Source organism: Rhinolophus ferrumequinum, chromosome 11 (assembly GCF_004115265.2).
Source record: "Rhinolophus ferrumequinum isolate MPI-CBG mRhiFer1 chromosome 11, mRhiFer1_v1.p, whole genome shotgun sequence".
In the NCBI taxonomy this organism is placed as follows: Eukaryota; Metazoa; Chordata; class Mammalia; order Chiroptera; family Rhinolophidae; genus Rhinolophus; species Rhinolophus ferrumequinum.
The window spans coordinates 5,827,547-6,372,576 of record NC_046294.1 but is presented as its reverse complement, the minus strand read 5'-3'; the positions used below and the strand labels follow the sequence as shown (position 1 = coordinate 6,372,576).

General features: G+C 52.9%; 36 protein-coding genes, 1 long non-coding RNA gene and 1 pseudogene across 89 annotated transcripts in view; 24 read left to right on the top strand and 14 right to left on the bottom strand.

Moving 5' to 3' along the window:
- Positions 1-14,734, top strand: part of POLA2 (DNA polymerase alpha 2, accessory subunit) — a 30,498-nt gene extending 15,764 nt beyond the window's left edge. For both annotated transcript variants that reach the window (XM_033121463.1, XM_033121464.1), the window contains 11 exons: positions 1,311-1,466; positions 1,983-2,045; positions 2,760-2,802; positions 7,394-7,518; positions 8,097-8,135; positions 8,782-8,855; positions 11,815-11,923; positions 12,209-12,315; positions 13,011-13,070; positions 13,335-13,461; positions 14,218-14,734. In XM_033121463.1, the coding sequence (XP_032977354.1) occupies positions 1,311-1,466; positions 1,983-2,045; positions 2,760-2,802; positions 7,394-7,518; positions 8,097-8,135; positions 8,782-8,855; positions 11,815-11,923; positions 12,209-12,315; positions 13,011-13,070; positions 13,335-13,461; positions 14,218-14,370 (1,056 nt within the window). In that variant the 3' untranslated portion in view covers positions 14,371-14,734. The remainder of the gene's footprint in view (positions 1-1,310; positions 1,467-1,982; positions 2,046-2,759; positions 2,803-7,393; positions 7,519-8,096; positions 8,136-8,781; positions 8,856-11,814; positions 11,924-12,208; positions 12,316-13,010; positions 13,071-13,334; positions 13,462-14,217) is intronic.
- Positions 14,735-27,933: 13,199 nt separating this feature from the next.
- Positions 27,934-35,037, top strand: CDC42EP2 (CDC42 effector protein 2). The gene is made up of 2 exons (XM_033121217.1): positions 27,934-28,140; positions 31,836-35,037. Exon 2 carries the CDS (start codon positions 32,185-32,187, stop codon positions 32,803-32,805), a length of 621 nt encoding a protein of 206 aa, XP_032977108.1. The 5' UTR covers positions 27,934-28,140; positions 31,836-32,184; the 3' UTR covers positions 32,806-35,037.
- Positions 35,038-40,450: 5,413 nt separating this feature from the next.
- On the top strand, positions 40,451-55,730 carry DPF2 (double PHD fingers 2). Of its 2 annotated transcripts, XM_033120603.1 has the most exons (12): positions 40,451-40,599; positions 44,886-45,046; positions 45,447-45,554; positions 45,832-45,995; positions 46,789-46,881; positions 46,984-47,062; positions 47,570-47,611; positions 48,615-48,752; positions 48,873-49,001; positions 49,162-49,274; positions 50,153-50,234; positions 54,371-55,730. In XM_033120603.1, exons 1-12 carry the CDS (start codon positions 40,568-40,570, stop codon positions 54,445-54,447), a joined length of 1,218 nt encoding a protein of 405 aa, XP_032976494.1. In that variant the 5' UTR covers positions 40,451-40,567; the 3' UTR covers positions 54,448-55,730. The 2 variants fall into 2 exon arrangements, with proteins under 2 accessions (XP_032976494.1, XP_032976495.1); XM_033120604.1 differs by lacking the exon at positions 47,570-47,611 and having other exon boundaries at positions 54,371-55,596.
- Positions 55,731-57,481: 1,751 nt separating this feature from the next.
- On the top strand, positions 57,482-60,290 carry TIGD3 (tigger transposable element derived 3). The gene is made up of 2 exons (XM_033120775.1): positions 57,482-57,685; positions 58,573-60,290. The coding sequence occupies exon 2, from the start codon at positions 58,581-58,583 to the stop codon at positions 59,994-59,996; it is 1,416 nt and encodes a 471-aa protein (XP_032976666.1). The 5' UTR covers positions 57,482-57,685; positions 58,573-58,580; the 3' UTR covers positions 59,997-60,290.
- Positions 60,291-68,839: 8,549 nt separating this feature from the next.
- Positions 68,840-84,109, bottom strand: SLC25A45 (solute carrier family 25 member 45). Of its 8 annotated transcripts, none has more exons than XM_033119960.1 (8): positions 83,780-84,109; positions 78,460-78,583; positions 74,634-74,688; positions 73,490-73,533; positions 73,223-73,294; positions 72,737-72,922; positions 70,133-70,391; positions 68,840-69,987 (listed from the first exon to the last, which is right to left on the bottom strand). In XM_033119960.1, the coding sequence occupies exons 3-8, from the start codon at positions 74,668-74,670 to the stop codon at positions 69,719-69,721; spliced, it is 867 nt and encodes a 288-aa protein (XP_032975851.1). In that variant the 5' UTR covers positions 74,671-74,688; positions 78,460-78,583; positions 83,780-84,109; the 3' UTR covers positions 68,840-69,718. The 8 variants fall into 8 exon arrangements, with proteins under 8 accessions (XP_032975851.1, XP_032975849.1, XP_032975848.1 ...); XM_033119958.1 differs by lacking the exon at positions 83,780-84,109 and adding an exon at positions 78,955-80,014; XM_033119957.1 differs by lacking the exon at positions 83,780-84,109 and adding an exon at positions 79,768-80,014.
- Positions 80,151-97,906, top strand: FRMD8 (FERM domain containing 8). The gene is made up of 11 exons (XM_033119954.1): positions 80,151-80,310; positions 80,615-80,693; positions 82,111-82,278; positions 85,857-85,958; positions 86,295-86,353; positions 86,476-86,642; positions 87,864-88,088; positions 90,243-90,366; positions 91,151-91,294; positions 94,014-94,218; positions 96,234-97,906. Exons 2-11 carry the CDS (start codon positions 80,615-80,617, stop codon positions 96,350-96,352), a joined length of 1,392 nt encoding a protein of 463 aa, XP_032975845.1. The 5' UTR covers positions 80,151-80,310; the 3' UTR covers positions 96,353-97,906.
- A 12,209-nt stretch (positions 97,907-110,115) lies between these two features.
- LOC117031116 (uncharacterized) lies at positions 110,116-112,246 on the top strand. 2 transcript variants are annotated; one of them, XR_004424473.1, is made up of 2 exons: positions 110,116-110,134; positions 110,834-112,246. It is a non-coding gene; the product is annotated as an uncharacterized LOC117031116 (long non-coding RNA). The 2 variants fall into 2 exon arrangements; XR_004424472.1 differs by lacking the exon at positions 110,116-110,134 and adding an exon at positions 110,165-110,255.
- Positions 112,247-192,065: 79,819 nt separating this feature from the next.
- SCYL1 (SCY1 like pseudokinase 1) lies at positions 192,066-203,589 on the top strand. 2 transcript variants are annotated; one of them, XM_033119927.1, is made up of 18 exons: positions 192,066-192,246; positions 192,599-192,739; positions 192,907-193,029; positions 193,110-193,336; positions 193,756-193,846; positions 193,923-194,078; positions 196,386-196,544; positions 197,397-197,504; positions 198,275-198,388; positions 200,074-200,229; positions 200,786-200,974; positions 201,094-201,169; positions 201,451-201,615; positions 201,837-201,979; positions 202,674-202,742; positions 202,835-203,047; positions 203,143-203,197; positions 203,325-203,589. In XM_033119927.1, exons 1-18 carry the CDS (start codon positions 192,136-192,138, stop codon positions 203,447-203,449), a joined length of 2,421 nt encoding a protein of 806 aa, XP_032975818.1. In that variant the 5' UTR covers positions 192,066-192,135; the 3' UTR covers positions 203,450-203,589. The 2 variants fall into 2 exon arrangements, with proteins under 2 accessions (XP_032975818.1, XP_032975817.1); XM_033119926.1 differs by having other exon boundaries at positions 202,671-202,742.
- LTBP3 (latent transforming growth factor beta binding protein 3) lies at positions 203,441-221,006 on the bottom strand. Of its 3 annotated transcripts, none has more exons than XM_033119923.1 (28): positions 220,383-221,006; positions 217,072-217,401; positions 216,726-216,928; positions 216,438-216,543; positions 216,150-216,242; positions 215,851-215,973; positions 215,192-215,350; positions 214,918-215,103; positions 214,335-214,351; positions 214,186-214,258; positions 213,909-213,995; positions 211,995-212,120; positions 211,779-211,910; positions 211,529-211,657; positions 211,168-211,290; positions 210,782-210,904; positions 207,903-208,025; positions 207,542-207,661; positions 206,496-206,624; positions 206,021-206,188; positions 205,754-205,837; positions 205,376-205,504; positions 205,146-205,283; positions 204,912-205,052; positions 204,604-204,765; positions 204,430-204,510; positions 204,215-204,346; positions 203,441-204,104 (listed from the first exon to the last, which is right to left on the bottom strand). In XM_033119923.1, exons 1-28 carry the CDS (start codon positions 220,705-220,707, stop codon positions 203,953-203,955), a joined length of 3,894 nt encoding a protein of 1,297 aa, XP_032975814.1. In that variant the 5' UTR covers positions 220,708-221,006; the 3' UTR covers positions 203,441-203,952. The 3 variants fall into 3 exon arrangements, with proteins under 3 accessions (XP_032975814.1, XP_032975816.1, XP_032975815.1); XM_033119924.1 differs by having other exon boundaries at positions 203,736-204,104; positions 204,215-204,343; positions 220,383-220,733; XM_033119925.1 differs by lacking the exon at positions 214,335-214,351 and having other exon boundaries at positions 203,703-204,104; positions 214,186-214,259; positions 214,917-215,103; positions 220,383-220,733.
- Positions 221,007-230,809: 9,803 nt separating this feature from the next.
- ZNRD2 (zinc ribbon domain containing 2) lies at positions 230,810-232,784 on the top strand. 2 transcript variants are annotated; one of them, XM_033119275.1, is made up of 4 exons: positions 230,822-231,550; positions 231,647-231,798; positions 231,932-232,016; positions 232,405-232,784. In XM_033119275.1, exons 1-4 carry the CDS (start codon positions 231,532-231,534, stop codon positions 232,746-232,748), a joined length of 600 nt encoding a protein of 199 aa, XP_032975166.1. In that variant the 5' UTR covers positions 230,822-231,531; the 3' UTR covers positions 232,749-232,784. The 2 variants fall into 2 exon arrangements, with proteins under 2 accessions (XP_032975165.1, XP_032975166.1); XM_033119274.1 differs by having other exon boundaries at positions 230,810-231,798.
- An 8-nt stretch (positions 232,785-232,792) lies between these two features.
- Positions 232,793-235,176, top strand: FAM89B (family with sequence similarity 89 member B). Its single transcript, XM_033119273.1, has 2 exons — positions 232,793-233,935; positions 234,348-235,176. Exons 1-2 carry the CDS (start codon positions 233,408-233,410, stop codon positions 234,624-234,626), a joined length of 807 nt encoding a protein of 268 aa, XP_032975164.1. The 5' UTR covers positions 232,793-233,407; the 3' UTR covers positions 234,627-235,176.
- A 1,915-nt stretch (positions 235,177-237,091) lies between these two features.
- Positions 237,092-252,419, top strand: EHBP1L1 (EH domain binding protein 1 like 1). 13 transcript variants are annotated; one of them, XM_033119262.1, is made up of 20 exons: positions 237,092-237,485; positions 240,139-240,196; positions 240,405-240,500; positions 240,858-240,911; positions 241,002-241,180; positions 241,258-241,400; positions 241,997-242,065; positions 242,153-242,315; positions 242,482-243,529; positions 244,358-244,534; positions 244,985-245,142; positions 245,232-245,280; positions 245,706-246,341; positions 250,008-250,077; positions 250,201-250,256; positions 250,342-250,465; positions 250,741-250,840; positions 251,523-251,596; positions 251,698-251,812; positions 251,921-252,419. In XM_033119262.1, the coding sequence occupies exons 1-20, from the start codon at positions 237,382-237,384 to the stop codon at positions 252,018-252,020; spliced, it is 3,573 nt and encodes a 1,190-aa protein (XP_032975153.1). In that variant the 5' UTR covers positions 237,092-237,381; the 3' UTR covers positions 252,021-252,419. The 13 variants fall into 13 exon arrangements, with proteins under 13 accessions (XP_032975153.1, XP_032975152.1, XP_032975151.1 ...); XM_033119261.1 differs by having other exon boundaries at positions 244,352-244,534; XM_033119260.1 differs by having other exon boundaries at positions 244,238-244,534.
- Positions 252,420-252,655: 236 nt separating this feature from the next.
- KCNK7 (potassium two pore domain channel subfamily K member 7) lies at positions 252,656-256,537 on the bottom strand. The gene is made up of 3 exons (XM_033119258.1): positions 254,956-256,537; positions 253,263-253,661; positions 252,656-252,985 (listed from the first exon to the last, which is right to left on the bottom strand). The coding sequence occupies exons 1-3, from the start codon at positions 255,272-255,274 to the stop codon at positions 252,780-252,782; spliced, it is 924 nt and encodes a 307-aa protein (XP_032975149.1). The 5' UTR covers positions 255,275-256,537; the 3' UTR covers positions 252,656-252,779.
- Positions 256,538-256,670: 133 nt separating this feature from the next.
- Positions 256,671-271,474, bottom strand: MAP3K11 (mitogen-activated protein kinase kinase kinase 11). 2 transcript variants are annotated; one of them, XM_033119257.1, is made up of 10 exons: positions 270,263-271,474; positions 265,725-265,905; positions 265,388-265,536; positions 265,107-265,282; positions 264,724-264,967; positions 264,136-264,249; positions 263,360-263,495; positions 263,175-263,266; positions 258,143-258,550; positions 256,671-257,510 (listed from the first exon to the last, which is right to left on the bottom strand). In XM_033119257.1, the coding sequence occupies exons 1-10, from the start codon at positions 270,996-270,998 to the stop codon at positions 257,197-257,199; spliced, it is 2,550 nt and encodes an 849-aa protein (XP_032975148.1). In that variant the 5' UTR covers positions 270,999-271,474; the 3' UTR covers positions 256,671-257,196. The 2 variants fall into 2 exon arrangements, with proteins under 2 accessions (XP_032975148.1, XP_032975147.1); XM_033119256.1 differs by having other exon boundaries at positions 256,672-257,534; positions 270,263-271,473.
- Positions 271,475-272,695: 1,221 nt separating this feature from the next.
- Positions 272,696-293,659, top strand: PCNX3 (pecanex 3). 4 transcript variants are annotated; one of them, XM_033119252.1, is made up of 35 exons: positions 272,696-273,357; positions 273,729-273,916; positions 274,153-274,252; positions 274,375-274,414; positions 274,514-274,609; positions 274,839-275,966; positions 276,468-276,591; positions 276,679-276,854; positions 277,332-277,422; positions 277,798-277,933; positions 279,131-279,291; positions 280,002-280,155; positions 280,416-280,448; positions 280,719-280,890; positions 280,994-281,104; positions 281,434-281,525; positions 281,682-281,791; positions 281,949-282,054; positions 282,163-282,255; positions 282,401-282,551; positions 283,308-283,452; positions 283,796-283,973; positions 285,000-285,108; positions 285,264-285,393; positions 285,801-285,859; positions 285,959-286,174; positions 286,817-287,070; positions 290,462-290,692; positions 290,845-290,948; positions 291,237-291,384; positions 291,484-291,714; positions 291,792-292,066; positions 292,435-292,568; positions 292,652-292,950; positions 293,026-293,659. In XM_033119252.1, the coding sequence occupies exons 1-35, from the start codon at positions 273,205-273,207 to the stop codon at positions 293,218-293,220; spliced, it is 6,123 nt and encodes a 2,040-aa protein (XP_032975143.1). In that variant the 5' UTR covers positions 272,696-273,204; the 3' UTR covers positions 293,221-293,659. The 4 variants fall into 4 exon arrangements, with proteins under 4 accessions (XP_032975143.1, XP_032975145.1, XP_032975144.1 ...); XM_033119254.1 differs by having other exon boundaries at positions 276,676-276,854; positions 279,170-279,291; XM_033119253.1 differs by having other exon boundaries at positions 276,676-276,854; positions 279,149-279,291.
- A 693-nt stretch (positions 293,660-294,352) lies between these two features.
- SIPA1 (signal-induced proliferation-associated 1) lies at positions 294,353-304,726 on the top strand. Of its 2 annotated transcripts, none has more exons than XM_033121108.1 (16): positions 294,353-294,441; positions 296,766-297,532; positions 298,171-298,298; positions 298,384-298,560; positions 299,496-299,670; positions 300,401-300,504; positions 300,789-300,946; positions 301,035-301,644; positions 301,985-302,259; positions 302,972-303,190; positions 303,303-303,414; positions 303,508-303,616; positions 303,706-303,807; positions 303,897-303,951; positions 304,169-304,247; positions 304,344-304,711. In XM_033121108.1, the coding sequence occupies exons 2-16, from the start codon at positions 296,860-296,862 to the stop codon at positions 304,488-304,490; spliced, it is 3,123 nt and encodes a 1,040-aa protein (XP_032976999.1). In that variant the 5' UTR covers positions 294,353-294,441; positions 296,766-296,859; the 3' UTR covers positions 304,491-304,711. The 2 variants fall into 2 exon arrangements, with proteins under 2 accessions (XP_032976999.1, XP_032977000.1); XM_033121109.1 differs by having other exon boundaries at positions 294,389-294,520; positions 304,344-304,726.
- Positions 304,727-307,585: 2,859 nt separating this feature from the next.
- RELA (RELA proto-oncogene, NF-kB subunit) lies at positions 307,586-316,077 on the bottom strand. 2 transcript variants are annotated; one of them, XM_033120962.1, is made up of 11 exons: positions 315,916-316,077; positions 315,384-315,410; positions 315,123-315,274; positions 314,839-314,987; positions 313,929-314,020; positions 313,464-313,595; positions 312,550-312,654; positions 312,132-312,344; positions 309,932-310,012; positions 309,766-309,840; positions 307,586-309,013 (listed from the first exon to the last, which is right to left on the bottom strand). In XM_033120962.1, the coding sequence occupies exons 1-11, from the start codon at positions 315,920-315,922 to the stop codon at positions 308,397-308,399; spliced, it is 1,650 nt and encodes a 549-aa protein (XP_032976853.1). In that variant the 5' UTR covers positions 315,923-316,077; the 3' UTR covers positions 307,586-308,396. The 2 variants fall into 2 exon arrangements, with proteins under 2 accessions (XP_032976853.1, XP_032976854.1); XM_033120963.1 differs by lacking the exon at positions 315,384-315,410.
- A 4,688-nt stretch (positions 316,078-320,765) lies between these two features.
- Positions 320,766-327,514, top strand: KAT5 (lysine acetyltransferase 5). 5 transcript variants are annotated; one of them, XM_033119120.1, is made up of 14 exons: positions 320,766-320,914; positions 321,014-321,080; positions 321,402-321,470; positions 321,562-321,698; positions 321,965-322,147; positions 322,237-322,311; positions 322,409-322,483; positions 322,799-323,047; positions 323,123-323,212; positions 324,500-324,640; positions 324,718-324,811; positions 326,516-326,675; positions 326,786-326,867; positions 326,955-327,474. In XM_033119120.1, exons 1-14 carry the CDS (start codon positions 320,903-320,905, stop codon positions 327,087-327,089), a joined length of 1,569 nt encoding a protein of 522 aa, XP_032975011.1. In that variant the 5' UTR covers positions 320,766-320,902; the 3' UTR covers positions 327,090-327,474. The 5 variants fall into 5 exon arrangements, with proteins under 5 accessions (XP_032975011.1, XP_032975012.1, XP_032975015.1 ...); XM_033119121.1 differs by having other exon boundaries at positions 320,767-320,914; positions 321,992-322,147; positions 326,955-327,514; XM_033119124.1 differs by lacking the exon at positions 321,965-322,147 and having other exon boundaries at positions 320,768-320,914; positions 326,955-327,514.
- Positions 327,515-327,588: 74 nt separating this feature from the next.
- LOC117029860 (AP-5 complex subunit beta-1) lies at positions 327,589-350,736 on the bottom strand. Of its 5 annotated transcripts, XM_033119118.1 has the most exons (5): positions 342,475-342,642; positions 328,613-328,841; positions 328,232-328,422; positions 328,033-328,152; positions 327,589-327,723 (listed from the first exon to the last, which is right to left on the bottom strand). In XM_033119118.1, exons 1-5 carry the CDS (start codon positions 342,622-342,624, stop codon positions 327,697-327,699), a joined length of 717 nt encoding a protein of 238 aa, XP_032975009.1. In that variant the 5' UTR covers positions 342,625-342,642; the 3' UTR covers positions 327,589-327,696. The 5 variants fall into 5 exon arrangements, with proteins under 5 accessions (XP_032975009.1, XP_032975005.1, XP_032975007.1 ...); XM_033119114.1 differs by lacking the exons at positions 327,589-327,723; positions 328,033-328,152; positions 328,232-328,422; positions 328,613-328,841 and adding exons at positions 337,387-342,371; positions 350,439-350,736; XM_033119116.1 differs by lacking the exons at positions 327,589-327,723; positions 328,033-328,152; positions 328,232-328,422; positions 328,613-328,841 and adding exons at positions 337,387-342,371; positions 350,435-350,562.
- On the top strand, positions 350,344-361,858 carry OVOL1 (ovo like transcriptional repressor 1). 2 transcript variants are annotated; one of them, XM_033119125.1, is made up of 4 exons: positions 350,344-350,792; positions 357,494-357,711; positions 359,415-359,604; positions 359,843-361,858. In XM_033119125.1, exons 1-4 carry the CDS (start codon positions 350,693-350,695, stop codon positions 360,136-360,138), a joined length of 804 nt encoding a protein of 267 aa, XP_032975016.1. In that variant the 5' UTR covers positions 350,344-350,692; the 3' UTR covers positions 360,139-361,858. The 2 variants fall into 2 exon arrangements, with proteins under 2 accessions (XP_032975016.1, XP_032975017.1); XM_033119126.1 differs by lacking the exon at positions 350,344-350,792 and adding an exon at positions 352,348-352,600.
- Positions 361,206-389,100, bottom strand: LOC117029865 (uncharacterized). Its single transcript, XM_033119127.1, is given in 4 exon segments — positions 361,206-361,274; positions 380,912-381,204; positions 387,078-389,028; positions 389,030-389,100. Coding segments are annotated over 2 exon segments (1,053 nt in total). The 3' UTR covers positions 361,206-361,274; positions 380,912-381,204; positions 387,078-388,046.
- A 279-nt stretch (positions 389,101-389,379) lies between these two features.
- SNX32 (sorting nexin 32) lies at positions 389,380-398,690 on the top strand. Its single transcript, XM_033121120.1, is given in 14 exon segments — positions 389,380-389,488; positions 389,491-389,533; positions 389,681-389,723; positions 393,222-393,330; positions 393,683-393,714; positions 393,716-393,788; positions 393,930-394,054; positions 394,202-394,286; positions 394,289-394,323; positions 394,449-394,545; positions 394,579-394,586; positions 394,725-395,110; positions 395,826-395,838; positions 396,441-398,690. Coding segments are annotated over 14 exon segments (1,464 nt in total). The 5' UTR covers positions 389,380-389,451; the 3' UTR covers positions 396,819-398,690.
- CFL1 (cofilin 1) lies at positions 398,421-402,197 on the bottom strand. Its single transcript, XM_033119566.1, is given in 5 exon segments — positions 398,421-399,083; positions 399,313-399,389; positions 399,671-399,978; positions 401,887-402,092; positions 402,095-402,197. Coding segments are annotated over 5 exon segments (807 nt in total). The 3' UTR covers positions 398,421-398,970.
- Positions 402,198-403,769: 1,572 nt separating this feature from the next.
- On the top strand, positions 403,770-410,482 carry MUS81 (MUS81 structure-specific endonuclease subunit). 4 transcript variants are annotated; one of them, XM_033119559.1, is made up of 16 exons: positions 403,770-404,550; positions 404,644-404,773; positions 405,015-405,097; positions 405,641-405,739; positions 405,854-405,922; positions 406,085-406,170; positions 406,735-406,875; positions 407,074-407,169; positions 407,256-407,377; positions 407,475-407,572; positions 408,122-408,238; positions 408,337-408,432; positions 408,620-408,748; positions 408,831-408,928; positions 409,437-409,520; positions 409,610-410,482. In XM_033119559.1, the coding sequence occupies exons 1-16, from the start codon at positions 404,416-404,418 to the stop codon at positions 409,674-409,676; spliced, it is 1,650 nt and encodes a 549-aa protein (XP_032975450.1). In that variant the 5' UTR covers positions 403,770-404,415; the 3' UTR covers positions 409,677-410,482. The 4 variants fall into 4 exon arrangements, with proteins under 4 accessions (XP_032975450.1, XP_032975452.1, XP_032975451.1 ...); XM_033119558.1 differs by having other exon boundaries at positions 403,772-404,550; positions 408,825-408,928; XM_033119561.1 differs by lacking the exon at positions 408,620-408,748 and having other exon boundaries at positions 408,825-408,928.
- EFEMP2 (EGF containing fibulin extracellular matrix protein 2) lies at positions 410,462-417,413 on the bottom strand. 3 transcript variants are annotated; one of them, XM_033119562.1, is made up of 12 exons: positions 417,348-417,413; positions 416,889-416,948; positions 416,464-416,581; positions 416,188-416,236; positions 415,363-415,569; positions 414,641-414,763; positions 414,238-414,354; positions 413,965-414,084; positions 412,249-412,368; positions 412,044-412,170; positions 411,608-411,803; positions 410,462-410,760 (listed from the first exon to the last, which is right to left on the bottom strand). In XM_033119562.1, coding segments are annotated over exons 1-12 (1,401 nt in total). In that variant the 5' UTR covers positions 417,350-417,413; the 3' UTR covers positions 410,462-410,598. The 3 variants fall into 3 exon arrangements, with proteins under 3 accessions (XP_032975453.1, XP_032975456.1, XP_032975455.1); XM_033119565.1 differs by lacking the exons at positions 416,889-416,948; positions 417,348-417,413 and adding an exon at positions 416,689-416,707; XM_033119564.1 differs by lacking the exons at positions 416,188-416,236; positions 416,464-416,581; positions 417,348-417,413 and adding an exon at positions 417,175-417,247.
- LOC117030015 (60S ribosomal protein L36a-like) lies at positions 412,725-413,307 on the top strand (annotated as a pseudogene).
- A 1,581-nt stretch (positions 417,414-418,994) lies between the features above and the next one.
- Positions 418,995-424,551, top strand: CTSW (cathepsin W). Its single transcript, XM_033121750.1, has 10 exons — positions 418,995-421,321; positions 421,577-421,661; positions 422,478-422,591; positions 422,958-423,112; positions 423,218-423,314; positions 423,415-423,495; positions 423,577-423,702; positions 423,888-423,952; positions 424,033-424,242; positions 424,324-424,551. The coding sequence occupies exons 1-10, from the start codon at positions 421,235-421,237 to the stop codon at positions 424,438-424,440; spliced, it is 1,137 nt and encodes a 378-aa protein (XP_032977641.1). The 5' UTR covers positions 418,995-421,234; the 3' UTR covers positions 424,441-424,551.
- Positions 424,552-424,740: 189 nt separating this feature from the next.
- Positions 424,741-428,843, bottom strand: FIBP (FGF1 intracellular binding protein). Of its 2 annotated transcripts, none has more exons than XM_033121751.1 (10): positions 428,605-428,843; positions 428,209-428,407; positions 427,915-428,041; positions 426,968-427,068; positions 426,316-426,470; positions 425,887-425,995; positions 425,746-425,809; positions 425,380-425,466; positions 425,209-425,306; positions 424,741-424,864 (listed from the first exon to the last, which is right to left on the bottom strand). In XM_033121751.1, the coding sequence occupies exons 1-10, from the start codon at positions 428,687-428,689 to the stop codon at positions 424,795-424,797; spliced, it is 1,095 nt and encodes a 364-aa protein (XP_032977642.1). In that variant the 5' UTR covers positions 428,690-428,843; the 3' UTR covers positions 424,741-424,794. The 2 variants fall into 2 exon arrangements, with proteins under 2 accessions (XP_032977642.1, XP_032977643.1); XM_033121752.1 differs by having other exon boundaries at positions 426,337-426,470; positions 428,605-428,841.
- A 1,899-nt stretch (positions 428,844-430,742) lies between these two features.
- On the top strand, positions 430,743-431,938 carry CCDC85B (coiled-coil domain containing 85B). The gene has a single exon (XM_033119681.1). The coding sequence runs from the start codon at positions 431,089-431,091 to the stop codon at positions 431,695-431,697; it is 609 nt and encodes a 202-aa protein (XP_032975572.1). The 5' UTR covers positions 430,743-431,088; the 3' UTR covers positions 431,698-431,938.
- A 144-nt stretch (positions 431,939-432,082) lies between these two features.
- Positions 432,083-438,919, bottom strand: FOSL1 (FOS like 1, AP-1 transcription factor subunit). Of its 2 annotated transcripts, none has more exons than XM_033119678.1 (4): positions 438,105-438,187; positions 435,871-436,068; positions 434,037-434,144; positions 432,083-433,643 (listed from the first exon to the last, which is right to left on the bottom strand). In XM_033119678.1, the coding sequence occupies exons 2-4, from the start codon at positions 436,009-436,011 to the stop codon at positions 433,233-433,235; spliced, it is 660 nt and encodes a 219-aa protein (XP_032975569.1). In that variant the 5' UTR covers positions 436,012-436,068; positions 438,105-438,187; the 3' UTR covers positions 432,083-433,232. The 2 variants fall into 2 exon arrangements, with proteins under 2 accessions (XP_032975569.1, XP_032975568.1); XM_033119677.1 differs by having other exon boundaries at positions 432,565-433,643; positions 438,058-438,919.
- Positions 438,920-449,877: 10,958 nt separating this feature from the next.
- On the bottom strand, positions 449,878-452,090 carry C11H11orf68 (chromosome 11 C11orf68 homolog). Of its 2 annotated transcripts, none has more exons than XM_033119675.1 (2): positions 451,946-452,090; positions 449,878-451,260 (listed from the first exon to the last, which is right to left on the bottom strand). In XM_033119675.1, exons 1-2 carry the CDS (start codon positions 452,056-452,058, stop codon positions 450,501-450,503), a joined length of 873 nt encoding a protein of 290 aa, XP_032975566.1. In that variant the 5' UTR covers positions 452,059-452,090; the 3' UTR covers positions 449,878-450,500. The 2 variants fall into 2 exon arrangements, with proteins under 2 accessions (XP_032975566.1, XP_032975567.1); XM_033119676.1 differs by having other exon boundaries at positions 449,878-451,257; positions 451,946-452,086.
- A 198-nt stretch (positions 452,091-452,288) lies between these two features.
- On the top strand, positions 452,289-454,580 carry DRAP1 (DR1 associated protein 1). The gene is made up of 7 exons (XM_033119680.1): positions 452,289-452,560; positions 452,799-452,871; positions 452,982-453,075; positions 453,373-453,492; positions 453,612-453,705; positions 453,919-454,007; positions 454,362-454,580. Exons 1-7 carry the CDS (start codon positions 452,519-452,521, stop codon positions 454,465-454,467), a joined length of 618 nt encoding a protein of 205 aa, XP_032975571.1. The 5' UTR covers positions 452,289-452,518; the 3' UTR covers positions 454,468-454,580.
- A 20,319-nt stretch (positions 454,581-474,899) lies between these two features.
- Positions 474,900-483,237, top strand: TSGA10IP (testis specific 10 interacting protein). Its single transcript, XM_033121608.1, is given in 9 exon segments — positions 474,900-475,028; positions 475,751-475,884; positions 475,986-476,680; positions 476,858-477,005; positions 478,802-478,972; positions 481,940-482,039; positions 482,255-482,379; positions 483,110-483,206; positions 483,208-483,237. Coding segments are annotated over 9 exon segments (1,629 nt in total).
- Positions 483,238-492,317: 9,080 nt separating this feature from the next.
- Positions 492,318-506,108, top strand: SART1 (spliceosome associated factor 1, recruiter of U4/U6.U5 tri-snRNP). Its single transcript, XM_033120022.1, has 20 exons — positions 492,318-492,711; positions 494,570-494,627; positions 495,011-495,066; positions 495,546-495,672; positions 495,796-495,901; positions 496,157-496,234; positions 496,365-496,464; positions 496,552-496,694; positions 496,789-496,995; positions 497,606-497,730; positions 497,809-497,942; positions 498,045-498,187; positions 502,417-502,590; positions 502,695-502,805; positions 503,091-503,178; positions 503,731-503,821; positions 503,927-504,062; positions 504,686-504,775; positions 504,866-504,987; positions 505,085-506,108. Exons 1-20 carry the CDS (start codon positions 492,399-492,401, stop codon positions 505,101-505,103), a joined length of 2,421 nt encoding a protein of 806 aa, XP_032975913.1. The 5' UTR covers positions 492,318-492,398; the 3' UTR covers positions 505,104-506,108.
- An 11,320-nt stretch (positions 506,109-517,428) lies between these two features.
- On the bottom strand, positions 517,429-523,733 carry EIF1AD (eukaryotic translation initiation factor 1A domain containing). Of its 4 annotated transcripts, none has more exons than XM_033120892.1 (7): positions 523,592-523,733; positions 523,333-523,457; positions 521,080-521,282; positions 520,827-520,935; positions 520,620-520,728; positions 520,404-520,448; positions 517,429-519,643 (listed from the first exon to the last, which is right to left on the bottom strand). In XM_033120892.1, the coding sequence occupies exons 3-7, from the start codon at positions 521,164-521,166 to the stop codon at positions 519,496-519,498; spliced, it is 498 nt and encodes a 165-aa protein (XP_032976783.1). In that variant the 5' UTR covers positions 521,167-521,282; positions 523,333-523,457; positions 523,592-523,733; the 3' UTR covers positions 517,429-519,495. The 4 variants fall into 4 exon arrangements, with proteins under 4 accessions (XP_032976783.1, XP_032976784.1, XP_032976782.1 ...); XM_033120893.1 differs by having other exon boundaries at positions 521,080-521,279; XM_033120891.1 differs by having other exon boundaries at positions 521,080-521,253.
- Positions 523,734-524,116: 383 nt separating this feature from the next.
- Positions 524,117-525,649, top strand: BANF1 (BAF nuclear assembly factor 1). The gene is made up of 3 exons (XM_033120896.1): positions 524,117-524,252; positions 524,949-525,087; positions 525,331-525,649. The coding sequence occupies exons 2-3, from the start codon at positions 524,965-524,967 to the stop codon at positions 525,475-525,477; spliced, it is 270 nt and encodes an 89-aa protein (XP_032976787.1). The 5' UTR covers positions 524,117-524,252; positions 524,949-524,964; the 3' UTR covers positions 525,478-525,649.
- A 6,396-nt stretch (positions 525,650-532,045) lies between these two features.
- On the top strand, positions 532,046-533,589 carry CST6 (cystatin E/M). The gene is made up of 3 exons (XM_033120687.1): positions 532,046-532,403; positions 532,932-533,057; positions 533,400-533,589. The coding sequence occupies exons 1-3, from the start codon at positions 532,164-532,166 to the stop codon at positions 533,484-533,486; spliced, it is 453 nt and encodes a 150-aa protein (XP_032976578.1). The 5' UTR covers positions 532,046-532,163; the 3' UTR covers positions 533,487-533,589.
- A 2,652-nt stretch (positions 533,590-536,241) lies between these two features.
- Positions 536,242-544,784, bottom strand: CATSPER1 (cation channel sperm associated 1). Its single transcript, XM_033121114.1, has 12 exons — positions 543,683-544,784; positions 542,455-542,667; positions 541,648-541,761; positions 541,314-541,473; positions 540,940-541,031; positions 540,677-540,820; positions 540,448-540,511; positions 540,199-540,271; positions 540,020-540,080; positions 538,708-538,783; positions 536,427-536,541; positions 536,242-536,271 (listed from the first exon to the last, which is right to left on the bottom strand). The coding sequence occupies exons 1-12, from the start codon at positions 544,782-544,784 to the stop codon at positions 536,242-536,244; spliced, it is 2,244 nt and encodes a 747-aa protein (XP_032977005.1).
- Positions 544,785-545,030: the final 246 nt, after the last annotated feature.

The following is a 545,030-nucleotide window of genomic DNA, read 5'->3' as shown; positions in this document are numbered from 1 at the left end:
CCTCCTCTCTGGCAACCATCAGTTTGTTCTCTGTATCTATGAGTCTGTTTCTGTTTTGTTTTTTCATTTATTTTGTTGTTTAGATTCCACATATAAGTGAGATCATATGATATTTGTCTTTCTCAGCGTTGCTTATTTCACTTAGCATAATACCCTCTAGATCCAATCATGCTGTCGCAAATGGTTAAGATTTCATTCTTTTTGATGACCAAGGACAGTTGTTTTCTGTGTCCTTGGGTTTGAGTCTTGCACATAAGCAAAAATTGAAGGCCTTAAGCGTTCGAGTTTCGGGATGTGAGGACAACGGCAAGGATAGAGTTCCAGAAACGGAGACTCACAATCCCCCTGCTGAGCCTGTTATAGACCAGCTGCTGTCAATAGCATCTTCCACTGTGGTTTAAGCCGGCGTGTGTACCATTGCTTTCTCTCTAGGACATTTTTTTAATCTAAGGGGAGATACGTTCTAGAACACCCTTTAAGGTACCTCGGTCCTATATTTGCATTCAGAGAAGAATGACCAGTTGGGAAAGATATGCAAAACCATGTCATATAAGGAAGTTGGGGAAGAACTGGGAGGAAGGAGTGGGGGGGACAGGGAAATATAATCTTGTGGGAAAAGACTCGACTTCCTTAGTATGCCTCCAGTAATGGGAATAGGACAGAGGAAGCCACAGGAAGAGAAATTTCAGCTCGGTTTAACGAAGCACTCCCTGTTAAGAGGCAGTATGATGTGTGGTTAAGGATATGGCTCTAGAGCCAAACTTCTGGGCTTCAGACCCAGGCTTCACCCACTGTTTGACCTTGACTAAATATCTAATGTCTCTGGTACTCATTTTTCTCATCTGTAAAATGGGTACAGCAGTAGTATCCGCCTCAGTTGTGAGCATTAAATGAGTTAATACATGTAAGCCTTTAGAACAGTGTATTTATTAGGTTGGTGCCAAAGTAATTGCGGTTTAAAAGGTTAAAAATAATCGCAAAAACCGCAATTAATAGTAAGCTCAATAAATGTGAGATATGATTAACAGTTATAGCCATTCAGAGATGCAGTGGGCTGCTTGGGGGGGATGCAAATTCCCCATCGCTAGAAATGCTCAAGCTTAAGGCAGCCACTTAGAGGGGCTCAGGCATTGAGTGGGCAGAGTAGACGCCCTTTAAGAGTCCTAACACCCCCGAGAGTCAGTGATGGTGCTTGTGCCTCGGGGTCAAAATGATGCCCCACCAAAATAGTGTTCACCCCATTGACTTCAGATTTTGAGCCTCCGTCCCAAAGATCGTATCGTTCTTTTGTTGCCACCTTCCTTCGGTAGGAGTCCGTCACCCTGCTGGGCCAGATTGGCTGTGATAGCAACGGGAAGCTGAACAGCAAGTCAGTCATTCTGGAGGGAGACCGGGAACATTCGTCTGGCGCTCAAGTTCCGGTGGATCTATCGGAGCTCAAAGAATATTCTCTGTTTCCTGGACAGGTGAGATGGGGTGGGGCCATGCTCCTTACTCTGTAGTGTGTGGTGGGCTGGGTGGCTCTAGGAATAAGCATTTCATCACTGGCCAGCTGCTCCTTGCTTTCGACCTCTAATGCCACGAGATGTGGCTGGAGCACAGGCCCAAGAGCAGACATCAGTGCGGGGATTCCCATTTTTCCCTTGTATGCTTTGACCTTGGCTCTGGAATCTGACTGCCCAGGTTTGAATCCCAGCTCTAACCTCATGAGGTGTGTGATTACTTAACCTCTAAGCTGGAGTGTCCTAACCTGTAAAATGGGAATAATAATTTTTGCCTCAGAGGATTGGTGTAAAAGTGAGGTCATCCCTGTAAAGCATAATTACTATTACTAATAAAACGCCCTCACTTTGTTTTCTAAAAAAATACCCACAAGTTCGCAATTATAAAATGAGAGTAGCTGGGCAGGACTTTTAACTATATCAGAATAATTCATTCCTGACCTCTCGCGTATCTGCCCTGTTTTGCTTCTTGTCTTTCAGGTGGTAGTCATGGAAGGAATCAACACCACTGGTAGAAAACTTGTTGCCACTAAACTCTATGAGGTACCCAGCAGTCCCCCGCCCTCCCTCCTGGTTTGCTGCAGGCACGGGATGTGCAGTCCATCTGTCCCTTTTAAGAGCCTGTTTATTTGCTTCTCAATTCTCAGCTCTAGACTGGGAACCTACCTCTGGGCCAGAGGTCGGCAAACTGTTCCTTAAAGGGCCAGACAGTAAATATTTATGCTTTGCGGGCCATATGGTCTCTCACAATGTCAGCTTTGCCAGCGTAGCCATAGACAACCTGTAAGCCAGGGTGTCTACGTGCCAGCAAAACTTGATTTACAAAAAGAAGTGGTAACCCCCTCCCAGAAAAAGAAAGGAAAAAATATATAACAAACAAAAACTAGGTGGTAGCCAGATATGGCCCACAGGCCATGGTTTACCTGTCGCTGCTCTAGGCAATAACCTTCCACAGATTTTCACAGAATGCAAGGAAAACTGGCAGGAACCCTGCTCGCCCCTCCTTGCCTAGGATACTAACACTTGGTTCTCACTATTTGCTGAGTGTTTTATGAGTTTTACTGTGATCTTCCGTTTTCTGGATTTCTTTGCCACTCTGAGCAATATAGAAAGATGGCAGGTACCACCAGCTGTGTGAGCTTTTAGCTCCGAGGAGCAGGACACCTGTAAACATGCCCCTGTTCGGGGCCCACCCCTTTCCTTACCAACAGCGGTGCCTGGGACAAGACCTCAGTTTAGCTTTTCTCCTGTTTTTAGGGTGTGCCACTTCCATTTTATCAGCCCACCGAAGAGGATGGAGGTAAGTTCTGGTTCAAACATTGTTTTGCCAGTGAGAGTGGTGGGGAGGGGTCCAGGAGTGCAGTTCCTCGGGCCCCGAGAAAGCCAGAAGCTGTGAGAGCACCGTGATGGCGTGGAGGGCCGCAGCGAGGGGGGTGGGTTCGCAGGCCCCCTGTGTAAGGCCAGGGTCTGGGCCTACTGAGCTTTGTCAATATTACCACCTGGGTCTGAGAACACGAGGCATGTTGTTCAAATCTAATGTTTAACAGGTATTTGAAGGTCGGTTTGAAAAAGGAAAACTAGCAGGCATTTAAAAAAGCATTTCTTTAAATGCGGTGTGGTATCTTGGATTGGATCATGGATGAAAAAAGGGACATTAGTGGAAAAACTAGTGACATCCAAATAATGTCTGTAATAGTTAACAGTCATATGTCAAGTTCCTTCGTTTTGACAACTGTGCCGTAATCAGGAGAGATGTCGACATTCGGGGACACTTTGCAACTTCTCTGCACTTCTACAGTTGTTCCAAAAGAAAAAGTTTGTTAAAAAATTAGATGAATTTCTAAGAAAGTCTAGGGTTATTTGGCAACTCATCTAGATGGGAAAAAACAAAGACGTTTTAACACCCTTGGCTTCAAAATATTTTGAAGCAGTTTTGTAAGGAAAGCAGAAGTGAGATGCCCAACCCAAGTGTGCTGACAGCACCCTATGCACAGTAACAGTGTATGAGGTCATTCTTGGAGATGACCTAGAATCCGGAATGAAATTTAGGAATTTATGATTGTGGGGACAGAGCCCCAAAAAGCAGTTTCCAGGCTCTCAGCCTCACATAGAAAGGTGCTGGCTCAGGTAGTAAATGGCCATCGACTGTGATCAAATGGCCATCAGCTGTGGCTAGTTGGCCATCAGCTGTAACCAGTGAGCCATTGGCCATGAATATAACTGCCGTGGCTACGCTAGCAGAAAAAATGGGGGCTAGCAAGAAGATGGTGGCTGAGCCTGCAAGCGGTGCAGTGAGGGTTGCCAACAGTGTGGCTCCTGCTTCCTGTTTCTCCAACCCAGCTGCCAGCAAGAGTATAGTGGTATGACTCCCCTACCTATGGCTCCCTGGGTGTTCCTTTTTGGCCTCACCATGTCCTGCATTCTTATGTGGGGAGCTGAGACCCCGCAGGCCGCCCTGCACGACAAATGGCGCAGCAAGCAGGGTACGGTGTCGGCCAAAGCTCCCCGAAGGGCGGTGGAGCAGTTTGTGTCTATGAACACTCAGTTGCAGGAAGACCACGAGGAGCAGCTGCCTGAGAGCTGGATCCCCGTGGAGGGGTGGGAAGACGTGGACGGTTCCCCAACCAGCAGAGGCTGGAGAAAGCAAAGGTTGTTGCGGCCCTGTGAGCTGGGAAGTGCTTGTTGAGGCAGCCCGGATGCAGGACTTGTAGTCCCAGGAGGAAACGCTTGCTGAGTCCTCCGTGGGAGCTGAGAGTGAGGTCAAGGTCATCCCTCACCCCCAGGACAGTCCTGGCAAATGACTAAGGACTATGGGGAATTGCCTTCCATCCCTAATTTAATGGACCGCTTGACTGTTTGGGAACATACCACCATGTAGTGGAACTGGCAGATGTTTGCTTTTGTGTCTTGACCGGCCTTCATTGAGAATATGTAAGCACCTTGACTGTGAGTCGCTGTTGTTCCAGCACGGTATCCTGAGAGGCCCAGAGAGAGTGGCAGTGCCCTGAGAGCCCTGGCTGAGTCCAGGAGGTCTGGCTGTGCCCAGAGAGAGTGGCAGTGCCCTGAGAGCCCTGGCTGAGTCCAGGAGGTCTGGCTGTGCCCAGAGAGGGTGGCAGTGCCTTGAGAGCCTTGGCTGAGTCCAGGAAGTCTGGCTGTGTCCAGAGAGAGTGCCCTGAGAGGCACTCGCTGTGCCCGGGGAGACTAGTGGTACCCTAAGAAGCCCAGGAAGTCTGGCTGTGCCCAGAAGTACTGGTGGACCCTGGCTGTGACCAGAGAGCTTGGCTGTGTCCAGGAAATAGCATTCACCTCCAGGCTCCTCGCACAAGGCCCCTCACGGAAGACGCTTGTCGCGTAGATTGTGAGGCGAGACCCTGTAGGGGTGGAATGTGGGGACAGAGCCCCAAAAAGCAGTTTCCAGGCTCTCAGCCTCACATAGAAAGGTGCTGGCTCAGGTAGTAAATGGCCATCGACTGTGATCAAATGGCCATCAGCTGTGGCTAGTTGGCCATCAGCTGTAACCAGTGAGCCATTGGCCACTAATATAACTGCCGTGGCTAGGCTAGCAGAAAAAATGGGGGCTAGCAAGGAGATGGTGGCTGAGCCTGCAAGTGGTGCAGTGAGGGTTGCGAACAGTGTGGCTCCTGCTTCCTGTGTCTCCAACCCAGCTGCCAGCGAGAGTATAGTGGTATGACTCCCCTACCTATGGCTCCCTGGCTGTTCCTTTCTGGCCTCACCATGTCCTGCATTCTTATGTGGGGAGCTGAGACCCCGCAGGCCGCCCCACACAACAATGATACTGTGCGTTCTATCAGAAAATATGTGCTCGTGGCAGCAAGAGCAGCGCGGTGGTATTACAGCCACTGCGAAGAATGCGAAGGAATTGATGGGGCTGAGATGCCCGGAGCCTGCGCCGCGTGCCAGGGGAGCCTCCGCGAGCGTTTGAATGTGCTGTGAATGGATATTTTTCGAGCAGCGTATTAAGCGAGACCCTCATGGAGGCAGAATAAGACATGGGCCCTGTCCTGGCACTTGCTAGTTATTCCGGTTGCATCTCTTACAGGTTCCTGATTGGGAACCTAATTTAATTTTGTCCCCGGCCCTGCGTGAAATGTACTCTTCCCCGTGGAGTCTATCACCACTCTGGTGGATGAATAATGACCCCCCATCCTTAATCCCTGGAACCCGTGAATATGTTACTTTATATGACAAAAGGGACTTTGCAGGTGTGATTAAATCAAGAGTGTTGAGATGGGGGATTATCCTGGATTATGGGGGGCAGTGTGATCACAAGGTCCTTATAAGAGGGAGGGCAGGAGGATCAATTTCAGGGAGATTAGAAGTGTTAGGCTGCTGGCTTTGAAGTTGGAGGCAGGGCCGTGAACCAAGGAATGCAGGCGGCCCCTGGAAGCGAGAAAAGACCAGGAAACTGAGTCTTCCCTCAGACCCCCAGAAGAAACATAGCCCTGCCAACGCCTTGATTTTAGGACTTCTAACCTCTACAACAGTAAAATAGTAAATGTGCATTGATTTAAGCCACTAAGTTTGTGGTGATTTGTTACAGCTGCCACAGGAAACAAATACAATTACATGTTAAGAAGTCAGGGATCTTTGTATTTGGCTGTTGTAAGCTACAGAAACTGGTTCAGACTTTAAGAAAAAGATTTGTTCGGGGAAATCCAGGTAACTCACAGACTGGACAGGTGGCTAGAAATCCAGGCTTAGCACCAGGATAAGGACCTAGCAACTCCAGATGTCCAGGTAGGAATTCCCCAGCTGTCTCACCTGGTCACCTCTGCTGGAATAGGTCAGCTCCAATCTTTTTTCTATGTTTGAACAGTACACATCAAGATTCCAGAACCCGGGAGGAGAGTGTGAATGGCTGAAACGGGGTCACATGCCTGCCTCTTGGCTAGTGGAGGACACCTAATTTACAGCCCCCCGAGACTGTTTTACAGAGGAGAGGGCTGGTTCTCCAAAAAGAAAGCAGATGCTGTGAGGAAAAGAACAGTGCATGACAGGCGGCCAACACAAAAAGGCCCTGCACCCCATCTCAGTAGCGTCCTGTTGCAGTCCCTGCACCCCAACCCAGTAGGGTCCCGTTCCAGGCCCTGCACCCCATCACAGTAGGGTCCCATTCTAGGCCCTGCACCCCATCGCAGTAGGGTCCCATTCCAGGCTCTGCACCCCAGCCTGTATTCTGGACTCCCCTGTATACCACATTGTTCAGCCACACTGGACCACCAGATATACCCTCACACCAAGCGCACTGAAATCACAGTGTGCTCTAGGACCCTGTTTGCCCTTTTTCAGGGAAAGTCTACTTAGAGGAAGCAAAGTGAAATAAGCCAGCCACAGAAAGAGAATTACTGTACGGGTCCACTCACAGAGACAGACAGTAGAATGGTGGGGGGTGCGGTCGGGGAGGGGGACTGGGGAGTTAGTGTTTATTGGGGACAGTTTCAGTTTTACAAGATGAAGAGTTCCGGAGGTAGATGGTGATTGCACAACAATATGAATTTATTGAATACCACTGAAATGTTAATATAGTTAAGACTAAATTCTATGTTATGTATTTTGCCACAATAGAAAAATTGGGGGGACAACACCGTAGGCCGATGGCGTCACTTTGACCCATTCTCTCCTGACTGCCGCTTTCGTCCCTGCTAGTAACATGCCTATCGCCTGTCCCAGTAATTGGCACACCTGTCTGTCTGCTCTGGCTGATGGACGATTTTTTGAGGTTGGGCATGAGGTCTTAACTCATCTTGGATTCCTGGAGTTGCACGCATGAGGAGACTCATTTACTCGAACCCTGTGGCATTTTCACCTAATTGTCTTCTCCCACCATCCCAGTATCTTCTAATCAACACCTTACAATCCTTTCGTCTTAGATTTTGAACAAAACATGGTCCTGGTGGCCTGTGGGCCGTACACCACATCTGACAGCATCACGTATGAGCCTCTGCTCGACCTGATCTCCATCATCAACCGCGACCAGCCGGACGTCTGCATCCTGGTAGGACACACACACACACACACACACACACACACACCTTGGGACAGCTTCGCGTGGGCAGTCAGCCTCAGGAAAGGGACAAGTGTGGTTCTGAATTCGTAGGAAGCATGTCAGGCTCTCCTTTTTAAAAATCTTTTTTAGTTCTTAGTCCCACCTCTGGCGAGGTGTTCACATAACTGCATGCCTTCAGCTAATCCAAAAGCCCACCACTTTCTGCCACCCTTCATTGTCTGGACAGTATTCTCACCTCCTTCTGAACTAGTCTCTTTTTAAAAGCTCGTGGTACTGCTGCTAGCATGGTGGGCGATTTCACTGGCTAGGCTTGGAAAGTCAGGAAAAAGCCCCGTGTTGTAGGAGGCGGCACAAGTGGTTATGGGGCCCTGGAGACCTTCTGCTGCCGACCCTGGCTGAGTGCCCCTGCCCCATGTGTTAACTGTCCCAGACCCTGCAGGCAGCCTTGGCGGGGCAGATGGACCCAAAGAACTGCCCGGAGAGGTTAGGTGAAGGTGCTCACGGACACGTGTGATTCTGATTTGTTCTTTTGGTACCTTTGTTTCTCCCCTCGGGCTTATTTGCAGTTTGGCCCTTTCCTGGACTCTAAGCATGAACAGGTTGAGGTGAGTGTCGGCTTGGGATGGGGAGGGCGGCGTAGTGGATATTTGCATCCAATTGAGCCGTTGTTCTTTTCATCTCTTGGAGTTTACCCTGCATCTAATCCCTGTGGGTAATCAGAAGGACATTGTAGCTGGGCAACTTCTATAAAGATAATGAATTTGAGGGCTTCATTTCACCAGAATACAAGGCCATTTGGAAGCTGCGGGAGGGAAATACAAATATATGAGTCATGGTGTTCCTTTGTGACGCCTGACGCTAAGGCACAGAGGCAGGTGTCCAGGAGTCACGGAGCTGCACTGTGGAAGTACCTGCTTCCCTCAGCTCGATGACCCATGTCCTTTGATGCATTAACACAAATGGCCCTTTTGCAGCCATCTCCTACCCTTGTTGGTGTCAGGATATTTTACCTTCCACAGAAAAGATTTCAAAACGCTCGTCCTTTTGGTGTTTCAGCTTCTATTCAAGAGGATTCATTCTTCCCCTGTCTCTTTTCCTCTCCCCAACTAGACTCAGCTCCTTGAGGACAGAGAGCTGTCCCCCTGTGCATCTCCTTTAGCTCAACACCTGGTACCTAGGGTCATCTAACAAACGTTAAACAAGTGACTAAGCGCCAAATGTCTACCCTCTAAATCTTCTTTCTCCTTGCAGAACTGTCTATTGACGAGTCCATTTGAAGATGTTTTCAAGCAATGTCTACGAACGATTATTGAAGGGACACGAAGGTCAGAATTCAAAATGCTGGACAGAACCTTAAGCTGCCTAGGTTTCTGCAGGGCTTCCCGTTAAAAAAAACTGAAATGTTCAAAAGTAGTGGTAGTTCCTATCCTTTAATCCTTTTGAACTAGAGATCAGATGGAACTCTTGAACTTCAAGTGCACAGACGCCGAGTTAAGAGGCATCTTTTTAAAACACAAAGATAAACATACTTGAAAGGAAAAGGCTGCATCGACTTGTGCTCTTCCCTTGCTCTGTTTACTTTCTTCCCTTTCTCGCTCCTTCCGTATAGACTCATATTCCACAGGAATCTTCCCAGGATGGTTCTGAGAAGTGTTTGATGACTTACACAACAAAATCCCAAGAGGCCCTAGACATCTCGTTGTGTGAGTGATCGTTTTGGGGCGAGCCCAAGGCCTTCCCCTGAGTCACTGCTTCCCCACAGCCAGAGCAAGCTGCTGTAGAAACTCAGTGCGGGTGGGGCTCTTGGATCCCCGCCACAGACCAACGGGAAGGAACTGTGAAAAATCATAGCGGTGATGACAGAGACGCGTAGTTGTAATTTGAGAGAAAAAGCGCTCTTCCGGGAAGAGTCTAAAACTACGGGTAGAGGGTTATCTGGGAAGCTGACATCCTCATTTCCTGTCCCTTTTCCTCCAATGCCAGGGTTTAAAAGAAATTGGTATAGGTGATGGATCTCTGGGGATTTGTTTGCCTGTAACTCAGCTCATAAAAAAACAAACATTCCTGAGGCTAAGATTTTCAAAACAAGTCTGTAACAAAGGTAGTTTTTAAAACAAGATGTATAATCTTCCACCCCTTGGCCATGAGAACTGATCCCAGAGTCGATTAGTCGGAATACTACCTTGTTGTACCTGCTGCGCGGCCTGTATGGTGGGCCTCTTTGCCTGGGGAGAAACAGCCCCTACCTTACCCTAGAGTCAGGGGACTTGAATTGTGCCAGTGACAGCCTGCAGCTGGATCTGCCCCTTTCTCTCGCTCTCGAATGACAAGGACACAAGTGCCTTCCCTCTCGCCTCCCAGGTTTGTTGGGACCCTGAACCAAGTTAGTGAGACCTGGAGATAAACCCCTGAAAAACAGGAGCAGGGCTGCCGTCCTGGTGTTGTCAGCCCTCTGGTGTCCTTGGGGCCAGTCAGGGGCTCTAGCAGCGCCCCAGTACTGGCTGGATGATTTCAGTGTGAGATTGGGTTCTGTTTTGGTTCCTCGCCCTGTGTGGTATTGACAGCAGTGGGACAAACAAAGAAGAAACCAGGCTTTGTTACCCTGGCTGCAGCAGCCAGCACCACCAGGCACTTTCATCTGCAGCCTGGGGGGGTGGGGGGAGGCTGCCCCACCCTTCCCGAAACAGTATATAAACAGTCCTCGTTTGGAGGATTTCTCTTTATTCCTGAGAGGTCAGAAAAGAAGAACATAAAGCTGACTTATCAGTGACAACCAGAATCAGGGCGGAAGCCCAGCAGAGCCCCGAGTTCTCGTGCTGTCTGAGGACCCTCCCACTGTGATGTATGAAGTTGTGCAATACTCAGCATAGTTGGAATTTTCTCTCGGATCCCTTCCCCCACAGCCAGCCTATAACCATGAGCAGGAAGGCTGTTTCTTCCTTAACTGTTGCTCTTCCAGCGCCTACACTGAAACCGACCGATTCCACCTCTTAAGAGCAGCTGGCTGTCCGTCCACCTTTGTGTCCATTTCAGACCGAGCCCTTGAGATCTACAGCGTACACTGTCCTGTTCAGGTCACCCCCGGCCTGGGTGCCGGATTCCAGCACCCAAATTGATAGACGTGGATAATTATAGTGAACTTTTGAACGTCAAGGGGACTATAACTAATAGGCAGAGTTCCTTTGGTCCCATTTTCTGATTTTCTGTTACAGAAGTCTTAGTTCATACTTTTAGCAGACATGACAAACAGGTGACAAGTGACAACAATCACCAGCAGAGGCAGCCAGGAACCTGTAGCTACATTTGGGAAGGCCTCATATTTTAAGCAAGAGAGGGAGCTGGCAGAATTATTGGTGGGTTTTAAACAAGCCTCCAGTGTCGTACTTTACGCCTATTTGGTTTATAATAGGCCCCTCTGCCAAGCACAGCTGAGGAAATGGGACTTTTTTCCCTTTTTCTGTTTGTGTGGCTGGGGAGGATAAACTGTTGGCCCCCAGAGTTAAAGGTTTTTACTTACACGTTGTAACCCTAGAGATTCACCTGTCTCCATCAAAGGAGACATCTGTCAGCTATGCTTTTACTGTTGCTCTTAAATATTTCTTCCATTTTTGCAAGACAGCCTGCTCAGAAATAAGCACAGAGGGCATCGCTTCCCAGTGCCAGAGGGGAGGGACCAGTGCTGGGAGAAGCCAACCGTGTTTTTCCCCATCGCTCTGAAAATGTCTCTGTCCTTGCTGTTGAAATTGTGACCCAGTGTTTGGTTAGTCAGAGATTGCAGTTTGATCTTCTAAATCTGAAGGCAGTCTCCAGATCTGATTAGCCTGCTGGGTCTCTCCGTAGGCGAGAGCCCTGGTCTGAGAGACTAACGCTTTTAAGCCACATCTGTTCGCATAGTGTCAAGAGTCAGAACTTCGGTTGCAGCTCTGGCTCTGAGGTCTGATTCTTTGGTCAAGACCTGTCTTTCTGGATTTCCTAGACCCCAATTTCTCCTCCCCTTTTTCTACCAAACTGTAGGCCCGTCATTCCCCAGGGGAATATCACACAGAGCCAGCGGAAAGTGTGTCCTGGGCGACCTCGTCATGGTAGATGTGTGTGAGAACCAAATTGTCACTCATGGTGTCCCATGGGACATGGCCCCTCTCTTCGTAGGAGAGTGCAGTTCTGAAATCCTTCCCGGAAGTAGGGCCATATACAAGCTGTGACATTTTAAATCTGTTGTCCAGCTGTTCTAGTGCAACGGCACTCACTTCTCTCCCTCTTCTGCTGATGTTTTTGACTAAGTAGCTCCGGCTCTCACCTCGTCTTTGTGCCATCGTGGAGAGACGTGCACCATGAGCCTGTGTACCCACAGCCGCCTTTCAGTTACTCCGATCTGCCTCCTGAGGACAGAAAGGTACCAGTGTCCCCTCCCCAACCAGCAGGCAGCCAGAATCCAATGTGCCACAGGTGACCCAGTTCTGTCCCCAAGTGGAAGGTGAATGTGCCTTTTCAGGGCATGCGTAGGGCCTAAATGTTAAAGTGCTATTTTTAACAGGCACATGTGCTTGTAATTTACTGTACGTTGGTTTGGTCCGCCCTTTCAGTGGCCTCCCCAGCCCTGGGAGACCCCCCCCTTTCATGGGGAAGAAGTTTGTAGCTCTGGTGTGCAAATGTATGGCTCAACGCCTTCTCATTTTAGCGAGTGCTCTTCGTGTCAGATCCCTGCAGCCTCTCCATAAATGGCGTGGTCTTTGGCTTGACGTCCACGGATCTGCTTTTCCACATTGGGGCTGAGGAGATCAGCAGGTGAGGCGCATGTTCCAGCCCAGCAGGCAGGGCGGGCGGCTTTCCGCCAAACCCTTTGGCCGTGTGAGGGGGGCCTTTGTTTCTATTACCACTTATCTCCAGTGTTTGAGACCCCAAAGAACCACGTCGGTCTGCCTGCACTTAATTTGTAGTCATAGATGGTCATCTACTTTCCTTCCCCTCCAATGTCTGTGACCTAAAAAAAGTGGGTGTCCCTGTGGGTGGCCGGTGATCTGTGAACATACTCTGAAGGCGGTTCTGCAGAGCAGTGAGGAGCTCTGCAGAGAACCAGGCGCAGCCAGCTCTGTGGAGTGTAGGTTCGGCAGTCGCGTGAAGATGGGTGTGTGCTTGTTGGTGGAGGTTTGAGGTGCAAGGTCACCCCCGCTTCACGCCCACCTCACTCCAGTGCAGGTCTGCGTGCTCTTGCACAGCCCGGTGCTGGCTGTCTTGGTCTTGATCACAGGGATTCCTGCACTTTCACTTCTCAACTCAGCATCCCACTCCCCTCCTCCTGTGGGAACAGACCCAGCTATTTGTGGGTGGGTCCTTACGCTTCCCCAGAGGGACCCTCTCGTCACTGTGTCTTGGCCCAGTAGCCTCTCTCTAGTTTATCAAATCCTCGAGTCCGCCCCGAAGACAAACGGAAACTGAGAAATGAGACTGCATTCCGTTTCTTGCCTTTCTGCCTTCTCCAGTTCTTCCCGAACTTCAGACAGATTCAGCCGAATACTCACGCACATCCTGACCCAGAGGAGGTGAGCTGGCTCGCTGGAGTAACAGACCCCGCAGGGAGTGCGCTGGGGTCACAGAGCCCTGACGGACTTGACTGGAGAGAGCCTCCCCCAGGCCACGGCCAGGGAACTCCACCCTGATGATAAGCCTGTGTTCTGTTCCCCAACACAGGGGAAAGGGACAGTCGGTCTGGGACAGCACGGGAGTCCGTGACAGAGGGGATCCCTCTGGGAAGGGAGGTCCCCACTCAGCTGCTGCTGATCCATCATTTCTCTTCGTCTCCGTAGCTACTACCCACTCTACCCTCCCCAGGAAGACATGGCCATTGACTATGAGAATTTCTATTCCTACGCACAGCTGCCCGTCACTCCAGATGTGTTCATAATCCCGTCAGAGCTGAGGTACTTCGTAAAGGTGGGTTTCAGCTCTGCTGTTTTCCCCGACACGCCAGAACCAGTCTGACTTTCCCTTCTAGGCCACCGGCACCCACCTCACGGGTCTGCTGAGGTCGGGATGGTGGCCTCGTTTCTTGAGGCAGGCGGTAGGGCTAAAGAACAAATCTGTTAGTAAAATGCTTAAGTAAATGGTGTCCCCTTGCTCCCCTCTCACCCCAGAGCTTGGTGCTCAGTCAGCCCGGCCTGGGAGCCCCCAGAGCCCTCAAACAATGATTCTCAGGCGGGGCCCTGCAGGGTGACCTGGGGAATGCTTCACACATGTACTTGCCTGCCCCTCCCCTGAATTCTGATCTGACCTCCAAGGGCCTCAGCCCTGAAACTTAGAGGACACGCTCAGGTCATCTCTGCCACCGAGGCCCCGCCCACCTGGGGATTGGGTCCCTCAGAGGGACTCCACCCAGCCCACCCCCCTCTCGCCAAAACAGCCAGCTCTAGCTCAAGAGGTAAACGTTTTTTCACATTGAAAAACAACCAGGTCAGGTGTATCTCCAAGTTTGGGAGCTGATTGTTACGCTGCCAAGATACCCTCTTTATCCTGTTTCAGCAACTCCAAAGGAACTCAGAGTTTTCCAATAATAAGTTAACATATTTGATTTAAGATGTGTTTTGTTGCCTTCATTTCCATTTTACAAAACCTCCTTTGTTAGATGATTCCAGCTTCGTCACATTAGTCCTGCAGTTTTGGCCTTTCCAAAGCCCGCCTTCTCTTTCCCAGGATGTCCTCGGCTGTGTCTGTGTGAATCCCGGACGCCTCACTAAAGGGCAGGTGGGGGGCACCTATGGCCGACTCTACCTCAGGAGGCAGACCACAGAGGGCAGGGAGGAGAGGCGGAGTCCCTGTGTTGCCGTCCAGGTGGTCAGGATCTGAGGCGTCAGCTGCTTTATCGTCTTCCCCCGTTCGGGTCCTCACAGCGGCTAAGAGCCCAGGAGCAGCCCTCGAACAAGATCCCGACTGTTGGAAAATAAAGGAGAGGAGGCGGCCAGCTGGGGAGGAGAGGCTGCGGGGAGTGGGCCCCCCAGGGGAGGCTTTGGGCAGCTGGCCCCCGACTCTGAGTGAGCGTCTCTGGAAGAACGCTTTAGTTTCTGACCTGCGGAGTCCAGAGTGAACAGGCTGTAGATGCAGCCTGCTCAGAAAGACCGACGGCTTTGTGGCGTTCCACAGGAATCAGACACAAACAACTTTTGGAGAAATAAAAGTAAATGCTGAGTGTAACTTCTGAGCCTAATCTTTCTTCCGCCCTTTCTTTTTCCTGGTAGCAAACAAAGAATGTCGCCTCCTTGACCTATGTCCAGAGAAGGCAGAGCGTCTGTCACCCTGGGTCTCTGGCCAGCCCCAGCCCCGGTCCTCCTAAGGCTGCTCCCATGGCCTCCATGCTGAGGTGTGCTGGGCCCCAGGCCACGGAGCTGGGCTGCGGAGCGAGCAGCTGGCTTACGTGCATGGCTCTCCCGGCGCAGCCCCCACATGCGTGCTGTGGGCCCAGCCTGACTTCCCTCTGGAGGGGGTGGCCTCAAGGAGCTGTGCCAGAGCGGGGTTCCCCGCCTGTCGCCCAGAACACTTGGACAAGGACGAGCCTTCTGGGGACCCCAACACGTGCCTGTGCCCATGTGTCCTGGCATCTGGGAAAGGCAGCTGGCTAAATGTGGAGTGGGTTTCTGCCCTGAGCCGGCAGGCTGTCCTGCCTCATGCCAAAGCCAAGACAGGAAACCCCAGATGCTGGGCCGAGGGGAGTGTGCCTTGAGTCAGAGATAAATAGGTAACCTAACAGTGGCCAGCCTTTGCCTCCTGCCTCTGACGGGGAATGGAATCAATGATGGATCTGCCCGGGCTTGGGTAAAACTGGTCTCCCTTTGAAAACAAGCAGCTGCTGTTGTGTTTTTTTCGTGTTATCAGTGCCTCTGAAAAGAACTGGGGACAAGCCCCAGCTTGGGCTGATTTTCCCTCCCCAGGATCCCTCACACATGAAGCACCCAGCCGAGATTTAAAGGGCCAGTGACTTATCAGCCTTCAGATGTGGTCTTTATGGAGCCCAGCTTCTTTCCAGACCCTGATACAGTTGCCCCCGTTCAAGAATGTCATTTGTGTTTCCACCAAGACCGATGTCAGCTCAAAACCAGCCCCTCCCCTCCTTGGGAAACCCTCGCCTGGGAACATTAACCAACAGGCCCTCAGCCACAATAAATAAGGCTCCAAGCCTATCGCATGAGCCCATGTGTGGCTCTTGGCAATTGTTTTCATGTTGCTTCTGAAGAAGCCTCGTGGGGAATGGTAAGGTCTTGCTTACCACTTGGCAAGGTCCGGAGAGCCCCCTGGCCACTCAATAGACTCAGGAAAGCCCAGCTGCATCCTGGGGGGAGGTGTGTGCAGGTCTGGCCGCCAGTGATGCTCAGCCTCCCAGAGCAGAAAGCTGGAGCTCGGCTTGAATGGAAGTGAGGGCCGTTGCCTGGATACAAAGCGAGTGAGTGACTTAGAAGTGACCTGGGAGGTCCAGAGCAGGCGTTCAAATCTCAGAAAGGAAAGCCGGGTGTGAAGCCCAGAGAGCAGATAGGTCTGGCAGAGGCACCTCTCGGCCACCAGACGGTTCCCTTTCGCTCGTTAGTAAGTCGGTGCCCAGTGGCTGCCTGCTGACTTCCTAGGGCCCGCTTTAGCTAAGTCACCAGTTTCCTGACCTGTCATCCCTGTTGCTCATGGGGGCTCTTGCTCACGCCTGTGCTGGGGCAAGTGACTTCTGGCTGAAGTTGGGAGGGGACATGGGGGATGGAGGGTGGAGGAAGCGAGGAACCTGGGCTGAGCCTGGACTCCTGGACACCCCGTGCTTCAGAAACCCCTTCCATAGAATCTCCCTGGTCCTGGTTGTGCCCCATACCCTTGAGACAAGAGCCCAAGGACAAAGCTCTCACCAAGGCTGGCCTTCCCCACCTCCAGGCTCCAGCCCTGCCCCAGCCCTGCTTTTTGCCTCTTCCTCAAGCTGGTGGAGAAGCCTGTGGCTCCCTCCCTTAACCCCTGCATGGTTGCCTTTTAAGATTCAGGCTCTGTCTCTAGAAAGGTCAGGGGAGAGCTGCTCAAGGAAACAAAAGCCCCTCATAGCTCCTGTGCGTGGGAACCCAAGTGGATGCCAAGAACAGAGCTGGGAAATTGGGGTGGTCGGGGGCACAGGGGGGTTGGATGGGGGGTGAGGGCTGGAGCAGGGCCATGACTGCTCTCTGCTCCTCGGCCCTTTATCCTGCTCTGCCTGCTCTGCCGTCTGCAGCTTCTTCAAGCTTGGTGTTTCCTTTCCGTGACCTTGGGTCACCCAGCCCGGCTCAGCCCGGCCCTGTCATTTCCTCTGGTGCTGAGAGTAGCCATTTGGGCTGATTTTTCACTTCTCTATTTGGCACGCATTTCCATTCCCTCGACCTTGGGGTTCCTGGCTGAGCCACTTGTAAGCCAGTCCTGGGTGGACACAGGTGGTCTTTCCAGACTGTGAGCCCTCTAACCAGACGTGGAAGGCCTTGACTGACTAGGGTGGTTAGATTTTTTCCTTTTTTTAGCATTTTAAAAATTGTTGTTAAGATATAAAAATAACATAAACTTCACCATTTTAATTTGTACCGTTCAGAGGTTTTTGGTATATTCAAAATATTGTGCAAATATCACCACTAGCTAATTCCAGAATATTTTCATCACCCCAAAAAGAAACCCCATACCCATTTGCAGTCACTCACCATCTCCTCTCCAACTCCCACGGCCTGGAAACCAGGGATCTACTTTCTGTCTGCATTTGCTTATTCTGGTCATATCATATACATGGAATCATACAATATGTAGTCTCATGTCTGGCTTCTTTCACTCCATTATCATGTTTCCAAGGTTCATCCATGTTGTAGCATGTGTCAGCACTTCATTTCTTTTTATGTTATTTTATTTTATTGGGGAATATTGGGGAACAGTGTGTTTCTCCAGGGCCCATCAGCTCCAAGTCGTTGTCCTTCAATCTAGTTGTGGAGGACTGAGCCATCCGGCCGCCCCTCCGGAAGCTCAGCGGCAGCTCATTGTCTTCAATCTAGTTGCGGAGGGCGCAGCTCACTGGCCCATGTACGAATCGAACTGGCAAACCCGTTGTTCAGAGCTCGCTCTCTAACCAACTGAGCCATCTGGCTGCCCCAGTACTTCATTTCTTTTTATGGAGTAATATTCCATTGTACACATAGATATACCATATCTTATTTATCCATTCATTAGTGGATGGACAATGGGGTTATTTTCACTATTGTCAATAACGCTGCTATAAAAACTTATGTACAAGTTTTTGTGTGAGCATGTTTTCACTTCTCGGGTGTATACCTAGGAGTAGTGAGGGGAGGGGCTTTAGATTTATAAAGGAAGGAAATGCAAGGGACAGGAGGGAAGAGGAGAAGGAGAAGAGACAGAAGGAGAGAAGGACAGAGGGAGAGGGGAAGGAAAGAATGAGGACCTGAAATGGTGTTTTGGAGCCAGATTGAGGAGTCTAGAGTCTCGCACAGGAGTTTGGACTTCATCTGTACACTCCAGCAAATCTCTTAAGATTTCTGAGTAGCAGAGGGACAATATCCAACCAGCATCTTAGGAAAGGACTGGCGGTGCGACAAAGGGCAAAATGAAGCCGGGAGAGGCAGGAGACCAGAGAAGACACTTTAGGAGCCATGAGGGGACAGAGACTCCCAGCACCCACGCTCCGTTCCTATGAAAACAGTACCCCAGGAACCACCCCTCTTCTACACTCCTCCCTTGCCTAAACCCAACAGCACACTGCATCTCCCTGTCCTCAGTGACTAACCAGGAATAGGCATGACCTAGCAAAATCCAAGCACAATGACTACAAGGCTTGTGCTTGAGTGGTCAAAAAGACACAGCTGTAAGGGTGGAGCAGCCATCTTGCCACCGTGAGGGAAAAACCATCCTGAGTGTGGACTAAACCAGAAAACCCAGAGCCAAGAGATGGAAAGAGAGAAGTCAGCACCAGGCCATGTTGTCTGGACTCTGGTGAAGCTGGCCCCCACCCACAAACCTAAACCACAAATACCATCTCCACTTTTTTTTTTTCCTTAAACTAGTTTGAGTTGAATTCTCTGTCACTTACAACCAAAATGATGAGGCCCTGAACAAGGGCAGCAAGACTGGTATGACTGCCAGGGGACAGACAGAGAAAACACAGCTAGGTAGGAAGAAAAGGGAATTAGCATTTCGGAAAGACCTACTATGTGCACTTTCATGTAGAGATCACAATTCACCCTCCCAACAAATCCTGCTGGCAGGCTCCAAGAGGTTCAAGGTTACTGGCCTAAGTAAATGATGGGGCTGGGATTTAAACTCCAAAGCTCTTGTCTGTCCAACCTGCCATGCTGACCAACTTGGCCACCCACCAAGGACAGACTATAAGAGGAGTCTCAGGGCAGCCCAGGTGTCTGGGAGCATGAGGGAGGTGGGATGGTTTGAGAAGAGGTGCTCCAGGAGGTGTCTGAGTCTGTTGGGACCGGTTGGGATTAAGGGTGGCACCCAAGGGGGTACAGCCTCCTGTGGGCTGTTGGGATGACAGGCACAGCACTCTGGTGAGGTGGGGGAATGGAGAGGTTGATCTGGGAGTCGCCTGCATAAAGCTCATTACGTTAAAAGCTACAGAACTGGGAAGCACTGGGGGGGCCAGCTGAAGAGAGGGGAGACCAGAGGTGAAGCTGACATTCCTGGCCTTGCAGTCTGGAGTCACATAGGTGGCCATCACTGAGGGGCTCAATCATCTGTGCTCAGGCATTTGGGCCCCTCTGTCACCTTGGCCTCTGTCATTTTGGGTTTTCTTTCTCTGAGCTTATCTCTGCTCCTTCTGGGGCTGTCCTGGAAATGCCAGGGCCCCAGAGGCCTAGGGGCTGGCGTGACCTTGTATCCATCTGGGCCCACGGCCAGCTTCAGCTTCCCCCACCCAGACCCACCCTCCTTCTCAGGCTCCAGGCTTCCGCCTGGCCAGAGCCCGCCTGACAGCTGAGAGCCCTGCAGCTGCCCTGGTCCAGGGGCCTCTCAGAGGTCTCAGGGACAGCTGCTGCTCCGTGACCCCACTGACCCCTGATCCTTGCACACGGCTTCCTGAGAGCCCAGGCGTTTGCCCAGCAGCCTGCGCGGCCCAGGGCCCAGCCGACCAGTCTCCTCTGCCTGCTCCCAACACTCCCAGACCCCCCAGGGCCCAGTCAGCAGGCCCCACACCCGAGGAGTGGGAAAGAGGAGAAGCCTGGTGGCCAAGGGGGACTCCAGGTCCTGCAGCCCCGCAGAAGCAATGGCGGTCCCTGGTCCCTGCACGAAGCAGGCAGCAGTGGGAGGAGCACTGAGGCAGAGGTTAGAAGGTATGGCCATTCTTGATCCCAACAGACTCCCCCCAAGGCCCACTTTCCCCAAGATGACCTAAGTACCCTTCCAGGGTTCTGCCCCTTGGAATATTTTTGGTAACAGTGATTTACCTCTGGGGATCATTGTCAAAAGGCTAGAAATCAGGAGCTGGAGGAGCTGGAGTTGCCATGTCCGCTCTCATAACCTCTTTGAAATATTGCTACGAGCATAGATTACCTTTTTATTTTAACAACTTTTTTTTTTTTACTTTTATTTATTTAAGTGTGTTTTTCCAGAACCCATCAGCTCCAAGTCAAGTCAATTAGTTGTTTCAATCTAGTTGTGGAGGGCGCAGCTCACAGTGGCCCATGTGAGGATCAAACCAGCAACCTTGTTTTTAAGAGCACCGCGCTCTAACCAACTGAATTAACCGACCGCCCCTGGATTACTTTCTTTTTTATATAAATTGTATTGGGGAATATTGGGGAACAGTGTGTTTCTCCAGGGCTCACCAATTCCAAGTCATTGTCCTTCAATCTAGTTGTGGAGGGCGCAGCTCAGCTCCAAGTCCAGTCGCCGTTTTCCATCTTTAGTTGCAGGGGGCACAGCCCACCATCCCATGTGGGAATTGAACCGGCAACCTTGTTGTTGAGAGCTCGCACTTTAACCAGCTGAGCCATCCAGCCGCCCCTCGGGAAGTACAGGGGCAGCTTGTTGTCCTTCAATCTAGTTGTGGAGGGCGCAGCTCACCGGCCCATGTGGGAATCAAACCAGCAACCCTGTTGTTCAGAGCTCACGCTCTAACCAACTGAGCCATCCGGCCGCTCTGGATTACTCTTAAAGAAAGAAAAAAGTATATACACAACTTCTGCACTCCTATGCACCTCAGCTCTCCATGTCCTATCTTGTTAGTAATGCCTTTCTTGAAAGCTGGTCTCATAAGAGCTGCGCTTTGTGCCTCAGAGAAGTTGCTGAGTCCAGGCTCTTCTACTTCCGGAACGCTTGTCTCCCATAACCCCTTTCTGGCTATCCCCAGCATCCCGCCACTCATTCATTCATTCATTGGTATGCACTCTGGGGAGACAATGGTTGTTATGGTCCACTGTGGGGCGGACATGAATCAAATGACTATGGCACAGAGAGGACAGAGTCCAGAGTTTCTCCAAGGGTATGACAAGGGAACTTGACATCAACTGGGGATCTCGGAGGCTTCCCTGAGCAGAAGACACCACAACTGAGAGCTGCAAGATGCACAGAGCGAATGCAAGGGGCCTGCCCCTGGGGTCTGGGCGTGGCTGTTGGGCTGACAGTCCAGTGTCTGGAACAGAGGGAATGAAGAGGTGGCTTGAGGCTGGAGAGACCAGCAGGGGCCCTGCCCAGGCTTTGTGGCACTGAAGCGTGTAAGCTGGGGCATGTGGCCATCAGGTGGTGTTTTGCATCAGTCATGATGTGAGGGGGAGAAGGGGCAGGTGGCACATCATCTTCACCCCCAGAATCTTCCATCTTCCTTGGTGGCCCTACCAATCTCCCCTTCCTCCCCTGCCCCCCGACTGCCCAAGTCATCAGCCTGGACTGGGCCTGAACCCCCCTTCTCCTCCCTCCGTGGCCCTTGTCTGTCACCAAATTCCAATCTTTTGACCTCATTATCTCAACTCCGGCTTTTACACCACAGCTCAGAGTCAAGTTCTGTCTCTCTCCTGAACCAACTGTCCCCAGAGTGTCCTCTACCCCAAGTCAGGCCTCCCTCCAGGTTGCCCTCCCCAAAGCAGACTTCCTAAGTGCAATTCTGCTGCCGATTCATGGAAAAGGAAATTTGAGTGTCCCCAAAGCCTCTGAAAAGACAGTCAAACTCACGTAATCATGAGAGAAACACAAACTGAAACTACACCAAGGTTCCCTTGGCTTTGTTTAGTGTTTACCTGTCAGCCTGACAAACAACAAAAAGGTGGAGAACGAGGTGCTTCCTGGTGAAGCTGAGGAGAAATGGGCTCCATGGTTCGTGCAGGAGGCCTGGTACCTGGCACATCTCCTGAGAAGGACAAGCAGACAGAGCTGACCAAATGACAACTACACATGCCATTTGACCCCCCCCCCCCAGTCCCTAGGAATTTATTCCGTGAGCTATGCTCACGTGTGTGTGAAACAGCATTTCCAAGATGACTCACTGCGGTACAGCTTGTCATAGGAAAGGGTGAGGAACAACCGAAATCCATCAGCTGTGATTTACTTATGTAAATTATGGCACAACCGTTAAAAAGCGAAACCCAGGACACATTCTGTGTAGTGATATGGAGTGGTCAGAAATATAACGTTAACTGAAAAAACACAATGTTAACTGAAGAAAGCAAGGTGCAATACAGTGTGACTGCAGAGGCTCAATAAAATGTGGTTTCCTGTGGCCCCTCAGCGTCACCCCTCTTGCCTGCAACAATGGGGCCTGCCCTCCCTCCATCCCTACCAGGGCCTGCAGTACTTTGGGGCTCTATCTGTCTAAACATTGCCATTTGTGTGAAAAAGATGGGAAGGGCTTTGCTTGCACATGCAAAGACTATTACTAGAAGTGTTTATAAGAAACCGATAACACAGGTTGTCTATGGGAAGGAGAACTGGTGCCTGGGGAGCAGGGGTAAGAGAAAGACTTTTGGCCTCTTATGACTTCTGGATTTTGAACCACGTGAAAACAATCACCATGTCGATAAAGTAACTTAAATGAAAAAAATGCAATTCTGATCATGACACACCTCTACACCAATCCTTGACTCCCTTTCTATGACATTCAGCAGCAGTCACGAGCTACTGCTTGCCTTGAATTATTCTTTAATGGGAAAGAGTCTCAGTGGCAAGTGACAGAAACCCGATTCCAACTGGATTAGACAAAAATTGTAATTTGTTGGTCCAGATAATGGAGGTCTGCTTCAGGTGTGGCTGGATCCAGGAACACAAGCAATGTCATTGAGATTAATTCTCTTTGCTCTGCTTTTCTCTGTGCTGGCTTTATTCTCAGACATGATCTTTCCTCGGGGTGGGAGAGTTGGTCACCAGCAGCCCTGGGTTCACATCTTGGCATTTGTAACCCTAAGAGTCCCAGCAAGTCCCCAAGCTGAATTTCATTAGTGTCATATGCCCACCCCTGAACCATCCCTATGACTCAGATTGGCTAGGTCTGGGTCTCAGATCTATTTTTAGAGACCTTCCTCCAGGTCTCAATCACAGGGCTCACTCACACCAGAGACTCTGGAATATTGAGGGCGGTCACCAAATAAGAGGGCTGGATGCTGGGAAAGGAAAACAGTGCTTTCCCCCTCTCCCACGCCATGATCCACTGGACATCTGTTTTCTGATCACACCATGCATCTTCTTGTACTCCTCCTGACCTTTGCCTCTGCCTCTGCCTGCTCCCCCTAGAATATCCTTCCCTTTCTCTACCTGGCAAACTCCTACTCATCCATTACTACTCTGCTCAGATATCACCTCTTCCTTGAAGCCTTCCAAACTCTCCCATCTGCTTCCTCAGCTCTAGTAGAACAAATCCTCACTGCTGTTCTTTTTGGTCTTCATTAAATCCCCAGTCACTGACCAAGCCTCATCCACGCCGGTCTGGGATAAATAGAGGTGAATCAGAGCCAGCCTCTGCCCTCAAGGACCTCCACTGTGGACAGAATATGCTGTTTTAGAACTGGTTATTTGTTTCACTTAGGGCTATCTGTTCCCTAAGAGCTGGGGCCCCAGCCTTGGCCATCTGTGTCTTCTCTAGTCCAGGACAGCCCCAGGCACAAGGTAAACGTGAATATGAGTTTTCAAAATGAATAATAAGGTGCCTTGAAGGGGGAGGAGAGAAGTGTTGAAAACGGCCTTTGCTGACTCTGTTCCCCAGGCCAAAGGACAGCAGTGCGGCTTGGGCACTCCCAGAGGCCCCAGGGAGGAAGTGCGGGGGCTGGTCCCTGCTAGCACAGGGCTGTCACCACTCTGGAAGCCCCCATGGCTCTGGCCTGGAGCCAAAATCCAGACCCAGAGGAAAGACCCCCAGCAAGGCCCTGTCACCCAACTCCCAAGGAGGGGTCCAAGGCAGAGGCTGAGGATGGTTCTGAAGGGGCACCCATCTCAAAAATCCCAGCCTCTGACGGATCAGAGTTCTCTGAAGGGGGGTGAAGAGTGAGGAGGGCAGGGCTGGAGTTGGCAGCAGCCCAGGGAAGGAAGGAAACAAGAAACAATCAAGGAAAAAATCCTGGGGTTGGCTCAGGCCACAGAGCCCTGCAGGCTGAGCTCAGGCTGGAATGGAAAAGGCTTCCTGGGGCTGGTGGCGGGGGGGTGGAGCTGAGGCACCTCCAGAGAGCTTATCTCTTCTCATTGCCCTCCTAAATCCCCCCAAGATTACCATCATCCTTCCCTTGTGACTCCCTGCTCCCAGACTTACCCCAGATTCCTGGTTCCCATCATTCCTCCTGCCTCCCAGGGCCCTAGGTTCCTGGTTAAGTCTGGCCATGGAGAGCTGGTTCCAGCCCAAGGGCCTTTCCCTGCTGGTCCCTCCATCCTCCCCAGCTAACCTTGGAAGAGGGGGCTTCTGACTCTCTCCCCTGGGCCCATGAGGGCTGGGCCTGCTGACGTGATGATTTCCAGGAAGAAGGGGCTGGGAAGGGAAGGAAGGGCTGAGTCAGTCCTTGTGTGGTGCTTACAGGGCCCTGTGTTGGGGGAGCAAACGTGGGTTTGAGGACAGATTGGGCCCATTCCAGGGTGGGGAGAGGATCCAGGCTGAGGAGAAGGAAGTTGAATACTTCATTCAGGCTGTTTCTCCATTGCAACCTTCCTTTCCTCTAACCCCTCCCAAATGTCCTTCAGGATCCTGCCCCCTCAGCCACCAGAGTGTCCAGGAACGCTTCCAGCAAGAACAGCCCAGGTCCTGGCTGAGACATCAGACCCTGGACATGGAATGCAGGCTGGGGTGATGGTGGGGGCAGTGGGCGGGGCGATTGGCCTGAGTGTCCATTGGGTCAGAAATGCAGGACACCCCAGCTGTCCCCTGGCTCAGAAACCCAACCTCCCCGCCCAAACTCAGGCCCTTACACAAAACCTGAGAAGTTGCATAAAAATGCCAATTTTAGTAAATGAAATCCTATTTTCTAAATGCTCATTAATTGCAGGGCTCCCGTGGTAACTGGGTGTGTACACGAAGGTCCAATCCATTCAGCAGATCCAGGAGGAGTTGGCAGCAGGCTCCCCAGGGCTTCCTCAGGCCCCAGCCAAGTGACATAACCTCATCTGGGAACGGGGAGAATGAACCATCTAACTGAGTGCTTGCGAAGCTCAGAACCCACCCCCAGGCACAAATCACACCTTGGATGTGGGCTTTCTGGGGACCCCTTGCTTTGGCTGAGGGCAGGAGCATACCAAGCAGCATGGGGTGGAAACCTGTCACATCCAAGTGGGCTTAAAACAGTCCCCAGAGCACAGATGGAGATTCCTCTGGCTTTGGGCCCTGGTTGGGAGCCCTGGCCTGGCAGCCAGACTGGACAGGTCATTAGTGATTGAGCGAGGGGAGCAGGGGCTTGGGAAAGGCTGGTGGGGCCATATCAGCCGCTCTCTATCCATCACTCAGTGTTCCCCAATTGTGCTCCCAGAGCCTCTCCAAAGAGCTCTGGAGTTGGTTCCCCGCTTTCTGTAGCTCTGGGTGAGTGCCTTTGCTGCTCCAAGCTTCCATTCCTGCAAATTTCTGTTTTTGTCACCAGCTGTGAGTGGAGCTCCTGAGCCTTCCCATGCCCTTTCCCCCAGTGGAGGACTGTCAGTAAATGGGCCGAGTGTAGGGGGCTGCACCTCCTCCACATTCCTGAAGGCTCAGGGGGTTTCATCATTAGAGTCATTCCAGGTCAGGTAGCAAGGCCAGCCTGCCCTCCCGCAAAGCTCCTGCTAAATTGTGTCCACGACACTGCCGCCTGTCATGGCTGTGTGTTCCCATCAACAAAACACACGCAAGTCCCTCATCTTATTTGGGATTCCCTTAACTTCCATTTTACAGGCAGGGAGGTTCAGAAAGGGACCGTCTTTTGCCTGTGGCCACAGAACAAGTCAGCAGCAAACCAGCTCAGCACCGGGGCTCAAGGCTCAGAGGCAGTGCTCAGGGCTGGGCAGAGCTGTCCTCCCTCTCCTAGGGCTGTGTTGTGGAGGTAAGGGAAAGCAGGGGTGACAGCGGCTGGGGGTGAGCATCCTGAGGGGGTGAGCATCCAGAGCCTGCATGTCTTGACATTTTCAGGCCGCGTGGATCACTGTTAGTGCCCCAAGCTTCGGTTTCCAACTCTGTGAAGGGGGATCGTGATGTGATGCTGGCTTTGCCCACCTCACTGGGCTTTCGGGGACAAGCAGCACTTGAGAAGAGCCATAGGCAGGCCTGGGTGGGTGGGCGCCTGGCAGAGCCCGGGTGGCAAGAGGCGGGAGATGTACAACTCTTACCCACCCACATCACGGCTTGGCCTATGGCCACCATGTCCCCTCCATCAACTATCCAGGCCAGTTTTCCTCTGGGCCACCAGGCCAGTCCTGGCGGAATCCGCCTGATTGATGCTTCCTGGAGAGTTGAGGGAGGGGCCAGGAAAGCTAAAGGTTAAAACCTGAAACTTCCCTGTATTCGTTTTCTATTGCTGCTGTAACAAACTAACACACACTTGGAGGCTTAAAACAACACAGATTTATTAAGGTGCAGTTCTCTATGTTACAAGTCAATTACGGGTCCCACTGAGCTAAGATCAATGTGTCAGCAGAGCCATGGTCCTCTGGAAGCCCCAAGGGAGAATGTCTCCTTGTCTTTTCCAGCTTCTAGACGCTGCCTACATTCCTTTGTTTGTGGCCCCTTCCTCCACCTTCCAAGGCACCAACATAGTGTTTCTCTGGCCCATCTTCCACCATCACAGCTCTGCTCTGCCACTCCTCTTCTGTCTCCTTCATCCCCCTTTAAGGACCCGTGATATTACATGGAGCCCACTTACATCATTCAGGATAATCTCCCTATTTTATTCTAAAGTCAGTTGATTAGCAACAGTAATTTCATCGGCAACCTTAATTATTCTTTGCCACGTAACAAAACATATTCATGGGTCCTGGAGACCAGGCTGTGGACATCTTTCAGGGAGCCATTATTCTGCCTACCCGCTTCCCTTCTCCCCATCCTTCCCTGCCTCCTGACGTGGCTGACCCCACCCCGACCCCAGCACCCTTCTCTCCTTCAGGACACCTTCCAGATCTTTCCTCCCTAGGAGTCCCTTTCATATTTACAGCATAGACGCTTTACCATCCTGGTCACACTGTATTGTCACAACTGTCACCCCCCAGAAAGCAACGTCCTCTCACCGCATTACCCTCCAACTTCCTTTGCCCCGCTCTTCCCAGCACTGCCCACCCGGAAGGGTATCACAGTGTACTTGAGGACTTGTGTTTCCTTCATCTCCCTTCATTGGACTGGAGGTTCTGATCCAGAGGGGGCTGAATCCCCAGCGACAAGAACAGCACCTGGCACCTAGTAAGCTCAACAAGTATCTGTCGAATAGCTAAACGCAGCAAGGGCACCGTTTCTTTCAGTTTATCTACAGTACCCTATGTAGGGCCTGCCCTTCAAATAAGGTTTCTAGTACTGTATACATGAATGAATGAACGAAGGAACCAATGTCGGAATGAGTCGTAGTATGGGTCCCACCCCTGCCCGGAAGCCACCTAGACTGACCGCAGATATCAGCGTGCTCAGGGCACTCCCACACACTCAATGCCCTCTCTACTAGCGGGCAGTAAACTCGTAAAATCTCTCACAAGTTGTAATATTTTAACGCAGGCGCCTTCAAGACCTCATTCATTCCCTCAGTAATCAGTGAACACACTGCTGCAGGCACCTCCCCGACCCAGCCCTCCAAGGAAGGAACGCCTTAGGACGCTCTGAGAATTCTGAAGAATTCCCTCTTCCGGTTGCCATCCTCTCGGCCCTTCTAGAACAGAGTTTGGATTCCGACGGGCACAGCTGGAATCCGCGGAGTCCAGCCTAGGCACCTGATGCCGTCTGGCCCGCAGCCTCCCGCGCTTGGGCTGGACACCCGCTGGGCTCCAGGACACCCGCGCGGAGCTGCAGAAGGGGGAGCGTAGGCGGGGGCGGGAGTGGGACGGGCTGTGGGCGGGGCCTCGCTGGGGCGGCTTAGGCATTGGCTCCGTGGGCCGGGGGCGGGGCTTCAGGGGCCAAGGTCTGCACTGTAAGTTCACAGCCGGGTTCGGCTCCCACCGCCGTGCGGTCCAGCTTCGGAGCTTTTGCCGTCCGCTGGTCGGCTGCCTAAGCGCTTCAAGGTGAGTTCGCGCCGGGACTCTGCAGCCTGTCTGCAACTCCAAAGGGGCCCCCGGAGAAGATCATCCCTGTGGCGCCCAGTTCCATCTTGTATCCTGGCCCGCGTCTCATCTCCACGCAGGTTCTTTCCCGGGAGCCTCGGGCTCCAAGGTGTTCCCTGCCCGCGCCTCGGTCCTGGCGGCCACGCCCGCACCCCCTCCGCCTGCGGGGGGCCGTGCATCCAGAGCCCGAATTCCCGGGCCCGCTCTCCACCCTGCGCCGGAGCCCCACCCCACCCCCGAGACCGGGGAGCGCACTCCCAGTGTCCTGCGTCTCGGCCCTGAATGGGGGTCGTATTTTTAGCCTATGGTGAGGTGTCCTCCTATCTTTAGCTACGGCGGTGAGCGTCCTGAAACGGATCCGGGCTGGGCTGGGCTGGGCTGGGCTGCGCTCGGGCAGAGGGCGGGGAGGAATCGGCGCCGGAACCCGAGCTGGGGCTGAGGAGCTTGACCCGCGGGAGCCAGAGGCGGGGGCCAGCACGCCCCAGCGCTGGCCTTGCGCCAGATGGACACTCGGACATCGTCCAGGCCGGGAAGCATAGGGGAGGCTCCTCCCAGAGCGTGGAGACGGGGCAGGGTCCCCAATCGCCCCTTTTTCCCCATGGTTGTCTGGTTGTGATACCAGAATCCCCCAAGAGAAGAAGATCCCGCAGACAATCCGCAGCTGGTAGGCTTACGTGCGGCTCCTTCGGGGCTCCTGCCTGGAACCCGCGGCCCGCTGGAGACTCCGGTGCGCGCCGGGACTCCTCCTGGACGCGGGGCGATAGAACAGGCGAGCGCGCCACCTAGCGGCGACGGATCCGCGCGCTGCTCCGCACCCGGACCCCGCGAGACCCGGCAGCGGTGGGAGGGAGATTCTGCGCAGGCGGGTGGGAGGAGGTGGACACCTGGGGCCAGGAGCTGATGGCTTTTGGTTTTGTTGGGAGCATTGTCCCCAAACCACCAAAATGCTTGAGGAAATCCCTACAGTTATTTGCTGAATGAAAGCCCCGGGCTGACAGTGACATTGGTGTTGTCACTTGCACTACGGCAGTAGGATCTCCAGTAGCCCTCTGGTGATGGCTTTATTATCAGCCTATTTTATGGATGGGGAAGGTGAGGCCAGAGAGGAGCAGTGCCTTTCCCAAGATCAGAGTGAGTCCCAATTGGAGATGGATTCAAGGTCAGCCTCCTGTAAGGTCAGGGGGCTGCTCCCTGAACATCTCTAGTAGGGAGTGGCCTAGCATTCCTTGTGACAGAAGGGGCTCTGCCTCCTGGAAGGCATTTTCTTTGAAGGAGGCCCTGGTCTCCTGGGTACCCGTCCCCACTCTTCCTTGTAACTAGCTGGGTGACCTCAGCAAAGTTACTTAACATCTCTGAGTTTCAGCTTCTCCCTCTGCAAAAGGTGGTAATGACATCCACCATGCTGGGTCTGGGAGCATTAAGATGGAAGCTGTGCAAGAGCAGCTGGAGCTCGGGGTCTTCTGGTTGCCAAATTTGAATTCTTGGGGCTTGATGGTTGCAATTCCCAACTCTCCCCTGGGTGGTTGACACTGGCCCAACCCTTCCCAGCTAGCCTCAGTTCTCCCCACATCTGGAATTGGGCGGTACATCTGGCTCTGAGTGAGACAGCTGTCAGGGACGCCCAATTTGTTGTGGAAACACTCAGGCTGTCTTGGCGCCCCTGTATGATGGGCGGGAGGACCTGGCCCAGGTCCTGAGCACGTCCTACCAGTCAGCCCCATTCTCTCTGAGTGAAAAGGAAGGAAAAACCACCCCAGGACTTCTTGCCTGCCAAGGGGACAGATAGAATGTGTCAGCATGCCCCCCACCCCCAGGCCTGGCATGACATGGGCACAAATGTCTGTTAGATGAATGAGTGATGGGACCCCAAGACTTCAAAACACCCAGTGTCTCACCCTCCCTCCCCCCCAGCTCCTTAAAGCTGAGCTGGAATTCTGCCACTGGAGAGAGTCATTCCTTTGTTTCCTGTTAAACTGCAGGTGCTCTGGGAGGGGCAAGATGTCCGGTCTCTGTGGCTCAGCATGACTGACCCGGGGTGTCCGGTCCTGGGGTGGAGTTTCCTGAGTGAGAGCCTGGGCTGGAGGAATGAAGAGAGTTGGGATTCTGCCACTCCCCCTGCATCCTCCTTCCTCCTTCCTGCTCCCTCCTGGCAGCCGTCACTCTCCCCTCACTCTGCCCAGGATGGGGCAGAGCTGGCAGAGGCAACCTTACTGCTGCTCGGCCCCTCCCTGGCCCATTTCCCACCTGTTCAGCCTCTGACAGCCTGTAGATGGCAGTGGGAGAGTGTGGGCTCCTCTGGGTCCCTGCTGGGTGACCTTGAACACGTTTCTTTCTTTGCCTTTTGTGCTCTGATTCTACATGTGTATCCACGTGTCAGGCCAATCCCCCACCGTGGGAACTGAAAGGAGTGCTTGCAAGGCTTCCTTCTTCTGTTAAACCAGTATGACATCCCTCCAGAGTATGTTTATTATTTCCACATGAAAAATATTATTTTTTTCTGATTTCATAAAAAATATGTGCACATAAATAATACATGCTTATTATTAAGAACTTGAGCTTATAAAAGTATGAATAAGAAAGGCAAAGTCAGCAGAAATTCTACCATCTCGGGAGAACCACCATCAACATTTTGGCGACTATCCTTTCAACTTTACACATCAGTTTACAGTAACGAGAGCAAATGTTACAGATAATTTTTACTGAGGACACCGTTCCTCCCTTTCACTGACCCCATACCCCATCCCTGCCCCCCCCAGTCTAGGTGGCCATACGGGGAAAGGGACGGGAGCTGGTCAATACTTTCAAAAAATAGAATTTTCTATACTACGTACATTTTTGCATTTTGTTTCTCTCCCTCTGCAATGCCTTGTGGGAATTCCTCCAAAGCGTCTTATGGCTCTACTTTTAAAATGGGGATGACAGGAGGGTGGTTGGGATAATTAAATGAAATGTATTTGCAAAGAATTCAGCCAAATTCCAGGCACAGAATAAAGTCCCCTTCCAAAAATCTTTGTGCCCCCACTCCATCTTCCCCTCAGGGGCTGGGGCAGGGAGGGAGACTCAGCCCCTGCCATAAGGAACTCTTAACCAGGAGGAGGAGTGAAGGGAAACTCCGAAAAGGGGAGCTCACATCCAGGTGGGACGTGATTGGGCCAAACAGAAATATCTGTTATGTGGCTATTGGCCTAACACCTGTGTGCATCCAGCCCCGTGCCAGGCCCTGGTGGGTGAGATGGAGATCTCCATCCTTGGTCAAATGGAGAACTGAGACCAATCTGTGAGATCCGCAGGCAATTTGGCCTTGTCATGTCTTGGGTCACCTTTGATGTGCAACAGGGGGGGTAAGCACCCCTGCGATGGTGATGAGCAGAGCTGGGAACCCAGGGCAAGAGACCAGAGCCAGGACTTTGTGTGAGACTTCATGCGAGTCACTCATGTGCCGGGTCCTCAGTTTCCCCACTTGTAAGGGAGGGGCTTGGCGCTGGTGATCCAAGCCCTAAGGTACAGCAAGTCTATGACTGAGCACGTGCTTCTTCCAGGCTCCCTGCAGCAAAGCGGCTCCACTTGGGCTCCCAGGGCTGACAGAGGGGGCCCAGAAGCCAGATGCACGCCTCTGACCTTTGTCCTGTCCCTGACTTGTTCCCTTGGTGTTTCAGCTCTTCAGCCCCGGACCAGGGAGAGACACTCAGAAGGACAAGACCAGAGAGCACTGCTGCCTAGAAGATCACCTTTCTGCTTCCAGTTTTTAGAAGAGTTTTCAACCCTTCTGGAAAAGAGTGATTTTTGTTATCTCAACCCTCCGACTTCATCGATAGTTAATCTTTCTTTTTCTAATTCCTTGGGCCAACTTTGGTCACGCCCGACATCCTATTCTTAGCCCTTTGGCAAGTTTTTGGTGTCTGGAAACCACCTTCTGGATGTTTCTGATTGAGTGGTGAGAGGCCGTGGTCTCGGCCAGTGGACTGTCCCCAGCCTCGGCAGCCGGGCCTGGGTAGTGAGGTCACAATGTCCACCAAGGCGCCTATCTATCTGAAGCGCGGCAGCCGCAAGGGCAAAAAGGAGAAGCTTCGAGACCTGCTGTCCTCAGACATGATCAGCCCACCGCTGGGGGACTTCCGCCATACCATTCATATCGGCAGCGGAGGTGGCAGTGACATGTTTGGTGACATCTCCTTCCTGCAGGGCAAGTTTCACCTCCTGCCAGGGACGGCAGTTGAGGGACCCGAGGAGGACGGCACCTTTGACCTCCCCTTCCAGTTTACCCGCACTGCCACGCTGTGTGGGCGGGAGCACCCAGAAGGGCCATCCCCTCTGCTCAAGAACGCCATCTCCCTCCCGGTCATCGGTGGGCCCCAGGCCCTCACCCTGCCCACAACCCAGGCCCCACCCAAACCCCCTCGCCTGCACCTGGAGACCCCTCAGGCCTCCCCACCAGAGGCAGGAAGTGTGGACATCTGGAGAATTCCAGAGGCTGGCTCGGCCCGCAATGGGCTGACTCCTGAATCAGAAACCGAGGAGCCCTTCCTGTCTCACGGCAGCTCCCTGCTCTCCCTGCACGTGGACCTGGGGCCTTCCATCCTGGACGACGTCCTCCAGATCATGGACCAGGACCAGATGCCCACATAGGCCCCCAGGTGGGCCAGGCTGGGCATCCAGGCTAGTGAATACCAGAGGCAGAGGGTGGACACGATCCTGGCCTAGAAGTCGGGATCCCAAGGGCCCGCCTGTGTGGTCACTGGCCAGCAATTTCTCACTTGGAGCCTTTGTTTTCCTCCCACCTTCTCCCCATGGGCAGAATGTGCCTCATTGCTTTCCCTTAAAACCCACGAGGACACATGCAGCACTCAGCCCACGGGTTCCTGAGCCTCGTGGGCTACCTGGACCCCCACTGCCAACTGCTCCTCCTTCCCTCAGATCCCTCAGACGAAGGCTATGCTGAAATGGACTCCCCTTTCAGCTCCCTTCCGCCTCAGGTCCCTCAGATGCCCTGATCAAGGGGTGGAGGAAGAGGCAGGGCACAGCCAGCCAGATTTTTGGTGTCATGTCCTGGACTGGGAGCGTGGCATCGGTGATCAGTGTCCCTCTACCCCATCCCCTCCCACATGACCAAGGGTTCTGGTTGCAATAAAACTTGCTGCTCATAGTTGTGCTCCCCACACTCTTAGCCCTGAAGACAGGCCAATCTCTGCCACCTGGGCTGACCCTTGGGGAGACCCCAGCCCTTGTCTTTCTGCCGAGCAGGCCCTGCCCTTTGGAAGATTGTACCTGATTCTGAGGGCGGGGGGCTGGGAGGGATCCAACAGTGCTGATCAACAGACTCAGCTCATCAGCGCTGTTTATTGAGCATCTACAGTGCACTTGGCCTGCTCTAGGGGCTGGGGATGCCAGACGGACGCCATCCCGGCTCTCCTGGAGTTTGCATTCTAAGAGGGAAGGATATTAAATTTGTAAGCAAGGAAGATGATTTCCAACGGTGTTGATCTATGAAGAAAACGTGATTGGGAATACCTGGGGCAGGGGTGGGGTGGTGTCAGGGGACATTCAGGGATCAGATGTGATTCTGAGCCAAACGTGGGCTAACAGACATATGCTCAGGCATAAGTAAAGGTACTGAGGCACCAGGGTGAGTGACAGAGAGGAGCCGCTATGTAGTGAAAAGATCTCTAAGTCCTACCTAGCCTGTGTGAGACTCAGTTTCCCCATCTCTACAATGGAGTCAACGATACCTGCCTTGTAGGGTCGTTGAGCAAACCAGGGATAATGTTTGGTTATGGGGTGTCATGTAAAGGAACTGGGGGCTCAGGAAAGGCAGGACTGGGAAGCTGGGAAAGCATTTTGCAGTCAGAACAGGGTGCTTGCTGGCTGCAGCTGAGGCAATGGGAGCTGCTGAAAGATTTTTAAGTTAGAGAGACGTGGTCAGATCCAGGTTTTATTTTTATTTTTTAAACGGCACAGCTCACAATGGCTCATTAAGGGATGGAACCGGCAACCTTGGTGTTACGAGCACCACGCTCTAACCAACTGAGCTAACTGGTCACCCCAGATCCAGGTTTTACAAGGGTCACCACGGAGGCCAAGTGGAAGATGGACCAGAGATCAAAGAGGAGGAAGCCCTTGCAGGCTGAGGAGGACCGGACCAGATGGGAACAGTGGGGACAGAGAGGAGGGGAAAGCGTAAGGTGGGGCTCGGTGCTGGCCTCAGTGGTCCCCTTTCATTCTCAGTTGGTTCTATTCCATCCTTTTGACCCTCTGAGTCCCAGACCCCACCTCACCCCCAACCTTTCCTGCCTCCAGGTAGAAATTTCATACTGGAGGCAGAGACAGAATTAGACCAGGAGACATTTTGCTGGGCCACACAGCTTTTTTTTTTTTTTGCAGGTGATGCATTTTTTTTATTGTGGTAAAATATATATAACATGAAATCAATCATTTTAACCATTTTTATGTGTATGGTTCAGTGGCATTAATTACATTCACTTTATTCAGCAACCATCATCACCATCCATCTCCAGAACGGTTTTCATCTCCCCAAAGTGAAACTCCCTATCTATTCAACAATAACTCCTCATTCTCCCTGCAACTGTCTCTGAATTTGACTTCTCTAGGGACTTAATATGAGTGGAATCAGACAGTACTCGTCTTTTTGTGACTGGCTTATTTCATTTAGCATCATCTCTTCAAGGTTCATCCATGCTGTATCCTGTACTGAAATTTCCTTCTTTTTAAAGGCTGAATAATAGTCCATTGCACATATACATCCCATTTTGTTTATCCATTCATCCATCGATGGACATCTGAGTTTCTTCTACCTTTTTGCTGTTGTGAAGAAGACTGATGTGAACATGGGTGTTCAATATCTGTTTGAGTCTTTGCTTTCAATGCTTGTGGGCTGGATCGTATTGTTCTATGTTTAATTTCTTAAGGAACCACCGTATTGTTTTCTATAGCAGCTGCACCATCTTACATCCCCACCAAACTTTGTTTTTAATCTGAAAATTTTGCCATCATTTAGAGATTAGGGGCTTCCCTATCTGTAGTGGGATTTAAACCCAGGTCTGTGAGACCCCAAAACCTATACTTGATTGCAACCCTCTCCCCCACAGGGCTTCAGCTTCAGACTCTGGTAAAGGGTGAAGACAAAAGGTGAGCAGCTGAAGGGCCAGCGTTTTCTTGCCTGCTACAGGCTCCTCCTCAGCATCTGGGTGGCTTGTCCCCCACATGCCTGGGAGGGGAAGACAAGAAAAAAGGACCCTTTCCTTAGAGCTTCACCTGGCTGGAAGGCAGCACCTGACCCCGGACCTGAGCTGAAGCCAGAGTAGCCACAAAAGGGGGCCATTCTTGCCTTGCGTCCCTTGGAACTGTTCCCCACTCACCCCGCATCAAGCTCCAGTCCAAAGGCCCTGGGAAAGCACTAGTGGCTGCCATGTTGGGTGGAGAAAAGGAACTAACAAGCAAGAGACCTGAAACATCAGATTAACTTCTCAGGATACCTGCTTACACCTGGGGTGGAGAGCAACTTTCCCTCGTCAGCTCGTCCAGTGGTGGTCAGGCACCATGTCCTACAAACACCACCCACAAAAAGGAATGCTCCCAAATAGGAAAAGTTGAATAAAGTGACAAACGTCCCTACAGTCTACTGTTTTACATGCCCAACACTCATGATGTCCTTATTCTGTATTTACTCTTTAAAAATAGTATATATCCTCCCTAGTAGAATGCATCTATTCCTGTCAAAAATACAGTCACTTTTTCCAAAGAGCGACAACTCAAAATCTTGCCAATTACTACATCTACTTCCAAGTCCAAGATTTCTAGATGACGTCCATTCCTCCTGCCATTCCTTTACAAGCCCATCTCAATATTTTGTAAACCATAAACTACGCTGTAAAGTTCATTACCACCAATACACCCTATAGACGAGTGGAGGGAAAGAATAGTGGGAGAATTAAAATACTGTATCAAATATATACTTGATATACGAAGAAAGCTACAGACTTTTTCTCCCACAAAGCTGGAACTGGTAGCAATCAATTCCCTCTTTCACTACCCAGCTTCTGTTCCCTTTGACCTCAGCCTCTATCTTGGCTGTTCAGGGTTTTTTACCGGGTGACATGTTGCAGACCCTCATTTTTAAAGAATCTGACACCTTAGTGAATCTCCCCGTATAGAACTGACTTTTTCCCCAAACTTTTTATTTTGAAAAACTTCAAAACTACAGAAATATTGAAAGACTAGTATAATGTAGATCCATCTACCTTCACCTAGATTTGCCAATTTATTAGCATTTTGCCTCATTTGCTTTATCTCTGCATACAAGTTTTTTCCTAACCTTTTGAAAGTTAAGTTGCTGACATTGTGACACTTCATTCCAAATACTCTAGCGTGTATTTCCATTAAGTCTTTAGCTAGCTTGGGCTTTACTGGACTTCTTAAACCTGTGGCTTCATGTATTTCATTATTTTTGGAAAATTATCATTTGCTCTTTAAATATTGCCTCTGCCCCTTTCTCTCTCCTTACCCTCTGAGACTCCAATTAAATGTACCTTAGAGCTCTCTATATATCCTCTATGCTTCTACGCTAACCCTGTATTTTCTGTTCTTTTGTCTTTCCGTGATGTATTAAGGATAACTTCTTCCTACCTATTCACTGGTTCTCCAGTTCTGTGTAATCTGCTTTTTAACCAACTTGTTGTTTTCTTTGGGTTATTGTATTTTTCAGTTCAAGAAGTTCTACGTGATTCTTTAAAAATTCTGTTGTAGAAATTCTTAATAGGTGCTTGTACCCTGCAGATATTTTTATGCTTGTCTTCACCTTCTTTAAACACAGTAAGCAGTATTATTTTATGGTCATTATCAGATAATTCCAGTATCTTAAATCTTTGTGGATCATTTTGTGTTTTCTGTGGTGTGTATCAGTTCTCGTGCAAGATTTCTTTGTGTGCCTGATTACCTTTGACTGGACTGGATATCATACCTGAAAAAATTGTTTTAGAAATAATTTGAGGCCTTGGATGGCAGTACATTCCTTCAGAAAGAATATTGCTTGGTACCAAATATGCTTGCTTTTGCCAAGTGACAAGGAACATTATAAGGATGGGTCCAAGTTCAACCCAAGTTTAATCCAAGTTCAAGGCTTGAGTTTTCCTGAACCACCCAGATAATATGATTCTGGGATATTAGTCCGTAGAAATAGGAGTCCCATCTTAATGTGCGTGCTTGTGTGTGTGAGTGTGTGTGTGTGTGTGTGTGTTCGTGGTGGTGGGATATCTGACCACCGGCAGGCTCTGGGTTTTGATTTTTGATCCTCCCACCAAAGACAGCTCAGTTTCAGTTATAGCTTCCAGATCAGTAAATGTCTTCAGGACAAAAATTGCTTTGAATTCTGGGCTTACCTCTTTGGATTTCAGCCTCCTAAATGTTGGCCCAGTAATTTTTCATTATATTATTAGCTTTTGAATGGTTTTAAGATTTTTTTTTTCCCTTTCTCTGATATTTAGTTTGTCTTAGTGGGAATTAAATACCTAACCAGGAGCCTGTCTCCCATTAACTACCTGAATGTAACATTAAGAAGATCCCCTAGGTTTCATTTCTAGTTCTCCCTGCCCCCACTGGGGAATAGCAATCCTATTACCCCTTGATAATAAGAATCAATCACCCCAGCCAACAGTGCTACCCGCTTTTCACCTTCTTGCCCAGTGGATGTGGAATACAAAACGACCCACCGGCAGGCTCAGCTCCTAATTTAGAGAAATCCTTATTGTGCCTCTGGAGGAAGCATTTCTCTTCGGTCCTCACGGCTCTAGATCAGCAAAAGCCGAGTCGCAGGAACAGGAAACATTTTGCAAAAGGGTCATTAGTTGAGATGGCAAGCGGCTGCACCCCCACTTCCACTCCTTGGTTCCTGTCTGTAAGAGAAACACTATATACTCGTCACTGGTCACTGCTCAGAACATGTAGGGTATCTACTGTTCAGTGATTTCTTAAAAAAGAATCCTACAAGACCTGAAAGCCATTGGTGCTGGGCTCATAAACTGCCTTTCCGATTGTACAGAACTAGCCTCCTTAGTATTACTAATTTTTTATTTTAAAATTTTTACTGACTATACATACAGAGAAGTGCACAAATCTTGTGTAGTTCAATTCATTTTTACAAAGTGACAAACCTGTGTAACTACTACCCAGGTGAATAAAAAAAATATTACTAGCACCTCGGCAGCCACCTCCTGCCCTCTCCTTGCCACTGTCCTCTAAAGGTAACCGCTCTGCTGACTTCTATCCCCATAGATTAGTGTGTCTGTGTATGTGACTTTATATAAATGGAATCATACAAGATGTCCTCTTTTAAAACTGACTTCTTCAACTCAATATTCAGTTTTTGAGATTCATTCATGTTCTGTAGCAATAGTTTATTCTCTTTATTGTTGTTTAATCCATTCTAACTGTCGTGGGCATTTGGGATGTTTCCAGTTTGGGGCTATTACAATTAATGTAAACATTCTTGTACGTGCTTTTTGGTATATAGATCCACACATGGAAATTCTGGATCAGAGTATGTGAGTGTTCAGCTTTAGAGCTAGCACACTGCTTTTGTTGGCTCAGGCTGCTGTAACAACATACCATAGACTAGGTGGCTTCAACAACAGACATTTATTCCTCCCAGTTCTGGAGGCTCAAGATCAACGTGGCGACAGATTTAGTTCCTGGTGAGAGCCCACTTCCTGCCTTGTAGACATCTGCCTTCTGGCTGTGTCCTCACAAGGCTTTCCTCGTGAAGAGAGATCCATCTTCTTACAAGGACACTAATCCCATCATGAGGGCCCCACCCTCATGACCTCACCTCACCCTAATTACCTCCCAAAGGCCCCACCTTCAAAAACCATCACATTGGGGGTTAGGGCTTCAACGTGAATTTTTTTTTTTTGGCGGGAGGACATTTAGACCATAACACATCTTTCTGACTCTCGCATTGGAGTCACCTCTGACACCTTTTGTCCTCCCAATCATTCAGTTCCCAGGGGTAAAAGAGTGCACCAGTATTATCTCTGGTTTTTCTTCCAGGCTGCTGACACCTATTGTGCAAGTTTGATGGAAGGCAGACAATGACACATACCTCTCAACTGTCATCTGCCAAACACGATTTTAAGGCACAGTGATGGTAAGATGTGCCCTGATTCTGAATTATTAAAATGGGGGGGAGAGAGGACATGGAATATGTGCATCTTGGAAATGATGAAATAAGGTATATGACAGGGACAAAAGACCAAGCCCTGGAGACTCTGACAGTTACAGGTGGAACAGACGTCGGAGAGCCAGAAAAGGCTGAAGGAACTGACAGTGTGACAGGAGGACAGCCAGGTGCATGCCTCAGAAACGTGGTAAGGGAGAGACTGGTGGTCACTTGTGTCATGGGGTTGACAGGCTGTTGGGGACAGAGGAGATCTCTAAGTCTGTTGATTTTTGTTAGGGGCTATTTCAAGTGAACTGGTGGGGGGAAACATCCCCATTAAATTGGGCAGAAAGACTTGGAAATAAGTCAACAGAGATAGGGAATATAAACAGAACACTTGCTATGAAAAGGTAAAAAGAAATAGGGTGATAAATGAAGACATGGACTTAAGGAAGAGCTTCGCTTTCTTTTAAAGAGAATATTAAGCCATGTTTGTACACGAATTTGCATGGCTCAACAGTGAGGGAGAAATTAATTGTACAGATGAGAGAAGAACAGTTGCAGGAAGGAAGTTCTTCAAAACCTAAGTGGAGGGAAGGAGCTTAGATAGGAGTAAGAAGCAAGGGAGAAGAGATGGGTACCAGTGCAGTTGGTGGGTGAGTTTGGTGGCAGGAAGATAACTTTATCAGACCCCAATATTTAGGCCAAAGAACTGCCCAGTTCTAGGCATTAATTTTCCTCTCCCTAAAATGGGAATAGTATGTCTGGCGGCCCAAGTGAACTATGCACCACTCTTACCTTCCGCTACCCACCTGTGACTGAGAGCAAAGAGTTAAGCACGAGATTAAAGATGAGCGAGGTTGCAGGACGCATGCACTCCATCTAGCCCACCTCTGGGCCTGCCAGTTTCACCAACCTCTCGCCTTCTCCTTTCTGGACCAGGGTAAATCCCGCTCCCGCTCCTCCAAATGGAAGACGCAGGGCTCAAGCAGGAGGCTGGGGCGCGCGCCCGTACCCATCGCGCCTGCGCGTCGGGCTCCTCGGCTCTCCGGCCGCGGGAGCGGGCGCCAAGCGGGTTCTCCGCCGCTCGCTCTGGAACGCGCGCGCGCTCGGGCGGCGCCTGCGCAGAGGGACAAGGAAACTAGGTCCCCCCCGTTAGGTCCCGGCGCCTGCGCGCTGCAGGCTCCGGGCCTCCCGGCCTGAGGGAAAGGAGCAGGGAAGATGGCGGCCGTGGTGGAAAATGTAGTGAAGCTGTGAGTGGTCATTTCTTTCTCTCCTAGGCCGGGAGGTCTTGTAAGGGGCCTGGGAGGAGGGGGCTGGGCGGGAATGGACGAGGCGAAGAGAGGGACGTGCCGGGGAAGGCCATGTTGCGACTCCTGCTGTGGAGGGCAACAGGAGACTCCGGAGAAGACGTTGCGCTTCTTTGGAAACTTGTGGAGGCCCTGAGGGGGGCACACGGGAGCTCCTGACGGGCAGCTTCCCTGGGCTGTGTGAGGCTTACGGTTTCCAGATTATGGCTCCCTTGTTGCGTACGAGAGACACAGTTCCGGGGTCCCTTCCGAGACGCCGCAGTCCGGAGGAACCCGGCGGAGGGCGGACCCGGGAACGACCAGTGTCCCCGCGAAGGCCGGCCACCGACCCCTCCCGGTCGACTAAGCGGCCCTGGAGCAACAGGCGCGGCACCTCCACGCGGTTAAGCACCGCGGGGCAGCCCCGCGGCGTGTGTGTGTGTGGGGTGGGGGGTGTCTTAGGTAGCAGGTATTCAAGACCAAAAATATTCTCGGGAAGAATTTGTTGAGCAGATACAGAAGGGAAAGAACTTCAGGGGAGAAGGCCTTTGAGCTGGCCAGTCCCAGACATCAAAACACGGGAGCTGGACGGCAGGATGCCTTTGCAGCTGGAGGCGCATCGAGGGCGGCAATACTCTTGTGCTGGGCAGATTTCGAGCAAAGTTAAAGTTAATGGTTGTTGGGGAAATGGCCTGTTAGCTATGAGTTCGAGATGCTTTGGGAGTTGATTTAATACAGCCTCCTCCCTGACGAAGAATCTGAATGGGTTTTGAAATGGGTTCGTGCCCCGTTGGGCCAATAGAACAAGCTCCTGTTAATTGGGCTTGGTGCAGGGGTAGGTACGTTGAGAGGTGTCTAGTTGTCCAGCCAGGGCTTTCGGATTTTGACTGGATGACAAGGTAAAGGTTTGGGAACTATTCTAAAGCTTCTCATTTGTCTTTGTGGTGGGCTGAGTCCCACTCTTCCCAAGAGCCTTTTATAAGGTACATTGCTTCTCCCCGCCTCCCCTGCCTGGAGCCTTTTCTTTGAGAAAGCTTTCCCACTTCCATTAAGCTAAGTGCCTTCTCCTCTTGTGGTTTTTTTCTTTTTTTTTTTTTTAAATTTGCTTTCAGCTCTATCCTGCTGCCTTTTTTCAGCCATCCCTCCTCCCATCACTGTTATCTTTCTCTGTGATCTGCCCACTCCAGTTTCCTCAGCTCTCTCTTCAGGCTGACATTTCCCTCAATTTAGAAATAATCTACCATTTATATAGTTCTTCTTCCTGACTCAGATGTTCTTTCTTTGTTTCCCTGCCTTTCTCTTTGTTGACTCCCCCCACCCCATTGTAAGGGGAGGTTTTACACAGGTTTCATGCTTCCTGAAAAAGAATCAAAGCTTCTACCTCGCAAATCTTACTACACTGGAAGAATGTCCGACTGGCCTAGGTTTTGAGAGTGTTATGTAATGAGATTTTTTTATGAAGGAAGACTTTCTTCCGGGAAATAGGATCGCCAGCCCTTTTGTGTAGTGTTAGAAGTGGGGAGTTGCCCGATTAAATAGAGCAAGATTTCTTATTTCTCTTTAAAGAGCTATAGAGATTGTGAGGGTCACCAGCCACTGGTTCCTGAGTACCAGTAATGAGAAACCAACTTTCTCCTCAATTGTAGTTGCAGAGGGCTGTGGATCACAATGAATACATTTTCCTACAGAACTTTCCCTTTAAGAAGAGGCTTTCATTCCTGTACCACTCTCACCCTGTGAGATGTTTTTCTGTTGCTCTCTTGATCGTGGTGTGTCTCGTCTTCTGACAGCTGAGGTTGTATTCATCGAGGTCAGGACTACCAGCTCATCTTTTCTGACTTCCATCTGTTTTGGGAGAAGAATTGCCCTATTTGTAAATTCTCTGTCCCTCCCAAATGTGGTATCAGAATTGAAACAGTCTTTAAGGTGTCTTACTAAGGTAAAATAAGAGTACTAAATAGCTGTGGCTGCTGACTAATTTTGATACCTTCTGATTAGATAACAAGATCTAGAGAATAATGTCAGCTTGAATTTTTTGGGATAGGATCCTTCATTTCTTCAAGAGCTCTCTCATTCTCTCTTGCTCTCTCTCCATCAGATCCTCTCTCCCCCCAATTTGTGTTTCAGTCCCAGCTCTCTTACTCATGGGACAGTTTGCCTCACCTTCTGAAATTCCCCTTAACTCACAAGAACTTTACTCTCCATTCCCCCCCAAGCTGTTCCTTGCAGCTCTCAGCCCATCTGGCCCTTCCTTCCATTTGACTTCCAATGTCAGTATCAATTCCCATCAGCAGAAACAAAGTAGCTGCTGCTCTCAACCTTGTTTATCCGATTTTTCTGTGTTAGGAGGACATGGCTGCCTCCTAAAGGCAAGCCAAGGTGAGCCTGTTCTGTGCTCTCCACTCGCCAACACAGGATTCATGCTGCCTCAAATCACAGGGATTACAGCTCATTGAATCAAACCAGGCTATCTTGTGGTGTCACCACCTTGTGTGTGGTGTGTTTTTTCATTTGCTAGGAACTTGCTAAGCTGTACCTAAGTGATCTATTGTGGCTGCTCAATGAAAGCTCCCCTCTGATTCCAGAGAAGAGTTTGTTGGTGTAGCTCAAGTTACGTACATAAGCCACACAGACTTACTCTGTCCAGCTTCTCATGCAAGGGGTCTCCCTCTCATAGAATATGTTAGAACTTATCTAATCCAACCTCCCCAGTCTATACCTGTGCGTGTTTATTTGGTGACTTTCATCCAAGCCAGGTCTTCTTACTCCTAAGTCAAATCAAGATGCCCCAGACACCTTACCTTCATGGGTACTGGGAATACTGTGGGAAAGAAATTGCCTCTGCCCTTTGTTTAAGATTATCAAATATATAAATACGAATTGTTATAGTTTAAGCTCCAGTGCTAAAGTGTTTGTTAAGCCCTGAGAACAAGATTGGTTCTATATACACACTTAGAACCAGATAACTCCTGGCACTGTGCAGTTTTCCAGCTTCTTAGAGCACTTAAAGATTTACCCTTGATTGAGATTTCAAATTGAGTCTTTTGAGTCCAAAATTCTTTCCTATATACAGTGGTACCTCGGTTTTCGAACGTCTCCGTTGATGAACATTTCGGTTTACGAACGCCGTAAATTTTATGGATCTATGGTATCATTAGATAGTAAAGAAAAACTGCTAAATTTTTCTAAATTCATTTTTACTATCATTAGATAAAAAAAACTGCTAAATTTGCAGTTTTAGGGGTTGATTTTAAAGGTCTGCAACGGATTAATCCATTTTGCATTACTTTCTATGGGGAAACCGCACCTCGGTTTTCGAATGTTTCAGAACTTGAACGGTCTTCCGGAACGGATTACGCTCGAAAACCGAGGTACCACTGTAATTTGATGGTGTGAAAAGGAAGAGCCTGGGATGGGCCTTTGAGAAAACACGTTTAGTATTGGTGTAATGGTACTTAGTAAAGAGTAGTCTTCAAGGAATTCCAGGTATTTTCAGATGTTTTCCATTGACTATAAAATTAGTATATAGAATTAATTAATTGGCTAAGTACCTAGTTCAAAATTCAAAAGACATAAAAGCATGTAGGAGAAAGTACCCACGTCACCTGTTTTTTCTCCCTGGAGGCATATAGTTTCTTTTCCACCTCTTTGTTCCATAAATGGTAGTATTCTCAGCACTGTACTGCTTTTTTTTTCCCTAGATATCTTGGATATTGTTTAATATCAGTACATGAAGAGCTTCCTCCTTTTTTTATGGCTAAATAGAATTTCATTGTATGGATATACTGTATTGTATGGATATACAGTTTGCTGACTATTTTAGTAAAGTCCCCCAGACCTTGTTGAATGCTTCTTCTGTTGTAAATAGGAGCTAACCACTGCTTCTCAGAGTCACAAGGGTTAAGCGAAATAGCATCTCGAGTAGCCAGAGTTTGAACTCAGGAGAGACACAGAATGAACATTCGTTTCTTCTTTGTGGGTTAGACTTAACGTCTGATTAGACAAATGATGAAGTCATGCGTTCCTGACGGTAATTTATTTGTAAAGTGTCTTTTCTCATAATGGCTTAGTGAAGGGGCTTGGCGTCCCATGAGGCAGAAATGGAGGCAACTAGAGCCAACGCAGCAGTCTCCCGATCCCTTGAGCCTAGTAGAGAAGCAGATGGCAAAGGAGAGGAATAGTTCAGCGCCCTGTGCCCTGCCCCCAGCCCCAGCACATACACGCACACCTGGTTTTTGTCTTTCCTGCAGCCTTGGGGAGCAGTACTACAAAGATGCCATGGAGCAGTGCCACAATTACAATGCCCGCCTCTGTGCTGAGCGCAGTGTGCGCCTGCCCTTCTTGGACTCACAGACCGGAGTAGCTCAGAGCAACTGTTATATCTGGATGGAAAAGCGACACCGGGGTCCAGGTGAGGGTCCTGACTCAGGAGCGCGAGGAGGAAGAAGCCTCCTCGTATTAGGGGTGAGGCAGCTGAGAGGGTTTTCCCTCCTGCTTTCCACCTGTGGATGGATGTGATCTTCCCATGATTAGAAGCCCAGGGAGGAAGAAGCAGATTCATACCGGCATTTTGGTTTTCTGCAGGGCTGCCCTGCTGAGGCTGTTATTGGGCTTCTGAAAAGCTGTGTATTAGCCAAGGCCCCTGAGTTAATTTTTCTTTTCCATAAACTATCCCACCCACACCCCCGCCCCCAGCATTGCCCATATTCCTTTTTTGCGCTAGAACTCAAGTGGGGCCTACTCATCTAGAAAGTGTTTGATACTATTTTCTAGCTGGGTTATGGCTTAACTTCCCTCTCTTCTTTCCACAGGTTTGGCCTCTGGGCAGCTGTACTCCTACCCTGCCCGGCGCTGGCGGAAAAAGCGGCGAGCTCACCCTCCTGAGGACCCAAGACTTTCTTTCCCGTCTATTAAACCAGGTAAAGCACACGCCTCCCTGAGCAGGTGCATGGCCTGCTGCATGATCAGAGGCCTGCTAATCTTCAGAGCTAGAGCCTGAAGATACTAAAATGAATCAGATGTGATCCTTTCTTCAAAGAACTCAGTCTAATAAAAGAGAGAGGTCAACAGATAAGCTGTGGCGCCAGGTGAACAAGGGCTTCTGGGTTCCTGGGCAGCCAGAGACCAGAAGACGGTGGCTGGCCTAGCACGGTGCAGACCCCTCTGAGCCTCGCCTCACCCTGACCTTGCCTGCAGACACAGACCAGACCCTGAAAAAGGAGGGGCTCATCTCTCAAGACGGCAGTAGTTTAGAGGCTCTGTTGCGCACCGACCCCCTGGAGAAGCGAGGCGCCCCAGATCCCCGAGTTGATGATGACAGCCTGGGCGAGTTTCCTGTGACCAACAGTCGAGCAAGGAAGGTACAAGGTTAACACTCTGGCTAAGGGAGCTTTGATGAAATCCAGCCTCCTCTTCATCAGAGGCCACCCAGTAATCAGAATGGCAGCAGACACTGCGGGCCAGGAGGCTGGCCCCTGGAGTTCTGTTCCTGCCTCATTCCCTCATTAGCGCTGGGTGCTGGCTGGCGTCACTGTTACCATCCAGCCTTTCCCTCTTCTTTCCTCCTAAGTGCAGACTCTCCTTCATTCATCTTTGTCACAAAAGGTGTTTGGTACCTGGGGTTACATAGATGAAGCAGACCTTGTTCCCTGCCAACAGGGACGATAAAACTATACATAAAAATAACAAGCTGAAGATACTCCAGGCGCTGTACTCGCTTTTCCATCATTTTCTCCAGTCTGTACAGCAGGGAGGCTGAAGCAGAGCAATTAACAGAAACTTCCCCCAAGGCCACACAGTTAAGCAGCAAAGCTCCAAATCTAGGAAGTGAGCTGCCGGAAGGGAAGCACCGCTGCGCGTGCCCCTGGGGCAGGAAATCAGAGGCAGGCTCCTTGGGCTGTCCGGGAGTGCTGCCTGGTGACCTGGCATCTGACTCAGCCCTGGGAGGCGGTGGGAAAGGCATTCCGGGCGAGGGGAACCACACGAAGGGCCGTACAGAGGAAGGCGAGCCCAAAACACGGGAGGAGCAGGATTCTAGGCTGTTGAAACACAGCAGTGGGGAATGAGGATGGAGCAGAGGCCCGGTCCCAGAGGAGGCTGTGGGTGGCCTTGCGGGGGAGTCACTTCTGCCCCCTCATCCCCCTGTCCTCTCAGCGGATCCTGGAGCCGGAGGACTTCCTGGATGACCTGGACGATGAGGATTATGAAGAGGACACGCCCAAACGGCGGGGCAAGGGGAAGGCCAAGGTGAGGGCCGCAAGCTGCCCGCGGGACGAACCACCACTCCCAAGAGAACTGCCCTCACGGCCCAGGCACCTTCATGAGCCCCACTTTTGCTCTTCTTGACAGGGTAAAGGTGTGGGCAGTGCCCGTAAGAAGCTGGACGCTTCCATCTTGGAGGACCGGGACAAGCCCTATGCCTGTGACAGTGAGTGCCTCCCGAGTGGGTGGGTAGCCTTGCCTTGGACCCAGCTCCCGCTCAGGCGATGAGAGGAAGGAGGGCTGTGTTCTTGCTCAGAGTGGTAAAACAAGCCTGGACACGTCCTGCCTGCCGACTGCTTCCCTCTGAGACCCCTGGGAGGCCCTGGCCTCTGCTACCTGCCGGGCGGGACCTGCATGCTCTGGGAGAGGCTTCTGCTGTCCCCTGGGGTGGGGGTGCCAGTGAGGGGGCACACAGCAGGCAGTCACCCTCTCGATAGATGGCACCCAGGTCTGCTGGCCCCAATCAAGCCAGGGCCCCAGGAGTCCAACACCGAGTGTTTCAACGTCTGTTCTCTCTCCCCCTCTGCTCTGACTCCCCACTTCTGTCCCTCCACCCTGGGAGCATCATCGCCGCTGGGGTTTCTCTCTCGTTTGCTCTGCTTTCCTGCTGCTGCTGCTCCTGTCTCAAGTGTATCAAGGCCTTCTTCTCATGACTTTTCTTTCTGTCTTTCAGATAGTTTCAAACAAAAGCATACCTCGAAAGCGCCCCAGAGAGGTAGCTCTCTCAACTTTTCAGACTTTTGGTTTTCCTGTCCCTTTTTCCCTCCTCCCGTGTCCCTCCTGCCTCTCTCATCTCCTGTGATGCTCGTTTCAAAGTCTGGAATGGCATGGAGATAGGAGCAGTGGCCCTTCTGCTGTGCTCCACTCCTCACAGTCCTAGAGCTGCCGTTACCACTGCTTGTCTCCCAGGAACTTGCTCCTAGGGCTGCTCGGGCCCACTGCATGGGGTGGCTTCAGAAGCATTATAAGGACCCCGTTCCAAACAGATCCCTCTCCTCCCCCCTTCCCCAAATCAGACACTTGGTGGTCAGCTCCTGTTCCCCACCACCCTCCTCCTTCCCGCTCCCCATCCTCTCCTGCTGGCCCCCTTGCTCTTCTCAGTATCGCTGCTCAGCAGTACAAGATGCCTTGTGGGGATCCTCTGTCCTTGCTGGTTGGTGGGGTTGGGCAGGGCACTGATTGGTTGGGAGTGTCTTTGAATTTCTTTGGGGGCCAGCTACCACGAAGACTCAGTTGATAGGTTATCCCCAAGAGACCCAGCCCGTACTCCCTTATCCACATTGGGCAGAGACGGGCTCTGTGGTACGTATGGAGTAGCATGAACCTCCCACATTTACTGAGACTGAAAAAAAATTGGGGTTCTCTTCCTTACCTTTCCTCGTTCCTGCCATATTGCAAGACTATAAACATTCCCTTTCCTCTGACCTGGAGCTGCCCAGACTATTCTCAGAGCAACTGGGGCCAGGGCTCAGCCTCCCAGCTAGCCAGTGTGGAGAGGTGACCAAGGGCTGGCCTTTAGCAGGGAAAAGCGCCCCGGAAGCTGGAGAGCCTGCTGCTCCCGGCCAAGGGGAGACAGTGCCACCAAAAGCCGGTCCCGGAACAGCTGGTGTGGGCGAGGGTGGTTGCCTCTGCCTCAGGTGGTGCCCCACAGCTTAGAGGGGCAGGGATGTGGCACTCTTGGAGCCTGACACTTTCTCTGCAATCTTCTCTCCAATCAGTTTGTGGGAAACGTTACAAGAACCGGCCAGGCCTCAGTTACCACTACGCACACTCACACTTGGCCGAGGAGGAGGGCGAGGACAAAGAGGATTCGCAGCCGCCCACCCCCGTCTCCCAGAGGTCGGAGGAGCAGAAGTGTAAGCCGGGCTGTCGGAGGGGGCGGCCTGCGAACGCCGGGCTGTGCAGACCCCCTGGGGGACATGGACAGGCCCTAACGCCCCACCGTGGCATCAAAGGCCTTCTCTTTCTCCCTGTAGCCAAGAAGGGTCCCGATGGATTGGCCCTGCCCAACAACTACTGTGACTTCTGCCTGGGGGACTCAAAGATCAACAAGAAGACGGGACAGCCCGAGGAGCTGGTGTCCTGTTCTGACTGTGGCCGCTCAGGTACTTCCAACCCAAGGGGTCAGGGCGACCACAGCCAGCACCCAGCCCCAGTTCCCAAGGGGCTCTTGGCTCACCAGCGTCCCGTGGCTGTCACAGTCAAGCAGGTCACCTCGCTTCGCCCCCAGGGCCAGCTCCTGTTTCACTCGCCCCTCCCCCACAGGGCATCCGTCTTGCCTCCAGTTCACCCCCGTGATGATGGCAGCAGTGAAGACCTACCGCTGGCAGTGCATCGAGTGCAAGTGCTGCAACATCTGTGGCACCTCCGAGAATGACGTGCGTGTCCCCACCCCCTCCCGGCATGCGCCTTCTCAGTGCTAACTGTTTTTCCACAGTTTCCTCTAAAAAGAGCTTTCTTCTAAAAGGGAGCGAGGCCCCTCCTGCCTGCCCTTCCCCAGCAGCCCAGGTGGAACTTTGATTGGCAGGTGTTGATCGAGTATCTCCTTTGTGCCAGACACTGTTCTAGGCACTGAGGACACTAAACAAGGCAAACTAGGTCCCTGCTTTCGTGGAATTGACATTCTGTGGGAATAAGCGGGGAAATGAGTAACATTCTTACCATGTGCCATGAAGAAAAGGAAACCAATCATGTGGCAGAGGGTAACCGAAGAACGGGGTTAGGTAATGAGAGATGGCTTTTCCGAGGAGGTCCAAGACGCTTTGGAGGTAGAGCATTCTCAGGAAAGGAGCGGTGAGTGCAGGGGCCGTAGAGCGGACCAGCCAGGTGTATGAGGCCAGTGCGGCCGGCTGGAGCCTTCCGGCATGGGGAGAGCAGGTAGAAGATGAGCTGGGAAGGCAGGCACCCCCAGGTCTGAGGGTTCAATCAGGAACGGTGTGGCCTATAACATTTTAAAAAGATAACTTTGGCTGCTCTGTGAAGAATAGATTGTAGGGGGACACGGTTGGGGCCAAGAGAGAAGTCGGGCGGCTGGTAGGGTCCAGGGGGGACGGCAGTGACTCGGTCTGGGAGGAGATGGACAGCAGGGGTGTTCTGTGCAGAGATGCCCACATCTGTTCTTACCTGCCCCCTGTCCCACCGCTTCTGGGAGTACTTGCAGGGTCTACAGAAGCCCTCCTTTCTGCCTGCCCCCAGCAGCCTAACCGTGGCCCGTTAGTCACTCACCTCCCCGCTTTTCCTGTCTTGCCTTCTCTAGGACCAGCTGCTCTTCTGTGACGACTGTGATCGCGGCTACCACATGTACTGTCTTACTCCGTCCATGTCCGAGCCTCCTGAAGGTAGGTGGCCTGGATCTCTTAACCCAGAACGATTAGTATTAGAAACTTGGACCGTACAGTAAATGAGTTCTCTCATCAGTGATACATCCTTCCAAGTCATGGAGTGGCATTTGCCTTCACTCAGTTCAGAATGCTTTCCTAGGATTTCAGCTTCAAGGGTTTAATGTTTGTACATTGTCACCAGATGCATTTGCAAACACAGAGTATCAGCCGGAGAGAAAGCAGATACTGAGCAGAGAACAATGACCAGACGGAGTGTTTGGTTTTCCTGCAGCCAGTCCAGGAAACAGTGCATAGGTTGTGTGACGTGAAGCTTTGGCATCAGCTCCTCGAACTTGTCAAAACTGAGTGTCCTTCTACCCGGTCTGGAGGGGTGTTGAACCTGGAGCCTGAGTGGGTCACTCCGCACCTCCAGTAGTTTGCTTAATAACGCTCCAATTTTATGGAAGGTCTGAGGAAACCAGTGGTGGCCTCTCCACAAGTCCCCTTCCAGCCAGTCAGATTTCTGTGCTAAACCCCTTCCTATATAGAAATTCGGGAGCTTACTCAGGAGTTTGCAAATGCCCCAGTACAAAGGATGTGGGCCAGCACCCCAGGCAAGAGAACGTGGCTCCCTGTGTGATGCAAGTTGACTTGTACCGTATTTCCCCGAAAATAAGACCTAACTGGAAAATAAGCCCTAGCATGATTTTTCAGAATGCTCGTAATATAAACCCTACCCCAAAAATAAGCCCAGTTAAGATCGTCAGCCAGATGGATGCATTTAGTACGTCCGTTGCAACACAAAACAGACGAATTATAAAGTAATAATATATAATTAAATATAAAATAATGTTTACATTAATACTTAAAAATAAATGATAATATAAATTACAATTAAGTATTTGTAAATACCCGTGCGGGCACCTTTGGATGAGAGGTAAACACCTATGTAAACAGATGAACTTGAGACTTATTGCCGAATGACCAGTCGGAGTCAAGGCACAACACATGAATAACCAAATAACGTGCGCACTTGAGAATGAATGGACGTGGTTGTGTCTAATATGAATCTTCATAATTCAATACGTTGTGTGTTGTAACGGACGTACTTAATGCACTTGTGTGAAATAAAGAAACGTTTTCTGAATTTTGAAGCCTGCAGTTTTTCATCACGTTTGTGTGGACCATCATTCTTAACTGTCATCATTTTTGTTGCCACTCCTGTCTCGTAAGTCTTCAGTTAACACTTGATTTAATGGTAGATTTAAAGGGCGTAATATTTTGACCCCCAGACAAGATGAGTGCAAAAAGAAAGAGCTATTCCGTCAAGTACAAGAAAGGAATTGTGGAGGATTGCCGGGGCAAGAATCTTACATCTTTCTGCAAAGAGAAGAAGTTGGATCTCCGAATGGTCCGAAAATGGCAAGCAGAGTACGATAACCTCAGTCAGGTGGACGAGGGAAATGCTAAGAGTGTGGATCAGGTCGGCAACTATTATTTCCTGAGCTGGAAGACATCATCTGTGGATGGATTGCTGACAGGAGAGCAAAGGCTTTGGTTGTGTGCAGGGCTGATATTCGAGCGTTTGCCCTTGCAGTGGCACCACAGTTAGAATTATCCCCAGAAGAATTCAAAGCATCACAACACTGGCTGGACAGCTTCCTTCAGCGATATGAACTGTCTCTAAGATCGACAATACTGTTCAAGCTGGCAGATACTGAAGTTATTAAATGTACACTTGCATTCAAGTCTTTTGTTGATGGCATCGACTTTTCTAAATACCAACTCTCCAACATGATTGTTATGGATGAAACTGCAGTGTTTATGGGCCAAGGATCTCAAACGACAGTTGATCAGAGGGGTGCCTCATCAATCTACATTCCCTCCACTGGTTATGAAAGTGCACGTGTTACTTGTATTTTGGCAGTTTGGATAGAAAGAAAGCCCCACCTCTAATCATCATTAAGGGCAAGAAAGATAAGGTTGAACGTGTTTCAGGCATTTATATTCTTGAAACCAAAAAAGCCTGGTGCACACAAGCAGTTTTAAGGAAGTGGGTCAATTTAATGCTGCCACTTGTTTTGCGAGGTGGTCAAAAAGGTCTGCTAGTCTGGGATTCAGCCAGCACTCACCGCGCTAAAGACATGAAGAACTTCCTTGCAGAGAGAAGAATAGATCAAATAATGGAATAGATCAAATAATGATTCCCGCCAATGACTGCCTGTCTCCAGATTCTTGATGCTGCAGTAAACAAGCCATTCAAGGACCATGGAAATCAAAGAGTACATTGAAAATAGAATGGAGAGAAATCAGCGTGGAAACTTTGTGAAGCCTCGCCTGCAAGAGGTCGTGACTTGGGTGAAGAATTCATGGGATAAGATCTCTGACAGCTGTGTTGCCAGTGCACTACGAGCAGGCTACATGGACAAGACGTGCTTATTTAAGGAGAGCTCTATTGCTGGACAGGAGAGATTGGGGCCAATGGTTCTGCAGGAAATGGAGTCGCAAGAAATTCAAGCCAGAATTTGGGGTTTGGAGAGTTATGACAATGTTCCGAAAGAAGATGACATGACTATTTGAATAAATATAAATTTTTGTACATGAATAAATGTAGATTGTTATACATGAAAAAATAAGACATCCCCTGAAAATAAGCCCTAATGCACCTTTTGGAGTAAAAATTAATATAAGACCCAGTCTTATTTTGGGGGAAATACGGTAATACAGGTCAGACTGCTGTCACCCCCCTACCCCCAGAAGGAAGCCGCTAACAAAGGCTGAGAGTCCTTTAGCAGCTATGGGGAGCGCTCAGCTCTTGTCATCTATCATGCCGAGTTTATAAATCTACTTTGGGGAGAAGTAGTGAGTTTTGTGTTGTGTTTTTGTTTAACCATAAAATACCAACTTACAGACAAAGTTCTACGTTAATTATAGAAGCGCTTGCCTCTTGAAGTACTGTCGGACACTGAGGTAGTAGAGAGCTGTGGGCAGCTGAGGAGGGAACCCTAGAAGCCATCAGATGGCGTAGGCTCTAGGTCAGAGGTTGGCAAACTGCGCCCCATGGCCAAACCCAGTCGCACTAGTTTGTCTAGCTCTGAAGCGAAGAATGATGTTCACATCTTTAAAGGGAGTTTAAAGAAATAACCAAGACTACACGTGGCTCACAAAGCCTAAAATATTTAACACTCTGCCTGGCTGTTAACAGAAAAGCTTGTCAACCCTTTCCTATGTCTTAACCTTTTGGTTAGAAAGGACCTTCTTATATTAGATGGGTGCAAAAGTAATTGCGGTTTTTGCAATTATTTTTAACCTTTTAAACCGCAATAACTTTTGCACCAACCTAATATTTTTGAGTCACCTGTCTTTGAAGAGCTGACAAAAGCTGATGATTCTTTTCCCCAGAGTAAGTGGAAGGACACACATACAATTATGCTTATAATTTCAAGGCATTAAGGGCTAATTCTGTTGCTCAAAAAAAGCATAGAAGAATCCAATCATAGTAAATATTAATAAACACGATATAAGCTATTTTTCTTATAGGGGATGTTATTTCCTGTTTATCTGTGAAACTAGACTTGGGTCTTAACCAATTGGGTCTTCCAAGTTCACCCCCTTTTCCTCTGATTGGTCTTCAACCTTTGCTCAAACACCTAGTGATAATGGGGAGCCCATCTCATCTTTCCGTGGTTGTCACAGAAAGCTGTCTTGCGTGGAATCACAATCGGTTTATATGATTTATATAGAGCCGCTATTCATGACCTTTATTCTAACCTTTGGGGCCATGAGAACAAAGTCTGGTCCTTCTGTAATCACGAGTCTATAAAGCTGGGTGCTTTAAAAAATTGTATCTGCCCAGGCCCTCCTCCTAGAGATTCTGATTTGATGGGGCCAAGAGGGCCTGGGAATCTGTGTTCTGAATTGGAGGACCAAGAATTATTGGTCCTCCGATAATTCTTTCTATTGAGAATTACTTTTCATGATATTTGAAAACCTAGTAGGTTCTCCCAGCTCAGAATGACTGTAAAACTTTGCTACTGCAGAAGGTCTCCCATCCTACCTGTAGCTGATCCTATTACTAGAGATGCAGTGTGGGGAGTGGAAGGACAGATTGGGGTTGTGTGGGGCCCATCTGACCCCACTGTGCTTCTCTGCAGGAAGTTGGAGCTGCCACTTGTGTCTGGACCTGCTGAAGGAGAAAGCTTCGATCTACCAGAACCAGAACTCTTCTTGATGTGGTCACCCCCTGCGCCCCCCATACACCTAGGGCTGTTTCTCTCTTGTTTTTCATACACGCCTTTCCCTTCCTCCTCTCTTTCACAAGTCCAGAGAACCTGGGGGTGGTCATGCCCACCTGCCTTTGGCAGCAGCAGGCTGAGGTGGCGGCTCGGTCTGCCTCTGGCCCCAGGCCCTCAGGGAGAATGGACCAGCACACTGCCCCAAGGCGTACCTGTGGGCCCAGCTTCTCACGGCTCTCCATGGACTGCATTCACTCTGCCTGCCTTGGGCCCTGGCCCTGGTGACCACAGGGTTCAAACGGTGTCCTCCAAGAAAGAGTGGGGGTGCATCTCACTTTTCTCTCAGCGTTGCCTCCGCTCTGCTCCCCCAGAGGTGGGCCACACTGAGGCCACTTTACCGGGAGCAGCGGGGAGTGCGACTGAGCAAGCTGAGGTGGCGCTTGCAAGGAGCTTTCCGTGCCCTTCCTGCTGTTTAGCCTCACCGCCTCCTTCCCCGAGTGGCTCCCTGCAGCCCTCTGTTCCTGCCACCCAGGATCCTTTGCCCGAGCCAGGATGCTCTCGGTCACCCTCTGGGCTCTGCCCTGTTCCACCTCAGGGGGAGCAGCAGCTTCACCCTGATTCTTCCTTGTGCTCGCCTGGCTTCACTGTCACATGTGGTCTCTGGGGACCGCAGCATTCCCCACCCTTGAAATTTCCTATCTCTGCCTCCCCTCCTTATTCCCTTTGGTTTTATGGGGAGGGGGGAGCATCAGGGGGCCAGGCCAGCCGCTTGGGGGTCACAGGGAGACGTTGGATAATGTGCCTGTTTTTTAACTCGATGAAAAAGCCTACCTCCGAAATCCCCGTTTTGTTCTTCCTGGACCTGGGCGTTCAGCTCCTGCCCTTAACTGAACTGGGGGCCTCTGCCTCCTGCTCTGCGAATCCTGGCTCCTGGGTCACCAGGGAAGCCACACAGATGTCCCTTTCTTCCCTTACACGCTCGCTAGCAGCTGGTAAGGTCTTCACACCCTAATTCCCTAATTCCTAAGTTTTCTGCCTGGTGACACTGACATTAAGTAGTGGGAGGGACACTCCATGCCAGGACACCATGGAGTGGCCTTCCCCTTGGCCATGGGCAGGCCCTAATTCACTGTCACTTTAGAGCTCTCTCTCTCTCTCTCTCTCTCTCTCTCTCTCTCTCTCTCTCCCTCTCTCCCCCCCCCCCTTTTCTTTCTCTCTGCCCCCATTCCTGTATCTAAACATTAGTACAAATAAACGTTTTTACACAGAGCCCTCTGCTGGATGGTTTATCTCGTGACTCCTTTTCCTGGTTATGAAGGCCACTTCATCCTAAAACTTAGGACAGTGGTTTTAAAGTATTTTGAAATAGAATTTTTCCCCCAAATCAAAACTTGCTGAACCCCAAATCTGTAAAGCAGATATAAAATTAGGTGCTTTGTTAGTTTTAAATTCTCGTGTAAAGTCAAGTTATAACAATTCCTTGTTATAAAAAACAATGAAGTTGTTTGGGTTAAAATCAACTTTAGCATCCTGTTTATTTCTGTATTTGGGTTGATTTGGAGGAAATTTTGCTAGACTCATGCAAGTAGTGACAGGTTTGAAACAGTTGACCTTGCAATTTGAGATCCTTAAAATGGCTTCAGAAGCTTGATTAGTACATAAATATAAAAGGACGACACAGGAAAACTAATGACATCACGATGGGACACATGGTGGTGAGCATGAGGTGCAGAGACTCCGCAACCTAGCTAGCCGGGTGTTCATTGAGCACAGTGTGCGTGCACCCAACCCCTAGTCTGACTCGGTCTGCACTCGGTATGGTTGCTTGCACAAAAAGGAGTTTACTTTCCCAGGAGCCAACACTGTGACAGCTTTCGGAGTGGCTCTTACGTATCTCACTTGAGTGTGTTCTGAATTTTTAAGTTTTTTAAAGGTTCGAATCAGTTAAGAACCCCCTGAAATCTCTTTAGGGTTTTCTGGAACAGTCTGAAAGCCCGTTACCTAATGGAAGGTAGTGGCCTGGGCCATTACCTCCAGTAAGTAAGAGTGCTCTGGGTAGGGAATTGTGTTAGGCACAGAACGCAGCCTCTGTCCTCACGCTTTTACATGGAAGTAGGCCAGGAGTAGAGGGAGTAAAGCAGTGATACTTGGTGGCCAAAAAAATGTAAAAAATGAGAACGCTGCAAGCATAAGCGAGAGGAAACTAGGAAAGAGTTTGCAGGAGGTGGGATTTAGGATAGGACGCCTGAGAATGGAACACAGCTGGGGGCAGGGTTGGGGTGGGGAGGCAAGCGGATGGGAAAAGCAGAGAAATGGGGATGGGGACTCTGGCTCCAGACTTCCAGTCAGAGCTGTGAGGAGATAAGGAAGTGAGGCTGCAAAGCAGGTGAAGTTGGGGGTAAGGAGCCCTGGACCCCAGGTTAAGATTCCTACAATGAATTGCAAAGAAGCACAGGCAGAACTGAAAATTACTAAGAAAGGGAATAATATTACATCTTGGGTTTGCCAACAGATACCAAAACTAATAATTAGTCCTTGCCCTAAATCAGAACCGGCCCCAGGCACGTAGTTTCTCCGTAGCTGGCTGCTACGTGTGGCCAGCGCTGTCCATGGTAACGGCTTTTGTGTAGCGTACTGCTGGCTTCCATTTTCTCAAACCCACGTCTTGAGGGGTATTAGCCCTCTTTGGTAGATGAGGAAGCTGAAGCTGCCTAAGGTCACGGCCAGAAAGGCCTTGGGACACCGAGTCTGCTCTCCGGTCCCCACGCTGCCCCGAGGCTCGTCAGGCCCGGAGGGCAGGCTCCGCTGCAACTGGAGGCGCTTAGGGGGACTCTCACCGGGTCCTGGCTCCGCCTGGTTCCCCTAGCGCGCTGGGAGCCCCGCCCACCGGAGGGTCCGACGAACCGCCACTTTCACGACGTCCAATGAGACTTAGCCGGGGGAGGGACGGGACGCCGCTGAGGGCCAATCTGATTGGGCTGGGGCGGGGCTGCGGTGGGGGTGGCCGGGGGAGCCGAGCGGCCGCTCCGCGGTCTTCCCAGCCCGGAGAGAACCCGGCGCGGGCTGCGTGCACGGGTACCTGCTGTGCGCGCGCCCGCCGCCCGCGCAGCCCTAGGTCCCGCTCCGCCCTCCGGGTCGTGGCGCCCGTCTTTTCCCTGCTCTCCCGTCGCCGCCCGTACCCGGGCTCGGGAATTGGGCCGGGGTAGGGCGGGAGCCGCGGGACTAGCGCCTGAGGTGGGTGCGGAGCGGGAGGCCGGGAGGCGGGGAGGCCGGGCGGACGGACTGGGCGTCGTGGTGGGGAGAGGCGGGCCAGGCTTTGGAGCTTGGGTCCCAGGCGCTCGTGCCCGCGCCGTGATACCCGTCTCAAGCCACCCTCGCCTCCGGGGACATCCCGCCCCTCTCGCTGCCCGTGGCCTCCTCACCCCTCTTGCCCTTTGTCACCTGTGCACCTGCCCTCTCTGCCCTGTGCTCCTATTCGCCCTCCAGACAGGACACCCGCCCAGCCTTACCTCCTCGGGACCCAGCACCAAATTAGACTCGTTCCTTCAGACTCATTCGTCCCTCTTTGTCGTCTGCACACTTGTCATCTCAACTCTTCATCCGCTCCATCACCCCATCCGCTAACATCTTTATTTAAATCCAGCCCAAGTCGTCATCCCCCTCCTCCTCCCAGGGTTTCCTCCCCCTGCCCTGATTATCCCTACAATTGTCCACTCAGCCCTAGGCTTATGTCCTCCCCCATCCCTGCTCTTTTGTTGTCTCTGCAGCTGTCCCCTCGGCTCTATTCATCCTCTCCCCAGTTATGCCAAACCCTAGCCCAGACTTCCCTCTGACCAGTGAGCCACCCTCCCCAGTTCTGTTCTGGCATTCCGCGGGATCAGTGCGCAGCCCGCTGCTCACCCAGCCTGGCCATTTCCTTTTCTCTTTCAGTCCAGCCTTCATTCTCCTACCCAGGGTACTCTCTCCCCCTCTCCCTGTTGATCCAGTGTCCTCTGGTCTCTCCCACACACCAGCTGATTTCCCTGTGCTCATAGATTCTCTTTTCCTTACTGTGCTCCTCTCCCATGCCCCCTGGCCTCAGCCGTCTGCACCCCCTCACTATTTCTCCTTCCCCCCCACAGGAGAAGCCATGGAGCTGAGCAGCAAGAAGAAGCTTCATGCCCTTTCCCTGGCTGAGAAGATCCAGGTGCTGGAACTCCTGGATGAGTCCAAGATGTCCCAGTCGGAGGTGGCCCGGCGCTTCCAGGTCTCCCAGCCTCAGATCTCACGCATCTGCAAGAATAAGGAGAAGCTGCTGGCGGACTGGTGCAGCGGCACGGCCAACCGGGAGCGCAAGCGCAAGCGGGAGTCCAAGTACAGCGGCATCGACGAGGCTCTGCTCTGCTGGTACCACATTGCTCGGACCAAGGCCTGGGACGTGACAGGGCCCATGCTGCTCCACAAAGCCAAGGAGCTGGCCGACATCATGGGCCAGGATTTTGTGCCCAGCATCGGCTGGCTGGTCCGCTGGAAACGCCGAAACAACGTGGGCTTTGGGGCCCGCCATGTACTCTCACCTCCGTTCCCCCCTGAGCCACCTCCCCCAGGCCTCACGTCACAGACCCAGCCACCTCTTTCCCTTAAAGACTTTTCCCCAGAGGACGTTTTTGGCTGTGCTGAAGTGCCCTTGCTGTATCGGGCAGTGCCCGGTAGAGTGGGTGCGTGTGATCAAGTTCAGGTGCTGCTGTGTGCCAACAGCAGGGGCCTAGAGAAGCGGCGGGTGTTGGTCAGTGGACTCCATGCTGCGCCAAGGTGCTTCTTTGGGGTCAGCAGTGAGGCTCTGCCTGCCTCCTACCACCCTGACCTGGGCATCCCATGGTCAGAGTGGCTGGCACAGTTTGACGAGGACATGGGGAGGCAGGGCCGACAGGTAGCTTTGCTGCTGGCTGCCCGAGTGGTGGAGGAGCTGGCAGGACTGCCTGGCCTCTGCCATGTGAGGCTCCTGCCTCTGTCTGCCGCTAGCACCACATCTTCCCTGCCCAGCTCTGTGGTCCGAGCCTTTAAGGCCCATTACCGGCACCGTCTGTTGGGCAAGCTGGCGGCTGTCCAGAGTGAGAGGGCTGGCACATCGCTGGCTGAGGCTGGGGCGGGCATCACAGTGCTGGATGCTCTGCATATGGCGGCGGCGGCCTGGGCCAAGGTGCCTCCGCAGCTCATTGTCAGCAGCTTCATCCAGGAAGGGCTGGCTCCCTGCAAAATGCCCCTGTCCCCGGACAAAGCCTCTGAGATGCCACCAGTCCCCCGTGGGCTGAGCCACGAGGAGTTTTCCCGCTTTGTGGACCTGGAGGGTGAGGAACCCATGTCTGGAGTGTGCAAAGAGGAGATGGGCACCGAAGACGAGCAGGAGGCCAGCAAGGATGGCTTTGAGCCCCTGCCCACCAAAGCTGATGCCCTCCGGGCCCTGGGCACGCTGAGGAGGTGGTTTGAGTGCAATGGCACTTCCCCTGAGCTATTTGGAAAATTCTATGCCTGTGAGGAGGAGGTGGAGCGGCTCTGCTGCCTGTGAAGGGCCCCTGCTGCTCACAGAGCCCCTCCTCTCCTGTTTCCCATGGAAACGCCCTCTGCAGAAGGCAGGTTGGGGGCTGGTCTCTTTCCCATGGAAATGGAGCTTTTGTGAAAGGTGTAGAAGGGAGACAAGTTGGGAGACCAAGTCTAGTCTCTGAGCAAAAGTTCTCCCAGCCCGGAGAAGAAGGGTGCAAAGGGGGCGGTAGGGAGGTGAAGCTAGTCTAGGTAGTTTCTGAACCTCTAGGGAGGCTGGGACTTGGGAAGGTGGAATGGGGGCTTTACAGAAAGGCCGATCCCTGGAACTCTGTTAAAAAATCCTGCTTCTGGAAATAAAGTTTTTAATCAGAAAAGACGCCAGGGTGTTATTTTCAGGGGAGAAGGGTGGAAACTCAACTCAGATTTTTAACTTAATAGCTGAGGGTGGCTGTGCTGCCGCTGTCTGGAGCTGTCTGCAGATGACCAGAGAAAGCCCCTTCCAGAATTCCAGCAGGAAAGACTCTCAGGGTAGGGGCATCCTCATCAGCTACCAGACAGATCCCAAGTATTGCCCCGGACATTCTGCTGCTCTGCTAAATTCACTCTCATTGCGGTGACAGCGGTGGTGGCAGGAAGGAGGGCGATAGGCTAGGGACATTCTAAGGTAACAGCAGCCAGAACTTGGAATAGTCGTTGGTTTTTTTGTTTTGTTTTTTTTTTCATTCATTTGATTATTTCACAACATCTCTCCAGCAAGGCCTCCTATGTGATGAGGTAACAAAGATGTGTCCCTGCTGGGCAGGAGCTTGAAGACAGTGACAGTGGTGTGTGATATGCAAAGTGCTGTGGCCCCGTAGAGCCTGGGAGACTCCTGGAGAGGTGAGTTTTGAGCTGCAGCTTGAAGGACAGACGGACGGATGGGAAGGACAACAGTCCAGGCCAAGGGGCTGCAGGCGTGAGGCCGGTGTGAGTGAAGGAGCAGCAGTGCGGCTGACGGAGGGAGGCAGATGGTCCCACCAGAGCAGGAGGGGCTGGGCCATTAGCCCTCCTAGCTTGGTGGTGGGGCACCCCCAGAGAGTTTCAGTCAGGGCAGGGACAGGTCATTTGTGGGGTTCCAGAAAACTGATATGTGGAGGGTGGGTGGAAGATGTGGGAGTGGAATGGTTTTACCTGGGAAGGACGTAGGCCTTGGACACAGACTCTGGCTGCTGAGGAGTCCGGCTCCAGGCCAAAATCCTACGTGTTCAGGCTGACCACAGGCTGTCACAAGCCAGTGTAGGCAGTTTTGTGGAGGGCGTTGCAGTAAAGGACTCAGGCGGCCCAGGGCAGCCCCTCTCATGCCTGCAGAGGCCCAGGTGCCTCTGCTGAGCCGCTCTCTACACCTTGATGCAGTACCTTTCACTCTAAACTAGCCCTTCTGTCCCTTCCCCCTGTCCACTTCACAGAGGAGCAGGAACCTTTTATTCAGGGGGCTCCTGACAGGGAGACCATTCCTGGTGTGCCTGGCGTGTCATCTGACCCTCACTCTTGTCGTCCCGTTGGGAAAAGTGGAACGCTCGGGAGGTTGTGGCTCTTTACTGCCTCTAGCTTGCACTGTCCCAGTAAGTGAATAAAGGCTGGTTGATACTTTCAGTGTGACTTGTCCTAATTGACCATCACAATACTTGGCAGCTGGACAGTGATGATGAGTCACTTTGAAACTGTTCTGAAGCCACCTGCTGACTTTCCTTTTCTAGCCTAAGATCCCAAATCATTTAGCCTTTCCTCACAGGTTCTATTTTTTCTACCCTGTATTCATTTAAATTGTCCTTCTTCTGAAATCATCCTAGTTCGGGCATACCTTTTGAAATGTTGAAACCGAAATTACACGATGTCATGCAGGGTCTCTAGTCCCTCTCCCCGCACAAGAACGCAGGACATGGTGAGGCCAAAAAGGAACACCCACGGAGCCATAGATAGGGGAGTCATACAATTTTATTCTCGTTGGGTTGGAGACACAGGAAGCAGGAGCCACACGATTCACAATCTGCCATCTGCTTCTCTGCCAACCAACCAACCAACCAACCAACCAACGTACCCACGGCAGTTATACCAGCGGCCAATGGCTAACTGGTAACAACTGATGGCCAACTAGTCACAGCTGATGGCCATCTACTACCCGAGCCAGCACCTTTCCACGTGAGGCTGAGAGCCTGGAAACTGTTCTCTGGGACTCTGTCCCCACACGATCACTAAAGGCTTGACCAAAGAAACAGAGGGGGCAGATTAGCTCTCTGTTCTCAGGTGTCAGATTCCTGTTAGGGCAGAATGAAACAGCCTTTCATTACTGACTTCTTGCCAGAGCTTTTTTTTTTAAAACCACAAGTAATCTCTCCCTTTGTTGCATTGTTATCACATGTCACACTTTGCCTCTTTTTAGGTGACTTCATTGGCTCGTTCAAGCCAGCTGAACACCTTGCTTGTGGGACAGGCCCAAAGCTAGTGCTGAACAAAACAGAGGACCCCTCCTCTCAAAACCCTTACTTTCTAGTAAAGGGAAATAAAGATGGTCAGGCAAACAAATAACTGCAGTGGTTTTTATAGCGATACGTGCCAGGATGAAAAGGAGTCATGTCACAGAGAGTGACTGAGGGTGGTCATGAATGTTAAGAAGGAAACATTCATTCTTCTGAAAAGAGTGTCTTCTGCAAAAGGAACAGTAGGTAACAAATATCTAAAGTTAGGAAAGCTTGACTGGTTTAAGGAACAGAAAGCCGTCCCTGTGGCTGAAAGTGAGAGAGGGCCAAGTAGAGGAGGAGGGTGGAGAGGTAGGCAGGGGCCTTGGAGCCAGCAGCATTTCAATTTCATGCTAAGTGAGACAGGAAGTGTTATTTGGGGGTGGGGAGATTTAGAGAAAGGAAGAACATGTTTTTATGTTTTAAAATTTTTAATTCTAGTTGCTGTGAAAAACATAGGAGGAGGTGGGGAGCAAAAGTGGAAACCAGAAACCCAAGTTAGGAAGCTACTGAGTTGATGGCACTCCCTCGTGGATAGCGTGTAAGGTATGAAGGAGTGAGAAGAATCAAAGACGATGTTGCGATTCCCAACAGATCTCGTTTTTTTTCAAGATCAGGCAGCCCTATCCAATTTTGCAGGTATTGCCACATGCCACGTAAGGGGTGGGGGTGGAGGGCAAAAGAAGTATGTCCATTGTTTCTGTCTGCTTCTCAGCCTATAATGAACACCATCCCAGTTCAGAAGAACGCAAGGCTCCAGGAAAGCAAAGGTGAGTAAGGCATAGTTCCCCTGTTCCTTAGGTGCTCACAAACCAGAGGGAGAAATAGCGAAGTGGCTAACAATACAGGTCGCTCGTGAGGATTACACAAATTGATATTTGCAAAGTGTGTTCTACTTGCCAGGCACTATTTTAAATACTATACATATGTTAGACATCATCAGACTTGGGACGATGACGAACTGGATGCAGAGAGCCTAAAAGCAGAGAGATGAGTTCCCCATCTTATATCTCTGCATTGCACTCTGAGCGATTTCTTCCCTTCCACCTTCCAGTTCTCTTCAGCTAGTTCTTTGGGGGTTTCTTCCAAATATACCAGGGGTGCCAAAAAAAATGTATACAAGTGGATACTTTTGTCAATGTTGCTCATGCAGTAGTTCGCTCTAATCAGAAGTGTCTGGGTGCAGATAGTAACCACTTTGACCACCTGTAACTGCAAAAGTCAAACGTGACTTGTATTCATCTTTTATCATCAATATATATTGAGTATTCCAATTTTAATAGTTTTTTCCTTTCTTAAAATGTGTATACATTATTTTTGGCACCCCCTGTATACAATCCTTTTTATAGTCTCTTTTTTCTTTTAATTCTTTTATGTATTTAAATATTTCATGCATGGTTATTTTATATTCTCTATCTGATAAATCTAATATCTGAAATCCTGGCGGGGGCACATCTGTTGCTTTTGTTTCTACTGATGCTTTAATTCATGGTGGCTTTTTGCTTCGTGGATCTGGTAATTTCTGTTGTGAGAGTTTTTTCAGTGGTTGTACTTAATCTCCAGAAAACTTGAAGATCCTGACTTAGGATGCTTTTTAGAAAAATTTGTAGTTACTCCTACCAGGCACGAGGGGGCGCTGATACCACGATAAATTAATTTCTGGGAGGACAGTGTCCCAGGCCTGAAAGGGTAGCATGGAGAACAAGCAGACGGTTCCTGGTTCACAGGGGAACCGATCTTACTCTTAATTTTTTTCCACCACAGGGAGAGAGGCAGATTTCTTTGTAGGTTTGCTTACTGGTGGGTGGAGGTTTTCTGATCTACGCTTTTACCAGAGGTGGAGCCCCTTCCAGGATCTTGACTTAATTTATAAGCCGGGTTCAGCTTGGACTCAAGATCTATCAAGTCTTCTGCTCCATGTGGTTCTTTAATGGTAATGGTCTTTAAGGTCATGGTGTTAGCGTTTGCTCCAAAGGCAGCTTTAGTTCTGACACCCTGGTTTATACTCACTTCCTTGTTTTGAAGGGGTCCTTGAGAAGTTGCCTTACTGTTTGCAAAGTTAGCAATGTTTCTTAAATTATGTTTGTTAGAATGGATCTGGAATCTAGTTGCTTCACAATAGGAGAGTTCTACATAAAGTCTAGCGCACCCGTCGGACAGAGGAGAAGTTGGGAAGACCAGTTTTCATTCATTCATTCATTCACTCACTTTTTCAAAACGATTTCTTGAGCACCTCTGTGTGCCAAGTGGAGTTTTGATGATGAGCAAAAAGAGCCAAGGTCTCTGCCTCATGGAGCTCACAGTTTAGAGGAGAAAATTATAATCAAAGAGTCACACAAATGAAAATATGTAATTACAGACTAGAAGGGGGAAGCATGAAAGTACAAGTCAGTGGTTCTCAAACTGGCCCGCACCAGCAGCACTTGGGAAGTTACTGAAACACAACTTCTCTGACCCTCCCAAACTTATTGAATCAGAAACTCAGGTGGGACTCAGCAATCCGTACTTTAACAAGCTTTTTTAGGTGAATCACTGGTGTAAGCCAAAGGAACCTGACCTAAACAGAGGGACTGGGGAAGGTTTCACTGAGGAAATGATACTGAAGTGAGAGCTGAAGGATGAGCCAGAGGTACACAGGCAGTGAGAAGAACGTGTGCAAATGTCCTGTGGTGAGAGGGAACCTGGTATGCTTAATGAACCAAGAGAAGGTAAATGTCTGTGGGCCTTGGAGGCTGTGAGAGGCGCTTGCCCTGATTCCTCAGAGTAATGGGAAGCCACTGAAGGGGACAAGAGGAGTAGGGTGACATGATCAGAACTGCAATTGAAAAAGTTGAGTTATTTGTCCAGATTCAGGACAGGACCAGGGCTGTAGTACAGGCATAACTTGCTTTATTGCACTTCACAGATGTTGTTACAAATTGAAGGTAAGACGCTCCACCAGCAAAAAGATTACGATTCGCTGAAGACTCAGATGATGGTTCGCATTTTTTAGCAGTATTTTTAAATTAAGGCATGTACATTGTTTTTTAGACATAATGCTATTGCACACAATGGACTGCAGTATCGTGTAAACATTTTATTTGCACTGGGAAACCAAAAAGTCATGTGACTCTATTGAGATACTCATTTTACTGTGGAGGTCTGGAACCGAACCTGCAATATCTCGAGATACCCAATTTCCAAGAAAATAAGACCTAGCTGGACCATCAGCGCAAAAGAGCATATAAGACCCAGTAATATTATATTATATTATACCCAGTTTTATAGTAAAATAAGCCTGGGTCTTATGTTAATTTTTGCTCCAAAAGACACATTAGAGCTGATTGTGCAGCTAGGTCTTATTTTCGAGGAAACATTATATGCCTGTAGTAGCATTGGAAAAGGAGGCAGTGAGTCCTAGGAAACTAGAAGCTGGGTTAACGGGTTGGGGATTCCTTTGAAGTGGGAGGAGGGACGAGGGAGAGCTTCCTTGAGACTGAGGGCGTATGTGTGCCACAGGGCACTGCAGCAGGAGCAAGTCGGTGACTTTGGGATGCTCTATGACCAGACACAGTTGGCCTTGTGGGCCTGGAGCTCAGGACAGTAGTCAGGCTAGAGACAGACACCAATTAAGAGTGACTTATCTCTGGGCGGCCGGTTAGCTCAGTTGGTCAGAGCAGGGTGCTCTTTACAAGGTTGCCAGTTCGATCCCCACATGGGCCACTGTGAGCTGCGCCCCCCACAACTAGACTGAAACAACCACTTGACTTGGAGCTGATGGGTCCTGGAAAAACACACTTAAAAAAAAAAAAAAGAGTGACTTATCTAAATGAAACTAAACTAAAACTAAACTCACTGTTCCCGTGAGTCTGGCAAAAGTGATTTAAACAAGAATCACCCCCAGATTGTGTCATTTTCCCCTTGACCTGCACATTACTGTCACTATACACATTAGTCGGTCCCGTCATTTCTCCTACTGTGACCACTGCTGTGACAAAATAAGTGCATGTGATGTTTGACAGTGGGAATCCAATGAGAGTAGTTAACACGTTTGCTGTTATAAGCCTTCAGACACCACCCTCGTTTTCACCCTCAAAGTAGTTCACTGACTGCTTCTTAGTTCTTGGGGAGTCCTTCTATCTAAATGAGTCTCAAGAATAATGACGACTTCCAAAATAATAATAATAATAATAATAATAATAATGACCTCTACTATCTGTTCATTCCTTAAGGAATTTAACATGCATATTATGAGACCCTGCTGACGTAAAAACATCTAGCTTTTAAAAATATCTTCCAGCTGCTTCCTGTCTGATCTTTGTTTATCTTTCCACCCTCCTTTCCAGCACTGTAGCGTCCCCTCCCGGGGCCTCTGAAGGACTGAGCTGTGACACAGCTCTGCCCACACCATGCCTAGCCCGACCCTGGCCTCAGCGCTGTTCTGCAGCCCAGGAAGGAGCGCTTGCCTTGGGCTAGTGGAAGGGGCTGCAGAGACCAGGTGTGAGGCCTGCCATTCTCTCTGGTTCTAAAGAGGGGATTGGAGGAAAGGAGCTGCAGCCCCCTCCAGAGATGCCTCTGGAGAGAACCAGAGAGGGAGAACGGAAGCGCGTGCCCAGGTACTGCCAAGGCAGGCGATGGGTGTAATTACTACCCCAAAAAGGATTTTTCTATTTTGTTCCCTTGCTAACTGGTAATGTGGTGAGAGATAGCAAACTACAGAGGACCACCTGACTTGCTGCTCTGTTTATAAAAGCCACTTCCTCTTTCACATGTGTGATCTTGGCTCCCTCCCAGCCACCAACTACGTCACTGACGCATCTGGCCCCAAATCTCTGGCATGTCAACGGTGCTGGACAGCCTTTGGGGCTCACAGGCCTCTGGGGCTCACAGGCCGACCAGTGAAAGGGATCTGAGGAAAGGGAGGTGCAGAAAGGGCAGTGACTGGCTCAAGCAGACCGTTTCTCCATACCAGGAACGTAGGCTTCCTGAACCTGTGTGCGAGTGGGGGCCCTAGAACTAGTTCAAGTCGCTTCTGTTACAGAACTCAAGGGGCTCACTGCTTGGGGCGTTCCAGAACTATGGTTGCAGTTAGGCAGTTTTTTTATTTACTTGCAGCAAGTAAAGGACAGGATTCAATCCAAAACTCTATCTCCCTGTCTGGAGGCTTAGCCATTGCTTATATACACTATTTGGTTAATCATATGTTGATTTCTTCTTTGCAGTTGGCTACACTTACCTGGTTGGGTTCCTCTGGAGCTCATCCTGTTTACAGCTGAGTCTGCAAACTACTGTGCTACGTTGTAACATTCAGCAAGAACAGCAGTTAGTAAGAACTGCCAGACCTGCAGGCCCTTGTCCTAGCTAACACTTCCCCTAGACGCATAACTTCCTTACTTAAAAAAACAGCCCATTTATGCTTGTAGGAGCTGCCAGAACACTGTTTTTTAAACTTGAGGGTGTGTAAAAGTCACAGGAGAGCTTTGTACCACACAGATTCCTGGGCTCCAGCCTCCGAGTGAGCTCCTAGTCAGTCCTGGGTGGGGGCCTGGGATTCTGCATTTCTAAGCAGCTCCGGGAGGTCCTGAGGCCACTGCTCCACGAACCACACTGGGATCACCCTGACCTCAATCAAAACTCAGTCAAAACTCGCAGACCCTCACCTACTGTGTGAGTTAGGGTGAAGGTCACACTTGGAACAGACATCAGAATTTAGCTGCCCAGGGCAGTTAGGTGGGCATTGCTCCCCAAATCGCCCAGGTTCCCAGCCAGTGGGGTACCTCCTGCATCCTCAGTAGTCTTTCCACGGTCACCATTTCAGGCAACACAGTGAGGAATTTCCTTGTAAGCAAACCACGGGCCGTTTGCTCACATCACACACTTCGCTTGCAAGAACACAAGCACAGGATCCCACAAGCTGCAAGGGAGGTTGGGACACATAGCAGGGCTCAGCGGCCACATGCCCTGTGGCCAAGCTATGACAAAGGAGGAACGATTTGGGGTGCCACCCCCATGAGCCAGTGAAGGACAGCTCTGATGAGCACACGCAGGGGCTGATGCCAGGTCTATCCCGGTGAATTTGAACTTAGGTGACTCCTGGGAGACTGTCACAGTCCCCAGGGAAAGCAGGGTAGCAGAGTAACCGGGCTCTGGAGTTGGGGGCTTCGATGCGTCCAGGCAAGTTGTGTGACATACCAGCCATGTGACGTCGGATGAGCTACATACTGTCTGTGGGCCGAGTCCACCTCCTCTGCCAACAGTGGTAAGAACGCTGTGATTGTTTTAGAGGGAACGCCCGGTAAATGGCAGGGATTCCACGGATTCAGGTCACCAGGAGGCGGACCCAGGTTGATCTCAGACTAGATCAGGACATTAGGGGTTACAAACTCTGCTCAGCTTTATTTCCAGTTTTTAATTCCTACTTTGTATTTGAGACCAGTAAAGAAAACAAGTGCCATCATCGATGGGAACAGGCCAGGAAGACACCCGAGGGGCAAGGAAGCAGTGGGGTGGCTGGAGTCGGGGAGGGAGGCCGGAGTGCATGGGCACGTCCCTCCTCAGGCATTGACCGGGCTGCTTCCAGCACCAGGCTCCCAGCTGGGAAGTGATCAGACGTGCGACCACTGACCTCAAGGAGCCCCCACTCTAATAGGGCAGGTGAGAAGTCAAACCACCACCATGACAAAGCACAGGCGAGGGCTATGATCAAGGCAGGTAGGGGATCTGCAGACCCCAAAGTCAGTCCGGGGCAGGGTGGAGGTGAGCAGAGGAAGGAGCCCAGGAGACAGTGCTCAGCCTGGGTCTGGGAGGGGGTCCAGTCACAGGGATGATGGAGTCACTCGTGGCACTGGCTACTGTGGACCAGGAGGGTCTAGGGCCCGAGGGGGAGAGAGGGCACAGCTTGTTCAGGGCTGGGCTGCCCGACCAGCAGGGGGTGGAGTTTGGCCTTTTTCCTGGAGGTGATGGGAAGTAGAGGATTCTGGACTAGCCGGAATGTCACCAGTACCACCGGTTTGGTTCGTTGTTTTACAAAGGAATCAAGGCAAGTGCTGCCGGGAGGCTGAGGCCAGCCTTGGCTTCTGGGCAGAGACCAGGACCAGTGGGGGTGGGGGCCTGCTCCCCAGCCCCATCTGCGTCTGTGAGGCTGGAAGGTGCCTTGACAAGGAAGGGTTGAGCCTCTTGCTTTGAATCTCAACCTGGTGCTTTCAAGTTGGCCTCTAGTCTGGGCAGGGAGGCGGCCGTCTCACTGGGGAGCTGCAGGCAGTGCCTGGTCACCTCATCCCCACGCGTGGAGGAGGTACTCGTAGCTGAGGAAGGTGACAGCATTCACAGGAAAGGCGCGGGCACTGTTGATGGTCAGCCCCCGGAAGAAGACCCCCAGTCCTTCCTGCCGGGCGCTGCTCACCATGCAGTCCAGCATGCCCCGGTACTCCCTCTGCTTCAGCCCGGCCATCTGCATCCTGGACTTGATCACATCCAAGGGGGTGGCTGTTACCCAGGAGGTGATGCCTGCAAATCCCCCTGCCACCAGCACTGTGGCTGAGCCTGGGGTAGAGGGTGCCCAGGGGAGGGTCAGATGGAGGAACAAAGCATCCTTCCCTCATTCTTCTCCTCCCCCATCCTCCGTAAGGGACCAGCTCCCCCACCCCACTCCTCTCTGTGCCCTATCGTCTCCCACCACTTCACTTACTGGGGTTCTGGCCATCCGGCGTGGATTGGCGACAAAGCCATTCATAGGTGACGAAGTAGATTCCCAATGTGGGGGTGTCCCTCAGTGTCAGAGCCCAGGCTCCCCGGAACAGCCCCCGGGGCCCCTCCTCCTGGAAGATGGAGGCTGCACAGTGCACGGGCCCCCGGTACCGGGGTGGGGGGCTCCCTGGCTGCGCCCGCGGCTCTGTCTGGTTTTGCAACCGAACTTTGATGAGGTCGAAAGGAGCCAAGCAGTAGGCCTGTAGGGAAGGACGTGTGAAGACCCTGGACGGGGCTTTGGGTGGGAAGAGTGGGCTTATCTTAATGAGGAAGGCAGTGGGCAGAGAGGGAAGCATCTTCTGTAGGACCCCGCTGCTCCTGCTGCCAGCTCAGCCTCTCATGCTCGAAGCTGGGGATGGGCCAGGGCCACCTCCTTAGCACCAGGCCCCTGATAGCAAGCGACACGGGCCCTCTCTTGGGGCAACAGTGCCCAACTTGCCTGGTACGCGCATGGAGCTCAGGGACAAGCCTGGGTTATTTTTCCAGGAGTGGGGGTAGGTTTCTAGTCTCTTCCAATCCAGGAATGAACACGTGTCTGCAGGGACTGGGTCTGAAGAAATGGTTCAGTCTGTGCCCATGAAACAGCAAAGGACTGACCCCTCACCAGGGTTAAGTCACCTCATTAGTGTTGGGGACTCAGCTTCATAGACTCTCCCTTCTCACCTCGTGTAGGACACCTCTTGCAGACTCCTGAGGGGTGACGGGCACGGGACCAGCCCTTCCTGCCTCTCACAAACCCCCAACTATTAGCTTCCCAACAGAAGGTGGGTGACGGGGGGGTCTGCGGGTCCTAGAACTCTTATCACCTGGCAAAGGCAAACAGGACACAGATTTGGGACAGTATTGGGACCCAGGGTGGGTGCTGGGAGGACATGGGGGGAGGTTGGGAGGAGGAGCTAATGTATGGGTCCGAGATCAACAAGGTCAAGATCAGCTGTTGAGGTGAGAAGTGAGGTCATAGCTGAGGTTAGCATAGCATCTGGGGGCTTGTGTATTAAGTGTGTGTGTTTGTTTTGTGGAAGATTCACTTGCTCAGTCCCTCAGACCTGGGAATGGCTGATGGCAAAAGAGGCTGGCGGTTGGTTCTGGCTGTGATCTTCAGAGGGTGGCAGGCCAAGTGGACTGGGGACCCTCCCTGTGAAATGGGACCTTGATGTCACCCTCTGGAGCCTACTGGCAGTGGCGAGCTGAGGGCTTCTCCAGGGAGTGTGTTCCTGAGTCCCAGGCGGGAGCCTGGGAGCTGAGGACATGGCTGGGCCTAAGGTAGGGTGGCAGACGGGCTGCTTAGGGCCCCTGCCCTCCCCATCCTGTGCCCACGGGGCAGCGGGGACATCAGGCACGTCCACCTTAACCAGCCAAAAGCGACTTCTGTGCACAGCACACAGTCCCTGCCCTGTTCTAACTGGGGTCACTGCCCACCTCTTCCTACCTCTACACTAAAACATATTTTCTACCCCAAGAACCGGTTAAACTGAAGTCCTGGGCTTGACAGCAAACCAGTCCCATCGGTCCCTGGACCCAGTCGCCACCGAGACCCAACAGGCCCCACTTCTGTTATCTGTTCTCTCCAAAGAGCTGGAGGGGAGGCTGACTTAGGAGCTGGGCCCGGCTGGGCCTAAGCCAGGGCGCTTGGCGTGGGGCCTCAGTTCCCTTCTTTGCTTCTGCCAGGTTTCTGGGCTTCAGAAACAGGCAGGCATGCACCCAGCACAAGAAACGGCAGAAGAAAAGCCAGGGCCTTTGGGGTCCATGAATCATTAATTCACTTGGGTGAGCCCGCTGACTGTCCTTGGTCCTTGCTCTCTGCCCCGTGAAGTCTGTCAGGAGCTTCAGGGCAGGCGTGACCTAAGGAGCCTCGCTGGGGAGTGGGGTGGAGCTAGGCACACAGTCCTCAGTCTCTATGCTCAGGCCCCCCGGTGCCTGGAGGCCCCTCTTCCCTCCACCCCACCCCTCAAAAGCCCAGGTACTTCAGTGCTGAGAACAAACATCACACCAATGATGGAGCTACTTAATGATTAATACCCTGGGGCTCTCCCAGCAAGCTCTGTGGACTCAGGCTCTGATGGGGCTCAGACTGCGGCCACCCAGGTGCTACAGGCAAAGGGCCTGAGCAAGACAGGGGCTGGGGGAGCGCCAGGACCGTGTCCTTCACCACTGGGTCCAGAGCTCTGTGGGGGCTGTCAGTTCTCCAGGGTGAAAGGTCACCTTGGAGACAGGTCTCCCCACAGCCCTGAGGCTAGCAGTCTCCTCCTGAAGTGGGCAAGCCTCAGAGGGGGGCCCTCTCAGCACCATGTCCTGCACCCCCCGACCCCGAGCGCTCTCTGCCTTGTGCCCCTCCGATCCCCATGACCCTCCCCTTCAGGCCTGCCATCTGGAAGGCCACAGCTAAGCCAGGCAGGTCAGTGGGAGCCGCAGGAGCTGCCCATTTCCCCACCGTTCCCCCACATTCCCTGGTCTGCAGCTGGCAGTCACCAGACAGGGCTAGGAGGGGAAGGAACGAACTGACGGTCACTGAGTGCGTGTGTGCGCGCCCCCACGATGCCCTGACCTGCAGGAACCCCCCGATGCAGCCGGCTATGAAGACATGCGTGTAGCTGGGTGGCTGCGCCCGCCGCTCCTGGTGGGAGGTGGCCGTGAGCACCAGCAGGGAGTTGCTATAGACCCCGAACAGGACGGAGTTGACCACGGCTATGCTCGCGATGGGGAAGCTCATCCCCTTGAAGAAGCCCAGGAGCTGCAGGGAAATGGTGCTAGAGTGGGTGGGGGGGTGGGGGGGTCTCCCCTTTGCCCTTTCCAGCCCCGGGCAGGCCTCCTCTGGCTGGAAAACCACTCTGAGTCTGGTGCAGGGAGGTGGCCAAGGCTGGGACGGCCTCAGCACCACCCTTGGGCCACTAAGCTACCACCCAGCCCCCAGTGGCCCCCGACTGGGGTCGTCTCTCTTCCCAAGACAGAGCCCGGCCTGGAGAGAAGGAAGCTCGTGCTCACTGCCGGATGCTTCCTGCCCCAAAGCTCCACAAAGAAGCAGGCCACCCACCGACTCATGGCGGTAAGTCTTGACCATACAATCCACGATGCCCCGGTACGTGTTCTGGGTCTGTAGCCGCACCTGCATGGGGAGGACAGAGCAGGCAGGCCAGCTGGGCATGGCTCCAGGCCAGCTCATCCCGCTGCCCCTCGAGCAGGACGCCAGCAGGGCGGGAAAGGCAGGAAAAAGCCTGTCAGCCAGGCCCTGATCTCAGGGCATCCTAATGTTTGGTTCAGGTGACATCTTTCATTCCTTGGGTGCCTCCTCTAGACTCACCTTTACAGTGTCAAAGGGGTGTCCCAGGACCAAGCCCAGCGCTCCTGTGGTGACAAGAAGATGCTATGAGTGAGGCCCCTCACGCCAGGCTGAGGAAGCAAGTCTGTGCTGAGAGGAAAGAGGGCTTCAGGCAGGCAGAGAGAGGGCAGGCCTTCCTGACAGACTCCAAAGAAATTCCAGCTGGCCCCTGGGAACCCCTCCACACCCGGCAGTGGGCTAGGAAGGTGTGGGGACAAGGGGACAGCAGCAGAGAGCTCCTGGAGGACACACACACATGCAGAAGGGAGGCACCAACCACGCACATACGGGCCTCGGGAAGCGCACACCGGAGCATCTTGCTGGCTTATCTAACCCTGGGGCTGGATGGAGTCTCCACGGCTCCCCTCCTGCCAGCTTCACTCCTTCCTTCCTTCAACTCACAACCACTGTCCAGTGGGGGGAGCGGGGGCTTGATCCAGACCAGGCCCTGCCCTCCCAGCCCTCTGCCCCCCTCAGTGGCAGTGCAGAGCTGGGGGTCCTAGGGGAGTCTTGCTGGCACCAGGGGAGGAGGGTCCATCCCTGGCCACCTCCCCACTTACTGGTCTGACCCTCTGTAGCAAAGGCTGGTCCTGGAGCTTTGGGAGCGGTTGAAGCCCCAGGAAGCAGGTTCAGAACATCCCTCTCTTTCTCTCTAGAGACATGTCACCCAGAAGCTGGGTTGGATCCGCAGGCCAGAAGGCCTCACGGCCCTGGGCATGCAGCCCATTGCCAGGTAGAGCAGAGGCGCAAAAGGAGAATGCAGGACAGGAGCAGGTGAGTGAGGTTAAAGGGGAACTTCCTTTCTGAGCCCCACAAGACAGGCGTGGAGTGTTGAGTCCAAGCTGTAGGTGCTGCCGGTGTGTCAAGGAGAGCCATTGCCTTGACTCCCCCTCTGCACAGGTGTCAGGCTCTGTGGCCTTGGGACACAGCAGCACCACCCCCATCCCCCACCCCTCTGTGACTTTCCTCTCCCCTCAGGCAACTCCCAGGAGGCTCTGGGACAGCTGGCTCTGGGCTCTCCAGGGGAACCAGGACTTTGGCCTCAGATCTTCCTATGTCACCCACCTTCCCCAGGAAGTGATCCACCATTGGGGGTGATGTGACAGAAGGAAGAAAAATGTCTCACCGGAGATCCAGCCAGCCACAAATTCCTCCACGGGCATTGTCCCTCCGGGTGGGAACTGGTGGCTCCAGAGGAGAAGCTGGTGAAAGTGTAATTCTACCCTCTCCCTCCCCGTACCCAGACCGATAACCTCCCACTAATGTTTAACCCTGGGTGTAGGGTGAGCAGTGGCCTGGTGCCCAGACCTCACCAGGAGAGGGGAGCGAGCCAGATTGGGTGGCCCTGACGCACTGGAGGAGGTTGCGGTGTGAAATGTCCTGGGGCAGAGATGATGGCCCAAGGTGGCCTCCCCCTCTGCTGGCCAACAATGGCCTTGCAGGCTGACCAGGCCTGGCAGCCAGGCCCAGGCCCCTGGTGGGGCCCCCGCAGGCTGCCTCAGTCAGCATGCGTTTAAGGAGCCTGCTGGGGGCAAGGCCCTGTTGCCCAGGCTGGCCCACACTCCCATTTGTCCCCGCGGCACCACACACCAGGCTGCCCACCCATCCCCCACAGGCAGAAAGGCTGGTGAGATGGAGCATGGCCACCAGGGGGCAGACCCAGCCTGCGGTGGGTGCCGGGGCATTGGGGAATCAGGGAGGCCCACAAGGTGGGAAGGACCCCCACCCCAGAGGAGTCAGCAGGGACTGGAGCTGAGCCTTCTCCCACGGTTGTTTAGGATTCCCCCATGTGAGACATAAACAGCCTCCCTTGGTCTCTGTGGGGACAGAACCAGGAGTGCAGTTTCCAGGCTCTCAGCCTCACGTGGAAAGGTGCTGGCTCAGGTAGTAAATAGCCATCAACTGTGATTGGATGGCCATCAGCTGTGGCTAGTTGGCCGTCGGCTGTAACCAGTGAGCTATTGGCTACTAATATAACTGCCGTGGCTACGCTAGGAGAAAATGGGGGCCAGCAAGAAGATGGTGGCTGAGCTAGCAAGAGCGGATTGCAGTTGGCACGGCGGATTGCAGCTAGCAAGTGGGGTTGGTTGGTTGGCAGAAAAGTAGATGGCGGCTTGCTGATCGTGTGGCTCCTGCTTCCTGTGTCTCCAACCCAGCCACCAGTGAGACTACAGTGGTATGACTCCCCTATCTATGGCTCCGTGGGTGTTCCTGTTTGGCCTCACCATGTCCGGCATTCTTATGTGGGGAGCGGGACTAGAGACACCAGAAGAAACCCCGCATGCCACCCCACGTAACAGTCTCCTTTTCTCCAAGCCTCTTTCCCAGGGGAAAGATGGGGATTTTGAGTGTATGAAAGACGTTGTACCTCTCTGCCTGGGGGTGACAAGGCTACGGCTGCCCATTTCCCTTTGGATAGAGACAACCCAAACTGACACGACAGCGAGCGAACTGAATCTCTCTCTCTGGCGGATGAGAAGGAGGGGGGACGAAGAGGAGTGGGCTCTTCTTTTGAGGGCACAGAGACTCAGTGCTTAGGAGCCACTGCCCACAGAAATCTGTGAAGGCCCCAATCGCGGTGCCAACCCTTAGTGTCGTCCCGACCCCTCCCTGTCCCTCACACCGCACCACTATTCCATGAGGAAATTGCATTACTATTACTTTCAAAACATCCGAAGCCATCCCCCCAGACCTCCTCCACTGCTACTGCCCTGGCCCAAAGCCACCATCGTCACCTCCCCCTGGGTTCCTACCTCTGACTGGCCACCCGGCCTCCACCCTTGCCCCCTTCCCATCTGTTCGCCACACAGCGGCCGGAGGGATGCAGTTACCATCTAAGTCAGGCCATTCTCTTCTGCTTCACATCCCACAAAGGCCCCATCCTGCTCAGAGTCTGAGCGAAAGTCCTTCCAGGCCCAAGGAGCCCTCGCAGTGTGGCCCCATACTCCTCTGACCGTCCCCTCGCTCACTCTGCTCCAGCCACCTGGCCTCCTTCTTCGAAGGGGCTCCTGCCTCCAGGCCTCGCACTGGCTGTTCCCTCTTCCTGTTGGCCTCCTCCAGCTTGGGCTCAAAGGTCACCCACCCATGCAGTGAGCCCACCCTGATCGTCTCAATGCATGCTGCCATCTGCCCTACCAGCCCAGCAATCCCGGTGCCCCTGCCTGGCTCTCTACCGTTTTTACCTCCATCGTACTCATCACCTTCTGACGCCTTGTAATTAACTTGTCTGTCTGGGCAGGGATCTCCGGCTGTTTTGTTCACTAATGTTATCTCGAAAGCTTAGAACAGTACGTGGCACAGAGCAGACACTCAATAAATATTCATTGAAAGAACAAACAAGTGGACAAGTTGGGGAGCAGCATCAGTGGACAGCCCTGCAGCCAGCCCTCGGTTTCCAGTTCTGTCTCCCATCTCCATAGGGTCCGAAAGAATGTCAAGTGCCAACAATACCCCCACCCGCCCCTCTAGATCTCACTGGAGCTCTTTTCCATCAGATGCCCAAGGACCAGTCTTGCTCACCCTCCTCCTCCTCTGCCAAAGAGAAACCACACCCCACTACTTTCCAGGAAGTAGGGTTTCAGCTCTTACCTCCATACCTGGAGCTTCCCAGGGACTCTTTGTCCCCAAAACCTTCCCCACACACTGGCACTGGTCTCTCGTGGAGGGCTGGGCTGCAATCCTACTTTTGCTCATTCTCTCCTGAGTAGGGTTTCCAGGCAGGAATTCCTATCCGTTCTCAGGAATTTTTTTCGCTTTCCCAATCCCAAATCCCGATAAAAGTTGGTTGGGAAATCGGGAAAATCGGCTCCTTGAACCTAGTAATACCCACAATGGGAAACAAACGTACTACTCACAATGTATCTCTTAGACATTTTTCCTATTTATTGCTAGGGTTTCCAGCCGGGAATTCCTGCCTGTTTGGGGAGTTTTTTTCACTTTTCCGTTCCTGAATCCCAAGAAAAGTTTGTCGGAAATCAGGAAAATTGGCTCCTTGAAACCAGGTGGTTGGTAGTATCAGCCGTCACTTTGTGGAAACAATTCATCAGGGAGAATAGAAAACAGTCTATATCTCAAGATTCGGGAACAGGAAAGCGAAAAAAATTCCTGAAAACTGGGTGGGAATTCCCACCCGGAAACCCTGTTTCTGAGTGACGATCGGCAGTCCCTCCTGTGGGCCTCAACGTCCTTTATTGCTTGCAAAAGTACGGCCCAGCCCAGCCGATCACTGAGCCTAGGGCCTCTTGGTTCTGTGGGCTGCCTGGTCCCCCTCCCTTCTGACTGGGCCCCACTCTTCTCTAATCCCACCTCACTACCCCAAGTCCGGGGAGACCCAGTATCACTCCCCAGAGCCTTGCAGAAGGACAACTCCACCCCTGGAGAGCTCTTCTCCAGTCCTACAAATTCCACCAAGTTAACCCTCTGCCTGCCAGAGCAGAGCTCTGAGCTCAGTCACTCCCTAGCTCACAACCTCCAAAACAAACATCCTCGGACTGCCGGTGGCTCAGGCGGTTGGAGCTCCGTGCTCCTAACCCCGAAGGCTGCCAGTTCGATTCCCACATGGGCCAGTGCCAGATAGCTCGGTTGGAGCGCCGCCGCCGGCTCTCAACCATAAGGTTGCCGGTTCAACTCCTCCACTCCCGCAAGGGATGGTGGGCTGCGCCCCCTGCAACTAACAACAGCAATTGGACCTGGAGCTGAGCTGCACCCTCCACAACTAAGATTGAAAGGACAATAACTTGACTTGGAAAAAGTCCTGGAAGTACACACAGTTCCCCAATAAAGTCCAATAAAATGTTGAAAGAAAAGAAAAGTCCTCACTGCCTGCCAAACCCACCACACAGAACTCACCCTGAATGTTCACCCCACCTGTGGGGTGCCACCCCACCTTCCCAACTTCCCCTTCTGTGCTCTGATTGCCCAGGGCTTCCCTGGTGTCCTAAATGCTCCGCTACCCAGAAAGCCTTCAGGAATCTCTTCCAGTGCGCCTCCTCCTGGATCTGGGTTTCGGCCTCCGCACCATCATCACACGTACTGCCGACGTCAGCTTTGTTAGTGAACTTTTCTGATCCTGTTTTCCTGTCATGAAATGCAGATAGGATACTCACCTTAGTGTGTTATAGGGATGAAAGCCCTTAGAAAAGGGTCTGGCAGGTTGCACATGCTCCACAAATGGCAACTATTATTCTTATTTCCACTCCCAGGGTCCATGAGGATGACCTGAGAAAAGACGGAGAGGGCCTAGCACACAGTAGGTGCTCAGGAATTGAGGACCCTTCTTGCCTGTGGCGTTTTATCACTCTTAAGGCAATTCTGTCATCTTACGTAGTTTTAAACATGCATTACTCCTGGGCTTGTCTCTCCTCTCTCTTTCCATTCCCTAATTAAACTGTCTCACCCAGGTCTCCATTTCCCGCCCTAGCCCAGGTAAGCACTAAACAACACTGAACTTTGTTCCCACTGTGCTCCAGTGGGTTTAGGGAGCCCACTGAGCCATTGTGTCCTGGTCTGAGGGTCCCAGAGCTGAGAACCAGGAGGGAGATGCCTGCTCCCATTGCACACTTCTGACTCACATCTGAGCTTCCTTGAGTTCTCAGGTCTTGCTGGTAAGGAACACATGTTGTAATGGGCTCAATGCGGGGGCAGTATGGGTCCTGGAGGGCAGGCTAAGCTGTTTCAAATACTGAGGACACTTGGACGGAATCAGGAGCTGGGGCTGCTTTCCAACACTGGGGGTCAGGGCAGGGTGAGCCCACTTCCCTGTTCCTGCTGCTCTCCAAGTTCCTTGTTGTCACTTGGAGCAAACTCTGGTTCCTCTAGTTCAGGAAGGTATCCCATGGACCTGTTTTTCTCCGAGATTCACACCTCAGGCAAACACATGCTGTTGTTGCCAGGATATGTTGGTGACGTGACCCTGGGGATAGGTGGTTTCACACCTGCCTCTTCTCTGCCCCACCCAATGCCTCTTCCCAGCCTGGGAATGACTCAAGGTCTCCAAGGCTGTGTGTCTAAGATACAAGGGCTCATGTGACTGCTCCCTTGAAAAACAAGTGTGTCCAGCCTGGATTTCTGGCATACAGTGACGGTCCTTGGAAGTCATGGAGTCCAATCTCCTAATTTTACAGATAAGGAAACAGGACGGGAGGGAAAGGGGCTTGTCCAGGATGAGTCAGGACAGGGTACCCAGTGTCCTGACCACAAAGAATGGCCCATCACCCCTCATGGCCCCGGGGCGCTGCAGTACAGGCAGGTGACTGCGGCACCTTTACCCAACGCCCCGAGCAGCGAGCAGCGTAGATCCCAGGAAGCGGCTCCATTTTACAGGTGAGGGGACCGGCCCAAAGTCTCATGTGAGTGCCGGAGCTGGCGCCCGGAGGCCTGATTGCCTTGAATCTTCCCCAAATTGTTACAGACCATCGGTGTGGGCTGTAACCCCTCGCCCTTGGTCACTCGGGTTGGTGACGAGGCTGGTTCACAGTGCGGCCATCCCAAAATGTGACCAGACAAGGGAGGAATGTGGCCTGAGTGTCCCGGGCATGCGCGGGTCCGTGGAGGGGGGGCGTGAGCCCACGGACTCGGCAGGGCGCGTGCGCGGCGGCCCGGGGCTCGGATTGGATCCCGCGGGCCGGGGAGGCGGGGCCCTTCGCCCCGCGCTTCCTCCCCCTTTGCTTCCGCGTCGCAGCCTCGGGAGCTAGAGCTGGAGCGGGACCTGGAGTCCCGACCCGCTGCAGAACCCCAGCCGTAACTGGGGGTCGGAATCAGGGCGGCAGCCTGGGCTGAGGCGGTGGCAGCTGCCTCCCTGCCAGGTGAGAGCGCGGCGACTCCGTGCGCGGGCCCCCGCCCGACGGGGTTGTGCGGTGCCCTGCCTGGGCATCCCGGCGAGCTGAGCTTCAAACCCCTCCTGACCCCTCCCACCCGCCCTGACCTCTAGTCGACTGAGGACGCCCCCCCACCATCACCCCGTTGGTCTAAACACCAGTGCCTCCAGCCACCGTTGTTCACTTTCACAGATCAGCCCGGAACCCCTCCCTTCCTCAGTGAGCTCGAGGGGCTCTCCAGCCCTCCATCCCTGTACTCCCCATTAACTGCACTTTCTCTTTCCCCCTGCAGATGGACGGGACGGAAGGTAATGCCGAGCAGCCCGCTGAGCGGTCCCATCGAAGCAGCGTGTCCTCCGTGGGTGCCCGAGGTGGGTCCCTTCCCTCGTCTCCTCCCCACCATCCCCTCCCGGGGCCCCAGCCTCGGGGAAGTGGCCCTGGCTTGTAATCTCCTTTAGTAAAGAAAATCTTACGTGTTAATTAACAAATAAGGTATGGAAAAGTAATGGAAGTCGGAGGACCAGTTCTCTCACTATGCTACTGGCCAAGTTGGATAGTCTGCTTAAGTCTTCCTTTCCTCATGTGTAAAATGAGTATATTACAAGTAGCTGTGAAATTCAAAAGAAATCTCATGAATGAAAAGTGACATACTCACTTTCTTTGTTGGTTTTTTTTCCTCACGAACAGCCTTTTGAAAGCAGGGGTCATTATCTTCGTTTTATGGGGAGAAAATTAGGCCCTGAAGGGGTTAAGTCACAGGATACTGTAGCCTTCAGTGCCTCGATTTTTCCTGCCTGAAAAGGGGGTCTGAATCTCAGTCTCCTTTTGATGATTTTATGATCTCTCAAGAAAGTAGCTGTTGGGGAACAGACTGGGGGATCCAAAAAGCATCTTCCCTTGTATTCCTCATAAACTGCCTTTGCCTTTCACAGGCTTCACCTCATTTAACTCGCAGCCACGCTTTGAGGGAGGGGTATTAGCCCTGTTTTATAGGCGAGGCAGCTGACCCTCACGCTGACTTGCTGAAGTCAGCCAGCTAGCTGGGGGCCAGGCGAGGATTGGAACACGAGTGTACTGGCCTCCAAGCCCAGTGCTCCTTCACGGTACCTGCAGTTCCAGGGATGGACATTTGAATCTGGTTGCTCTTCCAAGGGTATCCCTTTGGTTCTGGCCTTCAAATAGGAATCCCATAGACTGTCACGAGGGAACATTCAACTTGTACTTTTCTTGGCATATTGAAGACTGTCCTGAAAGACCATGGTGTTGAGTCCTTAGGCTTGAAGAGTCCTAAGGAAGTGGAGCCCTGGAACTTGATTTACCCTGGGGTGGCCGTGAACCCTCAGTTCCCATCTTAGCCAGGGCCAGAGAGAGACAGCAACTTGCCTAAAGATAACAGTGGGTCACTACCCCTCCTAACCTGATACACTGATTGTTATAACCTTACGATGGAGTCAGTCTCTGCCTCAGTCCCCATGTGAAATGTTCGTCAGGAAGGAAGCGCAGCAGAGCCCTTGGGGCTGCCAGGAGAGTGTGTGCAGTGGCTATCCCTAATTTGAACCTTTGGGGGTTAGGGTGGGGCTAGGTTGTTCCCTGGGGCAGAGTTGCTGGGTTATTTGAGGGTCTCAAGTCCTAAATGATGGCACTCTTCCCAGTGTCCTTTGGGGATGCTAGGGCTGTGCCTCTGGAATATAGCCTTGGTCATCTCAAGGGGTGCAGTGGAGGGGCTCCAGCCCCAGTAGGGGTGCCTGAGCAGTGGGCCCAGCTGACCCTGCCTGGCTTTCGTTACAGCAGCTGATGTGCTGGTATATCTAGCGGATGACACAGTGGTGCCCCTGGCTGTGGAGAACTTGCCATCCCTGAGTGCCCACGAGCTGCACCGTGCCATCCGGGAGGTCCTGCAGCTCCCGGATAGCGCCCTGGAGGCCTTCGCGCTCTGGCTTGTCTCCCCTCTGCTGGGTAAGGCTTGGTCACAAGAAGCCCAAGTGGGAGGGCTGTGACCAGTGGGGAGGGAGGGGCAGTTCTAGCGCCTGTGGCCACTGTACATCGGGAGGGTGGGACTTGTGTGTGTGTGTCCTGGAACTGAGGACCCAGAGCCCTAAGAGGACGCCTGGCTCCTGTGTCCCCACCTCCTTTCTTTCTGCTGGTGGCAGAGGAGAGGCTGAGCTGCCCATCAACCTTAGCAGTAAGGAGCCTGGGGCATCGGGAGGAGCAGGATTGGGGCAGGGAGGGCGGGCATCTGCATGCAACGAGCCCATGGTCTGTGCCACAACCTGGGCTGGCATTTTGTGACCAGAATTTCTCCTTATGTTCATGGCTTTGTCTTGCAAATGAGGAAGTTGAGGTTTGGAGTGGTGGGACCAGTGAATCGTAGGACTGAGATCAAAATGGAAGCTAGCGTGGCCCCAGCTGGCCTCTGAAATGCATTCTGCTCCTTGAGGGCAGAGAGGAAGATGGCACCCAGCAGCCCACTCCTGAAGATGAGGCTTTTCCTGAGGTTGGAGTGGGGGGGGCAGGACAAGTGGGAACGCAGCTTCTCTGCAAGGGGACCTGCAGCCCTGCCTGGTTTCTGGCCTGTGACCACCCAGGTTCTGTCTTTTCGAGCTGAGGTCCCAAGGCAGAGATGGAGCAGGAGTGGGGCTGGTAGCTCCCCAGCCCCTCAGGCCTGGGGCGGGGAGGGCTGGGAGACTCCTGGGGCCACTGCGTAGGGCCTCCCAGCCTGCTGGCTTGGACAGGAAAAGGGTCAGGGGGAGGATGCCCCAACCAGTGCCAGAGCCAGGCATGTTTTATGAACTTAAACTTTCTCCTTCCTTGTAGAGAAGCAGGGGTAAGAAGGAGATGGCTGGTCCCTGGGGCCCCTAGTGGTTGGGCTTTGTGCCTCTACGGTGGAGGGGGAGGCTACCAGCTGGCTTGGTGGGAGAGGGAGTGCCTGTCCCCCCCAAACCCCGCCCACCCATTGGAGCTTCCTGCGCAGCTGCTGCTCTCGCCCACCCTCTTCCTGCTGACCAGTCTCCTCTGGCTGCTCCCCACCCAGCTCAGTGGCCCCTCCTTCACCCTCCAGGCTGTTGGTCAGGACTGTGAGCCCCTTGGCTTGTGTCTGAAAAACTGGGGGTGGCAGTTCCGTGTGGCCGACGCCTGCCAGGCTGGCTGTCCCCGCAGCTGGAAAGCTTGTTTCCTCCCACCTTCTCCGCCCCCGCTTTCTCCATCCCCACTCCCTCCTCATCACATGCCTGCTCCCCCCTCCAGAACGTGAATGGGCTGCCTGTGTGGCCCTGCCGGCCTGGTTAGCCGGGTGCCCTGCCCCATTCAGGAGGAGGGTGGCCTGAGGCCCCGGCACAAAGTCAATGCCCACTTTGTTCCCCGGGCTGGGCTCAGGAAAGCCGAAAGGCCACTTGACCTTTGACTCGGGCCCCTCAGAGCCCTTCCCCCCCCGAGCCCCCTGAATGGGTGAGGTACTGACCAGATGCCCCAGGGCTGTGAGGCAGAGGGGGTGCCGTCTGCTGGTCCACGCTTAGGGCTGGATGTTGGAAGGGTTTGGCCTTCTCAATGCCATTGTCAGTCTGCATGCAGCAGGGCTCCAGGGACTGTCAGTCACGTGTGGTGCGTCGGCGGGAAGGCCCCATCTGGAATGTGTGGGACCACGGGGTCAGCGTCGGCTGTTCTGTTAACGGGAGTCCTCTGAGCTGCTGGGACTTGAGGCTTAAGGCTGGTTGGGTTGGGCGGAAGGAAGGGCACCCTTGCCCCAGGTCCACCCTTTCCCAGTGTGTCCAGGGGTCCCATCCATCATCAGCTACCTCATTCATGTCACAAAAAAATATGTGGGAGCCCCTGCTCGTGCCGGGCAGGGGGTACAGTTGCTGGGGGTACAGTAGGGAGCAGAATCGAAGGTGTCCTGCCCTCAGGGAACTCGCAGTCTGAAGTGTGGGGCAGGACGCTTGTAGGCGGAGCTCTTCTGGTTTAGCCACTAACTCTGGTGGCCTCGGGCAGGCACTGTCTCTTCGGGCTTCAGTGAATGTCCAGATTGAGAGTGTGCTCGGGTTGAGCCACCAAGGGGGAGGGGGTGATGAGGGAGCCATTCCTGGAGGGGAGAGGCTGCTGCTGCACGTGGCACGTTCCCGTCCTGGGGCGGCGTAGGGCAGCAGTGGTTACGGACAGGTGTGGCCAAGGATCTCGGTTGGAAATGAGGGCCGTGGAGCCACCAGGAAATCTGGCTCAGAGAAGTGATGGGAGAAGAAGGGGGCGTGAAGAAGCTGAGTACAGGGGTTGGGTGGAAGAGGCTGTCGCAGGGAGGGAGGCCAGTTTGGAGGCTGTGGCTGCTGTTCTGGGTGAAGGTCAGGGTCAACGAGGACCGTTGGCATCAGGCTGGCAGGACAAGGCACCTGGCCCTCTGGTGGCAGCAGTGAAGTGGGGGGTAAGGGTCAGCAGGGCATTCAGAAGGCCGGGGTAACACGTTGTGGCGTGTATGTTGCCCTCCCTGCACCCCGACAGCCATCTTGGTTCATCACCAGCTGGCCTTGGAAATGGCCTCAGACTTCTCAGAAGCCATGGGGCTCCGGTGCACGAGGTGAAACTGTTTTGTCATTCCTGGCCCGGGATGTTGAGTCTGGAGTTGAGAGGTCGACCCATGGTGAGGGCACATGGCGGGTCCGGTACAGCAATGAACCGGGCAGAGGCGCTGCTGCCCACGTGGCACTCACCGGTTAGTGGGGGCACAGTGAGGTCATGTCAGATAGCGGTAACCACTGTTACCGGCAACCAAATGGGGTTCAGGTGGGGGATGCATGGCAAGGAGGGCAGCCTTAATGAAGGGTCTAGGGGAGGTGACGCTTGAACTGCACCCCGAACCAACCTGCCGTGTGAGGATCTAGGGGAAGGGTGTCTGAGGCAGGAGGAACGGCAAGTGCAGAGGCCTCAGAGCACCAACAATCTGGGAATGTTCAAATGACTGAAGAAGGGTAGAGTGGCAGGAGCGGAGTGGGCGAGGGCGTGAGGGACGGCAGTGAGGTCGAGGAGCTGGCAGGCATGGTGCACGGTGCCTGTGGGCTGTGGATGCCAGACGCTTGCAGGATGGAAGGTCAGGTGGAGCTCCCAGGGGAGTGGCTGGGGGTGGGGGCTGGCAAGGGGGAGGCCCAGGCTTTGCCAGGGGTGGTGAGGGCAGCCCCTCAGCTACCAGCTTCGGGCTCTGCTTCCTGATGACGTGCTGGCTCCATCTGTACTGCCCTCCCCCCCGCCCCCCCCCCCTGCACCTTCCCTCTGCCGCAGCCTCTCGGCTCCAGCCCACCCTGGGCTCTGTAGGGAACAGTCGGAGGCTGGCTCTGCCTGAGCCTGACCCTGACCCCCCTCGCTTGCTACGTGAGTTTGGACAAACAAGTTCTCTGAGCCCCATTTTCTCTGGCTGAAATGAGGGTGGGGTACAGCAGAGCACACGCGTACCCACTCACTTGGTATTGGCCATGACTGCCGCATGTTGCTGTTGGTGGCAGGTGGCAGTTGCACTGGTACAGGCCTCATGTGCCGCTTCCCCTCTTGTCCTGCAGAGGTGCAGCTGAAGCCCAAGCACCAGCCCTACAAGCTGGGCCGCCAGTGGCCAGAACTGCTGCTGCGCTTCACCGATGCCCCGGACGATGATGTGGCCACAGGTCAGTGTGTGGCTGTGCGTCTGCGTCTCGGCCCATCTGGGCCTGCAGCACTGACTCCCGGCCCAGCCAGGCCTCCGGTGGCAGCTGGAGCTACCCCGGCTGAGTGGCAGGACCACTCAGGAGAGGTTGGGGTCCCTGGGAGGAGGCCAGGAGACAGTGCACTGGGGGGCGGGGGCAGTGAGCATGTCGAGATAAGCCACCCACCCCACTCTCTGGACAGCCCTTGGGTTTTCTCATCATGCTTCATGAGCCTGAGGATTGGGGACTGGGCCAGTCGGGAGAGCTGGGCAGGGCTGAGCAGAGTGGCCAAGCGGTGACCTCCTCCTCTCCCCCCAGATGAGCCTTCCCTGCAGTTCCGAAGGAACGTGTTTTTCCCAAAGCGACGGGAGCTCCAGGTAAGGCAGCAAGCCCCAAGCAGTAGCACCCAGGGCTGGCGCCCTGTGTCCAGCCTCCCTGTCCCTAGACCTCTGAAAGCTGGCACCCTGAGCCAGCTGAGCAGCCCCTCCCTGCCACCCAGATCCACGACGAGGAGGTCCTGCGGCTGCTCTACGAAGAGGCCAAGGGCAACGTGCTGGCTGCACGGTACCCGTGTGACCTGGAGGACTGCGAGGCCCTGGGCGCCCTGGTGTGCCGCGTGCAGCTCGGGCCCTACCAGCCGGGCCAGCCCACTGCCTGCACCCTGAGGTGACGGCCAGCATGACCCAAGGCAGGGGGCGGGTGGGGAGGGTTGCCCCAGGGTCCTACTTACAAGTGCTCTTAGGTCTCGCGAGGTCCTAGAGTCAGGTGGGCTCAGCCCAGGGCTGGCCCTGACACTTGTGACCTTGGGTAAATCACCCCACTCCTCTAAGCTACCTTTTCCTCATCCTCCTTGGAAAGTGGGAGACTTGGGTGAAGTGACATCCACTTGGGCGGAGCCCCAGCCCAAGGAGCCCCCCCATGTGCGTGAGGACGGAATCCAGCCTCCATCTGAGATCAGGAGGGTGTTGGGCTTGTTTAATTGCAGTCATAGTTAGGGATTCTGTGGGGGGACAAATGAAAATGCCCACGGCAGCCCTGAGAAGGGTGGGCAGCCCCCTGGAGACCCCCTCCTCATGCCGCCCTGCAGTTGGGCCTCTTCAGGCCAGCACATGTTCCTTCCTCGCCTCAGCCCTCCTGCTGGACTGGCTGCCCTTCCCCATGGCCTGGGGTGTTTGGTCCTTCAGAAAGAAGCCCCAGCAGGGACAACTGCAGTGACATGTGTTCCGTACTAGTTGCAGGCCAGGCACATGCTAGCGCCTTTCCTTTCCGTATGACTAGGCATCAGTGTCCCTTCTGCGCGGGGAAGACGAGGCTTGGCGAGGGCGCGCATGCTCAAAGACTGAGGCCCCAGCTGTGGCTTATCTGGGACGGCCAGGGCCTACGTAACCCCTGGGCTGCCTAGGATGAGAAGGACAGAGCAGTCACACCAGGTTCTTGCCCGCTCTGCTGTGTGTGATTGAAAATGCCCTTTCTTTCACGAACCTGTGCCGATTGGAGGTTGGTGCTTTATTACACCCCTGTTTGGCAGAACAAAACATTGATAGCTCTGGGACACTGCACCATTTTTTGATGTAAAAGTTCCACTAGTTCAGAAATCCAAACCTCCCTAGCTCGGTGACAATAGACGTTGCTCTGAAATCCTCCAGCCACAGCCTGTTTCTGGGCGGACCGGGTTTTGGCTCTTCTCTCCATCTCCCAACCTTTCCTTCAGGCCTCTCGCCTGAAGGTGCTGCCGGGATGGCCGCAGTAGCATCTGTGGCGGGCTGTGTCCAGGGGTCCCCTGCGCTCCCCCATGAGCGTGTCTGGACCCTGAGGACCTTGGCACCTCTGGTCAGCCCCGAGCCACGGAGCCCCTCATGTCAGGCATCCGTCTTCCTTCCTCCACAGGGAGAAGCTGGACTCCTTCCTCCCTGCCCACCTGTGTAAGCGGGGCCACCGGCTCTTTGCTGCCCTTCGGGGCCGGGCGGCCAAGGCTGGGACGGATGAGCAGGGCCTGCTCAACGCCTACCGCAAGGTGAAGGAAGTGGTCAGCAGTGACAGCGAGTGGGAGGCCTCCCTGCGGACCCACTACCGCGCCTACCTGCTCAAGTGCCACGAGCTGCCCTTTTACGGGTGAGCAGCTCCCTGGCTGCCATCGTCATGGGCAGCCACAGCTCTGGGGTCTCCTCTGTCCCCTTGCCTGACAGCCCAGCCACCTGTCTTGGCCTTTGCTAGTGCGGCCTGCCAGGGAGCCCATCTCTGCTCCACCTGAGCTCCCTCCTCACGTGAGATGTGCCTTGATGCCAGCACGTCAGGCCCCACGGGTCCCAAGCTGGACACCTGTCCTTACCTTCCTCCTGTCACATCCAGGACACCCTGGACAGGTCCTCTCCTTCACCTGCTACAGGCTCTTGGTCCGTGGACCTGCTCACCTTCCCTCAGCCAGTGCTCTCGTTCACGCGATCAACATCTGGCCAGTAGCTCTGTGTACCTGCCGTGTGTCGGCAGTAGGTGCTGGCGACACCTCGGTCAGTAAAGAGACCGTGAGCCCTGCCTGGTGAAGCTGCCTCCTAGTGGAGAGAGACACTGAGCAGTAGAAGTAAGGAACAGACTGCAGGTGGCGAGGGCGCGGCCAGGCGACCAGTGAGGACTGTGTGACAAATCTCTGAAGGGGTGACGTGGGTCGGGCCAGATGGTGGTCATGTAGGAGGTGAGACATGCTCCAATTCCAGAATTGGGGAAGGTGGAGTCGACAGAATCTGCTGGATAAGTGAGCGGTAGAAGAGGTAAAGGAGAGGAGGCAGAGAAGATGCCAGGTTTGTGGCCCAAGCAACTGGAGGCTGGCACTGTTACCGGCTGAGATGGGAGCCTGTAGTGGAGCGGGTTGGGAAGGTTAGGGGCTTGGCTTCGGACATGATGGTTCTGAGATGCTCTGTAGATACCCAGGTGGCAGTTCCGAGTGGGCATTTGGGTTTCTGGGTCTAGAGCTGGGTAGTAACTGGTGAGTCATCGTTGAGGAGATGGTGTTTGAAATCGTGGACCCCGAGACGGCCAAGGAGGTGAGTGGACTCGGCAGGAGGAGGACCCCGGCCAGCACGGCGGGGGTGCTCTGCAAGCCCAGCAGAGGGGGGCGTCGAGGAGGGAGTGACCAAGCATCCACGCTGCTGCTTCAAGGTCAAGTTCCACGTGTCCTGAGTGGCTGACAGTTGACCGTGGCTCCAGCCTTGTGGAAGAAGCAGGAGGTAGAGGAGAGTGAAGCTTGGACTGGAGACAGTGAGTGACTAACTTTCCAGGAGCCGTGCTGTGGAGTGGAGTCGAGGGGGAGCAGCAGCTGTGGGTGCGGTGGGGCCAGGGTTTTCATTTTGACAACGGGCGAAGTGTGTGTGCTAATAGGGATGGTCCAGTAGAGTGAAAACAGATCAGGATGGGCGAGTGGCCCCTCTTTCGGTTGCTTCCGTTTTCTCAGTACAGTAGGAGTCCCAGCCATCAGCTGACCCTGTAGAAGTCTTCCAGGAGTGGGGACAGGCGTGGGACAGGCGTGGGCCTGCTGGGCAGCGATCCAGGCTGCTCACAGGAATGGAAGGAGCTGTGTCCGGCCCTGTGGTGCGGGGTGCAGGCAGGCAGAGCAGGATTAACTAGGACTCTGGCTTAGCCAAGGGCAGGGGACGAGAGTCTGGGGCAGCCATCGAAGGGGGAGAGGAGCTGGCTGGGCAGGAGGGGGGGTGGCAGCTCAGTGGGTTGGTGTCGCAAGGCCACTGCACCCTTTCTCCTCCTCAGTACCAAGCCCTGGAGCCGCTTCCTTGGGCAGCTCCTGCACCCTCGGGGGCCCCAAGCAGGTGCAGCCCTTACCCCCCCACTCTGTTGCTGAAGGGTCTTGGCCTGGCAGGCAGTAGGCAGCGGGGCTGTCTCAGCCTCAGCTCCTGGGTCCTTGGGCTCCTGGCGGTTCCCTGAATGTCACTTGCTGTGTCCACACCGGGGTTCGCGCTCTTCCCTCTGTGGTGCCCGCCTTCTCTGTGCTGCCCAGTCCCTCCTCCTGTCTTGTCAAAGCTTCCTGTTCTACACGACCAGCTCAGATGCTACCACCTCAAAGAAGCCTCCCTCTCGTCCCCCTCGGTTTCTCCCTCCCCTGGGGCGGGTTTTCATTTAATCTTCAGTCACCCAAACAGCTGAGCTTCTCAGGTACCGGGGCAGGGCCTGGCGAGAGCATTCATTGGTGGGTGAATTGAGACCCTGGGCCGTCATTCTTGGTACTGGAAGGGACAGGCTGACACCAGCTCCCCTCCACAGGTGTGCCTTCTTCCACGGTGAGGTTGATAAGCCGACCCAGGGCTTTTTGCACCGGGGTGGTCGAAAGCCAGTGACTGTGGCGATCAATCTGGAGGGCGTGCATGTCATCGACAGCAGGGAGAAGGTACCTCCAGCTCCTGGGTGGGACCTGTGGGCAGTCTCGGAGATGGGGACAGTGGGGTCCTGACCCAGGCCTTCCTGGTTCCCCTGGGACTGGGTGGCCTAGGGGCAGGGTGGGTGGCCTGTCTGAGGGCCCCTCCTTCCCTCGGATGTCCCTGGGGCTCTCACTGTTATCTGGGGCTTTTCTGCCCAGTGTGCTAGGCAGGGGGCTGGCCAGGACAGGGGGCTGCGGCTGGGATTAGCCTAACCTCTGACTGGAGGGACTGGCAGGGCCTGGCTCTTCTGCCTGCCCAGCGGCTAGAGACCCGCTGCTGGCTTTCCTGGAGCCCTCCTGGCTGAGTCCCGCTTCTCCCTGCGTTTGGCACTAGCTGTCTGCTGGCTGCCTGCGTTGAAAGTGGTGTCGGCAGCCGCTCTGCGCAGGAGTCTCTCCCAGCCAGCAGAACAGTTTTGAGGGACTTCTGATTGTGCCCAGAGAGCGATGCCAGGGCATCAGTGTCTCCACATGCCTGGGCCCAGCTGGGCCTGGGAAAGGTCTCCGCTCCCCACCTGACTGCCCCAGCTGTCAGGGCCCTGACCTGCTGGTGACAAGTGCTGTGGGTTGGGGCTCCTTAGCCTCCCTGAACCCCAGCCCTCTTTGAGGGTCTGACAAGAGCAGGGACTCCTCTCCTTAGAGAAGTTCACACATGAATTTAGACTCAGTCCCGTTCCTGGTGGCCCCCGAGCAGGGTGAGGTGTGGGGGTTGGTCTCTGCGCAGGGGAGTTCTAGCTCTGTGTCTCCCGCTGGCCAGCACGTCCTGCTGGGCCTGCGCTTCCAGGAGCTGTCGTGGGACCACACCTCCCCCGAGGAGGAGGAATCTGTCCTGTGGCTGGAGTTCGATGGTCACAATGAGGGCACACCGGTCAACAGGCTTCTTAAGGTCTACTCCAAGCAGGTAGTGGGGTGTCGCCTACACTGGGGGTGGGGGGTAAGATTGGGGGAGGCTGGGCTCAGGGGTCCTAGACAGTTGGAGGCTCTAGGCTTGCTGGCTGAGGGCGTGGGGACCAGGCAGCTGACTTCTGCTGACCTGGAGCCGCCCTGGTAAGTTCTTTGGGCCTGGTCTGGAGAGTCCACGTCGGCCTGCCTGCAGTGGGCGTGGCTTAGTTGAGGGCTCCCTGTCCTCCAGGCCCCCCTGCGAGTTGGCTGCTATCAGAGGAGGAGCAGACATGGAAGGGTTAAGGCCCCTCTGTGCTTTTGCAGCCTGTCTCATTCTTCTGTGGGTGGTGGGTTCAGTCAGCACCAGGTCTGCCTTCCTGCCCTGTCTCCCCCCACCTCATCATGGCAGAGGCTGCCCTCCCCCCACAGGGCCCATTCAGGACTGTGTTCTTCACTTCTCTCCTCTGCATGTGGATATGCTCCAGGGACTCCCATCTCTGAAAGCACACGTCCTCCTGCCACCCCCTTGGGTCTCTAGACCCTCCATTGCCACACTGCTCTCTGCGCCTCACCCCTTCACAGCCAGCCTGCACTACCCCTGCTCCCCGTCCAGCAGCCTCTGCTTTGCCACCCTCGGTGCACAGATGTGTGTCCTCCGTCTCAGTCTGACCAGGCACTCCTGGAAATACCTTTCTTGTCCCCTGCAGTGGCTTCCCTGACCTGGCCTCTCTCCTGTCTTCCTTGCTGGCCTTCCTTTTCTCGGTCTCTTGAGGGACTTCCCTCCTGCCCTAGTGTCCACAAGCTCTTCCCTCTCCCGGCTCTGAATACTCGACTGTCCCCATCTTGATGCGATGACTTCGTAATTTTTACATCATTAGTGTAGACCTCTTTTTAAAATAAATGTTTTATTGAATTATAATACACATACAGAACAGTGCCCAAATCTTAAGTGTGTACCCGCCCGCCCCTCCCCCCAACTTGTATCTGCCCAGAGTCCTTCTGCTGGTTTTCAAACCGTCTGGCAGTGGGATCCCACAGTGTGTTCTTCGCTGTCTGGTTCCTTGTGCTCAGCGCTGAGTCCGTGAGCTCCATTCTTGCTGCACGGAGCAGTGGTTTGATCTTCCACGTTGCGCTCTGCTATTCCAATGTCTAAATTTGCCAGCCTTGACTCTTCCATCCTTTCTGTTGCTGAAGGACACTCGGGTTTCCAGTTAGCAGCTGTTGCAAACGGTGTTACTGTCATCACTTGTGCGTGGCCTTTGTGCAAATATCGGGGTTCACGCCGGGAGGGCAGCGGCTGGCTCACAGGTGGGCACGTCCTCCACTTAGTGGACACTGCCACTTTCCAAAGCAGCTGTCCCAGTTTGCACTTCGCGGTGGGAGGATGAGTGCTTGTCGCCGGCTCCTTTCCAACACCCAGACTGTCAGGCTTTTCCGTTGTAGCCACTGGTGGATGAGTCGTGGTATCTCCCTATGATTTTGTCTCCTTTATTTTTTGGTCAATTTTGTTGAGGTATAACTTACAATAAAGTGTACCCATTTTATGAATGAGTTTTAACAGATTTCCACACCGTTGTAACCATCGCCACCACAGTCAAGCTGTGGAGCAGCTGATTTGCTTTTTATCTATCTTCCTAGAGGTGAAATGTCGGTTCACATCGTTTGCCCTTTTTTTAAAAAAATTTTTTTTCCATTGGGGAAGGGTAACAGGACTTTTTGGCGAACAGTTTATACTCCCAGGACTTTTTCCAAGTCAAGTTGTTGTCCTTTCAGTCTTAGTTGTGGAGGGCGCAGCTCAGCTCGAGGTCCAGTTGCGTTGCTAGTTGCAGGGGGCGCAGCCCACCATCCCTTGCGGGAGTCGAACCGACAACCTTGTGGTTGAGAGGACGCGCTCCAACCAACTGAGCCATCTGGGAGCTCAGCGGCAGTTCAGCTCAAGGTGCCGTGTTCAATCTTAGTTGCAGGGGGCAGAGCCCACCATCCCTTGCGGGAGTCGAGGAGTCGAACCAGCAACTTTGTGGTTGAGAGCCTGTGCTCCAACCAACTGAGCCATCTGGCCACCTGGGAGCTGAGCGGCAGCTCATTGACTTTATTCTAGTTGCGGAGGGCGCAGCTCGCTGGCCCATGTGGGAATCGAACCGGCAGCCCTGTTGCCCAGAGCTTGTGCTCTAACCAACTGAGCCACCCGTCTGCCCCTAAAAAGGCAGCACTTTTGAAGAACGTGCTCAAGCAGCCACCTCCACCCCTAACCCCCACCCCGTGACCTCACTACCGCCTTCCTGTCCTCTGGCCCTGCAGGTTTTTCTCTCAGCCAACATTCATACAATTCCTTTCGCCCAGAAAGCCCTGCCTGGGCCCCAGTCCCCCCTTCCTCCTCCTCTCCATAGCAGCTGAGCTGCTTTCCCCATCCAGCTCCAGCCACTGCCTTCCCAACCTGGGCCTTCTAACTGAAATGCTCTTTCTTTCCCACGCTACCTCCCAGACCCAGCACCCTACTCATCTACCAGGACTGACCTCTCAAGTCTCCCCAGATGGGAGGCCTCCACTGCCCCCTGGCCCACAGAGCACCTGTCCCCCCCTCCTTTCTTGTGTAAATGGTGTTGTTTCCTCATCTGCCTCCTCTACCAGGGAGAGGGCAGGGCATCTGGCCCTCTGCAGGGGGCCGTGTGGAGGGCATGGAAAGGAGGGCCGCGCCGAGGCTCAGCCTCCAGGCCTCACGCTGGCCCCTCTCCTCCCAGGCGGAATTGATGAGCAGCCTCATCGAGTACTGCATCGAGCTGAACCAGGCGGCGGAGCCCGCCGCCCCCCAGGAGAGCCTGACCGGCCCCGCGGGGGGCCCTGGCTCCTCAGCGCCACCCACTCAGCGTCCCCAGCTGCGGAGGCAGAGCAGCGTGGTGTGCAGCCGCATCCAGCACTTGTCCACCATTGACTACGTGGAGGAGGGTGAGCGACCCCTTTGTGGTCCGCACACGTGTGTACACGTGCACACGCACACACGTACACGTTCGCATGCCACGGGAGGGCTGAGGTAGCCTCCAGCCGACAGCTGGCTGAAAGACAGGAGGGCTGGGTGTGAGTGTCACGTCTTCTGAGCGCTGTGATCAGGAACTGGAGGCCGCCGGGGCCCTGGCGGTAAGAGTCCTATCCCTTTTCACTGCTGCGTCCTCAGCTGTGTTCAGGCAGCACTGTCCAGATGTGCAAGACTAGAAACTCCCATTGTCTGTGGGTACAGAGCGATGGAACCACGTCCTGTGGGATCAGTGCAGCTGATAAAAATGCGATGCCCTGAATGAGTTCGTATGATGGATGGGGTCCTGGAGCAGACAGAAGGCATTTGTGGAACCCCTGGTGAAACCCACAAGTCTGAGGTGTAGTCAGTGGTACTCTACCAATGTTCATTTCTTATCTTTGACAAACGCACTACAGCAGTGGGAGATGCTAGCATCTGGAGAAGCTGGACGAGGGTAGTATCATCTTTGTAACTTCTCTGTAAACCTAGACTCGTTTCGAAATAAAACGGATATTTTTGTAATGAAATAACCAAGACCGACATTAAATGGCAAGGTTCACAAAATACTGGGTAGAAAAAAATCAGGTAACGGGGCAGCGACACGCAAGACGTCCTCCGTGTGTGAGGAGAGAAGACCCCACTGCGGTGGTCAACTGCTGTAACTTACTTTTCCCTTTGTACTTCTTCGTAGCATTTAAATTTTTTACAAGCATGTCATTTTTACATTCGGGAAAAGGCAAAGTAATTTTTCTATAACACAGTTGTCAGCACTTGCAGACTCAGTGTGGTTGGCACAGGCAATTTCAGCCGGTCCCCTGCTGGGGGACACTAGTTCATTTCCACTTTCAGCTACAACAAACAACATACCTGGAGCCGAATCCTCACTTGGAATCTGAACTGTTTCCTCAGGATAAGTTCGTAGACATGGGGTTGCTGGGTCTAAGGGTGTGCCCGCTGTACCCCTCCCAGAAGGCAGAGCGGCACCTGCCTTCCACACCCTCCCCCACACATGCGTGTTATTGCCAGAGAGAACTTGTGTGGGTTGGTGTTTGGCCACTAGAGAAGTGAGACCATTTTTATGTGCCTGATCATTTATATTTTCTTCAAAAGTTACTGTTCATTTTGTGTTGCCTATTTCTTTCTTTAATTGAATTTTTAAAATTAACATCTTATGTTAATATGGTGTATTTGTTATAATGAATGAACCAATATTGATACAGTATTAACTAAAGTCCTTAGTTTTAACCTAATGTCCTTTTTCAGTTAGTTCCAGGATCCCATCCAGGACACACACAACACTTAGTAGTTGTCATGTCCCCTTAGGCTCCTCTTGGCTGTGATAGTTTCTCAGACTTGCCTTGTTTTTGATGACCTTGACAGTTGTGAGGAGATATTGTAGGATGCCCCTTTATTGGCATTTGTCTGGTGTTTTTCTCAAGGTTAGACTGGGCTTACGAGTTTTGGGGAGGAAGACCACAGAGGTAGAGTGTCATTTTTATCACATATCAAAGATGCATTATCAACATGATTTATGACTGTTGATGTTGACCTTGATCACCTGGCTTGATCACCTGGCTTATAAATTTTTAACTTACAAGAATTCTTTTTATCTTGTTGAGGCTCACCTTCAGCCAGTCATATGTGTTGTAGGTATTTTGTTGTTTCTTTGGTCTGTTATTGAACAGGTTTTAGCAAAAGCTCAGACCCACACCTGGCCCAGCATCAAATGCAAACCCTGATTTATCTCTGATTTGGGAGGCTGGTGACACGCCCCACCCACCCATCCTGTCGCTAGTGGAAGAGTTGGAGTTGGGACACTGAGGCCAGAAAGTTGGCGGATGTGAAGAGGAGAGCAGCCAGCACCCAGGCTTCCTGGGGCCTGGGCCCTCCTGCCAGGAAACCCTCTCCTCAGTGCGCTCCTTTTATTCCTCCTTTTATTCCTCAACAGGCGAGCAGATCAAGCGGGTGAAACCGAAGCGCACCACGTCCTTCTTTGGCCGGCAGCTCTCCATGGGCCAAGGGAGCTACACCGTGGTGCAGCCCAGCGAAAGCCTGGAGCAGAGCTGAGGGTGGCGGTGCCAGGCAAGAGGAGAGTACAGGGAGGCCCGTGACCTGGCCCAGACTGCCCTCCCTGAGGGGCAGGGTCAAGCTGTGGTCCTGGAGTGGGGAGGAGGGCTGCCTTGGAGCGTGAAGTGACTGCTGTGCCTGGGCTGTGCAGAGCTCGCTGGGGACTCCCACGGGTCCCTCTCGTGGCCGGCCTGCCCTTCTTCTGGACCCTGCTGCCATCTCAGGACCATCTGCTCAGGCCCCATCTGCTCCCTCCCACCAGGGACTCACCATGTTGTCCCTCTCAAGATGGGCAGTGTCCCCTGCTCTGAAGCCCCCAGTGGTGGCTCCCATGGCACGTGGCCAAGGAACAGGACTGAGGACCTGAGGGTCATGTGTACATCTTTGGTCTTTCCCCTGGATTTTGGTGACCGTATGCCCGCATTCGTTCTACCCACATTCTAGCCACACTGCCAGGCTGGGCCATCACTCTAGGCGCTGGAGGGGGCCTCTCTGGGTTGAACCATGGCAAGAACAGAGAAGGCCAGACCCTCATCCATACCCTCTCTGGCTGGAGCTGGAGGGAGCCAGGCAGGACACACTGACTAGAAGGAAAGTGCCTTTTTGCTGTCACTGTGCTGGGAGGTGGCTGTCCTGGGGGACCAACAAGCCCACCAGACACACACACCACACTTGGAGAAGCTCCCGAACCCCCTTGGACTTCAGGTTTTAGTTTTGGTCTTTTCTCATCTTCTTTGCTTCCATGAAGCCTGTGAACTCGGGGGCAACTCGAGAGAAACCCACAACCTCGGAGCTGCTGGCTTTTCCTCAGTGGTAGAGCTGTATTTTGCATCTGGCCTGACCCTGGGGGCAGGCCTATGTGCAGGAGGTCCCACAACACCCCTGTCTGGCTCTTTCTCCAGGACAAGTTACGGAGGGCGGGTGTGGTGCTGGGCATGGCTGGCCCGGGGGAGACCCTGCCCAACCCTTGGTCTCCTCCTTGGCGGGGAGAGGGGCCTCTCACTGAGCTTCCAGGGACTTTCCACAGGAAAGAGGCAGGCCCAGCTCAGCACAGGGCTGGCTTTGTCTCCCCTTCCTGGTGGGGAACTTGTCTCCAGATACCAGAGCTCACACACCTCCTCCCTTTGGTGACGTTTGAACACTCCAGATGTTTTGAGGTGGGCTTGCCTTCTGGCAGCAAGGACTTTGTTATTTGTCATAATAAACAGGTGTCCTCAGCCTTTTGGAATGTCCCAGCCAGAGGACATCTTATCTCCTCTCCTGGAGTCGCCCTCACTGGCTGCCCAGCCAGTCTGGCTCCCTGTCCTCTGGTTCTCTCGTCCCACTCAGTGTTTTGATGTCAGGTGAATTTTTATCTGATGGGCTTGTGGGGTGTGGTGGGTGGGTGTGTGTGTACACAAATGAGTTGTTTATACTCGTTTTTCTCCTGTTTTCTAAGCATCCATTGTGCCTTAACCTTTTCTGCCTGCCCTTTGGGACAAAGAGCATTTTACTAACTGCCCTTTGACTATTCTCATTCTTTTGTACCATGTGACTTAATAATAAAATCCATTTCCGGCAGACTTTGGGGTGGTTTATGATAACGAACTGAGCAGAGTATTAACTACGGCCTGGGAGTTGGTTACAGGCTGCATGTTGGCTTTTTATTACCTATGCCTCAAGGAATGCAGCCCTCTGGGCTCTCAGGCTCAACGCGGAGAACCCAGGGTGACATTTTCCAATCTTGTGGTTTGTCAGGGTTAAGAAAGTCCAGGAGAGGTTTGGGGGTTCACGATGAAAACCAAGGTGGGAACTCTGCAGAGGCAGGGGAACCAGGCGCAGCCAGGTTCCTCCCACACCTGGGGGTGGGGCTCGGCACAGTGCCTCGGGAAGAGGCCAGAGAACTCGGGAGGTTTGGGTGATTCTCATGCCTCCCCTGAGGGCTCCCCATGCCCTAGGCCTGGTGGGGGGCAGTTTGTTTCCCAAAGATCCTGTTGGGAGGGAGGAACAGCATCAGGCCACCCTCCTAAGAGCTGTGGGCCCGCGGGAAGCTGCATAGCAATGACAACTGCTGGCTTTGGCCCTGTGGAGTAAGCTGCATTTGGGGGCGGGGGTTCACACTGAACATTTCAGCAGCTGGAAGGAGCAAGTCACGTGTCCCCACAGCAGCCAGGTCCTGGGACTAGGGCCTCCCCTCAGGCATCTGTGACAGTAAGTGGTGCCGTGTCTTCTGTGGGGTCCTCCACCAGGCGAGGACAACATGATGCTGGAATCGTGGGCACTTACTGAGGCGCTGACCTTGAGCCTCCACTTCTTGACCTTTAAGATGGGAATAATAGTACCTACCTCATAGGGATGTGAGGTGCTTCAGGGTCTGGAGTTGACCAGGCTCTTGATAGGTATTAGCTAGTTTCATCATCATTAACAGTCCTGTGTCAGCTGGGAGGGAGGACGGGATCTAGGTGAGAGGCCAGCGCCTGCTGATGGCACACACCCCCCCACTCTGGAAGGTAAGGCAGGGCCTGCAGCCCTTTCTCTATCCAGGCCCCATCTGCCCTTGCCACCTGTGTTTGTTTCCTGTGGCTGTTGTAACAAATGCCCACACTCTTAGTGGCTTAAAGCAGCAACACTGTTTCACGGTTCTGGGAGTCAGAAGCCTGAAACAGCCCCCCAGGGCTAAGACCTAGGTGTCGGTGCTCTAGGGGAGAATCAGTTTCTGTTTCCAGCTCGACGCCTCCTGCCACCTGCGTTCCTTGCCTCGTGGCCCCTTCCTCCATCTTCAAAGGCAGTGCAGGAAAGGGGGGTCCTCACAGCAACCCCTCTGACATGCCTCACATGTCTTTCTCGGACTCTCCCGTGCCTTCCACTTCCGTTTTTAAGGCCCCTTGTGAGGACACTGGGCCAAGGCGGATAATCCATCTCATCTCCCTATAAAGTCAGCTGATGAGCTGCTTTAATTCCCCTTTGCCACTCAGTGCTCTGGGATTAGGACGCAGGCATCTTGTGGGGCTTATTCTGCCCACCGCACCACCCCTTTCACCCTGGCTCTCCCCTGCTTTGTGCTCCAGGCCAGTGACATTTGCCTTCTGTCTGCTCATCGGGGGAGCAGAACTGGTTGCCCAGTGGAGTGAAGCTCAGGCTGAGTGGGGACCCCCTCCCCACACTCTGGAGGAGCTTCTCTCCAGGAGGGCCCTTTCTGTGGCTCACTCTGCCCTGGCCTCCTCCCCAGGCCACCGCCCAGTCCGCACTGCTACCCAGTTGTTTCATGTGCATAAATTCAGAATGTGTTTCCCCAGCCACATACACGCACACCATTTCAGTCTTCAACACTCTCTCCCCTCTGCACGCTCTCCGCCACCCAGCACCACAGGAGGAGAGGACACTGCCCACCCGCAACACACACGCACTGTCGTCCTCCCCACCGCCCCCATTCTAGGCTCAGTTCAGGCTTCGCTGCTCATCCTGGCAGTGGCCGGGTGCTCCAGGCACAGCTGGGGACAGGAGACCAGGTTACCCCTAGAGAAAAAACCCTTGTGGCCTGTAGAGGGACCTGGCAGATGGAGGGGGGAAGAGGCTGGGTGTTGGGGGAGGCCTAACTTCTCTGCAGGCCTGAAGCCCATCACCCCAATTCCAGGCACCTTGAGATGGCCAAAGGGGGGGGCAGGAAGGGAGCCTAATTGGGAACCAGATCCCTGTGGGGAGCCCAGCCCGGCTCGTCATGTCAGCTTGCTGCTGAAAGGTGCCCTGGAAGCCAGCTTCCTGGTCTGTGAAGCACTCTGCTCCCCTTTCTTCCACATGGGCATGATGCCCACACAGGGGGGGGTGTTTCCCTCCCCCTGAGCACCCTAAGGTCAGAGCCTGTTTTAAAAATCCCCATGAGACAGCACCAGCCCAAATCCAGGCTCCATGCAGGTGGTCAGCAACCGAACTCCAGGACCACCTCCTCGTGTTTCCCCCACTCCCCTGTCCGCAACCCTCTGTACACAGACTCGGGCCTGCCCAGAGGCTGAGTCACCTGGAATGAATGCAGGGCAAACTTCAGGGCCCTCCCCTTTGCAAGAGTCCTTTCCAAGGCCCCGGAAGGGCCTAGCAGTGTGTTCAATGGCTTTATAGAATTTGCAAAAGTAGGATTTAAAAATTATTGTTCTTATAGAGGGCCCCTAAAATTCTTTGTCCTGGATTGGTCCCTGCCCACCGGACTTACTGGCTCCACTGGCTTCTAGAACACACCCTGCAGTCTCCTGCCTCAGGGCCTTTGCTCAGCACTCTCCAATCTCCCTGCCCACCTTGGCTTCCCAACGCAGCCCCAGCCTACCTTCCCTTCACCTGTCAGACAGGAGGGCTGTCCTCTGGGAACAGAACAGTCTCCAGGAGGACCCAGATCCTATTCATTAACTCTCCTCCTCCCTGCGGTGCAGCCTCAGGCAAGTTATATCACCTGTCTGGGCCTCCATTTTCTCATCTGTAAAATGGGGATGTTAATGCAACATGATTGGACCTAAAGGGTATGGTGCTAAGTGAAATAACTCAGACTGAGAAAGACAAATACCACATGATCGCCCTTACGTGATGTGGAATCTAAAGAACAAAATAAATGAAACAAAACAAGCAGCATCATAGATATACAAAACAAACTGATGGTTGCCAGAGGGGAGGGGGGTTGGGGAGTTGGGTGAAAAAGGTGAAGGGATTAAGAAATACAAATAGGTAGTTACAAAATAGTCACAGGGATGTAAAGTACAGCACAGGGAATATAGTCAATGATCTTGTAATAACTACCATTTCCCTGAAAATAAGACCTAGCTGGACAATCAGCTCTACTGCGTCTTTTGGAGCAAAAATTAATATGACCCGGTATTATATTATTATACTGTATTGTATTATATTAATTATATTGTATTGCATTGCATTACATTTGTTAGATTAGATTAGAGACCCGGTCTTACGTTATAGTAAAATAAGACCAGGTCTTAATTTTTGCTCCAAAAAACGCATTAGAGCTGATTGGCTAGGTCTTATTTTCAGGGAAACAGTTTGTATATAGTGCCAGGTGGGTACTAGACTAATGGGGAAATTACTGCATAAATTATGTAAATGTCTAACCAGCATGCTATACAGTTGAAACTAATATAAAATAATACTGAATGTCAACTGTAACTGAAAAAAATAGTTTTGAAAAATAAAATGGGGCTGGTAATGAATCAGGGGAAGCAGGGGCCCAGCTGGGACCCGTGTACTAGGAGCCCTGCAGCTTGAACTCAGAATGCCTCCGGGATGCCTGCCCTCCCCGTGCCCTCTTGGCTCTTTATCTTAGCGGATTACCCTGTAGCTCACAATTAATGCCCGTATGCTTGCTAATTACAAACTATTGCTCAGCATTTTTCCTAGGTTGCTCCCCTCACCGCTGATGCCATCAAGGAGTCACGATGACAAGGGGCATCATGAAGAAGAACAGACCTCCGGCACCATCATGCAGTCTCTGGAGGATACCCAGATTTTCCCTTAAATCCCCTAAGCTGGTCTGAGAATATTAAGGCAGTTTTTGGAGGTGTTAACCCGCTGCCTTGTCAGACCCCGGTGTCCTGATAATAAATACTCATTCTACATAGCCCAATTCCGGTGCTGGAGTATTAGCTGAGCAGTTCAAACTCCAGACTCAGTTGCTGTGGAGACAGAACCAGGAGTGCAGTTTCCAGGCTCTCGGCCTCACGTGGAAAGGTACTGGCTCAGGTAGTAAATGGCCATCAACTGTGATTGGATGGCCATTAGCTGTGGCTAGTTGGCCGTCAGCTGTAACCAGTGAGCCACTGGCCACTAATATAACTGCTGTGGCTACGCTAGCAAAAAAAATGGGGGCCAGCAAGAGGATGGTGGCTGAGCCTGCAAGCGCGGATTGCAGTTAGGACGGCAGGTTGCGGTCAGTGTGGCTCCTGCTTCCTGTGTCTCCAACCCAGCTGCCAGCGAAACTATAGTGGTATGACTCCCCTGTCTATGGCTCTGTGGGTGTTCCTTTTTGGCCTCACCATATCCTGCATTCTTATGTTGGGAGTGGGACCAGAGACCCCCTCATGCCACCCTGCATGACACATGGCATAGCGAGCAGGATCTCCCTCATGACTCCCCACAGGACAAATGGCACAGCGAGCAGGGTACGGTGCCGACCAAAGCTCCCCGAAGGGCGGTGGAGCAGTTTGTGCGTATGAACACTCAGTCTCAGGAAGACCAGGAGGAGCAGCTGCCTGAGAGCTGGACCCCCATGGAGGGGTGGAAAGACATGGATGGTTCCCCAACCAGCATAGGCAGGAGAAAGCGAGGGTCGTTGCGGCCCTGTGAGCTGGGAAGTTCTTGCTGAGGCAGCCCGGATGCAGGACTTGTAGTCCCAGGAGGAAACACTGAGTTCTCTGTGGGAGCTGAGGGTGAGGTCAAGGTCGTCCCTCACCCCCAGGACAGCCCTGGCAAATGACTAAGGACTATGGGGAATTGCCTTCTATCCCTAATTTAATGGACAGCTTGACTATTTGGGAACGTACCACCAAGTAGTGGAACTGGCGGATGTTTGCTTTTGACCGGCCTCCATTGAGAATATGTAAGCACCTTGACTGTGAGTCGCTGTTGTTCCAGCACGGTACCCTGAGAGGCCCAGAGAGAGTGGCAGTGCCGAGAGCCCTGGCTGAGTCCAGGATATTCGGATTGCAGTTAGCATGGCGGATTGCAGTTAGCAAGCGTTGGTTGGTTGGTTGGTTGGGTTGGTTGGTTGGTTGGTTGGCAGAGAAGCGGACGGCGGATTGCGCATCTTGTGGATCCTGCTTTCTGTGTCTCCAACCCGATTGCCAGCGAGACTATGGTAGTATGACTCCCCTACCTATGGCTCTGTGGGTGTTCCTTTTTGGCCTCACCATGTCCTGTGTCCTTATGTGGGGAGTGGGAGCTGGGACCCCGCCTGACACCCTGCCTGACACACCTCCTCCCCAAGGTTCGCAGTGCCGTGCTCCCTGTGAAAGCTGTAGGGGAGTCCTTCCCTGCCTCTTCCGAGCCTCTGGTGTTTTGCTGGCAGTCCGTGGCATTCCTTGGCTTGCAGCTGTATAAACCCAATCTCTACCGTCATCATCACATGGCTTCTCCCTGTGTGTGAGGGCCCACATGAGCGTCTTCTCGTAAGCACCCCAGTCATACTGGGTTAGGAGCCCACTCTACTCCATTTCATCCTAAATAATTACACCTGCAATGACCTATTTCCAGCTTAGGTCACATTCGGAGGCACTGAGGGTTAGGGCCTCAACATATCTTTATTGGGGGGGGCGGACACAATTCAACCCATAGTAACACCCTAAGGTGTTGGTTGTCTTTGAGGCTTTTTTAATGCATCAAAGTTGTTTTAAAATATCAGCTGCCCTTGGGTTGCACGGAGAAGTAGGAGTGCTTGCCCCCACCAGCCTGGCATGCACGGCCTGGCTCAGACAACACTTGGCTCCAGAGGCCCCCAGACCAGAGGAGGCCCTGCTGAGACTGCCCATGGGGGTCAGGGCAGTGGGAGACGCTCTTCACGGCCCCTAAGACACCCCCTAACTCTTCAGGTAGTAGAGGTCACTGAATAATCAAAATAGGCGGTCCCATTATGCTGTCTGAGTCCTTCTCCACCACTTAAGTATCTGGGAGCCCCCTGGCACTTTCTCCCTGTCTAAATCAGCCCCACATTCTAGAGAAGGCATGCAGATTACCCAACGTCACTCAGAACAGATGGTGGGCCTGGGCCTGGGCGAAGACTTCAGTTTTAAGCAGCAAGTTTGGTGCCCCTTGGTTGGCTACTTTTCCTGCCCCACCCGTCTGACAATTGGGGGTGGGGGAGGAGTCGGCCACAGTCAGTGTCCTCAGGTTGCTGTTCCGGCTGCGGCCGAGAGGGGGCAGCCGAGCCCGCCCTTTTCTCCTCCAGTCCAGCAGCAGAAGCCGCGAGCTGGGACCGCCCACCCGGACTACGCAGCCGGAAACCCGAGCAGAATCTGGGGGTGCTAAGGGACTGGGGCTACATGCCCACTCCCTCCCAGAACGGGCACCCTGGCTCCTGACCGCCATCACCTTCCTTCCGTCCATGATGGGGGTGGGGGTGTCCCGGACCTCCAAGAGTACTAGATAAAGGGTTCCCCCTAGGTTCTCCATTTGGTGATGGGACCCACATTTTCCAAAGATCAGGATCTATGTCCTGAAAACATTCTGCTTTGGAAATTTTTTGTTTTCCTGTGATATGACAACGGAGTCAAACTATTTAAAACTAGGGTTATTTGAGGAAACCCAGGAGGTGGGTGGGCACACCGGGCACACTATGGGACTAGTCATCTTCCCCTCCGTTCACCCTGTGCCCACAGTTGCTGATTGTCCCAGGTCCCTCCCCCTTCCCAGCTGTCCTGGCTCCTCTGGCAGCACCTCCCTCCCACACGCATACTGAGCCCTCTGGCTATTTTAAACTACTTGTCATAACTTGCAAGAGGGAGAATAATAATAGTCCCAGCTCTTCCCTAGGACTTGTGTCCCTGCCCATTTGACCTTGGCATTTGGTGGAGGGGAGGTAGTGACCCCTGACACTCTGGGCCAGTGAGAGCACAGGCCTCCCTCATAGCTTCAAGGTCAGGTGCCTCCAGGGGCGGATGGAACCACACAGGATTTTCGCTTTGCCTGCAGGAGCCTTTGCACCACACACACCTCACTGGCGAATGCCACTCAAGTGGGCCAAGGAGGATCAGAGCAGAAAAGTCTCCTCCAGAGGTTCAAGGACAGTCTGAGCCACCAATGCTCCAGTAGGATCACTGGGGGACAACAAGGCTCAGGCCTGAGGACTGACCATGGGCAGGGACCCAGCAGAAGTGGGAGGACGTGGTAGTGGGGGCTGCAGGCAGGCCCTGGAGAAGGCAGAGTGTTTCTTGGGGGCTGTGCAAACCCAGGGGTAGAAGATGGTGGGGGTGTCAGCACTGGCCCAGCTCCCTGCCCAAATGGGCTGTTGCCAGGATTCCTGGTTGGTGGGGCCTGAGGAGAGGCTGACAAGGTGGGCAGAGGCCAAAGGGTGGGGTCTGTGAAAGCTGGGACTTGCTTAGTTGACAACAAGGGTGCCAAGGAGATCTGAGGGCCCCTAGAGGAGCACAGCAGTGGTTGAGGGAGGCAAGGCTTGGGGGACCAGGTCCCTTGTCCCATAGGCCTTCCCTCTGCTGGGGGCTGGGGAGCAAGGACACAGGTGCGCAGCATGGGGAGGCGACAGATGGGTGTGGTGAGCTCTTAGGAGCAGAAGCTTCAGGACACAGGGAGGTGACCATGAGTCAGTGAGGGAGTTGGCAGAAGAAGGATAGGGCAGGCTCCAGGCAGGACAGCTTGGGCAGGGCTGAGGGAAATTGGAGGAGGGCGTTCGGTTGCCCAGGAGTTGGGATGTATGTACATGGCAGGGAGTCCCGGAGATCCGGATGCAGGAGACTGACACCATCAGTTATTTCCTGGAGGCCTGGGCCTAGGAGGGGCGAGGGCCCCAATTGGATCTGCCCTGGCAATGACCAGGAAAGGGCATCAGGGACCCAGAGCCCACAGGCCCTGCGACCCCCAAGGGAGACATGGGTCAAATGTGTGAGAAGTCTTCTTCTCATTCAGGATAGATCCCCTCCTAGCCCTTTTTGGCCCATGTGGGCCAAGAAAATGGGAGCCGGAAATGTAGGTGGGCTGGCCCACCTCCTCCGCTGCTAATAAGCCAGTGTCTGGGGACTGTCCACCCTGATGCCCTCTCCTTCAATACCTTCTGCCAGCTTTGGTACCCTTCACCTCCCCAGACTTTCCATGTGAATTGCTGGGTCACGTCCACAGGGAAGGAGCCCTACCCCTTTCTCCTCGTCTCTTGACCTGGGAGCCCAGGCTGGACAGGCCTCCAGGTCTGGGCCCCTCATGGAGTTTGTGGGGCTGCTGCTGACCTGAGAACTCGTTTCCTTCCTTCAGTCAGCCCATGAATATCACAAATAGTTACTGAGAGCCTCACAGTGGATTGACTGACCTTTACAGACTGGTTAATACGTTTACCAAAGTCCACTTTGTGCCAGGAATGTACCAGGGACTGCTGGGTGCAGAGATTCAGTGGAAGACAAAACAGACGGAAACCCCGCCCTGCAGGAGCCCAAGGCCCAGTGGGGTGGAGGGTTCACTGAGAAGGTGGCCTCTGGCCAGAAGCCTGAAGGAGCTAAGGGAGGGTTGGGCCAGGGGCCACTGGGTGAAGAGACTTCCAGGCAAAACAATACTTGTCAGAATTATGAAGTGGGAACAAGGAAGGAAAGCAGGGCTGGGAGAGGTTAAAGGGGTGACCAGAATCACACTGCTGCGAGGTGGAGGCTGACTGGCTGGAGCCCAGGCTGAGGCCCAGCTTTCTGTCCGGGCAGGAGAGGCCAGTAGGGGCTGAGGGTGGGTCCAGGTTGTGGTTTTTTCAGGGCTGCTGTGAGGCAAGCAGGCAGGAAGGGCTCCCAGCCAGCACACAGTGACTGTGCAGTTTCCTCACCCAGGCCCTCAGACCAGGGGCCTCACACCTCAGAGGAGATGGCCCCAGCCGAGGGTCTCTCGTATGGGAGCCCAAGGTGACCTAGGCCACAGCTCGGGACCTGGACTCAGAAGGGACAGGGGTGAAGCTCTGGCACATTCTCAGCTGGAGGCAGCAATATTATCCTTGTCCTGCCCCTCGTGTACCTTAAGTACCACCCCTTTCCCACCCCGCTTCTGAAGGAGGAGTATGTGTCTGTGAGTCCCCAAATGGTGTAGGGGACTTTGGAGTGAGTGAGTGCTGGGATCGTGTCTCATAGACCAAAGAATGGAAACACAGATCCAGGAGAGGCAAAGAGTTTTAAAAAGAGGATAGTTTATTGAAAGCAAAGAGTCAGAGCTCCCGAGTGGGAGGGGGTCCCAAATGGGGGTGACTGACTGAAGCAAAAGCTCTTACTTTTATACCTTCCCTTGCCTGTTTGGGGAAGGGTTGCTGTTTGAAGACAGGAACTGGCGCCTTCTAAAGAAATTTGTTCCGCCAAAAGGAATTTTATGATTAACCTCAAGGCCTTGTTACATTATGTCCTAGAGCCAAGGAGTGATTTCAAAACCTGGAGTTTCAGGATATGGCTGTCTTTGTTTATTCCACCACGGAGGTCCCTGTCTACCTAGCCACAGGCTAGCTAACCTGTCTTACTTCTCTCCCTTTTCCAGGGGCTCCTGTAGGAAATTGCCTGGGGTCTTTCCTGGGCTGGTGTGTGTTTGGAAACAGAGCTGAGCTGACTTCAGAACAAGATGGGGAAGTAGCCATGTCCTTGAGAAAGACCTTGGAGCCTGAGTCCTGATCCTGAAATCGGATGTTGCCCAAGGGGCTCTTTCCTGTCCTCCTTTCCCCTCCATCCGTGAGCCCCTAAGTGGGCCGCCCAGAAAGGAGCAGGTTTCTGCCCCCAACATGGGTAGGGCGAGCCCATCTCCACCCAGCCCCACCCAGGGCTCCAAGTTCTCTGTTTACTGCTCTTTCCTGGAACAGCTTGTTTTGATCTAGAGAAATCTGCTGACACACTGACAGCTGTGTTCTACTCGCCCTGTTTTCCTCCGCCCATCCTCCACAGTTAGGGAGGAGGGATGTTTAGCTTTATTTGTAGAGAAACAGGCAGAACCCAAGCCCACCCCGCTATACTGTGAGCACTGCCTTGTCCCCCCTCTGTCCCCCCCCATTCTCCTTTCCCCACACCCAGGCAGGACAGAACCATATTCTTGTGTGGTTTTCTATCCTCATCTCTCCTCAAATACATTCCTTTCCCAAAGAAAACTAGATGTGTGGAATTGGGAGGCCAGGAGAGCTTCTAAACAAGGACCCTCTGAAACAGCCATTTTGTCCTTGAAAATGGAGTGGGTGGCCAGGGCAGCTATAGACATTGGGCATAAAAGAAGGCCTTCGTTCCTTTTGAGATGGAGAATCCTAAACTTTGTAGAATCCTGATGCTTTTTGTGTGTTGCTAATTCCACCTACTCCTGCTTTTTTGAAAACATCAGTTTCTGGGATTTGGGAATGATATATATGAATGAAGGAAGATTTTTAGACCAGAGGTGGGGAAAAGCAACCTGAGACATCAAGTTGGGCCCAGGAAGGAGCCAGAGCAGTGACTACCACCTCAGGGACCTTGTAGACAAATAAAGGACTGACCCCACAGCCCTTGCCATGACACAGCAGGAATGTACTTGCTTAGTATTATAGATACCGCTCAGCTTTCCAGAACATTTCTGACAGGCAATTTCCTCCATCCACACTGTTCTTGCGGGCCAAGTCTCCCCAACCCACCCATGGAAATATTGCCAGGACAAGACCTTGGAGAAGGGTGAGCTGTCGGAATCTTTCTCTGGCAGAAAAGCTCAGCTAAGCACTTAGCCGCAGAGAACAAGCCTAGACTTGCCGCATACTCGACCTTCTGTGCTGAGGGTCACATGAGAGTCACCAGTCTTCTGAGAACCGGGTGCAGCAGCTGGGCCAGCCCCTGCCTACAGATGCCATCTTGCAGCCCTGCCTACAGATGCCATCTTGCAGAGGCAGAGGGAAAAAATCTGCCCCAGTTTTTTCCTGGTTGCTAAGGGGTCTGTAGTCACAGGCAGTTTTGTTTGGGGTGTGGGTGGTTACCCTGGGAGGGGATTTCCTGGCAGGGACTTGACCCAGGAAGCCATTCTCATTTCTGGTGACTGACCACTTTCCTTCTTCTATTCTATACTTCAGGGGGCCAGGGCTGAGCCAAGGCCACATGGAGGTCCCTGGCTGTGGTTCATCCTCACTCTGGCCCCAAACTGGCACAGGAGGTGCCAACACTTTTCAAAATCCTCACCAAGAGCTCAGGCCCTGCCTGGCCTCAGGGAAGGGGACAAGGTTCAAGGGTTCATCAAACAGGCCAGAGGTCCATCACAGGCTGCAAATTCCCTTGGACAAATTGGTTTTTCAAAAACAATGTCCTTTTCTCCACCACCCAATCCAGAAGTAAAATCGTCTTGCTGCCACACACACTATTAGTGTTTTCTGTACAAACAAGATGTTGTTTTTCATTACTTTCCAACTGCCTGTTTCCACTTAATACATAATGAACAATCACTATTCTATCCCAAAAGGGTATCTTTTCTTATGAAATACTTCAAACCTCCAGGCCCCTGGTAACAGTAACAAAAGCATGACGCATGCCCTTTAAGTTACCATGGGCAATTCGGGGCTGAACTTTTTAATCAATTTGCTCCCAACCATTTTAAGTAACAAAATCACAGCAGGATATCTTAACCAGTGACACCAGTAAGCACAAACTAAGGGCTACGTGGCGGGCTACGTGGCAGCCAACGTGCAGACCTTCCCCATTTCCCTCGGGAGGATCCCCGCCTCCACCCCTGCCCTGGCCACGCTTGGCTTCGGGCCACCCCGCCCCACCCTGCGCGCCTCGGCGCTGATGTCACCCGCGATCACGCGGTGGAGCCGCCGCCCGAGGAGTCACGCGCCCCCGCCCGGGGAGTGATGCGCCCTCTGCAGAGATCCCTCCGCCGCCGCCTGGAATTTTCCAGACGCTCTGCCGGCCCTTCTTTCTGAGTTCTCCAGGGCGGGGTGACCTGAGGCGACCCGGTAGTCCCCTTCGCCCCCTCGGGAGAGCGGCCCCAGCCCACCTCCCCCACCCACCCCCTCTCTCAGGGAACGGTTTCCCCCTCGCCATCACCACCATCAGAAGAAAAGGGGACTCTCATGGAATCCGCCTCCCAAGGCCGACCTTGAGATCCGTCGTACTCTAGAAGCACTGCTGGCCGCGGGGGGTGGGTAGGGGTGGAGAGGGTGGACGCCCCGGGACACCGAGCCCCGCCCTAGTTCTTTCCTTGGGCAGGGTGGGGGACGGACTTCTTTTCTCCGGTGGCAGTGGAGGAATCGTCCCGCTGAGTAATGCCCTGGGTGATGCGGCAGGGGCTATAAAAGCAAAAGTTCTTGCCTGTCCCGCAGGAGTTAGCGACAAGGAGGGATACGCGCCTGGGCCTAGCTGTGGGGGAGGAAGCGGCCAGTTTAGGGCCTCAGGGGACAGATGAGGGCGATGGCAAAGCTAAAGGGGGTTGGGTATACAAGGAGAAGGAAGGTTAAAGGGGAGACTAAGTCTTGGGGAAACTATTCTGGGGAAAGCTGCTTTGAGAAGGCCAGCAGTCACCGAGGGGGAAGGACAGCGACACTCCAGGCCAGGCTGTTAGCGCTTCCTGGTGGAGAAGGGGCCCTTGACCTCTGCGAGTGTGCCGCTGCTGCGTGGGCTGCGGGAGCCCCTGGTTTGTGTGGAAGGAGGAAGGCGGAGATAGGAGAAGGTGGAGGTGGAGGAGACGGACGGTCTCGCCACCCTGCTGGAGACCAGGTGGCATTGGGCAGTTGATGCCCTGAAAATGATCAGGAAGGCAGGCTTTGGGATGCAGGGCCGCAGGTGGGCAGGGAGTGCAGACCTTGAACTTGTCAATACCAGCAGCCCCCTTTTTTTCCAGACAAAGGGTTGTGAACCCGCCTGGCGATGAGGCCTGGTCTTGTGGAAACAACTTAGCCTCGCGGGGCTGACAGCTCTGGCACAGGGTGGTATGTAATTTTGAGTCGGCCTGGGACAGGGTCCAGGCCAGACCCCTGGTCGGTGGTGAGGGTGGTCTGAGGAGTGAAGTAAGGTGCCATCCTAAGCGATTACTGTTGTGGCGCCTGATGTGTCAGGCGGGGGCTGCTGAAGCAGGATGTTTGTGGACCAAATTGACCCACGGTTTATTTTCCAGGTGGCAGTGCTCCCCTTTGGACTTTTCCTCTAGGTTCGGTGCTAACCTCTCCTGTGAACTCACTCTGCCCCTCCTCCTCCTCCCTTTAACTCTCTCGAGATTATCCATTCACTTAAAACCTTGCTTCTGGTAATCTGGTAAGCCTGGGAAAGTGGCCGAAGTTGCTGTTGGAGTCGGTATTGTTGGTAATCTTGGAGGAAAGGCTCTCCCTGCTGAGACTCTGGGTGGGATGGGTTGGTGTTGCTGGCTGGTGGAGAGGGTGGGGACTGAATGCACCCTTGGGTGGGCCCGCAGCGATCGTACCAGCTGAAAGTTACCAAAGTGCTTCATGGACCGTGGTTTATTGCTGTAGTGCTCATCATGGCGATCAGATGGCACCAGGAGAAATGGAGCCCCTGGCCTGTGTGAGTCGTAGCAGTGCAGGAGGGGAGACCCTGAAGGAGAGCTGCCTAAAGTGATGCCTGCAGATTTAATTTCCAGAGTCTTAGGAGGAGGAAGTTCTCCAATGTCATGGTTCCAGGCCATGTGCTGAAAGCCCTGTATTCAGGAGGCCATCGTTTAAGGTTTTCAGACTGTCCCCTTTGAGGGGACAGTCTTAAAACATCCAAAGCAGATGCATCCGGGGCCACCAAGCAGATGTGTTTATTTGAATGTTGATCCGGGAGCTCCAACCTCCAGGCACATGAATGGCCGCAGGCAACCCTCCTTTTCTGGGTGGCGGTTTTCAGATGCTGCATCTTCTTAATTGAGCCTCCTGTCATACTAGTTCTGTGCTACGAACGTTGCTTCCAGAAGATTAAGCTATAGAACATTTTATCGTTGATGCCGCAACGCAAAGTGATGCCTTGTAGATGGAACTGGCAGAAGGAGCCCCGTGACCCTCACCCACCCACCCACCTGCCGGCCTGCCGACCTGTCTTTGGTTGGAGGAATTCTTAGTGTGATAAAAACTGGGGAAATGTTTGTTTGAAATGCCTTAGGCAAATACTTGGATGAAGTACATGGTGGGAAGGGTCATTGTGTTGGTGCTGCAGTCTGGAGGGTACAAGTTGGTCAGGCCCAAATTTTGTTACAAATGTCAGGTCTCCTTTGGGCATTTTGACTGCATTGCAGATTACTAAAAGAAGAAAATATGTTGGGTACCGATAGTAATCTTTGATTCAGCTTGCTCTGCAGGGTTTTTTTAACTTGAATTTTAGTTGATTTGGTTTCAAGGTAATCTGGGCATTTGAATGGGAGGGAGGACAGGAGGGTTGTGGGGGGGAGGGGGGAAGTGAAGAAAAGGAGGGGATGGTTAGATATATTGCAGAGGGTGGGGGGGGAGTGTGGGTTGAAGGGAATTCTCTGGAGAAAGATCAGTGGGTAGGAGGGAGAGGGAACAGCTTGGTACTGGAAGGGGTGGGTGGGGGTGAAGAAAGGGAGCGGTGTGTGGTTAGGTATATTGCAGAGGGTGGGGGTGGTAGGGAATGTGGTTGAAAGGGGAATTCTCTGGAGAAAAGATCCCTGGGCAGAGCTCTGGGGAATTCAGTAGAGCTCATGGGCAAAGAAAATACTAGTTAATAGTGAATTGTTAATGTTAAATTGTTGCTTGGAAACTTTCTAAAGCACTTGGAAGTCAAAGTGCAGAAAGAAAAGCAGAATTGTTTTGCTTTGCTGCAACTTGCAGGTGGGGAAGAGTGAATACCGGTCACTTGAAAAATTGTGTCAAAAACTTGAATCAGCAGAGGATTAACATCCTTCACTGCTTTGCAAGCCTGGGTGGTTTACCTGAAGGTGTGCAGTGTTCAGGAGCAGGGGTCTTAGAGGTTTTAAATGCTAACCTTTTTTTTAAGTAAGTGGGAGATTTTGGTGTGCACTTAAAATGAGAGTACATGTACTCTTCTGAGTTTGTAACTCATTTTTGCTCATTGAGATAGTTTATTATTGAAAATTCTGAGCGAAGTGAAAAAGCCATGATTTCTAAAGGAATTTTGTATGTCATATTGTGCATTATGTAAACACATCACTTGTCTTTTCTTTGTGGTCGGTATTAATAACAAATTTTTGCTTACTGTTATCTTCATAGTCATTGTAACATGAAGAACCTAATAACCTTGTGGTCACTGTAAAATTGTTGTAATATTTGGTAGGAAACAATCTATGTGCCCTTGCTAAGATTAGAGTTAATAATCCATCTATCTTTACTTTGAACGTGCTTTATGAATGATCCAGTACGAGAGGGGAAACTCAGCCAAAATTACTTTGGGAAATAAACAAAATGGGTGGGGGGATGTTTACTAGCTGTGGTTTGATTGTAAAAATTCAGGGCAAGATCTGAAAACCCTTGGCATCACTTGTTTCTGAGATGCAGCGATTGAATTGGTAAAGTAATACCAGTGGCTTTCTGTTACCGTGTTCCTCTTTCCCTTAAATTTCACTGTAAAAAATTTAAATCCCAAATTCTTCTTTTGCCCTTGGGATTTTTCTGACTTCTGAGGGTTTTTTCGTTTGTTTGTTTTTGTTTAGAAATGTGTTGACCTGATAGTTTGGTTCTTAACCAGTGACTTGGGCAAGACAGCTACTGTCACTGGAATTTAGCCTTAGTCACGCATGTACCGGGAAATGTGTGGGGTGTGCTGTTGGGAAATTGAAACTGTAAAAAAGTGGTTAAAAGTACTTGTATGTTGCTGTGTTTGGTAAGAACTAGTACTGTTGCGTCATGTACGTGATTACTAATCATTTTTCTTCCCCATTACAGCACAAATAAAGGTTGGAGTTCTGAACTCATTAGAATTGTTGTATTACTGTATTTTTCAACCATTTTTATAAATCAACTTGTGGTCATAATTAAGTTGAATGTATCTTCATGTTGTAGATTTAGGCCTAAATTCACTTCAACAGCTGCAAATAATTGAGTCATTTTTCAGTGTGGTGTCCTGATGCGTCTGCAGCCTGGTGGGCAGGAAGCGGGGGCTCTGCTCACGTGGGAGTGTGAATGGAATGGTTTGTAAAAATGTGGTGCTGAACCACTCAGCCAATGAAGGTCACTGGTGAGGTCTGGTGGGGGAGTGGGGTACTTTGTAATATCCGGGAACTTTACATGGTTCGGTTTCCAGGTGGTATTGTCAAAAATGGGACCTCCTTATCTTTACATTTTCTTAGGGGAAACAGCCTAAGAATAGAATGGACATGTAATGTGTTTTCTTCCATATTTGGGTCTTTGGGAGACTGGAATGTATCTGGGACTTGGGTCTATGCACACTTCTTATTTTACGACTTTGGCTGTGGCTTAAATTTTTTCTTTTGGTGAGGGGCAAGTTTGGGCTCAGTTGTGTAAGTGTTGTACTAAGCAGGCCAAGATTATGCAAAGGGCATGAGTAGAAGCACCTGGAATCCAAATTAAGCGTCATAACTGAGTTGATTCTGTGTCCTGCGTGGGGAAATGGCAGCAGCATTTTATCCCGAGAGCTCGTCCCGTGTACTGCTGTTCTGGGTTTCTGGGTTTCTGCTGTTCTGGGTTTCCTCTTGGAGCTGTAAGGCTTCACCTCCCAGGAGACAAACTTTAGAAACCAGTGCCAGCTTCTGTTATGAAGACTTGTTTCCAAGGGAGTGGAAAGGGAAGCTTGTTTTGGAAGGGGAGATGAGACCCAAAATGGGACAGGTCCCACAGCTGTGACCAAAACGAGGGGTGGGGGAGTTCCTCTCCGGATTCAGAACTCGTTTTGCTTCTTGGTTTTTTATACGATGATTGCAAAATGTTTGCTTCCAACCTTCAAGGGTAACTGGTATAAACACCTCTGTAAATGGTACTGTTGCCTAGCATCTGGCGGGCTGACAGTATCTCCGCAGGGGTAAAAACGGCGTCAGAAGTTAGGAAGTGGGGCTTGTTGGTATAGATGGCCGCAGAGAACAGACAGCTGAAGGCTATGCCTCAGGCCTTCCCATCTGCCACCAGTCCAGGTGGTCTTGAACTCGGGAGCCTTCCTTCTACCTGTTTCTACCCTGGGTTCACCTCAGGTCGGTGGGATGGGTCGCAGGTGATGACAGTGTTGGCGGTTATTGCATCCTGATGCATAGATCTGATTTCAGCCTTGCCTCAACTCCCAGAGACGGGGGATGAGGCGGTGAAATTCAGTTGAGTGGGCTTGTGGCAGTTAAGTAAAAATGGTGATCAGATGCAAGTGAAAAGTAATGGGACGTAAGCATAGCAAAAGTTAAAATTGGAAGTTCTTTTAAAAAGGAAAATAGCCTGAGAGTAAGTGTTGGTTGAGGTTCCTCTCTGTGCCTCGGCGGGACACTAAAAACTGCAGGAATGGCATGTTCCAGAAAGGAGCGTGGGCCATTACCTGCCCCCACTCCCGCGGTCGTTGCCTTGGGTTTGTCTGACTGACCAGGGGCTTTGAGGGACTCCGGAGACCGTTTATGCAGGGGCTAACCTCTGTGTGTACTTAAGTCTCTGGAGGAAATCACCTGACCTTGAGCAGTGCTTGTTATTACGTGGTATTGACATAAATGAAAGGCCCAAATGGGCTTAAACAGGTATTTGTGGTATGTTTTAAGTGTTCATATTTAACACAAAAAAAAATACATTGATGCAGCTGGAAATGGCAAGAGGCAGGTAGCAAAATAACCGGAAAATAAGAAAGATGCGAAGATATGTGGCCCTTGACTTCCTCTGGGTGATGGCGCCCCCTCCATCATCCTGTCTGCTGAAGGCCCCACCCGGCAGGCCCCTCAGCTCTGCACCGCCTTCCCTCTCAAATAACTTTTAATTGGCTTTCATGTGTACAAAGGGTTTATTGTACGGTTTACAAATAAGAAAATTGAAAAAATCCTCAGTAATCTTCCATTAACAATTGTTACCGGCATATTTGCTTCTAGAATTTTCCTGTGCATAGGATATATTCATTTTTTATACAAAAATGAAATTATACTGTAAATTCTGTTTTTCAACTCTTTCACTTAATATATAGTGGACATCTTTTCCTGTCATTTGAAGCGCCTCTTGTAGTAGTGACAAACTGTTCCAGTGTGTGGCTTTATCAACTTAAACAATCTTGTTTAGATGACATATGATATTTTCTAGTCATTCTTTTCTCTTGGGAAGTAATGCTGTGATGACCTTCCCTATAGCTCAGACTTTCATCACATCCAGTGATGATGTCTCCCATTCCTTGGGAGACAGGAATACATTTCTGTGTGTGAAATGCTGATGGCAGGCTTTCGGGTTGCTGATGCCGTCCAGGGAGGGATTTTCTAAATTAGTGGTCTCACAAGTGAGAGAAACTTGGCCTCCCCTTTCCTCAGAACAGGTATTAACATACTAAACACCTGCTCCTTGCGTGGGTCCAGGCTACTAGTGTGGTGTGAGTGCTGCTTGCTACCAGTGAGGCGGAACCTCCATGTGTCGTATCGATTGGCCATTTGCAGTTTTGTGTGTTTGCATGTGACTTTCCACTTCACCGCTCCTTGTTTTTATTGGTTGGTTAGTAAAAGCAATTACATGTTAAGGATATTAATAATCCTGTGTTATTGATGCGTATATACATCAGTTTGTAGATTGCCTTTTTGTTTGTATTTCAGACATAAACAAAAATTAGTTTTTCTGAGGTTAATTTGTCACTCTGGTTGCTGCACTTGGTGTTGTGCTTAGGTCTCTCCCACCCCAAACTGTATAAATATGAATCTGTTTTCTTGTGACACTCGTATGGTTTCATTTTTTCTACATTTAAATGTAATCCCAGTGGAGTTAATTGTGCAGTATGTGTCTGGGGGCAGGCCTGACGCCGTCAGAGCCCCCGGAGCTTGCACCCTCCTGGTACCCGCCTCCCTGTGGCCAGATGATGGAGTGGCAAAGCCCTGTCAATCATGAGGGTTGGCACTGGAGACCTTGGGGCAGGTGGGTGTTGGGATCCTGGTGGTTTCCTCTCCGTGACCCCCTGTTCCCCATCCTAATTGGTTTGGACCTGTGGCAGCAGGGGTGGTGTGGGTGCCAAGCAGATGTAGACAGACCTGGTTCTACTCCTAACTTGGCCACTTGGCAGCTTTCCCACTGGGAGCGAGTTTCACCGAGCCTGTCTTCCTCATCTGTGAAATGGGGGTGATGAATGTGTATATTTGGCACAGCTGCTCTTCGCCGAGCACTTACAGTGACTCCTTCCTCTGTTTTACTGCCCGGCCTCAGGGCTAGCCACCAGCTTCTGGTTCCCTCCCCATCCTCTACCGCCTGACCGCCTTGCTCTGGGCCTTTATGTTGGGGTGATCAGTGCATATTCCGGTCTGTTCTGGTTTTACATTGAATTTTATTTCCATTCACATTTGCCTGTAGCAGCCAAGTCCACAAACATTGGAAGTGGCTTTTTCTCAGGTTGTTAATTCTCATACAAGAATTCCATGGATGGGTTTCTAGAGGTCTGCAAATGCTCTGAAACTGTATGTATTTATGTCTCTGTGGAAAGCATAATCCTGCCGAAGGGGTACGTGACCTCAAAAAAGACCATGAGTGGACAATTGCATTATTTTATCCCACTGTGCTTACGCACAGTGTTGTCGTTCTGTTAGGTTGTAAACCGACTGTTTTGACTAGATTGTGGTACTCTGAGCATCCCTGTGAAGTTGGTGTACATACCTATTCCCCCGACTGGCATTGCCTGGTTCACGAACGTGCATGGTTTTATAACTCGGGACATAGACTCTCAGATACTCTGCAGGAAGCTTACACTTCTCTGGTGAGTATATCCATTTCCCTACATAGTTACTAACGTCAGGTTTTTTTCTATTTTATTTTCTGCTAGTTTCTAAAATTGTGGTACAAGATAATAAAATTACCATATCAATCATTTAAAATGTGCATTTCAGTATCATTAAGTAATTCTTATATATATATATATATATATATATATATATATATATATAGTTATATATAACTATAACCAAGGTCCAGAACTTTTTCATCTTGTAAAACTGAAACTCTGTATCCATTAAACTCCCCATTCCTGTTGCACCACCACCCCCCACCTCTGGCACCGCCATTCTACTTTTATGTTTCTGAGCTTGATGACTCCAGGTACCTCATATTAAGTGGAATCATACAGTATTTGTCCTCTGGCTTGTTTTACTTAGCATAATGTCCTCCTAGGTTCATCTGTGTTGTAGCATGTGTCAAAAATTTCTTCCTTTATAAGAGCTGAATCATATTGTATTGTGTGTATAAACCACATTTTGTTCATCCATTCGTCATTGGACACTTGGGTTGCTTCCACGTTTTGGGTATTGTGAATCATGTTGCTATGAACATGGGTGTACAAATACCTTTTTGAGACTGCTTTCGATTCTTTTAGATGTATACCCAGAAGTGGAATTGCGAATCATACGGTATTTTTATTTTTAATTTTTTGAAGAACTATCATTCTGTTTGCCATAGCAGCCGCGCCATTTTATACTCCTAACAGTTTGTAAGGTTTCCAGTTCTCCACATCCTCACCAGTATTAGCTGTTTTCTGTTATTTTTTAAAATAGCGACTGTCCTAATGGGTGTGAGGTGAAATTTCATTGTGGTTTTGATTTGCATTTCTCTAATGATTTGTGATGTTGAGCATCTTTTCATATGCTTGTTAGCCTTGTATATCCTTTTTGGAGAAATGTCTTTTCAAGTCATTTGACCATTTTTAAACTGGGTTATTTGTGTTTTTTGTTGATTTGTAGTGCTTTATATATTCTAGATATTAATCCCTTATCAAATATGATTTACAAATATCTCCCATTCTATAGATTTCCTTTTTACTCTGTTGATTGTGTCCTTTAACACCCAGAAATTTTTAATTTTCGTGTGGTCCAATTTGTTTTTACTTTTGTAACCTGTGCTTTTGGTGTCACATCCAAAGAATCAATGCCAAATCAAATGTTATAAGTATTTGTTGCTACTTTTGAAAGTACTTTAGTAATTATAACTTGTATTTCTGTTATTACTGGCTAGTCTGTTTTACTATTTGATTTACAATCTGCATTTTTCCCCTTTGGCCACTTACCATGTGAAATTTCCATATTGATTTTTATAATCACATATTATTTGTATAGTTGGGAAGGTAAGCATTTGTCAGTGTGATTGTCAAACTTACTCTCATTTTTTCCTTTTGTTGAAGCAAAAACTATTTATTATACAAGGACTTTAAAAATATTAATAAGTCTAATAAGTCTAATGACAATAACTAATAAGTCTGTTGGGTTTTGTCTGATTGCTTTTTCTTTTGTAGCTAAACATGTATGTACTCTCATAATAAATACTCTTCTTCATTTAAGGAGTTAGGAATCCAATCTAGACATAGATCTAAATTAATTATGTACATTGATAAAGTTGAAATACCAAAGTTTTATTGAGTAAATACTGTCTTTGCTCTTTTGCTCCATGTCTGTCAATATTAGCTTCTTATAATTATCTGCCTGAATCTATTTCTGGAATTTTTAGTTTCTAGTTTTTGTTGTTTCTAATTAAATACAATGAATTTTAATGACTCTCACTGTTCATTATGTTTTAAAATCTAATTTTAAGTCGAAGCTATGATACTCCTCTCAAGGCAGGAATAGTCTCTCCTTGTTGCAACTTGAGTACATAGAACTGGGTGAATCTTTGGTTCGTGACATAACATGGCTCTCTTATTTGTTTCCTTGATGTTTGTAATAATGTGATAAACATTTTTGAATCCTCTATTCAATATAAAAACCAGGACCTTAAGCAGAATTCCTCTACCTATGGGGACCTCTTCCTTCATCTCCCTAACTCCCTCTAGGCCAAGGTAATAATCATCCTGAATACTGGATATCTTTTACTTGCTTTCTTTTCATTTACTTAAAAAAAAATTCTCTCCTAAATGTGTTTTGTAAGGTATGTATTTTCATTTTAGTTGGTTTTAACTTTAGAAAAGGTGTTGTATTGTACATACTCTTCTGTACTTTTTCTCATTTAATCTAAGATTCACCTTGCCTGGTATGTGTAGTTCATTTGGTTTGCTTTCTGGATAGAGTCCATCATGTGACTATACTGCACTTGATTCATTGATTTTTTTTTTCCCCCATTGCTTCTCTTATTCTGTTGAGTTCAATTATACAAGTGATAGGTGGATGCTGTTTTGTTATACAGAATTACAACTTGTTTGCTGTGTTTCCTGTGTTTTTATTCATTTATATCCACATCTAAAAGAGAGATTGTGGTGTTTTTCTTGTCTATATAAGTGGGGAAAATACTGTATTGTATACTGTATACCATTATTGACTTGCTTTTTTATTTAACAATAAGGGAGACTCATGATCTGCCCAGTATTTCTTAATATGAATGTACTATGAATTATTTAGCTGTTCTGCTGTGGGACATTTACCCTATTTTCAATCTTTTTGATATTTCAAACAATATTGTGTGGCCATCATCATCCATACCCCCTGTGCACATGCATGAGTGTTTCTCAGGTACCAAGAAGTGGACTTGCTGGGTCATTGGATGTGGGTCAGACATTTTACTATATTCTGTCCTGTTGTCCTCCAGAGCGGGTGTACAAATTTGCATACTTGAGTAAGAGAGTATCTGTCCGTATCCTCTTGACATTCTGTATAGCAGACTTTTCAACTTTCTGCCGTCTGCCTTCAATCTGTCATGTATTCACACTGACCCACTGAGACTTCATAGGTACGATGGGTTTGTGGCGTCTGTGGGTTTCACATCTGTGGGCTTAATGCAGTTAGGAGTCAGCGGGTCCAAGACACGTTGTAATTTTCTTGAAGTGTAATGTTTTAAATTACTCATGTCATGAGGCTGCTGAGGCTACCCATCCAAAACTACGCATCCCTGTGACACTGTGTATAGCTTTGTCACACTGCTTACCTCGGCATTGCAGGGGCTCTTCTGAGGGGATCAACATTTTGCAGATTTAGGTAAGGCCATGGCTAATGTTACTCTATTATGTACTGTTGTATGGATGGGGCTGTGGAGAGTATGTGGCAGAATTTATTTTAATCCCTTTACAAAGTACTGGACTTGTATTTAAAATTCAAACACTACAGAGAGACACAATATAGAAGATAAAAGTCCCTGTATAATTCCTCTCCCAAGAAAACTAATGACAATTTCTTTTCCTTCGGTCATTTTTTCTCCATGGACATAACTAATATTTATCCTATTACTACCTGCCTTAAAAAGGAATCACATACTATGTACTGTTCTGCAACTACTTCATTATTTTCCTGGCTCCGTACTATTTAATCTTGCACATGTGGGTATACAGTACTATACTTCTATTATTATTTTAGAATGGACTCTTCCTACTTATATAAAAAAAAGTTTGCTGTAAAGCAGCGTGCTGCGTTATACCGGCAGCAGCGTCACCTGGTGTTTACTGTCTCTTGATTGCGTCATTTTCTATTGTGTTTGATTCGATCTCCTGTTTTATAAATTTAGCCTAAGTGTACAGTGTTTATAAAGTCTCCAGCAGTTTACAGTAAGGTCCTGGTCTTCACATCCACTGAAGCACCCAGAGCAACCGCCAGTCCTGCAAGCTCCATTCATAGTAAGTGCCCTATACAGATGGTACCGTTTTTCATCTTTTATACCGCATACTGCTGTTAGCGTTTTCTACGTTTCGATACACACATATTTACCATTGTGTTACAGCTGCCTACAGTCCTTAGTACAAGAACGTGCCGTACAGGTTAGTAGCCCAGGAGCAGTAGGCTATCCCGTAAGCCCAGGTGTGTAGCAGGCGGTACCGCCTCGGTTTGTGTAAGTGCGCTCGCTCTGTGATGTTTGCACGATGACAAGACCACCTAACAGTGAATTTCTCAGAACGTACCCCGTCTTTAGGCCACGTGTGGCTGTCATGCCTAGACAGTCACCCCCGCAGCACATCAGCTCTCCCTCCCTTGTGCCGTGGGGTCTGGGGCCCTGGGTCTTGTGAGGGGGCCGCCTCCTAATGTGCCGTGGCGTTCAGTTAAGACCTCAGTTGTCCGTACCAGAATTGGGCATCAGACAGTGTCTGACTTCCATAGCTCAAAACAAGGGGGGACCTAACAAGCCTCAGAGTCTACTTCCTGGTGTTCTTCCCCGAAGCAGGGTCACAAACAAACTGTTCGAGGAAAGCAGTTTTGACATTTACAAAAAAGTAGTATTTCATGATGTCTTGTGTTTGGTCTGTTGAAATCTCACGTGGCATCTGTCTAGGCATTTCTGGTCCTGAGGGAAAGGGAGTGCATTCGGGTGGGGGCACAGCCTGCTCCCTCTCCTGCCCTAATGCTCAGCACAACGTTGGCTGCTTTCTGGTTCAAGTACATGTGTCCCCACCCCCACCTCGTCTCTTATTCATAGGGTCACAGGGAGATTAGTGTCGGGGACTGTGGGCCCAGGATCTCCCCCAGAAGTCTTCTCTCCCCTCTCGGCCTCTGGGTGGCCAGTGCACTGTCCTCACTCTTCTGTCTATGTGACGACTGTATGACCCACCGTCTGTGTGTCCAAACAAGGCCATCTCTGCCCCATGCTGACCCCAAGGGCAAAGGCTCCGCTGATTTTCTTCCAATTTATTTAACTTAAAGATGTGGGAATCGTTCAAAGGAATACCTGCACATGTTACATTCAAACCCTGTGGGGGACAGTGACATCTTTCTCTAACCCTGGCCTGACTTCCCACAGAAGCAACTGTTGTAGCCAGTTGTTGGAGTTTCTTTCTAGAGATTTCTGTGTGCATATTTAGCTATAGTGGTGCTGGTATATCACATCTTGCACAGTTAACAGCGCATCTAGGTGCTCACTGCGTATCTGTATTTATGGTCAACCTTAGTCGTCCATGTTTGAATTACCCATTTCCTCTTTTGGGGAACAATTAGGTTGTTTCCAGCAAATTTTACTGTATATAAGTCTCTACTGAGTGTCTGCGTGTGTTTATGGGCAACTATGTCTACGAGGGGAAGTTTCAGGGGAATTCACAGTCCATGTGCCTTTCTGAATATGCTGGGCGCCTCCTGCGTACATGCACTTTAGGGAAGTTGTTCCAATTGATGTTTCCCTGCACTTTTACCCGATCCGATACTGTGTTCTTGAACTTGGTGATTTGTCAATGTGAGAAGTGAAAATGCTATTTCATCATAGTTTTGCTTTGTATTTCTATTGTGTGGTGTACTTACTGATTTTTAAGAGCCCTTTATATATTAAAGAAATGAACTCTGTCATTTGTAATACTTTCCTGTTTGTCCTTGGTCTTTAAATTTTATGCTAAAACTTTGCTGTTCAGAGTTTTAAATATATAAATACTTATCAATGTTTTCTTTTATGGCTTCTGGATTTTATGATTAGTTCACAAAGGCTAATCCAAGTCAAGATTATTTTTTGTTAAACCCCATGTTTCGTCCTGGTTCTTTGAAGGTTTTATTTTTATTTGAATGTTGGATCTTAATGTTGGTGTAGTGACGTAGGGAGTTAGCCTGTCGTCCCTGCACCATTTACTGGTTAATACTTTTCTTACCAGGAATAGATCGTGCTGGTTCCAATTGTTTTTTTTTTTTCCCCTCCAAGGTTCCAATTTTTAAATGTTGTTGTTCTGTGCTTCACTATATGGTACACATAGTCCGACCTCATTATTTTGCTTTCCCAGAATTATCCTGACTCTTCCTGCATGTTTGCATTGCCTGCCTTATGTTTCCACACTGTTCCCTTCCTGTGCAAGCATAAGGTATGTCTTTGCATTTACTCACGTATGTTTGATTTGGTTTTGTATTTTTATGGAAAGCTGTGGTCAGTGATCTGGTCTTGGCCTGTCTGGGCATCCTAACCCGCCTCCCTGCACTCGCCCTAATGACCGCCCCCGTCACAGAGCACTTTTAGGTTTTTTTTGCTGTGCCTAACAGTTACTTGTTGCTGTTGAGCTGGTAATGTCCAGTTCAGTGGGCTTTGCAGGTGAAATGCTCCTAAACACACTGTCCTGGTAAAAATGCTGACCCGTTCATGCAAACCCAGCTTGGGGAATGAATTGGGCCTATTCTAGGAGGTCACATTCCAGGAGGCGAGTTCGGCTGGGAGGGTTTGCATTCTTTTCCCCCCATTTTATTGAGATGTAATTGATGTACAGTGGGGTTTGGGTCGGAACCTCCTGCCCCTGTGCGGCTGACTCCTGTCACTGGGAAGTTTCGTGTACCCAGATCTCTAAACAGAATCCTGTTCTGGTGCCAGCACCTTACCCTATGCTCACCCCGCGAACCGCCTTTTTCTCCTGTCACAACCTGCCCGGAACTGTTTACAAAATGTATTGCGTGCTTTCCTGCCTTATCGAAGAAATAATATGCACCAAAATTTGCTGTTTCTCCAGTGTCTCAGGGTCACTGTCATGAACATGCACTTTCTAGAACACCGTGGTTTCTTCGGGGGCGGTAGAGGTGGGTCCGTTTGTCCCCCTACTGACTGCCCTTCTGGTTAGGGGGCTGCGTGGCTTCCTCAGGGTCAGCGTACCCCTCCTTTACTGGGCTCATTGTGTGAGCTCATTCAGCATAGAGGCCCATCTGAGGGGCCTGGAAGCAAGACCACCAAGGCTTCAGTTACCTCGGTGTCCCTTCCACACGGAAGGCAGAGGTGGTCTGTCTGCTTCAGAAGTGATGTATGTGGGCCTGATTTTCAATCAAACACTGTTTTCTGATGATGATTTTTGTCTGACTTCCTGTCAAAATAGCTTAGGATGCTTTTCCCTGTTTTCTAAGACATTGTTGTGCACAAACCTGATTATTTCCTTAAGGGAATTTCTTAGCAGTGACATTACTGGTTTAGAGGGTGTGACCAGTGTAAAAAAGGCTTTGGACGCAGGTCGCCAAGCACCCTGCTTGCGGCAGCACAGCCCAACTTTCCCAGCCGACCAACAGCAGCAGTTCCCAGTCTTGCTCCCGCCAGCTTTTGTTTTTATTCTCACTGATCAGAAGGCAAAAACAGTGTCCGTGTTTTAATTTGTGCTTTTTGATTCTGTGAAGCTGAATGTGTACTTTCTGTGTTTGCTAGCTTTTGTGCTTCACTTAAATTCACTTCCTGGGAACTCTTTATGTTGAGGATCTTTACCCTTATAACAAAAAGTTTTTCAAGTTTGTAATTTGCCTTTTTAGATTGACATGTTGGATCTCGCAAATGGTTTTAAGTTTCGTAATCAAATCTATTTTCTTATGGTTTCATACTTTGGTGTTATGCTATATTTTCTTCTGGTTCCCTTGTGGTTTCGTTTTTGACACTTAACTCTTTAATCCATTTAGAAGTTATTTTGGGGTACAGTATGAGGTAAAATTTTAATTTTGTTCTTTCAAAATGGCTAACCAGTTTTCCCAGCACCATTTACTGAATAATTATTCTTTATTGATTCGAAATGCCACTGCTTAATTATGGACTAAATACTTCAATATAATTATTAAGTCTGTTTTTGAACTTTGTGTCTGTTCCACTGATCTATCTTTCCTTGTGCCAACCCATTGTTTAATTATTTTAGCTTTATAATAAAAGTATTTGGATTTTTATTGGAATTGCTTTACATTTATAAATATGTTATGATACTGAAACTTCCCACTTAGGAGTGGGCCTCCCTGTTCATTCAGGACAGGATGATTTTCATCAGGAAATTTAGACTCAGGAATTTTAGACCTCTTATACAAATTACACACATTTGATGTTTATTCCTAGAACTGTTATTCTATATTGTGGTTGGATATGTTTTTCTATTAAAGTTTTAGATGATGGTAGCATATGGTAAAACTTGTTTTATATATATGTGTATATATACTTGATTTTGTAAATAAATATGCTGAACTTCATTATTAGGGCCAATTGGGAGGCAATACAGCATCTTGGCTAAAAGTGCAGGCTTTCAAGTCAGATCACCCTGCTCTCGTGCTGGACCCGTCTCTTATTTACTATGTGACCAGCTTTCTGCCTGAATTTCCCCCATCTGTAAGAAAGGATAATCATAGGTACTAAGAAGTCGGATGAGGGGTAATGTAAGCGTTGTGCTTCGTGCCCTGACATGGAGTGAGCCCTGTTCTCTTGGAGTTTCCAAGTAGGTAACAGACATCTTTCGTGAGTATATTATCCATGTGATTTGTTCCCGTTTTCATGCTTCTCTCATCCTGTCTTCATGATCTTGTTTCCACCTGACCCTCTAGTACAATCCGTCAACAAATGGAGGAAGAGAGTCAGGCTGGGTGCTGGGAGGTGCCCATAAGCCCCCAGCAGCCTGTATCGCGTAGCAGAAGGGGGTGATTGTTCTGCTGGTAGTCTGGGGTGATCTGCTGATAGACATTTTAAATTGTAATGTTTATGTACTTAACATGTATTTGAAAAATGATTGGTTTTCCATTTATGGTAGTAATACAAAGTTTCCTTTTAAAAGTATTTTTCCTTTTTAAATTGAAATATTCACATACCAAAAAGTCATGCTTTTGAAGTTTGCGATTCAGTGGTTTCTAGTATGTTCACTATGTTGTGCATCCACTGCCAATATTCATTTCCAGAACTTTTTCGTCATCCCAAACAGAAGGTCTGTACCCATAAAACAATAACTCCCATTCTTCCCTCCCCCAGTCCCTGGCAACCTTTATTGTATTTTCTGTCTCTGTGCATTTGCCTATTCTAGGGACCTCAGATAAGAGGAATCATATATTTGTCCTTTCGTGTCTGCCTTATTTCACTTAGCATAATGTTTCAAGGTTTATCCATAATATGGCATTTAGCAATACTTCATTTCGTTTTATGACTGAATTATGTTCCGTTGCCTGGATGTACCCATTTTGTTTAGCCGTTCATCAGCTGGACACTTGGGTTCTCACGTCTTTGGCTGTGATGAATAATGCTTCTATGAACATTTGTATGAACATTTGTGTGCAAGTGTTTGTGGGAACATCAGTTTAAAATTCTCTGGTATATACCTAGGAGAGGAATTGCTGGGTCATATAATAGCTCTATGTTTGACTTTTTGCGGACCTGCCCAACTGTTTTCCAGTGTAGCTGCACCATTTTACATTCCCACCTGTAATTTATGAGTGTTCCGATTTTTCCACGTTCTCTCCAACACTTGTTCTTACCTGGCTGTTTTTTTTTTATTATGGCCACCATAATGGGCGTCAAGTGGTATCTCATGTAATTTTGATTTGCATTTCTCTGATGCCTGATAATGTCACGCATCTTTTCGTGTGTTTGTTAGCCGTGTGTGTCTTCTTTGGAGAAGTGCCTACAGTGATCCTTTGCCCACTTTTTAATTGGGTGTTTGTCTTTTCATTATTGAGTTGTAAGAGTTCTTCATATGTTCTGGATACTAGACCTTCGTCAGATACATGATTTGCAGATATTTTCTCCTGTGGTTTGTGATTCTGCTTTCTTGATAGGGTCCTTGGACATAAAATTTATATTTTAAAAATGAATTGATTTAAGAGGGGGAAAATGGGGCTGCTGTACTCAGGTGTGGCAAAAAAATCTCAAGGTGTTGTGTAAATGATTAAGGTTTGGGAGGGTGTCCCCTCTGAGACCACAAGTGTTTGGAAGTAGAAAAAAAGAGTGTGATGCTTAACCGTGAAATGGATGAGAAGCACGCTCTGGTGGGTCCCTTCGTGTGTGATACCAGCTGGCTCAGAAGCGTTTTTGTAATCAGTAGTAGATGTTGGATTTATTTAAATGTCTTTCCTGCATCTTTTGAGATGAACCTCAGGTTTGTCTCTTTTCATCTTCTAATGATTAATTATATTAATGGAATATTAATTTTTCCATTAATATTAATACACCCTATTAATAGAAGGGAATAGTACACCCTTCTATGATTTATGGAACAAACCGTTCCTGGGCCTGGAGCTTTATTTTGTTGATGCAGAAATGAATTGGAAGGTCCACGCTGGCTTCAGGGTGTTGACAGGCAGGTTTTGGTATCAGGAAAGATGCAGTCAGGAGTGGTGGCTAAGAGCACAGCTTTGACAACTCGGTCTCTATTGTCTGCATTCCATTCTTAAAGTCAGTTTCCTCAGTGATAAAATGGGGACAGAAATAGTGTTAGAACCTATCTCGCCGTCTGTGAAGCTAAAATGAGGTCACACAGTGCTGGCGCTGAGGGGACAAACGCCGGAGACAAGTCCCTAGCCTGGCACGAAATGTCCCATAATTACTCCTAGGGCTGCTGCTGCTTCTCTTTGGAGGGTCAGTGTTTCTTTGAAAAAATTTTGAATTTCTTCCTGAGTTACTGGGCTAGTCAATATTTTTATTTCTACATAAGTTAATTTTTAAAATGTTTTCTAAGAAAATTACCTTTTTTTGTATGTATTAGCATAAAATATTCTACATTTTAATATTCTCTTTATGAGTAGTATTCTCACTTTGTTCTTATTCCTAGTTTTTCTTGAATAGACTTTCTCAAGAAATCTATTTTATTGGCATTTTCAAAGAAGCTGCTTTACTCATTTTGTAATTTATTAATTTCTACTTTTATTTCATTAATCCTGTCCTGCTTTCCTTGGATTTTGTTCTGTTACTTTTTCTAGAGTCTTACTTCATTTATGTTCAAATTCGCATGCTTGTAACAGTGGAAAGGGGAGGTGCAGTGCCGCATTGTGATGGGGCCCATGGCCAGGCAGCCCTGCTGCGGCCCACCATGGCATCTCCCCTGTGACCTGGGACAAGGCCCTCAACTGCTGAGGGGTGGAGTCTGTCTAAGGGAGGCTGCTGATGCCACCAAGGAAGATGGACAGGTTCCTGTTGGTGGCCAGGACCTAGCGGGGAGGAGGGCGGGGAGGGCGTTCGGTGAAAGGAAACAGCCAACTGCTGTGGCCTCCTTCCACAGTTTTAATTTCTAACGGTCCCTCCCACAACATCCTCCATGGCCAGACAGGCAAACAAGGTGACTGGCCCTGCCTTCATGGTGCCCCATTCTCACGGGGGACAGGCCTCGGATGGTGACGACACAAATCATGAGTTCGCGCAGTCGTGGTAACAGCCACAAAGGAGAGCTGTGCAGCCGACCGAGAGTGAAGGCAGAAAGCTCTCACTCGGGAGGGGACCTCTGAGCTCTCACTGGAAGGGTAGGAGAATCTGTAAGGAAGAGCATTTTCATGAGAGAAGGACATGGACAAAACCTCTGAGCTGTGAAGGGGACTGGCTGGAGCCAGAACGAGTGCAAGGTGGGGCTGGTGGGGTCCCCATGAGGATTCATTCAGGCTGTGCCCCACGTCACCTGAAGGCTTTCCGTCTGTATGTGGAGAGTTTGTTGTCTTTATTTCCTATATGCTTTGTGGTTTCACTTCGAGGTATAATTTGACTAGTTATTTAAGAGTATGCTTTAAAATTTCTAAGTGTTTGCAAATTTTTATTCTTTTAACTATTGTAATCAATTTCTGATTTAACAAATGGTTGGTTACCTGAGGAAGCCACTTGTACAATATATACTTTTCTCTAATGTATGGTTCCCTATCTTTATTGTTTCGGGTATGATATTTTTATCAACGTCATGAGAGGTGTTCTGTCATGTTCCATACTCTGGGTCAGTCCCTCCCTCTGGGTGTTTTTGGTCCAATCCAAATGCACTGTATCCTGTGTAATAAGAAGTGGGATTACATTCTCACCACCTCTTCGGGTTCTCTCCACTTCCCCCAAGACGGCTTACCAGTTTTGTCCCATGTGTTTTACTGCAGTGTTATTGGAACCTCGAGATTCCCGACAGCACAAACCGTCCTCCCCTGTGGAGTGCTTTCTGCTTGGAGTTCACTTTGTCTGATGTCGCCAGGCCAGACCTGCGCCCCACCCCACTCCCAATCTGGGCAGAGTCCTGTTTGCATTTGATGGAAGTACCTATTGGGGTTATTTTCAACTGTTGATTTTGAAACAATTTTTACATCCCTTTTCTGCTTTCTGCTCACGTACGTGTTTATTTTACAAGGTTGTGATTGGTAGTTATTTTGCCTTTTCCACATCAAGTTACGCTGTGGGCACAGTTCCCCATGAGAAATAACCCTCCCTTTTGGTTGAAGCCCTTTGGGGCATTCCCAGGTGTGAGCCTGTCTGTACCACCTATGAGCCACCTGGGGGCTGGTTCCAGCATTTTGTGATTATAAGTCAAGCTGTCACAAACGTCTTTGGGCACATCCCCCTTTCTACCTCAAGGCTGCTTTTGGTTTGCGTTCCTCACCGACCAAAGGAAAGTGACAGTTGCTTGGTTCTCCCTGCTCACTGCCCTGTGACCTCCAGATGGTTTTAAGAGGCCAATAACGTACACTGTTGTTTTCCCCATGGCCCTGCAAAAACAATTGGTTTTTATTTTTGCTCATTGACTGTGAGTGTGGACTGGTTTTTTGAAGCCATTTTAACTTGCACCCTTTTAGCCAGTGGCATGTTTCCCTGTGTAGATGACTCTCTGGGGTTCCCACAGTACAAACCTTTAGGGTCTGGTCACTAACATGTTACTTTAATTCTTTGCTCATCTTACAGAGTGTTGTTTGACTACCCCCATTTCTGAGGCCTTTTAAGGCCAGAGCTTTGTTGCTTCATCATCAGGTTGGGACTTAGATGGCCGTTCATGGTTCCACTCTCCTGCTGCAATCAGTAAGTGCCTGCTCTTTGTGGTGTGTTTGGGGGTGAAGCTGAAGGGAGGCCGTGAGGGGAGATGGGCCAGGAGGAGGGACAGCGGCGTGAGGGAAATGGAGGCTGGGCCCGCAGGCCTGGCTCTGAGCCCACCTGCTGATCACAAACCTTGGGTTTTGTGTGGGTGTGTGACAGTGTGTGTGTGGCTGAGGTGGGACTGGTTCTGCTCACATTCATTCCCCAGAATGAGTAGAAAGGACCCAGTTCTCAGCTCTGTGTGACCCTGAGCAGGATTCAGCCCTCTCTGAGCTGAGCCTCAGCTTCTGCCCTGGACCTTGCTGGGAAGGGACTTCTGAGCTTCTCAGGGCTGACGCGAGGGGTCCAGAGGCCCTCCCCCATGAGAGGCCAGTCCGGGACTCCTGGACAAGGCTGCAGAGCTGGGGGAGGGTGCTCCACCGGACCCGCCGTGGGCCCAGGGGAGGCAGAGCCTGGGCTGGGAACAGTGGGTGCTATGGGCAGTGGGCTGGGCGGTAGCCTGGAGGCAGGTACTGGCTAAGGGTCTGGGGGGGCTTCATTTCGTGTACCTGGAGCCCTGGTGACTTGGACCCGTCCTCCCTGGAACTCAGACTCCAGGTGAGAGTCTGCTGAGAGGAGAGAAGCCGGTGGGTGCGCTGTGCTCCGACTTCATGGCCAAGGAATGGCAATTCCCAGGAAGGATTCCACAGCTGACGATGGCCGAGGGCTCGAAGGACCACAGACGAGGCAGGTGGGCGTGTCTGTGTGACCCCCTGTGGCCGGGGCACAGCAGACCTGGAGGACCATTGGCGTAGGAGCTAGGCCAGAGGGCTCAAACTTTCCCCTAGTTCTTAGATTTCCTGTTCTGATGAAAAACTTAAGGTTCTGCCTTTAATCATAAAAGTAGTCTGCATAGAATTGAAAATTCAAGCCATGGAAAAGGCAGGAAATGGAAGTAAAATCCCTCTCTCCTCACCCATTCCAGCCTTACCACACAGAGGTAGCCTCTCAAGTTTCTTAGAATCTTCTGGAAATTTTTATACACATACATACTTGTCATGGCTGACACTGTCCTAGGACAGCAGGACCATAACTTGTGGTTCAGTTTGCCCGTCTGACCTCGTGGGCTCCTGCAGTTGGGGTATGCATCCAGCCCAACAGGAAATACGTGGCCATGAAGCCAAGGGGACATGTGTCCCCCTGGCTGCGCCTTTGAAAGGGGTGTCAGGATAGGGAGGAGTGAGCCTGGGAGGGAGGGAGGCGCGGAGCCGCCGCAGGTGTTTCTTTTACTGGATGCGGCTCATGGCCGCGTTCAGGTTTTGCTTTTCACCTTTGAGTCTGTGAACAAAAGAGCAGGAAAAAGCAAAAGGCGCTGGTGGTGGCACACCCAGCACTGCTGGGCCAGGGTTCGAGTCCCTGTGGCGTCCCTGCTTCCTTCCAGCTCCGCACTCCAGGCCATTCCTCCCACTTCATCAGGGACATTGTGGTCCCTGAGGGGAGAGGTCCTGGGGTGGGGTGCCCAGGGCCTCTCTCCCAGGAGCCCTCCTGCTCCACTGTCTCCTCCCTCATCCCCTTCGGGGGACCTGGTGAGTATGGCAGGGACCTGGGGCTGGGCTTTGAAGGCTCTAGCTGCTGCAGCTGATGAAGTAGCCCCATCCTCCTAATCCTGTGGGAAGGGGAGGGGGACAGCTGGGGGGCTCTGAACACCAAGACTTAAGGGCCCACCGGGAGTGGCCACACTCCTCAGGGTGTGCTCCCTACCTTCCTCTTCCATCCAGGGCTCCCAGGATCAACTCTCCACCGCTGAGGACCAAGATGGCTCTTCCAGGGAGGGCTGGGTGGGTCGGGGCAAAGGGGAGGAGGCTGGCTGGAGGCTGGCAGGGCAGGAGGAGAGGGGCCAACCACAGGCCCTGCTGCAGGAAGAGCAAATGACTGAGGGCAAGTGGGGCCAGGGTGGGCACTGAGGGGTCTAAGGCTACACTCCAGGCGCCTGGGACCTGGACGGGGAACCCCAGGAGATCCCCTAGTTCAGGACTGGCAGAAGTGGCATTCTGTGATCTTGAACGAGCTCCCACACAGGCCCGCAGCAGTTTCCTCCTCCCTGTCTTCCTTTAACAACCCACGTCCCATAAGGAACAGCTGGAAGCAGAAGGGAGGTGTGCAAAGTTGGCCTGGGAGGCCGGACCTTCTCCTAGATGGGCTGAAGGCTCCCCCACCTCTCAAAGCCCAGTTACAACACCACGTCCTGGTAGGTCTTCTCAGCCCAAACTCAAGTCACATGGTGGTACAGATCCTCTAGGGAGAGCTGGGCTCCCAAGAGGTGGAGGGGACACCAAACCTGGAGAAGCCTGAGGGCTAGAGGGAGGGAAACCAGAGGACAGAAGGATGGGAAGCCTGTCAGCCTTGGTTGAGAGAACCCCTTGATAAGGAACCTGGCTTGGGCCTCCTGAATGACACTGGTGGCCCCCTCACCATTATCTACAGTCCCTTAGCCCCTTTGCAAGTTTTGGTGACAGAAAATTGCCCGCTGGAGCTGGTGTTTCTGGTTGAGGGTGGTGGAAGGAGGCAGCAAGAGGCTGTGCTCTTGGCGAGTGAACTATCCCCAGCCTCAGCAGCCAGGCCTGAGTGGTGAGGTCACAACGTCCACAAACGTGCCCATCTGTCCGAATCGTGGCAGCCACACAGGCAAGGAGAAGCTGTGGTACCTGCTGTCCTCAAACAGGGTCAGCCCTCTGCTGGGGGCTGACAGGATTATGCGCACACATAAGTAAAGACACAGAGCCCAGGAACAAGTGACAGAGAAGCCAACACTGGCAAAACGAGCACAGACCTCTGAGTCTGACCTAGCCTGTGTGAGACTCAATTTCCCCATCTCTAAAATGAAGTCAATGATACCCACCTAGAAGGGTTGTTAAGAAAACTAGGGATGACATTTAACTTACTCAATTCTCATGACTAGGTTATTTCCATTCTCAGATAAGAAAACTGAGGTACAAAGATTACGTGACTTGCCCAAGTTCATAGATTATAAACCACGGAGCTGGGATTCGAACTCAGTCTGGCTCTGAAGTCTGAACCATTACACCAGGTCAAGATCTAGTTTTCAATATTTAAAAGTATCCTTGGGGTGGCTCGTTGGCTCAGTTGGTTAGAGCGCAGTGCTCATAACACAACATTGCTGGTTGATTCCCACATGGGCCAGTGAGCTGCGCCCTCCACAACTACTGTGTTTCCCTGAAAATAAGACCTAGCCGGACAATCAGCTCTAACGTGTCTTTTGGAGCAAAAATTAATATAACACCCGGTCTTATTTTACTATAATATTATAGTAAAATATTATATAGGATATATCTTATTATAGTAAAATAAGACCGCATCTTATATAATTAATATAATATAATATAATATAAATATAATACCAGGTCTTATATATTAATTTTTGCTCCAAAAGACGCATTAGAGCTGATTGTCTGGCTAGGTCTTACTTTTAGGGAAACACGGTAGATTGTAAACAACGACTTGACTTGGAGCTGATGGGTCCTGGAAAAGCTCACTGGTCCCCAATATTCCCCAATAAAAATTTAAAAATTAAAAAAAAAAAGTCTATCCCTCTGGGACAGGCTTTTCCCAGTTTTGGTTTTATGCAGACACACCCAACACTGTGCTGAGAGTCACAGCCATTTCTTGCAATCTTACAAATTAGTAATCACTTTTACCCAGTCTTACACAAGAGAAGAATTGGGCTCGGAGAGGGTAAATTCTGAGTTGCGATTCACACCTTGATTTTTGTTTCAACAATCTATGACATAACTATCCTGCCTTAAGGATCCTCTTCCAGTTATTTCTCTTTCCAACACAACACCCAGTAGTAGACTAGGCCTCAGGGTTACAGTGGAAAACGGGCTGCAAGGGAGGGTGGGCTAGGGGTCCGAGGCTCTGGCACCCACTAATCCTGGGCAGTCCCCCTGCCTCCTACCTGGGTCTAAGTGAAACAAGGGATCTGAACCGAACGTGTGGCTCCTTGTAGTTGAGACCACCTGGGACCTTCCCCACCTCCCCCTCCAGGCTCGCGACCTCTATATCTTGGCTGCACCTGAAGCTCCCTGCGCCCCTTGCACACACCTTCACCAGCTCTTTTGCTCTGCACCCTAACCCTGTCTGTGCTTAAGCAGAGATGTCCACATCGAAGGAATAAAACCGAAGTTCTAGCCGAGGACTCATTGCTCCGAGGTCCCGACAAACAGCTGGGCTTCCGACCGAGTGCTAGGCTAAGTGGCTGCCATCATCTGCCGCGTCCCACAGTCCCACAGGCAGCACGCTTTCCAGCTCCCTGGGACTGCACAGAGGACGGACTTATCCCTCCCGAGGGTCCCTTCGGAAAGCCTTAAGTGACCAGGCTAGAGCCCTGGCCGGCGCGGATCGCAGCGGGGCGTGGCCTCGGCGGAAGGCACGAGGGGGCGTGGGGCAGGGACGCAATGCGCCCCTCGTGGCAGGTGTGTTCACGCCCTCTGTAGCCTCTGGCTGCCGTTTCCACGGTCACGGAGGCAGGCGCAAGGCAGGGTTCCAGGTAAATCCCGGTAGAGTTGAAACATGAAACCTGAGGGACTGAAGGCTGCAGGGCTGGGGGAACTGGGAAGTGGGGCCTGAACCCGGGCTCCCGGGAGGACTGACCGGCCCCTCGCGTGCCCCTCAGGTCATCTCTGCCCCATGATTCCCCTAGGATGTTGTCCTGTACACAAGCGCTCTTCAACCCCACGAACTGTCCTGGCCTCTTCGCACCCTTCCCCCTCCCGCTCCCAGCTGCTGACCTCGCTCTTTATCCTCCAGTCCCATGCAGCTGTTTGTCCGCCCCGGGAGCTGCACACTCTTGAAGTGACCGGCCTGGAGACAGTTGCCCAGATCAAGGTAAAGATACTAGTGTCTCACTGAGCGTCCCTAACCCATCCGCGCTTTGCCTGTCCTGTGGCTTCCTCACAGAACACTCTTAATTCGCGCTTTCTTCCCTAGGCCCCTGTAGCTTTCCTGGAGAGCCTCAACCCCGAAGATAAGGTCGTGCTTCTGGCACATTCTCCCCTACAGGATGAAGCCACCCTGCGTCAGTGTGGGGTAGAAGCCCTGACGACCCTGGAAGTGGTTGGCCACACATGCTAGGAGGTGAGTGGGGCTTTACAGGGGCCCCAGATTGACGCTGTTCATGACCTTAGACTTACTTTATTGCCTGTCATAGTGCGTAACATTTAAAATTTTAATTTACAATTTCTGAAAGTCCACTGATTTTGTGTTAAAATTCAATGTCTGGCTTTGCTTCAAAAACTGGGGAAATCTGGTGACAACGTGTCTGTGTTCCCACATACCAACAATCTGTCATAGCTCAGTCGTGGCTCCTCTCTTTGGAAGGCACTACAGTTTGCTACAGTCCCCACTATTCTCTGTTGCTCTTCAAAACCAATGTCAGTTATCATTTGTCATCAGGCTTGAGCTGTTTTTATCTTATAGTAAATAAAGATCAACGCTCTTTGTACCTATGTCTTTGTCAAAAGTGGGAAAATGAAAGATGGATCGAACGTGTCTCATGTTTCAAGAAAAGTGGGAGCGAGCATATTTCTTTGTGGAAGTAAATAATAGCCTTGTGTGTTTAATATGTAATCAAACTTTGTCTATGTCAAAAGAATACAACGTAAGAAGCCATTATGAAACAAACCATAGTAAGAATTTTGACTGGTATACAGAAAAGATGCGTGATGAAAAACTTAATGAATTGAAAAAAGGACTAAACTTTCTACAGCATTTATCATCCAAGGCAAATAAAGGAAGTGATGCTGCTGTGAAATGCAGTTATGTAATAAGTGAAAAAATTCCCCGGGCATCAAAACCTTTTACAGATGGTGAGTTTATAAAAGACTGTCTGTTGAGTGCAGCAGAAATTATGTGTCCTGAACAGAAACAGGCATTTGCAAACGTTAAGTCTAATGGGAAACGCTCAGTGAGTAAAAGATATGGCTGAGAACTTACAGGACAAATTACGAGAAAAAGTGAAGTCGTGTGTGACATTTTCTGTTGCAGTTGATGACAGCACATATATAAATAATACAAGCCAGTTAATTATATTTATCCGTGGTGTTAATGAGAATTTTGACATCACTGAAGAACTTTTGGACATGGTACCCATGACAACAGACCCAACTTCTGAAAGTGACTTATTTTTGTATGTTGAGAAAAGTCTCGAAAAGTTTTAACGTCGACCGGTCAAAATTAGTAAGTGTAACCACAGATGATGCTCCTGCGATGGTCTGTGATAACACTGGACTTGTTGCAAAACTTAAATCCAAGATCAAAATGTTTTGTAAGGATACAGAACTTAAATCCATTCACTGCATTATTCACCAGGAATTGTTTTGTACTAAAAAGTTAAAACTAGAATATGTCATGGACGTTGTGATTAATACAGTGAACTGGATACGCTCCTGTGGCTCCAACCACAGACAATTCAGTGCTTTGCTTGAGGAATTGGATGCACAATATGGTAACCTCCTTTACTATACAAAAGTAAGATGGCTTAGTTATGGCATGGTACTAAAGAGATTTTTTGAATTGAGAAAATTGACAAAACTTTAATTAAATTTGTCCATTAAAGTTATGTCAAAGTGTGATGGCTTAGAACAACAAACATTTACTATCTCACTGGTTTCTGTAGGTCAGGAATCTGGGAGTGGCTTTGCTGGGGGTTTCAGCTCAGGATCTCTTTAAGGGTTTGCAATCAAATTGTCAGCTGGGCCTGCAGTCAGCTGAAGGCTTTCCTGGGGTATAGGATCTGTAGCCAAGATGGTGCACTCATTGTTGGCAACAGGCCTCAGTTCCTGGCTATACGGGCCTCTCCATAGGACTTCTCACATGGTAGCTGCCTTTCCCGGAGCAAGTGATGAGAGAGCACACTGCAGACAGACACGGTATCTTTATTCCTGACCTTGCAAGTGGTATACCATCACTTCTGTCATATTCTTTTGGTCACTGTATTTATCATGTCTTTTGTTTTCTGTATTCTGGTGCTTTGACATCTGGGGCCTTGCTGACTTTGAAGGGACTGTCCCCCCCTGCCCCCAGGGTTAGCCAATTCCTAGGTATAGTAAACAACTCCCTGCGGATGTGCTTTTCAAATGCAGACCAACCATTCCAGAGCTCACACTCCCAGCCACCTCCTATACCAGGCTCTCACACTCTAGGCCACTATCCCTCTACCTAACCACCTCAGGGCCGGTAGCAGCCAAGCAGGGACAGCCCATTTGCACAGAGCCCACTGAAATGACTCAGACTAGCCAATCGTAAACCTGGTTCTCTGTCTCACCCATTCATTCCTGCAGAAACCTTAATAGACTCTTGCCCACAGTGCCCCCTCCAACTGAGCCCAGTGCTTCCCTGTGTGCCTACCCCACCCCGTGGCATGGCATGCCCCCTCTTCTTGGGGGCTGTAACAAACTGTCTTTTTTTTTTTTAAAGATGTTTTTATTGGGGAAGGGGAACAGGACTTTATTGGGGAACAGTGTGTACTTCCAGGACTTTTTCCAACTCAGTTGTTGTCCTTTCAGTCTTAGTTGTGGAGGGCGCAGCTCAGCTCCAGGTCCAGTTGCCGTTGCTAGTTGCAGGGGGCACAGCCCACCATCCCTTGTGGGAGTCGAGGAATCGAACCAGCAACCTTGTGGTTGAGAAACCACTGGCCCATGTGGGAATCAAACCGGCAGCCTTTGGTATTAGGAACACGGAGCTCCAACCTCCTGAGCCTCTGTGTCGGCCCCACAAACTGTCTTTTCAATGACAGCCATCTCCCAATATTTTGGCCTTAAGATACCTACAGTTTTCTATTTATACATTATATTTTAGAACAGTTACACAGACCAGCCCTGACACAATATGGAAGGGGACTACACAAGGGAGTGTAGTCCAGGAGGGACTATACCAGGAGGTGGGATCACTGGGGCCAACTTAGAGTTTGCCTACCACACCACGTGTCTCCCATGGAGAATTAAGCAAAACTGGATAAGTATCTATAAAAGCTCTCTTTGTACAGTGATACAAACAGTAGTAGTACAGTCTGATTCCGAAACTCAGATGACTAAGGTATGGTCTCTGATTCCCACAGACTTACAACCAAAAGACAAATTCCTGGGTGTATTTACTAATTTAACAGATATTTCCCAAATGGTTGGGCTCTCCCAGGCATTTGTGTGCCTGACGATTCGTTGGTAAACAAACACATGGTCCTTGCACTCAGATGAAAAACTTTGAGTAGGTCTTGCTTCATAAAATCTCATAGTCTACCTCAATACAACCATCTTATTTTGTTCATGATTTTGTGGGTCAGGAATTTGGGGAGGTCTTGGCTAGGCAGTTCTCTCTTGGAGTCTCACATGTGGTTGCAGTCAGTCGAAGGGCTCGGCTGGGCTGGACGTTCAGGATGGCTCATTCACGGGGCAGCATGGGTCCTGGTTTAAGCTGGCAGCCTCAGTGGGCTATGGGTGACCTCTCCAGCACAGCAGTCTCCAGGTAGTTAATCACCGAATCTGACACAGTTGATGGCTCCCTCCCCTGAAAACATTACCTTTCTCCTCTCACCACCTTGGTGACTCTGTTAGCCTCCTTTATGGTTCTTTTTCACCTCCCAAATTCTAAACATTGAAGCCATTCAGGGATCCGCTCTCCTCCCTTTACACCCCTTCCCTTGGGGCATACCCCTCTGGGTCTCCTGGCTTTAAATTAGTATTAATATGCTTCTAACTCCCCAATTTTTACCTCCAGCCAGACCCCTCTTTCCTAACTCCAAAACAGAGCTGCTGGTCTTTCCTCAAAATCTACTCCTACTGTAGTTGATGGCAACTCTGACATTCTTACTGCTCAAGCGAGAGACCTTGGAACCATCTGTGGTTTCCTTCCTTCCGTAGCCCAGAGCCATTGAAAATCGACCACTGGGTTTAGAGGCTGGAGTGCCTGGCAACCTTGGGTAGAGCCCTTTGGTAGCATGGTTGGGGCAACATCAATCTGACAGTTCTCAAAACCATCAGGCCATTTATTCAGTAGGCACTAACTGCCACAGCCATTAGTGAGATTGTGCTGGGCTTGGGCAGGTAGGCAAGGTACTGCGTAACCAGGAGGGAGCCCGGAAGGCCTCTGAGCAGGTACAGTCATCGGTAAGCAAACACACCATGCACAAGATGCAAGAATATAGCTCTTGGAATCCCACCTCAGAGCTTACTGGTTTCTGTTTTACATGCATCGGTATCAAGTGGGTCTGATTTCCAAGGCCAGAGCCACTAAGGAACAACAAATTACCATTTGTTGGGGTGACAGGACTGCTGCAGATAGGCAGTTGGCTACTTGACCCAAAAGAAGGAGACGGGGAAATTATTTAAAAGCAGAGTTCAAAGGGCACGATTGCAGAGTCTATTTAACATGGGACAGGCAGCCTGGCACATTTCACCAGGTGGCATGAGGTCAAATTCAGGGAAGCCACAATCAGCCTAGGGAAGATCTACCTGGCCTGTTTCCTGACTGTCACAGCCTCACTGTGTGACCTTCAGCAAATAATGCACTTGTCCTCAGTCTTTTAGTTTGTGAATTCAAAATATTAACCTCTGCCCTGCCTATTAATTTTTTTAAATACGGAAAATGGATTGTATAAATAGTTAAAATGCAGCATAAATACAGAGGTTATTATAAGATACTGGACAAGGTATAGTCTGAGAAAATGGAAATGGCCTAATGTTTATTGATCACTTACTATGTGCCAGGTGCTGGATGCTTACTTATGTGCTTTCATCCCCCCAAAAAACCTCAGTATAGTTATCATTAGGTATACTTTTAGTGATAAAAAAGCACAACGTATGGAGAAATTAATTTGCTTCCCAAAGTTACACTGCCAGGAAATGGTAGCCCTAGGTCTTCTCAAAAGACCAGAGATTATATTTTAGAACAGGCATCAGGCCCAGCTGGATCCAGCAACAAATGATAAAATCAATAGGACTTTATTGTTAGTTTGCTAGGGTTGTCATAACAAAATACCACAGACAGAGGGGCTTAAACAACAGAAATGTATTTTCTCACAGCCAGGACAGGTTCTTCTGGGCAGGTAGATCGCTGCCCTCTTGCTGTCTGTCTGCGCGGTCGTCGTTGGCATCGCTTCCTCTTCTTTTAAGGACATTAATCATATTAGAATAGGATCCCACCCTAATGGCCTCATTTTAACTAATTCACCCCTTTACAGACCTTATCTCCAAATACAGTGACATTCTGAGGTACTGAGGGTTGAGACTTCTACATACGAATTTTTTTTGGGGGGGACACAATTCAGCCCATAATAAACCTATGTTTTAAAAGATAAATGCTCCACTAACGGAAAGGCTCCTAAATATTTTATTCCCTTAAATAGTGTGAATCCTTTACAGATTTATAATGCCGCAGTTCTTCTGACTAATACAGTAACTTCCTTTCCTTGCAATTCTATGTCTTATTCTCCTTTCAATTTTATTTCACTTTACTTATTCTCACTCTGTTTTCAAAGTGTGCTTTTGAATAGCCTTTCCAACTGTGTATTATGAGCCTTTGAGGTTTGTATAGTTTTGAATATAAGGGTCTCCCCCTCTCCTCCATGAATGCCCAAATGATTTTTGGAGAGGTGGGGGCGGGATCTTGAGGGCACCCATGTTTAAAAGAAAACCTGTAAAGTTGATGTGTTAAAAAGTCTGAATCATAGCTGGCCCGGTGGCTCAGGTGGTTAGAGCTCCATGCTCCTAACTCCAAAGGCTGCCGGTTCAATTCCCACATGGGCCAGTGGGCTCTCAACCACAAGGTTGCCGGTTCAACTCCTCAAGTCCACAAGGGATGGTGGGCCGTGCCCCCTGCAACTGAGATTGAACACGGCACCTTGAGCTGAGCTGCCGCTGAGCTCCCGGATGGCTCAATTGGTTGGAGCGTGTCCTCTCAACCACAAGGTTGTGGTTCAATTCCTCGACTCCCGCAAGGGATGGTGGGCTGTGCCCCCTGCAACTAGCAGTGGCAACTGGACCTGGAGCTGAGCTGCGCCCTCTACAACTAAGACTGAAAGGACAACTTGAAGCTGAACGGCACCCTCCACAACTAAGATTGAAAGGACAACAACTTGACTTGGAAAACAGGCCTGGAAGTACACACTGTTCCCCAATAAAGTCCTGTTCCCCTTCCCCAATAAAAATCTTTAAAAAAAAAAAATAAAAAAAAAAAATAAAGTCTGAATCATACCAAGTATAGGCGAGGATGTGGAGCAACAAGAACTTTCAGACACTGCAGGTAAGATTGTAAAATGATACAATGGAGAACAGTTTTGCAGTTTCTTACAAAGTTAAACATGTACTTACCATATGACTTAGCAGTTTCACTTCTAGGTATTTACCCAGGAGAAGTGAAAATATACATCCACAGAAAGACTTGTATGAGGATGTTCAGAGCAGTTTTATTCCTATTACCCCAAACTGCACATCCTACATGTCCATCACAGACGGATAGGCATGTAGATCCACCCAGTGGACTACTACTCAGCAATGAAAAGGAAAGAACTACTGACATATGGAACAACATGGATGAATCTTAAAAATATCTTGAGAAAAAGAAGCAAGACACAAAAGATTTGTGTACATTTGTATGAAATTCTGGAAAGCCAGAACAAATCTAACATAACAGAAAGTGGATCTGAGGTTGCCTGGTAATGGATAGATTAACTGTAAAGGGACACAGGGACCCTTATGGGACAATAGAAATGCTCCCTTATCTTGATGATGGGATGATTACATTTGTCAAAATTCATTGAACTATACACTTAAAATGGGCCCATTTTATAATATGTAAATTATATCTCAGTAAAGGTGGTTTAAAAAAAAAACTGAGATGGGATATTTTCCAGCTGCTGTTGCTCATCCCACGCATAGTAAATCTCTGTATACAGATCTTAAGGAAATAAGAAAAGCCATGTCTCAAAGTTTTCAAATCCATGGTCTTCTTACCACAACAATTTGACATAGTCCTCCTAAGAACTGGAGCAATAGACTCTGCGAACAAGGTGAGCCTGGAAAATCTTAGCATGTCAGGAAGGAAGGAAAATTTCAAAGATAAATAGGGTCAAGTTGAAATAACAGAGGCCATACTACGAGGTGCTTCCACTGACCAAAGTGAGAATATTTAAGCATCAAAAGGAGACTATTGACCAAGATCAACTGACATGTAATCTGAAAAGTCAATTCTGAAATACAAAAAGAGAAAATGTTAACATGTTCTGAAAGAAGGTAATTGGAATGGAATGTATTCTTCTTGAATTTTACCATTAAATCATATCGGTATCATTGATTCATTTATTGTATGAAACTATAGATGAAATAAATGTAAATACATCAAATTTCTACTTCCAGCAAAGATGGAGCAACAGGGACAGAATTTACCATGTCACCTCAAACAACTAGAAAATCAGACAAAAATATAAGAAACAGTGATATTTAAGATATTGATCACCAGGCAATGAAGGAATATGAACCCTAAGAGGCAGGAAAAAAAACAAGGTGAGCCCTAGAATTCTCCCAGTTTACTGACTGGAGAAAATTTCCAAGGCACAGCACAGTGAGGGGAAAGCCAGGCAGAGGATGCTGGGAGACCGAGGTGACTAGAGTTCACAGGGCAGAGAATCAGAAAGGAGATAGACCTCCGAAGATCTGCAGAGGGTCCCCCTCAGGTCTTCAGGTGAGTTCTGATCAATACATGAGTGTGTGGAAATTACCTGAATCCAGAGAAAGAGCCACCAGAAGGGATTAGAAGGAAGAATTCCCAGAGATCACATAGGACTGGGATCCCACCAGCCAAAGTGGAAAAGCAGCCAAAGGAAAAAGACATGTTACATAAAATGGAATAAAAAGATACGGACAACAGCATACTTCTCATTGGAAACAATGCAAAACAGAACACAGTGTTCTGGGATGCAATTTTGTAATTTGGAAACAGCGTGTCCCTTTTGGGTCTTGTTTTTGACCTTTCGTAGGTAAGACCAGGGCAACATTTAATCTAGGGCTGATTTTTCCTAACTGCCTGGGCAAAACCCTTCTGAGTATTCTACCTGATCCCCATGGTTTTTTATAGTACTAGCAGAAAATAACAACTGTCAACCTAGTAGTCTATATACAGCAAAAACATTTCAAAACAAAGGCAAAATACTTTTTCAGACATACTCGTACGTACCAGTAAAGTATGTATCACCAGCAGACCCACACTACAATAAATGTTAAAAGCAGCCATTCAATAGAAGGGAAATTATACGGATTAGAAATGTGGATGGACAAAACGGAGTAAAGAATACCAGAAATGGCAAATAATGGATAAATATAAAAGATTTTTTTCTTATTATTTAAATCTCTTTAGAAGATAATTGACTATGTAAGGCAAAACAATGTACAGCAGGTCCTTGAATAACGTCATGTAGTTATAACGTTGATGAGGAAAAAAAAAACTTGGATTCCTGGCCAAGGCCCCTGTCCGCCTATGACCAGGAAGCCGACCCAGGAGAGAAATGCATGCGCCAGGGCCCCACAGGAGGCCGTGAAATATGCAGGGTCCCTCTCATTGAAAACACCCAACGCCTGGCCATTCCTGCCCATGGGTGACTTTGTCTCCCAATAACACAGGGAGCCAGAAAGATCCAGACACACTGGAAAAGCTCAGCAGGAAAATGGAAAAGTACTAGAACCAGAGATAAGGCAAATATGAGGCACAAGAGACAGAGCAAGCTGCAGAAAAGGAGGAGAAGGCCCCTGTCAGCCACACACTGGGTCTGCGCACTGTACGCCCCCAGGTAGAGCCTGGGAAATGAGTCAGGGTCACGCTGTCCTCATCTTTGGGACTGAGCTGGGTAGAGAAGCTGCTTGCCCTTCTCTCTCTGGCTTCAACCCATTTCCTGAACTCTTACTGAACTTCAACACCCAGATTCCTGGGGCCTGTCTCTCTCCGTGTCCTCTGATCCCTTGACTCTCCTATCCCCTTTGCATTTCTTCTGTCCTGGTCTGTTTTGCTTTGTCCTGACACAGGCCTTTCCTTGCCAGTTTCCTGGTGGTCTGATGAATATACTATTTAGATAACTCTGAAATACCTCCCAGGAATCTCTTGTGACACCCTGCTGTCCCTTCCAGTTGTAGCATTCCACAGCATGAGTAAATCACAGTAAACTGTTTTTAATACTTATTAAACCAGTTTAACAAGCATTTCCTGTTTATTATGTACAATGCAAACCAGTTCATCCAAGTCATGTGAGAAGCCTGTCTGAGAAGGAAGCCATACCAGAGGTTAGCAGAGCCTCAAGGTAGAGAACTGTGGAGAACAGGGGGTCAGCTCTGCCAGAGACTGAGACCACCTCTGGGATTTTTAGTTACACGATACAGTAAATACGAGGTGTGATTAAAAACAAATATGGCGAAATGTATAAATAAATAAAAATATTACAATAAAAGACACATTGCCATTAATCCCCCTCAAAATACTCCCCCTCACTTCAAACACACTTATCCCATCATTCTTGCCACTCTCTGAAGCAGTTCTGGAAGTCCTCTTTCGTGAGTGTCTTTAGTTGTGCTGTCGTGGCTGCCTCAATGTCTTGAATCGATTCAAAACATTTTCCTTTCATGGTCATTTTGACTTTGGGGAAGAGCCAGAAGTCGTAATGGTGCCGATCCAGTGAATAAGGTGGATGAGGACACACTGTCATGTTTTTATTTGACAGCTGTTGCCACATACCTGAAGTGATGTGTGACACAAAGCATTGTCATGATGGAGGATAAAGTAAAGACACTCATGAAAGAGGACTTCCAGAACTGCTTCAGAAAGTGGGAAGAACGATGGGATAAGTGTGTTCGAAGCGAGGGGGAGTATTTTGAGGGGGATTAATGGCAGTGTGTCTTTTACTGTAATAATTTTTTTTGTTAAAATTCTCCTTATTTTTCTATCACACCCGGTACTTTTTTCTTAGGTCCTTTTGGGGAGGGGTGGGAATTTCAGGTGAAGCCTGAGGAGATCTTAGACCTTTACCTAGTGCACTCATGCTGCCTTGCCTGTGCTCGCTGGCAACTCATGCAAGTAATAATGGGATTTGTGTAAAAATAAAAAGACCAGCCAAACACCTCACCTGACTTTGAGGGGGAGAAAATCTGAATTCTAGACAGGCTTTTTTTACTTCCTCACCAAAGGATCTTGAGCCAGGCCTGGCGTCTTTGAGCCTCTGTTTCCCCAGCTGTGGAGGGGCGGAGGGGGTGAAGGCAGTGGGGGGGTGGGGAGAGTAGGGCGGAGCAGATGTCTCCCTGCCCACACTGACCAGCTGCACCGCAGGCACCAGCTCCTTTAGGGGGCAGTGTGCGCTCCTCAAAGGGATTCCCTAGGTCAGAACACGGACTTGTGACTCAAGACGAACTCATTTGCCAGTTGATGAGATGGGAGAGAGACTGAGGAGGCCGATCCACCTTCCCGACAGCTCCCACAGATTTCTGGTGGCACCCGCAGAGCTCTGGGGCTCCATCCCTGGGCAGTGACCAGTGTTGCCTGAGGGGTCCCGCTGGCGTACTTCCCATTCCTGCAGCAAGCATGTTTCCAGCTTCGCATTCTGGAAAGACCTTTAAGGGTACAGACTTTCCCTCTTTGCAGTGAAACGCAGGCCCTCCATGGCCCCCACTCTGAAAGCAGGATGTTCACAGCCTGGACCCTTCCTGTTTCTTGAGGCTGGAACTGGAGCCACAGGTCAGGCTACGGCCATCGGCTTCTAGCCTGGCTCTCCATAAGGCTTGAGCCAGGACACCGGCCTTGGGGGCTCTGCCTGGCTCAGCCCCACACCGCCCTCTGTGGGCTCTCCGTCTCACTCTTGTCAGGGTTTCGCCATGTAGAAATCATCATCCCACCTTCAGACCAGGTTCCCTGTAAGGAATGTCCTGCCCAGCTTAACCACCAACGCATCCTTCCGGGCCTACAGCCCCACCCCCTCGCCGAAGCCTCCCCCGTGCTCATGACTGTCTCCATGACGCAGGTTCCCAACGCACCGGCTGCCTCAGCTGCAGCATTTTGCAGGGCCCACACTGCGTTCCAGCTATTTATAGATGTGCTCAACTCCCTGACTCAACCCCAAAAAGCAAGTTCCAGAAATATGCTTAGAAGGGTAGAGAAGAAGCCTGGAAAAGCACAGTGTTGTTCGGCGCGCAGGTACGCACATCCGCGCAGGTGCACACATGTGTGTTTACTCTTCGCTTCATACATTTCATTGTTTATAAAATATCAATATTACAGGTTTAAATATCACAACCTTTTGTTTTAAACATTTGCTATAAAATAGCAAAATCTTTCTATATAGAGTCTCACACATTTCTTAAATTTATTCCTAGGTATTTTATGGTTTGTGTTGCCAGGTTAGCGGTAAAAAAAGAGTAAGGTAGATCTCATGTACCAAAACAGATCTCCAACCCTATTTTTTTTTTAAATTTTTATCGGGGAATGTTGGGGAACAGTGGGTTTTTCCAGGACCCATCAGCTCCAAGTCAAGTCCTTGTTTTCAGTCTAGTTGTGGAGAGCGCAGCTCACTGGCCCCTGTGGGAATCGAACCAGCGATGTTGGTGTTATGAGCACTGTGCTCTAATCAAATGAGCCAACCGGCCACCCCTCCAACCCTATTTTTGAATGAGAAAAAGCAAGTTGCAAAATAGTATGTCTAGTATAATACCTTTTTTGAAATAAAAAATCCACCAACCACTAACATAATACATTTCTATATATGTATATACTATATACACATGTATATCAAATCCGGTGTGTATATACATAGCATATATATGTATATAAACATATACACACAAGCACATTATTTAATATAGTATGTATGTATATATACATATATAAATGAGTATATAGGTTCGCTCAGTTGGTTAGAGCATGGTGCTGATAACACCAAGGTTGCTAATTCGATCCCCGCATGGGCCACTGTGAGAAGAGCCCTCCTTAAAAAAATAAAATAAAAAATAGGGCCGGCCAGGTGACTAAGGTGGTTGGAGCACCATGCTCCTAACACCAAGGTCGCCAGTTCGATTCCCACATAGGCCCGTGAGCTGCGTCCTCTACAGCTAGGATTGTGAACAAGGGCTTTGCCTGGAGCTGGGCTGCCGCAAGCAGCCGGAGGTTTGTGTGAGCTGCGGTGGGCTCCCCCGGCTGCCAAATGCTGCAATGAGTGGCGGTCAGCCAGTGAGGGCTGCGGTGAACTGCTGTGAGTGCCCCACCAATGACTGGCAACTGACCACCTCAGCCGGGGGGAAGCGCAAGGCTCATAATACCAGCATGGGCCAGGGAGCTGTGTCCTACACAACTAGACTGCGAAATAACAGTTTGAACCAGAGTTGCAGGGGGAGGCGGAAGAAGGGGGAAAAATAAAATCAAATTAAATTTTTAAAAATCGTAAATGAGTATATATATTCTGTACACTGCAATATATGTATTGTATAATAATATATCACATACTGTAGAAAAACAGTAGTGAACTTTAAGACGCTAGGATGGGAGGTGATGGTTCAAAGGACACTAACTGTACTGTTAATGTATTTGGGTATTTCTAAATAAATAATAGTAAACAAATCACAGGGTGGAGCCAGGAAGCCCAAGGAAAGAGAAGCAGTGTTTCAGGTGAGCCCATGAGACACACTTCTCCTGCAATCAAGTTTAATTGGCTCCAGCAGCTGAGTCCCACTTGACATTTTGGTGAGACAGTCTACAGAAATGTCACAGAATATCATTTTCAAAGCTAAAAGCATGACTCTCCTCAAGGTAGAGTGTGTCTAAAATTACTTAATGCCTTAAGGAGGGTACTAGTATGGTACAAAAGGTAGTTCAAAGAGAAGTGGAGAGATGGAAGTATTTAACAGCACCAAAAAAGAAAAAATTATGCTGGAATAGATTTCTGAGTTACATGCAAAATGGGCTAATGACCTGCAGGGTAGTAAAACCACCTTTTCTACCTGACAGTTATTTACATTTTACCAGTCTACTTATCAGCAAGTTAGGACTGGCAGTAATCCTTTTGCCTTATTTTCAAATTCTGAATAATTTTTTCTTAGCGGAGGCGTGTTACTTAATCCCTTCTCTGAATCGTCTCTGCCGGTCCCCAGCTTTCCCGGAGTCACTGGTCTGAGCTGGGCAGAGGGTGAACTGAGCACACTTGGTGGCAGCACTCTGAGATCTGAGGACACATTCTGGGCCTGGTGCCGCTGGTGCCCTTGTCTTGAGGCGTGAGCTGGGCCCCAGGGAGCAGAAATGAGTCAGCTCTTTCCCTAAGTCAGGAAGCCCTGCAGCAGCCCCCTTACTGCCATGTCTTCAAAGCTGCAGGGCTGAGCTGATCTCAGGACTATTGACGTAAGAAACATCCAAACCTACAGATAATTCTTGAGTCTATTGAGCCAAACTGGTGCAATATGCCAGGGAGCAAGATCTCAAATGTTCCGGAGAATAACAGTTTTGCTGTTTTTATACATTTGAGATTAAGGAGGGAAAGGAAGGAAGATTACATGAGGGTGGGAGAAAGTGGGGATTGGATTACAGGACAGTTAACAATATGTGCTCTCTTGAGGGTAGTTACAGTTTATTTAAAAGGTATATTTAGGGGCCAGCCCGGTGGCTCAGGCAGTTGGAGCTCCGTGCTCCTAACGCCGAAGGCTTGCCGGCTCGATTCCCACAAGGGCCAGTGAGCTCTCAACCACAAGGTTGCCAGTTCGATTCCTTGCCAGTTCGATTCCTCGAGTCCCGCAAGGGATGGATAAGATTGAACACGGCACCTTGAGCTGAGCTGCAGCTGAGCTCCCAGAAGGCTCAGGAAGTCCTATTCCCCTTCCCCAATTAAAAAAAAAAAAAAATGGTATATTTACCTAGATGCACAGAAACAATGGATAGGGCTGGCTTAAGGCAAAGATAAGCTTTATACCAAAAAGTGATATGCCTGGGGCATAACTACCCACCATGACCTACCCAGTTAGGAATTTATGATTAGACCACTCTGTGAGGTTCCTTTTCCATAGAACCCCTTTTTTCATCCGCAGGACAAACGAGTTCACCAGGATTGGGGGGTGGGGAGCGGGTAGTTAGGTGAGCCAGGAGTGCCAGGAGGAGCTGGAGCAGAAGGGCCTGATGTAACCCGAGAAGCCTGGGTTTATTCAAGAAGGCTGTGGATGGGACAGGACCAGAGATTGGTTTATTGAAAGCTTCCTGAAAGCAGATGATGTGGGACTCGGGAGGAGCTAGGGGGTACAGCAGAGATAAACGGGGAGAGGGTCAGGCCTGTGGAGGCAGGAAGGGGGAAGGAGAGGAGGCAGAATCAGTAGGCGTTGATGTGAGAGAGTGGGGACAATGGGTAGAGCGGAGCATCAGGCAGAAGTGGGGACACTGGCCCTGCCTCACCCCTTTGTCCCTGGGACTTTCCCGGACCCGCCAGATGGAACCCCAGTTATAGGGCCCTTCCCACCACCCTTGCAGCCCTGCTCCCATCCCATTTCCAGGCCTTTGGATCAGGGACCACAATACCTATGCTGGCACAATTAAAGGGCTAACCTGGGCCAAGTCCACAGGGAAAACAGTTCTCAGAGGCCGAGGGCCACACAGACCCTGGAGTTCCCTCCCACAAGGTTTCTCCTTCCCAGCCATCTTGGAGACCACCCTGGCCTTGGTACACTGGTTGCCCCCAAGTGACAGACCAGGGAACCCCCCGAGGTGAGGGGACCACGCTGATGAGAGGCAACATTCCCCCTAGAGCCAGGTCGTGTGCCCCTCCGTGGGGGGGCGGGCAGCGGGTTTTCCCCACATCCAGAGACTCCCCGAAGCCCTTGGGTGGATGTTTACTAGGACAGTCACGTGAGGCACCACCCAGCCTGAGTCACCCGGGAAGGATCTGGCCTGGCCTCGCAGGTTGGGCCGTTCCAATCTGCAGACCATGTCTCCAGCCCCGTGGTGCCAGTGCGAGATGGCGTGGGGGAGGTGCCCAGGGTCTCTGCCCTGGCTTTACAGATTGGGGAATCCAAGGAGTTCCAGGCCGGGGAGGGGCATCTAGGGGCAGAAATGGGCTCTAGAAGGAGCAACCCTGGGGTCATCAGACCACTCCCCTCATAGCTGGGTTACAGGACAGATTTAGGTGTGTGTGTGTCAGGACTGACTGGAGGGAGTGTCTCAGGTTTGAAGAAAAGATGGAGGGAACATCTTGGGAGGAGCCCTGCAGGAAAGACCCAGGATCACGTGCGTGCGAGAGGTGGAGAAGGGGGGATGTGGGTGTTCTTAGAAGTCGTCTCTAAGTACTCTCTGTCCTCCCACCCACTCCAAAACAGCTTTCAAGCCCTTGCTGCACCTCAGCTGGGGCTGGCTTCTCAGGGGCCTCAGGCTCGTGGCCCCTCCCCTCTCCCCCTACACATACAGGGCCAGCTGCCTTCCCTGGCACCCAACTGCATCAGCCGCCTGGCATCAGGCCCTTGCTCTCTGCGGACCCTTCCTTCTCTTCTGCTCTGTGCACATGTCCCTGCCTGTTCCGACTGTGGCGCTTGTCCACACCCCTGTGCCTTTCCACAGGCGGTTCTCTGCAACGAGGCTGTCCTCTCTGAACACTTTCTTCTCTCCCTTGGTGAACTCCGGGGTCCCTGTACCCAGCTCCAGAGCAGTCCCTTCTGGAATGCCTTCTCTGGGAGCATCTACCAGCCCTCTCTCCACCCCACTTCTTTCCAGCCTCCTCAAACCAGGAACCAATGCGTGTGTGAACCCCTCACACTTGCGGTGAAAGGGCTTTGAGGCTGGGGAACCGCACAGGGCTGGGAGCTGAGTGGACAGGTCACTCGTCTTCCACAGGAATCAGTGTCAAGGGACGCTTGGCCGGGTGGGAGGGGGAACAACGTTGGAAGGAAAGAGGGGTGTGGTGCGCGAGGGCTCTGCTGCGCCCCAGGTTGGGTCTGGGGTGTGGTCAGGAACTGCTAACCAGGCCCGCGTCCTTCCTCCTCCCCCAGCCCCAGGGACGCGGGAGGCGGCCGCGGGCTGAGGTCACTCTCGGCGGTGACGCACGGGCTTCAGTCGCGGCACCCGCCGCCCCGCTTCGCCTCCCGGAAGCCAGAGCTGGCCAAGCACGCCCGCAGCTGCGTCAGCTCGGGCCGCCCTCCGGACTCCGGACTCTCCAGCCTGAGCTGCGCACGGGGGAGGCGCCGGGCGAGGCCTGGGCTCCTGTCGGGCATACGCAGCAGCCTCTGGTCCGGAAGTGCGTGGACTAGGCCCACTGCTGCGGAGGCGCAGAGGGGTCTGGGATTCCCAGTGGTTCAGCAGAGTCTCCTGAATGTAGATTGCCGTGTTTGGACCTGATCGCCCCCTCCAAATTATTCCTAGTTGGCCTCACACTGCCCTAGGTTGGAAGGCTCTCCTAGGCCCTCACTCCTACCTAAGACAAGACGCCAGACAAGTGGCCATCCAGGTGCTCCTTGGTTCCTTCCACTAATAGGGAACTCACTACCTATTACTACTAAGAAAGTACTTAAATTAGCACCTCCACAGGCCTGACTTATTTGTTCATTCAACAGATGTTTACTTAGTACCTACTTGTATGTGGCAGAAACTGGTCACTCGTTGAGGATTTTGCTGTGACAAAACCAAGTCCCAAGCATCTGGGTTCATGTTCTAGGATTCTTCTGAGCTTATGGATCACTTCCCCCAGAAGTCTTCCTGGCTCTGCCCTCTGGGTTAAGGCCCTCTTCTGTGCTCTAGTAGCCCCCAGGCTTTCTCCCCATCAGCACCCACCACACCTCTTCCATAAACTGGAGAAGGCAGAGTCCCTTCTGGTTTGGACTTGACTAAGTGTTTGGTGATGACTAATGTACCACCACCTGAATCCTGAAAGCTGAATTCCAAGCCTGAAACCCCCCAGCTCCCAGCTCTGCTCTCTGGAGGCAAGTGGGAATGGAGGTGGCTCTATTCCCTTGCCTCCAGCACAGGGAATGGGGCTGTGCTGGTCCAAGTGAAACCTGGCTCTTGCCCCGTGGCAGGACCTGATGGTCCTAGAACAGTCATCATGGGCAGAGGACACGTGGTGCGGGAAGCCAGGACACCAGGAGCTGCCTGGCTGAGTTTAAACCCAAGGGTCAGAAGGCCTGGGCCCCCAACCACGAAGAAGGTTGTGTTTCAGCACAGGTGGTGGTTGGTATCTGGGGGCAGGAACAACAGCTGCGTGTTCCATACTCATAAGCGAAGGACAGGTGGCCTATTACTGCGAGACTTCTTGCCTGGGTGGAGGGGAAAGTCACCTCCCTCTCCCCACCTGCGGAGCAGCCCACCCCCCAGAGGGTTAGCTCTGTGATCCTGACCTCCTGTGTCCACCCTTGATTTTCCTTCCATCCAGATTCCTCCCATCTCTTCTCAAATCTGGTTCATGCTCATCCTTTGACTCTCTGCTCCAATGTCACCTTCTTTGTCCACCCTCTCTAAATTTGGTCCCCTCCTCTGGTTCTCTTTATCCCACCGCCTTACTTTCTTCAGAACACTTACATGGCTGCTATGCACTGGGATTGTTGCCTGGCTCCTCCACTAGAATGTCAGCTCCAGGAAGGCAGAAACCTTATTTTCACTAGCTGTGCCTTGCATGGAGGGTGTTTGTTGAATGAATGAAATTCTGTTCCAGGATCATATAAAGAATTGAAGCTAGAAGTCAGGAAAACCAGATCTTGCTCTGCTACTAATTTTTTACTTTATTCCTTTATATCCACCTTTTACACAAAGGATTGGAGTTAGCTCTTAAACACAAAGTGAAAGTGAGATAGCTGGCTAGATAGATAAAAATCAGGCAGAGAAAGTTCAGGTAGGCTTAAAAGACCAGGGAAAAGTTCACAGAGTCCTGTGTCACTGCCCATGTTATGCTTCAGTTATGACTGTGAGATTCCTGGGAGCCAAACGAAAAGGGGAAAGAATTTGTTACATGATTCATCTTGTCCATAAAGAAAAGCCTCCCAATTCCTCAAGGAAAGCAGACCTGCTGACAGTTTATAAGCAATTTCTCATACAGGTCTTCATATAGGGATGTGGTGGCTTTTAACAGCAGCTTTTCTAATTAAAGTTCTCTCACTGGAGCATTGTGACATCAGCAGTGAGTAGGATGCCAAACATGACAGTACGTGCAGCTCTGCAGGGTCAAGCAAGGAATGTTCTGAGGCTCTGGCTAGACCCACGGATAAGGCATAGAACCAAAAAATTCCCTTCAGAACAGTGTGGCTCCCAGCTTTTTGGCTTCCATGGCTAATACATAATTGTGTTTTTAAACTGGATGTTGTCAACACCATCTATAAAATATTATTGTAAAAACAAAAAAGAACCCCAGTTGGATCAAGCTTCTAGATCTAATCACCTGTTCACAAGAAATGCGGAGAGGCCAGAAGTATGGTATCCCACACATCATAGGGTTGTGATCAGCGAAATCCATAATGTGCAAAATCCCAAGGGCAAACAACCCAGATTCTTCAGCAAACAAATTACAAGGGGAAAAAAGGTGGGGAGAGGAAATCTATAGAATATAAGAGTCTTAAGAAATATGAAAGGAAATGTGTGGACTCTGTTGAGATCCCAAATGAACAAACCAGCTGCAAAAAAAAAAAAAAAAAAAAAAAAAATTACACAAACTGTATATTTCAAGATTAATATTAAAGAAGTAGCATTAATTTTTTAAGTGTGAAAATGCTAATGTGGTTATGTTAAAACATTTTTGACAGATGAATTTATATGATTTACTTCAGAATAATCCAGGGCACGGAGTCCTGCGAAGTTGGGAAACAAAAGTGGCCAGGGGTGAGTAACAAGGGAATTTCACTAAAGTAGTCCTACTACTTTTTCATATGTTTGAATTTTTCCATAATAAAACATTTTAAATTGTTTATATTGACATAATATTTTTTCCCAATTAAGATTACAATAAAGTAGTTCCATCTACTATCACCAAAAGAAAAAGGACTTTATAACATCACCGATGCAGAAAGGGCTTAATCTCTGAATAAAGGCCATTCTTAAATAGAATGTTTGCTTGCTTTCTGGGAAAACCACAGCAGACACTACCATGGATTGGTATGGTCTGTGGGCCCCAGCTTCAAACAATCCTTCCCAAACCTCCTGTTTCCAATGGTTGAGATCAAAGCTTTAGTGCACAGGCCACGAGGCTGTCTGTACCTGTTTGCTCTGTGACTCGGGAAGGCTGTCATTTGTCTACTCTGGGCCAATATTTCTCAAAGACTTGGAGTGTTTAACCTAGAAAAGCCCTCTGAGAGCTGGCATAACCTCTCTTTTGTACAGATGGAAACCGAGGCCAAGAGACGAAAAGTGACTTAGGCACAGCCTAGGGAAGAACTGAGGGCTTTTGATCGCTAGTCCAGGGTTTGCTCCTCCCTTGGTTTCACCTACTCTGGATCAATGCATGTTGTTTTCGTCTTCGTTTCAGTTGTGCTTGGAAAGATAGCTTCGTGAATTTGATGTCAGACCTCCAGGCTTTTAAATTCTGACCTTACCACTTGCTGGCTGTGTGACCTCAGGCCTGTTTCCACATGTATGAAATGGGTAAGTGCTATAATGATAACCCTTGCCTCTCAGGTTGCTGTGAAGATTGAGTTAATTAATATGTGTGCAGTGCCTGCCACGTAAAAAGTGCTTGGTGGCACTTTCAGGGCAGTTGCCTATATTTTTACCTCCTATGAGCATGAGTCCCACAGACTTATTGTAAAAAGCGGGCAGGCCTTTAACCGAAGATGGAATGTCAGAGCTGGAATGGGCCTCCAGAGATTATCTGCAGAGGAGCCCTTTTATGGAAAGAGAAAATGGGTCCCTGGGGGGCTATGTGAACTGCTGATGGTACCACAAGGCAGTTGGTGGCAGAAGAAGTAGTAGACTCCAAAGGGGCCCCCAGGGTCCTGGGGCTCTGGGTTTTGCTAAACAAGTGGAGGCAGGGACAACTCCACCTCATAGGGGCATTACGCCCTAAGCTAATATCAATTAAAGACACATAGCAAGTGCACTGAGCTTTACAGTTTACAATGAGCATTTGTGGGTTTGGCCTAGTGGGAGCCTTACTCCAGCCTTAGAAGGTAGTGAGTCCTGGAATGAATGTGCCATGTCACAGAAGGAAGCCAAGGCCCTCAGGGGTAGATGGGTAACCAAAGCCGTAAGTAGAGGCTCAGAAATTCCTTGACTACTCTGGAAGATGACATTCCCCTTCAAAAGGTCAGGTTACTGTAAAGTGGCCGACACCCCCTCTGCCTTTGGAAAAGTCCTTCAGTTACAAAGAAGTCAATTACTAACTCCAAGGAGAACAGAAAGGAAAGGAGTTGCTATGACAACATATTTGGCAACCAATTTTCCATCTTCTTCAGGTTCAAAACAACAGCTTCCAGCAGGTTCTCCGTGGGGGTAGGGAAGGTCTGACTCTAGCCCAGCAACTGCACTCAGCCAATCTCCTGCTAGATTTCGGTGGCAAGAGGAAGGTGGCAGCCAATGAAGAGGCCTGGAGCTTGTGTCATGGGCCTCGAGCCAGGTTGGAATAACCAGAAGGCAGGCACACGTGACCGTTTCCATGGTGACCTCTCTTAGCAACCCAGTTGGTCCTATTTATGAGCACTGGAAAATTCCACCAAGCCTCCGGCTGGATTTTGTTACCTTCTCTGCCTCCTTCCTGCTGCAAGTCAGGGAATGAAGTTACTGCCAGTGTTTAACCCCTTCCTGAGACGTGCCTGGCTCCAGTTGGATCCGGGGCATGGGATGAGGGGCCAGGTGCCCTGCACTGTGCTTGGTTTTGGAGGGGGGAGGGAAGGTAGCCCCAGTCGTCGGTAATGCAGCCATCATGTATAGGGCACATCATTTGAGCCAGGACTGTACCAAGCTCCTGACCATCTCAACCCTGAGCAGAGGGTATAACACAGATCATTCCTATGTCACTGAGGAATAAACTTGACCCAGAGAGGTTAAGTAAGCTGCCAATGTCACAGAGTACAGCCCGTAGGTGGAGGAACAAGGCTCAGACCAGTGTGTGGGACTCTCAGGGCCACTCTATCTATGACCCTTCTCTGATGTTTGCAGTGTTGTAGGACCAGATGGGGTAGGGGACAGGGTGCAGAGGAGGGAGAGATCCATAGTTGGGGGGACAGGGAGTGGGGCAGCTAAAAGAAGGCTTCACCACGGAGGGTGACTTAGGCTGAGGGGAAGAACAGGGAGGAAACACCCAAGTCCCTAGGCCGGAGCTGAGGGGTGGTAGGTGAGGCCAGACACATCCCAGGGAAGGTTTCATTCGGTCAGGGCCCAGGACCTCATCCTTATCTTTCAGCCTCTAGAACTGGCCATGCTGGGATTCCGGCTGGGGGCTGGGAGGGAGGTCAGGCCTACAGACATTCCTGTCTGACTCCTGCTGGGGAAGCGCTGTCTTGGGCTGCGGGCAGATCGGAGAACCAGCAGCTGGAACCTGGGGTGAGGTGAGCCTGTCAGAATGCCCAGCACCAGCCCAGGGCCGCACAGGCTCTGCTTCGCGGAGGCCGCATAAGCGCATAAGCCGTGTGCAGAGCTGCTGAGCTGAGGCAGGGCTGTAGGAAGACTACAACTCCGTTTTCAAGGATGTTAAGTGACAATGACCAACAACAACAAAAGTCAGATGTCATAGCTCAAGATCACAACAGACGAATCACCGAGTGAAAGGTGTGAACACGGGAGTACTGGTAGGGTCACTGGCCCACAATGAGCACAGGAATCTGCAGGAAGGACTGACATTCAGCAGCTTCCTGCAGGAGGAAACGGGCTCTGACCTGGCTCCTACAGAGCATGTCCTTGGGGGAGAGATGGCGGGATGTCCTGTGAGCTAGGGATCTGGCGGCAAACAGGGCTAGAAAGAGGAGACACTGAGGGACACACTGGTTGAGGCAGTTGGTGCTAAAGGAGGGACAAGGAGGAAGGTTGACCCTTTGTGACCTTGATGGTCTCTAGCCTCCAGGTGTCTGTCTAGGCCTTGGGCCGTAGCTGAAGTCTTTGCCTATGCAGAGCAGTCATGGAAATTTCCACCCAGCTTCTTTTCCCAGCACTGTTCTCAGCTCCGCCTTCCTCCCAGGCTCTGCTGAGTCCAAAGTTCTTTTGCTGGAGTAGGCTGCAGGCTGAAGGGGCCCGGGGCAGCCTCAGAGACTCCATGACGGCCACAGAAGGCCCGTCTGGTGTGGCCATGTCAGAACTTCAGGCAACTGGGCACTGTGCTGCATGGAACAGCAGAGCTGTCCCCCACGTGACTGACAGGTCCCAGAAGGCCCACAATTCCTGCTCCTGGGAAGGTAAAGAGGAGGAATGACAGCTTCCACCATTTATCAGTGTTCTTGAGCCAGGTCAGCTCCACGTGGCCGCCTCCCTGAGTACAGGGCAGCAGGTCAGGAACAAGCCCAGTGGGCGTGCACACTGCTCCCCACAAGTGATCTGGATGCTCTATTTTCTTGGGGGGAGTATTATATATTTATTTCTAGAAGCTCCCAAGTGGAAGAAGTGACTTCTGTGTGGAGAGTGGAGCTGGGAAGACACCGGAAGCTCTCTCTTCGCTCTCCCTCCCCCCACCTTTCCTTTCCCTGGGCTCCTAGCTCCAGCTCCAGCTCCAGTTAGGTTCTCCCACAACAACAGCTGGGATGCAGGGGCCAGGCGGAGCTCTGGCCTTCGGGCAATAAAGTGGGGTTGCTAACCAGAGCCCAATGACCTCTCTATGGTGCCTGCATCCTTTGTTCACAGCTGGGAGGGGACTCTCCCTCAGAGAGTTTGGCACAGACCTGCCTCTCCCATGTCTGCATCTGTGCATAAGTGAGCCTGAGGTTCCTTTGTCCCCACTTTCAGGCTCCAGCAGTGGCACCCCATCTTCCCACCAAGCAGGCTGCAAACCCTGCAGTCCCCTTGACTTTCAGAGGAGCGAGGGGACATGTTAACAAACACATCATCATCTAGGAAAATATGGGCTGTGCTGTGACAGAGGGTAACTATGGGGTGGTGATCCGGGATGACTTTGGACATACGGGTCACAGGCCCTTTCGGGGGAGTGACGATGTCTAGGCAGGCTGATGAGAATGAGTCTCATCTGAAGAGCTGGGAGGTACATTCCAAGCAGATGTGTCAGCGAGAATAAAGAATAGGAGTCTGGAAAGGGCCAGGGGAGCTGCAGAGGAATGAGGGGCAGTGTGGGGAGCCCAGAGAGACTCAGGCAGATCTTCTATACCCGGTTCTTTCTCTTTTCCCATGACCGCTACCCATCCCAATCCAGGCCTCCATGACCTCTGGCCTGGACTGTGCCAGTGGACTCCAGTGCCCTCCCCTCTATCACCTCTCCCAGCTCAACCATCTTTCAAAGAGCATCCATACAGTACTTCCCAGAGCCAGGGCCTCTCTCAGCTCAGAAGTCATCCTCCTGCCTAAAAAGCAGGGTCCAAACTCCCTCACTGGGTACATCAAGCGCTCCTAGACCTCACTCCAGTCTTCCCTTCCTGCTTCACTGCTTTCTAGTGAGTTCCCATCACCTAATGAGCTTTAAGGTCCACTCCACCTCAATCACTGTTCTACTATTACACGAGCGCGAAGAAGGACCCATCACGCTATGGGCTTCTGTTTTCACCTGGCTTGTGTTGGGAAACACCATTGGCAGAACTCCTGGAACTAGGTGATCTCTGGCCCCTTGTTCCACAAGACTTGTCTCTGTGGGATGTGGGCCACAGTTGTGTTGAGGAAGAATGAACATGCGCGTGTAGAAGGTGTGAAATGTTTCATAAGCTTCATGCTGGGTGTGCAATGCGTATGCGACGCTAACATAAACATCTGCCTGGGATCTCAAGTGGGTGCCTGAACAGATCAGGGTCACAAGAACTGAAATATGACTTCCTGGGAAGCCTCACTGTTCCTTCAGGCTATTTCCCATGCCCAGTCAGCGGGCCCCAGAGGGTGAGTGACCGGAGGCTCCTGCACAGGTGAGGGCTGGACGGAGCGCCTCCGGTGAGTCATACGGTGGCATGACCTGAGCCTTCCGCGCTGGTCTCCACTCTGCAGCTCCAGGGAGAGGTAAGGTGGCCTTTGGCTTTCCTCCCCTGCCCTTGTGGATCACAGTCTGTCTGGAAGCTCTTCAGAGAGGAGAGCCGTTTTCCCCCGTTTCTTACGCAGTACCTACCAGCTCAACGCCATCACCCTCCTGATGGGCAGCTGTGTTTACGTCAAATCTAATGCATTTTGTTCCTGTCCAAGCGCATCAAGTGGTGACTAATCACTTCCTTCTTCTTTTTCCTTTTTTTAAAACATTTTTCATTAGTTTCAGGTGCACAAAACAATGTAATAGTTAAACATTTATCATTTATGTCCCTCACACAGTGATAACCCTCCTCCCCCCATCTGCTACCCCTCTGACATCGTGTACAGCCATTACATTTCCACTGTCTCTAATGCTGCACTCCGCTTCTTGTAACTATATATATACATATATATATATATATATAAATAAAATTGTAGTTGACGTTCATTGTTGCTCAGCTTCAGCTTCAGGTGCACAGTGCAGTGATCAGGCATCTACACCGTCCCTGAGGTGGGCTCCCTAATGAGACAGGTGTCCATTGGATACCCTACAAAATCTTCACAACATTATTGATTACATTCCCCAAATTGACTTTCGTATCCCCGTGGCCATCTTGTGGTTACCGATTGTGCTTTCTGAACTTCCTTCTTTCTTACTAGCAATACTTAGCACAATACTCCCATATTTAAACAGCACCACAAGCTGCTGAGAACCTCACATTACCACTGAGTCTATTGTGACAGGTGTCTCTGTAGGGACATTCTAGGATGAGGAACACAGTGCTGTCCTCTCACAGCCCCTCAAGTCACACTGCACCTACTGAGCATCTACCACGCATGCTCTTTTCCCTGTTTTTCTGGGGTTTTTAATCCAAAGAGAGATACCGTTCCAATGTATTCATTTAGTCAACATAGTAGAGCACGTATGAGCTTCTATTGTGTACCAGGCACTAGTGATACCAAGAGAGATGTTCTAGGCCTCAGTTTCCTCATCCATCTAAGGGGATAAAAGGGTGGTTGTGAGAACTGAAAGGAGACCACGCACAGACCAGCACAGTCTCAATAAATGTTACAGAAAATAAAGCTGGATGCGGGACCTACTGTCCTGCACACACAACTGGGACAATGGAGGGACCAAGGAAAGCACGGTAGACTCTTCTCTGCTGGGGAGCGGAGGTTACTAGAAAATCTTCACAGAAGACTAACTGGGACAAGAGGAGTGGCTGCAGGGAGGGTGGACAGCCTGGGGAAGGAAGATCTAGAAATGCTGGCGTGAAGCCATGGGGGCCTCCCACAGAGCTGTTAGTCTGGGAGTGACGGTGCTGAAGCAGCTCCTCTGGAGAGCCACACTCTGCCCTTTGTTGTCACTCTGTCCTTCCACAGCTCACAGTGCTACAGCTGGGCTTCCATAGCAAGGCCTTCCGGAAAGATCCATAAAACAGGCTGCAGGGCCCAGTGCCAAGGACATGATGTGGCAAATAAACTAAAGAACGGAACTAGCAGCTCCGGGAGCTCTCAGGCTGGGAGTGGGGAACTGCTTTTTCAAGATACCGTCCCCTTTGTCCTTCCCAGAAAGAGGATTCTATCTCACATTGAATCCTTCCTCTGAGTCTTGGGGGAGGGTACATTTAGAAGATGGATGGCTGCTTCCCTAGGGAAGATGAGAGGAGAATGCTTCCCTCACTCTTCTGCTTAGTGATGTTCATTCAGTGCCCGTGAGAGAAAGGCTGGGAGCTGCCTCTTCCTGGCAGCATTTTGGGGAAGGCCAGTGAGGCAGCCATTTCTATTATAGTTTCTGTAACTTTTTTTTTGCTAGAATTGCCCTCAGCTTTCTATATGGTAACAGTGTGTCTGGTGGGTTTCAGTGCTTGGTTTTAGACATTCTCCAGGGTATATTTTCAGCTGTCCAAAAATCCCCTAGAAAACATATAATGGAGTTCTGAGCTGTGTCATCTCTGTGGGTGTTTTCCTGCCAACAGGAGCTGGCTGCTGTGCAAAGATGAGGGAGCAAAATGTTTGTGCAGTTATTGTCCCAGAGATCAGCTCTGGGAAGGTTGGGTGGAAGGAGGGGGCTGGGAACTGCAAATTCCTAGCCTTTAGAAGACAAGAAAGGTGTTTTTTGGGGCACTCCCCTTGTCTTTTGTTAGACCTGCATTTCTAGAACAGTCTCTGGTAATGCAGGATTAGATGAAAATGAAGGAGTAGATGGAAATCAAACAAGAGGCCTGGAGGGGATCCAGGTATAGCAGAAGCCTCATCCAGACTGGCCTCTGGACCCCAGACCCAGATACGGAGGGCCTCAGAAGCTTCTCTCATGACTAAGCCTGACTGGCCTTGCTTAAAAAGGGAAGGAGGTGGAGTGGATTCTGGCATTCTCTGGAGGTTTCTGGCCTGACGTAAGCCTGGAGGATTAGGTAGGGCTGTGCTGACACAAGGCCTAGAAGCCCGATTCTAAATTTTTGCTACTTTAATCCTTTTCAGTGCCCCACCTCCTTGAAGCCACAGCCAGGAGGCTTAAAATCCTCCAGGTTCTCCTCCCAGCTCTTTGTTTATTGCATTTTATAGAACTGGCATCGCCACTTCTTTCATCTAATCTCATTCTACACCTAAGGAAATTGCCACTGAGAAGTTATTTAGGTTCTGTGCCCAAGGTCACATGAGTGTTTGTCAGTGGAGTAACTACCAGAAACCAGAACCAAGGTCTTCCTATTTTTAGCCTCAGCTTGTTTGAGGGTGGGGGTGGGGAGTCTGAGGCAACATTTTTTGCCCTCTCATATTTGCATCCTCAGTCCGAAATGAAGATGAGGTTTCAGGCTGAGGTGGGCACTGAAATACCAGTGGAGAGAGCAGTGGAGATCAATGGGACATTCTGAGGTTAAAAAGGAACATGGCTGCGGGCCAGAGAAAAAGGACTTTGAAAAAAATGTAGTTTTATGCTAAAGGGATTCTTAGCACAGAGTTGAGAGAAGGGCACATAATCCAATGTCTTCTTAGTCTCCTCACCAAAGAACATGGCGGTTTAAGGCCATTTTGTTTAAATATATCTTCCAGAAAAGAAGAGGTTCACTGTATAAAGAATAGCGAGGAATCAGAATATTTTGGAGACAGCCAGACACTTTTTTGTGAAGTAAAAGATAGGAGAGATGAAGGCAGTCAATATTTGGGCCTAAATAGTAAAAACAGGAGTTAGTATCTATAATCTTCTCTATAATATTTTTCATTTATCAACTGGGAAAAAAATTAAATTTTCTCTGTGGCCTTGATAAGCCATCTCTTTTGTCACAAGAGATTCCTGAGTGCTGAGCTGCATTCCAATCCTTTATTTCTTTCCCCAAACCCAGGGAGAATTAACCAAATAATATACAGCCATTTTCAGTGTAAGAAAAATGCCACAATCTATAAAGGGAATGGAAATAACTAGGGACAGTAACAATTATTTGAAGCACTTTAGGGCTCTTAACATTCATTTTGTGGGCTCCAGAGTGGGAGAAAGATCATTGATAACAGAGGGGTCCTAGGTCTACCGCTAGCTCTGAGAAATTTGCAGTTGAGGCTGAAAGAAGTGCTGGGAGAAGGTGGCTTCCGGAGGGGGAGCTTTTGGGGTTAGGAACGGAGGTGCCATAGGTTGAGGTTGAAATTCTGGGATTCAAGAATAAGTTCTAGTACTAATTAGCTGTGTCTGATTTTAGGCAAATCACGAACTCCCCAGGCTCCCAAATCCCCATTTATAAAATGAGGTGACCCAACTCAGTTTTCCTTCTTCCAGCGCTAAAAATGTACTAAAAATTTTCCAGTCCCAGAGCAAACATCAAGACTGTGTCTGAAGGGAAACATCAGCAGCTCAGTAATCTTCCACTGTTATAGGGAAGGAGCGGGGAAGAAGATGGAGAGGAAGAAAGGGAAAGAAACATTGATTAAATAAAAACATGTTTGCCAAGGTCAATTTAGAATAGCTGCTTAAACTGGCCCTTATTGGGGGTGGGGGAGAAGTGGGGGTTAGCATGAGACAGTACCCTCATTTGCTAGAGCCCCGCCAGGTCAGCTCCCCCATCCTTTCACAACCACTGTCATGTACAGGAGACACAAGGGTTTTAAAAATAGCATATTGATTTTGTACGATTCCTGTCATTTAGTTGCCATCATAACCCGTACCATGTCACTAAATTCTGTTTTCCCCTCTTGGAATTTACTGCCTAAAGACATGCCATTTTATAGGTTCTAGAATAAAGACCCTGGAGGTGAGAGAGGGCCCTAAGGGTGGGCGTGACCCCCTCTTCCTGGGCTCCAGGTTTTAAACCACTCTGTCCCCCGAGCTCTCCATTTTATCTCAACAAGATTCTTTTCAAAAAACGAGGCAGTTGCAAGGTCAGTCTCTGAGACCCCTTCCACCCCGAGCTTTCTAGACTAGTAAGACCTGGTGACGTTACAAACACTCAAGGGATGTTACAATAAAGAAATAGAATTTGATAATTACAAGGGGATCATGTGGGAATTTTAAATTAATGGATGACTTGGAAACAACAAGGAGGAAAAGGAGAGAGGGAGGAAAAGCAGAGTTGGGCTGAAAAAGGAACCGGGAGCGTCAGCCCCAGGAAGGGAAGGCTAGCCCACGTGTGGGGAAAGGGCGGAGGGGCGGCCAGAAATCCCCAGGCCCAGAGCCTTGCTCCCCTCCCCCCACGCCCTGCCCTCGGACCTACACAGGCCGGGGCGGGGGCGGGGGACACGCATGCGCAGCGGCGCGCTGCGCCAACCGCCACAGCTCCCGGAAGCGGCCTGGACCGGCTGGAGCCGGTTGGAACCGGTGGCGCCCGCCCGCGAGCCGAAGACTCACAAAGCGAGGCGGCGGCTCACGGCCCGCGTATCCTTGCGCGGGGCGGCCGTGGGTGGGTGCTGGGGCCGTGCCCCTCCCCCAGCCTTTGTCTGCTGCCGGGGCCTCGCTGCGGCCCGGACAGCCTGAGGGTTCCGGAGACAGACCTGGGTTTGGGGGAGCGGAGCCGTGGGGACGCGCCGATCCCGCCCCGGCCTCTTTCCCGGTTCTTCTCCGCGCAGCCGCTTTAGCCGCGTGGAAACCAGTGTCCGGGAAGTCCCCGGCGCCATTGTTTCCAGACCCTCAGGCCTCGCTCGGGAGGCTGGGTGGGCCCTTTGCCGCCCGGGCACCGGTGTTTTTCCTGGAATTCTAGAGACGCGGCCGAAAGTTCTGACATCCCGGTGTTCAACTCAGCTTTTCTTTTGTGGGGAAACTCCAGGAGGTGCTTTTAAGATAAAACCACTCAATGCAGAAAGGAAAAACTTAAGGCTTGGAGAAAGCTTTTCTTCCCTTCCAACTCCAATGTAAAAAGCCTTAAGAAAAGAGCTAAAACCAGAGAACAGAGAATCTGTTCAACAAGGGAACCTAGAAAAGCAGACCCATAAGAAGTGATTCACAAACATCTGAAAACATGTCCCGGGAGTGGTTCCCCAAGGTCGCTGTGTTTTTGGAGGCAAAACCCTTGGCTTTTTTGGATACTGTAAAGAGCACACTTGAACTCGGTTTTGACAGTGGGTTTGGATTTTGATTAACGAGAGAGAAGCCTGGAAACAAACAGTCCACGTTTGGGAAGAACAAAGGGAATCCAGGCTCGATTTGCAATGTTTAAACAGGCAACTCAAAGCGTGCAGGTCTAGCTGGCACTTAGTAACCGCAAAAACAATATTCACTATGTAAAACAACTAACGTGAGCCCTCCCATGTGTCTTAAATAGTAGGAAGCCTCCCAGACAGGTCCGGGCTCTGCTGCCAGAGACAGCCATATATTGTAACTACTTGAGACACTTAGAAGTGGATTCTCATTTAGTAGAATTCTTAAGCAGATAACCCAGGCCACTCGGGTTTGTCAAATAAAAAGGCAATCAAAACGTGTATTAATGATAATCTCAGAACCAACTCGCAGGACATCAGCACTTTGGGGAGAGACCCCAACACTTCCCACTGCTGAAATTTCTGAGGTTATCAGCCAGGCTGAGGCTGTTACGTAATGAAAGTTAAGGCCGTCAGTAAATTCCTTCAAAAAGCGCAAAATAGTACCTGCTGTAGGCCAAGAAAATATGAAAGGTATTTTTGAGAGCTACTAAAAAATTCCCAAATAATGGCTCTGATTTTGTAGAAGCTGTTCGAATGCCTACATAAATGAGACTTTCATTGTTTTTGTTTAGCTAAAATCTATTTGCTAAGAAGTCAAATATTTCTAGGCAATCAAGTTGACTTTTAAATGGTTAGGAAAAATCCAGAAAGGCTTGTTAACCAGTTTCTATTTTTAACCTTTCCGAGGGACTATTTTCGCTTCCCCCTCACAAAGGCATCGGAAGGTTACAGAATGCGGCAACGTGAAGTGTCCTTCCCCTATAAATACGCCTCTCCACGCTGTGCGCCAGGCATTCAGGCAGCGAGCGCAGAGGTGGCTGCTGAGGCGGGAGGCACAGCTTGAAACCGCAGATAAGTCTTTCTCTTAAAAAGATAGGAATTGATAGAAAAAGAGGTAGAAATTAATACAATTCTTTAGGAAATGTAAATAGCGAAAGAGCTTATAGAAACTACTTCTAGAGATCGTTTAGCATTATCTTCATAACTTAAGATCTTATATAAGGGAAAATACGAAGACTTTAAAGAGTAGTTTCAGAAAAAGAAGAAAAATATTTCTAGAGCATGATGGAGGTTAAGAGATTTAAGCTTTATGGAGTAAGAATTTTCAAAGAAGTTGCTGGAAGGACTGCGAAGTCCGAATTCAAAAAGCCTTAAATTTAAATTGAAAGTCAAACTTTTAAAATAGTATTAAGACCTAACATTCCTAGAAAATGAAGTTGTAGATTATTAAAATATCTTAAAGGCCGTCTTTTAAAAAGATCGAATTGAAGGTCACTTAAGAGACCTTCAAATATATGGCGCAGGAAAGATTGCGTCATTTAAAGCTTCATTGATCTTAAAGCTAAAATTTGACGAAAATGTTCATTAGTGCTAGGATAAATTTTTGGAGAAAGAAGATTAGAAATTCGAAGTGGAAAACTTGGAAGACAGAAGTGTACAGGAAGGTTGAAGAAAAGACTTAGAGAAGATAGGAAAATAGAAGATAAAACGCATTTTAGAAGACAGAAAAACCCAAAGGGGTAGGAAGCAGAAGAAAGTATTGAGACAAGCTAGAAAACCAAAGGCGAAGATACAAATTTAGTAGAAAACTAGAAGATAGAAACCCAAAAGGGTAGGAAGCAGAAGAAAATACTAAGACAAGCTAGAAAACCAAAGGCGAAGATACAAATTTAATAGAAAACTAGAAGATAGAAACCCAAAAGGGTAGGAAGCAGAAGAAAATATTAAGACAAGCTAGAAAACCAAAGGTGAAGATACAAATTTAGTAGAAAACTAGAAGATAGAAACCCAAAAGGGTAGGAAGCAGAAGAAAGTATTAAGACAAGCTAGAAAACCAAAGGCGAAGATACAAATTTAGTAGAAAACTAGAAGATAGAAACCCAAAAGGGTAGGAAGCAGAAGAAAATATTAAGACAAGCTAGAAAACCAAAGGCGAAGATACAAATTTAGTAGAAAACTAGAAGATAGAAACAAGGTTGAAAATACTGTCAAGGAGAAGTTTGAGCTAGAAAAGGAGAAAAGCAAGCTAGAACAACTATTGAACACAGCATACAAGATAGACGTCAAAAGCTTAGAAGATAGAAAAGTTTAAAGCCAAAAAATTGGATAAAATACAAGAACCAAAAAAAATACATAAGGAGGAAGTTTTTTATAGTAATAAAATCTTAAGAGCCCATGAATTTAATTTCTGGTGGTGCAGGAAGAAGTTAGAGCTGAAGAGGTGGAGGGTGTTGGTTAAAACTACTGTAGACCAGGAGCAACTTAGAAGAATATCCGGAAGGAAGCTAGAAGGGAAATCGGTTAAAAATCACACCTAAAAGCTTATAAAAGGACTGAAGTAATTAAGACTAGGGTGTTTGTGGAAGAGTTCAAGTTTGAAAAGCCTTAAATACACTAGCTTAGCTTTGTTTGGAATATTGAAAGGACTTTCATAAGGAGTAATTCAAGATCGAGAATAACCACCAACTTAACGTTTTGGCTTTGGACTGTGATGAGACCTCAGATGATTTAAACCCTGAGGAAGGACTAGCAGTAATTGACAGCTGACCCAGGTACACCCCAGAAGTGGATTCAGTGACGCTAGGAAGACAGGAGCAGCAGACAGGATTCCAGGAGCCAGTGTGCGGTGAAGCTAGGACGGAGAAGCCAGCAGCAAGCAGTTCGTGGTGAAGATAGGAAAGAGGAGTCCGGGAGCCAGTGCGGTTGGTGAAGGAAGCTAGGAAGAAGCGAGGAGCCCGTACGATTTGGAGGTGGAGCTAGGCGCAGACTGCAGCGCGGTGTGCTGACGCTAGCGGGCGGCTTGGCGACCACGCGGAGGCGGCGGCGGCGTGGCCGATAGCTAGAGGAGCCTAGAGCAGCGAGCGTCCCAGTGCGAGGCCGCAGGCAGAGCCAGTGGTGTGTAAAAGCCCGCGAGGTTGGCCATGTCCTGATGTTTGGTAACTGCCGTATGGTAACCTTTATTTCATGCTAATGGGGGAGTTGTGTCCTTAAGCGGCGAGGGATTGATGATGGGGTGTAGGCCGATTTCCGGGTGTCGTAGGTTTCTCTTTTTCAGGCGTATTTTCTCATGCATCTTGTCGAAGCTTTTGAGGGCAGTCTTCCAAGGCCCGGAGGAATGGTAGATGGCAAGTTTTTTGGTTTTGTCTTTTAACCAATGTGAGGGCAACCAATGAATTTGAGACAAAAATTCAGGCAAGTTTTGTAAGCAGTTTTTATATTTAGCTCGGGGTAACGAAGCATTTCAGTTTTGTGAATAGATGTGAATGTCAAGTTGGGCGTGTAACTCTGGGGGGAAAGTGTTTTGTGGGTTGGGGGCAAAATATGTTTTGAGTTCTTTTCCCCCTAGGTCTGTCTAGACTCCCAAAGGCAAATGACTCAAGGTAACAGAAAAAAAGAAAATCCAGTATCAGGATAATCAGAACACCACAGGTTTACAGTTTCTAGAAACTAGAACGCGAGCAGTTCTCACTTTGAGGTCTGTGGCGGAGCTGTCCATTGGAGAAATGGCTGGTAGTTATTCTTTTTTCCACCCTTAATCAGATTTTGAAAGTATGTAACCCCTTAACTTGAAGTATTTTGGGGTGGTCCTAACAGGGAAAAGGGTGGGGGAGAATGTTTTTTTTCTAAGATTTTCCACAGATGCTATAGTACTATTGGCAAACGGGGTTAGAGAAGGATTGTACTGCTATGCTGTTGGCACCAACACCTTCAGGGATTGGAGCTGCCTTTTCCTTTGGAAGAGTATTCCCAGTTGAAGCTGAAATGTACAGCACAGTGCAGCTTTGGTTCATTTCAGTCATCTCAGGAGAACTTCAGAGGAGCTTGACTAGGCCAAATGTTGAAGTTAAGTTTTTTCAAATGTGACTTTGGAAATAACCTTTTATTAAAGGGGAGGGGCAAATTTTGGCAATTTGTAGTTGGCAGTGGCCTGTTATGGTTGGGAGTGGGAGGGGGGTTGGGTTTAGGTAATTGTTTAGTTTATGATTTCAGATAACTCATGCCAGAGAACTTATATACTTAGGATGGAAAAACTAAGAAAACTTCAAGTTGGCAAGTAACGCCCAATCGTCTAGATTGTGTTTTTCCCCAATTTTTGCATTGGGCAGCTGGGGAAGGAAAGTGTTGGACTGGGGGTTGGTATAGCCCAATATGCTGATGCAGGTAACATCTTGGGAATTTTGTTAAAACACTAAAGCTGTTTGGATATGGTAGTGTGTGGTTCTCTCTTGGAATTTTTTTCAGGTGATTTAATAAAACTTAATACTGCTCTAGGAGCTTCAGAGCAAAGGAAGTGGCTTAATGATCCTGAAGGGATTTCTTCTGGTGGTAGCTTTTATATTATCAAGTAAGATTCTATTTTCAGTTGTGCATAAGCAAGTATTTTTAGCATAGGAAAAATTTTCCTTTGTACGACTGCAAAACACGATGTTAAGGTATGCTTCAACATTACTGTAAATTGTATATTTTACGTTTGCATCTTAAGTATTTGAATCGTAACCGATAAAAGAGGGTGGGTTTTTGTTGATGAGGGAGGGGAAACCTTTTTTTTCTGTAGACTTTTTTCAGATAACATCTTCTGAGTCATAACCAGCCTGGCAATAATGATGGCCTAGATGGAGAGGGAACAGCTCCTTGGTGAATGATAAGTAAAGGGAGAAAAGATTATATTTCATACCTCTGTTGGGGAGAAGGCATAACCCTGAGATCCTTACTACTGATGAAAACGTTGTCTGCATATGCCAAAAAAAAAAAAAAAAGCAAATGAAAGCTACCAATTTAAAGTTAATGGAATCTACTATTTTAAAGTTATGGCTTATCAAGCTGTACCCACAAAAGTAACGAATTGATGAGGAATAAAATAACGAATTGATGATCAATCCAATGAAGATCAAATGTCCATCTCAAAATCCTGCTTTTATAAAAGCAGACAGAATATAAGTGAAATGAAATGAAAATGATAATGCTACATTAATCGTGGAATAAAAGAAGCTGAAATAATTCAGAGGAGTGGGATCAAGTGGATTCAGAGGAGGCTGTGCTGTTTGCCAATCTTTCGTTTGCCTCAGACAGGTGCCTCTTCACTATCAGAAGAGTTGCTTCATTTCATCTGGGAGCAGAAAACAGCAGGCAGCTGTTAACAGATAAGTTTAATTTGCATCCGCAGTATTGCATGTTAGGGATAAGTGCTTATTCACTGTGAAGAGGTGTGCTGGTCTTAAATATTGAACATGGGCCACTTTCCTGATCCCTTCCATCGGGGTTTCCAGGATTGTGAGGAATTTTCCCATCCAGCCTTTTTAGATTAGACAGGACTTGTGCCTGTGGGCTTCCATGATGGGATAGCACCCTCACTCAGAGGCAAGTTAATTCCTCAAAAGCCTCTTGATAATCAGAACGTAATGTTTATAAAACTAAGAAAATTTGTTTAGCATTGAATCTCTGGAAAAACTAAAGGATAGCATAATGTGCTGTTAACAATCAGATATGTTAAAATCTTGCTAAAATTTAATGTTTTGTAATGTACATTGTGCAGAAAACCATTAAATCGTTTAAAATAAAACTTTTTAAATAGAGAATGTATGTTTTTAGAAAGCAGCTGTCTCCTTATTTAAATAAAATATTGTTTGTTTGTAGTTAGTGTTGGGCAATCTTGGGGGGATTCTTCTCTAATCTTTCAGAAACTTTGTCTGCGAACACTCTTTAATGGACAAGATCAGGAATTGAGCGGAAGAAGGAATTTAACTTTCTTAAGGCAGGAAAGACAAATTTTATTCTTCGTAAAGTGATGAGCATTTAATAATTCCAGGCACATGGCAATAGAGGCCCTGTAAATAAGGAATAAATACCTCTTAGACAGGTGGGAGCTAATGATCAGAATAACAGGTAACTGCACCTACACTCTGTTTCCAGAAAGTAAGGAGTCTAAATTGGCAGTGGTTAAACTTAGTTAATAAAATAACTGCCTACATTTCCAAAGTTTGCATGTTAGCTAAATGCTTATGATCATCTCATCCAGCGTTAGCCGGTGTTTACACTTGGCCTTTTGTATAGCCACTTGGGGACATGTGGGTTTTTAAAGAATTTTCCCTTGCAGAGGCTTCATTTCATCCCTCATGAAGCTGTTCAGGATTTGACTTGCATATAATCGCTTGGCTCTGCCTTCTGTTCTCCTAGTGAGTGTGTGAGACCTTGCAGTGAGTTTTTCAGCATACTCAAGTAACTTATTTTCCCCCTTGATTTTGGAGGGAAGGGAGGAGGGGGTGGGGCTTACTTTTTTAGCTTTTTTTTTACAGACTACACAGAGAATGCAGTTGTCTTGACCTCAGGTCTGTCTGTTCTGTTGGCAAGTAATGCAGTACTGTTCTGCTACGCTGCTATTAGAATGCATTGTGAAACGACTGGAGTATGACTCAAAGGTGTTTGCCCCAATGCTTGGAGTAGTGATTGTTGAATGAAAATCCAGCTGAGTGATAAAGGCTGAGTGTTGAAGTTTCTGCAGCTTTAAGCGTTCGTGTTTGTGATTGAAGCCAAGTACCTTTTGCTGTGCATTAGGTAAAAAAATGCTTTTTTGTTCACTTCTGGTAGGAGGGTGGGGAGGGCACTGAAGCCTTTAGTCTTTTCCAGATGCAACCTTAAAATCTGACAAGAAATAAACCCCAAACAAGCAACAATCTTCAGGAAATTGAACTGGCAAGTGGAAATGTTTGCGATAGTTCAGTGGTCTTAGTACGTTGTCTTTGTGCGGGTTTCTCTCCCCCTCCCTTGGTCTTAATTCTTATACGCAGGAACATTCAAAACAGCAGACGTATGCGAAGGGCCAGAGAAGCCAGACCCAGTAAGGAAAAATAGCTTATTTACTTTAAACAAACATTCCATTTTAAATGTGGGGATTGGGAACCACCACTAGTTCTTTCAGATGGTATTCTTCAGACTATAGAAGGATCTTCCAGTTGAATTCACCAGTGGACAAAATGAGGACAACAGGTGAACAAGCTTTTTCTATGTTTACATACCAGGTCAGATCCGTTCTGAGTAAATGAGCGTTAAATAGATTTTCAGCTTTATGCTGAAGTAAATAGCACGTGAGCAAGTTGTTGGCCTTGGGGGTGGAGGGGTAAGGTGGGCGCTAAGCCTTTTTCTTTAAGATTTTTCAGGTACCCCTCACTAAAGGCACCGAAGGCTTAAAGTAGGACCACCACGGAGCCTTCCTGTGGCAAGAGAAACAACAAAGCGCTATTATACTAAGGTCAACAGTGGTGTCGGCCTCATAACCCCATCTCCTGTCAGAAATGAGGACTTGCCTCAACATCACTTGACAGACATGCATTGAGCCTCTTTTCTGGAGAGAAGCATCTAAAGGAATGCTTAAGTACCTTGTAAACCCCTGGGCTTCTAACATTTAATTCAGCTGTTTTCATAGCAGCTCTTAATAAAGCCCAAACCTCAAGTGATGCTTGAAGGGGAGGGAAAGGGGGAAAGCGGGCAACCACTTTTCCCTAGCTTTTCCAGAAGCCTGTTAAAAAGCAGTCTCCCCACAAGTGACTTCTCTGCCACATCGCCACCCCCTGCCTTTGGCCTAGCGCAGACCCTTCACCCCTCACCTCGATGCTGCCAGTAGCTTGGATCCTTGGGGGCATGATCCATTTCTGTTTCAAGGTAACAGTGGTGCCGAGGTCTTCCGGTGGGTTGCACTACTAGAAAAGGCCATTCATTTGCCTGCAAATGGTTAGTACCTCAACTGAAGGCTCTAAGATGCCTCAAGTATACAGCACTATTCAGTGATGAAAATGAACCAGTAAATGCAGAATAACATTTAAGAACTGTACTGTTGGGTGGGATGCCATAACTTTCAAACTGAAGATAGGCATTTTAGTGGTTGAGGGGGCTGATGGGGTGGGATTGCAAAAATTCTCTGCTAAGACTTTTTCAGGTGAACATAACAGAGTTGGCCAAGCTAGCAGCTTAGCTGAAGCAGATTCTCCAGTGCTCTTCAGTAGGGTTGTAAAGGTTTTTCTTTTCCTGAGAAAACAAAGTCCTTTGTTTTCTCAGGTTTTGCTTTTTGACCTTTTCCTAGCTTTAAAAAAAAGCAAAAGATGCTGGTGGTTGGCACTCCTGGTTTCCAGGACGGGGTTCAAGTCCCTGTGGCGTCTTTGCTTGAAGTCACCTCTTCCTTCTGGACTCTTCCATTTTCCTCTTCTCTTCAGGGACTAGCTAGGCTCTGGAGTTGAGAGTGAAATAGCTTTTGAATTTCAGAAGCCTGAATCAGTTTGTATTTATATTTACATGAGAATGTGATATAACTGCCTTGTCTTTAATTTTCAGGTATTTCCCATACATCTAGTGTTTGGAGAAGCTTCACAATGAAAAACTTAATAAAAATTGAAAACCTCTTCATTGGTGTGCTTCTTTTCGTGAATAAACCAAATTTCTGCCCATGAGTAGATGGGTGTTTTGTGGGGGTTCTCCCTTGTTCCTGTTTAACTTGTCCAATAACAAGTACACATCACTGATAACGCACTCCTCAGGTAGGGGAAGGACTTGGAGAGGATGTGGTGTGGTTGGTGTGACCCAGTAACAACCCCCAGAAACAAGTGGGAACTTGGTTTAAGCAGCCCAGTTGGCTGTGGGGTGGGGTGGAGACAACTGGAGGACAGGTAAAGGGAGAGGGAGGGAGGGTGTCTCGCGGGGCGGCCTGTGGGGTCTCAGCTCCCGATCCACACATACGAACGCAGGACATGGTGAGGCCAAAAAGGAACACCCACGAAGCCATAGTAGGGGAGTCATACCACTGGAGGCTGGATCCACACAACACGTGAGACCTGCTGTCCACTTTCCTGCCAAATGACCAACTTGACCACCAACCAGTGCAGCCACGGCAGTTGTATTAGTGGCCAATTGGCTAACCGTCTACAGCTGACGGCCAACTAGCCACAACTGACCATGGCCATCCACGTGAGGCCGAGAGCCTGGAAACTGCTCTCTGGGGCTCTGTCCCCACAGAGGGTTTCCATTCCTTCTATGAAAGACACTTGTAAATTTAGAGACATTTTACCTAATAAAGAGCTTTCTGATATTCCCTGTTCTAAGTCTTGAGTGACTCATGGTTACATTTTCCTTTTATCAGTTGTCAATGCCCAGACTACAAGCTGGTCACGTCCCGTTATGTGGAATGGCATGAATATCAGGTGACACTTCTCAGTTGCAGATGAAATAGTGAAATAATTAACCCTCATGGTTCTACCCAGTCTCTCAAAATCCATGGTGTCTCTGCTACTCTGCTACTCGGACCCTATTCCTGAGCAGGTGGGAGAGGCTAAATCTAGCCAGGCTTGGGGAGTGGGCAACCCAGCACAGGTCTAGCCAGGGGAACCAGTGAGGAATGGCCACACAGGTTCAGCCCAGTGGAGGGGCCTCAGAAAGCTTTTTCAGTGATGAAAAAGTTATGAAGTGTTAACTCATGTTGCAAACAGAAAAGTAGGCTCTGATGGGTCACTTCGCCAAGGCAACCTAGCTGGGATTCGAACTCCAGTCAATTTCCAACATTACAACTTTTTTTTAAAAAAAACTTATCTAAGTGTTATTCCAGGACCCATCAGCTCCAAGTCAAAGAGTTGTTTCAATCTAGTTGTGGAGGGTGCATCTCACAGCAGCCCATGTGGGGATCGAACAGGCCACCTTGTTAAGAGCGCCACGCTCTAACCATCTGAGCTAACCAGCCGCTCCCAACTCCCTTCGTTTTCTTCAGTGCAGCAACAGTCCAGACAAGTCAGCAGCAGACAAACCACCAGCCGGAGCAGACCCTGGGCAGAGGGGCTTTCTATTCCCTCAAAGTGATTTTAATAGGGGCAGGGGATAGGGAGGAGCTGAACTACACACACCATGGTCCCTTTGATGTCAAGTCTGTCTCAGCATCTTGCTGGAGCCTCTTATGGAGAAAGATGTCCCGCGTTTTTTCCAGAGCTGGAAGGCTTGGAAGTAGGAAGACTTCATTGGGAGCAAAAGAATAAGGGGTGGGGCTAATGGTTCCTGGGATTGAACAGGCTCAAAGTTGGCAGGGATTGGAAATGTAAAGGCCAGACACGGGAAAGGGCAGAAAAGTAGGCCCAAAGCCACTTCCACCCTCTGAGCACAAAAAGAAGGGAGGAGGCCAACATAAAATGACATTGAAGTTAAGTGGCTAGGTCTTGACAACATAAACCCCAGGCATGCCCTGTATATAATCCTCAAGCTGCACAAAGGGCTCTCACACCTGTGTCCCTGGATTTCAGCATCCTGCTAATCCCAGAAGTTGGAGGCTAAAACAAACCTGAATTCAAATGGTAGCCGCACCATTTCCCAGCCTCCCGGAGCATCCTCTCAAGCCCCCCAAGCTCAGGGCTAGTTGGTATGGATGTGGGCAGCAGATTTCTGATTTCAGTAAAGGTGTGAAACTAGGAGAATTTGGGATGAGGGGACACACAGGATGGTGGTGGGGGCGGGAATTGACATGTGGGAGAGTCTACCTGGGTAGTTGACTCGGAAGCCCAGAATATCTAGGAGACATGGGTCAGATCTTGGGTCCTGGCTCTGACAAGTGGGCAAACTTGGAGTGTCACTTGCCCTCTGCAGGCGCCAGTTTTCTCACCCATTGAATGAGAAATAATGACTTGTCATGCCTGCTGTAGTGAGGAAGAGAAATCACAGGTGATGCAGATTGAATGGAAATGAGTGTGCTTTTACCACCATCTAGTGAGCAAATGCAGTATTGCATGCACTGTCGTTGGACTACATAATACACTTGCATAGTCAACAAACAAATTTTATTACTCAGTAGTATTCCATTGTATGGATATTATAATTTGAGTTATTTCCAGTTTTTGTCAATTATGAATAAAGCTGCTATAAACACCTGTGCACAAGTCTGTGTGGACATATGCTTTCGTTTTTCTTCAGATGTTGTATGGTAGGTTTATGCACAGTTTTTTAAAAGTTTCCAAACTATTTTCCAGAGTGGTTGTACCATTTTTCATTCCCACCAACAGTGTATGAAGAGTTCCACATTTCTCCTCATTTTTACCATCATTTGGTATGGTCATATCTTGCCATTTTAGCGCTAATTCTAGTGAATATGTAGTGGTATCTCATTGTGGTTTAAATTGCATTTCTCTAATAACTAGTGCTGTTGGGCATCTTTTCATGTTCTTACTTGCCATTTATAAATCTTTTTTGCTAAAGTGTCAATTCATTTTTTTGGCCAATATTGTTGTTTGGATATTTCTCTTTTCTTGTTGAGTTATACAAGGTAGGACAACTAAGTTCGCAAACTCATCTTAGAAAAAGTGCTATATACCTCATTGCTGAATATTACTTCGGTCACCTTCGGAGTACTCCCCTTGGGAAGCTATGCACCGATGCCAGCGCCTAGTCCACCCTTCAAAGCAGTTTTGGGACTCTTTCTGGAATGAACATTAGAGCTGTGGTCGTATTATCCTTGATGTCCTGAATGTCATCAAAATGTCTTCCTTTATCTTTGGGTAAAGAAAGAGTAATTGGGGGCCAGATTAGGTGAGTAGGGAGGGTGTTCCAATACAGTTATTTGTTTACTGGCTAAAAACTCCCTCGCAGACAGTGCCGTGTGAGCTGGTGCATTGTCGTGATGCAAGAGCCATGAACTGTTGGCGATAAGTTCAGGTCGTCTAACTTTTTCACGCAGCCTTTTCAGCACTTCCAAATAGTAAACTTGGTTAACTGTTCGTCCAGTTGGTACAAATTCATAATGAATAATCCCTCTGATAGCAAAAAAGGTTAGCAACGTTGTTGCAACAAGTTCACCAACTTCATTGTCCGACCTCATAAGAGCTTTTACATATAATAGGTATAAGTCCTTTGTCAGTGTATGCTTTGAACGTATTTACTCCCAGTACTGCCTTTTCACTTTTCATCTTCGAAGTGTAGAAGTTTTAAATCTTGAATATGCACAATAACATGGAGGAATTTCAAAATAATTATGTTGAGAGGGAGAAGCCAGTTTTTAAAAAGTGCATACGGCCTGGTTCCATTTATACAAAATTCTCAAAAATGAAAACTAATCTGAAATAACAGCAGAGTAGGAGTTACAAAGGAGCACAAGGAAAGGGGGTGATGGACGTGTTGGTTTCATGGATATACACTTGTGTCAAAACTCATCAATTATGTACTTCAAATACTAGCAGTTTATTGTACGTCAGTAAAGTTGTGAAAGAAAGGATATGCACGTGCAAGAACAAGCATCTATTGAACATTTACTGTGCGCCAAACACCGAGAAGACGCTGGGATTCACACAGAAACAATGGGCTCTCTTCAGCAACTCTAAGTCTTAAAGTAGCATTTGGGGACAGAGACTCAGAGCAGATTCCAGGCTCTCGGCCTCACGTGGAAAGGTGCTGGCTCGGGTAGTAGATGGCCATCAGCTGTGACTAGCTGGCCATCAGCTGTAACCAGTTAGCCGTTAGCCACTGATATAACTGCCGTGGCTACACTAGCAAGCGCGGATTGCAGTTAGCAAGTGGGGTTGGTGGGTTGGCAGAGAAGCGGACGGCAGATTGCGGATTGTGAGGCTCCTGCTTCCTGTGTCTCCAACCCAGCGAGAAAATAGTGGTATGACTCCCCTACCTATGGCTCCGTGGGTGTTCCTTTTCGGCCTCACCATATCCTGCGTTCTTATGCGGGGAGTGGGACCAGAGACCCTGCATGACATAGCGATTTAAAGAAGCAATGATCGTATGCCTCCAAACGACAATGTGAAACTCAAGCTCCAGTCCCGGCTCTTGCACACACTGGCTGTGTGCACTGGTGCAAGTTACTTAATCCCTTTAGGTCTCGTTTTATTCTTCTGTTAAATGGGCATAATAATACCTTACCCAGGGTGCTGTCACAGGGAACAGGAGAGAGATATATATGGCTAGCACTGAGTACCAGCTTAATCAAAGGCTCTAATAGCATTTCTTGTGACGCACAGTGGACTTGCACAGAGGCAGTGCTCCCTACTTGTAGAATTCAGGGAGGGCTGGAGACAGGCAGGGGCACACGGGCGGAGCCTCAAAAAATGACTAGGGTTTGCTAGAGGGACAATAGAATGGTGGGAGAAAACAGCCTGAACAGCTTGGAGGTGTGAAAGTGGGGGAGGGGAGGGGAAGTGGGGGATGGAAGCTAGGGGAGAGAGAGAGAGAGAGAGAGAGAGAGAGAGAGAAGCTGGGGTGGCTGGTTGGAAGCTGATGGTTAAAAGCCCTGGAATGCCAGAGAAGTTAGGGCTTTGTCCTGGGGAGCAGATGATAAAACAAGTCATTCTGACCACAACATGGGTGAAGAAAGGGAAAGCAAGCAGGTCTGGAGACCGGGGCATGGAAGGGACGAGACCCCCAGGCTGGGACTGATGGAGAGAAGTGTTTTGAGGAAGGCCCTCTGGTTTCTGATTTCAGGGGTATCGGGCAAACCAGAGCAGGGCCTGAAGGAGGGGATTGGGACGTTCACGGACAGATGAAGACAATGGGGTGAGTGTTGGACGTGGAGTTGGAGAAGCCATGGGGTCTGGGTCTGAGAGCAGAGATGTCTGGTATGTAATCGGGATGCACAGGCTGGAGGCCAGGAATGGGTCTTGGTTGGATCTGCCAGCTACCAGGGACCGCCCAGATGGTGACATAAGCGTGGATTAGCTACTTGGAGACCCTGAGCAGGACGGGACCTGGGCAGGCTTTCCTGGCTTCTCTGGGTAGTTCAGTCAGCGTTGGGCTCTGTTTTCTCTTACTCCTGCCTCTCGAATGTAGTTTCATACATTCATTCATTCATTGATTCATTCATTCACTCATTCAACAAATACTAACTGAACATGAGCTAGGCGCAGTCATAGAGCCTGGAGATAGTGAGGTGAACCAACTGTAAGTGTCTGCACCCTCGTGGAACCGACACTTCGAGGGATGAACAGACACAGAGTTACATGGTTGTGAGCCAGGAAGGAAAGGATGCATGTTTGGGATGGAGAGTGGGAGGTGGGCCTCCTCCCAACTCACGCGGTTCCCCAGCTGCTCCATTTCTCCTGGTTGCACCTCCAGCCAGCAAGTCCTGTAGGCCCAACTGCCTCTTCTTTCTCACTCACCTCTCCCTTCAGTCTCCTGCCCCGCTCACTGTGGCCCTGGCACTAGGCCACCCTCCACGTCACCTTCCAGACCCGCTGAGCTTGCTGAGCCCCTCCCCACCACCCACCGTCACTGACGGTCAGGGTTCCCACCAGATTCGGGCTGTGCCCTCCTCACCTGCCTCCACCCAACCTCTGGCACCCACACGCTCATTCAACTCCTTCCCGCTACAGGAACCCTCTCATTCTCCCCACACAGCCCCTCATTCTCTCCTGTTCCTCCTTTCTGGAATATTCTCTACCCCTGCTCATCTCCAGTGAAAATCCCACTTCAAGGTCCAGCTGAGAGGCTCCCTCAGTGATGGAGATTTACCTGACTGCCCTCTACTGGGGCTGCAGCCACTCTGGCCAAGCCCACCCTCCTGAGCCTCCTGGAGGCCTGTGTTCCATGTCCCCTCCACGCCCTGCGTCATCTGACTCTTCCACCTGAAGCCATCCTCTGGTTCACTCAGCTAAAATAGGAGGACCATCCCCTCCCGAGCAGACGTGTGGTGTACACGTGTGCGTGCCTGTGACAGCCCCAGCCACAGACCCCAGGTGTTGCGATACTCTTGTCTCACAGGAAACGCGGCTCTTACAAAGTGACTTTTGGACAGTGACTCTTTTTTCAGATAATTACTCCCCTTCCCCCACCCCCTTTTTTTTATTTTAATAAATTTTGTAATTTTTTAGACTTACAAAAAAGTTTCAAAAATAGTATGAGTTAGATTGACTTTTTTAAACTGAGAAATGCACCAGATAAATTCACTAATACATATGATATTTACGGTTTTAGACAAAGAAACTCAACACAACAGTTTGGAACAACCTAGAGCAAATGGAATCATGGACCACGTTTGGTTGAACCCAAAGTGCTTTTGGTACGAATGGTAGTCCTGCAAAGTGAGAGGGTGGGCAGAGAGGAGGCGGGGAACAGGTGGCACTGGCCTCGCAGGCCAATGTCAGGGGTCCAACTTCACGCTGAGTGAAATGGCGGTGTTGAGGGTCTTAGACAGCAGTCAGGTGACCTGACTTGCATTCTCTAATGATCTCCCTGGTGGCTGTGAGGACAGTAGATTGCAGGGGGCAAAGATGGAAGTGGGGAGACCAGTGAAGTGGCTGCTTCAGGGGCGCAGGCAAGAGAGGCTGGTGGCCTAGCAGGGTAGGGGTGGTGGGTGGAGAGCGGAGTTGGAGGTGCCAAGTGGTTGGAGCCCAAATACCTTCTGGTGGCCTGTGTAAGATGTGAGAAGCATTGGGGTGACCCCGGCTTCAGGCCTGGAAGAGTGGAGTTGCCATTGGCCGCTGAGCAAGGCTCAGTACATTTATGGGGATCAAGAGCTCAGTTTGAGGAGCCCGTTTCTCAGCCCGCAGAACCAGAGGCTGGGCTCAGGCAAGGGCCCCACTGCGATGGGCAATGAAGATAGCATTTAAAGGCCCAGACGTGAGGTGACCTAGGATGCCTTGCCTTGGCCCGACCACCTGGCCAGCCTTAGGCCCCAGCACCAAAGCCCTTCCCTAAAGCCACCCTCCTCCACCCACCTCAGTGCCTGTGCCCAGAGAAGGGAGTCCCCAGAAGAACCTGGTGCGTAGTGTCAGGCCTGCCACGGTGGCACTGCCAATGTTCAGCAATTAGTGTGACCAGGACAGCAGACTGGCAGCCCCTCAGTTCAGACCCGAATGCTCCTGCCCACCCCCTACTCCTCTACCCTCCTCCCTTTGCTCTCTGTTCTTCTCCTCTCCAGACCCCATCCCTTTATTTTCCCATCAGGAAGGGAAGCCCACACCCAGCCCTCTGGCAGGCCAGGGGCCCCCAGAAGGTGGAGTCAAAAGGGAGAGTGGTGAGGTGGTTCTCTCCTAGGCCCAGCTCCTTCCTGTGGCCTGCCTGGGGCCTGGGACAATGGCAGAGGTGTGGGCAGCAAGCCTGGGAAGGAAGATGTGAGGACACAGAGCAAAGGGGGTACAGGGGGATCCCACCCCTAACCTGACCAGGGCCACTTTCACCAGAGAAGTGATTTTGTGATCAGGAGTGAGGTTGGCAGTGGTAGAAGTCAGCCCACCTTGGAGCTGAAATGGGTATCCGAGGACCTGGCATCCCAGGAACCAGGCATACCTGGGTACTGGCAACAGACAGGCAAACAGGGGGCTTGAGCTGGACCCATTTCTGCCCAGGTGGAGCCAGGCCAGGGGGAGTTGACGCTGTCCCTTCATCCCTCCACCTCGCCAGACTGTCCCACCCTACACTCACCTGCTCGTTCACTCACTCATAACAATAATACAACATGCCACTAATAGCAGCTCAGTTAATAGCTGAGGTTTGAACCCAGGCAGCCTGGAACATACCCACGCACCCTCAACACATATTTCCCAGCGAACTGTCTTTGGCCCGAGTGACAGAGCAGAAATGGGTCTTGTACTCAAGGAGAACATAGCTTCAGCTCTGATTTCCACTTATGAATACTGGGTACCCAGGAGTCAGAACAAGGGCCACAGGGGATGAGATGAGGGTAGGCTTCCTGGAGGAGGAGGCATCTGAGCTCACAAGCTGCTTCTGCTTCATCTGAACCCCTTGGGGAGCCTCCAGATGGGGACCCTCCCAAGTATGAGGCTCTTGGTACCCTGTGTTCCCCCAGCTTCTGGGTAGCCAGTCCTCAGAGCTGTCCCCTCAATGTCCCCCACATAACATTCTGCCTCTGTGTCCCACTCGTGCAGCCTTCTTCCTCCTCCACTACTCTGTCCTGCCCGCTTCCCAGCCCTGCTCCCTGCCCCTGGTCCCTTCCTCTTCCTGACCCTCCACCTACACAGCTTCTGCACTGCCCACCACCTCTGCTCTGGCCCAACTATCACGTCCCTCTCTGGACATCCACACCCCCTCCTGAGTGTCCTCCAGATGGCGCTTTTACTCCTTCCAGTCCTATCCCAGGTTGTCCCCTGATGGATGCTTCTAACGTCCAGGTCTGATTGTGTCACCCCCTCGATAACTTCTTTTCTTCCAGATGGTCAACCTCCATAACCTGACCGAGGGGCCTCCCGTGATCCGCCGTGCCCACCTCTTGGTTCCAGCTTCCCCACCTCAAACCAAGGGCTTCTCCCAAGTCTCCCCACAGGAGTCATCTGTTGGGGAAGATTTTTGTCTACAAATACGCATCATCAGATAAGCCAAAAGCAGAGAAACTGGCACGCTGTCGTACACCACAATTTGCAGTGGGTACGTGTGAAACTCCTTCGAACAGTATGTACTTTGTGAAGACAGTTGTACTTTGGCTTTACTCTTTGAATCAGGAGGCATGTTGTTGTTGTTTTAATTATCTCTTGTTTATATACAATAACATTTATATCTTTTAAGTGTACCGGTTGATGAGTTCTGACAAATGTATGTGCCCGTGTAACTTCCACCACAGTCAACATATTACTTAATTCTATTCCGTTTCTCTATATGTTTATCCTTGTGATAAACATATGTCTTGATTACTATTGCTTTGGAGTAAGTTCTGAAATTGGAAAGAGTGAGTCCTCTTTGTTCTTTTTCAAGATTGTTTTTGCTATGCTGAATCCCTTGCAATTCCATGTGAATTTTAAAGTCTGCTAATCAATTTCTATAAAGAATCAAACTAGAATTCTGATAAAGATTGTGTTGATCAATTTAGCATCTTAATAATATTGTTTTAAAAAATAATAATAATATTGTTTTTGATCCATGATTGTGTGATGTTTTCTCATCGACTTAGGTATTCTTTAATGTCTTTCAACAATGTTTTTGTAGTTTTCAGAGTATACATTTTGGACTTTTGTCCAATTTATTTCTAAATATTTTATTCTTTTGATGCCATTGTAAATGGAATTGTTTTCTTAATTTCATTTTCAGATTGTTCATTGCTAGTGTATTTGAAATACAATTGATTTTTTATATTGATTTTGTATTCTGTAAACTTGTTCAACTCCTTTATTAATTCTAATAGCTTTCTCATGAATTCCTTAGGATTTTCTATGGATGACATCATGTCACCTGCAAATATAGATAGTTTTACTTCTTTCTTTCCAATCCAGATGTTTTTTTATTTCTTCTTGATTAATTGCTCTGGTTAGAACTCCAGTACAATGTTGAAGATGGAGGTGGTGAAGTGGATATCTTTGTCTCGTTCCTGACCTGAGGGGAAAAGCATCCAGTCTTTCACCATTGAGTAGGATGTTAGCTATTGATGTTTCATAGATGTCCTTATTAGGTTAAGGAAGTCCCACTCTATCCCTAGTTTTTCGAGTGTTGTTATCATGAAAGTGTGTTGATACTGTCAAATGATTTTTCTGCTTCTACTAAGATGATGATATGTTTTAAATTCTATTAATATGGTATATTACATTAATTAATTATCAGATGCTAAACCAACCTTGTATTAGGGTAAATCCCACTTAATTACAATATATAATTTTTTATATGTTGCTGGATTTGGTTTACTGGGTTGAGGATTTTTGCATCCATATTTATAAGAGATTTTGGTCTGTAGTTTTCTTGTGGTCTTTGTCTGACTTTGGTATGGGGTAATATTGGCCTGATAGAATGAGTTGGGATGTGTTCCCTCCTCTTCTGTTTTTTTTTTTTTTTTTTTTGAAATGTTTGTGAAGAATTGGTATAAATTCTTCTTTAAATGTTTGGTAGAAATCACCAGTGAAATCATCTGAGCCTGGACTTTTCTTTATGTGTAGTTGTTTTTGTTTTTGTTTTTTATTACTAATTCAATCTCTTTACTTGTTACAGATCTATTCAGGTTGTGTATTTCTTCCTGAGTCAGTTTTGGTAGTTTGCATCTCCCTAGAATTTTTTCATTTCATCTAAGTTATCTAGTTTATTGGCATATAATTATTTATAGTATTCCTTTATATTCCTTTTTATTTCCAGTAGATCATTAGTAATGTCCCGTCTTTTACTTCTAAGTCTAGTACTTTGAGCCTTCTTCTTCTTTTCTTGGTCAGCCTAGCTAAAGATTTGTCATGTTTACTAATATTTTCAAATAATCAGCTTTTGGTTTCATTGATTTTTCTCTATTGGTTTTCTATTCTCTATTTCATAAATTTCCACTCTTTATCATTTCCTTCCTTCCACTTGTTTTAGGTTTAGTTTTCTCATCTTTTTCCCGTTTCAGAAGGTAGAACTTTAGGTTATTGATTTGAGATCTTTCTTTCTTTTTAAAGAAAATACAGGTATTTACAGCAAAAAAATTTCCCTCAAAGAATTGCTCTGTCTGTATGCCATATTTTGGTTGTGTCTTCACTTTCATTCATCTCAAAATATTTTCTAATTTCCCTTTTGATTTTTCCCTTGACTTTGAAATTGGTTAGTTAGTAGTGTACTGCTTTTATTTATTTATTTATTTATTTATTTATTTATTTATTTATTTATTTATTTATTATTTAAGATTTTATTGGGGAAGGGGAACAGGACTTTATTGGGGAACAGTGTGTACTTCCAGGACTTTTTTTCCAAGTCAAGTTGTTGTCCTTTCAGTCTTAGTTGTGGAGGGCGCAGCTCAGCTCCAGGTCAGTTGCCGTTGCTAGTTGCAGGGGGCGCAGCCCACCATTCCTTGCGGGACTCGAGGAGTCGAACTGGCAACCTTGTGGTTGAGAGGACACGCTCCAACCAACTGAGCCATCTGTGAGCTCAGCAGCAGCTCAGCTCAAGGTGCTGTGTTCAGTCTTAGTTGCAAGGGCAGAGCTCACCATCCCTTGTGGGACTCGAGGAATTGAACTGGCAACCTTGTGGTTGAGAGCCCACTGGCCCATGTGGGAATCGAACTGGCAGCGAGCTCTAACCGCCTGAGCCATTGGGCCAGCCAGTAGTGTATTGCTTTTAATTTCTACATATTTGTGTTTTCCAAATTTCTTTCTGTGATTGATGTCTAATTGTATTCAACTGTGTTCAGAAAACACACTGTATTATTTCTATTCTTTTAAATTTACTGAAGCTTATTTTTTGGCCTAACACATAGTTTATCCTGAACACTGTTCTATGTGTATTTGAGAATATATATTGTTATGTTGGGTCTCTCACTTTCAAGGACTCTTGTGATTACATTGGGTACACCTGGATAATTTAGGACACTCTACCTTAAGGTCAGCTGACTAATAAATTTGATTCCATCTGCAACCTTAATTCCCCCCTTGTCATGTAACATATTCACAGTTTTTGAGAATTAGGATATGGACATTTGGATGGGGTCATTATTCTGTCTATCACAACAGACCAGAACTATGAGCAGCTTCTTTTATAGGTATCATATTTGCTAACAAAACAAAACAAAACAAAAACAACATTTAAAAAAAAAACAACCTTTTTTAAAAAAAGTAACTTTTTTTTTTTTTTAAATTGGGGAATATTGGGGAATAGTGTGTTTCTCCAGGGCCCATCAGCTCCAAGTCTCCTTCAGTTTAGTTGTGGAGGGCGCAGCTCAGCTCCAAGTCCAGTCACCGTTTTTCAATCTTTAGTTGCAGGGGGCACAGCCCACCATCCCATGTGGGAATTGAACAAGCAACCTTGTTGTTGAGAGCTCGCACTCTAACCAACTGAGCCATCCAGCCGCTCAAAGGCAAAATAAGTTTTACCTTATTGTTATTCTCAGATGTTTTTGTAGATATTGAAATGTGTTCTTCAATTCTGAATATTTAGATTTAGGATGAACGACAATTCAAATACTTTCTAAATTAAATTTGGTCAACTGCCACATGAGATCCACTATTTTTTAATAGCAGCTTTTCTGTTTCATGACTTAAATCTCATAATACAAATACAAAGAATGCAAATGACAGTTTTTTTCCTATGGTAAGTTATCATTAGCAAGTAGCTCTGGAGAACTTGCAGTGGGTTGAATAACAAATATTTTCCCCTGAAGTCTTTGGATACCTGTTAGCTTAAAGTTTCTATTTTATTGGAGGAAAAGATACCACTATAGGCAAAAGACAGTTGGAGGGAGGACATTCCAAAACATACATACGTAATCCATACATTTATTGTGTGTGTATGTATATGTATATACATATGGATATGGATAAGTATATATAGAAATGTACATATATATATAATTTCCTGTTTATAAAAGTAATTCATGCTCGTTGTGAAAACTTCAAACATCACATCACAGAAATAAATATTATTTTGAACTGTATGAAATTGCCAATATTTCACTATTTTTGACCTATAAACAGCAATTTCATACTGTTTGACCTAATGATTAATATAGCAAGGAGAACACCCTGTAATTTCAGTGTCCTGGAGGAAACCACTGGCATTTGGTGTGTATTCCTCCAAATTTGGAGAGTATATCTGTGCGCTTTTTTTTATTACAAGAAGACACCTTAAATAAGGTGATTCATTTTATTCTATTTCTTTCTTTGTGTTTTTGTCACATCATTGCTTTATACTCTTTTTTTTTTTACTTTTGCCTATCAACTTTATTTATTTTAAACATTTTTTTATTAATTTCAGGTGCACAAAACAATGTAATAGTTAGACATTTATCATTTATCTATCCCTCACACAGTGACAATCTATGCACATTTATGGAGAGAGGAGTGATTACCGCAATGACGTAACCGGGATCATTTTGCAGCCTGCTTTCTAAATGCTTTGTAGAGCACAGCAAATCCTAGCACTGATTGTGCAGCTTCCTCTCTCTAGAGCCTCAGTTTCCTCATCTGTAAAAATGGAACTAATGATTCTGTGCCAGTTATTAATCTATTATCTCTCAATTCCAAATTCATCATGTTTGCCTCCTCTGTGAAAAGGGATCTGGGTCCTTGAAATATTTTTCCTTTGCCAGACGGCACAATGTTAAGTTTAGCCAGTAGAGGGCGGTGATGGCCATTTCTTGAGGAAAAGGTTTGTTTGGTGGTGTTGACAAGCTCTTCTCAGCCGGCTTCTGCCGCCCGGGCGGCTTCTCTATTTCAGCTCCTGGGTCGGGGGCAGCTTTGCCAGCACCAGGCTCATGCAGCGCAGGTGGCCAGCAGCTCCCCACCCCGACCCTGGGAGTATTAGAGTGCCTCTTCCCCAGTACCTGAAAGGACAGCTTTCCAGTAAGTTCCATGAGACCTGCTCAGCACTTCAGCAACTTCTCTACTACTATCCAGTGAGCTACAGCCATTTCATCTCCAGCCAGGTGATTATCTCAGACCTGGGGCTGGACAGGAGTTCTTGGTGGGGGACGGGGAGCTCTAGTCCAGCCCTAGGGGTGGGGGCTGCTTCTTATATTCCTATATTCTTTAGAGTTCTCTTTACTTCCCGTTAGCCAATCCCTTGTTACTCCAATCCCCTGGTATAGTTAATAATTCTTTATATTAGACTTTCCCTGTTCATATTTGTGGTTTCTCAGACTGAAACACACCCGCATATTGTTTTGAGGATCAGAGATGATAATGCAGGAGAGCGCTCAGCTCTGTCGTGACATGCGGGGAGGACTCAGAAAACAGCTGTGATATGAGCCATAGAGCAGCCTTCCTTATTAACTGTTGCGGTGGTTCCATAGGACGCAGGGAGCTTTGAATCACTCTGCTCCTGACGGCCATTTGGATTGTTCTACTTTTCCGTTACTACAAACAGTCCTGCGATCCACATAGGAGTAGTCATTCACTGAGCACTCACTATATGCTGTATATACACTGAGGCATTACATTAACTCACACACCCTCACGACATGCCCACTGTTCATTTCCTATGGCTACTGTAACAAATTACCGCAAATTTAGTGGATTAAAACAGCACAATATCTTACAGTTCTGGATAATAGAAGTCTAAAATGAAAGTCTCAGCAGGGCCATGTCCCTTCTGAGGGCTGCAGGGGAGAATCTGTGTTCTTGTCTTTTTCAGCGTCTAGAAGCTGCTTTCATTCCTTGGGTCACAACCCCTTCCTCACTTCGCTCCACCCTCTTGCTCTCATCATCACATCTCCTACTCACCGTGATCCTCCTGTCTCTTATAAGGACCCTTGTGACTATCCGGCCCACCTGGATAATCCAGGTTCATCTCCCCCTCTCAAGACCCTTAATCACAACAGCAAAATCCCTTTTACTGGGGAGGTAACAAATCCACCGTTTCCAGGGGATAAGGGGTGGACATCTTTGAGTGGACATTATTCAGCCCACGATACCTATGGAACAGATACTATTATTCCACCCATTTTACAGGTGAGAAAACTGAGGTACAAAGAAAGCAGATAATGTGGCCAAGGTCGCACAGCTCATAAGCAGCAGAGCTGGGACACTGACAGTCTGGTGACATAATCCAGGCTCTGACAACTACACAACTTTGTATGAGTCTTTGCATACTTGGAGAGTTTGTGTAGGACATGTTTCTAGAAGTGGAATTATTGGGGCAAAGTGGTTCACAGGTACTGCTGACTTGCTGTTCACTACAGCTGGGCCAGCGAATTCCCACCTCAGTGTCTGCAGACCCCAATTCCTCCTCACCCCGACTCTTGATGCTGTTAGAGCAGAATGTTACTTGAATACACAAAACCAAAATATTTTACAACTTTTTATCAATTTAGTAACTGAAAGTGTTTCTCTTTCATGAAAGGAGAGGAACATTACACTCCTAATAATAAATTACAGCTGGAGTGAAGAACGTTCAGTTTCCTGGAGAAAATAAACGTTTGGTCAACATAACGTATTGCAAAACTGAGAAGACTGTCCTAACGCTGACTGTGATTCCAGCTGTATTTTCTCATGCTCCACCTTGCCAGAGGCACCATGGTCGGGGGTTAATTTTCCTGCCTTTGTGGATTGTTTTCATCTCCTGTGTCATCTGAAGACCTCCAGTTAATAAATCACTTCCATCAGTGAGCCTTTCCAATCATTCCCTTTATTTTGCATCCACACCACAAGTCTTGTTTACAACTTCCTTTTCAAGGCCTTCCATTTTCCTTCCTGGTGTGCTGTTTATATGGGGCCAAATACGTCTACTAACCACAATGGTTACTTTTATAGTTTTCATTTACATACAAGGAAAGAGGGCTGAAGTGACTGGCCCAAGATCCCATAGAAATGGGATTCAGACCTACGCATCTACCTCTGGGTTCTGCCTGCTTGACATCCTACTGTATCTCCTCTGGAGTGACTGGCCTCCTAGTGTCCCCAGAGGTCCCATGCCTGCCTGCCCTAGGTTGTCCACAGGTCATGGCAGGGCTTGCAGGGATGCTTGGACGAGTCCTGGCTGGTGAGGGAGGCAACCAGCAGCACAGGGGCTCAGGCCCTGCCACTTCCTACCACATGAGTTTTCAGAGCCTCAGTTTCCTCATCTGTGAGATGGGAACAACACTGGTCCCCCCTCATTGGGCAGTGATGAGGAACTAGTATTGTCCCCATTCTACAGTGGATGAAATGTAGGCTCACAATGTGAAGGCAGGACAGCACAAGATGAGAGCTTGGGAAAGGGGTGCTGTCCCCTTCCGAAGATGGTATCCTGTGCTGGGTTTCTCTGTAGAAGCAGGGTTAGTTAGCAGAGAATCTGTGAAGCAGCTCCCTTTTCTTTTCTTTTCTTTTCTTTTCTTTAAAGATTTTATTGGGGAAGGGGATTTCATTGGGGAACAGTGTGTACTTCCGGGACTTTTCTAAGTCAAGTTGTTGTCCTTTCAATCTTAGTTGTGGAGGGCGCAGCTCAGCTCCAGGTCCAGTTGCCATTGCTAGTTGCAGGGGGCGCAGCCCACCATCCCTTGCGGGAGTCGAGGAGTCAAACTGGTTGAGAGGATGTGCTCCAACTGAGCCATCTGGCACTGGCCCATGTGGGAATCTAACCGGCAGCCCTTTGGTGTTAGAAGCACGGAGCTCCAACAGTCTGAGCCACTGGGCCGGCCCCAGCTCCCTTTTCTGACCCTTCATTTGTAACTGTGTTTTCTGGTGTGCTCTGTGCAGCCTGTCCTAGGCTTGGTGCCTACCTCCCGCTGTTCTTCTGTGCACTGGGGACTCCCAGGTCTCCCTGCAACCCCGTGGTCCTGCCCTTCCTGTACATGTTGCCTCTTTAGGCGAGGCCCCATGCACTGCACAGGCCTAACATTTGGTGGGTGCTAAGAGAATGTGCCACTAAATGCCACCATGTGAACCCTATGTTCTTAGACCCTCCCCTCCATCCATGACCTCCATCCTAAAGCACCACCCCACCCCAGCCTCTCCCTCTCCATCATTCCACATTCGCACACACATGGCTAAGGCTGTGGCTCAACTCTTCAGTAGGACAAAGTTCTAGACTCTATATTCTGGCGTTTAAGACCTCTGCTCTCCAGTGACCCAATGCTCCCCACCCCCAGTATTGCTGACTCTATATTCACAATGTTGTCGCTGTCTTCCTATCAAAGTCACACAAGAAGATCTCTAGTCATCATGTCTGTTCTGCTCCAAGTAGCCAACACTGATCCTCCCTCTGTGTGACCATCCCACACAGGTACTTGGATAAGGAAAGGGAGAGAATGCGTCTGCTGAGTGGTTGTTCTGTGTCAAGTGAGATGCAGGGCACTGTTCACCCCAATTTATAGATGGGAAACCAAAGCTCCCAGAGGGTAAAGTGAGTTCCCACAGCCAGTGAGAGCGGCTGAACCCGGATTCGAACCCAGCTCTGCTGACTTTGGCATCCTTGCTCTTGAATCTGCTCTGAAAGCAACCCAACTAGACGTTTCATAAGCAATTCCAGGATCTCACCCACACTCTATAGGGTGTGGCTGTGGGACTGTCCCCACCTTGATTCCCTGAGACCCTACTTGTAGAGAGGCCATTGCCTGCCCAACCCCTCCTGGACACTGGGATCTGTCCAGCTAGGGGGCTGCGTCCCCAGCAGTGTGACTGGCATTTGAGTTGCTGACACCACTTTGCTGCTGACAGCCTCAATCTGTACAGGCGCTGGGGGTCCTGGAGGAGATGCTGGCCCTGTAGACCAGAGCCCTGTCTGCTGAGCCCAGGAGAGCAGGGGCCCCCATCGGGCCCTCTGTTCTCTTCTGAACTTGCTGGGTTGTTCCTCCTTTACCCTTCTCCTTTTTCCGGGTCAGTGCCTCTTCCCTTCCCAGGTCCCCTCCCCTGCCCCAGGGTTCCTGGACCTCCCCTGGACCTTTGCTTCACTCTCTGGCCCCCACCCACGCTGCGTCTCAGAGGCTCTGTCTCTCTGTGCCTCTTGCCTGGTCACTCCACCGACACTATGGCATCCACTGGCTGGTGAAAGAGTGTCTGGCTTGAGGTCTCGCCCTCCTTGTTTCTACCTCACTTCTCATTGCACCCCTTTTTGTATGTCTGTCGACTTCCTTTTCCATCGGTCTCCCCATCTCTCTTCCTTGCCGCGGTTTCCCCATCTGTCCCTTCTCAAGCTCTCATCCTTAAATAACGCTTGGAGGTGTAGTCTATTACCACCTACATTTTAGATATAAGGACACGGAGGCTTGGAGAGTTCGGGTGACTTGCTAGCGCGGCGAAGCCGGTGGCTGGCAGCGATGGGAGAGCACGCGCTCCGCCCACCTGCCGTGCCCCTCCGCCCCGCCCACTGGCAAGGCCCCGCCCACTGGCACAGGCCCCGCCCAGACTCCGCCCTCGCCCCGCCCCGCCCCGGCTCGGGCGGCCAAGGACCGGGAGCTGAGGGGCCCGAGCCCGCGGCGGCGGCGGCGACGATGTGGTTTTTTGCCCGGGACCCGGTCCGGGACTTCCCGTTCGAGCTCAGCCCGGAACCCGCTGACGGAGGCCCGCCGGGGCCCTGGGCCCTGCACAGCGGCCGCAAGAAGGTGAGCGCTGCCCAGCTCCGCAGGCCGCGGCCGACCTCGGCCTTGCCTAGTTAGCGCCGCCGGCTCCGCCGCGTCGCGCCCCGCCTGACGTGGCTGCGGAGCCTTCGAGTCAACGGGCCGGGGGAGGGGGACGAGCAGTGCCGACGTGGCGGGCGGAAGGACCGAGAGACCGACAGGCGGACGGAACCGGGGTCACGTGGGCCCGTCTCAGTACCTGAGGGCTGACATGGGGAGAGACCCAGCTGGGAGACCTTTCCTTCAAGCACTAAACCGCTCTGGGGGTCATTTCGGAGCTGGAGCAGTCAGCCCGGGGCCCGCCCCACACTCCTGAGGTCCCTCTGCTCTCCCCCAGGCCACAGGCAGCCCGGTGTCCATCTTCGTGTATGACGTGAAGCCCGGCGCGGAAGAGCAGACCCAGGTGGCCAAAGCTGCCTTCAAGCGCCTCAAAACTCTCCGGCACCCCAACATTCTGGCCTACATCGATGGGCTGGAGGTACCTGCTGCCCAGTCTGCCTCATCTCTGCCCCTCACTTTCTCCCAGCTTCCACCCCTTTGTCTCAGCACCCCCAGATTTGTTTCCGCTGACCACCTCTCTCCCCATCATGTCTCACCTCCCCCCTTTCCCCACCCTGCCCTGATATCCCCATGTCCCCTCTTCAGACAGACAAATGCCTCCACGTCGTGACAGAGGCTGTGACTCCGCTGGCAGTGTACCTCAAGGCACGCCAGGAAGCTGGTGGCCTGAAGGAACTGGAGCTCTCCTGGGGGCTGCACCAGATCGTGGTGAGGTGGGGGGCAGTGGTGATGAGACCAGGGCTGGGGGGCTTCAGGTACTGGGGTGTGATGGCTCCTTCTGCCCCCAGAAAGCCCTCAGCTTCCTGGTCAATGACTGCAACCTCATCCACAACAATGTCTGTATGGCCGCTGTGTTTGTGGACCGCGCCGGCGAGTGGAAGCTTGGAGGCCTGGATTACATGTACTCGGCCCAGGGCAATGGTGGCGGACCCCCCAGCAAGGGGATCCCCGAGCTTGAGCACTATGACCCCCCGGAGTTGGCTGATAGCGGTGGCAAAGCGGTCCGAGAGAAGTGGTGGGTGACTGGGGGTGACATGCCCCAACCTGCTCTGTTCTGGAAGCTCTGCAGCCTCAAGACCCCTAGAGGAGCTAGCACTCCCCTGTCCCCTGTTGCCTGGCTGGGGAGGGAATCAGGGTGGGACTCCTCTGCTCCAGGGATCCTCAGGGAGGTGGGGCGGCATCAACAGGCTTTTTGGGTTTGGTGGTTCTGAATTTGCAAGTTGTGTGACTTGGGACAGATGTCCTTACATTGCTGAGCCTGTTTCTTTATGTGTCAAATGGGACTCATGAAACCTGCTTATTGGGCTGATTGGAGGAGCAGCAGAGGGACACAGCCCAGGGTCTGCCATGCAGTATGTGGCTGGTGCCTAAGGCGGGTTCTAGGCCTGGGCCGGTAGGAGGCAGGGCCTTGAGCACCTCTGGTCACTGTCTCAGGTCAGCTGACATGTGGCGCTTGGGTTGCCTCATCTGGGAAGTCTTCAATGGGCCCCTACCTCGGGCCGCCGCCCTGCGCAACCCTGGGAAGGTGAGTGTGTGGCCCACGCCCTGCGCCTCACTGCCAGCCCACCAGGCCTGCCCCGACACTGACCCTTCTCCCACAGATCCCCAAATCGCTGGTGCCCCATTACTGTGAGCTGGTCGGAGCCAACCCCAAGATGCGTCCCAACCCAGCGCGCTTCCTGCAGAACTGCCGAGCACCTGGTGGCTTCATGAACAACCGTTTCGTGGAGACCAACCTCTTCCTGGAAGAGATTCAGGTGAGCCCCCTTCCCCGCCACACCCTGGGCTTTGGGCCTGTGTTCCGCACCCCTGTTCCCTCCCCCTCCCCACAGCTTTGCAGGCTCCCTCATGGTTAGATCTTTGTAAACTGGCATGGACTGTGGGTTCAGCTAGGCTCTCTGGGTTCCAACTCTGGCTCCTGCTCTTACTGCTGTGTGACTTCCCTTGGCTGAAGCTCAGGCCTAATAATAACACCTACCACCAAGGAGCGTGGTGAGGAGTCAGTGAATTGAAAGAGCATAGTGTAGTGTCTGGCATGTAGGTGCTTAGTGACTGCATTTGGCCACCATCAACTCCACACATACTTTCTGGCCTCGTCCCTGATGTGTGCTGGGCCCGGTGCTGGGCTGCACTGAGGGGAGGAAGGAATCAGACCCAGATCCCTGCCCTCAGGGATCTATCAGGGAGTAAACGGACCAGGTCCCCACCTTGGGGACTCTTGTTGGGGGAGAGGGACAGAAAACACAGAAATGAGGAAATGTGGGCTTCCTGGGATGAGGATACATGCCAGGAAGGTACTCAGGGAAGGACACTGTGAAAGGTGACATTTGAGCTGAGACCTGAAGTGCATGAAAGTGGGATGGGGATGGGAACTGGAAAAGGGTGTCCCAGACAAAGGGAACAGTCAATGGGAAGATGGTGAGGAGAGAGACTTTGGCTTAACCTCTTTGAACCTCAGTGTTCATATCTGTCTAATGGGGTTGACAGTAGTATCTGTTAGCCCATAGGGTTGTCATAGGGGATGAAGGAGGGAGGCTGTGCTCTGACCTGGCCACGTGTGGGGCACACAGAGAGATGACTTAGAATCTGGAGCGGGGCGGAGTGACAGGCACTTCCACAGACCGTGATGCTCTTTGGAATCTTGTGTGACTCAGATGGGAGCTGGGAGGGCTTTGGGCAGATGGGAGCCTGAGCTGTGTCTTGAAGAAGTGCTGGAATTCTTATCACATGGCTGGCTCTGCCAGGCTGCCCTTCTTAAAATGTGCCCAGAGAAAATAGGCTGTTTCTGTCAAGTTGCAAGAGAATGCGGGAGGGCAGTGCCCAGGGGCCCCTCTTCCTGTCATTGGATGGAGACAACCCAGCTGTGACTCTCTCGATGTGTGACCTTGGATGTGGTTTGGCTTTTCTCTGGTCCTTGGCTCCCCCTGAGCTCTGCTGTCAGAGCACTGAGCCTGTCTCCCATGTTGGATTGAGCCGCTCAAGAACCAACCAGGTCCCCGTCCTCCCCAGCCAGAGGCCGCCTCTTCTGGGCTAGGCAGCGGCTGTGGAGGCGAGGATACAGCAGAGAGCACAGGAACCTTGGAAGCATACTGGACTGAGTTAGAGTCCCTGCCTGGCCACTCTTGGCAGGTGACCTTGAGCCTCAGCCTCCCTGTCTGTAAATGGAATGACAACACCTCTTCACAGGGTGTAGCAGAGGTGCCAGACCACTGAGTCAAACTCTCCCCTGACCACTTCTTAGCTGTGTGACTTTGGACAAGCTCCTTGCCCTCTCTGTGCCTCAGTGTCCTTGTTGCATTAAATGTGTATTACATCGGTACTTACCTCATAAAGCTGTGAGGAGGATTATTTAATCTGTGTAAAGATTTTACCATGTAACCCTGCCTGGCACGTAGTCCTCAGGATATGTGAGTTGTGGGTATTATGGCCTCTGAGAGGTTAGGAGGACCAAAGGAGACTTTGAGTTGACAATCTGGCTGGTTTGGGCCTAGTGAGTGGTTTGGGCCCTGCTGTCCCACAGCCTGCCGTGAACCCCACCCAGTGTGGGGTTGTAGGTGTGCCTGACCTGGCCAGGGCCAGGAGAAAAGAGCAAGCCCCTTCACCTCTCTGAGCCTCAGTTTCCTCATCTGTGTGATGACGTTACTGGTACTCACATTTTGGGTTGTCTTGAGGAATAGAGGTAATGCTGATAGAGGGCCTGATCCCCCTGGTAGCTGCTTCCCTAGCAACAGGTCAGGTGGCAGTGATGAGAATGACACTCGCCACCTGACTGAGCACCTGTGGTGTGCTGGGCACTGCTGGCAGCTGTCATGTGCATCTTCTGGTCGAATCCTGAGAACAACGCTGGGAAGTAGTATAGTTATCATCCCAATTTACAGATGCAGAAACTTGCCCGAAGTCACAAGGCTGATAGATGGGAGAGTTGGGATTTCAACCCAGGCCATTGGGCTCACAAGCTTAAGTTCTCCTTCAGGCTGGGGTGACCCCTAGTCCTTGCCTGTGGTTGGGTAGGGCCATGACCAGGCTGATTTCCTCTTCCTTGTATCCTGTCCTCGCTCCCCCAGATCAAAGAGCCGGCTGAGAAGCAAAAGTTCTTCCAGGAGCTAAGCAAGAGCCTAGACTCCTTCCCCGAGGATTTCTGCCGGCACAAAGTGCTACCCCAGCTGCTGACTGCCTTCGAGTTTGGCAATGCAGGGGCCGTGGTCCTCACACCCCTCTTCAAGGTGAGCAGGGCCAGGGCCTCAGTGAAGGGAGACGAGCAAGGCTGGGAGCCCCAGGAACTGTGGGAGCCAGCCAGCCCTGTGGAACCATCCTGGAGAGGGGCAGCCTGGTGAGGGCAGACCTGAGCCCCCATGAGAACTTGGCTTTCTGCCGACACCCTGGTGGTTTAGCCAGCCAGGGCCACCTGACCAGCTGTCAGGAGGCTGGGGGGACCTCTTGTCCTTGGAGAAGGGAAACCCCCTACCTCCAAATTTCTTTTTCCAAAGGCCCCTTGTTTCCGATCCCTCAGCCCTTCCTCCATTTCCCCCAGACAGCCCTCCTGGACTGCCCTGTGTTCCCATCCCAGTTCCCAGGAACCAGGGGATCACCTGCTTACCACCTCACTTTCCATCTTGGCACTTGACCACTTGGCCCTCAGCTTTCCTGGCTGCTAGGGGATTCCTCAGACCCCAGTCCACCCTTACCTGGGTATCTGCCATTCCCCTTCTGCCCACCCTGGACTTAGCATGGGGAAGTGGAGAAGACAGCAAGCAAATCCTGTATCACTGGGAACCCCCAGAAAGCGTAGGCAGAATTCTGTGCATGTGTGTGTGTGTGGCAGGTGGCCGCCTGATTATAGAGGGATGCGGCACCTTTGTCAGCCTTCTGAGCGAGGCTTGACCCAAACAGGTTAAGGGCAGGGCTAGCTGAGCTGGAGTATGGCGCAGAGGCTGCTGAGGAAGTGCCTGTGCCCCCACCACCACCCCCTTCCCACCCTGGGAGATCAGCAGGGAGCCTGGGGAGCTTAAATGAGCCCAGTGGCTTCGCTCATCCTGTGGTTGTAGCTGAGCCCCGCTTCCTGCTCCTCCTCTCAGGTGGGCAAGTTCCTCAGCGCCGAGGAGTATCAGCAGAAGATCATCCCCGTTGTGGTCAAGATGTTCTCATCCACCGACCGGGCCATGCGCATCCGCCTCCTACAGCAGGTAGGGGCCCCGGCCAGGCCCTGACCCCTCCACGCCACGCAGCCCCCACTCTGGCTGCTGGAGAGGCCCTTATCCCACCACCAACCCTGGGCAGGTGGCTGGAGCCCCTGCCCTGACACCCAAAGCCCTGCCCAAACATACACACAGGTAGGGACCAGTGAGGACGAGCTCTCAGGAAATGGAGATAATCCCGGGGCTCACTGGCGGCTTTGGGAATGCCCAGCCTGCCCAGGCTACGGCTCAAATACCCCTCAATCTCCTGGCTCAGCTACCCTAGAGTGGGGATGGTGTCTCTTCTGCCAACCCAAGGGCAGCTGGGAGCATCAGACAGGACCGATGGGATCGAGGGTGGGGGCCCCTTGTGAGCCAGGAAGTATCTAGTGGCTCCGAGGTATCATTCCCTCTCCAACTGCCAAATGCACCAGCCCTCCTCACGACACTTGTCTGGGCAGGGGTGATGCCCCCTCTTCCAGAAGAGGCCATGGAGGGTCTGAGAGGGGGCGTGACACAGTCGGCCTGCTGAGCAGGGCCAGAGGCCAAGCCGTCCGTTCCCAGTCCCCGGCTCTTCCCATCACCCTCCTGACCTATTCTAACCCCTCCGTGCGGGCTTGAGGCCAGACAGAGGCCAGATGCATGGTGGGGGCTCAGGAGACTGGCCTGGCCAGCCAGTGCCTGCCTGCCAGGTAGGGAATTAAGCCACAAATGGTCCCACGGTGTGGTGGGGGGTGGAGGGGCTGACTGAGTTTTCACGCCCCACACCTGGGCCACAGATGGAGCAGTTCATCCAATACCTTGATGAGCCAACAGTCAACACCCAGATTTTTCCCCACGTCGTGCATGGCTTCCTGGACACCAACCCTGCCATCCGGGAGCAGACTGTCAAGGTGGGTGTGGCCAGGCCCAGAGTGGCCACCCCTGGTTTTCCAAGGGTTGGAGGGGTCTTACTGTAACCAGGACACACAAGTCTTGGTTGACCTCTGTTGGTGAGCAGGTCATGGGAAGGGCAGGAACCATCCTGCATGTGGGTCCAGGCTGCAAGTGGGTGCAGCTCAGCAGCTGCTGGAGGAGCAGACACTGGCTGAGCCCCTCTCTGGGATGCAGTATGCATAGGCCGACCAAGCTTCCTGCTCTCACAGAGCTTCTTTTGAGGGGACAGGGAGTGGGTTTGGCAGACAATAAACAGAGTTAGAAAATATGTATTGTGTTAGAAAGTGAGAGAGTGTGAAGAGAAGGGTTTCCAGTTTTAGAAACAGTGATGAGGGAAGACCTTGCTGATGAGGTGTCATTTAAGGAACCGAGGTGAGGGATTGAGCTATATGGAGATCTAGAGGAAATGTGCTCCTTGCAGAAAGAACAAACAGCATGTGCAAAGGTCCTGAGACTGGCCTGTGCTCGAAGTGTAGAAGTAGCAGCAAGAGGGTTCGTGTGGTTGAAAGGGCATGGGTGTGGGAGGTGGAGTCTGAGAGGTAATGGTGGGGTTGGGGGCCGAGGCCTCGCAGGCTGTGGCAGGGACCTGACACATTTGCTGGGAGCCACTGGGGAGTGAGCTGAGCACTGACCTGGTCTGACTTGTTTTTAAAGAATTGCTGTGTTGCTGTGTGGAGAATTGGCTCTCAGATCAAGGGTGGAAGCTGGGATACTGTTAGGGGCTGTTGTAGTGGCCCAGGTGAGAGGTGACAGTGGCTCACTTGTGCGTGGTAGCAGCAGGTGGAGAGAAGGAGAAGGGGCCACATTCCGAAGGTGAAGCCAACGGTATTCGCTGCTGGATAGATATGGAATCAAGGGGGTTTCTGAAGCTTCTAGCCTGAGCCACTGGAAGGTTAAGTAGCTGTTTACTGAGAAGACGGAGGAATTCTCAGTGTGCAGGAGGTGTTGGGTCCAGTCTTGGCCATGTCTGTTAGACAGCCAGGTGGAGATGTCGGGTCTGGTTGTGCGTGTGCAGTTTAGGGAAGGAGTCGGGGCTAGAGGTGCATATCTGGGTGTTGTCAGCTACCGGGCATGCCAAGCCATGGAAGGGGTGAGATCACCTAGGGTGAGGTGTGAAAGAGAAGGGGCCTGAAGAGTAACTCGCGGGGTCTGAACAGTAGGAGCTCAGCAAAAGGAGACGGAAAGGGCAGCCGGCGAGGTCAGAGGAGAACCAGGAGATGGTGGTGTCCTGGCAGACGAGGAACTGAAGTTTCAAGGAGGGAGAGCTCGGGAATGTCAGCTGCTGAGGGCTCAAGTTTGGTGAGGATGGAGAATTGGCCATTGGGTTTATCAACGTGGAGGTCACTGCGGACCTCAACCCCAGCCAACTGGTAGAGAGTGTGTGGGGGCTGAAATCTGAGTAGAGTGCAGGCAAGAGAGAGCAGGTGAGAGAGATGGGAGACAGTGCAGACACACTTCGGAGGTTTTGCTGTTAAGGGGATAGAGAAACGGGGGTCCCTTTCCTCAGCATTCTGGGTAGGGACCACGACCGTGTTTGGAGGTAGGAGTGGGAGGGCTTTGGTGGGTGTCCTCGGCACCCTCCCAGGCGGCCACTCCTGCGTGTGGCCCTTGGCCCACAGTTGCCACTGTCCCCGCCCTGCAGTCCATGCTGCTCCTGGCCCCGAAGCTGAACGAGGCCAACCTGAACGTGGAGCTGATGAAGCACTTCGCGCGGCTGCAGGCCAAGGACGAGCAGGGCCCCATCCGCTGCAACACCACCGTCTGCCTGGGCAAAATCGGCTCCTACCTCAGTGCCAGCGTGAGTGCCCCACACAGGTGCTGGCCGTTCTGTCACTGTTACAGAACCACGGCCTCCAGGGCCAGGCCTCCTCGTGTGGGGGCCGTTGTCCTCCCCGAGACCTAGGCTGTGGGCACTCCCAACCCCAGTGTCTGAGGGGTGGATTGAGTGGCACCAGGTGACACAGCCAGTAGCTGGGAACTGAACCCAGGACGGCTTGAGCCCACGGTATGTGTGTCTCCTCTCAGCCAACATTTGTACATCTGACGCCTGCAGTGCCCAGAAAGTAAACAGGAATGAATGAATTGGGTCAGTGGGACAGATGGGAGGGGAGGCACAGGCCCCAGACCCAGGGTAGCTGCTGCTCTGTCCCTGTCACTGTGAGGCAGCGTGAGCCCAGTCATCTGGGACGAAGCCAAGATCCAGAGTTTCCAGTCCATTCTCCCCCTTTGATAGTGATTAACACATTTTTCAGACTTGGGGGGCCCTGGCCTCTGCTCTGGGAAGGGAGGTCTGGCAGTTCTGGGCCCCAGGACTGAGCCTACACTCAGGAGCCCTCTCCCCTGCCCCACCCCAGACCAGACACAGGGTCCTCACCTCTGCCTTCAGCCGGGCCACTAAGGACCCATTTGCACCATCCCGGGTCGCGGGCGTCCTGGGCTTCGCTGCCACCCATAACCTCTATTCAATGAGTGACTGCGCCCACAAGATCCTGCCTGTGCTCTGTGGCCTCACGGTGGATCCTGAGAAATCGGTGCGGGACCAGGTGAGGCACAGCTGGGGCCTGGCCCTGGAGCTGGGCACTAGGGGATGCAGGGCCCACGCTGGCCAGGTGGGCTCCCAGGAACCCTGGAGGCCCCAGCTCTGCCCCTTGCTATCCCACAGGCCTTCAAGGCCATCCGAAGCTTCCTGTCCAAACTGGAGTCTGTGTCAGAGGACCCCACCCAGCTGGCCGAAGTGGGTGAGTGGCCCACATTCATGTTCCCTCTTCCTCCTGCCACATCCTTCCTTGACTGTCACCTGTCGTGAACCCCTTCCACCTCACTGGAGTATCTGAAAGCTGGAAGAACCCCAGAGAGCAGACTTGACACCACCCTTACCCCCCATCTTATAGATGGGAGAACGCAGGCCTGGAGAAGGGGGCTCACTACAGGCTGCTCTGTTTCGGTTCTTGCCGTCCTATCACCTTCCCCATGGATGCCAGGTGTCTTATACCTGTCTCTCTCCCCGGTCACTGCCTAGAAAAGGACGTCCATGCCGCCTCCAGTCCTGGAATGGGAGGAGCCGCAGCCAGCTGGGCAGGCTGGGCTGTGACAGGGGTCTCCTCACTCACCTCCAAGTTGATCCGTGCACACCCCACAGCTACCCCGGCTGAGACCAATGTCCCCCAGAGACCCGTGCCCGAGGGTGAGTGTCCCCGACTGGCTGAATCAGTGACTGAGGATTGGGGGTGCTGGCACCCAAGATCTGTTATGATAAGCCTCTCCCTGGGGTCATGATGGGGACATAAGGGATGGGATAGGGTCTCGTCCCCTCGTGAACTCCGCCCACACCCCACAACCTCTGCCCTGTTCCGAGACTTTCCTGGGAACCAGTGTGTGGGAACTCAGTGAGCCTCTGCTCCTCAGGACTTCCTGCCCCGGCCCCCACCCCTGTCCCTGCCACACCCGCGACCTCAGGCCACTGGGAGACACAAGAGGAGGATAAGGACACAGCAGAGGACAGCAGTACTGCTGACAGATGGGATGACGAAGACTGGGGCAGCTTAGAGGTGAGTGGGCTGAGGGGGCCTCCCCAAGGGACCTCAGCTCAAAGGTCATAGGCTGCCATTCACGGAGCTCGTGTGGGCTTGGCTGGAGTCAGGCTTGCCCTCGTCTGCACAGCATCCCTGCTGAGGAGGCATCATGAGGTGACCATTTATACCAGAGCGGGCAGCTGAGCCCCCACTCAACTCCAGGGGCCCCTGGGAGCAGGTGCTGGTTGGGGCAGCACACTGATCTTCCTCCTCCGCTTCCACTGTATCCCTCTGCCACCTGCTCCAATGCCTAGCCAGCCCCAGTGGTCAGCAAGGAAAGGCCACTCACAGGCCTAGAACCAGACCAGTCCTCCCTGGAGGCTGGGCTCAGGACTGGCTGAGGATGGAATGGGGCTGTCCTGCAGGAAATGGGGGCAAAGCTCTGGGCCCAATTTCCCCATCTGGCCGACAGCAGTCTCTGGCCCCCCGAGGCTGCGCAGAGGGGTGTGGAACTCTAGATGGCATTCCCAGTCTCATGGAGGAGTGACGGTGGGCTAGGTTCAGCGGGTCCACTTTATAGATGGGAAGCAGGGCCTAAGGAGCAAAAGAGATGGAAAGCAAAAGAAGGAAAGGGTGGAGCCCATGGCTGGGAAGGGCCCGGGGCCTTCCTCGCCCTTTTAGGTGGGAGGTAGGGGGGTTTATGGTCATGCTCTCCTTTCCACTGCAGCAGGAGGCTGAGTCTGTATTAGCCCAGCAGGACGACTGGAATCCTGGGAGCCAAGCCAGCCGTGCTGGGCAGGTGAGCTGGGTGGTACAAGAGTGTGTGCATACATGGAAAGTGGGGCCTGGCCCCGCCCTCCCTGTCTGATGCTACCTCCCCCTTTTCTGCAGCCCATGAACCCCAACCAAAAGTCCCCCGAGTCAGACTGGAGCGGCTGGGAGGCTGAGGGCTCATGGGAGCAGGGCTGGCAGGAGCCTAGCCCCCAGGAGCCACCCCCTGAGGGCACACGGCTGGCCAGCGAGTATAACTGGAGTGGACAGGAGCCCAGTGACAAAGGCGACCCCTTTGCTGCCCTGTCAGCACGTCGGGAGACTGGTACCCAGGTACTGGGCCCCAGTCCAGTGGGAGGGTGCAGACCTGGGGTGGGCATCGGCTGGGAGCTGGCTTCCACTCCAGCAGCCCCTGCTTCCCTTTTCAGCCAAGACCCGACTCGTGGGGCGATGACAACTGGGAGGGCCTAGAGACCGAGAGCCGTAAGTGCTTCCCTGGGAGGGCTGATGAGGAGGACACTCCCCATCCCATCCCTCCAGCAGGCATGGCTGGGAAGCTGAGACCAGGTCATCCTGATGCCCTCAGCCTGCCTCCCCTTCCTGTTCCCAGGGCAGGTGAAGGCTGAGCTGGCCCGCAAGAAGCGCGAGGAGCGTCGGAAGGAGATGGAGGCCAAACGCGCTGAGAAGAAGGCAGCTAAGGGACCCATGAAGCTGGGGACTCGGAAATTGGACTGAACCTTTGGTGTGGGTGCTTCCCGGCCACGGAGAGCAGGCCCAGCAGATGTATTTATTGTACAAACCATGCGAGCCCGGCCGGCCCGGCCAGGCACATCTCATGTGTACATAATCAGAGCCACAATAAATTCTATTTCACACCCCCTGTGCTGGGCTCAGTTTAGCCCCTCCGAGAAGGCTGAGGTCTGGAGCTGCCCTGTGGAGTTTGCACCCACTATGGAGGTGAACATCAATTTGCTTTGAAAGCGAAGAGTAAAGAGGCACAATCTGATTTATCAGTTTCTAGGAAACGCCCTCTGGGAGGAAGAACTGCAGCGCCCAGGAGACCCAATATCCGCTTGTAAACCAGGTGTAGCCCGCTGGGCATCTTCGGGACACGGGGCTCTGGAAGGGGCCTACGGGCCAGAAGAGTGCCTGGGTCGGAGCCCCAAGTCCTGGCAGAAGCGAGAGGCTGAGTTCGTCCCAGCGCTGGGTGATCACCAAGGTCCGGGCCCAAGGCGGTGTCAGCGGCGGCGCTGGGGCACGCAGGCCCCGTGCGGGCGGCTGCGCGCGTAGCCGTTTTTGCAGACGCAGCGGAAGGAACCGCTCGTGTTCACACAGCGCTCACTCTTGCACAGCAGCCCGCGCTGGTTCAGCTCTCTGCACTCGTCTATGTCTGGAGGTGGGGGTGGGGGTGGCAGGTGTGGACTTAGCGACGGCGCCAGAGCCGTGCTTCTGCTCCCGCAGGCCCCGTCCCCACCGCGGATCGGTCCCCTTGGTGCTTACCCACGCAGCGTGCGCGGGAGGCGTCAAGTTGGAAACCGCCGGGACACTCGCACACAGCGCCACCTGGCCGCGGAACGCAGCGGCCGCTCACGCAGCGGCACTCGTCCGAATCCTCCTCGGAGCTATCCTCTTCTGAGCCGCCCGGGAGAACACAGACGTCATCACTGCCCCCAGCGATGGCCGCACTACACTCTGTCCCTTCCCACTACACTCACCTCTGGGGGGCTTCCCCAGCAGCAGGGGGCTTGAGTCCCAGAAGGAATTGCTCTCACTCTGCGACGTCGGGCACTGGGACCCTGGGAGGGGCCAGTCAGTGATCAGCGTGGTGGATGCACCGGGCTCCCAACCCCCATACCCTCTCTGAGCCAACCCTTCCCTGGCTGGCTCACCGGCACCGCGCGGCAGGCACGGGCGGCACTGGGCGCCCCAACCGCGGCCCTGGCGACAGCAGCAGTCCTCGAAGGTGAGGGTGGGCCCAGCCAGGGGGCCCGCGCACATGCCGTCCTCTCCGCGCTGGCCCCAGCACACATCCCGCCGCTCCGGGGCACGCTCTGCGGAGGGGGAGCCGGCGTCAGGGAGGAGCCCAAAGCAAGGACTGCCCGTCTGCGCTCCAACCCATCAGCACAGAGGCCGCACCCCCAGAACTCCACATGCAGACAGGGCCCTGGAGTTGGCCCCGGATGACCCTTGCCCTCACCCGCCGGGCTCTCGGGGAGCTGACAGTCACGGCCGGAGGGCCCAGGAACCCAGGGCGGGCGGCACTCGCAGCGGTAGGAGCCCGGGAGGTTCACGCAGCGGCCAGGGCGGCAGGTCGTTGGGTCCTGGCACTCGTCCACGTCTACGGGCAGGAGGATGGGTGGGGGGGTGGTCACAGCTCGGCCTGGGCCCCTGCCCTCCTCTTGTTTCCCCAGCCAGCAGGCCCTGGCCTCACCCATCTCCTCTGGACTCAGACACTGGCGCTGTGCTGGGCTGTACTCCGCCGGGGGCGTGCAGGCGCAGCGGTAGCCGCCGCGCGTGTTCTCACACACTCCGTTTCGGCAGTTGGATTCGTCCAAGCACTCGTCCACGTCTGGAGGAAAAGCGCGATTGGGAGCAACCGGCCGGGAGTTGTGCCTGTCTCCCAGCCGCTTTCCCACGGCCGCCGGGGAAAAGGGCACTCACCCACGCACTCCAGCAGGCTCCCGTCGTAGTAGAAGCCTTGCTTGCAATAGCACTCATAGCCCGGCTGCGTATTTACGCACTTGCCCTCCTTGCAGATTTCCGCCCCGAACAATATGCACTCGTCGATGTCTGCGGAGTGACAAATATTGGGCGCCCAGCGGCCTCTACCTGCAGGGCCACTGAGGTCCGGCAAGCCCAGAACATGTGAGTTGGGGTTTCAGCGGGACCCAAGCAAACTAAGTGGGAGAGGCTTTTCCTGAGGTGACTTGAGTGATGGGGGCGGGGCTCAGTTGAGAGGAGGGGCAGATGATGGATGCGTGGGCAGGGCAGGGTCGGGTTGGTCCAAACCTTGGTGGGCGGAGCCGTGTAGGGACTTACCGCGGTGGGCTGGGATGCCATAGTTGACAATGTTGTTGTCCTGGGTGTAGCCCTTCCCGTCTGGGCAGAGGCTGTGGAATTCAGCTGCGAGGAGAGAGCGGGAAGGGAAGGAGGGAGGATTGAGCGTGTGCGTGCTGGCCGTCGGGCGCTGGTCAGAGGTCTCTGCCTCACTTCCCCACCTACCCAGGGAGGGGCCATTTCCCCCAATCCATTTCCTAATGAAGAAACTGAGGCTCTGGGAAGGAAAAGGGCCTGCCGGCTCCTGACCTGAGCTGTAGACTGGGCAGGGATAGATCTCGCAGTGGTCTCCCCAGCCAGCCCCCAGTGAGCAGCAGCACTCCTGCTGGGTGACATTGGTGGCCAGTACACTGTCGCAGAACACCGTGTCATCAAAGTTAAGGTAGCACTCCTTCTTGTGGTGGGGCTGCTCCACCTCTGAGGAGAGGGGAGGGCAGCTCAGGACCCTGCAGACTGTCTTTGCCTGTCCACGCTGCCCACCAACGGCCTCCCTCTGGTCCCCCACATTGCCTGGCTCCCCAAAGCCACCTGGTGAGAGCCAAACTCCATCCTCAGTGTGGCATTCAGGGCCCTCCTGCCAGGTCTGGCCCCACCGGACTCTCCCAGGCAAAAGAGATTTCTTCCTGTTCCCAACATTCCAGAGAGTGGGACCAGGATACATCTCTGAATCCCAGCTGCAGCTCAGGGGTTGTCTGGTCAGAGGAGGGAGCCCCGAGGCACTCACCCTCACATCCATGCTGGTCCTGGGTGAGCGTGAAACCCTCATCACAGACGCAGACGTAGGAGCCCTGCAGGTTCTCGCAGGCCCCGTGGGGAAGGCACAGGCCTGGGTCCTGGCTGCACTCATCTATGTCTGCGGGGAGTGAGGGGAGCCGGAAGAGCTGCTCAGAGGGAAACAAGCCCCTTTCCTTGGGGGTGAGCCTCAAGGGCCGCACACAAGTTCAGAACCTGAACTTCCACTTTGATTTCAAAGTACATACAATGGGAAGTTCACTCGTGTTTGCCTGCATGTGGGTAGATGTGTGAACATAGGGAGACTATGAGTCCTGGAAGTGAATTTGCAATTATGGTGAGCAGGTCCACACTCCATTAGTCTTCATAAAACCTTTAATGGCTCCCACTGACAACAGAATGAAGTCCTAACTCTCAGCTGTGCATTTGAGAACTTTTCAGTTTGGTCTCTCAATATCTGTAAGTCTCATCACCTTTTACTGTAAACCACGAACAACCTCAACTCTGTTTAGGGCACAGGTCTACTCTCCCCTGAAAACAACCAGCTCCTTCCAGATCCCTGCACTTTGCAAATACTGTTCTTTGGGCCTGGAATACCATCCCACGCTTCTCTCTGCTTAGAGAACCTATTTATGCTTTAGGGAATCTATTTATGCTTCAAGTTCAGATTCAGTGTCACCTCTCCATTGCAATTAATCACTAGTCCAGACCTCTTTTGGCACCCAGCACCCCGAACGGTAAAGATCAGTTTACACTTCAGCCCCCGAGCTGGGAGCCCTGGGTCATTGCTCAATACCCAGTGCACAGTATAGCACCTAGCAAATAGTAGGATCTCAGTAAAGTCTTGTTGGATGAAAGCATGTAAGGGTGAGTTGGCACATAGTAGACACCATGTAATTACTGTCGTTACTGTTACTGTTATTCTAGGTGAAAGAGTAGAAGGATGGCTGAGTGGATGGATAGATGGAAAGACAGACAGATCAACAGTGTGTCTAGGAGATTGCTGCTCCCGGCCATTCCTCCCAGTTCCCCCCATACCTTGGCACTTCCTGCCGCCTACCAGCCGGTGCCCCTGGGGACAGAGACATCGGTAGGAGCCATTGGTGTTGATGCAATCACCCCCAATGCAGGCTGCAGGGAAGTCACACTCATCAATGTCTGTATGGGATCAAAGAGGTGGAGAACCTCAGGGGCCGACGCCCTCACACAGCCTGAGGCTGCCAAGGCTTCCCACAGAGCCTCAGGGGGGGCCTCCACCCCATGCTCCATCTTGGATCTGGATGGGGGCTGGACATGGGAGTGCCCGGCTTGTTTACAGGTAGCTCCTGGACCTGGGGCCTGGGCAGTGGAGGTCCTAGGGTAGGAACAGGTCAGCCCCCCAGCTCTAGGCCCCTCTCACCCTCGCAGCGGCTCCGGTCCCTTGACAGATGATAGCCAGAGAGGCACTGACACTGAAAGGAGCCCGGTGTGTTGGTGCAGATGCCATTGTCACACACGTCCCCAGACTCACACTCATCCACATCTGCAGGACACAGGGGTATCAGAGGGTCAGGATCAGGGTGTGTGTGTGGGGGGGTCTAGAACCTTTGCTACCTTTGTCCCACTCCTGCCCATGCCTGGAACACAAGAACTGAGGCCAGTGGAGCTCAAGAGAAGCATGGGACCCTCACCCCCCTCCTGTGTGTCACACCATGCCCTGGTGACTAGGCTAGGTGCTGCCAGGAACCCTGGCTGTATCTGATTCCAAAGAGCAGGCATCCCCCCCTTCATTGGTCCTCGCCAAACAAGAGGCACCCTCCTGCAGCCCCTCCCCGTGCTGCCCTGGGCTTCCTTGCCCCAGCTTCTCTCACTTTCTGCTCTTACCCCCATCTGCCATGGCTCTCTTTCTTCCCATGTAAATAAGCTCTCCTATGTCTTGGTCCTTCTCACAGAATAATTTCTTCTGCTTGTGCAGTAAAGGAACTTGGCTCCCTCCTGAGAATGCGCTTCTCTGATGTCGTTTCTGGTGGAAGCTGGTCGTTGCCCACACCCCAGGCCCCTTCCAAACCATGTTCTTCCTCGGAAGAACCCTGGGCGCCCCCACCAGCCTTCCCCTTCTCTATTCTATTGCTGTCAGAACCTACCTTCCAGTCCCTCTCCCTCTGTTTTTCTCCCCATTCTAAGAGTTTTCAACATCCATGTGGTCAGCCAGGCCCAACCTCTGACTATACATTCCTTGATCTCTCAGTTTCCATGACCTTCACCTCCATGCCAGCCACTCACTCTTGGGACAAGGGGCTGACATCTTGGGCATGTCTCAGATGCTGCTTCCTTCCCACTGCCTCAGCTGTTCTCAAGCCCCCTACTCCACCTTCTCTTGCAGGGGCCCATGAACACCTCTCTTTCCTCTTCAAGGTCTAGCAAAGTCAGAGCCATGGCCGGCCGCTAGGCCTCTGGAACCTGGGTGCTGGGTCCAGCTGGAGCCAGACACCAAGCTGATCACACTGGGCCATGGCCACTCACTCTGGCCTGCAGCCTGGCCAGATAGAGCCTCAGTGTGGCTAGTGCCACCCTCTCCCCTCCTCTCAAGCCTTTACCTCTGGCCAGTCCCTAAGGCAGTTCCAAACTTTTTCTGTTCTCAAGTCCCTACTCAACTCAGGCCCTTTACTGTTTATTGAGAGAATTATGGTGATCTTCAACCTCCTAAAAATCACTATCTACATCCATTCCCTTCTTGCTCCCCTTAGAGCAAGAGATGTCCCTTCTCCTGTCCAGAGCTCCTCTCCCAGCTGCCCCTGTTGTCTCCTTGCCCACCTTCCTGGCGTCTCCTCAGCCTACAGCCCTAACAGTGTCTCCAGCTCTCTCTTCCTCATGTGCTACTTGCATCTCCTGGCTTCCCATCATGCCGCAGAAGCCACCCTGCCAAGGCCACCAGGGACCTCATTTTACAAGAACCTCTCTATTGCATTGAGCTCATCCAGCTCTGCCCTGGAAGCCTCCCCTCCCCAGCTTCTCAGCTGGTGCTCCTGGGACCCTCCCACCACTACTTCTCCCCCACCTCCCGCTCCTATTCTCCTGTCTGCCACTTATGTGGCACTGTCCCCAAGGCTCTTCCAAGGCTCCCCTCACTGGACTCCCCTCCTTGGCTGAGCAGGTGAACCTCAAAGTTCCACAGCCTCCACAGTCCACAGTTCTGGGCGGGCATGTCTGGCCCAAGGCTTCCAACCTGTATGGCTCACCCTCTCCTGGCATGTCCAGCCAAGAGGCCCACAGGGGCCACCCACTCAACTTGTCCAACATGAAACCTAGTGTCTTCCTTCTCAAACATGCCCCCCTCTTGGGGACCCTATCCCAGCGAGTCACCCAAACCAGAAACCTGGAGGGTCCCTCACTCACCTCTCGCCTCACCTGGACATCCAGTTAACAAGGTAATTTTTCTCTAATATCACATCATCTCATGACCATCCGGAGGCCACTACTCATCGCGTCCACCAGTATCTCTGTTCTGAGTCTCCCCAATAGACCTCCAGCTATTCTCCACACTTGGCCTCAGGGAACTTTCTACAGCAACTGGTGAATCTTGTCCCCCTTCCCTTTAAAATGCTTCAGGTGCCTCATCACACCCTCAGGATGAAGCTCAACCTCCTGGGGGTGTGCTTAGGGAACCCTCCAGGGATGGGGACATGCCCCTCACCAGCTAGCCTCAGCCCCCACCCCCTGCTAGTACCTTACAATTCCCAGCACACTCTGCGCTGTTTTTCACCTGAGTCCACCAGTGCTGAGCCCTCTGCCTGCTGTCCCTCTCACCTTTCTTTGCTTGACTAATTCCTATTGATCTTTTAAGACAATTCAGGCTTCTGCTCCTCCCAGCCCTGCTGGGGTTTCCCAGGAGCACCCAAATTCCATCCAGGCCCACAGCCCTGTGCTCTACAGTCTGTGTCTCATGTTCCCCAGTTTTCGGAATCCCAGCCCCCAGCAGGCCTCTTGGCGCGTAAAACATATTAGTGTAACAGAGACTACTAACCGCCCGTTCTTTTATGTCTTTTTTTTCCTTCAAATTTAAGTAACATGCTTTGCAAACGCAGCTTCAAGCCTTGCCTCCTAAGACTCTTCCTACATTGAAATTCTGGTGGCCCTTTCTGGGTCAGGTTCGCTGAGACAATGAGTGAATGGATCAGTGAAACGAGGGGTGAATTAGCTACCTCCTGCACACCCGTCTGAGAGACTGGGTGACCCGGTCCCCAGCTTCGGCGCATGAGTGGGTGGCGGGTGGCATTGCGGGGGAGGGCGGGAGCTCACCCAGGCAACTGCGGCCGTCTGGTGCTGGCGCGTAGCCCTGGGCACACGTGCAACGGAAGGAGCCTGGGAGGTTCTCGCACCAGCCGGGCGAGCAGGGACTGCCCTCGGCACACTCGTTCACATCTGCGGCGAAGAAGGCTCATCTTGGACTGCGCCCCACTGCACAGGCACTGTGTCAACGTGGGCAGTCCCCTCCTCCCGGGATGGGGGACCTCTATTCCCGGGAGGCCCCGCCCTCGAGACGACTCTCACGGCCAATATCTCTACCCTCGCCCTGTCCCACATAGACTCGGCCCCATATTGGGGGCAACGCCGGGACCGGCCCTTTTTATTGGCCTCCGAAGTCCCGCCCTCTATCCTATTCAGGACCCAGATCCCAGCCTCACCGCGGCAGGCCCCGCCCCCCTGGCTGCGGTAGCCAGGTTGACAGGCAATGCACTTGAAGCTCCCGGGTTTGTTCTCGCATTTGCCATCCGGGCAGGAGCTAGGGTCTCGGCATTCGTCGATGTCTGTTCCGGAGGGAGAAGGAGGACCCGTTTAGGGATAACGTGGCCAGCCAGGCACTCAGGGTCCTCGGCAGGGCCTCCCTCCATCACAGATCAGCAAGGCAAACCGGCCCTTCTGGGCTTCCGGACCCCAACCTCTGAGAGGCCCTGAGCTGGGCAGAGACAGTTCAGGTCCTCCGCCCCCACCCCAGGTCGAGGGACAGCTGAGGACCCCCGTCGGTCTGGATCGTGTCTCCCGCACCTTCGCACACAGGCGGTCGGGAGGCTTTGAGCCGGTAGCCAGGGTAGCAGTTGCACTTGTAGTGACCAGGAAAGTTGATGCAGAAGCCACCGTCGCCGCACAGGTGGGGCTTGGCGCATTCGTTCAGGTCTGAGCGGGAGGAAGGGGGCGCGAACGGAGTGCAAGGGACAGCGGAGGGATTCCGCGGGCGGTCAGGAGGAGAGCCCCCCATCCACTCAGCCCCGGCCGCACCCGCCCTGGCCTCGCTCACCCACGCAGGAGCGCCCCCCGGCGCCCACGTGCAGGCGGTAGCCGCGGTTGCAGTGGCAGTTGTAAGACCCTCCGGTGTTCATGCAGACGCCCCTGCCAGTGCCGCACGGTTCAGCCTCGCACTCGTTCACGTCTGAGAAGGACGCGCCGTCAGGGAGACTTCAGAGCGGTCTCGCGAGCCAGGGCCGCCCCCGGGCCACCCACACGCCCCGCTCACCCACGCAGTAGTGGTGCTGCGGGTGCGACCGGTAGCCCGGGTTGCAATGGCAGGAGTAGCCGGAGGGACCTTGGATGCACTCTCCGTGGCCACAGATGTTCTGGTTCAATCGGCACTCATCTGTCTCTGCGGGCCAGGGGGCGAGAAGGGGGCGGTGGCAGGTCAGGGGGCGAAGCAGGGAGCACTCACGGTCTGCCATGTTCCCAGTGGAACCTCGATACCCACCCCTTTCCTAATGACCTGGATACCTGAGCCTCATCACACGGTGACCCTAGGTCCCTGTACACCCACACTCCATCCTAGGGTTTCCTACACCTCCATCCCAAACAATCCCAAACCATGACCCCAGGTGCCTGACATCCTATCTCCTCAACTCCAGGGCACCTTGATACTCTCTCCCACTCACTATACCATGTCCCCAGGCACCTCAATATTTTAAACCCTGCAGCCTCAGTCACACCAAATTCCTCGAGCCCAGTGATCCCCAACCACCCTTGTCTCGGGGACCTGAGCCCCCCATTCCAGAATGGTTGATTTGCTTCCCCTCCCAAGGCAGGCAGGAACTGGTTTCCAGAGAATTGCGGTTTGCCCCATGGTTGTTCATAGGTGGCCAGATCTAGGAATCCCCCTCACCCTCTTTGTCACCAGACCCAGGACTTCCTGCCTCCCTCCTTTCCCTCTTTCTAGTCCCTCCCCTGCTCCACCCTCCTACCCCATGCAACAGGCCTTGATACTGAACTTTGCCCTACCCCCGAACACACCAGGCCAGTGGGCTTTTGCAGGTTGTTCTCTTTGCTTAGAGTGCTTCTCCCTAGGCATTCTTAACACCGCCCCCTAGAAGCCTCCCCAGGTGCCTCTTCTTCCACATTCCCACAGCCCTCAGGGCTGTCACAGGGTTGCCCTATTCTGTGCAGGCCTCCAGGCCAGCCACCTTCCACCTGATCCTTACCCTAGGAGCAAATCTAGCCTCTGGGTTTCAATCATGCTGGCGGCTCCCATGTGGCTTTGGAGTACACACAGACAGGGGCTTCAATCTGGCTCAGCTGTGTGACCTGAGGCAAGTTACTGAACGTCTCTGAGTCTTAGCTTTCTCATCGGAAAATGAGGCCAACAGTGCCCACTTCACAGAGTATGAGAAGGCTAAATGATATTTAGTATGTAAAACTTTAGTCAGTGCCTGGCAGAGGGCGATTGCTCAGCCATAGCTAGCAATTATTATGATGCCCGAAACGCTACATACACTTCCCATAGCCTTTGGGATCAAACCCAAACCTCTTCACAAGGCTCCATGCACCAGCCCTTCCCTGGTTCAGAAACACTGATCTGTGTGTGGTTTCTCCCTCTTCCACTAGTGTTTCATGTTTCCATGTCTTTGCCCAAACTTAGGAATGTTTTTTTCACCAATCTTCTCTTTAATTTCTAACAATCTTTAAAGCCCTGTCAGAGCCTCCTCTCATTGCCACCCTACAAATGATCACAACCCCCAGACTTCCTTTCTTCTTCTCTGATTTATTTTTTTCATAGCATTTATGAGACAGCCTAGATTTTTACTCATTGATCTGTTGGTTGTCTGCCTACTCGGCAAGAACAGGGAATTTATGTCTGTTTTGCTTACTTCTGTATCCCCAGCACTTAAACAGTGCCTGGCACATAGTAGGTGCTCAATAAATGTTTGTTCAATGAATGAAGGAATAAATGCCTTCGGACTGGATTGACCACCATAATGCCCAGATCGTTTGAGGGCGGAGTAGGGTCTCTGCTGCACACTGAGGCACCCCTGGGGCCTGGCACACAGTAAGCCCTAGATAAGCGTTTTTGCTCCGGAAATGATTGGAGGGAGCGAGTAGGAGAGGAGAAAAACTAAGCTAGGGGGCGTGCCTTGCCCGGGGCGTGGCCTAGGTGGGCGGGTCTTACCTGTGACCTGAGTAGGGGCGATCTCTAACGGGGGCAAGTCCGGCAGGAACCAGCGCACAGTAGACGGCGAGGGCCGGGAGATCAGCTCTGGGAGCAGCAGCGCACACCCGTCAGGAGGTGAGAAGGGTGGGAGCGCCGCCCCTCTCTCGGAAGGCCACTAGCTGGGAACTTCACACCCAACTTCACCGCCCCCGGCCCCCCCACTCCCTGCCTAGGCCACGAACTTCCCCCCGCAGCGACAGCTCTTGAGGACTGGTCCCTACAGTGCCCATCTCACCGGGGTAAGGCCGGGCAGGAGATGTGGTGGCGGTCGGATGGCTTTGCTGTGCTGACTGCTCCTCAATCACTGGCTGCAGGTGACAGCAGCATGAGCCCTCTGTGTCTCCTTTACCTCCCTGTCCCTCCCTCTTGGGTTCTCATACTCACTGAGTCCGTGCTCACCCCTAAAAGGGAAAAAGATGGGGCTATTAAGTGTGGGGCTGGGAGAAGAAAGTCAAGTGTGGGGTCAGCTGTTGAGTATTTGTGGTTAAGGTCTCTAAGAGTTCAACAGTCATGTCTCTGGGCCAAGTGTCACGGGTTAGATCCTGGGGTCAGGGAGTGTTTGCATCACTGGTCAGATATGGGAACAGATATGGGGAGTGATGGTTGTTCAAGGTCTCTGGGTTATAGAACAAGGCTTAGGAGCTAATAGCTGGGGTCCAATCTCTGGGTTAAGGGTCAGATCTAGGGCCAGCATTTGGGCTGAATCGATGCCCTGGTCTGGAAATCAAAGGGCTCTGGGGCCAGAGGAATAGATCTGGAGGGCAATGGATGGTCAGATACTGTCGGTTAGGGGTTAAATCCCGGGATTACAATCTTGGTTAGGGGTGAGAGGATTAGCTCTGGGCATCAATGGTTAGGACAGGTATCAGGAGTTAGAGGTTAGACTCAGGTTATGTCTGATCAGGGATCAAAGGGTCAGATCTAAGGGTTCAGCATCTGTCAGAGAATAGAAAGGGTCAGGTCAGACCTCTCTCTTCCTCTGTGATCTCAGGTGGTGGCGCCCGGCTGGGGATCTCAGGGAGCTGCTGGGGCTTGGGTGGCCCGTCAGGGTGCAGGAAAAGGGAAAAGTCACTTTCGCCCTGAATGGTGAGCGTCTGGTGGGAAGTGAGGATGTGGTACCCCTTTCCAGCGGGGCAGATCTCCTTGAAGGCAGCTGTGGCCAGAGCAAGGGGCAGAGAAGTGAGTGTTTCCCGGATTGGCACAGGGCCAGCCAGCCCCTAGGCCCACACACCCAGGCTCACCAGTGCCATCAGCTGGGCAACGCTGGCACCGCGCACCCCAGGCCTTGCCGACACTGCAGCAGCAGAGCTGGCGGGTGAGGCGCGTGGTCAGCGGGTGCTGGCACTGGTGCTCAGGGCTCACCAGGCGGAAACACAGGCTCTTTTCCTCTGGCTTGTCCGCTGCAGGGACCAGTGATGGGCATGGCATCTGGGCCTGAACACTGCCCACGTCCCTCCTCGCAGTTGCTCCAGACCTTGCCTCTTTGGCCCAAATAACCCTTGATCCTCATGTGGCCCTCGACCCCATATGACCTTGAATTCATGTGACCCCTGAACCTGTGTTATGCTGACCTCATGTGACCCTAGGTACCTCTGTGACCACTGACCCCACTGACCCCTGATTCTAGCGGCTCTAGACTTTTCCGCTCCTACCCATCAAGTCTATGATCTCATATGACCTTGACTCCATATAGTCCCTGAGCCCACGTGACCTCTAACTCCAGATCCCTCTGACTCTTGACCCTGCTGATCCTTGATCCTATCTACTCTAGGCCTTGCTCCTCCTACAGTCAACCCTCAATCCCACTCTGACCTCTGCGACCTCCGATCCTGCTGCTTGTAGCCTTACCCCTCCTGCCCACGCCTTATGACCTCCCAGGGACCCAAGCCCTCAGTCTCACCAATGCACTGCGTGCGTGAGGGACCCAAGCTCTGGCCAGGTGGGCAGACGCAGCGATAGGAGCCAGGGTTGTTGAGGCAGTCACCATGGCGACACATGCCGGGCATTGCGCACTCATTGATGTCTGTGGTTAAGTGGGAGTTTGGTTCCTCTAGTCTGGGGCCATAGGGTGACAGCAAGCTGCTCCAAGAACCTCAGGGCCCTGCTCCACCCCACTTCCTCCCTCACCCACCTGTGGGACCTCCCCCAGGGACAACTGGCCTGCCCCTCCAACCCACAGAATCTCCTCGCTGGCCATACCCTGGCAGTGGGTGCTGTTGAGTCTCTTGTAGCCCTGAGGGCAGTCAGCGCCCACCTCACCACGTACAGGCCCTGGCTTCTGCACCCCTGTGTCTGCAGAGAGATGACAGCATGACAGGGGAGGGCACTGGAGGGCCCTGCAGGGAGGCAAGGGAGGGCACAGGGAGGGGCAGAGTGGGATGTAGAGAGGAATTTGGTGGGCAGTGGGAAGCGCAGGCTGCACTGGGCTGGGAGGGGTGTGAACGGGTCCACCCTGCAGTAGGGGTATCCCTGAACACAGGCACTCACACTGCAGCTGGGGGCACTTGTGGCACTTGCTCTGGCCCCAGGCGGTACCGATGCTCCCGCAACAGTCCTCTTGCTTGGTGAGGCCAGGGAGTGGATTGCTGCCACACTAGGGGAAGGAGCATGGACAGGATCACAGGGCACCCAGCCCCCACCGGACTTCCCTCCTGAGACCCTTTTCCTCCCTCTTCATCCCACGGTCCCTCGGTTTTGAGCAATCCCTGTGAGTTGGGACAAGGCAACCCTGAGAGACCACACCGCCGGTCCAGCCGGGACTATGGATTCACTCACAGGCTGCTTGGGCAGTGTGTCCTGGAAACAGCGGCCCAGAGGCTTCTGGGTGGGTGGTCGGGGGTGCTGGGGCTTGGGGTGCTGTAGCAGGTGCTGGGAGGGGGCTGGACCCTCGGCATTCGGCCCCTCAATGCGGTGTACTTGGACGGAGGCATCAGGTGGATGGTGGACACGCACGTTCACCACGGGGGGCGGGGCCTGCACTGGGGGGCGGGGCACCATGGCCTCAGGACTGCCCCACACCAGGTGGCAGCGTGCAACTCCTGCAGGGCTGGCCTTTGCCCAGGTCCCTCCACCCTAGCACCCGCCCACGCCAGCCTCCCCGGGTCTGCCCGTGGCCCGATACCTTCTGCTGAGATCTGTCCTGGCCCAAGGGGCACCAGGAAAGCTGCATGCTGGGCAGGGGGCCCCTCCCCGGGCCCCGGTGGATCCGCGATCACCTGGACCGCATAGATGGCGTGTTTGCTGGCCACAGACTCACTCTCCGGAGCCAGGGGCGGCAGCGCACCTGTGGACAGGGCCCCGGCCCGGCCCAGCCCAGGACCGGAACTGCCGGTGCCCCCGCCAGCTCCTCCGGCGGGCACCTGGCAGAAGCGACCCGTGAAGTCCGGGGGACACAGGCACTGGTTTCTGGAGGAGCACTGGCCGCCGTTCATGCAGGGCAGAGGGCACACCACTGGGGAGGGGAGGTGGATCAGGGCGTAGGCCAACCCCCACCCCCAGCACCCAGGCCCAATCTTCACCCACATCCTGTGTACCCCCCTCCTTCCTACTTCCTTGCCACCCACTGACTGTTCTCCTTGGGAAGCTGGTTTTTGTAACACATCATACACACACAGAAACTGACCTCTATGTTCCCCAACATCCTACCCATGTTGGCTTCTGGAGCTTCAAGTCTTGCACTTAAATCCTAGCTAGGAGGCATTTGTCAACTGTTGGGCTCTAAGCAACTTCCTTCCTCCCCCTCCCTATGCCTCAGTGTCCTCATCTGTGGGGATATTGTCTATTAAATGAGGTAATACCTGTACAAATGCTCAGCCTCGTGCCTGGTACAGAAAGGGAATTTAATAAGTAGTAGCAAATGATGATGATGGAATAGACTTTTCCTCCTCTGACTTTCTTCGGTCTTTCCTGGGAATGTGATCTCTACCTAGGACTTCCTCCTCTTCTAAATTCTCTCCGATTCAGGCCTCAGCCCTCTGGGCTCTTCCTCTCTCCCTCCTTTTGCCTTGCCATGTCAGGGCCCACACCTCACCACTGCCAACGATGCCCACATCTGTAGCTACAGCTCCCCAGGTCCTCTCTGGGGCACCTCCACCCAGGAGACACTCCGGGATATCAGCATCTTGACTCCCCACCCCCTCTGACCTTCCACCACCAGGGATCCCTGCCTGCCCCGCCCCCTCATTCATAACTGAGCCTCTAGGGTCCATCTCTCCTGCTCCATTCCCTCCCTGCCCCCACTACTTCTGGCCTTTGTACTGTCTCATGCATCCATCTCCCTCATTCCTCTTGCCCTCTGCCCCTCCCCTTCCAGCCTCTCCTGCCTATTCACATCCCAGCACCCCCATCACCCCCCTCCCCTTCACGACCACCTCCCCCTAGAAATCTGCCTCAGGCAAAGCCCTGGCGTAGTCACACTCCTGCTCATGGCTGGCTTCCTTGCAAGGACAGTTAAGGCTCTCCATGGCCCGGAACGAACCTTCTTTCAGCCCATCCCCCTCTGCATTTTCCGTGTGCATTTCCCATTACCCAGGACTCATCTCTCTGCTACAAAGGATCCACATCTTCTGTCTCCAGGGCTTTATTCATGCCATTCCCTCCACTTCAGAGCCCTGTTCCCCATCTCTACATATTCAAATCTTATCCCTCCAGTGTCAGCTTCTCCTCCTCACACCCCACCCACATCTGTCCCCTCTCCTGAGTTATCACCCTTTGCCCCAGCTCTGCTTGAGTTGGTTATATGTCTCCCATACCATACAGGGTGCTTTGAAGGGGAGGGCCAGGTCTCCCTCAGCTCTGGGTTCCAGAGGTGCAGGGGGAATAACTGAGAGGCTGGGACCTCTGTCTTTGTGTCACACACATTCACATCTGACATCCCACTTTGGGGCCCTGAGCTCACACAGCAGACCCAACCCCTCTTCTGCCTGCCCCGTGGCTGCCCTCACTTCCCACGGTGGTAAGATGGGGGTGCTGCTCTCCTGGACACCCTGGCTAACAGCATCCTAGCCCAGCCCATCCTGCCTGGTCTCCTGGGGCCAGGACTTTCAGGGCAGAAGGGGTGTGTCCTGGGCTGGGGGAGGCAGGATCTTCTTCCTGCCTCCCAGTGAGTCACCCATAGCGGTGAGGGTGACCTCTCAGTGACACCCGCCCACTGTGGCCTGGGCGCAGAGCCTGGGGGATGTGGGCAGCATGGATGGAGACAGCAGCCTGGGCAGGATGGCCAGGGGGCCTGGGAGGCCCTGCCTGTATACACTCACATGCACAGTCATCTTGGCGCACATACACACTCACAGACTCATTCTGACACCAACACAGGCTCATATAATCACTCCCACAGTGACTGGAGACACACACCTAAGACAACAGCACAAGAAGTATGTACTTAATCACATTGTGCCACCCCAAAGCCCATGCATACCTTTGTGTGTGCCATGCGCACGCACGCGCGCACACACACACACACACACACACACACACCCCTCATGAGAACTGTGAACCACATCCGTGGGGTTCCTTGGGTCTGTGAGGGTCTGTGAGTATAGGAATGTATAAGAATGCTGGTGCCATCCTGGGCCTGGCCTAATTACCCTGTCCAGGAGGGTAATTACTGCTGGGACACCTCCCTCTGCCTGCCCCAGAGGGCCCTGGGGGAGGAGAGCTGAGCCCCAGGCCTGGCTCTTTGAAGAGAGATGCTGGGAAAGGGGTGGGTTCCCGGTGGAACTGGGGAGTCATAAGGGCTTGTTGGCGGGAGACTCTGAGGCCTCAGGCAGAACCGTTGAGAGCTTAAGTCCCCCATAATGGCATAGATGGGACACCAGGAAAAGGGGGGGCTGAGGACCCACACCAGCCTCTACCTCCAGGCCTGCACCCCACTTGTCGGGCCTCCACACCCCTCCCCTCCCAGACCTTGCCAGTAACTAAGTCCCTCGCCCCCAGTCCTGACCTTAATGCTTCCTCCCAGAGAATGCAGGTGTCTACCCCTGGCGGGCCCAACGTTAGACATTTTTTAAGACTTTTCCTGTTTCTTCCAGTAAGTTTGTTTCTTGGGGGAATGTTTATCCCTTCTCTGAGACCTCTTGCCCCAGTTCACATTCCTCAAAGCCTCTGTGTGCTGACCTTGACTCCCTCTCAGAACCCAGCACCTTCCTAGAGGCCTGTGTCATCCAGGACCCCAGCAGCACCCTCACACCTTAGGCCTCAACCCTAACCCAGAGCTGTACAGTCAGGGCAGCCATGCAGCCCTCCCAACTCTGGTCCCAGGATTCCAGCCTCTCCAGCCCGCTGATGCCCTCCACCCCCGGGTCCCAGGTCCCCAGAGCACTGCTCTCAGTACCCCTGACCCCCAATGTTATATGGCCTACTCTGCCATGTATCCAGCATTTGTCCTGGTGCGGGCCTTCCCGGCTCCCCCAGCCCGTGACCCCTGGCCCTCACCCACGCGGAAGCCGGAGCCCGTGAGCGTGTCCGTGCTGTGGCCGTTCTCGCCGATGAGCGTCATGTTGGAGCCCTGCTGACAACTGTCCCGACACTGGCCCTTGAGGCAGGTCCGCTTGCAGATCACCGGCGCAAAGACCACCTTGAAGCGCTCGCGAGCCAGCGCCCCGCCCCCGCCGGCGCCCCGCTCGCCCGCCGGCCCCCCCTCGGCCCCTCCGCCCGGGCCCAGCAGCAGCAGCAGCAACGCCAGCAGCCCTGCTGCCCCCGCCCCCGCCCCGCGCATCTCAGGGGCCAGGCCGCCAGCAGCCCCTCGGGGCCCGGGCATCCGGGGCCACAGGACCCGGAGGGCGCGCCCGGGCGGGGGCTATGGTCCCGGCGCCCAAGGCAGGCAGCAAGCCAGGAGCCCCAGGAGAGGGTAGAGAGGGTCGCGAAGGCGAGGAACAGAGGAAGTTCGCAGGGAAGGGACAGCAGGCACGGGCGGGGTCCCAGGAGAGCCCAAGAGATGGAGGCTGGACAGCGGGGAGCCCAGAAACTTCCACCGCCCGGGAAAGAGCCCAGCCACGAACCGGGCCCGGGGCCTGCGAAGGCCCCAGACGGAGGCAGGCGCGAGGAGGCCGCAGCAAGTCGAGGCGAAGAGGAGGAGCGAGGGGAGGAAGGCCGGGCGGCCGGCCTGCTCCACGCCTCCCCCGGCCGGGCTGGGCTCCCGGGCGGCGGGGAAGCAGGGAGCGCGGGCAGGACGCAGGGAGAAGTGAGCAGTTGTTTTTCCCTGGCTGCAGCGCGGCAGCGAGGGGGCTGGGACGCTGGCCCCCGGCCAGGGAGACAGTTTTTTTTTTTCTGTTTAAAGCGTCGCCGCTGCCGCCTGGAGGAGCGAGGGGGTGCAGGCGGGTGGAGGCTGGGGGCGGTCCCCACCCCAGATGCCCGCCCCGCCAGAACCCGCCGCCGCGCGGGGCCCTTTCCAGAGGGCCCTCACCTGGGCCGGCCCGCCCGGCCGCCAGATTCTTCTGGGCGGGGCGGGGAGGTCGGCCTGGACATCCGCCTGCCCCATTAAAGCGGGAAACCGAGGCTGAGGGTAGAGCAGCTGCCTTGCCCAGGTCACGAGGAGAAGGGGAGGCCAGGTGGGGCTGGAACCCAGGCGTCAGCCTTTTCCCAGCCTCCCTTGCGCATGTGGGGGTCCTACCACCCTAAAGTCACTTCTCATTGGTACTGCTCCACTCCCCTTCGGCCAGGGGCTCAGTGAGGGGTCCTGAAGAGTAGCTGGAAACCCAGTTTCTCTGCCACCCCCCTCCCGCCCCAATGGCTTCCTGGTGCCCACCCTAGACCCCCCTCCCCCTTCGCCTTGTCTGGCCTGGCTGGCGGGGCTGGCTCTGGGCCTCAGACACTCTGGAATCGCCAAGGTCTGAGCTCAGGGCCTGGCCCCCTTCCCAGGCTAACAGCCGGGAGGAGGGGGGTGCTGCTTGAGGGCCCAGGGGCCTGGGGAGGGGCACAGCAGGGCTCTAGGGTAGGGGTTGGCAGGGGCTGGGGAAGGGCCTTGAGTTTGGTCAAGGCTGAAGCGGAGCCAGGCCTGTCCACTGGTCTGGAAGGGAGGCTCTGGAGGGCCGCAGTGTCCTGGGGCAAGTGGTAAGGTGGGGGGCTGTCCAGGACAGCCCCTGATTCAGTCTCTGACTCACAGAACTCAGCAGGGGGTAGGTGTGACTAGAGTACTCCAGAATAGGACATTGCCAAGTCAGGGTGGCACCAAACCCTCTCCTGTTGGGCACAAGGGGTGGCAGTCTGACTGAGGGTGGGGGCGTTCGGGGACTGGTCTTCAGGCACACCTGTGTAAGGAACTCATTTGAGGGTGGATTTATTTGGGTAGTTTTGGAGAGAGTGAGTGAGACCCTTTAGTGGAGCCCCTGCCTGAATTGCTTAAGCTGGTGTTGCAGGGGTGGAATGGGGCAATCCCTTCTCACTAGAGGATCCCTGCTGCTGGGGATCCAGAAGGGAGTGGGAGGGGCAGTTCCACCCGCCCTCAGGGCTCAGGTCACACATCTGGGCAGGGAATAATACTGCGTGCTGACCACCTGACCACCTGCCCACCTGACCACCTGCTGGGTGTGTGGCTGAGCATTTGATAGCAACTTTTTCCTCACGCTCATCTGAACCTGACCCTCCTCTGCCTAGAGCTGAATGTGGCTCAACTTGGACCCCAGTACCGTCAACAGACCAGGGTTGGAGTCTTAATCTCCCTAAGCCTCAGTTTTCTCATCTGTGAAATGGGGATCTAGTCATTCAATAAGCTGAGAACCTACCACATGCCAAGCTCTTGCTAAGAAATAGAATCAATTCCTGTCCTCCTGAAGCTTCTGTACTGGGGGAAACAGACATGTGATAAATCAGTTCACACATGACGGTGACTACAACAGAGGTCAATGTTGTGACAGAAGCGCAGGAGGTAGGACCAAGAGTGGTAGTGGGACCTGGAGGTCCAGGAAGCCCCTCTGCCAAAGGGACTTCGAAGCACGAATCTGGAGGAGGAGCAGGAGTTAATGGGTGAGCAGCCAGCCAAGCCTGAGGGGAGAGAAAGCCAGAGGAGCAACAGGATGGGGAGGAGGACAGAGCACTGGGAGGTGGAGACCACGTGTGAATCCGGGTTTTCATTGCGATGGGACTGTTTCAGGGCCCAAGGGGATGCTGTTGCTGTCATTTGGGGTCATCCCAGGAGAGCTGATCTGGCTTGGACTTGGACGCAATGGAGATGTATTTGGGAGGTGGAATCCAGAGACTGGGTGAAGTGGAGGGTGCTGGAGAGACAGGTGGCGTGAATGGTTCTGGTGGGGACTCACTGAGATTGAGATCCTTGTGTCATCCAAGTGGAGGCGTCTCAACCAGGGGTCTGGAGCTCAGACGGAATGTGTGGCCTAGAGATGTGGACTCAGGGTCCTCAGCATACAGGGACATTTCCGGCCACGGGAAAGGATGGGCTCAGCTCAGGAGAGAAGAGGGCCAGGGCGAACCAGGGAGGTCACCACTCCCAGGTCACGGAGAGGAGGCAGAGTCAGAAGTGACTCAGAGGAGCAGCTGGAGGGAGCAGAGAGAGGAAAACCAGGAGTGTGATGCAGGAAGAGCCAAGAGGAGTGAATATTTCAGGAGGAGGGTGTGGCCAACAGTGTCTGACGCTGCTGAGAGCAGGATGGGGGTAATGACAGCCCTACTCAGGGGCTGCTCAGGGGACTCAGTGACTGGGAGCAATGAAAGCAAGCCCCCCGCCCAGTACTAGGCACCTAACCAGTGCTCAGTAACTGTTACCTATTGTCACGGCCAAACTCCTTTAAGCTCATTGGACTCAGCAGGAGGAGACAGAGGGCACCCTCAGGTGGGTAGTTGACGGGAACTGAATGGGGAAACTATTTACAAAGTGCTAAGGAGAGCACGCAGGACAGCAGAGGGAAGGAGAGCCCCACTGAAGGAACTAGGGAGGGAGCCATTCCCCCATCAACCTTCCCCTGGAGTGGAGCCACAGGAGCTGGAGCTGTGGTCTTCAGCAGAGACCTGCAACACCTGTCCACCTGCAGCCCGCAGGGAGGGATCTGGGGAAATAAATATTACCCTAGTCTCTCCATCTATCCAGTCGGGCCTCCCAGGGGCTGAACCCAAAAGGAAGCCTGTAGGCAGGGGAGTCTGGGGGATACAACACACGTGAGCCTCGTAGCACGGAGCAGGGAAGGCAAAAGTGCACAGTGGATCTGCAGGGCAGACTGCAACAGTCCACACACGTGGTGTCGTTGGCCTGTCTACCCATTCTATCCTCATCTCCTGTGTCACCCCCATCTTCCTAGAATCTACCGGCACACTTTCATGCCTCCAAGACATAAGTTCTCGTATAAATCCAAAGAGACAATGACCTCTGCAATCATTCCAAATCATTTCTGCCACCTAACAGGTCTCCTCACCAGAATTTCTGCCTGCTCTTGTCCCTCCACCACCTGGTGCCAGAGTCCCTTTTAAAACCTAATTCCAACCATGCTACTGCCCTGCTTTAAAAGCCTCCAGTGGTTTTCTTTTGCTCACCTGGCCCTGCGAGGTCCTCAGCCTCAGAGGTGCTGAGCCCCGTCCTCTGCCTGAGTGATTCCTTGTGTCCAGGGTCCCTGCCTCTGGGAGGCATTACTGCATGTCTTTCTCTAAGACAGCCACCCTGGACCTCTGGGTCCCATCACCTGTCTGTTTCCTGCCAGAACTCGTCCCAGCCTGAAATATTCTTCTTTATGGCTTTGTTTGTTTGTTTGTTTTTGTAAAAGATTTTATTGGGGAAGGGAAACACGACTTTATTGGGGAACAGTGTGTACTTCCAGGATTTTTTCCAAGTCAAGTTGTTGTTCTTTCAATCTTAGTTGTGGAGGGTGCCATTCAGCTCCAGGTCCAGTTGCCATTGCTAGTTGCAGGGGGCACAGCCCACCATCCCTTGCGGGAGTCGAACCAGCAACCTTGTTGAGAGCCCACTGGCCCATGTGGGAATCGAACCGGCAGCCTTCGGCGTTAGGAGCACAGAGTTCCAAGCGCCTGAGCCACCGGCCCGGCCCATGGCTTTGTTTACTTGCTTATTGTCCATCTCACTGCCCTTCCAGAAGGCACAAACTTGTCTCCAAATCTTAGTACAGGGTTGCACAGAAAGGCTGCTGAAGTTTGTTGACTGACTGGAGTGAGACCACAAGAGCACCTGCCATTTACTGTGCACTTTACGCGGTTGGGTTATTTCATCCTCTCAGTGACCTTACAAAGAGGAAACCAAGTCTCTGCAAAACGAAACAATTTGACACAGGTCATCTGGTGATAAGAGGCGGGGACTGAAGTCAGGTCTGCCCAATCCAAAACCTACGCAGTGCTCCTGGGATGGAGGAATGAGAGGGGTCCCACAGATGTCCTCAAGATAGGTCGGTGGGGCCCCAGCGACAATGAGGGGCTTTGCTAGAATGGGACAAAGAGGAGCCAAGGGACCCAAACCCAGGGAATGTTCAGACTGCTTAAAAGTTAGGGAAGGGCCCCTTGTGCAGAGGGGTTCTTGAGGCCCAGAGAAGGCAAGAAACTTGGCTGAAGTTACACAACCAGTCAACTGCAGAGCCAGGACTCAAACCCATGCTCCTGGTGCCTCTTTAGGGGAATTGGCTGGACAGGGTGGCCACAGCCGGCATAAGAGATTAAGTTTCGGGAGGCAGCATATCCCAGCTCTTGTGTTCTGACATGCGTTTTTCCTGGCTGCATCCTGTACCAGCTCTGTGACTTGGGAAAGGTCTTCATCTTCTTGCCTCCATTTCCTCATTTTTAAACAGGGAATCAAATGAGCTGACATTTAGGCAGTCCTTAGTGGATGCTGGGTACATAGTAAGTACTCAGTATACGTTAGGTCTCTTCATTAGTATCTGGGTCTGGGAGCCATGGTAGGCTGGCTGGTGGGAGCTGGGCTGTGTGTGGGGAGGAGAAGAAATACCACGGAAAGAGGACTGACTGTGTGCCAGGCTCTGTGTCGCCTGAGTTTTGAATGTCTTTGAGAAGCTTCTAGGCTCTGGGTGTGTGTGGGGGGGTTGGGGGGCTGCTCATAAATTCTAAAGATGAGGGTTGGCAGATACAGAGACCTGGAGGGGACGATTTGGCCTTGAAACATCTCTCCAATGACACTTCACAGAAAGTGGCTGTCACCGAGCCCCTCTGATGTGCCCCATACTGTGAGGAAGGGCACTGAGAGATGGGCACACTTGATGAATCCGAGAGGATCTTCAGCCCCACTGCTCTTCTCCACCTTCTGAACCAGGAAAAGTCCACTAGTGAGAATTAGGCTCCAGACGTACTCTGCCTGGGTGGTCCCAGTCCTGCCACATACTGGCAGGGTGATCATAGATAAATCTCAACCTGTCCAAGCCTCAGCTTCCTCATCTGCAAACTGGGAATTGATGATAAGACCTAACTCACAGTGTTGTCCTGAGAATGAAATGAGAGAATTCATGTAAAGCTCTCAGCACAGTGCCTGGCCCAAAGAAAACATACACCAAAAGTTGAGTGTTATTATTTTTGTCACTATATCATCTGGCTCTTTCCTGTTTCACAGAAATGTCAAGTCAATTCACATTGCATTGAAAAACAAGAAGGAAAGCCGACCCCTTTTCAAGCCTGTTAGTGTGAAAATACAGTCATGGAAGTTATGATTTTCAGAGCCACAGCTACGTGGCATAGGCCACTCATTACCACATGAACCTAACCTCCAGAAGAGGCAGTCATGGGGGCTTGTAAGTGAGCCGGGTGTGAATATCCCACCAGTGCGTGTGCTATCACTCAGGAATCGGCCTAACTACTGCCATGTCAACAGTACCAGAGCTCGGAACAGGTGTCAGGCTGGCTCACGTGAGGATGTGCTAAATGCTTTGGTGAGGAAGGTTTGGAAGAGCCCGAGCCCACTGCTTTCCAGTCAACTGGTCTGCCTACCACGACTGCTGTAAATTGGCTTTACCACCAGCACTCCTGGGACCCTCCATGTGCCCTCCCCTGTAAAGGACTGGGAAGGACTCAAAAGCATAGAGTTGGTGTGGCGACAGAGTCCCAGAGAGCAGATTCCAGGCTCTCGGCCTCACGTGGAAAGGTGCTGGCTCGGGTAGTAGATGGCCATCAGCTGTGACTAGTTGGCCATCAGCTGTAACCAGTTAGCCATCAGCCACTGATATAACTGCCGTGGCTGAGCTAGCAGGGACGGATTGCAGTTAGCAAGTGGGGTCGGTTGGCAGAGAAGTGGACGGCGGATTGCAGATCATGTGGCTCCAGCTTCCTCTATCTCCAACCCAGCCGCCAGCGAGAATATAGTGTTATGACTCCCCTATCTATGGCTCCGTGGGTGTTCCTTTTTGGCCTCACCATATCTTGTGTTCTTATGCGGGGAGTGGGACCAGAGACCCTGCATGACAGTCGTTTACTTTGTGCCCAGTCTATGATAGTGAACACGTTGCCATGTCTGGTATAATGATGGATCCAGGCAGAAATGGAGACAATCTGGGCAGCGCAGGCTCAGTCAACAGCTTGATTCCTGTCAGTCTCATCAGAGAAAGGGCTCTTAGCATAAGTATCGACATAAGTGATCTAGAATTTCATCAGCGGTGATTTGTTTCCCCACAGTTAGCTGAAAACATTGCCATCCAAAGCCCTCTATTGGGCGGCAGGGATATTACTGACGTTCTCTGTCTCACACATGGGGACTCATTGACTCAGCAACCACAACCATATTGCTTTCCAGGAGCTGCAAGGGTCACACCCGTTGGCTTATGGGGGCTTGAGTTGGTCAGTCTAGGTAGAGGTTTGTCAATTTTTGTTGATCTTTTCAAAGAACTAACTTGTGGGTTAGTTGATTTTCTCTAATCTTTATTATAGCCTTCCTTCTGCTGGCTTTGGTTTTAGTTTGCTCTTCTTTTTTCAGTTTCTTAAGGTGGAAGGTTAGGTTATTGATTTGAGATTTTTTATTTTCATTTATAAGAATTTACAACTATAAGTTTCCCTCTAAGCACTGCTTTGGCTTCATCTCATAAATTTTCATTTTTGTTAATCTCAAAAGTAATTTCTAATTTCCCGTGTGATTTTTTTCCTATGATTCATTAGTTGTTTAGGAGTGTGTTATTTAATTCCACATACTTGCAAATTTCCCTAATTTCCTCGTGGTCTGAGAACTCAGTTTGTATAATTTCAACCCTTTTAAATTTATTGAGAGTTCTTTTATGGCCTAACATATAATCTATCCTGGAGAATGTTCCATGTATCCTTGAGAAGAATATGAATTCTGCTGTTGTCGGGTGCAGTGTTCTAAGATGTTTGTCAGGATTTGGGCTTGACTTGCACAGCTGGGACTTTTCTTTTAAAGGAGACCACCTTGAGAGAGGGTATTTCTGTCCCACTGTCATACTAACATCTCTTGATTTTACTTTGTTTTAATATAAGGGCCGGGAGAGTTGTCTAGGGCTGTGGAACTGATCACAGGAATTTATGTAGATTTCTTTGGGTCATTTTCATCAGCATTGTAAGCCCAAACTAAGACAATAAGAGCTCAAAGAGTAATCATTGCCTCGTCTATGGTTTCCTATGGGAATTCGTCTGTTTCAAGGAACTCTCCCTGAGAGGGACAAAGTTCCCTTATAGCAGCCAGAACCCACTGGGGGGGAAAAAACTGAATCCTTCTACTGTTATCTCGGAATGGATATAAGGTTGGCATGATAGACTGTAGGAAGAGCTGAGCTGTAAGATGGCCCAGCTGTTGTCATTCTTCCTTACCAAGTATCACATGTCCTGTCCCTCATCTCCCAAGTGATCAGCCCAAGTTCTAACGATTCATCTGGTTTTTGTCCATAGTGGTAGTGAATTTCTCTCCATTCAGATTTAGTGTGTGTGTGCGTTGCATCTCTGTAAATGCTGTCTGAAAAGGGATGAAAACTTCTCTACTCCCAGGATGAGTCTTAGTACTGGCTGTCACAATGGGGCAGACCTGAGGCTAACTGCCAGGCTGTGAGGAGCTACCCGTCCACTCCCCAGCCCCACCCAGAGGACAGTTAGCAACAACCAGGGCAATGGCTGGTAGCTGACTTTGAACCTACTTTTCGGTACTTGGCCTGCAACTACCTCCCTCATTCCTCCTTGCGAACAGGATATAAAGTCAAAGTCCCTTTATTGCTTGGTAGATTACACGCTTTGGTTAATGCGTGTGCTGTGGAATCCCTTGACCTTCCATCAAAAGCTATTAATCTGCCCGTGAGGTCCTCATCATTCCTCTTACAGAAAAACCATGTTTCTGTCAGCATCCCATCCTCACTGCCAAAATGGTCAAGAACTGTGAAAGGTCTCTTTCACCTTACTTTCAAACAGGTTAGAGTGACACAATTGCATGGATGCTGGCAGAAGACCTAAGATATCTAGATCAGAGACGGAGGACTTCATTACTCCCGGCACAGCCAGCCTTGCGAATGTGAGCATATTCGTGTCACTTCCCCTTCGCCTCATGTCTCATGAAGACAATGCAGTTGGACTCGCATGGATGCCTATACACAAGCTGAGTTGTGTTCTAGGAGAGGAACTTTGAGCTTAGGGCACCCAAACATTTTCTAATGGGGAGTAAGTTGCCCGTCCTTTGCTCTAGCGGGGGCCACACGCTGTTGTCCAAGGCTGTTCACTATACAAACATCCTGGGAAAGAGAATCCAGAACAAAAGTAGTATCTTTGCTCACTAGACCTGCAGACACTCGAGACTATGTCCTAGTACCTCTCTCCTCATATCTCACAGCAACCCTGCTAAGTCGGTGTGATTGGCCCTGCTTTGCAGAGGAGGTATTGAAGTCCGGACAGGTGAAATAGATTACTCCAGGTGACAAGCCAGTAAGTAGCAGATCCAGAAGCAAACCAGGCCTGCCTGATTCCAGACCTGTGCTTGGTCCAGACTCCTGCAGAACTTGAAGCAGAGAGGGGGCCTGAGTGGAGAAAGGTGATGGGAATCCCCTTGAGTAGTGGGAGAGGAGGAATGCAAGGACCAGATTTGTAGGACTTTGGAGGCCGTAGTAAGGACTTTGGATTTTTGTCTAAATGTGATGGGGCAATACCAGAGGGTATTGAACAAGCGAGTGACATAATCTGATTTATGTTTTAAAAGAATTACCCAGTTTCCTGCTCTGTAAAACGGAGATAACAGCAGTACCTACCCCATAAGATTGTCATGAGAAATAAATGAAAGGGAATAAATGGGAGGATAAGTGTAAGGGTCTTAGTTGGTGCCAGGCAGAATAGACTGTGGAATGGATATTGGCCGTAATGATGACACAGAAGGGTGTACTGAAGAATTCAAGGTGGGGCTGGGAACTGAAGACAGTAAGGACCCGGAGGGTCTGTGCATACAGGTTAGAGTTCAAGAATCCCTCTAGTCAGTTTGGCAGAGCTGACCTAGGGTCAGGTCCTGAGTCAGGTATACCGCTGCTGAAGAGCCCGCTGGTAGATGGAGAGAGTGAAGAGGGGCACAGGGCTCTCCCAGTAAGCAGGTGGCAGCAAGAGTCAGAAAATGGCAGTTCCAGAGAGTCTGTGAAGAAGGAAGATGGGGCCGGGAGGAGGGCACTCAATCTTCAGGTAAGACTGCAGAAGCATGTGCTGGTCTAATCAAAGGAGGAGGTTGCTGATGAGATTATGGAGATCTTAAGTCCTAGCTCCTTCTCCACCGCCCTGTTGTACAGCCTTGAGGCACTGCAGGCTGCACATCTGGGGAACACTGCCTGCCCCATCTGGCTTCTCCAGACCTAATAAGGGAGAGGATGTGTATGGAAAAGAACACAGAAGAGAAAAACATCACCAAGACCAATGTTAGGCAGCACTAGTAATTTTAATAGCCACCCACCCAAGCAAAGCATAAGGGTCACAGGCATATGTAATAAGCCCCTCACCCCCACTCTCCAGCATGCATTTACTCAACTGCGGCTGCTACCGGAATTGTGCATGTCCATAAGGCGCTTTTCGGTCAGCAGGTTTTTTGAGGGCTTAACTTCAAAAGTTAGCGGCTGACTTTGCATCAGCCGCAGGCCTTGGGATAGGGGAGGGCACACTGAGACACCAAACATACAAATAGGCTGAAAGGTATAGGAAGCGAGAACGCTCCTCGCCTGGCCAGCTTTGGGACTGAAGCGAGAAGTACTGAAGCCTGAAAGGGCTCCACGCGCGCGCAAGGGGCCGTTTGTTATTATCAAGGATGTTGTGATGACGCCACTGCCCCGTCTGCCCCTGGTCTGGCCAGTGAAGAAAGGGAAACCCCAAGGAAGGAGGAGGCCAGCGGGGATTTCTCGAGCCAAGTGGTTCCCTCCCTCCGCAGTGGGAAGGAAGGGCGACCCTGAGCAGTCACTTCCAGGTCCTGCGACCCGAGCGGAGTTACCACGGAGACGTCTCTCCTCAAGCGCCGCTAGTCCAAAGTTTTTGTCTACGGGGCAGCCGCTGGGATGCACGAACTGCGCAGAGTCAAGCTTGCGGCAGACACGCCCTACTCTGGGCATTGCGACGTCCGAGGAGCACTCTGTGCGCCATTTCCGCCCTCACTCTCTGCCCGACATGGAAGGGGCGGAGCCGGCGGCAGGCGCTCTGCCTGCGCGTCACTTCCGGTGTGCCTACCGGCGACCACGGCAACATGGCTCTGAACGGCGCTGGTGAGGACTTGAGCTGCGGGGGCCTGCGGCTGCGGGGTACGGGAGGCAGCCTGCTTCGGCAAGACCCCCCGGTGCCTTGTGCCTCTCTTCCCCCAGAAGTAGACGATTTCTCCTGGGAGCCTCCGACCGAAGCGGAAACGAAGGTGCTTCAAGCGCGACGGGAGCGGCAGGATCGCATCTCCCGGCTCATGGGCGACTACTTGCTGCGTGGTTACCGCATGCTGGGCGAGACGTGCGCCGACTGCGGGGTGAGTAGAGACTTGGGACGTGGGGTCGGTGATGGGTCCGCGGACTAGGCCGCACGGCCTTTCCCCAACTCTACTCTCTGGACCCCATTGCCCAGCGTCTCACACCCTACCCTCTGTGTTTTCTGTCCCCTAGACGATCCTCCTCCAAGACAAACAGCGGAAAATCTACTGCGTGGCTTGTCAGGAGCTCGATTCAGACGTGGATAAAGATAATCCGGGTGAGGGGCCAAGTGTGCTTGGTGGAGAAGCGTGGTGACATGCCTGGAAACAGTAGGCCTGGGAGGTGATAGTGGAGTCTGTGGGTGGGGCTTTGCCTTTACAACTGTAGAGAGGAGCATTCATTCAGTAAGAGCATTGAAAAAGTACTTCCTGTGTGCCATACCCTGTGGCGAGTCTGAGCTCAATCAGTCATAGAGCTGATGGGAGAGATGAATCGAGGGCATAAGTAAATCTGATACAAAGAAGATAACGAATGAGTTGTCCTATAGAGTGGCGGGGTAAACATTTCAAGCACAGAAAAAGCAGTACTGTAGAGAGTGATGAGGTGGCTCAAGGCTGAGGTGGGCCAGGCATCCTGACCATTCCACACACTTTCTCCTTTCTTAGCTCTGAATGCCCAGGCTGCCCTCTCCCAAGCTCGGGAGCACCAGCTCGCCTCTGCCTCAGAGCTCCCCTCAGGCTCTCGGCCCACCCCTCAGCCCGCAGTACCCCGCCCAGAGCACTGTGAGGGGGCTGCAGCAGGGCTCAAGGCAGCCCAGGGGCCCCCCCCTCCTGCTGTGACTCCAAATGCAGATGTCCTGGCCTGCACACAGGAGGCCCTCCTGCAGAAGCTGACTTGGTCCTCAGCTGAACTGGGCTCCAGCACCTCCCTGGAGACTAGCATCCAGCTGTGTAGTCTTATCCGGGCTTGTGCTGAGGCCCTACGCAGCCTGCAACAGCTGCAACACTAAGAGACCCCCTCATGAGAAAAACCCTCTAGAAAAACAGCTGTTCCTGTCGTGTGGTTTATTCCTTTCTTGATTCTGAGTGTGCATGCCAGCCCCAGTTCCACTCCTTCTTCCTGCTTTTGGCCTCTCACCCCACCATATCTGCTCTCCTTGATGTCCTGAGAGATGAGTTAGGCTTGTTTCTGCTCAGTTTCCCCACTCAGAGGACGAGGGGAGGGAGAGGACTATGTGATACTTGCCTCCTCAAAGGCAGGAACAAGAGGCATGGGCCTCTGCAGCACCCCTGTCTCCTCTGTCATCCACTGCTCATTCCCCACCCTTGTGTGAGATTGGGGTTCCAGTCCCTTGGGTAGCTGCTGCTTCCCTGAAGCATCCTGATACCATCATCCTTTCCCATCTCGTGCTCAGGTACTCAGACACCGACAGGGCATCAAGTTTCCCATTAGGGACCAAGTATGGATTTACCCCACCCAGTCTCCTGACCCCCACTTCTAGATCCTTTTCTTGGGGAGTTATAATTGGGCAGCATAATTAAAGTGCTGGTGGGGGGAGCATAAAGAACTGTGAAGGAACCTTGCCCGCCGCTTTTGGCCTCTTCCCTGCTCACTTTTTCCATCTCCCTTTTGTCTGTGCCCCATATCCCTTACTCTGCTTTCCGCGACATGGGGCGACCGGGTCCCACAGCCGTTGCCCTTTTAAGAGAGGCTCCGCCCATGCGGAGGGGGTGGGGCAGGGGTGGAGTCGGAGGCGTCCGGGAAGGAACAAAGCGCGGCCTGCGGGCGGCGGCCGGGCTCCGCCGGAGCAGCCGCGGGGTGCGGGCCCCGCGGGTGGCATCCCGGGCGGAGCGTTGGAGGGAAGGAGGCGGCATATTTGTCCGAGCCGGCCCAGCCATGAATGGGCTGCCCTCGGCCGAGGCGCCGAGCGGTGCAGGCTGTACCCTGGCCGGGCTCCCGCCGCTACCGCGCGGCCTCAGCGGTCTCCTTAACGCGAGCGGGGGTTCGTGGCGGGAGCTGGAGCGCGTCTACAGCCAGCGCAGCCGCATCCACGACGAGCTGAGCCGTGCCTCCCGCGTTCCGGACGGGCCCCGCGGCGCCACCGGCGCTGCCAACGCGGGACCCGCCGCCGGTCCCCCCGCCCTGCGTCGCCCTGTCAACCTCGATTCGGCATTAGCGGCGCTGCGCAAGGAGATGGTTAGTAGCCGGGCCCTGGGCCAGGGGTTGGAGGGGAGGGCTGCTGCCGAGCTTGAGGGTCCCCGGGCGGAGCGGAACACAGAGGCGCGAAACCAGGAACATGTGGCCTGGGTCTCAGAGGACATGGAGAAGCCGGGTGGGTGAGGGCATATGGTAACAATAATTATAATTACCGTCTATGGCAATAGCTGCCATATATTTTTAAATGCTTTATGTGTCTTATTTCATTCCATTTTGCTAGATGAATGTTACAGATGAGGATCAGTGACCTGTCTAAATAGTCACAGCTTGCAGGTGGCGTCTACGTCCACAAAAACTTGTGCTTAGAAAGTGTGAAGAGATTGGCTAGGGCTGTGGCTTGGGCTGAGGGTGGCGTGGACCCCAACCCCAGCCCACCCTCAGTCTTTTGCAGGTGGGGTTGCGGCAGCTGGACATGTCCCTGCTGTGCCAGCTGTGGGGCCTGTACGAGTCAATCCAAGACTATAAGCACCTGTGCCAAGACTTGAGCCTGTGCCAGGACCTGTCATCCTCCCTGCACTCAGACAGCTCCTACCCACCTGATGCTGGCCTATCTGATGATGACGAGCCTCCTGATGCCAGCCTGCCCCCAGACCCGCCACCCCTCACCGTGCCCCAGACACACAATGCTCGTGACCAGTGGCTGCAAGATGCTTTCCATATCAGCCTCTGAGGAGTTGGGGGGTGGGGGTTGGCAGGGGGCATGTACCCATGCAAAAGGCTCAGAAACTCACCTCTCTGCAAACACTTAGACTATAGTGCCTGCTTTCCCTCGTACCACCTCACCTCACAGGATGGCAAGGCCTGGGTCCTTTAGAGGCATAACTGCCAATCCCCTCCGGTCTTGGGTTAGCTGGCACGGGGGCAGGCACCTGGGCTACAGCCTCTGCCCATGGCACTGGTCTTCCACTTCTACGTGTGCACCCCAGCTTGGCCAACCTTCAGTCTGGCAGTGGGGCCCGAAGCATCTTGCGCTCTTCCTGGCGTCTCTGGGATTGGGACGAGTGCCTGGCTCCCATCTCCTTTTTACCTATTGCTGCTGTTGGCAGCTGCTGGCTCAGGAGCATCCCACCTCTGGTCCCTGGGTTCCACTGCCCTAGACAAGGGCTTCAGGACCCATTCCTGCACCCACCCACGGCCGGGAGGGCCAAGGCTCCATGCTGGATATTTAAGTTGAGGGGCCATCCTCCTGGGCTCATAGATAAATAAATACTCTGAGCGTTCCTGTGTTCTGATTGCTTGGCTCTGAGGCGGGAAGATAGCGGTGTTTTTGGCAAGTGCGGGCCCCCCTCTCCGCCGGCAGGTGGCGCAGGAGTCTCTGAGTGAGAAAAAGTCTTGGCGGTGGCGGGGTGCGAATCCTTCCTCTCTCCGCGGGGTTGCGGAGCGTTCCAAGCTGGCCCAGCCCGGGCTGCGGTTGTGTGACTGCGGACGAGTCACTTCCCTTCTCTGGTCCGAGGCCTGGGAGCCCAACACCCCTCCCCACTCGCTTTGGGCTTTCCTGGCCCGCCGGGAAGGAAGGAGGAGGAGCCGCCCGTCTTGAGGAGAGAAACTTTCCACCCCGACTGAGGGCGGAGTTGGGGCGGCACAGGAAATGGGTGGGCCCGAACCCGCGGGCCAAGGGGCCCCTTGGCGGGAGAGGGGAATGCGCCTCGGGGAAGAGCCTGGGACCTGCTGAGTGCGCTATGGGTGGGAGGAAAGAGCTGCAGAGGCTGGTGTCCCAGGCCTCCCAGAGGCCAGACAAGCCCTGAAGGAGAGATGAGAGCAGAGCCCCAGGCTTTGGTGCATAAGATGGGCTGAGGGGTGATTAGGGTCCCAGTCACCCCCCATTCAGCCCTTAACCTCATACAGACCGCCTGCTTCTGCCCCACAGCACTTGGGGCCTTGAGAGTTGTAAGTAAAAAGCTTTCTCAGAGGAAACCGAGGGCCACACTGCTGGGACTGGGAACCAAACCCGGGTGTCAGGCCCACCGGAGGAAGCCTACATATTTGGGGACGATGGGTGTGCTCAGACCTCCACCTGCACACACAACAAACAACCCCACAACTTCAGAGACTAAAAAAAAAGGACCTGGAAGTCACACACTTAGGTTTTCAAGCTGCTCGTAGCCATGACCTGCTTTAGTCACTTGCCTTCTGGAGACAACTCGGCTAGCAATCCCACCAGCTCAGACTCCTGTTCAAACCGAATGTTTATCAAGCACCAGGCTACCATCCATTCACAAACCTTGCATAGCGTTGTTTCCTTCAGGGAGGGAACGGGCTGCTCTGCTGCCCCAGGACAGTTCTCTAACTTTGGGCCTGATACCTGCAGGGCGGGTGAATAGGCAACAGGGCTCTAATCTAGGTGTGAACAGGGCAGGGAACGCCCTCGGCAGGCTTCCAGGGAGAGAGAGTAAACACACACACACTTTCCCATCCATGATAACGGGTTCCACTTGAAACCTCACAAAATCAGCCAGGTTCCATACTGAATGCAAGGTTTCCTTGTACAAATACAAATTTCCAAGGTTTCACCCTCTCAATGACTGTGTAAAAGGTGGAACTATTGTTATTCGTATTTAACAGACAAACTGAGGCTCAGAGTGGTAGTGCTTTGCCCAAGGTCACACACTTACTTGTTGGAAGTCAGGATTTGAACCTCCAGCTGCTTGTGACATACTGGGATTATCTTCCTACCTGACAGCTAAGGAATCAGGTTCCAAAACTGGCAAATGGGTGCCCACACGTAGAACCACACAGGTTGGTCCCTGACTCTGGTTAAGATGTGGGTGGTAACAGGAGTCTGCCACCCTAGTGTTGAGCACAGTTAGCTCTGGCCCAGACACGCACTGTGACACTGAGCAAGTCTTGTCCCTTTCCTGGGTCTCTGTTTCCCAACCTGTGAAAGGGGGCCACCAGTACGTATCCCCCAAGGCTGCGGGCCAGGAAGGGAGGCAGCCCTGGCAGCGCTTGCGAGGGCTTCACCAAATTGCTGGTTGCTCTCTCTCAGGCACGCGCATCCACACCGCCTCGGGACGCAACCAACTGGTGCTGTGGTCCTGGAGTGCCCACCACCCTGCAATCGCCGCGCAAGGCCCCGGAAGCCCTGCCGCCCCGCCCCCGCACTCCCGCCCGGCCCCCGCCCTCTCTAGAGCCCCGCCCGCCTTCCGACGGGGGTGCGGCTCCAGGAAACGGCACGGTCGCCACTCAGCGCTCCTGCGACCCGACGCTCCCCAGACGACCCCGCCGACTGAGCCAGACCACCAGGCGTGCCCCAGCGGCGGCGGCGGGGACAGCAACCCCGGGGCCGAGCCTCGGACACCTCCGCCCAGACGGGGCGGACTGTGCGGCTAGGAACCCGGGAGGCCATGGGGACCTGGGCCGGGCCAGCGGTCGCGAGCCATCGGGAGCCTCGGGTCTGAGGAGCGGGCGGCGGGGCGGCGGGGGCCATGACCTCGGTGTGGAAGCGCCTGCAGCGCGTGGGCAAGCGGGCCGCCAAGTTCCAGTTTGTGGCCTGTTACCACGAGCTGGTAGTGGAGTGCACCAAGAAATGGTGAGTGGGATGGGGGCTTGGGGGATACCCCAGACTGGCTGGACTCCCGTCCGGCCTTTAGAGCCTGAGAGAACCCTACTCCCAGCCCAATGACTAAAAGGGCCCCTACCCCAGCTTGGGCCCTGGTTTCCCAGGCACAGAGACTCAGAAGGGCACTTGCAGCTTGTGGGACCCCTAGAGTTGGGGAATGTCAGAGCTTTGGGGGAGTGGAGGTTAGGACTTCCGGGCCGAGAATCTGTCTGTGCCCACACTTCCCTCAGCTGCGCTCAGGGCCGGGGGAAGAGAGGCCTCATGTTTTTGGCCAGAGGGATGGTTCAGGGTAGCACCAGGAAAGGCAACAAGTTTTGAGGTGTGTGGGCCGACGGGCTGGGACAGAAACCCCCATGGACCTCAGTTGAGCGCAGAACAAGGATGTCGCCCCCTCCCCCCGCCCACTTGTTGAGCCAGAGGAACATCCCCCATCCCCCCACCCCCCCCCTGCAGCCAGACTGGGCTCTGGGAGGCTGGATTCATCTCCACAATGTCCTTAAAAGGGGAAACTGAGCACTGGAAGGAATAAGGAGGGAGGTGGCGGGGAGCGGCTTAAAGGGGCCTGAGGGCCTAGGAGGTTGTGGGTCCGGGAGGAGACGGCCTGGCATGGGCAAGGTGGTGGGGTGGGGAGAGATAAGGGGGTACAGGACCCAGCCTGGACTGCTGAAGAGCCCAGGGGCATCTTGTTCACATGTCCCCATTGCAGCTGCCCAGGCCCCTGCGTCACACCCTAAATATACGTGCTCATGGGTGTCAGCTTCCCTTGGCTGGATTAGGGCACAGCTGTGGGGACCTCACCCGCCAGGCAGGGGCTAAATTTAGGCTCCCAAGAGGAAGGGCTGCGGGGGCAGGAAGGGACCATGGGGTCCAGTGGGAGGAGGGTGAAAAGGAGGCTGGGGTCACTTGGGTAGCTGCCATACCTCTGGTCCTAACTGAGCCAGCCAGAGGGCTGTTCACTCCGTTTGGCAAGACCTAGAGAGGTCAGGGTCTGGCTGGGGTAACACGGCACAGGGCTGGTACTTGAACTCTGGCTTCTGGCTTCTGTCTTCCACCCCTGCATCCTGGGTGAGGCCAGGAGGACAGCAGGCATGGTCCTAGAGAGCAGGCAGAGGGTGTGGGCAACGTCAATTCATCTGAGTCACGGGGGACAGGCAGCGCTTCTGGGCTTCTGAGCCTGGAGCCCAGGCTGGGAAGCTGCCTCTGCCCAGGTCCCAGCTCCCCAGGAGGACGTGACCAGCCTGAGTCAGGCTGCCTGGCCAGGCCCCGCCCTCCCTAGTCACCCCTTCTCTACTTCCCCTTTCTGGGAAGGCCCCATAGATACCCTTGTTCAGCCATCCATCGACTGCAATTTGGGGTTGGGGAGGGGAGTTTGGCTCTAGGCCAGAGGGCTCTAGGGTCAGCTCTGTGATCTTGCCTGGCCCCCAACCTCTCTGGTCCTCAGCATCCTCAGGGGTTGACAGGAGAGCCATTTTATCTTGGCTCCGCCTCCAGAACGGCAGTGAACTGGATGAATCCAAGTGTCCTGGCATGGGACTGGGTACAGGCAAGGAGGGCTCTTATGCTGCCCTCGGCCTGATGGTCCCCTCAACCATCCCCCCTTCCTGGGCAGCAGTTGGACCCTCTAACCCAAAGGGGCCCTCTCCCTCCCAGGCCCAGCCATGTGTTCTGTGTTTGGGACTGGGTCCTGTGCAGGCCACTTCTCAGTTTGTCTCTGTCCCCTCACATCTCTGCCTCTCTTCTTAATCTGCCTCGGCAGATGCTGTTCAGCTTAGATATCACCTTCTGGAAGTCTTCCTTGATGCCCCTCAGGGGAGGCAGGGTCCCTGCAAAGCTAGGGTCCAGGGCGCTGGCTTTGAGAGGTGGGGAGCATGGCTGACTCTCGGGGCCCCTAACCCCAGCAAAGGACTGGCCACGTGAGTGCCCTGGGAGGGTCTCTAATAAGCTGTCCCTCTGCCTCTCTGACCACCTCCTACCGTCTATCCCTCACTCTGACTTCAACCTCAGACCTGGCACTTACGGCGCCCTCTGCCTGGAGCCTTCCTGCAAACCCTCGCACAGCCCATCCCTCCCCGACCCATGTCTCTGCTCCCACACCAGACCTCAGGGAGACCCAAGTGGCTCTCTCCCGCTCCCTGAAGTCAGCTTGTTTTTTTCCTTTTTGATTGGCACTCTTCCACCTCTGTTTTCCTCAGCCCCAGAAGGGTCTTGCTTCCCCTTTGCTCTACTCTGCCCCCAAATTGGGCTGGGTTTATGGTATACGCTCCACAAATATTTGTGAGTGAACGGACTTCTTTTACTCGATGCGTGTCTCTCCCTGTGTGTCTCTTTCCGGGTCCTTGTGTGTTTCTCTGTATCTCTCTGTCTACATGTGTGCCTGTCTCTCTGTATGCCTCTGTCTGTGTCTTCCTTTATAACCCTTGCTGACCCACATCAGGCCTTTGCCCTTCTGCCCTGGGCCGCACCCTACCTCAGCAGCCCCACCCTGTTCTCTGTGGCCCCAGATAAAGGGCCGTCAGTGCCTCTCCTGGGGGAGGGGGATGTGGGTAGAAGGAAGACCTGGGAGGAGATAGAGGGGCTGGGTGGCCTGACTGAGTAGCCCCCTTTCCTCTCCCACCCCGCCCAGGCAACCAGATAAGCTGGTGGTGGTGTGGACCCGGCGGAACCGACGCATCTGCTCCAAGGTGGGGGAGGTGTCGACTGGGGGTCCGGGTTGGGAGTGGGGCCAATGAAGGGGTGTGGGTAAAGCAGGTGAGGGCTGATGGGAGCGTGGAGTCAGGTTCAGATCAGAACCCACAGAATGCAGAGAAAGATGGGATCAAGGTTGGAGACAAGGGCAAAGGGTGACGGGGAGAGTTAAGATTGGGAGAGGACTCAGACCGCTCGTTGTAGGCCCACAGCTGGCAGCCAGGCATCCAGAACCCATACCGGGGCACCGTGGTGTGGATGGTACCTGAAAATGTGGACATCTCCGTGACCCTCTACAGGGTGAGTCTAGCCCTCCATGTAAAAGGGACTGGGTGGGCGATTCCAGCCCCAGGCAGCCACAGGGGTCCTCTGGTGGGTTATCTCTCCAAATAGTAAAGAACAGGGGTGAGACCAAGAATTGCAGCAGGAGCCTACTCAGCATGAGTGGCCAGGAGGTCACCTTGGAGGCGGTTGCAGTTACCCACCACATGCAGCAGTAGAGACAGCTGGGATAAGAAGCTGGGGGACATCCCGGGCAAGATGGACCAGCATGTGTGCAGGCCCTAACCCAACACCTCCTAAGCCAGCGCAAGCTCTTCTCCCTGCACTGCTCCTGCCCCAGTAGCCCCTGTACTAATCAGTGTCCCTTTCTCGCAGGACCCCCATGTGGACCAGTATGAGGCCAAAGAGTGGACGTTTATTATTGAGAATGTGAGTGACTAGGGTAGGCTGGGGCCTGGGGTCTCGGGGACTCGGACAGCATTCATGCTTGTTCCCCTGCCCCTCCCCCCCGGCCCACAGGAGTCTAAAGGGCAGCGGAAGGTGCTGGCCTCGGCTGATGTGGACCTGGCCCGCCATGCGGGGCCCGTGCCTGTCCAAGTGCCTCTGCGGCTGCGGCTGAAGGCCAAGTCCGTGAAGGTGGTACATGCAGAGCTGAGCCTCACTCTCTCGGGGGTGCTGCTGCGGGAGGGCCGTGCCACGTGAGTGCCTACCTGCCCTCTTGGCCCCAGTCTGCAACCTGTGACCCCAGCCCTCACTCCTGACCTCTGTCCCCCAGGGACGATGACATGCAGAGTCTTGCGAGCCTTATGAGCGTGAAGCCTAGTGACGTGGGCAACTTGGACGACTTTGCTGAGAGTGACGAGGAGGAAGCTAATGGTCCAGGGGCCCCTGAGGCACGGGCTCATGTCCCCCAGCCAGGTGGGCTCACAGCCTGTGGATTGAGACCACCAAGACCTAGGGAGGGTGGGCGATGACCCAGGCCATAAGCCACTTGCCATGTGGGGGCAGGGCCAGCTTGTGACGGGAGCTCACTATTGCCCAGCCAGCCCCACGCTGCTCTGCAGCCCTGATTATCTACACTTGGCCCCTGGTCCTGTGGTGGCCTGGGTCCTTAGCTAAGTCCTGCGGGATGGGTTCCCAATGCCTCCCTGTACCCCTGGCCCTCTCCTTACCCCTGAGTGGGTACCTACCCAGCTCTGTCCCTGCCCTGTGATAGCTGGGCCAAAAATGCAGAGAGGGGCTGCAGTCCAGTTTCACTATGCTCACCACCCACCCTCATGCTCAGTCCCTAGCTTCTTTATCCCTCCCTTTTGCTTGTTAAGGCTTTTTTTTCTGTCTGTCCTGTTCTCTCTCTTTTTCTCTGCATCCATGGGCCTGTCTCTTCTCGCAGGCCGGGGCGGTGCCCTGAGGCTGGGGCGTCTCCCAGGTAGGCCCAGCAAGCTAGTTGGACGGACGGGGTCAGACCTGCAGGGCCCTGATCTGGGCTGACCCTGTCCCCCAAAACTCTTCCCCAGATCCTTCTCGGGAGCTGAAGACACTTTGTGAGGAGGAAGAGGAGGGCCGAGTACAGCCCCAGCAGGCAGGTGAGGCCCAGGCTGGGGCTGAGTGGGGACTGGACCTCCAGTCACAGGTCCTAGGCCTCAGTGCCCCCTCCCTTCCTTTCTCCCCAGTTGCCAGCCCTTCTAGTGCTGAGGATACCAGCCCAACCCGTGTGAGTGCCCCTGCACCCCCAGCCAGGGCCTCCCGGGGCCAGGGGTCAGAAGCAGCTACTATAGCAGGGGGCCAGGTGGGGCCTGAGGCCCCAAGGTCCCCAGGAACCCCACTGGAGACGAGGTGAGTTTTGGAACCAGCCCCTCCTTCCCCTGCTCACTGTTAGGATGCTGCACTCCCCTTACCGACCTGCCTTTCCAGTGCTCCAGCAATCTGAAGGGTGGGGGTTAGGGCTGAGAGTGGGGGGCCAAATGAATCCCTCCAATGCCCTCTCCTGATCTCTCTTCAGGTCCTCAAGACAGCCAGCCCAGGACATGGCTCCCACCCCGGCCCCTCGGCTCCGGAAAGGCTCTGATGCCCCCTGGCCCTCAGTTCCCCAAGGGAAGAATGAGGCCTCTAAAGCTTCAGGGGCTCTCCCAGCGAGAGTGGGTTCTGCTGGGGAGACCCAGGCCCAGGCAAGCCCTCAGGAAGGGACAGAGGCGCAGGGAGCCAGGTCAGGCCCAGGCACTGAGGACGGAAGCTGCAGAGACTCTTTGGGAGGGCAGAAAGCAAAGGTTGAAGAGGGAGCCATTGGGGACAGGCCAGAGGCCAGTGGGGTGGGTACTGAGCAGGAGTCAGGAGTCAGAGGAGTGAACACTAATAGGTCAGAGGTCAGAGCGGGGGAGGCTGAAGAAAGTTCAGAAGTTAGTCAAGTGGATGCCGAGCAGAGGTCAAAGGTGAGACATGTGGACACTAAGGGACCAGAGGCTAAAGGGGTGATGTGTGAGGAAAGATTCAAGGGGACACCTGAGGCTCCTCCAAGGGGATCTCAGGGGAAGACAGGGGTCAGGACCGGGGATGAGTCTCCTATAATCCAGAGCCCACTCCCAGCAGAGCCTGAAGAGTGCTCTGGGCATCTCAGTGACCTCAAGGAGGTCAGGGCTGCTGCAGGCCAGGAGAGAGAGGGTGCAGAAGTGAGGAGTGGAGCCTCTGGTGTTGGGGGGACACTCCTGGAGCAGGGTCCCTCTGTTGGAGCAGCAAGCACCAGGCCCCAGGTGAGCAGGTACCAGAGGGCCCCCTCAGCAGCTGACCAGGGGGTGATGTCTAAGGATCTGGGGATCTGGGAGGCAGAAACGGGGGATTTGAGGGTTATGGGAACAGAGACGGGGTTGGCAGAGTCAGAGGTTTGGGTGACCCAGGAGACAGAAGCAGGGGGATCAGGGTTCCCAAAGATAGAGACTGGGACAGCAGAAGCTGAGATATTGGGGGCCCAGACAGTGGTAGCGAAATCAGGGGTCCTGGAATCAGAGGCTGCTGGGATGGCAGAACCTGAGGAACTGGAGACCCAGAAAACAGAGGTGAGGGTTTCAGGGACCCTGGGGGCAGAGGCTGGGATGGCAGAACCTGAGGAACTGGGGACCCAGAAAACAGAGGCTGGGGGTTCAGGAGTTCTAGAGATAAAGACTAGGATGTCAGAGACTGAGATATTGGGGACCCAGGAGATATCAGGGAGCTCAGGGGTACTGAAGACAGGAGCTGAGAAAGCAGAATCTGCAATATTGGGGGCCCAGGAAACAGAGGTAGCAGGTTCTGAGGTGCCAGAAATAGAGGCTGGGAAGGCAGAGGCTGAGATATTGGGGACCCAGGATATAGAGGTGAGGGATTCAGAAGTCTCATTGATAAAATCTGAGATATCAGGGACCCAGGAAACAGAGTTAGGGGGTTCCCAGGTTCCAGGGTTTGAGGCTCAGACAGCAGAAGCTGAGGAATTGGGGACCCAGGAGATAGCAGCTGAGGGTTCAAGGATCCCAGAGATGGAGAAAGTGGTGGAGGATTCAGGGGTCTCAGGGCCAGAGATTGGAAGGGCAGAGGCTGAGGGACAGGGGACTCAACAGACAGAAACTACAGTTTTGGAGGCTAAGAAGACTATGATTTCAGGGGACACAGAAGCAGAGAATGGGCTCTGGGGGACCCTCATAGATGAAGCTTTAAAGGCCCCAGTGACTAAGTATGGAGTTTTAGGGTCCCAGGGAACAGAGGCAGAGACTACAGTATTGAGGGTCCAGGAAGCAGAGGCTGGGGTTTGGGGGTTTTCAAAGGCCAAGTCTGGGGTTTGGGGGGCTCAGGAAACAGAGACGGAAGTTTTAGGGCATCCTGAGAACCAGTCTGGTACTTTTGAGGCCCAGGAAGCAGAGGCTGGGGTCTCGGGAACCGAGAAGGAAAAAGAAGCTGAGGGAAGCCTGCCAGAGGCCAGCCTGACTGAGGCACAGGTGGCCAATGGGTCAGGGGCTGGGGTGCCCAGGCCCTCAGGGGCTCCTTCCCCAAAGGAGCCTGAAGAGGACAGGAGGCTGCCGGGCAGCCAGGTAGGGATGGGGGCCGCCGAGGGCCCAGTCTTTTGCTTCCCACTAACTTGAGGCTGAGCTAACGGCGGCTCTGCATGGACCCACCTGGTCGACCGGGGTGGGGTGGGATGGGCTCAGCTTCAAGGAGCCCCCTCACCCCTTCCTCTCTCAGGATGCCCTGGCTCCCCGACCCCTGTCTTCCCTGGGCTGCATGGAGCGGGACATCCCTAAGCTGATTTTTCTGGGCTGACCTGGGGTGTGGCTGCTGGTGACCTCTGATCTTGCCTGGGGGCCACTGACCTTTAGGCGACCTGGGTTGATAACCGCAGAGCTGGAAACCCTTTTGCCTGACCCCAAGGCTCTGGCTAGTAGTCTCTGGTGACCCCTGAAAACCCAGAGCTGGGGCTGTTCGATGCCCAGGGGCAGAGGGTCCCATATTCACATTTCCTAAGCCCATCCCTGTGTTGCCAGGCACCACCTGCCCTGGTCAGCTCCAGCCAGTCCCTACTGGAATGGTGCCAGGAAGTCACTGCTGGCTACCGTGGCGTCCGTGTCACCAACTTCACTACATCCTGGCGCAACGGCTTGGCTTTCTGTGCCATCCTGCACCGATTCTACCCAGACAAGATGTGAGCTGCCAGAGGGGGTGGGAATGAATTGGGGAGCCTGCCAGGAGGGCAGTGGGAATGCCATCTCTTGACCACTGCTCTCTCCACAGCGACTATGCCTCCCTTGACCCACTTAACATCAAACAGAACAACAAGCAGGTGAGAGGGGGACGGAGCAATGCTTGGAGGGAAAGATGGTCTAGAGCCAGGCCTACGTCCAAGATTTGGGATCCGTCTGTCTGTAGAAGAAGAATCTGTGGCCTGGTGGGCCCCAGCTGCGGCTTTTGGAAGTTCTGCCACTTTTTACTCTTTCGGTCTTTTAAATTGTTTGTTTTCCTTAGTTTAGTTTTGTTTTTTTAAAGCATATTTCCACTAGATAGTTTTTCCAAAACCAGCCTTTGGTGTGTGGTTGCTAGGTAACGCGAGGGCGGGCCCTGTTGCTATAGTTCCCCCAATAGGAGGGTGAGGGCGTTACTAAGCAAACCCTAGCTTGCAGGTCGCGGGGACCCTGGGTGGTCAAGGGCAAGGTCTCAGCCTTGCTGGGTAACTCCCGCCACCGCTAACCACAAGCACACCGTTCCTAGGCCTTCGATGGCTTCGCGGCCCTGGGCGTGTCGCGGCTGCTGGAGCCAGCTGACATGGTGCTGCTGTCGGTGCCGGACAAACTCATCGTCATGACGTACCTGTGCCAGATCCGTGCCTTCTGCACCGGGCAGGAGCTGCAGCTGGTGCAGCTGGAGGGTGGCGGCGGCGCCGGCACGTACCGCGTGGCCAGCGCCCAGCCCAACCCGCCCGACGACCTGGACGCTGGCGGCTTGGCGCAGCGGCTACGCGAGCACCGGGCTGAGGCACCCGAGGAGCCCAAGGAGGCCGCGAGCCATGCGGACGGGCCGACCCCGGAGGTTGCCTCCAAGGACCGCGGGACTGAGGCCTCCCAGGAGGTGCGCTCTGCAGAGGCCCCAGCCGAGGGCCCCGGAGCCCGAGCGTTGGTGCCCCCAGCGGAGGGGCTAGTGAATGGGGCCGGAGCGCCGGGTGTGGGGGGCGGCGTGCGGCTGCGGCGGCTGTCAGTGAATGGGGAGGCCGGGCCGGTACCCCCGCCCCGGGCGCATGGTTCCTTCTCCCACGTGCGCGACGCCGACTTGCTAAAGAAGAGGCGCTCGAGGCTACGGAACAGCAACTCCTTCTCGGTGGACGACCCTGACGCTGGAGCCGCGGCTGCGGTGAGCGCTTTCCTCTGGCACGGGGTCGGGGGTCGTAGGGAGAAGGGCTGAGAAGAGCCCCAAGGGCAGAGCTGGCAGAGGGCTGGAAGCTTCAGGGAGGGGGATTCAGCTGGAGCGGGGAGGTGCTTTCTGATGAGCCACCTTTATGAGCCCAGTGACTGGTGCTTGCAGGAGAGTCTTCTAGGGAGGTAGTGAGCTCCCTGTCAGGGGCCACAGAACAACGAGGCCCTCCAGGCCCCCGAGCGGCTGTAGGGGCAGGGTCCTGGCCTTTGCTTCCAGCCTTGGGATATGTGCTCGTGGTTTTTAGGCTTAGCACCCAGTTCGTGAAATCATGGGCTGCAGTAGAAAGTTCCCAGAATATTCCAGGTTATCTGCACTCAGCTCAGCGCTCTTTGGTTGGGGCGTTTCTTTCCTTGCAGGTGGCCCCTGGTCAACCAGCAGCCACGAGCTGCCCTGGAAGTTGGGGCATGGTTTCTATATTCAAGGGGGCTGTCCAGGGCCTCCCAGCCCCAAGATTCTCTGACTTGGGTCTTTAACTCCAGATGCTGAAGACCAATTTCCTCTTTTCTGTAATAATAGGAGATTGGTGATGGGAGACCCTGTTGGGCACCCATGTTCCCCCATTCCCTGCAGGTTTCAGGTCAGAGTCTCCCAGGGTGTCGCATGGTCACTGCACTGAAGGAGAGATGGTCCCAGAGAGGTTAGGGGTTTGCTCGAGGACTCAGAGCCACTGCAGTTCAGGCCTTGGGCTTTCCAGCTGGGGTTCCACCCACTGCACCGCCCTGCCTGTGGCAGCAGGAGCAGCTGTCAGGCCACTCCAAGCCTTCAGCTGCCTGAGGCTGACCCCAGAATTCCGAGAAAAGGGCAGAATAAACTAGCAAAGGTTTTCTGGAAGAAGCAGCCATTTGAGCCAGGTTCCCAGGATGGGCAGGTTTCCCAGGGGAAAAATGGGAGTGGTGGTTTTCAAGTGTAGGGACCCACACAAGAAAAAATGTGGCAATAGGAAAGCTCAAGTCTCATGTAGGGACCTGCCGGGCATCTCCTATGAGGTCTGCAAGCAGCGATGATGCCCTCCTGGGGAGCAGGCATCCTGAGTGCAGGGCCAGAGACGCAGCACTGAGCCTGTGATGACTGACATGGGTGCCCAGAGGCACCCATAGAAGATGTGATAGACAGGAGTCGGAGGAACACAGCCACCCCCGGCCTGTCTGTTGGTCTCTGGACACAGCCTTGTTAATGTGTGTCATTGGCTCTTTAAACCTTAAAGAGGAGGCTCCATCCTACAGTCTTCTGGGCCCAAGTCGCAGCATCTGGTCCTTCTAAGCCAGACCCCCCCCTCCGGCCCTTGTCCCACAGGAGATATTTGACCCGTGGGACTGGAGGGGACTCCCATCCTTCATGCGTTCAGTGGGAGAATGTTGGGCCTGTCCTTGCCCTTGGGAGCTCTCAAAGTCCTGGAGTGGGATGAAGACAGGAAACTTGAATCTGGGGTGGGGCTGAGGCGCTGCTATGAAGAGGGCAGCATGCCTCTGGTGCAGCCCAGCAAGGCTTCCTGGAGGAGGGGCCACAAATAAGGGTGTAGAAAGGGGAATTTGGGTCAGACATGAGGAAGTGTTGGAATTCCCATCAGGGATGGTGTGAGTAAGCTCAGCTGCTGCTGAGGTTGGGGTTTCTGTACTCTCCTGCCTCTGCATGCCCTGGCATTTGAGCTCTTGCTGTGTGCCTGGCCTGCCTCCACAACCTCTCATTGACTCCTCACGATGACCCTTCCAGGGAATGACCATTCCATTTTGTAGGTGGTAACATTGAGGCTCAGGTTGATGAAGAAAGAGGCAAAGGAGTTGATACAGGTTCTGAGCCTGAACTCTTAAATGGCGCCCTCTACTGGCCCCAGCGCTATTGACTGGCTCTGTGACCCTGGTAAAGGCACTTAACCTCTCTGTGCTGTTTTTCCTGAGGATGAGAGATAAATATATGAAAGTTCTTTACAAAGTGGCCTTGAGGCACCACTTAGGGGTGTCCTCTAAAAAGGGAGCTGTGTTTTTCCCCAGATGCCTTTCTGGAGTACCTGCAACCCCAGGTTACCCAGGGCTTGGATTTCTCCCCGTTTTGTGTTCAAGGACCCAAACAGAGGCCCAGCCCAGAGACAAACAGCAAATTGATGGCCAAGCTTGGGAGCAAACCTTTGGACTAGACAGCCCTGGGCTGTAGGCCAGGCCCTTTATAAGCCTCATCTCTAGCTCAGTTTCCTCATCTGTAAAGTGGGGATGGTAGTCGTCCCTGCCTCCCAGGGTAGTTGGGAGAACTAAATGAGCCAATACATGCACGTGCCCACCGCATGAATGCTTAATCGGTGTCAGCCATTATTATTAATCAGTGTACCCTGAATGCATTCTCTGGGCCCTACCCTGTCTGCAGGGGCTACTTCTGGCCCGGGAGACGGGTAACCAACAGTCATGACAGGGTGGGTGGGGGTTGGAGCTGTGATGGGGGAAGCCATGGAGGGAGCATCTGCCCAGCCTGGGGCTCGGGGGGCGCTTCAGGAGGCATGAAGCTCAGGGAGGCAGGCAGAAAGTATCATGGGAGCCTCAAAGGGCCTCTGGAGGAGGTGGAGATGAGCTGGGTCATGAAGGTCAAGTCGGTGTCCGGCAGACTCCAGGCTGAGGAAGTTATTTGGGGAAGTGAAAGTCTATGACTGGCTGGAGGATGGCATCTGGGTGGGGTTCGGGGTAGTGAGAGTTGAGCCTTGGCCTTGGCAATGAGGCTAGGGGCTGAAGGAGGTGTGGAGGTTTTAGGAAGACCCGTCCGTTGTGGCTTTAGGGTAAAGTCAGCAGGCAGGGCATGGGTGGTAGCTGGTGAGGAGGCCACTGACTGACCAGGCCAGAGAGGATGGCATCTGCGCCAGGGGAATCCAGGGCTGCCTCTAAGACAGCTGCAGGGTGGCGTGGACAGTGGAGTGGCTCCGCCTCTTCTCCCTGCCCTGTGACCTAGAAAGGTGGCCAGAGCAGGAGCCATCAAGGGAGCCAGGCTATCAGCTGAGCTGAAAGTTAGGGGCTCCCAGGCCTGACAGTTCCAGCGAGTCTCCAGAGGTGGGGCACATCCGTGGCCAGCCCTGTTCTTCCAAGCTAAAATTGGTAGGTCTGGCCAACCTGCCCTGTTTTGAGTGTTACATGAAGTGGAGAAGTCTCCAAACATGGGAATTGATAAGGTGGGAGGGTGCCCCCTTTTGGCCAGGAGATGGAGGTGCTAGCTCAGGATGACCACATCAGGCCCGCTGGGTGTGTCACTGTGTGGGCCCCTAGCCATGATGGAGATGCCAGCACGAGGCGATGGAAATCCGAGGTAGCCTGAGGGAGCTCCATGGACGCAGGGACAAGAGAGGGATGGAGAGGCCCCAGCTGGGCCCTTCATAGCCTTTCATCCCTAACTCTCACCAAAGCCCTGTGAGACCCCAGGAACGAGGGCGGAGGCTCAGGGAGTGGGAGTGGACTGGCCCAGGGCCACAGGGCCAGGGAGGTGAAGGCCGTGGCCTGCCCTTGAGGAGGCACTTTCCCTAGAGGGGGTGGGTGTGGAGTGCTGTGCATGCAGGACTGGAGAGACAGCTGGGTGGGCCGGGTGTGGAATTGGGGAACCCCTCTAAGCCCTCATGGTCTCCTTCCTCCACAGGAAGGCCTGAGCCCTGATCCCAGCCCTGCTTCCAGCCCACCCACAGCCACAACCCTGCAGCAGCCCTCTGGTGAGTAGTTTTGAAGGGGTGGTGACCCAGCTCAGCTCAGGCTGCTCATAGATCCTGAGCTGGGGACGACTTCCCAGAGGCAGGTGTCAGTTGGGGGTGCCTTAGCCTGGTCTCTGTCTGCAGGTGGGAGTACCCCATTGGAGGAGCCACCCCCAAGCCCAGGGGAGGAGGCTGGACTGGTAAGGTGGGCTGAGGTGGGAGGAGCTGATGGTTGGGCACTTCCTAGGTAGGGCCTGGCCTGAGCTCCCCCCCTTTCCACCCCAGCAACGGTTCCAGGACACAAGTCAGTACGTGTGCGCAGAACTGCAAGCCCTGGAACAGGAGCAGAAGCAGATAGATGGGCGGGCAGCAGAGGTGGAGACTCAGCTGAGGAGCCTCATGGAGTCTGGTAGGACGGGCATCTGCAGCCCTCTTCCCAACACACACCACCAGAGCTGCTCAGCTCTGCAGCCTTCCTGACCGTGGGAGCAGGCAAGGCTGGGGTCATCATCCCCATTCACAGCTCGGCTCGCTGAGGCCCTGAGCCCAGAAGCGGCTTGCTGGAGGCACAGCTACGGCTTCTGGGAAGCCACAAGGGAGCAGGCCTCCTCCCCAAGCCCCAGCTGTGCTGCTCCTGACACCAGGGTCAGTGGCAGGCCTAGTGACTCTCCTGGCCCGTTTCAGGTGCCAACAGGCTGCAGGAGGAGATGCTGATCCAGGAGTGGTTCACACTGGTCAACAAGAAGAACGCTCTCATTCGGAGACAGGACCAGCTGCAGCTGCTGTAAGTGCTGGCTCCTCACCGTCCGGCCCCACCCCTACCCACCCAGAGCCCACAGAGCATGGAACCTCCACTACTTTGGTTAGAGCTATTCACTGCTTTCTTTTTTCTACGAAGATCTTATTGAAAAATTGCTCAGCCATCTTTTTTTCCTCCTAATTTCCTGTATGAATTGCGTATGTTTTAAATTGATACTATTTTTACTACTGGGAGAAAAATGTGGTTACAGGCAGGTTGGGGCTGAGTGCCCCAATTTGACCTGCTCCTCAGGAAAACCCAGGCCCAGAGAGGTCTGAGCTGGTTTCCCAAGTGGGGTTAGCAGCCTCTCTGGCCGTCATCATCTCTGTAGTCCTGAGTGATCGAGGCATTTAGCCTCCCTTTTGCATTTTGAATTTTTCAGAATAATTTTAGTTTAATATTTGCTGTTTATGAGTAATGTTCATGGAAATAATCCCACTGGGTTATTTTTTTAAAAACAAAGGTGGGTGGGAGGAGACATAAACATCCAGCAATTGGGAACAGTTGGGACAAAAGAGATCACTCCAGGGTATAGCTCTGCCCTCAGCCCAGCCCTCTGCAGGAACTGGTGGGGAAGTGGGATGGGGGCCAGGGAGTGGTCGCAGCCCTGGGCCCTCCCTCCTGTTCCCCTTTCCCTGACCTGGCACCCCCCCACCCCGCCCCCCAGCATGGAGGAGCAGGACTTGGAGAGGAGATTTGAGCTGCTGAGCCGGGAGCTACGGTCCATGCTGGCCATTGAAGGTGGGAGATGGGGGCCAGGTGGGAGATGGGGCCTTAGGGGCTGGGGCCCAGGACAGGGCAGGAGCGGGCGCCTCCTGACCCTCTGCCTCCTCCACCCTCAGACTGGCTGAAAACGGCCGCGCAGCAGCACCGAGAGCAGCTCCTGCTGGAGGAGCTGGTGTCGCTGGTGAACCAGCGCGACGAGCTGGTCCGGGACCTGGACCACAAAGAGCGGATGTAAGTGGGACCGCGCTGGGGCCAGGGAGCGTCTTGGGTCGCACTCCCGAGGAGTGCTGGGCCTGGCACGCCGCTAGCTAGGGCTGATTTGCACCGGTTCCCTCCTAGCGCGCTGGAGGAGGACGAACGCCTGGAGCGCGGCCTGGAGCAGCGGCGCCGCAAGTTGAGCCGGCAGCTGAGCCGGCGCGAACGCTGCGTGCTGAGCTGAGGCCGCGCCGCCGTGGGGGAGTCCTCAGCTTTTCTGCTGCCGCCCGGGGTCGTCGCCCCAGCCTGCGCGCGGGACGACCGGGCCCTCGTGCGGCCTGTAGGGGCCGCCGTAGTCCCTTTACTGGGATGGGTAGGGCTGCCCCTCGGCGCCATCCGGCTGTATTTATTTGTCTGTGTGAGTGTCTGTGCCTGTGTGAGTGTCCGTGTGTGTCCGTGTGTGTGTGTGTGTGTGTTCGCGTGTTCACGGGACGGGGGGTTCCCGGAGCGCCGCGCAGACCTCCTCCCCGACTGCAGGGCCCGCGCGCGCCAGCCCCAGGGGAGCATGATGGCTGTGAACTATCGCGCCCCACCCTCCTCCACTTCCTGTTCCTTGTGAGCAATAAATTTGGACAAGTCTACACCAGCGCCCACCCTTTCTCAGGACAGCTGGGTTTTCAATAGGCGGAAGGGGTTGGCGCTTAGGCTGATAAGGTTGTCTGCGATCCTAAATGGGGCTGTGCCGGCTCTGAGGTTCCCAGATGCCCGCGGAGGCGGTACCTCAGCCTGGAAGGATGATGGTGGTTTGGGTTGTTGATCACTATAGGGAAGAACCATTTCGAAAGAAGAGACAAAAGCACAATTGGGGTTGTTGCCCGTTTTATTTTTTATTAACAGATTATTCCCTGAGGTGCTCACTTCCATCCCTCTCCTCCCATCTCTAGAGGCTTCCTCTTCAGGCGTCTCCACCTGAAAGGAGTTCAGCTCCATCACCTGACACTTGTCAGCAAGCTGGGGCTTGTGCTGGGGCTGTGGTTGAGGGGGGCAGGGTGCTCAAAGACAGTTCGTCCTGGCCTAGGATGCCACCTTGGTCCTCGGTGGTCAAAGGACCACTGGACCCGAAGAACTTCACCATGGCATGGACCTGTGGCAGCTCCGAGAATGTCTCCACAGCCAGCAGCATGGCCAGGAGCCCCAGGAGCAAGTAACCTGGGGGGGAGAGGTTGCTAGGGCAGCTCTTGGGGTGCTGATGATGCTCCCTGCCCACCTCCCAGCCTGGTGACTCACCCTGGCACCTGATGCCACTCACAATTCTCTTAACACTGCTGCCTGGGTTATTTCAACTACAAATACCACACCACACGTTGGGCAGGATCCCTCCCTCTGTGAGGCTCAGCCCCCACCCCCGCCCCACTGGTTTATGGGAGTTGTAGTCCAAGCTCCTCTTCCCTCCTCTCCCCCTGATGCTCCTTGGAGCTGGACTCACTGAGAAGTGCGATCTGGCCAAGATGGTAAAGCGCTGGATGCAGGTTACGGCCGCGACCTGGCAGCAGGTCCCCCAGACCAATGGTGCTGAGCGAGCTGAAGCAGAAGTAGATGGCCTCCAGGAGGCTGCAGTTGCCCTGCAGAACCCACAGAACCAGTGCTGGTAGCAGCACGAAGGTACCAGCTACTAGCAGGCCCAGTCCAGCTGCCTGCAGCAGCGCAGCCCTGGCCGGTGCCAGCTGCCAGCGGACAGCTACCCAGGCAAACGGGCAGCTGAGCAGAGGCAGTAGGCAGTGACGCAGTGTGGCCACAAGTGCTAAGGAGGCTGGCAGCCCCAACGCTGCATAGACCACGCAGAAGGCCTTTCCACCTGCAGATAACGGGGCCATGTGGCCATAACCTGGAGAAGGGAGAGACAGTGGACAATGAGCACCGAGAGTGGAATGCCTGCTGGGGTCCCCACTTCCCCCAACATCGCTTCAGCAGAAGGCTGCCCTCTAGTGTCCGAGATGGCCAGAACCGTGCAGGTCCGTGTTCTGTGGCTCTGCTCACTCAGTGGGGGTCTTGGACAAGTCCCTAAACCCCTGTGGGCTATTCTTATTTTCTGGAAAATGAAAGAAAAGAGACAGTCTGCCCTCAGGCCTCTTTCAACTGGGACAATTCTGAGAACTGCTGTCCTGCCCCAGAGGGAGCCTGGCTTTCTGAGATTCCTCAGCTCTGCCCACTTCCCCTGGGCAGAACATCACCTACTCTTTCGTTCCCCACAGGTGCATCTAGTTATCCTGTGTGCTGGGCCTTGCACTGGAACCCGAGTCTGCTCAGTTCCTGCCATTTGGTGGGGGAGAGAGGAAAGTCAGTCAAGACACTTGACATCAAGAGCTGCAGAAGAGGCAGCATGCATTAGAGAGGGCACTCAAGCCAAAAAAGCATGTGCAAAGGCAGGGAGAACAGGATCAGCTAGTCCAGAGGTTGTAAACTCAAATGCCTAGAGGAGCCAGATGTGAGACAAGAGGGAGGGGTGGGGAGTGGGGTGGACTGGAGCGCATGTGCAGGTCCTGTTCCACTCCAGCCAGTATTTGGCCTTGCAGGGATTCGGGCTCAGTGAAAATAGATTTTTAGATTTTTCCAACAGAAGTTGGAAAACACTTTAAAAAAATATTTAGAGACTTTGCCAGAGAAAATCCCCCCAGGGCTGTGGGTCCCATTACTTTATTTCCTTGGGCCTTCCCACAATGCTTCCTCTGCCAGGAATGCTTTCATCCCTCATTTCTGTGTCTTCTTGCCTTAGCTAACATCTCATCAGGACTTCCTCCCCTAGGAGACTTCCCTTACACTTCCTCTTGAGTTGTGGTCCTAATCTGTACTCCCCGGGTTCACTCCATTTCCCTCCATCCAAGAAGCCATTCCACAATTTGTTCCTTGCCTCACCTCAAGCCCATGGGGTCTCGGCACCTCTCCTGGGTATCAAAGGGTGCCTGGGGGTGGGGCTGGGGAGGTCACACCCTTCCTGGCAGCTGAAGTTGAGGTACCAGTTAGGGTGTGTTGGTGTGGAGAGCCCCAGCTGTGATGTCAGGCCTAATAAGGCCTGAGCTCTGTCTGGCACTTTGGGGCTGGGGGAAGAGCTGCACTCTCAGGGATCCCAGGGAGCCATGGCCTCAGGAACCCCCTCCTGCCCGGCCGCCTGGCGGCCTTACCCGTGGTGGTGAGGATGCTGGTAGTGAAGAGCAGGGCCGAGGGCAGATCCCAGGTCCTGGCCTCGGAGCCATTGCCCAGGCTGGAGACCCCATGGGCCTGGGCTATCAGGGCGGTGCCCAGCAGCTCGTCTAGTACCCCGGGTGGCAGGCAGGCTCTGTACTCCGCCTGGAAAGTGACCAACTCTGCCCTGAGTTTGGCCTGGAGCTGAAGTGCTGGTGGCCCCTCCAGGGCCTGGAACACCACAGCTCCAAGCCCCAGGGCCAGCAGGTGAGCCATGACCAGTAGCCCATATCGAGCCCAGGGCCTTAGACCCCACATGGTGTGCCGCCAGGGAGTCTGAGGTGCTCTGGGAGCTGGCTGCTCCACCGCAGGCACCTGGGAGGGGCTGATGGGTGGGGCTGGGAGGAGGTGCTGTCTGTGTAGGTGGCTGAGAGGGGGAGAAGCCTGGGACACAGCTAGGGTGTGTGGATCCAGGAGAGGAGACAGTTTAGGCTTGAAGGGAGCGGGGTCACTCCTCCCAGTTTCTGGGGCTATTATTGGGCCAATTTCCTGAAGCTGGGGTGGTAAGGGCTGGGTGGAGGAAAGTGAGGCCCAGAGAGGTAAGTGACTGGCTCCAAATCACACTGGTAGTTTTTTCAAGGACACACTCAGTCACGTACTCCATTCATCCCCTCAGCAGGGGCTTGAGGACACAGGTCCCTTCCCTCCTGGTGTTCACGCAAGAAACTTGTTAGCAAGGAAACATGACATGTTCACCTTGTCATTTGCTCCCTGAAGGAAACCTTTGGCTAATGGGAGAGTCCTGTCACTGGGAAGTCTTCTCTGGGAGGGACATTTCAGCCGGGGGATGAAAGGCCAGTCGAGGGAAAGAGCTTGGGTGCGAAAGGTACGGGACTGGCTGTGGGGGGAGAGCAAGGGGTTAAGGATGCAGGACCTGGAAGGCAAGTGTGCCCCAGGGGACCTATGGGGGGTGTTACTGTAGGGGTCCTGGATGGAAAGCACAGTGGGAGAGGAATGTGGGATTCGGGATGGGTCTGGTGCAGACGGGTGTGAGGCAGTTGAGGAGGCACAGAGGGCCCTGGACCCTTTGTGCCCTGCCCTCCCGAGTCCCACACTGCTGAACACTGGCTACACAGTAAACCTGGCTGCCCTGGAGCATGCCGGGGAAGGGAGCGGGGGACGAGGAGCCTGGACTAGGATTCCCATAAACCGTAGAATCCCGTGGCAGTAAGGGAGCTGTGAGTGGAGCCAGGTGGCCGGGTGGGTCACTCCTCCTGTGTCCAGCCCAGGGATAGAGACACACCCAACACACACCCCCAAGACGCTGCCCAGAGAGCTGTGGGTTCCTGAGTTCAGCGGGCTGCCCTGGCTGGGAGTCAGAGGAGGAGTCCCAGGGGAGGTAACATCGCAGCTGGCCCTGAGGATAAGCAGGGACCGTCTGGCAGCAGAATGAATCAGGGTGAAGAGTTGCTTGCAATAGTGGGAAAGGCCTGGCAAGGGTGGGGAGGTAGGTAAGGCCAGTGCGTGTGGGTGCAGGGAGGCTGACAAGGGCCTTCTATGCCCGACTGAGGCCGGTGGACTTGACCCCAGGAGAGGGGTGTGGTGCAAAGCCTAAGCCCAGGCCCATTGTGCTGGGGGCATGAGGCGACCAGGGTCATGTGGTAGGTTGGGTCCCTGGTTACCTCTAAGAAAGGTGACAGGATATGCTTGGGGAGACAGCTTGAGGAGTTTATTTGGCTTCATTGGATCCTGAGGCCGAGGCCCCAACCCTGGCCGGGGCAGCAGGAAGGCACCCAGAGAACCCCAGCCCCAGATGACCCCCCGAGCAGGGCGGTCCAGGCACTAAGCCTTGGGGCGGGGGCCACAGTAGCAGGACTTGGTCAAAAGTGCTGGTGACAGCTGAGGCCAGACCCTCTCCCTCGCACCTCCCCTCCTCCCGGCACTACCCCTGGGGGCAATTCCCTGAGACAGGCTATGGTCCTCCCAACCAGCTGGGTACAGTGTCGGGCCCCAGGGGGGCAGGTAAGTCGGGGGACCCACAGGTTGCAGGTGTGTCGGGGGTGTGCAGGCCCCCCATCCAGTGTGAAGGCTTCCTGTGCAGTGTAGTGTTCCTGACCCCCAAACGGGGCAGGGTCCCTGGGGGAAACCAAGGCAGCTACAGAGGCTTGCCCAGCTCCTGTTCCAGTGTATGCTGTGGCCCCTCTAGGGCAGCTGGAGCGTGGGGGAGCAGCCCAGCCCACTCAAGGCCCTGCCTCCGGCATCCATGGGGCCTGGGCACTTGTGTCTTTGGTCTGCGCCCTGCAGTCCTGAGGGCCCCCCCGGAAGGGGTTGGCAGGTGGAGAGTCCCAGAAGGGGTCCGAGTCTGGGAACAAGGTCCAGGGTGCCCGGCGGGGCGCAGGCTGTGGTGAGGGCAGAGGTGAAGGCCGTGGTCCAGCTGAAACGAAGCTCCACGGGTCGATTCGGCTGCGAAGGGGTGAGGGCCGAGGTCGGCTGATGAGGCCCAGGGGTGGTGAGCGTGGGGTGCCCGGGGTGCCAGGAGCGGAGCGGGATATCCCTGGTGGGGGTGAGACAGTGCTTCCTATGAAGGGTGAGGGAGGGGCACAGGGTCAGGCAGCCACTTATTCCTGGGTGTCCCTGGGAGGCACTGCCCTGCTCTGGGCCTCAGTTTCCCCATCTACACAGTGAGCTACTTGACTCCTAACTTCCATGGTCCCTTATGTTCCATGGTGCATCTGTTTACTATGTAGTGGTTAAAAGTGAGGCCTCTGGAGTAGACAGGCCTGGGCTTGGATCCCAGCTCTGCCACTTACTAGTGGGAGACACGAGTCCTGGCTCTGTGTCTTAAATTTCTTTGTCGATAAGTGAGTCTAACAAGAGCAGCTGGTTCACAGAGTTCTTATGATAAATGAGACAATAGTCTAAAGTACCAGGCCCTGGCACAAGTAAGCAACCAGTAGGAGTCTGCTATCTTAATTATCATTACTTCTGTTTTCTCACCACCGGCCTGGCCGGGCCTCAACCCACCCTGACCACTGGGTGGCTGACCTTAGAACTCCGTTCCCTACATGCATGCTCAGCGTCCCCGTTTGGGGTCCAGCAGGCTACTGTGGACCGAGCCTTACTACCATGCATGTCCCCACCAGCCCCTCCACTCCATCACTGACAAGCATGCAGCTGGCCACTCACCACGCCTCTCTTCCTCGCGCCGGGGGCTCTTGGCTGACGGTTGGCCGGTGGGGACACCCAGCTCCAGCAGCAGGGGCGTGGAGGTGGGCGGGCCTGGAGCATCGGGGCTCAACCGGAGGGTGGGGGCGACAGGTGTCTTGAGGGAGAAGCGGATGAGCGGGGCGGGGGGAGGCTCGGCGGGGGATGGAGTGGGCTGCGGTGCCGGGACCACTGGTGAGGGCTCCCCACGCTCGCGGCCGGGACCCCCGGGCGGCTGCAGGTCACGGCCGAGGCCCAGCGAGGCGAGCAGGGCGGTGCCACGCAACAGCGCGCGCTGGATCAGCTTGGGCGTCCCGGAACCGCTACCGCGTTCTGCCACAGCCGGCCGCCGAGGCTCCTCTGGCTCCGGGCTGGGCCGCGGGGGGTTACCTGGTGGCCGGGGCAGGGCATAGGTTAGGCCATCTTAAGGTAGGGTTCCCTCCGTGGCCTCAGAACAAGGACTGAGTTCTCCCCATACCTTCCCTGACCAGGCCCATGATGCCTCCATCACATACACACATTCTGGCCTTTTAGAGCACAGTGCTGGCCAAGGAACCAGTAGCGGCAAAGCCTGGGAGGCAGCCAGGTGCCCTGGAGCCCAGAGATGGGGAGGTAGGGGCAGGAAAGGGGGTCCACCAGGAGGCAAGCTGAGGCCAGATCACAGTGGGCCGCAGTAGCCTCCATGGCCAGCAGGGAGCATCTGCAAGGCTCCAGGGACAGGACTGGAACTGGTGCCCTATGGCCCTCCTTCCTGGCTGGGCAGAACCTGGCCCCCCTGCCTGCCTGCTCCAGTAGTAGCTTCTCTGGGGCACGCAGGTCAACTCCAATGTACACCATAGTCCCAGAGGCACGCATCACTCTCCCCATTACAGAAATGAGGAAACTGAGGCTCGGGTCAGTTATTTGTGCCAGGTCCCAGTTGAATGATTTAGGGGCATTATGTTGTCTGAGCCTCATGCCGCAGGGGTTCTAGGTTCGGAGAGGTTAAGCGCTGGGCAGCCAGTAAGGGGTGGAGCTGGCCTCACTCCAGGCAGGGCCAACAGAGCCTCTGCTCTCTACCACTTCCCAACCAGGCTCTGCTCTGGATTTCGGGACATTTGTGTCCTACCTGTGGGCCTAGGGAGCCCATCATTGAGGAGGTAGGGGGTGTCTATGGTGGCCTCCCACAAACCCCAATTTTGTCAGGTTCTCCTTGGCTCTAGAATTTGCCATTGCTCTCCACTGCCACTAGATGAAAGTCCAAGCTCCTTGGCTGGGCTTTCAAAGCCCTCCCTGGTCTCGCCCCTACTACCTTCCCCTTCTTCTTTGGGCCAGGCATGGAGTGGGCCTGCCTGGAGTGGGCACTGGGCTGTATGTCAAGAGGAAGAAATGCAAGGCTGGGAAAAATGAACTTCTACGATGAACCAGGACTTGGCTGAGGGGGGTCGCATTCTCAGCCACAACCCACAACCCTTACCTCTTGAGACAGGTCTCTGCATAAAAACTCCCCATAATTTCCAGGTCCTTCCTGACTTGGCTCCTGATTGTTTTTCTAGCTTCATTCACTCATTCATGCAACAATCATCCACTGACCAATGTACTGGAGCTGCACTGGGCTTCACAGACCCAGGAGGACAGCCCACTAAGTCCCAGCCAGGCTTCCTCTTCCTCAGGTCTGGAGCCTCCTGCCTGTGCACACTATTCCCAGCACACCTCTCCCACCCAGCAACACACAGCTCAGATGTCACCTCCTCTGTGAAGCTTGATATTGTGATTTATGATGAGAAACATATTTGGTCTTCCTCTCATTCCTGGTACAGAGCTCCTAAAACCCTTGGAATATTCCAAGTGATAGAGTGATAGAAGTGAAAGGGCTGTCTTTTTTTATTCATAACAAGCCCCTTTTAACAGCACCTGACTTCATATTAATGAGGTGACTTTTGGAAAGCCCCTAGGGATGGGGTCTGGTTGCCAAAGGAACCAACCATGTGATTAGCGGGTGGAACTTTCAGCCCCAGCCCCCTCCAGGAAGGGGAGGGGCTAGAGATTGAGTTCAGTCACCAATGGTCAATGAATTCATCAATCAATCACAGTCACCTAATGAAGCCCCCATAAGAACCTTAGCTGAAGGCGTTTGGAGAACTTCCAGGTTAGTGCACACACCTAAGGGCTGGGAAAGTGGTGTGCTCGGAGAGGGCACTGTCGTCCCCACGCCCCTTCCCGAATCCCCTGCCCTACGCATCTCTTCGATCTGGTTATCCTTCATCTGTATTCTTTATAATGAACTGGTAATCTAGTAAGTAAACTGTTTTCCTGAGTTCTGTGATCTATTCTTGCAAATGATCAAACCTGAGCAGGGGCTGGTGGGAACCTCTGATTTATAGCCAGTCGGTCAGAAGCACGGATGACCACCTAGACTTGTGAATGGGAGCAGTCTTGGGGGACTAAGACCTTAACCTGGGGGGGTCCAGGTAACTAACGCCAGATAGTGTTGGAACTGACCTGAATTGTAGGACACCCAGCTGGTGTTGGAGAATTGGTCAGGGTGGGGCACAATCTCACACACTTGGTGTCAGAAGTCAAGTGAGTTGTGTAGAGAAAATCAAGAGTTTTATTCCTCTTTTAGAAGGCTTCCCAGAATGCCCCCGACCTATGCAGTTACTGCTCATGTTACGCCTTATGCAGCCCTCGCCCCCTTCACTGGGTGCTTCTACTGTACTTATTTATGGGTCTGCCTCATCCTCCAGACTAGGCCCTCTCCACGGTCAGGGCAGTGTTGATCTCTAACACTCTGATGCTTGGCTCATAAAATGCATCGATACATATTTGATGGGAGAATCCATTCTTAGAATCCTTGCAACAACCACATAAGGTGATTGTTTTTACCCCATTTTAAAGGGAAAGAAACTGATTATTTATAATGAGTTTAAAGAGAATGGGAAAAACATGTTTCAGATAGGCAAGAAAAATGGGACAAAGCTAAATGAAGATGGAGGTCAGTACATAAAATGAGAGCGGGAAGAAGTTCCTGCAGTCAATGGCCTGAGAGACTGAGGTTCCGAGAGGTAAGTGACTTGCCCAAGGTAACTGAACAAGGGTTTAATTTGCCTCTAAGTTTCCTGGCACTAAGAGTTGGCAACCCAGCTGTTTAGGAGAAAGCAGCACAACCATTCTTGACCCAGGGATGAAGGTAAACTCACTTCCATAGGGCCTCATAGAGAAGACGTGGCCATGTCGTAGTTACCAGCTCCAGGGCAATTTCTGTCAGTGTAACCTGACTACATCCACCAATATGCAACTCACTGCAACCAGTTCCCCAGGGGCCGGGGCATCCAGGTAGGGATGGGGAATGGGAGATGGGGCTCCTCAGTGGCATGGCTTATGCCTGGGACAATCTCACAGGATCTTCTTTGATTCTCAGCCAGGCTTCTGATTCTGGACGGCTGGGAGGTCACGGTCATGCACTCTCATGGGCCCAAGATGGCGGCTGGAGTGTGGGCTTACACGAGGGGAACCCAGCTCTCAGCTAGCAGCTGAGCTGGGGCAGGTGATGTCCTTTTAGGTAAGGTGGCAAGCTTGAGAAGGATGGGATCAGGTCCTTGGGTCCCTGCCCAATTACTCAGGGAAGGCAAGGCCAAAGGGATCTGCAGAACATTATCAGGCTGCTTCCACCTACACACCTGGGTTGGCAGGACCTCAAGTTCTCCATTGACCCTCTGACCTGGTACATTCTAGAGCAGATGAATCCAAGCAGGCCTCTTTGCCTCCCAAGTCTCAGTTCAATCCCTGCAGCACAGCCAGCTTGGGGCAATGCAGCTGCTGGAGTAGAAAATGGTGCAGCAGATGGGGGCTGAAGGCTCTGCCTCTGGAGTCACCTGGTTCAAATCTCTGCTCTACTGTGTGCCCTACATCAAACCACTCAAACCTCTCTGTGCCTCAGTTTCTTCCTCTATAAAATAGAGCTATTAATAATACCCACCTCATGGCATTGCCTGGCACATAGGAGGGACCCAATAAGTGTTAGCTGCTGTGATTACCACCAAATGTAGCTCAGCTAATGGTGGAGGAGATGTGCTGGGTGGAGTGAGAGGAGAGAGTCTAAACCGTTTCCTGAATAGGACTCTAGCCTGACAACACTAAGCCAGATGCTGCGTTCTGGCTGTGAGAAGCAGGTGTAGCTGGGGGCTCTGAAGAGACCCTTGGGCAAGGGAGGCTGCAACTTTCTAGCCTCTGCCAATGCTGGGCAGTGTTGAGCTGAGCCCTTATCCCTCGGGCCTGGGAGCCTTGCTCTCTGCCTGACTTCCTTGCTTCCCAGGCAGTTTGCATGTGAAAAACCCTTTTCCACATGAAAGCTCCTAAAGAAGCTCACCATGAGCACGGGAGCCAGTCTCTCTGGGTTCAAATCTTGAGCATGCGGCTTTAGGTAGGTTACTGCACCTCTTGGAGCCTGTGTCCTCATCTCTAAAATGGGGATAATAACAGCACCTCCCTCACAGGGTTATTGCTTGGATGGAATGCCAGGCACATAGTAAGTCCTGTTATTACCACAGAGAAAAGAAAAGCCCAGAACTACCCCAGATGAAGTGAGAATGGGCCCTGGATTCCCACCTGCTCAGCTTTCTTATCCCCTTCTCCACCTACAAGCTCCTTAGAAGGGATTCTGAGAAGTACAGTGTGGCAGCCACTTGTCTGTCTACACCCCACATCGGCAGTTTCCTTCTCCTCTATAAGCCCAGCTTCCCCTGTGTCCCAAATGGGGGGGAGGGGTGCCATTCCATCTTCCTTCCTTCCCTGGAGCCTGCTGAGGGCACAGTGGCTGCCACGGGGCCAGGAAAGAGCCCTCTTGCAGGCCAGGCCTGATGGAGGGGGACCAGACTCTGGGCTCCCTGAGGCTTGGGCTGTATCCAGCTCAGTCATGGGCCTAAACGTCAGACCTGGAATCTAGGACTGGCGTTGCTGGGCCTGCTGGCTTCTGGTAGCCTTCCCATAGTACCAACAGCAAGGAGTGCAGCTGAGGGGTGACAAGGTCACTCACCATTAAGTGTTGGGGGTGTGGAAGGAGATCCTAAGGGGGATGAATCATCTGAATCCAGGTACCAGGTGGCTTCGTCCATGCGGGACCTTCTCCTGGTTACAGGATGGGAGGGGAGTTGTGCTTTGTGAATCTCAGGACTGTTGGGAGGCAGATGATGCTGGGTTTGGGGGCACTCAGGCACTCACCTCCCATTCTGGGTTTCCCCAGGCTTGGGGGAACTGGGACCCCAGGCCCAGCATGCTCGCCGCTCTCCATTGCTTGAGTCCTCCTGACGTCGGGGGGACTGGCGGCCCCATGCTTGGCCTGGTTCTGCAGGCTCCACTGTGGAGGGAAACCGATGGAATCTGAGCTGAGGTCAAAAGCCCTGATCCTGTCCTCCCCCATGATGACAGTCAGGCTCCAGTGGCAACGTCTTAGAGGATGGGAACAGGCTGGGCCCCAGTCCATTCCCAAGGTGGGCTTTGGGCCACAGAGAACTGAACAGAATTGGGGCAGGGTAGGTGGGTTTGGGTCCTGGGGCTGGCAATAAGGTGGGGCATCTCATCTAGTCCTTCAGCTGGCATTTGCTGCTTACTGCAAACTGCAGCAAACTGCCTGGGTTTAAATTCTTATTAGCTGTGTAACGTTAGGCAAGTTACTTTTTTCACTTTTCTGATTTACTTAGTAATGATAGTTAACTCACCGAGTTATTGTGAAGAATTAAGTTAATATTAGCATAACATTTAGAAAAATGAGTGGTCACACAATTAGAAAATACTAGTGTTATACAATTATTTGACTTTAAAAAATTAGTAAAAGAAATGCTGCTTGGGGAACTCAGAGGTACCAGTTTAGACTGATAAGAGAGGAAGACTGGAGGCTGGCAGGAAGAGGACTTGGTGCGTGGGATTCACCGCCAAGGATAAAGTTTGACAGACGGATAAGGGTTCAGGGAAGGGTATAGGGAGGCGAGGTTTCTTACACTGGATGGCCCGGAACCGGGGAAAGGTGGGTGAGTCCCCAGCTCCGACCTCGAAGACGTTTCTCCTCCGGTCCAGGCCCGGCGAGGCCTGCACAGTGATGCGGTGTTTGAAGTCTGGGTTTGGGAAGGAAGGAAGGTGCAGGTTTGTGGTGGAGAGCAATGATCCCAACCTGCAAGGGCCGTCGGCCGGCTCGTAGGCAGGGTAGGGACCGGGCCTGACACGGTGGCTATGTGACTGGGGCCAGCCTCTCGGTAAGGAAAGCGGACCGCCTGGGCTCCACCGCCAGAGAAGCGCGGCGGAGTCGGGGATTCCCGGGAGCTAGCCTGCCAGAGGTCCCTCGGCCTTCCCAGAACTTCCAGGAGCCCCGCCCCTCCCGGCCGCAGCCACTCCCAGGCCGGCATGCAAATATTTCCGCCAGAACCCTCCCACAGAAAAAATACTCCTAGTCCCACCCCTTCCAACCTTCAGCTCACGGACCCGCCCACCAACACCCTAAACCAATCCCAGTGCGGCCAGCAAGTACGCTTGACCCCACCCCTCCGTCCACGCAGCCAATGGCGGGCGGCGTGCTGGGGCCCGCCCCTTACCGAGTGGCATGCTGATGCGCTCGCCGCCGTCCCGCGCGCGGAGCTTGCTGCGCTTGAAGGTGCCGCGGCGGCGGCGCACGTGCGGCCGCTCGCGGTCTACCTGCTGCAGCAGCAGCGTCAGCTCGCGTTCAAACACCTCCAGCTCCCACTGAGCCAGCAGGTGCTCGCGCCGCCGCAGCTGCTCTGCCTGTGACCGCTGCTCACGCGCGGCACGGGTCAACTCCTCCTCGCGGCTCAGTAGTTCCTGTGCCCCCGACAGTGAAGGCAGTAGGGTCAGTCCAGTACGGACACTGGCGCCCGCCCCCATTCTCTGCCCAATGGAGACCAGGGAGACAGGTCTTCCCGGCATCTCCTTCCAACCCTGGGACTCTGACTCCTCCCACCTTTTCTTTGGCCCGCAGCTCATCGAAGAGGCCTTGGATCTCACGCTTCCATCCTTCCTGCATGGAATGGAAGGAGTCCCGCGGCATTTCCCGCAGGACCTGCGCCTCTAGCGCCTCCAACTGCTGCAGGATGGAGGCGAAGTCGGGCCTGCGATGGGGGTCCTGCGCCCAGCAGTCTGGGGACACAGTGTGGAGGGGGGACAAAATTAGAAGGGGCCTGTGGGTGGCTGTGTCTAAGGCCAAGGAGCTCTGGCCCTCACCCACCCGTGCCATTCCCTTACCGGCCATGAGCTGTGCGAAGGGCTCCGGGCAGGTGGATGGGATGGGCAGTGTAAGCTTGTTAACAGCCACTCCATAGGCCACAGCAAGACAGTCGATGCCACGGTAGGGCACCTCCCCAGTCAGTAGTTCCCACAGCAGCACTCCAAAGCTGTGGGTGAGACAAAGGGTCTGTGTCCCCTCCTCTACTCACTCATTGCCATTTCACCCCAAAGCAACCAAGAACTAAATGGTTTGGGTCCCTCCCGCTAGGCTCCACCTGTCTGCTCAGCACTAGATTTTTGGCAGCCACCTCTGCCTTCTGCAGCCCCACAGCTAGCCTGTCTACCCAGGCCGCACCTCCAGACATCGCTGCCCTTAGAGAAGGTGGAGGCCTTGATAACTTCTGGAGCCATCCAGGCATAGGTGCCAGCAGCACTCATTTGTGTGGTTTTGTGCCACTCGCGGGCCAGGCCGAAGTCAGTGATCTTCAGGGTCTTGTGCTCCATGTCGTCACCCTCAATGGGCTGCAGCAGCAGAACTGGGGAAGAAGAGGGGCAGGATTGTGGGTGCTCTAAGCTCAGGTGGTAAGGACAAGGGAGGAGCTGGCAGCAAACTGTCATCTGACAGATATCCTGGCTGGGGACTGGGGACACTGAGGTGGTCTTGCCCTGAGGAGCTCATAGCTGGCGTTGGAATAGAATCAGACAAAAATAACAATGCTGGGAAATGCTTACGGAGGGACTACTAGAGACCAGGCATTTTTACACTCAGTTCTAGCACTCACACACACAAAAATCTGCGAGGTAGACATTATTACAGATGAAGAAACTGAGCAAGAAAATGAATTGGCCAACGCCATATATAAATAAAGCAGAGATTCCAACCTAGTCTGTGTGAGTCCAAACCCACTCCTATAACTTTCTCCTAATACTGCATTGAATAGAAACCGGCAATATGGCAGCCTCTCAGGCTTTGTGGCTTTAATTTCAAGAGAAACCCGTGTTTTGTCATTTTGTTGAGACAGGATTGTGAATCAGAACCTCTCTCAGGGTGGGGAGCAGGAGAAAACCCTTTGGAAAGGAGACCCAACAGATAACCACAGGCCCCTGCTGCCTGTATTGCATTGTGGCTAGTGCAGCCACTCCAGCGGAGAGGAAGACTCCAAAGGATAACTATTAATGCAGCTGGATGTTAAGAGAAAGGGGGTGTCTAAGAAAGGGATGGTTCTTGGCCAGAAAGGAGTTTGGGATAAATGTAGGAGTGGATGGTCAGACTTGGCAGGGGCTCATGGCTTTGACCCAAATGGGGCCACCATACAGAGAGGAGAAGCAGCGACTTGCAAATCTCTCATCAGGAAAAAACATGGCTCAAATGAGAGAAGTTTCAGAGGAATAGAAAAAGGACAAAGTCATAGAATTATCAAGGATCTGAAAGGGCCTCTCTCCTTTTCTGGTTATGGATGACCGCACTGTAGAGAAGTGACATCCAAGCCAATTACATTGCTGAACACGTGTCATTTCAGGGCACACCTCTCAGCTCTCCTGCCCAGGTGACAGCACTGTAATGGGGGCAGCACAGTGTACTGGGGGTGGAGTACCAGCAGGCCGCTCGGTAAGGGGCGGGCCCTAGCACCTGACACAGCCCGGTGAGTCAGAGAAGACTTCTCAGAAGAGGTGGCAGAAGTAGGGTATTCACTTTTCCATGCCTAAAACCACAACTGATCCTACTGCTGGCCAAGCTCTTTGGGCCTTGTGGGGGCATCTGGCACTGCTGCCCAACACTTCCCTGCTGTCCTTGGCAGCCGGTGCCTTTGGCTGCTTGTGCTGTTTCCTTCAGGGCCTCCCCCACCCTCAGGCCTTTCGATTCTGGTATTCCTCAGAGCTTGCCTCTCCTCCACCTCAGCCCACTGCCCCCAGGCTGTCTTGGCATCTCCCAGGTGCCAGCCACCCATCGGCATCTCTAGGCCACAAGTCAATTCAGCTGACCACCAGCTGCCCTACCTGATGTCCATACACCCTCAACAACCACCATATCATCCCACTGTGCCTGCCATTTCTCCTAACTCAGAAAATGATCCTGCAATCCACTCCTCTGAGCCAAACTGGGGCTCAGTCGTGAACAGCTGAAAAGCTGAAGATGACAACAAAAGTCACCTCAGAGGATTGTCTTGAATATTACATAAAATCACACTTTTTAAAGCCTCAGCACAGGGTCTGACATCTAGCATGAACATGCTAAATGCCAGTTGTCCTAAAGATTCTGCCGCTCACTAACGTCTCTCTGTAGACCGACTCCATCTATTACAACTTCAAGCTTCGTTACAGTCTCTGGCCTGGCTGCTGGAGGCTCAGAACTGGACCATTTAGTAAACCCCACAGAGCTCATTCCCAAAAACAAATGCAACAGGCCAGGGGCAGGTGGCTGGAATGGGACCGGGCAAAGGGGTCTGTGTGCTGGGGCTGAGGAGGGACTCCTACCTCTTCTGGTGCCAGGACCCACCCAACCTCTTGAAGACCAACCCTTGCTGCTCCCTGTCACATACGAGTATGGTACCTCACAAACTAGTGAAGCACTTTCTGCACCAGCATTTCAGGGTGGGAGGCCAGCCTCCTCTTTTTAGTCAAGTAATTTGAGGCCCAGGTAACTCACCCAAAGTCTTGGGACTTCTTTGTACTGGTGGCCTTTCTGCCACCTCCCACTCCCAGCTCGACCTGACACCTGCAAAGCCTCCTCCTGTCCTCTGCACCCCCCGTTTTTCTCTAAATGCCTTGAATTTGTCCCAAGCCAAGTTGCACTTCTGGTGTCTGATGTAGACCTTTGGGATGGGCAGTCAGGGCCACCCGGAAGAGGGGGCTGGAGAGTCCCTCTCAGTGGCCCCTTAGGGGCTCCCTGGCCTCAGAAAAAAACCTGGCCCCCGGCCCCCTCCCGGGCTAGCCTCTGTGGGCCTCGGGAGTGGCCTAGGCAGCTCACACCTCTTCCGCTTCCTTCCCATGGTCCCTACTTCTCCTTTCTGGGGGCCTGGCCCAGGTCTCCAACTGGGGGGGTCCTTTGGGGGAGAATTGGGGGAGGTCAGGCCCAGGCCGGGCTGGCTGGTCAGTCCTGTGACTCGTGGGCCTGGAGAATTCCCCCTCCTCTCCCTGTCAGGCTTCCTCACAAGGCCCCCATTGTCCAGGAAAATCATGCCATTGTTTCCTGCCTGCGCCCCCCCAGTCCAGGGACATCCCCCCCAATGCCGCAGACAGCACCCCAGGCCTAGAACTTGGGCCTACAAGGTGGGAGGCCAGGCTCAGGAAGGCTGAGGGCACCCTCCCTGCCCTTCACCACCACCCAGACTCTGGGAGGGAAGCAGGGGAACTGGAGGAGAGTAGGGGCGCAATCCCTGGCTCCTTCCTCTCCCACAAACACCCCCCACCCCCAGCTCTTTCCTCCCCTGCAGGCAGCTGGGTTGGGGAGGGAGCAGAGGCTGGAGCAGGGGCAGGAAGCCGGCTCAGGGGCAGCAGGAAACGCAGGAAGCGGTGGGGAGGGTGGGGAGCAGGGGCCTGGGCTATTGTTCCATTTTTTCTGGAAAGAAAACTGGAGGAAAAACAGAAGACGGAGTCCCCTCCCCCTGGGGCCTTCGGGGAATCCCCCTCAGGCTGAGGCAGGGAATGGGGGTCCCTAGATGGCTAGAACCCAGAAATGAGGCTGAGAGGTGGAAACTGCCCCCTATGATAGTGGGTGGGGTGGTTGGCAGACATCCCCCGGCCCCTCCAGTCCTGGCAAGGACTTGGACATCACTGGGTTCTGGTGTTCTGCTCCGCCTAGATCCCTTGTCCATGGTCAGCCCAGGCCAGGAGGCTCAAAATATCCATGCTCCCCTTCCAAGAGCTGCCCAGTCCTCTCCAGTAACTCCACTGGCCCCTCCTGGACTTCCTTTTGCTCTATAGACCGCATCCAGGGCCCCAGAAAGCCCGTATCCCCACTACTGTGGTGGGTCCTGCCTCTTGGCCTTTGCTCTTGTCAGGCCCTGCCTGGCTATCCAACTGGGTGCCTCTCTGAACGCTCACTGCTTTTGGCCTGGTGGGAAGCCTGCCTGTTTTTGGAAGGCCTCTGAAACTGTCACTCCTTGTCTTGGGCCCATGCTGAGCACTGTGTGAGGCCTGAAATGGTTAGAGATGGAGTGCCTCCTTGCTTGAGTCTGCCATAGCTCCACCATGCCCACCCCAAATGCTGATTCCAGGTGAGGCCCTTTTGGTGATCTAACCCTCAAATGTCCACACCCACGCTTGAGGACCCACTGTGTGTTACCATCATACACCAGGGCTTGCCTGGTCCATTAAGCCATTCCCACCCCCCTCCCCTGTTACTCTCTTTATACAGAGTCTGAAACCGAGGCTCTGAATTGAAATAACCACCCAGGGGAGAGGTGGGGCCAAAATTCCAGCCCAGGCCCCAGCCTGGACCACCACAACCACCATGGTGGGGGACTTTCCCTTTGGAGAAGTCTGTTCTGGAGGAGCGGCCCATCACAAGTGGAGGGGAGTGCAGAGAATCAACAGCACAAGTGCGAACTTTAAGGGAGGGGAAGATGAGGAGTGCCAGCATCCAGCGCTCTGCTTCCTTAAGGTGGTAGTCATGGTTAGGCAGGGTACTTATGGCCCACCGGAGAGATCCCAATTTTTTAACTTGGCATCTGTGAGCTGGGGCCAAGGACTTCTTCTGGGGCTGGGGCATGAAGGACTCTGTTTGGTGTCTGGGACTTCTGCTTTGGGGACAGTGGGGATCCCAGTCAATTGGGACTCCCCCGGGGCAAGAGCTCCGGCCTCTAGTAGATCCCCAGGTAGGCTCAGCTGAGAGTAGGCAATATGTGTGTGCTTGGGCCATGCCACCCTCCAACCATGCTCCCCTCAACTCACTGTTGTTGGACTTGAGGTCTCTGTGGATGACGGGCACCAGGGCCTCACAGTGCAGGTAATGCATCCCACGGGCAATTTGCACAGCCCAGTTGACCAGCACGTGGGGGGGCACACGCCGCCCAGCCAGGGCACGGCTGAGGGGCCCACCAGCTGCATACTCCATCACGAGGCACAGATTGGGCTCCTCCAGGCACACGGCCTTGAGGGCGATGATGTTGGGGTGTGCCAGCATGGCGAAAAGCCGGGCTTCCTGGCGCACGCTCTCAGCTGTCACGCTGATGTCCTCATCGGGGTCCTGTCGAGCTGCCTTTACGGCCACCAGCTCACCTCGCCAACTTCCTCGGTAGACCTTGCCGAAGCCACCAATGCCTATCACCTCTTCCAGCCGCAGCTCCTGGAAGCTGGCCACCTCGCAGGGGGGCGGGCCGCCCCGAGACACATAGTTGGATGGAAAGATGCCTACCTGGCCGCCCACCTGGCCCGCCCACCAGCCCTCATCGCCTGAGATAGCTGCATCCCGGGACAGCACCTCCACACGGTCGCCCTTCCGCAGGGCCAGCTCGTCTTTCCCATTGGGCTCGTAGTCAAACAAGGCTGTCCACACAGGGTTGGCATAAGCCGCTGCTTTCGGGGACCCCTCTGGCCAGCCTCCGCTGCTGCCCCCGCCGCCCCCACTGCCACCGCTGTTCCATGACCCCAGTGGGCTCTTGAGGAAGAGGTTCTTCAAGGGCTCCATGGCTGGGAGCCGGCGTTGGGGTGTGTGGGGGACCTTCCCTGGGTGCCCCTGGTCCCCACCCCTGCTGGCTGGCGAGCCCTAGTCCCAGAATCTGGGCATCCGGGCCTTGGTCCTCAGCCCCAGACCCACGCCTCTCTGGGGAGCCAGGAGTGTGGCTTCCTGGCCCGCTGCATCTCCAGCTTCTAGAGGAGGGCCACCCAGGGCAGTGTGGTCAGGCTCGGGGGATGGGACCCCGAGGTCTCCGGTGTCTCACCATTGCCAGTTCGGAAGGGCCGGGGTGTGCCTCAGTCCCGGATCAGTCTTGGGAGCCTGGCTCCAGCACCCGCCAAATGTAAGGTGGGGCCAGAGAGGGGCAGCGCCTGGACTTCGGTTGGGTCTTTTTGCGCAGGGCTGGCTGAAGTGTCCTTAGTTGGGTCGAGCCGCCCCTTCCAGGCCCAGCTCCCTTGGCCCGACCGCTCCAACCCCCGTTCCCTTCTTCCTCCTCCCTTTGTACTTTGGCCCCGGGGGCGGGAGGCAGAGGTGGAGGGTGGAGTTTCACTTTTTTCCGCTCTTCTCCCTCCTGCAGGAAACAGCATCAGATGACGCGAGCTGGTAGCACCGCTCCCCTCTCAGAGGCTGCAGGCGGCTGAGCCTCGGGAGTTCCCTGGTAGGCGGGCGAGGAGGGGCAGAATGAGGGGAAGGGTACCCCGGACCCCCCATCACAGCGGGCTTAGGGTCGAGGTTGTTCTTTGCTAAGGACGTGCTACCACCACCCTCTGCATCCGCATCGGCAAAACTGGGTGAAAAACTTGTCTTAGGAGTGGAGCAACCCCGAGTCTGGTCTTGGTTTCGAAGTTGCAGAGCTGTGTGACCCATCCTCTCTGCGCCTCATTCTCTTCATATCTGAAATGGGGACCAGAAGCTCTGCTTTGCAGAGCTAGTGGGATGAGGGTGCGGGAGATTGGAGGAGGATGGAACTCGCTGCACCTCAAACTCTTGCAACGGGTTGTCTAAGGTTCTCCTTTTCCCCTCACCTGGGAAACAGTCCACTTCTTCATGCCCCTTCCCCAGTGGGCGGAAACCTGAGACTGTTGTCCAGTGATTGGATTTCAGAATAGCTAAGTCTCCCTCACAACCGCTGGGTTGACCCCACTTGCTTTGAACCTGTCACTTTAAGAAAAACGACGCTATCCTATTTCGACTATTCCCGCCTGTTCGGGAGGGTCGCTCTCTGCACTCCAAATCTGAGCTCTGACCCGGAAGTAGAGGCCGCTCCGGGTGACAGACGCTCGTGACGTTTGAGGTCCAACACTAAAAGGGGCGCACCCGTAGGGGCGTGCTCCGGTGGCGATGAACTCTCTCTGTGGTCCTGGGGAGTTCACGCCTCCATCCTTTTCCCCACCTTCGTAACTCATTGGGAGAGCTTTCCGCCAATTAACTCCGCTGCATTACCCAATGGCCACTCAACTATCCCTTTGGTTCCGCCCAGTGGTTTTCGCTAAATTGGCAACGCCTAGGTGTGCGCGTGCGCTCAAGCGCTTCCACCGCTTAGATCGTCTCTTCCCTTCGACCTGGACTCTGCGCACGCCCAAAGAGCTCCCCCGCTTCTTTTCGCTCTACCGCCTCCATGCGCTTGCGCATTCATGCCGTCAGGTTTTCCTTTTCCGGGTCCCAACTGAACCCATCGGGCGCATGCGCCACTGCAGGCTGGCGGCTCGCGGCTCCTTCTTCCGGCCTCCCCTTTGGGCCGGCTCCCGCAGAAGCGGGGCGAGCGCGGATCCCGGAGCGAGTGACCTGTGACCCCGGAAGTGGACCTCAGGGTCCTGGGGTTCTCCCCAGGCCGGAGCCGGGAAGCTGTCGCCTACACCTCCGGGCTACCCACCCCACGCCCACCTCTGGATGCCGCCGTCGGGTGCCTGGCCCGTGCCCCGCGCCTGCCTGCCGGCTCGGCCCCTCGGAGCGGTTCTGGGCCAGGGGTGGGGGCCCGGACCCCGCCCCTGATGCGGCTCCGTAGCCGCGCCCAGGCCTCGCCCCGCTGACTGCCCTGGCCGACCCCGCCCCCTGCCCGTACCCTCGCCCCTCGGACCCCTCTCCCCCGCTGGGGGAGGCCATGGCGTGAGCGCTAGGCCGGGCCCCGGGGCCCTCAGGCGCCAGGCGGGGCATGGGCCGGGGGCCGCCCCCATGAGGGTCCCGGGAGGAGGGCGCGCGCAGCAGCAGCGGCGGTGCCATGGGGTCGCAGGTGTTACAGATCCTGCGCCAGGGGGTGTGGGCCTCGCTTACTGGCGGTTGGTTCTTCGACCCACATCAGAGTACCTTCTCCAACTGCTTCCACCTCTACGTTTGGATCTTCCTGCTCACCTTTCCCTTCTTGCTGTACATGGTAAGACGCTGCCACCACCTGTAACTCCCGCCAGTGAAAGGGAGGGCAGATGGCACTAAGAATTGGTGGCCTGGCAGGGATTCGGGACTGTGCCTTGGGCTCTGGGGTGTGGAGAGAGGAACCACCGCAGATTTAGGGTGTGGGGAGAAGCCAAATTCTTCCTTTTCTGGGCTGGATGACCTTGAGTATCTCACGGAATATCTGTCTCCAGTTAGAAGACAGAACTACTGGTCGGGTCACTGTGCTAGTTTCACAGAGGGGCGATGAAGTCTTCTTGTGAATTTGTGAACGCTAGCGCTGACGGATGTGGTAGGTCCACTCCATGGGGGCAGAGCTGTATGAGGAGGAACCTGACTTGCTGCCACTTCCAGGTCCTGCCTCCCAGCTTGATGGTGGCCAGTGTATACTGCCTTGTGGTGGCTGTCATTTTTGCTACCATCAAAACTGTGAACTATCGGCTGCATGCCATGTTCGACGAGGGCGAGATTGTGGAGAAGCGCAACTCTACCTTGGGGGAGCCAGAGGAAGAGCCTGCCCAGGGGGACAACAATGCGCTCAGGTGGGTGGGGTAGGGGCTCTGTTGGGGATTGAGGGCTCTCGTTGCCTGGGCTTGAGCATTGGAGGATGGAGGAGGGGCTTAGGAAGCATTGGCTTCATGAGTGGGTCAGCACTTGTTCTATAATCGGTCCTGAAATTATAAGGGAACTTTTGAGGAGAGAGAAGCGACGGGGATGGCAGAGGTACTAGATAAAGAGGGTAGGTTAGCGCAATGCTGAAGCTCTTCTCCGCTGCCAGGGATCCCGGAGTGGAGATGACAGTGTTTCGGAAAGTGAGTTCCACACCCCCAGTACGTTGTAGCTCCCAGCATTCCGTGTTTGGCTTCAACCAGGTCTCGGTGAGTGGTCCTGGCCCTTAGCCTCTCCCACTCTTCTCCTGAGAGCCCATGCCCACCACGGGTATGTCCTGAGGCTACTTCCTGTCCTGTTTGCTCCTTTACACCTGTCTCTGTCTGCCCAGGAGTTGCTGCCCCGGATGGAAGACTCTGGGCCCCTCCGAGGTAGGTCGCTGCTGCTCAGGGCAGAAAGTAGTGGTGTGGAACGGGATGGCACGCACCTGCCCCGGGGTGCTGCTGCTGACTCTGGGGCCGTGGTTGCAGACATCAAGGAGCTGGTGCGGGAGCAGGGCAGTAACAATGTGATCATGACCTCAGCCGATCGAGAGATGCTCAAGCTAAGCTCTCAGGAGAAACTGAGTGAGTGGGCATGATATGGCGGGGGGTTGGGGGGAAACACTAGCTGTTTTGTCTCTGAGTCACCCAATTGTGCTACCCTGGGGCTCTCTTTGTTCTCCTGGATGGGTCCTCCTCAGGGTCCTACCCCAGCTGGGCTCTCAGAGAAGGCAGAGGCCATAAGACCCCTTAGCTACCAGTTCCTTTCTCAGTGTGCTCTTCACTCACTTTCTGCGTTCCTTTCTTCTGACAGTTGGAGACCTTCCCCAGACGCCCCCGGGGGCTGCCCCGGACCCCTCTCTTCCCAGCACGGACTCTTCGGAACGTTCTCCCCTGGCTGGAGATGGAGCCCCCTGGAGTGGGAGCAGTGTGGCTGACACTCCCATGAGCCCCCTGCTGAAGGGGAGCCTCAGCCAGGAGCTGAGCAAGAGCTTCCTGACCCTGACCCGGCCTGACCGGGCCCTGGTGAGGACCAGCAGTCGGCGGGAACAATGCCGGGGAGTAGGTGGCTACCAGCCCCTGGACCGGCGGGGCTCAGGAGAGCCCACGCCGCAGAAAGCCGGCTCCTCAGATTCCTGCTTCAGTGGCACTGACAGGGAGACGCTGAGCAGCTTTAAGAGTGAGAAGACCAACTCGACCCACCTGGACAGCCCCCCTGGTGGGCAAGCCCCTGAGGGCAGCGACACAGACCCACCCTCGGAGGCTGAGCTGCCCGCCTCACCAGATGCTGGAGTCCCCTCAGATGACACACTGCGTTCCTTTGACACAGTCATAGGAGCAGGGACACCGCCAGGTCCAGCTGAGCCGCTCCTGGTTGTGCGGCCCAAGGACTTGGCCCTGCTCCGGCCTAGCAAACGGCGGCCGCCCGTGCGAAGACACTCCCCACCCGGCCGTGCCCCTCGGCGGCCCCTGCTGGAAGGCGGGGGCTTCTTTGAGGATGAAGACACCAGTGAGGGCAGTGAACTGAGCCCGGCCTCCAGTCTCCGATCTCAGCGCCGCTACAGTACCGACAGCTCCTCTTCTACCTCCTGCTACTCCCCCGAGAGCTCCCGGGGCGCAGCAGGGGGGCCTCGGAAGCGACGGGCCCCCCATGGGGCTGAGGAGGGGACTGCTGTGCCCCCCAAACGGCCCTATGGGACCCAGCGGACGCCTAGTACTGCCAGCGCCAAAACACATGCCCGTGTGCTGAGCATGGACGGAGCGGGGGGTGATGTCCTAAGGGCCCCCCTGGCTGGCTCCAAGGCTGAGCTGGAGGCCCAGGCAGGGGTGGAGCTAGCTGCCGGTGAACCTGCTGTGCTGCCTGCCGAGGCCCGCAGGGGACCTGCTGCCAACCAGCCTGGCTGGCGGGGGGAGCTGCAGGAGGAAGGTGCTGTAGGGGGAGGTAAGTGCCAGCTGCAGGGTTGGGGAGGGAGGTGAGCCAGGTCGGGGCTTAGGTCTGGGCAAAGGGCAGACGCGTGGACCTGGTCGGGGTCAGCCCAGCCTCTGTCTCAGGCAGCAGGTGGATGTGGACTCAGCGATTGAGTGACACAATCTGCCAAACCCCTCAGATAAGCAGGGCTGCAGCAACGGGGAGACAGGCAGAGAGATCTCCGGCACCGTTCTCCAGGTCCTGCCGTTGGTACTGGAAGCCTCTGTCCCCGACGACTCGCAGCATCCACGGACATCATCCTGGGCCATCAGTGGGGCAGGGCAGTCATACTGTCCTTATTTCTAAACGTGGAAACTGAGGCACAAGTGGTTAGGTGACCTGGCTGGGCTCCAGACCCAGGGCATGGTTAGGCTAGGCTTGACTTTATCTCCAGATGGAAGCACCTATCCTACCCCTACCCCTACCTCTGTCCAAGCCACTGTTACTTATGCTCGGAGGTCTCTCTCTGAGCAGCGGCCGAAGAGGCTGGCAAGCGGGACCGCTCGAGCAGTGTGAGGCGGACCCAGGCGATCCGTAGACGCCACAACGCAGGCAGCAACCCCACTCCTCCTGCGTCTGTCATGGGCTCGCCCCCCAGGTGAGCGTCTGCCACCAGTCGGAGGGCCAGGGGCCAGCTGGCTCTAGGTGGTGCTGACCCATGGCTGACCCCCCCCCCCCCCAGCAGCCTGCAGGAAGCTCAGCGAGGCCGGGCTGCCTCCCACTCCCGGGCGCTGACACTGCCCTCTGCCCTGCATTTTGCCTCCTCGCTGCTGCTCACCCGGGCCGGTGCCAACGTGCATGAGGCCTGTACCTTTGACGACACCTCCGAGGGGGCCGTGCACTACTTCTACGACGAGAGCGGTGAGCCCCTCCCCAAGGCCTGTGGCCCAGCCTCTGACCCGGCCAGCCTAACGGGGGCTTCCTCTCTCCCGCTGAGGGTCTTTGTCATCCCAGCAGTAGCGCTCACTGTCGGGCACATACTACCCACTGGCCCTGTGATGAGCGTTTTTTCTGCGCCGCGTGAGGTCAGACGTGCAGCCTCTTTGAGCTGTAGGTAGTCTCATCATCTCCATTCTGCTGATGAGGAAACTGAGGCATGGCCTGGTGTCAGGCTGAGTGGTAGACTGGGATCCATATCCAGGTGGCTGACTGCAGGGCCCGGGCCCGGGCCCCAGACCAGCTGGCCTTCTCCTCTCCAGCTCTTGTCCTCAGGGGCTGGACTGCCAGCCAGGGGGACATGGCACAGGAGTTTTCCTCTCTCAATGGCCCTGTTGCCCACATGGGTTAGGCCCCGTCCTGTCCCTGACGTGTTGCCTCGTGTCCCACACCCCGTCCCAGGCGTGCGGCGTTCCTACACCTTCGGGCTGGCTGGAGGCGGCTACGAGAACCCCGTCGGGCAGCAGGGGGAGCAGGCCGCCAATGGGGCCTGGTGAGTCTCCCAAGTATGAGCTCCTGTTTCTGGGAAGTTTTCTCGCCCTCTTCCCGGGCTGGGGAAGCGGCAGTTTGGAAACCTCTAGGAGGAGAGGAGAGTGAGGAGCAGTGACGGGCAGGCCTACGGGGATCCCTTGGCTCCCTGACTCCATGACACTTCCAAGCAGTAGCCTTCTAGAGCCTTCCAGTAAGCCCAGGGCCTGGAAGGCAGGCACTTCTGCCACCTGCCATCTCTGGACTCCCTCTTCTGTGCTTCCTCTGGGTATCTGAGCAGCCCCCTTGGGTCCTTAGTCATGGCCTGGTATCAGCCTCAACCCTACTCTGTCCCAGGGCTCATCAGCGGCCCTAATCCTCACGCCTGTGATTCCCACAGGGACCGCCACTCACATTCCTCCAGCTTCCACTCGGCTGATGTCCCTGAGGTGGCGGGTGGCCTGAACCTGCTGCAGCCAAGGCCCGTGGTTCTACAGGGCATGCAAGTGCGCCGAGTGCCCCTGGAGATCCCAGAGGTGAGGAGCCCACCCTCGGGGAAGGACCTGCAGGAGGGGGCAGTGAGGGGGGGCAGGTCACCAAGCCCTCACCCAGGTACCAGCAGGCACAGGCCGCTGAGTGAGGGCCCCAGGGGCCCTCCGGGGTTTGTCCTGATGTCTGATGGCCGGCACAGGGTGTGCAGGCTGTGGGTCTGAATGGTTCAAGGAGCCGCTTAGTCAGCAAACGTGTCTGGATTATCTTTATCCTGGAGGGACCCCCAGTCGGTGGAGATGATGAGTGTTAGCAGTGACACCTGCAAAAGGGGCAGTTCAGCTTACCATGGTGACTGGGCACCTCATGCGTGGGATAAATTGGGGATACCGTTTGTGCTCCTCAGCTTAGTAGTTATTAATAGTGCACCTTTTTACTCCTGAAAATGTCCTAATTTGGGCAGTGATTTGCAGGATTGGCCTAGTAGTGGAAATACTGAGAACACGGGAAAATTCAAAGTTTAAAGAATACTTACAAAAGCACCCACGCATCTAATGCCCCGGGCCACAGGCAGACCATGGGTGTCACCCCGATGCCCCATGTGCCCCTACCTGATGTGTATATTCTTCTTAATCTGCACATGGGGGAGCAGTGTTGTCCTCACACAGCGGACGGCCATCTTCAGAGGCGGGGGCTATGCATCTGTGGCTCTCCGTCATGTCCCCAGGGCCCAACACAGGGCCAGGCCCACAGTTGTGCCCTAGAAGTACTTGTTGAATGAAGTCCAAGAAGCCCAAAGAGGTTAAGCAGTTTGTCCAGGGCCTCACAGCACTGGCATTGGCACCAGGCCTTCCTCACGGCCGGTGCCCCATGGGCCAAGGTGGACGGGTCAGAGTGACCCTCATGACCCTGTCCAGGAGGTGGGTAGCATTTACGCTGAGTCCCAAAGGACAAGGTGGATTTCACTGAGCCCAGGAAGAATGCGGAAGACAGATATGGGAGCTAGTAACTCTGGTCCCTGGCAGCCCTAGAAGTCCCTGGTAGCCGTTGAGCTATGGGCTGGGAACCTGGAGCAAGGAGCAGGCTCTTGCAGCGGAAGGTCAGGGCAGGCCCCAGGGCCACTAGAAAGTGGGGACTTGCGGTGTTGGAGGAGATGGTCGACCAGCCAATGCGCTGGGGGGTGGGGGTGGCGATGAACCATGTAGGGGGTGAGGGGCTGATGGCCGCGGCTGTGGGGACTGCAGTTTGACCTGCTGGACCAGGACTCCCTGCACGAATCCCAGGAGCAGACGCTGATGGAGGAGGCGCCGCCCCGTGCCCAGCACAGCTACAAGTGCTGGCTTTTCCCCGGCCGCTGGACCTCTGTGCGCTACGAGCGGCTCGCCTTGCTGGCCCTGCTGGACCGGTGAGTGCCCACCTGCCTCGGCCCCACGTCCTTGGCCCCTGGCCTTCCAGACTTTGTGACATGTGAGGCCATCCTGGCGTCAGAGAACCTGACTGCTGGGGGTCACGGAGGGCTGGAGTCTGCAATGGGATTTCTTTAGGTTCCTTTAGGGTGCAAAGGGGTGGCCAAGTTGTGGTGCTCTAGTCCCCCCGTCTCTCCTGAAGTTCTCAAAACAAACTGTTTCTGTTTTATTTGTTTCTGTGGTATATTTGGTTAAACTGAGTCGTGTACCCTTAAAACCATTTGTCTCAGCCTTCCCATTTCTCAGGGGAAACTGAGGCCCAGAAAGTCAGAGAAGTCAGGTGACTTTTATTGTCTGTGTGGACAGTGTCGGCCTAGAACCCACGTCCTGGCTTCCGGTGCTCTCGGTTTCTCCAGGCACTGTGACTGGGGTGTGTTGGCCACTGCCTGTGTGCATAGTGTGGCGTGCCTGAGCTGGAGATGGGCAGGTCCCTGGAGTGGTGGCACCTGGAGCCCTCGGGGACTCGAGGGGGCAAAGATTGGGGTGCAGGGTAGCCACAGGGTGGCTTTCTAGAGCAGGTGCAATCTGGCCCCTCCCCTGAGAGGTTATAGGGTCAGGTATTCAGAGGTTGTGGGGTGGTGTGCCCCCCACTCCTCGCCTCCCTGGCTGGTGGGGTGGAGGGTGCACCCTGACCCTGCTGTCTCTCCAGGACTCGGGGGCTGTTGGAAAACATCCTGGGCGTTGGCCTGAGCAGCCTGGTCGCCTTCCTGGGCTACTTGTTGCTGCTCAAGGGCTTCTTCACCGACATCTGGGTCTTCCAGTTCTGCCTGGTCATCGCCTCCTGCCAGTATTCCCTGCTGAAGGTCAGGCCTGGCTCCCTGGCTTTCCTTCCCCCGCCTCTTCCTGGACGCCCCTGTTCCCATGACCCATCTTGAGAGGGGCGAGCTAGAAAGCAAATGAGATGCCTACAATTCCCTATAACCTACTCCTCATCTTCCAAATACGAACTGAGGCTTAGGACAGTTCAGGGTCCTGCCCTGGTCCCTCGTAACAGTCCAGGGCTGGAACTCTGACCCCCGCGGGCGCTGGCTCTCGTTGCTGATATAGCTCTCGTCTCTTCCAGAGTGTTCAGCCTGACGCGGCATCCCCCATGCACGTGAGTACCAGAGGAGCAGCTCCTGCGCCCAGGAGGCAGGGCTGAGACCAGGTGGGGCGGGATTGGCTGGGGGAGGGGAGGGCTCCCTCACCACCCACATGGCCCCAGGTCTTCAGTTCTGCTGCTCCCACCCTGCCAGACTTTCTGTCTTGGGTTGAGGGTTAGGCCTGGGGTGTGTGCGTTTGTGTGTGCATGTGCATACGTGAGCGTGCACGTGTGTGCAGGGTGGTCAGTGGGGGAGGCCCGGCTGCTCACGGGCCCACTCCCCAGGGCCACAACTGGGTGATTGCATACAGCCGGCCTGTTTACTTCTGCATCTGCTGTCTGCTCATCTGGCTGCTGGATGCCCTGGGCTCGGCTCAGCCCTTCCCGCCCGTCTCCCTCTACGGCCTCACACTCTTTTCCGCCTCCTTCTTCTTCTGTGCCCGTGACGTGGCCACTGGTGAGACTGGGCAGGGCTACAGTGGCCTGGGAGAACAAGGTCCCAAGGGTGGGCCCAGGGGCAGCCCGCAGGCTGACTGGGCCCTTGCTTTCCCTCCTGCCAGTGTTCACCTTGTGCTTCCCGTTCGTCTTCCTCCTGGGCCTCCTACCCCAGGTCAACACCTGCCTCATGTACCTGCTGGAGCAGATAGATATGCATGGCTTTGGGGGCACAGGTATGATGCCCACAGTTGGCTTGGGGGTTGAGGGGCAGTGTGGGGCCCAGGAGTGCCCACAGATTGGGTGTGTGGCTCTAGTCCTTTGCTGAGCCTTCTACCATGTTGATACTGTAGATTCTAAGAGTCCAGGTCTCTTCCCCTTCCCTCCCAGGCAAGTGGTTTAAACCAGACAGTGCCAGAAGCTTGCCAGAATCTCTGGAGGCCTCTCGGGCTGGGGCTGGGGTCCCAGGGAGGTTAGGCTCTGGGCATGGCGGGGCAGCGGGGCGGGGTGAGGTGGGTGCCATCAGGTAGGTGCAGGGCTTTAGCTGCTGTGTCTCCCCTCACAGCCGCCACCAGCCCCCTCACTGCAGTCTTCAGCCTCTCCCGTAGCCTGCTGGCTGCTGCCCTGCTCTATGGCTTCTGCCTCGGGGCCATCAAGGTAGGGAGGATGTGGGGGCTGGGGGACATGCTGAGACCTAGGGGTTGTTGGGACAGGGCTGTGAACTGGGCTCAGCAAAGGCTTCTGCCATGGGGGACACCCCCGCCCTCCATGCTTCCCATCACCTCCCCTGACCGGCATGGGTTCTCTCCCCAGACTCCTTGGCCGGAGCAGCACGTCCCTGTCCTCTTCTCGGTCTTTTGTGGCCTCCTGGTGGCGCTGTCCTACCACCTGAGCCGGCAGAGCAGTGACCCCACTGTGCTCTGGTGGGTGCCTGCATGTGCCTGTCTGTGCACACGTGTGTTCCTGTGTGTCTTTGCATGGCAAGGGTTGGAGGGCCTGCCTATGCCTGTCACCAACTGACCCGGGGAGGAGGGCAGTTCTCCCCAGCCCCGGGCCCCTGACTCTTCTTACCCGCCCCAGGTCTCTGATCCGGAGCAAGCTCTTCCCTGAGCTAGAGGAGCGGAGCTTGGAGACAGCCCGGGCCGAGCCCCCAGACCCACTGCCAGACAAGATGCGCCAGTCGGTGGTGAGGAGACGCAGTGCGGGGCTCTAGTTCCAAGGTGGGGGGCTGAGAGGGGTTGTGGTCAGCCTCTGGGTGGCTGGCACCCACACTGGTGTTCTCCTGGCCCTGCAGCGCGAGGTCCTGCACTCTGACCTGGTGATGTGTGTGGTGATCGCCGTGCTCACCTTTGCCGTCAGCGCCAGCACCGTCTTCATTGCCCTGAAGGTTCGTGTGGCACAGGCCTTGCAGGAACCTGCTCAACCTGAGGGCCCCGGGCAGCCATCGCCTCATATCCCCTCGGCCCCGGCCTGGCCTGTGCCCAGGCCCCCTGAGGCCCCTGGGCTGAGCCTCCAGCCTCTCTCTCTTGCAGTCGGTGCTGGGCTTCGTGTTGTACGCATTGGCTGGGGCTGTGGGCTTCTTCACACATTACCTGCTGCCTCAGCTCCGTAAACAGCTGCCGTGGTTCTGCCTGTCGCAGCCCGTGCTGAAGCCGCTGGAGTACAGCCAGTATGAAGTGCGCGGTGAGTGCCCCCCCTACCCCTGGGCTGGACCTCCCCACCCAACCCGCCTGCCCTGATTTCCCTGCTGACCACAGCCTGATGGGAGCGTACCAGCAGGGGGCAGCCTGTGCCTATGCTGCCCTGTTGGCTGCGCTGCCCTCTGTGCCCTCTCCTGCCTGCTGGGCCCCAGCTTGTTCCCTTCTCAGCCCTTTTTTGCTCACCTTGTGTTCTCTGAGGAGTTGGAAGAATTCCAGGGGGCTTTAAAGGGCTCTCTTGTCCAGAATGACAAACTGGTTACCAGTGGACTAGATACTTGGGCGGTGCAACAAACACACCCTTGAGCCTGATTTAAACGTGCATTTGCTATACAGAGGTCCATAGGCTGTGTTTGTCTTAAACAATGAAAGATTTTGCCTACAGGGCCAGCATCTCCATGTGACTACAGTTAGCTCGAGCCAAGTAGTAGTGGCCCCTTCAGAAGGACCTTGCAGCTCAGGGTCACTGTGTACTTGGCTTCACCCAGTCTGCCCTGGCTATGGTGGGCATCTGGGACCTCCTGGTCAGCCCTTAGAGCGCCTTCCCTAAGCCCTAACATGCCCTGCCTGGGCCTCATCCCTTTACGTGGAGATCACGTCCCTCACCCAGCATCTCCAGGGACCTAGAACCCCACATCCAGAGGTCGGCCCTCCCTCCAGGTTTCCTACCTGTCCTGGCCCCACAGTGGAAGGGGAGTGTGGAGGGCCATGGGCTAGCCAGCAGTCCGGCCTTCTGCTGCAGGCGCTGCCCAGGTGATGTGGTTCGAGAAGCTGTACGCCGGCCTGCAGTGTGTCGAGAAGTACGTCATCTACCCTGCCGTGGTGCTCAACGCCCTCACAGTGGACGCCCACACTGTCGTCAGCCACCCGGACAAGTTCTGCCTCTAGTGAGGACCGCCCCCATCCCACCATCTACATTCCCGTGTGACACCTGGGGAAACTGAGGCCCAGAGAGGGAGTGAGACCTGCCTCAGTTGCCCAACAAGCTAAAGTAGGACCCCAGCTCCTAACATTCTTTCCGTTGAAGCAGTTGCCTCTTTGAAAGCGGATGTGTCCCCCAAGTGTGTTTAAAAGGGGTGATCCCTTTAGAAGGCAGAGACTAAGAATGACTGGCCCAAGAGAGCTGGGCCAGCCCTGCAGAGCCCACGCTGGGGCTGGCAAGGCATGGGCACCATACCCACTGCCCCCTGAGCCCCCGCCGGGTACCTAACACCTGCCCCTCACCCATAGCTGCCGGGCGCTGCTGATGACTGTGGCTGGGCTGAAGCTGCTGCGCTCGGCCTTCTGCTGTCCACCCCAGCAGTACCTGACCTTGGCCTTCACAGTCCTGCTCTTCCACTTCGACTACCCGCGCCTCTCCCAGGGCTTTCTGCTCGACTACTTCCTCATGTCCCTGCTCTGCAGCAAGGTGAGCTGGTGGCCACGTTGCAGGCTCTGGGCTATGCAGCGGGAGCAGAACTCGTCTGCCTCGGTGGGGGTGGGGCACGACTTCCCCAGGGGCCTGCGCTCCTCGTGGCCACTGCTCCACGTTAACCCCATTGTAGGCCTTTGCAGCAGCTCCTCTAGGGGCAGAGAGGAAGCTGTTCTTCAGAGGTTAAGTGACTTGCCTCGGGTTGCCGGGAGAATTGGTGGCCAGTCAGGATTCGAATTCAGGTCTTTCTGACTTCACAGCTCTTTCTCCGAGTCATGATACTTGACCATCCTCCTCGTAAGCAGTTAAGATAGAACTTGGCCTTGTTCTCGATACCACCTTCTGAGCTCTGCCCTTTTGCCAGCCACGGCCCTGGCGCCTAGTTAAGAGCTGACTTGCAGAAGCTCCTCGGGCCTGTGTGTATGTGGATTGCTCTGCCAGGATGTAGGCTTTTCTAATCGCATTGTGGGGGTCGCGTTGAACAAAGGACTGTTCCCTGGCACTGGACTGGAGGCCTGCAGTGGGACCCCAGCACAGGCCTGAGCCTTTTTCTCACTCACATGGACATTGTAGTCTGGTTTTCTGGTCTGGCCCCGGATGGTGAAGATCTAAACTGTGTCCCCCTCTGATGGCAGTGCCTGTGACTGTCTCTTGACCTTCAGTACCATAGTCAAGGCCCAGCCTCATCACTGACAGAAGCGTGGCCTGAGCAAGTCATTTACCTGTTCTACTTTCTCTGAACCTCGACTTTCCCATTTGTGAAATGGACAGCAGTAGGAAACTCCTCGGGTAGTTGCACAGATGAAATGGCTAATGCCCCCTTAGAGTACTTGCTTTGTCGGGAGGTTGCTAATGGTAACAGGTGCTTTGAGCCAGGTCCAGACAGGGCCGGGCGTGATCTTGAGCTTGACTCCCACATGGGCAGCCAGTGGGGTATCCCCAGGGCTCTGAGTGGCCGTTGGTAGACCCCAGCTCTGTGAATGACCTCGTCTCTCTTCCCTTCTCCCCCTCGGACCCTGCCAGCTGTGGGACCTGCTGTACAAGCTGCGCTTTGTGCTGACCTACATCGCGCCCTGGCAGATCACCTGGGGCTCGGCTTTCCATGCTTTTGCCCAGCCCTTCGCCGTGCCACGTACCCAGCCTACCGCCCGCTGCCTGGGTGGGGGTGTGCAGGGAGGGCCGTGGCCTGGGATGGGGGGCTGCGGGGAGGGTTGATGGGAGTTGTGGGGTGGTGAGGGGGGCCAGGGAGGGTCTAGTGTGCTGGCCACCTCCTTGACTCGTGCCCAGACTCGGCCATGCTGTTCGTTCAGGCCCTGCTCTCAGCGCTCTTCTCCACGCCCCTCAACCCCCTGCTGGGCAGCGCAGTCTTCATCATGTCCTATGCGCGGCCCCTCAAGTTCTGGGAGCGCGACTACAAGTGAGTCTCCTGGCAGTCAGGCGTGTTGCTCAGAGGGACCCCGGCAGGAGGGGGGCTGCTGGATGGGACAGGGAAGGTCGCTGGGTCGGAGTGAGGAGCTGGGAGCCCAGCCCCGATGGGGCACAGAGAGGGGACCGCAGCGGGCTGAGTGTCTGACATGGTGGGCTTTGGTGGCTGATCTGATGGGGGCAAAACCCAGGCCAGGCCAAGGCCTTGGGCTCACACCCTGGGCTTCTTGGCTGTGTGGTCCTGGGCGAGTCCCCTCCTGTCCCTGAGCCTCAGCCTCCTGGGTAATGGGGCCGTCACAGCATCTGCCCTGAGTGCAGGAGTCGGGGTTTGGGGAAGACGTGGTGCTGGCTTGGTGGGAATGTCCCTGAACCAGCTGTGTTGTCGCTCTCTCTGAACAGCACTAAACGTGTGGATCATTCCAACACCCGCCTGGTCACACAACTGGACCGGAACCCCGGTATGTACCCAGCCCCCCAGGGCACTTTGGGGCGGGGCCTCCTGGGGAGGGAGCCTCACTTATTTGTCACTCCGTCCACTTATCCGTCCTGCATTCCAGGCGCTGATGACAACAACCTCAACTCCATTTTCTACGAGCACTTGACACGCTCGCTGCAGCACACGCTATGTGGGGACCTGGTACTGGGCCGCTGGGGCAACTACGGGCCTGGCGACTGCTTCGTCCTGGCTTCCGACTACCTCAACGCCCTGGTGCACCTCATCGAGGTTGGCAATGGCCTCGTCACCTTCCAGCTGCGTGGCCTTGAGTTCCGGGGTGAGCCGCGGGGCCTCTGTGGCCTCATAGCGTGTGAGGGCTGGCTGCTCGTCTCGCTCTGCCCTGGTTTGCTGGGTGACCTTGAGCAAGGCACTCTTCCTGGACTTGGGTTTGCCAGTCTGAGCGGTGAGGTGGCATGGTCAGGGCCACACCCTGTCCCTGCTCTATTTGGTCTTAGTGACTGAACAGGCTGCTCTGGTGAAAGCTTGGGCCCAAAGCTCCCGCTGGCCTGCTCTGTGGCCTTGGGCTTGGTCCAGATGGGGTGCCCTGGTGAGGGAGCGAACTCCTGGCCCTCAGGAAGAGGTGCACACTGGATGTCCACCTCAGACAAGGCCCCTAAGGGTGCAGAGGGGCTCTAAGCACAGCTTATCAGCATCGTGAACCTGAGCAAGTCACTCCTCGTGGAGCTTCAGTCTTTGTCTCTGTAAATGAGGGACCAGAGCCCTGTTCCCCCACTCCCACCCCCCTGTGGCCACTGGGAGTCAGGAGGAGAGAGGCGCTCTTTCGTTACTTTCCTCACACAGCACGCTGGTGGCGAGGGTGAGTGGCACAGGCCTACAGCGCCATGTTTGGGCACCCGCTGGGGAGGAGGCAGGCAGGGATGCCCTAGTGGCCCCCTGACCGGGCGCCCCTGCCCTGCAGGTACCTACTGCCAGCAGCGCGAGGTGGAGGCCATCACAGAGGGCGTGGAGGAGGATGAGGGCTGCTGCTGCTGCGAGCCTGGCCATCTGCCTCGGGTCCTGTCCTTCAATGCCGCCTTTGGGCAGCGCTGGCTAGCCTGGGAGGTGACGGCCAGCAAATATGTGCTGGAGGGCTACAGCATCAGCGACAACAACGCAGCCTCCATGCTGCAGGTCTTCGACCTCCGCAAGATCCTCATCACCTACTATGTGAAGGTACGGCCTTGGGGGCTGAGCAGCAGGGCCCCCCCGGGGAACGCTCACCGACCAGGCGCATTCCGAGTGCCGTCGTCCAGATTGTTGGGAGCCTGTGTGGCTTTAGGAACACAGAGGCCAGGGACTTGAAGCATCCTCAAAATGCCACTCTGGACAGTGGGTCTTGGGGCTCTGTGTGGCTCTGACAGTGGGGTGCCTAGGGCGAGGGGCTCCCGGTCACCCTCTTCCAGAAGGCTCACCTTGGCAGGGAGTATTGGGGGCCGATGGGCAACACACACACAGGTCCCTGAATTGGGCTGCCGGCCCGGGAGGGGCGGTTGCTGAGGCCAGCCTTGTAGCTCTCCAGGCCCCCTGCGCCACCTCCCACCAGTATAGAGAGACAGTAATGCTAGCAGTGGTGGCATTCATGACAGTCATGGAGCAGCTGCCAAGCAGGGGTGCTGGCCGAGGGGCAGGCTCTGCCAGGTGCCTCTCCCGAGCTGAATGAGCCCCCCACACCCGCTAGGACAGGTCCTGCAGTCTCAGGTGTAGAGGTGGGCTTGTGGAGGGAAGTGATTTGCCCAGAGTCAGGAGAAAGCGGCAGGGCCAGGCTTAGACGGTGGGCCTAGGCCTCCCTGTGTCAGCCCAGATGCTCCAAGCCCAGCCTGCGGCTCTCGAGACCAGAAGGAGCTGGGTTCTGGGAAGCCTGGGATGTCACCTCCCTTGCTGTGCCTTGGTTTACCCCCTTAAGAAGTGGGGCTTACGGTAGTTCTGTGAGATGGCAGGAACTGTGAGGCTTTGTGGGCCCTAGCGTAGGGGACCTTACGAGAATGGGGTGGGTTGGTGGCCACAGTCCAGGTCCCCACGTGCCCTCTGTGCATCTGCTCTGGGGCTGCCTTTGTAGGGGCCAGATAGGTGACCTATTGGGGCCCAGGTGAGCCTGCCCACCTGAACTTCTCTCTAGGGCAGTCTTTGCATCCCCCAGCTGTTGTTTGGCCTCCCCCGGACATCCCGTGTCACACAGCAGAGAAGCTGTAATTTCTCCTTTGTTTTTCTGTCCACCCACCCGCTCCTGGGGAAGGGTTTGTGAGCTCCCCCACCCCACCCCCCCCGCCGGCTCACTTTCACCAAGAAGGATGCTAGGGTCCAGATAGGGACATTCCCAGGCCCTGGTTACCCAGGGGTCGGTCCTGGCCACCTTCCCTTCCCATCTCAAGAAAGATGCTTTTGCCAGGTCACCCTGCTGTCTCCCAAGAGCCCAGCTCAAGGCCAGTGCAGCCTTCTCAGGGCTTTGCCCTAGGCACCAGGCCAGGCCCAGGTTGGCAGGCTGAGAGGAGCTCCTTCTGCCAAGGTATCGGCCCATAGGGAAGCCAACCTGCCACGCCTGCGTCAAAGGCTGGGCAGAATCGGAGCAGATACAGATGCCTGGAGGACCTGGGAAAGGGATCCACGAGCTGGAGTATGGGGTGTAGTTTGGAAAGACCAATTGGGGCTGCCAAGGGCAGGGCCTACGGGGCAGCAAGTGTTCAGGGCAGCCCCTCGGGCCTGGGGCAGGTCACAGATGTGTCCCATCCAGCCCTTGGGGTTGGCAGACCGGACAGAGCCCTTCCTGTACTGCATCAGCCCCCCTCAGCACACCTTGCCCTTCGGCAAGAGTCACTGAGTGCAGTTAGGTGACAGACTCAATCCAAACCCTGCAGCCACAAAGACACTGGCCCAACGACTGCCTGCAGCCAAGCCTTGGGGTCCTCTCAACATTTCCATGTCCAGGCATCTTTGTTATCCTGTTTGATTCTTTCAGCAATCCTTGGAAGAAGCCGGGCTGGTGTAATTGGCCTCTTTGATAGCTGAGGAAACTGAGGTTCACAGACCTGTCCCTGCAGTTAGGTGGGGATGAAAGGTGAAAAGGGCCACAGTTGTGAGACCTGTGAGGATTCAGTGAGCTGCCCACGTAGAACACTGAGCAGAGCCTGACGCCCCACAAATGCTCACAGATGGGAGCTGTGACAGCTGAGAAGCACTCTGAGGGCTGGGTTCCAGGATAGCTGAAGTTCCACAGAACTTGTTAGGATGGAGAAATTAACAGGCGGTGGCAAAAATTAACAGAGCACTTACTATGTGCCAGGCCAGCTCCTCCCCACACTCCTGCGGGTTTTCGTTTTTGGTTTAGAGGCTGATGGGGCCCAGACTGGAGATGTCCTCTGGGCAAGAAAGTTACCCAGGAGGTGGTGCGCCTGGAACCCACAGTGACCCCTCAGCCATCCTACCCCTACTCACCCCATTAGGCTCCTGGTCCCCCTTCCTCTTGCTAAGGGGGAAGCCAGCCCTCTCTAAACTGTCCACCCATCTGCCCACCACCAAGGTGACACTGGGGCCAGGTTTCCACCTGCCACGTAAGCCCCCATGTGCTGGGAACTGATGAGGCCCCACCCGTAGCCATGGCCTCCCCGTGTTCTCCAGGGACCTATTGAGGCCCTTCACTTTTCCCAGCTTGTACTGTGGTCATTTCGCCCAGGCTTTTGGCCTCTCCATGCCCAACCATAGCCACCCTGCTGGACACCCCTGCTGCCTGGGTGCCCCGTCTCTTCATGGCCAGCTGCACCACCCTTTCCAGCCCCGGACTTCCCACCCTTTCCCCAGGCTGAGGGCCAACCCTGGTGGCTCCATCCCAGGACGGCACATGGAGTCCCAGTAACCTCACTGGCTGCCAGCTGCCAGCCTCACTGCTCATCCATTCCTGCTTCCTGTGCCAGTGGCCTGCCTCCCAAAAGCCCTTTTCCATTTCACCAACCTCTGCTTAGAAACCAGCAGTGTCTTAAGGAGTCCAGAAACCCCTGACTTTGGGCGTAGGATGCCTTTTTCCTGAGGGGAGGCCCTGTGGCTGTCACACTTCAGCTGCCTCGAGACCTGTGACCCAGGGGCACTTAGGCCCCGCTGGCCTGCAGCCAGCCCCACTACCTCAGCCTGACCTTCCAAGGCCTCTGAGATCTGCCTCCCACGGCATCATGGTAGTGGAGGGCCCACGACTGCAACACCCATCAGTCTGCCCTGGTGGTTAACCTTAGGCAGGTCTGGCATCTGTCTGAGCCTCGGTTTCCTTTACAAATGGCATCTTCTGAGGCACGTACGCAAGCACTGGCCACAGTGCAGGGCTCTCCAGGGGACGCTCTGTAAGGAAGGTGCTAGCTGATGGCTTTCTCGCCTCCCTCCTGGCCTAGGAGAGAGGAGCTGACTCACCTGTGTGGCTCTAGGAAGCTGAGATGGGACACGGGATGAGTGTCCTAGGAAGCGGACGTCAGCTCAGCCTGAGGGAGGAGCCTCTTCACCCTGACGCTGTCCCCTGCAGTGGCCTGGCCAGGGCACTACCCGTCACTGGCCCTGCCCTGATGCCTGCCCTCCGCTCTCTTCTCAGAGCATCATCTATTATGTGAGCCGCTCGCCCAAGCTGGAGGCATGGCTGGGCCACGAGGGCATAGCCGCAGCCCTGCGGCCTGTGCGGGCGCCCGGCTATGCTGACTCGGACCCCACCTTCTCGCTGAGCGTGGATGAGGACTATGACCTTCGCCTCTCTGGCCTCTCGCTGCCCTCCTTCTGCGCGGTGCACCTAGAGTGGATCCAGTACTGCGCCTCGCGGCGCACCCAGGTCCGGCCGTCACAACCCTGGGCTGCTTGCTCTCCTCCCTGGGCGGGTTCCTCTCACCCTCAGCTTCCCTGAGGCTGGGCCCCGACCCCCACCCCAAGTTCCCTGTCCCAAGTCTAAGCTGAACTCTGGGGATGGGGGTCTTTGTGCCACAGCCCGTGGACCAGGATTGGAACTCTCCGCTGGTCACGCTGTGTTTTGGCCTGTGTGTACTGGGCCGCCGGGCCCTGGGGACAGCCTCACATAGCATGTCTGCCAGGTGAGTGCTCACCAGTCCAGCGGGGCCTACCACTCTCCCTTCAACCCCAGTCATGGAGAGTTCCGGGCCAGGGGCCCCCAGGAACCACTTCAGTCCTTCCTTCATTGTGGCTCTTCTCATGGGCAAGGCTGTGACCACCCTGTGAGGGACCTGGGCCAGAGACTGATCTCTTTGTCAAGATGGAGAAACTGAGGCTCGGCTTGAATAATGGCCTCGGCTCAGACCACTGCATGTGGAGCCGGCCGGAGTGCAGGAAACTTGGCACTCACCTCCCTGCCCCCCTTCCAGCCTGGAGCCCTTCCTCTACGGCCTGCACGCCCTGTTCAAGGGAGACTTCCGCATCACCTCCCCACGGGATGAGTGGGTCTTTGCCGACATGGACCTGCTTCACCGTGTGGTGGCGCCTGGGGTTCGCATGGCCCTCAAGCTTCACCAGGTGGGGAGAGGTGTGCCCCTGCAGGGCAGGCAGGTGGGGGGGTGAAGCCCCTCCCCAGGGCAGGGGCCCCTCACCCTGGCCCTCCCGCCCTCCCCGCAGGACCACTTCACATCCCCGGATGAGTATGAGGAGCCGGCCGCCCTGTATGATGCCATCGCAGCCAACGAGGAGCGGCTGGTCATCTCGCATGAGGGCGACCCGGCCTGGCGCAGCGCCATCCTCAGCAACACGCCCTCGCTGCTGGCACTGCGCCATGTCTTGGATGACGCCTCTGATGAGTACAAGATAATCATGCTCAACCGTCGCCACCTCAGCTTCCGTGTCATCAAGGTGGGGATGGCCCACCCACCCAGCTCGGCCCCCTCCCTGGTGCGGGCCCCCTGACCCTTGTGTGTGGCCGCCCACAGGTTAACCGCGAGTGCGTGCGTGGCCTGTGGGCAGGGCAGCAGCAGGAGCTGGTGTTTCTACGCAACCGCAACCCTGAGCGCGGCAGTATCCAGAACGCCAAGCAGGCACTCCGCAACATGATCAACTCATCCTGCGACCAGCCGCTCGGCTACCCCATCTACGTCTCGCCCCTCACCACCTCGCTGGCCGGCAGCCACCCTCAGCTGCGAGCGCTGTGGGGTGGCCCCGTCAGCCTGGGCGCCATCGCCCGCTGGCTTCTGCACAGCTGGGAGCGGTGAGCCCTCACTGTGACCCCAACCCAGGAGGCTGGGTTCATGGCGCAGGAAGCTGAGGCTCAGAGAGATGAAGCCAGTCCCTCCAAGGTCTCAGTGAGGTGTGGGCCAGGATGGAGCCCTGAGAGCTGGCCCCCTCCGAGAGCCGACTCTGCTCCAGGCCGCCCTGCCAGCTGGAGGTGGCCTTTACTCTTAAGATCCGGTGATAATGCCTTCCTGAAAAGACCCTGCAAACGAGATGGCAAAATGACTTAGAAATAGGACCTCGGAGTTCAGGGCTGTTAGCTGACTTGTCCTGGGGCTGGGGACTTCAGCTCGTGAGGTCTCTGGCCCTTCCCTTGCCAACTTCTTCGCCTTCCCCCCGTCCTAGGCTTCACAAGGGCTGTGGTGCTGGCTGCAACAGTGGTGGGAATGTGGATGACTCAGACTGTGGCGGAGGCAGTGGCTTGACTTCCCTCAGCAATAACCCCCCCTTGGCGCACCCCACACCTGAGAACACAGCAGGTGAGCTGGCAAGGCCGGGCTGAACCAGTGGGTGAGGGAGACAGCCTAGCTGAGGTCTCTGCCCTCTTATCTGTCTCCTACAGGTGGTGGTGAACAACCCCTCCCACCAGGCCCTGGCTGGGGCCCGCGGCCCTCGTTGAGCGGTTCTGGTGATGGGCGCCCCCCTCCTCTGCTGCAGTGGCCCCCCCCTCGGCTCCCTGGACTGCCCCCTGCTTCGCCCACCCCCACCGAGGGTCCCCGGCCCTCAAGGCCCCCTGGCCCTGGTCTCCTCTGTTCTGAGGGTCCCAGTGGGAAGTGGAGCCTAGGGGGTCGGAAGGGGCTGGGGGGATCCGACGGGGAGCCAGCCTCAGGGAGCCCCAAAGGAGGCACCCCCAAATCTCAGGTAAGGGTCCTCTGGGAGGGCAGGGTCCTGGGCAGCTCAGGTCTACTCTTGCACCAACCTGTCTCCCCTCCCCAGGCGCCCCTAGACCTCAGCCTCAGCCCTGATATCAGCACCGACGCCTCGCCCCCCAGAGCCGCCCAGGACATTCCTTGCTTGGACAGCAGTGCTCCTGAGAGTGGGACACCCACGGGGGCCCCGGGTGACTGGCCTGCCTCTGCTGAGGAGCGCGAGAGCCCAGCTGCGCAGCCCCTGCTGGACCATCAGTACTGAGTGACCCAGTGCCGTCTGGATCCCAGCCTCTGGCCCTTTCTGCTGGACCACAGAACTGAGTGGCTTTAGCTTCCACATGTGAACCCTGACCTCTGGCTGCCTTAGCCAGAGCGCTAGAACTGAGTGGCCCAGACCTCTGACCTTGACCCCTGATCTCATTCCTAGTCCAGGGCCTGGGCCTGGACTCCCCAAACTAAAGCAGGCAGCCTTCCAGCCAGGCCCTAAGAGCCAAATCCATGGGCTGGTCCCGCTTCAAGCCCGTGGCCAGGACTGACTTGGCCTCTGGGCCTGCACTGCCTGCCAGGGCAGCCCCTCGGCCTGGACCTGGGGCTGAAATGTGGGAAGGGTGGTTTCTTTTTTCTTTTGTTTTTTGTTTTGTTTTGTTTTGTTTTTTTGTGCTTTGGAGACACCAGAATTAATAACACTATTTTTGATTTTGGTTGGCGGTTTCTTCTATCTGGGAACATTTGGGTGGAGGTAGCCAGGTTAGGGTGGATGAGCTTGCAGAGGAGATGAAAGATTTGGGACTGGGTTTTGATAGAGATAAAGATCAGACCAGCATGGGGTTCAAGTAGTCCTGGGTCCCCTGCCTCACAAGCTTGTTCCCTTTTCGAGCCTTGTTCCAAAGTTCATTTCGTTCAATTTCTCACCCCTATAATAATCCAAGACTTCCAGCTCCAGTGGCTGGCTCCTGCAATTATCAGCCTTGACCTTGGCCAAAAGCTTTTCTCTGAACTCACTTTTTCCAGCTCTAAGGATGACACCTGTCTAAGGTGTTCTAAGAATGAATGAGAGCATGTGTAGAGCAGGGCCCAGTGCTTAGCAAGTGCTCAGAAATAGTCACAGTTTCTGAGCACCTGTTGCGTGCCCACAGAAGCTGGACACTAGGTGATCTGCTGTAGCCCTCCCAGTTGGTCTGGAGGGCAGGTACACTTGTCCCCGGTTCTCAGACGAGGGCTGGAGGCCCGACAGCTCGCTGGGCTCGGCCTGGCTCTGGCCCTGTGATCTGACTGATGCCGGCTGACGACCGGCGCGCCTGGCGTCGAGTCCCCGCCCGGGGCGCTTCCCGCCGCCAGCTCCGGGGCCTGCCCCGCCCCCGCCTCTGTGGCCCCGCCCACGGCTATCCCCGCCCCCAGGCGGAGCCCGCTCCGGGAGCGGTAGCGGGAGAGCCGGCAGCGGGACCCCAGCGCAGGAGGCGGCCGCCGGGCGGGAGCCCCAGAGGTACCGGCGGGCGCGGGGGAACGGAGTCACCGCGGTCGGACCGAACAGGGGAGAACGTGGCCTGGCGTGGGCCCGGGCGGTGTGTATGTGGGAAGGGGGGGGTCCTCGCCGCTTTCGCCGTCTGTACCCTCCCAACCTCCCTCGGGTCTAGCTTCAGTCCCGAGTCAGCATGTCCAGTTCCCTGCCTCCGACTAGCGGCCCCCACTCTGTCCTCTGTGTGACGGCCAGACCCGCCGATGTGCGAATGAGTGGATGCGGCGGCGCCCGACTCTTCTCGGTGGCGCTGGCGACTGCTCCTGCTGCCGGCTGCGTGCGGGATTCCCCCTGTTTTGGGGCTCCCCCTCCCCCTGGGCGGCCTCCTCCTCCCCAACCTTTGCACACCGCCCCCAGTCCTGGGCCTGGCCTGGGAGGAAACATCTGTCGCACCCCCTGGCAGCAGAAATGGGGTCATGACCTCCAGATGTGCTGGGAAGAGTCCAGCGCCTCCTCCTGGGGCGGCCAGGCCTTCCGGATCTGTGGGGGCGGGGCCAGTCCCCTTCCCCCCCAGTGACACAGGCCTGGAGGAATGTCCAGCCCTCAATGGACCCTGTGTGAAGCTGCTGGGTGGGGGGCAGAGCCCAAGAACACCCCCAAGGCAGGGCCAGAGCAAGAGCAGCCCATTGGCTGTGCGGAACACATGGAGCTCAGCCCACACGGAGAAGGGGCCTGTACAGACCCCTCATGTCCTCTCTCACCCCCACCACACACCATAGCACAGGCCCAAGAGCTTGGCACATGGAGCCAGGGCCGCATCTTCCACTACACACTTACCACATGGCCAGCTTCACTGACTTCACCCTCCATTCAATCTCCCAGCAGTGTTGAGAGGGAACAGGAATGGTTAACCCCATTTTAGAGATGAGAGAACAGAGGCTCAGGGTCAGTTTCAGAGCTTGTCCTAGGAGAAACAAGGGAGGAGGCACTCTGAGCTCTGGATGCCTAAGCTTGCTTGTTTCTGGCACTTTAGCCAAGAGGTGCACGGAGCCTCTGCCCCCACCCTTTCCTAGCCCCGCATAATGTCACTAGATGATGCACAAAGACCCACCAACATGTGCCTGCACCCCAGTGGAGGGACCCCACATCCCTGCCCCAGTGGCCAACTCCATCCTGGGTTCACCAGGGGTGGCTCCCCTTCACGTTCTCACACCCCCCTTTGCACCTGCCCCTGTCCTCGACACATTTCCGCACTTAGCAGGTCCCTGGGGCCTTGGTGTCTCAGTCTTACAGTCTGTGAGATCTTGAACCTCAGCCCAGCCCCCATCTGCCCCATACCTACACACACAAGGAAGGAGTGGGCAGGTGCAGCACTGTTTGGGCCCTGGAGATTGACAGCTCCAGGTTCAAATCCTGGCTCTGACACGGGATTGCTTCAGGCATCCCCTTATCTGGACCTCAGTTTGACCGTCTGTCACATGGGGTTCAGACCTCCCTGTCAGCATCAGTAAGGCCAGGTAGGCAGAGGTCCCCAAGGGTCCCGGTTCCAGCAAAGGAGCCTAGTCTTTGTGACTCCCTCCCCTGCCCCAGGCATGGCCACAGTAGCCTGCAAGAGGGTGAGCCAGGGCCTGTCCTTCAGGCCAGGGTGACTTGGGTCCCATGACTGAGCTGGTGTGACCCCACCACCTTCCTCAGGATGTGGGGCTGGGCAGGGGACTGAGCCCAGAGTTGAGGCCACTTCCTGTGCGAAAGGAAGTCCTCTTACCATTCCTGTTGCCCTGCCAGTGCCCCCTGGGAGCGCTTGTGTCCTTGAGGTTTTGAGGCCGTGAGGGCCAGGACATTGAGACCAGGCCTCTGGGTGCTCAGCTCTTCAGGGATCCCAGAGGAAGTGGGAGGGGCAGGGAGGAAGGTCTCTGGGGACAGGACGTCCTCCCTTTGTCAAGTGAGCAGGACTCAGACACCAGTGGCCCCAGGGGTTTCCCGTCTCAGCCGAGACAAATCATCTGCTCAGTTGGACCAGGCCTTGGTGGGGACCCTGTCAGGGCCCATGTCAAAGCTAAGGTGTGTGAGTGGGAAGTTGGGGACACTGGCAGCCCCAGGGCTGCCCAGGCTCTAAGATCCTCAGGGCCAAGGCCCCGACAACCCAGCCTCTGGCCCTGCCCAATGCTAAGCTGGAGGAGGGGGCTGGAAACCTTAGCCCGAGGCAGACGAGGAAGTGGCCAGGAAAGCGGAAGCGGCTTTGATGGTCTCGGAGGGGGCCGGAAGCCAACCCGTGTGGTGGAGGACCAGGCTGGGGGCCTGGGTTCCTGTTTTCTCCCCAGGCCCCTCTGAGCAGCCCACTCCTCCCTCAGGGCAGGAACCGTCCAGCCGGCTGGGCACCAAGCACCCAACACCGTGCCCGCCAATGTGGCCGGGCCCCCGGAGAGCCAGGTCTGCTGCACGTCCATGTGGGCCGGTGGCGCTGGGAGCCCTCGGCGGGGCACGGCCCCTGCGCCCACTGATGACCTCTTCGCCCGCAAGCTGCGCCAGCCAGCACGGCCCCCACTGACACCACACACCTTCGAGCCGAGGTCAACCCGGGGCCCACTCCTGCGCAGCGGTAGTGATGCAGGCGAGACCCGGCCCTCCACACCATCCAGCCCTCGCGCTCGTGCCCATAGTCATGAGGAGGCTAGCCGCCCTGCTGCAGTCCCCACTCGACTCTTTACTGACCCACTGGCACTGCTGGGGCTGCCAGCCGAGGAGCCAGAGCCCACCTTCCCACCAGTGCCTGAGCCCCGCTGGTTTGCCCACTATGATGTGCAGAGCCTGTTGTTTGACTGGGCTCCAAGGCCTCGGGGGACAGGGGGCCACGCAGAGGCCTGCTCTGGGACCCTGCCCTTGGCCGAGGACCAGACTGCCAGCTCGGACCTGCTGCTTGAGGCACCTGGCTTTGTGAGTGAGCTTGGGGGTGAGGGTGAGCTGGGTCTAGGTGGACTGGCAGCCCCACCTGTGCCCCCTGCACTGCCCAACGCGGCCGTGTCCATCCTGGAGGAGCCACAGAACCGAACCTCAGCCTATAGCCTGGAGCATGCAGACCTGGGCGCTGGCTACTACCGCAAGTACTTCTACAACAAAGGTGAGGGGAAGGCTACTGGCAAGGGGCAGAGGTCCCTGTCACCTGTAGTGCACACAGTAGGGCTCATGAGCTGTCCAGTCCCTGGCTATATGAAGGGTTAGGCTCTGCCTCTGGGCCAAGGCTGCCCTGCTGGGCCCAGCTTTAACCACCTAAGGGTCAACCCCAGCCTCCACTCACAACCAGGCACGCCCCTCTGCCTCCATCTAATTCATCCTCATACTTCTCTGTGCCGGGGAGAGATTTCCTATCTACGTCGCTGTGAGGTGAAAACTGAGGCCTGAAAACTCCTGCACAGGGAATCTTGGTCTCATCAGTGTCCAGAAGGGAGGGCCCCAGACGTCCTGGAGAATATGGGCCGGGTCGTGGCAAGATCTAGGCGGGGGAGCAGGCAGGCATTGGCCCCCGGGGTCTGAGGCAAGGTGTGATATGGGCGGGGACGCAGAGGGGGCGGGGCATAGGGCCTAGTGGCTAGGAGCAGGCACGTGGCTTGGTAGAATGTGGGCGGGGCTTCGTAGGGGTGGAACTTAATCTAGGGTCTGTGTCAGGTGATGATGGGTCCTAGACTGGACAGTAGTGATAGGCATGGTCCAGTGGGACTGCGGAAGCGGGACCGGTCATCCTCTGCCCGGTTCCCCCAGAACACCAGAACTTCTTCGGACTGGACGAGGTGCTGGGCCCGGTGGCAGTGAGCCTGCGGCGGGAAGAGAAGGAGGGCAGTGGTGGAGGCACTCTGCACAGCTACCGTTTCATCGTGCGAACCACGCAGGTGGGCCGGGGTCATGGGATCAGACCGCGGATTGCCTCCTCAACAACCTGTATGGAACCTGAGTGCCCCTACATCCCCTCCTCAGCTCCGGACCCTCCGTGGCACCATCTCGGAGGATGCACTGCCGCCAGGGCCCCCGCGGGGCCTGTCGCCAAGGAAACTTCTGGAGCATGTGGCGCCGCGGCTGAGCCCAACCTGCCTGCGCCTGGGCTCAGCATCACCGAAGGTGCCACGCACACTGCTCACGCTGGACGAGCAAGTGGTGAGTGGTGGCCGAGGTGCCCCAGCCCTACAGCTAGACTTGGTCTGAACCCAGCCTGCTCAGCTCCCAATACCTAGCCCTGACCCTGATCCTGAACTGGACTGTGACCCCAGGGGAGCTGGCTTTTCAGAGAGAGGGTATCAGAGGTCATCTGGAGCCTTGCCTCTCAAAATGAGGTCTAGACCAGCAGTATATCCACATCATCGGAGAGCTTGTTAGAAATGCAGAATCTTGGGCCCCACCCCAGACCTAAATGAGCCTGCACTTTAAGAAGATCCCAAGGGATTTGGGAAGGAGTTGGGGTTTCGGAGCTGGGGTGGATGTGGGACTGTAGGGGTTAGTGGGGATGAAATTAAAGTGGGGACTGGGTGTAGACAGGCTTAGTATGAAGAAAGGAGGCCAGAGCTGGAGGGGAATAGGGCTGTCTACATGAGATCACAGTACCTGGAGCTCTATACAGTTAACCCCAGATGGAAACAAGCCAGGAGCACACAGTGGAGGTGGTGTGGGGCTCAAGGCCTCCAGGGACTGGGGTGGCTGTGCCTGGGGTGCGAGGGAGGGGAGGACAGGCCAGCCTTGAGATACGATGACAATGTGAACATTAATCGGGATCGAGTGCGTCATATGCAGGGCCCTTTCCGCGAATCACCTCCTCTATGGTCACACAACCAACCCCCTCCCTGTCCCATCCCACTTGTGACCTCCTCTACCCTCCTCAGCACTGGGAGTAGGACAGACCAAACCCACTTGATAGGCGAGGACACAGAGGTCGCTTAGAGGGGGTGGTGCTCAGGGCCAGACCTCAAGGCAGCCCCGCCCCCAGGCCAGTGTCCCATCCATTCCCCAAGGCCTGGTGGGGGTGGGGCTGAAAGGGACTGAGGCCTGTGCCTTCTGCCTGTTCTCCCTCCACCGCTCCGCCCTCCCCTCCCCCCCAGCTGAGCTTCCAGCGCAAGGTGGGCATCCTGTACTGCCGGGCAGGCCAGGGCTCGGAGGAGGAGATGTACAACAACCAGGAGGCAGGACCAGCCTTCATGCAGTTTCTCAGGCTGCTGGGTGACGTGGTGCGGCTCAAAGGCTTTGAGAGCTACCGGGCCCAGCTGGACACCAAAAGTGAGGCCCAGGGAGCTGGGGGTGGGGCTGGGGGAAGACACTTGCTGAGGAACAGGCTGCCCTGGTGAGAACCAACTGCCTTGTCACTTCTCTGTCCCATATTGCCCTGCGGCTTGGGCTAGGAGCCGAGAGTTCTTTGGGTAGACTGAGGACGGGTCAAGCGCTGCAAAGGCTAAGCTGGGAGGAGGGGCTGGGACTCTCCCCAACACCCTGATGCCCTACTGCCTGAGCTGGGACCAAGAAGGTTTGGGGGCACCACTCCCTCCATCAAACACACATATTCTACCAGCTCAGCCTCCTGGGAGTGCCCCTGCCTCCCAGGGCCCCTGGAAAGGGGTTTCCATTGAGCACCTCCAGCCTGCCTTCCATCCTCTCGCTGTTCCACACGTGCTGGTGCCTGGGCCAACATTTGTCCTCTCCTAGGACATCTGCCCACCTCCCTCTTAGCAGGCCATTTCTCATTTCTGTCTTCATTCTATCTCAACACCTACCTCCACCCTGCCCCCCACCCCATCCTGACCCCAGGCTGGAGTCTGGAGCCTGTGGGGGGAGAGGAAGGGGAGCAGCCAAGGCTGAGGACTTTATGGCCTGGACATTGGTTGGTGGCAGGAAGGGGTTGTCCACCTGCTGGTTGGGGGCACAGAGGCTCCAGACTGCCGGCAGGGATGGGAGGTCAGGCCATGCAGATTCCCCTTTCTCTCCCTCTGTGTTCCCATCTCCCTGGCCACAGCGGATTCCACGGGCATGCACTCCCTCTACACCGTGTACCAGGACCACGAGATCATGTTCCACGTGTCCACAATGCTGCCTTATACCCCCAATAACCAGCAGCAGGTGTGAGGGGATTGGGATGGGGTGGGGGATGGCCAGCGGCTTCTGGGGAACCATGGATGGGTGCTGTGGGGACGGCAGTACTTGAGTATTTGAGCCTTGGCCTGACCTCTGTTGACCCACAATAACCCTTCCTGCTGGTGCCCTGCTCCCAAAGACAAACACCCCAGCCCTTCATCAGGGGCAGGTGGTGAAGCCACGGGTGTCCAGGCTCTACGTTGCTTGACTGAGGAGGAACTTGGGGAGCAGACAGGTTCCACTCACATCCTCCACCATCTCACCCCCAGCTCCTGCGGAAACGCCACATCGGCAACAACATTGTGACCATCGTGTTCCAGGAACCAGGCAGCAAGCCATTCTGCCCCACGACCATCCGCTCACACTTCCAGCACGTGTTCCTGGTGGTGCGGGCTCACCTGCCCTGCACTCCACACACCTCCTACAGGTGGGCAACTCATTTGTCCCACTCCGGCCACAGGCATGGCTTCCTGGACCCTCCCTGTTGTCCCTGACGACCGTCTCCCTCGCTGCAGGGTGGCCGTAAGCCGCACCCAGGACACCCCAGCCTTTGGACCCGCTCTGCCCCCCGGTGGAGGCCCTTTCGCGGCCAACGCCGACTTCCGAGCCTTCCTGCTGGCGAAGGCGCTCAATGGCGAGCAGGCGGCAGGCCACGCGCGCCAGTTCCACACCATGGCCACGCGCACGCGCCAGCAGTACCTGCAGGACCTGGCCACCAACGAGGTGACCACCACGTCGCTGGACTCAGCTTCGCGCTTCGGCCTGCCCTCCCTGGGCGGGAGGCGGCGAGCGCCCCCTCGGGGCGCAGGTGCCGAGCTGCAGGCGGCGGGCGCGCTGGTGTGGGGAGTGCGCGCGGCGCCTGGGGCACGGGGCGCGGCCGGAGCCCAGGCGAGCAGCCCAGACAGCGCCGAGGTGCCCTGCCTGCTGGGCATCTCAGCCGAGGCGCTGGTGCTGGTGGCCCCGCGCGACGGCCGCGTAGTCTTTAACTGCTCCTGTCGTGACGTGCTGGCCTGGACCTTCTCCGAGCAGCAGCTCGACCTGTACCACGGCCGCGGGGATGCGATCACCCTGCGGTTCGACGGCCCCCCTGGGCAAGCCGTAGGCGAAGTCGTGGCTCGCCTGCAGGTGAGACCCGGGAGCAAGGGCAGGGTACAAGGGCACTCGCTGCCCACGTCCCTCGACGCGACGGGGGCTGAGCCTGCTTTGGAACCTTTGGCTCCCGCTGCCTCTCCTGCGAAAAGAGAAAGTAGAGGGGAGCCTCCGACCCAGCCTGGGAACTTGGCAAAGCTGGGTCCTTGGGCAGGTGGCTCTGGTCTCAACCTCAGGTCCTTATCTGCCGGGTGGGTTGCTAATGCTGTCTTCAGGGGGTGTGGGAAGGTTTGTATGGCCCGGGATGGGGTCCCCAGGGTAAGATCTGGGACGGCTCCACCCCTGTCAGCCCTGTTCACGCCCCTCCCCACTCCAGCTGGTGAGCCGCGGCTGTGAGACCCGTGAGCTGGCGCTTCCTCGCGACGGCCAAGGCCGCCTGGGCTTCGAAGTGGACGCCGAGGGGTTCGTCACGCACGTGGAGCGCTTCACGTTCGCCGAAACCGCGGGGTTGCGGCCTGGGGCGCGCCTGCTGCGCGTGTGTGGCCAGACGCTGCCCAGCCTTGGTTCCGCGGCCGCGGCTCAGCTGCTGCGCTCGGCGCCCAAGGTCTGCGTCACCGTCCTGCCCCCAGACGAGAGCGGCCGGCCTCGCAGGTCAGGGCCCTGGCGCCGGACCCGGGGAGGTGGGAGGACAGGGCAGCTAATGCCTCCTGTGTCACCATTAGCATTCTCTCAAGAATTCCAGATGAAGGACTTTCCTTCCTGAGCGAATTCCATGTCTCTTAATCTCTCAGAGCCGCACTTTCCTCATGGGTAGAAAAATGATGCCAATTAGTAAAGGAGTGTGTCTGCTTTCTACTAAAACTTTATTTACAGACACTGAATTTTGAATTTTATATGTTTTCACGTGTCATGAAATCGTCTCTTGATTTAACTATTTAAAAATGTAAAAACCATTCTTAGCTTGCATTCGTACAAAAACAGGCACATCTAAAAGAAAAGAAAAAGGCAGAGGCTGGATTTGGTCCCCCAGGCAGTAGTTTTTGGATCTCTATACTACGTGGTTTACCGGTGTTGTTATTTAAATCCTCACAGCAAGATAAGAGGTCAGTAGTGTTATCCCCATTTCATAGATGGAGAAATGGATGCTCAGAGTGATTTGCCCAGGACACGCAGGCGCAGTACTGCAATTTGAACCTAGGTCTGGAAAAATGGCCCATAGCCAGGCAAACATTTTTCATTGTTCGGGAGTTTGGAGAGCTCTCCTCCTGGAAGTGAGCCTCAGACACAACTGTGAGTGGGACTGGTGATGCAGGATGCTGGGCGGGCCGTTCCTACATGAAGCTGTCCCTTCCCCCTCCCCCAGGAGCTTTTCGGAGCTGTACAGGCTGTCTCTGCAGGAGCCCAGCCGGCGGGGGGCCCCAGAGCCAGTGCAAGATGACGCCCCTCCGGTGGCCCTGATGCCCACCACGAAGCAGCTACTGCATGTGTGCCTGAATGATGGCAGTGGTCCTCCAGGGCCCGGGGACCTGGCTGAGGAGAGGACTGAGTTCCTGCACAGCCAGAACTCACCATCATCCTGCAGGTGCACCCTCTCGGCCATCCCTCTCATCCAACCAAGTGTGGCCGGGCAGGCAGGCCTCTGAAAGCAAGGGCCATGGGTGCAGCTAATGCTGAGCTGTCCCTGCTCTCCCCAGCTCCTTGTCAGATGAGGCGCCAGTCCTGCCCAACACTACCCCGGACCTCCTTCTGGCCACGACAACCAAGCCTGCAGCACCTAGTGCTGGCAAGGAGTCACCCCCCACCCAGGTGAGTAGAAACAAGGCTTTGGAGCCCAAAACGCAGAGGCGGCACTGTGGTGATGGTGGGTTCACTGCATTCATATCCATTTCTGTCCCTCAGGATGGGCCAGGCAGCCCCAGTGCTGGGGAGGACAGTGGTGACCCAGCCCCAGAGCTGAGGGCCTCCTTCCTGCCACGAACATTGTCTCTTCGGAACTCCATCAGCAAAAGTGAGTCTGGTGCAAGGTGGAGTATCAGAGGTGGGCAGAAGGGAAGCTGGCTTGGGCTTCCCTGGCTGAGCCCACCTCCTTGTGCCCAGTCATGTCAGAGGCGAGCAGTGAGACTCTGGAAGAAGAGTGGCAGTCCATCTCGGAGATTGCCTCCACTTGCAACACCATCCTGGAGTCGCTGTCCCGGGAGGGTGAGGCCACCCGGGCACTGTGGGGAGGAGCCAGGACAGGGCTCTTATTCCCTTTACCAAACTGCTCAAATGGCCCCTCTGACCCACAGGACAGCCCATCCCAGAGAGTGGAGATGCCAAGGGAACCCCAAAGTCTGATGCTGAGTAAGGCTCCCTGCCCTGATCTGGCCCCTTCACCGTGTCTGTGTGACCACCGTTTGCCCATCCACTGGACTTAAGCATTGTCCTGGGGTTCTGCTTTCACATCCACATAAGTCTGAGAAGACTGGGGTTGGGCCCCTCTCATTCAGATGGGTCTGGGAGCCAACCATGGCGCTGCCTTCCGTCTCAGTTCACTGAGTCCTGACCCCCATGTCCTCAGGCCAGAACCCGGGAGCCTGTCAGAGAAGGTCTCTCATCTGGAGTCCATGCTCAGGAAGCTGCAGGAGGACCTGCAGAAGGTGATGGGGGTGGGCGGAGGATTGGCGGGGACTCACAGGGCTGCCCCAGGAAAGGTGCTGTTCACTCTGACTCCTGCCTCCTCCCTCAATCCCCAGGAGAAGGCAGACAAGGCAGCCCTGGAGGAGGAGCTGCGGAGCCTGCGGCATAACAACCGGCGACTGCAGGCGGAGTCTGAGAGCGCAGCCACCCGCCTGCTTCTGGCCTCCAAGCAGCTAGGTGCCCCCACCACTGACCTGGCCTGAGCCTGGCTATGGACCTGCTTGGAACTGTCCAGGTCCTCAGGGCACCAGGGGCCACACTGGGCCCTGGGCCCTCTCTCCTCAGGAACTCTTCCTGCGCAGAAGCGCATTTTAGCACTGTCCCCACTCCCTGGCCCATTATTTGGTGGCAAATTTGCCCCTACCCCATTCCTGTTTTGTAAATATTCTGTGAAAAAAGGGGATTTCAGGGAGTAAAAAAGCCACTGCTATTTGTGTCTGTGTTTGGTGTTCATGACATGACAGGGGAAGGGGTTTTGCCTCTAGAGGCCCCAACCAGCAAAGCTCCCAGGACCAGTTAGAAGGGCAGGCCTTGGGGACATTGGCTCAGGTTGAGCTGGCACTCACTGAGGGGTTCTCTGAAGCTAGGCCACCCCTTGGCCTCTCTCCCACAAACATTTATTTGGTTTGTTGGGAAGCAGGTGGCCACACCCCACACCTATTTTGCTTGGTTGTTCAAGCTAGGCCCAGCTAGGCCCCTGCCTGCCCTGGAACTAAACCGGAGAGGCTGAAATCAGGGGCAGAGGGTGGACCCTGCAGGGAAGGATGGAGCTTAGGGGTCAAGGAGAGTCTGCCATACTCCCTATGATATGATAGCCTTTTCACCTTGCAAGGCCCTGTCTCCCAGTGCAGGCCCCCCCCTCCTCTCTGTCGTCACTGAGCCCCCAAGCCTGGTACTCCCTCAACCACAGGGCCAGATCTTCCAGGGCCCACTTCTAGAGGTGGTAGTGTCTGTGCCTCAATTGCCTGGGAGGTATTTCCATGTCCCGGAAGAAATCGGCCCTTCACCCACTTCTCTTCTCACCAGCCCATGACCTCTGGTTCCTCACCAGGCTGGGCCCATTCGCATGAGTGCTGTCAGGAGGTCCAAATTTGGATTTTGTGTAAACTAGTTTTCTGGATCTGAGGCCCAGACAGGGGACTGACTTGCCCAGCATCACATGCCGAGTCCAGCCCCTTCCCAGGCTGGTTGAGACTCATCCTGCTGAGACCCTGACACTGGGTCCATCCATTAACTTAGGCTTTGGCAGGATGAATTGGGCTTTGAGAAAAAGCATTCAGGAATCAGGCTTCCTGGAGGAGGTAATGTGAGGGCTGGGTTTTGTAGGTTGAATATAAGTTTACCAGGCACAGAAGTCAAAGGTATTCTGGATAGGACCAATCTGGGGGCTACTGGACTGAAGTCAAGGCACATGCAGGGACCCAGGGTCAAAGAGGCTGGAGCTGAATCAGAAAGGGCTGTGAGGCGTGCACTAAGGATCCTGGACTAGCAGTTCCCAACACTGTCCCAGCTTTTACCTGGTGCAGATTATAGTGACAGCCCTCACCGGGCAGTGTGGAAGGCTCTGGTCGCTCTGGGTGTGTGCCTACAGAAAACTGGAAGGTCGTATCATTGACAGATGTTCAAAGAGAGAGTGATGAGATGAGATTTGGGTGTCAGAGCCCTTTGGCTGCAGGTAAGGCAAGGCCACAAAGGAGGCTGTAGCAGCACCCTACTGGGAGATAGTGGTGACTTAAAACTAGGTGATAGTGGCAGAGATGGGGAGAACTGGGCAGATTTGCCGGGACCTGGTGGGGGAGCAGACTCCAGGAGATGCAGCATCCACAGTGGTGGCCACTGGCTGGAGTTCCTGGATGACGGCAGGGCCATGGCTGAGATGAGGAGGGCAGGCTGGGGGTGTCTCTGGTCATTTGTGACAGGGTCCATTTGAAAGGCCTGAGGGACGTCAGTATGAGATGTCCAGTGGGCTGGCGCGCAGGGGAGGTCTAGGCTGGAGACAAGGATTTGGGACCCGCGAGCCATGAGCAGAATGAGGTCACTCAGGGAGTGTGGGAAGGACCATTAGAGGGCTTCCGGGGGTCACTGCAGGACAGTGGTTAAGCCAAGAAAAGGGAAGCCGGCCTGGGCAGGAGGATCCTTCTTAGGCTGGCCACTTTATAGACACCTCCGCCATTCACTTCCTCGGCTTAGGAGCCTTCTCACCCGGCCATGCCCCTCCTCGCGCTTGCCCTGGCGCTCACAGAGCTGCGGCTCCATCAAGCTCCGCCTCCCCAGGCGCTGCCTGGCAGGTTTGCCCTGGTCCTGACCTGGCCGCCACGATCGGGTTCCGCCCCTCGCGCAGAAGTGCAGCTGGTCCTGGTCCCTGAGTAGCCCACCCTGTCTCAGGCTCCGCCCCATCCCCGCCCTCTGACCAAGAGGCTGGAGCGAGTTCGACGATAAAGACGCTTTCCGGTTCCCCAACATTCCGCCGCCCGCTGACATGTTCCCCTGTAGCCACCTTCCATCGGAATCTGGACGCAGTGCCCACTGTGTTCCCAGGAGACTCGCTAGCTTTTGCAACACTTCTCACTAATAACCCGCTTGCGCCTGCCGTCACCCTTCCGCAACAGTGCGAAGCCCGGAACATAGACGCCATCGGCGTCAGGGCAGGGGTTTTCCCGAAACGCGTTATCTGGTTCCCTGCTCGCGGAATACTGTGCGCATGCGCACTCGAAAAGGCAGGCTTAGATAGCCCATGACTTACGCCGACCCGGCTTTACTGCGCGTGCGTCAGGCCAAGCCGGAAGTACCTCTGCTCTAGCCCTTCGGGCTTTGTTTAGGCTTCCGGGGCTGCCAATTTAAGATTTCTTAGGTTCTAGCAGAACAGGATATCAAACCATACACTTTTACCCGGCACCTCCCCTCCCTCAACAGATGCAGTCTCTCCCTTGACCACCAAAAAGATGAAGCCCAAACCTCTTAGTGCAGCATTCTGGATCTTTTACAGCCTGGTCCAATCGAAACTTTCCAACATCATTTGTCTTACCCTGCTCACAAATGCTGGCTAGACCCTCTGCGAGATGCACCCCCCTCTGTTGATCTAAGACCTGAAGCTCTTACAGCCAATGGGCCCTACTGGGCTTTCACTATGCTGGACTCCCCCTCCCCCCACCTTAGCTTACCATCCTCTAGACGGTAACTGAGGGTTTTCAAAGGTACCCTCAGAGCAAACTCAGAAGACAGTGTAACTACTCATCCAACTCTGTATCACCAATATCCAGCCTGACAAGCCCAGCAAAGACATGAAAGAAGGCAAATCTCTGGCCAGCTTGGCAACAAATTTATTAGTTCAGAATAGAAAGAGCAAGAATCCAACTTTTTTGATTTTTTTAGTAAAAACGGAGCCTCCTGATTGGAGAGGTGCCAGCCTGCCCTCCCCCCACTCTCCAAACAACTCACCCTCCTATTAAGGCACTTGAGGAAAGGGGGAACTGAGAAGTATCAGATTGAAATCTCCCTGGACCCTGGAGAGGACCAAGTACTACCCCACCAGTTCTCAGCCACAGCTGAGTAAGGAAAGAGCTGGCAGAGACAACTGCAGGGCAGGAAGTCCTGCCCTGGGCTGGCCCCTCAAACCCTGGTGTTAGGCACAAGGGCAACGCCAGCACCATAGGACTGGTAACAGGGGCATTATTTTGGCTCAAGTGTAAATGACTCCATGATTTGTGGAAGACACTTGGTAGTAAGGCTTTGAGGCCTGTAAGGCCACAGCTCCAGCCTGTCCCTCTCTCTAGGAGAGTACTAGAAGCTGGAGGGTGGGGATGAAGGCCCCTAGAATACTCTATAGCGAGAAGGGAGCTAAACATCAGGCTAGGGCAAGGAAGAGTTTGAGTCCTCCCAGCTTCCCGCTTTCCAGAGAAGTTAATGCTTCTGCTTAAGCACCTCCAAAAAGAGAGAGATAGATATTGCCAATAAAAGAATAAAATGCAACCCCCTCACCATGGAGACATTACCTAAAGAAGTTGGGGCAGTTGGAGCACACCCCCCCCAGAATCCATAAGTGCTTGCTTTGGGAGGGCCTCAATCCCCGGGAACCCAGTGCTCTGGGCAGGGTAGGTGTTACCACCGCCTTAGGAGCTGATCTGACTCAGAAGGGCTGAGAAGTCCATGTCTGCGATGGAGGAGAAGTCTTCATCTCCTGAGAGGAGGCCGTTGGGGAGCCCAGAGGCCCCAAGGGGAGCAGGAGCTGGGTCAGGGGGCCTCTGGGACCCTGTCACCAAACGTGTTATGGCCTCAGGGTACTCCATCAGCATGGGCTCTGCTGTGTGGGGGGTCATAGATACTCCCTGGTTCAGCATCTGCTGAAACTCAGAGTTGTCGACGGATGCCAGGTCCGTGAACACGGCTGGGTCGGCGTTATTGCCCAGCAGGGCCCCTAGGTCTTCATCGGCATCAAACTGGAGCTGTAGCAGGGCCTCTGTCAGTGTCCCTTCCCCAGCGTGGGAGGGCTTGGGAGCAGGTGGGGCCACAGCCTGAGTCAGGCCGGGGGCTAGGACTGGGACAGGGGTTGGGGCCTGAACCAGAGCTGATGCCATGGCTGAGGCAGTGGCTGGTGCCTGCGCCAGGACTGGGGCAGGCGCCAAGGCCGAGTTCTGGCTTGGGATCTGCCCAGAAGAAAAGACCATGGGGGAAAACTCCTCAAAGTTGATGGTGCTGAGGGATGGCGTAAAGGGATAGGGCTGGGGAGCTGTAGGAGAGAGAGAGACAGGGGTCAGAGAAAGCCTCAGACACCCACCCGTCGTCCGTACCCAGCCCCCGTGAGCAGAGCTCAGGATCAATCCCTCTGTATGGAGTCTAGCCCCCTCCTTTTAACCAACCGGACTAGCCCGTAGGGTCCAGTTCTAGCCTCACCTCCTTGAAGCCCTCCCTGTCTACTCCAGCCCAGAAACCTCTCCCAGGCTCCCAACTGGTAAAACCAAATCTTACCCCTGAAAAATCAAGCCCCAAGAGGACATGGGCCCAAGGAGCACCCAGTAGTGTGGCCTGAAGCAGGGCACTCGGTCACACACCAGCACATATACTTTGCTACTTTAGAAGTGATTTGTTTGTTTGTTTGTTTCCCTAATTCAACTGAGAGCTGAGGGCAGAGACAGCTTTTTAGCTCTGTAGCCCTAGGTATCCGCTGTGGGGTGTAACTGCCATAGTGATTCTCAGACCAGTGTGCATTAGCGTCCCCAGGAAATGCTAGTTCCTGGGCCACACTTCCACACTTTCTGATTCCATAGGTCTGTAATGGGGCCCGGGAATCTGCATCTTTACTGCTCCCCAGATGGCTCTGGCATGGGTAATTGGGCCTCACACCCTGAGAAGTATACTCCAGACTGTAGGCTTCAGACACCCGCTGGTGAGGCTGCCAGCTCGTCTTTCTCTCCCAGGTGTCTAAGCCACAGGCTGAAGATTTGAGCCTATAGTTCCAGGGCGACAACAGGAAATCCTTACCTGGCTTGGGGATGGCAGCTGAGCTGCGGGAAGGCACAGCAATGCGCCGGGGAGGAGGCCGGGCATCGGTGGGTCCTGTGGGCCGAGGCTCAGTCAGTTCTCAGTCCGCAGGCTCTACCCTCCCCTACCCACCGCCTTCTCTAATTCTCCCCATTGCCCATCTCACCATTGAAAGGACTCTTTTTCATGATGCTCTTGAAGGTCTCATATGTCCTTTTACGCTTCTCCTCAATCCGGTGACGATCATCTGGGAAAGCAACAGGGAGAAGTGGGTCTTGCTCTTCTCAGCTGGACCCCCAAGCTCTCAAAGGACCCTCAGGAGGGAGGTGATGGGCCAAGCTTTCCTAAGAGCTTTTCTCCAATCCTTCCCAGCCGATAAGAAGAGCTGTGTGACATTCAACAATTCGGCGAGTCCCACGGCTTTCTGAGAAGGCCTCTGTGGGCTGAACCTGCCCCTCAGAAGGCCACACGAGTGCCTCCAAGTAAAGGGGCCACGCTCAGGGTGACAGGAGCCCTCGTGGGGCCCGTATCCATCTCATTCTCTCACTTGCACTGCTCACGTCCTAACTCATCTGCAGCCTCAATCTAGGCCTTGAAATGACCTCTTTGCCCTCTGGGGCAGTTGAGCCACAACTGGCTTGCTTAAAACCTCCGATGAGGCTCTTATTCTTATCTCTGATGGTCTGATAGTTCCGTCTGGAGCTTTCAGAACCGGTTTTCTAACCACCGCTTGGGTAACTCCGAAGTACCCAACACCATCAGTCCAAACCAAGCCTCATCATCTCGCCTCAGAAACCTCCTGTCTCCCTCCTGTCTGTGTTCCCTCAGAGACCTGTCTGCCTTGTCACCGAAGCTCGAAGCCTTGGGATCAGCAACACTGCCTCTCCCTCTCACCATTCACTAACTCAGCACACATTTACCAAGCACCTGCCGTATGCCAGGCTCCATCCTGATCATGCCCAGATGGCCCTGAGCAAGCAGACAAGGTTCCTGCTCCTAAGAGTTAACTTGACATCCTAGTGACAGAGGGACAGGAACACAACAAGTGACAAAAGCACCGAGGAAGAGACACAGGATGATGTAACAATACTGGACGGGAGTCTAGTTTACAGGTCGCCAGGGAGGTGCTGGTGTCAGCCTGTCACGTGACAATCTGGGGGCCAAGCATTTCAAGCAGAGGCAACAGCTAGAACACAGGTGCTGAGGTGGGACTGAGCGTGATGTCACACAAAGGCTGAAGGGTAACCGGAGGACAGGGGTAGATGAGGTCGTCTGTCTCTGCCATTCCCTCCGTGAGGTTCACGCTACTTCTTCTCTTCCTGGTCTGCTGTGACATCTTCCAGCATGGCCTCTCTCCTCCAGTCTCTCCCTCTCAGATCCTCTACTCACTGCCGCCAGAGTGCGCTTCCCGATCTGCTCATGTCACGTCTCTGCTTAGAAACCTTCAGTGGCTGCCCACTGCCTTCAGGATGAAATCCCGGATGAAGGCCTCGAGCCTAACATTCGAGGCCCTCCTGCCTGGGCCTGCACACGGCCCACCGTCACCTGCCACCACAAAGCTGCCCCCAAACACGCTGTGCACTCCCCAACATCCCTGCCCTTCCAGGAGCTGCTGGTCTACCTGCCTGGGGAACGTGCTTCTCTGGCCTCCAACTTAATGCCACCTGCCCTTTGCGGCCGTCTCTAGCTCCCATGGCAGCTGGCACACACCTCCCTTCGTTTCACATGTTACTCTATGACTTAAGGGTCTGCTGTGTATGTCTGTCTTCCTCATGTGACTGAGCTTCTGAAGGGCAGGGAACAAGTCTTATTCATCTTTGTATTCACAATACCTGGCACAGGCCCTGGCACCAAGTGGGCACTCAATAATTATTTGTGGAATGAATTGGCGGCTATTTTGGGGGTTGCCTACCAGACTCTATTAGACTGCTCCTAGGGTAGGAAACTCTCAGGCTAGATGACGGGCTTTGGCTAGAGGGTTATTCTGGCTGTTCCTACTGCGGTCAGATGGCCAAAAGTCTTGACCGAACCCTGGCTATGTGGTAGTGACAAGAGACACACAGTGTAGCAACAGGAGCCTGGAGCCAGACAGCCTGGTTCAAATGCTGACTCTGCGACTCACTAGCTATGTGACCTCAGGCAAGTTAGATAATATCTCCTACCTCAAAGGTTCAGGAGAGAATAAAAATCAGGAACTAATAGAGACAAGTTGTATAATAAGAGCTCAGTACGTCTTGGGTATTATTATTGAGACAAGAGAGAGAATCTGATTACTGTGTAAATCCCCATCCAGCTCCAGCTTTTGACACTCAACACCCAGCCCTGGCCTCGCTCCTTGGCTAGAGTTACCCTTCCCAGTCACGTACCTGTGTCTGGCAAGTACTGGAATTCCATGGGCTCGCTGAGCTCCCGATCCGAAGGCCTCCGCAGTTGCATTGAGACACGCACAGGGGCCTGCAGGCTGGGGTCCGCATAGGGAGGTGTCCGGAACACAATGGCCACTTGTCGGTGTACATCGGCTTGCGAAAAGGAGCCTCGGGCCTCCCAGCCTGGTCCCGTGAAATACACCTCAATGTCCTCTGCAGGAGATGGGGCAGTGTGGACCAGCTTGCTCAAGTCACCCGCTGAGCAACTCACTCTGGCCCTTCCCCACTGCTGATACTTGTCTCCAGGTACCGCACCCTCCTACCCCCAAAGTGTTGGGGGGAGTGTTTAAAGCCAGTCCCCGGACTCTCGTCATCTCTGCTCAGCCTTGCCCCTCGCCTCCTGCTTCCTGGAATGTACCTTTTTGCACCTTGTCACATAGCAGGAAGATCTCATCTCCGCCGAGGCAGCTCCCAGAATTTCGGTTCACTCGGCAGATCTTTAGCTCTGCTGTGTTGGGGGCGCCTGAGGATATAGGAACAAGGAAGGAAGCCCTGAACCACCAGAGATCTCCAGGACTGGCCTGCAGGAGATGCAACCTCCTGATCCATCCCAGAGTCAAGTTTGTCCGGAGCGTGTGGACCGCACCTCCACGGCCGAGGTTCAACCATTCCCACCGGCTCCTCACCACAACCAATTCATCAGCTATTTACCTACCAGCCTCTACTACGTGCCCAGCACTGTTCTCGGCATGGAGAATACGGCAACCCACAAAACCTAAACATTTCTCCCCTCATGGAGCTTCAAGTCCAGGGGAAACCAATCTGACCACACCTCCTTTCTCCACCTAACCCAAGCAGTCTTCAAGGCCCTGTTTATCATACCTTGGCAATGAACCCTTCCCTCCTGACCTCCGGTCCATTCTGGTTTCCTGTTGTGAGGGCTCTAGAGCCCTTTTATATTCATTCATCCTGTTGGTAACTTAATTAAAGACTGCAGTTAATCAATGTCAGCCCAATTCATCTGTGAGCTTTCATCATTGAATTATTATTCTTCAACATTGTCTTGTTCCTGGGAGTGTATTTCCTGCAGTCATTAGTACAGTTCTGGGCACATCATTTCTCACCACATATTGGAAATGTCTGTCTCCCATGTGACTCCCTGCCAGCCTGGAAGCTACGCCACAAGGGCAGCTCTGGGTCTTCTTTGCCTTGTCCCCCAAGCCAGCAGAGCCGAACACGCAAGATGACTGAACAAAGCCAGAGCACCTCTCGCAGGCCAAGGTCTCCTCACAGGCCCATCCCTCTCCCCTTCTGTACTCCCTGGCCACTCACGGTTGTCAAAGATGGGATGCGAGAGGACAGGTGACAGGCGGAGGGGCCTGCCTGATGGGTCCCGCACTGTCACCTGGAAGCAGAGCCGAACAGCATTCAAATCGTAGTCCCCGCGCTGCTCTTCTATGGGAACTGCCAGAAAAATGACGGTCAGGAGAGCCAGGGCAGGGGGCACTCAGGGGCAAGGAGCTCTGGGCTGGCAGGGCTGTTTGAGGGTGTGTGAAACAGGAGTCCTAGAGGAGGAAGAGAAGGTTCTAGCCCCATCGCTGACCTGTATGACCCTGGATGTCATGTCCCCTCTCTGGGTCTCGGTTTCCCCAATGGTAAATCAGGAATGTGTACTAAATAGGCAGCGAGATTCCATCTGTACTTTGAGGCTCGGCCAATGAGGGAGAGATGCAGGGAAGGAAGGTGGCCTTGGAAGGGTGACAGGGTGGGGTGCTCCTTCGCCCCCTCAGCCCTCACCTTGGAAGGGGTTGTTGTTGGTCTGGATGCGCTGACTGATGGCCTGCTCCAGGTCCCGCTTCTTTACACACTGGATCCCCAGGTTCTGGAAGCTGAGTCCCCCCCAAGCATCAATCACACTGTCTCCAGCAGAGCCTGGGCCCTCCTGCCTTGCCCCTTCCTCCGCCCCGTGACCAGATCATCACTCTGTGCTTAACCCCCTCACTGTGCTGCAATGAAACCCAATCCGGACTCCGAGTGACACGGGCTTCTACCCTGTGACCTGGCACCAGCCAAGTCCCTGTGGCTCCCTACTCTCAGGCACAAGGGCTTCTTTCTGTTCTCCAAACTTTTACTTCAAGGCCTTTACACTTGTTCATTCTGCTTGGAATGTTCTCTCGTGCTTCTCTGTTCTTTCTCACGGTTCAAGTCTTTCCTGACAGAGGCCTTCCCGACCTCCCAGTTCAAATTAATGGGACCAGCTCCCCGGCCTGCCCCAGCCCAGGCCGTTCTACCAATCTATTACTGCTTTATTTTCATCATCAAAATTGTTACACTTGAACAGTATCTTGTTTAATTATTTATATATTTATTTACAGTCTCCTGTCCATAAGCTACAGGAGAAACTGTTGGCTCAGTGATTTTCTTTCTCACTGCATGGAATGTGACACTGAGGGACTCGCCCTTCCAGCCACAGGGGTTAGGGGGCTTAGAAGTAAACAGAGACCCATCCTCATCCCACCAAGTTCATGTCTGCTTGGGAGAGTAGACGCACAGATAATTTCAAGACAAAGGAAATCCGTTTGCCAGTAAACAGTGCGAGTTATGCTCTGTGTCCAGAAAGCAGTAACACTGTAACAGCGACACAACTGCATAGCCTCTTGTCCTCCCACTTCACCCCCCACGTCCTGCCCGCCTGTGGGGTGTTCACCTGTGGATGCAGCGGTCTGGGCAGAGCTCAGCCTCATAGAAGCCATCCCGGCAGTCTTTCCCCACGAGCTCGTGAGGGTGAGGCCGGTGAGGGGGGTCCTTGGTGACCAGTGAGATGCGAACTGTCCCTGGCCCCGTGTAGCCATTGATCTGTCCAAAGTACAGAGAGCACCGTAGAGGCTCAGGAATTCCAGACCCAACTCCCAGACACAGATTGCAGGGGGTAAGCCTGCTGGGGTTTCACGGTCCCACCCGCTGACTCCATGCCAGGCAGCCGGTGCTGACCTTGATGGTGGGGTGGGTCTTGGTGGTATCAGTGCTCCTCTCGCCTGGAATACTGCCTGCTGAGCGACCCTCGCATTTGTAACGGAAGCGCATGCCCCGCTGTTTGGGCTGCTCGATGATCTCCACATAAGGGCCAGAGGCCTGGGCTGGCTCTGCGGGGAGACACCGGGCACATGGGCCAACCCCCATCAGGCAGCTGCTCCCACCACTCCAACCCTGGGGAGCTCCTCCAGAGCCACTGAGGAAAGATGGTCCACTTACCTGAGGGGAAGATGAGCGGGTACAGGTCTGAAAGGGGAGAGACAAGCGTCAGCACAAGCCCACATCCCATCCTCACCAAGGAGAGCCTCCCAGGGAAACTGAGTCAGGGCCTGCTCCCTGGAAGCTGCGGGGGAATCTAAGGGGTGGGAGTAAAGGAGCCAGAAACACCTGTTTCCTGAGAGAACACTGGGGATGGAGTTCTCCCCTTACTGGGGGAAACTGAGTCAGATACATTCTCCCCTAACAAGGAAACTAAGTCAGAACTGTCCCCTTGTGCCCCGAGGAGGAAACTGAATCAAAGCTCCCCCTTTCCCTCCACCCAAGGAAAATACTGAGTCAAGGGCCCCTCCACCCAGAGGGGAAAATGAGTCAGACCCCTCTACGCCTGCCCCGCCCCGCGCCACCATCCGGCCGGCCGCTCCCTGCGCAGCGCCCGTCCGCGCAGGAAGGGGCGGAAGGTAGCGCGGAGGCTCTCGGCGCGGTCCCTCCGGCCCCAGTGCGGCCATCCCCCGGGAACAGAGGACGCCCTCACCCTCCATGGCCGGGGTCCCGGGGGCGGGGCCGGGGTCGCAGCTGGGCCCGGGGCGCGCGTTACAGCAAAGCCATTCGCCAGAGGCGGAAATGCGACGCGCGCGCCCGCCGCCGCGTCACTGCCGGGAAGCAGCCGCGCCTGCGCGCCTCGCCGTCGCCGCCGCCGCCGCCGCCGCTGCCGCTGCCGCCGCCGCCCCCTGTGGGGCCGGGAACCACTGGGCGCTGCGCCAAGGACGGAGAGGCAGCGTGCACGCTGCTGCCGGAGACCGGCAGCAAGTGCGCCTTTCCAGAGACCGAGTCGGTCCGGAGGCCGCTGGCCGGGAGGCTCGGCTTGCTTCTGGGTCTGGGCCCCGCCTGGAGGGCGGACCCGGCGATTACTCACAATGTTTTTAGGGGATTTCGGGGCCCCCTCCCGCCAATCAGAGGAGTTTGGTGATGTCACCCGGGCCGGGTCTGGAGCAAACCTACGACTGCTGGGCTCCTGCCGCCAGCCCTGCTCAGGGAAAGGCCCGTGCCTACTCCGTCTTTGGCCGAGTGACTGAATTTCACAGTTTCCTAATCGCTAAAAGGTGTCTTTTGGTGATTGTCGCCGCAGAAGTACTTTTTAAATTTCCCATCCACACTAATTTAGATGCAGCGGAGGGAAAAGGGAAGGGCCCGGACCTCTTCACATGGCGGTGCTTTGGTCACTGGGCTAAGCGTGTCCTGCTGCACGCAAGGGGCGACAGAAGCTCCGTACTGCGTCCGCTATCGCGGGCGGACCGGGCCGAGAGCTTCTCGCTTCCAACTCAAACACCAGTTTAAGGTGCATCACACTGCCGGCCCTCGGTGGCAATGGGTTAAGCATAAGGCGCCCAGGGGTATATCAACTGGAGCCTCGTCTCTGCCACCTGACGCCTGTTATCTGAGAAGGTCCGGAACCCCCAGGGGCCGCTTAGAACTCGCCGTGTCTCGCCGCCGCACCCCACGCCGCCCGTCGTCTCCCTAGGACCTCCTGCAAGGGACCAGCCGTCGGCTAAACCATTTCCACTGATTAACTGTCATGTGATTCCTCAGGGGGATATTGTCCCCAAGTTCAAGCCCTAGGCGGCGTTCGTGCGGGATGAGGGTGGAGGCTGGGGCTGGAGCACCCTCCACCCCCGACCGGTTCCTCATCCCAGAATGAGGATGCTCCATCGCAGGCGGTGGAGCCTTCTCCAGATGGAAAAAGACTTTATTTTCTCTGAATTCGTTCTAAATTAAGGAATCTTATGGGAATTGGAAAAGATTGGAAATTCTGACTTGCTTTACCAGGCTCTGAAAAAACAGGAAAAGAAAAGTGAAAATAGTTACCACCCCTCCCACTCATTTCAGTTTCTCCTGTGGCTGGCCAGGATTAGGAAAGTCAGTTTACTTTTTTGAGGAGGCTGACTTTTCAAGTCCACAGAATGGGTTACTTATAATCTTTGGTTAATGACACACAATCATCATTGATCCTTGCATGATCCTCTTTTAAAAAATTCATATATATTTGTAACAAATCAATAAATTGAATTGTTGTGCTGACTGTAAAACTCAAGGGGCTGAATAGGACACCACCAGAACTTACATCTATCTCGGTGCTCCACATCTGTCCATCCCCTCATCCCGGTGTCCAGGGCACCACCATCTAGAATTCTCTGTTTGTTATTCCCTTGACGTTTTTTTTTAAAGAAAAAAAATTTACTCATATACATGGCTACACAAATATGTTGCTTGGTTTCGCTTACTTTTGAACTTCTATGAAGAGAGTATCTTGTTTTTTGTTACTTGCTTTTCTCACTCAACATATTACTAAGGTTTATGTTTCATAGTTCATTCACTTTTTACTGCTACATACTATTCTGTTGTGTAAATACACCGCAGGTTATTTATTTATTCATCCTGCGGATGGCCATTTGGACTTCCAGTTTTCACTATTACAAGCAGTGTGGTTAAGAACATTCCTGTGACTGTCTCCTGTTGTACATGTATCCAGGAGTTTTCTTCAGTATATACCTAAAAGTGATTTATTAGGGTATAGAATTTCCCATTATCAATTTTCAAAATAATGCCTTGGTTCTCTAGCATCCTCCAAAATTTAATGCATGCATTTTAAAAAAGTCTTAATGCATGGATTTAAACACTTGATATGCTTTAATCTGTTTTAATTATTCTTATTGAAGTTCAAATTGTTCCATCTTTGGCCACTGGGAACCTTCTGAAGTTGGTTCTTCGGTCCTTTTGACACAATTCCAATAGTGTCCAAGATCTGGAATCAGACAGCTTTCTGAGGAATTCTGATTCCTTTTACTGGGAAATGGTATTTAGAGACCACAGTCTGAGTTCTAGGGATACTTATTGCTAGTGGGTCAATCATTATGGACCTTTTCAGTGAACAGTTAGGCAATATATATGAGTATGTATATTTTTATATGAAATGCACCAGGAATTCATACTCATATCTCCTTTTCAAGTTTAGGACTACAGGGTTTTAACTTAACCTCAATCATCTTACATATTCTCTCATGTCAAAAAAATCTCAATTCTCTTTTTACAGAAATAGAAAAATCCATCCTTAAGTACATATGGAACCTTGAGGGACCCTGAATAACCAAAACAATCTTGAAAAAGAAGAACAAAGTTGGAGGAGTCACACTTCCTGATTTCAAAACTTACTACAAAGCTACAGTAATCAAAACAATGTGGTACTGGCATAAAGATAGACATATAGACCAATGAAACAGAATAGAGAGCCCAAAAATAAACCCTCACATACATGGTTGAATGATTTTTGGCAAGAGTGCCAAGACTGTTCAATGAAGACAGTCTTTTCAACAAATGGTGCTAGGAAACCTGGCTAGCCACAAGCAAAGGAATGAAGTTGGACCCTTACCTAACACCATATACAAAAACTAACTCAAAATGGATTGAAGAGGGGCAGCCAGTTGGCTGAGTTGGTTAGAGCACAGTGCTCATAACACCAACATCGCCGGTTCAATTCCCACATGGACCAGTGAGCTGTGCCCTCCACAACTGGATTGAAAACGACTTAACTTGAAGCTGATGGGTTCTGGAAAAACACAGTGTTCCCCAACATTCCTCTTAAAACATACATACATACGTACATACATACATATATAGATGTAGCCGGCCCGGTGGCTCAGGTGGTTGGAGCTCTGTGCTCCTAACACCGAAGGCTGCCGGTTTGATTCCCACATGGGCCAGTGGGCTCTCAACCATAAGGTTGCTGGTTCGACTCCCGCAAGGGATGGTGGGCTGCGCCCCCTGCAACTAACAACGGCAACTGGACGTGGAGCTGAACTGTGCCCTCCACAACTAAGATTGAAAGGACAACAACTTGACTTGGAAAAAGCCCTGGAAGTACACGCTGTTCCCCAATAAAGTCCTGTTCCCCTTCCCCAATAAAATCTTAAAGAAAAACAAAACAAACAAACAAAGAAAAAAACAATAGCTAACAGGCAACTAGTTATGGCAGCTAAGGTGCATCTAAATAACGAAACACTATGTAGCCATTAAAACTGTGCTGTAGAATATTTAATGACTAGTGTTCAATTTATGTTGCTAAGTGAAAAAGCTGGTCACAAAACAGTATATACAGGAAGAACCTATTTTTGTATTCAAAAGATAGCACAATAGTTTATAGAGCAGGGGGTGGCCAACATTCTCTGTAAAGGGCCAGATAGTATTTTAGGCTTTGTATTTCAGACACAATTATTCAATTTTAGTGTGAAAGCAGTCATAGACAAAAAGTAAATGAATCAAAAGTATGGCTATGCTCCAATACAACTATATGTGGACACTGAACTTTGAATTTCGTAATTTTTATTTGTTGTGAAATATTCTTTTGTTTTCTTAACCATTAAAAAATACAAAACCATTCTTAGCTCACTGGCTGTAGGAAAACTAGCAAAGGATTGGATTTGGCCTGCAGGCCTTAGTTTGCCCACCCCTAGTTTACAGGACATTCTACCAAAATGTTCATGGTGGAAATGTCCCCCATGATGATCTGAGGTTATTTTCTCCCCCTACTGTGGTCTAGTTTTCTGAAACAGTACTCCGCCCCACGTCCCCTGCACCCCCAACTATTTGCAAGGCTCTTCCGTTGTTCCCTCTCTAAATCTTTCCTTAAGTATATACACTTCCATCAGTCCTGCCCTCAGCACCCTATTTAAAATTGCAACCAACCTGCCCATCTCCTTTACCTTGTTCATTCTTTTTGGTTTCTCCAATCACTTTTGAATAAACTAAGTAATTTACTTTTTAATATATTTACTTTTGTTATATAAACCCAACCCCCAACAATGTAAGCTCTATGAGAGCAGGGTTCTATTTTATTCACTGATGTATTCCAAGATCCTAGAACAGTGCCTGGCACACGTTACATTATTAAACATTTGTTCAATGTATGAATGAATAATGTTGTATTACTTTTATAGTGAGAAACCTAATACAGAAAACAATCTAGAAACCTTCCGTGAGTCCCCATCCTTAACGAATGAAATCCACAAACTTGGCCAGGCATTGAACTCCCTTCATAGTCCCGCCCACTTCTCCAGACCCGCCCCCCCCCGCCCCCGCGAGCACTCGCAGTTCACAGCGAGTGACCTCTCCCACCGCCACTTAGAGACGCTGGAATCCCGCCACCCCCAAAGCACAAACACTACGCCCACGTGACCCGCGCTGCGTCCACGTGACCGGCGTCGCACCCGGTGGGCGTCACGTGACAGACTCAGCTTTCCTCCAATCGTTGTGCCCGTTATGGAGATTCCTCCCAGGACCCAACCCGAGACTTAAAACACCCTATTTTCCCGTCCCCCAAACAGGTCGGTTCCCCGCTTCCAGCTGGGCGGCGGTGTATTTCAAGGGTCTCTTCTAAGGCGGTGTCCGGTGGTCCGGGCCTACTGCACACTCAGTCCCGGAAGTGACGTCTCCCAGAGGGGCCGGAAGTGTCAGTGGAGGGAGGGAAGATGGCGGAGGTGGTGAGTCCGGTGCCCGGGGCGGGGCGGAGGGAGCCAGGGGAGGTGGGTAGAGCCCGAGGCCCCCCAGTAGCCGACCCTGGCGCCGCGCTGTCTCCCCAGGGGGAGATAATCGAAGGTTGCCGCCTGCCGGTGCTGCGGCGGAACCAGGACAACGAAGATGAGTGGCGTGAGTGACGTCGGGGGGCGGGGCTAAGAACCTGAGGGCGAGGGGCGGGAGTCAACCGAACCCTTGGGAGGGGGAGGGGCTTCGAGAATTCTGGGGCAGGCGGGGCGCAGATACTCAGGAGGGGCGTGGCTTTTAGCCACTCCGAGATGGACAGGGCGGAGCGTGGAGAGGGGTTGGCACTGGGTGACTAAAGGGGGCTTGGGTGATAGCTTCCAAGTGCTGGGGCTTAGAGATCAGGCCTGGGGGTGGAGTTCAGGTCTTAGGAAGGTGGAGCCTCATGGCCTGGCGGGTCTAACGCCCCTGCCTATGCTGTTCCCACAGCCCTGGCCGAGATCCTGAGCGTGAAGGACATTAGTGGCCGGAAGCTTTTCTACGTACATTACATTGACTGTGAGTGCTGGGCCAGGGTGAGGAGGGGCTGCAGGGTAGGGTTGGGAGGCAGTCTCTGGCATTGCTTCCTGAGACATCCCCACTGCTGCAGTCAACAAACGCCTGGATGAATGGGTGACCCACGAAAGGCTGGACCTGAAGAAGATCCAATTCCCCAAGAAAGAGGCCAAGACCCCCACCAAGAACGGACTTCCTGGGTCCCGCCCCGGCTCTCCAGAGAGAGAGGTGGTGAGTAGGTCCCCTACTTCACCTCTTCTCTTCTGCCTCCTACTTCTCTCATCTTTTGGCCTCAGTGGCTCCTGGATGGGCTGGAGCAGGCCACACCCTCCCACCCTGGCTTCAGCTTGTAAAGAATGGGGGCCAAGTTGCAGATGTAGCTTCTAGAGTCCAGCGGCTATTCCTGTGTCCTTGAGAGGGCAGCGGGTGGGGTTTGATCACTCCATGCTGAGGAGCCCCTATTCCCCTTCCCCATCCTACCACCATCCCCACCCCAGAGGAAGACCCTGGACCTATCTCTACAGCCGGCCTCCACCCAGGCCAGCGGGAAGACCTTGCCAATCCCGGTCCAGATCACACTCCGCTTCAACCTGCCCAAGGAGCGGGAGGCCATTCCCGGTGGCGAGCCCGACCAGCCGCTCTCCTCCAGCTCCTGCCTGCAGCCCAACCACCGCTCAACGGTACCCTCAGCAATTCCAGGGACCTTGCTTTCCTCTCAGGTCCCACCTTCTCTACCTTCTGACCCACCTTTCTTGGTTTCTCTCTGCAGAAACGGAAGGTGGAGGTGGTTTCACCAGCAACTCCAGTGCCCAGCGAGACAGCCCCAGCCTCAGTTTTTCCCCAGGTGAGTCCTCCAAACCATCTCTTTCTTCTACCTCCCGGTAGCCCCTTTCAGACTCACCTCACAGCCACCCTTTCTGTTCCTACCATCTCACCTACAGAATGGATCAGCCCGTAGGGCAGTTGCAGCGCAGCCAGGACGGAAGCGAAAATCAAATTGCTTGGGCACTGATGAGGTAGGTCTGGGGAAGAGGGAAGCTGGATGAAAAGGAGGAGAGGTGGGCGGGGTGGCAAGTTTAGTGGCTAGTTTAAAAATAAGGAGTGTTGGGCAGCCATGGTGTTGCTGGGATTGGGAGCCAGGCAGAGCTGGTTCAGATCGGTCATTGGGTGATCTTTCCCAAGTTTTGAATGAAAACTTTCCATGTCTTGCATTCTTTATCTGGAAAGTGGGAACTATAGTACTTCCCTCGAAGGTTAGGCTTGAACAAGGAAACGTGTGGGGGAGCTGTAGTGTTTCCCGTAACACGGTGTCTTCCACTGGCCCTGAGCAGGACTCCCAGGACAGCTCAGATGGAATTCCATCAGCCCCGCGCATGACTGGGAGCCTGGTGTCCGACCGGAGCCACGACGACATCGTCACCCGGATGAAGAACATTGAGTGCATCGAGCTGGGCCGGCACCGCCTCAAGCCGTGGTACTTCTCCCCGTACCCACAGGAGCTCACCACGTTGCCCGTCCTCTATCTCTGCGAGTTCTGTCTCAAGTATGGCCGTAGCCTCAAGTGTCTGCAGCGCCACTTGGTATGAGGGGTCCCAGGAGGCCACCCTCCTAGCACCCCCACCCTGCCCCACCCCTGACCTTTCTCTCTTCCTCAGACCAAGTGTGACCTGCGACATCCTCCAGGCAATGAGATTTACCGCAAGGGCACCATCTCCTTCTTTGAGATCGATGGACGCAAGAACAAGGTCAGTGGCTGAAGGACAATAGGGAAATCTTGGAGCTGGGGTTCGGGGAAAGTCAAATGAGCACCTTGTTCCTATTCAGGAAAACACTGAACAGTCTGGCCAGCAGATCAGTTCACCCATTTTTATTGAGTTCTTGCTGTAGGGCAGGTGCTGGGAGGTATAGACAACCAGGAATTGGATAAAATCTCTGCTGAGAGCTCACAGTCCATAGGGAAAATAGACGTGCCAACAGTGTGATAAATGTCATGAAACAAAGGGTGGCTTGTTAGGACCCAGAGGAGCTAGTCATCAAAGCTTCACAGAGAAGGTGACTTATGAGCCTTGACATAAAGAATAAGGTGGGCAAGGGAGTCCCAAGCAGTGGGGTCCTGAAGGGCAGGCGTGGATGTACAGGTGGTGTGACAGGCAAAGACCCTTCTGGCTGAAGGGCAGAGAGAAAGAGGCAAGGCTGTTAGAAGGGACAGAGCTCAAGTGGTGGGTGGGAATGGCAGTTGGAGAGGAGCTGGGAACACCATAGGCTTGGCGCTTCAAACCTGCCTTAGTCTATGGCTGTGGAGAGGAAGGAGTAATCTGGAGGGACCCTTAAGAGAGACTTTCCTCATTCCTGGGGTCCAGAGGGTGCTGGGGGAGAGGCAGGCATCTTGACTGGCGGGGGAGAGCTCTGGCTTGGGTGCTGGGGGAGCTTGAGAGGAAGTTGCTGCTTTAACTGCTGGTTCTATATTATAAGTGGGGACTTGGGCGTCCAAGTGACAGTGCCCAGCAGGTGGTTAAGGAGCCATGTCTGGTGCAGGAACAATTGTGTTTAGAGGTAAAGGAGCAAAAAGAATTCTCCTGGGGGAACTCCTAAGGCTGATATTTTGTTAAATTCCAGAATTTTTCACCTCAGTTGTAGACTACTAGGTCAGTTTTCAAGACGTGTGACCGTGTTGTATTTTTTCACAGCCAGAGTCCTAAGATTGTCACCTGGGCAGACTTCTCTCATAAGCCTTCGTCGGTCTTTCTTCTTGGGGACAGCAGTTTTTTGATTGTCGTTAACAATAGCAGAGGGCAGTGGAGGCATGGGGAGCAAGGGTAAAGCGGCCCAGCTCATCGGGGAGCGGGCTGTCCAGTAGAGCTGGTACATGGACTCTTCAGCCCTGAGAAGCAGCCCTGCCATGCAGTGGGTCAGGCCCTAGGGAGGAAGGCTTATCACCTGTCAGCCTGGGGTACAAAGCAGCTCCTGGTTGACCCTGGCCCAGGAGCCATGCTCGAGGGGTCCCCAATTATGACAGGCCTTTTCTTTTGCAGAGTTACTCCCAGAACCTGTGTCTTCTGGCCAAGTGTTTCCTCGACCACAAGACACTATACTACGACACAGACCCCTTTCTCTTCTACGTCATGACGGAGTATGACTGCAAGGGCTTCCACATTGTGGGCTACTTCTCCAAGGTGAGCGCTTACCGGGCCTGCCGCAGCTCCGGCCTGAACCAGGTCCCTTCTCTCACACTCACCTGGCCCTTTTCCAGGAAAAGGAGTCGACAGAGGACTACAACGTGGCCTGCATCTTGACCTTGCCTCCCTACCAGCGCCGTGGCTACGGCAAGCTGCTGATCGAATTCAGTGAGTACCTGTGCTCCCAGGTGGGCTCGGGGTGGGCGCTGGCGGTCCGTCGGTGCCTCACACGCAGACGTGCTGGCTTGCTGGGAGTCTCGGCTCTGGCTGTGCAGCCCCGTCACCAGGGGAGCTGGCCAGAAACCAGGATGAGACTCTCCCAAGGTCCTACCATTCTCAGGGTGACTGCCCTGCTTATCTGGACTAGGTTCTCAGTCCCTCACCGTTCCTTGGCCAAGGTTCTAAGCACCACCCAATTTATCCCAAATTGGATTCATCTGCTCCTGCCCAGGGCCTTGGGCACAAGCTGAGCCAGCCACTGTTGCTCATCCCTCTGGTACTCTGATGTCATACAAGTTCCTGGGCAAAGCCCAGTGGTTCATTTCCCCACTTGTCCCCTAACCGTAGATGTTCAAAATGCTGTTAACTCAGCAAACAGATGTAAGCGCTGACTTGCGTGGATTTGGCCCCCGCTCCTCGCATCGTCTGGTCAGTCTCTTAAAGCCCACAAAGGACTGTGCGCCTCATCCTTCATGAACTCTTCAGTGTCCCCTCAACCCCAAGGTCCCCTTCTGCTTCCCAGCCTCCATTCACTCGCCCCTCACTGGGATAACCAAGCCAACCTGAAGACAGGGAGGGAGCAGGAGCTGTTTGTCTGGTAAAGACACAGAGGCTTGTCTTGATCAAGGTCATGGTCGTCCATTTGAGAAGTGGGGCTAGGAGTTCCCTATGGTTGAGGGCAGTGTGGTCTCTGGTTGATCTGTCAGGACTCCACATGCATCGCAGACCCAACAAGGCTGAGTAGGAAACCAGTGTGTCCCCTTTCTGTGCTTCCGCTCTCCAAAGTACCAGCCTTCCCTGTCCTGACCACTGGGTTGCTTGGTGGAGGTCACGAGATCAGGCAAGAAGGGCTGATAAAGGTGTACCAAAGAGAGGACAGCACAAAGGGCTCTGGTCCGACACAAGGCTGGTTAGGACAGGGTGAGGAAGGGCTTCTGGTAGTGGAGACATCCGAGGGCTCTGATGGAGAGAACGAGGGCTCTGTACAAGCAACTGGAGGCCACGTGGTTGCAGGGCCTGAGGTCTTACCAGGAACTGCCTGCCAGTCCCCAGTGGTCAGCGGGTGAGGAGGGCAGAGCAGTCAGAGTGGGAGGGAAAGAGCTGCCGGAGAGGCCAGTTACATGCGAAGGAAAGGCTCCCCTCTGATGGGAAGCCCTCTGGCACTCCTCTCCTTATGGTCTGACAACCACCGGTCAGGCCCGCCTGGTCTTAGAGCTGCTGACATTCCTCAGGTCACGGGGACTGATTTGACTGAGAATCCAAGCATCTCAGGCCTGGACTAGGGGTGGGGTTTGCCCACTTTTCCTCCTCCCAGGTACAGAGAGAGTGGGACGACAGAAAAATGGGCATTCTTTAATCCATTTTCTCTGCCTTCCCGCCCCACCCCTAAGCCCTCACTGGCTCCTGAGCACCCCTTTCAGTGCCCTCTGCACCCTCCACTTGAACTGAGCACACAGGTGAAGAGTGAATGTTCGTTAGTCCTTTATGGGGAAGGAGACACAGAGCAGACAAGCCACATACCCCAAGACACAGAACTACCACGTGACAGGGCCAGGATGGGAAGCAGGCAGTCTGCCTCTAACCTGTGCCTTTCAACACTGGTGTTAGGAAGCTGTCAGTGCTTACCCACTCGCTCCCTCTCCACTGCTTTAGGCTACGAACTCTCCAAAGTGGAAGGGAAAACGGGGACTCCTGAGAAGCCCCTGTCGGATCTTGGCCTCCTATCCTACCGAAGCTACTGGTCCCAGACTATCCTGGAGATCCTGATGGGGCTGAAGTCGGAAAGCGGGGAGAGGCCGCAGATCACCATCAAGTGAGCCTGGCCCCACCGACCTGGGGGTGCACGGCATGCTCATTCCTGGGGCTCCTGGGGGCCTGGGACGGAGAAGGCCCCCGGGGGACCTGATCTTTGCCCTTCCACAGCGAGATCAGTGAAATCACCAGCATCAAGAAGGAGGATGTCATCTCCACTCTGCAGTACCTCAACCTCATCAACTACTACAAGGTAGGGAGGCGGGCAGGGGAGACCAGTGTGGGGAGGGGCGTAGTGCAGGCCCCACATGTGCTGACCTGCCTGGTCCCATCTGCCCAGGGCCAGTATATCCTCACACTGTCGGAGGACATCGTGGATGGGCACGAACGGGCTATGCTCAAGCGGCTACTCCGCATCGACTCCAAGTGTCTGCACTTCACTCCCAAGGACTGGAGCAAGAGGGGGAAGTGGTGACCACGTACTGCCCGTGGTAGTGCCAACAAAGCTGGCAGAACTGGGGCTGACAGCCCACCCTGCCCCCACCAGGGCTCCCGAGAGGGACACCAAGGGAGACGGACCAGGCTGAGGACAGGTCCGCGAGAAGAGGATGGGCCTGGTAGGGGCCGGCTGGTACCCAGCACCAAAGTGAGCTCAGGGCTCTGGTCAGCTCTAAGGTCAGCTGGCTGCAGGCCCAGGCCTGCTGTGAACCAGGGACTGGAGGGAGCCAGGCAGCTGTGTACAGTGATGGGGGGTGGGGGAACTTTGTACAGAGGGTGGCTGTAAAAATTTCTTTTGTAAAGTAGGAGTTGGGTTCGGGGGGCGGGGGGGGATACTGGCTGCAAAATTCTGGTCTCTCTTGCCCCCACCACCCCCTGGCAATAAACTGTTTCTCCAGGCCAGAGCCAGGAAAGGTTCTTGTGGGAGATGGGGCAGTGTTGGCTTAGGGGCCCCAAGGTATGGGCAGACTCACGGGTGCTGTGAAGAGCTTGTTTATTGGGGTGATGAAATCAGTGGTTCCAAAGTGAAGAGCTGGTTTACTGGGGTGAAAGGATCGGTGGCTTTCAATTGCCAGCTCTGGTTCTCAGTCCTCCTGCACCGGTGCATGAATCTGCAACAGGGGTTACCTCCTACTGGATTTCTAAGATGGAATGGCCGGGTGGCCCACATGCTGGGGGAGGAACCCTGCTGGTTTGAATAACGGCCCCTTCCGGGCCAGAGAAGAATGGTGGGAAAGCCACGCTGCCCTTGCTCAGTCTAACCCTCGTGTCAGACCCAAGTTCCATCTGTCCCATTGTGTTCCCCAGCCCTAAAGCCCCAAATCCACTCCGGCAATTGCTGGGCAACCCAGGAAATAACTGAAGCCAGAAAGGGGGAATGCATGGGGTCTGGGAGGAAGAGGGCGCATCTATTTACTCACCGCTGCAGCAAGGCTGGGCCAGGTTAGGGCCGCACGCACTTTGGCATCCGGGCCAGGGATGGTCTCCAGGCCCCACACGGTGAAGCGGCTGAAACTGGCAGAGGCTCCCATGAAGCGGTCCTGGGGAAGAGGTCCGACTCAGCATGGGGGCCGCTGCTCCCACCCGCACCTCTGGCCAACTCTATTCCCCCGTGCTCACGAAGTCCCGCTCCAGCGCCTCGGGGGGTTCCAGCAGCTCCTGCTCCTCTTCATCCTCTGAACCTTCTGGGAAGTCCTGTTTCCCCGACACCTCTCCCTTCTCTTCCATCCTCATCACGTATCCCACGAGGCTGGGCGGCACCTCCACCTCCTCGCCCCGTAGGCTGCGGCCCCGAAACGACACTTCAAGTCCTGGAGGAGGCAGGCGCAGGGCCTCAGTGAAGGCCTGATCCAGGCCCTGCGGGGCACACCCAGCTGCGGGACCTCCAGCTGCCTCGGGTGGACCATGATCCCCAGGAGCCCTCGCGCCCCTCCGCACCGACGGGAGCGCGGCGCCGGCGCGGGGGCTGCCGGGAACCGTAGTCCGGCCGCGATCGCTCACCTCGCGGACCCTGGCGAATGGCGGGAGTAAAGAAACGCTCCACGGGGGCGGGCCGGTTAACCGGGATTTCACAGGGCAGAAAGTGCAGCGTGGCGGGGGCGGCGTTGCGCAGAGTGATGGGGCGCAGGTGGACGCGGTACTTCACGACGTCTTCCTCGTCGCTGCTCTCCATCCTCCGCTGCGATTCCGCGGCTCTCTGGCCGAAGCTGGCGCGTAAGCCGCGCGAAGCCTGTCGGGAGGCCGTGGGCAGTCAACGCAATCTCCTGGGAAGCGTAGTACTTCCCTGAGGCTCTTCTGCAAGCTCCACCTCCCTGTGTTCAAGTCCAGCTTTTTTTTTCTTGAAAATTTTCAATGGTACATTTTTTTTTTTTAGTAACATTTCCCCCCAAAATACAGTTTACATGCAATATGATATTAGTTTCAGGTGTAGAGCAGTACCTTTGTTTTCCAAAATGTACTTTTTATATTGACTAGTAGGGAGTTTTTAATTTTACTAGGGACATCAATGCTTTTTCAAATGCATGGAAGATATATTATCCGAATGTGGTTTGTCTCCCAAACCTGTGTATAGTCTATTTTTATTAACACAAAAGATAAATTTGTGTAGTCAAATTTATCAACTTCTTTTGTTTTCACAATACTTTTTTGGTTTATCTCTAATGTTTATTCAGACACCCAACTTAGGTATGTTTTGTCAAGTTGTCTCATAAAGCAAACACCTACAAACTGGTAATTCAGATTAAAAATTGCATTTAATTCTTAGACTTGAGAAAGAGAAAAACATCCCCAGACATCCAGAAAGTGGACTTGGTGTTCTGTTGAACATGAACAATTTCACAGAACATCATCAGACAAGGTCACTCCGACATAAGGGATCAAGACAAAAACAAGATCACTCTGTATTCGTGTGAACGTGGACAAAGACACGAACATTGTCCAACCTACAAAAATGATGAAACAGCCCTCTATAAGTGACTGTTGCTTTTTTGGGGGGTTGGGGGGAAGGGGAACAGGACTTTTATTTATTGGGGAACAGTGTGTACTTCCAGGACTTTTTCCAAGTCAAGTTGTTGTCCTTTCAATCTTAGTTGTGGAGGGTGCAGCCCAGCTGCAGGTCCAGTTGCCATTGCTAGTTGCAGGGGGCACAGCCCACCTTTCCCCGCTGGAGTCAAACTGGCAACCTTGTGGTTGAGAGCACCCACTCCAACCAACTGAGCCATCTGGCACTGGCCCATATGGGAATTGAACCCGCAGCCCTCGGCCCTAGGCGCACGCAGCTCCAACCATCTGAGCCACCAGGGCGGCCCGACTGTTGCTTCTTTACCAATTACAGCTTTAGCCTCCGTCTAGTTAACATCTGTTAACTTTATCCCATCAGAGAAAACTCCCACTTCCCAACAGCATCCAATCCAGAGAAAACCCCACTTCCTTACACCTTCCTCCCAATCACCTAACACAAGCCCAAATCCTATAAATCCTTCCTAACACCCTCTTACCGAAAAGCCCCACAGTGCAAGAGTAATAAACTCATTTGTTCAGCCACAGATGTATTCCCGGTGGTCTTTGGCTGGAGGGCGTTGACAGAGAGTGTTGCTTTGGTTTTCTATCAAGAATAAGATACTACCATTTATTCATGTCTTTTTTTGTGTCTCTGCACAGTTGTGAGGTTTTCTTCACAACTTTCTAGGAATAATAATACCTAAATTATTTTGAAGTTTTTTTCCTATATAGCTTATATTTGTTTCTATTACAAATTAGATATTTTTTCTGATTATTGGTTATCTATAACAGAGTTTGGCAAACCTTTCATATGGTCTCCATCACAATTGATCAACTTTGTCATTGTAGCATAAAAACAGCCATAGACAATATGTAAATGACTGAGCATGGCTGTGTTCCAGTAAAACTTTATTTGCAAAAACAGGGAGTGGGCTGGATTTGGCCTGCAGGCCATAGTTTTCAGGAAAGCTGTTGATTCTTAACCAGATATCTAATTTTTAACCAGATATCTACTGAATTTTTTTATTACTCCTAATAGTTTCCATTTAATATTCTTGAGTCTTCCAGAATTAGTCATCTGACTTCCAAATAATGATAATTTTGCCTCCTCATTACATCGTGTAATTGGTTTTCTGTCATTATCAGAACAATCTCAAATATTACTGATTTCAATGGACGTTTTCTTTTTCCTGAACGTTCATGGGAAACTGTTTTGCTACTTTACCAATAATCATAAAGCCACCTTTCAATTTGTTATATATGTCTTGTTAAATACAAGGGTTTTTAACTCAAGAGTAGATGTTGGATTTTATTTTTTATATTTTTAAAGATTTTACTGGGGAAGGGGAACAGGACTTTATTGGGGAACAGTGTGTACTTCCAGGAATTTTTCCAAGTCAAGTTGTTGTCCTTTCAGTCTTAGTTGTGGAGGGCGAAGCTCAGCTCCAGGTCCAGTTGCTGTTGCTAGTTGCAGGAGGTGCAGCCCACCATCCCCTGCGGGAGTCGAACCGGAAACCTTGTGGTTGAGAGGATGCGCTCCAACCAACTGAGCCATCTGGGAGCTCGGTGGAAGCTCAGCTCAAGGTGCCATGTTCAATCTTAGTTGCAGGGGGCAGAGCCCACCATCCCTTGCGGGAGTCGAGGAGTCAAATCGGGAGTCTTGTGGTTGAGAGCCCACTGGCCCATGTGGGAATCGAACCGCAGCCTTCGGCGTTAGGAGCACGGAGATCCAGCTGCCGTGAGCCACCCGGCCTCCCCTATTTTTCATATTTTTAGTTTTATAAGTTTCCCGTAGTCTGGATTTCAGTGATTGCATTCCTGTACTGTCGTGTTCATATGCCCTGTATTTCTTGTAAGTTAGATCTAGAAGCTTCATTGGGTTCTTTGTGTGTGTGTGTGTGTGTGTGTGTGTGTGTGTGTGTGTGTGTGTTTCCATCAGAAGGGACATAATATCTTATGTCTCTCTTTTTTGTGAGGCTAGCAGCCATGGATGATCATTGCCTGGATCCTTTCATTTCTAGGGGTTACCAAACTGATATTCTTAGTTCACCAATTCTTCTTCATTTAAATGAAGAAAACTCCTAAATACATCTAAAAGACAGAAAACTCCTCCCATCAACTATTTGGTAGCCCACTGGTACGGTGAGTATAAGAAAGGCAAAATAATTGCTGGATACTTTCCTCTTATTTACTAGTTTTTAAAATATTAAGTTATTTTCCTAGCATGTTCTGATGATGACCTTTAAAACAAGTATTAAATAATGTATTTTAGCATTTTGAAGTGTTTCAGTTAATTGTAGTTATTATTTTTTAATTTTTATAAGATTTTATTTGAGCCAAACCAATGACTATGCCAGGAAGCAACATTTCAAATGCTTCTATTGTAGTTATTATTCGAATTGCCCCGCCTTTTGCCCCTGGGAGCCTCTTCAAGTTAGCTCCCCAGTCTTTTGATTGTGACCCTAGTAGACTTTTATAAGTTGCTTTGTCTTCCGGAACAATGAGATTTGTTTTCATGCCTGCTAACACAATGTCCATTCCTGCAGCCCGTGGATCAAGGAGTGACTTCGACTCTCAAGTCTTATTTAAGAAATACATTTTGTAAGACTGTAGCTCCCATAGATAATGATTCGTCTGGTGGATCTGGGCAAAATACATTGAAAACCTTCGGGAAAGGATTCACCATTTTGAATGCCACTAAGAACATTCGTGATTCATGGGAAGAGGTCAAAATATCAACATCAACTGGAGTTTGGAAGAACTTGATTCCAACCCTCTGGATGACTTTGAGGGGTTCAAGACTTCAGTGGAGGAAGTAAGTGCAGATGTGGTGGAAAGAGCAAGAGAACTAACATTAGAAATGGAGCCTGAAGATGTAACCGAACTGCTGCCATCTCATGATAAAACTGTAACAGATGAGGAGTGGCTTCTTCTGGATGAGTAAAGAAAGTGGTTTCTTGAGATGGAAACTACTCCTGGTGAAGATGCTGTGAAGATTGTTGAAATGACAGCAAAGGATTTAGAATATCACATAAACTTAATTGATAAAGCAGTGGCAGGGTTTGAGAGGATTGACTCCAATTTTGACGGAAGTTTACTGTAGGTAAAATGCTATCAAACAGGAGCATATGCTACAGAGAAACTGTTTGTGAAAGAAAGAGTCAGTCGATGTGGCAAACTTCATTGTTGTCTTATTTTAAGAAATCGTGCCAGCCACCCCAATCTTCAGCAACCAGCACCCTGATCAGTCAGCAGCCGTCAACCTCGAGGCAAAACCCTCCACCAGCAAAGTGATTACAACTCGCTGAAGGCTCAGATGATGGTTAGCACTTTTTAACAATAAAGTATGTTTTAATTAAGGCATGTGTATTGTTTTCCAGATGTAATGCTATCGCACACTTAATAGACTACAGTGGTGTAAACATAACTTTTACATGCACTGGAAAACCGAAACATTTGTGTGACTCACTTTATTGTGATAGTCACTTTATTGTGGGGTCTGGAACCGATCAGCGACTTCTCCAGGGTCTGCCTGTACTTCGTGTCACTCAAGGAATTGGTCCATTTCATTTAAGCGATCAGATTGTGGGCATCGAGTTGTTCATCATCTTTCTTGATTATCTTTTTAATGTCCATGGGATCAGTAATATGACCCCTCTTTTGTTTCTGGCATTAGACTTCTTGGAATGAGTCCAGAGTGTAATATTAACTGATCTGTGAATGATCAGCAAAGAGCACCTTCTGTGGGTGTATGAAGTTGACACATTCCTTTTTCAATCATGCCTATCCTTGACCAACAGGTTCATGAAAAATTCATCGTGGGGAAGGGATGGAGGTGTTGCACAGTGAGCTCGGCAACATGAATTTCTTCTCAGCAAGGCTGATCTGACAACTGCCCCAGACCAATGCCTACTGTTCCAAAGGAGACACCGGCACTGAGCTCCCAATATAGGAGAACACATCCCAGGAGGTCAGCCACACACTCAGTTTCAGGTTGATTACACTGGACGCCCTCCATTATGAAAGTGGCAGAATTTGCTTCTTCTGGAGATGGCTTTGCCTTCTCTGACCATAGTGCCTCAGCTGGTATTTTCGTGGCAATATCCCCTGAGAGCACTGCTTCCTAGTGTGGCACCTCTTCTGGTTGCAAAACAAATGAAGCAATGAGGGGCCGGGCCGGTGGCTCAGGTGGTTGGAGCTCTGTGCTCCTAACGCCGAAGGCTGCCAGTTCGATTCCCACATGGGCCAGTGCCAGATGGCTCAGCTGGTTGGAGCACGGGCTCTGAACCACAAGGTTGCCGGTTCGACTCCTCAACTCCCACAAGGGATGGTGGGCTCCAACCGCCCCCCCCCCCGCCCCGCAACTAAGATTGAACACGGCACCTTGAGCTGAGCTGCTGCTGAGCTCCCAGATGGCTCAGTTGGTTGGAGCGCGTCCTCTCAACCACAAGGTTGCCAGCTGGAGTCCGGCAAGGGATGGTGGGCTGCGCCCCCTGCAACTAACAACGAAAACTAGACCTGGAGCTGAGCTGTGCCCTCCACAACTAAGTTTGAAAAGACAACAACTTGACTTGGAAAAGGTCCTGGAAGCACACATTGTTCCCCAATAAAGTCCTGTTCCCTTTCCCCAAATGAAAAAAGAAAAAAGAAAAATGAAGCAATGGTACCAGAACCATGGGCATCACTGGCTTTACCATGAGCCTGGTTCCCAGAACAGCAGGCTTAGTGAGAGGGGATGGGGGAGACGGTGTGTGTGTGTGTGTGTGTGTGTGTGTGTGTGTGTGTGTGTGTGTTGCTCACTGAAGATTCAATAAGCCGTCCACTAGGAGACAAGATCTTGCTAGTTAGTTTCCGGCAGCTGTCCTATAGGATGTGGTATTTCCTTGTCCTAATTGTACCCATGGATTTTCACTTATAGAGCTGACCGAGTGATGACACGGAGGGGGTCAATGCCATTGAAAGAAAAGTTCAGTGTTCCTTACAGTTCCCCCAGAAACAGGAGGCATGGCATGCCATGCAGACCCCATGGGTAAGCACAGGCATTTGTCAGGAGGCAGAAAGGAGAGAGGGGACAGCATAGGCCATGGCCTTCATCCGGGCTTCTGAGGGAAAGGCAAAGCGAGGCAGAGTAAACAGCTTAGGATCGGCTAGTTTGAATGATTCCAGTGGAGTTTGGGGCGTAGAAGCTGTCTGCTGTACTGCTGGCTGCTGCCGGCTACCACACACTGCAGGAGCCTGTAGCTGGGGAAGCGATGAGCGCTGTAGTTGCTTGATGCTGGAAGACGCCTGAGTACTGGAGAAGCTTCTAGAGATGGTCTAGTGAGCACATCAGCTAAACTCCCTTCTGCAATGGTTCTTCTGCGCCCTCTACTGACAAAGCTTAACAATGAGCCAGCTGGCAAAGAGCTATTTAAGGGGTCCATACCTAGTTTCACAAAGCAGGCAATGAAGGGTGGATTTAGAGCAGACAGGCACCTATACAGCCATCAGTCAGCTTATCCTATGTTCCTCTTCCCCTTTCCCTTTTCCTCCCATGCTTTTAGTTAGATTGTTTCTGCTTTATCACAATATATGACATTTTTGTTAACCCTCAGGCCCACCTTTATTTTAGTCTTAGATCTTATATTCGTCATCTCTTGGTTGGATGAAATGCATCTGTATCACATTGGCTCATGGGTGTGTAAGTACTTGAAAACTGTTTCCTATAGCCTTGACACTCAAGGACAATTTATGCGAATTTAAAAGCCTAGGTTTACACTTTAAAAAATGTTTAAAAGATGGTGCTCCAGTGTTGTCTAGGAGCTTTGTATGTTGCCATTCTAGTTCTTTCACCTTTGTAAGTTATTTGATCTTTCTGCCTGGAGAGCTTGGGGATATTTTTGAAAAAAATCTTTGAAATCTAATAGTGGTATGAAGATATGTCTCAAAGTTGACTGTTCTGGGTGAATTTTCCAAGGTTCCCAGTGAGCCCTTTGAATGTGCAGGTGTTTCTTTCCTGGAAAGTTTTCTTAGATTGCAGTATTAAAGTATTGGTTCATTGTTTGGTTTTTCTTCAGGGACCTAATAATACAAATGTGATTTCTTCTTTGACTATATTCTGTTTCCATTACTTTCTTGTTACCTCTTCTACTTTATCTCATTTTCATTCTCTTGATCGTTTCTTTTTTCAATGCCCCTTATTATATTTTTGATTGTATTCTTCCTTGGGCATCTGGTAATGATCTTTATTTTTAGATAATTTTGTCTGTTTCTTTCATTTCCTGAGTTCAATCAACTCTTTCAATTTCTTCCCGGGTTTTGTCTATTTCTGTTCTTTCCAAGGTGGTTTTGCCTATCTTCACATGCGTGTTTTTGAGTATGTTTCGTTCTGTTTTAAGAGTGTTGTATGACAGCTTTCTTCTATTTCGTGGCTGTTTTCCCAAGGGTGTGTGTGAATTTTCTTTGGTTGATATATGATGAAATTCATTTTCTGGTATTTTGCAATAACTCTGTATGAACCTATTAATCTCTTTATCTTGCTCATTTGTGTGTTGGGTGTTTTATAAGATCCCTGTTTCATGTGCTATCAACACTGCAAAGTCCAGATATTTTAATGGATTTGTTTGTAGAGTCGGGGAGTTGTAGGTCCTCAGATTTTGTCTTGTCTTGCAGAACCATGAAATTTCTCCATTTACTTCCCCTTTCACATCCAAATGGCAAATCCTCCTTTTTGCATTTTTTTGTTCCCCCAGAATCTATATATTTCAAATACTGCTTTAAATCTCACATATACTTAAAAATCCCTTCCCTATATAGTGCAAGTCCTACCTCCCCCCACTCCCGGCACTTTTTAACATTTTCAGACTTAGGGTGGACTTAAGTCTTTCTGGTGCGATGTGAGCTCCAGCATAGGCCCTATTCCTAACTCCCCTCTTTTACCCCATTTTTCTCAGCCTGTCTTTGCTTGCCCAGAGCCCATGGCAGGATGGGCTGGGACCAGGAATATGGCTGTCATGTGCTGTTTGTCTTTAATTACAATTTGAGCATTCTGTGTCTCCAGGTTCTGCCGAGGGTTGCTTTTATATAGTTGTATCTTCTCTTTGTTCCATGTTGTCTTCCAAGGGGAGATGGGGACCTACACTGCCACCATTCTTTTCAGCTACCTAAAAGTCTCTCACAAAGTACTTGCTTCCCATCCCTCCAGCTTTGGGCTTTGCTGGTTTAGTCCTTAGTATCTGAGAAAGAATGCCGTGGTTCTTTTGAACTGGAAGTAAAGCCTGCCATCTTGCCATTTTGCCATCCTCAGAACTAACAGCTCTAAAAGGGGATTTGATCCTGATTGTCAAGGAAGAAACTGTTGCTGCCATACAACGCAGACAGGGAGGGATGCCCATACCCAGGAGATTCTCCGGGACATCTCTGAGGACAGACAGGTCCAATGATAATGTTCATGAAAGACTACAGACTCAATACACGTAGGATTACCCACGACTTAGAACCTTCAGGCATAAAGGTCACCCCACTAGGTAAAGATCTCTGAAAGGCAAAAGGAACACGCAATGGGTAGGGGGACAATTAAGTTCTAAATACCCCACTAGGGCTGACAGATAAAATACAGGATGCCCAGTTACATCTGAACTTCCGAGAAACAATTTTTTAGTCTATGTCCCAAACATTGCATAAACCGTATAAAAAATTAGTTTTTTCTCTGAAATGCAGATGTAACTGGGCATCCTGTATGGTACTTTTATTTGCTAAAGCTGGAAGCCCTCATCATTGCCTTGTACCTTGTTGTGCAATACTTTCTTCCTTGCAAGTAAAATATAGATTAACCGATACCCTTCCACGTCTTTCCTTGTTTCATATAAAGTGGGTGTTATTGATGATTAACTTCATAATCTAATGCATGTTACAGTGTATCAAGGTGAGATTATGACGAAACTCTTCAGAACCTCCAATGTATCCTTCCACCGCGGGGGAGGGGAGAGAGGGGTGGAAGCGCCGCCGGCAATAAAACGTCCAGAACTAACTCTTCACGTCTCATGAGCCAGAGCTGGTCCCACGGCCTGGCCTAACACCCAGGAGGTGGGGAAGGGTGCAAGAATGCCTGAAGTGGAGAACCGGCCATTGGTGAACACTGGGCATGTCCACACAGGTGGACACTGGCTGGGGGGACTTGGGGTCTCCCCTCTGGGAAGTTTTGGTTGTATGAGCCTGTTGGCATGATCTTTGGGAAGTTGAAGGAGGAGCAGAGGTTATGTGGATACTGAGTGCAGAGGGGTGGGCTGTGGTGGGAATCGCAGGCTGGCTCACCAAGGGTCAACCCCTACCTCACAGCGTGGCTCCCCTTACTGAGAGGACGCAAGGCTGAAAATGAATTACTCGGACATCTTAGTCAAATTAAGCACATGGACACACTACAATCGGCGATTCTGCTCCTGGTATGAACCCTAGGTAAACTGTCACAAAGGTCTGTAAGAATGTTCGCTGAGGCGCACTTGTGATGGTGGGGTGGCAGGGGAGCTGGAGGTCACATGGTGCCCAGCACAGGAGTGGGTGGATACAATGGGATGGAAGCATGGATGGACAGATGGACAAAAGGATGGCTGATGAGTCCTTATGTGGGCCAATCATCTTAATCGTAGGTGAAGGATTAACACCACCTTCTGCACCTGAGGTTAAAAAGAAAACAAGTACATTTTCCAACTCCTTTGCCACTAGAGGTCTGTGTGAGAAACAGATCCCACTTATTAGACACCCTATGAATGATGTGGACGGAGGAACCAAGGCTGAGGCCGTTTGCCAGTTGTGGCAGGTTCAGTCTTTCTGCAGCACCATCAGCTCTCTGGCTTTGCGGGGGTCAAGAGGCAGTAGTGGGATGTTCCAGGATCTGGGCCCAGCTTCCCGGGTGCTGAGAGGAACTGGACTGCAGACAGGGCAGTATGTTCTGGAACAGTCCTAGTGGTGGCCTTCTGGAGGGTCACTTTTCCAGCCTTCCCCGAGATTTTGTAAGCACCTGATTCTATCTTAAATCCCTTTCTGCTGCAAACAGCTGGAGAAGTTTCTGTCTCCTGGAACCAAACCCTTCCTGATTTGGCAATGGCTTGTCCAGATCACACAGTAAGTTACTGCAGGAGCTCAAGCTTGGGGCAGACCTTCTTACACGACCTATAACAGCCCCACTTGTCCCAGGCCCTTCTTTCCTTTTGTAGCCTGCTCATCAGGAGGGTCAAGACTGGCCCACAGGAATCTGTGGGCTGGGAGCTGAGGAGGCAGGAGCAGAATAGGCCCTTTCCCCAGAGCAGTAAGGCTTCAGCCTCTGGTCATTCTCCACCCAGCACTGCTCACTGCAGCCTCCTAGGGGCCGGCCCAGGGCACAGAGGGTGGGGCCTCTGGGTCCCATGCAGAGCTTTGCTCTGATGGTGTGGTAACAGAAACCTGCTCCGGGATGACAAAACACGATTACCAACCAGCTGGGCCATCATAGGAAAATCACTCAACCCCTCTGGCCTCCTGATTTCCTCATCTGTGGGGCCCTGTTAAGCTGTTGCAAGGATGAAATGACGCAATGTATGTGGAAAACACTAGCTCAGCGCCTGACAGCTGAGCTGGCCTCAATACGTCGGAACCCTAAATATCTTACATATTTGGAATAAGAACTAGGGGGTTGGTTCTTACTTGAGAAGATGCCTAGGTCCATAGATGAGGTTTCCTAGAGGATGAGGTGAAAGCCAGCTTAGTTTTAGCACAGATCATGGAGACCCCTCTCAGCCTCAGAACTACTAGCAGGCCCTTCCTAGAGCTGGCTCCAATCCATGTAGCATGGGGGGAGCCTCCCTCCCCAGGGAAGGGGTTACCACTTCCTCTCACTGTTTATGGCTGACACTCCATCATCCTATCTAGCCTGAGATCCCTGAGGCAAACCTCAGGAATTGAAAAACGCTGGCCCACGGGTCCGGAGGCCCAAATCCAGCTCCAGGCTCATTCCTAAATTGCTGGGTGGTTTTGGGCAAGGCCAGACCCTCTCTGGGAAGCAGAGATGAAAATGTTTTTTCTCTTGCCTCCTGGGTAGGGATTCTGGAGAATGCCAGCCTATTCGGTTAGGGAGGAACTTTGGAGCCCTGTAGCCTGAGGGTTCCTAGCCTGGAAGCTTTCTTGGAGATTCTGACGCTCATCCCAGTGGTTCTGCCCCCGATCAGCGTCCAGAAGAAAACAAACCAGTGATGGTCATTGGTGAATGTAGGTTTTTACAGGAAGGAGCCATAGGACTGTGTCCTGGCCTTTGGGCTCAGACAGCAGTTGCCAGACCACGGAGGTAGTCCCCCACCAGGGGGAGCACGGACCAGTCATCCGTCCGCAGGACCACCGGCACTCCCTCTGCCTGGGCTTTCTCCAGCCTCAGCAGCAGCCTCGAGTCGGGGGGCAGGCGAATGGCTATGTGGTAGCTAGTGGGGGGCTGGGCCACCACCACAAAGGGCTCCAGGTGGCGGGACACCAAATCCTCCAGACCCTGTGGCCCAAGAGGGCACCATAAGCGACTCTCAGTGCCCTTTGGCAGGCAAGACTCCCAGAGCTCCTCAAAGAAGCCCAGTGTGGCCCCCTCAGGGGGCTGAGGGAAAGGCAGAAAGAGGTCAGCAAAGTTCACAGGCAGGGGTGGCAGGTGGGCATAGCATGTGAGGCCAGTGGTTGTGGTGTACAGGGCGCGGATATCCAGCTGTGTGGGGGCCGGGCGTCGGGGCTGCAGGGGCAGGAGCAGAGGGCGGGCGGGGCGGCCAGGGCACAGGCAGGGCACGTGGACAGCCCCCAGGGGTGCATAGAGTTGTCCTTCCACGCGGAAGCGCAGCTCCAGAGAGTACACAGGCTCCAGCACCTCCACCTGGAGCTGCAGCACTGGGACCGGGCCCTCGGCTCTGCGGGCCCCCACACTCAGCTGAATCGGGGCTGGAGCCTCCTGCACCATCAGTGTCGCAGCAAAGCCCTGATTCTCAGCCACCAGTGAAGAGGCTAGTGCAGGTACAACAAGTGAGGGACCCAGGGCCACCCCCAGCTTGGGCGCTGACAGATGGCTCAGGAGGATATAGTAGAGGCGGGCATGGTCCCGTCCATCTGGGTCCTCTAGCTGCCTGGCCAGGGCCTGCAACAAGTCTGCCAGGCCTCCCCCAACACCTGCCCGAAGCAGGGCCCGGCAGACCTGCAGCAGGGCCTGCTGGAGGCCCCAGTTTGTGCAGTGAACAGCTGCAGCCTGCAGGAAGCTGAGGGTGGCACTCTGGGCATCCCGGTCTGCCACCTTTGCCAGCATCTGCAGGTGCCAACCAAGGGCCTCATCCCCACCTGGCCTGGACACCACCTCTTGCTGCAACACCACCCTTAGGGGCTCCCCCAGTTCAGAGCCCACCTGATCCAAGAGGTCCACAAAATGGGGAGCCAGCACAGGCCGGGCTCGGTACAGATGGGCCAGTCCACGAATCAAGGGCCTCAGCACTGTAGGTTGTCCAGCCAGGCAGTGAGCAACCAGGTATGAGGCCTGGAAGCAAAGTGTGGCCAAGGCCCGGGGGCCCCCATGCAGGGCTGCCCTCTGCCACAGGCTGGCCAGCAGCTCCTCCAAGTAGCGCCGGGGGCTCTGACCCTGACCTTTCTCCTCCTTTTCCTCATCTTCAGCACACAGCAGGCACAGCAGATGCAGGCGGGCCAGGAGGGCCATTGGGTCGAGCAGGAGACTGGGAAGGAGGCCACAGCACAGCTGGGGCTCTAGCAGCAGTGGGAGAGCTTCCTCGCCTGTGGGGCCCAGAGGGCAGTTCTCGGGGAAGCTCAGGAGGCAGTGCAGGTAGAAGAGATGGGCAGGCAGGGGCAGGGCTGGGTGCTGGGCAGCCAAAATGAGCCTGTGGAGCAGCAAGGCCTCGTCCTGGGCTGTGAACAGCGCCTCGCCGAAGGCGGCCTTGAGTGCCAGGACAGCGTGCAGCAGAGTCAGCTGTGCTGTGCCCAGCAGCCGTACCAACTGCGGCTTGAAGAGCACTGGGAGCTGTCCCCGCAGACCCCGCAGGGCCCAGCCCAGCTGCCAAAGAAGCTGGGCCTGGGCCACAGGAGTGAGCAGATAGGAGGTGTCCAAAAGCTGGGCCACGGCAGCCCGCAGCTCCAGGGCCTCCTCAGGACTAGGCTCTAGCGCTGAAAGGCCACACTCCTCCTCCTCAGATGCCAGCCAGGGGGACACCTGGGGCTGAAGGTGGGCATCGCCCTCTTCAGCTAGTGTCCAGTTCCAGGGGCCACCCCCAGTGGGAGACACCCTGGCTGTAAGCAGACCCTGCAGGCTAGCCCTGGCCCTAGCCTGTATCGCCAAGGTGTTGCGAAGGGCAAGTGCCAGCAGCAGGCTGAGTGGCTGGACAGGGCCCACGGGGCCCCCCTGCCCCAGCAGACCCCGTAGCAGCCCCAGGTAACCCCCCAGCAGCCCAGGTTTGCAGCTCTCCAGCTCCCGCAGGCACTCGCACGCCGTGGCCTGCAGGGGGCGCTGTTCCGAGGAGGGGCCAATACCTTGCCCCAGAGCGCGGCCAGAAGCCAAGCCAAGGAGTAGGGGCAGGAGCCGGAGAGAGGCTCCAGAGGTGGGGCCCAGTGCACCTCCTGCCACCAAGGCTGTGGTAGCCGCCAGCAACAGGGGCCGCCGCAGAGCTGAGGACCGTGGGGGTAGAAGGTCCAGAGTGTCCAACAGGGAGGTGACGGCTGCCTCAGCTGCAGGGGTATCAGGCCACAGCTCGGCTGGGTACTCCAAGCTCAGGGCCAGCAAGGAAACCTGGGGATGGTGGATTTAGGTGGGAATCACAAAGATGAAGTTCAGGGCGCAGAGGGTTGAGGTGACCATATGAGACAAGCCAAGGGGCGCATGTAGGGCCTACCTTGGTCTGCTCGCTCAGCTTCTCACTCCTCAGGTCGCTCAGCAGGTCACGACCCAGATCCTCACCCTCAGGACCTGCCATGAAGGCGGACGGGCTGGCCCGGAAGGCGCCCAGGCGCTGGGCCCAGGTTTCCCGGCTCAAGGGCCCCATGGTCAGGCGCGCAGGTCCCTGCAGGGAGAAGTGAGGGGTCATCAGGTTGGCGGCCGCGAGATGCGCCGGGCCCCGAGGCCGCTAGAGGGCGCCCGAGCCCCTGCTCCAACCCCAAAGAGGCCACCGTCACCCTAGCACCCCTCACAGATCCCAGCCACCTTAGGTCACGCTAAGACGCCAGCAGGGACCCTTGCGTCCGGGTTTCAAGATGAAACCGAGAGGTTTCGGGGGTGACGCTGGGGCGGGCCGCCAGGGTACCCGTCGGGCAGAAACGCGGGCAAGCAAGGGCGGGGGCGCCGGGCGGTCCGCCGGCGCGGCGTGCGTGCCGAGAGCTCATTAGGCCGCCCGCCCGCGGCCGGCACCGAAACCACAGCGCCGCCCCGGCCCCTGGCGCCCGCGGTAACGGGCCGGTCGCGCTCACCTCGCCTGACTCAGCCTCCCGCGGCGCTACGGCCTGCAGGCTCCTTCCGGGCGGGCGGCGCGGGGCGGGGCGCACGGCGCGTGGGCGGACGGGACGGGGCGGGCACCGCGAGGGGCGGGGCGGTAACGGGGCCGCCACCTTCCCTCTCCCGCCAGGCCGGCAGGTGCCGACACGCCGGTTTCGCTGGGGCTGAGTAACTGTCCCGATGCACGCAGGCCCCCCTTCCCCGAAACCGCCGCAGGCCCGGGCAGGAGCGGTGGACTTGGGTGGCCCCGGTTCCCGCGTGCTGGGGTCCCTCCGATCCCAGGGCCCTCGATGACAGCGCCCACGGGGCTGGCGAGGATGGCAAACATTGGGCCCCCACGCCGGCGACCGGCGCACCGCACCCTGCGCCAGCCGCGCGCGGCCCCTAGGGGCGGCGGGGTACGGGTCCTCGCGCTCCCAGGATGGCCGCTGGGGGGCTGTGCAAGGTGCGGTGCCAGCGCGCCCGCAGGAAGTGCGCTCCGCGGCCCGGCTTAACCGGTCCGGCTGGCGCCTCAGGGCTTGGCTTCGCTTCTCCGACGCCAGCCCGGGGCCCCCCACCCGCTCGGCTTGGGGTCGCGGAGCCGGCGCCCGGGGAGCGGCGGGCGGAAGCTGGCTGACCTTTGCCTTAGGCGGCGCCTACGATTGGCCAGGGTCGCGGCAGCCAGGCCGTGGTAAAGCTGGAACGGCAAGACCGTAAACCGCAATAAAGCCGGAAAACAACGGGATGCAAACGTGCGGACTGGCAGGGCCTGGCGTGTCTCATGGGGCTCAATGCACGGCACGCCTAGCACCCACCAGGAAACCTAGGCCTTGCTGCGGAAGACCGGCGGCCAAGCAGTGCCCAAACCCAGCACTGTTGACTTCCAGGGAGCTGGATCAGGGCTTCTAGGGAGCTGGGCTGGGGCCTACCCAGTAGCCTCCCCTAGGCCTAGGACCGAGGCTGCTGATGCCCCACTGACCGCAGGTTTCCAGGGCACAGAACTGAAGGCGTCCAGACCCCACAGCCGCCGGCCTGACTAACGCCTCTGGCTCTAATTAGCCTGCTTTGAAGATGAAACAGACCTGAGCCCCCATGCTAGCAGCTCCCAACTAGTTTCTCTCCTTCCTCCAGGCTTCACAGGCCCCTCCTTCCCTACCCCATCCTGCTGTCCTCCAGATGGGAGGTGGTATGAAGTGGTAGGGTCGCTGGAAAATTGGCTATCTGGGTGCCAGGGGGATGGAGACAAGGCTCCACCCCAAGGGACAGGTCCAGCTGGAAAGCCCGGTCCCAGCTCCTGTGGGCCCTGGCTCCACAGTTGACTCACAGGCGGCAGCCCCAAACCACTTCCCTCTAGGTGCCTCAGTTTCCCCATCTATAAAATGGGAGTGATGACTCCCGCACAAGAGGCTGAGGGGTGGGGCGGCCTGGCTAATTAAACCTAAGATGAAAGAGGCCAGGATGAGAGCAGCCCTGGGAGGGGAACAAGGAGCCTGTCTGGTTTCCCTGTCTGAGGCCCAGAGGGTGCTGATAACTGCACATCCTCAGCCCTCACCACTCACAGGGAGGGAGGAATGATTATTAAACCCCTTTTTACAGTTGAGGAGACAGGCTTCAAAGGGTCAGGAAATCCGACTCTGGCTCTTGCCCCCACTCAGCCTCTGATAGCCGCCAGCCTTTCTGAGCCTTGGCTCCTTAGGGCCCAGGGTCCAAAGGGAAGGCACCCACATGTGGTACCTGATGCTGTGGTGGGTGCATCCACATGGACTCACAGGCTCACAGCAACCTCGAAATACCCCAGGATGGGTACCATTCACAGATGGGGAAAGGAAGGCCCAGAGAGGTGCAGTCACTTGCCCAAAGTCACAAAGCTCCTAAGTGGTGGAGCCAGACTTCAGCAAACAGCCCCTCACTGCCCCTGACCTCGCCCTCCTCCCATACCGGCTGCCCGCAGCCCTCTTGGGTGTAGATCCTGGGATGGGCTCTGCCCTCACCTGCGTGCCCTTCTCCCTCCCAATGCTGAGGACATGCATGTTCCTTCAATCCACAGTCAGCAGACCTGCTCCCGAATGTGACCTCCCAGAGAGGTCCCAGGTGTGGGTCTCAGCCAGGTGGCTGAGCAGGGAACACCCCACTTGATGCCCACACGTCATTCCTTCTCTTCCTGCTGAATTTCCATCCTCCCCAGTGCAGCCCAGTTCTGGGGAGACACTAGACACGAGGCTTGGAAAAGGCAAGTCAGTTTCTTGAGGGGTCCTGAGCCTCAGTTTTCTCATCTGTAAAATGGGGGATGTGACCAACCTGTCCTCACAGCCCTGGGCACTGGAGATACAGGGATGTTTTAAAAAGAACACGTCAATAGGCAAATCCATTGAGAAAGCAGAATAGTAAGTGCCAAGTGTTGGGAGGAACGGGGAGTGGCTAATGGGTACGGGGTTTCATTTGGGGTGATGTGTGTACAACTCTGTGAAGATACTAAAAAGCACTGACTTGCATACTTTAAAAGGAGTTTTATGTACATGAATTCTATCTAAATAAAGTTACTAACGGTGTTAAAAGCGGTCCCTCATATACAGAACTTACACAGAAGGAGAGTGGAGCAGACAACAAACAAGACAAACCAAAGTTTCAGGATGCGGCAAACTGCAAAGATGCTGCAAAGAAAACAGAATAGGGTAACGTGACAGAGGTGACTCGGGGGGACAAGGATTTAGTTGGGGTGGTCAGAGGCCTCTCAGAATAGGGAATATTTGGCTGAAGCCTGAGTGACAAGAGGCAGTCAGCCATCACGTAGGAAAAAGCGTTCCGGGCACCAGGTGTAACAGAGGAGAAACCTAAGGTTTTGGCCTGTTCAGGGGACAGAGGGCAAACGGTGTGGCTGGTACACACAGAACGAGCGTGGGGTTAGGAGGCCAGCAGGGGCCAGAGTGTGCCAGGCCTCGAGGACTTTATTCCAGCTGTGATGGGAGCCCCTGGAGGGTTTGAGCTGAGGGGAGACAGCCGTCTGGGGGAGGTGAGGAGGAGCTGTGAGGCTGTCAGGAGGCTGTTATGTGGTCCAGGTGAGATGTGACAGGGCTTGGACCAGGGTGATAACTATGGAGATGGAGGTGTGAGTGGAAGCCAGCGATTTGGGAGCTGACAGGACTTGCTAGTGGGTGGATGTGTGGCGTGAGGGAAGAGGGAGGTGGGATGACTCGGCTTTGGCCCTGAGTACTGCTTTGGCCCTGAGTACTTGGGGGCTGATGGTGCCAGTATCCGAGATGGAGAAGGCTGGGGGAACCGTGAGAATGAAATAAAGTCTGGCAAGCCCGACATGCGACCACAGTGGTGAGCCTAACCCAGCTCCTAGGCTTCCAACAGGAACTTACATCTTCCCCCTGCCCCGTTCCGAAGGCTCCAGCTGGCTCAGTGACCCTCATCTTCTGCTTACTGTCCTTCCCCCAGCTCTAGCTCAGGAGCTTTCTGCCCACATGCAGCCCCCGGCTCCCTGCCAGGCCCTAAGGGGCCCTGGCCCACCCTAACAGTGGACTGGGAGGCCCATGGGCAGAAACTCAGCAAAACATGTAGGAATCAGTCACCCACAGCACTTCACAGTTTATTAGGGGCTTTGCGGCCTCCACAGGGCTACTGTCAAACTGGAAAGGCCATTGTCTGAGCCAAGCAGAGGCCTTGGTGGCCAGGGGCACCATTGGCCTGCTTTAAGACAGTCCATTTTCAAGGGCTCCTAGGCTTTTGGGCAAAAAAAATTGACAGCCTCACTAGCTAGCTCTGAGGAAAAAACTGGAAGTAGGAGCCCCACTTCACAGATGTGTAAACTGAGGCCTTAACAGGTGAGGTAGCTTGGCCCAAGTCCCCAGAGACTAGGAGTCCGGGGCAGCCTGACTGGCTCAGTGCTCTTTCCTGCTTGTCCTCTCGGTACATTTCAGATCCCATAAGTCTTTCTGTCTTCAGCCTCCACACCATCCTGGCTCCTTCTGGAATCCTTCTCTGAGAACAGGAAGGGGTGGTTCCAAACCTTCTTCCTGTATCCAGCTGCTGCCCTAGCTCTCCCTGGGCTGCTTGGGATGGGAGCTGAGCACCGAAGGTGGGGACAAGCCAGCGCTCTTTCGGGAGCGTGGTCCTCACTTGTCTGCTGGGGTTCAGCCTTCCTTCACACTCCTGTCCACTATGCCAATGAGAGATGTCCACTCAGAACACCTAGAATCAGCACTCATGGCGGTTTGCAGCTGGCTCAGGCCACCATCACCTCCTGCTTACAGCAGCCTCCTTACAGGTCTTGCTACTGCCACCCTCACCACCTCTCTCTTGACATTCTCCCCACAGCAGACCCCAAGGCTTTCCACCACACTGCGCCTCACATGACGTGGCTGGCCTGCCTCGCCAGCCTCAGTTCCCACACCCTCCCATTCCCTCACGACCCTGCCACCTCACCTTTCGGTTCCTCGCACACGCACTAGGCTGACTTCCACTCTGGGGCCTTTACACCAGCTGTTCCTTCTGTGGGTCAGGCTCTTCCCTGCTCTACACAGCTGGCTGTTACCTCCTATTCAGATCTCAGCACCCCCACCCATCACTATCCCGTCATTAACGTCCTGCCTCACACTAATAGTTTTCTTAGTTCTCTGTTGGCCTTGTGCCTAGCATAATGCTGGTGTTCAATACTCGTTGACTGAATTAAGGGATGAATGACTATCTAACAGGCCCTGTGTGAACAGAGCAGATGGTGCCTGCCCTCATGGAGCTCACAGTTTAGCTCGGTGTTCACCCAAGTTCACACACGTTGTCTGGTTCCAGAGCTGCCCATGAACCACAGGCCACACAACAGCAGCCTATGGGTCAAATCGGACCCACAACGTATTTGAACTCATTCCGTATTTTTTTTTAAAAATTTGAGTCAACAATTAAAAATTGGTAGAGTTCACATACCAATTTGAGTTTCTGGCTTCTTTTGGAAAATGGACAGATGTGGCCACATTGGGTGTCTGTGCTGGAATGACACGATTGTCACTGCCCATCTAGATGGGCACTTTGCCAAAGTCCCCACCACTCTCTAGTCTCTCCCTGTCAGCCAGCGCCAGTCACGTTTTATCACTGAACGTGCACTATTGTTCTCCTTATAATAAAGAACTTTGCTCTGTATCCAGGCCTCTACCAAAAGTGGGAACACGAAAAGCTGAATTGGTCACATGAGTCAAGAAAAATAGGATATTCATTCGTTCAACAAATATTATTGCCTAGTATGTGCCAGGCACAGTAGTAGACAGGGAGACGGGCAGTGGGCAGCATCCACGAGCATCCCTCCCTCCTGGGGCCTCATTCCAAACACTGTAACTTTCTTTCCACAAGTGGAGACATTTGAGTTTCTCCCCCAATGAGAAAGACTGTCTCTTGTGTCCAGGGTCCTCCCTGAAGACTGTTTCATGGCGCTCACTAAGCACCTACTGTGTACCAGCCCTTGCCAGGGTCTGGCACAACCAAAGTACTCAATGAATATTTGTTGAATGAATAAACTACATTCACCTCTCTCCTAGACAGACTGCGTTCGTCATTGTTGTTTCTCCAGAATTTATTAAAAAGGTAAGTGCATAGGTGCTCACTTAATGTCAGTTGAATGAAAGAGTCCAGGTTAAGAGCGGAAGGCTGACAGGGAAGTGTGGGCTGTGTAAAGGCAGAGCCCTGGGAAAGGAAGAGGAAGGGGGCAAACAAGGCCCAGCCAGAGCCCACAGCCCTCTCACAGAGACCCCAGGAGGTAAGTGATAAGATTCTCAGGTGACAGACAAGGAAACAGGCTGAAAAGGAAAGCCCATTGGTCAAACTTACAGGCTCCAGGAAGGAGCGGAGGAGGAGGCTCATTTGCCCCCCAGGTCCACACTGTCCCCACCCAGCCATGGGGTGCTCCACAGACGTCCTGTGAGGGAATGTAAAGGGCCTCTGGAAGCCTCTCCCCTTGAAAAACTATCCTTTTCGACTAATGCCTAGAAGTCCACTATCAACAGGCTGCCCCTCTTTTGACTCCTGACTTTTGAACTGTGTGAATTCATTTATCAAACTCATTTCCTCCTAATCTGTTCCAACAAACATTTAATATGTGAGGAAGGTGTGTGTGTGGTAGAGACTCCAAGATGTTTATTCTATATGGTGCGGAGAGAGAGCTAAAAAGAGGAAGGGGTCTCATCCCTGCTCTGACTAGGTCGGCTGGTAAAATGTGGCCAAATTGTCACAGTGACATGCCTCAAGGAGGCCACTAAGCACTTCTAGGCTTCTGAGGAGGGTCAGTCTCCTTCCAGCCGGGCCTGGAGGCTGCGCAGAGATGATAAACGGTTGGGGATGGAGGTCCCAGGCCGAACTTAAGCCAAGAGTGAGAGATGGGGAGAAGCGGATCTGAGCTCTCCGCCTGTGCTGGCTGCAGCCAGGCAAAGTAGGTTGGTCTTGACTTTGTCAGGTGCCCTCCGCCCTCGGCTCACCTCCCGGCTTGCTGCACCTGAAATTCCACCGTTGGGCACAAAGATGAGGGTTGTTGCGGGTGTGTAAGCCCCAGTGACTAAGGCCCTGGGGTCTTTCAGGATCTCGGTGGACTCAGAGCGATTTAAACAGCCCCTTCCTCCACGAAGCCTTCCATACTTCCCCGACGAGCTCAGCGCTCTCCGCTTTGTATTGCGGCCCTGTGCATCCCCACTTGTTCGTCCGCTCACCGGCCTGAGCGCTTCTGCGGCCCCGCGTGCCTTCCCGCACGGAGCCGGCACCCAGCAAATACCTCTGGGCTGAACCACGATTTGCTCAGCCAGGCCTTTGGGATCCGGCGCCGCCTGGGCTCAGGCCCTGTTCAACAAGTGTGGGCCCAGCTGCCCGTTCCCGCCCGACAGCTTCGCGCTTCCCCAGGCGCCCGGGGCGCGCCGGGCAGGGCCCAGTTGGGCGAGTTTCATCACCCTCAGAGCGTGCGAGCGCCGGTGCAAATAACGTTACCCCCTCCCTTCCTCTGCTGTCTCCGAAACTCCCAAACTCCCGTTGGCGAACGCTGCTCCCCGGCGGGGAGGTCCCAGCGGGCGGCAGCTGGGCCGGCTGGGCAGCCGGGTGCTGGGTGCCCCGCGCCCGTTCCCCCGCCCCCGCCTGGCCACCCAGCCCAGGCCGCGAGGCCACCTCATCGGCAGCGGAATGGAAACCGGTTCAACAGGTAACAAATAGGTGGGTTGTCACCGTTATTTCCCAACGCATGCGCTGTCGTTCCCCGGGCCACTCCAAGATAATTAGCTCAAATCACCCCCCTCCCCGCCCCAGCCACCAACACTCACCGCCCCGAGCCAATAAAGCGTGAACCCGTCCGTCCGGCTCGCACTTTAAGACTTCCCGAGCGGCCGTGGGGGCCGCCAGTCGAGACGGGAGACGCTTACCTACCGCTTCCCTCTCGCCCGGTGCACCTGGCTGCAGGGGACCTCGTTCGGAGGGAGGACGGCGACAGCTCAGCGGAGTTGGAAAGGGTGCGCGCGCCGTCCCGGGCACGGTCTCTCGGAGGAAAGCGGGGACGCTTTGGCGACTCCTTCTCTGACCTGCCTCCTCCCCCCGGCTGCCTCCAGCCCGGCCCGGGAAAGGTGGGACGGCGCCACCTTTGGTTAAGGAAGCAGACGGTACCGGGCGAGTAGGATTCGAAAATGCCCCGCGCATTTCTGGTGAAGAAGCCGTGCGTCTCCACGTGCAAGAGAAACTGGAGCGAGCTCCCCGACGAGGAGCGCGGCGAGATCTACGTGCCAGGTGAGGCGCCGGCTCCGGCCTGGAGCTTCCCGCCGCCCTCCGGCTTGGGGCCCCGTCGGGGCGGCGGACGTGCAGGACGCAGCGATGCGGAGCACCGCGGTCCGCGGAGTCCAGCCGCCCGATTTAATATTTAAGCGGACGCGGCCCCGTTAGCTCGCTGCGCGGTCGACCCAGGGCGCAGGGGGGAGGGGAGGCCGGGGGCGGCGGAAGGAGGCGCGGGTTGGGGGCGGAGGGGCGGGGGCCGCCAGGTCCCGGCGAGAGCGGTTCCCAGGCCCCGCGGGTCGGAGGAGCAAGGGTCCGCGCGGTGCCGCCCTCCCTCCACCGGCCCAAGCCTCGGCGCAGGGTAGGCAACGGGGTGTGTCACCGCTCAGGCGACCCTCCACTCTCACGTCGTAAATCTAGAAAGTCGGGACTTTTATGAGGCGGGAAGAGGGCACTGTAGCGATGCCACTTTGGGGGGCAGGGAGCGAGGTGGAGTTTCGTCTGAGATTTGTGCAAAATGTAAGAGAAGACTCAGAGTGTAAGCCGCCTTCATTGATCTTTCCCTCTCCCTCACAACACTGGTGGCCAGAAGGTCGTGGTTAGGGTCGCGCCGACGGGGTGCGCCAAGACCGTTGGGCACGCGCCCGGCTGCACCCCACTTGCCCTGAAGACAAAGGTGAGATCAGGTCTCAACTCTGTTAGAAACGCTCCTCTTTCAACCTTGCAGAGGACACAAATGAGCTGAAAGTTTTAAGGAGGCCACTGCACAGCCCGTGGACCAGGCCCCCGGAAGCTGGTGCTCCCTGTTTGTTTTTGGAAAACCCCTCGATGGTGGCGTCCGAGTCCACTTTGAATGAGTAATCCGAGTTTCTTCCTGCAGTGACATCTTCCTGTTAGCCCTGAGAACGCTTCTGCTCCTTCTGTCCTCCCCCACCCCCATCAAAATCTTCTGGAGAAAGCCAGTTTCCTTCGGAACGCCCCCTCCCCAGGCCTTGGGGGTAGGGCGGGGGATGCGCCGAACACCCTGCCCGGCGCCTCCAAGGGGGGCGTGATTGTAATTAACCAACCGACTTTGACCCTTGATCCGCAGGCTCCCTGGCACCGCCCCAGGCCTTGTAAGAAAGTGGTGAAATGAGGGCGGTGAGGGGCCCTGGTGAGGGCTCTTGCCTCAATTTCTCTCCTGACTACATTTGGAGACAGTGGGTATAGCGGTGAGAGCTCTGTGGCCTGACCCTCCAGGACCCAGTGGTCTGTGGCGCTGGTGGGATGTTTCACAGCGCAGAGGCCCCTTTCCTGCCGCCTCCTTAAAACAAGGGACTGTGCCCCAAGCCTCTGATGGCTCCAGTGGGGAGACTGGGACAAAACGGGAAGTGAGTTGCCTTCTCACCTGAGGTGGATTAGGGTGTGGGTCCGGGTTTCCCTTGAGAGTTTCTTGCCTCCCCAAGTTCCCTGGTGAGGGACCCAACAGCTTCCTCGCTCCTGCCTCCTCCCTCACCTGTGTTTGACTTGCTGCTCAGCTGCTTCTTGGGATCTGATAAACTAAACTTGGACTGTGGTAAAGGTGAGCTGAGCCTTGTGCGAGACTCAGAGTGCTGTTCGTTTTATTTCACGTCCCAATCAGTAACAGATCATGTGTTGACTTTTACAAAGGACAAAGAAATTCCGTTTGTTGAAATCATTGACTTCTTTGTGTCCCAGTGATTTTCCCCACCACAGTTCTGGTGGCCTTAGGGGGAATGGTGGGGGAGACCTACACTCCAGGGCCTGTCCCACCAGGTGCAGTGGAGGGCTTCTGGGTGTCTGTGTCACCTGCTGCTGCTGTCCAGGTGAGGGAGACTTGCAGGCTGCTCGCTCTGCACGATGGTCCCCAGACGCTGGGTAGGGGTCTAACCTGGAAGGCGAAGATGAGAATTTGCCCTCCTTCCTCGGGTGAGGAAGAGTCCTGTAAAGGGTAGAAGTTAAAGATCTTAATTTTGCCTCAAAAGCCAGGTGGCCCACTGGGGAGTGTTCCCACAGTTTTTGGAAATGAGAAATGGAATGTTCTTGGGCCACGCTCAGGTGCCTCAGATGGCTGGGGGGTGGGGGGGTTGGGCGGTGGCCTGTCCCCTGGCTGGGCCATCCATCACCAGTCGACTGTGACCCCAGGAGCTGGCTGGGCACGTTTCCTTCACCCCACCTCACAGACTGGGCACGTTGGAACCAGCTAAGCATTGAGCCCATCCGTTCCCACTGAGAGAGGGAAGGCCAGGGAACAGGGAAGTGTTTGCAGTCTGACCTTCCGCCAGGGCGCTCTGAGACCTTAAAGCAGGGCTGTCCAAACTTTTTTCAACGTTTTTTACCAAGGGCCATATGTGGTAAAAATATACAAACAGCCGGGCCACTCACTCACTCGAGGTGAAGTACGTATTGCCTCACCTGGTTTATTTAAGTAAACTAAATATATTTTTGGAACTTGCTGCGGGCCAATTAACAATGGATCGCGGGCCGCAGTTGGCCCGCGGGGCCGCAGTTTGGACACCCCTGCCTTAAAGCATCAGAGAGCTCCTGGAAGGGTTTTGACTGACTGAAGGCCTTTGGCCCCAGCCTGACAGCTCAGACTCCAGGGCCCCAGTCTGACCAGTCCCTGAGGCACAATTCGAGAGGTTCCCATCCAGGTGCAGAACCTTTCCCCTGGGCCTCACTCTCCCAAAGGCAGGGAAAAGCCCAGAAGTGGCTGGAGGGCCACAGGGGGTAGGAGATGGCTCCACTTATGCTGGGAGCGTTGACAGGGTTTGTGGTTAAGGTTAAGATGCTACCTATTTGGGCCCTTCACTCCTCTCTGTTCCCCTGGCCTCCCCTGGCGGTTCTCCTTTGTTATGTCAATATTGACTGTGGAGTTAGGGATTACTCCTGGTTTCTTGAGGATGGAACCTGCCACTGTACCCAGGGCTAAGTTCCATTTCTTGGGCTAAATTCCACTTCATAAACTGAAGGGGCGCTCCTTGTGGCCCTCCGAGCCCCTGCTGGGTGCAGTCGCTCTAGGCCAGAAAAGGCTCTTGAGGGTAAATGGAGCCTAAAAGCTAGAATGATGTTCTCCCAGCCATAAGCATCCCAGGGCCTTTTCCAGGCCCCCAACCGCCCCCTCTCTGGCTTCGGCTTCGGTGCCTCTGCTCTCTGTTCAGCCAGTTCATCAGCACGTGCCTACCCCAGGGAGGCAGCCAGGCCGCGGTGTAGGAGACTGGCATTTCCTCAGCCTGGCCCTGACTAGGCCGTATGGGGACCCGGGCAGTGCTCTTTCCAGGCAAAGTTCGAAAGACTAAGAAAGTCAGCTTTGGGCCCCAGAATAAATGTGTGGGGGAGGGGAGAGGTTTGGCCTCTGATGATGATAATTCTTATTCCTGGGAAGTGTTGGCAGTGAAGGACATGTCTGCCTGCAGGGAGCAAGGCTGGGACAGTGAACGGGGACAGCGGAGCAACTTGGGTTCAGGCAGTGGCTAGACGGGACTCCTACCTGTCCCGTGCGTGCCGTCACCGAAGCCGCCAAGCTGTGTATCCTCAGCTTGGGTGACCTGAGGCAGAACCCTGCCAGACCATTTGTCCCAGAAAGAGAGCAGGTGAGGGCAAGTCCTCTGGGTCCAGAGGGGACAGGAGCGAAGCATGGCCTTTGTTAATGTCAGGGTTCCTTTCTAACGCGGTTCACTTTCAACAAGTCTTCTGTGGAGACCCTCCCAGTGCCCAGCTCTGTCCTGGAAGGAAGCAAACGGAAGCATAGTGCACGACTGGTCAGGGCTGCCCACCCTGGTGTGAGGGCTGAGGTGCACAGTTTCAACTTCATTATGGACACAGTATGAAAAGCGGTTGGAGAACGGGGAAAAGATACTGCCGAAGAGAAAAAACTTGGCGTTCACAGAATGGAAACACCAGGCGGAGAGACTGACCCATTGTTTTTTCCAGGGCTGCCTCCTGCCAATTGGCTGGCACCGGCTTCCTTTCGGGCATTGCTAGCTGACCTGCTGGGGTTGGAGGACCCCTGCCCTTGCTGATAAGGGTGTGAGGCCACCTTACACCAACCTGGGCTGTGCTAACACACTGGGCTCCCCGCACCTCATTCAGAGCCGAATGAGCCCTCACCCCACCCCTAGGGCAGCCCCAACCCCAGCCCTAGGAGGTCAGAGGCCAGGCACCCTCCCCTGTGCTTCACCTGCTCTCCCCAGAGAGCTGAGGACCAGGCCTCATGCCCAGCCCTGGCCTACCTGAGGCCTCAGACGGGGCAGGCCCTGGCACTTCGGCCAGTATTTATTTGGGCCAGCAGCTTTCAAGCCAAGAGAGGGGACTTGTTGAAGGAGGGAAGGCACTCGGGTGGGAATCCGCTGGCCTGTGTCCTCAATGTCAGGCAGGTGGAGGCAAGTTAGACCAACAGAAGGGGAACCTGTGAACCCCCCGAGGGAGTTGGGAGAGGGCCAGGCTGGTTTGGCCTTGCCACACTCCATAGCTGTGGGTGGGCAACGAGTAGCCACAGCGGCCACCGCCTTGCCGGAAACATCTAATTAGGGGATGGAGAGCCGCACGGGCAGGGCCCAACCAGTTCTGCTTCCTGCCTCCTGCTCCTGCCATTCATGTCAGGAGCAGCACGCGGATGAGCACTCCCTATGCGTGCGGCAGCATCAGGGACACACTCATGGGGGTGGCGGGAGGACAGGTTTGGCAAGGTGGCTGGGATGAGGCAAACATCCCCACCCCGGCAGCATGTGGCTGCCCCGCGCTCAGGGTAAAGGTGGCATAGAGGCCAGACCAGGCAGGCTCACTCTCTGTCCCCAGTTCCTCAGGACCATCCTGTCAAGGTTTCTGTGGGATGGGAGAGGCGGGCACAGGAAATAGGGCTCCTCCCAAACTGGCTTGGATCCTTGGAGTCCTAACTATGAAACCCCCATGTATGGGAGCAAGGGATCCAAGAATGACAAGCAGTTAACCCTCACCTGCTGTCACTCCTCCCTCTGCGGCTCCATATGCAGGCGGTGTGGCCAGGCCCCAACTTTCGGGAGCCTCATTCACGCTATCCGATACTGAAAGACAGAAGAGGGTAGAGGTTCCTGTTTGTCTCCACCTGGATTGAGAAATGGAAATTGTCATTCAGCTTTGAATTCTCGGCCAAGATTTCCAACAGCTGCTAAACTGGCATCAGAAGCTGCCGACACTCTGACCCATCCCTGTCCTCTCCCAGCCCCCATTCCATGTGCACAGACGGCGGTCACTGCAGGAAGACCAGAGGGACCCCCCGAGAGTTTGGCCCTGCCATCCAGCCTTCCAGGGCTTGGAGAGGCGCCATGGCAGCTCAGAGGCCAGGCCAGAGCCAGGCGCTGGTGAATCAACTCCCAGAATGAGGTGGCTCATTCAAGTATCCCGGACAGACGGACGCCAGTGCCAGCAGAACGGGTTTTGGGCGGCGGGCTGGCACATTCTTCCCCTGTCAGACCTTTGTTGTGTTTTGAGGGGGCGAGTGCTGGGGCCTCTCCCGAAACTTCGGTGCTTTCATACTCACCCTTCCTCCATTAGGGATGCACCCTGCTCTCCCCCACATCCCTTCGGTCCACCTCGGGCCTCGCCAGTATCCTGGGAGAGGAGATGAGGGCAGCAGCCCTCCTGACCTGGCGCCTGGACCACTGTCATACGGGCTATGGGTGGCAGGGTACAGAGGCTCTTGTCAAGGGTCTAACTCACCCTTCTAAATCCCTCTCCCTGAAACTCACTCATCCTTTCTTTCTGGGCCCTATAGATTTTTCCTCCTGAGTCTTAGAAACTTCCTAGCTTATGGGTTTTAAGTACAGAGGGTAGCCTTTTTGGAAGAAAAATCCTGACTGAACTGAAATATTAGGTTGCTTGCCCCAGCTGTCAGCTTTGAAACTTCTCTCTCTAGTCAGAACTCGAGCCAAGCCTCCCTGGCCCCGTTTAGTGTGAGGTGTCTGTCGTGGGGAGCGGTCATGTCAAAGGCTGCCAGGTATCGGTGCCGCAGAGGGCGGGAGCCCCGCCCTCACTGGGCCTCGGCGAGCGGTCCCTGCTGTGGGGGAGGGTTGCGTAACAGCCGGGCAGGCTGCCCAGGAGACTGTTACGTAGCATCCACCTGCTGCTCCCTGCTCCACCCCACCTGGCCTGTTTGCCTGCCAAGCTGGGCCAGCGGTAGTGGGGAGCCTGGAGCCCTAATGGGCTACAACAACAGGGGCTCGCCAGTCTGGGGAGGGGGAGCACCCCAGTCCCCCAAAGCCAGCAGCTAAATCTGCCTGGACGAGAAGCCCAGAGCGGCCCAGGCCACTAGGGACCCGTCTGGGGCAGGGATGAGTCCCTGGGCCCAAGGCCTCCAGTGGTGCCCTTTGTCCCCGCAGGAGCGTGGATGAGGCCTGGAATCCAGAGGGACTGGCCCAGGTGGGGCAGGCAGACAACTCTGGAGGGATAATTGGCAGGGCAGGTTCCATCCTCCCAGTTCCGCTAAGACACAAATTACTCAGCGGGCAGACCTGTGGGTCGTGGCGCTTGGCTGGCGTCACCTGTAATTACCTTAATGGGGCAGGAGGGAGGTGCAGCTTGTAGTGGGCTGGGGGGGGGAGCCCTGCTATGCCACATGCCTGCAAGGGGAGGGATGGAGGCTCCAGGTTCCAGCCAGCTCATTGCCAGGGAACGTTTCCGAAATCCCACTGTATCCTCTTTTCTCCACCAAGCCCCTCACCTGGCTGTTCTTCTCTCTGCAGTCAGCCTGGGCTTCTACCCACCACAGCGCTACCTGGAGCCAGAGCCGTCGGTGGCTGAACCCCCTTCTTGCCCCCTGGCTTTGGACATGAGCCTTCGGGACTCCAGCTATAGTGTGGCCTCCGGGCCCTGCGTGGTGGCCCAGCTGCCCTCTGAAGACATGGGCCACTTGACAGACCCTCAGAGCAGAGACCACAGCTTCCTGCGCCCCAAGATTAAGGTACTGACCCTCACGCTGTCTCTGAGGCCCAGGGGCATATGTATAGCCCTGTGTACCGCCAGGAGATACGACACAAATGAGACCTAGGCAGAGACTGGCCTTGGATCTGGGTCCAGATTTCTGCAGAGAAGTGAACCTTACTGGGGCACAGACAAGGGCTGGAAAAGAAGAGAAGTGGGTCCACAGGTAGAATGTCACACTGGGAAGAAGCAGTGAGGTTCAAAAGACATTTAACCCTTTGGAGCCCGTTCCAGGGGTTGTTCAGTTTTGTTTCTGGCCTGAAGGGGAGACACCCCTTTACACTGAAGTCCTAGGAAAGCCAGGGAGACATGAGGCCAGCTCAGCACCTTCTCCTCGGCCCCTGTCTGGACTGCATCGAGAGTGAGGGCTGGAGTCTGCTCGGTGGCTAACTGCCCCCCTGAGGCACGTGCCCGGGGGTTTGCACTTGGCCCATCAGCATTCGAGGCCTTGCACGGGGGGTGGGCAGGCCTGGCGAGTGCTCTGCTGTGCTCAGCAGCGGAAGCAGTTAGTTGTGCACCAGGCAACAGAAGTGCCCCTGCTTTCGAGGAGTGCACAAATAGCAGGGTTGTCCCTGGCTGGGCCTGCATTCTGGAAAGCTCCAGGACCTGGAGGCACCTGCCAGCAGTGATCTAGTGGAAGGGTTCTAATGGCACTAGCCTACGTGCCAAAAGTCTGGAGAAAACTGGCAGTGGAATGTTGTCCCTTCCTGTTACCTGCAGAGGCCAAGTGTGTGTTGTAATGAGGGGGAACCACCGAGACGTGTGCCAGGCAGTTGGCTGAAGAGCCAGCAGTGCCCCTGACCCTATTTGCACCCTTCCTCTCACCCCTTGGGCCTCAGTGGGGAGGGAGGGCGTGGGGAGAGAACAGAGAGCACAGGACAGCAAATGTGTGAAGTGAGTCCTGACCCAAAAGTCTTGACCAGCTGGCAATAAGGGACATTTACTGCAGTACAGAGGAGGTAGCACGGTGTGACGGTGCACCTGGTGCCCAGGGAGCTCAGGAAGAGTTGCCAGCGACAGAGCCACCCACAGAACACAAGCAACCTCAGAACAGAACAGAGGTGAGCTTCGAGAACACATCTCCTTCTTCTGAATAGATTGGAGAGTTTCCATAATCACAGAAGAAACATATGAATCAGCAAGAGAGTCATCAGGTGGCGCAGGGGCTCCAACCGTACCCATCAGGCCTGGCTCAAGTGAAACCAGGGGGCTGGGTTGACCCTGAGAGGACTCCAGGCTCCCAGTGGTGGCCTCAGCCTGGGAAGGCTGCCCCAGAGACCCTGTCATGAGCATTTTCCACTGTCCTAAGGTGTAGAATGAGAATGGAGGCAGAAACTACAGAGAAAGATTTGGTCTCAGTGAAGGGAGAACTTTCTAGCACGTAGAGTTGCTGACAATGAATTGGGCTGTTTCTACAGGGAGTTGGCTGCCCAGCTCCAGGAAAGAAGGGGCTGGGTGGTGGTGACTTTGAAAGGGAACTCGGGAACCCAGCAGGAGGCTGGCCATTGACCCAAAGGTTCCTTCCAGCCTGGCCACCGCTGATCTCTGTGAGCCAACGGCCCAGAGATGTGGCCCCTGGGGTGGGCACCACTTTCCTGGGGGCTGGCGTTTGTATCCTCCCAATCTGCCATCCTGTAGTCCCAACTCATGGATGTCTGTCACAAACACTGTCCTCACCCACAGGTGACCCTGGGGGACAGTCCCAGTGGAGACCTCTTTACCTGCCACATCTGCCAGAAGGCCTTCACCTACCAGCGCATGCTGAATCGTCACATGAAGTGTCACAACGACGTCAAGAGACACCTCTGCACCTACTGTGGGAAGGGTTTCAATGACACCTTCGACCTGAAGAGACATGTCCGCACCCACACTGGTGAGAGGAGCCCTGTGGTTGGGCGCCTGGCTGAGGCCACCGGGGAACCTGCACAAGGGCTGCTTTTTGGGTGACGGGTGGCCTGGGAGGGGCACCTTGGAGCTCAGGGCAGAAGGCCTCCTCAGTTCACCAGTGAGGTCACGTGGGGAGTTGCAGGTGGCCTGGCCTTGCTGTGTCCGGGAAGCCGCTGACAGGCTCCCTATCAGGCTCCTGACGCCCAGCCCTGTCCTCCCTGCAGGCGTGCGGCCCTACAAATGCAGCCTGTGTGACAAGGCCTTCACGCAGCGCTGCTCTCTCGAGTCTCATCTCAAGAAGATACACGGCGTGCAGCAGAAGTATGCGTACAAGGAGCGGCGGGCCAAGCTGTACGTGTGCGAGGAGTGTGGCTGCACGTCCGAGAGCCAGGAGGGCCACGTCTTGCACCTGAAGGAACATCACCCCGACAGCCCGCTGCTGCGCAAGACCTCCAAGAAGGTGGCCGTGGCCCTGCAGAACACCGTCACCTCCCTGCTGCAGGGCAACCACCACCTCTGAGTGGCAGCGCTCCAGCCGAGCGCGACCACCCTGCCACCTGGCCAGCCCACTCACCTGCAGCCTCTTGCTGGAACACTGGTGATCAGGACCGGCGCCCCCGGGCGCCCATGCTCACTCAGGCCCCAAACTGACCTCTGCTCACATTTGCACTTTTGTACGATGGGCGGAGGCCGTTCCGAGCCTGCGCAAACGTGCGGAAGTCCTGGGCAGGGGGCAGGCCAGGACTGCCTGCGATTTGAAGCAGCACACCCACAGAGACAGGACTTCCTTCCCAGGGGGGTTTCATGGGGTGAGCCTGTCACCTTCCGCCTTGAGCACAGGGGCAGGGCCTGACGATGGACAGAAGAGCCAGGAGCGCTGGCACAGAGCACCCTGCAACATGGTGGCAGAGGAGCTGGCAGCAGCCCACCTGGCAGTGCTTCCAACGCTCAGGGCTAAGGGGGCTCTGCCCTCCCACAGGGAGAGGCATACGGGTGCACAGCTGCAGACCTGTGTGGGCACCACACGGCAGGCCTTTCCACGTATCACCTCACTTTTAAGAAATCAACTACAAGGTGCCAAGGAGGTTTTATTTCCTTTTTTTAAAGATGACAAATGTATAGATATTAATATATTTTTGGTGCCGATGGCGACTATTTTTAAGAGAGGATGGAGCTGGCTTATCTCCCTCCCCATGTGGATCTATTTATCCTGGACATTTCACACTTCCTCTGGGCCTTGGCTCTGGGGTGGCTGCTCCGACACACCCCGTCCTTCGTACCTCCTGAGATATTTAACCTAAGCCTGCCTGGAGGATGCACTGCCCTTTCTGTTCTTCCCCTTCTGCTGGGATAGCTCATCACACCTTCTGCTCTTCTCTCCCACATCCTTTCGAGGCAAGCCTCTGGGTTACCGAGGGCATGTTTGTCTCCTGATACAGACCTTTTGTGTAACAACTCACCGTTCTGGAGGTCGAGGGCTTGTTCAACTACAGCTTTAGGGGTGGTGAATCTTTGAGAGGCTCAGAGGCTATGGCCTGAAGTACTGAGAGGAACACCGGGTGAGGCTGCAAGATCTGTTCTTTTTCTGGTTGAGTCAAAAACCCGAAGTCAGCAGCAATCAATTGGGACAGAATAATAACCCCACACATCAGAAACCTGTAGAGAGAAGACAGTATTAGACAATCAATAAGTTATATTTGTAGCCTCTGTGGACTGTTTTCCAAATGGCAAAGCTGGGTCTCAGGCACCTAAGGCGCTCCTTAGAGTCACCATCTTTGGGCTGGTTGGTTCCATCCTAGGGACTCGGCCAGGCTCTCTTGGCTTGGCTGGGTTTCCTGCTAATAACAGGAAAGGGGTGTGGGTTAAAGGGGACAGACAGGCCCGGGTTGGAGCCAGGCTGCTGAAGAATGAGAAGGCAAACTCAAAAGAGGTCCACAGAACACAGCGGCGGGCCGCCCGGGAAGAGCGGCGTGGGCACAGCCACCGGCGAAAGGGCATGAGCCTCTCAGATTTCTCTCCGAATGCAGATAATAGTTTTGGAAGACTTGTTTTACTTTACCTTAGAGTGTGTGGGAGCTGCTGTATTCTGGAAGTTATCTAGCATAAAATAACAGTATCTGGAAGCTCTGTTTACATTCCTGTATCCCTGTGTTTGTTGTTAATCTGAGGAAGTCACAAGGCTCTGTGTTATCTATTTTATTTTATAACTTTCCCCCCAACTATTAAAATCAAAGAAACTACGCTGTCCTGTGTTTCTGCTTTTTTGTCTCATAGGCCTCTTTTTCCATTTGCACGAAAACGAATCAAAACAACTGATGCTTTCTGTTCAAAACTTTACCGTGTCTGGTTACCACTGAGCCTCAAGTGAAGACAAGAACCCGACCCAGACAGATTAAGTGGCCTGCCCAGGGTCTTGGGTCTTGGTAGTCAATGCCTGCTGACCCTGGACCACGTGCTCTACTCTCAGCAGTGGCAGTGGGGCCTCCCCCGGGCTCTCTCCACAAGCTGGTGCAGATACTCAGGGTCCAGTCTTGGCTTCTTTTTCCAGCACCCTGCCAGGACCACAGGAGGAAGAGCCACTTTCCCAAATAATAGGGCACAGAGTTCATGTCACTCCCCAGGCAGATGTTTAGCTATAAGGGATGGCCACCCTGTCCTATGCCAGGCACGTTCATGCTTTATGCACATGAGCTCACTTGATCTTCCAGCTACCCTCTGAGGTACGAGTTATCACCACTCGGCAAAGAGATGTTAGGTAGCTGGCCCAAAGTCTCCTGGCTAACGAGTAGTGGAGCTGGGACCCAAACCAGACGGGCGCAGGGTCTGCGTGGAAGCATTTCGCACACTGTATTATAGAGACCAGGAGACAGCATGACCTCAAGGCAATTCAGAGTAGAAGGAAATTTAGTGATGGCTTGTCCTTACTCCGTCACCTACCCAGGATCGGTCAGGGGACCTGATCGCTCCCGGGACCTGATACCGGAGTGCCAGTTCAGTGTTCTTCCGTCGTGCCCCTGCCAGATGGATGAGGAGGAGGAGGGGAGCTGCCAGGCTTGGGCCCTTGGCATGATGCTCCGGGAGGTGTGAGAGGGATTGGTGCTGTGAGGAAAAAGGAAAACGTTGATCTGACCTCTAAGGCTCCCAGTGAGAAGCCCAGGGGGTTGGAAAGGGCCAATAAGCCTCCCATGTCTCTTTAAATAACTAGGCACAGAGGATTTCTCTCTCTTTTTAATTTTTTTTAAATTATTTTAATTTTATTGGGGAATATTGGGGAACAGTGTGTTTCTCCAGGACCCATCAGCTCCAAGTCATTGTCCTTCAATCTCGTTGTGGAGGGCGCAGCTCAGCTCCAAGTCCAGTCACTGTTTTCAATCTTTAGTTGCAGGGGGCGCAGCCCACCATCCCATACAAGAATTGAACTGGCAACCTTGTTGTTGAGAGCTCGCGCTCTAACTAACTGAACCGTCCGGCCGCCCCTCTGGAATCCTAGCGGCAGCTCGTTGTCTTCAATCTAGTTGTGGAGGGCACAGCTTCCTGGCCCATATTAGAATCGAACCGGCAACCCTGTTGTTCAGAGCTCACGCTCTAACCAACTGAGCCATCTGGCCGTCCCCAGAGGATTTCTCTTTATCTCTAGAAGCTCCAATGTGAAAGACCAACCAAACCCCATATTTACGTGTCCAGAGATGAGCAGAGCCCATTGTTGGGAACCCAGATGATTAATTGCTATGTAAACTTTAGGAGGAGCCAGACAAGTTTCCAGGAAGCCAGAGATGGGGGTGGAGGGTCTTGGGGTCCCCCTGAGCCTCTGCTCTCTCTCCCACTCTTCAGATGAGCTCAAAGGTGGGACCCCACTCGACAAGCCCTTCCCTAGCAGGCTTAGGCCAGACAGTCACATTTTGAGGGCCCATAACGATCTCCAGACTTTGTAGGATAGATGACATGAGGAAAACAAGAAAAGTTTGGGGGGTTCCTCCATTGACTGGGAAATAAGCCTTGCCAGGACAGAGAAGAGATTAATGCATGTCAATATAACTAAGGACAAATGGTATGGCCAGGCTACAGATGCTATGGAATCCAAAAAGGAATCTTTTGTATCTGAAAGAATAAAGACTTCTTGGAGGAGGTGGGATCCAGCTGGGCTGGGAAAATGGGAGGATCGAAACAGAACAAAAGAGAGGGGGAGGTGTTTCGGGAGGAAAAGAGTGGGATCAGACCCAGAAGAGAGGAGGTGGGCAACAGTGTGGGCAGAGGGTCTCACTACCGGTATGCCGTGGAGATACTGCGGGTTCGGCTCCAGAGCGCTTCAATAAAATATTGCAGTAAAGTGAGTCATAGTCATTTTGCTGGTGGAAACACACTGTTCCCCAATATTCCCCAATAAAATTAAAATAACTTTTAAAAAATTAAAAAAAAAACACATCTGTGAAGCGCAATAAAGCGAAGCGCAATAAAACAAGGGATGTCTGTATTTCCATCAGCAATCTGGATATTTGGGTCATTCAGCCAGCCACGCCACAGGCATTTTTTGAGCCCTGCCCAGGTGCCAATAAGAAAAACGGGTAACAAAATAAGATTCTGAGAGACAGGAGAGCTGGCTAGGACCCAGCAAGAGGACCTTAACGGGGATGACGGCAGAGTCCTATTTTTATACCCCAAGCAAAGCAACCAAGTGCAGGGTGGGGAAACTTTACAACAGGAAGTGCTGTGAAGGTTTGTACTTTATATTTTTATGTACTTTCTAATTTTTTTTTTACAAGGAGCATATATTATCTTTGCAATCAGAAGAAAATAAAGTTATAAAACAATCTAGGGGTTTTAGTCGACTTGAAGTTTGACACTTCAACAGGGAGATGGGGCTGCCTATTGGAAAAGCTAGTGTGATCTTGGACAATGACAGACGCCTGGTGTCAACAACCACGATCACCTCCCTCTGCTCTGGGCTAGTCACCAGTCAGTGGGTGGCAGGGGAAGATCAGAGCCGGGGTTCGAGGCCCAGCCCTGCCTCTTGCTGTCCGTGTGGGCTTGGGCAAGTGACCTAACCTCTCAGTTTCCTCATCGATAAAATGAGGGGGGGTCCTAAGTTCAAAAGTCCTTTTCTATTATGAAGACTTTATGTCTCTAGGCCCCCGTCTCCATAAAACCCTTGAAGAAACTCACTGACAAACTGGAGTGGACATGAGGAGGCGCTAACGGCTGAGAAGGGGCTCTGTGGGCGGGAAACAACAGGGCTGCTGGCTGGAAGCAGAGGCAAAGGCTTATTCTAGTGGTTCCAGAGGCAGAACCTGAGCCAAGAGGTGAGGATTAGAGGGGAGCAGGCCCTGGTGCAGGAAGCCCTGGCACAGCTTGACTATGGAATGGCTGCTCGGGAGGGAGGAGCCCCGGCACTGTCACTGGAGAGCCGCTGGCCGGGCCAGGAAGCCCTTTGTTAGGAATCTCTAAAGGGACTCCATCACGGGATTGAAGGCTGGACAAAATAATCTTCAGGGCTCTTTCCACCCACAAAATTCTAAAAGGTCCAGCCAAAGTGCTGTGGTCATGACTTTCAGGCCTAATCACTGTTCCTAAGACGGCAGAGCCAGGGTGAAAAGGCTGGTACGCAGAATGAAACGGACAAGAAAACACGGGACAGTGTGAGACCAGTTGGGAGGTTGTTCCTGTACTCTGGGCTTGGGGTGATAAAGACCTGCACTCGCTGTGGGCCGGGGCTCCCCTCTCACTGCCACTGCCTCTGGCCCATCCTCTGGGCCCACCCGGGACCAGTCCACTCTCAGGCGATGGCAGTCACCTGACCCAGGATGTCCCAGACCAATCTGCCCTCCTTCTTTCCTCATGCCAGCCCCCTCCCAAGTTCCTAGAGTCTGTTTTGAAACTCCATTGTCCCCAACCCCCCACTTCCCCCACCCCCATCCCCCAGGCCAACACCTCCCAACTCTTGTAGTTCCTATAACCAATCAGTCCATTCCTCTCAATTCCCCCCTTATCCCCACCGCCCCGAAATAGCCCTCCTTGCCTGGCAGCTCTTCTGGGCATCAGGCTCACTGACAAGATGACACCTAAGGACTCAGGTCCTATACCACTGTGGGGGCAGTGCTGGAAGGGAAGTTGAGGCAGGTGTGGAGATTCTGTTCCTGGGCAAAGATGGTACATTGAGAATCAGATGTGCCTGAGTGTAAAAGCTGGTATCAGGGACTGATTTCCTCTGTTCCCCACCTGTTCTCTCTACATAAAATGAGTGACTTCTACCCTGACCAATCTTTCAAAGTAGAATAAAGCACCAATCAGGCGTCTAAAAATGACTGAGATGTGCGAGGTGGGGAGCCAGTTGCACTGCATGACCTGCCTAAAATCTCAAACGAGAGTGCCCCGCCCGTCTTCAGTCTCCACCTCTAACTTCAGACTTGAGGGGCAGCCAACATGCCCCCCCGCAACCCAGAAGAAACCTGGGCAGAGATGCCCAAGGCAGAGAGCAAGTGAGTGGCACAGCTGGTCTGCTCTGTGTCCAGGCTGCGGGGCCACACTGCCATGAGCGCCACAGCAGCACCTCTCCTTCCCCAGGGCAGAGGGACCATTCAGGTGGGAGAGGCTCCTGGGGCAGGTACAGAGACACATGTCACTCACTGCTCAACCCAGAGTTCTCGGAGCAAGCATTTGGCTTGAGGCACACACGCAAACAGTCTCGTAATGGCAACTAATCACTGCTTCCATTTATTGAGCTCCTACTAGGCGCCAGGCAGCAGCGTGCTGCGTTTCTGACATCATTGCTAATCCCCACAACAACCCTGGGAGGTAGTTGTTATTGTTCCTATTTTTAGACAAGTTGAGGTTCAGGGCGATTCAGTATCTTGCTCAAGGTCACGCAGCTGGTAAGTGATGAAGGAAGCCTCTGGCCTGAGGGCTGCCGGACTCCCGAGTGGGGGCTGTTGTCTCTCAAATTTGCAATGATTATGGAACGGGAGACCCTTTCCTTTCAGTTCTTCGTTTATTAACACTGAGCACCTACCCTGCACCAAGCACTGCGCTGAAGCATTGGGGCTGCAGGTGAATAAGGCGTGGGCTCTGTGCTCCTAAGTTCACCTTCTGGTGGGGGAAACAGATGTGACCTGTCAGTGGGGGGAAGGGACAGAGAACTGAGGGGGTGAGAACTGAGGACAGCAGGAAGGGGGCCAGCCCCCCCAAGTACTCCCCCCTCCACACCCCCACCTCCCCTCCCCCACCGCTGGGGCTCCACCTTCGAGCACAGATCTCTGAAGCTCCCCTATGTCATCCATGTCAATAGAGTTGAGAAAAGGGAAAGGAGGGAGAAACCCTGACACGGTTGAGCCCCCACCCACCAGACTAGGAAAGCGAAGCCTAAAGAGATCAACCAGACAAGGTCCCCACGGCCACCTGGAAGCTTGGACTGGCTCACGCCAGGACATCACACTGTCTTCCCAGGAAATGTGTGGAAATACAAGAAAAGAGAGTTCTGGAAACATCTGGAAAAGCCAAAGTCCTCAGAGGGTGGTACAGGGGTAAAGAGGGTCAAGGGCGTCGGAGTCGAGCTCCTGCCACAGAACTGCCAGGTGTGCTTGTTCCTGTTAAGCCACTGCTGTCTTAAATATTCCTGTTAAACCTGGAGAAAGGGAGGGAGGGCACCGAGAGTGGGTCAGGACATTCCAAACCCACAGGAGCTGTGACATGAACTCCCAACAGCCACCCCCCTGCACACCCTGACCTCCTCCCTACAGTCCCAGTTTTCCAAGGTAGTGATCTTAGTAAGACACTCATCCTGTCCTCACCACCTCAGCTCCATCCAGTCCAGCCGGCTCCTGCCTGGCCCCCTCCCTGCCTCCCCCGCCTCTGGGGGGGACTCCAGGTAACAGGCCCAGGCGCCTCCTCCTCCCCACGCGCAGCGGGTGAGTTGCTGAAGGAACCCAGGAGAACTGGTAGAACTTGTGTCCCTTTTGCCAGAGGCACAAACGAACCTGCCAGCGGTAATAACAGGGCAAGGAGCGGACCCACCTGAGACTCAGGGAAGAGGAGGGCAGGCTTGCCGCCAATGGCCCCGTGCCAGAGTCCCTGCCATAGGGGCCTTACTCAGAAGCAAGAGGGGCCCTTGGAGAATATAGAGGGGTTCTCTACATTCCTGCCATGACAGACCCGACTAGTACTTCCTCCCTCCCTAGCAAGATGATTCCCCTCTAACACTAACATCCCTGATACTCTTTTCCACCATTGTCCTGGGATTCCAAGACGTTCATGTCAGGATTTTCTGAAGCATTATGCAGGAGCCTCTGAGGATGCACCTTGACACCCCAGGCAGCAACTGGAATAAGGGGAGGAGGAGATGAGGTTCTGGAGGTCGGGGCAGGAGGGATGGGAGCCGCCCTTACAGGCTTGGTGCCTAGGTGGGCAGGACTGGAGGACCCTGGTTTCCCTCAGGAGGCCAGGGTGCTTCTGGGGGTGAGCACTGAACGAAGAGCCCTCTATAAATTCTGCTTTGTTTGGGGGGGATTTTTAAAGAGGAAGTAGAGGAAAAAAAGAAAGCATCCGTGGTCTGGGTGGGAGAGGAGGGGAAAATCAATATGAACCTAAATTCAAAATAGTGCGTTCAAATGTGATGTTAACATGAGTTTTTGACATCAAAAACTAAAATGTTAGCCTTAATATAAAGAGTTCTCACAAATCAATAAGAAAAAAATACACACCATTAAAAACTGGCAAATAATGTGGATGAGCTACTCATGAAAGAGCTTATATGAATCATAAAAAATTCAACATTCATAATCAAAGAAGTGAAAATTAAAATCGGATATAGATAGAAGTCTATCATAAAGCATTATAATAATGAAAAAATAGGAACAATCTAAATGTTTAGCTCTAGAGTACCATTAAAAATTCTAAGGAAATCTTATGTAGCCATTAAATATGTTATCATAAAAACATTTACTAACCAAAAAGTGTTTACATACATTAAGTATAAAAGCAGGTCCTAAAACATTGTTATGGGTGGGCACATTTTTTATTTTTGTAACACAGGCAAGTCCACGTATACATCATAAAGGTTACAGAAGACTAAATATCACAGTGTTCACAAAACTTATTACTCGACGGTGGAATTGTGACTTTTATTTTCTTGAGTTTGTTTGTCTCTATTTTGTACTTTTTCTATAATGATCCCATATTGCTTTTGGAATGAAAATAAACCTTGGTGACTTTGAAAGTCCTTGGCAGAGGAAACGTAAGAATCACATGCTTTATGTATACACTCTTCACCAAGAAGTGGAGATTCTTCTCCTACTTGATCATAGAAGTGGGGTGAGGGACGGCTGAGGTCTGAGGTCACCTGGGGTGCAGCGACAGGGGTCAGGAGAGAGATCCAGGAATCCCAACCCTGATGTTGCTCTGAAATCTACAGGGGGGCCATAACCTTGCCTAGAAAGCACAGAGGACTGAGAGTCAGAGGACGTGTGTGACTCTTAGGTCTACCAGTTAACACTAAGGAAGATGCTTTATCTTCCTGAAACCGTGTCTATACTTGGGAAGTAACTGTAACACCGAATTATTGTGAGGATCAAATAAGATAAATATTTGCTTTGCAAGGTCTAAAGCCCTAAACAAATGTTAGATGTTGTAGTTAATAACATTCATCTCTGGTTCAACCTTAGCAAGAAAGGTGGCCAGCTGCTGCAGCCAAGTTTGTACTGGCTGATGAGAGTTCTGGATGTGCTGGAGATCGGGGAAGTTTTCCCCATGCAGTTCAGGCCGTCTTGGATTTCCTGGCCCATGGTAATAGAGTATAAAAATAAAGACAAGATAGACTTACTCTGAGCTCAGAGAAAGGTGTTTGGGGACTTTGTGGCTACTCTTTGAGGGAAGAATATACAGCCCGTGATGACGAACCCCTGGTTAGTCACGTACTGGGCTCTGGGAAGGAGGAGAAAATCGTACGAAATGCAGAGGTCTGTGACCCGTTTCACCTATATTTGTTTACTGATGTTTTGGCAAAATGCTTGGGGGTTGAGTTGGGTGGACCAAGGATGCCAGAGCTTGTCATCTAAGGAGACTGGGAGAGGCTAGGTGGTGGTTCTGGTTAGATGGGTCCCCACCCTGCACGAGATGGGGGAAGTCATGGCTTCTGGGTGGAGGCGGTAGGCACGCTCATGAATCACGAGCCCCTCTCATTCATCCCCAGTTAGCTGCTTTTTACAGTACCACTCACGGTTTTCACGCAGGATGACTTCAAACGTCCTCAAAGAGTCTGCATCCCTCTAGATGAAAGGGATGTACTGATCATGCGACAAGCTTTCTAAGTACTGACCATGGTGGAGACTCATTCTGGACTACACATCTCCAAGTCCATCCATCCATCAGAAGAGAGACATCGTTTCCACTCTTTTTCCTGTTTTGCACTTTCTGGGCTGCCCCTCCCACCTTCCCTTATCGTTACCTCCTTTTCTGCCTTGGATCATTTTAATCGCTCTTCTTCTCCTTGTTTCTCAGTTTCCCTCTCCTTCTCCTCATGCCCACTCTCTGGTTCTAGATCCATCCAGTATCTTCCTCTGGGCACTTCATGTCACAGGCACCTGCCACTCAGAGCCACCCGATGCCAGGGTGACCTGAGCTAGAGTACAGAGGAGGCGGGGCCGACGGCAGGACGGCACTGGTCAGCACCTGGGGATGGCCCCTTCCTGCCAGGGCACCTCAGCTTTGACATCCGGGGCTTCATTCCTCGTTTCTTCACTAGTCCCTTCCTCAATTACCCAACAAGTCTTGTCAAATCTTTTTGTCACTGTTTTTCTCCTAATTCTCCTGCCAACCCTACTTCCCTGGCCGCCAGCCCCTGCCTCTGCTGCGGGAGGCCTGATTGAGCTACACCGTGCTGGTGCTGACACGTCCTGGACTGAGCGCGCTCCAGGGGTGGTTTCGCCTGGTGAACAGAGATGCAGCACCTCCTGGTCCTCATGGGCAGAGGGGAGAGAAGCCGTGTGCTCAGCTCAGCTGCCTCCTTCCCATTCTAGGCTCTTCTAGACTCTTCTGTTAATCTCCGCCATCCAGCCAAGTACCAGAACAGGAGCTTTTTCTGTCTCCTTCATTCCTTAGGACCTTACCCCACTATGTTTTTTCTAATCTGAATCTCATTTCGAAATCTTCTGCCCAAGGGGTTTCCCAACACCTCTCAGCTTTGAATCAACCTGCTGTTTACAGCACACCCAGAGCAGGAATATAGACGTCAGGGGGGACCGGATCTGACACTACGCCCTGAAAATACTCTGTGTCATTGGAGTGGTGGCACCTGGACAAACAAATCTCTTCCCTCTTTATCTTCCATGAAGGAAGAAACCAAGTAGGCTCCAAGCTGAAAACAAGGATTGGCTGGAGGGCAGATACCAACTTGGCCATATTCTTCCTCTGGGGAGATGTCTGAGGGGGCGCTATAACTGTTGTAGGTCTAGCCGGTACCGGGGTGATCTCCAAGCAGCCCACGGAATTCTCTGCCCCCCCAAAGTGTTCAGTCCCTCTCGGGAGGGGGGGCCATGCCACAGGACTATGCCTCTTAGTTCCCCGCTCATGGCTTCACAGGGTAGATTTCTGGCCATAGGGACCCTGAGCCAGGAGACCCATAGAGAAGTGGGTCAATGTTTTTTTTAACAAAGGAAACCGGGTTGTTTTCTGCATACAAAGGTGACCCACCACCTACCTTGGTAACCTGAGAGCTCTCTCACCAGCAGAGGGTACAGTCCCTGCTCGAGCGGAAGCTGAAGGACCAGTTTAGAGTAGAAATGGCAATTTGGGTCTCTGCATCATGTTCTAGCCAACAAGACATTTCACCTTGCTTTTTATTTTACAAGTCTATCCAAAGACCCAGTTCTACATCTAAGTCCCAGAGAGCCAATCCCTTGTCCAAACGAGCAGAGCGCAACATAGAAGTCAGGCCAGCTCTGAGGCTCTCGTCACCCTCTCATTGAGGAGAACGCTATGGACGAGAACAAAGCCTTTCTCTCTGCTCCTATAATTTGAGGAGAGAAAACAGCTGATGCCACAGCTAGCTCCTGCTCTTGGCACTTGGTGTCACTATTGCTTCACCTTGACATAGTTCAAAGCCTTCAACTGACTGGCCATGCTCATCACAGAGGAGACTTTCTCTCCTCCCTTGCAGCCCCACTACACACACACACACACACACACACACACACACACACACGCGCGCGAATGACAAGGCAAGACCCCAGCTCTCCGGGAGAAAGGGGGAGTGTCCAGGCAGAACTATTGACAGGAGTGCCACACGGTGAGTGGCAGGAAGAAGGGCCTCATCTTCCCTGAGTAAGTCCTGGGTGGAACCTGGGCTCCTGGAATTGTTGGTTGTTGACTTCAGCAACACGTTCTTAAAACTCAGGATTGCTCAGAAGACAACCCAATAGAACAAACATGCACACACAAACATTAAGAGTCACTTGACATCACATGGGCAAATTTTGATGGCAGAAACACAGAAATTATCCATTTATAGTTGCGAGGGTTGCTGTCTCTCTGCTTTTCAACATGGTCACCAAGCCTTCGTCCATCCCCGGTGCAGGAGTTCATAACTTTTTTCTGCCAAGAATACCTTTTGGCAACCAAATGAGTGTTACACTCCCTTGTACTTAGTCTAATTAATTAGCATAATTGAACTTCTCCTCCTGTCATGTTCTATGGCCTCCACTCCATCTTCAGTCTCTCTCGCCTTCTGCTCTGTGTCCCTTTCCTCACTCAAACAACTGCCAGGCTCCTCTCAACAAGGATTTTATGAGCTCCCGCTGGACTCTGGGCTCACTCCAGAGTCTCCTTCAGCAAACTCCCCGCCTCCTCACATTGTCTCTAGAAGATTCCTTTGTCCTTGAGGCTCTCTTGAGGGTGACTAACCCTCAAGGGTATAGTGATGTCCTCTGGGGCAGAGGCCTAATATTTTTCTCCTAAGAAATCCAACTCCTTTACCACCTCCTAGGGAAGGTGCTTCAGGGCGACGTTTGACAAACCCGAGTAGCACAGGCTGAGTGATGAGCCCTCACCCAAGAAGAGCTGGTGTGGAAAGGGTCGCCTGCCCGAGCCACAGCCGTCCCTCCGCCACACTGCATGTCACACCATCACCAGCCTACAAAGCACAATATCTAGCTTACACAGCCCATGGTCACCTGGATGTCCCCTGATCCCTGGCTGTCTAACTGGCTGTCCTGAGCAAGGTCTCCAGGAAGGTGGAGCTTCCCTCTGCCTTCCTGTCAGAATTCTGATGCCTCGATGCACCAGGGAGCAGGGTTCATCACTTCCCTGCTGCCTCATCTTGGACAACATCTTGTAAACGTGCATCAGAGGAAACAATCTTTTCATTCTACCTCTTATTAGTTCCTGGAACAGGGGCAGGAACTATGCAGCCCAGCAAGTCACGCTGGAGATGACTGACAGCTCGCATGATGAGGACACACAAGAGGCTGAATATCATTTATCCTACTTCTGGAGATAAGAGTGTGAATGCCCAGGTCAGGAACGAGCAAGTCTGACCAACAGTGCCACAGTGCTGCCTCCATAGCATCTCCTTCTTCCTCTCAGGAGCCTCCCCAGGGGAGCAGCTGAAAGTCTTGGACTGTGGGGATTTGTGAACCGCTCCCAGTGTAATAGCCAGCCAGGTCGCACTCTTCCTGAAGGCATTCAAAGTACTTTATGACCATTATCTCACTGATCTTACCCAAGCCAAGGAAGGGAAGAAAGAAGGAAAGGGCAGAAGTCTTCTCATTTCATCACAACAGAAGTGAATGGGGAGAGGGAGACTTTAGGTGGATTAGCCGCAATTCAACCAGAAAGTCAATGAAGAAGCACAAACTCAAAAACCCTGACCCTGGCCCCAGGGCCATTCCAAAAGATAGGCTGAATTTGACCCCTCTTGATAGGATACCAAGGTACAAATCCCCCCTGCCCTGCCTTACCCAAACTTTGTAAATAACAGAGACGCTCACTAGAGTAATTAGAAGAAAAAACTGTCAGCTAAGTGTTTGAGGAGGTGTGGCTGGAAGCATTCTGTGTGTTTTCCCTAAAGCCAGACGTGTAGACAGTCAAAAAGACGAGTTTAATGAGCTTGTAAATTTGGAGTGACTCTTCACATCTTACAGTGAGGTCTAGGGTTCAACTATTTTACCTTTGAAATCAAAGAGGCTGCTAGTGGGTATTCATCCGGGAACACTTCCTCCAGAGGCGACTCCGCATTTCTTACTCATAGTTTATCCTCTGCCAAGGTAACTGACCAAAACAATTCAGCCCCCAGTGTTTTGCAGAGAGAGATTACAGTTCTTGGTATGCAAAGATATTTTCTTATGTTTTATCTCTGTCCTTCCCTCTTTAGTCTGCTACCTGAAATACCTCTTACACGCTGCTGGTACCCTGCAGGAACCTGCACACGCCTCATAAGAGATGGGTACTTGTCCTGGTTAACTCCTACAAATTCACCAGGTTCTCTCATGCTCAAGTTCAAAGCATTCTAATCTCAGTAATCATTGTTTGCTAGAGTGCTTTTCTAGCCTTTTCTAGCTACAGTATTTCTAAACATTAATTTAATTGAACTTAAAAGATATTGTACACAACGCGCCACAATTTGGCAAACAAATAATGTACACAATGTCTTGCTGACAGGGTAAGGCCAACGCAGGAAGCCCCGCTGTCAGCAATATTGTCCTACATACGACTACAGATTCAAAACAGCCACAGGGGCTCCCGTGAGCCACACGTGGGTGACATCATTCATTTGGGGCTTCGCTACCCTAGCTGGATCTAAGGGTGCTTTCCCTTTCCAGTCTGTTTGTCCTTTAGGACTAATATTTGGAATGCCACGGCAATATTTTACTCTTTCTGATCCAGGCCAGCCTGGAGACTAAGATAGAACAAGCCTACTGCTGAATACTTTGTCACCACTTTTTCCAGAGCTCCAAGCCAGCTTTGTGAATATGCAGGGCTATACATGACCTTGCTGTGCTACACCATGGAACTACCTATTAAACAGACAGACAGACAGACAACCTTATAACTAGGGCAACTACAGATACTCGGACGTAAGCCCTTGGTTCCGTTCCTTTCTCTCCAAGATGAGAGTATGCAGAGGGGATTTCTCACTGATAATAACGCAGCAATGTTCCCCTCACACCCCAGGTGGCCTCCTTCGTCCACAGCCACCCTGCATTGCCCAGACTCTGGCTTTTGCCCCAATAGCCTGCGCCTCCTAGTACGTGAGCTTTTGTTTTGCAGACTCTCATTCTCATGGGTTTCCCTGTGCTTCTGAGGATATAACCAAGACAAAAGAGAAATCCTAATCCTCTGTAAGCTGATTGATGGGGTAAAAAGATAAAGGAGTCTTGGAAAAACCATCATAACATCCTAAGAATTCATGGTGCAGAAGTTCCTTATGCCACTCTCCCGCCCGCCCCAACCAGTAGGAGACACAGACCCACCCTCGCCCAGGCTGATAGAGCGCAACCAGATAGACATCAATGAGCTGTGTTATCTCCCTCCCAACTGAATCCGTGCCCAAGCAGCTACCTCCCAGGGCTCCTCAGAGACAGCACCAAATACAGATCGCTTCTGGGGGTGATAGTGCCCTTCGGGAAGCCGAGCATCACCCTGAGAGTGCTGCCCCAATCCCTCTCTGCCTTTGGCAGGTACAGAGGGAGGACTCAGGAAAGAGGGGTGTCCCGGGATGTAGCAGCCGGGTCCGAATGAGGAACAGTGCCCGGCGGGCAAGGAGAAGGCCTAAGCAATGAAGGAGCTGCCTGACATGCTGCCGCACAGGTCTCAGCTGGAAGGCTGAGCCAGAAACTGAATGATGAAACAGAAACACATTCTTAATGGTGATCAAACTCTCAGATTAGGTCGGCTTGCTTTCTTTTCTCAAAAATTCATCTCTGTAGCATGTTTTGCTCTGGGCATGTGAAACTTTTGCTTTCTCTCTTCTTCTTTAGTACTCGTCCAGAGGCAAGAAAAGGGAGAAGCACTGGTTTCTGAGTGGATGCCAGGTTAGGTCATGCGTGGAGGGACCGTTCTTCTTACACATATCAAATCTCACCCTTAAATGTGTCGATCTGACACTCACTGAGGGTTTTTGAAGAAGGAACCGCAGCAGTGAGGAGCTGTGAAAGGTAGTCTCTGCCTGTGGAAGCTTTTCTGGGACTGATCAGGCCAGCATGGCTACACCTGGCTTTATGCACCTGCCCTAAGAGAGTCTGCACGAGGTCAGATTTTTCTAAATAGAAGCCTCAGCCCTTACTGACTCACCGGGTAATCAGACACTTTATTTTCATTTAAGACTCATCTCTCAGTGGTAACAGCTTTTGATAGTTGGCCTCCGTTTTTTTCTCTCCTACTTAAGTGTTCCAGAAGGGTTTCATATTTAAATAAGCCCAAGGATGAATCTCTGGTAAAGTGAAGACTATTTCTGCAAAGCGAGTAAGTCTTCCCAAATTCGTTTGCCTCAGGGAGACTGGCATAAATAATTTTTTCTAGAGTTGGTCTCCATTTGTACATCCCATTTGCTTTTCATCTTTGATTTTTTTTTATTACCAAAGAAGAGGTTTGCCACCTAAACTGCAAACAAGTAAATAACTAATTTCTGTCTTGCTGCATCAAAAATTCTTTAAGGTCCTACAAATACAAGTACGTAATGATTACCAAAGGACCTGTATTGTAAGGAAAGAGGAATCGGAAACACTAACTGGCGCAGGGAGCTCTGGGGAATGCCAGCTCTGCTTCCCTGCCTGGTAAGGTCAGTCCTAAGGAAATATCTCCTGTCATACCGACAGGCCTCGCCAGTGACCCCATCTTCAGAACTGAGAATTGGTGGCAGTCTGATTCGTGACCTGGCAAAGCGGCAGTGTGTCCCCTGTCTCAGAAATTGAGATTGTTCCAGAAAATGAAAGCCCCATGGCGGCCTCAAGAGTCTCAGTCATTTCATCTCTCAATTCTCTCCCCAGCCCACTCTCCTCAGACGCCCAGAATTTATTACATTGATTAAAGCAGATGTTCAAACAGTCCTCCAAACGAACCTATCCACAATTTTCATTTTCATTTCCTCCACCAAATCAGTCTCCCCTTTTAAAAAGAACATGTCGGCAGTAAACGGACACAACTTTGTCTACTGATTCAGGCAGGAGGTGTTACTGCTCTGTATCAAACTGGCTCTTTCCAGATTAAAAAGCAATTATTCCAAAAGAAGAATTTCTGGTTAAAATTAAACCATAGTCCAGAAGCTATTAGAACCTGGACTTTGGACAACTGCCAAAGAGGACAGCTCTGGGCTGTGCCTGAGACAAAAAGGAAGGAAACTCACTAGAAGGAAGAAATCTGAAACAAATGATCATATAAAAAAAATTAAGTAAAATGCTAGAACCTGTTCAACCACCCTACTTCAGTTAGACGGCACTTTTTAACAACATTAGGAAAGCGAAACTAGCTGTGGGTGGGGTGGAAATGCTGCCAGGTCATCTTGTCTAAAGAAACCCGACGATTGAGCCTACATGAGGGACGTGCAGTGGTGGTACCACGGTGGCACTATGTGGCCTCCAGGGGGACGCTAGCAGATTTTGTGGCTCCCTGTCCCGGGGCTGTACCTATGTTTTGGTGACCACTAGCTCATCACTTGAGGTGACTTGGGTTACTAGCCCGGATTTGTTATTTCACAGCGTGATTAAGACACAATCATCTAGGAAAACACAGATGGGAACATTAGTATGCACGAAAAGGCTGGAGGGAGCTGAGAGCTTGCTGGGTCATGAGTCTCAGTGGGGGGGAGGGGGACGGGAGGCAGGCGGAGAGGTCTCTGGGAGGTCCCTCGAGGTGACTCTGAGGCCAGCCTAGCACTGCCCTCTCCTGGGAAGCTGGGAGCACACCCTGTGGGCAGGGTGGCTGTAGACCAAGCCAGCGCGTGCGTGCGGGTCTTCTTCCAACCAGGTGCGCCACTGCCCCCTACTGGACAAAATGCTTTTCAGCTTTACTAGACATGGCTAAAGAGAAATACTAGATAGGAGCCCCGTCAGGTGACTTTAAACAAGGCACGACCTTCTAAGTCTCAGTTTCCACATCTTCAAATGGGAGCGATGGTAACAACGTCTGTCCTTGCATACTTCAGAGGGTTGTTATTAGAAGAAAATGAATGAAGTACAGTTTTTCTCTTTGCCTGCCGTCCTACTTTCCGCCCTAACACAATCCAGGTCACTTTCCAGAGGTGAGCTTTCTCTCCTGTGTCCCTGAACTAAGAGCACAATTATAAAACTATACGTAGTCATGTTATTTGAAGCTTTAAAAGCTAGTGGCTTCTCACTTCTAGGAGTTGCTTTAATAATGTCATAAGCGTTTTAAACGTAATTTTCAAAGTATTTTTGCTTACAAGTATTTTATCATAATTTAAATCATTTTTCTGGTAATGATATGTTCAGCGTCTAAACCCCCCACTAGATTATGAGTCCCCTAAAGCAGGGACCTGTGTGTCCTCTGTCACCGTTGTATCCCCCATACCTACCTCGCATGGTGCCTACTGCCACGGTAAATGCTCAATAGTTATCTGTTGAATAAACACATGGAGGAAACATAGGTTTCTCCTTTCTTGGTGAAGGCAGGCCAGAAACAGAAAGGGCAAAGTCAGATATAGAGGGGAAAATCCTTTTTGAAGAGCGGTAACAAACTAATGTTAAAAATGAAAGTGCAGGGTGATGAAAAAGTTTTGAAATGAGAGAGCGGTCGTGCACAACAGTGTGAATACACTAAATGTCACTGGATTGTACACTTTCAAATGGCTAATTATATATTATGTGAATTTCACCTCAATCAGAGAGAAAATGAAAGGGCAGAATTTTATAATATAATCATTATAGTCTATGATGATTTACATACTCTACAAATACTTGATGAAGTCAACATAAAGAGAATAACTTCTATCCTTGCTTGATGGTTTACATACATATTTCCACATAAATGATTTCATTTGTTCCTCCCAACAAGCCATGGACTTGCAGACGAGGAGAATGAGGAGTGCAGATGTTTAGTTAGTGACTTCCTATTTCTCAAATAGGCCGGGATCATTCCCCACTCGGAGGCTCTGTCCTGCTGCCCCCTGCCTGGAACGGACGTCCTCCAACAGCTACTTCTCCCTCATCTCCTCTGGGCACTGCTCCGCAGTTACCTCATTAAAAAGGCTTTCCCCAACAACCATCTAAAAGGGCACACACACACACACACACACACACACATTTCTGTCACTCTTTCTTCCTTACCCTGCTTGGCTTTTCTTCAGAATTCTTAGCTCATATTACATATTGATGCCATTTTTCTGTCTCCTTCCACGATAGCATAAGCTCTCCAGGAGATCAGGGAGATTTGTCAGTTTGTTCCCTGTTCTAATCCTGACATCCGGAATAGTGCCTGGCAAATAATAGGTGCTTATTAAATATTTGTTAAATGAATGAATAAGTAGTAGAATTTTACCATGTACTTGGCTGGATCTTTTGGAGAGCCTTAGGTTTTTTAGGCCACACCACAAAAATGGAATTATAATTGGGACAGAGATAAAATACCAGTTATTAATGTACTGTAACAAAGTGCTACCTTGTCTACAAATGAGTGTTCCTCTTGTCCCCAAGGGCAGGGCACCTGTCTGTTGTACCCCTGGCTCTCAGCATGGGGCAACCCCACAGTATTCGGCATTCGTCTGTATGATATCAATAAGAAACAGTGGATTCTGAGTGACACAGACACAGACAGAATTGGCCACAAAACACATCCGGGTCCCACCCTAGGTGTTCACATCGGGGGTGGGGACTCTGAGGAGGAGAGGAAGAAGGAAGAAAAATGTGCTGGGAGGGGGTCAGAGTCCAAGGAGCAGGAGAGTGTGGCCTTGTAAGTCTGGTGGATACTGAGTAAAAATGGCTCCGAGACCACATTGAGCTGCAATAATTCTAGCTCCCAGGGGAAAGCTGGCAGGGCTGGCCTCTTGAGAGTTAGGTCAGTGCAGTCTGACAGGATGATGACCCTTGCATGATGGACAGGGAACCTCTGAGACCCAGTGGCCATCTCAGACTAGTGCCCAGTGGCCTCAGAAATTTATGCCCAGAAGCAGCAGCCACCTTCCTCTAGTTCCTAAATCAGGGGGCCAAGCATGATGGAAAACTGTCTGGTGTCCCAGGAATCCAGATGAGGAATCAAACTCCTGAAGCTCTGGTATCAGCTCTATTTCTTGCACCTGTTTGAACCTCTGTCTCTAAGTGCAATTTACAAATTGCAAACAAATTCACACCAGCATAAAATTCATTATGTCCAATCTGGCAAGGGAGACTGTTATATTTTAAATGTAACAAAATATTTAATATGGACAAATACCTGCTTGCCATCCTGTGCCTTACATTTTAACTTAATGGTACAGCAACAGGTTTTCAACCTTTAATAAATCATAAAACTTTAAAAATGTTCTGAAACTGAATTTCTACAAAGAATTCCGAGCTGTATAGGCTATGGTCCACACACAAACACACAGATATGTATTTTCTCCAAAAGCTTCCTTATAAAACGCCCAAAGTACACAGCTCAAAATTCAAGCCAATTATTAATTACAAAACAAAATAAACAGAAAAAAAATCACAGCATAATTCGTATAGCTGCCACTATTTTTGCCATTTTTCATGGTATGATTGATATTTCATTTTAATTGGTGCAGGTTTCGGCAACTATAACCATTCACCTTTGTCCCTAACAACCAGTATGTAACCCTCCTCCCTGTGGGCACTCAAGCATGGTTAGGTATTTAGTTTTTCTCAATTCCCACAACATGAAGGGAAACAAAAAAGAAAGCAAAACACGTTGTTGTTTTTATCTTATACTGTATTCCCTGAAGTTCAAGAAGAGTATTTAGCCATCAGTGGAGGCCTGGGCTTGACATGAAATGAAATACCCAAGCGCAGCCTGGCATTAAACTGGACCAGCTTGTTGTTGAGAGAGGCAAACTTGGGTACTGGTGGAGGTGGGCAGGGACCCCAGGCAGGCTGGCAGGCTCTGGCCAACTGGGGAGCAAAGGACCCATCTGAAAGGAACGCAGATAGGTAGCAAGAACCAAGAAGGTATTTGAACAAAAGCCAACATGTCACTTTTAATACATCCTGTTGCAAGAAACAGGGCCCTTTGGGAATACGCAAAGAAAGAATAGGATAACAAAAATACATAAAATCACTCAGGAGTCCAGATTCCCTGAAATGTGTGATTTCGATTAATTTTAAGTTCTAGCTACCTAGATGATTGAAAATATCTGTACTTACAAGTTGGTTGCCATCTGTCACGGCATCTTGATCTTTACTTTTTCTTTCCGTAGTCTCAGTGGAATGCATCTGATATCCCAGGAGAAAGGGTAATCCAGTCAAAGGGGAAGTCCGGTGATTTGGTTCATAATTCATATACTGTGCAGTGCAATCTGAGAGACCCACACAACTGCAAACTGTCCATCTTGACCTCATGGCTGTGCAGGCCTCTTCCAAGAGAGGCAATGATTTCTCGGTGCTCAGAAAATCACCAGAGTAGGCTAAGGAGTGGATGACCTTGGGAAGGCAGAGATCTGGGAAAGAAAATAAACATCATTGTTTTTTGGCATTTATGGTCTTAAAACACTTGCCATTGAAGCATTCATCCAACAAGCATTCACTGAGTGAATGGAAGGTTTGTTGCACAGACTCATGGCCCAACCTCCAGGTAGGGTCGGAAACCTTGCTTTGGCAGGCAAGAAAACCGAGTCGTGGGGCTTGTCTAGTAAGAACAGAGGAGGCCATCGATCAGAGTGGTTTCCAGTGTGGCTCTGGGGTCACGCTGCCTGGGCTCAGGGCCTGGTCCTGGAAGTTTCTAGTTCGTAGAGTTGATAGAGTTCCTATCTCAAAGACTTGTTGGGAAGATTAAATGATAGAGAACATGTAAAGTGCTTGTTCATGGTACCTATGAAATAAATTATTCTGATCATTGCAAGAATTCAGTAAATGATAGTTAGCTATCATTTGTCAAAAAGATCCTACTACTAGACTTGAGCCTTCTGTAGCTTATCTTTACAACTCTGCCCGCACCCAACATCTCTATTTTATTGTCTAACCACGAGATCAGAGTTCTCAGAGAATGAGCAAGCTATAAACTTCTGATCAATAAATAAGTAGAAATATGGAGACAAGGAAAAGGAAATGGGCCACATACACAGAACATCTGGTCATGTACAATGGCTCAAGCGTAAAAACAGATCTGGACTCTATGGCCACGCTTGAAGGGAGAAAACAAAGGGCATGCCTTCAAACTGCTGAGGGAAAATTCTATACCTAGACAAAACTCAAGTATGGAATAAAGGCATTTTTAGGCATTTGAGGCTTTAAAACATGTGATATTCTAAGGAATAGCAATTCCTCAATAGATGTTAAATAGTATTGAGACAAGTAAAATCACTGAATGTAATGGATTGTTTCATTCCACAAATACATGCTGAGTGCCTACTATGTGTTGGTTAGACAGTGGACTAGAACAGGTAACCCAACACACACATTGAGCTTGTATTCTAGTGGAGGAGAGACAGATAATGAACAACTACAGAAGGAAGACTCTAAGTCAGAGAGTGATGAGTGCTACAGAAAAAGAGCCCTTAGCCCCAACTTCCAGTATACAAGAACTACAGCAGAGAGAAGAACAGACTAATGACACCATCTGGACACAATCAGATAAATCCAGAATGTTGGACATCTACCAGAACACCGGCCTAAAGTTCTTTAAAAAGTCAAGTTGTTAAAAATGAAAGAAGAAGGAAAATTAATGTAGATTAAAAAGTTACAATTATATTCAACATGTGAGCCCTGATTGGATCATGGGCCAAGGACAACAAGTTATAAAAGATATTTTTGGGACAAGGAAGGACATTTGACTATAGATTGACTATTAGATGATTTAAGGGAATTATTCTTTATTAAATTAAAATTTAAAAGTACATAAAACTAAAAAAATTTACTTAGGTGTTATGGATATGTAGGAGAATATCTTTATTCTTAGGAGATACATGCTGAAGTATACAGAGATAAAGCAAACAGAGCAAACTGTTATCAACTGTTGAATCTATAATAGGCAGAGACTATTTCATTGTTCATTGTTCTAATCTTTCAACATTTCTGTGTATATTAAAATGTCCAATGTAAGAAGTTGGATAAAGCAACAACATGGATGGGCCTAGAGGATATTATGCTAAGTGAAATAAGTCAGACTGAGAAAGACAAATACCATATGATTTCACTTACATGTGGAATCTAAAGAATAGAATAAACGAGCAAACAAAACAGAAATAGACTCAGAGATACAGAGAAAAAACTGATGGTTGCTAGATGGGAGGCAGGTTGGGGGATGGGAGAGAAGGTGAAGGGATAAGAAAGTATAAATTGGTAGTCATAAAATAGTCACAGGGATGTGAAATACTGTATGGGGAATATAATCAATAATGTTGTAAAGACTATATAGGGTACCAGATGGGTACTGAACTTATTCTACATTTAATATATATATAAAGTACAGCCAAAAAAAAAGTTGGGTAAAAAGGAATAGAAGAAAATTTTTAGGAAAAGTAAGCATGACAACTTTTTAGAGGAATTCTGCTATAAAATGAAGATATTAGTTTCCTAAGGCTGCTGTAACAAATTACCATCAACTATGTAGCTTAAAAGAACAGAAATTTAGGGTGGCCGGTTAGCTCAATGGTTAGAGTGTGGTGCTGATAACACCAAGGTCACCGCTTCGATCCCTGTATGGGCCACTGTGAGCTGCACCCTCCTTAAAAAAAGAAAAAGAACAGAAATTTATTCCTTCACAGTTATGAAGGCCGGAAGTCCAAAATAAGGTATTGGCAGAGGCCAGACTCCCTACAGAGGCTCTACGGAAGAATCCATTATTTGCCCTTCCAACTTCTGGTGGCTAGCTATCAGCATTCCTAGACTTGTGACTGTATTACTCCAGTCTCTGCTTCTGGGGTCACATTGCCTCCTCCCCTTCTGTGTGTCCGATCTCCTTCTCTCTCCCTCATATAAGGACATTTGTGATGGCATTTAGGACGCACCCTATCCAAAATAAGCTCTTCCTCGCAAGATCTTTAATTTCATCACATTTTTTTGCCATATAAGGTAATATCCACAGGTTCCTGGGATTAGGAAGTGAATATACCTTTGGGGGGCCACTTTTGTGTCTACCACAGGGAGCAAGAAAAATAAGACAGTACATAAAGAGAAATGTGGGTTGAAGACAGATTTTGTGGTTTTTCTTTAAAGATGTATAATAAGTGATTTAGTAGAATTGGTTGTATACTGTTGTAATAGAACAGGAGTACAGTTTATTTGTTCTTTATTTGCCACTTTCACAAGGAAAATTCTAAAGAAAATAGCAAGTTACCCTAAAGATGAAAATTAGGGTTACTCTTTGATAATTCAATTAAGAACAATCAAAATGTAATGGAGGAGACTTTTTGTCAAACATGGAAGATTGAACACACACATATGCTTATCTCTAAACCCCACCAGATGAAAATTAATGAATAAATATGGTAAAAAACCATAAGGACAAAGAGGACAGGTGAGCAGACAACAGCGGATCAGAGAGGTCAGCAAACTTTTAGAGATGGAGTGGGAATTAAGTTTTCAGGGTGCAGGAAGCTGGAACTTAAATGTTCAAAGAGGAGAATATAAACAAGAGTAATAGTTCACTCTACTCATCCCCCCAAAAGTTCAGGACCTGGAGGGACCAGGCACCTCCAGGTGGAAGGAGAAAGGCATGGAATCGAAAACAGGGAAATTGTTTAGAAGTCTGTATATAAAGCAATTAAACTCATAAATCCCCTCCAACCCTTTTTAGCCTGGCAACAACCCCGTGTAGAACACCAGGGGGTTTATTCTCTGGGGAAATCGAATCCACAAAACATACTCAGGGACATCAGGCACAGCTGAAGATAGTGGTGAGCACTGAGCTGAAAACAAAAGGACTGGGTGAAAATATACATGCTAAATGCTGGATCCACAACCCTATCCCCCCTGCCCTGCTGCCAGAACCTCAACAGTGGTGGCCATGCAAATATTCCCCAGATAAGACACTGGAGAATTCTTCCCTGGAGAAACTAGTCCCTGCAATGTGATCTACAGATTCTGACTTTTGAGGGTAGGTACCATTAAAAAACCTGCTTGCTCCAGTCACCTTAGAATGAAAACAATCATTTTACAAGCCCCATCTGTGCACATAGTTTCCAATTTGCTCTACTTCAGTGTCTTATTCTTAAATACAATAGACAATCAAAGATCCAGCATTTGAGGAAAACCTCCAACAACAACACACACACCAGAAAAGTGGGGGAGGAATTCAGACGAAACAATGTGAAAAACAGAAGAAAACATTAAAACCGGAAAATTCCTTGGAGAGCAAAGAGAACACGTCTATGAAACAAAAACAGAAAATTATATATATAAATTATATATATAATATATAAATTATAAATTTATAAATATAAGTATATAAATTTATATATAATATATAAATTATATATAAAAATTATATACATATGTATTTATGAGTTCTGACAATTAAGTTCGCGAACTCATCCTAGAAAAAGTGCTACATACCTCAGTGCTGAATATCACTATGGTCACCTTCGCAGTACTCCCCTTGGGAAGCTATGCACCAATGCCAGTGCCTAGTCCACCCTTCAAAGCAATTTTGGAACTCTTTTTCTGGAATGGCCATCAGGGCTGTCATTGTATTACCCTTGATGTCCTGAATGTCATAAAAATGTCTTCCTTTCAATATTTCCTTTATCTTCGGGTAAAGAAAGAAGTCTTTGGGGGCCAGATCAGGTGAGTAGGGAGGGTGTTCCAATACAGTTATTTGTTTACTGGCTAAAAACTCTCTCACAGACAGTGCCGTGTGAGCTGGTGCATTGTTGTGATGCAAGAGCCATGAATTATTGGTGAAAAGTTCAGGTCATTTAACTTTTTCATTCAGCCTTTTCAGCACTTGCAAATAGTAAACTTGGTTAACTATTTGTCCAGTTGGCACAAATTCATAATGAATAATCCCTCTGATATCAAAAAAGGTTAGCAACTTCATTGCAACAAGTTCACAAACTTAATTATCTTGTGTGTGTGTGTATACATACACACACACACACACACAAATAGTGCCAAAAAAATTTATACACATGACTTGTATTCATCTTTTGTTATCGGTATATATAGAGTATTACAATTTTAATACAGTTTTTTCCTTTCCTAAAATGTGTATACATTTTTTGGCACCTTCTGTGTGTGTGTGTGTGTGTGTGTGTGTGTGTGTGTATACACACAATCAGTGAACAAGAGCGTTAAAATACAAAATTCAATAGAAATGATAAGAAGATAAAGTGAAATTGTTCAAAGAGGGAGAAAGTAGGAAAAAAAGGTAGAGCTATAATTCAGGCTCCAATATCCTGTAGTAGAACCCCAGAAAGTGGGATGAGACTGCAGGCTGAGCCATGGAGTGGTAGAAAATATGTACTTTACATAGGGTAGAAAAGCAGGTCATATGCATAGAATATAAAAGAATAAGAGTAAGAATAAGAAGGAAGAGGAGGAGGAGGAGGAGGAGGAGGAGAAGAGGAAGAAGAAGTAGTTGAAGAACAACAACAAAATTGCACTTATAAAGAACAACACTCGGAAGTTAGAAGGTAGTGCAGCAATGCCTTTAAAATTCTAAGGGAAAAATATTTCCAACCTAGAATCCCATACCCAGCTAAACTATCAATCAATTATGAGAAGAATCAATATTTTTCAGACAGATAAATTGTCACAAAGTTTAACTTTCGTGGTCACTTTCTCTGGAAACTATTAGATGACGTTGTTGACCAAAATGAGCCTGTAAAACAAGAAAGAGGAAGATCTAAGATCCAGGCAGTAGGAGATCCAACACAGAAGGACAGAGAGAAATGTTAAGAAGCTCAGGAAAGCAGCTATGGAGCAAGCCTAGAATGCAGCCATCCTATATTAGACCCAAAGGACAAAGGACTCCAAGAAAGAAATTGCCAGGGAAAAAATTGAATTGATATCATTTCTATTAGGTTTGACTATATGAACAAAAATATTGCACAGGATTTACAGATCTTTTGGAGCCTTTAGGGAAAATTAGCAAAAGGTATGTAGAAAATTTAACAATTAAAAAAACATGTGGCTATTATAAATGTGTTATGACACTTATGTTGTATTATATGATGAAGTTTCTATTCCTCAGATATTTTACAGACTTTAAAAAGTACAGAGAGGAGAAAGGATTAAGTATTTCTTTCAGCCTAACTATCCATGACTGCTTTTTGCCACCTCTTACATCCCTATTAAAGAGACAAACAGGATGTAAAAGCCTATGTCTTGACATTGATGGCTTAGTGGGTACTAAGAGAGTCTTCTCTCTTACCTGGGATGAGAGTAGACGGTGGATGGCATGTGGAAGACATAAATGAAAGTCCCACAGGAGACAGAAACAAAGGGAAAAGTCCATGTGACTAGATGAAGAATTAAAAATCAAAGATGAAAACAATAATACAAATAATTGGGGCAATTCAAGTTTGATGGGGAGGTGAGGGGAACCTGTGGAAATGGTGATCATGGTGAAGTGATTAAAATAGTGGAGCCTACCAATTATTGTGGACACAATTTGGGGGCTAGTTAGAGGGATCAGTGAGGATAGTCTTGGCCTAGACCTATAGGGCCCACCAACAGGCCTGTCCCATTAGATTGTAAAGTTGACTACATGGGAGAGGAGGGTACAGAAATAATGAAGGAAATAACTTTAAAACCCAACAAACATAGTCACTATTATGGGATTTGGCTTCTTACTTTTTTCCTTCACTTTTCTTTTTTCTTGCTTTTGTCACTTCAGACCCCCTCGTTTACCTTCAAAATCCTCTTTCAGAAATTTTCTTTGCTCACCCCAGCCTGCAACTTCTTCCACAACCTTCATCTAGCCTTTATCCTACTGTCATTTTCCATTTTTCTCACTATGCAAACTAAATCCTTCTAGCCCATCCTAAATCCATTTCTTAAACATTTTCCTGTAAGCTCCTCCATCACAGCTCTTCTCCAAGAAACCAATATCCAATTTTCCTTTACCTAGCAACACATCATCAAATCTTCTCTTTTTCCTCAAAATGTTCCCATCTCCCTCTTTATGACTCGTCTTCGTTTCCTTTGGTCCTGGTCTCTGCCTTCATCCCTTGTAGCTCTTCATTCCCAGTCTCTTAGGCTCAGATGCTCCTCTTTCTTCTCTCATATTTACCCCTTTAGTGTCAATAATGTTCTGCTTGGCTCTAATTTCTCCTCTTGACTTGCAATATTTCCTCTGTCTGCTGCTCTTTCCTTCTTTAGGTTTAATCCTTCTTTTGCCTCATTCACCAATACCTTCATCTATAACCTCTTTCTCTTCCATAGAAACAGATTCATCAGTACTACTCACTCCACCCAAGACATCTTCTACCACTTTCTCAGCCCCTTCTAATTTTTCATCATTCCCTTCCATCCTTTCAAAAGGAATTTCCATCTCAGCATCAGTCATTTTATTACTTTCATTACCAGTAACTTCTACCACTCTTTCAATTTGCTCTTCATTTATGCTCCCCATTTTTGAACCCTTCAACTTCTCTCCACTAGTGCCCAGCTTCTGCCTACTGGGTCCAAGCTTCTTTGCACTTGACTGTATTTCATCTCCAGTAGATCTCAAATCTTCTTCACTAGTCCCCAGCTTCTCTTCCTTGAACACCAGCTCCTCTCCACTTGACCTCAGCTTCTCTCCACTTAGCTTCTTTTCAACCAACTTCTCTCCACTTGACCTCAGTTCATCTTTATTCTGCCCTAGTTTATATCCTCTGGATCTCATGTCCTCTCCACTGGTCCCCCCCCAAGTAAACCTCGACCTCTCTTTAAACCCAGACCCCCTCCTAGACCCCGTTGTAGTCCCTGCACTCTCGGATTCAGTCCCAATTTTGTTAAATTCTTGCTTTCCCACTTCCTTTGGGTTGTCTTTCCCCAAACCTGCTGAAGCCTGTAATGCATTTGCTGCACTCTGCTGTAGCTTCACACCCATCCTTCCCTGACTCAGGCCTGCCGTCTCTTTCAAGATCGTCTTTTTCACATCTTCCAGTCCCCAGTACTCAGACTCAATCTTCGGGTCCCACATTCTAGGTTTTTGTGTGTTTCTACCCAGGAGCTCTATTCTCTTCCCAATCACGATGAGCCCGTTCCAGGGCATCCACATTTTTTCTCGCAATATCTGTGCCCCTCTGCTTTCTGGCTGCAGTTTCAAAAACCCACTGACCCCAGCCTGGCCTTGGGCGCCGTGGCCGCGGGCCTTGTCGCGCCCCCTCGCAGCCGTGTGGCTTACTCCGCCGCTTCCTCTAGTCCCAGAGTGGAAATCTAAACGGAACCCCTTTCTCCATAGCCATTACCTCTTGTCTTCGTACCCAGTTCACCATCCCCTCCCCTTCTCCCCATTATCCACCCACCCACCCACCCTCCCTATCCTGCCAGCCGGCTCTCCGCCCCGCCCACCGCCTGGAAGGCGCGAGACTAGGCTAACGCGCACGCGCAAGCCGCGCGAGGCCGTTGGAAGGCGCGGCCCACAGCGGCGGCGAGCCGGAGTCAGCCTGGGGGCGGGGCTGACGTGACACGAGACCTCTGTGACCCAGAGCCCTCGACCCCAGCCCCCAAGCTGTCGCCTCTTCCCAGCCCTCTGGATTCCGCGATTCCCCTTAAAAGCTGGGGCCTAGCCACAGGAACGACAGACGTTGTAGCCAATGGCGTCGCGAACGATAAACCTGGTACCCAATCAAAAGGCAGGCTGCGAGGGAACGGGGTGGGAACCACGCCGGACTCCAGGTGACTCCTCGGCTGGGAGGAGGGAGTGTCTCGGTCAGCTTATAGGATCCTCACTCGGTCCGTTCATCTGGGAGAGTTACCGGGGACCGAGGTGCGGAAGCGCGCGGGTGGCCAGCCGCACAATCCTTGTGTGCTGCAGCCGAGAAGGAGAGGGATGGAGGAGCATCAAGAGGCTGGAAAGGAGAGCAAGGTAAAGATTAAGGATGCAAAGCCCCTGCCAACCTCCACGTCACTCCAGTATACCCAATGCTGCCCAATCAGGAAAGTGTGTGTGTGTGTGTGTGTGTGTGTGTGTGTGTGTGTGTGTGTGTGTGTTCGTTCGCTCGCAGGCGTAGCAAGCGGATGGGGCGCCTCTGTGGCAGCTGCATGGGGCTGGTGAGGATGCCAAAGGAAGCAGGGTTTACCTTTGCCCTTACAGGTGGAAAGGGACCCCAGTGTCACTCATGCTGGCTTGATGGGGAAGAAAAGGAGGAAGGGATGTCAGGGATTGAGAAGGAACTGGAGTATCCGTCTTCTTTCCCAAGGTGGGAGGAATCCCGGTCAGCACTAATGGCTTCACTTGTGTTATCAGTGTTCATACAATCATAAGACCATTCATTCTTTATTCTTTCCTCTTGACTTCATTCAACAAATAGTTATTGAGCATCTTTGTACCAAGGATGATTAGGGGCTGGACACACCGAGGTGCTCACTGTTGGGGCTCGAAAGCATGTACATAGTGAGCTGTGGCTGAGGGATAAGGATGGAGCAGCTATGAACCAACCTTGTGGTTCCTCAAGCATTACCAAGCAATGTAGGTCAGAGCAGAGATACTAAGGCAGCAGGAAGGAGACAGGGGTGTCAGAGAAGCTAAGAAATGAGGAATTTGGAGAGGTGAGAGGGGCCGAGAGACACAAGGTATAGAACAGAAAGTATCTGTTTCAATGTTTATCTATGTTCATAATTCACAGTTAAATTAGTTAATATATATAAAATGCCTCAACAGTGCCTGGCATATAGAAAGTGCAAATATAAGTGTTAGCTATTATATTATTGTTATTGCTATTATTATTACTGTTATCGTATAGGATGCTATGTTCTCTGAACATGTGCTGGGCTATCAAACTGAGATTTGGTTGCACCCCCAAACCTTTGTAAGTGCCAGACTCTCTGAAAGTCCACTATTAGACCTAGTCCTCTAGAGTAAGCATTGCCGTCTCTAAGATTCTCCTTTGAATATAGAGAAATGAAAATAATAATAAATATGTAAGTAAAAATGTAAGAGTATAAAATGAGGGGCCAGCCTGGTGGCTCACACGGTTAGAGCTCCGTGCTTCTGACTCCGAAGGCTGCCGGTTTGAGTCCCACATGGGCCAGTGGGCTCTCAACCACAAGGTTGCCGGTTCGACTCCCACAAGGGATGGTGGGCTGCGCCCCCTGCAACTAGCAACAGCAACTGGACCTGGAGCTGAGCTGCGCCCGCCACAATTAAGACTGAAAGGACAACAACTTGAAGCTGAATGGCACTCTCCACAACTAAGATTGAAAGGACAACTTGACTTGGACAAAAGTCCTGGAAGTACACACTGTTCCCTAGTAAAGTCCTGTTCCCCTTCCCCAATAAAATCTTTAAAAAAAAAAGTATAAAATGAAATAATATAAAACACTAATATAACAGAAGGCAAGAAAAAAATAAAGGAACAAAAAACAAACGAGACAAAGAGAAAACAAAAAGCAAAGATGGCAGGTTTATAGACAAACAAACAAAATAACCTACTCTATCAGTAATTACAATTAAGATTGGACCAGACTCCAATTAAAAAACATTCTCTGATTGGATTTTTAAAAAGACAACTCTATTCTGTTAAAAGAGACATATTTGAAATATAAGGACACAGAAAGACTGAAAATAAATGAATGGAAAAATATATATCATGGACACACTAACCAAAAGAAAGCTGGTATTGCTATATTAGTTTCAGACAAAGTAGACTGTAAGACAAAGACTATTACTAGAAATAAAGAGGGACATTTTATGATGGTTAAAGAGTCAATTCAACAAAATATTTTGTTAGTATATTGTACCCAAATCTTACACTGAATACAAAATGAATTGAAAATCGATCAGACCTAAATATAAAAGCTAAGACTATTAATTTCTAGAAGAGAAAATAGGAGAATATCTTCAAGACTTTGGGGTAAACAAAAATTTCTTCAAGAGTACACAAAAATCCTTAATGACAAGGATTGATATATTGAGCTTGTAAAATTATAAGCCATTAAGAGAGTAAAAGGCAACCAATAGAATAGGAGATATTGGCAACACATAATTCCAGGGTATATAAAGCGTTCCTACAAATCGGTAAGAATAGGACAATCTGATTTTTCAAAAGGGAGTGTAGGGGAGGAGCAAAAGACTTAAATAGGTACTTTACAAAAGAAGATATCCAAATGGCCAATAGGTACAAAAAATGATGTTCAACACCATTCCTCCCCAGAGAATACTAATTAAAGCCACAATGTGCTATTACCATACTGCCACCAGGATGGCTAAAATAAAAAGAACTGACAATTCTAAGTATTGGCAAAGATGTGCAACTGGAACTTTCAGACAATGCTGGTGGGAGTATAAATGAGTATAATCACCTTGGAAAACTGTTTGGCATTATCTATTAAAGGATTTTAAACATGCCTACCTTATGGCCAAGCAATCCTCATGCCCATCATAAATGAGAACTTAGGTCCCTCAAAAGACATATGCAAGAATGTTCATGGCAGCTTTATTCATAATAGCCCTAAACTTGAAATAAACCAAATGACCAAATGTAGAATGGATACATAAACTATGATATATTCATATAATGGAATACTAGACAGCAATGAAAAAGCATGGCACTCAACACAGTTGGATCTTCGTAAAGAACATGGACACAAAAAGGTATATACTGTATAATTGCATGTGTATGAAGTTCAAGACTTATGGTGACAGTAGTCAGAATAGTGGTCCCCAATGTGAGCCAAAACTTGTGAGAGAGTGAGGCCTCTGGGTGTGAGAGGTGGGCATTTGCCAGTCTAGTAAGAAATGCTTTAGGTAGAGTGGGTTCTAAGCCTCTTCCCTTCTCCTTAGTATCACTTGGCACAATGAGGTGGACATATGTGTTCAATAAATGCTTGTTGAATAGCTCAATGCAAGAATGAACTGGTAGTTTGGTGCCTCATGAATCTTTTCGCTTAGAGAAATACAAGCCTACAAGCCAGTGCCTCATGGCACTAAAAGTAGAGAATATGGTTTCAGGAACCCCTCAAAAGAGGTGGAACTTCCCATGCAACTCACTGTACCAGGGGACCTGAGGTAACCAGCTGAGGAAAGGCTGGGCAGATAGCTGAGAAAGTGCATGGGGTTTGAAATCGAGACACCCTGTTACAGCTGTGGGATCTCAGATAAGTTAATTCACCTCTCTGGTGGGCTCAGCTCCTACACCTGTAAAAAGAGAATTCTACCTGCTTCAGAGGAGAGGAGGGTAGGAAAGTGTTGTGGTCATTGTAAAGCCCTGAGCAGTGACTTAGCAGGATCCCTCGGCGGGCAGCTGGTAACCCTGGGGCATTACGGAAGCAGTGCTGCTGAAGTGGGCCGAGGACCCGAAGGCTGCGGCGAGGATGTGCAAAGGCACAGTGGTCAGTTGTGTCAGGGACCTCCCCTCCCCCACAGCCCTCCTCCAAATCAGTGGACGTGCAGGGGGACAGCTCCTTACAGGTGGAGATCTCTGACGCAGTGAGGGAGCGGGACAAGGTGAAATTCACATTCATGCCAAGGTGAGGCTACATGAGGAGTGAGGGGTCCGATGAGCAACCTGCTTCTTTCAGCCTCTGCTGTCCCGGGAGATGGTGGGCAGCTGCCGTCATAGCCTTTGGGCCCTCTTCCTCAACCCGGCTCCTGCCCCTTGCGCCTCTGAGAAAGTGGGTATCTTGACTAGTTTCTGATTACCTTTGCCTAAGGCCCAAGTCCTAACCATCCCCCACCCGCAATCCTGACTGAATCATGGACACCTGAGCCCCATCTGGGCCTCACCTAGGTGTTGGACAGGGGAGGCCCCAGAGTGGGTGCTCAGAAAGCTTGATGCATGGTTTGGAGAGGGAAGGAGAGGCTCAGACAGGCTTCCCGGCTTTCAGAGCTGCTTCCCTTCGCCCAGACCGAGTTCTCAAGTCATGCAGCAGCCTGAGGAATTCATCTGGCTACAGGACACCTATGCAGAAAACAAGTACACCGGCCTTATTGGGAGGGGCTGGGTGGGCTGGGGCTGGGAGGGGTAGGCCCGGGGGCTTGGGTGAGGATGGAAGGCTGGGCCAGGCTTCTGGATGCGGGTGATAGCCTTCTCAGCAATGAGAAGTTTTCCAGCTTTCCCTCCTTTGAGCAGATCCCCCCCAACCCTTCCAAAGCCAGACTTTGAGGCTTCAAGGGAAAAGCTATAGAAGTTGGGTGGAGGAGACAGCTCCGTCACTCAGGAAGAGTTTGCCAAAATGAAGCAGGAGCTAAAAGCATGAGTGCCACCTTGTCTGTGACAAACCCCCAGCCCTCTCCTGGGAGCCCCAGGATTTCCCCCCTATCGCCTGGATGTTAAGGGACCTACTCCAGGGCTGAGATCAGAACCAGACAGCGCCCTCGAGCTGCCTGCCATTCTCTCTAGGGAGTACCTCGCTATTTTTAAAAAGACAGTTGCGAAGCATGAAGTCTTTCTGCAGCGCCTGGTAGCCCACTCCACTCGGTGGCAAGACAACTTGTCTTTTTGGAATACAGCCAGGATGGGAGCTGGGCCAGAGCACAGGGGTCACCCCGGGGGTGGGGGGCAGGGCTCTAGGTGGGCTCAAGCCTGTCTCTTCAGCTCCGCGAGTGGCAAATGTTCACCCCAACATCACACCCTCCCCACATGTGCCTCAGCTGAGTGTCCGAGGAAAGAACAGGAAGGAGCTCCTTGGGGGGCTTCTGAGGAATGTTGTGGAATCTGCAGATGAGGCCCTCATCACCAGCATGTCAGGTGACCCCTGGGGCCCCTCTGGATTCCACCCAGGGCCTCAAGTCCACAGCAAAGATTGAGGCCCAGGGTGCCTATGGGAGGGAAGCCACTGGCCTACAGGGAGATTGTGCCACCCGATTGTCAGTGGCTGCCATACTCTTGGTGACTTGGTGTAAGTGGGTCTTATCTTGCTCCCTTAGGAGGTGGATGACTTCTTTGAGCCTAAGAGGACTTTCCTGCTGGAGTACCACACCCGCATCGAGGATGCCTGCCTGCAGACAGACCCTGTCATGCACTCCCACACGTGTACGCAGGGCCCAAGGGGCCCTGGATTCCCTGCCACGTCTCCCCAGCAGTCCTCCTCCCCACGGGAGAGCGCCAGAAATCCCGTGTCTGGCCACAAACACCAGGGATGGGGCTTGATGTGCAGACCAGTGGGTTCTGATGGACGGCTGTTCACAACAGGCCTGGCTGACAATCATATCCCTATCTCCTCTGCACTGAGCAGCCTGGGAAGGAACACAGGAAATCGACCAGCTAAAAACTGTGAGGACTCCCTGCCACCCCTCCTGCCTTTTTTGTGCCTGTAATACTGTCTGCCCACCAGGAGTCACTGTGGAAGTCTATGAGCTCTAGGAGGGAGGTGCGGAAGTGTCTCCTAGGATTTGGGCAAGAGGAGAGGGAGATTTCCCTAAGGGTGGGCGAAGGGCAGGGAGGCTTTAAGCACCCACCTAAGGCCCCTTCCCTAACTCGTCCCCATTGCTTCCTGGGAGCGTCTTCAAACTGGCAGAGCTCTTTGAAGGTTAAATACTGTCTTCCGTGATGACAGGCCACCCAATAATCCTTTTAGGGAAGAAAGTCCTAGAAAAGGGTCAAGCTCCAGGACCACTTTGGAATGTTCTGTGGTAACTTGGGCCCAATGACGCCCTGGACTTACCCTCCAGGCTACTTTAATAAGAGGTGGAGTGGAGACAGACCCAGTCTCGTGTGTGTGGTGACAGGGGAGGAGGGTGGGAACTGAGCTTGGCATTTACGAGGATGTGCCACACGAGCCTCTGGCAGTTTGCACTGTGCTGCCAACACCCTGCCCCAGACCTAGTTTCTGAATTCTCCAAGAAAAGTCACTGAAGTATGGCAATATTTCTAAACTGTGTTGGGACCACCTCTCTTCCTGCTCAAGGCCCTTCAGGGACCCTACCCCTTCCAGAAACTGCCCAAGGCACAAAGCCCAGTCCTTAGATTGCATTTGAGGCCTTTCATGACCTGGCCACTGCCATCCAAGTGCCCCCACTTAACTTCAGGTTCCCTGAACACGTACCAGGCTTACACACCTCTAAAGCCTTTGGCTGTTGTTTAATTCCTACTCAACCCCCGAGATCCGGATCTGATACTGCCTCGTCTGTGACACCTTCCCTGACCACTCCCCTTCACATCAGGGTTTCACCTAGACTGGGTATCAAGCCACGAATAGATTGCTAGATCCGCTCAGCAAGCTCCCTCCCCAGCCGCCGCCTTCCTGATTCATAAGCTGGAGGGCCGACTTATGAAGGCCTGAAGCTCAGACCTTCAGACCGTGTATAGTATAGCTGAGATACTATACACGCAGCCAAGGTGAGGTGGCCCCAGAGCAAATCTCAGGGCTGGGGGCCAATGGGAGCGGAGCAACCAGGGAGGTAGGTAGATGAGCCCCTCTGCTGGCCCCAGGACATGCTCTACTGGCAGCTGCAGGCCCTGGTCGACTACCATGTTTCCCTGAAAATAAGACCTATCCGGACAATCAGCTCTAAAGCATCTTTTGAAGCAAAAATTAATGTAAGACCCGCCATATGGTATATAAGACCCGGTCTTCTAGTGAAGTAAGACCGGATTCTCATTATTAATTTTTGCTCCAAAAGACGCATTAGAGCTGAATTGTCCGGCTAGGTCTTATTTTCGGGGAAACACGGTATGAGAACGCCACCAAGGCTTTGGACAAGGCACACACCAGGAACGAGGTAGTGCGGCCCGCTGAGAGCCACCAGCACATGTGCTGCCAACGCTCCGAACGCCTCACTCAGCCAGGCAGGGAAGCCCCGTGGCCCTGGAGCCCAACACCGGGCTGCCTACCTGCCCAAGTTCCCATTCCTCTCTGCTTCTCTCCAGAGCTTGTGAACTTCAAGTCTTGGCGTGTCTCCTCTTTGAGCAAGAACCTTGAGTTCACGGAGCTGGAGCTCAAACACGCCAAGGTGAGCCTTCCATCCTTACCAGCCCTCCTGCTGCCTCCCCGATCCCCAGGCTTCTCGGTTCTTACCTAGTCTGTTCAAGGACAAGGGTGAGGCAGCTGTGAGCAGCCCCAGCTGAGGTTCAGGGCCTTTATCAACAGTAAGCCCTCAATAAATGGCAGCTGTTACCGCTGAGGACAGGGATGGGGACAGTTATGAGGTGCACAAGAGCAGCACCCTGTCACAGGAAGCATGGTAGCGGGGAGAGGAAGGGGGACATCTAGGACGACTCCTCTGCAGGCCAGCACCCTGCTTCTCCGGAACTCGTCACCCTCAAGGGGGAGCCTTAGAGCAGCCAGCCTGCTCTGGGGCATTTAATACCATGAGTCCCCCACGTTGATGCCTCCTTCCACACCCCAGCAGCCACTGGCCATGCCCCACAACCTCCAAGGGGAAGGCCAAGCCCTGCACGAGGAAGGTAGGGCAGCACGGGAGAGCCCAGGAGCCCTTACTTCCCTCCCCAGGGAGCTGAGGGGCAGCCTCCATTCACCCTCTGGCTGGAGTTCAGCAGTTCACAAATAGTGAGCCTGGTTCTGTAACAAGGAGGCCTGCTTTGTCCTCACTTCCCATGGCTCCAAGGCGCATCAGGCATCCCTGCTACCAGGGCACTATGGAGACCAGATCCTGGGGGAGCCGCGGAGGAACGCTGCAGTATCCTGTTATTTCCCAGAGAGCCAACTGATTCTCCATAGTAAGGGCAAGACCCAGGACTTGGAACCCAGGAGCAGTCTTCTAGGCATGTCACCACCCCCATAAACTCCTGGCAAGCACCACACGTAAGACTAATCCCAAATCCTTTCACCTATGTTCTAAGCAGTAAAATGGGAACTTACCCCTCCCCGTTTCCCTCCCAGACCTACTGACTGGCAAGCTCCGAGAAACTAAGGAACCAGGTCTAATTCGAGGCTTTTTTCGTTCAGTTGACTGGAAGGAGGAGGCAGAAGTCCTGCATCACCACCCCTAGGGCAAAATTTCTAGGATATCTTTACCTGCCGGGCAGGGTAAAGCCCAAAGTACAGGCTGGAGACAGCCCACAGCAATACTGGCAAAAGGCTTGGGGCTCTAGCCAACACCCTCTTGGTTAAACACAGGGAGGTGGGGCTCAAGACACCTGGGTCTGAAGTCCTGGGCTCCACCTGGCTGGCCCCACCCTGGACTCCAGCCACATCTACCTACGGCCAAAGGCTCGACTTGACTCACAGGAGCCACTGAACCCAGCCCTCGTAAATGAGTCAACCGCCCAGGGAAGAAGGCAGCAAAACGACCAAACTCAAGAGGCTACCTGTAACTTGCAATTTCACAGCTCACATCTGGGCAGGACTGAACAGGGAATCAGAGAAGGGACCTCACTGCAACACCGCCCACCAGGGCCAAGACTACAGAAGCAGTTTAGACACAAAGCTCCCGCTCCGTGGTCCCTGCAGACAGGCTCTGGCTGGGCTACCTCAACAGCCAGTCTGGTCACCACCTGTAGAATGAGTGGTGACTGTCAGAAGGGAGGCTCAGCCAGTCACTGGGGCCAGATGAGGGTGTAGAGGCTGATTAGAGCTAAGATATAGAGAAGAGATGCAGGTTACACTCCCAGCGTACCTCCCCCACAAGGTTCCCTGGGCCCCAGCCCTGAAACAAACACCCTATTAGCGAGCCTTTTTATTGTTGTGTGTCTTTTTCTTTCTTTTTTTTTTTTTTTAATTGAAGGTTCCTCACTGGTCCTACTTCCGTGAGTGGCCATGACCAGTTGGAAAAAGGGAGGGAAACCAGGCGGCGTGGGGAAGGGTCATTTCCACAACATTCCATTTATACACAGAACTAAAACAGACAAGCACAGAATCACTATTGCGGTTAGAAGTTGGCAGCTTGGGAAATGGAGGAACAGGTGGGGAGACGGGATGTCGTTAAAAAAAACACAGACCCCCAAACTGGGGTGCCTGGGGGGAACTTGGTCTTCTTCAACCCAAGAATAATCAGAAGATCAAAAGCGGTTGGGGAAGGCCAGAACCGTCAGGGGTGGAGGGAAGAGGAAGGTCCAGGGGGTGGGGGGCTGTTTGGCAACTGGGTGAAGGGATTGCCCTCCCCCTGCTGGGATCCCCCCAGCCCCTCCGGTCTGGCAGGAAGGGGGCAGCCTGCAACCCCCATGGGCAGGTCTGGGGCTGCCAGATGCTCCGGGCAGGGGGCTGGAGGGGGCTCACAAAGGCTTGCCCTCCAGGGAGATGACAGCACTGCCCCCCAGCTTCTCTGCCAGGGTGCAGCGGTCCTTGACCTCCTCGTAGCAGTTTGCTTGTAATTCATGCTTGATCCCTGTGGGGAAAAGGGGGGAGCGTATGTGAGCAGGAAGCAGTAGGGTGGCTGGGGGTAGTTTATGGCTGGGAAGGAGCCAGTCGGAACAGATGGAAAGGACATGGTTACATTCCAAACAGGCAGGGACAAGGAGGGGGAGGAACCTCCTCTGCCATCCCAGTCACCCTACCCTGCAGCCAAGGCCTGGGCAGAAAGAAGAGCATGTGGCACTACCAATGCTGGTCCTTACCCGTCAGCTTCTTCTTGATGGCGTCCTTGGAGCTGGCATAGATCATTTTGCTCTTAAGGGGTGCAGACTCAGGAGCCCTGGATGGAAATAAGAGACATAGAAACTTGCAGCAAAGTCTCCTCCAAGTCTAGCAAATGCCCTCAAGCAACAGATGACTTCCAGAGAAACACTTGAGCTGGCCCCTAGCGTTCAAACTTTTATCAAGTTCCTCATTGACAAGTTTTGTTACAACACCGCCCCCCCCCAAAAAAAAACCCACACTTCTGGTTAATTAGGAGGCAGAGTTCCCATCCTGAGAAAGGGCGGTGAGACAGAGCCAGTACAGGTGACAAAATAAGTGCCCGCAGGAGGAGCTCACCAGAAGATAAACACCAGGTCCTCCTTCTTGCTCTCCTTGGTCTCATAGGTTGCATCATAGAGGGCGTAGCGACAGTCCTTGTCCGGCAGCATCTTGACAAAGGTGGCGTAGGGGTCGTCTACAGTCTGGCCCACATCACCTACCAGGATCTCCTTGCCCTCCTCCAGGATGATGTTCTTCTTGTCCTCACTCAGGCAGAAGAGCACGGCCTTCTTGCGCTTCTTCACCTCCTCTGGTGTCGACGACTTACGCACCTTCATGTCATTGAACACTTTGATGACTCCATCAGAGACAGCCACACCAGAGGCCTGGGGGACGAGCCACACACACCTCATAAAAAAAAGACTTCCTGGGACTCCCCCTGAAGTCCCTCCTTTGCTTTCTTAGGAGACCTGTCTGGATGCCAACCAACATACTACACAGTCCTCAGCCCCAAGAGGTCATGAAAACCTTTTCCAAAGTAAGTGTCCCTCTTTTCCTACTCAAGCCACTGTCAAAAAATCAGATGGGACACAACTCCAAAATAGCAGCCACAGACGAGACCGCTGATCACCTCATTCAGCATCATTTCTCCCCACCCCAACATCTTGCAGGCTAGAAATTGAAGACCTGTGAGAAACAGAACCATGATTGAGACATGAGCCCAGAATTAGAAGAATCCACAGGCAACTGACTCGTTTCCTACTCACATTACACAATCTCAGCTTTTGGATAAAACTGCTGACTCAGAACCTCGGTGAAGAAAACCTAGACACCGAAATCATAGCCATCTCTTCTGGAAAGAGAGAACCAGGCCCATACAATGCTAGATGTAACACCAAAGGTGCTCAACAGTTGAAGCAAATTCATCAGAGTCGCTCAGTGCAATTATTACACAAACTATCCATTTTTCTGCTGGGGTCTTCCTCAACCGAAAAATTACAACCCCTCATTAAGGCCTTACCCGACAACTCCCTATTTTCTGGGCAAAATGCAGGCCCAAAAAGCTGACAGAAGTCCACAGCGCAAACTCAAGTGCCCACAGTCCTTGAGGGCCCTTTAAACTTCTATTTTGGGTCGTATCGGGGGACACCCTAGCCCGGAAAAGCAGCGACTGTCCACGATGAAATCTGCGGAGCACCCCCCTCCCGGAACTGCAGAGGAAGCCGGCCACGTGACTCAGCCGCTTCCGGAGTAGGCGGGGAAAGGAGCTAGGCTAGGCTCGGCCCCTCCCCGAGAGAGAAACCCCTACCCAGAGGCAGTAGCAACTCCAGGGCCTCAGCCTGAAAGAATCGCTTTTACAAGCCGGCGTATCAGCCGGAGCCTGGGCAAGTTACACAACGTTCGGTTCTCGGAGCCTTCGGGCCGAACACGGGCGGGGTGGTTTCCGGGCGGTGCCCGCCTGGGTCACTTCCCTAAACTTGACTCCACCCTCAAGCCCCATCCGGGAAAGCCGAGGGCCCCGCTTGTCCAAGGCTTCGGGCCCAGCGCCCAGGCCCGAGCGTGTGCGCACGCGCCTGCCGAAAGCGCCGTTCCAGCCTTTGCCCGATGTACAGAGCGGAGAACCCAGCTCGCTTTGTGGGCGAGCTCGCTCCGGAGCAGGGCCGTGGCCTCTGCTGTGTCCGATCCGTGCCGCGCGGTGCAAGCCCCTAATCCCAGGCGCCCACTCCCGGACCCTGACGCCCGCGCATCCCCGCCGCCCCCGCCCCTCCCAGGCGCAGGCATCCTTGCCACCTGCTCTCGAGACAGACCAGCCTGCCGAGGGAGGATGACGCGGAGACAGGAACAGCACTTGGGTGGGGCGCGCGCGCCAAGACTGCTCGCGCGCTTTTCCTTCGCCGCCCCCGGGCCAGGTTTGGATACCGCGTGCTCCCGTCGAGCGCGCGTTCCCGTGAACCGACTCACTTCACCGCCGCTGCGGCGCGCGACACCACCCGATCTGCGAGGGGCGGGCGCGCGCCTCGGACCCCTCCCCCACGGCTAGTGTCGGCGCGGGCGTACCAGAGGTGGGGGAGGGGAAGGGAGACCAGGGGGCGCGCGTGCGACGTCCCAGCTAGCCATCCCTGGCGCCCGCGGGCGCGCACGCGCGTCCCGGGGCCGCCCGCCCCTCAGCACGAGACCCTCATCCCGCCCTGGGTGCTGGGGGAGGGGTGCCGACGTCGTTTCCCCGTTCCCTCCCACACGCGAGACGACCAACTCGCAGCCGCCTCCCTCAAGCACCGGGGCCTGGTGCTCACCATGTTTCCGGAAGCAAAAAGGCGACAGCAAGCAGAGCCAGAAAAGATGAGAGCCTCTGCAGCTGCTGCCGGGATCCGACTGAACGCGGCCTCTCCCGGCCCCTTCCGTTTAGTATGAGCCGCACAATGAGGGGCGGGGCGGGCTTCCGGCGCTCCCACTGCGGGCCGACGGGAAATGAAGTCCAAAGGTCCTGCGCCGTCCTCGAGCTCGCTGGAGGCGAGCCCGTCTTCCCAGCGCTACATTGCATACCGGGAAATGTAGTCCGAGACAGCTGAGAGGGGCGGGGCTATGGCACAGAGAGCGCACCCATTGGTCGAATTTCCCAGGAAACGCTAAGCGCTGTGAAAGGCGCTAGGTAACATGACCCGAAAATGAGCCCCGACTTCGCGGCTCTTCACCCCGTTGTGAAACGGTTTCCTTAAGATCCATCTTAGCACTTTCTGGATCCCGTGGTCTGAAAACTTTGAGTGAATCAGTATTTTGCTTTTCTGAAGCGAAGCAACTATTTACTGGCCCGGAATCCAGTCCTTGAGCAAGGAGAATCGCAAGTATAAGGTGCCTTCAATCCAGTAAACATTGAGCAACTCCATGGCAAAGCCACGCTTGTCTCCTGAGAAAAGGCCATATGAAACTTCAATAAAATAAGAGAAAAAAATACGGGAAAGGTTACAAGGAACTCTTTGAAAATAGATGTGTCGTTTTAAACGTTTGGCAAATTCACAACGCACTAAAAGGAGAAGGGCAGGGGTTTGTGCATTCAACTCAAGGATTATGTGCCTTTTACTACAGAGCGAAAAGAAATAGATACTAAATCAAACTTGAATCTTGTTCTCGAGTTGAGAACCAGGCATATAGTTAATTTGGGGGTTAATTTAATACCCCCAAAAACTGAGACATAGTTTTACAAAAACAAACTGGGGTTGGGGGGCTCGGGAAGATTTCGTTGGCTTCAAACAATGACATGGCCTCACTGCGCAGGCAGAGAAGAAAGGGTCTCAAACAAGGGAATTAGGGCCATTGATCCTACAAGCGTAATAAAGGGTGTAAACGAGCTGAAAGCCCGTTCTTCACTGGTCGGGGAGCGACTCCCTGGAGTGGGGTACCTCGCAGAGCATGCCGGGGGTTGTAGTCGGGGACGTCCCGCCGCGCTCTGCCTACCAACCGAGCTACGGGGAGCCCCAGGTGAAGGCCACAGCTCGACCGCTGCCTACCCCTAGAGACCCTGTCAGAAGAGAAAACTGGCTCCATCTTTATCGAGCCTCAGAGTTGCCAAGAGCAACGAGAAGGGGGAGGGGGACATCGCAGTTACCCAGGAGACGTGCTCCCTCCCGCCCCTAGCCGCGGGATGCCCTAGATGTCCTTATTAGGACAAGAGACTAGAGGGGGCGGGACCAACCCTAACGATGGCTGGAGGCTCCTTATAAGGCAGCGTCGGACAGGAGGCGGGAGTTCGGAGTAGGCTGGGCGGAGTCTGGAGGGGCGGGCCTGTTGCTCCCACGGCCGCCAGTACGCTCGTAGGCTCCAGCCTAGCACCTCGCGTCTTCTGGTATGACGGCTAGGGGTTGCTTCAACTCCCAAGCGAGATCTTTGTGCCCAATTCCTCCATACGTGTCCCTCAACCTGGGACCTTTTTTGCATATATATACCATCTCAATCCTCTCTGAGGGTCCCCCATCTCCAATAAATCACTAAACCGGCGAAATGTTCACCCCTTTCACCCTCGTCGGGGCTTCTTACCTCCAGCTTGCTCCCCCAAATCCAACCACGTATCCATCTCAGCCACCCCTTTTACCTGCCAGGATACCCAACACTTCCTGCTTTTCCCTCTTCTTCTCCTCTGTTCCCCTCCCTCCGTCCTACTAACTTTGGCCTTCCCTGAAAATTCCTGACTTCGCTCCCCACTGCCCTGTGTCGTCCCTCCCAGCTCGGGATCATCTTTTCCTCGGAGGGGCCTTCAGCTCCTTCCGCGTTACCTTTGTGTGCTCATATCCTGTACTTTCTAGATACCTCTCCTGCAAATACACCTGCACCCATTTGTCTCCCATCCCCCACCTCTCAGCCTTTTCACAAGCCCAGTCTCTCCAGACTCCTCCGTCAAGGTTAGCTGAAAATGACAGCCTCAGATTACTTAGTTAAGCACCGCCCCAGCCAGCCCTCCCAGCCACAAGGGGGTGCAGTCCGCCTTTCTCTTGCCTTCACAAAGAAGACCGCTCTAGATTCTGGGGTGGGAGGAAGGGGCGGGTCAAGGCTCGGGGGCCTGGGTGGGGTGTGTCCCAAAGGCTGGTCCTGGCCGGGAGGAGCGAGGGGGCGAAAGACCATAGAAACGGTACTCGGCACCAACCACTCAGAGTAGTGGAGGGGCGGGGAGGGCAGCAGGAGGTTATCCTCTAGTTAGTGCCCCTCGTCGGACCACGTGATTGAAGAAGTCCCGCCTTCACCCTCCTGAGCCAGGTGTTCGAATCCTGTTTCCAGAACTGGGCGTCTCAGTACCGCCGGCGTGAGGCGCCAAAGGCCTAGTCCTGGGGCTCATGGCGGCGCCGGTGCGTCTGGGCCGGAAACGTCCGCTGCCGGTTTGCCCCAACCCGCTCTTTGTACGCTGGCTGACCGAGTGGCGGGACGAGGCAGCCAGCAGGGGGCGCCGCACACAATTCGTGTTTCAGAAGGTGGGTGCCAGCCCGACCTTATGAGGACAGGTGCTGGCGGAGCCAAACGACCAGGCCAGCCCTGACCCGGTACGGTACCCCCTACCCCGCCAGGCGCTGCGCTCTCTCCGGCGTTATCCACTGCCCCTGCGCAGCGGTAAAGAAGCTAAGATCCTGCTGCATTTCGGAGACGGGCTCTGCCGGATGCTGGACCAGCGGCTGCAGCAGCACCAGTCATCTGGTGGTGAGCTCTGGGGGCAGGGGTCGGGGTTCCCTGAGTCTCCCTGAGGTGCAGCCTCCGTAACCACGTGGGATACCTTAGCTTCAAGCTCCACTCTCCTGTCCAAGTTGCTGTTTGACCCAGGGCTCGGTGCTGGCTCTCGTAGAGCCTCACCGCTCTCACCTACCACACGAGCTGGCAGCGTCCCAGATCCTCCCGCCTGCTGGATTCCATGGGGTCCAGGGTTGACTCTCTTCTCCCGCAGGTGACCATGCCCCAGCTTCATCTGGAGCAAAGAGTCCAGCCCAGGAAGGACCACCTGCTGAAGTCCAGGACTCTTCCATGCCAGTGAGGATGGGGCAAGAGGAGTGGAAGGGATTGTGGGGGCACCAGGAGTAAGATTTTCTGGCTTGGGGGACTAGCAGGCCTGGGTCCACATCTCCCCACCAGTGATACCTGGCCTTGGGCAAATGACTCATTCTCCCTCATAGCTAGTTTTCTCATTTGTAGATGGGTATGCCTGTGTTGATTGGTGAGAGAGTCAGTTCTGTGATCAAGTTATTTAGGGGGCCAAGCCCAGTAAGTTGTGGGGGTTGATATTACTGAGTTTTCTTGTCTTACCACCTCTGTCCTGCAGTGGATGGTAGAACTGAGACTGGAGCGGGCCGATTACACCATCCCACAAGTCTCCACTGTCTCATCCCAAACTTGCAGGCGATCATCCCATCATCTGTCCTGTTTAACAAATCTGGGAACTGAGAGGCAGCTGAGTGACTTGCCCAAGGCCATGCGGCCTACAGAGATAGAACCTGAACCTCAGCCCTGTCAGGGATTCAGTCTACAACGGCTGGCTGGCTGATTTTCATATTCAAAGTCCTTTGTATCTTTAAGGTTCTGGCCCAACCCAAAGCGGGAGGCTCTGGCAGCTACTGGCCAGCTCGGCACTCAGGAGCACGAGCAGTACTGCTGCTGCTCTATAGGGAACATCTGGTGAGTACCTAGCTATACTGAGTCAGGGAACCAAGGCAGTGGGGCGTGAGGCTCTGGGAAGGGATTGGCCCAGGCACGGAATCTGCCTTGGTTATATTTCTGCCTTGGTTACAGAATCCTAGTGGCCACAGCTTCCTAACCAAGGAGGAGCTGCTGCAGAGGTGTACCCAGGAGGCTCCCGGGGTGAGCACTGAGGTGGGGATGGTTGGGACCAAGTGGCTCTGGATCTGACCTTGAGCCCACCAGAGGCTGCCCTTCTCAGGAGCTAGCAGTGGCATGGGACCCAGGGAGCTGGACACATGGTGGCACCAGGTGCTCTCTAACAATCACCTCACCTATGGACAGGTAGCCCCTGGGAGTGCTCGATCCTGGCCAGCCCTCCGCTCCCTGATCCACAGGAACCTGGTCTTCAGGACACAACAACCGGCCAGGTGGGGCCAACTACAGGGGATGCAGGAGGCAGGGAGGGGGAACATGCATGATGGTCTGAGTGGGGTCTGCAGTCACCCAGCAATTCCCAGGCCTCATGCTGTTGAGGTTGGGGGAAAGGGGAGGCCTTATCCCCAGGACCCCACAATGTTGGAATACTGGGAGGGTGTGAGAGACTGAGCAGTGAGGGCGAAGAGGAAGAGGTGCGACAGATTATCAGCGGAGCGGAAGAGCTTTGCTGGGGACATGGCATTTGACACATTTTAGAATTCAGAGGGTAGAGATGCAGGAAAAGCACTGCAGGGAGGAGGGAACAGTATGAGCAAAGTTGGGAGGAAGGAAAGTGTCTGAGACGTATTGCAGACCTGAGGGATGGCCCTGGCCATCCAGAGGGCAGTGATTAAAGGAGCAAGAACACAGCCTGGGGGGTGATGGTGGAAGCCACTGGACTTAATTGTGCAGGGTCACCAAGAGGGTGTGAGGCCTGCCTAGCTGGGGGCAGGCAGGAGAGCCTGCCAGATATGAGCAAAGAAGGGAGATCTGTGTTCGTGTCTTCTACCTACTAGGTACTCACTGACCCTGCAGGGTCTGGAGCTGGCCCAGAAGCTGGCCGAGTCAGAGGGCCTGAGCTTGCTGAATATGGGTATCGAACCAGAGGAGCCCCCTGGGGACGAGCCAGAAGTGCCAAGATCATTCTCCGCTGAGCTGTGAGGAGGGGAGAGAGGGAAAGGGGGGATGGAGAGAAAAGGGGAGCACGGGGTCCCAGAAACGAGGCCAATACCCCACCTCCGTCTCCATCACCTACAGCTGAGCTGTGGCTGTCTCACTTCCACTGGGTTTGGAGGGAAACTGCCCTGGCAGTGGGGTTCTGGCCTCACACACACCAACGCCCCCCCCCCTTGTAGTGGTGCCAGTGAAGGCAGTGTCCAGCAGCCACAGCTGGAGCTGAGGCCTGGAGAGTACAGGGTGCTGTTGTGTGTGGATGTTGGCGAGACCAAGGGGTGAGTGAGGTAGGGGGAAGTGAAGGAGAGGATGCTGGCGTGGCACTGGCCTGCCCTGACCTAAGCCTCCTGCCTTGCGATTCCAGGGCGGGGCACAGATCAGAGCTGATCCGCCAGCTGCAGCGGCTGCACGTAACCCACACAGTGCGCAAGCTACACGTTGGGGACTTCGTGTGGGTGGCACAGGAGACCAGGCCCAGAGACCCGGGTAAGGGCATGGACAGGCAGGGCAGGTGGGTGTCAGAGGCAGGACCTGGTGGGTGGGGGGACGTAAGCCAACAGGAGCCTACTTGGCCTCTCGGCAGCGAGACCTGGGGAACTAGTCCTGGACCACATCGTGGAACGCAAGCGGCTGGATGACCTGTGCAGCAGCATCATCGATGGCCGCTTCCGGGAGCAGAAGGTTCCTTTGCCGGCCTCACCACACCCCCTGCTCCCTTCCTGTTCTCGGGGCCTCTGTCTCAGCCAGGAGGAATCCAGGGGACTTGCAGGTGGCCTTGAGGCAGAGCTCCCACAACTGCAGCCACACCCCACTAGAGCTGCTCCAGGGCAGCCCCGAGATCAGCCCCCCTCGGGCCCCTCCAGGGGCACAGCAGGTGCGCAGGGCATCCAGCCCCTGCAGTCTGGCATAGACAAGGAGTGCAACTGCAGTGGCTGTAGTGAGTGTGAAGGGAGGGTGAGCTGTGGGGCTGACCCCAGAGTCAGAGGCCACGTACAGGCAGAGAGACTGGAATGGGCATCATCCAAAGATGGTAGACGGACTTTGCATGCACGAGTCACAGCATGAACAAAGGTGTGGAGGCTGCTCTGAGACAGCGAGAAAGACTAGGGAGGCCAAGGAGGTGAATCGTTGGAATAGGGTCCCGCTGGCGATACTGAGTGTGATATGACAGATGGCCCCTCAGAGGGACATCCAGGCCTGACCCTCCTGTCCCTCTTTCCGCCTCCCCAGTTCCGGCTGAAGCGCTGCGGCCTGGGGCGCAGAGTATACCTGGTGGAGCAGCATGGCTCAGTGCACAACCTCAGCCTTCCCGAGAGCACGCTGCTGCAGGCTGTCACCAACACTCAGGTGAGCTGGGAGGGCAGGGCCAAGCTGGCAGGGACCCCAGCGTCCGTTGCTCGGCTTGGGCCAGGAGCCACCTTCCTCTGTTGGGTCCTCTTCCCCAGGTCATCGATGGTTTCTTTGTAAAGCGCACAGCAGACATTAAGGAGTCAGCTGCCTACCTGGCCCTCTTGACACGGGGCCTGGAGAGACTCTACCAGGTGAGCAGGTATACCTGTCTGGCAATGGTCCCTTCCCTGGGCCCTGTGCTTCCCCAAGGAAGGCGAGGGAAGTGAGATCCCTATTTCTCAGGTTGACCCACAGGCCTAGGATTGGGTGAGGACTGGCTGGGGGGGTGGCTTCCCTAGAGCTCTGGCCTAGCCTCAGTCCCCTCCCTTCTCCTCTCAGGGCCACACTCTACGCAGTCGCCCCTGGGGAATCCCAGGGGACCCCGAATCAGGGGCTGGCCCCTCCCCAAACCCTCTCTGCTCACTGCTCACCTTCAATGACTTCAACATGGGAGCCATGAAAAACAAGGTACTGCCCCTGCCCAGCTCCTCCTTACGGGGTCCAGCCCTAAACCACTCCTAGCACAGCCCTCTCCTGACCCCAGGCCCAGTCCGTGAGGGAGGTGTTCGTCCGGCAGCTGGTGCAGGTGCGAGGAGTGAGTGGGGAGAAGGCAGCAGCCCTGGTGGATCGGTACAGCACCCCTGCCAGGTAGGCCCCACAGAGCCCTTTAGGGGTCTACTGCTCTTGTTCTCCCTGCATGGAATTCAGCTCAACCAGGGCTTTGTGGGGGGTCTGGTCCTGTGAGGGCTGTGCAGACCCGGAGACAGGCAGACTCAGCTGAACCCCAGGAGCTCATGGAGGTTGGGTGGTGCCAGCCTGGGCCAAACAGTATCTCAGGTATGGGGGGGACCCACAGGAGGGAGGGAGACATTCCACCTGGTGCAGCAGAAAAAGGCATCCTGGAGGAAGGGGTTGGGCCATAAATACTGGGTCAAGAACTTGGAGAACATTTGCAGGAGTGTGAAAGGAGGGTGAGCGGGATGGAGCAGGGCCTTGAATGCCAGGCACGGGAACTGCAGCAGTCGCCCTGACTCCTTGAACCCATGCTGACCCCTTCCTGCCTGTCTCCCGTGACTTTGGCCTAAGCTGCTCCGATGGGCCAGCAGTCAGCCATTGTCAAGCATTAGAAACTCAAAACGCCCCACCCCACCCCCAGCCTACTGGCCGCCTATGATGCCTGTGCCACCCCCAAGGAGCAGGAGATGCTGCTGAGCACCGTCAAGTGTGGGCGACTGCAGAGGTGAGGCAAGGGACAGACCCGGAGAGTGGCTAGGGCCAAAGTTTGCTGCGCCTGGGACCTGACCCTTACGAGCCTCTCTTTTTGTGCAGGAATCTGGGGCCCGCTCTGAGCAGGACCTTGGCCCAGCTTTACTGCAGCTACAGCCCCCTGACCTGAACTTTGCCATAAGACAGACCCCAACCCCCATCTTCCAAGGTTAGCCAGCCTTTTAACCAATATCTTTTAGCCTTACAATAAAAATCTAAGTGTTTGCAGCTTCACGTGTTATGGAGGAGATGCCAGGCCCTAGGGCCTTATAAAATATCCAGGCAGGAACTAGGGAGCCCATTGGGTCCGATCGTTTTTAAACTGAGCTCCTCAAGACCTCAGGGTTCCCTAGTGGAGTACTGAGACTGGCAAGGAGCTGAAGTCGGTGAGGCGTTGCAAGTGTGAACCTAGTTTATGTCATTAGCGGGTCCCTGATAAATAAAATTTCCTTGGATAAAAGGTTCTGTAGCGTGGGGGGGGGGGGAAGTTTGACAAGCACTAACAGCCTAATTGCCTCATTTTATGGATTGGAAAACTGAGGCCCAGGGAGCTACCAGGGTTTGTCCAAATTGATAGTTTGAGGCCAAGCTGGGATTGAAACCCCTCAGGGCCTTCCTGGCACTGTCTGGAGCGAGCTTTCTCAGGCTCCCAGCAAACCAGCCAAGTCCATATTTCTGCTGGGATCTAGTCTGCAGCCTCATTACCTCCTCCCTTCTCAGGATGATTCTGACGCCTCTGGTCCGTAGACCAATCCCAGCCTTGGGGACACAGCTCCCAACTCTTGTCAATGGGTCCCCCTCAGCCTGAGCTGACTCCCCCTTTTAGGTGGACTTGGCCCACCTCCCACAAGCCTGGCCCTTTTCCCCCGTCTGGGGTTCACTAGAGTGTTACCCACCTACCTCAGCCATCAGGACTCCTTCTTTCTCCCTTTATTGCCTTTCTCTCTCTACCCTTCACAATAGCATCTTCCCTTTTAGCAGAACAGTCATTCCTGAGCTCCAGGCTCCTCGGCTACAGGGACCTCCCCCTCCCTGAGGGATCCCCCCACTCCTCAGAAGGTGTAGGCCCCAACGAAGACGGTGAGTCTCAGTACTGAGCTGGCCCGGTAGCTCATGAGGGAGTTCATGGTTACCATCTCGAGGTCCAGCACATACTCCCGGGGGCCCGTCACAGGCCGGGCGAGGACCAGCATGGCGCTGACATTGTTGATTTGCTGCAGGGCACAATGGGTGGGGGGACATGTAGATTGCATCAACCTACGTGCCAAGACCCTCCCCCAGCATTGCCTCCCTGCCCCATGTTTTGTACCCACAACCAGTTGGCTGTGAAGTAGAGAGAGAGCCCTGGCCAGGTCATGACCCCAGGCTCTCATCCAGCTCCATGACACCCTTAGCATTCCTCCTGCACCCAGGCTCCTGCCTTCAGAAATCTCCCACTGGTGCTCTTCCCACCCTTTCCAGCTAGTTCTTTTGTCTAATCAAGGTCAACTAATGATTCAGAGCCAGGTTTGAGACTTTGCGGAATGGCAGTGCCTTCGGTGACTTGGAGCAGGCAGACAGCCCTTCAAAGCATTCCATTTCAGGAAGAGAAAACCAGCACTGATACAACATGAGCCCTTGCGCCCCCTCCCTGTGTCACACCTGGACCCCTCCCTCCTAACAGCTCCACCAGCTGATTCTCTGACTCTAGACCCCTGCCCCTGCACCAACCCCTGCTGCCCCTCTCTCCAAAACCCAGTTCCACTTGCTTGCCCTTAGTGGGCCTCTCCTTTCCGTCCCTGTTCTAAGGCTTAGGACATTGAGGCCAGATATGTAAACCAGTGGGGGGACTCAAACCCCAGTCTCTGAGTGCCTGGTGCAAATTGCATTTAACAATCTGTAGTTTGTACCAAGGGAATTTAGAACACCCCTACCTTTCTATGGAAATTCTGCCTCCTGGGGGCGGGGCTTTGAGAAGAGGCGGGGCATGGTGGCATAACCGAATCTCCCACTTAAGGTTTCCTGGAATTCAATTTTGGATTATGCGTGTCATTTGAGGGGTGGGGTTAGGGGAAAGCTTACCCTAATATAGAAGTCCCCCTGCGAGTTTCCAGCACGGATCTGAAAGGCATTGTAAGCGCCGGGATAGACAGAGGTGGCTTGGATCTGGAAGACGTCGGCGGGCACACTTCGCTCCGAGGTGATGCTCATGTAACGGTGCACTATGGACGAGGGCTGCTCCCGGCACAGGGGGTTGGACGCCGGACAGAGGCAGCGACTAGGAACCCGAGATGGAGACCCAAATGAGGTCCTAGCCCATTCCTCAAATTTGGCCCACCCCCAAAATTAGGGATCCCGAAAGGATCCTCCCACTTATAACAGCGTGCATGGTTTAGTCGAGAAGGACTATGATTCCATTAGCCCTCAGGACACTTGCCAGTCCTAATAGATGCCAGCCAGCCCCAGAGCCCCCTGGGATTTGTAGTTTAGGTGGGGGCCTGGCGTCAAGTTGACTCACTTGTCAGACACCTGGACATAAGGCTCCACACAACGGTTGGTGTCCACACAGCGGTAGCCCCCATAGAAATTGACACAGGTTTGGGCTTCAGAGCACTGGTGTGCGCCGGACTCGCACTCGTCAATGTCTGTCAGGGGAGAGGGGCTGGAACCTGGACGTCAGGCCAACCAACCCCTGACACCACCCTGCCCTGGGCAACCTGTACCTTGGCAGAGGCGTGTGGCCAGCAGTTGGTAGCCCTGTGGGCAGTGGCAAGAGAAGCGACCTGGCTCGTTAACGCAGCGGTACTGGCAGAGGTAACTGGAGTAGCTGCACTCATCAATATCTGAGGGAGAGTGGGGATGAAGACTCTGGGTCAAGGGAAATCCTCTCAATTCAGTCCCATAAACATTTACAGAAAGAGCGTAGCCCCATGCTCGGCTCAATGGGAGAAGACAGAGGAGGATGAGACAAGACGGGTAAAGCACAGTATGGGGACGGGGGATTCAAAGAAAGGTCTGATCAGACTGCCCAGCTCACAGACCTCTCTCTTTGTCCCAGGACTGGAAGACAAAAATAAATGAAAGCACTAGGAATCCAGGGGCTTGGCTTTAAATCCTATTGACTGAGTTTTGGAAACCTCAATTTCCCTGTCAATAAAATGAGTAGGTTACTTTCCGTGCCAATAGCACTCTCACAAATATGGCGAATGTTCCTAAAACCTACCAGACTGTAAGAAGTGTGGCAAGCACCAACCCCACAAAGTGACACAGTGCAAGGGCAAAGATTCTCTGTATGTGCAGGGAAAGAGGCGTTATGACAGGAAGCAGAGTGGTTATGGTGGGTAGACTAAAGTGATTCTCTGCAAAGATTGTCCTGAGGCTTGAATGTGTTGAGCTGTTGAGCCCACCTGCAGATCTAAGAGAATGCTGGCTATTAAAAGATGCAAGCATTTTGAACTGGGAGGAGATAAGAAGACAAAGGGCCAGTTCTAAGCTTCATATTTTGTCATGAAGACAATAAAATCTTGAGGATAAAAAAAAATGAGTCAGACTAGCTGAGCTTTGAGGGTCCAGTCTGCTCTGGTTTTCAATAACTTGCCCAATTCCTGCAACCTACAATCAGCCCTGGCACACAGTCACCTCCTGCGAGGCAGGAGCTGTGCAGGCAGGAGCCAGGTTTCCTACTCTGGTGGCCTAACTGAGCCAGGTACCAATGGGGCCTTACTTGGCAGCAAAGCATAATATAAACAGGGGACGTGGCCAGATGACATGAAATGAGGTCGGGATGGAGCTGTGGCCTCATTTCACCCTAGCTGTGTGACCTTGGGCAAGTCACTTAATCTCTCTTCATTGAAGGACTTCATGTTTATTATTTTCTTACGATCCTCCCAATAAATCTTGAAGGAGATATTACCGTCCTCATTTTGCAAAGAAAGGAAAAAAATCATACCTCACAGGATTGTTGGCAGGATTAAATGAGGCCAAGCATGTAAGTGTCCTGCACAGGACAGTGTCTCAATAAACGGTGTTCCCTTTAAAGTGGTGCTGCTTGGGACTTGAAGCCTGTCTCTTGTCATTTTCCCACTTAATCCTCAAGACCACCCGTTTTACAAATGAATAAATGGGTTTGGAGAGAAGAGGCATCTCCCTTAATCCAGGATTTGAACGCAGGTCAGTCTGACTCCCAGGGAGGGGGGCACCCACATCCCCGTTCAGTCTCCCCACTGAGCTTCAGTGGGAACCTAACTGCTCCCTTCGGGGCCTTCCCACCAGGCTGGGAGTTCTGCAACCAGCAGGGGGTGGAGGACATAGGAGGTACATGGGTGCAGAATGGACGGGGCATGGAGGCATCAAATGGAGGACTGGGTGGCAGGAGGCGCAGCATGACACAGGGCCTGGGGGACCAATGGAGGAACACTTGGCAGGGGTGGAGCTCTCACCACTGCAGGAAAAGCCATCCCGGTGCAGTTCGTAGCCCTGATGGCAGCGACACAGGAAGGTCCCATAGGAGTTAAAGCAGCGCTGCTCGCATGGAGCCCCCATGTCACATTCGTTCACATCTGGGGGTGCCAGGAAAAACAGGAGAGGAGTGAAAGCTGAGGAGCTGCCCAGAGCCCCCATTTCACCTGCTCACCTGGGCTGGTCAGAAAGGGAGCTCCCCACCCCATAACAGTCTGCCCAAGACTCAGGAGCCTGGCCTAGCCCAGCCTCACCCACACAGGAGCGGTTGTTGGGCCCCAGCTGGAAGCCTGGTTCGCACTGGCAGCGAAAGGAGCCAGGCAGGTTCACACAGCGATGCTGGCAGTAGCGGTAGCGGCACTCGTCTATATCTGGGATGGAGGCAGGAGAAGGAGGGCAGAGGGCAGAAGTCAAGTGGGGCCCCAGCTGGCTGGGACTGAAGACTTCACCACCCATATTCTTGTCTGTGTCTGGGCACTGGGCTGGGTTAGGTCAGGCAGGACTCACACTTACACCCATATAGTGCTGTGTCTGGTGACAGAAGTGGCAGGGGATTAGGGTGAGCCCTGGGGGTCGGTTGGAATGGGGGTCAGGTGCTAGGGTGAGAGCTAGGCCAGGGGCACAAAGTAGGGACTAGAGAGCCCATCCTGGACTCACCCACACATTCAGGCCCAATCTTGCGGTAACCATCAGGGCAGGTGCACTGGTAAGAACCAGGCAGGTTGTGGCACTGCTGGCTGGGGCGGCAGTCGTGCAAGGCCTGAGCACACTCATCCACGTCTGCAGGAGATACCACTCAGCCCCTGCCTGCAAACCCACGTACCACCCCACCTGACAGACACCTCAATGTTGGAGGACACAGGTCAGGAACCACTCCCATAGGCGTGTGGGGATATACCCCCAAAACAGGAACACATGGATTTGACCCTCCCAACAGCACCAATAACAGTCCACCAGCCTGAGAGCCATTGGGAAAGGCACCCCTAACCTGTGAGACCCCATGCCAGGGCAGCACAGGAAACAAGGTCCTACCCATACTCCTAGGAGCACTGATTCCAGGGCCTTCCTCCAAGGCCCATGGTGCCCAAGACTGGGGCCAGATCAGAAAGGGGGCAAAGGCTGAGAGGTAGGGCTCTAGCAGTGTGTCTGCAACAATCGAGGGGAGGGTGCCAGAGGCTGGCTGGGGCAGTGGGACAGGATCTGGGGCCACCTGTGGCAGGCCCCACACAAAGTGACAGTCTGGGGGAAGGTCTGGATGTTTTCCCAATGGTCCTAAGGAGGCTTTTGAGCAAGGGAGAAACGTGAGGTGTGAGTTTTTAAGATGCAGTGAGAGACACTTGGTAGGAGGAATAGAAGGCGCCAGGGCAGCGTTCACTCACCCACACAGCTCTCTTGCTCATCAGGCTCATAGCCTGGTGGGCAGGGGTTCGGGTGTTGAACAGGTGGCACTGGTGGTGGTGGGCCCTCGCCATGTAGGTCGTTGATGACGGCAGCCGAGCGGGGCAGGCACAAGTAGCCCCCATAGTGGTTGATGCATTTCATTTCCCCCTTGCAGGCCTCGGGGATGGTCAGGCACTCGTTGACATCTGCAGAGAGGGGCCTGCTGGGCACAGCCAGTCTCCTGGGCTGGCCATGGAGGGGGTGGGAGGCAGGAGCCCAGCTCGGCTTTGTCTAAGCTGTGTGACCCAGGCAGGGCCTTCCCTCTGTACTCAACAAGCTAAGGCTGCCTGCCCAGGACACCTCCCCAAGGCCTGCCAGAGCTGACGGTGGGGTGGCTGTTCCCACAGTCACCCCCATTCTCTTGCCCTTAAGAAAGTCTCTATCCTTCCCCAAAGCTGTGGCCCTGATTCAGACCAAGAGTGATGTGCAGGCCTCCTTACCCACCCCCGAAGACACTGCCCTCCTAGGATGTGATGGGACAGCTGGGTAGGAGAGTGATTAGAGAAGGTGCTCCTCAGGGCAGTGCCCTGTTGCTTTCCTGCCTACTGAGAGGTGGGGGCAGGGTGCTTGGGTTTCTCTGAGAGGGAGGGGCCGGATGGCTTCTCCACCCCTAGCTAAGCTGGCCCCCAGAGAACCAGAGCTGGCCTCTACAAAGCAGAACTGGGTAGAGAACAGGCCATTGGGCTCCCGCTACAGCTCTTGGAGCTCGGTTGCAATCCCCTTCCCAGTTCCTGGGGGTGGGTCAGTCCCCCAGGCACACTCACCCCGGCAGTGCTGGCTGTCGGGGTCCCACTCATAGCCATCTGTGCATTCCTACAAGGGGACCAGTGGTGGCCAGTGTTCACCCCCTGTCCCCTCCAACTCAGGCCAAGACTAGGGCCCTGAGCCTGGCCACCCTCCCGGGACTGCTCCAAACAATGGCCCCAGCTGCTCCACCAACCAGAGAAGGGGAGAATTTTCCCCAGCAGCAGCCACCCCAGGATCCTGGTCTCTGTGTCCCTGCCCAGCCCATCCCAGGCCAATGGCCCCACGGTCCCCACCGTGTAGCTGTCGGGCTCCTCCGAATCCTGGGGAGACGCTGCCCCCAAGAGCAACAGCAGCAGCGCCCAGAGCAGTAGAGACCCGGGGAGGCAGGAGGCGAAGGGGAGCATCCTGGGGCTGGGAGGTGGTGGGCGGGGGTCAGGGCGCCTCTGCCACGGCACCCCCATTCCCTGTACCAGGACTCAAGAGCCCTGGCCCCAGCCTCCTCCCGCTCGGGACCGTACTTAGGGCCCCGGAGCCTCCCAGGGCCGTGGGCCGACTCCTCACGCAGGCCAGGGTTCGGGGCCCACCCGCCCGGGGCCGCCCCGCCCCCGCCCGTTCCTCCAGTGGCGCAGGCAGAGGAGCGCAGGCCTCTTGGCTCCTTGCTGACGCCGACACCGCGGAGACTCCGTTTCGTGCCCTCCCCCCACGGACAGCCACTCACTTGGGCCCGCGACGCCCCCGCGGCCCACGGCTCCGGCGGCTCGGCTGGCTCCGACAGTGCCTGCGGGCAGACGGACGGACGGACGGCGCAGCTCCCTGGATGCGCGGCCCCAGGAAGCGCCCCCCGCCCGCCCGCCGCGGCGCGGCCCACCCCGGCGCCTCCGCCCGCCCCTCGGCGGATTCCTGAGCCCGCGCCAGGGGGAGGGACCCCGACCCCCCGCTTCTCCGCCCCTGGCCGGCCGCAGGCCCCCACCCGGTCCCCCGCGGCGCCGCCCGGAGCCGCCTACCGGCTCTGGGCCAGGGTCCCTTAGCGCTCCATCCTGGGGGCATTGGCCCTGATGCCATCCCCCCGACACATCCAGGAGTCCCCAGGCCCTCACTTTGTGCACCCCAAATTGTCATTCTGCGCACCCAGACCCTACGTAACTTGCACCCCCAGAATTCCATCCTGTGCACCCACATCTTAATGCAGGGGCCCCCAGACTTTTCTGCGCTTCCAAGAATGTCAACCTAATACTGGGGCTTCCAAGTCCTCAATCTAGATCCTCCAGAATTTTATTCTGTGCACCCGGACAGTCACTCTGGAAATACCAAAACTTCATCGAGGGTCCCCAGACCCTCGCCCGAGGACAAGACGCTCCCAGGCCCAGAGTGCTTCATCTCTGTCCCCTCTTTCCTCCATCCTCAGGGCTGTTTTCAGCCAGGTGGTCCCTTCACTCCAGGACGGCGTCCCTCGAGCCCTCGGTCCTCGAACCTACAACAGTTTGAGGGCAGGGGCAGCAGTTCCTTTTTGGCCCAGAATGAATGGAAGCCCCTGTAAAGGCGGGCAGGGCTAAACTCAGGCGCGCAGGACGCTAGGGTCTCACGCCAGCCCCATCCCCGCCCTCACCCATCCGAGTCCCCCACCTCCCGGGTTTCCGCCTCCTTCCGCGAGTGGAGCAAGAGCCTGTGGGGGAGAAGTTTGGGCGGAGCTGGCTCCCAGGAAGGGGCGGGGCCTCACCCTGCCCACGTCTCAGGGCGGGGCCAGACGGGAAAGGGCTGTGTGTCCAGGGATCCCCAGCCTGGGGGCAGACGGCGTGCGGGAACTGGCGAGCCCCCCCTTTTCTCACCCCTGTTTACCCTGATGATCGCCCAGAACATAGCCCCGCCCCGGGAGGGAGGTTGTGCCGGGGAGGGACAAGCCAATGGGTCCCAGGGTGAGACCTTGGCATTCACGGTGACCTGGAGAGTGTCTCCCCTACCCCCAAATCCTTCCCAGCTGCTTCGGTGAGGAGGCTAAAAATAATAAAACCGAAAAGACAGTCAATACCAAGTGTTGGCAAGCATATGGAGAAATCAGAACCCTCATACACTGTGGGTGGGAATGTAAGATGGTGCACCCGCTTTGGAAAACAGTTTGGCAGGTCCTCAAAATGTTGCATGACCCAGCAATTTCACTCCTAGGTATATACCCAGGGGGATTGAAAACATGTTCACACAAAAAATCTGCCCACACTGTTCATAGCCACACTATTCATAAGAACCAAAATATACAAATAACCTAGTGTGCATCAACTGTTGAATGGATAAACAAAATGTTTATGAATGGATAAAAATACGACGGAATATTATTCAGGCATAAAAAAGAATGAAGAACTGATATGTGCTACAATATGGATGAATCTTGAAAATATTACAGTAGGTGAAAGCCAGATGCGAAAGGTCACATGTCCCATTTATGTGACACATCCAGCCAGAATACGCAAATGTGAGAGACACACTAAATTAGTGTTTGCCAGAGGAAAAGGGCACAGGGAGTGACTGTTAATGGGTGTGGGGTTTCTTTGGGGATGATGAAAATTCTCTGAAATTAGTGGTAATAGTTGCACAATTATGCAAATACACTAAAAAGCATGGAAATACACTTTAAAAGGGTCAATTTTATGGTATGTAAATTACATTATCTCAATAAAGCTGTTAGTTCGACTCCCGCAAGGGATGGTGGGCTGCTAACAATGGCAACTGGAGCTGGAGCTGAACTGCGTCCTCCATGACTACAATTGAAAGGACAACAACTTGACTTGGAAAAAATCCTGGAAGTACACACTGTTCCCCAATAAAGCCCTGATCCCCTTCCCCAATAAAATCTTTAAAAAGAAAATAATAAAATATTAGCACTTAATTATCAAGATCGAACCATTCCAGACATCAGCCTGCACCTCCCACCTCCCCAATCCTCTTGCCCAGCCAGGGCAGGGGTGCCATTATCACTCCATTTCACAGATGACAGAGGCTGAGATTTGTGTAGGCGCAGCCAGAATGGTAAGGACAGGATTGAACTCAAGTTCCTCTGACTCCAAGACTTTCCGGGCTCTTTGCCCCACAGTAGAGCATTAAGGACCCACCATTTGAGGCCCTACTCTGTGCCAACCAAGGTTAAAGGTGCTCCAGAGTGTCGTTCCAATCAAAAGCATTGTCACTGCCACTGAGAGATGAGAATCCGAGGCCCACAGGGGAATGGCTGGGTGCACAAGCTGGTGTCTCCACCTTGGACCTGAACCTCCATCTTTGAACTATTCGGCCTGGGTGCGCCTGCCCCTCCAAATGGCCTCCTCAGCACACCTCTCCTGACCTCTGTGACCCTAATGACTTTCCCTGTCTTCTTCCCTTCTGCACTGGGTCACAAGGCCTATCTTGGTGGTCTCTCTCCCACCACGTTGCGAGCTCTGCCCAGGCAGTGAGCCCCGGATGCCCCAGGGCCCATGGCCCAGGCCTCGTGGGATGCCAGGCAGGAACTGCAGGATGAGCAAGGGAATGAACAAATGAGTGATGGAGTGGGGAAGTCCATTCATTTAACAAATGTTTACTGAGTGGTCACCATTGACCAGACACCAAGGACACAGCACTGATCAAAAAAGACCCAAATCTCCTTGTCTTCTGGGGCTCACATTCAAGGGAGGGAAGGAGTGAATCAAAGAGGAAGGCCAACCAGCCCCACACCTCCTCCCCCAAATTTCCACAACCCTAACCGCCAGAGATTTTATGACACCCTCTTTGGTGCCCACACTGGGACCTCCAGCTTACACGGGCTTAGTCATGTCCCACACAAGCCAAGGCCAGCTTGGGGCACATGACTGTGATCTAGAACCACAGAGCCAGGTACCCCTCTGTGCATGGTCTGTCTACCGCACTTTAGTAAAGGCAGCATGGCTCTCGTTGCCAAATAGAGAAGTCCCTTGGCTTACTGGCTGGGGTGGGAGTGAGGGTGTGCAGCAAAATGGACCCTCACAGCTTTGGGGAGTTTCCCAATGAAAGAAGAAATGAGGTAGGGAGTGCATGAATAAATGAATGCCAGGATCAGAGCCCTCTTCCCTTCCCTTCTCTCCCATCCCCATGGGTCCCCGAGAAAGCCAGCTTTTTTCTCAGCCATCTCTTGCTTGGACACTGGTTCCAACCTGGGGGCTCATAAGGGAGATCCCCACCCAAGGGCCCTAGAACAGAGGCAGCAGCACCAGGGGTTAACACCCCTGCCCAGCTCTTGGTCTCACAGGCTTTGGCCTTGATCTGAAATGCCTACCCTACCCTGCTATCTTTCTGCCCTGAGGCCCACTCAGACCCCTCATCACCATCCCCAGATAGTTAAAGCAATGAGGAAAAGGAGGAGGCAGTAGCTGCTAGTTGCTGTCCCCTGGACCTTGCACTTTCCTGTTTAAAACCCATGACAACCAATTATTTAGTCAACACCCATCGAGCTTGCCCCATGCCTGGCCACATCCTGGGGGCTGTGGACAGAGGTGCATCAGATACCTCTGGTGTGGTTGGAAAGGAGATGAAGAGAGCAGGCGCAGGTACAGCAGGGGCTCAGGGGGCTGCAGGTTACACCAAAGGATGGAGCAGCAGGAAAGTTTTCTGGAAGGGGTGACCCCTGCGCTGACTGAGCTTCGAAGGATGAGCTAGAGTACTTCCCACGGGGCACTGACCACCCTCTATCCGCACCATTGTCAAGGGCCTGAGGCCCCCTTCACTCCCTGGACTTCTGTTACAGCACTGATGGCCGTCACTGCCCTCTTAGGACGTACCTCCTCCTGTCCTGATCTGTCTCTCCTTAAGGACAGATCCATTTCTGTATCCCAAGAATTGCCCAGAACAGGGTGGGCAGAGAGCCTCTGTTGAATACAGAACAAGGGTTGGGTGGGGAATAGGTGGGCAGAGGGCGCTGTAGGGACTAGAGCCTGAAGGCCTCTTGCTTGAGGGGTCGGCCTCCCCCGCCCAGCATGGTTTCCCTTGTGGTCTCTCCAGCTCCACCCTCAGCCCCTCCAGCTTGGTCTGCACAGCTTCCTGCCCCCCAGCACTCTGGTTGTCAGCACCATGGCACTAACTGTCCATCTCTCCTGCTTCCTTGCACTGTTGGTGGCAGGCCTGGCTCAAGACATCATGGGCTCCCGCAGGGGCCAGGTAAGTGCCCACAACCTGTTCCCCGTACCCTTCCTGCTGCAATCCCCAGGCCTGGGGCTCACCCCTTCAGAAACTGTTGTGTTCTCATTTCTCAGAGGGAGAAACTGAGGCAGGTGACTGATATACCCAAGCTCACACAGGGAGACAGCGCAGCTGACCCCCTAGTCCAGTCCTTGCCTGGCGAAGAGCCCAAGTGCAGTCCCAGCAATGACTCCCCACCCAACCCCCTCCCTCACCAACCTTGGTTTCTTCCAGGACCCAGGTCCCCAGCCACTGAAGCTGAAAGAGGTCTTCACTTTGTTCCAGATCCGGTACAACCGAAGTTACTCGAACCCAGCAGGTATTATGGAATCCTTATATCTCTGGTCCAAACCCCCTCCTCCCATTTAGTAGATGAGGACATCAAGGCTCAGGGCGGGGAATGGGCTTGGCTAAGGCCACTCAGCAGGCCAGCAGCAGGGCTTCCCAAATGCACAGGTGGGACAAGGCCATTTTTTACTGTGAACCTGGAGGGAGGTGGCAGCTGTGGCGTTCTGCCCAGTCCCAAAGAATCCTTTGCATCCATAGCCACTTTCCTGTGACTCCAGGCAGCGAGCGGGCAGATCACCATCTAGTCCTGAGTTCATTCAGCAGGAGCCCAAGGATACCCATCTTGTCCCGAAGCTGGGGGTTCCTTCTTCTCCCCCATGAGTTACCCTGCGCTCTCTGGGTCTCATCTCCCTTAGGGAGATCATCTATGGGCATCTTTCAGCCCATGTTGCCCATACCGTGGACCTGTACCCCATCCTGCCCCCCCAACCCCCACCATGTTCCATCTCCAGACCTGCGATCAGAGGTGTCAAGTGGAGGGGGAGGTGACTGGGTAGGAAGCCAGTCTCCGACCACAAACCTTTCCTTCTGAGTCACTGCCTTCAGACCCTTTACTCGCCTTCCTCCCAGGTGGGCAGTTGCCCCCTTCCCACTTCCTGGGAAAACCCAACCCCACGTGGGCTGGAGAGCTGCTTCCTTGGCCCACGTATCCTCAGTGGGGCCTGCAGGGGCCACAGGAAGGGAGCCAGTGCTCATCTGAGCGAGCGTGGGAGGAAGCCCAGCCAGTGGCCACTTCCTGCCCCATGGGGCTGGGGAGCCAGTCTAGGATGAACCCCTTTTGGTCCAGAATATGCTCGCCGCCTGGACATCTTTGCCCGCAACCTGGCCGAGGCTCAGCGGCTGCAGGAGGAAGACTTGGGCACAGCCGAGTTTGGGGTGACTCCATTCAGTGACCTGACAGGTACTGGGACACCTCCTGGCCCCTCAGTGGTGGGTGGGGAAGCAGAGCCTTGTCCAGGGATTCTGGCAGATGAATAGGACAGACCCTTGGCTTTCGTTTCCCAGAGAGGGATCCTGAGGACCAGAGGCCAGAGTGGTTGTCCCAAATTACAGGGAGCAGGGACAGGCACTCTGCAGGCCTGTGTGCCAGCCCAGCTCAGGGCCAGGGCAGCAGGAACTTGGTCTCTTAGGCCTCAGCACCCTTGCCTTTCTATCTACCAGCCTACTATTCAAATGGCCAAGGATATGGATGGCTGGCGTGGGAGAGGCAGAATATGGGAAAGGAGGGGTCAATGTTGTGACCTTGGTGGTCCCATCTGTCCCCCAGAGGAGGAGTTTGGCCAGCTCTATGGGCTTCAGAGGGCAGCTGGAAGGGCCCTCAATGTGGACAGGAAGGTAGGATCCGATGAGCGGGGTCAGACAGTGCCCCCCACCTGTGACTGGCGGAAGGCAGCTGGTATCATCTCACCCGTCAAGGACCAGGTACCTACCTCCGCCCAACCTGGCTCAGTTCAGCCCCAGTGGTGAGAGGGAGGAGAGAGGCAAGGCCTGGATCCCTTACCTAGCTCCTGTCCTCTTCCCCATTAGAAAAACTGCAACTGCTGCTGGGCCATAACAGCAGCGGGCAACATCGAGTCTCTGTGGGGCATTACATTCCAAAAGTCTGTGGAAGTCTCCGTGCAACGTACGGCTGGGAGAGGGGCCATGTGTGACGGGGGGGGGGGGGGGGGTAGGGGGGGCTGGGCATGGGGCTTGGTCACCTACATTGCCCCTTCTTGCACCAGAGCTACTTGACTGTAACCGCTGTGGGGATGGCTGCAAGGGCGGCTACATCTGGGACGCGTTCATAACCGTTCTCAACGACAGTGAGTGTTGGGCCTCACCGGGTGGCTGTGGGTGAGGGATGTTTTGGAGCTGAGTCTCCTCCTGGTGTTGTGTATCTCCAGGCGGCCTAGCCAGCGAAAAGGACTACCCATTCCGGGCGACCAGCAGAACCCACAACTGCCAGGCCAAGAAGTACAAAAAGGTGGCCTGGATCCAGGACTTCATCATGCTGCCGGACTGCGAGCAGGGTGGCGACCCAGGGGAGATGCGGCTAGGGCGGGAGACGGGGAATGACAGAGGCAGACAGACCAGACTACAGATTGAGATGGAAGGATACAGGGTGGGGGGCGGGAGGGAGAGAGACAGAGACACCCATAAGCTGAGAGCAGGGCGCATAAGGAAGACTGGAGCTGATGGCACCTTCTACCCCCAGGAATTGCCCGGTACCTGGCCACCGAGGGCCCCATCACCGTGACCATCAACGTGAAGCTATTGCAGGTAGGATATGATAAGGAACGGGGTAGGGACATATAGGGGAGGGAGCCCCAGACTCAGGCCCCCTGCCCCTGCCCCTGCAGCACTACCAGAAGGGTGTGATCAAGGCCACGCCCACCAACTGTGACCCCCAGCATGTGGATCACTCTGTCTTGCTGGTGGGTTTCGGTAAGTGCAAGTCGGTGGAGGGCAGGCAGGCGGCCACATCCCAGTCTCGTCCTCACCCTCGCCCTCGTCACTCCATCCCATACTGGATCCTGAAGAACTCCTGGGGGGCCAGCTGGGGTGAGGAGGTGAGTGCGATCTACTGGGGGAGGACAGGGCAGGACAGGCCTCTCCCTACCTTCTGGCCCTGATATCCCCTAACTTTCTAGGGCTATTTCCGGCTGCACCGAGGGAGCAATGCCTGCGGCATCACCAAGTTCCCAGTTACTGCCCGAGTAGTCAAACCAGCTAAGAAGCAGCAAAAGCTAGTTTCCTGCCCTCCCTGAGCTCACCCCTCAACTCTCCTGCTATGCCAGAGGCCTCCTTGCTGGCGTCACCCCAAAGCCTTTGCCTGTCCTCCCAATCATCTTGCTATGGGTTGAATAAACCAAGACAAGACCCCGTCTTCTAAGTGGACTCAGCTGGGTGGGGAAATAGACAGGGAGAGCACAGACACCACTCCCTGACACATCCTAGCCCCTGCAGCGCTGACGTACACACATATCCTTATACACACGACACTTAGATACATACACATGCACACCTCCCACACACAGACCCTGTGTGTACCCATGCACAGCCTCCTCCAGAGAGAGTCATGGCAACTTTATTGTCAGTGTGGGCAGGGTGGTGGGAGGGTCTCAGTCATGATAGAGGCGCAGGAGGCAGCCACGGAGGGTACCCATGTAGCGGTCCCAGAGGGCCTGGTGCCTGCAATGACAACGGGGACAGTAAACGGCTGAGTTTTCCTGCAACCCGCCAGGTCAGGACACTGCTCTATCTACCTTCACTCTTTAATCCTCAGAACATTCTTATGATCCTTACCGTTATTATCCCGTTTGTATATATGCAGAAATTGAGGTATGAGAGATTAAGGAACTTGCCCAAGGTCAGGTCACAGCTTCTAAGAGGTGGAGCCAGGACCCTGGTCCACAGAGAGACTTCCACCCCCAGGACGGCAGAACAGGGAACCCTGAGTCTGCAGGAGGGCCAGGCCCTGGCAGGAAGCTGGCTGGGGCGAGGCCAAGCTGGACAGGAGGCCTGGGGTCGCTCACCGGAAGCCATCCAGGGAGTGGACGGATGCCGAATACTGATTCAAGAAGAGCCGCACATCATTCAATGGCCAGTGGTCGGATCGGCAGGGCTCCACGAACTGTGGGCCCAAAAGAACATCTAGTACTGGTACAGACCAGGTTGGGGATGCGCATGCAGGCGGGACAGCTCACCTTCTCCACGAGGTCCACAAAGAGGTCTCTGACGTCCTTATTGTGGGTCAGCTTGGCGGCCACATTCACTAGCCCCCGGGACAGGTTCTGCGGGGACAGGGAGCCTAGGAGTTCTGCTTTCTGCCCCAAGGGCTGAGGGCAGAGCCCAGAGGCTGGGAAAGGGACAGGACCCTCCCTAAATTTATCCACCTCCCCCAAATAACTCCCCAATGTTTAGGAGGTAGCTGGCTGCCCACCGCCCACGTGGGCAGAGGGAGCAGCAGCGCCACCTGCCGGTCAATCTAGGGCTTGAGCAGAGTTGCCTGGTGGGACAGTGCATGGGAGGCTGAAGATGCCCAAGGGACATAGGCTGGATTGGCCACAAACCTTGAAGTTGGCTTCCATCTCAGAGAAGACACCGAGCTTTCCCCGGAGGGCAGTGCACACCAGGCTGCAGGCAGAAAGGGTCAAGCCTAGAGCTGTGTGGGCCCCCTTTCCAGGCCCCACCCCGGGGCTGCCCCCAGTAACCTCTTGTGCAGGTCCAGAAGGTCCTTGTCAGCCACCAGCACCTTGAGCTCCTTCAAGTCCTGGAGAAACTCCTTGTCTAAGTCCACATCCATGTCGTCCACCTGGGAGTCTAAGTGAAGCCCATGAACAGAGTTGGGGTAGGGGATAAGATGCTCTCATGACATTCTGAGCCGTCCTCACACACCACCTTATTGCACCCCCACGAGACAGACAGGAAGTGGAGTGTCAGAGAGGTGGAGTGACTCGTCCCAGGCCATGGAGAAGTAGTGGGCGCTTTGTCTGCAAACACAGTGTGTGTGGAGACACTGGACCACGAGCAGAGGTGGCTGGGAAGGGGCTCTGGAGAAGAGAAGATGCTGGGCAGGGGGCCTGCAGGAGAAACTGCTGGTGGGAAAGCAGACCCCGAGAGGAGGGGAGGTGTCCGGGCACCTGGGTCAGTGGGGGCCTCACCGACGGCTCCAAGGGTCCAGTTCTGGATCATGAGCTCAGCACAGAAAGCAAAGTCGCCAAAGCTCAGATACTGCAGTTTTTTCTTCCCTGTCTCAAAGCGGTTGTTGGCAAAGAAGACGATGGCTGCATAGTCCCTGCAGGGAGGGGACAGTGCACCTGTCAGGGCAATTCCTTCTTAGCAAGCAGCTCCCCCCTGCAACTTTGGCTGGGTATCCAAGTTCTGGCCTCTCTCTGCCCTAACTCACTGTGTGACATGTTTCAAGTCACCTCTCTCTGGGCCTCCTCGTCTGTGCAAAGAGGTTTCAGCCCAGGTCTCCTAAGGGATACAGCAGGAGAACACAAGGGTAATGGTCACCACTTACCGAACACTTCCTAAGCCCCAGGGGCTGTGCTATGCGCTTTACATGTGGCATCTCACAACAGCCCAACTGACAAATAGCCAGGCTGGGACCTGAACTCAGGCCAGTCTGATCCAAAATACAGACCATTAGAAAGTACAGTGAGATAACCATTCGCCAAACACAGCCAGGAGGTCAAGTGGGTTGGGGTGGGGAAAGTGGACCAGCCTCAGGGCCCAGGAAAGACTGTGCAGGATGGGGGAAAGACGATGGCTCCTTGCCTGGTCCCTCACCTGGCCAATCGATCGGAGAGGAGGAAGTGTTGCTGGATGTTATCGACCAGGGAGCCCCGCATTTCCTCCACCACCTTGAAGACTCGCTTAAAGTTGTCAAACTGCAGGGCAATTAGTGGAGGAGGGTGGACTGGTCACAGGTTGCTCACCCAATAAGCTAACTGTTACTTGAACACCCTCCCTCACCTGGCCACCTATTTAGTCAACAGATGCTGATATAGCACGTTATTCTTTCAACAAACTATTAGTTAGTAATACCTGTTATCAATTCAACAAATGTCTGCCAGCTTCTGTCATCTTGCCTCAGATAAACATTTACTTACTCCTACCTCTGAATTCACCCCTATTTTAGCATTGTACTCTCCAGTTCTTCATGAGCTTGTGCTGGAACTGACTAAAACCCAGGAAGTAACAAAATGAGCAAATGCTAAGCCGTACACAGGCAGCTCACAGGAGACAAAGAAAAGCCATAAAGGCCCAAAGGAAACATTACTTCTCCCTTGCACTACCAGAAAGGCTTGTGGAGAAGGCGACACCTGTCCCTGCCTTGGATTTCACAGGGGTAGTAGATATGAGCAAAAGAAAGCTGGGCGCTGGGGAAAGTAAGCCTAGAGAGGCTGGCAAGGAGCAGATCACAGGAGCGTAATTGTATGAAGCTCAAGGTCAAGGAGTGTGACTACTATCCAGGAGGGAGTGGGAGCCAATGAAAGTTTATGGGCAGGGGAAAACTATGGTCAGATCTGGGCTTCTGAAAGGTCACTCTGGTCAAAGAGTAGAAGATGGTTTGGAATAGATAAAAACAGGGGAGAGGAGACGGGGTATGAAGCCGCTGCCGTAATTAGAGGTGAGAGAGGTTGCTGGAGACGGGGCAGGGGTGGAAGGGATGGAGTGAAGGGGCAGTATATAGACGGGATGTTTGTTGGAGGGAAGAGGGCTGTCATGCCCACCTGTCTTCGGCAGCTCTTAAGGGTGATGCCTGTTTTAGTGCTGATGTCGTCCAGGTCTTTCTTGGTGCCCTTGGACAGCTTCTTGCCCAGGACCTCCCGCACAAAGGCCTCGTCAAAGGCATAGTATCTGCGTGGAGGCAGAAGACACTACTGACTTTCCATAAAGGAGAGGAAAGAGGGCCTGGCAGGGTCTGGGATTGGCCCTTTGTGCTATCAACTTTCTCACGACTGGGTAAGTTCCATGCCTCCCTGGGTCTCGGTTTCAGCCTACACAATGGGTATATGGTGTCGCACCTCTCGATGAGCAGCGCCTGTCGGGAGGGCGGGATCTGGAAGATGAGTTGGTGTAGCAGCTTGGGCGGGGCGTGCAGCAGGCGCTCCAGCATGTGGAAAGTTCGGTAGTGGTCCATGGTGTCACTCTGCAGCACCGCTGCCGTGGCGCCCGTCTGCTCCAGGATTCCCGAGCGCACCCTCAGGGCCACCGCGTCGTTCACTGGGGAGTGGGCGCTAGCATCAGACCCCGCCCTGCCGACCTCAGAGTCCCTCCAGGGATTCCAGCCACCACCTCCATACATCCCTTACTTCCTCTGCCCGCTTCTCCACGAGAAGCCTAAGTCCGGGACCCGCCCCCTCTTCCATCCAAAACAATCGTTCGCCCCGACGGGCACCCCCAGACGGCCCCCCACAGACCAGAGTAACCATCCAGCCAGAGGCGATAGACGTCCTCGTCTATGAGGGTCGTGTTCCCTACGAAGATATCCAGCTCGCTGGTCATAGCGACCCCCGGACCCGGGCGCAGCCACAGCGCCCCAACTGGAGCGAGCACTGCGGGGACCCGGCGCGCCGCCGCCGCCGCCTCCGGGCCACTTCCGGGAGCGCCGAGTTTCGGCTCCCGCCCGCGGAGCCAGGAAAGGACCACTTCCGGGACAGAGCGAGTGGGGCGGAAGCAGCGAGGGAAGAGGCGGAGGTAGTGAGGTAGCCCCGCCTCTCGGCGGGAGGGGGAATTCCAGTCTCCTACATCCTTACAGAGTCGAGGCCTCCCGCCAGTCTCCCCTGCCCCAGAAGCCTTCCTATTACTTCCTTCTGTTTTCCCCCCCTCACTTTCTCTGCCCTCTTCCGGGCCTCCCTACTTTGACCTGTATCCTAAACTTAGGGGGTTCACAGGGCTCAACCCTAAATCTTTTCTCTACAATAAAGGTGTCTGGGCCGACTTCCAAAGGCCCTTGCAGGGAGCTCCTCAGGCCACCCACGAATGAGCATCTCTCCCGGGCCTGGAACACTTGCTCCCACGGTTTTTAACACCATCCACCCCCACCCCCACCCCGACCCCGCCGCCCCACTAATGACCTCCCTTATTCTGCAACTCAGAGCTCTGCCTGGAAGCCCACATCCCGAGGGCCGCCTATCCGCGAGTCTTTCCACGCTGTCTCCCCACAGGGCCCTCCCCCGCCAAAGCTAGATAGACCTCTTGATCGCCCCAATCTGTTTCTTTTCTGCATTCCTTACCTTAATGACAACCCCAATATCCACCCCAGTTCTCGTGCCAGAAACCTGGGCTTTCTCCCAGACTCGCCTCTCTCCACATTCAGTTCAGCTGATTTGCCTCCTGAATATTTCTAGTGTCTATCTGTTTTGTCCTGTCCATCCGCTGGCACTGCCCCAGCCCAGTCCTTCTGCAGAGCTCTCCTTGCTCATTGACACAGTGTTCTTACTAATCTCCCTGCCTACATCCCCTCCCCATGATCCATCCCACACAGAGCAGCCTGAACAATCCTTTATAAAATGCATATTTTAAAATGTTACTCCCCTGCTTAAACTCCTTACTGGCCTGTGAAAACGCTCCAGCCTACTATTGAAAGGCCTTAAGAATCTGCCTTCCAGGAGCGGCTGGTTAGCTCAGTTGGTTACAGCCGGAGTTCTCAACAACAAGGTTGCTGGTTCAATTGCAGTGACCCCTGCAACTAAGACTAAAAACAGCGACTGGACTTGGAGCTGAGCTGCGCCCTCCACAACTAGATTGAAGGACAACGACCTGACTTGGAGTTGATGGGTCCTGGAAAAAATCACAGTTACCCAATAAAATTAAAATAAATAAATAAAATAAAAAGGAAAGCTTTAAAAAAAAAAGAATCTGGCTTCCGACTACCTTTGTGTCCTCTCTGCCAAACTCTTACCACTTTCTCCACACACCTGCCTTTCAAAAAGAAATCAAGCTATTCTCTGTTCCTAAAGCATCTAGGCCCTTTCAGTCCTCTGCATCCTTCACCAGGCTATTCCCTCCCCCTGATAAAACTCTCTCATTACTTGACAAAGTCCTATGCATCTTTCAGGGGCACTTGGATATCACCTCTTTTGGGAAACCCTTCGCGGAGGGGGGGGGGTGTCCCTTCAGACCGTGTCCCTCTTCCATTTGCTTCTTAACAAAGGTTCTCTCCCCTGCCAGATTAAGACTTCTTTGAGGACAAGATAAGGACATTGATCAAATTTATTTCTGCATGGATTTTGCACACAATAAAAGTTTATTGAACAAATGAATCCCTTGTATGTCACCCCGTTCCCCACTCCCGGGCAGGAAACGCTCCGTGGCAGGGAGGGTAGGCTGATGGTGAGCCAGGACGTTTGGACTTAGGGGTCGGAGGAGCCGGGAGCGATGCTCAGTGAGCCGAGACTCTCGAGTTCGAGCTAAGGAAGGATGGAAAGACGATCCGTCTGGGTCTGTAGGGGAGTGGGCGGGAGAGTTCCAGGAACCACTCCGGAGAATTGGGTCTCAGGAGCGGAGAGGCCTAGGCTCGAACTCAAGGAGGTTTGAAACTGGGAGGTACGAAGCGCCTCGTTTTGGGTTGACTGGAGCGGGGTGCGAGGACACCGGGATCCAGAGTCGGGTAGAATCTGGGACTCGGCGGTCGGGAGTGGGCGGGGAAGGGGCGTTCTCAGAGCTCAGGCCCCACCGCTTTTGGGGAGGCTTCCCTGGATTGGCTGTTCTTCCTTAACGCGTCCCCGCCCCGGCGCGCGCCACGCCGCGTGCCCACCCCCGCGCGGTTGCAGCAACCTATGTTATCCTGCCACAGCCTGCTTTCCGCGGAGCAGGAGCCGGAGCCAGAGAGGTGCTGGGCTCCACGTGGGGCTCCCGGGCTGCGGCGGCGGGCAGGCGATGCTCCAGAGGCCTGAGCAGCCATGGAGGCCGAGGTGGGCGGCCTGGAGGAGCTGACGGACGAGGAGATGGCGGCGCTGGGCAAGGAAGAGCTGGTGCGGCGCCTACGGCGGGAGGAGGCGGCGCGCCTGGCGGCTCTGGTGCAGCGCGGCCGCCTCATGCAGGAGGTGAATCGGCAGCTGCAGGGTCACCTGGGCGAGATCCGCGAGCTCAAGCAGCTCAACCGGCGCCTCCAAGCCGAGAACCGCGAGCTGCGCGACCTATGCTGCTTCCTGGACTCGGAGCGCCAGCGCGGGCGGCGCGCCGCGCGCCAGTGGCAGCTCTTCGGGACCCAAGCATCCCGGGCCGTGCGCGAGGACCTCGGCGGTTGTTGGCAGAAGCTGGCCGAGCTGGAGGGCCGCCAGGAGGAGCTGCTGCGGGAGAACCTTGCACTTAAGGAGCTCTGCCTGGCGCTGGGCGAGGAATGGGGCCCCCGTGGCGGCCCCGGCGGCGCTGGGGGCTCAGGCGCCGGGCCAACACCCGAGCTCGCCTTGCCCCCCTGCGGGCCCCGCGACCTGGGCGATGGAAGCTCCAGCACTGGCAGCGTGGGGAGTCCCGATCAGTTGCCCCTGGCCTGCTCCCCAGATGACTGAGGACGCAGCTTCCTTCGCGCCGACGCCCGCCGGGATGGCTCCCCAATCTCCCGAATTGCGGTGGACCTCAGGACCTGGAAGCCTCCCCGGCTACACACGAGCGATCGCAGGCATGGACTTAGAAACCCTGGCACTGAGGAGGGCCCTCGCTCTCCCTGGCAGGGCATCAGGGGGACTGGAAGTGGAGCGGAGGGACTTGCAGGGGGCTGGGTGGGGTCTAATAAACTGGGACGGAAGCAGAGCCCTTGGCCTGGGCAGCGTCTGTTTGGGACTCGCCAAGGTTAGGACAAGGGCGGGGATGTTGAGACGGGTATCATTCTCATCCAGAGGGGCTGCAGAACTAAGGTGTCTGATTCCTCCCATTACCTCAAGCCTGAGGCGGGCTGTGGGACCGTGGTAAGCCACTGGCAACACCTCCCCCACCACCACCGTCAAGCCCCGGCCAGGCCTTGATCCAGCCCCTGAAGTGGCTCCAGCTCTCTTCCCGGCTCCTTCCTGTCCAAGACAATGGGGCAGGAAGCAGGTGTTGGGGGCCTACAAGCCACTCAGCCACCTCCCCTGAGGCTGGAAGGGGCTTAACAGCGATAACAGCGCCCTCCTGTGGCACACGCAGGAGCTAGACGGGCCCCCACCAGGAGGAGGATGACAACCCTCTTGGCTTGCATCCCACAGCACTCTCTTCCTCTCAATCCTGGAGATGAGGCAGAACAGATGTAACTTCATTTGTCAGATAAGACAGTCGAGGTCCAGAAATATCAAATAACTTGTCCACGTTGATGCAGTGAGTCGGTGAAGCTGAGGACTGAGCCTAGGGCTTCTGGCTCCAAATGTTCTCCCTTTAGCCTCTGGGTTCCAATGAAACCAGGCCAAAGCTTCAAGCCTTTTATTCCATTTTGGCAGGTTTGTATAAAAATACTCTCTTTAGGAAAATAAATAGCAGCTGCCCTTGCGGTGGAGGCTTGGATTCCCTGGAATCTCTGGAGCTAAAGTCTTCTCAGAGCTGGGGGCTGCAGGTCAGCTCATCACAGAAGCCTCTGGCACCCTCTTGAGCTGTGCCATTCAAGAGGAGCCGGCAAAATGCCCTGATTCAATCACCTGGTGCTGCTGGCAGTGGGGCAGGGTGAGTTAGTGTTCTAGGCTGGTAGCATATCACTTGTCAAGGGGTAGGGTTGGGTGGATCACAGGAAGAGGGTGATGAAGACTATAGGGGTGGTCTGGAGGGGGTTAGGGCTCCAGAGGACCTCTAGGAATCTACAAAGTCCTTTGGGGCTGCCAGGAGTCCTCTTGCACAAATGGGAAATCTTTTTTCTTTGATTTAGTGCAAACTGTGCTAGAGAGGCCAGCTCTAGAGAAACTGGGCAGCTTTGGTGGCCCCAAGCTGGCTCACCCAGGAAGCAAAATATGCTCAATCTCATCTGGAGGGATGGAGAAGAACCTGCTGGGGTTGGGCACAGGATATGGCCCAGGCCAGCTGGACCAAAGGATGGGGAGATGTTGGCTAGTGTAGCACCCGCAAGGAGGGGAGCTGAGGTGCCTCATAAGGCCAGGAGGGTGGGGGAGCCGAGGGGGTCAGAGGACGGATCCCCACTGCTGCTGCTACTCCTGCGATGGGCTGAGGCACAGGGTTCAGGGGTGCTAGGGTAGGTGAAGACCAGACTGGGGGTGAAAGGAGTCAGGGAGGGTGTGGTCATGAGCGTGGGGGTGTGCAATGCTTCGGGTTCAAGAACAGGCCCTGGGGACAGGGAGATACAAGGCACAGGGCCTGAAGGGGCTGGTGGGCTGCTGGTGCCGCCTCTGCCGCCAGTGTCCCTCTCCTTGGTCCCTCCCGGGATTTTGCAGATGGGGCGGTGGGCTTCGAGCACCAGCTCCAGCCGCTCCTTCTGCTTCTGCAGCTCCTCAATCTCTCGCTGCAGCCCTGATTTCTCGTCTTCCAGTTTGTCGGTCTCCTGCAAGAAGAGGGTCAGGAGAGGAGTCAAGAAGATGAGCGCCGAGCCGCGGTGGTAGTAATTGCGGGGTTGGGGTAGGATGAGTGGAGTCTACAAGTCTGAACTACAACTCCCATGAGCCCTTGGGAGAAAAGGGGCACGACTCCAATCGGGCTGGGGGAGTCTTAGGAGATTGTCAGCTGAGGCTTCAGCTCTGCTCTGCTCCGAGTAAGGCATGTTGCAACTAATTTTTAATCCCTTTTTCCTCGTCCTTTTCCCCGAAGGACTCCCTCCGACAGGGAGCTGGGGGAGAGGACTTCATATACTGGGGCCCCGTGGGCTCACGGGAGCCGGGGCCCCTCGGAGGTTCGGTGGACCCGGGCCTGGACACCCTCTGCACCGACCGATGCTCACCGCCTGCAGGAAGTCGGTCAGTTCCTTCCTCCGGTTCCTGCACTTGGCCGCGGCCAGCTTGTTCCGCTCGCGCCTCACTCGACGGCGCTCCTCCTCCTCTGGGCTGATCTGGGGGGTTGAGGGAGCAATGAGGTGGATCCTGGGCCACTGGCTGTTGGCCACTTGCTTGGTGCGGTGACCCAGTGGTAGGACCCTGGTGGAAGGCATGGCAGCGCGGGGGTGCCCTCATCCTGCGTTTTAAGTATCATCGCACCCTGACCGGTTCCCCGCACACACGCTTTAGTAAACTTGCATTAGTCAAATTTCCTCCTCGAACCCAGCTTTTGTGTTCTGCGATGCCCCTCTTGGAATGCCCTCCCCCGTACCTCTACAAACCTCCTCATCTCCCAGGACTCAATTAAGATACCTCCGCCTCCGGGAAGCAGCCTTCTCTCATTCCCCAGCTAGAAGTAAGTGGCCTTTTCCCCTTGGCGCTCCTGGGACCGCCACTGTTTTTCGAAGGACCCCTATTCTTTTCAGTCTCTTGATAACCAAGTCTCCGCTTTTCCAAGGGCTGTAAGCACTAGGAGAGGCTAATGAGTGCTGCTAAGTAGTTATTTATTGGGAATCTACTGTGTGCCAGCTAAGCACTTTAGGTAGATTCATTCTTAACACAACTTTCCATATAAGGAACTGAAGCCCAGGGAGGATGAATAACTTGTTTGTGGCCCTAGAGCAGAAATTAAAATCCACTCTATTCAACATGAAGCAGGACGCCAGCTGATGGAGAGCACCTCCCCCGAAAGGACACCACTCACACCTCAGCCTCAGTCTATGAGTACCCAGAATCAAAGGTCACCCTGAAGGAAGAAAACCCAGGAGTCTGCCTCTGGGTTTCACATCACAGTCCCCTTCCCGCTGGTCACAAAGGCCAACCATTCTGTTTCTGGGAAAGCCTCCGGTGGCTGAGTGTGCATCTTTCCCAGGATCCCAGCCTCCTTCCCCCTCCTCTACCCTGCTGTCAGAGCAATCACTTGAACGTGTAAGTCTCACCCACTACAGTCTCATATACCAAATGCTCCAGGAAGAGAAAAGAGGTGCCCCTCCCTTAAAGACTCTATCTCTTATGTATTTTGTTAAGGACTTTATTAGCAGTGTGCAGGCAGGAACCCTGGTTGGGGAGGCAAGAATTCCCAGCTTACTCTGCTTCAAGCCTTCTCTTAGCTCTGGGTGAGGCTGGCTTGGTGGTTAGGATCTAACTATAGAATTGGATAGACCTGTCTCATTCCTCACTCCTTGTGCGATCTTGGGCAAGTGACTTTACCTCTCGGCACCTTCATTTCCTTTGCTGTAATATGGGGAAAACCAGAGCGCATTCCCCAGAGGGTTTTTGTGAGGTTTTAAATGAAAGGGAAAAAGGCCTAAAAAGTAGCTAAAGGCAACCCTCTCTGTTCTTTCCCAAGCTACGGAGGCAGCATAAGTCCACCCTCTTCATACATATCAACAGGTAGATACCCACTACTGTCCATGTACCTTTCCACATGCACACCTTACATGTCCTCACCTCCATCTCCATTCTTGCTCTTGCCATCCCGTCTACCTGGAATGTCAACTCTATCTATGCAAATCCTACCCATACTTCTTTGCTACTATGCCTCCCTGATCCAAAAGTGACCTCTTTGCCCTCTGGGTCTCCCCAGGGATTCCTTGTATTTTCCTCCTTGGCCAATAATCACCAGTGGTGCTACCTTCTCCCCCCTTCGAAGTCTGTATTCTCCTTTTGGGCAAGAGCTTGTCCTGTGCACTTTAGCACCCCTGAGGGCATCAAAACCAGTGCAAAGCCTCTGTTCCTTACCTGTTCACTGGGCCGGCGACGCACCCCTGGAGGTGGCCCCAGGGCCCGGATGACTCCTGGCCGGGGCTGTGGGTAACTGTATTGGGGATAGGCCAGAGGCCTGGGGTAGTTGCTGGGTCCCAGGAAGTGAGGCTGAACCATCCACTGCAGCTCCTGGCTGCCACTCACAGCGTTGATGCTTGGCACGAAGTGGAACTTCTGAGGAATAAGAAATGGAAGGCCAGGGGTGAGGTCTGTGTGGATCGAGGGGCTTCCGGTACACAGAAGCCACACTTCTGTCCATCCTCAAGACAGCCCCTGAGAGACCAGAAAGGGCACAGCTTGGCAGTCAGAGAGACTGACTGACAAATTCCCACTCGTGAGCTGTGTGACTTTAGGCAGGTCACATAACCTCTTTCTACCTCCATTTTCCCATCAGAGCTAATACTTATAAAGTGTGAATTCCAGGCACTGTCCCAACCACTTTGCAAATACTGACTCATATACTTTGCACAACAGTATCTTCATTTTCAGACAGGAAAACAGTTGTCTATAGACACACAGCTGGTAAGTGGGAAGTGGGGTTTGGGCCCAGGCAGCCAGGCTCTTACCCACTCCTGCATCCTGCCTGAGTCCCATTTGCACAAAGAGGATAATTACAGCTCCTAACTCTGAGGGTGGCTGTGAGAATCAGGTGAGATAATGTGTGTGACAGAGCCTGGTAAGTGGCAGGTACTAGGGGTTGTGGGGGGCAAGAGACATTGCTCTGGGTTCAGGCTGTCCCAATTCTAATCTTAGCTCAGTCGGTTACTGGCTGTGACTCTGAGCAAGTTATTTAACTTCAATGTGCCTCAGTTTCCTCGGTTTTAATATTGTCATAGGTGAGGATTATGGCATTTCATTGATGCTAAGAAGTACCCTTTAGTTGATCTGAAAGCATAGTTTAATTGGCAACTTTTAAAGAAATTTAGTGGTACAAAATAATGATGGGTTTTAAAAGAATAGGGTCTTAGATTCTGTGAAATACGGTAAATGCGGTGAAAACCGCCCAGCATGCCTGGCTGTACGGTCTGTGCTCCAGGTATCTTTCAGTCAGAAAGGTGAGGAATGGGTTGAGATGGGGGCTCAGTGTTCGGGAGGGGAACTGAGGTCAAGCCCTGGGACTGGGCTGTGGGTGTGGGCGCCCCGTCGTCCGGGAAGCGCCATCTCAAGCCCAGGCAAGTCCGTACAGCGGTGTCCCCGGCCCAACGCTAAAGTCCCAGTGGCCCAGTGACCCCAGTTCCGGTCTTGAGGCAACGCCGGGGGCATCTCGCGCTCCGAGGTTGTCCGGGCCCCCGCCGCTCCGGGCCAGGAAGGGAGGGGCGCCCCGGGTGAGTCACCCACCGTGACTCGGCCGCCGTGACTCGGCGGAACGGACGCCGCTCCTTCCCTCCCCTAGCGACACGTGCTCGCCGCCCCTCGACAGGAAATGGGCACCTGCTGTCTCCCGGGTCCCCCCAACCCCCAGCGGGCGCCGTTCGGTGCCGAAAGTCAGGGATGGGGGCGTTACCCGCCACATGACCCCTGGCACGTCCCGGCACCTCGCGGTCTCCACTGGCCCCAACTTGTAAAGGAAGAGGTCAAGAACCAGTGTCCCGGAGCCCACCAGACTGCATTGCGCCGAGAAGGGGATAGGGACTTGGCTACCGGGTAGAGAGGGACAGACAAACGGACAGACACACAAACGGTCACAGAGAGTGCGGAGGATTCCCAGTCTGTCAAGGCTAGCCTGCTGATGGATCCCGCCTCCCTCCTGTGTGGGGACATCTCAGTCGCAGCTCGGACTCCGATCCCATTCCCAGGAATTTAGTCCGAGATGAATGAGACCCTGTGACCCTGTCAGGGCTAGGACTAACCCAGGTGTCCGGGGTCCCCTTCTAACTCAGGTGACAAAGAAATTAGCGGCGGAGAGGAGGAAAGAAAGAAGTTAACAGAGACCGAAGGACAGGTAGCTACGGTAAAGGGGGCAAGAGAGGGGACGTGTGCAGATCTTTGTTCCGCCCGCCGCGCGCGTTCCGTGGGGCTGTGAGGGAAAGTGCCCGCGGACCACGAAGAGTGGGCAGGACCCACGACCACGGCCCCCAGGGCCGGTCCCTACTCCTGCTTCCCGTCCCAGTCCGGAGCGTGGGGCAGAGGACCTTAGCGTCCCAGGCATCAGGTTCCCCTCACCTGATGCTGGCCTGTGGCCGGGGGCTGCGCCGGGCCGCCGTACGCACCGCCGGCCCCGGAGCTCGGTCCGGGTTCTCCGAAGTCTCGGAACATGCCCTGGGCTGGCTGCACTGTGGGGTCCGCGTCGGCGGCTTGGCTTCTGACTCACTCGCTCCGCGCCGAGTCTTTTCTTTTTATGAATGAAAAGTTCTCGGGCTGAACCACTTCGACGGGGGTGGGGGCATTGCGCAGCGGTGCGGGTCACCTCAGGGCTCCGCCTCTCCAGGCGCACCGACTTTTGCCACTCCGCCCCGAACTTTTCGACGCCTCCTACCGTCCCGTAGCAGCCTTTTTTTGGGGGGGAGGGAAGGGAGGACTTGGCGTCCTCCAGCGACAGCGGCGGTTCCGCCCCCTCTGACGCAGCTGCCCATACATGGTGCAATTTCCTCGCCGCACCCGGGCGGAGCCGAGGATTCCCCCGCAGATTTACGCACCTGCGAGCATCCAGGGCCCCGCCCCGTCCCGCCCGGCCACCAGGCGCAGACAGCGAGCCTGCGCCCGCGCCCTCTCACCTCCTGGTAGGGCCTCGGTTTCTCCATCCGTAAAATGGGAAGAAATACTCACATAGATACCTTGCTGCCCGTGGGAGTTGGAATGAAGAATGTGAAAAGGGTCTGGAAACTAAAGGGGATTCTGAATATGATTGATATTACTATAATTATTACTACTACTATTACTATTATTGTTGTTATTATTCACTGGATGCTTATTTCATGCCAGGAACAATACTACTACCATCCAACACTTCCTGTCGTGGCGTGGGGGCACTTCTACTGGCATTGTTTTAAGATTCAAGTATATCGAAAAGTGAATAAATGACAAACCGGGGTTACAAAAGTGGTGGTATATTTTAAATGCCTGCAGTGAACAAGTTAATGCTTTGAACTACCCACAAATAGGAGGCAATATAATTGTGCTGCTCACAGGATAGTTTCAGGAGCTATAACAAGTTTTTAATTCAGAGCCTCTCTAAGCAGTTAGAGCCTTTCAGTTCTGTGGCCTGAAAAATGCCATCTTCTTTAAATACTGTTCGCGCTCTTCTGGGGCTGTGTGGTCATCAGCTTTGTTTGGAGATTATGTCAAAGGTCTATGTAACTGAGGCCAAGGTCAAATATCAACAACCAAAGGCCAACAACCCTGGGAGGTAGGTACCATCATCACTCCCATTTAGCAGATGGGGAAACTGAGGCTAAGAGATGTTGAAATGAAGTGCCTAAGATCACTAAACGGGTGGCTGAAGCATTTTGCCAAATTAGGGCTGTGAGAGCTCCAAGCCCAGGTTCAGGCAAGATCTTCCAAAGCCCTCATAGATGCCTTTTCACACGTGCAGAATGTCAGTGCTGAGACCACCCCAAAGTTTCTCTGCTTCCTCCTATTCTACAGATGAGGAAACTGAAGCCCAGAGGGAGGAAGGAACTGCCAGTGTCACACAGCTACAGAAAGAGAGCTGGGCTCTCTGGCTTTCTACTGGTGCTTCCATTTGATCAGCTCAAGTTTTGTCTTCAGGGAAAGAAAACTTCAGGGAGGTAGAGTCCTGGGCTGCCGTTTTGGGGACAGAGGCCAGGGGTTTGTGGCTACACACAGGACTTAGAGCCAGAAGGCTAGCTTGGCCCTGGGCTTCCAGTCCCAGAGCTACCATTTTCTGTCTCTGTGACCCTAGGTGGTTGGTCACCTACCCTCTGAGTCCCAGTCCCTGTGGGAATAATTGAGCCTCCTGCTGACCTCATGGGGCTGCTGTGGGATCAAATGAGATCACAAATGTGAAAGTGCTTTGTAAGCTGGAAATTGCTGGGCGCTCAGAAGGTGGTTACCAGGCTGGTGCCTCCTCCTTGCTCTTGTTCTACTCAATGCTTATCTTTCTCTAAAAGGAAAAGAAACCAATTGCAATTTACCAGAATGAGCAATGTAGAAGTGTGTGTGTGTGTGTGTGTGTGTGTGTGTGTGTGTGACAGAGAGAGACAGAGACAGAGACAGAGAGATTTTTTGAGGCAGTGTGACCCATAGGAAAGAACACACATGCTGGAATCAGACAACTCTGGGCTCTGAGTTTGAATTCTGCTGCTCACCAGCTGTATGACCCAGGTGAGGCACACAATCTCTCAATGCCTCTGTTTGCTCATCTGTAAAATGGAGACATAATAATAACTACATCTCAGGGTTGCTGGAGAATAGAAATAACACATATGTGTAAGCACAGCATAGTAAGAACTTGACAAATAGTAAAACTAAATACACATGTTAATAAAAACCCCAGGGTTGGGAGCCCTTGGGGCTCTGATCACACCCTAAAGTCCTCGTGCAGCGTACGTGTGCACACACACGCTCATTAACTGATATCTGGACTCCTTGGCTGAGTCCAAGCTGGACAGGTCAGGGTGACACAGGGGGCCAGGTCGGGGCACATGCAGGGCCTGAATCAGGTCAGCCTGGACGGCATCCATCTGCCTGCTTCAGAAACACCACCCAGTCTGCTCCCCACGCAGCCTGGGGCAGTGCCTGAGCCAGGCTCAGGTCTCAAGTGTGTGTGTGTCTGTGTGTGTGTGTGTGTGTGTGTGTGTGTGTGTGTGTGATTACATGATTCTGAAAGTCCCTTCCTGCTCTAACCGTCGGTGGAGCCACAAGGAGGTCCTTTCAGAGGCAGCACATTCCAAGCTCCTCAGTCACTAACGCCTGCCTGGTGGCTGCAGAAACGTTCCTGGCCCCTGACCTCACCAGCCCCGACCCAGGGAGGCCAAGCGAGAATCCCAGGGGGCCCCAGTGATTAGAGGAGTCTGGGGGCTGTGAGGTCTGAGAGACCCAGACACTGTCTCTTGGCAGCTGTGTGAGCCTGGCTCAGTCACTTTCCTTTTCTGAGCCCCTGAGAATCCCCACTTCTTGGGGCTGCAGTGAGGAGAAAGGAGGTAATGGAGGAATGTGCTTTGCACCCAGTAGGTTCTATCAGTGCCCCCAGGGCTTTGGAGGTGATGTTTATGTTTTTCAGTTTCCATTCACTTTTTAAATTGGAGTTTATTTTTAAAATTGAGGTGAGAGTCACATAACATACAATTAACCATTTTAAAGTGTACACTTCAGTGGACTTTAGTGCATTCACAATGTTGTGCAACCACCACTTCTCTTTAGTTTCAAAACTTTTTTTATCATCCCAGAAAAACATCCCATACCCATTAAGTAATCCCTCCCAATTCTACCCTCCCCCATCCCCCTGGTAGCCTCTAATCTGCTTTCTGTCTCTATGGATTTGCCTATTCTGGACTTTTCATATAAATGGGATCCTACAGTATGTGACCTATTGCATCTGGCTTTTTTCACTTAGCATAGTGTTTTCCAGGCTCATCCATGTTGTAGCATGTATCAGTACTTTGTTCCTTTTATGGCAGAACAATATTCTATTGCATGGGTATACCACAATTGGTTTATTTATTCTTAAAGTGATGGACATTCTTGTTGGCCATTATGAATAATGCTCCATGGACATGTGTACAAGTGTTGTTTGTGTGGACGTGTGTTTCCATTTATCTTGGGTGTATACCTAAGAGTGAAATTTCTGGGTCATATGGAAACTCTGTTTAACCTTGTAACGATGGGCAGACTGTTTTCTAAAGTGACGGCACCGTTTTACATTTCCATCAGCAATGTATGAGGATTTCAATTGCTCCTCATCTTTGCCAACACTTATTTTCCATTTTATAAAATGAAAGACATTCTAAAGGATGTAAAGTGGTATCTCGTTGTGTTTGATCTGCACGTCCTTAAAAAACAATCGTGTTCTGTAATGATCAATAAACATCTTTTCATGTGCTTGTTGTGCATTTGTATATATTTTTTGAACAAATGTCTATTCAAGCCCTTTGCCCATTTTTAATTGGGTTGCTTGCTTTTTGTGTTGTTATTGAATTTTATGAGTTCTTTATATATTCTGGCTACCAAACCCTTATTAGATATATGAACATTTACCCCCATGTTTTCTTCTAATAGTTTTATAATTTTGCTTCTTATACTTAGTTTGCTGACTAAATTGAAGTTTAACGTACATAAAGTGCACTCATCAAACACGTTCAGCTTAATGACATTTTACATGTATGTAAACCTGTGTAGCTACTGCCCTGATCAAGATATAGGACATTTCTGGGGTGGCTGGTTAGCTCAGTTGGTTAGAGCGCGGTGCTGATAACCGAGATTGCCAATTATATCCCTGCACGGGCCACCGTGAGCAATGCCCTCCTTAAAAATAAATAAATAAACAAATAAAAATAAAAATTTATTTTAGAAAAAGATACATTTCCAACAGCTCAGAAGCTCCTTGTACTTCCTCCCTCCCCACATAAGTAGCCACTATTCTGACTTCTATTATCATAGGTTAGTTTTGCCTCTTCTCAAACTTCGTAGAAATGGAACCATACCGCGTGCACTCTCTTGGGTCTGGCTTCTTTTCCTCAACCTGTGTGAGGGATTCATCTGCATCATTGGATAAAGTAGTAGCTTGGTCTCTCCTATTACTGTGTATGTAGCATGTCACTGCCCGAGTATTCCACAATCACTCCCTTCATGCTCCTGATGGTGATATTGGGGACTCTTCCAGAGGGGCTATTGAGAATAAGGCTGCTGTTTTCTTGGATATGTGCCCAGGGGTGGAATTGTTAGGTCCTAGGGTACACATTTAGCTTTGATTCTCTCCAACAGTTCTCCAAAGTAGTTGGACCGTTTCACATCCCACCAGCAGTGCATAAGCGTTTCAGTCACCCCACATCTGGAGGTGACATTTCAACTCACTTCAACAAACATTTTTTTCTCCTTAGTCCAGGCCCCATCCTTTTTCTTCTGGACACTCTCCAAGGCCTCCAGCTCAGCTCCCTTTTTTCCATTGCCCACCCAGCAGCCTGAGGGATTTTAAAAATCCTGACAATGTTCACAGAGGAATCTTTTCAAAATTCTGACCATTTCACCCTTAGGCTTGGACCCTTTCAAGCTATGGCACCCTTTGCATTTCTACACAGGAGGCCCTGTAGCCTGGGAAGGGGTGGGGTGGGTGTGCGTGATACACCCTGTTTTCTTTTAGGTTGCATGTTGGTTGTGGGGTGCTTAGAAGGCCAAGAGGGTAACACTTGTGGCTCACATTCATTGAGCTCTTATGAACCATATCTGTTTCAAAGCAATTTATTAATTCTCACGACAGCCCTGTAGAAATAGATGATACTATTATACCCATTTTACAGATTAGGGAATGTAGGCACAGAGAAATTAAGCAACTTGCCACAAGCCACACAATGAGGACATGGTGCAGCCAGGATTTGAACTTAAGCAGTCAGTGGCCAAAACCTGAGCTTCTCAACGTCTCATTAGTCTGTCTCTTGAATCAGCCAGAATCCTTAACATGGCATTCCAGATCCTTCCAGACCTGGGCCGCCTGCCCAGGCTCCTCCCTTCTCAGCCTCCAGTTACTCTCCCAGCTGCAGGCTCTCTGCCGGACTGAGCCTCTCAGTTTTGCACAGGCTGTTCCCTTTGCCCAGGATGCCCTCCCTCATCTCCTAACACAGCCAACTCTCTCTCACCCTGCAGATTTCACTTTCCCCACCACTTCCTCAGGAGGCCTTCCATAAATCCCTCATCTAGATTAAATCCTTTATGCAATACAGTCCCATAGCACTATGCAGGATATTACTTTTTTTTTTTTTTTTAAACCTGCTTAGGATAATTTTTAAAGATTTTGCCTTTTGGGGAGATTTTGCATTTAGCCTACCAGCACAGCTTGGGATAACAACACAAAGTTGAGTTTGATGGCCTGGGCTGAGGAAGAGGAGAGTGAGAGGGGGGCTGGGCTGCTGCCTCCAGGGCCTGGTTATCACCCTTCCCATTCTCCAGATGCCGGCTGAGCACCCACAAGTGTCCATCTGCTGTCCTTTGAGCCTCATGTCACACTGCTCTGATGGCCGTCTTGTCCCCATGAGGCAGATGAGGACTCTGAGGCTGCAGAGAGGGAAAGGAGTTGGGTTACCATCTCCTTCCCTGGAATTTCCTCCCCTCCCTGGCCACCTCTCCAGCCCAGGCAGCTGGAAGGGCATCACAGATATTGTCCCAGCCCTAGCCCACCTCTGATTTGTTATGCAATCTCACATCAGTCCCTTCCCTTCTTGGAGCCTCAGTTTCCCCTTCTCGCAGATTAGTAGTTTACATATGGTGATCCTTCAAACCAGAAGTTTCAGTGGAGATCCACTGGGGGAGGGGCAGGTCAGGTCTTGGGCCCTTCATCCCTGCTCCTATCAGCACAGCTCTGGACCCCAAGCGGATAACAGCATGAAGTCTGGAGTTAGATAGCCTGGGGTTGAGTCACTTCCTGGTTATGAGACCTGGGCCATTCCTTTAACTTCTCTATGCCTCAGTTTCCTTATTTGTAAAAAACGATATGATAATGTTTATGCCTGATTTTCATGATTGTTGGAGTAAATGAGATAAAACATGGATGGTGCTCAGTGTGGGACTGGTATAGTAAGAAATTAATAGGGGGCCGGCCCGGTGGCTCAGGCGGTTGGAGCTCCATGCTCCTAACTCCGAGGGCTGCCGGTTCGATTCCCACATGGGCCAGTGGGCTCTCAACCACAAGGTTGCCGGTTCGAATCCCACAGGGGATGGCGGGCTGTGCCCCCTGCAGCTAGGGATGGCTGCTGCACCTGGGCCTGAGCTGCGCCCTCCACAACTAAGATTGAAGGGACAACAACTTGACTTGGAAAAAAAGCCTGGAAGTACACACTGTTCCCCAATAAAGTCCTGTTCCCCTTCCCCAATAAAATCTTAAAAAAAAAAAAAAGAAGTTAATAAATGTTGGGGCCGGCCAGGTGGCTCAGCGGTTGGAGCTCTGTGCTCCTAATGCCAAAGGCAAGGCTGCCGGTTCGATTTCCGCATGGACCAGTGGACTCTCAACCACAAGGTTGCTGGTTCAGTTCCTCGACTCCCGCAAGGGATGGTGGGCTGCGCCCCCTGCAACTAAGATTGAACACAGCACCTTGAGCTGAGCTGCCGCTGAGCTTCTAGGTGGCTCAGTTGGTTGGAGCGCGTCCTCTCAACCTCAATGTTGCCCGTTTGATTCCCACAAGGGATGGTGGGCTGTGCCCCCTGCAACTAACAATGGCAACTAGACCTGGAGCTGAGCTGCGCCCTCCACAACTAAGACTGAAAGGACAACAACTTGACTTGGAAAAAAGTCCTGGAAGTACACACTGTTCCCCAATAAAGTCCTGTTCTCCTTCCCCAATAAAATCTTTTTTTTAAAAAAAAGAAATTAATAAATGTTAATGAGAATTCTTTTGATGTTATGTTTTGTGCCATGTAGACCCTCTCCTCTGAATGGAGGGCAGTAAGTTCTCTGCTGTCGGTGCCCAGGAAGGCTCTGCCTGCTCAGCCTGGTCCGGAAGTTTCTTGGAGCAACTCCTGTTCCCTGAAGGCCTGGGCCCAGGGCAGTTGGGGCCTGTCACCCAGTTCTTGGACTCTCCCATCCTAGGATGAAAGGCTGGCGGGTCTGGCCAGGGCCAGTAAACTGCCCCACCCTCGCTGGGAGTACCTCCTGGCACCCGTGTAAACTGAATCATGGGGGGCGAGGGGGTGAGTCATGAAGCCTGTGAATGGGATCCAGATAGGGCACAGCTTGCCTCTGTGGGGCCCTTAGCCATGCCCCATGGAGCCACAGTTCTCCCCTCCCCTCCAACACCCTGGCCCAGGGCAGAGGAAACAGGATCAGCCAGGCTCTGGGGCCTGGAGGCTGAGCTCTCAGTGTGCACGCGTGCTCCTGGGTGTGCATGTCTGAGTGTGTGTGGTGTCGGGGAGGGGGGTTGGCAGACAGGAAAGGGAGGCTCTGACTCGGGAGAAAAGGATTGGGGTTTGGAAAGGAGTCAAAGCCCTAGAGAGGAAAATTTTGGCGGGAATGCTTCGCTGCCCTCTCCTGGCCTCTGCCGGTTCAGCTGATTCTTTTTTTTTTTCCCTGTAGGAACCAGCTCTCTCCCTTTAGCCTGGGAGGAGCCAGGGCACGGAGAACTACAAGCCTGTTTTCTAAGGTTCCCAGGGGCCAGAGCTGCTCAGGGACCAGGGAGAGAGCTGCCTGCTGCAGAGGTGTTTACAAGTGCTCTTGGGAGATGTGGAGGCTACCGGAGAGTTTCTAGCCTTGACCATGGCCAAATTCCTTAACCTCTTTCTGCTGCAGTTTCCTTCTCAGTAATATGAGGGCTGTGAGGACCAAAGTGAGGACAAACTGCTTAGAGTAGAGCCTGGTGCAGAGGAGGACTGTGTATGTGGTTGTTCTTACTGAGCCTCAGTTTTTCCATCTAAAAAATGGGTGAGAAGGAGGTGCTCTTTGTCTAGCTGTCACTTTGGTTCCAGTCTCTGGTGTCATTCCCCAGAAGGTTGCCCCCTATGCCCAGCCACCCTGCCTGACTCTGTCCCTCTGTCCAGCCTGGAGGGGGTTTTCGTGCCCTGCTGGGAGGCCAGTCATCAAGGAAAGACGGGGGTGGTGGGTTTCTGGGCTGGGTGCCCTCAAGTTACCCCTCAATGTCCTGGGGAATGCATGTCAGAGAAGTGGGGAGTTTCCCTTCTGCGATGAATCAGCTGTGTGACCCAAGTCTCATCCCTGCCAGGGCCCCTCCCAGCAGGCGGCAGTGGGGCGCAGTTGCCCTGCTGGGAAAATCCCCAAAACCTAGCCAAAGCTCTGGCTGAAGCTTTCTCCTGACTCAGCTGTTTCCTGTCCACCCCAATTCAGCACCTACCCACAGCTGGAATCCAGAGTCAGGCAGAGATGATCCCCATTTTCTGGTCTGCCCCTTTGGGAGCCTCCTCTCTGGGGCTCGGGGGTTCGCAATGCGATGAATGTGAGTACCTCCTTTCCCTGGCCTCAGCCATCCTTCCCATAGTTTTATAAAAGGGAGCAGAACACAGGGGCTTGTCCAAATTGTCCCAGCCTAGTTCACCCTGGACCAGGCCATTTCCTTACTCCCGTGTAGGAAGGGGTCAGCCAAATAAGGCAGAGTGCCCTGGCAGGCTGAGGGGGTGGGTCTTGGGGAGTCCTGGGCCTGGCAGGGGAGCAATCCCATGATAGGCCTGTAAGATCCTTCCTGTCCAAGTAGGCTTAGTCAGTGTACTCTCTGGGACTCAGTTTCTCTACCAGTAAAATGGTAATCTTAGTCTTGGCCCAGCCTCTCTCCCAGGGGGTTCTGAGGACCCAACCTGCGTACTTTACAGACTCCAGAGGGGTTGGCCAGAGAATGGGGAACGTCTCTGCGTCTCTGCCAGACTCTGGATTTCAGCTGGGTCCTTGCTGGCTCTTTGTTATCTTTGCAGCCCCTGCACCCCAACAGCGCTTTCTTATAGTGGGGACTCAACAATACATCAGGTGCTCTGGAGTTGGATGACCTGGATTCAAATCTTGGCTCTGCCACTTATGGCTTTATAACCTTGAACTAATTACTGAACCTCTCTGGTCCTCAGTATTCTCTTCTGCAAAATGGCAACTATAATAGAGCCAGATGAGGCTTAGAGGAGGTAACACACATGAACACTTAGCACAGTGCCTGGCTCATGTGATGAATAGAATGAGGAAACAGTCACAGAGACAGAGAGTAACTTTTAATCAATCCCTCATTTATTCAATAATGTTGATTTGGCCCTTATGCTAGGCCAAGGTCCTATGCTGGACGCTGAGGGATAAAGCGCAGCCACTGTCCTTGAGGGGCCCAGACACTCAGATGAGAGCCACAGGTGGGTGGGTTTTATGGGAGCCTGGGGTGCACATGGTTGGGGAGGAGAAACCTCCAAGAAAATGAGCCAGTGGATGGTGGGTCTGAGACGTGGAGTCAGCCAGGAAAGCAGGCAAGTGTCACATACACCAAGCAGAGGACAACATAAGCAAAGGCACAAAAGTGAGAAAGGCCAGACTGTGTGCAAGAAAACCACAGGCGGCTCTTGATTCTGAAACAAGGGTGAAGCAGGGAACGGAGGAGAAGGGGCCGGAAGGGCTGGCAGGGGCTGGATTTGAGCTGTTCACGCTTTCATTCATTTAATAATTTATGGAGAGATTACTCTAGCCGAGTACTGTGCTAGGCTCTGGGAATAGGGCTGAGATTCAGACATTGCTCCTGCTTTCACTGTGCCCTGAGTCTGGGTATGTGGCTTATGGGCCCACGAGAGATAGACGTCAATCAAGTGATCACATAAGCCACCTGTCCTCCTTGCTGCACGAGGTGTTTAAGCCGTAGGAACAGCCTGAAGCTCAGGGCTGTGTGCCAGGGGCTGAAAGAAGTGCCAGTTAGCTCCAGTGGGGTGAGCATGGGCAGAAAGGGGTGCTTGAGGGAAGCTGGGGCAGTTGGTCATGGCCGGCCCAGGAGAGTGGACTGTGTACTGCAGGCTGTGGGAGCCACAGAAGGGCTTCCAGTAGGAGGGACACAGGCAGCTCTGCGGGAGAGCTGGCTGTGGGGGCAAGAGGGAGAAGTGGGAGGGGAACAGGGCAGAGGAGGCAAGTTGTAGCGCTTCGCAAGAGAGTGAAGAACGGCTAAAGCAGGGCCATGAGGCTGGAGAAGGGGTGTGTGAAATGCTCAGTTATGGAAGGAGAACCAGGTGGTGTTGACAGGACCTGGGCATCTTTGTGGGACCCCTGAGGGCCTGGCCAGGATCTCCCCAAGCCTTGGCCCATTCTGGCCAACTGCAAAGCACTGACAGTCTGAGGGAGGCAGAGCACCAGGATCCAACTTGCAGACCACCCAGCTCTGGGGACTTCCCAGGGCTGGGCTGAAGGGGGACTGAGCCCTGGGGAAGCTTGGGGTGGGGGCTGAGCGAGCATCTCATGACTCACCCACTTCCACCCAGTCAGCCCAGTGGCATCTCCGCTCCCCTGCTCCAAATTCCAATTTGGTGAGGCTGCTTGAGGCTGAGTCAGCTCCGGCACGGCACGAGCAGCATCCCAAGGGGCTTCCTGCCAGACACCCTGGCCCAAAACCAGGCATGGGGTTGGGAGGGTGCAGAGTCAGGCTCTGATGGAGGCTCCAGCAGCCTAAGTTGAGGGGGGTGGCCCAGAGAGATCACGTGGGTGGGTTGTGAAGGCTCACTGTGGGTGAGGCCAGGGACCACACTCTGCCTGAGGAGGCAGGGACCAGGGTAAGTCCTAGCTCTGCTCAGCTCACTGCATGACGCTGAGGGAACTCCCTTCCCCTCGGCCCGTTTCCTTGAGCACAGAATGGGACCAACGTGTCCTTCTCAACAGGTTGTGAGAGTTAAGTAATGCATACGGGAGTGCTTTGCAAACTGTCCAGTGGGCCCTGTGATGGCCAGGATGGTGGAGAGGTGAGTATAGCCAGCTGGGATTCCACGGTTACTTATGGTTGTGCAGATTGTTTGCTGCACAAGGATGTCCACCCTACGTTGCTGAAATCCAGCCCATCTGCTCACTCACCAGACCATGCATGTGCTTTGACATAGGAACTGCCAGGACCAAGAGGATACCTTTCTCTTATAAGCACAAATACACCCTGTGGGTTAGTAGTGGCCCCTTGGACTTTGCTGGGCCAAACCCCTGGATTTATGGGAAATCACTGAGAAGATGATTCTGATTCTTGGGATGAAGGCGAAGCAGTGCTGGCTTTGCAGAGGCTCTCAAGAGAGATTCCCAGCCTTGGCAGTAAGGTGTATCTTATTACTGGGGGCAGTTAGGAGGGCCCAGTCAGGGCGGAGAGGCAGTCTCTCCTGGCCCTGCCTCTCTCCAGCAACCAAAGCAGGTAACCAACAACATGGTATTTTAAAAAACACTCAACACACAGACCCAAGCTGGGTTTTATTGAAATGCCAGGAGCAGGCACATGGCAAGATAGTGAAGGGAAGGTAGTGCAGGCTGTGAGGTGGCAGGGAGGAGCAGACACCATGTTCATGGCCCTGGCATCCCCTCTTTCTGCCAGGGGCTGAGTGGCCCCCCCTACCCTCCCCCCAAAAAAAAGGCATGCTCAGGCCTGCAGGGCCTCTGCCCCCCGGGCTGTGAAGGCTCCAAGGAGAGGGACTGGAAGCACTAAGTTTTCTCTTTTGTGAGGAAGAGGAGAATGCAGGAGGAGGGGGAGGTACAGCCAGGGATAAGGGTGGCCAAGGCAGGCTCTCTCCTGGGTGTCTGTACCCAGCCTATGGTCCTGGATGGCAGAGCAGAGCAGCATCGAAGAGAGAGGCTGAGGGTCCGGTCCTAAGAGAGCCAGAACCTCCAGCAGGTGGGGACTTGACTCAGCCCTGAACAGAGGGCAAAAGTTCAAGGGGATCGAAGATGCAAGCAGTTCCCGAGTGACCTAGTCTTAGAGCTGTGGGACATGGCCTCCTTGGGACGAGGAGGAGGAGAAAGACGGGAGGATCCATCCCTAGCAGGGGGTACAGAGGGTGGTCTCCCCAACTTGGCCCCACTAGGTCAGTTCCACATTGTTGGCACGGTCCAGCACACGGGAGCCACGAGCATTGCCCCCCAGCTGGAAACGGCTCTCATAGAGAGTGGGGCAGAGATGCCAGCGGTTGGCCCGGTAGATGCCCAGGTAGGTGTAGACATCAGGCTTGTAGGTGAGCAGGCACTTAATGCCTGCTGCACGGATGGCTGCATCTGCCTCCAGCACACCCAAGCGGTCCGTGAAGTCGTCTGTATAAACACAGATGACCTGGCGCCCACCCTCCCTGGCCCGTGGGCTCACCTTGGCCACCTGAAGCCGGCCCTCGACCACAGCCCGAGCAATGCCAGCCCAGGCATGGTCCAGCTTGAAGCCAGGTGCCAGGTGCATCAGCCACTTTCCCGAGAGCACGTGGTGGGTGATGGCCAGCTGGCGCAGGGTACCTGGCGTGACGGGCCGCCCGCTGGTCTGCAGGGCTTCCCAGGCTGCCTGCAGGCCCTGCACATCACCCGAGTTGGGGATGTAGCCCTGCCCATACGCTGCAATCCAGCCCACGGGCTCAGAGTTGGGTGAGCTAGGGTCCCCGTAGCGAGTAACTTGGGATGGCGGGTACTTGGCCAACCAGGCATCTAGCTCAGAGGCAGGTGTGGTGCGGGCGTCAAACACCAACCAGGGGTCCATGTCAGCTGCCATGGCCTCTGCAGCCAGATGCTCAGCAGTGAAGCCATCCTCACGGCCACCTGGAGAGTCCTCCTCCTCCAGCTCCTCACCTGACTCCATCCTGCTGTGAGGGAAACAAAGTTCGTGACAGATTTGCAGCTTGCTGGGCCCTAGCGGGTGCCAAGCATTAGACTAAACTGTGTGGCCTTGGTCAGGATTTAAAGTCCTCGTGCCTCAGTTGCCTCATCTTAACAATGATAACAACTGTTCCTGGCTCAATGCGCTGTTGACAATTAAATGCCTGAGGTGGAATAAGCACGACTGAGTGTTATTGCTCATGTTATTTCTACTCTTCCTGACTTACAGACAAGAAACAAGCTCAGAGAGAAGGGACTCACCCAAGGTCACACCTATAGTGAGCGACAGGGCCTAATTGTAAATTCAAGTGTGGGTGCAACTGACCCAGCTACACCTCCTGGCCCTGCCAGTGACTGGCAGGTATCCTGGGCGCTGGCATTTAATGCAGGGAAGCGCAGGAGCCCCCGTTCGCTCAGCACCGAGGCAGGCCCTGCAGGGCAAGTCCTCCCAGGCGGGCGTTATCTGGCCCACTTAAAAAATAAGGACACTGAGGACCAGAGAAGGCAGTGACGGGTCCGAGGCCAATGGGGCGGTGCCCGGACTCGAACCCCGGCTTGTTAGAACCAGCGGGAGGGCCAGCCTCTGGCCCCGCCGCGCCCGCCGCCATTAGCGCCCATCGCAAGAGCTTGGCTCCCGCCCGACTCTGCCCCCTCCCGCCGCCCCGCCGTCACCTTCGGCCTTCGCTGCGTTCGGCACCGACCCAGCCCCGCGCCTGGCTCCGCTCCTGCCGGGGCTCCGCGCCGCCGCGCCCCGCCCCCGCCACGGCTGCCGCCGCCGCCGCCATCTTAGCGCCCCGCCGCCTCAACAACAACTTTATAGATAGACAAGCGCGGCACGGGGCGGGGCCCCCGAGCCAGAGCAGCCGCGCCGCGGGGCGGGGCCGGCCACTGAGGGGGCGGGACTTGGGCGGGGCTGACCCCAGGGGCGAGGCCATCAAGAAACCCAGGAGGGGCGGGCCTGCGGCGGGGCGGGGCTAACGTTCGCTCTTCTGGCCTGGGGGCGGGCGGGAGTGGCGGTCGGGTCCCGGACCGACGCGCACAGCCCAGGAGGTTCCGAGGGGCGGGCACTCGGACCCTGCGAGAGGCTGCCTACCGGCGGCGCTAGGACCCCGTGGGGAGCGGCGGGGGCGGAGCGGGCGGCACCAGGACCCGGGGGAACCTCGACGGGCGGGTGGCGAGCAGGCCCCGGGGCCGGGAGGCTGCAGGCGGCGGCGCTGGGCCCGGCGCGGCGAGAGAGTCCCGGAGATGCCGAGCAAGAAAAAGAAGTACAACGCGCGGTTCCCGCCGGTGAGCATGTGGCTGGGCCCGGCAGGAGAGGGCCCAGCTCCCGGGAGGCTCGGGCCCAGGCCTGCCTGGGGGGCGGGCGCATCGCCGTGCCCCGGGACCCGGACGCCCCGCCCCCTTCTGTGCCCTCCTTGCGTTGTTGCCCCCCGCCCCCTTTCTCCCGGGATACCCCTCTCGCTCTCCCCAGTACCCCATTCTGGGACTGAGGCGACGGGGTCCGACCTCTCTGCCTCCTCCCCAGGCGCGGATCAAGAAGATCATGCAGACGGACGAAGAGATTGGGAAGGTGGCGGCGGCTGTGCCTGTCATCATCTGTATCCTGTCGGGGGCTGGCCGGGTTGAGGGACGTGGGGGAAGGAGGCAGCCGGGGGTCGCCTTGTGAGGGCTGGGACCCCACTCCCGCGTTCTCCTTGACGACTCTGAGCCCGGGCGCTTGAGCTCTTCCTGGAGTCGCTGTTGAAGAAGGCCTGCCAGGTGACCCAGTCCCGAAACGCCAAGACCATGACCACATCCCACCTGTGAGTGGCTGCGAGCTGGAAGAGCCCAGTGGGGCCCTGTCCCAGGCGTTCACACACTTAAGAGAGCCTATGTCCTGATGGGGAGGTGGGAGGCTACTGGGAGACCAGCAAGGCCTTAGAGACTGGTGGTTCGAACTTGGAGAGGAAAGGCTGGGTGTTCCAGCAAAGGGAGGAAGTCGGGTGGTAGAGGTTTTCCAGACTCCATTCTCCTAATATCCAGAGCTTCTTGCTGACCCTTGCTGAGAGAGCAGACATCTGGGGCCCTGCCAGATGCCATCCCCGCCTCACCTCTTTCAGGAAGCAGTGCATCGAGCTGGAGCAGCAGTTTGACTTCTTAAAGGACCTGGTGGCATCTGTGCCTGACATGCAGGGGGATGGGGAAGACAACCACATGGACGGGGACAAGGGTGCCCGCAGGTGGGGAGTTAGGGCCGAGTGTCCAGGCTGGAAGGCCAAGGCCACCAGGGATGGAGGGGGTTGGGGGGTGGCGAAGGAGCAGGGACACCTCTGAGCAGATGGATTATACCTTCCCAAAGGGGCCGGAAGCCAGGCAGCAGCAGCCGGAAGAATGGTGGGATGGGAAACAAAGGCAAGGACAAGAAGCTGTCAGGGACGGACTCTGAGCAGGAGGTGAGTGAAGCCCCCAGCCCTCTGTCCTGCCTCTTCGAGCCGGCTGGAGGCCTGGGCCCACCCTCACCTGTGACTTCACTGTACCCTGATTTCTTTGTTTTCAAATTGGGGTGATGGAGGTCAGCATCCTGTCCCTGCCACTCCGAGAGGTCTGGGGTTTCAGTGATGGTCCCATGCCTTTCTTGTCACCCCTGACCCCTGCCTTGCTCCCAGGATGAGTCTGAAGACAGTGACACTGATGGGGAAGAGGAGACAGCGCAGGCTCCACCCCAGGCCAGCCACCCCCCTTCCCACTTTCAGAGGTAAGCAGCTCAGTGGCTCCAGGAGGGGGCCAGCAGACTCCCCAAGGCTGACTTGTCCTTCCTGGTCACTTGCTTCTGTTGTTTGTGGCAGATTTGGGGGATGGGAAGGGAAGAACTGAGGAGGGCTTAAAGACAGGAGACTGTACTCTCAGAAAGTCCCTTCCCCACAGTGGATGGGGCCTGGGCAGGGCCTTTGTGACCTGCTCGGGCCCTTCCCTTCTCTGGGCTTGGCTCCCATTTGGTACAGAGGGTGGGGGGCTCCATGCTGTCTGTGTGGAGGGCGGAGTGGGGCTCAGGGGGTCGGAATGGGCCCGGAGAGTGACCTGATTGCCCCTCCTGCTTTCTGCCCTGCAGCCCCCCAACACCTTTCATGCCCTTCACCTCGACTCTGCCTCTGCCCCCAGCACCTCCGGTTCCCTCCGCACCTGACGCAGAGGATGAAGAAGATTATGACTCCTAGCGCCCTCTGCCCCCCAGGCCACACCCCCTTTTAGTTGGTTTTAGTTGTTCTGGGGGGAGGAGAGAAGGTAGAGCTGTTCTTAAATTTATTAAAAAAATAATAACAAAAGGGAACATCAGTGTCTGTCCCAGCCTCTGTCTAGGGCTTTGTGGCGGCCTTCCCACCATTCCACCTGAATTCCTCACACTGAGCTGGGGCAGGAGCAGGGGTGGGCCGGGCAGCTGCTGAGTGAAAGGAGGGGCTGGAGGCCACGGGTGTGCCAGCGCAGGACCAGGGGTGCTGAGAGAAGGAAGGTGGACAGAGTGGTGTAGGACCTGAGCCAGCAGGTGCCGCTGTGCTGGGGGACAACCTATCTCATTGTGCTGTGTGACCCTGGACAGGTTCCTACTGTTCTCTGAACAGCCTCTTGTCCTCTGACGGAGACCTTTTTGTCCACTGGGGGCTGCAACTAAGGGACAGACAGGACGAGTAATAGGAACTGGAGAGCTCTGAGCCTGGTGCCATGAAGGGTAGAGGAAGGGGCAGCAGGAGCAGAGGTAGGTGGGATGGTTGTGGAGAGTCTCGAAGGCCAGCTTGTGATCGGGGCAGTGACACAGTTCGTCAGTCCATGGCCATTTCTGAGCGGACCCTGAAGCTGCAGTGTCCACGGAGGCAGACGTGTGCTTCAGGGAGCAGTGGCTTGAGGCTGGGCAGGAGGCATGGAAAGCAGTGGGTCAACTTGAGTGCTGATGGTTGACTGGACAGGGCAGAGAGGGAGGGAACCCTCAAGGGCTCTCAGGTTTCTTTCTGCAGCAGCTCGGGCAGGGGCCTTTTCCAGCTGGGGGACATGAGGTAGAGCGGGAGTAGGCCTGAAGATGACAAGTTTGACTGTGATGAATTTGGGGTGCCTGTGAGGACGCTGAGGAGAGGTGTGGAGTGGACACTTGGACACGGGCCTAGAGACAGATGTGTGAACTTTGAGAGTAGGTGACTTCACCTCGGGAGAGAGGGGCAGCCCATCAGAGGAGACTGAAGAGCAGCCAGACCCAGAACCCCCAGGAGCCACTGGATGTGCCCACCCAGGGGGCTCTGGGAGAAGGGACAGGCCAGTTGTCACACACCAGGACACATTGCAGGCTTTAGGGAAGCCTTCCGCACAGCTGCCTCAGAGGCTTGCTGGTTGTTGATGAGGCAGGGAGAGCTGGAGGTGAGAAACTGAGGTGAGCTGAAGCAACACCGCTCAGAGCTGTGAAGTGGAGAGGGAGCAGTAGCTCAGTGAGGAGCAGGGAGTTTCTGTTTTTGTGTTTTAAGAGGGCAGATGCAAGCTTGTAGTGAGGGAGGGGATGTGGGATAGGAGGGGAGAGAATGGAGTGAGGTGGGGGGTGCCCAAGGCAAACCCAACCTGGTGAGGGAGAGGGCGGTGAGGAGGTTTAGGTGGGAGGACTGCAGAATTCAATTTTCACCCAAGATATCTGACTTCTGTGAATTAGGAGGCTGCTGGCAGGTGTGGAAGGGCCCAGGGCAGCTGGAGCTGGGGCATGTGGGTCCTGTCTGCCTCTCGTGTGCTCCCCCTCTGGATATAGTACCTCTGCCTTCTTTTGGGGAATCACCTTTTCTGTACTCCACCTGCAGTGTGTGCAGCAGACCCCACTTCCTGGGGTGGAGGGATGGGAACATCACCAGCCTGGCCAATCACATCACCCACCACACTCGCTCTGGCCCCAGTGAGTGGTACAGGCCGGTCATGACCACTGGGACTTTAGATGGGACCAGTGGGAAGGGGTTTTGACATGATCGCTGGCTTCCCCGTGGCTGGGAGAGCAGCAGGGAACCCTCTGAGGAGTCCAGGTGAGGGTGATGGCGGCCATGCTAGTGTAGCAAAGCTGGCGGAATGTCAGCCGGGTGCTGCTGGAAGCTGCTTCCAACCCTGAGGGGCAATTCTGACTGAGAACAAAGCCAGCACAGTAGAACCAGTTGGCGCAGAGGCACAGTCGTCTGATGACATCTGAACACCTGAACCCAGTCTTGCCTGAAGCCTTCATGCCTTAGGCTTCTTAGTTACGTGAGCCAATAAACATTTCCCCTCTTGAAGTCACCTGGGTTGTGTCCCTTGGAACTGAAAGAGCTCTGGCTGGCAGGGACCATGAATGGGAGGTGGTTCCCACCGGCCCGGGAGCGGGAATGGTTGGGCTCAGTCCCAGGGAAAGGTGGGCACCTGGGCCCACGGAGCTGAGGACACCAAGCGGCTGTGAGGAATGGGGGAGGGAGAGGAAGAGACCCTGGGAGCCTATTGCTGGAGTCTGTCCAAAGGCTGAGATTCAGAACTGAGAGGGTTCAGAATGACAAGGCTGGATTGTGAAAGGCCAGGAGGCCAGGGTGCTGGGACCACCTCCCGCCAGGCAAAAGGCTTGAGGACGCGTAGGTGGGGGTGAGAGAGGTCCAGGAGCCCCTGGCCTGTCCTCTGCTTCTCGGCCTGTTGGTTTGGCCTTGGGAGAGTACATAGGAGTGGAATCTCTCCAGCCAAGCCATGGATTCAAAGCTTCTCTGTTTATTAACCTCAGGCAAATTCAGTAGCTTCTCTGTGTCTTACTGTTCTTATCTGTAAAATGGGGCTAGTTATTACCTACTGTTGGTTGTATGTACTAGACTATACTATACATACTAGTTATACCGATCAGTTAGAACCAAGGGCTGATGTAACAAACTCAAAATACATAGGCTCAAATGCAATGGAAGTTTATTTCATACTCAATACGATTCTTAAGGGGATTTTTGTGATCAGTGGGCTGTTCTTCTCCAAGAGGGACATCAGGGCCCAGGCTCTTTCCGTCTTGTGGCCCCACCATTCCCCACGCTGTGACTTCCAAGGTCACTGAGGAAGGGGAAAGCTCAGCGCCCACAGAGGCTTTTCTGGGTCAGGACTGGAATTGACACCATCACCTCTGTTTACTTCCTGTTGAAATTGTCACAGGGTCCTACCTAAGGGAGGCTAGGAAAGGTGTCCTAGCCAGCCTGGGTGACTGACCAGCCAGTTTCTGTTGCAGGACCTCACAGGCTGTTGGGAAGGGCCTGACTCAGCCTTGGCCAAGTGTTAGGAGTGCAGCATCCCAAGTCAGAGGGCAGAGGTCTGGGGAGGCAGTGCTCCTGGCTTGGCTTGGCCTCTGGATGCCTCCTGGGAGTAGGGAAAGATGTCTCCGGCCTGTGGGCACCGGTTGGGCTGGGGCAGCTTGTGAATACCCCATCTGCAGAGCTCTGCCTGGGAACCAGATGAATTTCTTTCTTCTCTGTCCTTTGGGGAGCCTTGAGCCTCAGTCCAGGTCCTATCTGAATGCCTCAACCAGCCTCAGCTGCGCCCCGGGGTGTAAGTGTGACCAGCATGTGAAATGGGAAGCTGCTTGTGAGGCCAGTGTGGGAGTTGGGGACCTTGACCTTCAGGGGAAGGGTATGGGCCCACCCATCCCTTCCAAGTGGAGAGCCTCCCTCCACAACCCACCGAATGATCGATCCGGCAAATGTTTGTTGAGCAACCGACATCGTCAGCAGGGAAATAAGATGCCACAATCACCCACCAGAAGCCTGAAACTAAGAAGTCTGATATCACCAAGTGCCGGAGAGGAGGTGGCGACTCCAGAGCTCACACTGTTGGTGGCAATGTCAGTTGGTGCAACCACAGTAGAAAAAAAGTTTGGCAGTTTCTTGAGTATTGACGTACAGTTCCCTGTGACGCAGCAGTCCCCCTGCTAGGCACACGTCCACAACGAGACCCGTACAAGAATATTCATAGCCCCCAAGTAGAAACCCAAATGCCCATCGACAAGAGCATGAATAAATCATGGTAGAGTGTTGTATAACAGAACAGAATAAAAACAGTGTTACACACAAGATCACGGGTGAGTCTTGTAGATGTTATGTGGAGCAAAAGAAGCCAAACACAAGAGTGAGTACACACTATGACATCATTCATTTCTGTGCAGTTCAGGGGCAGGTGAAACTAATCAATGGTGATGGAAGTCAGCGTAATGGTTACTTCAGGGGAGAGGGGTTGACTGGGAGGCGGGCACGAGGGAGCTGTCTGGAAATGTCTACAGCTTGAGCTGGGTGGTGGTTCGATATAAAAATATATTAAGCTGCACACTTGAGATGCATGCACTTTTATGATATCCTCATAAAATTTTTATTTATCTGTCTATTGAGACCCTATTGCACACCAGACACTATGCTAGGTAGTGGCGATTACGTGAACAAAATGTTCTTGGGGTTTATTTCTGAAGGGGAGAGACAGACAATAAAGAAGATAAATAGTATATCAGACAGTGATAGGTGCCCTGGAGGGAAAAACGAGTAATAAGGGAGGAGTGGGGAGTCCCGGGAAGGTCAGGCGGCCCCAGCCATTCTATACAGGGTTCAGGGGAGACCCTCTGATAAGGTGAGATTTGAGTAGAAAACCCCATTAAGTGTGGCCACATAACTGTCTGGGGAGAGGGCCCCAGGCAGAGGGGCAGCGGGGGCAAAAGCCAGGAGGGTTGACATGATTCTGTCGGGGTTTCCTCTGGCTCCCCTGGCTCCCACGTCCTCAGCCACCACTCGGGCCGACTCAGGAGCCACCTACCGGCTCCTGTATTTTGCTGAGGGGTGTCCTGTGGCACTGGCAGCGTCTCAGGTCCCCAGAAGCTTTGTGGAGGGGAAGAAGGTAGTAGTGAGGGAACAGGAGGAGCTCCTCCCCACACGTGCTGCTGGACCTGGACGCCCCACAGGCTGGGGGAGGAGGTGAGCGGGGAAGGAGAGTTGAGGGGTGGAGTGAGCTGTCCTGCCATCCACTGGCCTGGAGGTGTGAGATCAGCTGTGCTGTGTGACCCGTGTGACTTCACCTCTTCACCTCTCCAGGCTTCGCCTTCCACATCTGTCAGATGGGGCTATTGAACACTGCTTGTCGTGGTGGACGGAGGGTGAGCGTGTTGTAGCAGTTCACTGGCCTGTGCTCCCTCAGAGCTGAATCCATATTAGTTCCCCTGAGCCCTCATCACCCCCATTTCACAAATGAGACTGAAGCTCTGGAAGTGAGATGAGTGGCCTGAGTTTGCTCATTGACATGGAGGCAGGCAGAGGCTGTACACAGGCCTGTGTGTGTGGGGGTGGAGCTAACGACCTCCCCCTTCTGAGATTTCCCCCATCCCTTCTCATGTACCGTAGGCTTGGCTCCAGGACATGGACCGGACCAAGTTCCCACTCTTCTAGGCTATGAGCACTGTGGCAGAGGAATGGCACCTGTGATCCCTCTTCTCCTAAAGCAGAGCTTTTAGTGAGAGTGGCAGGTGGCTCTGGACTCTCGAGGTCTCCTTGTAGCTGGGGAGCGCGGCAGGAGCTATGACCCTGACCTTCCATCCGCAAAGTGAGCTATTTTTATTGTGAAATCATATCCTTCCGATTCTGTGTGCATGCGCATGTTCAAATGTAATTAAAAAAACGGATTAAAGGCTGAGATTTCTCTACCCACCCCAGTTATCGGAGAGCTGCAAAGGAGAACACAAGATCCCATGTGATACCCACCAGGTTGGCAAGAATAGGAAGTCAGATAAAACCAATCGCTGGTGCGGAGGTGGCTAAATGGAAGTCTGGTGTTTTTGGTGGGAATGTAAACTAGCAGGAATGTTGAAAAGGCCAGTTTGGGGCCGGCCCGGTGGCTCAGGCGGTTGGAGCTCCATGCTCCTAACTCCGAAGGCTGCCGGTTTGATTCCCACATGGGCCAGTGGGCTCTCAACCACAAGGTTGCCGATTCAATTCCCTGAGTCCTGCAAGGGATGGTGGGCAGCGCCCCCTGCAACTGAGATTGAACATGGTACCTTGAGCTGAGCTGCCGCTGAGCTCCTGGATGGCTCAGTTGGTTGGAGCGCGTCCTCTCAACCACAAAAAAAAAAAAAGAAAAAAAAAAGAAAAGGACAGTTTGGCGGCTAAGTGCCCCGGCGGATCCACTCCTGGGTCAAACCTCTTAACGAACAGACGTGTCCTAGGCGTGGTTTGAGGTGGTGGAGAGTTGGAAGCTGCAGATATCCGTCACTGGGAATGCATGGCAGATAGCAGTGGGGACAAAGCTTCAATGCAGTGTTAAATAAAAAACAGAAACAGACAGAACAAGATCTACAGCACAGCAGTGTTTATGGACACTAAAAATACAGACCATCCTGGAGATTCCTGCCACTTAGTCTGTGACCTTGGGCCAGTGACTGGGGCTCCCTGTGCTTCAGTTCCCCCAGCTGTAAAGTGGGGACAATAATAGCACCACCTCCCTCAGGGATAGGTGATGATTAAGTGAAATATGGCACATAAAGTGCTCAGCACCCAGTAAATGGTGTTCCCAGTTACTGACATGGTTAGCAGATTGGAAGGGCATGTGTAAAACACAAAAGTGGGGGGCTAGAGGGAGCAGAAATAGGATTGGGTGGGCTGAAGGGGAAAGTCCATATTAAAGGGGACCCTGGTGATGCATGGAATGCCCCAAACCAAAGAGCATGGACTGCTCAAGCCCGCACACCCCGTGTATAAGAAAACCCCAAAAATATTGCTAATTGTCTTTCAGAATGGGCTAAACCAATTTATCCTCCAAGATTGTGTCCTGTAAAGACAGGTAAATAGTGGCCCTGTAGTGCGACGGGGTCATATGTGTTTTCTTTGTTCACTCAACAAATATTTCCAGGCGCTGTTCTGGGCTCTGGGAAGAAAAGCATGAAAGGAAGGGGAACCTGCTCGGGCAGGGCTTCCTTTCTAGTTGGGGAGGCGTAACAGGCAGAGGACCGACAAATGCGCCAACACCTAATGTCAGGGGGACGATAAGTGCTGTGAAGGAAGAGAAAGCAGGGAGAGGGGAGAGAGGGGCAGGAGTGCGCAGGCTGTGCTAGGAGCAGGGGGAGGCCACTGTGTTGACGCTGCAGCAAGCGGAGGGGAGGCAGGGGTTCTGGCCATTTCAGTCCCACTGCCTTTCTCGTTCCTCTGGGTGGGGGTGCAGCCCTTGTTTCCAGCCACAGATTCTCTCCTACCCCTGGGGCTGGTTTCACTTTCCCCTTCCCCTAAGTTCTGAGTTTTATTTCTGCCTTGTGGGTGTCCTGCCCCCCATTTTGTTTGGAGTCACGTCTGGTGTTGCAGGGATGCCCATCAGTTTTGGGGTGGAGGGACTGATAGTGGGGTGGGGGCCTCGGCCCTCCGTTCCTCCTCAGAAGGCAGGCTTCCTCACTCATCTGGTCCGATTTCCCTTGGGATCCACCCCGCTGCCACACTCAAAGGAGTAGAGCACCCAGTTAGAGTGTGGGCTCTGAGGTGACACTCCTTGTGTTTTAATTCTAGTACCACCCCTTATCAGCCTGGGACTTTGAGCAGATAACCGCACCTGTCTGTGCCTCAGCTTCTGTATTATAAATGGGCACGATAACAGGGTTGTTGTAAGGATTACCTGATAGTTACAGAGAGCTGTTGACCACCAATGTTGTGCCAGGCTCAGTTCTAGGCACTGGCACTCGGCTGTGAACCTAGTCCCTGGCTCCGGGAACCTGACCTTTGGTGGCCACAGGGGTTCTCATTCTGACCATGCATTGGAATCACTGGGGAGATTTGAAGGTGAAGGCTGCCCGGGACCCATCTCCAGAGATTCTGATCTAACCAGCCAGGAGGCCCAGGCTCTGGTACATTTTAAAGGCCTCGCAGGTAGTTCTAATGTGCAGCCAGGATTGAGAACCACTAGGCTAATAAAATCCATAAAACTACTCAGGGCAGTGCCTTATTCCTACGCCTTCAGTAAACGGTGCTGTTTTGTCTCCCATCCCTCCATCTTCTCTTGCCTGAATTTTCCCAGCAGACTCCTCACTGGCTGCCCTGCCTCCAGGATCCCCACTGCTGAGTCTTTCTCCACTGTGGGGCCATCTAAGCTCAAATGTAATCAAATTTAATCCTGTGACTGCCCATCTCCCTAAGTTGGAATCCCACTGCCCTCGTGACTTGAAATCTTCCAAACTGTTGTGCAACTACCACCACCATCCATCTTTAGAATTTTTTCATCATCCTAAAGTGAAACACTTGTCATGCAGGGTGTCCCGCGGGGTCTGTGGGGTCTCTGCTCCCGCTCCCCACACAAGAACGCAGGGTATGGCTAGGCCAAAAAGGAACACCCACGGAGCCATAGGTAGGGGAGTCACACCACTATAGTCTCACTGGCGGCTGGGTTGGAGACACAGGAACCAGGAGCAACACAATTCTCAACCCTCACTGTGCCGCTTGCAGACTCAGCCACCATCTTCTTGCTAGCTCCCCCTTTTTTTGCTAGCCTAGCCACGGCAGTTATATTCATGGCTAATGGCTCACTGGTTACAGCTGACGGCCAACTAGCCACAGCTGATGGCCATTTGATCAGTCGATGGCCATTTACTACCTGAGCCAGCACCTTTCTATGTGAGGCCGAGAGCCTGGAAACTGCTTTTTGGGGCTCTGTCCCCACACTCCACCCCTACAGGGTCTCGCCTCACAATCTACGCGACAAGCGTCTTCCGCGAGGGGCCCTGTGCGAGGAGCCTGGAGTGAATGCTATTTCCTGGACACAGCCAAGCTCTCTGGTCACAGCCAGGGTTTTTCAGGGCACCACCAGTACTTCTGGGCACAGCCAGACTTCCTGGACTTCTTAGGGTACCACTAGTCTCCCCGGGCACACGAGGGCCTCTCAGGGCACTGCCACTCTCTCTGGACACAGCCAGACTTCCTGGACACAGCCAGGGCTCTCAGGGCACTGCCACTCTCTCTGGGCTCAGCCAGACTTCCTGGATTTAGCCAGGGTTCTCCGGGCACTGCCACTCTCTCTGGGCACAGCCCGACTTCCTGGACACAGCCAGGGCTCTCAGGGCACTGCCACTCTCTCTGGGCTCAGCCAGACTTCCTGGGCTCAGCCAGGGCTCTCAGGGCACTGCCACTCTCTCTGGGCCTCTTATGGCACTGTGTTGGAACAACAGCGGCTCACAATCAAGGTGCTTACATATTCTCGATGGCGGCCGGTCAAGACACAAAAGCAAATATCCACCAGTTCCATTACATGATGGTATGTTCCCAAACAAATAGTCAAGCTGTCCATTAAATTAGGGATGGAAGGCTATTCCCCATAGTCCATAGTCATTCGCCAGGGCTGTCCTGAGGGTGAGGGATGACCTTGACCTCACCCTCATCTCCCACGGAGGACTCAGCAAGTGTTTCCTCCTGGGACTACAAGTCCTGCATCCGGGCTGCCTCAGCAAGCACTTTCCAGCCCACAGGGCCGCAAGGACCTTCGCTTTCTCCGGCCTCTGCTGGTTGGGGAACCGTCCACGTCTTCCCACCCCTCCACGGGGTTCCAGCTCTCCGGCAGCCGCTCCTCCTGGTCTTCCTGCAACTGAGTGTTCGAACGCACAAACTGCTCCACCGCCCTTCGGAGAGCTTTGGCCGACACCGTACCCTGCTCGCTGCGTCATTTGTCCTGTGGGGAGTCATGAGGGAGATCCTGCTCGCTACGCCATGTGTAGTGCAGGGGATCCTGCCGACTTCGCCATGTGTCATGCAGGGTGTCCCGCGGGGTCTGTGGGGTCTCTGCTCCCGCTCCCCACACAAGAACGCAGGGTATGGCTAGGCCAAAAAGGAACACCCATGGAGCCATAGGTAGGGGAGTCATATCTCTATACTCTCGCTGGCGGCTGGGTTGGAGACACAGGAACCAGGAGCAACACAATTCTCAACCCTCACTGCGCCGCTTGCAGACTCAGCCACCATCTTCTTGCTAGCTCCCCTCTTTTTTTTGCTAGCCTAGCCACGGCAGTTATATTCATGGCTAATGGCTCACTGGTTACAGCTGACGGCCAACTAGCCACAGCTGATGGCCATTTGATCACAGTCGACGGCCATTTACTACCTGAGCCAGCACCTTTCTATGTGAGGCCGAGAGCCTGGAAACTGCTTTTTGGGGCTCTGTCCCCACAACGCTATTCCCATTAAACACTAACTTCCATTCCTCTCTTCCCCACAGCCCCTGGCAACCACTGTTCTACTTTCTGTCTCTATGTCTTTGACTGTTCTAGGTATCTTATATAAGTGGAATCATACACTATTTATCCTATGTGTCTAGCTTATTTCACTTCGCATAACATCTTCAAGGTTCATCCATGCTGTAGGCACGTGTCAGAATTTCCTTTCTTTCTAAGGCTGAATAATATTCCATTAATGTATAGACCACATTTTGTGGTTTGTCGATTGACATTTGGGTTGTTTCGTTTTTGGCTCCTGTGAATAACGCTGGGTGTAAAATATCTATTTCAGTCCCTGCTTTTCATTCTTTTGGGTATATATGCAGAATTGCTGGATTATAGTTAAGTTTTTGAGGAATTGTCATACTGTGTTCCATAGCAGCGGTACCATTTTACATCCCCACCTGCGGTGCAGAGGGTGCCAATTTCTCCAAACCCTCACCAACACATTATTTTTTGTTTTTTTTGTTTGTTGCATTTCCCTGATAGCCAATGACACTGAGCGTCCTTTGATGTGCTTATTGGCTGTTTTTATATGTTTTTGGGGAAAATGTTAATTCAAATCCTTTGCCCATTTTAAAATTGGGGTATTTGACTTTTTGTTGTTGAATTGTGAGTGTTCTCTATATATTTTGGATACAGATCCTTCTACAAATATATGATTTGCAAATATTTTCTCCCATTTCGTGGGTTGTCTTTTTACTTTCTTGATGATGACCTTTGAAACATAAAAGTTTTCATTTTGATGAAATCTAATTTTTTTTTTCATTTTTCATTTGTGCTTTTGGTGTCATACCTAATAAACCATTGCCAAATATAAAGTCCTTCTTGTGTTTTTTTTCCCCTAAGATTTTCAGCTTTACTTTTTTTTTTTTTTAAAGACTTTATTGGGGAAGGGGAACAGGACTTTATTGAGGAACAGTGTGTACTTCCAGGACGTTTTTCCAAGTCAAGTTGTTGTCCTTTCAATCTTAGTTGTGGAGGGTGCCATTCAGCTTCAAGTTGTTGTCCTTTCAGTCTTAGTTGTGGAGGGCACAGCTCAGCTCCAGGTCCAGTTGCCATTGTTAGTTGCTGGGGGCGCAGCCCACCATCCCTTGCGGTAGTCAAGGAGTTGAACCGGCAACCTTATGGTTGAGAGCCCGTGCTCCAACCAACTGAGCCATCTGGCACTGGCCCATGTGGGAATCGAATTGGCAGTGTTCGGCATTAGGAGCACGGAGCTCCAACTGCCTCGGCCACCGGGCCGGCCCAGCTCTAACTTTTAAATCTATGATTCATTTTGAGTTAATTTTCGTATATGATTTGAGATGAGGGTCCAACTTCATTCTTTTGCATGTGGAAATCCAGTTGTCCCGGCATCATCTGTTGAAAAGACCATTCTTTTCCCATTGAATGGTCTTGGCACTGTTGTCAACTGACCATGAATGTAAGAGCTCTTATTTCTGGACTCTCAATTCTATTCCATTGATGTCTATGACTATTCTAATGCTAGTGCCACATTGTTTTGATGATAGTAGCTTTGTACTAAGTTTTGTAATTGGGAAATGTGAATCTTCCAACTGTGTTATTTTTTCAAGATTGTTTGATTATTCTGTATCCCTTGATTTTCTGTATACATTTTAGGATCAGCTTGTCATTTCTTGCAAAAGGCAGCTAAGATTTTCATAGCGTTTGAATTTAATAAATTTGGAGAGTATTACCATCTTCTGGGTTTGTTTTTACTGATAGATATTTTCTCCTGGTTACTAATCACATTTTCTTCCTTCTTTGTATGTATATTAATTTTTTGTTGGATGCCAAACATTGTGAATTTCACATTATTGATGTGGATTTTATTGAATTCCTTTAAAGAGTGTTGGACTTTTCCTGGCAATTTAGTTGTTACATGTAAATTAGTTTGATCATTTCAAGATTTGTTTCAAGCTCTTTTATGATGCATCTAGAGTAACCTTTATTAAGGTCTGATTTGGGCCCATTTGTAAGACATGGCCCTTCTGGGTTCTCTACTGAATTTTCTTGGTATTCAGTGAGATTTCTCTACTCTGACTAGAGAGAATCTTCTTACAAAGATTTCTAGTCCTGTGTAAGCTCTGGGAATTATTTGTCTTACGGCTCTGCAGCAATTATTCTTGTCTTGAAACGTGTTTTGTCCAGCCTTGTAGGGTTTCACCCTCTGCCTGTACAGAATAGATCCTCCCAAAGCTCAAGGGGACCCTCTGCAGGGTTTGGAGCTCTTTCTCTGTGTAGGTTCCTCCTTCTACGTATTCTGCCCCACAAATTCTAGTTGCCCTTTGTCTCTCCAAACTCTGGTCACTGTGTCCTTAACTCAGGGAAACTGATGGACCCTATTTGGGTTCCCCTCCCTACACTGCAGGAGGACAGTAACTTCTAGGCAGGTAGCAGAGGCCCTGGGTGATGGTGGGGCTCACCTCATTTGCTTTCGTTTTTTTCGAAGATTATAGTCCTGTGCTACCAGTTTTCTAACATCTGAAAGTAGTTGTTTCTCATACTTTATCCAGTTTCTTAAATGTCTGTGGCAAAAGGATCATTTTAGTCCACCTCACTTCCTCATGGCCAGAAGCAGAAATCCCTCTTCCACCTTGGAACTCCCCAAGTCCTTTGCCTGTCCCTTTTCTGAGGTTCTTCCCATGCTCCGGTTTGGATTATAATTGTGAGTACATGTGTTATTCCCCCCCCCCCGCACATCGGACTGTGACCATCTCAAAGATGGGGGACTTATCTTATTCATGTCTGCACCTCCAGGGAGAGCCTGGCACATGGTAGGATGTGGTGGGCATGTTTAGTGCTTTGGTCTTCTCTGTCCCTCTTCCTTCAGGCCACTGCAAATCACAGCCCCATCTCCAGCCAGGTGGTACCGCCAGGACTGCTGGTCAAAAAGCCCTCCCTTCCAGGTCCCTATGGCTGGTCCAGGGATGGTCATGTGACTCAGCAGGATTTGTCAGAGTCCGTCCGTGACATCTTTCTACCCGGATCTGTGGGAAGAATCTTCTCTCCACTCTGGTGGCAAAGGTCCAAGGACAGCAGCCTGAGGCTGCCTGCAGCCAACATTCCCATGTGACAGAATGGAGCATACACAGAGAAAAATGAAGGTGAAGTGACGAAGAATAAGACACACACACACACACACACACACACACACACACACACACAGAGGCAAAAAGACTCAAGTCCCTCCATTCAGGCAACATTGAGGTCAGAAACATCTCTGACCTTTTTATGATTTAGTAAAATAAGCCAATCCTTTATTTTCTCTCTTTTAGCTTAATTTAGTTCTGTTGATTGCAAACTAAAGGGACCTGACTAGTACAAGGCATTTTCATATGTTTGTTGAATGAGTGGAATTGATTTGCATACCTGCTTCATTCCCAGGGCAGCTAAGGTTGCTTCCAACAAGAACAAGCAAGATAAAACAGAAATAAAGACTCAAGAATATGAAAATATAATTAGAAAGAGAAAATGAAAGTCAGGAGCAAGAACATAAATATATGAATCTGCAGCCCCTAAAGGCCTATAAGGGGCTCGATTAATTTAATATCAAATTTGGCTCTGAGCTTCCTGGCAGTCAAAGCAAAAAGGGAGATGTAGTAACTTAGCTTCCCCACCCCCAGCCCTCTCTGCCCCAGAAAACAGAGCCTACATGTTCACGTTTCCCAGGGGAAAGAAAAAATTCCCTAGACTTCAGCTAAATTTTTCCTAAACGTTTCCTTTTAGCTCCAAAGGAAAAGTTTCAGCTGGGGCTCTGGGAGAAGGTACTGAGTGATGTGGAGGCCAACCCAAGCTACATTCCTGCAGTCTATAATGAGCCTCCCATGTTTGGTTCTTGGAATATGGGCCTAGGGAACAAGCAAGGTTGCCAAATTTAGTTGTTAACTGTCGGCCTCGCCTTGACCTCTCTGTAGTTCTTGTCACAGTTAGTCACTCGCTGCTCTTTGAAACACTTTCTGCCCTTTGCTGGCAGCCTTCACTCGGTTGATACACTTCTTCCTGACTGGTCTCTCTTATCTGGTCTCCATGGCTGTGGCTCCTTGACTTCTCCTGACTTCTAAATGGTGGCAGGGCCAGGCTCAGTCTCCAGACCTCTTCTCCTTTTTCCTCTCTCTGCCTCACCTGGCACAAGTCCTACAGACCGTCTCCTGGATGACAGTCCTCTTTCCATCCCGGCCCTCCTGTTTAATCTCTACACAGCAGCCAGAGCGATCTTGTATAAACATAAATCATCTCATATCACTCCTCCTCTCAAGATCCTCTACTGTGATGGCTACTTTGACTAAACAAGATTGATGAGATATAATAAAAGATGGCTGGGGGTGGCTGGATGGCTTAGTTGGTTAGAGTGAGAACTCTCAACAACAAGGTTGCGGGTTCAATTCCCGCCTGGGATGGTGGGCTGCGCCCCCTGCAACTAAAGATTGAAAACGGCGACTAGACTTGGAGCTGAGCGGCGCCCTCCACAACTAGATTGAAGGACAACGACTTGGAGCTGATGTGCCCTGGAGAAACACACTGTTCCCCAATAACAAAAAAAATTGAAAGACCTTTAAAAAAATAAATAAAAGATTGATTTATTTTTGTTTCCCTATGTCCCTCTAAAATTCATAAGGGAACTTCTTTCTCTGCCCTCTGAATGAAATCATGGCTCTCTGTGCTGTCTCCTTGCAGAGCTATGATCACCTCAAGTCATTCGATAGGTTCTATCAGAATGCCCCATAGCTAAATCTCTAAACAGTCTGCACTGCCCCAGCCATTTCCGCCCCTGCTGTAGAGGAGGGAAATCAGGTCTGCCCTTCTCCCTGCCCTTCTGCTCCCACTCTGCCAGCCAGAGAGCCATGTGCTGTGGGAGAGCAGGGAGGAAAGAAGGGAAGAGCATGCAGAAATTCTTCCTTAATCCTGGATAAGACAGCCTCTCGCTCTCTGGATGGCAACTATTGAAGCGGACTCCTGTGAAAGCTCTTATAGTTCCTTTATGGGCCACCCCCTTAACTTCAGCTCCTGGGATTCAGGCAGGGCTTCCCTTTTGTTTGTCTCTGGTTTTCTTTCTTTCTTTCTTTCTTTCTTTCTTTCTTTCTTTCTTTCTTTCTTTCTTTCTTTCTTTCTTTCTTTCTTTCTTTCTTTCTTTCTTTCCTTTCTTCCTTTCTCTTTCTTTCTTTTTTTTTTTTTAGATTTTATTGGGGAAGGGGAACAGGACTTTATTGGGGGACAGTATATACTTCCAGAATTTTTTTCCAAGTCAAGTTGTTGTCCTTTCAATTTTAGTTGTGGAGGGCGCAGCTCAGCTCTAGATCTAGTTGCTTTTGTTAGTTGCATGGGGCACAGTCCATCACCCCTTGCGGGAGTCGAGGAGTTGAACCAGCAACCTGTGGTTGAGAGCCCGCGCTCCAACCAATTGAGCCATCTGGCCATCCAGGAGCTCAGCGGCAGCTCGTTGACTTCATTCTAATTGCAGAGGGTGCAGCTCACTGGCCCATATGGGAATCGAACCAGTAGCCCCGTTGCCCAGAGCTTGCATTCTAACCAACTGAGCCACCCGTCCGACCCTTTGGTTTTTTTTTGACTGGCACACACAGACCCAGACTGGTGGGTACCCCCTGCCAGATAACAGAAACTCTCTGGCTGGACCACCTGCTTCCTTGCCATGGGCCAGTTCCCACTGTGGTGCTGCAGCCTTTCTGGAGGTCTCACGCTGACCCACTGGGCTGCCACAAAATTTCAGAGAGCCCAACTCGAGCTCTCCAGGTGGCCTCCTCAAAGCATTTCTCCCCAGATTTGGGATTAGGAGGCAGCCCCCAGCCCACCCCTTGAACAGTGTTGGAACTCAGCGTGACATCAGCCCTTTCCAAATTAATCTCATCACAAAGTTCCCCTTTCAGAATCCACCATCCATCCCTTTATACTCTGGAGGTGGGCTGGGGGGGTTTCAAGCATGGCAAAATGGGTTCTTTCTATTTTCTTTAAAATTTGGACCTTGGCCAGAAGCAATTCAGTTTACAGTTTCATATCCATTCTATCCTGGAGCCTAGTTGCAACTTCCAATTTTCCATTACACGTTCCATCATGCTTATGACAAGTCCAGAGTCCTATCCATGGCCTTCAGGTCCTACAAGATGTGACCCCTGAAACCCCACAAAGGTTTAAAACATCAAAAAATATTACAGATCATTGTATGTTAGTAAATATAAACATGTAATCAAAGTGAATGCCTTCCCAGAAAAATCTGGCCTGCCAAAATTGGCACAAAAATATAAAAAAACTTCAATAGAGCAATAACCAGTAAATAAAATTATAATCTAAGACTACAGTGTGGTGGGGACACTTTGACAGGGAGGTTCCACCAGACTTTTGAGAAGCAGATGGTCCTTATCTTATACAAGTTGTTCCAGGAGACAGAATGAGAGAAAGCTGCCTATTTCCTCATAGGACTCTCAAACCAGACAAGGACAGTAGCAGGAAAGGAAAATACAGAGCATTTCACTCTGAATACAGATGTTAAACTATAATCTCATAGAATAAACTCTAGGAGAATGCCCCACTTAAAGGTGGGAAAAGGACTTCGTAAGACATCTAAAATACAAAGCCCTATTCAAAAATATTTATGGATCTGACTATATCAATATTAAGCATTTCTGTTCCACAAAGGCCCTCAGAGATAATGTTGACAGACAGGTGGTTGCGATTCAGTGAATAAAGAACTCTTCTGAGTCAATCAGAGAGAGAGAATAAACAATAGAAAAATGGACAAGAAGGGGCGGATGGGTGGCTCAGTTGGTTAGAGCGTGAGCTCTGGGCAATGGGGCTGCCGGTTCGATTCCCACACGGTCCAGCGAGCTGTGCCCTCCGCAACTAGAATGAAGTCAATGAGCTGCGGCTCAGCTGCTGGGTGGTCAGATGGCTCAGTTGGTTGGAGTGCACGCGTCCTCTCAACCACAAGGTTGCGGATTCGACTTCCGCAAGGGATAGTGGGCTGCGCCCCCTGCAACTAGCAACAGCAACTAGACCTAGAGCTGAGCTGCGCCCTCCACAACTAAGATTGAAAGGAAAACAACTTGACTTGGAAAAGTCCCGGAAGTACACACTATTCCCCAGTAAAATCCTGTTCCCCTTCCCCAGTCAAATCTTTTAAAAAAAAAAAAAAGAGCGAACCCTTATATATAAAAAAAATGGACAAGAATATATAAACAACCAACTCACAGAAGGGTTGGATCAAATGGCAAAAATTCATGAGATGTGGTCAAAGGAATAATCAGTGCTCGTCAATGAAAATTGAAGTGAGATATCATTCCATAACCACCAGATGAGTAAACATTCATCAGGGAATAATACCGACATATGGTGAGGGTGTGAGCACTCCCTGGTCACTTCTATAGGCATGTAAACTGGTACAGCCTCTCTCGGGCAAAGAGAATCTGAAATGAGGTATACTTTCGTTCCAAGCCCCCACACACTCAATCACTGGCATGATAAGCCACAGAAATTCTCATGCAGGTGTACAAAGAGCCATGTTCAAGGGCATTGACTGCAGCGTCCTTCATGGAAACAGGAGTTGGGGGCAATCTTGGCATCCATCCTCAGGAAAGTGGATTAGTCAAGTGAAATGGAGGCAAATTACGGAACACTAGGCAACAGTCAGAATCAACAGATAGCTTTGAAAAACACAGTGTTCAAAGAAAAGAGTAAGGAGCAAAAATGAGATCGATAGCGTAAACACCATTTATATAAACCGAAACCAAAAATGGTATTAGCTTATTTCACCAGGGTCTGTTCATATAAATGGGGTGGGGATGAGGATCAAAGATACAGCAAACAAAAACTAAACCGTCACAAGAGAGTGAACTTGCATGCGTTGACGATTCTTGTACACTGTCAAATAAGGAGTACAATCAACTCAGACCTCTGCTCTGGAAAACCGGAAGAGACATGGGCAAAGGACATGCACAGGCAATTCACAGAGGAAATACAAATGGCCCAGAAAGAAATGAAAATACACTAATTTCACAGATAATGAAGGGAATGCAAGTTATAGCAACAATGAGCATATTTTTTCATCTATCAGATAAATAACAATTTAAAAAATTGATAAAAACACTTTGCTGGTGAGGGTGTACACACTATTGATGGAAATGTATATTCATTGAGCATTTGGGGGGAATGATTGGGCATTATCAAAACATAAATTGCTTAGAACAAGCAAGTTTTTTTTATAGGAACTTATCTTGTAGAAATACCCAATATGCAAGGGTGCATTTGAGAGGCAGTAAGGATGTCACTGCTGCAATGTCCTTAGCAGAGAAGCTAGAGGCTTACGCACATGTTTGACTGGAGGAGATGGGTTTAGCGTATTCTGTTGGTCATATTATACCAGTGAAGATGGTGAAGACTGAAATGGCTCTGCGTGTTCTGACATGGAAAGATGAGTGTAACATATTCTTACGCAAAAAAAGTATGATTTCCTTTCTGTTGAGAAATTATATAGTCTTGTGTCACTTAACAATGGGGTATGTTCTGAGAAATGCGTGATTAGGCGATTTTGTCGTGCGAACATCACTTACACAAACCTAGATGTATTGCCTACTACATAGCTAGGCTATAGGGTCTGTCTTATTGCTCCCAGGCTACTAACCTGTACAGCATGTTACTACTGTACAAAACAACAAGAGATTAAACCAAGCAAGCACAAGAGAAATTGATGCGATCCAGTGGTACAGTAACTATGAGATGTATGAGGCTGCTGCCATTGGATCTGAGTCTGGACTTCGTGGGAAAGATCAGGTCTGAGACAGGCCAGCCCGGGTGTTTGGGAGGCGGTGGATGGCTTTTAAGGCTGTCAGACTGGATGAGCTCACTTGAGGAGTGAGTGCGGCTAGAGAAGAAGTATGAATGTACCTCATAAAAATGTTGACCCAAGAAACCCGGACCTGCCCTATGCCAAGGAAGGAAGTGGCCCAGAGTTTGTCCAGGAAATTAACTGGATGGAGGTCTGGAAGGGGCTTGCTTTCTGAAAATGAAACACCCTACACCGCTGCCTTCCCCCTGGGGTCCCGTAGGTGACATTCGGTAGAGGAGGTGGATGGGGGCCATGACAGCCCACCAAAAAGAACAGAGTTTACCTATTTTGAGTGGCAAAAGATCTTCACTTGCAGTGATTTAGGCTGTTAAATTGGATGTACTCATTGCAGAGGTGTTACTGGGATGGAGTCTGAGAGCTGATGAGGGACCACAGGAACAGAGAGGTCTGAGAAAAACATGGCTCAAGGGCATCTGCGGGGATTTACTTCACCTGTCTCACTGGGCTGCACCGCGGGCTAATTACAATAAAAACTCTGACGTAGCAGTTACAACGAGCCGTGGAAATGTTTTATGTATATCTGAATATATTAACTGATTGAATCCTCACCAGGGCCCTAGGAAGTGGATATGACACCAGGCCCACGTTGCCCATGAGGAAATGGAGGCACCGAGAAGGTACGTGACAAGTGGAGGAGCCGGTATTTGAACACCAGTGCTTCCTCTGTGCTTGTAGCCATTATGTCCCAGTGCCTCCCAGTGATGGTCAGTTATTATTACAGTAAGAAGAACATTTACTGAGTGTTGTCTTTGTGATTTCATTTAGTCCTTGCGACAAACCTGAGATGGGCCCGTGATTCCAGTTTGCAGAGGGGAGAAGTGACTGGCCCAAGGCCAAGCCAGGCCTCCCGCCCTGTCCACTCCGTTCCAGGTCCTCAGCTTGGCACCACCTCCCTGTACTGCTGACCGCAGTGGTGTGTGCGAGGCGTCCCATGGGGATTTACCATGTCAAGGCTTTTTGGCACTGCTTAAGATTTAAATGCTCTGACTCCCTCCAGAGCTTCCTCTGGGCTCTGGTTTGCCTGCTGCCTCACTCCTGGACACGGCATTTACCGTGTCAGCTTCCTGGCCTTTACTGCCCCGCCAGAGGCTCGGAGGAAAAGTGTTTTGAAGATCTTGTGAGGGTGTAGTGTGGCTCCCATAGGGCCTCAGCTGGAGCTGGGGGGCAGCGCAGGAGGCAGGCAGAGGGGGAGGCCCGCCTCAGGTTCCACCTGGCCATCTTCATAGGGAGTGAGGACGTTTCCACATGGCCGAGTCCTAAGGTCCCTTTTACAGATAGATGGGGAAACACAGGCTTAGCAAGGATAGAGGACTGCCACCAGGTCAACGAGGAGTCCTGCAGAGGCAGGACCAAGCTCCGGGTCTCTGATCGCCCAGGCTTCAACTAGTCCTCAGCATCCTGCTGAACTCTCCCCTCTGGGAGGAAGTTGGTCTCCCACACCCTGGCTGACCCTTCCTGGCCTGCTTTTTGCCAGAGCCCTGGAGACTGGCGGAGGTCTTGTTGCCATAGAGATGGTAGGGAGGGCAGTTCCAAGGCTGGCAGATGGGGTGGGGGATGGGCAGGATACCAATATGCTAAACACCCAGCAACAGTTGGTCAGGATGCCATTGGGGACACCAGGGCAGGACCGCAGGCTCCAGGCTCCAGTGAAGGCCACAGGGCTGCTCAAGCTTTTGTCAGGCATCACCCAGGCTGAGCAGGTGAGGGAGGCCCCATGGGGAGACTTCCAACTGCCCAGAGGCAGGCTGGCTGTCTGGGGTCAGGGGAGGCCAGGGCTGAGGGAGGCCCTTGAGAAGCCATGAGACTGGAGCTGAGGCCCTGCTGAGAGTCAGGGAGGCTCGAGGGAGGCAGGGACCATGGGGAGGCCTAAAGGATGTGGGGTGAAGATGATGCCACTCTGGGGATGACTCCCAGTCTTCTGATGGAACAATTTAGGGAGCACTGCAGGAGGAGCAGGGTTTGCAGAAAGACAATGAGTCTCTTCCACCTTGGCTTAGCAAGTCTGGGGCTCTCTGGGGCATTCAGAAGAACTGTCCAGGCCGCAGAGGTAGCAGGTAGCAGTGCGATGGTGACAAATATGGGCTTTGGGGACAGACTCAACATGTTCAAGTCCAGGAACTCTGAGCCTCAGTGCTCTCATCTGCATGATGGGGGTGATAGTGAATATCTACCTCCCAGGGTCCTTGGGAAACTTAAATGAGCTAATGCATGAAAGTCCTGAGCACGCAGTAGGTGCTCAGTAAATAGCAGCAGTTGCTATTTTAATATTATGACTTGAGGTAGCGATCAGTCAGTTTTAGTGGTATAACAAGGGCCCAGAGGGGCCAGCCCATGGGCAGAGAAGAGCAGGGTCCCCTGGGGGAGGTGTGAGGTGGTCCAGGAGGCTGCTCGGAGCTGGGCCTCCTCTCCTGTCTTCGCCCAGGGGAGTCTTGGGATTAGTGATGGTGTAATTATTCTGGGCCAGCAGCAGAGGTCTCGGAGTGCAGGGCACATGGCAAAGGACCGGAGGCCCAGGAGCTGGAACAAGAAAGAGCATGGCTCTGCTGAGGCTGAGGAGTAAGCAGCTTGGGCAAGGCCGGGCGGGATGCTGGCTGTCAGGCCCCCTGGGGGCCGGTATCCTGACCCTGACCACTGTCCCCTGCCCTCTCTCTCCTCAGTGTCTTTCCCTCTCCTCTTCGGAAACCCTCCTTCCCCTTCCAGTGGGCCTGGGAGTGCTTTACCTCAGATGGCCGGGTTCTGCTTCAGCCTGGCTCCCCCTTGGCCCCTGGCCACCAAGCCCTGCCTTTGCCCCAAGCCATCCCCCAGCACAAGTGCAGGCATAAGTCCAACCTCCTAGAGACCCAGGGCTTCTGCTGGAAGATGAAGGTGCCAAACCTAGAAAGGAGACAGCAGCTCAGGTCCCCTTCCAGCCGAGAGCTGGAGCTGCCCAGTGAGTGTGGCCTCCAGCCGCCTGGGAAGAGGTCAGGATCAGGAGCAGAGTCTGAGGAAGCTGCAGAGCTGGAAGCCCCGGGTGCGAGTGCGGAGGAGACCGGCAGTGGTCTGAGCCCTGGGGAACTGCCCCAGCTCCCCAGGACACGGTTGATCTTGGAGGAAGAACAGTTTGCAGAGGCGACAGAGGAGGCTGAGGAAGGGGAGCACAGGGCCCCCCACAGAGGGAGGGTGGGTTCTCGGAGGAAGGGGTGGAATTCCCGTGAGGAGGCCTCCAACGATGGTGAACTGCAGTGCCAAGGGAATAATGGCAGCTCCAACAACCCCCAAGGGCAGCAGAGGAGGAAGGCAAGGGCCAAGGAGCTGGAGGGTCCATGGGACCTGGAGAAGCTACAGAGGCAGTTACAGCAGGACCTGGACTGTGGTGAGTATGGGCTCAACACCTGGGTTCCCCAGGAAGTTGCACAGTGAGGAGAGAGGTTGGGGAGCCAGAGACCTGGGCCAGGAGTTCAGACAGGACTGGGCTGTGCTCCAAGTGCGGGTGGCACTGCCCAGTGGGCCAGGAGATAGGGTAGTCCCTGACCTGTCCCACTGTGGATAGGCCCTGAAAAGCATCCCTGGAAGGCTTTGCGTGCTGCTGTTCAGGCCTCCAACTGGAGTGGGAAGGCCCATGTCTTGGGAGGTGATGAGACTCTCCCGTTTGCCAACTTCCCTAACCGCACCTTCTACAAACGACAGGAGGCCACCAGGTAAGGTGGAAGAAGAAGGAGGGTGGGAGCCCACGGCAGGGAGTAGGGATGAGCCAGTTTTCCAGGAGACACTTAGTCATTCATCCTCTCATTCATCCATTCACCAATCTTCTGATCATCCAATCCACCCATCCATCCATCTCTCTGTCTGCTTGGCCAACTATCTATTGGCACAAGCAACTTTTGATTCATTTCCCATCTTCTATCCTTCCATTAATTCATTAACTCATGGGTCCTCAGGATACACTAAAGATAAAAAGACTTGGCCCCAGCCAGAAGCTCAAGGTCTGCTGGAAAAGGAGACAGATGGGCAAAGCAGCAATAAGGGCAGTAGAGTTAGATAATTGCTGTACTTGGGGTTTGAACAAGAGACAGTGGGAGCAGAGGGGGAAGGCTGGGTGGGGGGGTTGTTGGCATTGTCGAGGTGAGGGATAATAAGGGCCTGAGCCGGGTGATCATGGGAATGGAGAGAGGCGGGTCCATTTAAGAGATATTTGGAGGCTGGCTCAGTGGGCCTTGGTGACCAATTAGATGTGGCAGCTGCAGATCCACTCAGCATTCTGATAGCACCCCTCAATTCTTACCCTGTTATTATCTGCTCGAAATCCATGCTTCCCAGTGCCCTTGGGACAAAGCCCAGATTCCTTGGGAAGGACGCTCCCGTCTCCCTCGCCAGCTGGTCAGAGTGGCTAGAATGCCCCAAGCTTTCCCTCCCTCCTCTCGTGGGACTACCCGTCTTCCTCATCCACCCAGCTAGTTCAGATTTATCTTTCGACTCTCGAGTCAGGCACCCTTCCAGGAAGTTCTCCTCCATACTTGCCTCCATCATAGCTCTTACCACACCGCACTGCAGTGGAGTGCTGGGCTGTCTGCCCTTCCCTGGGTATAGACTGAGGTGCCAGATCTGCATATAGTTGGTGCTCAATAAATATGTGCTAAGTGAACGACTGCATCTACCCTTTGTCTGTCTGTCTATCTTTCTCTCTGACCGTGTTTCAATTATGCATGGATTTACCAATATTGAGTTTCTGTGTATGTTAGGTACTGTTCTAGGTGCTGGGGATACATTGGTGAAAGAGGACAGACAAGAAACCCTGCTCTCATGGGGCTTATATTCTACTTGGGAAGGAGACAATAAAGAAATTACCAAAATGTATAGCTAGAGCTGGAAAATACCTGGGAGGTAGATGGTGGGGTCAGGGAGCCTCTCTTTCCCTGACATTGGAGCAAAGACCTGATGGATAAGAAGGAACTGGCCATGAGATCTGGGGAAGAATGTTCCAGGTCAATCTAGGTATTGTCTATTCAGCCATCCATACCATTCATCCATCCACTGGTCACATCACCATTTTGTTTCTCTTTTGTATCCATTCATCATGTCTGTCCCTCAAGCCAAAATACATTTTCTTAGCTCCTACCAGCTATGGGGGCCAGAGAGAAGAACAAATCTGGCCCCTGCTCTCAAGGAGAGCTGCATTGCAGGGCGAAGTTGGCAATGCAGGTGAGGTCACAGGTGTGCTCGCAGAGCTCCACAGGGTTGAGTAGAGCCACACTGCTGGCTGGAGCGGGCAGGAGGCTTCCAGGAAGAGTAGGGAAAGGCCTTGAGCTGGGCCTGCGGGCTGACCCCAGATACAGCCTTCATCATGTCAGACTTCCATGACAAACCTTGGCTCTCTGGGCTCCTGCAATTCCTCCCTTCAGGCCCCCATCCACCCCTACCGGACCCCTGACCCTCCACGAGGCTCCTGTTCCCCACAGACCCCTCCTGTCTCTCTTCTTCCCACTCCTCACCCAAGAAGCCTGCTGCAGGCCTGGGAGCAGCAGCAGCAGGAGAAGCGGCATCAGGCTGAGCTGCGGAGGGTCCGGGAGCAGCAGGTGCAGCAGCAGGTAGCCCGCTGCCTGGCGGCCTACGCACCCAGAGGGAGTCGGGGGCCGGGGGCCACGCAGCACAAGCTGGAGGAGCTGAGGTAGGAAGCCTGGGTTGCGCAGGGCCTGGTGGGGAGAGGGCTGGGAGGCAGTGCCGTGTCAGAAAAGGACCAGGAGACCCAGCCTTCTCCTGTCCTCAGGGCTGAGCCTCCACAGCCATCCTCCAGCGCAGGCAGGCAGGCAGGCAGGCAGGCCAGGCTACTTTGCCACACTTTACAAATGAAGACACTGAGGCTCAGAAGGGGCTGGGCCAAGGTCACCCGGTTAATAACAACAAGCTCTGAGGCTGTCAAACAACTCAAGGTTAAAGTGTTCTATGTGCTTTCTCACACTCTCAAACCTCGTCTTTCTGATTTCAAAAGCCAGGCATGCTTACTATAAAAATTCCACTATTGGGGGTGGCCGGTTAGCTCAGTTGGTTAGAGCAGGCTGCTACTAACACCAAAGTTGCCGGTTCGATTCCCGCATGGGCCCCTCTGAGCTGCGCCTTCCTTTAAAAAAAAAGAAAAAGTCCAATATTACCGAAATAGTTGATGTAGAATGTGGGCAGTACCTGTGATCCCACTCGTGGAGACTGCCATTGTTCACAGTCTGGTGAAGAGTCATCTATTTTCTTCTCTCCCCATTTTTTTTTTTTTAAAGAAAGCAAATGCATACTTAAAATGAAATCTCTTTTAGGTTCATAGCAGGCCCTTCAGGTAAGTATTATCACCATTCCCATAATTCTACAGGTGAAGAAACTGAGGCTGTTTAAGCAATTTTCCAAAGGTCACTCGTGAGTGACAGAGCTGGGATCCCAACTCAGGCAGCCTTTTAGCAACCCTGCTACACTGCCTCAGAGGGCTTGATACCCAGTGTTCAGATAAAGGGCACCCCAGGGCAGCCCTTTCTCTGCTTCCTCTCCTTTCATCCTGGGAGATGCTTTCATGCCAGACCTCAAGTTCATTGTTTTTTGCTAAGGCAGGAAGTGTAAGGTTCAGAACTCCAAGGAGCAGATGTCAGTGAAAGGAGTGTTTCAAACATGCATGTTTTACTCTTTACCTGCAAGCAGGTATTTCCCACGGGGTCTCTCAGCCCTTACAGCCTGTGACCTTTGCTCTGTCTGAGCTGCACTGGAGACTGCCCGGCCCAGGAGGGTGGGCACAAAAGAGGTCGTCCTGCGATGGGGAGGTGATGGGCATGGCTCACAGCCACTAACACCACTTCCTTTCTTGCTCGGGGCTCCCAGACAAGAGTTTTTTCTCAATTCTAGCAGAAGTAGCATAAAGAATCAAGCAGGGAAAACATGCATGGTATCACGGGCAAGACAGAGACCGAAAGCCAGCTTGTTTCTCCCACTCCTTGTGCTTTGTAACTGCTTTAAATTCCTTCTTCAAAGGTGAAGACTCCTAGACTCTTCCCTTTTTGTTGCCCCCTTCCTTCTGCATCCACCCCACACTCTGGTTCAAGCCGTTGTTTCTCAGTCTAGTTGTGTAGGACACAGCTCCCTGGCCCAGGCTGGTATTATGAGCCTTATGCTCCCCCCCGGCTGAGAGAGTCAGCCGCCCACAGCAGCTCACACAGCAGCTCCTGGCAGCTCTTCCCGGCTGCTGGCCACTCATGCTGGCCACCGGCTGCTCCTGGCAGCATACAGTGGCCCACGGCAGCACACAGCAACCCACAGCAGCTCATGCCAACCTCCGGCTGCTCATGGCAGCCCAGCTCCAGGAAGAGCTGTGGTTCACAATCTTAGCTGTAGAGGGCGCAGCTCACTGGCCCATGTGGGAATCGAACCGGTGACCTCGGAGTTAGGAGCACAGTGCTCCAACCACCTGAGCCACCCCTTACTTTTTTTATTAGGGAACATTGGGGAACAGTGTATTTCTCCAGGACCCATCAGCTCCTAGTCAGGTGGTTGTTTTCAATCTAGCTATGGAGGGTGCAGCTCAGCTTCAAGTCAAGTCATTGTTTTCAATCTAGTTGTGGAAGGTGCAGTTCACACTGGCCCATGTGGGAACTGAACCAGTGACCTTGGTGTTATGAGCACTGCGCTCTAACCAACTGAGCCAACTGGCCACCCTTGAAGACTCCTTTTTGCAATAACTTCTGTTCCTGTCCATAGGATTTCTTGAGGGGAGGAAAGCTCCCTCCTTGGCTCATAGCCAAGGGGCCAGGCTCCGCAAGGCTCAGTCTTGTCTGCGTGCCCACTCACGCCCGTTGTGTGGGTGCTGCCACCACACCACGCAGCTCTCTTCCGTGCTTCCCCAAAGGATGCCTGGACCTGTGTGTGATGTGGCCGGAGGGTCCCTCTTGCTGCCAAAAGGCTCAGCTTGTTGAGCAGATGCATTTCTGACAAGGGCACAAATTGAGTTTTTGTAAATAGGTTTGTGCCTCCCCAGGGGAATCTTTATCTTTCCAGGATGAGTTCTTTCATTTACAACACATTTCTCTAGTTTCTGTCCCATTTTCTAAGCTGTCTGTGTATAAGAACCACAGAGAATGTGGGCAAGCATGTTTAGTCCCTGTAGCACAGAGAAGGTAACAGCCCAGAGCCCAGCGCAGGACTTTGCCCAAAGCCACAGCCAACAGCTACAGCTTCCTCTCACAGGTACAGTGTGAGAGGGTGCAGGGGTGTGGATTCGGGGAGGGGAGAAGCTGGGCAAGCAGGTGCCCAGGTGCTCAAAAGCCAGCGCTAGCCCCTCTCCCTTGGGGGAGGCTGGGAGGATGAGCGAGCCCTGGCTGCACAGCCAGGAGTCTTGGGCTCAGGGCTCAGCCTCTCACTTCCCAGCTGTGCAATTCTGGACAAGTCCCTCAACCCCCCTGAGCCTCAGGGTAGTCATGGATAAAATGGAGCAAAGACTAATTCCTGCTCCACTGATCTCAAGAGGAATCCAGCGTGAGGATGGGAATGAAATGGCTTTGTAAGGGTAAGGGCGGGAGGACATACAGTCCTTAATGAGGACAAGTGACTCAGAGGTGGGAATGGGTGGTGTCCATGGTGAGTTGTCCAGAAGCCTGTCTCCCCGCAGGCGCCAGGAGCGACAGCGCTTTGCTGAGTACCAGGCAGAGTTGCAGGGCATCCAGCACAGGGTGCAGGCCCGGCCTTACCTGTTCCAGCAGGCCATGCAGGTGAGGGCTAGCACCTGGGCAAGCACGCAGCCTCCCCGAGAACAAAGCTCCTTACTGGCTGAGTGGGACGGAAGGCAAAGTGGGAGTGGACTCTTTCAGGTGGGACCCCAGGCTGCTGCCCATCTGGAAGCCCTGGGACCCACCTCAGTAATCAGAGCCCCGCTTGTCCTTGGCGGTCCTGATGCAGCGTGGGAAACCTTCTTCTCTCTCCTCAGGCCAGTGCCCGGCTCACCGTGACCCGGCGCTTCTCCCAGGTGTTGTCGGCCCTGGGATTGGATGAGGAGCAGCTGGTGGCTGAGGCAGGAAAGAGTCACACAGAGGGTACTTCCAGGAAACCCAGGTGAGGCCATCTAGCTGGCCAAGAGACTGGCTCTGCCCCGCTGTGGGGAGGGGTGCCATCACCAGCACTCTAGGCCCTGCAGGGTCTCCTCCAGCCGTCTCCCTGCCCCCCTTCAATCTGCGCTGGATGCCTGGGGAAAAGCTGAGAGAACTCTGTGGGCAGCCATATTGATCCGCCCTGAATCTAAGCTTCAGGCCTGCCCTGTGCACCCCTCAGCCCCCTGCCCCCAACCTGGAGAACTCTGCCAGTCCAGCAGTCAGCAGGGCCTTCCCCAGGCTCTGTTCTCCACGTCACTTGAGGAAGGTGGCACCAGGGTTAGCCCCCCATTTCCCAATGAGGGAAACTAAAGACCTGAGGGGCAGGGTCTTGCCCAAGGACACAGGAGTGAATAAGCAACAGAACCAGCTTGGGAATCTGCGGACATCTGAGTGGCCACACACCAAGCCCCCATTTAAGGTCTGGTGCCACGCCAGTCACCGCATGTATACTGTCCCTTATGTTTTAGAGCAACCTGGTGCAGAGCAGGGATTATGAAGTCCAATTCACAAGAAGGAAACTGAGGCTTGAGGAGGGGAAGTCCCTTCCTCAGGGTCACACAGCGTAGGAGCCAAATTTGAAGCCACATCATCAGTGACAATGACCTTTCCCTCCTACATCCCAGGTCTCCCTGGGTGTGGGGTTGGGGGAACTGCAGGGCCCAGTGGCCTCGACCTTTGTCTTCATTTTTAAGGAGCCACAGGTCAATGAGGGAGAGAATGGAGCACTCTTCTCAGAGTCCCCCAAAGACAGAACCCACCGGCAGCCAGCCTGACAGGCGTTCCACCACCCCAAGCCCAGACAGGGAGTCCAGTCCCTTAGATAAAAATTAAAGGCTTTATGGGAAATACAGTGTGGAATTTCTGGTGGTGGTGGGAAGAGGCTGCATTTTGTGCATAGGAGGTGGCAGGTGGGTAGGCAGCAGGCTTAGCTTGTCCCCACATCCCCCAGGAGTTCTGGCTGTTCCTGGTACCCCACCCAGTACACACCCCCCCAAGTCTGCTCCTGAGGAGTGGGGCATCTCACAGAGAGCAACAGCTGTGACTCCTCTACCTCCTCTCACCGCCCAATGTCCAACATATATGCTGAGTCCTATAAATTCAAGAGTGAATAGGACAGAATGGCCTCTGCCTAGAGAACTCCCAGTCTGGTGGGGGAGGAGGGCAGACCTTGAAAGGGGTGCATAGATGGGCGCATCCATCACACTGTAACAGATGGGTCGCACAGGGACCGCCAGATGGAGCAACTGTGGGCTGGGGGTGGAGGGTCAGGAGGGATTGTGTAGTTGAACCGGGCTTTTAAGTGACTTCAAGTAAGAGCCTCCCTCCTCAAGGAACAAAAAGCTCACACACACAGATATACTGAATTTTGCACTCAATTTCGGGGGTTCACGGACACAGAAACTCATCTGGAGCCCCTCTGCAGTTTACAGAGCACAGGTTACAAAACCCAGTCCAGAGAATGTGGGAAGGCAGCGTATGCTGACAAATCCTGGTTATAGGGAGTCGGAGGCTGGGCTGTCCATCTCGGGGTCTTGAGAACATGCTGTGTCGTCCAGCACCCACCTGAAGCGAGACCCCAGGGGGTCCACTAGGAGGACGCCTATTGGAGCGGTGGAAGCTGTCCACGGAAAGTCCCTGAGGCAGTGAGCGTCCCGTGGCTGGGGGTGTGCAAGCGGAGGAAAGCCGGGGAGGGGTTTCCAGCTCTGAGGATGCTGGCTTAGATGGCTTTTAGATCATAATTCTGGTGTTACGGATACCAGGGCCGGAAGAACCCAAGCAGCACTCAGAGAGTTAGGAAGGTCAGCTTTATTATGCAGGCGGGCTCAGCGGGATCCTTCCCAAAGACTGAGCCCCTAGCAAGGTTTTGAGCAGGTTTTTATGGGTTGAGGACTTCCTTGAGTTGGGGAAGGGGTAGGCATGGTTTGGTGATTGGCTCGGGGTGTGGCTTGGAGGGGGTTATGCTGAAGTGGGCTGGGCTTAGGCTGGGGACGTCTCTCTCTGCTTGGGCCACCATTTTAGCTCAGTTTCTCCATCACGTCCCCCCTGTTGATGATCGTAAGTGGTAACAACTTAGAGATCATCATATTGGCTAAGAGGGCCCCGTAGGGCAAGGATCTGGGCGGTAGCCTGACGGGTGACGGGGGTCTCTATGAAACGTATGACAGCGTTAACTACGCATGGCCCGATGGTGGCAAGGAGGAGGATCGTGAGGAGTGGGCTGGCTAGGGGTAGGAGCCAAGAGGACCACGAGCTGGAATTGAGTCCCCAAGAGCCGTGGAGGTTGTCTCTGCATTTCTGGATGCGGTCGCGGAGTTCGCGAAGCTCCCAGACTGGTTGACAAAGTAACAGCATTCTTTTCCTAGGAATAGGCAGGTGCCACCTTTCTCGGCAGTAAGTAGGTCTAACGCCTATCTGTCCTGTAGGGCGACTGCTGCAAGGCTGTTGAGTTGGGACTGGAGGGTGGAGAGGGAATCGGCCACTCGGTCCATGTCATCGTAGAGTTCCTGGGAGAGCCTGTGATAGAAACTGACAGAGGATCCGAGCCCGGCGGTCCCAGTAGCGACCCCAGCAAAGATGCCTGCCCTGAGTAGGAAAGGGGCTGCGGCAACACGTTTCTGGCGCGCAGTGAGCCTGGCCTCCAGCTCAGAGTCAGTATACAGAGAGGGCTCAGGGGGGGAGGAGAATCTGGATGCAAAGAACGGAGAGATTAAAATCTATACAGTGAAAAACAAGTCCATTACAGAGGAGAAAGATGCCAGGCGAGGCACAGTACGGGGCACCTGAGGGAACTGAGAGGTTATGTGTGCATAAGGAGGGCTGTAGTTTACCCCAGGAAGTGACACTGGGGGAAACTACACAGGTATAGTTGGGCGCGGAGACCACCGGGATTTGGGTAGCTATTGGCCCAAGGGTGTAGGTGACATTGTTTGGGCTGGTATCGTCGTCCGGGCTCCACTCGAGGGAACCGGGATTCCAATATAACTGGTCCGGGCGAGGGTTAGGCAAATCCAGCAGGCGGGGGTGGAGGCAGGGTTAGTGGCATTTAGCCAGGTGGTCGCCCACAAGCTATAGGTGGTGTTCAGGAGGTGCCAGGTGAATAGCGAGGTATCAGGGACTTGGGTTAGTCTCTGCAGGGAGGTTAGGTTGAGACCTCAATAAAGGGGGGCGATTCCTGACAGAGACGTTGGCAACCTGATGGACCCTGTCTTTGATTTGTTGGGCGAGGGCCAGGTCCTGGATTCCTCCCCCATCAGAGTGACCGATGTGGGTAAGATAGGTCCAACATGCCTGTCGTCCTAGTGTGCCCAGGCAGTTAGGGTTAGTGATTTTTCCCGTCCAATAGCGCTTGGACCCATCGTAGTAGACAGAGGCTGTGGTGTAACACTCCGAGGGCATGAGGGTAAAGTATGAAAAGGCTGTGTGGCCAGTGAATTTTCCCCTGCAGCTTGAGAGACAGGAAGGGGAGGTCCTTCCCAGAGAAGAGATAGTATGAGAAAAAGCCAAATCATGGTTGCTGCCTAAGACAGGTTAGGGAGAGGAGGCAAACAGCGCAGAACAGGAAGTAGAACCCTAACAGTCCCTTTTCCAGTGGTGACCAGCTCGGTTGGGAGGATGCAACGAGACCAGCAAAGGCTAGAAACAACAGGAGTCCAGTAACAGTGAAGACGGGGGCTGGGCAGACGACGGCGAGGCTTTTCCTGGCTGTTTCTTGAGGGTCAGGCGGAGTGAATGGGCCGGGTCAGGTTGGGCGATCCAGGAGTCGTCCTCCAGCTGGGCTCTTTTAACTCAAGTGTGACGGATCCATGGAGCAATGCTTGAAACTTTAAGAGTGGTGGGAGTAACAAGTATGACAGTGTGAGGGCCTGTCCACCGGGGTCGGAGGGGCTTGCGCTTCCAATCTTTGACCCAAACTTGATCTCCCGGGGTAAAGGGGTGTACCGGGGCCCCGAGAGAAATGGGGGCTCTTTCCAGAATGTAAGCACGTACATATGTGAGGACCTTGCCTAGCGTGGCCATCTGGTTTTGGAGGCTGGAGAACCCCAGCTGACGAATGTTGCCAGGGAGGCTGGTTAGCAGGGGAGGGGGCTTCCTGAACATAATTTCGAAGGGAGGGAATCCAGATTTGCCAGGGGTGCAGCGCGCCCGAAGGATGGCTAGTGGTAGGAGGTCTACCCACCCTAGCGAGGTCTCCTGGTGGCGTTTAGCTAATGTCTCCTTGAGGGTACGTTTCATGCGTTCAGCTTTCCCTGAGCTTTGTGGTCGGTATGCTGTATGGAGCCTCCAGTTGATGCCCATGGCGCTGGTTACCGTCTGGAGGAGTTCTGCTATGAAAGCTGGCCCGTTGTCACTGTGGATAGGAAGTGGAATCCCGTAGCAGGGGATAATCTCCCGTAGTGAGGAGAACCTTGGCTCCTTCGCAGCTCTTCTCAATCCAAGTGGGGAAGGCTTCAACGCACCCAGAGTAGGTACAGACCAGGACCAGCAAGTACTTAGCACCGCGGCAGTTTGTCCTGTCAGTGAAGTCGATTTCGAGGTCCTCAAAAGGCGCGGTACCGCTTCTCTGAATCCCGGGGATGGGGCTAGAGTTGGACTTTGGATTGTTCTTTGCACCAGTGAGGCAGCGTTCTCCGATGGGCTTGCAAAGAGCTGACAGCCGGCTAATGTAGAAGTTTTTGGCTAGGAGGCCCTCAAGGGCAGTTTTTCCTAAGTGGATTAACTTGTGATATTCGGCGGTTACTTGAGGACCTAGCAGGGCTGGGATGAAGAGTCTTCCATCGGGCAGTTGCCACCATCCTTATGGCAATCTGGTGGCCCCTTCTGACTTTGCCCATCTGAGTTCTTCTTTTGTGTACTGCGGGAGGGACGTGGTGGTGGTGTCAGTGACCAAGAGTAGTTCACTAGGGCTTCCCATCGCCACTGATTTGGCCGTGGGGTCGGCGAGCCTGTTCCCGACTGCTGAGGGCTCGTTGCCTCTCTGGTGGCCCCGACAAGGATAACTGCAACCTGCTGGGGAAGCCAAATGGCTTGTAGGAGCTTAAGGATTTCTCGTTTACTTTTAATAGTTTTTCCCCCGAGGTCAGAAGGCCTCCTTCTTTGTATATAGCCCCGTGGATATGGACAGTAGCAAAGGCATACCGAGAGTCGGTGTAGATGTTGACTTTTCGGCCCTCGGATAGAGTGAGGGCTCTTATTCGTGCCCATAGTTCTGCCCGTTGGGCCGACCATCCCGATGGAAGTGCCCCTGCCTCAAGTACCTCATCTGTGATGGTTATTGTGTACCCCACGTGATGTTTTCCGTCCCTCAGGAAGCTGCTGCCTTCGTATACAGAGTAAGGTCCAGGTTAGGGTGGGGGCTGTCCCGGAGGTCGGGCCTGGTGGCATAGACCTCGTTGATAACTTCTACACAGTCATGTTCTGGATCCCCTTCCTCGGTTGGCAGGAAAGTGGGTGGGTTCAGGGCACGCACAGTTTCTAACGAGATCCAAGGGTTTTCCAGGAGTAGCCCTTGATACTGGGTCAGCCGTGCATTTGACAGTCATCGGGGTCCTTGACTGTTCATTAAGGTGGTGACCGAGTGGGGTACCTTAACTATGAGTCTCTGGCTTAAGGTGAGCTTGTCTGTCTCTTTGATGAGAATCAGACTGGCTGCTAGGGCCCGCAGGCATGGTGGCCAACCTGCTGCTACCGGATCTAGTTTCTTTGAGAGGTAGGTGACAGGACGGAGCCACGGTCCAACTGTTTGGGCCAGCAGTCCTAAGGCTATTTTGTCTTTTTCATGGACAAATAAGTGGAATGGCCTCTCAGCATCAGGTAACCCAAGGGCTGGGACCTATCCAAGTGAGCTCTTGAGCTGCTGGAAGGCGTGTTCTTGATCTTCTGTCCATAGCATGGGAGCCTTTTCTTGACCAGTTAGAGCCTCATATAAGAGCCGCGCTATTGCCGAAAAGCCAGGAATCCAGATCCGGCAGAAGCCGGCGGCCCCGAGGAACTCACGGAGCGCTCTCCGGTTGGTGGGCCGAGGGAGAGAAGTGATGACTTTCTTCCGCTCGGTGCTGAGGGCCCGCTGTCCTTTGGAGATGACAAAGCCCAAGTATTGTACTTGTTTTCTGCAGAGCTGGGCTTTCTTCCAGGAGACTCTATACCCCGTCTCGGCTAAGTGGGACAGGAGCACTCATGTCGTGGTTTGGCACTCTGTCTCGGTGGCACAGGCTAGGAGCAGATCATACACATATTGCAATAGAGTGCAGCGGTATTCTTCTCGAGGGAAGGTGGCTAAATCTGAGGCTCGTGCTTCCCCAAAGAGGGCTGGGGAGTTTTTGAAGCCCTATGGGAGCCAAGTCCATGTCGGCTGGAGCTGCCAGCCGGTATCAGGTTCAGTCCATTCAAAGGTGAACAGTGATTGGCTCTGGGGCGCCAACCGAATGCAGAAGAATGCATCTTTCAGGTCCAGGCAGGTGAACCATCCGGCCTCTGGGGGCAGCTGCCTGAGGAGAGTATATGGATTTGGGACTACGGGGTGTAGGGAAACCGTAGCTTGGTTTATCACTCTTAAATCTTGCACTGGCCGGTATTCTCCACTGGACTTCCTTACCGGCAGGAGGGGCGTATTCCATGGCGACTGGCACTCTACGAGCATCCCTGCTGCTCTGAGACGGGCGAGGGGTTTTTGAATCCCTGCCCGGGCTTCCCTGGAGATGGGGTTGAGCGCCAGGCCTCAGCTCCACCAAAACCGGAGCCTTGTGTTTTGCTAGCCCAGGCGGGTTATCTTCAGCCCAAACCTCTGGGAAATCGGCCCTGTAGGCTTCTGGGTTCTTTTCTACACTGCCGGTCCTGGAAAGCCTCCATTCTTCTTCCCTTGGGGTGGTGATAGACAGAATAAGTTTCTCTGACGGGGTTGCAGTGACATGGTGGCTTGACCTGATGGTTTGAAGGAGATTTGTGCCCCTAACTTGGTAAGGAGGTCGCGTCCTAGCAGCAGGATTGGGCAGTCTGGTAAGTAGAGGAACTTGTGCGACATGGTGTTTCCTCCTAATTTACAAGTCCAAGCCTGGCAGAATGGCCGGCTCTTAGCTTGATCCCCGGTGGCTCCCATTATGGTAACTCTGCAGTCCCCGAGCAGTGCCACTGGCATGGTGACTACCGAGTGTTCTGCTCCAGTATCTACCATAAAAGTTACTGTTTGGCCCTATATATCTAAGTCAACCGTGGGCTCGTGGGGGCCGAGGTCGAACGAGCCCGGTCCCCCTCAGTCCGATTTGATTTCTGGTAATCCTATGAAGTCGGGCTCCGGTCTGGTTGGGTTGGGACCACGGGGAGGCCGAGGTTTTCCTTTCTGTCGTTCGGGGCACTCGTTTTTCTAATGGCCCAGTTCTTTACAATATGTGCATTGGTCTTCTTTTAGCGGGACGCGAGGACATGGGCCTGTCTGCCAACAGGGAGGCCCTTTTCTTCGGGGCCTAGCCCCTCCTTGTTGGAGAGCACCCGCGAGGAGGGTTACTTTTTCCTCTCATCCTCTTATCAGCCTCTCATTTAGCTACAACCTCACGGTACTGATAGACCTTGTTAGCCACCTCCAAGAGCTGGGGGATATTCATTCCTGCAAACCCCTCGAGTTTTTGGAGTTTTCGGCAGATATCAGGAGCTGCCTGAGCGACAAAGGCTGTGTTTATCATTCTCTGATTCTTGGGGGCTTCCGGATCAAATGGAGTGTAGACCCGGAACGCCTCACAGAGACGTTCACAGAAGTTGCCAGGAGTTTCTTCCCCGTTTTGGGTTACATCGGCTGTTTTGGACATGTTGGTTGGTTTTCGGGCTCCTGCCCGCAACCCTCGTAGGAGAGCATCTTGGTATCGGCGGATTGCGCCTCTCCCTGCTTCAGTGTTAAAGTCCCAATTAGGCCGTGCGTCTGGAGCAGCCTCGGTCACCCAGGTGGCAGCATCCAGGACTCCTCCAGAGGCCACTTCTTCTAGCCACTGCGTTGCTCCCTATATGATCCGCTGGCGTTCTTCGGTGTTGAAGAGTGTTCAGAGGAGCTGTTGACAGAACTCCCAGGTGGGGCGATGAGTGTGGAAGATAGATTCCATAAGATCTATCATGGCTTGCGATTTCTCCGAGTAAGCTGGGGTATGATGTTTCCAATTCAACAGGTCAGTGGTGGAGAAAGGCTGGTAGTAGATGACGGGGTGTCCTCGCTGGAGGGTCCCGTCATCTCCAACTTGGTCTGGGCTTCTGGTCTCCTGGAGGGTCAGCTGAAGCAGAGGCGGGTCTTTGGACCGAAGTCAACTAGCAGGCCCCAGTGAGGGTTGGTGTGTAGGATCAGGGGCTCCCTGGGGAGGGCTTGGGAAGTTGGGTGTCGGCCTGGGGGGCTCAGATGGAGGCGGAGTGTCTGGAAGTGGTGGGGCCGCACCAGCCGTTGGCCGTGATGCGTAGGGAGGTGGTGGTGGCTCTTCGTGGGGGTCTCCCTGGTAAATGGTCTTAGTCATGTCTTTCTGGGCACGGCCTTGTGGGTTCCGTGCAATGAGGATCCTGGACTGTCCCTTACTATTGGAGTAGAACCGTACCTAAGGAGGAAGGGTTCGGCCTATTTCCAACCACGAGTCAATGTAAGGGAACTGGTATGGATATCCTGGGGTCCCGGTGACAACTATGTAGACCCGGCAAATCGTGGGGAGGTCAAGAGTGCCTTCTGGGGGCCATTCCACGTCAAAACTTGGCCACTCCAGTTCATATAAAGTGCGGAGATGTCCTGGGGTCATTTTGACCCCCTAGTCGCCTCTGAAACCTTTTCTGAAATTCTTTAACATGCAGTCTAGAACCCTGGGCTTCCCGTGACTCCCTCCCAGGATGTTCGGTGTAGTGTAGACAAGGGAATGGTCTCAATCAGGCGCCCGCCTGGCCGTGTTCCTCGCGGGAACTTTGGGTACGTCTTGGCTAAGGTGTGCCCGTATAAGCCCGGGGTTCGGTCGCACTCCGAGAGTGCGAATCACCATATGCCGTAGGATGCTACCATGGAACGCAGGTTGGGGCTCACCCCAGCTCCGTAGCCGACAGGCAGTGGATCCATACAGAATCCTGTTTGGGACCAAGCACACACACATTCATTCCGGGAGGAAAGACGCCCTCCCCCGGAATGGCCCTAACTAGAGTCCAAAGTGGGACTCAGCAGGAGGTGATCAGGCTCCCCTTCTGCCCTTAGGCAGGCCTAACTGGGTCCCGGGCCCCGGGTCTTACCGTGTCCGATGTCCTGGTTGATTGTCCGTCCTTTCTCTCTACTGGGGTCCAGCAGGGAGTCACGGGCCGGAGCTGGTGGGAGGTCGCTGGTCCCGGGCCGGCGGAAATGAGCAGGGCGCGCCTAGCCCTGCCCCGGCTCTCCCGCCACCCTACGGTCTGCTCTGGCCCAAACCGGTGGCTCAAGGGGCCAGCGCGGTTGGGTTTCCAGGTCAGGGAACCAAGAATGTTACGGATACCAAGACCGGAAGAACCTAAGCGGCACTCAGAGAGTTAGGAAGGTCAGCTTTATTATGCCGGCGGGCTCAGCGGGATCCTTCCCAAAGACTGAGCCCCTAGCAAGGTTTTGAGCAGGTTTTTGAGTTAGGAACTTCCTTCAGTCGGGGAAGGGGTAGGTGTGGTCCGGTGATTGGCTCCGGGTGTGGCTTGGAGGGGGTTATGAGGAAGTGGGCTGGGGCTTAGGCTGGGGACGTCTCTCTCCGCTCCGGCCACCATTTTAGCTCACTTTCCCCATCACTGGGACGCCGCCTTCCCCATGCACAATCGGACCACCACCCTGCCCGAGGTGGCCGAGCTTGTGCACGCGGACGTCGACCCCAGCCTTCCCATAAGCCTTTGGGGGCCGGCTCTGAAGCGAAGGACGGAAGCAGCCGCTCTTGGTTTCCGGCTACACGACAGCGGGCGACCCGGAAGTGTTCCCATTTTGCGCAGTCTGGGCTCGGCGGCGGCCGGGCACGGGGCGGCCGGACCACTATGGGATCGTCAAAGAAGCACCGCGGGGAGAAGGAGGCAGCCACGACGGCGGCGGCGGCCGGCACCGGGGGCGCCACCGAGCAACCGCCGCGGCACCGGGAACACAAAAAACATAAGCATCGGAGCGGCGGCGGCGGCGGCAGCGGCGGCGAACGACGGAAGCGGAGCCGGGAGCGGGCAACCGAGCGCGGGGGCGGGCGGCGCGGGGCTGAGGCCGAGACCCGGAGCGGCGCGCACGGGCGGGAGCGTAGCCAGACCGAGCCCTCCGAGCGGCGCGTGAAGCGGGAGAAGCGCGATGACGGCTTCGAGACCGGTGAGGGGCGAGGCGTGCGCGGGGGGATCCCGGGGCTGGCAGGCCCTGGGCGTGGAGGCAATGCCGGACGCCGGCCCTGCACTCCAGGCCGTGGCACCCGCGGGCTCTCTTAGTCAGCACTTCTTAAAGGGTCCTCTTACCATTGTTTGGGATTAATGGTGGTTTCTCTCTCCTAAGATCTGTGAGAACAGATTTTTCTGTGTTTTCTTCAACTGGCATATCACAGGTCCTCGGTAAATGGGTTGAGTGAGTGAGTAAATGAGTGAATGAATGAATGATTGAATGAAGTGGTACCAGGGTGTGCAGAGGCAAGAGAAAATCAGGTATTGGGCAAATCGTGTAGGGCTCATAGTAGAGACATGAAGCAGTAAGATCCGCAGGGGTCCAAACACGAGGTGCCCTGTTATGAAATTTGAACTTTGTCTTGAGGGTCGTAGGGAGCCGTGCAGTTGAGCTGGGGAGTGAGTTGATCCTATTTTGCACAGATCACTGACTGCATCCAAAACTAAGTCAAAGGTAGTCAAAACGAGACCAGGTGAGGACTGATGCTGGCCTGCACCAAGGCAGCAGCAGGGGGATGGAGAGATGTGGAAAGACTGAAGAAGTGTTTTGGAGGAGGAATGGGGGTGGGATGAGGGTGGGAAGGAGAAGAAGGGATTGAGGATTCAAATTTTGGTGTCAGCAATTAGGTGGGTGGTGGCGTCATCTACTGAGCTTGAGTTTGGAAGAGGCATTTAGGGGAAGAGAATGAATTCAGTTTTGCAGAGTGTTGTGTTTGATGTGCTTGGGAGAAACCTGGGAGGACCAGGTTTGGGTGGGATACAGCAATTTGGGAGTCAGGAGTAGTTAGGTGGCATGCGAAGTCTCCTGAAGAGAGTGGGGAGTGAGAAGTCAGGCTCAGGACTAGAGCCTGAGAAATGCCAGTATTTTAGTAGTAAGCGGAGCCTGATGCTACCGGAAAGGAAGTAGAATAGCCAAAAAGACAGGAAAACCATAGAATCTTCTGTCATGAGATTTGTGGAAAGAGGATTGTTAGAAGACGGGTCACACACTACAGGAGATCAAGCAAAACCAGAGCTGAAAAGAATGCATTGGTTTTAGAAATAAGGAAGCTGGTGACTTTGAAGAGTGCCTGGAAGGGTTGGGATCCAGGGTCCAGGTGGAATAAAAGGGGAGGAGTTAGGCTGGGGGCGAGTTGCAGCAAGGATGAGCTTGTGGTGGCAGCTGGTTGGGGGAGCTCCACCTGACGGTTTTTAGCTTCTGGCTGTGGTGTTCAGCAAAGGTATTTGCTGTTTGTGAGGTGGGTGGAGGAAGTTTGAAATGCTTTTTTATTGCTGTATCCCCAACATCCAGCAGGGGACAAGCACCAGTAACGTGTTTATTGACATGGTCATGCTACCAACATGGTCTCTGCCCTGTGGAGAGCCACAGACCCAGACATGACTGACCGTGCTGTGGGGTTTGGGGAGGGCAGTTCATTCTGGTCAATAATTGAAGCACTTCACGGAAGAGCTGGCGATTGATCTTGGCGTTTGGATAGGACTTGTCAGTCAGTGAGGCCAGAGAGGGCAGTGCAGGTTGAAAACACAGAATATACAACAGTGGAGAGGTGGCAAAGGGTGGGATGCAGAAAGTTGGACCTTTGGGGTGAGGAAAGGAAGGGATCTAGAAGAGGCGGGGTTCTCAGACTGGGACTCAGGGAGAAGGACTTGCTGGGGTGGGAAGAGGCTGCCGTGTTCTGGTGTCTCAGCAAGCCCCGGGTGCTGGTGAGGGGCCCTTATCGTTGGCCGTGCAGCGGAGCGAAGGCTGTGGCTTTTTGGCCCTGCGTTCGCCTCCTGAGTCGTGCTTCTTGTTCCAGCTACCGGCTCCAAAAGCAGCTCAGGAGATGCCTCGTCACTCAGCATCGAGGAGACCAAGTGAGTACTGTGTCCTGTATGTTTGCAGTCTTTTCTTCTGAGCAGTCGCTTGGGGAGGCTTCCGCACACTAAAGTGTGCTGGTTGGCATTGGAAGTGCCATATAAATCACGTCAGCCCACCGTTTGTGTTACAGAAGAGGACACTAAGGCCTTAGAGGAAGGACGGCATTCCACTGGTTAGGGCCAGCCAGGCGGAGCACTTGTGTTCCCTGATTGGGAGACCTGTGTCCTTCCCAGTGCCCTGGGCTTCCAGGGTCAGGCCCTGTGTTGGGGACCCTTAGGACCACTCTGCCCCGTCCTGTTTTCATCCCCCATCTATCCGGAAATGCATTTGGTGCCCCATCTCTTTGACAGCTCTTAACCTTTGTATCTCTTACCCTCAGTAAACTCCGGGCAAAGTTGGGGCTGAAACCCTTGGAGGTCAATGCCGTCAAGAAGGGTAAGTATGGGGCTGAGGGCATCGGAGGGGTCTTTGAAGACAGTGGGGTTGGAGCATGTGTGTGTGTGCTTGCCAGTAGGCATGGGCCTTCCTTCTTGCTGTCACATGGGGATCTGACGCTCAGCTTATTCTTGAAGTTTGCACAGTTGGCATGGCTCCTCACTCTGGCTGTGTGGTAGCGGTAGATGGGCTGAGAAATGTGCACAGTTGCTCCAAACTGATCGGGGCTGTGCAGGTGTTGGTTATCTCTTAAGCATGATTTGAGTGGCTTTGGAAGGCCTGGTAGGGGGTTCCCATCATGCTGTGTGGGGTGACATGGGAGTGTCGGAATAAAGTGGGTGTAGGGAGGTAAAGGATCCTTCCCCCCCTTTCCTGGCCCCTTCTGGTCACCTGAGCTGGAAGGGGGCAGGGTGAGTGGCTCCCTCCTCTCCCCACCAGCCATGGGCAGGCATAGCCTCACGTCTGGGCCCTCCTTCCAGAGGCGGGCACCAAGGAGGAGCCCGTGGCAGCCGATGTCATCAATCCTATGGCCTTGCGACAGCGAGAGGAGCTACGAGAGAAGCTGGCAGCTGCCAAAGAAAAGCGCCTCCTGAACCAAAAGCTAGGGTAAGGGGGTCCCAGCCAGGGAGGACAAGGGAAGGGTCTGAGGAGGCTGCCATGGAGCTCTGGAGTCGGGGTGGGGGGAGCAGGAGCGGGGCTCCCCAGAGAGTCACTTTCTTCCCACTTCAGGAAGATCAAGGCACTGGGGGAGGACGACCCCTGGCTGGATGACACTACCGCCTGGATCGAGAGGAGTCGGCAGCTGCAGAAGGAGAAGGACTTGGCGGAGAAGAGGGTGAGGGCCTAGGCAGCGGGGTTGGTTGCTCAGGGCCGCTGGTGGCTTCACAGGCTGGTGAGGCAGGAATCCCACCCCTGGGGCGTGAGGCCGGGCTCAGAGAGGTAGGAGGTCCATGGAGTGGCGTCCGCTTTGGGTTCTCAGCGGCTTGCCTGCAAGGCCTGCCATTTGTGTGCTCCCACTTGACAAGGCCATGCGTGTCTTCTGGTCCTGAATGGCCTGAGCTCCTGGGTCACTCCCCCTCCTGTCCCATAGGCCAAGCTGCTGGAGGAGATGGACCAAGAGTTTGGTGTCAGCACTCTGGTGGAGGAGGAGTTCGGCCAGAGGCGGCAGGTGAGGCTGCTGTGGCAGCCGTGGGGAGTTGTAGGGTGGTGGTGGGAGGCACTGCTGTCCATGGTGCTGGGATCCCAGGGCTGGGGGGTTTGGGCGCCTGACTCGGCGGGACCTCCCCCCTCCCTTCTAGGACCTGTACAGTGCCCGGGACCTGCAGGGCCTCACCGTGGAGCACGCCATTGAGTCCTTCCAAGAAGGGGAAACTGTGGTCCTCACCCTCAAGGACAAGGGTAGGTTGGGGGGCTGGGGTCATCCGGTTGGGGGCAAGGTGCTACTGAGTCGAGGGCGTGTGTGAATGGCCTCTGCCCTGCCCCCAGGCGTGCTGCAGGAGGAGGAGGACGTGCTGGTGAATGTGAACCTCGTGGATAAGGAGCGGGCTGAGAAGAACGTGGAGCTGCGGAAGAAGAAGCCCGACTACCTGCCCTATGCAGAGGACGAGAGCGTGGACGACTTGGCCCAGGCAGGCGGGCGGCGTAGGGGCCGGGAGGAGTGGGTGGCTCTGTGGCTTCTGGGGAGCCAGGCTGGGTCCCAACCTGTACCTCTTGCCTTTGCAGCAGAAACCCCGCTCTATCCTGTCCAAGTACGATGAGGAGCTCGAGGGCGAGCGCCTGCACTCCTTCCGCTTAGACCAGGGCGGCATGGCCGATGGCATTCGGGAGCGCGAGCTGGAAGAGGTCCGGGCCAAGCTGCGGCTGCAGGCTCAGTCCCTGAGCACGGTGGGGCCCCGGCTCGCTTCCGAGTACCTCACACCCGAGGAGATGGTGAGCTCTGCGGCCGCTGCTCACACCGCGAGGGAGGCAGTGGTGCCTCCTTCCGCTCGGGGCTAAGGAGGGAGACCCAGTGTTCATTTGGTCCTGGGTCCTTGGTCCTTGTTGGGGAGCCGAGATTGGCAGCCCCGGGGCGGTGCTGCCGGGAGGCAGTGGGTGTAGACAGAGCAGCGACTGAGCCAGGTGAGCCTGAGATGCCCCATCTGAGATGGGGATGGTGGGAGCTAGCTACCTCTTGGGGGGCCATTGCGAGGATGAGTGACAGTTTGGGAAGTGGTAATTTGATAGCTGTGTGTGGGTTTTGTATTGGGGGTGACTGAATGAACACAGACAGCTGGCTAAGTGGTTAAGAGCGGGATTCGGGGGCCACATTTCCAAGAGTCACAATCCTGGTATCCCCCTTGTGAGCTGGGTGACCTCTCTGTGCCTCAGTTTTCCTCATCACACTGGTGGGAGGACAACTGCACGCACCTCCAGTCTTGTTTATGTATGTGACGTTCTTGGGACAGTGGCTGGCAGTCACGCTAAAGAAGTGTTCATTCTCGGGGGCTGTGGCTGCTGCCTTCCCCCTCCCCCCTTTCATGTCTGTCCTCTCCTCCCTCAGGTGACCTTTAAAAAGACCAAGCGGAGGGTGAAGAAGATCCGCAAGAAGGAGAAAGAGGTGGTAGTGCGGGCCGACGACTTGCTGCCTCTTGGGGACCAGACTCAAGATGAGGACTTTGGTTCCAGGTGGGTTTGGACACGGCTGGAGTGTGGGGGCTGGGCTGACCTAAGGGGCCAGTGCTCACTGGAAAGGTCTCTCCCCAGACGGCGGGGCCGGGGGCGGTACCGAGTGCCCGAGGCAGACGAGGCCCAGGAAGAGGAGGAGGAGAAGGAGCCCGTGCCTCAGCTCCCACAGTCAGATGACACTCGAGTGGAGAACATGGACATCAGTGACGAGGGTGAGGGGACCCCAGCCAGCTGAGGGTGGGCAGAAGGGGCAGGGACAGGAGCCCAAGGTCCCGGAGGGTGATCTGAGCAGGCACCTCCTGTGTTTCCACCAGAGGAGGGTGCGACCCCGCCATCCGGGTCCCCAGAGGTGCTGGAGGAGGACGAGGCAGAGCTGGAGCTGCAGAAGCAGCTGGAGAAGGGGCGCCGGCTGCGGCAGCTGCAGCAGCTACAGCAGCTGCGAGACAGCGGTGAGAAGGTAAGGGGACTCCCAAGGCTGGGTGCGGGCCAGGTGGGTTTGGGCCCCGCGTGCTGAGTGACCGCTGTGTGTGGTGACCTGTTCTTGCCAGCGCCTGTGTTGTTCGTTGTTGGCCTTTTTGTTTGATACCATGTTATCAGCAGATTTGTAGATTTCTGCAGGGTTTTCAGTCTGCGACTTTTCAGTGGTCGGATCTTTTCGTCGTCTGTCCTTCTGTGAATATGTGTCTATGCCCACTGTGACTGAAGCGTGATCCTGGGGCTGGGACTCACTGGTGAACAGGACAGCCTGGGGGCCCTGTGCTCGTGGAGCTTCCCTTCTCATTGGGGGTGGGGGGAGAGACAGCTTTGAACATGGGAGCAAACAGTAATTTCTGACAGTGATCTGAGCCGGACGGACAAAACAAGGTGACAGGGGGTTTGGTATCTCAGACCGGCTTTTCAGGGAAGGCCTTCCAAGGGGTGAATCTCGGTAGTTTGGCCCCCGAGTCCTGCTCTTTATACCACTTAGCCAAGCAGTCTGCTGAGCCAGCTGTCTGTGTTCATACGGTCACCCCACATGCAAAACCCACACACAGCTACCAAATTACCACTTACCAAACTGTCACTAAGTATGTAAGAGGAGGGATAAAGGTGTCATTATAATATTCTTTCAACTTTTCTGCATGTAAATGGTATGGAATGTGACTCAGCCACATTTAAAAAACTTCCTCGGTAATTCGAACTGGTGGCTGAGCCGAGAACCACTGGGCCTCATACCCTTTACAATCCTTTAAGCCATAAACTCTATGATTCTTGACTATAATTTTAAAATATTAATGCTATAAACCATTAAGTATGAAAAAGAAAAACTTCCCTCAGCTCACAGCCCCTTCAGCTATTGCCGCACTTTTCTGCTCCTCTCTAGAGGAGGGAGGGCCCATCACCTGTTCTTATAAATAAAGTTTTATTGGAACACAGCCATGCCCATTAATGTACATACTGTCTGTGGCTGCTTTTGCTACAGTGACCGAGCACTTTAGTTCCAAATGAGACCATAAGCCCTTAAGACACAAATATTTACTCTTTGGCCCTTTAACAGTTTGCCCACTCCTGCTCTAAGGAAGTGTCCCTCGCTTTCCTCAACTTCCATCTCTTCCCAGTCCTCTTGAATCCACTGGCACTATCTCGACTGTGCCACATCTGACCACAATAGAAGGCAGTATGGATAAAAAATAAGGATACCAACAAAATAAAAAGGAGTAAATGATGTACAAGATCTGTGTGGGGAAATTACAGTCCATTTTTGAAAGACATTAAAGAAGATATAAATAAGCAGATATACTGTTGTTTTAGTTAGCTGGGGCTGTCATGATAAAATACCACAGTCTGGGTGGCTTAAACAACGGAAATTTATTTCTCACGGGTCCCGAGGCTGGAAGTCCCAGATTAAGGTGCTGGCAGGTTTGGTTCCTCTTGGGGCCTCTTTCCTAGGCTTGCCGGTCCATCTTGCTCTGTTCTCATATGGCCTTTTCTCTGTGTACCTACATCCCTGCTGTCTCTCTTATAAGGACGCCAACGTGTTGGATTAGGGCCCATCCTTATGACCTCATTTGACCTTAATTTTCTCCCTGAAGGCCCCATCTCCAAGTACAGTCATGTGATTTTGGGGAGGACACAATTCAGTTCCTAACAGCCATTGAATGGATAGGACTCAGTGTGGTAAAGACGTCCGCCTCCCATTTATGGACTAAAGCAGCACCCATAAAAATCCCAATAGGGACCTGGCGAGTTGATTCTAAAATTCACACGGAAGATCAAAGGGCCCCAAGTGGCCAAGAGACTTTTGAATCATAAGGTGGTAGAATTTGCTCTAACAGATACTGAGGCTTTTCGTAAAGCCGGAGTATTGATTGCGGTGTGGTATTGGCCTACGAGTGGACTAATAGGACTGAGATCAAATAAAAGGGCCCAGAAATAAGACTCCTGAGATATGACATGTGGTGTCCCAGTGGGAAAGGGTGCTCAGTTCGATAAATGGTGTTCTGCACAATCAGTTATCTATTTGGAAAAAAGTGAAATTGGGTGTGTACCTCACATCTTACACAAAATTCACTTACAGATAGATTAAGAACTTAAAAGTAAAAACATATTTCAGAACAAATTATGTTTATGACTTTGTAGTAGAGAAAGATTTCCCTTTTTTATTGTCAAAATACACACAACGTATAATTTATCGTCTTAACCATTTTTAAGTGTACGGTTCAGTGGTATTAAATATATTCACACTTAGTGCAGCCATCACCACCATCCATTCCCATAACTCTTTTCCTCTTGTGAAACTGACTCTGCCCCCATCCAACACTAGCTCCCCATTTCCCCTCCCCCAGCTCCTGGCAACCATCATCCTACTTTCTGTATGATTTCGACTATACTAGGGACCCCCTATAAGTGCAACCATAGAGTATGTGTCTTTTTGTGACTGGCCTATTTCAAGAGAAATATTTTTTAGGATATAAATGGAAAGCATAAACCATCAAGGAAAAAAACTAACATTTAAAAATCTACTTAGAAATTAAGAACTTAAGGTGTTTTGTTTTTTTTTTAAAAAAAAAGTGTCACGAAGAATGTAAAAAAGCCAAAAGGAGAAAAGGTATTTGCCCATATGCGTAACCATCAATGGGCTCATGTCAAGAATACATAAAGAACAAAAACTGACAAAACAGAAACACAGGCAGAAGACCTGAGAAGGCACTTCCCCGAAGTGGAAGGATAAATGGCCGATGAAATACCCAGTGAGGCTCAGCTTTCCCAGTGGCCAGGGAAAGGTGAACAAGACCGTGACATATGAGGTCACACCCGTGCCGTGTGGCAAAACTGTCCAAGTCTGACAATTGGAGTGTAAGTGAGGACGTGGAGCAGCCAGAATTCTTACACTTTTCATGAGTGTGTGGGTCTAATCAGATTGGGAAGATACATATTCTTCCAGAGTGAAAGTGTGTGTGTGCCCTACGGCCCAGCCGTCCCCACTCCCGAGTGTGTACCCCAGAGGAGCACTCACACAGGAAACAGACTATGCGTGATAACAGAAAATAGTCCATCCCGAGTGCACTAGATAACTGGATCGAGGGGTACGCCTATCATGGAAGATGATTCTGTAGTGAAAAGCAAATGAGCTGCGGCCCCTCACGTCAAGATTAATTAAAAAAATTTTTTTTTTTAAAGCAAATCATAGAATTACACAGTATGAGTCAGATTACGTAAGGTTTAAAGAATGCCCAACAAAATAACACACTGTTCTTGGATGGGTCCTTATGTGGCGACACAATAGAGAAACCAGTGAATCATGACCGCAGATAATGGGGCCTGAAGAGCTACTAATAGTATTTCTCAACCATACGTGGGTGTTTGCTTGTTTTTTGATCTATAGGCATATGTTAGGTATAACCCTGTTATGTTTATGATGGCATTCATTAAAAAATAAATGTAATACAGGAAGGGAAGGGGTGCAGAAGTGGGTGTGATGACTAGAAACTTCTCTGAGGAGATTGCTGTCTGGTACAGAGCAGCAGGGTTGCGGGATTGAGATTTTAAAAGGGGGGAAATCCCAGATAATCCTGGTATGCTGATGGCAGTGATGCAATAGCGAGGACGGAGGGTGCAGTCGGGGGATACTGTCAGGAGCTGAGTGTTAAAGGGCCTCGAAGCCAGGCCCGGGAGGAGGGTGGCCTGAGGTAGGAGCAGAGCTGGCACCTGCTACCACAGGTGGAAAGGCGAGTGGGGTGTTGGTGGGTGTTTAGGGATTTGGTGCTGGAAGCATGTGATCACCCTGTGGCCTCCGGGAAGGATTCTAGATGTTCAGATAGTGATGTTTACCCTGAGTCCTAAAACAGCAGTGTGTCGGGTGGAGAGAGGGTTGCAGGGGCGCGGCCTGGTTTGGAGGAAGCCGTGTAAGGCGGAGTGTTGGGTGGAGGGTCAGTCCTGAAGGGTCGTGTAGGGTTTTGGATATTAATTCAAAGGGCAGTAGGGAGCCATTGACGGCTTTGAATCAGAGGAGTGACCTAGTGAGACCAGTGCAGAGTGGAGAGCAGACTAGGGGTCAGCGAGGAAGTGGACACCATCGGAGGTCCGCCCTGGGCAGTGGGTGGGAATGGCTTGTCTTGCTGCCCCCAGGAGGATCTTGGGTTCCTGGGTCTCCATAGCACCACCCTAGAAACTTCTGGGTTTGCCCACAGCTGCTCCCTCCTCCAGGTGGTGGAGATTGTGAAGAAACTGGAGTCCCGCCAGCGGGCCTGGGAGGAGGACGAGGACCCGGAACGGAAGGGGACCATCGTGTTCAATGCCACGTCGGAATTCTGCCGCACCTTGGGGGAGATCCCCACCTACGGGCTGGCGGGTAATCGAGAGGAGCAGGAGGAGCTCATGGTGGGTCCTCAGGCCCCTCCCCCACCCCACTGACCTGCTCTGCCCGGGCTGGGGGCCGCTGGGGCCTGGGGGCACCTGGGCTGACGCTGGTCTCTGGCCTCCAGGACTTTGAACGTGACGAGGAGCGCTCGGCCAATGGCGGCTCTGACTCGGACGGAGAGGAGAACATTGGCTGGAGCACAGTCAACCTGGATGAGGAGAAGCAGCATCAGGACGTGAGCAGGGATGAGCGAGGCGGGGCTGGGAGCGTGGGGGAGCTGGGGAGCTGGAGACCCCGGGCCTGGCCCTTCTGGCTCTGGGACCTGGGGCACGTGACTCGGTGTCTCAGCTCCAGGCTCCTCACCTGTAAACGGGGTCTATAAACCTCATAGGGTCATCGTGCGGGTTCTCGGTGCACGGCCACAGAAGTCGTGTGTGGTGGGGGTGACGGGTGGGTGAGGGGGTGAGAAGAGCCCGTGTGGCCTGCTCACCGCCCTCTGCACCTCCTGTGCCACCCCCAGTTCTCTGCCTCCTCCACCACCATCCTGGACGAGGAGCCCATTGTGAATAGAGGCCTGGCAGCCGCCCTGCTCCTGTGTCAAAACAAAGGTAAGGGGCTCCGGACGCCCTTGTTGAGGAGGCCGGGGTTGTCTGACAGCCAGGTGCTGGCGCGGCTTCCTCTGGCCCCTCTGCTGGCTTTCTCTCGTTCCCAATGCCCTGAGTTGCTCCCCAGAAACCAGGACCCAGGAGCCACTCCGCACCTGGTGTCGGGCAGGCACAGTAGTATCTGGGCTGCTCTGTGTCACCCCAGTTTTGATGGCTTTGCTCACATGTCTCCCAGAAAGCACCATGCACCCCTGAAGGCTCGAAGTCTCCTCTGGGGAGGAGTCGGGGGGCTTGAAGCAGTGCAGGCTGTGGACTGAGACCCTGGATTAGGGTCCCAGCTCCTCCATTTACTTGGTCAGTGACCCTCGATAAGGGCCTGATTGCTCTGAGTCTCCATTTCCTATGTCTACAAAATGGGCCTGATGTCTATTCCCACAGCACAGCTGTGGGTCCCGCACTGCCTGCTGTGCAGTCGGGGGTGTCGCCTGCCCTGGGGCTGTGCCTGCGATGGGGCGGGGGCGCCTGGCGTCTGACCACTCCTCTCTCTCCCCCCAGGGCTGTTGGAGACGACGGTACAGAAGGTGGCCCGGGTGAAGGCACCCAACAAGTCCCTGCCGTCAGCTGTGTACTGCATCGAGGATAAGATGTGAGTAGGCAGGGTGGGCAGAGGGGCCGGTGCCAGCGCTGGACTGCCCGGAACCCAGACGGGGTGAGCGGGGCCGGTGCTGAGGTCCCCTCTGTCTCGGGCCAGGGCCATTGACGACAAGTACAGCCGGCGGGAGGAGTACCGGGGCTTCACCCAGGACTTCAAGGAGAAGGATGGCTACAAGCCTGACGTGAAGATTGAGTACGTGGACGAGACGGGCCGGAAGCTCACACCCAAGGAGGTGAGGGACCCCTGAGACAGGGCCGTGGGGCAGAGCTGCATGGCAGGGGGTGCGGGAGACCTGGAGAAGTGTTGGAAGCTCTGTGCCTTGGTCTCCATCCTTCTCTAGCAGACACAGCAGTTCCCCTCACAGGGCTGGCAGGAGGCTCAGACAGGTGCCTCGGTTCCTTTGCCTACCTGCCCCCTCGGTGGCTTGACCTGCTCTTAGGGCCGCCATTGTGGCGGGCAGTGTCCAAGCCCCACACTGACGCCTGTGCCCTCACAGACGCCCGGCTCCAGCTGGCAGCCCTCACCTGCCTCCTGCCTCCTGGCGGTCTCCCACCCCTCCCCCACCCCACCCACGCCTTCCGCGCACACTCCGAGTTTGCTGCCCTCTTCCCTCTACCCTCTACCCTGTCTCCTGGCCCAGCCTCAGCCCAGCAGGTCTTACCCCTTCCCTGGGTGCCCCCAGTGCAGCACTGCCATCTCCTGAGCCTGTCTCCCCCACACCGGGGAGCCCCAAGGGTGTCCTCCCGTCCTCTTCCTACCACCCCGGGCCCAGCACGGGGTCAGGTGAGTCACCATTCTTCCCTCAGCCCTGTGGGGCACGGGCGGCTCTAATGCCTTCCTGCCCCGTGTCCTCAGGCTTTCCGGCAGCTGTCCCACCGCTTCCACGGGAAGGGCTCAGGCAAGATGAAGACGGAGCGGCGCATGAAAAAGCTGGATGAGGAGGCGGTAGGTGGCCCCGGGGACGTGGGGGGTGGCTCCTGCCTCTGCTGCTGCTGGGGTCCGCCTGCCCTGTGCTGACTGGCTGTGCCCCCACAGCTCCTGAAGAAGATGAGCTCCAGCGACACGCCCCTGGGCACCGTGGCTTTGCTCCAGGAGAAACAAAAGGCCCAGAAGACGCCATACATCGTGCTCAGTGGCAGTGGCAAGAGCATGAATGCGTAAGTGGGCGGGGCCAGCGGAGGGCGGCGGGGCCCCCTGGGGCTGGCGGCCCCCCCCCCCCCCCACGCCAGCCTCACACCCTTCTCCTCTCTGCAGGAACACCATCACCAAGTGAGGCCAACCGCCCGCCGACCCCGCCCCAACTGTAATGTTAAATAAAGCTCCCTCCTTAGTTTTTCCTCCCTGGTCATAGTGCAGATGCGAGGGTTAGACCTGGGAGGAGAGGCAGGCTGTACTGGGAGCAGCATCAGCAACACGGCCCTCAGGCAGGATCCACGGTCAGCTGTGTGACCTCAGGCAAGTCAGGAACCTCTCTGAGTCTTAGTTTTGCCATTTGTACAGGGTGTCTTGTGACGATTGAATGAGCTCATTTATTGACTCATTCACCTGGAATTCAGAAGTGGCTTAGAATCTGACCTCTGCTAAGTGAGACCTGGTGGGCAGATGACATTAATGACCAAATGAGATGAAGGGAGAGAACTAGCCCGGATCCTCTAAGACTTTTACCCACACCTTGGGTCCCAGCCCGTCAGAGAAGCCAGTTGGTTTCTTTTCTCAACCTCCCGGCCCCCACGACCCCTAGCGTGGTGACACAGGTCCTGGGTGATGGTGGAAGGTCACACCTTATCCTCTGCAAGGCTGGTTTCCAGGTAAGAAGTAGAAGGTATTTTAGACTTGGTCACCTGGTCTCTCCTAGCCTCCACTGCTACACAAGTCACTGCCCTTCCGAGCCCAGGACTGACCAGCCTGGCGGGGCTGGGACTGGGCTGTGTGCAGGGCGGTGGTGCCCCCCATGCTCCTCGCTCCCTTGTCTGTGGAGAAGAGAGAGCATCCTCAGGGCAGGAGCTGCTTAGAGCGCCTCCGGGAGAATTGTCCCAGGTCCAGTCACAACAGGGACAGTGAGAGTCCTCGAGTGAGCACTGAGTGAGGAGGGTGACAGGTGACCTCCATGGGTGAGGACAGACCCGGCATTCTGCCCCCACTGACACCCAGGTGCGTTCCAGACGGCTCAGATTTTTTTAAAATGAAACCGAAAAATAAGAAAAAACTGAACTTCTACGAATAATCTTGGGGTGGGGAAAATGTAAACAAAGGACAAAATACAGTTGCCTTAACCGACTGCTTTTGATGACTTATTGCATGGCAGACCCTCCCGGCACACTGTCTTGAACCTGTTGTCTCCCTGTTTTGAGATCTAATTTTCACTTTGGCTGCTTTCTCAGATCCTTCAGGGAGGTGCCCGTGGCATATCTAGACTGGGTCTAGGATTTGGGGAATCTCAGTCCATTTCTCCCCAAAGCCTGAGAGGCCCGTCCGGTGTTGACAGGCGGTCCAGTGTCCCTGGCACCAGCCCTGGCCACGCTCGTGTCAGAGCTCATGCTTTACCCTCTGCCCGAAACGACCAAAGCCTTGTCCAGAGCAACAGCAGACCAGGTTTGGCCCAGGGTGCCTCTAGACTCTGACCCCAGTAACTGGGTAGGCAGGAAGGGGTGACCCAAGGATTTGGAGGGGACTCCAGAAATGGGCCTCCTCCAGGAAACCTCCCTGGTTGGGGTGGTCTGGGGCTGCTGGGCCCCAGGCCCGGTGCTTGCCCTTCACTGCCCTGATGCGTGCTAGCACTTCTCAGGCTGCCCTGCCCACCTGGTCCCTGGGCAGGTCTCCCCAACTCACCATCCTGACACATTCCCTAGCCTCGCCAAACCCTACTTTTCGGCATTTCAGGTGGGGTAGTAGCTGCTTCCACCAGTTGCTCAGTGATATCTCAGTGTTCACTTTTGCCTTTTCAGTTCTCAAAGAGCTTGTTAACAATTCTTTAGATAAAATGCTCACTTAAAGTAACAGAGTTCCAGTCCCCTGATGGCTCTGACTAATACAAGCACCAAATGTTTATGCTGAGATTGGTTTAAAAAGAGGAAGAAAAAAAGTCAAGAATTTTCTTGCCTCTCCTGTACTGACTGTATTTCAGAGGAACCAAAAAACTGATAATGGAAAGCTTTTCCTTACAAAAAAATTCCAGCTCACTGCGGAGCTAATACTAGAATTAGAAAATCACCATCTTGCAATGCCTAATGAAGGAAGTAGGCAGTGCCGATCAATGACTGCCAAACCATTCGGTGAGAATGGGCAGGAAACTTGATAACAAACGCAACTTGCCAACAACTCTTGAACCCACGTATCAATTTTCGCCTCGTTAAAAGCAGAACACGCCCCCCAATGTGATCAGATTACCTGGGAAGTAATTCGTTCCCAAATAGCCTCCTGGTGTACCTACCAGAAAATGGGGGATAGAAGAATGCTAGGAGGTCACCACTGGGATGCAATTAGCCAAATCAGACGTGGGAAAATCTAGAGGCAAATGAACTGGTTTCATCAAAAATAAAAGGCATGAGAAAAGGTGACGGGAGTGTGTTAGATTAAAAAGACGCAAAAGACATCCAGAGAAACATGAGTGTAGACCTTGTTTGGATTCTGATTCAAGTGCTTAAAAACATTTTTGAGATTATCAAGGACATTTGAACAGACTGGGTATTAGATGATACCAAGGAATTAAGTTTTGTTGAGTATGATACTGGCATGGTGATTAAGAAAAACCAACGGTTAGAGATATACACACGTATGTATTACACATATTACATGTATGTATATTATACTAAATACAGATAGAATGATGCGATGAGAGCTGGGATTTTAACTTACTCCACATTAAAAAGCAAAAAAAAAAGTACGGGGAGTGGGGATATCTGAGGCAGGACTAGCAAAATGTTGATAGTTACTGAAGCGGGTGATGGTACAAGGGTGTTTATTCCATTCCATCCACTTTTGAGTATGTTTGAAATTTCCATTATAAAACTTGTTTTAAGAGAGCAAAAATAAGTTGGCTTAGCAACAGAAAAATGTACGTATGTTCAGCCAGACAGAGAAGAATGTTTAGAACAGCACTATTTATAACCGTTCCAAACTGGAAACAACCCACGCGTCCATCCACAGTAGAACGGATGGATAAATGGTGGATATTCATATAATGGAATGAATATGAATATGGATGAGTCGCAGACATGACAGAGGTAAAGACCAGACATAAAATTGTACACACTGCTTCCACTTCTACAAAAACAAGCAAAATGAACCTCTGCTTTTGGAAGTCAGCCTATTGTTTCTGGAGGTAGAGACTGAAAAAGCAAGAAGGGCCTAAGGGGTGATGTCCGAGGGAAAACGACTGATGTCCTGGCTCAGACCAAATCCTTCCTCCAACCTTTTCCTATTCAGGCCGGCAATGAGTTGCATGCTGCTCACCATCTTTACTCAGTCTAGCGATCCGTATCTAATCTCTTCCTGAAATGCTCTCAGACACACCCAGAAATAATGTTTTACCAGATATCTGGGCATCTTTTGGAGCCCAGTCAAGTTGCCTCTCGCAAAACGAGGCGTGGCCACAGATGGTAAACAGGATTGATCAGACCATGATTGCAAAAATGCTTAATTACAGGAGACAAAAGGTGACAGGAACCCATGTAAAAGAGGAAAGCACTTGGAGGCCTCAGAGATGAGGCAAATGAGGGGAGGCGAGGAAGACAGATGAGTCTGAACACTTCAGCAGTTTTTAGAAGGGGAACAATTGAAATGGTGGGGTGAGGAGGTCCCTGGGGAGAAAACCCCTTTAGAGTCGGGAGATTCTGAGATGCCAGCCCACCCTACAAGGTTCCAAGGCTTCCTGAGTAGGGTTTCTGGGCGGGAATTCTCACCCATTCTTGTGAAATGTTTTCCCCATTCCCGAGTTCCTAGAAAGGTTGGTCGGGAAATCGGGAAAATCTATTCTTTGAACCCAGGTGGTTGGTAGTATCAGCCATCACTTTGTAGAAATGATTCATCGTGGAGAACAGAAAAGTTCGTATCTCTGAATTGGGGAACAGGAAAGCAAAAACAATTTCTGAGAACGCGCGGGAATTCCCACCCGGAAACCCTACTCCTGAGACTTATGTCATTTTCTGAAGCAGGGTTTCGGGGATGGAGGGGAGCATGCATAGCCAAAGACGCTGCCAGATGAGCCCCCCCTGCACATTGATGTGGGTACTTGAAAACGGAAAGACTAGCGTATGTGCTGAGGGGAGGGAGTGACGCCTCGGAAGTGAACTCTCCCGGGAACTCGAGTTACCAGCAGTGGACCAGTCACAGTTGCTGTTGGACCCTTAGGTTAGACCGAGCCTGCTGTCGTCCCCAGATTGTATAACAGGGATGGACGGTTTGGGGCGCTGCAGCCCACTGCCGACTTGCTGGTTGGATGTGTTTACAGTGACCCCTGCTGGTAACTTCTGTAACCGTTGATTGAACACGGAGCCCGCACTGATCGTACCTCTTCGTATCGGCCAAGGTTGGAACCGTAGTGCTACCACGAGGAGGAAGAGAGTGCACGTCTTATACCAGAATTAATAAACACAGGGACACCCAGCAGAGTCTCCATGCTTAATAACCCGGTTCTCGGCACCTCAGTGTGAACTAGCAAGGGTCACCCGAAGTGGGCATGCTGGCCTCGGACTCTGCTGCTGCTACTGGCACCTGGTGGACAGGCTTGGACATTGCTAATGCTTTATTCCTGTCACCAGGCAACATGCCTGGTGCCTCCATGCCTTCCATCGGGACTTTGGCTCGGGTACATAAGCCACTGTGGGTGTCCTGACTCCATTATACTGGTGATGCTGATTGGTTCCTACTGGGGAAACGGTCCGCACTGCCTTGTATGCCTCTCAGATACAGGGAAGCAGAGATGGCTGGGCTTTGAATGAAGACAAAATCCAGGGTGCTGCTACCCAAGCAACTAATTTGGGGGCTACCCGGGCAACTGCTAAGGATCAATTGCTGGCCTTACGTCTCCAACTACAGAGAGAAGTCCCGCACCAATCTGGCTTCTTTGTACACTGATGGCAGCGTACTCCACATTTAAGAAGTTTACTAAAGCCTTTGTACTGGGCTGCCAGACAAGGGGCAAATCTGAGCGGGCCCCCGAAACAGGAAGCTTTGCACTCTCAGGAAGCTGTAAGCCAAGCCCTGCCACTGAGCCTGTCTCCTTCAGGTGCCGTGGACTTAGTCTCAGCTTTGGAAATTACATTCCACCAGGACTCACTGGCCCTCAAGTCTTTGCATTTATGGACTGCTCCCTGCTGCTGAGAAGTGCACGCTCCCACACAGATCCCCTCAGTACATAACAGATTTGTGGGCTGGCAAGACTTCAAAGGCCAGCACCTGCAACCCTGGGAAATACCCTGGCTGTCTGGCCCGTCCAGCTATCGCTGAAGTATGTTAGACACTGGACCCCAAAGCTCTCCATTAAGGAGATTTCCAGCATGGCCACCTATGGTTTAAACCTGCCACAGAACTCAACTTGAGCCGAAAGAACACAACAGGCAGGATATACAACAGAAGGGGTGTACGTTAGGAATGGAACAGTGAATTAGAAGACCAGATTGAGAAAATCTAAGAGAAAGGACTGAAGAAATAAAAAATGTCAAAGAAAAGCTAAGCAATATGGAAGATAAGAGGTAGAGGTGTTAACATCTGAATATTAGGAATTCTAGAAATACAAACATGGAGGGAGAACATACTGGAAGAAATCATGGAGACAAAGTTTCCTGGAATAAAACAAACATGAAGCACCATGGATCAAAAAGCCCAAAGAGTGCCAAAAGGAATTACTCACACCTACATATATCACATATAGAATTTTGAGAATATCAGAAATAAAGCTTAGAGGGAAAAAGCATATCACATACAAAAGAACAAGAATCAGACTGACATCAGATTTTTCAATAGTAACAATAGATGAAAGAAGACAATGAAGTAGTATTTTCAAAATATTGAAGGAAAGTAATTTAGAATCTAGAACTTTATATCCATCTAAACTGTCATTCAAATACAAATGACAGATGGGTCCCATATACCAATTATTACAATTTTAATTGGATTAAATGTATCAGTTAAAAGACATAGTAATTCAATTTTTAAGACACACCTAAAGCATGCGGACATATATAGATTGAAGGTAAAAGGATAGAAGATGACTTGTCAGGAAAAAGTACTAACGAAGAAATCCTGGGTAGCTACGTAAACATCAATGAAATAAACTAAGATAAAAGCATCTGTAGAGATGGAAAGAGTCCATAATAAACGGTCTAAGTCACAAAATGAGATGGCCATTTTAAACATGTTGTACTTAACATTACCTAACAAAGTATTAGGCAAAAACTGAGACCACAGGAAGAAATCATTAAATCCACCTTGGATCCATGGCTGGTGAATGGGAACAGGTATTGTCACTTTGGAAAACATTCTGCAGCATTGCCTGAAGTTGTGACAGAGGAATTCCACGCCTAGGAACTGTCCCAACAGAAACTCTCCCACATGTACAAAAACATATGTACAAGAATGTTTACAATAGCAAAAATATGGGAAGAACCCCAAGGCCAACAACAGAGGAGTGAATGGATAATTGTGATCCAGTCCCACAAGGAAATAATGTCAACAGTCAAAACAAATGAACCACAGCAACACACAGCAATAAGGAGAATCATAGAAATATACTATTCAGGGTGGACGGGTGGCTTAGTTGGTTGGAGCACGTCCTCTCGAACACAAGGTTGCCAGTTCCACTCCTGCAAGGGATGGTGGGCTGTGCCCCCTGCAACTAACAATGGCAACTGGACCTGGAGCTGAGCTGCACCCTCCACAACTAAGACTGAAAGGACAACAACTTGACCTGGAAAAGTCCCGGAAGTACACACTGTTCACCAATAAAGTCCTGTTCCCCTTCCCCAATAAAATCTTAAAAAAAAAAAAAAGTACTATTCAACGAAAGGTCAGCTCCCAACTATGACATTCAGCACATTAACCTTTTCATAAAGTTAAAAATAACTCTTTAAAAACTACATATAGATAGAAGAAAAATATATAAAAAAACAAGGGCACATGAAATTCAAGAAGATGGTTACCTTGGGTAGCAGAACAGAGAATGGGATGGGGCGTTTTGGAGGCATATAACTGCTTGGGTTATTGTCAAAGGTCTAGCTTTTGTGGTGGTGGGTTTGAAGGTGCATATACTATCAAAAATAACCAACTAGGTATTTAAATACAATCATTTATGAACCAAAAAAGGAATCATAATGGGAATTAGAAAACACTCTAAACTATAATTAAAATGCTAGTTACTTCATACCTTTCAAGATGGCTACTATTTAAAGAAAAAACAGCTCCTGGATGGCTCAGTTGGTTGGAGCGCTGGCTCTTGACCACAAGGTTGCCGGTTCGACTCCCGCAGGGGATGGTGGGCTGCGCCCCCTGCAACTAGCAACGGCGACTGGACCTGGAGCTGAGCTGCGCCCTCCACAACTAAGACTGAAAGGACAACAACTTGAAGCTGAACGGCACCCTCCACAACTAAGATTGAAAGGACAACAACTTGGAAAAAAAGGTCCTGGAAGTACACACTGTTCCCCAATAAAGTCCTGTTCCCCTTCCCCAATAAAAATCTTTAAAAAAAATAAAAAATAAGAAAAAAAAATAAAGAAAAAACAAACAGAAAATGAGGTGTTGCTGAAAATGTGGAGAAACCGGAACCCTCCTGCAGTGCTGGTGGGAATCTAAAATGGTGCAGCCACTGTGGACAACAGTATAGCAGTGCCTCCTTAAAAAAAATAAACACAGAATTACCATATGGTGCAGCAAATCTCTCGGTATATAGACCAAAGAATTGAAAGCAAGGTCTCTCAGAGGCATTTGTACACCCATATATGTTCATAGCAGCATGATTCACAAGAGTTAAAGATAAAAAGAATCCAAGTGTCCACTGATGGGAATGGATAAACCAAATGTGGCATATCCATATCCACACAGTGGAATGTTATTCAGCCTTAAAACGGAAGGAGATTCTGACACCTGCTACAATATGGATGAATCCTGAGGACTTCATGCTGAGTGAAAGAAGCCAGACACAAAAGGACAAATATTGTATGATCCTACTTCTCTGAAGCTATCTAGTGAAACGCATAGAAACAGAAAGCAGAATGGTGGTTGTCAGGGCCTGGGGGAGGGGCAAATGGTGAGTTGTTAATGGATAAAAAAGATGTTCTGGAGATTGGTTGCACAGGTAGAAGTACTTAACACTACTGAACTGTACGTTTAAAAATGGTTAAGACGGTAAATTTTATGTGTACTTTAACACAATTTTTAAAAAACTAGATATAAACACAGAGAAATTTTAGCCTACTCACAGATTACCTACTCACCAAGGGAAAATAGTACCTTTATAGGGAAATGATCTAGAAACCACCGCTTTAACCAGGTGATCAAAATTAGCATCACCCAATAGCTGGCTATCCTGTACCAGGTACCCTGAGATATGTGATCAGCAAACAGCAGTTCTACGCTATTTTTGCTGAAACTGTTTAACCCAAATATGAGCATACAAAAACAATCACACAAACTCAAGTGCAGGACAGTTTTATAAGATAACTGGCATGAACTTGCCAGAAGAGTCCATTTTATAAAGAACGGAAAAATACTAAGGAGTCTGTTCTAAATTAAAGAGGCTAAAGAGATGGAACAATTACATGTAAAAACAATGTGTTATGTGTACAGAGAAACAGAATACGGCAAAATGTTATAAATTGGTGACCCCGATGAAGGGCATTCCAAGTATTCATTTTACAATTCTTTCACCTTTCCTTTAGGTTTGAAAATTCTCTAAGTAGTTTGGGGTGGGGGAGGAGGTAAAGATGAAAATTAAAGAGCTAAGCCCCCAGCCAAAAGGATTGGAAAAAGAACCACAGGATAAACCCAAAAGGCAAGAGCGGGAATTAATGAAATTGAAGAAAGCTAACAATGAAGAGCAATGACAACAAAAAGCTGGTATGTTTGGAAGAGACATTAGTAAATAAACTTCTGCCAAGACTGCCAGGATGAAAAAGAGAAAGCACAAATAAATAATATGAGATGTAAATAAGGGGATATAACTTTGGATACAGTCAAGACTAAGGCAATTCTACAATTCTGTGCCACTAAATCAGAAACCATAGAGGTAATGAGACAATATGAAAACATTTGTCCTTGAAAGTAATTGATTCAAGAACAGAAACCTGAGCAATCTATTATCAATAAAAATCTAGTTTAAAATCTACCCATCACCCCAAAAATGCCAGACAGAGTTGGTTTTACAGTAAGTTTTACCAAAAGGTTTAGAAATGCAAATTTCCAATCTTATACATACACTTGTAATAAAAATAAAAGATAGAGAATGTGTAATGCGGGATCTCTGATCCCGCTCCCCGCACAAGAACGCAGGATATGGTGAGGCCAAAAAGGAACACCCACGGAGCCATAGATAGGGGAGTCATACCACTATAGTCTCGATGGCGGCTGGTCAAGACACAGAAGCAAACATCCGCAAGTACCCCAACAGGGGGTCTTCCTGCACCCCAGTCTCGCTGGCAGCCTGGCGAGACACAGGAAGTTGGATCCACACGATCCGCAATCCGCCATCCACACTTGCTAACCCCACTTGCTCGCTGCAATCCGCAGTCCACTTCTCTGCCAACCAACCAACCCACTTGCTAGCTGCAATCCATGCCTGCTAGCCCAGCCATGGCAGTTGTATTAGAGGCTAATGGCTAACCGGTAACAGCTGATGGCCACCCAGCCACAGCAGATGGCGATCTGATTACAGCTGATGGCCATCTAATAACTGAGCCAGCACCTTTCCATGTGAGGCCGAAAGCCTGGAAATTGCTCTCTGGGACTCTGTCCCTGCAGAATGCTAACCAACTCATTTTAGGAGGCTGGCATAACCTTGATATAAAAACCAGACAAGGGCAGTACAGGAAAGGAAAAGCTTAAATCATCTCATTTAATGAACCTGGATGCTCAAATACCCCCCAGAAAACCAAATCTTGGCAATATATTGAAAAATCCACCATGACTTTCATTCCAAGAATGCAAGGATGTTTTAACATTAGAAACTGTGTCAAGATATCTCACCACACCTACGTTATTAAAGGAGAAAAACCACGTGGCTAGCTGATAGCTCCTTGTGTGCTCCTTGGCACATATGTAGAGTGGCTGGATGACAAGGGAGAAAAGTGAGCTGGGGAAGCCCTGGTAGAAATGACCTGGCTGTAAAGTTGGTCCTAAAGTGACAGAAGTGCTGTCTGAAGTACTAGACCTCTCAAACCTAATTGCAGTATGGGTCAGTGTGATCAGGCAACCGACCACAGGCCTGGCCACGACACTGGGGGAAAAGGGGCTCTTGGAATACTCAGCTCATTCTGGAACATGTATTCACACATGGTTGGCTTCCACAACTAATCTGGGAAACAGAGGTGGAATTCAGCTTCAGAGTATGACAAAGGGAATAGCATGCAAAATTCGAGGACTCTGCTTCCATCAGGGTTCCGAGTTGCAACCCACAGGGGCTAAAAGGCTGACAAAAGATGGAGAAGTGGGGATGAAAAGGTTTTAGGGAAAAAAAAAAGAGGCTATTAGGTAAGTCACAGAATCACTGAGAGCTGGAGAAAAACATACGGCCAAGCTTACAGACACGATGCCAAAAATAAACCACACCAAGTGGGAAACAGTCAAAGGAGTTGACGAAAACTTACAGCCCTTATATTCAAAAGCAAGACTCAAATTAATGAAATATACAACTCAGAAGCTAGAAACGAGAGATTAAATCCAAGGAAACAGAAGGAAAGGGCCAATAAAGTAAACAAACATTTTGCAGATAGTCAAAGAAAATAAAATACACAGAACACAGATGTTTGTTGGTTTGATCTCCTCACTCCTTGCCCTTTTTTCTGGTATAAGAGCCTCTATTCCACGGGAAACACGTCATGTGGATCAGGTGTGGCTCATCTTGCCTCCCCCAAACCACCTCCACCAACTCTGCCCTGGCCACCGTGGTTGCTTAGTAGAGGACAAGTGACCTGATCAGCAAGACCAATTGGTCTTCCTTGAAATACATGGATCCTGACAAAGGAACTGTCTGTAAGGACTGAGTGTAAGCTGGAGCTTCCTGCAGAAAACACTTGTAAGAACAAAGGGACTGATCAACCAAGAGCTGCAGAGATGGTCTGAGAAACAAACGAGGACAGAATCCTGGGCCCAGGGTCAGCCCTACCTAACGCTGGCCAATGAGCTGTTTGCTTCTGCAATTCAAGTTAGATTTTGTCACTTGTAAGTAACAAAGTCACAAAAAATACAAATTAATTACTACGCCCGACTTTTTGCCCCAAAGGCTTAAATATACATGGAATGTATGATTCTAAAGAAAAAAAAGTTACCAAAATTGACTCAAGGATAGAAAACTTGAGTAGATAAAATGCCAGAGAAGAAATTTAAAGACGAAGAATCTACCACTAAAAAAGGCATCAAGCACAGATGTTTTTATAAATAAGTTCTATGAAACTTTGAAGAAACAAATAATTCCTTTTCTATAAATTATTCAAGCCCGGAGAAAAATATGAAATGTTTCAAAATGGGACAGGGAGATCATTAAAATAAAAAGTGAAATTGGCCCAGAGAAAGATATAAAACTGTAAATAAATATTATAAAATTAAGCAGGGTTTACATCAGAATGTTAGAATGGTCCACATTAGGAAACCTATTAATGAAAATCAGTACAATAAAACAAAATCAACAGATGTCAAAATTCATCATGTTGAATAAAAGGAAAAAAAATCCGTTAGAATAGACGGTAACACCTCCAGCCTAATAAGGTCACTACCAGAAACCTAAAGCAAGAACTATATTTCTTGATGAAACATGAGAAGCATTCCCACTAAGACAGGAATGAATAAGGGTGCCGTTCAACATTATACTGGAAATCCTGGTCTCTCTAATTCACAAGAAGAAATAAGCATAAAGGATCAGATAAATCTGCCTCTACATGATTTGACTCTTCAGCCAGAAAACCAAGAGAATCAACTCAACTAGAGAATTCAATTAGAGTGATTAGGTGAGCACACAGAGATTTCCTATATGCCAGTGATGGTTAGAAATGTAATCTCAAAAGACCCATTCGTAACGACAAATAACTCTGAAATTCCTTAAGACTAAATTGAACTAGAAACGTGAAAGACCCATATGAATACACCTTACAGAAGAACGTATACACCTCATTTCTGGATAGGAAGATTCGAAAGTATTAAGACAGCACTTCTCTCCAAATTAAACAGATTTAAATCCATGCCAGTGAAAACTCAACAGGACTTTTAAGTGAAAATTGACAAATCATGTGCTCGCTTCGGCAGAACATATACTAAAATTGGAAAATTGACAAATCTATTGTGAAGTTCTTATATATGAAAATATGAAATTTTCAAGGAACAGTGGGGCAGGGGTGAGGGAGCTGTGCCAATCACGCTATGAAACGTGGTACATGCACTCAGATCAGCAGGACAGAAATTCCAAAGAGATCCATTTATATGCAGGAATACAGTTTATTTTAAGGAGGTATTTTAAAATCAGTGAGGAAAGAATGACCCATTCAATCAATGGTATAGGGACAAGTGGCCATCCCTTTAGGAAAAACGTTAGCTGTCTCCCATAAAAAATTAAACTTCCGACAAGTTAAAAATAGGTATAAACACACATAACTCTACCTTGCCTGAAGTCAATTTTTTGTGTATATACAAAAATGGATTTTTAAACATACGTCTACACACACACATACATATACTTAAAGCGATACTAAGCAAACAAAGTGAATGAGTAAATGAGGAAAAGATGGAAAGATAGGAAGACCCATGAGCACATTTGCAGGGTTGGTAATGGGGAGGTGAGAGTTCCCCCAATGGCTATTTCTTCATGAAGTATGAGCTGTGGTAACTAACAGGGGAAGGGGGAATTGGTGGAACACACAGAAGTTGGGAAATACATCCCAGAGACAGGTTGGCGGTTTGCTCCAGGAGCTACTTGGGCGCAGGCACAGAGGTGACCGGTTGAGTGGGCGGTTGTGTGGGCGGGGATGAGGTTTTATAGATGAAGACAATGGAGGCAGACCAGGGGTGGAGGGTGTGGACCATGGAATCCACGCTGTATAGGACGGAAGTGAAGATGGGAGCGCCATGATGAGAATGTGGCAGTGCTGGAGGATGAAGATAAAGAATTGCTGCAGAGGGGGTACTTGAGCAAGTTAAGAAGGCCAGAGGCGGTGATTGTACAGGTAGCCGAATTCAATAGGTGCTGCAATTTCTTTTTCTTTGTTGTTTTTGGCCCCACCCCGGTTTTTGTTTTTAAGCTGTTTTTTCTCAGTCTAGTTGTGTAAGACACAGTTCTCTGGCCCATGCTGGTATTATGAGCCTTACACTCCCCCCGGCTGAGGCCGTCGGTCACCAGTCGTTGGTCGGCCGCTCATGGCAGCTCTCGCCAGCTGCTGGCCGCTCTCGCCGGCTGCCGGCCGCTCACACCGACTATTGGCCACATGCCAGCTGCCGGCCAGTATGGCCACCGGCCGCTCACGGTAGCCCAGGTCAGCACACAGCAGCCCACAGCAGGTGCTGCAATTTCTATGGATGCCAGGGGTCCAGGGAGGATGGATGGAGGCCGCAGGCCTAGACTCGAAGACAGGCATGTTAGTGATGGGGACATCAAGGAAGTAAAGGGCCACAGTGTGGAACAGGCCCGTCCACGGGAGGGAGAAAATGACAGAATCGGGGGTAGAAGACTCTAAGCCAGGAGGTAAGCGAAGCTCATCCATGTCTGAGCAATGACTACAAGGTCGATGCCAGCGAGGAAGAGGGTGTAGAGCCCGAGGTAAAGGCTTCCAAAGAGAAGAGGGATGATGGGCGTTATAACAGGGCTGAGGGGTGATGGTCTGAGAGGCCACATGGAAGCCACCAGCCAGGGGATGTACACAGCAGCATGGAGGTGGGCACTCCTGTGACTAAAAGGCCGGGAGAGCAGCTTCCAAGGCTTCCTGAAATTCATCCTGAGTGTTTCTGAGAGGCAGGTCCTATGGCACTGGGTCCTACAGCTATGATCCTGAATGGCTGCATCAGCACTGACTGAAGCAGCCAATGAAGTAGGACTGTGCCCGGGTATTAAATACATGAAAGGAGGCACAGCACAGGGCTTGGCACTCACTAAGTGCCAAGGGAGAGAGAGAGACAGAGAGACAGAAAGAGAGAGAGAGAGAGAGACAGAGAGAGAGAGAGGACATGTAGCAAAGACCCCAGGCACTCTCCATTTCTAGCCCATCCAGCCCACCTGCCCATGAGGACTCCCCCAAAGAGCAGTCAGTTTTTAACTTTACCACAGGTCCCTCCTCCCTCCAAAGAGCCACTCGGACACCAGCACCAGTCACCACCCACCAGGGGTTTAATTCGTCTAGGTCAGAAGGTCAGTTCAGAGAGGGGTCCTGCCTTGTCCCCCCCAGGGGGAAGATGTGCCGCGTACTCTGGGAATGTCCCAGCTCGGTGGAGCCGCGGACTAGTCTCTGAGCAAGAGGACTGGTGGGTCCAGGGTCTCAGGCTGCCTGCTCCTCCTCGCTCTCCTCCTCCTCACTCTCCAGATACTGTCTGCGGTTGGTGTTAACAAAGAGGTCAGAATCATCTTCAGAACTGGACTTGTCTTCCAACGCGTCGGGCTCAGGTGCAAGTTCTGGCTGATGCCGGCTTCATGGGGGAAAAGGACAGTTAGCCCATGCCTTCTGGGAAAACCAGATCTGCAATCAAGGAGCGCCACAAAAAGGAGGACCATATGCCAAGAGTCAGGACTTAGCAAGTCAGACAGAGAGAGAACCAGCAGGCAGCAGGAAACGTAGCCAAGGAAAACAGACTGAACACTACCCCTACCTCAAAAGTTTGCTAGAGCCCTTGTTTTTAATAATAACAATTCTACTACCGTGTTTCCCCCAAAACAAGACCTCGCCGGACAATCAGCTCTAATGCATCTTTTGGAGCAAAAATTAATAAGACCCAGTCTTATTTTACTATAAGACCAGGTTTTATATAAGACGAGTCTTATATTAATTTTTGCTCCAAAAGACGCATTAGAGTTGATTGTCTGGCTAGGTCTTATTTTCGGGGAAATACGGTACCAGCAACTAACACACAATGGACCCACGTTGCTTACCAGGCACTATACTAATCAATTTTATAAGCATTAACTCCTTTAATCCTCATAATTCTTTATAGGTGAGGAAATCCAGGCTTAAGAGATTAAATAACCTGCTTAAAGTCACTCAGTTGTAAATGACAAAGCCAGGATTTTAACGCAGGGCATCTGACTTTGAAGCCATACACGTAACCACATACTTGGGAGATCTCACCAGGGACCCTATGTAGGGAGAAAGAAAGGTTCTGTTTTCCTCTCAAAGCACCAGAGCCTGAACCCCTATTTTCTGTCTTCCCTATCCTATGGGTTGATCCTCACCTGTTCCCGTTGTGTTTCTCTGCCACTTCAGAGAAGGCCGCAGGCCTGTGCCAAGAGAAGAGCCAGGGTCAGAAAGATCAGAAATCTCCCAGCATGAAAGCCGTTTCCAGCTGTCCCTGCGTGGGCTGCCATGATCGATCTTCCCTCCCTCAATTTCACAGCTAGGAAGCCAATCCCCCAGAAATCAGACAGCCAATGACCCAGGGAACCACCTACCAGCGCCCCTCCTTCTGCAGAGAGCTCATGTGATGTTTGCTGAGCACGAAGCAAATCTCAGCCTTCACCTTTTCTCCCTCTTCAATAGGGTCAACGATGAGAAAGTCCCCTGTAGGTAGAGAGGAGAAAAGGTCGAGTCAGTTCAGCTTGCACTGGGGGAAGCCAAGGTCACTGGAAGTGGTTCTGTGTCTTAGACGGCTCTCTCACCTCTCTTGATCCAGATGTTCTTGCGGTATTTGGAGGGCATGCTCACCAGGAAGCACTGCCCCTGGGCTGTCTCCACCTCGTGCAGATTGTTCCCTGGGGTTCTGAGTACCTGGTCCAGGAGAGACCAAGAACCAGTCGGCCTCATCAGCTAGCTCAAAGACCCCCTGCGCCACCCTGCACTCTTCCCCCACCCCAGGGCCCAACGGGAGTGGAGGGGTGGGGGACGGAGTAGCTTGTGCCCAATGCTACTCACCCTCACGATCTGCTGCTTCTCGGAGGGTACCATGTGCTCCCCCTGCACCTCCTTCACCACGTGCTTCCTCTTGGTGGCCCGAGACATGTTGGGTCCTGTTCCGGGAGGTGAGGGACGCAGAGGCTGTCAACTCCTGCTCCTGAGTTTCTTGGATGGCAGGTTCAGAACCCAGGACTGTTTTGAAGATGGGGAGGGACTTTTTACTGGGGAGTGACACAGTGTCCTGGTTAAGAACGTGGGCTCTAACATCTAATTGCTTGAACTGAAATCCTACCTTGACTATTTCCTGTGGACGAAAAAAAGGGGTTCCATGGAAACAGAGTAACCTGATCATAAATTCAGAAATGAGCAGGTCATGATGGGTGGTCACACCCCAGGCATATAACTTCTTTAGTCAAAGGTTTTTAAGCCAGCCAAGTAATACCCCTCTAAAGCACGACCACCCTCAAAGATAGCACATAATCTTATTAACTACTCTGCAACCCAATCCCTGCCCTGCTTTCTCCCATCCTCAAGTCATCTTCCTTAGACCCCTCCTCCTTACTTTCTAAGGCATAAAACAAACTGCAAAACTATTATTCTCCAGAGCATTTTAGATCTTGCTTGCTAGCATAGGTCATCGGTTTGGCTCAAACTCTTATAAAAATTCTCCATGGTGATATGGGAGAGCCCCTCACTACAGAAATTTTAAGTCTCCTTTTCCCTAGTTTCTTAGCTCCTTAGCCCCGGGTTTTGATTACTCTTCTGATCAGTTTTTGAATCCTAGACTAAAGAGTGCTCCTCGCCTGAATCAGAGAATGTCTCTTAAAAGCCTATGACTTCCCAACATCCTCCAAGCCATTCCAGACCCCCCAGGCCAGTATACTTGTTAATTGTAATCAGTGAAGCCTAAGGTTCTTTTCAACCCATTCTGGGCCCAGCTCCTGGACAACTGATGCCACCTAAATGGTTGAATGGCCACAGGCTCCATAGTGCTAATGGATTTATTAATTAAAATCTATTTTTCCTCATTCAGGGGCTTTGGGGATACAGAGGATACCCCAGCAAGATTGCCAGTCGCAACCAAAGAAGCCAACATGGTCTTCCAGGCAGGTCCCGAGACCCCTTCCTCTCACCTGAGATCAGACAGGGCGAGAGTTCCGTGAATCCCCCAATAGGTAGGGACAGATCTTCGCCCCCGTCCAGCAGGAAGCAGATACAGAAAAAAAGACCTTCTGTCCCTCAACTTCCCATAGAGTTTTTATGGGGATCATGTCTCTCAAGGGGAAAACAAGGCACGCAGTTAGAGCTAGGCATCAGGTCTCTGCATCCCTGAACAGAATGCGACTGCCCAGAAGACCTCCCCTCTCCGCCCAAAACTTCCCCTTTTCATTGTAATTATCTGCGCCTATGAGGAACAAATGGGTACAAAATACCCAACTAGATTAAACCAGCCCCTCACTCCTGAGCAGCAAAGACCACAATTTCACCTGGGCCTCATTATCCCATCATTATAATATCATACATACGCCTGGGAGTTCATTAATATCATTATAACAGACTGAATTCTGGGAAAGAACATGCACAGTCTAAAAAGATGAGGTAATAGCCTCTTGTCAATCACAGGTGTCAATCAAGTGGTCCCACTCCCGCAAAGGAACTGCCCATTCTAGAGGGAAAAAAGGATAAAAACTCCAAGTCCTCCCAGTCAGGCCCTTTTTGATCCTGGGCCCTTAGCCCTTTGGGCCTTTGAGCCGGGGTCCTTTTTTGAGTCTCTTCTTTTGCTCAGCCCGCTCCACACTCTTTGGAGTGTACTATCCCTTTTCTTAATGGTCCTTGAGCCACTGCTTTCTGCTCGGCCCGCTTCTATTTCCTTGGAGAGTACTATCTCTTCTAATAAATTGCTTTTCCACCACTTGATCACGGTATCTCGTTCAATTCTTTGTTCCAGATGCCAAGAACCTGGACACCCTCCGGTAACTATGGGTTTGGACGTTCTTACATTGACATTCCTTACTGTTTAACTTTCCCAAGCCACAAAGAAAAATAACAGCTAACCCAGAACATTGTCATTACGATGCAATGATGTGAGCAACGCACTTAGCACAGTGTACGGCAGATAAAAATAAGTCATGTTGTCTTAAGTACTGGCATAACATAAAAACTAAATAAATCACTCTGGCAACCGTTCACGGAGGAGTGTGAGATAAACTATCTTCCTCAATATGCTTGTACATCCCAAATACAGCACAGCCATACAACACAGATACTCACTTCAACAGACTACAGACAAGAGACCAGTTTGGAGACCACCGAGATGGTCCAAGCCAGGAACGAGTTCATTAAAGGTCGAGGAAAGCCGGCGTGGTCTGCGGCATCTGCTATGTTTCTGACGGGTTCTGAGAAAACAAGAATTGGCACCACCAAGACTGGTGGTTTCTAAAGGAAACTCCGCGTGTCACCTCAGGTTGCCTTTTCCTGCCCTCCTCCCTCCCTATCCCGGAGGTAAGACGCGCACAGACCCCACACTTACTTTCTGGCCCTCTTCTCCCAAAGGCGTTGCTTGAACGATTCCGTTCTTCAGGCTGGACGCTCGCTGGGAGCGGCTCGTCCACGACTCACTTCGTAGAAAAGGAACTTGCCGGCGATCACGACGGTAGCGTCAACTTGGACACAGATCTCCGGAGTCTCCAGCTCCTGCCGGACTCGTACAAGTCCCACAGCGGTGAGGGCGACACGAATCGGCCTGAGTCGGACCCTTCCGAGTACGGTACTTCCGGCGGCCTCTCGGAAGCCTTCGGCCACGCTCCTCCCTCCTTGTCCGTTCCTTTAACTCTTCCCACCCCCAGATCGCCAAAGGCTAAGTCCTTGAGTTCCGGATGCCGTGCAGCGGGGAAATAAAGTTTTCTCCACCGAAGCCTCTGCTCCTTGAGACCGGAAGTACTTCTGGAGAAGCGAGACAATAGAAGGCAGCCCGGTTTCCCGCGAAGCGACCGGAAAGGAGCCCCTTCTAAGGCCGCCGTGAGGTCCAGGGAGCCTCATCTCTATGGCTCTGAGTGGCTAGAAGTGCCACATTTTTTAAGTGGCTCTTGAGGCGACCCGGAAGCGGAAGTAGAAGAACGTTCTAGTGAGTTGAGGTATCGGCGGGAGCAGCCGGGCGGTAGGAGTATCCGTTACGGGAGCTGAAGCTGCCGGTGAGCGCGCGCTGCACAGCAGGGCTTGGACTGGAGGCAGAGGAGGCGCGAGAAGGAGGGAAGCCGTAAGCGCCACGGCCAGCCAGAGAATGCGCCCTCGGAGAGGGCTTGGCGGCCCGGCGAGGAGGGGCGGGACGCGGCGCGCGGGCGCGGCGGCGCGTGGAGGAGGCGGGGCGACGCGTCTCGGGGGCGGGGCCTTCGAGGCGCGGCGGGAGCCCAGACGTGAACCTGGTGGGGCTGGGGCACTGAGCTGGGGTGTGCGCTCTGGCCCGTGCCTGTGCTCTCTGAGCAGCCAATTGGGGCGGGTGGGGCAGGGGGACCCTTTGTTTGCTTTTCTGGCTGGATAGCCCTTCCAGGCAGAGTCAGTACCTCCTTTGCCCAGCCAAGGTCACAGAGGGAGTGACACCTTCAGGGCGAGTTCTGGCTACTGACCGGCCTGCGCCACCTGATAGGGCAGGATAGTCTTTCCTCTGGGGCAATACCAAAACCCCGTTCCCGCAGGGAGTGAGAGAGATTTCTCTCTTGAGTAGTGGGAAAAACTTGCCTTGGACCTCAGTTTTCTCATCCGTGAAATGAGGGGAATCGAATAACCCACCATAATCGCTGGTCTAGCTTCCTTTAAATATGATATTGCCAGTGGGCCTTTGGGAGTTCCCGGGTTTTCAGTCCTAACCTACCTTTTCTTGGGATTCGTAGATAAATCCTGATCAAGATGACAACATCCCAAAAGCATCGAGACTTCGTGGCAGAGCCCATGGGGGAAAAGCCAGTGGGGAGCCTGGCCGGGATTGGTGAAGTCCTGGGCAAGAAGCTGGAGGAAAGGGGCTTTGACAAGGTGTGCGGAGGCTGCATGCAGCTGGGGAGGGCTGGGGGTGGCAGACTACAGTATTGCCTGGCAGTTTGGGAGCGAGGAAAGTGAGTGTATCTGGTGGGGGAGGACCGTGGTATATAATCTGAAGAGGTAGCCAGAGCCTGCCCTGCCTCCTAGGCTCATGTGCTCTGAATGCCACAGGAGTGGCCTTGTTCTTAGTCCCACAGGGCACTGAATAGCATGCCTTTTATTTTGCCTGTTTTGCAGGCGTATGTGGTCCTTGGCCAGTTTCTGGTGCTTAAGAAAGATGAAGACCTCTTCCGGGAATGGCTAAAGGACACGTGTGGCGCCAATGCCAAGCAGTCCCGGGACTGCTTCGGGTGCCTCCGAGAGTGGTGCGATGCCTTCTTGTGATGCACTCTGGGGAGCCCCCAGTCCCTAGCCCCAGCCTTGAGTCTCCAGAGTTTGCAGCCGAGTGGGGGCTCCTCCCCTGCCCTGTACAAAGGATTGATGTCTGCTCAGCCTGCAGTGTCATCCAGGGTCTTCAGGGAGTTCTCTCCCCTTACCATTTCAACTTTTTCAGAAGTTCTTCGTTTTGCATGCATCTCTCTTCTCTCCCCTGCCAATTTCATGTTGATAATTACCAGCTTTTCTGAGTGGATTCCTGGCCCCTTCCCTCACCCACACCCTCCTCGCCGGTCTGTTTTATGCCATTTGGCTTCTCTTTTGGCAGAATAGTCGTTGTCCTTACAAAGTTTTTTAAATCAATAAAGTTAGTGGCCTTCAGGACTGGGTTTTGTGCGTTGAAAAACAGATGGGCTGGGAGTCGCCTCTTCCCCAGGGGCTGATCAGGTCTGTCACACTCCTTATCAGTGCCAGTCGAAACTGGCAGCTTCCTCCGTACACCGGAGGGCAGCCACCCTAGCCACATAAGCCTCAGGCAGGTGCCTCAAGAGTGCCTCAATCCCGTAGTAACATGGGAGAGAGTGTGGGTTGGTCCCTTCCTGGGATCCAGGTGTGCTGTGCCATTCCCGATGTCAGCTGAGTCAGTAGCTGAGCTAGCCGGCACCTGGTGGAAAAGGAAGTGGGAGTCAGAGGTACCAGGAAGAGGGGGACGGAATGTGGGTAAAAGTTCACCTGCTAATCATCATGTGCTTTCCTGGCCTTTGGGAGGAGTGGGCAGGGCTCTTGCGGTCTGGGAGGCAGAGAGAGCATGGGATCACAGCTGAGGGCGAGTTACACTTTTATCTGGTACATTTTCATCCTATTTTTGATTGCACGCTTAGTGAACCAGCCCCACAGCTAAGATCTTTATCAATATTTTTTTCTTCCACAGTAAAGAATTGTTTTCTCTTTTACAGGTGAGGAAACCAGGGACTCAGAGAGACTGGACTTTCTGCTAGGAAGTGCCCCCATTGGCTCTCAAAATAACTTAGAAGCCCATATACCTGAGAGCCCTGTGTTCTTTGGTCATATCCTTCAGCCTCTCTGAGCCTCAGTTTCCCCACTTGGAAAATGAGATGGTTGTAAGGATCAGATGAAATGCTAACTGTGCAGCACCCAGCCCTGCTTGGCTTTCAGTCTTTTGAGTGGGGCCTCGCTGAGGAACTGCTGCGTAAAGGGCGTTCCTCAGAGGGCTCCCAGTCTGGTGAGGACAGACCGACACACATTAAATACAAACATTGGGGTAACAGGAGAAGATTTTCCTGACTTCAGGGTAGGGAAAAATTAAGAAGAAAAAGTTGATACATTTAACTCCATTAGTAGAAACTCCATCTAAAGATACCATAAAGAGAGTGACAGACAAAACTGACTGAGAGTGGGAAAGGATATTTGTAACACATACGTGACAAGGTACTATATCCAGAGTATATAACATAACTGCAGTGAAGAAAAGCAAACAAAACAATTACATTAGTAATCAGAAATGCAAATGAGGTGTTATTATACACTCACTGGATTGGCAGAAATTTTAAGCCAGACAATACCAAGTGATGAGGAAATGGAGCAACAGGAACTGATACCCAGCTGGTGGGAATGGCGATTGGTCTAAACACTTGGGAAAAACAGTTGGGTGTTTTCTATAACTGAACACCCACCCTGTGAGCCAGCTATTCCACTGCCCTGGAGCTATGACCGAGGACACTCGCACACCTGCTCCAGCACCGACGGGAGCCTTCAGAGCTGCTTTTTTTCTAACAGCCCCAACTGGAAGAGCTCTGATGGCTGTCAGTACCCGGGGAAATGAATTCACAACAGCTGTGGGACAAAGGTGACACTCAATACTGAGCAAACATCAAAATATACACGTAAAGTCAGGTCAGTTGTTGCTTAGGGATCTCTAGATAGGTGGTAAAACGAGAAAGAGCAAGGAAATGGGTTATTGCAAATGTCAACAATGATTGCCTTTGGGAGTGGGACGTGGGTATGGTGAGCAGGACAGCCTGGGGGCGGGAGTGGCAGTTTCCATTTCTTGACCTGTGTGGTGGTAGTACAGGTGTCAACTGATAAAGGGAACAGAAGTGTTCTGTGTACTTGACGTTAGCTCCGTCTCAATAGAAGAAGGAAGATAAAAGGGAAACCAAAGTAAAGACCTGGGTATAGAGCGATTATACGAGTAACTGGAAACTATGGTGGTTATTAGTACAGATGAGGGTTCCGAGCAAGGTTGGGTCTGGGAAGTTGAGTGGCTCCCTTGGAAGGGCACCAGGTAGCCAGAGCAGGGCCCGGCTTGTGTTACAGGCCACCTCCTGGGAGGGTGCCAGTCTGCAGCCCAGACCGAGATGGTAATGCAGACTGTCCCAGGAGTTTCAGGCCTACCTATGTTTCTGATGTTTTCCTGGATGGGTCCAGGGTCACTTCAGAGTCCCCTCAGCTTTGACTCTTGTGCTGTGATGCTGTCACACAGGCCTGGTGTGCTTTGGGGGGCTCCCCCACCCCAGCCCTGACGCTGCCAGATTGTTGCTGGCACTCTGAGGTAATGGAGACTGGTTCCTCCTCCACAGCGCCCTTCCCAGGGTCCTGCCCACGCTAGTTGTCCAGTTTTGCCGCCCATGGCTCTGGCACCGAGGCCTGCCTGCCAGAACCCTGTGGGACACACTGCCTGCTCTGCTTCCATGTCACGGGCTCTTCTCTGCCTCACCCACACGCTTTGAGGAAGCTGGAGCCTGCTTTCTCACCTCCCTCGGTGCTCAGGCAGTACCGGTGACAGGTTGGAAAGGCCTGAACCCTTTATCTTGGCCCCTGCGTGCACCCCGCACAGCTTCCTGGATCAGTCCTGGAACAGCAGAAGACAAAGGGCATGCTGAATGTACCCTGAGACAGTGTGGCCTCTCAGAGATCCAACCCCAACTCAGCCAGTAGGACAAAGGGCCCCAGGCCTACGATATTGGAGAAAGCAGACAGGTGGGGATGTGTAGATACCAGGTTATCTAAATGTCAGCCCATGTTACCCAACAGGACGTGCTTGGCAAGGCGTATGGGTGGGCCTGAAAGTCAGCAAATATTGACCCAAAGTCATTGTCCAGCCCTCCCCCGCTGCTGCACCCAGCCAGAGCTTGACCCCCCTCAGCCACTCTACTCATGAGTGCTCAGATCTGGCCAAGAGTTTGGAGTGAACCTAACCCATGCACTCCAGAGTCCTGAAGGTGTCCTGATGCCCCTGGAAGGGAAGTAGGGGGAGGCTACAGGACGAACCCAAGCCCTAGACACATTGGCCGTCCAGATGGTGTGAAAGCCTCGGTAGCTGCTTGACCTCCCTTCCACATTGCCCCCTCCCTACAGGGACCCAGGGCTCTCTCTACTGTTACTCCTGGCTGGATTGGTGGTAGCCTGAAAGAGCCAGCCAGGCCTGGTTCTGGTCTCAGTTCCTCCTTTGTTGGCTGTGTGACCTGGAGCCAGGTGCCTCGCTGCTCTGAGCCTGTCTGTTCTGTCAGCTGTGCAGAGTTGGAAAGATTCAACCAGCTAGTTACCGGAGAGCCCCTGCACTTAGGAGAGCTCCTCCACAGCGGGGAGCTTTAATCACCGTTGGATCACAGCTTCCCTTGCCATAAGGTCTTTCCAGGATGCGGTCCCACAGGGAAATGGGAGCAGAGCCCTGGGGAAGGAATATCTGCAGCCAAAGGTTCAATGAAGAGGGCTCTGGGGGGCCCGATCCCGGGGTGCAGGGAATGTTAAGGGTTCACCCTGGTCAGTGAGACCCCTAGGCCAAGGGCAAGAGAGGGGTGCCATGGGCACCCTGGGTGGGGATCTCTGGGCCACAGCAAAACGAAGCTGTGCCCTGTGGCCAGTGGGGATGGCCAACCCTGAGCTCACACCTGGCTCAGGCCTCCTTCCGGAAGCCAAAGTGGTCCAAACAGGGTGGAGTCCAGGCTAAGAGTTCTTCACATGAGACCCAGCCCTGGGAAATCCTCCTGGGGTACCCCACCTCCAGGGACACTCCCCTGGCACAGCAGACTTCATATCCCAGTGGAAAAGTCCAGGACTCACACACTAGGATGCTGGCACATGGGTGCCCCCCCAGATCCCACCACTGACTCCCTTTGCCCCCTCCATTTCTTCCATGTAGAAGGTAATCACTGCTTCTGCACAGCTGTTATGAGAGGATGTATGTTGAGTCCCTGGCACAAGCCTGGGCACATATCAAAAACCCAGTAATCGTTCATTTCCCTTCTCCTATCCCTCTTGTCACACCAAGACACCGATTCCAGCTGTGTGACCTTACACAAGTGTGACTCTGTGATTAACTTACTTCCTCTGCAAAATAAGGATGATGCTTACTACTTCCTGTTGCTTGTGTGACTAGATCAAAGGGTGAAAGGTCTTTGGTAATTGATAGGTTGGGATGCAAGACTCATCGGTGTCAGCACAGAGGAGTGACAGGTAGGACAGGGACAAGTGAGCTGGGGACCGGGCCTTGGCTCGTTTTCCAGGAAGCTGTTGGAGGTAAGTATGGCCATGGCTGAACTCCAAGTGACAGGAGAGCAGAGCTGGGAGAGCCTGAGGAAGCTTCTGGCCCCTTGGGGCTGCCCCTCCCGCCTCTCCTGTGTTGAGGTCCTAAGCCCCTTTGTTTTCCCGCTCCTGGCTTCTCTCACGTTGGGTTCCTGCCTGGCTTTGGCCTCATCAAGCCAAGCTTGTGCCAGCTCTCCCACAAACTGGGCTCCGTCCCTTTAAGGCAGACACCTGAGCGACTGACTGTTCCTTGGAATCCCAAGATTGTTTTTCACAGCTGGGCTGAGAGGGTGGGGTCACAGCTGGATTGGACAGTAGCCACACTCGGGTCCTGGAATGCTGGATGCTTACTCATAATATTCATCACAATACGGCTGACCCTTAAACAACTTGGGGTTAGGGGCACAAATGACCCCTGTCCCCCATGGTCAAAAATCCACATATAACTTTGACTCCCTCAAAACTTAACTGCTCATAGTCTACTGTTAACCAGAAGCTTTCCGATAACATAAATAGTTGTTTAATACATGTTCTGTATGTTATATGTATTATATACTGTATTCTTACAATAAGCTAGAGAAAAGAAAATGTTAAAAGCATAAGAGAAAATACATTTACACTACTGAAAAAAATCCACGCATGGGTGGACCCGTGCAGTTCAAACCCATGCTGTTCAAGGGTCCACTGTAATACCACTTACTAAGCACTGACTGTCACACACTATAAACCACTACCTCTTCCAACGCCCAGTTAAGATACCTGGCCCTAAGCATGGACCAGGTCTTAGTGTCCCAACGGCAAAAAGCCCACTTCCCCTCAACAACATGATGAAAAGCACAACTGTGCTGATCTCTAAAATACAGATAAAGAATCCCAACAAAATCCAGACTTTTCCCGTGTTGACTACTTCAGTGCTTTTTTAAAAAATGCATTTATTCTCAGATTATTCCCAAAAAGTCATAGTGCCCTGTTTTGCTGGGACCTCCAGCACACAACCAACTTACCCGATCCAGTCTCAGGCCATTAATAGAATAAACTTAGAAGATAAGAGTTGTTGCCCTTTCGGGGCTGGCCCGGTGGCTCAGGCGGTTGGAGCTCCGTGCTCCTAACTCCGAAGACTGCCGGTTCGATTCCCACATGGGCCAGTGGGCTCTCAACCACAGGTTGTCAGTTTGACTCCCGCAAGGGATGGTGGGCTGCGCCCCCTGCAACTAACAAGGGGACCTGGAGCTGAGCTGCGCCCTCCACAACTAAGATTGAAAGGACAACAACTTGACTTGGAAAAAAGTCCTGGAAGTACACACTGTTCCCCAACAAAGTCCTGTTCCCCTTCCCCAGTAAAATCTTTAAAATAAAATAAAAAGAAAAGAAAAAAGTCGCCTTTCTTCAGATGAGGATGCTGAGGCTCTGGGAGGTGAAAGGACTTGTCAGAAGTCAGCCAGTCAGTAAGTGGCAGAGCTGGTACGACACACACCTCTCCTGACCAGTTCTCAACCTTCGGTCTCAGTCTGGTTAAGAGCACAGATCTGAGTTAGACTGCCCAGGCTCAAAAGGTAGTATCACCATTTACTATTTACCAGCTGGTGTCCTTGAGCAAATCGGTTGTCCCCTCTGAGTCCTGTTTCCTCTTCTGTTAAGTGGAAACATTACTGATTCCACTCCATGCTGGTTGTGAGGGTTAAACAGCTACCAGCTCAACGCAGCAATGTCCCTACTTGATTTACATAACATGTCACCTATTGAATGCCCATTTTACAGAGGAAATTGAGGCCCTGTGTGAGAGGTTAAGTAACTTCTCCAAGGTCACACAGTAGTAAATGGTGGTGATAGTAAGAGCGCGCTCATAGCTGTTGGTATTTCATACTGGATGGGTATTTCATATCCAGTGCTGGTATTTGGAAACTGTGGCTGTCCTTTCCCTCACAGGACAGGGTGTGTCCCGGAGGGCAGGGCGAGCATCATGGCACACAGATGTGCTGGGGCTTGTCTGCTGCTCCCGTTGGCGTTGGAGTCTGCCCCCAGACTGCCCAGTCCCAGGATCCCTGTCCGCCGGTCCGCGCCCCGCGGGGGCGCACAGAGGCGCGGGGCGGGGCGGGCGGAGTGTCGAAGCCCGTAAAAGCGGCACGGGCCACGGCCAGGCACTGACAGTCATGGTGCGCCCGAACCTCCCGCTGGCGTTGGGCCTGGCTCTGCTCGCGGTCTGCCTCCTGGCGCTGCCCCGCGATGCCGGTGCCCGGCCGAGGGAGCGTATGATCGGAGGACGGCAGGACCTGTCGACCAGCGACCCGCAGGTGCTGAAGGCGGCGCAGGCGGCCGTGGCCAGCTACAACATGGGCAGCAACAGCCTCTACTACTTCCGAGACACGCACATCCTCAAGGCGCAGAGCCAGGTGCGGCTGGGCCGGCGGGACCTGCGGTGGGGGCGGGGGGCGCAGGGCGCGCGCGGGGCGGGTGAGTGAGGCACTCAGCGGGGCGCCAGAGTAAGGGGCAGCCGCAGGAGTCATCGGGATAATATTTTCGCACAATATATTTTTTAAAAATCGAATTAATACAAGATTTCACGATGAACAAACTATCTAAATCTCAAGTAGGCAGGATCCATCCCTGAACCTGCACAGCTACCTGGCTAACTTCACCCTAGTCCCTGCCCAGCCGGGTTGACTGGGGAGGGGGATGAGGGAGATGAGGCTTCGGGGCGGTGTGAGCACTTGGGTCTCAGCCTCCTGCGGGGCCCAGGCCTCTGCCTCTCCCCCCAGGGATTCCCCACCAGGACACTCCTGTCCCAGGTCTGACTCCTGAGGCTAATGTGCTGGATATGTCCAGGGGAAGAGACTGGGAGGTGGCTGTGGAGAGAGGTGAGATTTCCGGGTGGGGGTCATGTCCCAGCACCTCTGACCTGCCCCTGCTCTCCGTCCCAGCTGGTGGCTGGCATCAAGTACTACCTGACCTTGGAGATGGGCAGTACAGCCTGCCGGAAGAATGCGGTGGCTGGAGACGGCATAGACCTCACCACCTGTCCCCTGGCCGCAGGAACGCAGGAGGAGGTAACAGCCTGCTTACCACACACCCCCTGCCTCCCAGCACCGGGCAGCCTCAGGTTGTCCAGCCCGAACTGGTCTGGCTGGCCAGGCTGATGCCTGACGGAACCTGTCACTGCCTTCTGGGTGACTCAGCCCTGGGCTAGGGTGGGGTGCAGAGAGGAGATTGGGGCTTCCCCCAGGAGTGAGGGAATGGGCTAGAAAAACCTGGGATCTAGTCCCGGCCATCTGACTCCATGTCCCTTGGGCCAGGACTGCATCTCCTTGCGGGCAGAGGGCTGACTGGTGGGCGGAGGCAAGCCTGGGCCCAGGCTCATCCCTCCTTCTCTCTTCTTACTCTATCTGCAGAAGCTGCGCTGCGAATTTGAGATCCTAGTGGTTCCCTGGCAGAACTCCACTAGCCTCCTAAAGCACGACTGCTTGCCCGTGTATTAGACATCGCAGCCTTGGGAGCAGGAGGGAGCAGGCCCATCGGTGGAGGGCACTTTGGGGTCCATGGGCCGTATCTGTTACAATAAATTGCTAGCACTGCTTCTTGCATCGGTCTCTTCTCCCCTTCCCCGTCCCCAACTCCCACTGGCAGCCCACCCGGCTGACAGGGCGCCCATACCACTCCCACCCCAAAAATCTGGAGTCTTCCACAAAGTCACAGGAGAGTGATGGTGACCCGGAGCCTATGGTGAATACTCTGAGAAGCACCTGAGCACTGCTCTTTCTCAGCCCCCAGGACCGTTCAGGGTGGTGTGTGGGGGGTTCAGCCAGCAGCACCCCAGGACTCTGAACTCCCAGCCTGTGAGGTTCCTCTACCCACATGTGGCCCAGACATGGCAGAGCCCCTGCAGGCCAAGAGACCACTAGGGCTGGGAACCAGTGACTTTCAAGTACACACCGCAGGAAACACAGCGGGGCGACTCCCCAGGGTTTTGCCCTCTGCAAGACTCTGGGAAGCAGCTGGACAGGGAGCTCCAAGGGGGCCCAGGTCACATCTGCTGCGCAGGAAGAATGAGGGGCAGAGGTGAGTCAGTGGTATTTAAAGTAAACAAGAATTGCAACATGTTTTCACACCTGAATTTGCGGCTGCAATTCATACTCGCCACACACACACACACACACACCAGACCTCTTCAACACACTACACACACACACACATGCAGAGAAACCCACAATACATACTCTGATGCTCCCAGACACCACACACATATCCAGAAAAACATAAGCACAACTTAGCAACCCAGAAACACACAGAAGCAACAACTCCCCAGAGAAACAACCTGGAGATGTATATATAGAACCCCAAACATACAACCCCAGAGACCTGCATCCCGCACCAAGAGCTGGCCCACAGACGCACAAAAGCACGTGCACACCTGGGACAGGACGGGCAGGGACTGGACCACTTGGGAGCACTAGGGGTGGGCGCTGAGGCCCAGGCAGGCAGAGCTGCCCGGGCTGTGGAGCGCGCCCCCGCCCCTACCCCTGCTCCTGCTCCTGCCCCTGCCCCTGCCCACGCCCCTCCAGGCAAGGCCTCACACCTTGCTGTGCCTGCCTGGTCCCCTGCCCAATGCTGGGGCCTAATGAGGAACAGCCCCAGGTCCCAGGCCCTGCCCTCTGTCTTCAGTGGCCATATTGGGGTGGAGACGGGAAGTGAAAAATAGATGTGGCTGGCACATGGAAAAGGCTGCAGAGCTGAGGGGATGGGTTGGACAGGAGTTAGGGATGCAGAGGAAACTTCCAGTCTTGCTTCTGCTCAAGCCTGTGAGATGTGGCAGCTCAGATAGCCCTGGGGCAGGTGGTGGGGCTATTGTTTAGGAGGGCTCCCATGTGCCACCAAGCAGGAGCTTTCAGCACAAGGCTCGCACAGGGTAGGTGGCAGGAAATGCTTGTTGAATGAATGTGTGAGGTGGTGGAGTGAGGTGAGCTCTGGAGATATCTGCCAGGTGGCTTCTCCACCCCCGGAATCTGTGCCCAAATCCCAGGTGGCATTTCCTCTGCACAGTCTAATCCTGTGGCCTGGGCCAGCCAGTGCCCTTGGCCAAGCTGGGGAGGGGAGGTGCTGCTTGTGTCCTGGGGCCTGGAGATTTTGCCACTGTCTCTTCCAGCTTAGAGGTACAGGGGGTGGTTGTCTATCACCCCTCAGCCCCCACTCCGGAGTCCCACTCCTGACACCCTCCAGCCTGGACTGCACGCTGGCTTCACTCTACTAGGTGAGGTGGGTCTTGTAGGCAGTGGGGCACCCCGCCTCTGGATGGGAGCCCCCAGGGCCAGGGCTGGGCTTGTGTCTGATTTAGTGCTAGGTCTCCAGCACCCACACAGGCCCAGGGCACCCAGGGACCCAGGTGAGTGCCCCACTACTACCCCCAGCCATGGGGCCAGGGGCTCTGGGCCTCCTGCCCAGGCTTAGGCTGAAGCAGGGGAACTCATCTAAACTCTAGACAGGGGTGGGAACGACCATCAGCCTCTGTCCCTGCTGTCCTCTGACAGCAGGCTCATCCATTCCACGCACCTCCCAACCTGTCTGCCACCCTCCACCCTTGACCCTGGTCCCCATCCTGAGGCCAGAAGGACTGGAGCAGCCTCCACTCTACCTCCCCTCACTGAGGCTCTCCAGTCTGACCCCAGGCTGGGCAGGATATGGCAATGACCTCTGACCTCTGGGTTCATGATATTCTTATACTGGATGCTGAGGGTTGTGGTAGGCCCAAGTTCCTGGGCTCTGAGCCCCATTTCTGGAGCCTACCGGCACCCCACACCCTGACAAGAGAAGGCTGTTCCAGCTTGTTCTCTCTTTCCTCACGTGTGCCAGAAAGGCCTTCCTCCCCAAAGCAGGGTGACCATCCACTCTCCCTCTAGCACAGCCTGGCCTGCTCTTCAGGCCACCCCTCTGGCTGCTGCTAATGTACTGCCGGGCCAGGCTAGGGTGTCGGGCCCTGTTGGGGTTGGAGCAGACCAAGAACAATGGCTTTAACAAGGAACACTCACTCACACACATGTACATACACACAAGTTCCCCTGCCCCGTGCCCGAGCCCAGCCAGTGAGGACACAGAGCCACCTGGGGTTTTAAAACTCTGTTGGGTCCCAGCCCTGCAGGCTTGACAATCGTCCCAGCAGATCTGGAGACTTGTCCCGACCCACCTTGGTGGGTAGCTTGCCAGAGGCTGAAGTCTGTATCTCGTGTCCCTCTCCATGTGTCACCACCTCCTGAAGTCCTCTTCTCCAGCCTGAGGGTGGGGGGAGGGTGGCTGAGCCGCTGGCCTCTGCCTACTGAATGCCCAGGTGACTGTTACTGCGGGCCACTTCTGGGTATGGGCCCCTGGCGTGGACTTCCATCATGCCCCCTACCTCGGCCCCTCCCTTCTGGTCCTGCCTGGTTCACCTCAAATGCAGTGTCCACAATCTCATCAATGACAGAAGCCTGGGAGCGAAATTTCTGCTGATAATGCTCCACGCTGGCCACCAGCTGCAGGAAGTGGAACAGGAGCTCCTGCTGCCTGGTGGTGGGAGGGGGGCAGAGGCGATCTCCGGCCAACCTGCCTGGCTGTGCTTCTGGGCCCCCAGAGACCCCCGGATGGCTCTTCCTGCTGGCCTCCCCCCGACCCACACAGTCACATCACCCTAGACCTCCATTTCCAGCCACAGCCCCAACTTTCCTGAGTGTGGCCTTTCATGGCATGTGTCCTTTTCCACATATAAGCCCCCACCCCTGTCTGCCTGTACCACAGAGGGTTCTGACTATTAATTACCTCCCAACCCTCCATCTGTCCACCATCTGCCTGCCCCTCCCACCACGCCACACCTCTCCGCACCCACTCACCACCTACCCATCCATCCATCCATCCATCCACCTAGCCATTCCCTTGCCCATCTAACCACCCCTCCCTTTCACTCACTCATCTGCTCCTCCACCCAACCGCTTGTCCCTGGAACCCCACCTACCCCTGCCCCGGCTGTGCAGTCATCCACATCAACCCCACCCATTCACTCACCCTACTACCCATTCATTAACTCCTTCACTGCCCGCCCGCTCTATCAATCCATCCATCAACTAACACGGAAATCAATCTACACTGCAAGGTGCTCTGAGAACATAGAGCAAATAAAAAACAGCCCCTACCCTCAAGAAGCGTAGCCTGTGGCAGAGCCAGAGAGCAAACCAAGTGTGTTTACATTTATGACAAGTGTAAACACAGGGCACTGAGGACCCTAGTATTGGGGATCAGGAAAGGCTTCTGGAGGAAGTACCCCTGAGCTGAGTTTGAAAGATGTGAGCATTTGGCAGGCTTAGGCAGGGCTCCTGGTTCCAAACTCCAGAAGAGGGGGGCGTATGCTGGCAGGCTGGGGCAAGCCTCAAGGAAGGCGTTTTTAGAGAATGAATGGATTGGCGGTGGAGACACCAGGAAAGGTCAAAGCAAGGTGCCCCACCTTATCCTAAGGGAGGCAGGAGCCCTGGTAGGGTTTCAAAATCAGGAGGAGGGGAAAGTCAAAACTGCTTTTAAGAAACACCACTCTCTAAAGAAATAAAAAGAAACAATGATTACAATAAATGAACAAAAACCAACAACAAGCACTCTTGGTGGAGGTGGAACAGTGAGGAAGATTTGGAGGCCCAGAGATCCCCAAGGAAAGTACGTCAGAGGCACAAGAGCCAGCCTAGGCTGGGCAAGGAGCAGGAACGTGGAGGATGGACGGGAGGGCCAGCGGTGAGGTGGGCAGAACTGGAACTCAGCTCTCCCAGCTCTCGGTCGCTGGAGGCTGGCATTGGCAACCAGATGACATTCTAGCAGAGAGAACAGTATGGGCGAAGGTCTAGAGGCGAAGTATGTGTTCCACTTGGGAAACAGTGTGGGTGAAGCAAGGATGTATGGGTGTGGTAGTGGCTGCAATGATATCAGCAAGGTTGACAGGGCCTGATCACGGAGGGCCTTTGGGGTTTGGGCTCTGTGGGCGGCTGAGGAGAGTCTAGAGGGTGCCAGCGATCAGGCTGCCCTGTCCGCTGCTTTGGAGCTGGTCCGGATGAGGTGGGGTGGGGCCCAGCTCTGAGAGAGCCAGGCAGCAGGAGTCTGTGCCAAGGTCCCGCTGCCATGAGCACAGCCCCAAAACCCCAGCAAGCCACTCAAGTTAACAGGAATGGAGTGTTGACCATCAGCCTCTCAGCCTTAACCCAAGCTGTCCCCCGACCCAGTCCCCCATCCCTCCCCCATCCCTGGAGTCCACCCACGCTCCAGGGCCCAGCACAAGTCTTTAGAGGTGGGGCCTTCACGGGCACGTGCTAGTCTGTGCCTTCTTTGTGTCCCCGGAGTCCTCACAGGGCCTGGCCTACAGCAAGGGTAAGGGATGCTTCTTGAATAAAAGGATGAGTAGAATCACTGCTCCTCCAGGACCTCTCTGCTGCCCCTGCCCTTGGCCCTTGGCTTCAGAGGACCTCTTATGGCCCTTTAGGCGCTGCTGGTGGACTTCTCTCGGTGGCACGAGATTACTCTTTGTGAGCAGAAGCCACTAATGTTCTCCATGTCTTAGCCACAGACTGTATAAACCTGGGTGTTCCCCCCTCCTCTCCAGAGAGGTGGGCAATGTTCCTTTCCCTGCAAACCTACGGGTCAGCCGCCCAGAACTCTCGCCTTAGGCCCAAGGCCTCCCCTCCCTTTGGGCCTCCTTACTTCTCAGTAAGAGTCCCGAATTTCTTCTCGATGAGGCGCTTGTATTTAGTGTGTTCACTCATCACCTCTTCAGGCTCTGGGTGTAGAGAAAGAAGCAGGAGGTCAAGGACATGCCTGATTGAAAGGAGGTGAAGAAAACCCCATGTGTTACGGAGATATACAAACAGAGGCTAACAAGTTTTTGTCCAGGATGCCCTCAAAGAGATTGTTTCTCCAGGCGTGGAGTGTGTAGCAGTGTTTTTTTTTGTTAATTTGCCTGTCCAGCATCCGTTTCCTCTTCCTCTGGTGACAGTCTTCCAGTTTTCCTGCCCCTTCTGGGTCCATGCTGTCTAGCTGGGGTTGACTCCACCCCCAGCTCCAAGGACATGTGACTCAGGCCTGGCCAATTGAAACAGCTTTTTTTTTTTTGGCTACAGTGATTGGTTCAGAACCAGGCATGTGATCAATTGGAACAAAGGAGACTCATTTCTGGGACTTTGTTGGAGCTTCTGGGAGAAGAAGGACTCTGCTGGGAGTGCCAGGGATGGCTAAACTGAGGATTTGGGATTGAAGCTGCAGGTGGCCATTTTACCAACACAGGGAACTGCCACCCTAAGCACAAAACCACACAGAGGGCTATAGAGCAGGGAGATGGAAGGAGACCAAATCCCAGCCATCATTCAAGTCCTAGATCCAGCCATTCCCCAAAGTCCATGCACCCTCAATTTGCTAAGTAATTTGAGCCAATGAATTCCTCCTTTTGCTTATGCCTTTTTGCCCTCAGTGTCTGTCCTTGATGGAGAGGGCAGGTGAAGGGCCAGGTAACCCCTGAGGTCCCTTAGTCCTCTGGTGTTAATGATCCTAAGAGCAGGATTCTAGGACTCAGATTCTAAAGTTTGAAGATCGTTAAGCAGGAAGCAAAGCAAATGGCTCAAAATCAATTCACCAAGAAAGTCAGGTGTGAAAAAATGAGCATCTACAGGAAACATCATTTTTGAAATCTCTCAATCCACTTAGAATGACTCTAGACAGGTGTGTATATTACCTTGACAAAACCCTCAAAATCATTCGAAACCATCCCATGTAAAACCACTTCTACAAACTTTATAGGTTATTAATAAAAACGCGTGTTTGTGGAATCATAATTTGGCTAATTAGTTGTTTTGTTAATGGATCTTTCAAGAATTGGCTATCAGTTTAATTGGCTTTTAGAGAACTGTTGTAGTGCTCTTTGGATCAAAGTTCTAAGTTCTGAAAGTTCTCCTGAGTCTCAGATTCTAAAACTGAGCCTGAAATCCTGTGTTTGACTATGGAAAGAGAGGAGGGCTGATACCTGTTTGGCTGAGCTCTGTCAGCGACTCATCCAGAAGCTTCTCATGGATCTGGGCGGCCTTCTGTGAAGAGGAGGACTCGATCCTGTCAGTCCCGCACCTGCTTCCTTCCTTCCCTCCAGCCTCTGCGCCCCCTCCTGTGTTTCCCCCGATTGGTCCCCCTGCCCCCCATCCTCAGTACCTCCTGCTTCATCTTCTCCAGGCCTTGCAGCAGTGCCATCTGGAAGTTATCCACTAGGACGGCAATCACCAGGCTGGAGGTGGGGGGACGGTGGGGGTGCTCTCAAGGAGGAGGCTGCGGGATAGGCCCTGCACCGTTCTCTGGGTTCATCGTGGCGTGATCAGGGTGAGAGGGCGGGGGAGGGGCTGCCCAGGGGTTGGTGGAGGAGGGGAGTGAAGCTGGGGAGCAGAGCAGGGGCGGGGGCCTTACTTGAGGAAGATGAAGTACTGGATGATGATGTAAATCATGAGAATGGGGATGATATACCAGGCGCCTGGGACAGAAGGGATCGTTGGAGCTGGGAGTTCCTTGCTGGCCCTTACCTCACCTCTGCCAGCAAGTGTCAGAAGCCCCACTTTGCAGATGGGGTAACTGAGCCCCCAGGATCTGTCCACCCAGCCAGCACCCTGCCCGCCGCCCTGCCTGGGGCCTGCCCCACCCTGGGCTCGGCTGTCCAGGTAGATGAGGGACCAGTCGTCCAGGGTGAGCAAGGTGAAGAGGGTGAAGATGGTGGTGAAGATGTTCTGGAAGCGCTTGGGGTCAGAATGGCGGAACAGTGCCCGGAGCACCACAGAGAAGAGGACTGGCTGTTCAGGGCCAAACCAGGCTCTCAGGGCCATTTGACCATGTCCCCCGTCCCTGGTCCCTGCCCCCCCCCACAGCACCTCAGGGTCCCGCCCCAGCCCCCACGGCATAGGATACAAAGGCAGGTAAACATGAGGATGAGGATGGCGGTGATGGACGGCAAGGATCGCACCAGGGTCGCAGTCACTTTCTGGAGACTGGTCAGGATGCTGTGGGAAGAGGTTGAGGAGGCTGTCAGCGTGGGTGGGGATCTGTGTCTGGGTGCCAGAGCTGACGCTGAAGGCAGGAGGTGACTTGGAAGAGTCCCAGCCCCTCTTTGGAAAATGCAGAGAATGATCCGACAGGAAGCTTATCAGAAGCGGGCTGGAGTCTACAGCCTCTCCTTCTCCATCCCTGGAACAGGTCACAACACACTCCTTGGGAGTCCAGTCCTGGGTCCCCTCTTCCTTCAGAGTCCCCAGACCAGGGTAGGCAGCTGTGGCCCAGCTGACCTGAGCCTCCGCAGGACCCGGATGGCCCTCAGGGCCCGCAGGCTCTTGAAGACCTTGAAGATCCGGACGACGCTTTGGTTGTAGACGGTGCGCTTGAAGGTGCTGGAGTTGATCTGCATGAGCATGAAGTCCAGCACGGCCATGACCACGATGAAGAAGTCTGAGGGCACAGGGCGCCTAAGTGCAACGGGCTCCTGCCCAGGCCTCTAACCCAGACCCACAGCCCTCCCAAACGCCAACACCGCCTGCCCCTGTCCCCTTTTGTCTTCAGCCTCCCCTAGGCAGTTTGGTGGCTCCCATTACACACACACACATGCACCCCAGCCCCACCCACCCAGATTATTCCAGGAGTCAGAAAAATACTTGAATCCCAAAGCAATGATCTTGAGCATAGCTTCTACCACGTAGATGCAGAGGAAAATGGAATCCAGCATCATGAAGTACCACTCTGCGGGGACACCAGGGGCTTGCTCAGGGCCATTCCCAGGAACACTGGCCCCTCTCACCTCCTCCCCACGGGAACCTCGCACACAGCCATTTAGGGAAATCCTGGCTCTGCCTACATGGCTGTGTGTCTTAACTGCTCTGTGCCTCAGTTTTCTTATCTGTGAAACAGTAATAATAACAGTCTGCCTAATAGAGTTTTCATGAGCATAAAAGGCATTTAACACAGCAAAATGCTTAAAATGGAGCCTGAACCAGTGCACATGCAAGAAACATCAGCCATTCTGCCTCTTATCCTCCTCTCCCTAGTTTATGTCCTTTCCTTCACCCTGCTCCCCAGGATTTTAGGGGCCACCTTCTCATAGTTTCCTTTCTTACTCCTCCAGAGTCTCTTGGCCTTTCTAGTCCACCTGGCTTCCCAGCATCCTTCCGGCGTGAAGCAGCATACGTATTAAGAGCAGATGCGCCACCTGGTGGCTGTATCTACAAACAGCACATCGTCTAGTTTGGCGGGCCTTTCTGTCTCTGGCTGGCTGTTTTCATCTATGTTTCTTAGCCTCATCTCTAATATTGGGCAATGTCGTTTATTTCCCAGGTGTGAGAATCAAATAAGCTAAGTTATATAAAGCACCCGGCACTGGATCAGGCCGACAGGATCAAAACCCTTCTCTATATGAACGGGACTCCCAGCTCTTACCTCCGCGGATCTCGACTTCAGCGAAGGTCTGGGCCACAAGCATGATGGTGTTGAGGCAGACGACGAGAAAAATGAAGACTTCGAAGAACAGGGACTCAGTCAGGTTCCTGATCATTTCCCGGAAGCCCTGAAGGAGGTTGCTTAATTTTTCCCACAACCAACTGAAGCAGCCAACACTGTGCGGCTTCTTGTGGGCCCGCTGGGCTCTGCCGGCTGTAAGGGGCCAGAAAGTCAAATCTGTATGGAACGGGGCATGGGAATCCCAGGTCCCCCTCTCAGGTTGGATTGGGGTTCATCTTCATGCCTGCCTGCCATTCACTCACTAAGGTGCTTCTATGTTCGTCCTGTGTTGGTATTGGGGCCACAGGCCTTACCCTTCCGTGGTAGGTGCCACCCTGTTTAGGATTTGGAGTCTGCTTGAGCACATCTGGAGAGCTCATGCTGCTACATCTCCATGCCTTTCTCTACTTGCTTGGAAACCCAATCCTCCTCACCACCCATTCTCTGGCTAAACTCTCCGTCTCCCTTTAAGATTCTGCTAAAACACCTTCCCCTCTTGGTTACCTACCCTACCCACCCCTCTCCAGTTAGACATACACCCCTCGCTGCTTGTTCATGAGACTGTTGCCATGTTTGCTAAACTCCCAGAGGCCAAGTTTCGTGGGTTGTGTATTAACAGCCAAGGTCACTTCCTGTCCTCAAACAAGACCCTCATTCAGGCACTGGTTCCCAATCTCTGTCCTCAAGAAGCTCACAGGTTAGTGTGGAAAATGTGGGCAAACAGAACCCACAATGGTAAGTGTTCTGACATGGAGGATAGGCCCCCATCACGGGATGGTTTGGGGTTGGTTGGTGAAGTGACCACCCCCAGCCTCGGAGCCCCTTGAAGACAGGGTTTGTCTTCCCTGTGCTATCGGGGCACAGGCAGTCCAGACACCCGTATGAGACAAGACAAAATGTTTGAGACGTGAACATGTGAATGAATAAAGCAGTGACTGAATGAACAAACAACTGATGGCCTGAAGAGGGACATAATTCAAGGAATAAAAGTTGGATGATGAATGGTCAGGTGAGTGAATAGCCAATGAAATATACTTGCAGGTGAGATGATGTGCATGATCTCCCACAGATCATCAAGTGCATGATCTGTGGGAGATCGGTGGAGAGCCCGAGTGAGGTCTGGAATCTGGGCCAGGCAGTGGGAATTGGAGGAGGGGCAAAGACTCACTTTTGTGCTTCTGAAATTGCTCGTCATTTTCAGCCCAGCTTTCCGAGGTTTTAGAGGAGGAATCCTGAGGATGGACTTTGCTGGATCTCTGAGAGGACTGTGAGTGCCCTGTACTGTGGGAACGAGTCATGCCGATGGCCATGCTCTGTATGCGTGCCACACTAGGTTGGAGGGCTGCTGCACGAGAATAGGCTGAGCCGACTCTGACCTTGCTGTGGGATTTGTGTTGGCCAGAGACTTGAGAGCCGCCATGATGGTACTCCCCATAGTGGTGACCACTACGGGGGTAATCATGGTGACGTGCTCTATGGTGGTGCTTGCTGGGGTGGCCATAGTGGAGCTCGTTGGGGTCGTGAGATGTGCCTTGGTGGTTGGACCCTTCATAGGAGAGGTGGGAATGGGTCTTTGTATGATGAGGAGGCCTTCTGTGGTGGTGGGCTTGATGGTGATGGTGCCCACTGTCGTCGTAAGCATCATAGTGATGGGGTCCCTCATGGTGACGGGCCTCACTGACGTGGTCAGACTCTTTATGGTGGTAAGGCTCAGGGAACACACTATGGCGGGAAACCTCACTCTGGTGGTGAGACCCACTGGGGTCGGGGGGCCTCCCATGGTTGTAGGACTCACTGAGGTACTGGGGCATAGGACCATGGTAGTAAGACTCTCTATGGTGGTGGGACCTATCGTGATGTCTCCTGTTGCCATGACGGCGGTCATCATCTAAGTCGTCCTCATCATAGGAGCGGTGGGAGAGGACAGTGCCATGGGAAGGATCCGGGGCAGGGGATGTGGATTGTTGGGCTCCATCACGACGTGGGGAGTGGCGGTGTGGTGGGGAGAGGTGGGAATGGTGGGAGATAGCATCGTCAGGGAAGTTTTGGAACTCACCAAGGTGGTGAGATTCACCACGATGGGACATGCTGTGTTGGCGGGACACACCATGGTGATGAGACACACTGTGGTGATGGGACTTGTGATGGCGGTGGACTCCACTATGCCTTGGCCTATGGGGCGGAGTTGATGAGCTGGGGCGAGAGAGCACATCCAAATCACTGGTATCTGCCTCATTTTGAGCCTTTTCAGCCATCGAAGGTTGCTGCATGACTATGCTGGGAACCCTGGAAGAAGAATAGCTCAAGACAGGGGCCCAATAGACCTCTTCCTGGATTGTCCCTCTCACCTAAGCTGTGGCAGTGGGGCTTCTAGGAAAGCCTGACTCTTCCCATGGAATTCTCATCTCTGTGATGTCACCAGCAGGCCTCCCCCCAGGCCTAATTCTCAAAAGCCTCCTACTGGGCTATCGTTAAGCATCAAGGATCATCATGTCCAACCTCTTCATTGTAAAATT

What these genes read in the sequence shown, in the direction of transcription:
- CDC42EP2 (XM_033121217.1), top strand. Translation starts at nt 32,185, where the DNA reads ATGTCCACCAAGGCGCCTATCTATCTGAAGCGCGGCAGCCGCAAGGGC.
- DPF2 (XM_033120603.1), top strand. Translation starts at nt 40,568, where the DNA reads ATGGCGGCCGTGGTGGAAAATGTAGTGAAGCT. An exon ending in GTGGAAAATGTAGTGAAGCT is followed by an intron (nt 40,600 to 44,885) that starts GTGAGTGGTCAT and finishes TCTTTCCTGCAG; the next exon opens with CCTTGGGGAGCAGTACTACA. An exon ending in TTCTGACTGTGGCCGCTCAG is followed by an intron (nt 49,002 to 49,161) that starts GTACTTCCAACC and finishes CCTCCCCCACAG; the next exon opens with GGCATCCGTCTTGCCTCCAG.
- TIGD3 (XM_033120775.1), top strand. Translation starts at nt 58,581, where the DNA reads ATGGAGCTGAGCAGCAAGAAGAAGCTTCATGCCCTTTCCCTGGCTGAG.
- SLC25A45 (XM_033119956.1), bottom strand. Translation starts at nt 77,200, where the DNA reads ATGAGCAAAAGTAGGATTGCAGCCCAGCCCTCCACGAGAGACCAGTGC. An exon ending in TGTGGCTGGCTGGATCTCCG is followed by an intron (nt 73,534 to 74,633) that starts GTGAGACATTTT and finishes TTGTCACCACAG; the next exon opens with GAGCGCTGGGCTTGGTCCTG. An exon ending in ACCCCTTTGACACTGTAAAG is followed by an intron (nt 73,295 to 73,489) that starts GTGAGTCTAGAG and finishes CTCCCCATGCAG; the next exon opens with GTGCGGCTACAGACCCAGAA.
- FRMD8 (XM_033119954.1), top strand. Translation starts at nt 80,615, where the DNA reads ATGGACGGGACGGAAGGTAATGCCGAGCAGCCCGCTGAGCGGTCCCAT. An exon ending in CCCACTGCCTGCACCCTGAG is followed by an intron (nt 86,643 to 87,863) that starts GTGACGGCCAGC and finishes CTTCCTCCACAG; the next exon opens with GGAGAAGCTGGACTCCTTCC. An exon ending in TCATCGACAGCAGGGAGAAG is followed by an intron (nt 90,367 to 91,150) that starts GTACCTCCAGCT and finishes CCCGCTGGCCAG; the next exon opens with CACGTCCTGCTGGGCCTGCG.
- SCYL1 (XM_033119926.1), top strand. Translation starts at nt 192,136, where the DNA reads ATGTGGTTTTTTGCCCGGGACCCGGTCCGGGACTTCCCGTTCGAGCTC. An exon ending in CCCTGCGCAACCCTGGGAAG is followed by an intron (nt 193,847 to 193,922) that starts GTGAGTGTGTGG and finishes CTTCTCCCACAG; the next exon opens with ATCCCCAAATCGCTGGTGCC. An exon ending in CACCCAGCTGGCCGAAGTGG is followed by an intron (nt 201,170 to 201,450) that starts GTGAGTGGCCCA and finishes GTCACTGCCTAG; the next exon opens with AAAAGGACGTCCATGCCGCC.
- LTBP3 (XM_033119923.1), bottom strand. Translation starts at nt 220,707, where the DNA reads ATGCCCGGGCCCCGAGGGGCTGCTGGCGGCCTGGCCCCTGAGATGCGC. An exon ending in GGGCTCCGGCTTCCGCGTGG is followed by an intron (nt 217,402 to 220,382) that starts GTGAGGGCCAGG and finishes TCCCCTCCCCAG; the next exon opens with TGGTGTGCCCTCTGCCCTGC. An exon ending in GCTCCCCGAGAGCCCGGCGG is followed by an intron (nt 204,766 to 204,911) that starts GTGAGGGCAAGG and finishes CCCCCTCCGCAG; the next exon opens with AGCGTGCCCCGGAGCGGCGG.
- ZNRD2 (XM_033119274.1), top strand. Translation starts at nt 231,532, where the DNA reads ATGGCTCTGAACGGCGCTGGTGAGGACTTGAGCTGCGGGGGCCTGCGG. An exon ending in AGACGTGCGCCGACTGCGGG is followed by an intron (nt 231,799 to 231,931) that starts GTGAGTAGAGAC and finishes TCTGTCCCCTAG; the next exon opens with ACGATCCTCCTCCAAGACAA. An exon ending in CGTGGATAAAGATAATCCGG is followed by an intron (nt 232,017 to 232,404) that starts GTGAGGGGCCAA and finishes CTCCTTTCTTAG; the next exon opens with CTCTGAATGCCCAGGCTGCC.
- FAM89B (XM_033119273.1), top strand. Translation starts at nt 233,408, where the DNA reads ATGGGGCGACCGGGTCCCACAGCCGTTGCCCTTTTAAGAGAGGCTCCG. An exon ending in CGGCGCTGCGCAAGGAGATG is followed by an intron (nt 233,936 to 234,347) that starts GTTAGTAGCCGG and finishes AGTCTTTTGCAG; the next exon opens with GTGGGGTTGCGGCAGCTGGA.
- EHBP1L1 (XM_033119259.1), top strand. Translation starts at nt 237,382, where the DNA reads ATGACCTCGGTGTGGAAGCGCCTGCAGCGCGTGGGCAAGCGGGCCGCC. An exon ending in GTGGAGTGCACCAAGAAATG is followed by an intron (nt 237,486 to 240,138) that starts GTGAGTGGGATG and finishes CACCCCGCCCAG; the next exon opens with GCAACCAGATAAGCTGGTGG. An exon ending in GGAACCCCACTGGAGACGAG is followed by an intron (nt 242,316 to 242,481) that starts GTGAGTTTTGGA and finishes ATCTCTCTTCAG; the next exon opens with GTCCTCAAGACAGCCAGCCC.
- KCNK7 (XM_033119258.1), bottom strand. Translation starts at nt 255,274, where the DNA reads ATGTGGGGTCTAAGGCCCTGGGCTCGATATGGGCTACTGGTCATGGCT. An exon ending in CAGCATCCTCACCACCACGG is followed by an intron (nt 253,662 to 254,955) that starts GTAAGGCCGCCA and finishes TCCCTTCTCCAG; the next exon opens with GTTATGGCCACATGGCCCCG. An exon ending in TGGCCAGATCGCACTTCTCA is followed by an intron (nt 252,986 to 253,262) that starts GTGAGTCCAGCT and finishes TCTCCCCCCCAG; the next exon opens with GTTACTTGCTCCTGGGGCTC.
- MAP3K11 (XM_033119256.1), bottom strand. Translation starts at nt 270,998, where the DNA reads ATGGAGCCCTTGAAGAACCTCTTCCTCAAGAGCCCACTGGGGTCATGG. An exon ending in AGCTGCGGGCCAAAGAAAAG is followed by an intron (nt 264,968 to 265,106) that starts GTGGGAGGAGTC and finishes TCGGGGGCACAG; the next exon opens with GAACTACTGAGCCGCGAGGA. An exon ending in CACACCCCCAACACTTAATG is followed by an intron (nt 258,551 to 263,174) that starts GTGAGTGACCTT and finishes CCCGGCCACCAG; the next exon opens with GTAACCCCCCGCGGCCCAGC.
- PCNX3 (XM_033119251.1), top strand. Translation starts at nt 273,205, where the DNA reads ATGGGGTCGCAGGTGTTACAGATCCTGCGCCAGGGGGTGTGGGCCTCG. An exon ending in GCCAGTATTCCCTGCTGAAG is followed by an intron (nt 280,156 to 280,415) that starts GTCAGGCCTGGC and finishes CGTCTCTTCCAG; the next exon opens with AGTGTTCAGCCTGACGCGGC. An exon ending in TGCCCGTGACGTGGCCACTG is followed by an intron (nt 280,891 to 280,993) that starts GTGAGACTGGGC and finishes CCCTCCTGCCAG; the next exon opens with TGTTCACCTTGTGCTTCCCG.
- SIPA1 (XM_033121109.1), top strand. Translation starts at nt 296,860, where the DNA reads ATGTGGGCCGGTGGCGCTGGGAGCCCTCGGCGGGGCACGGCCCCTGCG. An exon ending in TCATCGTGCGAACCACGCAG is followed by an intron (nt 298,299 to 298,383) that starts GTGGGCCGGGGT and finishes TCCCCTCCTCAG; the next exon opens with CTCCGGACCCTCCGTGGCAC. An exon ending in TCACGCTGGACGAGCAAGTG is followed by an intron (nt 298,561 to 299,495) that starts GTGAGTGGTGGC and finishes CCTCCCCCCCAG; the next exon opens with CTGAGCTTCCAGCGCAAGGT.
- RELA (XM_033120962.1), bottom strand. An exon ending in CAACAACAACCCCTTCCAAG is followed by an intron (nt 313,596 to 313,928) that starts GTGAGGGCTGAG and finishes TTTTTCTGGCAG; the next exon opens with TTCCCATAGAAGAGCAGCGC. An exon ending in ATGTGACAAGGTGCAAAAAG is followed by an intron (nt 312,345 to 312,549) that starts GTACATTCCAGG and finishes CATCTCCTGCAG; the next exon opens with AGGACATTGAGGTGTATTTC.
- KAT5 (XM_033119119.1), top strand. Translation starts at nt 320,903, where the DNA reads ATGGCGGAGGTGGTGAGTCCGGTGCCCGGGGCGGGGCGGAGGGAGCCA. An exon ending in GCTCTCCAGAGAGAGAGGTG is followed by an intron (nt 321,699 to 321,991) that starts GTGAGTAGGTCC and finishes CTATCTCTACAG; the next exon opens with CCGGCCTCCACCCAGGCCAG. An exon ending in AGTGTCTGCAGCGCCACTTG is followed by an intron (nt 323,048 to 323,122) that starts GTATGAGGGGTC and finishes TCTCTTCCTCAG; the next exon opens with ACCAAGTGTGACCTGCGACA.
- OVOL1 (XM_033119125.1), top strand. Translation starts at nt 350,693, where the DNA reads ATGCCCCGCGCATTTCTGGTGAAGAAGCCGTGCGTCTCCACGTGCAAG. An exon ending in CGGCGAGATCTACGTGCCAG is followed by an intron (nt 350,793 to 357,493) that starts GTGAGGCGCCGG and finishes TTCTCTCTGCAG; the next exon opens with TCAGCCTGGGCTTCTACCCA. An exon ending in ACATGTCCGCACCCACACTG is followed by an intron (nt 359,605 to 359,842) that starts GTGAGAGGAGCC and finishes TCCTCCCTGCAG; the next exon opens with GCGTGCGGCCCTACAAATGC.
- LOC117029860 (XM_033119114.1), bottom strand. Translation starts at nt 350,705, where the DNA reads ATGCGCGGGGCATTTTCGAATCCTACTCGCCCGGTACCGTCTGCTTCC. An exon ending in CACCGGGCGAGAGGGAAGCG is followed by an intron (nt 342,643 to 350,438) that starts GTAGGTAAGCGT and finishes TTCTCCCTGCAG; the next exon opens with GGACCTGCGCGCCTGACCAT. An exon ending in AGCTGAGCGAGCAGACCAAG is followed by an intron (nt 342,372 to 342,474) that starts GTAGGCCCTACA and finishes CACCATCCCCAG; the next exon opens with GTTTCCTTGCTGGCCCTGAG.
- MUS81 (XM_033119558.1), top strand. Translation starts at nt 404,416, where the DNA reads ATGGCGGCGCCGGTGCGTCTGGGCCGGAAACGTCCGCTGCCGGTTTGC. An exon ending in TCCAGGACTCTTCCATGCCA is followed by an intron (nt 405,098 to 405,640) that starts GTGAGGATGGGG and finishes TGTATCTTTAAG; the next exon opens with GTTCTGGCCCAACCCAAAGC. An exon ending in GCCGCTTCCGGGAGCAGAAG is followed by an intron (nt 407,573 to 408,121) that starts GTTCCTTTGCCG and finishes CCGCCTCCCCAG; the next exon opens with TTCCGGCTGAAGCGCTGCGG.
- EFEMP2 (XM_033119562.1), bottom strand. An exon ending in TGAGCAAGAGAGCTGTGTGG is followed by an intron (nt 414,764 to 415,362) that starts GTGAGTGAACGC and finishes TATCTCCTGCAG; the next exon opens with ACGTGGATGAGTGTGCTCAG. An exon ending in GGCCACACGCCTCTGCCAAG is followed by an intron (nt 412,171 to 412,248) that starts GTACAGGTTGCC and finishes CTCCCCTGACAG; the next exon opens with ACATTGACGAGTGCGAGTCC.
- CTSW (XM_033121750.1), top strand. Translation starts at nt 421,235, where the DNA reads ATGGCACTAACTGTCCATCTCTCCTGCTTCCTTGCACTGTTGGTGGCA. An exon ending in TCCATTCAGTGACCTGACAG is followed by an intron (nt 422,592 to 422,957) that starts GTACTGGGACAC and finishes TCTGTCCCCCAG; the next exon opens with AGGAGGAGTTTGGCCAGCTC. An exon ending in GCTGCCGGACTGCGAGCAGG is followed by an intron (nt 423,703 to 423,887) that starts GTGGCGACCCAG and finishes TTCTACCCCCAG; the next exon opens with GAATTGCCCGGTACCTGGCC.
- FIBP (XM_033121751.1), bottom strand. Translation starts at nt 428,689, where the DNA reads ATGACCAGCGAGCTGGATATCTTCGTAGGGAACACGACCCTCATAGAC. An exon ending in CTGGCTGGATGGTTACTCTG is followed by an intron (nt 428,408 to 428,604) that starts GTCTGTGGGGGG and finishes CCCACTCCCCAG; the next exon opens with TGAACGACGCGGTGGCCCTG. An exon ending in TGAGGCCCCCACTGACCCAG is followed by an intron (nt 425,996 to 426,315) that starts GTGCCCGGACAC and finishes GGCTTCACTTAG; the next exon opens with ACTCCCAGGTGGACGACATG.
- CCDC85B (XM_033119681.1), top strand. Translation starts at nt 431,089, where the DNA reads ATGGAGGCCGAGGTGGGCGGCCTGGAGGAGCTGACGGACGAGGAGATG.
- FOSL1 (XM_033119677.1), bottom strand. Translation starts at nt 438,150, where the DNA reads ATGTTCCGAGACTTCGGAGAACCCGGACCGAGCTCCGGGGCCGGCGGT. An exon ending in CGGCCACAGGCCAGCATCAG is followed by an intron (nt 436,069 to 438,057) that starts GTGAGGGGAACC and finishes CTTATTCCTCAG; the next exon opens with AAGTTCCACTTCGTGCCAAG. An exon ending in GTCGCCGGCCCAGTGAACAG is followed by an intron (nt 434,145 to 435,870) that starts GTAAGGAACAGA and finishes TCAACCCCCCAG; the next exon opens with ATCAGCCCAGAGGAGGAGGA.
- C11H11orf68 (XM_033119675.1), bottom strand. Translation starts at nt 452,058, where the DNA reads ATGGCGGCGGCGGCGGCAGCCGTGGCGGGGGCGGGGCGCGGCGGCGCG. An exon ending in GAACGCAGCGAAGGCCGAAG is followed by an intron (nt 451,261 to 451,945) that starts GTGACGGCGGGG and finishes TTTCCCTCACAG; the next exon opens with CAGGATGGAGTCAGGTGAGG.
- DRAP1 (XM_033119680.1), top strand. Translation starts at nt 452,519, where the DNA reads ATGCCGAGCAAGAAAAAGAAGTACAACGCGCGGTTCCCGCCG. An exon ending in GGCTGTGCCTGTCATCATCT is followed by an intron (nt 452,872 to 452,981) that starts GTATCCTGTCGG and finishes GACGACTCTGAG; the next exon opens with CCCGGGCGCTTGAGCTCTTC. An exon ending in ACCATGACCACATCCCACCT is followed by an intron (nt 453,076 to 453,372) that starts GTGAGTGGCTGC and finishes CACCTCTTTCAG; the next exon opens with GAAGCAGTGCATCGAGCTGG.
- SART1 (XM_033120022.1), top strand. Translation starts at nt 492,399, where the DNA reads ATGGGATCGTCAAAGAAGCACCGCGGGGAGAAGGAGGCAGCCACGACG. An exon ending in AGTTCGGCCAGAGGCGGCAG is followed by an intron (nt 496,235 to 496,364) that starts GTGAGGCTGCTG and finishes CCTCCCTTCTAG; the next exon opens with GACCTGTACAGTGCCCGGGA. An exon ending in AGGAGCAGGAGGAGCTCATG is followed by an intron (nt 502,591 to 502,694) that starts GTGGGTCCTCAG and finishes TCTGGCCTCCAG; the next exon opens with GACTTTGAACGTGACGAGGA.
- EIF1AD (XM_033120892.1), bottom strand. Translation starts at nt 521,166, where the DNA reads ATGTCTCGGGCCACCAAGAGGAAGCACGTGGTGAAGGAGGTGCAGGGG. An exon ending in CTGCAGAAGGAGGGGCGCTG is followed by an intron (nt 520,449 to 520,619) that starts GTAGGTGGTTCC and finishes CTCTTGGCACAG; the next exon opens with GCCTGCGGCCTTCTCTGAAG. An exon ending in GAGAAACACAACGGGAACAG is followed by an intron (nt 519,644 to 520,403) that starts GTGAGGATCAAC and finishes TCCCCCATGAAG; the next exon opens with CCGGCATCAGCCAGAACTTG.
- BANF1 (XM_033120896.1), top strand. Translation starts at nt 524,965, where the DNA reads ATGACAACATCCCAAAAGCATCGAGACTTCGTGGCAGAGCCCATGGGG. An exon ending in AGGAAAGGGGCTTTGACAAG is followed by an intron (nt 525,088 to 525,330) that starts GTGTGCGGAGGC and finishes CCTGTTTTGCAG; the next exon opens with GCGTATGTGGTCCTTGGCCA.
- CST6 (XM_033120687.1), top strand. Translation starts at nt 532,164, where the DNA reads ATGGTGCGCCCGAACCTCCCGCTGGCGTTGGGCCTGGCTCTGCTCGCG. An exon ending in TCCTCAAGGCGCAGAGCCAG is followed by an intron (nt 532,404 to 532,931) that starts GTGCGGCTGGGC and finishes TCTCCGTCCCAG; the next exon opens with CTGGTGGCTGGCATCAAGTA. An exon ending in CCGCAGGAACGCAGGAGGAG is followed by an intron (nt 533,058 to 533,399) that starts GTAACAGCCTGC and finishes CTCTATCTGCAG; the next exon opens with AAGCTGCGCTGCGAATTTGA.
- CATSPER1 (XM_033121114.1), bottom strand. Translation starts at nt 544,784, where the DNA reads ATGCAGCAACCTTCGATGGCTGAAAAGGCTCAAAATGAGGCAGATACC. An exon ending in CCTCATGTTTACCTGCCTTT is followed by an intron (nt 540,821 to 540,939) that starts GTATCCTATGCC and finishes CTGAACAGCCAG; the next exon opens with TCCTCTTCTCTGTGGTGCTC. An exon ending in TTGTGGACACTGCATTTGAG is followed by an intron (nt 536,272 to 536,426) that starts GTGAACCAGGCA and finishes CCCCACCCTCAG; the next exon opens with GCTGGAGAAGAGGACTTCAG.